Here is a 576,716-nt window from a genome sequence, read left to right on the forward strand (position 1 = left end):
TGGATTTAAAGTCAGAAAGACTGAATCCAAATGGGGCCTCAGACACGTACTAGATATGTGAGTCCGATCAAGTCATTTAACCTCAGTCTGCCTCAGTTTTTTCTTTTGTAAAATATATTTAATAACAGCATCTATGTCTCAGAATTGTTTTGAGGATCAGTTAAGATTAATATTTGTAAACCATTTTACAAAACGTAAAACACTATATAAATGTTAATTATTCAAATCCTTTCTCAGTCATTTATTAGATGTGTGGCTCTGGTCAAGTCACTTAATCTCTCTGGGTCTCTGTTTTCTCCAATATAAAGGAAGGGGATTGGATTTAAGGGCCTCCAAGATTCCTTCCATTTCTAAATGCATGATCCTTTGATTGATTTTACATAGATATATAGAAAGTTAGCTATGTATATCACTGACTCACTGAACATCAAAGCTAAAAGCTAGAAGATGCTTCAGAGGCCAATGGTTCAGCCTCTGTGTGAATATATAAAAATCTTTCAGATGTTATGTATATAGTTATTGGAGAGAGAGATGCAAATAGATAAATAGACAGAGAGACAGACATAAATAGATAGACAATAGATAAATAGAAAAACAGATAAGTAGAAAGACAGATAGACATTCAGACAGACAAATAGACAGATGGAGAGCAAGATAGATAGACAGACAGAGTGCTATATAGGATCATAGATCTAGGACTTGAAGGACCAGAGAAGATCAGAAAGATGAATATCTTATACAACATCTCATCCAGTTTCACCTTGAACACTTTGAATAATAAGGAAATTACTATGCCAGCCTCCTTGGACTTCAGTTTTTTTTCTCTGTAGAGAATATATGTTATATGGACAGAGCACTGGGCCTAGAGTCAGGAAGGCTTATCTTCTTGAGTTCAAATCCAGCCTCAGATACTTATTAGCTATATAACTCCCAGTGAGATATTTCACTGCCTCAGTTTCCTCATCTGCAAAATGAGCTGCAAAATGAAATGGCAAATCGTTCTAGTATTTTTGCCAAGAATACTCCCAAATGAGAGTTGAACATCACTGAAGAGCAACAACCACAAAATTTCAGAGGCAACCCAATTAATTTCTGGACATCTCTAACATGTTGGAAAACTTGTCATATCCTCTGGACCCAATTTGATTCAAGATGGTCAGTTGGTTTCTGCCAGGCCAGAAAGTGAAAACAATTAAAACAAAATGAGATGCTACTAGACTATGCAATATATAATAACACTGACAAAAGAATAGAAAGGAAAAGATTCTTCAAGGATACAGCATCGATTCTGTTGGGTAAAACTCTTCAGACTCTGAAACTGCCTTCTGTCCCCTTCCTGGTCAGCAGGTTTTATGCATGTGTTGAGCCTGAGATGTGTCTGACTTCTATGTTGACCTTTGTTTTGGTGACCAGGATGTTATTTTAAAAGTTTAAACCATGGTCTTTGGGACCAACTAAATTTTTAGGAGGGTCTGATTGTTTTTTAGAGAAAAATTAACTTAGCATAATAGATAATATATAAATGATAATAGATTATCATGAGCCTTAGTAAATGTTGCTTCTATAAAATCTTTATATTAACCCCTGTTGTTCAGTCATTTCTAACTCTGTGACCCTATGTGAGATTTTCTTGGCAAAGATATTGTAGTGGTTTGCCATTTCCTCTTCTAGTTCCTTTTACAAAGTGAGGCAAATAGAATTTTCCCAAGTCACACAACTTTTTTTTTCCCCCCCTGAGGCTGGGGTTAAATGACTTGTCCAGGGTCACACAGCTAGGAAGTGTTAAGTGTCTGAGACCAGATTTGAACTCTGGTCCTCCTGAATTCAAGGCTGGTGCTCTATCCACTGCACCACTTAGCTGCCCCCCCCCCACAACTTCTAAGTGTCTGAAAAGAGATTTGAACTCAGGTCTCCTGATTTTCAGTGCTCTATCCATTGTACCAATCAGCTGTCCAGAATTTACCCTATTTCAACCCAATTTCCCAGTGATCTGGGGACAAATTAATAAAGCAGAGAGAGTTCTGCTCATTAGTATAAGAAGAACTGGGTTTAAAGTCTGCTTCTTGAAAATTTATCCAATTTTGGGGAAAATCACTTAGCCTGGGCCTCAATTTTCTCCTCTGTAAAATGAGGATGATGCATACTAACTAGCCTGCATGATCTCTGCTGGCCTGCAACTCCCTTTGTCTTAAAATTGTCATTAATTTTTTTTTCCACAAACATCTACATCTGCTCAGAGGAGCAGTTATTTTAATGTGGTTGATCTGGACTCAATGCATCTACAAATTTATTCTATACAAAGACTAAGGCCATAGACAGGATCTCCTAGAGTGACCTCTCTGATGTCATGTACCTTTGTATCGAATTTATCTGCCCTTTTAGACATAAGGGGAGGGAGTGGGGTGCTGAGTGACTCCAAAGAGAATCCCTGTCTATTTCTTCTTGGCTGGAAAGATGATGGCTGTCATATGAAGCCTTAAGGAGGGATATGAGGAGATGAGGTTAATGCAGGGGAAGTCCACAGAGATCCCTAGGGCCAGGTCAAGGGTTGAAGGTGGAAGAGCATAATTGCATATGGTCCATTGGTAGGGTCACCTTGGTCATGGAGCAATCCAACATTTACAGGAAACTCCACAGATGGTGCAATTCTGTAATTCTTTCACTTTAAAGGAGGAAAAATAACAGGAGTGAGAGTCATACAAGCCAAGCACTACATGGAAGAAAGAGTGGACCAGACCCTTGGTTTCCCCATGTAATCTAGTTGGTGCTATTTAGCTAAGTTAGCTGCTAAAGAGCTTTTGAAATTTGGCCATGGGCCTCCCCACTGGCCTTCACCCCCTGTACAATGCCTAAGAATACCCTATTTAATTCCATTTCATTAGCAGGGTGCAGTTGCCCTGTTTCCTCCTTATCATCACCTGAGGCCTGAAAGGCCTGCCAGCAACCCTGTTGCCAGGGCCAATGACTGGCTGCCAAGCAGTTTCTGCAGCTGACTCCAGCAGCGCCTCCAGCTTTCACCAACAGTGCTCCCTTTGTTGGGAGCACAAGCTGCCTGCTCTTAGAGCCTGCCCACAAGCCTTTTATGCCGGCTGCGTGTTGCTGGCCCTGAGCCAACTTCAGGAAAACCCAAACCACCATGTTCTGAGGAAGGTACAAAGATTAAACGTGGGTTTCTGCGGCTTGCTGTGTTTAATACACAGGGGGAAGAATCAAGAAGCCTAAACTGGAATTAATGTAATTTTCCCAATGCTTAGACTTATTCTCTAGGTAATCACCTACTGACCTCTTCTTTTCCCTCTTCCTTTACTCCAACCACTGCTTATGCAAAATAATTCTACATGAAAATCTTCAGCTACATTGGCTACTAGCTTTCAAAGGAAATTGTAGCTTCTTGGCTTCAGCCTTGGAAGGGATGCTATCTTTGTTCTTCAATCAAACTTCTCTGGAAGATTTTAAAGTTTAAGATTATTGGGTAGAGATTTGGATTTTTGGATTTTTTTCTAAAAGTGAGACGCTTAGAAAATTTAGCTGTGTCTCCAATAAGTGTGCAAGGAATTAAGAGAGAGTGTGACAGATAGATAGACAGAGACAAAGCCACACACACACACACAGACACAGAGACGGAGACAGAGAGGTAGGGAGAAACACATACAGAAAGAGGGACACATACATACACACACACATACACACACACACAGTAACAGACACAGAGAGACAGAGACAGACAGAGAGGAAGAGAAGCAGAGAGAGAGACAGAGATTCAGAGACAAAGAGAGGGAAAGAGGGAGAGACAGAGACAGAGAGACACACAGAGAGGAAGAAACACAGAGACAGAGGGAGACATCAGTGACAGACATAGAGATAGAGAGAGACAGACACAGAGAAAGAAAGAGAGAGAAACAGAGGCAGACAGAGAGAAAGATAGAGAGACAGACAGAGAAAAGGAGAGATACACAGAGAGAGACCCACATAGAGACAGAGAGGGAGAAAAACAGAGACAGTAAGAAAGAGACAAAGAGAGGAAGAGAGAGACATCCAGAAAGAGACAGAGACAGAGAAGAGAAAAATAGAGTGAGATTGTAAGGAGAAAAAGACACAGAGACACACAGGGAGAAAGAGACAGAATCAGAGAGAGAGGGAGACACACAAAGTGACAGACACAAAGAGGAAGAGAGAGAGACAGAGACAGACGGAGAGAGGGAGACACACACAGAGACAGAGACAAAAACACAGAGACAGAAGGGAGAAAAACATTGACAGAAAGAGACGAAGAGAGGGAGAGAGAGATGAGAAAGATATCCAGAGACAGATAAAGGAGAGAAAAAGAGAGTGAGATAGTGAAGAAAAAGAGAGAAAGAGAATCAGAGACAGACAGACAGAGACAGAAAGAGAGAGAGAGACAAGGACAGAGACAAACGATAGAGATGACAATGAGAAAGAGAAGGACATGCTCTAGGCAATATAGGAGGAATGAAATTTCATTTGGCAAAAGTATTAGAAAAAGAAGGTGGAGTCCTTTCCTCTTAATTTTCTCATGAGAGATATGGGCAAACCCTCTCTACCTAAGAGAATTCAGTGGTTCCCATCATAGGATTGAGAGAGAGCATCTTGTCCAACATACTCATGGTACTAGGCAGGACAGTGAGGTCCAGAGAATGCCTAACGTCACACCAGAAATAAATTTCAGAGCCAGATTATGAAAGTAAGTCTCTGGTTTCCAAATCCAGGATTTTTCCCCTCACATTCATTTCTTCTCCTTTTTCCCAGCTATTCCCCTATGCCTGAAATGCTCCTCCCTTCCTTGGCTCCTCCCTTCTCACTTCCCCAGCCTCCTTTCAAGATTCAGCTTAAATCCCACTTTTTTGCAGGAGGCCTTTCCTGGTACTGACCAGTGTCCGATTGACACTGTATGGGTCTTGTATATACATCACTGCTTGCATGTAGTCTCCCCCGTTAGACTGTGAATTCCTTGAGAGCAGGGATTGTTTTTGCCTTTCTTTGTATCTCTGGCTAATTAAAGATGCCCCTTGCATCTTAATTACCTCATCAATCCTTGTTGACTGTTGCAGTATGTGTATTGTTTCCTAGAAGGGCCCTTTGGATTCTTTTATCTTGCTCTATTCCCTAATTTTGTGACTGGTCTCTTTCCCCTTCAGTTTCTTATCCTCTGAAAGATCTGCCACTTCTGGGAAGAAAGTCAGTCATCAGCCAAGACAAGGGTGTGCTGGAACCACCCAGAGCTGGCTTTGCTGATTGTTAAATTTTCAGTGTGAGCTTTTACAACTTAGAAATCAGTAAATGCTATAATTCAGGGCTTTATTTATTTTGTTGATTGATTTAGGCAAGAAATGAAGAAAATATTAAAAATGCAAATTAAACTTTAAACATGTCATGCATTTAGTTTTTGTTTTTTTAGTTATTTTGGAGAGCCAGTTGTTAAACATTTATCAATACATGGCTGTGTGCACAGGACATGACTGGGAAGAGGGTTCTATGTTACCGAATAGGAGACCTCTTCTTCCATGCATGTGCCCTGGGACATCCTATGCAGAGCTAAAACCAGTCTGTGATCAGATCACAGCAAATTGACCTTTTGTAAGTGGATCACAGTAGCAACAATAAGTGGAAGCTGAACTGCAGGCCAAATGGGGGAAGAAGTGGGCCTCTGGTTTCCTTTTCTCTGACATGGTTTAAAAGTAATATGGGTCAATGATCAGAAAACAAACCAAAAAAAGAGGTCTTGTTCTGCATTAAATGCACATTTGAGGCCCATCAGTCTAATCTAGTAAATTGTCTTTATCTAAGAGAATGAGAAGATAGATATGGATTATTGAGATAATTAAGTTTAGAAAATTTGTTTTGTAATATTGGAAAACCTTACCTAACTGTGCCCTTTACTCTAGAAACCACAGATCTATTGTTAATTAAGAAGGAAGTTTTAAAAATAGGTTTAAAAACAGTGATTTTCTTAGTGATAAAAATTAGAACTATTGTCCAGAAGAAAATAAATAAATAAATATAGGCCCTGCCAGTCAGTGATTGCTTAAATAATTCAGTTAAGCGATGACTGGCATACTTAAGCAACTGCCCTCCTCCCCTAGAACTCCTTTGCCTATGACTAAAGGTAGAAAGTCAGTTTTTTTTTTTTAATTTTCTGAGGTTCAATTAGGCCACTACTCAACTTCCTGTGCCATGTGGTTCCATTTCCAGATTTTTTAAGCCATCTGTAGCTTCAAGTCATATATCTAGTATGACCACCTTAATAGCCACAAGCTACAGGTCATATAGTTGAGGTTTTGGGGCCCTTAGATCATTGTTTGGGGAAAACAAGGGTGGGGAATAACCAAGATACCCAAACCAGGCACTGTTTAGTTTGAATGGGGTCAAGATACAAAAGATAGTCAAAGGGAGGTCCCAAGGAAATTGAGACAGTTGATGGATTATACCAAGAGAAAGGCTGAGGAATATAGATTATTAGATTTTTCATGATCCTCTTCTAGCACTAATGAAGAATTGTACCTGGGAAATGAGGGAATGAGGGAGAGTCCTGAAATGAAAATCACTAAGTGCATGTGTGTATATAAACACATATATACAGACATGCATACATATGTACATATATGTAAGTGTTATTGGATCAACAAAACATAGGCTCTTAATGTAACTGTATATATGATGGTCTTCACCCAATTGATTTTTCCTGTGTGGATGTTAGGCTGAATTCTTTTCAGTAACTATAGATCTCATTTTACAAGGCTTTGTAGTTTCCTCAGAGCTTGATAAAATCAACTCAGTTATTTATATATAAACAGGAGCTTTAGGAGAACCTTAACAAATAGAACAGATAAGTGTCAAAATGGAAAAAGCACATGACCTGCAGTCAGGAAGACTCGTCTTCCTGAGTTCAAATCTAACCTCAACCTCAGACACTACTTATATGATTCTAGACAAATCACTTCTCCTTATTTGCCTCAGTTTCCACATCCATATGAGTTGGATAAGGAAATGGCAAGTCACTCCAGTAGCTTTGCCAAGAAAACCCTAAATGGGGTCATAAAAGAGTCTTGCACAACTGAACAACAAAAACAAATAAAGAGAATTTACCTTTCCTTGGGGCTTTATGCTACATATCCTCTACAGAAGTGGCAAATGCCTTCTGGCAAGTCAAGTCTCCCTGGATGTTTTTCCTTTGACATAGTTAGAGAAGTGTGTGTGTGTGTGTGTGTGTGTGTGTGTGTGTGTGTGTGTGTGTGTGTGAAAGAGAGAGGCAGAGATAGAGAGACAGAGACATAGAGACAGACACAGGCACAGAGAGAAAGACACAGAGACAAGAGAGAAAAAGACAGACTGAGACACACAGAGACAAGAAACAGAGACAAAAAAAAAGATTTCAATCTTGCATGATTATAATGTATGCATATACAAATATAAATAATCTTATTAGAAGAAGCATTTAGAAAAGTTTTTTTTGCACCACTGAATCGAATTCTTTTTTATGGTAAACAGTAGACATAGGACCATCTTGCATCCTTTATACTTTTCAACCAACTGTATAACTGTTAAGATGTAGTCTGCTCTAGAATATTATTTGCAGAAATCTATCTCATTTTCAAATCTTCACTCAAGTACTTGATAAATTGTTATTGGATTGATTGCATTTGTAGTTAATTGTCATAAAGATTGAGGTGGAGGGAGGATTTAAATTAGATATATGATTTAGTAATTACTTATATTTTCTTATTAGAACTTTAATGACAATAATAACAATAACATAGTCTTTTCTCGGTTGTCTTGAAAGTCAGTCACTATGTACCTTCAAAATTTTGTGGCACCTGTAGCATAGACTTCCCTTGTGCCTAATCCAGCTACTCTTCTAGAGGTGTGCTGATATAGTCTTAACAACTAGATCTCCAGGGAAGCATAAGATACTCTTAAATTTAATTTACATTATTAACACTTTCTGAATCACTTAAATTAAGAAATCAACAAAACAATGAATCAAGCCCTGATTTGTCTCATTTACCAATATCCAAGGTGTGAATGATCATACTGAAAATTTAGCAATTGGTGTTCATGAGCCAGTTTGAGCTGGTTCCAGCACACTCCTGGCTTTTCCCATCATTACTTTTCTTAATGGTTTTTCCACTACCTCATGTAACAAATTGGGGGTCGCTCATGTTAGAACTTATATATTGTAGTACATTGTCACTTATGAAAAAAGTTTGTTGTAGAAATCTTTATGTATTATTCATATTTTTTGTCTGTTCATTGTTTTCCTTCTTGAATATTCTCAGTATGATTTGAATTAGGGCAGCTAAGCAGTGCAATTGATAGAGAGTCAGAAAGACTCAAGCTCATGAGTTCAAATCTGTCCTTAAAAACTTACTAGCTGTGCCTTTAATGGCCTTTGACTCTGTTTCCTCTTCAGTAAAATGATCTGGAAAAAGAAATGACAAATCACCTCCAATATCTTTGCCAAGAACACCCCAATTGGGATCACAAAGAGACAGACATGACTGAAAACAACTAAACAACAGCAAATGATTTGACTGGTCAATCTCAAACTTTCTATAAACTTTCCTCCTCATTTTCTGTATACATTTTCTCCTTTTCCATCTGTTATTTCTTGATGTTTTGTGAGGTGATACTGGTCTTCATTTTCTACTATGCTCTATTGTAAGACTTTATAAATCAGTTTGCCCACTAAATTGTTGTTGCTCTTCATTGGCACATCTCTCTGCTTGGGAAAGAGATCAAGTATTTGCTGACTGAGACAATTAATACAGTTTTTCTGGTGTCCTCTTGTAGCAACTGATATACATTGGTTAAGTGAGAACTGTTCTCTCACTTTCTATTTTGCATTGTCAAATGTTTGATTAAAATGGGTCCAGTTGTCATATTTTCTCACTTTTATTTGTCCTTTAACTTGATAATAGTTTTGAAGTATGCTCTAACAAGGCAGTTGTGTTATACAGATGATTCAGAAACAATTCTCCCATCAGGAAGCCATTGATCCTTATTTTCTAAGACATAGTCCATTACATTTTTTCTGATGTTATTCAGTACTCACCATGTCCAGTGCCTCTAGACTCTCTTCTTTAAGAAAGTTTTCATGAAGTGTAGCCATCAAGTTGTAATATAGCTTACATGTTTTTGCCCCATCTTATTTCTTACTCCTTAACCATGTTTTCCAACATATTTTTGTCTACTACCCTATGCATATTTTGTAGTGAAGTCACCAAATATTAAAGCATATGCTGATTTAATTTGGACTGTCTTTTTGGATTTTTCTTGAGTTTCTCTAGTTTCTTCTCTATCACATAAGCTGTAAGTGCCATCATAATGGCCATTATGCAAATTCTAAATATCAGTAAGATGTTTTTTATGGTTTCTGGACACATGATAAAATCAATATTTTGTATCTTCTAGAAGAACCTGTGAGACAGCCATTCTCTTAACTGCAAGTTCCCTTTGCTTCTGATTTAATTTAGATTGAGAAGGTAAAGATGGATGAACCTAGTTTTTTTAGTAAGATATCCATTTATTGACCACGAGACAAGGATCTCACTTTTAAAGGATCAGTAGTTACAGATGGTATAAATGCTACACGAGATGATATAAATACTACATGATTTTAGGACCTTCTGCTACTATCATTGTAGGTCCAGAAGGGAACCAGTCTGCTTGAAAGCAGAGATAGTTTCATATTTTTTCATTTGTATTTGCTTTACTAGCACCTAGCATAGTGTCTGGTACTAAATAAAAGCTTATTACTGAATTGAGAGCCATTTTGTTTCTTTCTTTGTTATACAGTTAGTAATGACCCACGAATTCATAGCCAAGTGGTCAGCTTCTTGGTGAAGATTTTCTCCGTATTTATTTAGGATGGTCCTCAGAAAGCAAATTCAATCTCTCTCCAAAACCAAACTCAAGCCTTTCCAAAAAGGCAGACTCCACCAGAGATATTTCCTTACTGGCAAAATCTTCAAGATCCTAGAGTTACATTGTTCCACAATCAGGCAACAGAGTAAAACATTGTGCACATGTAGGTCTACACACACATTTTTTCATAGACAAGATAAAACTACAGAAAAGATAATCCAATAGTGGATTACTTTTTCCATAGACAAGGAAAAAGTATAGAAAAGATAACCCAATAGTTGATTACTTAAAAATTATTAGAGGCCTTATCTAGCTCTAAGGTTTTTTGATTCAGCCATACCATTAATACAATATCAGAGTATGCATTGCATTTTTCAAGATGGTAGATTTTGAATCTCCTTGGGTACTGAAGAATTATGCAGAATGTAGTCCTCTGGTACTTGATTACCATTTATTTAAATGCCCCATCTCTCTGTTGCTTTTTTGATAAAGTCTGAAACATGATTCAAACTAGTAGGATGGAATGTATGCATTCTTGGGCCACTTGGATTCTTTCCCATCCTTTCTGCCTATCAAACACTTTTGAATGAACAATTTCTTTCCGGAAACACTAGCCCTTTCACAGAGCCAATTGTTTCCAAATCCCGGCATCTTTGTTCTCAGAAGCTGGGCTATCCAGAGAAGCCACCCCACCTCTCACGATGCAGGTGAGGCAAATTTATGAGCACATATTACACATGACTCTGAGACATGAGAAGTAGCTGTAGTACTTGGGTCTCCTAGTTGCTTGATGAGAGAGAGACAGGATCAGACTTGCAGCCCATTATATCCTCTTCCCAAACAAAGACAAAGCTTGTCCTTGAACTCCGCAAACGAAGCACATGATTCATGATCCATGTGCCTATCCCTGAATCCACCCGTGGGGAGAGGATACTATAAACCGCCTTGAATAAACTAACATTTGTTTGGGGTTTGGGACTGGCTTTGGTTGTTATTTGAATTAACCAATTAATTATCTTTCAGGAAAAGCCAACATACTATTCCTCAAGGCAGAATCTAGTGGCAAGAAGACAGGAGACCTGAATTCTAGTCCCAACTCTTTCCTAAGGAGTTGCTTTATTCTTTCCATGTGTAATATAGGGAAGGGTAAGCTTCCCTGCTTTTTCATGAAGAGAAGAAACAATTATTTTTCCAAGTATGAAATTTTCATTTTATTTTTCTTTGATTTGTGAGAAACAGAAAACAGAAAATCTTGAGAAGGAACAGAACTTGAGAAATTGTTGGACAACTTTAAAGCTTCCACTTTGGTGATTGGTTTATTCTGCTGATCTCAAAGAATGGCCAAAGACATAGCTCTAAAGGTTAATGATGAATGTAAATGCGTCTCCAGAATCAGACTGGGCCTAGCCTAAAACAGACATTTTCACATACTTAAAAATGGGTTGTACCCATAAGCAGATGCCTATAGGAAATAATGAAGCACATCTAAAGGAACTTAAGAGTTTAGCTCTCTTTTCTGTTAAATTTTCCATTGGTCTGGTGTCAATTTGTTAGACCACAGCTCTGAATGATGTGTACTAGCTTGGAACAGCAAGTTCCTATATCAGACAGTCAGCTAGTAAGACAAGAAATATTTATTAAGCCCCCACTATGTGCCAGGCATGTTGCTAAGCAGTAAGGATACAATGAAAGCCAAAGGATATCTGATCTTAAGGAGTTCATAGTCCTAATGAAAAACAACACCTAATGTGGAAAATGATATAGTAGTACTATGTAAAAAAATTAAAAAGTTACACATAGGGTAATTTGGAGGTAATTAACAGAGGAAAAGCACCAGAGCTAAAGGAAGAATCAAGAAATACTTCTTTAAAATGTCAGATTTTAGCTGGGACTTGAAGTAAGTTAAAAAAAGCTAGAGTTAGAAATATAAGGAGCTATTTGAAAAACAGCAAAGAGATCAGCTTCACTGAGAAAATGGTGGGGATAAGGAGTGAGATGAAAGTCTATCAATTTAAAAGGATGACAGAAAATCTAGTCTTCTCTCTTACCTAGGCCCTAAACTATGTCAAGGTTGCAATAGGGATTCATATAGAGCCTATTCATACATATAAAATTATGGAACTCAGAAATATAAGTAAAATGGTGGCAGTATGTTCTAAGGTCTTGAGAAATGGCCTGGCACTCCATCAATTTCCATATGAGAGTATCAATTTGCAATGATGGAAAGGGAAAAAAAATCATTTTTCTATGACTACAGCTATCTTACCAATGCTGGGACCAAGGAGGATTGGATTGTGATGTCTCTGTGTGAGACTGTCATCACTCCTAGGAAAATAACTTAATATACATGACCTCAAGTCATGGGTCAGGAACAACACTTTATAAACCATAGAAAAAGCCAGCTAGAAGAAAATTCAAAATTAGAAGAAACTATTACATGGTTTACGAGCAGCCTAAGCAAGGTATCCTCCCCCTTTCCACTAAAACCACAACCCAGGCATTTTGTGCTGAGCTCTCCTGGTGGACTGGAAACCTCTCCTTTGTTTTGGGAAAAGCCACAATACTCCACTGGGCAATATGTTGCCAGAGAGCCTCATTTGCAAGGGGCCAGCCAAGATCCGTCATTTCAAAAGACTCTGGTTATGAAGAATGAAAACAACTAACATAAACCAGGCCCTCAAGTGGTGCTTCCTTAGGAAAGCGCATCCAGGCTGGAAATCTTTAAATCCAAGGTCCATTTTCCTAGTAGTACCAGATGGGAGTACATCTGCCCACACTTTCTTGATTTCTATAATGACCACGGTACAAGTGCTGTCTGCAGTATTCATTTTGCCATTAATTTTTAGTCAGGCAGACAATGCAAACCTGCTCTTGGTTTTTTCAAATGGCATGTGTACTATTCAATCTGGAAGGCCCAGCCAAGTTCAATTAATGTCACTAGAACTCCTGGAGTTCACATATAGAAAGAAATCTGGATCCCTAAATTTGGAAGGTTTCCTATTTTTTTTAGTGAGAATGGGAATAGAGGGGGGGTAATTGTAGCAATAATCATAATGACAATAAAAATGTCAGGGATATGAAATCAGTCTATCGAGACCATTTTTTGGCAGGTTCTTCCATCTGCCCCATTCTCTTATTTCCTGAGATTTTAAAAAAGTCATCAATGGAGTTTGAGAAGACTCCACCAGCAAAATGCTAGACAATTTCCTCCCTTCAGTTAATGAGAGGAATTTGGTATGAAAAGATCAAAGGGGCATGCATGATTGTGAGGAGATCCCATTTTCTCTGTCTTCAAAAAGGGCAGTCTTACATCTTCATGAAATCACCAGTGATGAGCTGTGAAGTAACCTTCTGCATGGGGCTAAGGGAAAAACAAGACATTTCTATCTCTTGGCCCCTTTGCCTGTGACAACTCCACTGGCTTCTCCAAGTCCTGACTCCTTTCTAAGAGGTGATCACCTCTTTCTTCCCCTTTGGGAGCCAAGCATTGCTGGGAAGAGCCTAGGAGTCTGGAGGGGAACTGGCTGTGGTAACTCCCCTTTGCCTCTCAGATGGTGGTGGCACCTCTGGCACATCTGGAGACTAAATGGGTGTGTCTACTCCATTGAAGTCTCTTCCACCTGATTATAGGAGTGAAAGAAGGGAGGCCTCTTTTATAATTTTGCTAAAATATCAGTGTTTTGTAAAGGTTGCTACAGAAACATGTAGAGTTGTAGAATCCAAAATAGGATGTCTAGACAAACTCCTACTGTCTGACCTTTTATGTATTTCCTAATCCAACCAATCTTGCCAAGCAAATTGGTGACTAAGCAACAATTCACTTTACACTATGTCATAAAGGCCTGACAAGGCCCAGGTCACAGTTATAAATTTCAGTCTGGCTACTTCAGCAACTCTCAGCTTCCTTTCCCAACACAACTCCCATGTGGTTTCTGGGCTGTGATGTGTGCTCTGGATAATCATGAACTAATTTTGGGGCTGTTAAATCCAAAAGCCACAGGGCTGCTGAGAAACAGAGAGTACTTTCATCCAGTAGGACCCCAGAGTTTACATAAAACAGTGAAAGGAAGGCTGGAGAAAGTCTCTGGCGAAAACAAAATAAAAAGCAGCTTCGTTGGAGTCTTGGGGGCAGCCGTCTCTTTCTGGGGGGCAAAAATGGGCTTTGCTGTTTTCCAAACAAAAGGAATTCTAATGGCACTAGCGTTAATAATACTAAAGCACATTAATCACACTCCCAATTTAGAATATTCTTTCTATTTTTGAATTTCCTTTCCTTTAAGAAATGACTGAACCTCTCAAAATTAGCCTCTGGACAAAATTATCTGAGCTAAGTAGAAGTATCCTTTGTTCTAAGTAGACTCAATATATAGAATTTGCAATTCACCAGATGAATAAAGTTAGAGCACTCATTAATTTCCATCAACCATCCCCCCCAAATTGAAACTAAAAAAACCCCTTTTTAGTTTCACCTTAGAGAATGTCATAAAGAAAGTAACGTGTGATAGTAAAAATTCTTCAAGTCAAAGGGACTGAGTTTGAATCCAGACCTTGAGCAATCATCTAAACTCTGGGTTTCAATTTTCTCATCTGTAAAATCAGAAGATTGAACTGGGTGACCCTTAAATTTCCTTCCAACAGATAGTATGTGTTAGTTAAAAATATTGGCTGGTAGCATATGATGATAGGACCTTGTTTTTATAAAACCATATAATTTAGATCTTAAGGGGCTTTAAGGATTACTGGGGTTACATCTCCATTATTGAAGTACCACTCCAATCAGTTCATAATGATTCAGATGAAGAAGCTTAGGCCCTGAGAGAGTAATAATTCTATCCCAAGATCACACAAACAAAGTAGCAGAGCTCTACTAAACATGGCAAAATGCTGGGTCTTGTAAGCTATGAAATTAGCATGTTTTCAGGAACAAAGAAGATTGTGTTATGATCAACTGTGATGGATTTGGTTCTTTTCAGGTGATTCAGACGAAATTCAATAGATTTGGGATGGAAAAAGTCATCCACATCCAGAGAGAGAAGTATGGAGATTGAATGTGGATCACAACATAGTATTATCATGTTGTTTATTTGTTTATTTTATTTTTTCCTTGCAGCATGACAAATCTGGAAATATATTTAGAAGTGCTCATTTTAAACCTATATAAGATTACTTGCTGTCTTGAAAAGGGAGAGGAGGGAGGAGAGGGAGAAAAATTTGAAACAAAAGATTTTACAAAAGTGAATATTGAAAACTATCTTTGCATGCATTTGGAAAAATAAAATACTATTAATTTTTTTTAAAAGAAAAATAAGCATATTCTTTGCCATGAGGAATAGGATTGGTGAGGATAGATGGTTTCAAACCAAGAGGAACTTCTGCAGCTGTACAACTCATTCAAAAGAAAAGTGAGTTATGGAATGAGAAATATAATTCACAGTAGAAAAAAAAGTCTTGTTCGTATGCTTCAAGAAGAACTGTGATCCATTGTAAAATAGATTAGATGGAAGGATGCCAGTTTGAATTCTAAGTCAGTCACTATTTGATCATGGATCTGATCTTTAATGTTTCTAGTCTCATTGTCCACATCTGTACAGTGAGGGGATTAGACTAAATAACTGCTAACGTCCTTCTGGCTCAAAATATATGATTCTCTTTTATCTAATGCACTGTATGTTGACAATCATTTCCATTTTTCCCTTTAAGAAAAGTTTTCAAAGTATATTGATTTCCATTTACAATCCCAGATCAATAGGAACACAACAGTGATTTAAAAATGAAAATCAATGGAAAATAAGATTTACTTTACTGAAATTTGCTTTACAATCAATAGTGGGAAAGGATTCTGCTTTAAAGAAGCCTGCTTTCCCTAGTGCCTCAGATGAATAAACACTTTTAAATATCCATTCAAGGATGAGGAAAAGACAACTCAGCATCAGATTGCAAGGTTCTTGGACAGTAAAATGAAATAAATGTGTGTGTGTGTGTGTGTGTGTGTGTGTGTGTGTTTGTGTTTGTGTATGTATGTGTGATCTTAGGGTAGCTATATATTCTAGGTCAGCTAACCAGGCTAAGAAGTCTAAGCTCTAAACTTGATCTCAAAAGGAAGATATTATTGGAGAAATGTATTCTAAGAGTTTTGTAATGGGGTGGGGAAAAGGAAGGAATGTCTTTACAATAGAACAGATTTAAAAAAAATACATAAAGATTATAAATCTTGATTGAAGTTTGCTTTTGCCAAAAGGTGAAGTTTTAGAGTTTAATATAATATTCATTTTTAATTGTCTCTGTCTAAAATAAAGGGTTGAAATTTTTCTTTGGATAACTTGTGAATATTTTATAAAGAAGTTCTGACACTGTGGTAGAAAGCTATGTGGATCTCTTACAGAATTAAATCACTTTCATTTTATTTTTCTGGCTTTTGTCAGAAAATCCTTGTAATAAGATAAACTACAAAGCTGAATCATTGGTAAATGCAGCAAGCCATCTTTTGGGAGAGATTGGATATGAAAAGAAAGGGTTGGGTTGTTGGTGTTTTGTGTGTGTGTGTGTGTGTGTGTGTGTGTGTGTGTGTGTTTAGCAGAAGTGCTGGATTTGGGAACCAAGAGAACTAGTTTTGAATTCAAGTTCAACTTTTACAGTTTTGAAACCTAAAATTTTATCATGAAAGTCACTATATATCTGGGCCTCTATTTCAGAAGAATTTTAGTAAGATGCTCTCTATGATTCTTTTGAAAGATCTTATCCTATAGATCTACCATGCCCTTTTAAACTGAATAAATACCCAATCTCAATAAAATTTAAAATTCCAATAAAGGCAACTAAGTTGTTATTAATAGAAGGGAGTCAGGAAGACCTTACTAGTTAAGTGAACCTGGGCAAGTCACATAACTTCTGTCTACCTCAGTTTCCTTAATAGTAAAATGGGGGTAACAGTAGTATCTACCTAACAAGATTGTTGTGAGGATCAAGAGAGATAATATTTGTAAAGTGCCTGGCACATATCAAATGCTTAATTATGCTTTTCTCTCCCACATATCAAGTACTTAATAATGCTTTTCTCTCCATCCCTCCAATCCAAAGGAGATGAGTTTTAACTAAAGCACATTTTAAAAGGTGAGTATAGTAAATTTTAAAAGTGAGTATATGTTTCACTGAAACTTCTTTAATTTAAATGAAGAAGCATTGATTACTAGCATGAATTTTTATTTTTCATGGGCATTATTTACCTAATTTTATTATGTCTAAACATATTTTATATACATAGTATCCAATGGAATCATGGAATTTGAGAGATAGAAGAGACCTTAAAGGTCATTCTACTAGTCCAACTCTTCTATTTTAGAGATGAGAAAACTGAGGTTACAAGAAGTGAAATGGCATGTCAAAGGTTGCCAAGTTACTTAGCACTGACTTGGGTCTTGAGTCCCATGTCTTGATTGCTAATATGGTGCACTTTTTGCTCAACCATCCTATAACATTCATGGTTTCTGCAACATAAAGTTGGCAAAAATTTTTTTCCCATATCTGACATAAAACATTTTGAAGGTATGTCTACATCTTCAATTAAGTGGAATTTACATTATCAGACTTGAGTAGAACCTGCAGTGGGAAAAATACTCAATTTGGAGTGGCTCAAATTTCTATTTTCCTTCTAGTTGAAGTTTCATTTCCCTTTGAGCCTTGACTTCCTCATGTGTAAAATGATATATTTGCAATAATGATCTCACAGGTTTCTTCCAACTTGAAATCCTATAATTTAGAGGATTCTTCTTCTCTTCAGGCAACAGAAATTAATAATAAAGTGCTTATTTACTAAGTGACACACACTATGTAAAGCATTTTACAGTTATTATCTCATTTGATCCTTATAACAACCCCGGGGGGGTTAGGTACTATTTAATCATCTCTATTTTACAATTGTGGAAACTGAGGTAAATAGAGATTAAGAGACTTACCCAGAGACACACAGCTAGTAAATGTCTGAAACTTGTATTTAAACTCAATTCTTCATGACTCCAAGCCTACAGGGGGGAGAGAGAGAGAGAGAGAAAGAGAGAGAGAGAGAGAGAGAGAGAGAGAGAGAGAGAGAGAGAGAGAGAGAGAGAGAGAGAGAGAGAGAGAGATCCACATAAACCATCTCCCCTGGCTTTTTCAGGTCCTCAGGGATAGTAAGAGATAATCATGTTCTACTACCTCTATCTAGCCTATCCCTTCATGTACCATCCGCTAATCTCCAAGCCTGACCTGACAATCTCCCCCAAACTGGTCCCCTGGCCTGAGCTATCTAAAAGCCTGAGAAGATTCCACCTGAAGGGTTGATATCTACCTAAACTAATTTCTCATTTATTAGCAAAGTTCCTTTGAATCATCTCCTACCCTTCCAGTGCTCCTGAACCCTGTTCTCCAATATCCCTATTTTCACCCCACCTTAACCTAAACCCATCCATTTTTTGCACTGTGGTCTCTGGAAAATCTGTTCTATGGGTAACAGATTTATTTTCATCTTCAATCTTTTTCTTTTCTAGTCCTTTAATTTTCTGGCTCTCACTGAAACTTGACCTTCTGATAACATAGCCTTCTTCCTACCCTTTCCAGCACTTGTTGAACTTGTATAATTTACTGGAACTCCTTAGTCTAGATGAGGGAGGTGGAATTTTCTCAGTTCTGGAGGATCTTACTTCATCTTAGTAATATACCTACCTCTAAGATACTCCTCTTCTTGGAACTGAATGCCTGACATACCTTTCCTCCCAAACTTCTGGCCTTATGCTAGAGGTCAGAATGAGTATTTCAATATTCATATTACTACACCCTCAACTATGTTAACCTCTCACTTCCCCATCTTAATCATTTCACATGACCACTTACCCCTCCACTCCACCTCAGCTACAAAGAGAAATGATCATATTCTTGATCTTGCCAATACTGACAATTGCATCACTTTAATATTCATTAAAGCTGAAGTTCCCTGATCTGACCACATTTGTTGTCATTCCATCTCTTCTGCTTTGCAACCCTATATTCTGTTCTTCATATCATGACCTCCAAACTCTTGATCTCTCCATTTTTTCTCAAGTCATCACCCCTGCTCTGGCTATACTTGCCTGTCTTTTCCATCTTCACCCCTTGGTAAATTAATTCAGCTCTACACTGTCTTCTTCTAGAATCCCAAAACCATTTATTCTATTGCCAAATTTATCATGCCAAACTTTCTTATTATCTGTTTCATCTGCTCATGGTCATATAATCTTAATCCAAGCTCGAGAAAATCACAAAATCATGATGACTAGATCACTACAAATTTATGTTGCACAATCTCAACTGCTCATTGTGGCAAGACAATTCTTTTACACCTCCCTAAATGACTCACTTTCTCACTTGACACAGCAGCTTTTCTAAATCCTTTTGTCCTTCCTCAAACTTTCTATGGCTCCCTCCTCCCCCCTCAGGTAAAAACTTTGCCTTGTATTTCACACAAAAAAGGGCCTTTCACCAAGACCTCTTTCCCATCTTTTCATCTCATATCACCCAGACACTTTCTCCAACTATGTCCTCCTTCACCTTTGCCTAACATGAAGAGGTGATCTTTTTCCTCTCCAAGGCACATTATTTCTATATGTAAAAATGATCTCATTCCAGCCTGTCTCCTCCAGCAGATTGCTCTTCTATCATTCTTTCTATTTCACTTATCTTCAATCTCTCTTGTCTACTGGCTACTTCTCCACATGCTTGTAACAAGAATAAAGAAAGCAAAGGAAAAAGATAAAAGGAAAGGAGAGGAAAGGAAAAAAGGAAAGGACAGGAAAGGAAAAAGGAAAGGAAAGGAGAAGAGAGAGGAGAGAAGAGGAAAAGAGAGAGAAGAGGAGAGGAAAGGGGAAAGGAAAGAAGAAAGGAAAGAGGAGAGGAAAGGAAGAGAGAAACAGAAAAAAAGAGAGAAAGAAAGAAGGGAGGGAGGGAAGGAGAACTATCTAGGTTTTTATGACACTCCTGTATCCTTTCTGATATCCTTGTTTCTTTTGCTGGATCATATTCTCTAAGGATGGGTGTCCTGTAAGGCTATATCCTAGACTCTCTTCTCTTCTATGTGATCTTCTTCCGTAATCAACACATGCAGATTCAATTATCATCTCTTTGCTGATGATCCCCAAATCTACCTGTCTAGCCCTAACAGTTCTTCCAATCTCCATGGAGCCTTGCATCTTCAATTGACTTTCAAAGATCTTAACCTGAATGTTCAGTAGACAGCTTAAACTTAACATCAAATTAATTCTCTTTCTCCCCTAAAACTTATCCTATTCCAATCTTATTTATTACGGTATAGAGAGTATCACCATTCTCTATCACCTGGGTCTCTGCAACCTGTCCTCCTCAGTTTTGACTCTCTTCCCTTCTCCATTTGATTGTAAGCTCCATTAGGGAAGGGAGTATTTTTTGTCTTTTTCTTCTTTTGACTCTTTTTAAAAATTTTCCCAGTACTTGGCACATAGTAGGTATTAAATAAATGTTGTTCATTGATTAATTCTTTGGTATATCCATGAGTCTATAAGCTCATTCAAGTTAGGATCTATACCATAGTAGGTAGAACACTGGAAATGAAGTCAAGAAGATAATAGATTTCAAAGAGATCTCCCCTCCAATAAAAAAAAAGGGAAAAGACCTTCTTGTGCAAAAGAAAACTGCAAATGGAATCACAAAGAGTCAGACATGACTGAGAAACAAAATTTAAAACCCTGTAGTGATGTTGTATAGTTAATTGAATAACCAATAATCTTCACTGTTTACTTAGTCCCATTCTTCCTCTTCTTCTCAGTCTTCTTTCTCTGTTTCTTCTATTTTTCTCTGTCTCATGAGCTTATTCAGACCTTTAAAACTTCTGGCAATATATTTTTTAAATTAATAGACTTTTGCTTTTCTCAGCAAGACAATGATCTAAGACAATTCCAAAAGACTCATGCTGGAAATGCTATCCACATCCAGAAAAAGAACTGTGGAGTCTTAATGTAGATTGAAGCAGGGTATTTTCACTTTTGTTGTTGTTGTCTATTTTCTTTCTTGTGGTTTTCCCCTTTTGTTCTGATTCTTCTTTCAAGTGTGATGAATGTGGAAATATGTTTAATATGACTTTACATGAATAATCAGAGTGATCGCTGTCTTGGGGTTAGGGGAGGAGAGGAAGAGAGAGGAAAAAGATGAAAATCAAAATATTGTAAATGCTGAAGACATAAATTTTAAAATGTATATCTTATTTTTTAAAAAAGTTTTTATTTTCTTCTTTTTTATGTTACTATAATCTTCCCCAGTGTCCCTCTTTTTCCTTTCCCAAAAGAACCATCCTATATAATAGATAATATTTAGAGAAGAAAAATCAGTATAATTGATCCATTTAAAAAGTCTGAAAACATATGCATTGCATCACACTCAAACACCTCCCACATCTGCAAAGGAATGGCATGGTATTATTTTCTTATATCACTTCTTTCAAACCATGCTTATCCTTTAAAAATTTTCAATATTCACTTTTGATTTCTTTGTGACTATTTCCTTTTATACTGTTGTAGTCATTATTTACAGTGTTTTCTTGGTTGTACTTAATTCTGCATCAGTCCACATTAATCCTTCTATGATTCACTGCATTTATCATATTCATTATTTCTTCTAGCTCAGGAATATTCCATTAGATCATGTACATTACTCAACTGATCAGAATCTATTTGTTTTCAATTCTTTGTTATTACAAAAAGTGCTACTGTAAATATTTCATTGTGCTTGGGAACTTTCTTCTTAGAGTCAACATATACCGCCTTGGTATATGAGTCTAGAAACAGAATCTCTAAATCAAAGACTATAGATATTTTGGCCATTTTATTTATATAATTCCAAATTATTTTCAAAGAACTGTTATGACTTCAGAGCTCTACTATCAGTCCACTAATGTGCCCAATAGTGAGATGGTAAATGGTTAACAACTTGCTCTCTGAAATCACATGACACCTTTCAAAATGTTTAATATGGATTATTAATAGTTTTAATGTCACATTCTAAGTCTAGACAGCTAAAAAATCAAAAATCAAGCCCTGATTTATAGCACTTGCTGATTTCTAAGGTACAAATGCTCACAATGAAAAATTCACTATGAGGTAATAATGAATACCTGAGTGAATCAGTTCAACTTTTCACAATTCTTTACACTGGGATCCCTTGCTCTCCTCGTCCTCTACCCAATCATACTTTGCCAAGTCTTAGTTTTGGATAAGTCCTCCCACCCACTACAAATGTTCCTATTCACATGAAGCTAAAGAAGTCATAAAACCTTGGGGGAAAGGGATGAATAGATCTGGCTTCATCATATCCCTGATATGTCTATCTTCCTATAACCCCTCCAACATTACTATTTCCATCTTTTGTCATTGTCAATTTGCATAATGTGATATGAAACCTCAAGGCTGTTTCAATTTGGATTTCCCTTAATGGATTTAAAGCATTCTTTCATTTGAATGATAATAGTTGACAATTGTTTTCTTGGAAAACTATTCATATCTTTTGATCTCTTATCTATTGGGGAATAGTCTTTGTTCACACTTGTGTGTAGGTATTCATGTAACTGTTAATTGTTATGTTTTACATACTAAGCCATTATCAGAAAAATTTGCTACAAAATTTTTTTCTCCTCATTTTTCCTCATATAAATAAGAGAGTACTTCCCTTATCCTAGATGAATTAATTTTATTTATGCAGTTTTTCAGTTCATGAAAGCAGTTACCAATTTTATGTTATGTAATTTCCTCTAACCCTTGAGAATGTATCTAAGAATGTATCTCCTACTAGCTATAGTTATGAGAGGTATATGATCTTCTCAACTTATTTTTATAGTATGATATTTAATATTAAGATTATGTATTATATTTAGAATATTCTGGAATATGGTATAAGGTATTAGTATAAGCCTAGTTTTTGACATAGTTTTCCAGTTTTCCCAGAATTTTTAAAACTAAAAAATAGAGTCCTTTTCTAACTAACTTCTGTTTATCAAATAGTGGGTTATTGAATTCTACTGTTTCTGATTCTACTTTGTCTAATCTATTCCATTGATCCATCTCTCTTTTTAAACCAATACCAGATGGTTTTGATGACTGCTGCTTTATAATATAGTTTGAGGTCTGAAAGTGCTATCCTGGCATTATTCTTATAAGACTATGAAACACTTTTATATTCATCCTCTATTAACCTGTCCTTGTTTCCATCTTCTTTATGTATCTTTTAAAAATCTAATTTGTTAGTGACCTCTGTGTGCACTCACATTAATTTTTTCCTCTTCATGAGAAATTTTTCTTATTGATGTCTTCAGAAATTTAATTTAAGAGCTTTTTTTTTCCCTTTCCAGAATGACTTCTTTTCTGAAACTTAAATTCGTGAATCCAATTTGAACTTTACTTGGGAGACAATAGGAAGTCATTGAAAGAGATGTGACAATTGTATATCAAGATTATTATGGCAATGGGTATATGGGAATGATATAGATAAGTAGGAGGAAGAGAATGGAAGTGGAAGGATCTATTAGAAGTTGATTATAATGGTCTAGACAAGTGATAATGAGACAGATGTACCAAGATTATGGTAATGGAAATTTAAAAAAAAAAAGATATTCTAATATGGAAAATTCTATCTATTAAACCCCAAGACGTTTTCCTTCCTTCCTCAATGAGGTCAGTTTCTGATTCTCAGACTTTCTCCCCATATATGAAGACTTCAATAAACATATTGATACGAACTCAAACATCCTAACTGCCAACTTCAGTCTACTCAGTTCCCAAATCTACTTCATTCTATCTCAGCTACACAGACACACGTTCATGAATTCATAACTTTTATTTGATCTAAACTTTTATTCCATCTTCACCTGTGCCTTACCACCTTAACCCTGATCTTTATCCTCTCAGTGACCTCCAGTTCATTTTTTCCAAGTTATCACTCCTAAACTAGTTACACTATCCTCATTTTTGTATCTTAAAGCCTTGGTAAATCAGTTAAACTCTTCATAGTTCTTTACACTGGAAAACCTTGTCTCCTTATCCTATAATCAGTCATGCTTTTCTAAGACGTAGCTTTGGATTACTCCCACCACCTGGCACCTTACTTCCTTTTCTCATGGAGTTAGAGGAAGTCATAAGAAGATGGTGAAAGGGGCCGCTATGAATTGATGCTAAGTAATCTTTACTGGGTCTCTGCTGCCACAAAACAATCCTTTTATACCTAACTGATAGATCTGACTTCCTATTCATCACAAAAGCTTCTAGAAAACCTTTTCATCCCTCCCATGTACCATTTCCCCTACTCTTCCATCTATAATCTCTTTTTATACCAAAAAACTGAGGTGATCCCCACCACCACACTCATGTCTTGCCTATCTTTTAAAAGTCCTCACTTGATTTCAACAATAAGATGATTCAGGCTAATTCCAATGGTCTTGTGATGAAGAGAGTCATCTGCATTCAGAGAGAGGACTGTGGAAACTGAGTGTGGATCCCAACATAGTGTTTTCACTTTTTTGTTGTTGTTTTCTTGCATTTTGTTTTCTTTCTAATTTTTTTTTCCTTTTTGTTCTGATTTTTCTTGTGCAGCATGTTAATTGTAGAAATATATATATATATATACATATATGAATGAATTGCACATGCTTAAAATATATTGGATTACTTGCTGTGGGGAAGTGGGAAAAGGGAGGGAAAAATTTGGAACATTAGGTTTTGCAAGGGTGAATTTGAAAACTATCTGCATATGTTTTGAAAATAAAAAGTTTTAATAATTAAGAAATAAAAAAAGTCCTCACTTGATTCTATCATCCATGCTAGCTTTTGTTCTACATTTATCCTCTGTTTCTCAGTTAAACTCCTTGAAAAAGCCATTCACTATTGGTATTTAATCTTCTTTTTGTCTCACTCTCTTCTTTTATATCTGTCTTCTCACCTCATCATTTAACAGACACAACTCTTCAAAGTCACCAATGATCTCAATTGCCAAATCTCGTATCTTTTCTCAATTCTTGCCTTTTTTTTGACCTCTTTGTAGCCTTTGACATCTTGAACATTCCCTTCTTTCCCAGAATTTTTGACATTCTTCTCTTCTGATTATCCTCTTTCCTGAGTCTTTTTCTCCTTCTCAATCTCTTTTGATGGTTCTTCATCCAGGCCTTAACCTTTCACTGTGGGTGTCCTTCGAAACTCTATTCTGGGCCTTCTTCTCTTCTCCTATGTATTGTCATCTCATTAATTCCTCCGGGTTCAATTATCATCTTTATGCAGATGATTCCCACATAAATTACATCCCTAACCCCTTTCCTGATCTCCAATGTGTCATCATTAACAACCTCCTAGACATCTAGAAGTAGATGTCCTACAGGCAGGCATCTTAAACTTAACATGTTCAAAAGTAAACTCCTTAATTTTCCTCCCAAACTATCCGTTCTCAGCTTTCTTATACTATCATTCTCTCAATCTTCCTGCCTTGAAATCTTGGTGTTATCTTTTGTCTTCTTTCTCTCATTCAGTCCACATAGATAGATAGATAGATAGATATCCTCCAGTATAAGCTCTCATTAACTAATAGAGGGAAAATTTCAATAACCTTCTGATTGGTCTCCCTGCCTCAAATCTTTTTTCATCCCACTCTATCCTCTATTTAGTCCCCAAAGTGATTTTTCTAAAGCCAGGTTTCCAGCTTCCAGGTATTCTCTGTCTCTTTCTGTCTCTGTCTGTCTGTCTGTTGATCTGTCTGTCTATCTCTCTGTTTCTCTGTCTCTGTCTCTCTCTCTGTCTCTGTCTCTCTCTCTGTCTCTGTCTGTCTGTCTGTCTGTCTGTCTCTTTCTCTCTGTCTGTCTGTCTGTCTCTCTCTCTGTCTCTCTCTCTCTCTCTCTCTCTCTCACACACACACACACACACACACACACACTGTGCCAGTACTCTTCTTCCCAACACTAAATAAACTCTAGTAGATCCTCATTACCACTAGAATAAAATAAAAATCTCCTCTTTGATATGTCACAACCTGACCCTTTCCTATTTTATCTTTCTAAGCTTCATTCACTGTACTTCTTTTCATATACTCTATAATCTAATAACACTGGCCTTCTTACTGTGCCTGGCACAGTGTGCCACTCTTCTCTAAAACTATCTTCCCATCCAATGTATTTTCACTGGCTGCCTTCCTTGCCTTAAATACTTCTTCTTCTTTTTCTTTTATCCCTAGATTCCTTATCTTCTGAAAGAGGACTTAATTCTTTTCCTCTGAAATTATCTCCCATTTTCATTATATATATACATATATATATTATACATGCATAATTGTTTGCATGTTCTATCCTTCATTAGAATATGAGTTCTCTGATGCCATGTACTGTTTTTGCCTTTCTTTTTATCCCTAGCACTTAACACAGTGCCTGACACTTAGAAGAGCCTTAACAAAAATAATTAGTTGATCAATTCATTGAAAGTATATAAGAACAATTGTAGAGAGAGAATGAACAAGACTTGATATCTGATTAGATGTAATAGATGGTGAATAGAAGGAGGAATCAAAGATCACCCCAGAATTAAAAACACACATACATTTTACTATTTAATCATTTTTTCAGTCAGGTCTGACTTTTCATTACCCCATTTGATATTTTCTTGGCAAAGATACTGGAGTGGTTTGCCATTTCCTTCTCCAGTTCATTTTACAGATGAGGAAACTGAGGCAAATAGAGTTAAGTAGTTTGCCTAGAGTCTAAAAAGTGTCTCAGGTAAGAAATGAGCTCATAAAGAGCAATCTTCCTGACTCCAAGTCTGGCACTCTATTCACTGAGCCCCTTAAATGCTCTTGAATCTCTAATTCAAACCTTTCTAACAATATGCATTGCCCCTATTGGTGGCTACCCAACCACCCTTATTGAACCATAGGGGTAAAAGTCCAACTGTTAGGCTTTGCAGTGCTATTCTTACCAGGAAAAGTATTTAACCTTTGCTCCTGAAGAATGTGCTATATCCTCTTGATGTTTATCATTACCTTCTAATATATCACAATATCAATATTGTATAAATAAATTACCTGGGCCCCATATCAGCATCTTTGCTGTTCATATTGACATAGTGATAGTGTTGTTACATGAGGATTTCACTATCTATTGCAAAGACAAATGGATAACTGAATGTGTAGTTCCACATGCTTTCTCTGTTTGTATAACTTATGAATGTAATTAAACTTCTGTTGAGTTTAAAGACACTGATGCTGTTTAAAAATAGAACAATTACTTTCAAAGTTTCAAAGAATAGAATATGAAATCATAATTTGAAATGATCTAGACTTTCATGAAGCAATAAATAAAAAGATATGCTGTAGTTTTCATAGTGTAGGCCTTTAAATTCCATGATTGGATCTCTGACTCAAATACTCTGATTTTATACAAATTGTTTATCTTACATATCAGCCCTTTGGGGGACACTTTATATTCAGATTACTCATTGCTGGTACTTGAAACTAATTGGCCTTTTATGTGATACCTTAACACATATTAAGTAAATGATATTCTGTTTTATCTGGCTCTTTTTAGGATTCTGCATGTGTTCTCCCTCTTGGGTTTCCAGTTGTTAATCTGGATAGAAAGAACATTGTACTTGGAGTCAGGAAAGAAAGCCCTGGATTCAAATCTAAATAAGCAAGTTTAAGTTTTTAAGATTCTATGAGACTCAAATTTCTCATCTGAAAAATGGGGATATCAGTTGGTATTTACCTAGGAAAGAATTTTGCAAAACTTCAGTGTGCTAGAAACTTCAGCTCTTATTATCTTAAGGAGCTAGTTGGAGGAGACTATGAAGTCTGAAGGACACATGGGAATTGGTAATGGTGTATGTTTCTCTCTCTGTTAGCTCAGCAATGTTTCCTAGGTCGCATTAATAAGCCCTGAAAGGCATTCTCATCTGAGGAGCAGCTTTGGCTTCCAGTAATAATGAATGTACAGTTTCCACCCAGTTCTTAAAGAACAATGTGTCTGTATCATTAAATCAGCCCTCATGCATAGAACTAGTGTTCTGTTCTTTCCTTAAGCGTCTTCTTTTGCCCTGTGTTTTGCAAGCCACATTGTAAGCAACTTGTAAGCCCATTCAAGTTCTCTTGGTAGTAGGTGGGTATAAAGCTTTAAAAAAACAAAAAACAAAAAACCCAAGCAAATTAGTAAATAAATACCGTGGTTATTCAGGTCTCCCAAGCAGTAATTTATTCAGACTTCTGAAGAAGAGGGTGGAGGTCTGGAGTTAGAGCAGATGCTTTCCCAAACTGCCAAGATTTCAGAGCAGAGGATGAAGATGGGGAGTTTTCTCTGTGCCTAGTGGGCATTTGTGCTACTTGCTGCACCCTTTGCAGCCCACACATGACTGTGAACTGAGATGCCTTTCCAAACCTCTAATATAGGTGTGTCTCAGTCACGGAATGTGGTGAAAAATCCCTCCAGGAAGAAACTTAGTCCTTTGTATAATATATAAAATAAAGCTTTGCCCACACTTAGAACCAAAAATAGTATTGATTCTCAGGGTTTTAAGGAATCTGAGAACTCATCAAGTCCTATTGGATACCTGAATCTTCTCTACTCTAGAAAGTCACTGAACTTTTAGTTAGGAGAATTCTAGAAACAATATAATTCAACTCTCTGTGGCCAATTATTCTTTCCCACGGGTGATACCTATTTGTTAAACATGTGGCTTTGAGAAACATCATCTTACTGACTTCTGGACTTCAATATTTCTCTTCAAAAAGGAACCATGTAATCTTCAAAACCCCCTCCATTTCAAATACTCTATGATTCAGTGGTCTCTAGTCTTCAGATTTTAAATAAGATATAAACAGAGTAGACCCCTGATATTCTGAACAAGGGCACTTCCCAAGGAGCTGAACATATACTCTGGTACCTTAGATGTCCATCTTCTGACCTATATGAAAGATTATGCTGTGAAATTCACATACAACTCACAACATGAAAGTCCTTGCATAATTCCAAAATTAGAGGTTGTGTAGCAGATAATTGGAATATAAGCAAAGAAGAGCCATCTCTCAGAATGCATTCCAGGTGATAGGACACCTCTGTCCAAGAAGAATTGCCTGCTGGCTCTTAATAATTTTTTTTTCTGATATATGGGTCTCATGGGAGTGATATATGATGCCATTCTGGTCTTATGAGAATAGAATTCTAGCTATGTCAGTCAGCAAGGATTCTTCAAAAGGAACATTTTTGACAAGCATGAGGGGACTAAGGTGCAGTTCCTTGGGGAGGTATGGGAGAGAGCTGAAGGTATCACTTTTGAATTCCATTTCCACAGTTGGAAGTGGATACCATCAAGTCTAATGATTTCACTGCTAAGGGAATTTCCAAGTCCCAAAAACTAAGGCTTTAACCAAACTTCTCTGTGTTTAAGGATAAGCCACTTTCAGTGGCAGAAATCCTTTTCACAGGAACACGAACTGAGTCTGATGGTAATGTTTTCCCAGACTCTCAAAGGCCTGGTTAATTGCTTTCAGACTGGGCAACCTTGGGCTCAGTTTGCAGACTCTCACAAGTGCAAAGGAGATGATTTAACCATGCAGGATACCATTTGGATGACAAGTAAATGCATAATTAAATCAGAGTAATTTCCACTTCATTCCAGGGAAAGCTGAAAGGGAAATTTTCTATAAATTTGATTTAGGATAAAAGACCCCCATAGACCCTTTGAAATACATTAGTGAGTGAGAATTTTGGATCATTTTCTCATGAAGAAGAAAGGTTCATACAATCTTTAAAAGATTGTCTGGGTATTTCAAATATTCATTATTCTTCCTGTAGTATATGTGTATCACATGTACACACACACACACACACATATATATACAAATGTATCAAATATGTATATATAATATGTTTGTGTGTGTGTTGTCATGTTCAATCTGTAAAGGAAATTCTTTTTAAAATCTATCAAGACTATATTTAAATCATGTATTCAATTTAGTCAGATCCTTGGGAAAAGCATTATTGATTTAAAAAGAAAATAAATACATTTGTTTGGATTCAGGATGCTAAATAACTAGTTCAATAAAGATGATATCTATTTTGTTGAGGTCACCATTATCCTCCTAGTTACCCAAGTTCACAATCTTGAAGATATCTCCAATCCTTCATACTTCTTTATACCCTACATCTAATCAATTGCCAACTCAGCTGATTCAACCTTCACAAAGTCTCTCTTTCCTTCTTCTGGCTTATATAGTCACCACCTAAAATAAGGCCCTTACCTGGTTTCCTATTTTTTTTTTTTGTTTTGTTTTGTAATTCTCTCCACACTTCACATAGCTGCGAAATTGATATTCTCTCAAATCACAATTCTAGCCATATCACTCCATAGCTCAAAAGCATCTTGCCTCCCTAGAATGTCTTCAATAAGATACAAACTCTTTTGTTTGACTTTTAAAGTCCTTCATAATCTGGCTTAAACTATATTTTTTAGTTCATTTCACATTACACCCCTTCATGCTCTCTACATTCTAAGCAAACTACTTGTGGTTTCCTATATATTGCTTTCCATCTTCCACTTCCTTTAAGAAAAAAAAAAAGGAAAAAAAGAAATTTACATCTTTTACAAATTTGCACAGCCTAGTTCTATACATGGAATTTTACCTTTAATTTTACCTCCTGGAATCTCTAGTTCTCAACCAAACTCAGATGAAGTATTACTTTCTATTCAAGGTCTCTCCCCAACCCTGAATCATTAGTGGTGCCTCCAAATTACATTTTATTTATTTTGTATTTACTTATATTAGGAGGGGTTTTCCTCCAATAGAATATAAGCTTCTTAGGCCAAGAATTTTTATCTCTTTATCTCAATATCAATGGTTAAAAACCCTCTTGAATCAAAATTACAACTTATGCTTGCAATTGTGAAAACCCATTTACTCTTTCAGCCTTGTAGGTGAACATTAACTTATGTGTTTTCACATTCTTCATTCTCCTTTCTTCAATATTTACCATAAAAAGGACAGAAAAAAGGGCACAGTAACACGTAAAAAGAAAATAATTACAACTTAAGGAATAGAGTCAGTCTCCCTTCTCTGTGGGTACATGCACTACTCACAGACAAGTTGAATTTGAGATTCAAATATAACTAGTATTGAAATTTCTTCTAAACCAACATTATGCTTTAGGACTTTCTGGCACTTTAATAACTTGAAATTAATCTATCTGCTCTCAGAAAACAATCTTTATAGAATGTTTACTGTAAGATTAAAGAAAAAAAAAAAACTCTTCCTCCTCCCACCTTCCCTATCTCCAAAAGTGAAAAGAGATAGAGTTTGGGCCCTGAAAGAGGGAAGACCTGAATTTCAATTCTACTAGATGACAACAGACAAGTCATTTAAACACCTTCCTGCCTCAGTTTCCCCAATTGTGATTAATAACACCTATCTTCCAGGGTTGTTGTGAGAATCAAATGAGATAATAGTTGTGAAGCACTTAGCATAGAACTTTGGCATCCAGTAGGCACTTAAAATGCTTGTTCCCTTCCTACCATAAGACTTTTTTCCAAATTCACTCAACATGAATGCTTAACACCATCTATGAATATAGTTAGGCAAAATGTTGAATATATAAATGAAGTACTAGATAACAATTGTCCATTGTAATATTCTGCTATTGACATATAAATTGGTCCTAAAAATTATATTTTGTTCTTTGATTCAATTTAGGTCAACAAACATTTATTGAGCATATATTATAAAATAGTCACTATACAAGGATCAGGGGATAACAAAAGTAAGAATAAAATCACAGTCTGTGACTTACTGGGGAGGAGAGAAGGGGTCTAAAACATATAAATATAATTTTATATTGTTTATTATGCTTGTTAAGTAACTCTTTAAAATGTATTTACTATTTCATCCTTTTTACCATTATGAATTCTTTAAGGTCTAAATGTGATAAATTTTTATGAAGGAACTGGTATGCTGAAAAATAATATTCCCATTCACTCATCATAGACCTATTGAATCTAGTTCACAGAATCTATCTATTAAAGGAATATCGTATGGTAAACATTATTCTTAGTGCTAGAGATAGACAAAAATGAAATAGTTTCTACTTTCAAGGACTGGAAGATAGAACTTATGCACAAATAAGTAAAAACAAAGTGCATAAAATATAATGCACCAAAATTTAAAGAAAGAAAAACTACTAATAGCTGTGAGCTGAGGGTGGGGAATAAGAAAAGACCTTATGCAAGTGGTAACAACTAAGCTGTATTTTAAAGAAAGTGGAAATTCTAGGACCAGAAAGTGAGGAGGAAATATATTCTAGGAATGGGAGATTCCCAGTTCTTTGGCACAGCACTGAAAGATAAAATGCCACAAATGGGCATCAGCTAACTGATTTGGCTAGAACAGAAAATTCATAAAGGCGAGTAATATGAAATTAGTCTGAGAAAATGTATGAGTCACAAAGTACAAGATTTTAAATGTTAGACTATGCATTTTGTATTTTAGCCTACAGGCAGTAGGGAGCCACTGAAGATTTTTAGTAGAGTATTAACATGATCAGGTTTGTACAATTGTTTCTCTCTCTCTCTCTCTCTCTCTCTCTCTCTCTCTCTCTCTCTCTCTCTCTCTCTCTCTCTCTCTTTTAACTTTTTAAAAAATCAATTACACATAAGCTTTTTAAAACATTCTTTTTAAATTCTTTGAGTTTCATTGTGTGATCAACTATTATAGACTTAGTTCTTCTCAGCAATATAGTGATCCAAGACAATCCAGGGATTTTGAATGGAAAATGCCATCCACATCCAGAGAAAAAATTATGAAGACTGAATGTAAATCGAAATATACTATTTTCACTTTTGTTTTGTTTTGTTTTTTCTTTCTTGTGTTTTTTTCCTTTTGTTCTGATTTCTCCCCCATATAACTCGTATGTTAAAAATGATTATGAATGTATGTAACCTATATCAGATTGCTTGCTGTCTTGAGGAGGAAGGAGGGAAAGGAGGAAGAAAGAAAAAAAATTGGAACTCAAATGTTGAAAAATATGTAATTGAAAAATATAAAACTATTAGAATAAATACAAATAAAAATTTGAGTTCCAAATTCTTTTACTATCTCTCTCCTCTCCCCACTTCTTGAGAAGGCGAATTCTTTGTTATAGATCATACATATGAATCATGTATACATGCAACCATGTTGCAAAAGAAAACAGATGTATACATACACACAAGAAAAAAATAAAGTTTAAAAAGTATGCTGCAATCTGCATACCAGTTTCATTTTTTTCCCCCTTGAGCCTGGGGTTAAATGACTTGCCCAGGGTCACACAGCTAGGAAGTGTTAAGTGTCTGAGACCAGATTTGAACTCGGGTCCTCCTGAATTCAAGGCTGGTGCTCTATCCACTGCACCACCTAGCTGCCCCCCAGTTTCATTCTTAATAACAATGGAGTGGGATGGTGTTGGCAAAAGGTTAAGAATAATGTCATTAGAGCCATTACTGCAAATAAAATATATAGATCCTATTTTCAGAGGAAATTTATCAATAGAGTCCTGTTTAAATATGAAGTACAGTGGACATCACTGTACCATTGGTTTGAATATAGTCTACCCCTAAATTCAATATCATCCCCAAAATTTTTGAAAGAACAAAAACATGTCTTTCCATCTCTTCTATGAAGTTTTCCCTGTTCACCATAGTTATCACTCTTCTTTTCTATTTCAAATGCTCTTGTATTTATAAATCTTTGAATATTAAATGCTAATATTAGGAGAACCTAGCACAATGCCTGGAGTATAATAGTTAATAAATGCTTTTGGAATTGAATTGGGTCTAGTTATGTTACAAAAAATAAATAAATAAACCCTACAAATGCAACTAAATTGAGGTTCTTAAATCCAAGCTTGCTTGGTTAGGACAGGGGGTATGTGTAGCCTATGTTCAGTACAGTTGATAATAGGTTAATTCACAACTATTGCTCTCATCCACTTAATGTCATAAAAACAGTTTTCCAATCCAAGTAGCTCTAGTCTAGGGACTTCAGACTAGACAGAAAGCACAGTCTTCTTTCTAAAAGAGCAATAAATATCTTCATATGAAAAATATCCGGCATATTTTGGCAAATTCCAACTGAGTGAAAAACAAAACATTGAAAAAAGGAGATTGAAAAAGAAAAGGTGGGGAGGGCAATCCAGCTAAGCTCAAGATTCCTTGTAAAATACATTTTGAATTTCTTGCTGAGATTTACCACCACTCCCTGATCTGTGTAGTGGTCCTCTCAATTACAATCTCTCCCAGCCCTGACGCCCAGGGATTATTTATGAAGTGTCTTTTTGATGTTTAAGACTGAGGTGACATTGCCCCTGTGACATCGAGGGTGGGAGCTCTTTTCATTTAGATAGGGTTGATGAGTGAGAGGATCCAGCTGAGCTTGTTGTGACAGAGCAAAAAAAAAAAGTCATGGGCAATTTTCGAGTTTTTTTTTTTTCCTTAATAAATTCAATTCCCTTCTCCCCACTCCCTTCTGTTTGTTTATTTACTGAAGATGACCATATCCTTGCCCAGCCAGAAGGCAACAGACTGAGATGTGGAACTTCCTAACTTCACCAATTCCAAACTTATGAACAGTAGGTCTCCAAAATCAGGTGTTTCCCAAGGGTTTGTGGGTGGGGTGGTTTGTAGCAGAGTATAAATGACAGAAATAACCTGAGGGGTTCTTTCAGTTGTTCTGAAAAAAAACTGACACATGTCATTCAGAAAGAACATTAAGAATCTAGTTCTGCCACTAGTTTACTCCAGAACTGAGTAACCTACATCACCACTCTGTCTCAGTTTCTTCATTTGTCATGTGAAAAGGATTTACTAAATGAGCCCAAAAGTCTCTTTTTATTCTCAAATTCTGTGAAAGTTGACTTTGAGGATCTCTAGATTGACTCATTATTTCGGTTCAGTCTTTTTTTTTTTTTTTTTTTCAGTCATGTCCGACTCTTCATGATCCCATTGGGGAAGGAAATGGCAAAGTACTCCAGTATCTTGTATTGTTATTGCTATATTCTGTGATGTCCGATTCTTGGTGATTCCATTTGGGAGTTTTCTTGGCAAAAATACTACACTGGTTTGCCATCTTTTCCTCTAGCTCATTTTACAAATAAGAAAACTGAGGCAGACAGTATTAAGTGATTTGTTCAAGGTCTCACAAGTAGTAAATGTCTGAGACCAGATTTAAATTCAGGAAAAGGAGTCTTCTGGCCCCTCTATTCTGTCCATGTACCATCTAGCTGACCCTAACCTGGATTGACTCAGGTTATTATAATTAGCTAATTGAATTGTGACCAAGTATGCTAGAAATATTGAGGGACTGTAATTCCCTAGGGAGGAATACTTCAAAAGGATCTCAAGGATTGCATTAACCCCAAGTCCCCCTCATTCTATTTCCCACCCCATGGGGAGTCAGACTCTGGAGAAGAAAGTCCCAAATGTTTAACTTTGTATTCAAGTGGTGACTCTGGCTTCATGGAGTTAGAAGTAACATGAAATATAAAAGACAGGTCTCCTTATTGGGCTGCTCCTTTTTTATGTGACTAGTGGAAGCTTCAGCCTCAAAAGCAGTCACTAGCCCCCCTGAATTCTCTAAGCCTGACACATAAACATGAAACTCCTCCCCATCCTCCCCACAAGTCCAAATAAAACACTTTTTATTTCCTTTATTTCTCTAAATCAGTTTTTGTTGAAATATCCTATTTAAAAAGGATTTTTTCAACCAAATTCCCTATGTGAAATTATATTTTGTAGTATTTACAGGAGGACTTCTATAAACACTAGAATTCAATTTAGGAGTGGGAGAGGGGAGGAAAGCATAAAATCAAATTTATGAATGTAATGATTTACTTTTTTAAGGTGTAATTTTTGCTCCTTCTTTTGACCCCACAAGATAGATTTGTTTTATTTCTGTTTTTTTTTTTTCCCAGAGGTAAAACAAGGATTTTATACATATCATTCTATTAGGCATCCTTATGGAATTTTTCACCTTCCAAGTGCTTTACAAACATTAGCTAATCAATGAATCCTTTCATCACCCCCTGTGAAGGAGGTAATATCATCCCCATTTACTTGATGGGGAAGCTGAGGCAGGAGGTTAAGTGCCTTGCTCCAGGCCACAGAGCAAGTCAGTTTTAAAGTCAGGAAGTCATTATCACCATTAAACTGACAATTTATTCAGTTACTGCTTAATGCTCTCAATTAAGTTTCTTTTAATAAAGAACATTTACTGAGGAAAAGGATGGAGGCTAAAAGCAGTTAAGGCTATTCACAATTCTAGCTTTCAATTGAAACTGAAAACAGGTCAGTGCACCCAACATCTCTTTCCTCCTATTCCTCTACTGGGGGGGGGGAAAAGCAACGAAAAACTTTTAGGTTATTCCTAGACAACAAGTAGTATTGCTGCAATTACTGTGAGCTCAAAGAGTATTGTGGGTAATGACATGTAAAGAAGTATGGAAATTATTTTGTTTTTAAAATATTTTCCTTCTTTTTGGAGGCCAAGAAATCCTTCCCTTTATCTGCTGCCATAATAATTAACTTCAGAAAAAAATGTGGAGTAGCCCATTCATAGACATGGATTGGATCCTGATGTTGATCATGCTATCATGATAATACTTTTAAAGAGGGAGTTCATTTGACCTTCCCAACATTCTGATGAAGCCTAGGAACCCCTCCTCAGAAGATTGCAAAGGAAACCAATTATATTGAAATATAATGATCAAAATAAATATTAAAGTGCCAACTTCATCACCCTTCCTGAAATCTATCCATGGACTCCTGGAGGGAGACTTTGTAATTTAGGTTAAAAAGTCTTGCTTTAGGGAAACACTTATATTTCAAAAAGATATTTATAAAAATCTTCATGTAGACTCCTATTTATGAACAAGATGTGTTATGTTCCAATAGTTTGTGAGTCAGTTTGAAACTTAGAATGGATTTCCCCATAGAAACAAGGCTAAGAACTGGAGGTTAGTTTCCCATGCCAACCCATAAAATCCTGTTAAATCCTTGGTGTATTAAGTGAAATTACAGTATGGGATTATCTGAAGTATGAGAACAGAGGTCTGTGGAATACAGGAAAAGAAAGAAGGAGGAAAAGGAGGTAGAGAAGATCGAAAAATAAGAATAGTATTTCCTTTCTTTTTCCTGGGCACAGGATAGACCCAGGGAAATATTTTTAAATAGGTCAAATTTGTCTTTTGTATTCTCCTATCTCTTGGTATCCTTTTTTCCAGTCTTTCAGTTGCCCCAAATCACCCTTTTCTTTCTGTATCTATTGAGATTTTGCCCTGATTCTGAAAAATATTCTTTACCTTTCAAAATTGTTCATCTCTATTCTCTCACTTAAACTGATTATATTCTGGTTTTAGGGATAAAATATTCAAATTTAACTAATTCTTATTCAGTATGAATAATCTATAGCTCCCCACCAAACCAAAAATATTTGGATTTTTAAGACAAAATGGCAAAATTTCAAGTTGTAAAAAAATAAAATAAAAAATAAATAAATAAATAAATAAACAAAAACTGAGAAATTTAGAGAATGTGATCAAAGAAGAGCCAGTATAAAACTTCTAAATGAACCTGGGAAATCTGTCCCTCTTAGAAGCAGCTTCTATAAGTTTTTCTTCCTTTTTTATTGATTTTTTTCTTTCCCTTAGTTCTGAATCCATAGAAACTATCCATAATTATTTTTATATAAATTTTCTTCTGGAAACTAAAAAGGAGAAAATATTGTAGAGATGAATAAGGGTGGATATTTGGATATATAGATTTGGGGTAATGCAAAATGGAGATAATGTAAATTATAGAAATAGGGATGTAGAATAAACCTGTGATTTTATTGATAAAAGAAACTCTAACAATGAGGAAATTCTACCCAGCCATAGAGGTCTGCACTTTATCTGTCATTTATAATCTTAGAACTGTCCAGAGAAGCTTGATAATTTGCTCAGAGGCGATAGCCTGGGCTTAAATCCAAGTGTTTTTAGTTCCAAAATCAGCTTTCTATCTATTACACTGGAGCTGCTATACATGTAAATTATAGATTCATAAAATTATGGAAATTAAAAATTAAAAGAGGATTATAGATTATCTTCTCCAATCCCTATCTATGGCATTAATCCCTCTTTGACAAATCAGCACTTCAGCCTCTGCTTGAATGCCTCCAGTAACCAGGAAATTACTGCTTATAGAGTTCATTCCACTTAATAATTTAACAATAAATAAACATTAATTTTACTGGTTGGGATTTTTCGTCTTTATTTTGAACTGAAATATAGAAGTTCCACTAACTGATGCTGCTCCTTCCTCCTGGGACCAAGGAAAACAAGTCTGATTCCTCTTTTCACAGGGCAACCCTTTCAATTTTTGAAAACAGGAACAGTAATTTCCTTATTCTCTTGGTTCTCTTTACAAGCTAGATGGCTCCAATTTATTCAATTATGAACTCATGTGGTATAGTTACAAGATTCTTTACCATCTTTGTGGCCTTTCAGCATCTAGAATTTAACACAATAGCACAGATATGGCCTGATCTGGGCAGAATACTACAAAATTTAAACTTTCATTCTGGATACTACTCTGCCATTATACTTATCAAGATTCTATCAGCTTTGGGACAAGCATTTTACATTGCTGACTCATATTAAGTTTGTAGTCTATTTAGATCTCAGGTCTTTTCCACATGAATTTTTGTCTAGTCATAGCTCATCTATCCTGTACTTAAGTAGTTAACATCTTTTTTTTTCCTTTTTTTTTTTTTAACCCATGTTGGATTTTATCTTTATCCCTCTTAAATTTCACCTCATTAAATTTGATCCATTGTTCTGACTTGTTGAAATCATTTTATAACATCCCACTTTTTGTGGACCAGCATGGAGCTCTCCCTTTTCAATATATATGTCATCCCACAGTTTGGTAAGCATAAAAATTATTGCTAAAATTGTTGACTAGAACAGGGCCAAGAACATAGCCTTGCAACAATATGCCAGGGAATTCTATGTTAACATGTATCACGAATATCTGGACATAGTTAACTCATTCTGAATTAATGTAACAACTATCATGCAGGTGCCCTCTCTTCTACCTTTCTGTTCAAGATATTTGGAGAGACTTTCAAGTGTTTTATTGAAATCTAGGTATATCATCAACTGATGCTGAGTGAAATGAATAGAACCAGAAGATCGCTGTACACTTCAATGCTGTATGAAGATGTATTCTGATGGAAGTGGATATCTTCAACATAAAGAAGATCCAACTCACTTCCAGTTGATCAATGATGGACAGAAACAACTACACTCAGAGAAGGAACACTGGGAAGTGCATGTAAATTGTTAGCACTACTGTCTATCTACCCAGGTTACTTATACCTTCAGAATCTAATACTTAATGTGCAACAAGAAAATGGTATTTACACACATATATTGTATCTAGGTTTTATTGTAACATATGTAAAATGTATGGGATTGCCTGTCATTGGGGGAGGGAATGGAGGGAGGGGGGGATAATTTGGAAAAATGAATACAAAGGATAATATTATAAAAAAATTACTCATGCATATATACTGTGAAAAAAATTCCAAATAAAAAAAAGAAAGAAAGAAATCTAGGTATATCCTATGTATGTGCTAAAATGGTAGATCTTAGAATTTTGCTCATGTATCAGTTTAGTAATCCTGTCAGAAAGAAAGAAAGAAAGAAAGAAAGAAAGAAAGAAAGAAAGAAAGAAAGAAAGAAAGAAAGAAAAAAAGAAAGAAAAGAAAGAAAAAAAGAAAGAAAAAAAGAAAGAAAAGAAAGAAAGAAAGAAAGGCTAGTATGATATGACTTGTTCTTAGTTAACTTATACTGGCTTTTAGTGATCACCACTTTCCTTCCTAAGTTCTCTCAGACCATCTATTTAATGATATATTCTAGAATTATATAGGAATCAATACCAATTTTATTTACAATCATACTGTTATTTTCATAATTCCTTTTTTCTTTTTGAAATACCAAGAACTTTCCAATTTCCCAGTTTTCTTATTCTTTACATTGTAATATTAATATTAGCTTTGTTCTGGGACAGGGAACTACAATGGCTAGCCTCCTGGATATCATGATCTCCAAAAATTCATCATTCTGTAAGATGAAATCTACTCTGAAACACCCTTAATTACCCCTACCCCTGGGGCCTCTCCTTCCCTTTGGTTGGTGAAGGGTGAACAACATTGGGGAAACTCCTTCCAGACCCTCCACCAATTAAGGAGAACATCCAGAGCAATAATTTTCCACTCAGCTATTCTTCTGGACTACATAAACTTCAGAATTTCATCATCCTGAAATATGAAATCAACTATGTAACTCATACTCCCTCAGATCATTTCCTATTCCAGTTTGTAGGTCTTCATCATGCTCTCCCACCTCCTTTTAGTTTCTTTTTTATGTATTTTCTCTCCCTTTGTCCCCTGCAATTAGACTGTGAGGGCAGGTACTGTCATGTCTTTCTTTGTTATTCCCCCAAGGCTTAGCACACCGTATGGTGCATAATAAACACTTAATAAATGTTTATTGATTATTGGGTATTACTGGGTCTATGAAACAGAAGAATCATGAAATTTTAAGCATGCACTCAGAATTCTGTATGATTGTTCTTAAATATACCCTTCCTATAGTATCAGGATAGACTGACCTTTGATTTAGACATTTATAACAACAAACAAACATTATTAGATTCCTGAACATGGAAGAAATTAGATTTAGTATATCTTCAATCTATGACAGGAAGGAACTTCAAGATTCTGTCCCAGAAAGATCAACCAGAGATGATCTACTGTCATTTATTCTTTAAAAGATTTTGTAGGATTTATGAAAACCATTTAAGGCCTATTCTGGGCTCTGCACTATTTGGTATTTTTTATCATGCTGATGATTTGAAGAAGGCACCAAGCTGAGTAGGATAGTTATCATTTTGGATAACAGCAGCATCGTAATCCAAAGATACCTCAGTACACTAGAAAAATGATCCAAATACAATTTGGATTTAAAAGACTGATTGCACAAATATAAAATAGAGGAGACAATCTGAAAGGGAAAAAAAAAACACAGTAGTTTCAATGGGCTTTATAGGATGTGAATCAAAGGTGTGACCATGGTTAAAAAACCAGAAACTAACATTGTCTTGCGTTGCACTCAGAGAAACTTAGTGTTCAGAATAGGAACAGATGATGGTCTCCAAGACAATTATCTATGTACATATGGCATGTTATTATCAGTTTCAAATTTATCATGGACGCATGAAACTATAGTTCAAATTGGAGATTCTATCTGAAATTCATTTCTCCACTATTCTGACCTACTTCTTGGATTTTATACTTCCAGAACCACTTCAGTACAAATTTCCATTGTTCAAACTTAAGGAAATCAGAGGTACACCCATTCTTCTCCATCTTCCTTTCCATACTCCAGAGCCAGGACTATCTGCTGTTTCATTTTGCACAGCACCAACCAAAAATGACCATGGTTATCAGTTCCCTATTTATTCTTATGTTCACAGAACCAGCAAATATGTCAATGACCATTATCTTCTGTCCTGATAATACCATACCTGGACCATTGTGTTCAGTCTGGTACACCATACTTTGGGAATAATATTAACATTCTAAGAATGGTAACCAGAATAATTAGGGGATTAAGGAACTCTATACATAGAGGATTGGTTGAAAGAAGTGGGAATATTAAATCATGAGAAGATTTAGGGGAATATGAGGACATGATACCTACTTTCAAACTATCATGAAAACCAGATGTTATATGGAAGAAAGAACAGACTTGTTATACTTGATAACACAAAATAAAACTAAAAGCAAAGAGTGCAAGTTTCAAAGAGGCAAATTTCAGAGTAATGTTAGGGAAAACTTCCTAATAAAGATAATTCTTTACCAGTGCAATGGGCTAACTTGATAGCAGTTTTCAAGCAATATCTAGGTAGGGAAGGTGACAGAGTGGAGAGTGCCAGACCCGAAGTCAGAAAATTAGTTTAATCCTGTTTGCCTCAGTTTCTCCATCAACAAAAATGACAAGCCACTCTGATATCTTTCCCAAGATCCTTATGGGATCACAAAAAGTCACTTGGGACTGAAAAATGACTAAATAACAAATAATAGGCTACCACTTGTCAGGGATGCTTAAAGTGTGTGATTTGGGCTTGATGGCTTCTCTGTTAGTTTTGTTCTCTGAAGCTCTAAAGCTTTATGATTTTTTATGATTTTTAATGATTCTCATTCAGCCCTTTCATGTTATTAGATGAAGAAGTCTATATTCAGAGGAGGAAAGAACTACCTTGGTGTAAAGGTGAAGAGCAGATTCCTTCTGCCTTTGGGGTGTGGGGGTGATGAAGGCCTATTTTCTGCTTTTGGTTAATGCATATGAACCAATGCTGGTGTTAACGGCATGCCTTAGTAGCAGCCCCTAAAGAGAGAAACCCTTAAACTCTTTTTCAGAAGTGGAATTTGGGTGCTGTGAGGGTCCTATGGATACTGTCCTGATGAGCTGCTCCAAGCCTTGCAATGAAATACAGCATTCCTATTAAAACCCTCCATTTGGTACCTGAACATGTGGACTTAAAGGTCCTGTCTTAAAAGTCCTGGACAAGCCACTTATACACTCTGTCCCTCAGTTTCCTTATTTGAAAGTTGTGAAAAATCTATATAATCCACATCACAAGGTATGTGAAAGTACTCTGAAAACTAAGTACAAATTTAATGTGATGCATTATTATTTTTTTAATCTTCCATGAAGTTCTTTGAAACTTTTTCATGATTTCCTTGGGGGCAGCTGGAGGAGGGGGAGAGAAAGTACCATATCTGCCTATAGTCTGAGAGATGTTCTTTTAGCCTATGCTAAAAATTAGGAGCAAACAGCTTTTTGAATGCTCTTTTCTTTTATTCTAATGGTTTAGGGTGTTTGGGGTTTTTTTGTTGGTTTTTTGTTTTGTTTTGTTTTGTTTTTTGAATGTGTGTCTGCTGCTGCCTACTCCACTCCCCAGTGGGCTGGCTGCATCCCTGCAGATGTGGCAGCCACTCCCAGTTTTAAGTCACAGCCTCCAAATGCCCCAGATCCCCTATCCTGGTGGCCAGGATTACTGAATTAGCCAGCTTGGCCTAGACAACTTTCTCTGGATTTCTCTGTGCTGCTGAGAAATATCAAAAGGCAATTCTTCAAGCCTTCCTGGGCAGCATCTCTCACTTGGCCTTAAATGTTATCAGCATTTGTTGAAGTCTGTGCTGGTTCACATACTTCGTTTTTTTAATCATCAGTTCTTCTGAACAGAAAATAAAATGTTGCTGCTCAAGTTACCAGAGCCTTTTTGCTATGGGCAGCAGGACAGGACTGAGATCAGTCTTCCCTATCCTTGCCTTTTTAGAGATGGGACCCTTAAGGCAAGGAGAGATGCCCTTTCCTCCCCCATCAAATAGACAACTGAGCCAGGTATTAGAAATTAAGGGAAAGGATTTTCAAAGCATTCCAGGAATTTCCTGTGTTGTAGAGCTTCCCTGAGCCCCAGGAATACACAAGAAGCTAGCTCTATACTAGCCTGGGTGCCAATGAAATGGTGTGCCCTGTGGGAAGGCATATAATAAGTGTGCCTAGAATTTGGTGAGGTCAGCTAGAAGCTTTGTTAAGTGTATTAGAAATATACCAGTTCATTCTTTTTTATTCTTATTTTTTATATAGAACTGGGGAGATACGGGAGGGGAAAAGGACACATTAAGAAACTTTGGTGATGTAAAAAACAAGATATCAATGAAATTTCTTTTTAATAAGTAAAGAAAAGAGAGAAATACTCACAGTCCCCTCGATTCCAAAAAGGGCTGGCAGATGATCACAGCATTCCATGATCTGGAGGATAAGAGATTTTTTTTCCCTAATAACTTTCTGACTTTTAGAGGGAGTTCTTTGCCTTCTGTCTGCTGTGAGGCTTCCGTGTGCACTAGGGATTAAAAAAAAAAAGGCGGGGAAAAAGACTAGCATCATGAGACAGAGAAAATAAAGAAATGAAAAAATAAGGTGGTCTAGGAAAGAGAGAAAATAAGGAGAAAGAGAAATGAGACAGAGCATTATTGACACTATTTTGGCTAGAGAAGTGACTGGAAATTGTCTGATTGAACTAAATGGAAGTGGCAGTGGAGGAGCAATCCCAACCACAACGTAGCCAGTGGGGTAATCCAATAGACTAAGCAGCCAACTGGTGGATTCTGTTCTACTTGAGAGACTGTGTCTGGGTTTCTAGATCTTTTGGTTGGTTAAATCTGGAAATGCCCATGTGATTAGAAGGGCCCAGTGTTGTCTCCATGAGCAAAAACACTAGTCTGAATAACAAAAACTCAGGAGTAGGTTAGGGGGTCACAGAATGCACTGCTGGTCACTTTATGAAGATGGAGGTGGGAAGGAAAGAATGTCAAGTGGGAAAGGTGGCTAGGTTTCTGGGGTGGGATTGAAGGTGAAGGGAGGAGATGGGGAATGGAGCTATTTCTGACAAGCTTGGGCTTAGAAAGTGTGTGTGCCTAACAATTATTCATGTTGTTCTATTACTATGATTAATGTGCATTTGCATGGACGTTCAGATTGGACACAGTGCTCTTCAGGCATTTTTATTAGCTATGTGTTTAAGCTCGTTGAAAGGAGGCACAGGGGGGATGGAGCCATGCACAGGCTAGGACAGCTTCTCACCCGAGAGCCGCTCATTAAGCTACCTGTGCCTAAACAACAGGCTTCAGTGCCAGATTGTGATGCAGGCAGTGAAGCTGTTGTTGCTTAGGTCTTGGCAGTGTGCCCTGAGCGAGTCTGAGCTCATTGAAACTAGGATTGGGTTCCTGTACAGGGTGGCTGGGTCAAATTCAAGCCCACCAAAAGCTGTAAGTTAGATCATCCCTTCTCTCTTTCTAATCTTTCCTGTCTTCCCCTTTGGCCATAAGAAGCTGCTGGGATGCAGCTGGAATTATATATGAGATATGAGCATCCATATGTAGGATTTGTGGATGGTGCCATCTCTGCCTAAATCTTACAAGGCAGGGCTATAATGTATACAAAGCTGAGCTTCCAGGAAGCAGTGAAATGTTAAATCACCCTCTTCTCACCTCCCTACCCCCTACCTTTTACACCTGGCAGGTTTGCCATCATTTCTTATGGCTGATTCTGCAAGGTCAGCTCTATAGGGGCTGATTATTTTTTTTTCCTATGCAATTTGGTAGATGGTAGCACCTTTGGGCATAGTTGTATGGACCATCTGGCTAGGCTTTCTTTCCCAGGTGTGAATAACCAAGGGAGAGGGGGAATTTAGCACACAATCTAGTCCCTTATGTTTTTTTTTTTTTAAATGAAAGTAATCCCAGCTACTAAGTATAAACGAAAATATATCCAGAGTAAGAAGTAAAGAAATACAACTACTTTAGTAAAATATGGCAGCTTTCTTGAGTTAAACTCCAAATGTTATCCCTCACCAGCTCATCATCTGCTGGTCCTCTCCCAGAAAATGGCAAATATCCTTTAGTTTATCCTTTCTTATGCATCTTGAGTTTTTTAGATCACATATAACACTACTACTACTAGGGCAGCTAGGTGGCACAGTGGCTAGAATACTGCTCCTGGAGTCAGGAAGACACTTTTTAGCTGTGTGATTTTGGGCAAGGCACATAACCCTGTTTGCCTCAGTTTCCTCATCTGTAAAATAAGTTGGAGAATGACATGGCAAATCACTCCAATATCTTTGCCAAGAAAACCCTAAATAGAGGAGTCAGACACACTGAACAACAACAACATACAATTCCAAAGCTATATTTTGGTGTTTGAATGCAAGCTTACAACAAAAAATACTTGCAGAGAAGGTTCAACTCTAATTTTTTTCTGCTTTAAACTTTTCACCAAAAAGAAGTTAATGTACCACTTTTACACTCTTAATTAGTTCTGGAGAACTCTATGTTTCCATTCCTTTTCTGCCCAAGAGAGCACTGGCTTTCTGTGAATTTGAGGGGAGGCTTTAGGACTCTTCCACACATAGGTTTTTTCTTTCCCATTCCAGAGCAGAAATAGAAAAGAAGGAAAGTCCATGTTTTGTCACTTTCCCTGAACATTATTACGATAACAATTTCAGTATTACAATAATGAAAAACTATGTTCTTTTCTTGGCTTCATGTTTTTTTCTAATTCTTTTTACAATTCTATGATGTAGAGAATTTAATAGGGAGAGGACTCAATTTGTCATTTCATTTGTTACTTATAGGGTACTTCCAGAAGAGGAAATTCCCTTTATCAGTGCTGTTCTACACCTTCTTTACAATTTATAGTTTTGGAGAGTTGCTTGGGGGCATTGAGAGACTAAGTGACTTGCTTCAGGCCATTCTCAGCCCTTTCACCTATCCTCTTTCCATTCTGCCTTTTTTCCCTATTAAAATTCTACCCATTATTCTGGGTCCATTAAAAGCCACTTTCTCCATAAAACCTTTCTCTCACTTGCAAGTAGTTTATACCTCTTTTAAACTCTCTCTCCCTCTCCCTCTCTCCCCTCTTCCCTCTCTGTCTCTGTCTCTGTCTTTCTCTGTTTCTGTCTCTCTGTCTCTTTGTTTCTCCCTCTCTCTGTCTTTCTGTCTCTCTGTCTGTCTCTGTCTCTGTCTCTGTCTCTGTCTCTGTCTCTCTGTTTCTCTCTCTCTCTCTCTCTCTCTCTCTCTCTCTCTCTCTCTCTCTCTCTCTCTCTCTCTCTCTCTCTCTCTCTCTCTCTTTCTCAATGGAAGTGGAAACACTCACCAAATATTTTTTATTTAGAAAAAAATGATTTTTTTTCTTAAGGTAAGAGAATACTAAGGTAGTTCAGAATCAACTGTGAAACTGAACCTTTCTCATTTCTAAGTTTGATATAGATGGGATGCAGGCTTCTGATGATTCTGTATCTTCACTTGCATGGTTGGGGTCTTCCAAGTACAGCTCTTATTACATTTCATGCCCTTACAGGACCAGAGCCAGATTTCTGGTTATCTTGATGTGTGTTCCTGGGTTCTGCTGAATGAGGAAGATGCCCTGGGGAGCGATCTCAGCTCTGGGAGCTGGCAAACAGCAAATTTCTGGCAAATTCAGGACTTCATTGTAGGTGGAGCTGTTGCTTTGTCCTGAATCTTGTAATAGAAATGCTCTTATCCGCCCATTAGGAGATTTCCCCAAAGGGCAGCTACTCCCAGGAAGTGCTGGCTTTCTGCCAAGTGTGCTGAAGCAGCATTGCATTAGCAGCTCAAGGTGGGGGGAAAGGAACCAGGGGACCTGGGTCATTTTCCAAAGGAAACACAAATACTGCCAATCCCCGGAGAAACTGCATGTAAGGGGTGCTTGGTGTGGGATGCCTTGTTATCAACCCTGTTGAAATCCAACCACAAACTTACTGAAATAATGTCGACAAAGGCAGATTATTTGCAGAATCAGCAGAAGCTAGGATACCAGGCTAACATGATATGTTTAGTGCTCTCAGAGAGGCTACTTATGACCAACAGCAGTAATCCCTTTCTCTTGAAGTGGAACCATCTGGAGGACTAGGGATATCCCAAGGTGGCAGCATAGTAAGGAGAATGACCTTGCTGTTTTGGAAGCCTGCATAATGATATGGACCAGTCCCCAAATGCCTCTCCTGATCAGACACAGCCTCAATCATTGCATCTCTTCGGTAGCTATTGTTTCCATTGCTTCAGGTATCATAAAGATGGCGGTAGTTAACATCATTCTCCAAAGACTACACCCTAAGGATTCTCAACCATTATTCTGGGCTTTATTGATACCTCTTTCTGTACAATGTCCACTGAAGTCTGCTACAAATAGTCCATTCAAATGCATAAGTATCTCTCTGACCACGTGTAGCTTGTTTCAAATGAGTAAATTAAAAGTCCATTGGGTAAATTAATTCAGAGGACGTGGCATAGAGCAAAGCTTCTTAAATTGTAGGTCATGACCCATTAGAAATGTGGGGGGTGTCACAAAATTATGAATTATAATCAGTATTTTATACATTTATATCCCTGAGTCACCTAAAAATTTATTGAGTGAAAAAGAGTCACAAGTGGAAAAAGTTTGAGAAAGGAATCATCTTTTATTTCAGTGCCTATTATGTGCCAAATACCTCACTTGCTAAGTGCTTTGTAGCATTCTCATTTAATCCTCACAACAATCCCTTTGAGGTAGGTGCTATTATTATCCTCATTTTATGTCTGAGAAATTTAAGGCAAAGAGAGATTAGGTGAGTTGCTTAGGGTCACACAGTGTCTGAGACTGGATTTGAATTCAGCTTTTCCTTACTACAAACACAGTAAACCACGTAGCTGGTACTTCATATGGTAGAGAGTTGGCTTTGATACCAGGAAGAAGTTCATTCAAGTTCTTCACTTGACACATAACTAGCTATTCAACCCTTGGAAAGTTTTAGTGCTCTGAAACTTTAAAGAACATTTGTAGAAGGAATTTCCTCATCTGCAAATTTCGTATACTAATAAATTTACAGGAGTGAAGCATTAGTAAGGCACTCTCTCTATTTCTTGCCCTCTTTTTTTTTTTTTTTTTTTTTTTTTTTTCTCTGCTTCAGCAGATTCTTACCTCTGGCTTATCTTCTTGGGTCTCACTCCTATGGCCTCAGATTCTATTTGCTCTCCTCAGAGCTATTTGAATCACCAGCTTAACTAGAAGCCCTGAGGCTCTGCCCACAGAAATGCTCTGATCCTCCTTTCTTCCTGTGTTAGGCGCTTAGAAGCTTACAGACACCCGGAAAAAAAAAATCTTCCCAGTTCTTCTCCTTCCACTTTCCCTCTCTTTTTATGTGTCCTACTTCTTTATAATTAACTTTCCCTAGTGAGCGGTTAATTCTCTGAGCAGTTCCTTATGGACGTACTTCTCGACCCTAGATAGTAAGTGCTCTTTGAAGATTTTTGAGAGTCACTTGGACAGCAAGGAGATCAAATCAGTCAATATTGAAAGAAACCAATTCAGATTATTCACTGGAGGGCAAATACTGAAACTGAAGCTAAAATACTTTGGCCACATAATGAGAAAATTGGACTCATTGGAAAAGACTCTGATATTGGGAAAGATTGAAGGCAAAAGGAGAAGGGGGTGGCAAAGGATGAGATGGATAGATAGTATCATGGAAACAATGAATATGAATGAGCTTGCACAGGCTTTAAGAGATAGAAGAACCCAGTGTGTTGATTCATGGGGTCATAGAGAGTTGGACATGACTGAACAATGACAACAAAATATACTTTATTAAAAATGATACTCAAAGATAATTATATAACTATGTTTACATATATGGGATTTAACATTTTTATATTTTAACATGTATAACATATATTAGATTGCTTGCCATCTAGGGGAGGGGTGGGGGAGGAGGGGGAAATTTGGAACACAAGGCTATGCAAAGGTCAATGTTGAAAAATTATTTGTGCATGTTTTGAAAATAAAAAGCTTTCAAACAAAAACAAAAAAATGATGCTCAAAGTGACCTGTCAAAGCATTTATCAAATCGTGACTGACTCGGGACATTGAGGATTGAGGTTTGGGAATACAGATTTGTGGTAAAGATTACCAATGGTTTAGTTCCAGGTAAACTGGCCTACCTGCCATTCTCTAAAAATGTTTCATCATTCCTATTTTTGCCTTTTTGTAGTCTACTCCCATATCTACAACACTTCTACCTCACCTCCACTTCTTCAAATACTTAGCTTTCTTGAAAGCTCAACTAAAACACCACCTCCTAAATGAGGCCTTCCAGTTGGACTGGGTTCCTTCCCACATTACTTTGCATTTAAATTATGTGTATTTTATATTTCCTTAACTGTGTGCATGTCATCCCTCCTCCCCAACAGAATGTGAGCTCCTTGAGGGACAGGACTTTTTTTTTGTCTTTGTGTACCCCATTTAATATATATTAGATGATTTATAAATCCTGCTTGTTGGATGATTGAATGATTGACTATATGAGTTTTCTACATAGAGAAGAAAGCTATAACCTACAATCATGAGGTAGGTAGCATTATAGTTCCAAAAAGAAAAAGTCACAGAATTCAAATTGTTTTTCTTTAGTCATCTCTGCTTCTTCATTGGGGTTTTTCTAAAATGGCTTGCCATTTCTTTTTTCTTTCTTTTACATATGAGGAAAGTGAGATAAACAGGGCTAAGTGACTTGCCCAGGGTCATAAAAGTGTCTGAGGACAGATTTGGCTTTAGAAACATGTTTTCCAACTGTTCCACCCAGTTGTCCCATTGTACAAATTTATAGGATGCCTTTGCCTTTTGAAAACTTACCCTTGTGTTAGAATTCAAATGCTAGTGTTTAGAGTGAAAAAAACTGATACTTTCACTATTTACTCTGCCTCAGCCTACATCTGGAGTATTTTATTCAATTATAACTATCACAATTTAGGAACGATATTGACAAGTAGGAGTAGGTACAGAGAAAGGCAGTTAGGATACTAAGTCAGCTGGAAGATCAATTGAAGAAACTAAATTGAGGGAGTTTAACCTGGAAAAGAAAAACCTGGGGCGTGATAACTACCCTCAAATATTTGAATGTTTGCAGAGAGAAAGAGCTTTAAGTCTTGTTCTTCGAAGTTCCTGGGAAAGAATTAGAACAATAGATAGAAGGTGTTAAGGCAGATTTCAGCCCTAAGTAAGCATTTAGAGTTGTTCTGGTTCTTTGTCCCAGACCTAGGGCTATTACATTGCCCCTAGAGGTTAGGCCCCAACTCACCCCCAAGCCCTCACCTAGGTACTAGGTGTCGTTTAACTATTACAATTACTTCGAATCCTCCCCTCCTCCTCCCCCTGAAGCTATGCTTCCCTCTTTTTTATGGGGTCAGTGATTAGGGCTCCAGTTCTTTTTAATCACTTGACATCAGTTAGCTTTTATAAAGAGGAGTTAATTTTAAAGATACAGAAAGAACAAACAGTAATACTCTTCCCTCAATTCCTCCAAGGCATACTCTCTCCTATACCACCTTGATGTCTAAGAGAATAGGGTCATAATTCATTTCCAATGTAGCATTGGCCCCATCAAGTTCATGTCCAGAGGTAGCATGACTGCTGGATGAGTTCTTCTGTGGACTAGATTCCCAAAGATTATTTGAAAATATTTTTCTTCATGCTCTTTGGAGGATCAGTGTTGCACTAGTTACAAAACCCCTCCTGGATTTCAGTTCCTGGATTCTTGTGATTCACTCTCCTAACAAAGGTCTGGGAACCTAGAGCAGAAAAGAAGCAATGAAGAAGTCAAATATTGAAGTCAGTTTCTTGGGGGCCATATAGCTTTAGAGAGAATAAGATCCTAACATATTTCCTCTTAACACATGGTCTCTGAAGAGACATCATGATTCAAAAAGTCAGCAAGTATCCCTAGATTCAGATCAAACAAAGGGTGGGAGAGGGGGGAGAAAAGAAGGAAGGAAGGAAGGAAGGAAGGAAGGAAGGAAGGAAGGAAGGAAGGAAGGAAGGAAGGAAGGAAGGAAGGAAGGAAGGAAGGAAGGAAGGAAGGAAGGAAGGAAGGAAGGAAGGAAGGAAGGAAGGAAGGAAGGAAGGAAGGAAGGAAGGAAGGAAGGAAGGAAGGAAGGAAGGAAGGGAGGGAGGGAGGAGGGAGGGAGGAAGAAAGAAGGAAGAAGGAAGAAAAGAAAAGAAAAAGAAAGGAAGGAAGAAAAGAAGCAGACTGAAACTGACAAAGCCAGCTATGGAGACAATTGAAAAAGACTTCCTGTCATATTATTTGCCAGGACCAGTTACAGAAGGCCTATACATATTTCAGTCTCTCCAACATATTTCCTCTTCGGGTCATGACAGTTCTCCTGGTATCCTCCACATAAAGATGTTACATTAGTATATAAGTCGAAGGGGTCTATAGTTCTTCAGAACCTATCACATTCTCTTTCTAACAGTTTGAAAAGTTCAAAAATATAAAAATCTTTATCCCTAAACAACTCTGAGAGGAGGTGGGACAGCACTCATTTGAGATGTTATACAAAAGATTCATGTTTCAGGTATTGTTGGACTAGATGAATCTTCTGGTATCTCCCAAGATTAAGATTTCATTGCTGTAGAATTTAATCATGGCATTCCCAGCCAACATCAGCCTTTTTTTTTTTTTTTTTTTCATAGTTCTGTATCACTGGTATGTGATCTCTTTTCTTCCTTCCTGGTCACTCATGATCAAGAATCTGATGGCATTCACTTCCAGATCTGGGAGGATGAAGTGGGAGGGAGAGATGGACTTAAAGAGAGGGAAGGGAGAAGTGCAGGCAGTCAGTCCCCTAAGGACTTAGGCCCAACTCCTGGTCTGTCTGGCTCAATTTACATACCACTCCTGTAGCTCCTGATCCTGATTATTCTTACAGGTCCCTTTAGGAGCTCTCAGTTAACAGTCTAGGAGGCACAGCTCGGCTCATGCTAGAGAGTTCTGGACTCCTCGTTGCTTCTGGCTTTCTGCTTGAGTGCTGGAGTTTGCTATCAGTTTCTCTTCCTTCAAAAGAACTTATCCCTTTTTCAGTGATGTCAAACCTGCACTAACATGAGAGTTATCTCTTATATTTTGGACAGTTTTTCCCCCTCCTTTTTAAGTGAGCAACTTATTTATGCTGACCCACCACGTATGAGTAGCTCTGTCCCGCTCCTCCCCACTTCTTGCCCCCTGGCCCCATTAGGAAAGTTCCAAACGTGCCCCATTTGGCTGCCACGTGCAGCTGGCGAGGAGGCCCGACGGGATGCGCCTCACCCACCAGGGAGTACTTCAGGGTCCGTGGCTTGCCAAGTGAGTCTGCCAACTGGAGGTGTTGTTGGCGCCCGAGCCACCCCCACTAGGCTTCCAGCTAACAAAAATACCTGGGGCTTGTAGTAATCTCCTTTCTTTCCTCTTGTCACTAGGCCAAGGCTGAGGGAGGTGGCTTTGTTTGGGCGGCCTGTCTCACTGAGTCCTGTGCGAATACAGCTGTGGAATAAGGCAGAATTGCAGGTTTGGATTTTTCACCGTCTTCTCCTCCATTTCAATTTGTATGACTGAATGGATTGCAGCTGCTTCAAAGAGATACCCTAATACTTTATTCACCCTTTTTGGAGCAGGGGAGAGGGTGTTAGCCAGCACAGCTGGAGCATATTAAGTCCTCACCTTATTGAGGCTTGGCATATTTGAACAGTGCATATCCATCCATAGATGTCAATTTATGGAGCCCTGCAAAATTCAAAATCTTTGTGGGCAAGAAAAGAAAGCTGAGCCACAATTAGGACCCCTAAAATTCCCACTTTGTGGCCTGGACCATCAAGTTAAAATACAAATCAAACACATAAGAAAAATCACCTTTTGTGTGAAACTTTATGTAAAAAACATTTCAAAGCACATGCTCAGCATGTATATACGTCCAAGATGGGAATGTCGGCCAATTGTCTTTCCTTTTCCTCTGTTCAAGGATCTTTTTTGACTTTTTTTTCCTCTCAATGAATTTTACTCTAGTTTGCTTAGAGCCCATTTTTTGTACTCAGACTGCTCACATGCAAATAAAACTATCAGTATGGAGCTCCACCCAAAGAGATTCCTAATCTATCTGAATTCACTTAAGTGAAATTAATGAGTTACTTCTCTAGGATAAAAGGCCTTTTGCCCAGGTAGTATCTACTCTGTTGAAATAGCTCTCTTGTTCTATCCATACCAGGAAAAGAGACATAGATAAGAAACTAAATTGGAAAAGTTGAACCACTTAATTTTAATATGACAAAAAGCCCTCAGGTATATTGATTTTTGCCAAAATTTGCTCTTCTGGATGCAATAAAAATTGGTCCTGTTGTCTTGTAACATTTTTCATTTATCATCAACACTGGATCAGGACAACTGGGATACATGTGGAGATGTTCATTTTTCAACCTCAAAATATGAACTAAAAGTAATTCTCAAATCCTACAACAATTCTCAGATTTATGACTGTATGAACTTCTGTGTCTGACTCCCCTTTATAATTTTTCTTTGTTTAAGCTCCATGGCTGGTGAAAGAAAGAAAAAATGACTCCACAGCAATTCAGAATAAAATCCCCTGGAGAGGAGGCTCAGTCTCACCATGTATTTTTTATTGGGCTTCACCCAGGGATTCCATTCCTAACTAAATTTTTAGTAGTCAGACTCCTCTACCCTGCAGAGGTGATCAACCTTGGTTAGAGAGAAAATGGGGCCAGTTAGAATTGGGAGAACCCTCCAGGCCACTTTGACAATGGAAACGCTATACAAACCATAGTGAGAGATGTGTAAATGACTCTTTAAATGGATGTTAACAATTTTGCATGGTTTTATCTGGCAAAATAAAAGAGACAGAAGCATAGAAGTCTTCTGTAACTGTCTCCATAATTCTGCCATCACTTCTACCTATATATGTGTGTGTGTGTGTGTATTTATATAGTGTATTTATATATACATATGTGAGAGCATATAAATGTATATATAACCATATACATATGCATAATATATAAGTATAATGCATATATATACATATATATATACATATATATATATATATATATATATATATATATATATATATATATATATATATATATATATATATACACACACACATACATATGTGGGAGTCTTCTTCTGGCTTCCTAGGATCATAGATTTAGACCTAGAAAAAACATTAGAAGGCAACACATCCATTTCCTCATTTTACAGATGAGGAAACAGAGGCAAGGAGGAACATGCCCAAGTTTACCCTATAAAATTCTGAGGTGAGACTTAATTCCAAGTTTTCCTGACTCCTACTTCAGATCATTATCCCTTCTTCTGTGTCTCAAAATTCCTAGCCTCCATTGTATATTCCATTTACAAAGAACTTCATGTGATACATTACTGTCCCCTTTAATGCTGGTCAAGGTCATCACTTTTTTTTTTTCTTTTTTTTAGATATAGCACATCTCTATCTCTTGGAGATATGTTCACATAATTAGGCAACTTGATTTCTCTGGGTCTTAAGTTAGGTTCCAAAGAGTGTTGAGGTCTCTTAGTCACAATTTCCCATATTGCTTCACCAACTGATTCACAGAAGCAAACTTGGACAGTATCTGGATTGTCATGCCTTATCACCTTGGGGAAAGGGAGCTCTCTCACAGAACCCAAATTTATCTTCCAGGGCCATGAGGAAATAGACCAAGAAACTTAAGTGACTTGTCCATTGTTTCACATATAGTAAAAATTATATATATATATATGTATATATATATATATATATATATATATATATTTATATTTATTTTTTTTTTTAAACCAGTGGCTCCAAAGCCAGTGCTTTTTCTGACATATCATGCTACCTTGGTGTCAGGAAAGCCTGAATTCAAGGTCTGTCTCTGACCCACACTAGCTATATGCCATCGGGCAAATAACAATTCTTTCAGGTTGTGAGTTGACAAGCATTGTGGAGACACTAATGAAATAACAGGACACAGAGCTTTAGGATGAATGTGGTCCCCACCATGTGATTTTTTGCCATTTAAAAATAATTCTTTATAGAAATACATTTTGCAGACTGCACATGTATAACTTATGTCAAATTGCTTATTGTTCTAGTTATGAAGGAGGAAGGAAGAAAGATTTTGGAACTCAAAATTTTAAAAAACAAATATCAAGATTTGTTTTTACATGTAATTGAGGAACAACATTAAATTAATAAAAATAATTCTTCTTTCATCCAACAGACCTTAATAAACATTTCTTTTCATAAAATTACTACCTATTATACTAATAATCTCTGTAGTCCTTTGACTTACTAAAAAAGAAGACAGTAACCACAAAGTGAAAGCTACCATTTCTCCAAGTTAAATACAATATCACACTTAATATTTTTTCAGTGAAAGTAATTAGATTAATGGTTTAATCTAATCTCTTACCAGATTTTAGTTTTACAAACCTAACCTTTCATGGGTTAAATTGCTCTTAGGCTGATAAACTGATAAATATTATTTTATTTATGCTCACTGAATACCATAAGGGACTTTTCTCCTTTGCTAAATTTAGAGACTTGGGGGTAGGGGAACCAGAATTAATGACTTTTTTTACTTCCACTGTTGCCCAGTAAGATGAAATAACCCTTGCCAAAAAAATGAGTTAGAGGCTATAACACTGTACCCTTCTAAGGAAAAAAAAATTAAAAAGACTTCATAAATGAAGCCCTCAAACACACTAATGTAATCAGATTAGGCCTAAACATAAGGGACTCTTATATTCACTAAGCACAAGTTTTCCCTTTTCAGGGAGAGCCCCTGTGGAGGTATGAACAGCAATCCAGGCTCAGGAAGAGTGCAATTGATTGCTTGTCTGCATGTCCTATTTATCATTAAGACAGTATTTATACATTTGCTCTCACTGCATGATTCAAAAGGGATTTCCTGTTAAGTAAGGGGCTTCACTACTTCAAGACAAAGTTGGACTGAGTCGGAAACAGCCGTGAAAGGCTAGCACATAAGTTTACTCAGAGTTCCACAGAAGGATCTTCCCTCTATTATTTTTCTTAAAAAAAAAACAAACAAACAAAAAAACAAACAAAAAAAACCCCATAAAGTTTTATGTAAAGTCAGAAACCTACCTTAGAAAATACTTTTGCTTTAGCAAGATTTCATAGTTTGCCTTTGCCTGAAGGGTTATGGCACCCCAAACTTCCTCCCCCATTTCAGGGGCATCTCTTTCTTTGATTTCTACTCCTAAAAGTCCATTGCTGACAGATATTATTTGAAAGTGGATCTGGGTATCTACTACAAATATTCTCATCTATATTTTCTTCTTCAGGCTGCAAAGTCCTTTGCAGAGATAGTGAACTTCTTGGATGAGTTTAATCAAAGCTCAGATGCTGCTGCATTCTTTTCCCTGTCTAAATAAGCTTTTCTTACCTTTTCTCCTGAATATCATTCCTCCATATATTACTTTCCCTGCCCCTTCCATAATGCTTCATGCAAATAGAGAGACCTAGATTTATCTACTTCATTTTAAAAACATTATCCTTGCAACTCAATTTCTTTAATCTAGTAGCCCAACTAATTGAAAATTGCCCCCAATCATTTAACTCCCAACATCCCTTGGCTATGTTTTTACAGAATCTGTCCTCTTTTCCTGAAATACAAATCTTCCTCACCTCCATTTGTTAAAATTCCTAGCTGCCTTCAAGCCTCAGCTCAAGCCATCACTTCCTATAAGAAACCTTTCCCAACATTCCTCGCCATCCTTCACCTTCCCACTCACTACAGCTGTTATATTTCCCATTTTATACTATACAAGAAAGACTGTTGTCATACCCTGCCACAGCAGAGGCAGCTCAGAATATGGAATAAAGGTCTGGCTTTGGCATGAGGAAGAAGTCTGATTTTTATCATATGTAGCAAATCATATAACCTCTCAGTGACTGAGGCATCTTTCCTAAACAAAACATTGCAGAGAATTTACTAATTTTCAATTATAAAAGTTCCTTTCATGGTACTCTCTAGCATCCTACACTGATAAAACTTTATGTGTATGTATATGTATACACATACAAAGACATATATATATATATATATTTGCTTATCTGCATATGTCAGATAGAAGTAGAATGTAAACTCCTTGAAGGCAGGAATTATTTGTATTTTTATCTTTATATTTCTAGTGTTTCTGAAGCAAGATAACAACAATTCTTTTAAATTCCCTTCATCATAGTAGAGAAAGAATCTTCATAGGGACCTACATGATGAGAAGATGAGAAACAATAAAATTGGATATAAGTATTGTCCTAAAGATAGAATGGGAAATTGTTGTCTTTCAATCATTTTCAGTTGTATTCAACACTTTGTGACCCCATATGGGGTTTTATTGACAAAAACACTGAAGTGGTTTGCCATTTCCTTCTCCAGCCTATTATGTAGAGGAGGAAAAGATTAAGTGACTTGCCCAGGGTCACACAGCTAGTAAGTATCTGAATCAGATTTGAACTCAGATCTTCCTGACTCCAGAACCAATACTATCCACTGTGGCTCTTAGCTGCCCAACAAAGAAAAGATAAAGAAGATTTTAAAAAAATACTGGAGTTTTATGAGGTAAGATTGACAATGGGCACACAGTGGTCAATTCACAAAAGAAAGATTCAGCTAATGATCTAGCTGAGCACTTATTAACCAGGCCTCCTAACTGCACATTGATATTTTTCTTCCTCAAACTATTCCTAATTATAACATTTTGAAAAATCAGAACAGTCAAGAATTGGGCTGATGGCCGAAGTATTTCTGAAATAAAGATCAGATCTCTCAAGTATCAAACTACACTGCCGAATGACTAATTGTGGGATGACTAATTCCTGTCTCCCTTCCAAGGCTGGCTCTTATAGTGGCCAAGTACACATACCATCAAGATGTTGTTATCACGCTACTCCCGACTTCACTCATCTCAAGAAGATGGAAGCTTTGAAGGGCCTGGTGTGATCTCCATGTGGCATTCTTCTTCTCTGAAGAAGGAGGGGCCATTCATCTTCATACTTCTTCCTCCGCCATGATAAGAACATTTAGTTTGATGTGTGTTGATGCTTCTATAAAGTTGGCTTTCAAGAAAGGGAAAAAAAAAAGCACTCCCCTCACCTCCCCCACCCCCCCCCCCCCCCCGCCTGTGGTGGAAGGAGATGAATATTCAGGTTGACATAAAATGAAAACCTGCCTCTCTCCTGCTTTCATTAGTCTTCATTATGTGACCACGACAGGTTTAATTGCTGCCCGGCATACATAAGTAATAAAAATGTAAAATGTTTAAATGAACTGTGGCTCCCAAAAGCCATTATAAAAGATTAATGACGAGCACTCTTTGCTAACTTAACCGTCTTTGAGAAACACATCTTAACAGCCCTTGTGGTTACAATGATATTAGAACAATATTTGCTTGACCACTTTGTCGCAAATCATCATGCATCAAATTTTGATGGCTTTGATTAGTCTGTCTTCGGTGAGTCTGACTTCTTGACATATTTTAATCCAATTTTCTTGTTCCTCATGACTTAACTGTCCCTACAATCCAAAGCATTTGCAGGGATTCATAATAACATTAACATTCAGCCTTTTAAGAACTGCTGACTCTTGTGAAAAGCAAAGAACGTTAAGGCTTCTACACAAAGTCTTATCACCATTCCAAACTTTTTTCAACCAAAGAATTCTCTTTGGCTTTGGAGAAAGACATTAGGTAGTTCTTCATAACTAAATTTTGGGAGCCAGACTATATACAGATACCTTCAACAAAATAGAAATCTTGTTCAAAAGGTTAGCTTTTGGTTTCATTCATCCCTTACATCTTCATAATTTATCTTCATATAGATTCATTCTCAAAGCACTGGCCTATTAATGCCAGTATTCTATTGAGTCTATAATGAACATACCCCAAACCTTTAGATCACTAGACTCTGATAATACTGCTGCACACTCTCTAACTGGAGGTCTTTAAAGTTAAATATGGCATTACCTTAGGGGGATGGTTTAATCCCAAGGATGTGCAATCAACTAATTGAGAGTAGAAAGATGGGTCATATCCCTTACTTCCCCAAACTATGCAGTCCTGGGAATTTTTCTCCAACACAACCACACCTACCCTTCACCCATTATAGTCTAATTCTTCCCTACTCTATTTTTTTTTTTTTAACCATTTTGTTAGTTGTCAATTTTCCCCATTTTGATCTGGGCATTGGCCCTTCAATCCTCGCTTAAGGACAAATAGAAGCAACTGCATAAATGCCACTTGGAAAATCCCTGCCCTCTCCCAAATTCCTTATCTCATCCATGTGAATACATATATGTGAGGAGGGAGGAATTACTAATTAGTGTTTATGATCAAAAAAATTTGAAGACCACTGTTCTAGACTGCACAGATTGGATTAGATTGCCTGAAACTCTAAATCCTTGTCTATTGTGATAGACCCATTAAAATATGTCCAAAGATATTTCATTAGGTTGTTATTATGATAGGAATATGCTGAGAAGGAAGTCACACATGCTGTTTGTCATGACATGAACTTCTGTGAATAGCTACTTTGGACTGAGTGGAATTCATTTTATATTGTGTTTGCCTTGGTTTTATTTTGAAAAATGGGATTTTTTGAATGTGGAGCTCTTTGCTTGGTATGTACAGTTGAAGCTCTTAAATGTTTTGTTGATTATCATTGAGACTAATTTTTATCTTGGGTATACAATATTCTCCTTGATTAACAAAGGTTCAATTTGGTACAAAGGTTCAATTTGGTTATTTCAGAAACAGAAAACAGAAGACTTCAGTAATAAGCTACCAGGATTCAACTGAGTGTGCTATGGGAAACTAAGTCAAACCAAGGATCATGAGGGTGAAGTCCAAAAATCTGGATCTCTAAACTCTCAGTCCATCTTGAAATAAAAATGTCTAACACTTTGATATTTGTTATAATATTCTGTGTTAACCCATGAAATTTCCGTTGGAATCAATATCAGGCTTCTATATTTTAAACCTAAATGTTCCTACAAATGAGGACCGAGGAAAAGAATGTTAAAAGAAAATGTTATCCTAAGAAAAGGAAGGAGTTGAAGAGAAATCCTGAAAAGGAAGGTGAAGAGAAATCATGTTGCAGAAGAAATCTTTCATTTCAATTCAATCCAGCTCAGGCCTACCCCGGCTAACCCTAGAAAATGAAAAGTCAAATTATTGAAACAAAAAAGAAGAGAAACAACAAAGCAAAAGTGAAATAGGCAAGGGGAAGAAGTTTTCTCACTATGCTTTCCTTATTGTTTGGACCCTTCCTACCGCCCCACTGTCCCTACACTCAAATGAGTTAGAGCCATGAAATGAACATGTTTCTCATATATTTAAGCTTTGACTTGGCTCTCTAAATAGCAAGGTCAGAGTGGTACAAATTGGAGCCTTTCCCTTGACCACTTTTGGTTCAGGAAATACTGTTTATTTAGGTATGTAATATGGCATCATAATTATCGCCACTGAAACTCAATGTGATGCCACAGATAGACCTATGACTTCATGTGGAAAATACCCCACAAGCCCAGAGCACTTATTTGCAAATGAACACTGAGGTTCTGTTTCTGAGTTTTCTTCCTCCTAACACACACACACACACACCCCACCCTTTCAATTCATTTCTACTTGACCACAATACATTTCACATTGTGAGTAAAAATAAAATCCCAGGCAAGAGGTTGCTCTGCTTTTTAAGATGAAACATAATCTCTAGAGCCAATGTGTTTTCTGTTTGTTTTCTATGTTGGCTGGAACCTTCCTCTTCTGTATTTTTAAAGGGGCACATTAAGCCAATCTTCAGCTGGATCGAGCATATCAAAAACTCACACCGCCAAGTAGGATGCCCACAGATCCAGCAGAAAGGGAGACCACCAGGAATGTTCAGTGAACAACAATAGCCTTCATTGTCTGAAGCCACACAGTAGCCAGGAAGGGTTAACCAGGCTCTTGGAATCAGCAGTCTGGCAGGAGATGCTACTATGTAGGCAACCCTCAGCCCAGTGGTAAATGCTAGTTTTACATTTTTCAGTTTGCCAACACTGAGTGTTATACTCAGCCTTCGTCTCATTATGAAAGCAGTTTATATTTGGCAGGCTCCTCTATACCAGGCCTCTCCTCTGACCACTTTCCACCTATGTGTTCACAAAGGGGAAAGAGAATCTGGGACCCCAGTGGTGTTCCTTCAGGTACCTAACAGAAGACAGTCAGCAACCAGCCCTCTGTAGCAAATGACTTAACAGAAGGGAAGGCCTCACTGTGAACCAAACACAGCTGTTTCTGGGATAAATATTGACAGGCTGTGAAGCAAGACTGTTTTACATCTTGACACAGAGCCATATCGAAAGGCAAAGTTTCAGGGAAAATTTGAATTTTTCCCTTCACAAGATAAAAATGCAGATCCACACCACAGAAGCCAAATGTAATGAGGGAGAATAAGGGACTCAGTGGCCCTGTGAACAATGTGCACTGTGTACATTCAATATGGCAGGGAAATTGGGATGGGAGTAGGGGGAGGGGGAAGTCTGACCAATGTGCCAAGGGCCATGCAGGTGGCATCCAACAGAAGTATCCTAAGGAATAGGGCAGATTATAATCCATTTGAAAAAGACCAAAGGAGTGGCAAATGATCAGGTTGTCTGTGGGGCAGGCTGTGTAAGAATCTACTCTGAGAAGAATATTCCAGCCTGAGAAAGAAATCAGAGAGGGAAAGAACCCAGGGGACAAACATCTCATCAGTCCATGCTTGAAAATAAAAAGACTCGAGTAGCAGAAAAGAAGTAGCTGATGTTGAAAAATGTTAAACATATTTTAAAGTTTTTTTTAAAAGAAGCCATTTTGTAAATCTACAAGAAATAGAAAAGGAGAGGAGAAAAAGTAGGTGAAATATAAAGGAAGGAGGGTAATCAGACTTGACACTATCTGAGATAATGAATTATTCTTCAAAACATTCCCTAGATAAAAGGTTTTACAGAGATGCTACATGGCAAAGAAACTGATAAGACATACCCAGAAACATCTAAAGATAAAATAGCCACAATTTGTTTATTTGTGGGAGTGAGATTTAAGGTCAATAGGGATAATTAGAGTCTAGAAATAATCTTCCCAAATCCACTAGATCACGTTTTCAAATTATTTTTCCACAAAATCCTTTACATGAACAAAAGGGCTCAGCAGGGATCAAAAGGATTGGCTTTCATTTTTCCCCCTCTCTTCTCTTGACTGTCTATCAAAAGTGCTAATAAGTAAAATGATCCCACAGCAAAGCTCCAGAAAGACTGAGAGAGGAGATACAAAGCTATCATAACTACCTATAAATGGAATTGTCTTCTCTTAAATAGTCCAGAATCAAATGTATATACCAGAGAAATAGTATGCTCTTTTGGGGAAAATTCTATTTCTCCTCCTCCTCAATCATAAATGGAAGAATATACTTATCTATGAACTCAGTTGGCATATGGTAAAGAGCAAAATAGATATTTATCCTGTCTTCACAAAGCTTCAATGTAGAGGGCAGAGGAAACACTAATCTTTTCCACTGTGTTCAGCTTTGTCTGTATTGCCTTTTTTCTTTTCCACTCATCTATATGGCAGAATGGATAGCTAGAAAACTGAGGAATCTTCAACTTCAGAAAGGATAGGTAGTGAATAACCAAAAGAGACCTGTTTTCTTAAAAGAGATAGTAAAAAAAAAGATTTCTGACTTTGAACTAAAAAAGGATAACAGAACTTTTTCTGCAAATGAGAAGATAGCCAACACTGGAAGCAGAAATCACAATTAGAAGCAAAGAAGATTCATAGCCCCAAGTCCAGCGGAACTGTATTTGGCAGGGAATAGATGTCTAGCAGAGGAGAGTCTTATAGAGACTAGACATCAATCAAAGAAGCATCCTGCAGAGCCCTGTAGGGTATGGGTCTGGAGGGAGAAGTGGGAAGACATCAATAGAAGAGATAACTGTATCTGCAGTTTTGGAGGCATGCTTTGTGCATTCATGCATGTTGGCCACATGTGTTCTCCACAAGTGTATCTCTCCCCACATAATCCTTACATGTATCCACTCTTTTCATTGATGACATGTATATTTCTGGGAGAGTGCCCCAAGTTTATTGAGGAAATGTTTTATTGTAACTTTGTTTACTATATCTTCTTATTAAATGCTTTGACTTTGAACTAATTGTGTCCTAGGGCTGTGTGTTAAAGGTAAACACATTGATGTGGCTTGTGAGTGGAGGCTTTGAGTATTTGTGAATGCAGAGTATAATGAACCCTGGGTTGTTGACTGAGGGATTCATACAGAAAGTTGGGGTGGGTGCTTCCAAACACCAACATCTGTAGTACTTCCGAAAATTTTATAAAACAGCCACTTATTTCTCTTACAACTCTGTGATCATTTGCTACAAAGAATCCAGTGTTATCATATACATGTCTTAATGAAATTGAAAGTAAAAAGGAGACATTTAGTGTCTACTTCTCTTTTGCTTCCATTTGTGATAAACACTTGATCTAACTTGATTATGATAGATAGATAAAACTGAGTCTTGTATCCACTACTTAATATGGTGATACCTATAAGACTGATAAGAATAGCAGAATACACCGGAAAGACCAGAAGACCGGAAAAAGTGCATTACCTATACCATCTACCCACGTTTATTTTATAGGGGAACAAAGTTCTAAGTCCTAGGGATGCATCTACAATCTTGGAATCAGCTACTCTTGTAAAGGAGATGACCTGGATGTTCTTAGGACTCAATTATCCAATACATAATATTATCTGACATAGAACACTTTTTAGGATTGCAAAGAATTTTACATAGATTTACTCACTATATCCTTAAACAATATTGTAGCATAGGAATTTTTATGTTATCATATGCATTTACAGATGAAGAAACTGAGGCTAAGAAAGTTAAAGCAATTTGTCCATGGTTACATAGAAAGTGTCAAAAATGAAATTTGAAATCAAGCCTTTCCAAATTCATGTCTAGCATTCTTTCTACTCTATTATAATTCACATATCTCCTCTGCATTCTAGTGGAACTGTTCTACCCAGTTTCCCTGGAATATGACCTATACTTTTGTACCCTTATGTTAGAAATGTTGAATTACTACCCAGCTTTCAAAGTCCAAGTTCCATGTCACCTTTCCCACACAACTTTTTCTTAGTAATAAGAACTTAGTCACACTTAGACATCACACACAGTTGTTTTGAACTTCACTGAACTTCTTACAATGTATTATAGCTATAGGTGTGTGATTTTTCTCCCCCTACTAGACCATAGATAAGGACTACAGTTAGTTCTTGATTGGGGTAAAAAAAAAATGAATACCTTGAAGTGGTCATAGGTATTCAAATCCATATTACTTAAGGTTACAATTATATTATATTGGTCACTGGTTTCAACCCAGTGGAAATAAGTAGTGGGAACTGGATTAATATAATCAGCTCAGGAAATTCATTGTTCACATTAATTGGGATGAAGGTGTTACATAACTTTGTAGCACCCACAGCACATTTCCCCTAGCACCCAGCAAATTTCTCTGCTCTTAGTAGGCCATTAATCAATTTTTGTTCAGTCTTCTCTTTTTTCTTAGCTAGACCTTATTCACCTAGGTTCCCCCACTTCTTCCATAGGATTGCTCATTCTTGATGCCATCCTACAGGATGAAGCTAGTTCCAGTGTTCTCTCTGTAATGAAATAGACCACAGCTCCATTTGTTTATCATCTGCATTATACTGTCATCAACATTTCTGCTACTTGGCTCAAGTTCTTTAAAATCCTCCTTAGGACCTGGTATAGTTCTGTGCACATCATAGATGCCTGATAAATACTCGATGGATGATGAATGAATTCTACGCTTCCTTACTTTGATCTCATTGTCCTACTATCCAGTTGGGACATAAATTACCTTACTCTTTCATCAAGACTTTCATCTCTTTCTAATATTTTTAGGTATTTATCAGGCTTTTTCTAGCCTTTCAACCAAGTTAAACACAGTGGACTCCATCCATATTTCTTCACTTACTTGAGTCCCCCAATTTAGTTTCTTGTATCTGGATTAAGTCCAGTTTGTCTACATTTTTCTGTTTCCCAGATGTTCAGAACTGAAGCTAATGTTTTAAGGATGTTCTGAGTAAAGTCATATAGACAGTATTGTATGAATAGGGGTTAGGAGGGTAGAGAGATTAGTGAAGAGGAGAAGATGAATGAGGTCAGAAGAGGAAAGAATGGGCAGTAAGCTGGATGCATGCTTGTACTTTGGAAGTCTTTTTTTTTTTTTTTCAAGTTTAATTCAATAAATGTTTATTAAGGACTGATAATGTGCAAAGTATTGTGCTGAACACAGGGGGAGATAGAGAGGCAGGATATACATCAATAGTCATAAGGAGAAAAAATATCATACTTTTTTTTGTTGTTGTTCAGTCATTTCATTATGTCCAATTCTTCATGACCCCTATTTGGAATTTACTTGGCATATATTGGAGTGGTTGTTTCCTTTTTCAATTCATCTTATAGATGAAGAAACTGAGGTAAATAGAGCTAAGTGATTCACCCAAATTCACAAAGCTGCTAAGTGCCTGAGGCCAGATTTGAATTCAAGAAGTTTCCTGAATCCAGGTCCAATATTCTATCCACTGCATCACCTAGCTGCCTCAAGAATTATATAAAGAATAATGAGATGACTCAGGCCATTTCCAATGATATTGTGATGAAGAGAGCCATCTACACTCAGAGAGAGAACTGTAGGAACTGAGTTTAGATCACAACAAAATATTTTCATTCTTTTTGTTGTTGTTTGTTTGCATTTTATTTTCTTTCTTGGAGTCATCTTTAATTGTTTCCTCTCTTAAATCGACATCTAGTCAATTATCAAATCCTCCATGATAGATCTCTAAGATATCTCATGTGCATATTTATCTCTTCCTCTCTACTTTCCAATTCAGATCCAAATTAACTCTTTTAGATTATTACAACAACCTAATAAGTCTTCATATGTCCAATCTATAACCTAACCAATTCTTTAAAACATCACTTAGATCATCATCATCATCCAATTCAGATCCAAATTAACTCTCTTCTAGATTATTATAACAACAACCTAACTAGTCTTCATATGTCCAACCCATCCAATCCTTTAAAACATAGCTCAGATCATCATCATCATCATCATCATCAAAGTTGGTTTGCTATTTTCTTTTCCAGCTCATTTTATTGATGAGGAAACTGAAGCAAACAAAATTAAATGACTTGTCAAGTGTGACACAGCTAGTATATGGTCTTTCTAACTACAGGACTGCCACTCTTAACCAAAGCATCACCTAGCTATTCATAATAAAAATGGCGTGCATTTATATAGCACTTTAAAGTTTTCAAAGTGCTTTATTAATATTCTTTCATAACATTCTCACAGCTCTGGGAAATTGGTGCCAGTAATATAGATGAGGAAACTGAGGCAGATAGAGATTAAGTTACTTGCTTAGGGTTACATAGATCTCCATTTTAAAAAGCTTCTTATTGCCTACTGGATAAAGTATAAAGTGTACCTCATTCTGATTTTCCAAAATTTGACGCTATTTTATTTCTCCATTTAAGTTTTTCAACATTTCCTTCACATATTATTCTATTCCTATTCACTTATTACATGTTCCAATCAATCTGGACTATTTTAAACTGTGTTTTCACTAGCACTATGTGAGGTATTTTACAAATATCAACTCATGAGGTAAGTGCTATTATTATTCCTATTCTATAATTGAAGAAACTGAGGCAGCTCAAAGTCATATAGCTGTTAAATGTCTGAGGATGAATTTGAATTCACTTCCTGATTCTAGGTCCAATGCTCTGTGCATTATACCACCTAATTCTAACTCTAATTACAAAATTTATTTCACTTTTAACTTATCCTTTTCAAAATGCTTGTTTTTGTATAAGTTTGTAAAGCACATATTTTTGAATATAATATATGTGATGGAAATAAATACAAATTGAGTATGTGTACTCAAAAGATTTTTGTTATGTTTTATTTGTTTTTTAATCAATAAAGATAAAATATTTGGATAAAAATATTGTGTTAAAGATTATAACTTCACTGATTCTTATCCTATATAACTCAAGTATGGCCTTTTATCAATCATTCATAGGAGGTTTACCCAATGTGCTAAGAAGTGAAGGAAAAAGGGACTTTGATATTACAGGAATTATCACTGCTGCACAAAGGCTAACCATTTGATTTCCTTCCTTCCTATGTGACTAGCCCATCTCCTGTTCCATGCAAATATCTCTTTTGTACATTTTTTGCATATAGACCAAATTGGTTATTGGCTTGTAAGGGACTTTTCCAGAGGTCTGGTTTATTATTCTCATGATCTTTTGGTGTACTATTCTGGGTTATTGGGAGAGGGTCCTGATTGTGACTTCCTCAGAGGGTTATAAATGAGACAAACCAGAGGGATTGTATCTGCATGTGTGAGTTTTTAAAAAGGAAAATTGACCAAATGCAAGAAGGCAGAAGGAAATGAGGAGGAGTTTCCCAGGAGGGGAGAACCTGGAACAGGAGAAATGTGGCTGCTACACGACTTTCCCTCGAGTCCTTTTCTCCTACCAGGGCAGAGATAATGAGCTACATACATACAGCAACTAACCAAATCCAACTCATCATTTCTAACAGAAAGGACTTAAGAAGTAAATATTTGGTGCAGAATAGTGCAATACAGAGCCAGCAGTGAGGAGAATTTATCACTGTCTGAGGCATGCTAGGCAAGCCATGATACCCCAAGAATTGCAGTCACTTATAGGGTTACTTTTAAAACCTTGAAAATAATAGCAACTAATTCTTTGAAGACCAAATCTGTGTATGGGAAGGGAATAAATCTGAGTGCAGTACCACATTAACATATGTATGGGAGATGCCATTATGAAGAAAGGGCTTTAAGGATGCATTTTACTTCCACATTTTTTTTTTTAAAGAAATAGTCAAGAGACAATTTGGATTCAGTATCCTCTATACCTTTTTATTAATTATGTGACAGTGAAGGTATAATCAGCTATAGATTATTGCTAAAGCTGCCCTGTTCACTTCTCTTGTTTGCATTAATATATGCAATATGTGCAAAGCTAATTTTCATAAAGGTTTTGTAAAGAAAAAAATTAAATGTAGGAATAAACTGTTACCTTTGTCTCTCTTTACCATCTTTTTTTGGGTGATAAGACTATCCATAATTTTTCCTTTTGCTGTCATAGCTTCAGAGAATGTAAGAGTTTAAGGGGATATTAGAAGTAATCTAGAACAATCCTTCTACTTGAACTAGCTTTTCTGTATTGGTACCTAAGCAGTGGTCATCCAATTTATGCTTGAAAACCTCCAGTGAGGGGACCACAGTCTTCCCCAGGGTCATCCATTCTACTCTTGAGTAGCTCAGATTATTTTTCTTGTGTTCCTATATGAAGCTTTCCCTCCTTTCTAAATATCTTGAGGGTGCCTCAATGCCCCTAAACTTGCATTTTCTCCACATATACCTTCCTGGGTATAGTTGTCAAGCACAAGTATTCTTCCTACTCTATGTTTACTTTTATTGTTTCTTCTTTTTCATGCAACCTATCAAAGACTAAAATATTAGTAGGCAAATGTGGTGGCCTTATTTGTCATTGTTGAAGAAAATAGTTTTCTACAGAAATGTTGAGAAATCATTTCCATTTCTCATCTGTTTGTTGTCATCTCTTTAGTTTCATCTTTAAATTCCCTTATTAACACTTAATTGGATCTCACAGCAAGCTTTCTGCAAATTCATTTTTCCTTCCATTTTATCATTTTATGATTTTTTTGGATCATACATCACAGAATCCTAGATTTAGGATTGGAAAGAAACTTATCCAACTTTTTCGTGTTACAAAGAAGAAAACTGAGATGCAGAGAGCTTAAATGACTTGCCCAACACCAAACTATAATAAGAGGCAGAATTAGGATTTGCACTCAAGTCCTATGAATCCAATTTTAGACCACATTCTGCTATACTATATTGCCTCCATCTATTACCATCTTTAAAATATTTTGCAATTGGATTCTTTTCTAATCTGATTTTGTCACAGAGGTCCATGTCTCTCCACATGTGGGAGAAATCAAAAGATTGCTAATTGAGGTGGCCTCTATTATCTTTTTATTGCTATACTGTGATAATTCCTTTTCAGATATTCGTTAAACCCATGATAAATGTAGGCAAGTCATCTATTTTCTGGGCATAAGTTTCTCATCTGTAAAGTGAGGGGATGAGTTTAAATGTCCTTGAAGATCTCCTTTAGGTTTAAATCTAAGATCCTATAAAATGGTGATCATACATTTTAATATCTGTTCTTGTATCTGTTTTCTATGTTTGACATAAATAACTTGTTTTAATAGGTTTAGAGCTAGTTAAATCACGTACTATATTTTGTCATAGCCACTTCTTTTATTTTGTTTTTTTTTTTAAGTTTGATTTTTACTCTAACAATCAATGACATAACTTGTTTTAATAGGTTTAGAGCTAGTTAAATCACGTACTATATTTTGTCATAGCCACTTCTTTTATTTTGTTTTTTTTTTAAGTTTGATTTTTACTCTAACAATCAATGACCTGATAATATATTAAATACTAATTCAGAAATAACTCATACATTGGGAACATCATTTTTTGTCAATTAATATATAATCAATCTCATTTTTAGAATGTCATTTGGTGCCTAATATATCCTATACCTTTTTTTCTTGAAGAAAGAAGAAATGGGTATATTTGGTCATGAATTTTCTGTATAGCCTTGTCCGTCTTCTTTCATTTCTTCATAAGCAAATATATTTTTCAAAAATAAATTCTTCACACCCTTACCTACATATTATCTCAAATAAAGGAATTATATAAAGTGTCTTGAAAACCTTAAAATTTTAGAAGATGTGAATTGCTTACCTTATTAAATCTATATCCCAAAGAGATCAAAGAAAAAGTAAAAAGGACCTATATATATATATATATGCTGCATGAATCTATATACATATGCGCGCACCACACACACACACACACACACACACACACACATATATATATATATATATATATATCAACTCTTTTGTGGTGGCAAAGAAGTGGAAATTGAGGGGATGTCCATCCATCAACTGGAGAACAGTTGAACAAGTTGTGGTATATGCTTGTGATAGAATGCTACTATGCTGTAAGAAACTGCATAAGTTACTCTGATCAACACAATGAGGACAGGGAGAATTTAGAAATCAAAATTAAAAATGAATGTAAATATCAAATGAACATTTTTAAAAAGAAAAATATTAAATTGCTGCTGCTGATACTACTACTATTATAATAATATTGACAATGACAATCTTTGTATTATAGTCATTGTGTTAAATTACAGATTAATTTAATTGGGGACCATCACATATTTCTTCATAAAATAATTCCCCATTATCTATAATAGAAGTTGGCATATAAGTTGCAATTATCGTGTGATACTCTTGTTACATATAATCTTCTCATGTACTATAATATAAAATAATCAAGTGTCTATTAAATAATGTTTTTTGTTACTTTTGGACACAAAATGAAACTAACACCTTGAACACTTTTATTCACATCTCTAAAAGAACCTATAAGTCATCCTTTTGGTTAGCTATAATTTCCTTAGTTCTTCTGGTTTCATTCATTGTAAAAATCTCTATATTGCTATGATTCAGTTCTTCTAATCAAATGTCATTCTGTGGTAATTGAGCAGAAGTTTCTCAAGATACCAACAGAATGATCTCTCTAGCTTTGTCTAAAATTGATTTCTATTATCTATCTTCTTTTCTGATAGTCTACCCCTATCACTGCAAATATAGAAAGGGACTAAATTGTTCAGGGTTCAAGTTTCATGAGTTGCCATGGGCAAAGAATTCATTATTTGTTGACTGCTGATGATGAACCTTTCCATCCCTATCAAAGCTGGTCCTCAGACAGCAGAGTATACTACTATGCCCATACTTGAAACCTTTCTAGATTATTAAACTTGACAGACCTTTTGAGATTACAAGGTTCTCCGTGGCTCTCTTCAAAAATGAGATGATTCAAACCAGTTCCAATTGTTCAGCGATGAAGAGAGCCTTCTACACCCAGAGGGAAGACTGTGGGAACTAAATGTGGTTCATAATGTGGTTCGCTTGCATTTAATTTTGCTTTTTTTTTTTTTTTTAACTGGTTTGATTTGATTTTTCTTGTGCAGTGCAATAATTTTATAAATATGTATGCAGGCATTAAATTTAACATATATTTCTACCATTTAATATTTATTAGACTGCTTGTCATCTAGGGGAGGGAGTGGGGGAAGGGAGGGAAAATTATAACACAAAGTTTTGCAAGGGCTAATGTTGAAGAATTGCCCACACATATGTTTTGAAAAAGAAAAAAAAAACTTTAATTAAAAAAAAAAGAGAGTACAAGGTCCTCTCCATATTGTGAGTAGAAATCTTAGGGGAGCCTTGCTCATAAGATGCATTTAATAAAGGTTTGTTGAATTGCATTGATCTGGATTCTAGGTAGAGTAAAAAGTAAGAAAGATCAAAAGGCCTTTCCTACTTCCCTCTCAGATGTAAGAAGATATCAGATATTCATAGGATCATAGAGTTAAAAACAGAAGAACCTTATAATGAATAATTCAGTCTATTCTAATTCCTAAGGTTTTTTTTTTTTGTTGTTGTTGTTGGGGTTTTTTTCTTGCAATGGGGTGAGATGATTGCATGCATTGCATCACCTTTGATAGGATATAACTTCCACTGAGTGGCAAACCCTAGGGAGATTTGCTACAACTCAGAATTGAAATAATGCCAAGAGCACTTCTTAATTATCCAAAGAGAAGGCATGGAGCTTTATTTCAGGAAGAAGCCTTGAGATGTCTGGTTTCTCAAGAGAAAAGCTATACCTAGTTTTCACACATAGTACCTCTCTCTCCTTAGTTTTCAACTCCTTCAAACTAAATCTCCCCCAGTACTTTAATTATTAACTAAATGACTTCATTTCTAGACCCTTAACCATCCTGGTTGCAATTCTTTGGAAACTTTCTTCTTTTTTAATGCCCCTTTTGTGATCCATTTACCCAAATTAAACTTAAATCTCCTCATATGATCTAGGCAGTGGGTATGATTGTTGAGAAAATTTTCCATTCTAAACTTTGTAAGAAATTAGAAGGATAGGGGGCAGCTAGGTGGCGCAGTGGATAGAGCACCAGCCCTGAAATCAGGAGGACCTGAGTTCAAATTTGATCTCAGACACTTTAACACTTCTTAGCTGTGTGACCCTGGGCAAGTCACTTAACCCCAATTGCCTCAGAGAAAAGAAAAAGAAAAGAAAGAAAAAGAAAAAAAAAGAAAGAAATTGGGAGGATAGATGGTACATTGGATAGAACTCTGGGTCATCAGTCAAGAAGATGTGATACTAGTTGTGCTATCCTGGGCAAGTCACTTAATCTCAGTTCTTCTCAGCTTCTTTCTTCATCTATGAAATGAGCACCTCTTATCTCCCTGGATTAATAAGGGTCAAATGAAATAAAATTGTAAAGCACTTAGTTCAGTGCCTGATACATAGTAGAAATAGTAGGTACATTTACATATAGGTAAATGTTAACTTTTATTATCTATAACAAATAAACAACCAGAATTGAAGAACAATAGTAACTAACTGGTAGCTACTGACCTAAGTTTGCAATGTACTTTATTTACATAGTGTTCCAGTCATAGTGTGCTGGGAATTGTTCAATAACTAGCTCAGTGGGGGGGAAAATGTCCTAATGACACTTTTATGCTCTCATGCTTTTATTTATTTATTTTAATTTATGGAATAAAATAAACATTTTTATAATGTAATAAAAGATGATGCACATAAAATTATTATTCCTTTTAAATATAAAATAAAGTTATATGAATTTCTTTTCTTTTTCTCCATTTTTTCCTTCCTTCTTTCTGGCCCCAATGGCTACCATTATATACAAATAGGTATATGTGTGTGTGTGTATGTGTGTGTGTGTGTGTGTGTGTGTGTGTGTGTGTGTGTGTGTAAGATTATTCTAAAAATATTTTTATTTTATTTGTCATTTTTTTTCTCCGGATGCAAATAGCATCTTTCTTCATATGGGCCTTAAAGTTAATTTGGGTGTTTTTAAAAATTCAATAGACCCTTTTATGTTTAAATTGCATTATTAACATTTTCTCAGTCATTTCTTTAAATCTAGGCAGCAGCAAAACAATAAATCAAGCCCCAATTTGTAGTATTTGCAACTTCTAAGGTATAAATGCCTGAAATTGCCACATCCCTGGTTCTAATATTCTACATTTTTTCATTTGAATCTCATGACAGCCCTATAAGATAGGTACTATGAATAACATTATCCTTATCTTACAAAAGAAATGAAGATTGAACTATGCTCAATCACTTGCCTTAGGTTACACAGTTACTTAGTGGCATGTCTCTCCTTCATCCACGCCTACTGTTTCCTTCATCACACACCCCACACCTCATGTATCTGAGGGAAATCACAAAGGAGTGGAAATTACTGCCAGGTATTTGGTACCTATAATGGAATCTATATTTATAAGTCCCTCTCCTCCCCCTCCCCACTATACAATTATTTTTACTACTTTTTCTCTCCCAAGCTATTAATTGGATTCCCTCATATGCATTAAACACCAATACCAATATTCTTAATGTGACAGCTACTTTTCCTATGTCTATCAATCATTTCAATTTTTGTATTTCTTTCTGGTTTGTTCTCATGGAAAATAGATAATTATCTTACTCATGAGAGGTTGGGTTCAGACTTCTTAGAATATTTTCTATTCTTGGACTGCATGGAGGATCTTTTAAATTTCCATAAAATTTTGGTTTACTAGAACTCAAAATGTATCCTTTTTTTTTTTTTTAAAGAACTTTCACCAGGTAGATAAATAATTAGGAAAACAACATTTTGAAAATAAAATGCAACCCATAATTCATCATTTGATCAATATTTGTTGCGCTTCAGCTACTACAGGTAAAAATTTAAAAAATACTACAGTATGTATTATGCCTACTACAGTATGTATGTAGTATGTAGTATGCCTACTACAGGGCATAAAAAATAATAAGATTTGATTCCTTCTCTAAGGATTTTACAATTTGGTCAAAGTAATTATCATTTACTTTTGACTGTCATGGACAAAGAGAATTTAACTCAGGCTTTGACAGGTAGTTAACTATCAAGCAAAGGTTAAGTTGTATGCATTATAATCTATATACTAAGGCAAGAAATAGGATTTTAGAAAAAAGTAAATGAAAGGTTTGAATTTTTTTTTTTAAAAAGAATTTTCTGGTCAATCTCTAGCTCCATTTACCAAGCATTCCAGTTAATCAAGATTTTATTGTAATTCTTCTTGTACTTCTGGGCATGCTGGAAAATTCTAGCCAACTATAAAGAAGGAACAAAGTACGAAAAACAGCTGGAGGAGAGAGGCAGCTATGGTATAGCATAAAGAATGGCAGATTTAGAACCAAAAGATTTGGATTTAATTTCTGGCTCTTATTTACTAACTTGTGGTTTTAAGCAAGGGATTTGACCTCTAACTCTGAGTTTAAATTTCTCTATCATGAAAATTTACATTACTTATTTCAAAGAGTTGTTGTGGGAGAAACTGAGTGCATGTATAAAAAGCTGTGTAAACTGTTATATGAATGGGAGCCATCAGTAATGTTAGTTATAGAATCCAATCTTTTACTCTCTAGGAATAAAATCCTCTTTGGAGGACTCATTTGCTTTCCAAAAATATCCAATTCCCTTAGAATTTTAGTTCATCTAGCCAAATTCAAATCACCTTATCAAAGAACAAATTTAAGTCCCAAGTTCTTAGATGATTTACTTAAGAAGAAAATAAAGAGTTTAACAGGGCCAGGACTAGAAGTTTAGATGCTTCATCTACTATCTGGTGTTCATTTACTATACAGCAAAACTTCTAAGACAGCTTGGCCCCCTGAACTCAAGTGTCAGGCAAAGAACTATGGGCCTTAAGAATAGATTGACAAAGAAAAGTGAACAAATGTAGCTTTGAATTAGTGAATTCTGGTCCAGTCCCAGAACTAGAAATCTGGGTAGCAAAGTGACTTGATTTTCAATATGGACACATGTCTCCTAAATAAAATTCTATCTCATGGCTATTTCAAAAGAAACTGATTGAGAATTTGGATTAGAAGGTTTATATATTTTATGAACACCAAGTGCTCTTCTGTAATGTACTTTTCTTCTCCTATTTAGCATTTAAGAAGATGAACATGGTCTAGTTTATACAGCCATTTTAATGCTCCAGAGTGTCCCAAAGAATTTCTCAAAGTTTTGAGTTTGGAACCATCAGGTAGTAACTCTTTGGGCAGAGACAGCCTTGGCAAAACCGAGTCAGACACTAGGCCCCTTTTTATGGGGAGGAAAATGTTGGCCAAAGTACCAATGTTAACCCAATCCCTTTCAAAAAAGTGTCATGCAGGCTTTAACTTCCACCTGGCCAGTCACCAGAGCTCCATGCACAGCTTTTGAATTCAGGTTGGCTCAATACTTAAGCTTTTAATCCAAACAGTACAGACACATGAAACCGATTAACAACCATGCAGGAAGAAGCGGCCTCACTCTGTTTCCAATCATCTTCTGATGAAGAGGACTCTTACATTCTCCAGGACCTGAGTCTTCCTCAGTACCCCAGCAAACTATATTGCCAGGCGTCATCTTCTGAAAGGAAAGCTTCAGAAATTGTATCATTTGATCTGATGGCTATACAGTAGCAACCCCTAAACTCCAAAGATTAGAGAGTTTATTCTTACAATAACACCAGGGTCAGTCTTATGCAAAGCCTTTGTTACATAGTATATCTTTAGGATTGTAAAGAAAACTTTTCTTCACACCTGCTCCCAAACCCCATCAGTTGATTTCAGAAATTCCATTAAAAACCATCAACATTTTCCCCCATTAAAGGTTTTGATCTTTGTCCAAAATGTAAATACTTTTCAAATGCGTGACACTTTAAAAAAAAGTTCTAATAGGAAAAAAGGGAAAAGAAAATAGAAAAACACTGGGGAGACTAGAGGGTATCAAATTATCATTGGGGGGAAGCTAGATGGAACAATGGATAATATACCAGCTCTGGGATCAGAAGGACCTGAGTTCAAATCCTACCCCAGACACAACATTTCTTAGGTGTTAGGCACTAAGGAAATCACTTAACCCAAATTACCTCACAAAAGAAAAAAAAAATTAAAACCTAATTATTGGTGATAATATCCTCAAACACTCTGGTCTCCCATATAATCAACTTTCTCGATTTCCAAGATATATATTTCCATCCTTCTTCAGCAATACACACCTCTAGACTTTATCACTTACCCCAAGCTATTTTACCATAATCATCTTTAAGTTTAGCTCTCTGATCACAGTCTCCTATCCTTATATTTTCCTCTCTGTATTACTCTTTCTAAACCCATTCTTTTTTCCTGCCTATTGAATCCCAGTGCTCTACCGTGTTTCCCCGATAATAAGACCTATCCTGAAAATAAGACACCCACATACTCTTTAATATTCCGCTAAAATAAGCCCTCCCCCGAAAATAAGCCCTATCGAACTTACTATGAAAACGGTCATCATGGTGATCCCCTGCGCTATATGCTGCGTAGCGGTACCTTCAGTAAGCAGCGCCGCCCTCCCCTCCCGGGTGAAACGCACGTCGCGCTCCGAGCTGCATCCAATCAGAGCTGCAGCAGTGAGCGCGTCATCCTCTTCTTCCCTGGTGATTTGCTTGCTGGCGCTACTGAGAGCAGCGCCGCGGAGTAGAGCTGAGACAGGACCATCTAAAAACTCGGTAAGTTCAGTAAGCGATGGAGAATAAAATAAGCACTCAGGGGGCATGATGGAGGCTAAAAGGGGCATGATGGAGGCTAAAATGGGCATGATGGAGGATAAAAGGGGCATGATGGAGGCTAAAATGGGCATGATGGAGGATAAAAGGGGCATGATGGAGGATAAAATAAGCCCTCCCCTGAAAATAAGCCCTCTGGTGTTTTTTAGTCCCAAAAAAATAATAAGACAGTGTCTTATTATCGGGGAAACACGGTATCAACAATTAGTAGGATGTCTTCCCACTAAACAATACCTCAAATCCAACATGTTAAAAATAGAACTTTCTCCCTCTAAATATGAAACCTCTTCCAAACTCTCCCTGCAACATGCCTTAAATCCTGGCTCAGGTCCTTACCACCTTTTGACTGGGTTTTTGCACCAAGCTCTTAATTAGAATCCCAGCTTCTAGTCTGCCTCTTCTTCTCACTCTGTCTTTCACAGAAATGCCAAAAAAGTGATGTCTCACTACATCATTTCTCTGATCAAAAGTCTCTAATAGCTTTTGATTGCTCATCATGGTACTTGTCTGTGTCCTTTCAATATTCAAATCATCTATGTTGTTATTGTTGAGTCATTTTGCTATGTGGGATTCTTCCTGACCCCATTTGGCATTTTCTTAGCAAAGACATTAGAGTGGTTTACCATTTCCTTTTCCAGCTCATTTTACATATGAGGAAACTGAGGCAAACAGGATTAAGTGACTTGCCAAGATCATACAGCTAGTGTGTTCAACCAGATTTGAACTCAGGAAGTCTCATCTTCCTGACTCCAGGTTCAACATTTTATCCACTGGACCATCTAGCTGCCTATGTGTATATTATATTCCCCTTAGAAGAATCTAAAGTCTTTGAAGAAATGAGATTTTTGGTTTTGTCTTTGTCTTCTTCTCCACTCCCAATCTAATGTGTTAGACATAGTAGCACTTAATTCTTGTTGCATCGGCTTTGGATCACATTTGCCACTTGAATCTGAGTGCCTCTGTTTTGCTAAATTATTCTTTCATCTTTCAGATAAGCTTTCTACCTCTGGCCATTACTCAGATTGCTGACAGTAAGAAATCTGAATTTCTGGGGCCAGACTGAATAGCACAAACATGATGACTTCTCAGTTTTATATCTTCTCTTGAAGTTCTCAGCCTTGGAAGATGCAGTGGAATGAGTTCATGCAAACCAGATGTATTTGGAATTCACCACAGTGACCAAGCTGGGGCTCCCACTTCATGCCCCATAGATAAAACAGAACTCCAGAGGCCTGGAAAAGTCAAGCAGCTTCACCTTTCCAGAGCATACAAATTCCATATTCTTGTTACAAAACCAATCAGAGCAGTTGGTTCATTTACTCTGCATTAAGCCAAAGGCCCAGAGAGAATAGATTCTCTGTCCTTTCTGCTGAATTTCCCAGAGCTGAGACCTCAGCCAACCTTAAACTGACTAATATGAAATGCTGATCAATAGATATCCGCCAAGATAATTATCTCTTCCCACAGTATTGCCCAGGGATCAGAGGGCTGGGCTAACCCTTCCCCTTTATGATCAGAGAGCTCTAGCCCACAGAGGTCCCTAAGGCACACCACACCACACATCATGAGGCTTTGCAATACAGTGTCCATGACTTAATTGGGGAAGTATGTGTGCATTGGCATTGACTAAATTGGAGCTAAAGTTGGCATCAGTTGTTGGAAGCCTTAAGTCCTCTCCTTCCACATGTTCAATGTTCAATCAATGGTAGTGCCTTCACTGGTAGTATTTTGACACAAAGCAAGAGTGGGGTAGAGAGAAGAAAGATCAGAAATTGGTACATTGAATACCCAAATGAAGAGCTGAGAGACAACTGAGTCCCTATACCCTCAGGTCTTGTTTCTCACTGCTTAGTGTTGGGTGTTGTTGTTATAGACACTTCAGCAACACCCTAGAAAAGGATGGGAATAAAAGGAGACATCCACATGGAAACACATGCCAAAAGCTATTTAATTTTTCTTCTGTTAAAACCAGATAGATTAAGTGCAAAATTTAATACCTATGTTTTGTGGGACCAGGTTTCAATAACATTCCTAGGAAGGTACTTTTTAGCATTAGAGAGTAACGCCATTCTGGGTGTTGGTTCCCAAGTGACTCATATGAAGAGGTCCCACCTACTGAATCATTATCATTTCTTCCTGTGCACCTACAGAGTCCATAGAAGGCCTATCTCTCCTTAAGATCAGGGTTTATCTGTAGATTCAATAACATCATAAAAATTAATGCCATTAATTTTGATCAACCATATTCTTGATTAAGTCATCAATTCATGAACCAACAAAATTATTGAGTTTCAAATTTATGAAAGAAAAATGAATTTATATCAGGCACCAAGTCACTATGGGGAATACAATAAATCATAAGACCAGGTGTTTGCCCTCAAGAATTAATCTAGCTGGAGAGACAAGATATGTGTTTATAAAATCGGACATAAAATAGAATTAGCATGTCACATGCTAGACATAGGTCTCTGTGCTAGTTTGAGACCCTAGTTTGTTTGTGTTGTTAGATCATTTTCCAGTCATATCTGACTCTTTGTGACCTCATTTGGGGTTATGGCGTGGTTTGAACTCACAATGATAGATCTTTCTGACACCAGTCTCATCATTTTATCCATTGTTTCATTTAATTGCCCCAATTTAAAATTATATAACTTTACAATTTATTATTCCATGAGATATGAATGGCTCTATGCTCTGAGATTGGGGTGAGCATAGGTAAAAGTGGATTTTTAACACACACCCCCAGTTTCCCTTTCTTCTAACTTTCCCCTCTCCATAATTTAATGGAAGTCAATTCAATAAATATTATTAGCTGTTGAATCCTGAACAAATCATGTAACTTTGTTGAGGCCCAGTTTCTTCATCTCTAAAATGAAAAAGTTAGGCTCAATGACTTATCAGGTCCCTTCTAGTTCTTAAATCTATGATATTATAATCCCAAGTATCAACTTCATACTAGGTGCTTGGTATCTTCAAAGGCAGAGGTCAAAGTCAAAGAAAAATGTTGTCAAATCTCTCATATTTCAGTGAGTGAAGGGAAACACAACAGAAAAACAGGTAGTCATGTGAATAGAGAGAGAATATTATCAAGCAGGAGAATCAGGAGAAGCTTCATGGAGGAAATAGCCCCTGATCTGAGCCTTAAAGGAAGATAGAAAGATTCTGAGAGCTGAGCTGAGGAACAAATACCCACGAAGGGTGGGGATGGCTTCAGTGAATATAGTGAGGTGAGACATGGAATCTGAAGTCTGGGAACAGCTTGTAATACAGGTTGATTGGAGCACAGACTGTATAGAGGGAAGTAATGTGAATGAAGTAAACGGGGGAACCATATGGTAGAGGGTCTTAAATGCCAAGCTGAGGAATCTAAATTTTCCCCAAGAAAAAACAGTGAAGATTTTAGAATAGAAGAATGACAAAGCCACAAATGAAGGAAGATTAGTCATTAATCAGAAGAGAGAGACAGAGAGGCTGAGAAGAGATAAAGAGAGACAGACAGATACCAAGAAAGATAGAGACAGAGTGAGAGAGAGACAGAGAGACAGAAACACAGAGATTGAACATGAGAGAGAAAAAAGGAGATAATTTTTAGTATCTCATTGAATGGAGGTTCAGAGAATATAGGTAAAACCGAATGAGAAACAGTGGTAAGCAAAGAAAAATACCAGAAAGCAGATGAATTTTGAATATCTGATCAGACATAGATATCACACCACTTTCAAGGTCCCAGTACTCTGGTAGCTTGAGTATACAACAAAACTTTCCAGTGTATCATTTTTGTATTTCTATTCCCTTTGTTTTCCTTTTGTTCTTCAATTCTCTGAGTAGCAGGAGGGTAGTGTGATGAAATCAGAACTGATTGTGAGGGGAGATGAGCAGATCAGTGGTTGGAGGTATTTCAAAATGGTCCAGTGGGCTTGAGTACTTTGAGTACTATCTTTGGAGTCAGAGGACCTTAGTTCAAATTTTGATTTTGCTATTTCCTGCCCATGTTAATTTGGATAGGTTGCTAAACTTCTCAAAGACTCATTTTTTTTTTAATCTGTAAAACAAGGTGGGATAAACTCTAAGGTCACTTCCAGCTCTAAATCTATGATTTCTGTCTTCAATTTCTTCTTACAGTTAATATCATTCTGATCTTTTAGACAAAAATCTTCCCAGCCCTTTTGGATATGTTGTGCTCCTAGAGTGTCCATCTCGTGCTCTTAGAATGTCTACCTTGTACTCTTAGAGTGTCTACCTCTAAACCATTATAAAACCATATTTTCTTTTAGAGCCTCTTGGATATGTCTCATCCTTTCCATTTCTGCACATGTTTCATTATTTTAGACCCTCATCAACTTACACTTAGATTATTCCAACAGCTTTCCAACAAGTCCCTTTACCTCCAGATTCTCCTCTTTCCAATCCACTGACACAGCTGCTAGAATAATTTGCATCAAATACAATTTTTTATCATGTTACTACCTTTCTCAAGAACCTATAAAGATTCTCTTCAAATTTGATATGGTAAGTGAAAGCCAAAGTCTAGCAGTCAAGGTTCTCTAATAAATAAGCTTTTTATCAAACCATCTGATTTCTTATTTTCCTCCTACATCCAGCTTTCTTGCTTGTTTTACCCAGCACATTCAACAACAACAATTATTTAATGCTTCCTGTGTGCATGGCACTGTGATAAAGGATCTGGGGAACATATACAAAATATTCTCTAAGAAGGAGACTTTAAGATGGGAAGGGGAGAGGATAGGAAAGAGGCTCAAGTAGGTGATAGTCCCTAAGATATATTTTGAAGAAAGCTTGGAATTCTAAGAAGTCAAGGTGATAAGGAAGTGAATTCTAGACAAAGGGGAACACTTGTGGAAATGTATCAGTCAAGTCAAGAAACATTTATTACATACTTATCATGGACCAGATACCATACTAAATAAGCATTGAGGATATGAAGAAAGATAAAAATCAATGGAATACACGAACAAAGAACAACTAGTGTGCCAGTTTTGCTAGTATTAAAAGGAACAACATGAAATCACAAGAAAGGTAGGTAAAAGCTAGAAAGTGGTCATACCAACCAAGTAAAATGCCTTATTAACTTTAATAGCCATTTCCTGGAAAAAAATTTATGGGGGAGGGGGCAATTAAATAATGTAGTGGATACAGCATCTGTCCTGCTTCAAATCTTGCTTCAGACACTTACTAACAGTATGACAAGTCACTTACTTCCAATTGCCTTCCCTCCCCCAAAAAAATATTTCCTCCAGGAAATTTTCATAATCAATCCCCTGCCCTGACTTTTTATCTTCTATTTTAGAGGTTTCCAACCTGTGGTACCCATACTCCCAAGAAATATGAGTTAGTCAAGAAGGTACCAGTAATATTTGATAAATAATTATATTACTGAAACATTCTAGAAATTTTGAATTGATTTATAATCAATGAAATAAAAAAAATTGTCAGTTCAATTTTGAAGAAGAAAATAGTTTATTTTTATATCTTACATGTTTGTCATGGTAAACTCTAGAATTTCTTTCCTTTTATATTCAATAGAGGGTATAGGGATTTATTGAAAAACTAAAGATTATGGGCTGAAAAGGCTGAGAACCCCTGATCTACTTGTACTTCATCAGCATTATACTTATTGTGCAGTGAATAGTATTTTCACTTTATAAATACTTCCTTTGATGGTTTAAAGATAGCTGTTTAATCTCTTGGCTTCAACATAAATATCCTGAGGGCTCCTGATTCTTTAATAATCTCCATCTGGTCAGGTGAAGTGTTGAGCATATGTTAAGTACTTTCTAATCATACCTGACTTAAAAAAAAATTCATTAAGAATCTACAGTATGCCTAGTACTGTGCTAAACCCTGGGGATACAAAGGCAAAAACAGTCCCAAGCATCAAAGAGTGTACATTCAGAGAGGTGAGGGAAAACATAAAAAAAAAAAGTATGTAGGGGAAAAATAAGTAGTCTGAGAAGAAAAGGCACTAGCAATTGAGAGATCAGGGAAAGCCCTTCTGCAAAAAAAAGTGAGATTTGAACTGAATCTTGAAAGAATCTAAAGAAATTCATAGAAGGAGATGCATGGAGATAGTCATTGAAAAGATTTAGAAATGGTATATGAAGTGTCATGTTCAAAGAAAAGCAAAGAGACCACTTTAATCATATAGTACATGGAGGAAATGAAGTATAAAAAGGTAGGAGCCAGATTATCAGGACCTTTCAATACCAAATAGAGATCATTAATTTAACCTTGGAGATAATATTTGATCTTGGAGATTCAGCCACTGAAATCCATTGACCAGAAGGTGACATAGAACTAGGTTTTATAAAAATCACTTTATCAACTGGGTGGAGGATAGTTTAGAGTAGGGAGGGACTTGAGACTGGGAATACAATTAAAAGGATATTGCAATGATCCAGGAGAGAATCCATGAGTGCCTAAACTAGGTAGTTATTAATTGGGTATTAAAGGTGAATGCAAGTCAAAAGTTAACGATATTACTAGGTGTGCAAGCCTGGATACCTGGGAGGATATTGCCCTTTCAGCAATAGAAAAGTACAGAGAATGTAAGGATTTGGGGGAAAGGTAATGAATTCTATTTTGGAAATGCTGAGTTTGGAATGTCTGCAGAACATCTAGTTGGAAATATTCAAGAAATAGGTGGCAATATGGTGCTAAAAGAGAATAAAACTGAATAGATATTGTTTAGTTTATTAGTCAAGTCTGAGCAGTCATGACCCTATTAGGTATTTTCTTGGCAAAGATACTGGAGTTGTTTGCCATTTCCTTTTCAATTTCATTTTACAGATGAGGAATTGAGTCATACAGGGCCACATAGCAAGCAAGTATCCTAGGACAAATTTTAACTTACGCTCTTACTGACTCCAGGCCCAGGATTCTATCCACTGTACCACCTAGATATAAATAGACATAGACAAGTATATATCTTTAACTGAGTCTTGAAATCATCTATATAAACCCAAGAGAATTGATAAGATCACCAAGTGAGATAATATTGAGCCAAAAGGGAAGTGACAAGGACAAAGTTCTGAAGGATACCCACAGTTAGTGAGCATGACATGGATGAAGAACTGGCAAAGGAGTCTAAGAAGAAATAGTCAGGCTGATACTTCTTTTTGCAGATTACATGGTGTTTGATTTCAGCTAGGCATGGTACATTAATAGAGCCTCTTAAGTGAGATCCATAATCACATAAAAGTGTGGGTTAAAGATCTATAAAAGGATAATCAAGGGGATTAAAAATGTGTGTAATCTAGATCACTCTATGCACTTAATTAGATAAGCTATAGAGGTCTTTGATCAACACATGAATCTTAGACAGACATTGCCTTAGTAATCTGTTTATTTACTTTAAATTCCTATAACAGATCTGTTCTTTGCCAGATTTCAGCTATAAGTTTATAGGTACTACAAAATGTAGTTTAACTCAGAAATGAATAATAATACTTTTCATATATATTTATATAGCACTTTAAGGTCTGTAAAGATCTTTAAATATGTAATCTCATTTGCCTCTCACAATAATTCCAAAGTGGATGCCATAATTATTACTATTTTACATATATGTAAATGGAGCCAGAGAAAGGTTGATTGATTAGCCCAGAGTCATACAATCAGGGAGGCAAGATTTGAATTCAGGATTACCCTTCCAAATCTACCCCTCCACCACCTAGCTGACTAAAAGAAAAAGAACAGATTGGATTCCACATGGGAAATTGTACATTGCTTTGAAATAGCTCCAAGCTTCTCATTGAAACAAAGGCCCAATTTTTAACATCAATATTAATATCAATATTCAGTGATACTGCTTAGCTTAAAACCATGGAACATCCCCATATCTAAAGAGTAAAAGAGATATGCATAGTGAGGCACTAATAAGACACAGCACATTATGAAATATTGCACATAAAAGGTGGCAAGAAAGATATCATCAAGGACCTTAAAAAGGAAAAAAAGATGGACCTTCCTTGATCCCTGACCTTCAATAGGATCTGTCCTTCCTCTAAAATCCATATGCATCTTTTGAGACACTAATCATAACCCCTTTGTAGTTATCATATTTCCCCACTATTCTATAAGTTCTCTTAAGTGCCAGGACTTGTCTCTCATGTTTGAGTTCTCCATAATAACTACCACATTGCCTTGTGTGCCACAAGTAGTCAGTAAATATTTGTTTAAGTGAATAAAGAAAGGAGCTGGCTGACTGAGTTGGCAGAGATACAATTCCTCATGACTACAAAGCACCAATTTGACTTCTGAAACAAAGTAACTTAGATTTAATAAAATTACTTCTATTTTCCTTAAACTAAGCTCACTAGGCAGAATTTTATAAAAATTATTCTGAGAAAAAAATTTTAGAAAAAAGAAATTGAACAAGTTATTAATGAACTCCCTAAGAAAAAATCTCTAGGGCCAGATGAATTTACAAATGAATTCTACCAAACTTTTTTTTTTTTTTTTTTTTTTGCTGAGGCTTGGGGTTAAGTGACTTGCCCAGGGTTACACACTCTCTAAACATGTTAAATGTCTGAGATCACATTTGAACTCAGGCCCTCCTGACTTCAGGGCTGGTGCTCTACCCACTGCACAACTTAATAGCCCTCTACCAAACATTTAAAGAACAATTAATTTCAATATTATACAAACCATTTGGAAAAAAGGGGAAGAAGGAGTTCTACCAAATTCCTTTTATGACACAAATATGGGGGTGAGACCTAAACCAGGCAAGATCAAAACAGAGAAAGAAAATTATAGATCAATTTCCTTAATAAATATTGATGCAAAAATTTTAAATAAAATATTAGCAAAAATTGTTCTGAAAGGTAATAAGTTATACCAAGAAGAATTCCTGTGTCTGGAAGAACTGGGTTCAAATCTCCCCTCTGGCTTTTAATGGCTATGTGATTTCAGGCAAGTCAATTAATTTCATCTTGTTTTAGGCCACTGTTCGGATTGTTGTGTTCTTCAGTTGTATCTGAGTTTTTCTGAGCCCATTTGGGCTTTCATTGACAAAGATATTGGAATAGTTTGCCATTTCCTTTTCCAGTTCATTTTACAGATGAGAAAATTGAGGCAAATAGGGCTAAATGACTTGCCTAGGGTCACACAGCTAGTAAGTATCTGAGGCTGGATTTGAACTCATGAAGATGAGTTTTCCTTGTTCCCACCTGGCTCTCTATACACTGCACAACCTAATTGTCCTTTAACTCCTTAGATTATAAACTGCAAAACAGTTGCCTCCTAGAGCAAGTTACCTCACTAGTAATATTTTATACTAATGAAATCATAAGTCCATATCAATAAATTCTGAGACCCCTCCCTACACTCAAGGGGGTTTCAAATTTTACAAACCAGCTTCAATATACAGCTGGGGATGTTTGGTTTGCTCCAATCTATATGAACTCTGTACCAAGAAAATTTAGGATTTTGGAAAATAAGTCAGGGGATCTAAGAGACAATGATCTGCCAAATGAGAAAAGATTATAATGATGCCATTGTACCTATGGGTTTGACCAGGGGTATATTTTTGTGCCTCAGTTTCCTCCTCATGCAAAATGAGGAGGCTAGACTAAGCTAGACCAGCTTCTGAAGTCCCTTTCAACTTGAAATCTATAATCCAGTGTTTTGTCAGAGGCCCATGCAACTCAATGAGACTGTTACAAAACAGTTGCCTGTCTACATAACAGAAGTTCTTTCATAGAGAGTCCTCTAGCTTTATAAAACCACAGATATGGACCTCCAAAAAGGAATAACTAAATTTTTTAAAAAATATTTTTATTTTGTTTCTCCTCTGTAGGTTGAACCGTCTTGTGCTACCTGGCTTGCCTGTCCTTGGTTTTATATCTGCTTTGCACATAATAGGGATTTAAGAAATGTTTGTTGCAGCATACTAAATATAATTGAAACAAAAGACTAGCTGGCTTGTTCATAGGATTTTGGAAATTTTCTATGGAAGATTCGAATCCTTTTTGTCTATCATATCATTTGTCATCTAAAGTTCAGACAGTCCTCATTGCTCCAGTCTGAATGGATTTTGTTTTAAAGCATCACTGTTGCAAAGGTTATAGACAGAGGGGGAGAAAGTGAGGGGTGACTGAGAAGGGAGGAGGGAGACACCCCTAAATGTTGGAATGGCTCCATCTTCTTTTACTGAGCCCAGATTGTTTTCCTTGCTGAATAAATCCACAGCTGGTCACCTGTAAGTTGGACATGGGCCCACACACACTTTGTAAAAATACTCAAGTGAACCTTTACTATTAGGGGGAAGGGAAAAGAAAGAGGCAGCAAGTGTCATCTGGCTTCAGGGCAAAATGCCAGTGGGGGTGGTGGTGGCTGGTTGCTCCTTGATTTATACTGTGGTGCTCAAATTGCTCCCTTGTAGTGGGATGTTTCAAGTGAGTTTACTAAACTCATGTGAGCAATCATGGCAATTAATCTTGCATAAGATTGAGAAATCTAATGCAAAATTTAGCTGCAGTGGAGAGAATATTAATCCTAGCCCATTTCTGCTTCTCTAATTTCATCAGTTAATGCTCTGTCTCTAAAAGAAACAGCTCTTTCTGGAAAAGAAATTAGGAAGTTAGACAATTAGGTAGCACATTGTAGTTAAAGAGTGTTTGGGTCAAAAAGACCTGAATTCAAATAACACTTTAGATACTTCTTATGTATGTGACCCTAAGCAAGTAAATCACTTAGCTTCTATAAGTAGATGGTGCTAGACTTGAAATCAGAAAGAGGAATTCAGACACTGTCTCAGACAGTTACAAATTGTGAGGTTCTGGGCAAGTCACTTCTCTCATCTGTAAAATGGGGATAATATAATTATCTTTTCCACACAATAACTTTCCCCCTCACACATTCAATATATCATGGACCAGCAATAGAAATTAAAAGGGAATTTGGGCGGGGGGTTGCCAAAAGCATAGACAGAAAAAGTTTAGAAACTCAGAATGGCAGAATTATTATTATTTTTAAAGCATTCCAGCAGACCCTTGGCATCATCTGAGAAAAGGCTATGTCCTTATATGATTTCTTAAAGAAAAGTGAAGCTAAAGGGTTTTTACATGGGTTTTCCTCACATAATGTGTGAGGGGCAATTATAATTTCTTCTTCAAGGTTGTTGTGAGGACAAAATTAGATATCATATGTAAAGCACTTTGCAAACCTACATAAACACTAGCTAGTATTACTAGGGAAAAAAAAAAAAACTAAGGAAAATGTTGACAGTTTTGACTAGTGTCCTCATTGTTCTTATCTCAAATATATGGATGGAAAAGCCATTTTGTTGAGGGTGGTCACTTGATATGGTAGAAGAAGTGTTGAGCTCAGAATCACACCTGTGCTTTAATTCTAGCTTTTTTGTTTATAACTAGTAGAACTTTGTATAAATCATTAGCTATCTGGACCTTGGAAATGGGAAGGAAGGTTTTGAGTAGGTGAATTTGAAATTCTCTTTTGGATTTAATGCTCAAATCTTCTTTTCACTACTTTACATTTTACATAGAACATTTGCTTCTTATTTAGTCCTAGCAGAATCTTTGATAACTTATAAGAACTTTTTGTAATTTATTTGCAGATTAGACATGGTGGCTGGACTTAAAATTCAGATCATGTTTTGTTTATGGGAAAACTCTGACTTGGTGGTTAACAAACATTGTTCTCTGCTTACTTCAGTTGACTATAATGGTAGGTGAATTCAATTTAGTTTGATCCAACTAACATCTAATTAGCTCCACCAGTGGGAACACAAATGTGAAGTACTGTGGGAGACAAAAAGATGAGCAAAATGTGTATTTAATTTGATACTTTTTCTTTTCTTTTCTTTCTTTCTTTCTTTCTTTTTATTATTTTTTTTTTTGCTGAGGCAGTTGATCAAATGACTTACTCAGGGTCACATAGCCAAGAAGATTTGAACTCAGATCCTCCTGACTCCAGGACTAGGAGCTCAATCCACTACATCAACTAGCTGCCCCCCCCCCCCAATTTGATACTTATAATTTGGAAAAGTTTGCATAAAAATTCTAAAGTCCATATAGAATGGTAGAAAGTTCCTTTTGATTAGCAATCATGAAACCTGGGTTCAAATTATAATTTATATTGAAATTGCTATAATTTAAGGTTTTAAAAATACTATGTTTATAAGATTCTAGGAAGTAATATTAATATTTACCACTTCCCAAATACCCAGGAAAGGCTTAGTAAAATTAAGTGATCCTGCAACAAGAAGATTATAAGATGATCAATTCTGACAGTAGTGGTTCTTTTCAACAGTGAGGTGATTCAGGCCAGTTCCAGTGGTCTTGTGATGGAGAGAACCATCTGCCCTCAGTGAGAGGACTGTGGGAACTATGTGGATCACAACATAGTATTTTCACTTTTTTTATTGTGGTTTTCTTGCATTTTGTTTTCTTTCTCATTTTTTCCTTTTTGATCCAGTCGTTCTTATGGAACACAATAATTGTGGAAATATGCATAGAAAAACTGCACATGTTTAACATATATTGGCTTGCTATCTAGGGAAGGAGATAAGGGTAAGGGAAAGAAAAAATTGGTTAAACAAGGTTTTGGAAGGATAAGTATTGAAAATTATCTATGCATATATTTTGAAAATAAAAAGCTTTAATTAAAAAAAAAAAAGTAAAATTAAGTGATACATCCATGTTCATACAGCTGGATAATGATATCAGAGCAGAATTCAAATTCAGGTTTCCTGACTTCCAAGAAGTACTCTTTATATTCCATTTCCTTTTGCTATTCATTAGCTAGATGGCTTTGGACAATTCACTTCATATCACATTTCTTGAGTTCACAATCAATTTTTAACCTTAGAAACAATCTTGGAGGCACTGAGAATTTATGTGACTTATCCAGGGGTCCAAACAGTAGTCAGCAGCAGGACTGGAATCCAAATCTTTCTGACTCTGACATAAGCTATCTATCCTGCCCCAAAGCACAATGGATAGAGTATGGGACTCAGCCAAGAAGATCTGAGTTTACATCCAGCCCTAGGCACTTATTAGCTTTGTAATTCTGGGCAAGTCAGTCAAGTCTCTCAATTTCTTCAATCCCCAAAATGGAGATGATAATAGCATTTCCCTCCAAGGGTCGTTGAGAGGATCAAATTAGATAAGATTTGTGAAATGCTTTAGAAAACTTAAAGCACTATATAAATGCTAGTTGCTATTATGTGCTAAGATCACTAAAACTTCAGATGAACTGAAACTGGTGAGGAAAGTTTTGTTCTCTTGTAATGCCAGAGAAACTGAGGCAAGATAGAGATTAGAGAGTTTTAAATATTTTATTTGGATTTCTGAGAGGGAGAGATTATGCTAGCTCCTACAGCTGATGTCCAAAGCATCCAGCATATATTTCATTTACCATGAAATATAGACCCTTGACTCCAAACTCAGTTACACAAAGGGAGGTGAAGTCCAAATTCTGGTGAGTGGGAATCTTTAGGCAGGGACCATCAATCTGGTTCTGACAGGTTAGGAGGTAGGACCATAAATTCTTGATGACTTAGGAGGAGTTAGGAGCCAGGAAGTCTGAACTCCCCTTTATCTTGAATTTACACATTTACAATTTATAACCTTAGAGTAACTAGCCCTAAGTTATTTCAGTCCTAATGATCAGAAAGGCAGTTGTAAACCAGGGTGATTAAGGCAGAACAATTTAGGGAAACTGAGATGGGACAATTTAAGGAAACTGGGGCAGGACAATGTAGGGAAACTGAGTCAGAACACTAAAAGGAAACTGTGGCACAATAATCTAATTTCATTTAAAAAGATTCATCATTTACCTTAAACTCTTATGGCCGATCTTTTCTCTGCTTATCCTCATCCATGATTGCAGAAAGTGCCCAATTGAAAAATCTCTTCTTTCCCAGACACTGTGGGTAAGTAAGACTGTCTCTTCATAGATACATGTCCAAGGATAGTTATAGATTTATATTAGAATTTTGCCCTTTTATTCCACAAATCTCATTGTCTTGGAAGTAGAGGAAAGGGAAAAACTAACAGGAGGTTCATGGTCATTTGGCCCTGGTAGCAAATATATGTGGTTAATACTTGCTATGGGTAGGGAGTCAGCTGTATCTCAGTAAACTTAATGAGTACAAAAACTATTTTCTAATGACCTTGATCTGACTAATGATCTTGACTTTGATTTTGGAGAGAATTCTTTCACAGATCATCAAAGAAATAGGAAACATCTAAGAAGGGAAAGTGATGAATGTAAAGAGCCAGCATTGAATGGTTTCAACAAGAATAATTCTTGCACAGGCTATTAACTGTATGAAAGATTGTTCCATCCAAATCACTATTACAAAAAAGTAAAGATTTAAATAATAGTGCTTTTACGTTTACAACCAGAAAATTTACAATAATACCAAAATATGTAGTCAATACAAAAGAGATTGCAAAAAAAGATAGACACACTTTGTGTGCTGGTGTTGTTCCACCACTGGTAGAGTTTTAAATTGATCTAAGCATTCTGGAAAGCAATTTGTAACTATTCCTAAATCAAACTGTATATGCCTTTGATCCAGAAATTCCTTTGTTAGACTTAAGCTCCAAGGAGATAAAAGAAAAGAATAAAAGTATATGCCAAACTTTATAGCTTTTTTTGTGGTAGAAAAAACTGGAAACAGAATATGCTCATCAATTAGGGAATGGATCAACAAATTCTTATACAAGAATTAAAAGAGCATTGTTAATTATAATATAATAAGAAGAAATTATAATAAGAAACAGCAGAAATGAATAATTCAGAGAAATATAGGAAAATTTATCTAAACTGAGCCAGAGTAAAGTAGGTTGAACCAGAAAAACAATATTCATATAGCTAAAATAATTTGAATTAAAAATCCCCCAAAATGAAATTGAATGCTAATTATGATATTCAAGCATTGCCTTAGAAAAGAGATAAGAAAATGTCCCACCTCCTTTTTTTGTAGGAGTGGGGGATTCTGGATGTGAAACATTCCATATACTATTATTAGTCTCAATGAACAGTCTTTTTTCTTTATTTTATTCTTTGTGGCAAGAGATAATTCATTTCAGTGTGGGGATGGAGGGATATATTTAGAAACAAGGGTAAAGCAAAAAATGTCAATAAAAATAAAAATAACAACAAAGAAAAATGAAATGAATCATCTCAGGAAGTAATGGAGTCCCCTTTTTGGGAAATCTTCAAAAATATTTGCACTTAGATATTCCTTCAGGTTATGAGTTGGATTAAATGACTTCTGAGGTCCCTTCCAAACCACAAATTCCGTAATTCTGTGATGCAAAAGTTTTATGCATAGGTCTTTTTTCTTTTCTCTGGTTTGGTTGTTGATTTATCCCCAATATCACCCAGTTAGACAAAATGTGCTGCAGAGTTGTTGGAAATCTTGAATCATAGGGAAGTAAGTTTTTAGTTAGTGACTTGAGTGTGAAGAAGTGAAGGGGCTATGAATTAATGAATTAGTGTACATGGACAAGGTAGAGTAATCAAATGTAAAAAGAACATGGTTGGTAGAGAACCCCATCATTTATGAGGTGCTAGAGTAAGGAATCTGCTCCTAGACCTGCAGGTGTTTGGGAAGTAGGAGGATCATGGCAGACTGCAAAGTGAAGGCAATTTCTGCCTATCTAGAGGAAGAGACACAGTGAATAAGTCTTGGTAAATTCAAGAATTTATCAGCTGTTTTGCTTTTGGCAAATACTATGTTCTTCCATGTCAATTTATGAGTATTTCCCAAAATTCTCACATATTTCTTCCTTATGTCAAGTGGTTTGTAGCATGCTTTCATCAAAATACATCTTGTTCTCTCTCCTTTGATTGTTGTCTATATGCTATCCATTAACTTCTTAACAGTGCCATTGATTGAGTGGCATTAGGGAGAGTTGAGGGGTACCATCAGGATAGGAAGCTGATTTGGAAGCTGTTAGGAGTGAAGAAGATGAAAGTGTTGATATATTCACAAGAGTTCATTGTGAAAACAAATTATATTTTGCTTAAAATGGATTAAAAAAAGAATTGGGATGATCATAAATCATGTTTCTGATCATATTTTGATCACTCTGAGATTTATTCTTAAATATTATGTACAACATTAATATGACTTTACCATCTTATATTTCTAATCTTATCTCAAATTATTTCATTCACATATTCTATACTTAAGTCAAAATGGATTTCTTTATATCCTCAAAGTTGCCCTGAACTTTCCCCTCTCTGTGTCATTTCTTATATATCTTATATATAAGATTACAAATTATATTATGAGGTTATATATTACATTATAATTTTAGATATTATAAATTATCAAACATGTGTGTATACATACATATGCTTCTTTCTGTGTGTGCGTGTATATATATATATATATTTTTTTTTTTTTTCTTATATATCTCTATGCCTGGAATGTTTTCCCTCATCCTCTTTACCCACCAAATTTTTATTCCTACTTTACAGCAGAATGAATAAATGATGAATGGATATAAAGGCATTAATTGAAGGAGAGAACATTTATAGGAGGATTCAGTTATTGGGAAGATGAGAAGGTCAAGAAAACCTATAATTGAAGCAGTGGGGCTTATGGCAAAGCCCAGGAATCCTTAGGGTGCATTGGCAGGTCAGACTGAAGTACACAGATTGCATAGGGTATATAACACTATATGTTAAAGCTTGGTGATCATCCATTTTACTACAAGGACTATCACTGATGTCTCACAGACTATGAAAGCAATGTAATCAGCCATATCCACTCTATAGGGTGGGGAAGAAGGGCTGAATGGGGCCAATTTGTCACCACTGAGAAATAGGCAGCATACCTGATGCTCCTGGTAGAGCAGAGATTTTGGATACCACCTCTTCTGCCAAACCTTTCCTGATCTCCTGTCCAAGGGAGAAAGGATAATGCCAATTATCCCCAAACTTCATATTGCTTTTATTACATTCCTATTTAATGCACATATTTTATTATTATATGCTATATTTATCTTTATGTATGTGTTAGTTCTGTACTGAAACTATGAGTTCCCTCAAGACAAAATCCTCATAAGCACTAGGATGCAGTATTGCATACAGTTGACAGTTAATAAAAATTTGTTGAATATCTATATTGTTCAGGTTTTTATGGAATTTCTCAAATCAGCAGGTGAGATCCTTATATTTAAAAATTTTGGTTTCTTTTTCTTATACATTCCTCCTTTTATGCTCTCATCTTTCTATTCAGGGTTCAAGATGTAACTGGGGCTTGACAAATATTTTTTTTTCTCAAAATTTCTTTTTTTTTAATTTATAATTTTTTTCACAGTATATATGCATGAGTAATTTTTTTATATTATCCCTTGTATTCATTTTTCCAAATTATCCTCTCCCTCCCTCTACTCCCTCCCCTTGATGACAGGCAATCCCATACATTTTACATATGTTACAATATAACCTAGATATAATATATGTGTGTAAATACCATTTTCTTGTTGCACATGAAGTATTAGATTCCGAAGGTATAAGTAACCTGGGTAGATAGACAGTAGTGCTAACAATTTACATTCACTTCCCAGTGTTCCTTCTCTGGGTGTAGCTGTTTCTATCCATCATTGATCAACTGGAAGTGAGTTGGATCTTCTTTATGTTGAAGATATCCACTTCCATCAGAATATATCTTCATACAGTATTGTTGTTGAAGTGTATAATGATCTTCTGGTTCTGCTCATTTCACTCAGCATCAGTTGATGTAAGTCTCTCCAAGCCTCTCTGTATTCGTGCTGCTGGTCATTTCTTACAGAGCAATAATATTCCATAACATTCATATACCATGATTTACCCAACCATTCTTCAATTGATGGACATCCATTCATCTTCCAGTTTCTAGCTACTACAAAAAGAGCTGCCACAAACATTTTGGCACATACAGGTCCCTTTCCCCTTCTCAGTATTTCTTTGGGATATAGGGCTTGACAAATATTGCTGATGGTTTCCAGTATAGGATGGAAAGTAGCATAGAATAGTGGGGAGAAATGACTAGATTCAGATGTTTGCCATGTTTATTTGGTTTGTGCTACTATACTTATCTGTTACAAAGAAAGGCTTCTATTGTAAATGAGGGTAAGGTGGTGGAAAGAGAAGGAGGAAGAAAAGGAAAAGGAGGAGAAGGAGGAGGAGGAGAAGGAGAATTAAAGTATACAGAAGGCAACAAAAAGTTTGGAAAGGGGCAGAAGAACCAGGAAAATGTTACTTTCTTATTAAATTTAATATACGCTTTAAAAAAATCCAAAGTATATTGAACAGAAATTTACATTTTCTTACACAATCATTTCTTTTGTTCTTTGTGTATTAGAATGTGTTGGTTGGTAATTGTTAAGTTCATAATAAAATTTTTAAAAACCTCACAGGATTCAAAATCCTGTTCCACTTGCCATCAATGTGACATTTATCAGGTCACTTAACTACTCTCTGCCTCAGTTTCCACTTCCTCAAGATGGTTATAGTAATATATATGTCATACTCACATGGACGATTGTAAATCAATGTAATTGTGGGCTTTGTGGCTTGGATCTTTTGGCTAGGTGATAATTTACTTCTCTTCAGTAATTCCTTAACTCCAATACAGGGTACCTCCCAAGTCCTCACACCTGTGAATGCCTAAAGGCAATGACTTCCTTATTGAATGTGGTGGGGGAGGGAGGGAAGTGAAGTGCGGAATCAGAAAGAGCTGGAAACTAATGGGAGTTCTCTGCAAATTGAATAAAACTAGGTATTTTCCTCCTCAGGTTCTCAAAGATTCAAGATAAATTGATTTTCTGATTTCCCTACATAGAGCTAACATGTCTAATGAGAATGTGAAGGATAAAGGATACATAAAATTCTGTTAAACTGGATTGAATTCTTGCTACTTTCAATGGATTTTTATGCTGCAGGAGCAGGGCATCCTGTTTCGGGATCCCAAACAGCATCTCTCTGATTAGATCTTCAAAGCAAGCAGCAGCAGGATTCTGTTACAAACTTCTTCCAGCTGCCAATCAGCTTCTCCCTGAGAACACCACCAGTCAGCCCTGGGACAACGTGCCCCATCTCATCCTACACTGCAGCTTTTTGCAGCCAAAGATAGGGCATTCAATCAGTCCTAATTAATTATGGGCTGGAGAAGTTTTCTTTATCTTTTCATAGCTAATGGGGAAGCAAAGGAGGTGTGGTCCCCCCCAAACAGTGTAGTCATTTCTGTTAAGAGGTGGAAGAGAGAGATGATTTGGTATTGTTTTTGTTGGGCTCTGCTTGCTTCATAGGAGCTCTCTCTTGTCCCCTCATTAACAAGCTCTTTTCCCCCAGGGGAGAGCATTGCATGATACTTCTTTTTAATCAAATGTAGGTAATATAGTCATTTTAAATTTAAAGTGTACCCTGTAGACTAGGAGGCACCCAGCAAGAGAAGGATCTGGGCTCACATAAACCCAAATTTATTCTAGGAAGACCTCATTCTAAAAAGGGGAGTTGGGTTCTCTCTTTAGTTCTACCATCTCCACCACCATTATCATAGTAATTTCAGAGAAATTTTTTAAACCACGCTAAAGTATGATTCATGTCTAGGGTCTCCTCAAAATGCATGTAAAAGGATTCCCTCTAGCTCACTAACTAAATATATGTACATAATTAATTAGTTAGTTAGTTATATTGTTATAGTTATTAGGTAGAGGACAGCTATTTCCTCTACCACAGAAATTATTATAAAAAAATTCAAATATGAAAAACAAATGTAGCAAACATAACGTCTCAAAGAGCCAGTTATAAGTCATCAAACATTTATTAAGCATTTACTGTGTGTCATAAACTGTCCTAATCAAAGGAGATGCAAAGAAAGGCATCTTTCCTCAAACACACACACATTCACACATAAACACACACACAGAGTTCCTGCTTTCAAGTAGTCATGCATTCTGATGGGGAAGGCAGCGTGTAAATATCTAGATTGGTCCAAGAATTATTCAGTTTCTGAAGATAATTTGAAAGAGGAAGACATTTACATCTGAAGAAGGCGGCTTGCTTCACAAAGTAATGTCATTTTGGTCCTCTTCAAAAATGAATGATGACAACCAACCCACCAAACTTGCCAAACTGAATTTTGAAGGAATCCAGGAAAACTAAAAGAAAGAGATGAAGGGTCAGAGCATTTCAAGAATGGGGGACAGATTAAGTAAAGAAGTAGAGATGGGAGAAAATGTCCTATTGGAAGACTGCTCATTAGGCCAGTATAGCTGGATCATGTGTGTGTGTGCATGCATAAGGATAGGATGGCAGAGAAGGTTTAAGATATAAGAAGGTTGGAAAGTTAGAAAGAAATGTGAATGCCAGACTTTAATTTGATCCTGCAGGAATCTGAGGAGTCTTGTTAAATAGGAGGCTTGATGTGGGTAGACTTACAGATTCTGAAAAATTACCTTGCCAGCTGAGTAAAGAATGGATTAGATAGAATAAGGACAGTATTGAGGCTAGGAAATGCAACAAGTGATGAGGACCTGAACTACTTCCCTCAGAAAGCAAAGATAACTGTGGAATTGTTGAATAGAATTTTTACATTTGTAGTTACCTCAAGCCTGCACTATTTAAGAATCTCATAAGATCCAAACTTCTTGGCCAGCTGGGCATAGCTGTGACTTTTACAATCCTAGAGACAGCCTAAAACCATCCCACCCCTTTCCCCTATCCCACCCCGCTCTTTGGAGAAAATTTTAGCACTGCAGAGAGTCTTGGGGTAGAGCTGACTTGGCTGACAAATGGACGCTATCTCAAACATACCTTCTAGAATCATCCCAGTCCCAGGTCTCCCATATACCCTCGACTCCAATGCCTTTTTGCTCATAATCTGCCCTTCCTCTCTCTCCTCTAACACTGACACCAGCCTGGTACACTTTCTTATCACCTTTTTCCAGGGCTATTTCAATAGACTTCTGGTTGGTTTCCCTGTCTCAAGTCTTTCCCCATTCCATTTCATCCTCCAACCAATCATCAAATTAATCTTCCTAAAACACAAGTCTGATTACATACAAACACATAATCCTTCAATCAATTCCTATGGCTCCCTTCAAAATTAAATATAAAATTCTCTATTGGGCTTTCTCAGCCCTTTCTAATCTGACTTTATTTTATCTTTCCAGCGCCATATATTCAGTGACACTGGATACTATTCCTCAGAGAAAACTCCATCTCCCAACTCAGAGCATTTTCACAGACACTCATGCTTGCCTGGAACTCTTCCCCCTCATCTTTATACTTGCTAAATTCCCCAGCTCCCTCTAAATCACAATTAAATTCTCATCTTGTAGAGGAAGCCTTTCATAGTCCTTGTTAATCTTGGTACCTTCCCTCTGAGATTATGTCCAATTGGCCCTATATGTCTTGTTTATACATAGTTGCTTACATGTGGTCTCCCCATTAGACTGGGAGCTCCTTAAGATCAGGATCTTTCTTCCTGTTTCTTTGTACCTTAGTCTAATAGATGCCCTCCACTTCCCCACTTACTATATCTTTGTTCCACAATTGCTAATCAGACCAATATTAATACCATTTCACAACTCTTTATGACTCCATTCAAAATTCCTGTGACACTGAGTGATGCTTAGGACAAAATTTCACTTCCTAGTCCTCTTCCTACCAAATCCCTGAACCCTCACACCCACCCTAGGGTCATAACTGAAAGAGAAATCAAAAGCAAGATAATCTAATCCCTTCATTTTTATAAATAAGGAAACCTGAATCCAGGGAGGTTTGACTTTTCCAAAAATCACACAGGTAGCACATAAAAGAAAGATTAACCCATCAAGCCTCAGGACTTCCCCCCTGGAACTCCATTCTATTGTTAACAATTTGTCTTGCTCTCCCCTAAGAAATTACTTTGTATATATTCCTTATTTAAGTTTTTACATACAGTTTTCCCCCAGTAGAATGTAATCTCCTTAGAGGAGAGTTTTTGTTTTTTTTTGTCTTTTGTGCTTAGCAATGTAGCATAGTGTCTGGTGCTTTTACATGCCTAACAAATGACTGCTTGAATGAATGAATGAACACATTTGAAGTACCTACTATGGGCACACGACTATAGTGAACTTAATAAAACTTCAATGAATGGGAGAAGATGGAATGTTCTGGTGAATGACTGCTTTGTTTAATTCTGTTGTTTTCTTAAGCCCTTGTTGTTGACGATCTTTCTATGCTGTATTAAGCCCACTCACTGCTTAGTATTTGGCACCTTTTTAATTCCTTAAAAGCAGCTAGGGTCACTTTCTGAGCCCTGAGTGTAATTGACCCTCTCTTTGACAATGGAGGACTTTGTTCAGTGCTTCCAAAGGGAAGTCGGCGTCATTGTGGAGACTCTTTAGAACGACCCGACTTCTTTGTAGATTGTGCAGCTTTAGCAAAACTGTTTTCCCAGTTCCAAACTGAAGTGGAAACTGCTGGGATTTATCGGGTTAATTCGGGTCCCCTGCCACCCACTCATCTCAAATATCTGGAAGCTTTCAGAGAGCCATCAGTACATTGGGAGCAAAAGCCCTTTTGGGTTTTTATCCTTTTATTTTGACTATTAGCTCAAATCTACACTTCTTGTTACATGTATAGACACAGCTCAAGTGTTTGTTTGTATTTAGATAATCCCCTCAGGGGAAGGAGGATTGGCCTTGCTCTTTCTGTGTGTGGTTTCCAGACCCTGCCCTTGGAGGGAAAAGCTACCTAATCCCAGGGGCATTATGAACACATGGGGACCTGGCAGGATATCGCAGGCATTTGTGCTAACCCTTGGGTGACTGCAACAGCAAGGGAGGCATTGAATCCCAAACACTCCCCACACTCTTCGATTGAGTAGCAATTTCAACTGTCTCTTTTAGTACCAATGACTTTTCTATTCTCTTCATACATTCATCAACCAATATGACTTCTTACAAAAGAGTATATTGGACACATTCTGCAGCCTGAAGATTATACATGTCTGATGGAGACAGGGCATAGGCAGTGAATGCAGTCAGGACATAATTGCAAAAAAGAAGGTCTCTCAAGAAGATGAGTTGCCATTAATGGGAGCAAAAGTCAAAATTGATACATTTCTTCTCAAAGTATCTAATAACAATAAAACATAAAGAGGAAAAAAATTGAATTAAATGTTTCAAAGTCTAAAAACAATTTTAGCAATAGACAAAGACCATTCTATTGGGAAGAGACCTCAAGAAACATCTAAAACTGTTTTATCACAAAGGGAAAAAAAAAAGGGACCCAGAAAGACAAAATAAATATTTATTAAGTGCCTACTGTGTGTTAGGCATTGTACTAAGTGCTGACTTTCACAAACTTTCTTGTTAAAAGGCACAGAAGTTATTATGGAGTGACTAGAACTCAGTCTTCCTGACTCCAATCAATTCTTAGAGACTACATCAGACTCCTTTCTCCTTTCTTTTGATAATTAAGCAATATTCACAATCCTCTCCATCCCCTTCCTAGCATCTCCTTACTTTTTCCCTTCTCTTACCTTTGTCTACTTATCCCATTGTCTGTAAATTAAAAAAATATATATATTTTATTCTGAACTTGAGAAATAAAACAAGTTTTCTATAACATAGTAGAATGGGGGATGGGAAGCTATATCTGAAACAAATCTATTCCTTTTAAATATATAATAAAGTTATCATATAACTTTCTTTTTTTTTGTTTCCTCTCAGATGTCCACCATTAGATACAAATACATATACACACATGCATGTGTGTGTGCATGTGCATGAGACTTAAAACTGTTCTATACCAATTTCTATTTATCAGTTCTTCTTCTGGATGCAGATAGTATCTTCCTTCATATGTCCTCTGTAGAAAATTTAGGTATTTATAATAGTCAAAATGACTGAGTCATTCAAAGTTGTTCTTAAAATAATATTGTTGTTACTATATACAATATTCTTTTGGTTCTGCTCATTTTGATCTTCATTATTTACTGTAGATCTATCCATGTATTTCTAAGTCATTCACCTTCCTTCAGGACTATTGTTCTGGACTAGCATTCCCATTGCCTTTGAAATTCTCACCTTGGTCACTGATCACTTGGGTTGACCATAGCCAACTTTATCCTTTTCTTCTTTGTAGCTCGTAGTATTTAAGTGGATCCACAGATAGCCTAGGTGATGACTCCCTGGCCAAAGGCCCCAGGGAAAGTGAAGACAAACAGTTGAGTCATTTGGGGGAGGGAGGAGGTTAAAAGGGGAGGACCTCCTAAATTTCTTGAAGAATTGGATTCCTCTCAGAGACCTTGCTCCTATATATATATATATATGTGCTTTCCTGCTTTAAGAGCCTTAGTGCACAATATGGAAGGATTGGGCAAGTATGTGGATAGCTTCAGAATAATTCCTGCTTCCAGTACTTTTTCTGAATAACCTAGATGAAGCAGGACAGTCTTGTGGAAAGAACACCTGACTAGGAATCAGCAGGTTTGAGTTCTAATTCAGCTTCAGTCATTAATGGTCTCATTTTAGGCAATTGAGTTATCTGTGAGTTTTAGCTTTCTTGTATAGGAAATGTCAGTTTCTTAATTTGTTCAATTACTTCCTGAGTTAATATGTACTGGGGAAGGAGTGAAAGGAAAATAGAGGGGAAAAAAAGAAAAAAGTCTGACATATTCCCTGCCCTCATGAGGCTTACTTTTCTAGTAGAGAGATAAGACAATTATACAAATAAACAAAATCCAATCCAAACCAACACTCATTTATTAAGTGCCTACTCTATATCAGCCAGATATGCATTGCCCAACCATTTTCTAAGCAGTCATCATGAAGATCCAATGAGATAATGAGCTTCAGAAAATAAGTAGAATTCTAAACTAACTTGCAATTCAGGCAAAAGTGAATGTTAGTGATTTGGGGGCTTAATTTTCCAGATCTTACAGGTCTGGCATGAGAGTATATAATAGGGGCTGGCTGTCATTCATGGGAGTCTCCACGGCCAGACTGAAGCAGAGAACTGAGCCAAAAGCCCACAATCCTCCAGGCAGGTGGTAGTTTTTGATCTAGAGTATGCAGATAGTTTTCTTTCAGTCCTCTGCTTTGCTCTGGCCCCTGTGGCGAGTGAAATAAATCTACTTTTAGATCTCCAGGGGACAGAGGAGCAATCAATTACAAATAGCAATGATGGTAGGGGGTGAAACTGTGAGCTTGATGAAAGGAATGATAGTTGAAGGAAATAACGGTCATTAATTGGCATGCCCGGATGAAAAAGCACAGATGGGACCTGGCCTTCCCCACAGCCAGGATGTACAGCCATCAGGAAACTGAAATCAGATAGAAAACACTTCATCTGTCCATAGAGTATGAGGAGACAGAAGAGAACTAGAATTGTGCACCCACAGATTCCTTTTTTCAACTTGAACTTACTGTGTTAGCCACATTTCCAATTATCCCACACATAGCTAGCTTACATGTTGTCTCCATAGTAGACACTGGCTTGGTGGCACAGTAGATAGAGTGCTGAGCCTGGAGTCAGGCAGAATCATTTCCCTGAGTTCAAATCTAGACCTAGACACTAGCTGTGTGATCCTGGAAAAGTCACTTAGCCCCATTTGCCTCCATTTTCTCATCTGTAAGATGAGCTAGAGAAGGAAATGACAAACCACTCTTGTATTTTTGCCAAATAACCCCCAAATGGAATCACAGAGAACTGAAGATGATTGAAATGACCTAACAACAATCCCATTAGATTGTTCTGATTGAACAGGGATTATATTTTGCCTTTCTTTGTGCTAAGCATAGGACTTGGCATCCAGGAAAAACCTAATAAAATGTTTATTGATTGACTGACAGCCCCCAAACAGGCAGGGACAAGCAGAGGGCAAACCCCCTCCACAGGCAGCAGAGTTTAGCCAAATAGGTAAATATTCATCCAATGATATTCATTCAACAACCATTTTTACTGCAGCACCTACATACAAGGCCTGACCCTCACAACATAAAAATATTCATAAAAATACATAAAAAGATGAGAAAAGGCCTGTCCCAGCTACTTCAATCTTATAAGAGAGTGAAGACATATATTCAAATAAATGTAATACAAAAGAGAATCTGTTATGTGTATGAGAAAGGTAGTGTAAACATGGCCACCTGTGAGTTCTAAGAAGGGAGAGATCACTGCTAACTGGCAGAATCAGAAAATACTTCTCAGAGAAGGGAACAATTGAATTAGGCTTTGAAGGATGGCTTGGATTTCAGCTGGTTAAGTTGGGAAGGGATGACATTCCAGGTGTAGGGATGGGTGTGAGCAAAGTCATCTAGATAGGAAAGCACGGGATGTGTTGGAGCTAGAGTAGATGTTGCCCAGACCAATGACATTTCTCAATACCATCATTAATACACTATTGCCGGCCCCACCTAAACTGCATGAAACTGGACAGTGATGACTTTTGGGGATGGTCCAAGCTGTAGATATAGGGACTGTGTGGTGATTCTATGAGCCAGGTCTTGCTTTCCAGCTGTGATAACTCCTCTGAGCATTAGCCAGCTGAAGGTGTGTTTTTCTGTGGAGCTACCTTCCCCTGTAATGTTATTCTGTCTGATGCAGAGTTTTCATCAAGCCAATTAGTGGTATTAGGTGGGGCTTGCCTGTAGTCCAGCTTGACAGGATGGAAGAGTACAAGAATGAGAACAGTGAGAGATAAGGTCACAAAAGTAGGTTGGACCAGATTGTATAGGGCTTTGAAAGTCTGGCTGAAGAGCTGGGACTTTGAACACTAAATGGCGTGTGGAGGGAGAGTGGCCTCTGAAAACAAGTAGAAAGGGAGAAAAGAATAAATGGGGGAGAAAAAGAAAGAGGGAGGGATTAAAAAGAGAAGAAAGAGACATCTTTAAAATATTCATCCTCAATATAAGTAGCTACCACAAATCGTTAGAAAATTTCCAATTAGGAAGATCTCACTTCCATTGGACCCTTGAAGAAATTTTATTGAGTGCTGCTTTTGAGATTTCAGGACCAAAGTTTAGGATAGGCAAAACTTGTTTTAATTCTCAGCCAGTTGGGGGGTGATACAATGAATAGAGTGGATAGAGCCCCATCAGGAAATTTCATCTTCAAGAGTTCAAATCTGTCCTCAGACACTTAATTTCTGGCTTACTCTAGGCAAGTCACTTAAACTTCTTTGCCTCAGTTTCCTTGTCTGTAAAGTGAGAAAGAAATGGCAAACCACTCCAGGATCTTTGCCAAGAAAACCCCAAATGAGGTCATGAAAAATTGAACATGAATGAACAACAACAGAGCCCCAACTAGTCTCCTTTTTTTCTTCCATTTTTCTCCAGCTTCCTCTTTTTTCTTTTCCTCTTGCTTCTCTTCCTCCTCTCTCTTCTCTTCCCTTCTTTTCTCCCTCCCCTGATTTAATAGCCTAAGGCATTAGGCACAGGCAAGGGAACTCTCACCTGGTGCCTGAAAGCTGGAAAGTGTTACAAAGCAGGTGGGTTTCCCCCAGGTTGGGGGAGGGACCTCTTCAGCATCTGCTAATTGAGATTAACATGCAGTGTGATCCCCTAAAGGGGTGTAAAAGTGCCACAGCGTGCCTGTCACACTGAGCAGAACAGATCAGGACTCCGGGTCCTTGATTGATGAGTTTCCTGTCTAAGAGCCCATCCAGCTGCTGGCTCCCCTCCGCTACTGTAGGGAGCAGCTCTTTCCTCTGGGGGCCCATCAGGGTTAGCCAGGTGTGTCTAAAGGGGAACCTGGAATGCAATGGAATTAAAGCCCCAGACTTTTCCCTCATCTTAGAGACAATCCCACGATGCATCAGGACCTTGGGACTTGGTTCTACCTACGTGTTCTGTAGTCACCCAAGTTCTTACTTTTCCATTTTCTTTTTCATATTTCTTTTATTTATACAATCTCATTTCTTTTACTGGATTATAGGTAGCTCAAGTTTCCAGGGCTGATGACAGAATTGGCATTTGGAGGTATTTTGGGGATGAGGGTTGAAGTCTCCAATTATTGAAAATAATAATTAAGTGTGGTTGGTAGAATGGAATTGTTTAAAATGCAAAGAGCATGGAACATGGAAATAACATGCAACTTTGGTCAAAATCACATCACGTTTGAGCTGGTCTCATCAATTAGTGTTCACTTTTAAAACAACTCTGAGTTATCTGAATCCCAATGATGCTGTGAGCAATACCTCCCCTTCCAATTCTTTCAATCTATAAGATGTATATATGTGTGTATATATATATATATGTATATATATATGAACAAATATACATACACACAGAGACATACATATATATCCACATAGGTTGACTAAATAATGTTCAAAGGAGTAATTAATAATTATTTTTGAAACACTGACCACTCCTGTTTAAGTAAAACTATAATTCTTGCCTTGGTGGAGAGCAGAAGAAGGGATTCAAAGCTGATCATCTTTTCAGTTTTTAAGAAAGCTGCCAAATTAGAATTATAGTTACCTGTCCTCACCCCTCCTCACCCCCACCAAATATTGACAGTCTATGAGTTTCATTTTTAGATTCAGAACAAAACTGCTTGATTGCTATTAATTTTGTAAATGAGAAAATTGATACTCTAAAAGGTTAAGTGCCCAACTGATGAATGTTAGAATTCTGAGAATTCTAAAAATTGTTTTCTGCATACCTCAGACCCAACATAGTACTTTAGATCTTATTTTGTCCAAATTAGTATTTTTTGTACACACATGTCAACTAACCACATATCACATCACAAATCCTAGTGTAAAAGTTCTATAAGAGTTAGAATCATGTCTTGATAAACTTTGTATTCTTTATGTAATAAGTCTAATGATAAATATTTATAAAACTGAAGTTTATCTGTTCAATTCAAAGGACACAGAATTAAAATCTGTGTCGATAAAAGATATACTTGTTTTGTGTCTACAGAATATATTCTAAGTGTCAGGAAGACCTGAGTTTAAATATGGTCTCAGACACTTAACACTTTTCTACCTGTGTGACCCTGGGCAAGTCACTTAACCCCAATTGCTATAGATAAGATATATATAGATATAGATATAGATATAGATATAGATATAGATATAGATATAAATGCCAAGTGCCTGCTGTATGCAAGACCCTGTGCTTTGGCCTTTGAAAAGGACAGAAAGAGGAATAAACATAGTTCCTGCTCTACCGGAGTTTCTAAGCTATGAGGAGGTCTATAGAGTATGAGTGAGTAAGAAATATGGTCTTTCTAGGAGTCCAAGGGAGGGGAGAGAGAGAGAGAGAGAGAGAGAGAGAGAGAGAGAGAGAGAGAGAGAGAGAGAGAGAGAGAGAGAGAGAGAGAGAGAGAGAGAGAGAGAGAGAGAGACAGAGACAGAAAGAGAGAGACACACACACAGACAGAGACAGAGATAGAGACACATACACAGAGGAGACAGACAAAGATAGAGATAGAGACAAAGAGAGAGAGAGATAAACAGAAATAAAGACAGATGAAAAATAACAGATAAACAGCTACAAAGACAGACAGACACAGAAAAAGAGAGACAGACACACATAGACAAAGAGTGACAGGTAAAGAGAGAGACACACAGATACATAGAGACAGAAAAATCATTTTTGAATGAAGGAGCAAAAATAGCTTTACTTACAATAATTTCTACTATCAATTGTCATATCCAGAGTATGATGCTATTTTATGGGGAAGTCAGTAAGACTGCATAAAGCAATCCCTAAGTTTATAATCTATTGATCAGATGTGACACAAAGAACTACAGGACTGAGGGAAAAGTATGAAAGAGATAAAAACCAAGAAAGGGTTGTATAAATTTAGCAGGAGTAGGAAGGTGTGGGGAGGAGGTAAAGATCTTACTGAATAAGGGGATCCCTTAAGTAGAATGCTGAAGAATGCTAGCTAGGATATGAGAAAGGCATAGAAGTGGAAAGGCAGGGTCAAGTTGAGGGACTAGGGAATCACTGGACTTGGCTTGGCCCTTGACTTAGAGGTAGATGAAGCTAAGTTGGTGCTGGCATTCTGCAACAATGATACAGGTGGATTTCTATGTATAATAAAATCACTCATCAACTCACTAAGGAGAGAGAAAGTGAATCTAAGTTAGTTAAAAGCTTGGGTTAAAAATTATTTTCTTTTAAAAAACATGAAGTTACTGAAACCTAAGTATTTCTCAATACAGGTCATACTATGACTGCTTATAATGAAGAGTAGGTACGAGTCATTTTTGATTAGCAGGTTCCATTTGAATGTGAATAATGTGCTAAAAATCTTTAATAAACAATTTGTTCTTCCAAGTAGGGTAAATATGTCCCCTGCATATGAGTACAGGGACATTTGCCTTCACCCCTTCCTTTGCCTTTTGAGTCAGTGGGGAAAATTCAGTGAGTTCACCCTGAGTTATTTGCATTGAGAAGGAACAAAGAAAGCAGAGTGGGGAAGGGGCCTGTAAAGAAAAAACAAAGGTGATTATGGAAGAAGATGAATTTAACTGTATGCATGTGTGTTGAGAGATAAGGGTATAACTCTAATTTGGCAGTGAAGGAGAGGGCAAGAAAAGGAGATAATAAAGGAAAGATGGAGAAGTAATGGGAGTGGGAGAAAATCAATGTAAGATAAGACTTTCAGGGAAGAATCCTTTTTAAAAAAACCTCCTCATATCTCTATAGGATTAAAAATTGCTCATTTAAAAATGAGCAAAACCTCATTCTAGAATATTATGAACTGTATTGCTTAAATATGGGTAGTCTGTCTCATATACTGGAAGTACCGTGCACACACTATCCCAGCTTTCCCAAGTGGGACCTAGGAGTCAAGGGAGTGAAAAAATCCTCTAAGTATGGCTGGTCTGTCTTTCCAGGAAGGAGTCATATAGTATGAATTTGTTCAACAGATTCTTTTTTCATAGATGGTACAAAGGCAAACTTCAGCCCATCTGAAATAAGTCCCAGTTCCATACTTGGGACATCCAAGTTAAAAGTTCTTGTCTAGAAGAGCACAGATATTAGAAGTCTCAGTGATAAGTCCTGCCCTTTGCTAGATGGAAAGGCCAGCATATTCTTAATCACACAGGCAGCCCTGGCTCTGCATTCCAGACCAGTCTCTTGTTCCCTGTCATTTGGGATGAGATTAATATCTCAGTTTCCTCTGGCTGTTGTGTTTGAAAGGCAGCAGGCTGGAAGCTTGACTAATTGTTTGGAGATTTCTGAAGGCCTGATCCCGAAGAGGACGCCTATCTATGCAGCAGGACAAAACATCAAGGACAACACAATAAAGTAATCAGCACAGATTTCCTGTCAGAATGACGACAATGACTCTAGAGCTGAGGGGGTTGGGGGTAAGGGGAAGATTCCCATAGCACATGAAAACTGATACATTTTAGCTGTTTTTGATGCTTTTGCAAAAACTGTGAAAAATCCTGGCTCTTTACCAGAATTCCTTTGTTATTCCTCCAGGTAAAAAGGAGTCTTGGCAGCTAAAACTGTTTTTCATCCTCTGTTTGACATTTCCCTTTCCGAATAAATTGTATAAGGCCTCAAGGCTTTCCCAGGTGATCAGGGACTGCTCTGATGGCTAGACAGGTAAATTTTTATTTGATTGTTATAATCAGCCAGCTTATAGCATGTAAATATTGACAAAATATAGAATGACTGGAATTTCACAGAATCACAGTATCTCTAAGTTGGAAAGGATCCACCCGTCTAGTATAATATATACCTGAACACCTTTGCACTTGACAGGTCCTCATCCATCTGGCCTCTATCTGAAGAATTTGAAAGTGGGAAATCGTTACTTTTTTCTTGTACTTAATAGTGGTTTATTTATTAATATTTTATTTATTTTTTGCTGAGGCAATTGGGGTTAAGTGACTTGGCCAAGATCACACAGCTGGGAAGTGTTAAGTATCTGAGGTCAAATTTGAACTCAAGTCCTCCTGATTTTAGGGCTGGTGCTCTATACACTACACCACCTAGCTGCCCAGTATTTTATTTTTAATGTAAAAAAAAGTATCCACATCCAGAGGGAGAATTATGGAGATTGAATATGGATCAAAACATAGTATTTTCATCTTTTTGTGGTTTGCTTGCTTGTTTTTTCTTTCTTGTATTTTTTCCTTTTTTTATTTGATTTTATTTTTTACGCAGAATGACAAATATGGAAATATGTTTAGAAGAATTACAAATGTTTAACTTATATTGGATTTCTTGCTGTCTTGGGAAGGGGAAAAGGGAAGGGGTGGAGGGAAAATTGGAACACAAAGTTTTATAAAAGTTAAATGTTGAAAACTATCTTTGTATTTGGAAAAAGAAAATATTATTAAAATAAAAAACATTCAGACAATAATCAAAGTCATGCTCCCTGACTCATAGTTTGCAAAATCTATTCTCATTTTTCTTAAGCTCAATGACAATGGCTCAAAAATCACATTTATTCATTCTTTCAAATCCATAAAATGTAAAGTAACTAGGCCAGGTGAATTGGACTTAAAAAGGGTAGGTAGATATTTTCCTACAATTTCTCTAGTTTTCCTCAATTTTAACTCTTTATTAGTTATTTTCTCTTTCCTTTTTAATCCAAATTCCATTTTTATTTGTGGAAAAAACAACCCAACCAGGTATGAGTTGAGTAATTGCCATCTCTCATCCATTTATCCCACAATCCCCTTCCAACTAACCACATAAAAAAAACCAAGTAGATGAAGAATGTCCATTGTCCCAATTAAGTAATGTAGTTGAATAGATAGCATATAAAGTTAATCCATTAATACATACACTTGTACAGATTCTGAACATGAGTTGATCTCAGAATTAAACAGTGAAAGGAAAAGAGCTTGAATACTTTTGAAAAATTACACAGAGTTTTCAATGATTTTGAGCTTTTTCCCTAGAATAAAGAAGAACTAATCCTTCTTTGTTCCAGGAAAAAGAATTACTTTTTCTTTGTTCCAGGGAAAATTTCAGAATCATTGAAAGCTCTGTGTAATTTTTTGAAAGTATTCAATTTTTTTTCCTGCTTTTAAATAACCATATTCTTTCAGTAATACTACATGGCTACAAATCATGGAACACCAGTCTTTCAAGCATTAAAACTTATCATGTAAAAATTATCATGTAATGGATAATGGAGAGCACAGTGGTGCCAAACTCTCATAGAAATGGGGCCACTAAATTAGATGTAAGGATTCCTTCATATTAACTTTAAAATAATGTAATAATTTTTCCTACATTTCACTGCATTTTTAATTATTTTGAAAATATTCCCCAATCATATTTTAATCTGGTCTGGGCTATACTTGGGAGTGTAGCTATACTTGAGACTTGCTAGTCTCAGCTCATTCTGAATTTTAGTACTGCCAAACTCAGATGTCTACATCATACTATTGTTTTTATTTTCTATTACCTATACTTGCTGCCTTCTTTTCTATGTATCTTTTCTGAAATCCAAGTTGGCCAATAAATACTCAGACCTTTACAAAATTCTATATTTTTGTCCTTAGTAAAATATTTTTTTCTTTGTATCTTTCAGGCATGTAGCCTGTGGGTCTTGATATTGCAGCCAAGAATAGACTGCAGCACACAACCAACCAAGAATTATGGAAGTGGTGGAAGAAATATCATTAATGATTGATGACGAGGTAGGCTAGGAAGAGTGTGAAAAATAACTAATGGACAATCTTCATATACTATTGGAGTCAGTAGACTCCAATTTCAAATTCTTCCTCTGTGTGAGCTGGAGGTAAATTACTTAACCTCTCTTATCTGTAAATGAGACAGATATACTATATGGCTTTCCACTTTTAAAGCAATGATTCTATGATATTCTTCATAATATATTCAAGCCAAAAAAAAAGTTCTTTGAATGGATCTCACTGTGATAATTTAGGGCAGAAAATAAACAATAATAGCCTGTATGATTGCTTCAAACTTTAAATCTTTGATCCTATAATGCTTTTACTATACTACTATTAAATAGCTGTTTAAAGTCAAGAAGAGTTGGGTTTAAATCTTTCCTTTGTCAAATACTGGCTATGTATGCAAGCCATGTACCTGCTTAATTTTTAGGATACTCTCCAAGACTACAAATTACAAACTGGAAGTATTATCCTCATTTGAAAAGTCCTCTATATTAATGAACTCACAGAGTTTGGGTCTCTATTCCTATGATATTCTTAGTATATGATATTTTCAGTATTCTGTTTATTTGTTTCACTTGTGTCTGAGTTTATCATGACCTTACTTGGGTTTGTCTTGGCAAAAATACTGGACTAGTTTGACATTTCCTTCTCCATCCCATTTTATAGATGAGGAAACTAAGGCAAAGAGGGTGAAGTGACTTTCCCAGTATCACCCAGAATGTCTGAAAGCAAATTTGAACTCAGGAAGAAGTCTGTCTGACTTCAGGCCCAGAGCTCTATCTACTGCTCTACCTAACTTGTCTCTGGAAGAGGGGTGGGGTGGGCAAAGAAGGAATTATCTATATCAGTAGTCATTAGATTTCCTTTCGAGTCTCGGCTCCTTCTGAGTTTTAGTACTGTTGAACACTTTGATGACTGTGTCAAAATATTGTATTTATTTTCTATTACCCATACTTGCTACTTTCTTCTCTTTTTGTCTCTTCTGAAATCCAAGTTGACCAATAAATACTCAGACCTTTACACAAGTTTATATTTTTGTCCTCCCTAAAATATTTTCTCTTTGCATTTTCAGAATTTCATTTTTGAGATATACATTGCTCCTGGTCTTAGTTATTTTTAAAAATTTTACTTTAGTTAGCTTTTTATTTTTAAAATATATGCATAGATAGTTTCCAACATTCACCTTTGCAAAATCTTATCTTCCAAATTTTTCTCTCTTCCTTCCTCCCACCCCCTCCTTAGATAGCAAATTATCCAATATATGTTAAACACATGAAATTCTTCTTTTTTTTTTTTTGTTAAAACTTTTTATTTTCAAAACATATACTTGGATAATTTTTCAACTTTGACCCTTGTCTTCCAAATCCTTCCCTTCCTCCCCTCAATCCTTTCCCTAAATGTCAAGTAATGCAATATATGTTAAATCATATATATATATATATATATATATATATATATATATATATATATATATATATATATATATATATATATGTATACACACACACAATTATTGTGCTGCACAATAAAAAATCATATCAAAAAAGAAAGAAAACAAAATGCAAAAAAAAAAAAAAGAGTGAAAATGCTATGTTGTGATCTATACTCAGTTCCCACAGTCCTCTCTCTGGGTGTAGATGGCTCTATCCATCACAAGATCATTGGAACCTCCCTGAATCATCTCATTGTTAAAAAGAGCCATGTCAGGGGCAGCTAGGTGGAACAGTGGATAAAGCAACAGCCCTGAAGTCAGGAGGACCTGAGTTCAAATCTGACCTCAGATACTTCCTACCTGTGTGACCCTGGGCAAGTCACTTAACCCTAACTGCCTCAGAAAAAAAAAATAAAAATAAAAAAATAAAGTACATTAAAAAGAGCCAATGTCCATTGTGTAATCTTGTTGTAGCCATGTACAATGATCTCCCAGTTCTGTTAATTTCACTTAGTTTCATTTCATGAAAGTCTCTCAAAGCTTCTCTAAAATCATCCTGCTGATCATTTCTTATAGAACAATTATATTCCATAACATTCATATACTATAATTTATTCAGCCATTCTCCAACTGATGGGCATCTACTTAGTTACTAATTTCTTGCCACTATGAAAAGGGCTGCCACAAACATTTTATGTGCAATTCTTCTATACATATTTCCACAATTATCATGCTGCACACACACACACACACACACACACATACACACACACAAATCAGATCAAAAAGGGAAAAATGAGATAAAAAATAAAAAAAACCAGCAAACTACAACAAAAAAGTTGAAAATACTATGTTATGATCTACATTCAGTCCCCACAACCTTTTTTCTGGATGCAGATGGTTCTCTCTATCATAAGTCTTTTGGAATTGGCCTGAATCCTGGTCTTAGTTCTTTAGGAAAATTTACGGCCATGGGATTTCACCTGCAATTTCTTTGAAGGCTTTGAAATCTATTCTCCAAAAATCATATTAGACTATCCAAATGAACCTTCTCTGTTATAAATTCTAAAATAGAATATCCATTTCCTCTCATTTCTATATCAGTAACCAATTTTTCCTCATTGTTAAGCAACATATCAATGATACAATTTCTCTTCATTATCTTCTTCATCTTTTAAAAGATGAAATTACTATTTAGGCAACCCAAGCCATTTATTAATAATTCCCGTTAGCTACATTCAATCCCTAGCCAGGAATTCATTATTTCTATAATTTGTGACTAAGAAATTAAAATTGTCTTCTTAGGTACCACCTTCTTAACCAGCTTTTCACATTCTAGAAACTTTTCTGAAGCTCCTGTCTTTAATCAGTGGCAACACTATTTGTACCCCTAAGATCTTTGGTTTTTTACCCAAATCTCCTTAGTCTTAGTGGCATATTCAATATCCTTTTGGAAGCATCATTTGTATCTGCATGAACCACTCAAAATGAATTGTAGTCTTTGGGTCTAATCAAGACCCAAATCAAAATTTCTGTCATCTTCCAAGATTATTACCAGTTACCAGTTACTTCAATACTGCTTAGCAGAGAGGTGGCAGCAACCACTTCCTGTTTCTTTTTTCCTCTGATCCTTACTGGATAAGACAATGCTTGAGTATCTACATCACTATTTCTGGGAAGAAAAGTATTGGCTTTTTCATAGGAGCCAGTATTTTCCTCTCCAGGAAGAATCTGTTGTAGTGGCCTTTCCTTCCTTTCTCCTAGGACTATGGTATGTTGTTCTACGGGTTGACTTGCTAAGGAAAGTCAAGATTTCCCTTTTTTTCTGTAAGACTTTTTTCTTATGTTTTTGGTGCTTTTTTCCCCCATCACTCTCTCCATTGAATTCTTCCTTTTCTTTTTTTTTTAATATATTGAACTAAATACAAAATAAGAAAAAACAGAATAGAATAAAGAGAGAAAAGGAAATTAAAAACAAAACATAACAGAATAGAACATTGTCATGTGTCCAGCAGATCATAAGGGAAGATTCAAAATATATAACAATGAGTTTCAATTTCAAGAAAGTATATATAATAATAGAAGAAATTATATTCATGGGTGCCCCATCTTGTGTGTTTTTGTTTTGTTTTGGATTTTTTGCTTCCTCGTGGGTTATTCTTTTGTTTTTGTTTTCTGCTGTGTACTTTCTAAATTTTTTTTTCCCCCTTTCAGATCCCCCTTTTCCAAGTAGGCTACAGTTCAGAACAGATATATTTATATATACACTCACCTACACACAGAGACACACACACATATACACACACATTCACATATGCACACATGCATATATCTATATAAATACATACATAGATCTGCATGCATGCATACCTACATATACTCGCACACACATATACTTATATATACACATGCATTTACCCATATGTAAACATATAACTAAAACAATTTTAATATGGCTGACATAATGTAGATTTCTCTCTTAATTGAATCTTTTACCCTACTTTTTTATTCTAATAGATTCTACTCCTGATCCTTGTTATCGTGTTTGTGCATATCTTTTATTTCTTATTTCTGATAACTCTTCTACTTTAATTCTGTTCTTTAACTTGCCTTGCTATTATTTAACCTCCCCCTAATTATGGATCCCTCCCTTGTCTTTTCACCCATCCTTTTCTTACCTCTTTATTCCTTGCCCATTTATCCTAGTCCTTCCCATCTTGTTGCCTTATAGATGTTGGAGGGTGCTATGCCGTTCATGGTATATACATACATACATACATACATACATATACACATATTCATATTCACATTCCATATACCAAATAGGCAATACTATATATATATATATATATATATATATATATACATGTATATATACATGTATATATATATATATATATCATATTCCAAATAGGGAATACTACATATATACATATATATGTAGTATTTCCTATTTAGCCCATTTCCAATGTAAGTAAGAAAAAAAGAATTTTTTTTGTTTGTTTTAAAGAGCAGTTCATTCTTGCTTATAATCTAGAGAATATAATTGTACTCTTTGGGAACTTTTATCTTCTTTTCTAAGAAGAGGAATAGCTTGAACTTTGAACATAAACAAGTTACTTGGCTGTGGCAGAAACATAGTGTGCATTCTATGTAGGTGGCTGTAAAATTGTCTTTGCTTATACTTTCTATAAGTAAAACATTTAGTCCTGTCATTTTTTTAGTTGCTTTATGCTTTCCTAAGAACTATGAAGCATTTCCAAGGATCTGAAAGTGTATGAATCTCTATGCATATATGGGGGGTGGGAGAGAGAGAGAGAGAGAGAGAGAGAGAGAGAGAGAGAGAGAGAGAGAGAGAGAGAGAGAGAGAGAGAGAGAGAGAGAGAGAGAGAAGGGGGCAGAGACACAGAGAGAGATTCAGAGAGAGAGAAAAGGAAGGAGGGGGAAGAGGGAAACAGGGAGAGAGAGGGAGGGAGAAGGGGAAGGGAAGGAGGGGAAGGGAGGGAAAGAATTTTTCTAGTGTTTATTATGTGGCAGGCACTGTACTAAGTACTGAGGATACAAATAAAACAAAAGGAGACAGTGTTATGGGCCAGAACTTGAAACAAGGTGTTGTCAGTGGAATTGATAGAGACAATGGTTGTTTAGCACCATGCTTAACAGTTCTCTAGTTCAGTACATGTACTTAGTACTTACTATAGTTTTTCCACAAGATTCACACCTTTAAGAGAGCATGTATAAGCTAGGAATCTTCGAGGAGATTCAGAAGCCAGAGCTCAAGCTCTGGGAACTAAGACTACAGAAGGCCTCTAAGAAAGCTAACTGGGCCTCAGGAAAAGAGACAAGTCTTGGAAAGAGACAATAAAGGATTTGGTCTTTAATATCTGGCTGCATTTGGGGTGATTATTGAACTGAAAGGAAGGCTGCCTCCAGAAACCCCATGAAACCTGCTTTCAGAGAAAATTACATTTTAGAGAAGAATATTACAAGACAGTACCCTCAAGGAGCTTACATTATAATGAGGGAAGTCACATTAAAGAAGTGCAGGAAAGTAGAGAGATAGAGGGTATCTAAGCTGAATAAGGGCAATGGAAAAGTGCACAGTAGGTTTAAATAGATTTGACTACAAATTTGTTCTGTATGCAAGAAATAGCATAGAAGTGCCAGAGTCAGTCAATATGTGTCGGAAATAAGTCTTGGGCCTAAATCTCAGTGCTCTCACACCATCCTGCCTCTCATATCTATAAATAGGGAAAAGAATAGGAAATGGACATGTGATTTCTCTTAAAAGAATTCTGAATTTAATATCCTTGCCCTGAACATTTCCTTTTTTTTTTCCTTTAAATTTTATAATTATAATTTTCTTTGACAGTACATATGCATGGGTAATTTTTTACAACATTATCCCTTGCACTTAGTTCTATTCAGATTTTTTCCCTTCCTCCCCCAACCCCCTCCCCCAGATGGCAGGCAGTCTTATACATGTTAAATATATTACAGTATATTCTAGATACAATATATGTGTGTAGAACCGAATTTCTTGTTGTACAGGAAGAATTGGATTCAGAAGGTAAAAATAACAGTTTACACTCATTTCCCAGTGTTCCTTTTCTGGATGTAGCTGCTTCTGTCCATCATTAATCAATTGGAATTGGATTAGCTCTTCTCTATGTTGAAGATATCCACTTCCATCAGCATACATCCTCGTACAGTATTATTGTTGAAGTGTATAATGATCTTCTGGTTCTGCTCGTTTCACTTAGCATCAGTTGATGTAAGTCTCTCCAAGCCTCTCTGTATTTCTCCTGTTGGTCATTTCTTACAGAACAATAATATTCCATAACATTCATATACCATAATTTACCCAACCATTCTCCAATTGATGGACATCCATTCATCTTCCAGCTTCTAGCCACTATGAAAAGGGCTGCCACAAACATTTTGGCACATACAGGTCCCTTTCCCTTCTTTAGTATTTCCTTGGGATATAAGCCCAGTAGTAGTATGGCTGGGTCAAAGGGTATGCACATTTTGATAACTTTTTGGGCATAATTCCAGATTGCTCTCCAGAATGGTTGGATTCTTTCACAATCCACCAACAATGCATCAGTGTCTCAGTTTTCCCACAGCCCCTCCAACATTCATCATTATTTGTTCCTGTCATCTTAGCCAATCTGACAGGTGTGTAATGATATCTCAGAGTTGTCTTAATTTGCATTTCTCTGATCAATAGTGATTTGGAACACTCTTTCATATGAGTGGAGATAGTTTTAATTTCATCATCTGAAAATTGTCTGTTCATATCCTTTGACCATTTATCAATTGGAGAATGGCTTGATTTCTTATAAATTAAAGTCAATTCTCTGTATATTTTGGAGATGAGGCCTTTATCAGAACCTTTAACTGTAAAAATGTTTTCCCAATTTGTTACTTCCCTTCTAATCTTGTTTGCATTAGTTTTGTTTGTGCAGAAACTTTTTAATTTGGTGTAATCAAAATTTTCTATTTTGTGATCAATAATGGTCTCTAGTTCTCCCTTGGACACAAACTCCTTCCTCCTCCACAAGTCTGAGAGGTAAACCATCCCATGTTCCTCCAATTTATTTATGATCTCATTCTTTATGCCTAAATCTTGGACCCATTTTGATCTTATCTTAGTATGTGGTGTTAAATGTGGGTCCATGCCTAGTTTCTGCCATACTAATTTCCAGTTTTCCCAGCAGTTTTTGTCAAATAATGAATTCTTATCCCAAAATTTGGGATCTTTGGGTTTGTCAAACACTAGATTGCTATTTTTATTCACTATCTTGCCCTGTGAACCTAACCTATGCCACTGATCAACTAGTCTATTTCTTAGCCAATACCAAATGGTTTTGGTGACTGTTGCTTTATAATATAGTTCTAGATCAGGTACAGCTAGACCACCTTCACTTAATTTTTTTTTTCATTACTTCCCTTGAAATTCTCAACCTTTTATTGTTCCATATGAATTCTGTTGTTATTTTTTCTAGGTTATTTAAATAGTTTCTTGGAAGTCTGATTGGTATAGCACTAAATAAATAGATTAATTTAGGGAGTATTGTCATCTTAATTATATTCGCTCGGCCTATCCAAGAGCACTGAATGTCTTTCCAATTATTTAAATCTGACTTTATTTTTGTGGCAAGTGTTTTGTAATTTTGCTCATATAATTCCTGACTCTCCTTTGGTAGATATATTCCCAAATTTTTTATACTATCGACTGTTATTTTGAATGGAATTTCTCTTTGTATCTCTTGCTGTTGGATTGTGTTGTTAATGTATAAAAATGTTGAGGATTTATGTGGATTTATTTTGTATCCTGCAACTTTGCTAAAATTCTGAATTATTTCTAATAGCTTTTTAGCAGAGTCTTTGGGATTCTTTAAGTATACCATCATGTCATCTGCGAAAAGTGATAATTTGATTTCCTCATTTCCTACTCTAATTCCTTGAATCTCTTTCTCGCCTCTTATTGCTGAGGCTAGAGTTTCTAGTACTATATTGAAAAGTAATGGTGCTAGTGGGCAACCTTGTTTCACTCCTGATCTTAAAGGGAAAGGTTCTAGTTTATCGCCATTACATATGATGTTTACTGAAGGTTTTAAATATATGCTCCTTATTATTTTAAGGAATAGTCCATTTATTCCTATACTCTCAAGCGTTTTTAGTAGGAATGGATGTTGGATTTTATCAAATGCTTTTTCTGCATCTATTGAGATGATCATATGGTTTTTATTAATTTGATTATGAATATGGTCAATTATACTAATAGTTTTCCTAATATTAAACCAGCCCTGCATTCCTGGTATAAATCCCACTTGGTCATAGTGTATTATCCTGGGGATGATTTTCTGAAGTCTATTTGCTAATATCTTATTTAAGATTTTAGCATCAATGTTCATTAAGGAAATTGGTCTATAGTTTTCTTTCTCAGTTTTCGATCTACCTGGTTTAGGTATCAGTACCATGTCTATGACACATGTACCGTGTCATAGAAGGAATTTGGTAGGACTCCTTCAATCCCTATTTTTTCAAATAGTTTACATAGCATTGGAGTTAGTTGTTCTTTAAATGTTTGGTAGAATTTACCTGTAAATCCATCTGGTCCTGGGGACTTTTTCTTAGGAAGTTGGTTAATAGCTTGGTCTATTTCTTTTTTTGAGACGGGACTATTTAGACTACTTACTTCTTCCTCTGTTAATCTGGGCAAGCTATATTTTTGAAGGTATTCTTCCATTTCATTTAAGTTATCGAATTTATTGGCATAAAGTTGAGCAAAGTAGCTCCTATTGTTCTAATTTCCTCTTCATTAGTGGTGAGTTCATCCTTTTCATTTTCAAGACTAACAATTTGCTTTTTCTCTTTCCTTTTCTTAATCAGGTTTACTAAGGGTTTGTCTATTTTGTTGTTTTTTTCATAGAACCAATTCTTAGTTTTATTAATTAATTCAATAGTTTTTTTACTTTCAATTTTATTAATCTCACCTTTTATTTTTTGAATTTCAAGTTGTGTGTTTGTCTGGGGGTTTTTAATTTTGAACATTTCCTTTTACAAAGTAAAATTAAAAGACAGATTATATATGATTCAAAGTCAAAGAAAAAATATTTCCTCCTTGGCCATATCTGAAAATGTATGTGCATTCTGTATTGTGAATCTTCTCTTTTAGGAAGTAGGTAGCATGCTTCATCATTGATTTACTGGAATTGTGGTTGGTCATTGTATTGACTTGAGTTCCTAAATCTTTCAATGTCTTTTTTTTTCCTTTAAGGAGTTATTATTGTATACTATTTCTGCTCAGTTCTCTCTTCATTAATTCATATAACTGCTCTCAGGTTTCTCTGAAATCATCTTACAATATAATATCCCATTACATTTATACACCATAATTTGTCTAGCCATTCCTCAATAGAGCACCCTTTAATATCCATTTGTTGCCTTAAGAAAAAGAGCTGCTATAAATATTTTTGTACATGTAGGTGTTTTTCTTCTTTCTTTGATCCCTTTGGGCAGATACCTTTAGATCAAACAGTATTTTCTGGATTTTTATGTATAGTTATAAATTACTTTCAAGAATGGCTGAACCAAAAAAAAATTATTGAACCAATTTATAGTATAACCAAAAGTGTGATTATAACCCTGAATTTACTGAAAATATCTCTATCCTTTCTCCATTATATCCAGTGTTAGCTCTTAGTTTGGGTAGTCTACTTTTTAACAGAAATGAATGTTGAATTTTATCAAAATCCCTGGATTAATTTTATGTTTGAGTAAGCTTCTGTTTCCTTCTACCCCTTTGGATGATGCAAACAGGCCCTATTTGATCATTGATGCTTTAGCTAAGACTAGAGCTTTCCCTTCTGTGGGAGTCTCTTAATTTTTTATTCAATTTTCTGGTAGTTCAACTTAGAATTTTGTCTCTGCCCCTTTTCCTTTTCTCCTTTAAATAGGAGCCAATGCTCCATTCCTTGTGACCCATAAAGCCTAATGAGGAAGAAAAGAGAGGAAGAAAAAAGAGGACAATGACTTGTTCAGGGGAGAAGCAGAAATGGGGCAGAAAAAAGGATATTGGAGAGTCATATCAATTCTTTGCATAATAGACAAAGTCAGATATTGAATTAACCTTAAGAGAAGAAATGAGTCCCGTACTTGCCATAATCAAGAAATCCTTAGGAGAGACACTCTTGTGAGTCAGTGGAGTACACTCTGGCTTATCAGCTTTAGATGATGAAGGGTGATTTTTTTTTTTTTTTTTTTTTTTTTTTTTTGGAGGAGAAAGAATGGTGGTTAGGAATGACTGGGTAGATTTACTCTGATTAGACACATTGAACATTTTAATGTTGTAAGCTCAACAACTGCAGAATATATGGTGAGAATTTATCATATCAGAATCCCTTAATTTTGTCTATCTCATATACTTGGCTAGTTGCTGTCCTTCAGGCTCAAAGTAGACCAAAGTGATATCACTATGTTGGTATCAAGGTACAGTGGGTCTAACTGTGACTAATCGGAGTAATATGAGCTCAAAAGGCTCTATCACAGGTTGGATACAAATAGAACATATGAACACTCAGAGTGGAGAAGTCTCTAAATTTGTGCATCTCACATTTCCTGTGAATTATTTCAATCCCACTTTGTTCATAGAGCACAGTGCCTTCTTGGATGCAGGCATTCCTTACTGGGCAGTCCTGTGCTAGTGTCCCCTATGTGTCACAATCAGTTCCAAAATTCTTCAGAGAAACTTTGAGAGTATTTGTATCACTTCTTCTGCCATCCATGTGAGTGCTTGCTTTGTGTGAGCTCTCTGTAAATAGGTTTTTAGTCAAACATACTTTTGGCATTCAAACAACCTGGCCAGCTCATCAGAGTTGCACTCTTTGCAATAAAGTTTAAATGCTTGACAATTTATCTCAAGAAAGAACTTTAGTGTCTGTACCTTATCCTGCCAAATGGTCTTCAGAATCTTCCTAAGACAAATCAAATTCAGTTTCCTGACATAGTGAGGATACATTGTCCAAGTTTCACAAGCATACAACAATGAGGTCAGCACAACTGCTCTGTATACCTTTAGTTTGGTAGTTGGTCTACCAACTTCTTTCTTTCTCTTCTTCTCTCACACTTTCCTTCAGAGCTTCCCAAACATTGAGTTAGCTCTGGTAATATGAATATCAATCTCATTATCTATGTGTATATCCCTTGAAAGTATGCTACCAAGGTAAGTGAAGTTATCCAAAGCATTCAAAATATACCTAGCAGATTTGTAATAACAGTAATTCTGTAATGAAGGCAGAACCATTTGGAAAAACTAAAAAGTCAAAAATGGAGGCAAAAAAGAAAAGTATTAGAGAGTCAGACCAGTTCTTTCTATAACAGTCAAATCAGGACCAGTAATTTACCTGTGAGACAAGAAATGGCTCTGCAGATAAATGGTCAAGGGATATATATGAACAGACAATTCTCAGATGATGAAATTGAAACTATTTCCACTCATATGAAAGTGTTCCAAATCACTACTGATCAGAGAAATGCAAATTAAGACAACTCTGAGATACCACTACACACCTGTCAGATTGGGTAAAATGACAGGAACAAGTGATGATGAATGTGGGAGGGGATGTGGGAAAACTGGGACACTGATACATTGTTGGTGGAGTTGTGAAAGAATCCAGCCATTCTGGAGAGCAATTTGGAACTATGCCCAAAAAGTTGTCAAACTGTGCATACCCTTTGACCCAGCATTGCTGTTATTGGGATTATATCCCAAAGAAATACTAAAGAGTGGAAAGGGACCTGTATGTGCCAAAATGTTTGTGGCTAGAAACTGGAAGATGAATGGATGTCCATCAGTTGGAGAATGGTTGGGTAAATTATGGTATATGAAGGTTATGGAATATTATTGCTCTGTAAGAAATGACCAGCGGGAGGAGTACAGAGAGGCTTGGAGAGACTTAAATCAACTGTTGCTGAGTGAAATGAGCAGAACCAGAAGATCACTGTACACTTCAACAACAATACTGTATGAGGATGTATTCTGATGGAAGTGGAAATCTTCAACATAAAGAAGATCCAACTCACTTCCAGTTGATCAATGATGGACAGAAATAACTATACCCAGAGAAGGAACACTGGGAAGCGAATGTAAATTGTTAGCACTACTGTCTATCTACCCAGGTTACTTATACCTTCAGAATCTAATGCTTATTGTGCAACAAGAAAATGGTATTTACACACATGTATTGTATCTAGGTTATATTGTAGCACATGTAAAATGTATGGGATTACCTGCCATGGGGGGGAGGGAGTGGAGGGAGGGAGGGGGTAATTTGGAAAAATGAATAATAAAAAAAAAGAAATGGCTCTGCAATTGCCATAAGCAAGATTTAAATCTTGAATCCTCATCCAATCCATCAATCTGTAAATATTTATTATGTGTCTATTGTATGCCAAGCATAGTGCCTTGGATTCACAAAAAGAGACAAAAGCCAGTGCCCTCGAGGAACTTTCAATCTAATGGGGGAAACACCATGTAAACAACCATATACAGAGCAAGCTACATAGAGAACAAATTGGAAATAATTAATGGAAAGAAGGTACTGGAATTAAGAGTTATGGAAGTTATGGAAGTTATGGAGTTATGGAAGGATTCTTATAAAAGATGGAATTTTAGTTGGGACCTAAGGGAAGCCAGGGAGGTCAGTGGTCAGAACAGAGGAGGGAGAGTATTTCAACATGGGAGATATAGAAAATGCCAGGAGCCAAGAGATGAAGTATCTTGTTCCATTTCCAGATGTGAAATCTGCTCACTTAACTCCAAAACATGAGTTGTTTTTAGAACCTAGAGTGCCTTAATAAATAAATCTTTTAACCAGAGACTGTAGTTGATTTGGGGGTCATAGAACCCATATTCAAGTCCCTCCCTGGGTGATCTTGGGCAAAGTACCTAACTTCAATATGGGTCTGGTTCCTTTTCTGTAAAATGGTGTTGGATCAGACAGCCTCTTCAGCTCTATATTTGATTCAGTGTTGCACAAGCGAACACTTAGCTATCTACAAAAGCAAAGCCTGAGTCAGCCTTTTTCAGAAAGAACCTTGAAAAGTTCAGATCTGAAAATGGATGAGGTCACAGAAAGTGAGGAAGACAAGACAAAATTATTAATGACTTACCCAGTTCAGCCACAGTCAGATAATAGGGTGAAAAACCCCATGACCATGAGTCTGGCAACCAGTATTCTAATCTCCACTCTGCCATTAACTAGCTAACTTTATTACCTTGAACAAATAGCATAATCACATTCTAAGACTCAGTTTCCTCAAATGTACAAAGATGACCCTAAGACTCTAATGTGTGAAAAAGAATTTTAGTTTTTTGTGAGGGGCGGGGAAGAAAGGGAATGGAGGAAAGGCCAGACTGTTGATTTTTACCAGAAGTGAAGAAATTATCCTGTGTGAAAGGCCCATAATGTAATTTTACACATAGGTAAGCCTAGTGTCTCTTGTTTGAAGTCAACAAGAAATTTGATTTCTTTTTCTGCTAAAGTATTTTCCAGTAATTTAATTGTCATATGAGAAGTAACCTAACAGATTGTCATTTGGGAGTTTCATTGGCATCTTCCAAGTGACAATGAAAGACAGAGAGGAGAGAGAAGAGAGAGAGAGAAGAGAGAGGAAGAGAGGGAGGAGGAGGGACAGAGGATAAAAACCAGAGGGAGGGAGGGAGGTGCCCATAGCACATTAGGGATTTGCTTTTGATTACAATTATGAGTGACTATTGAGTCATGCTAAAATTCATTGATTTTTTTTTTGATATAAACTTTGAAGAAAAGGTATTTCTTATAGTTGGGATTCAAATAACAATCCACTTGTTTGTTCAGTTGTGTACAAGTCTTCATGACCCATTTGGGGTTTTCTTGGCAAAGATGCTGGAATGGTTTGCCATTTCCTTCTCCAGCTCATTTTAGAGATAAGGAAACTGAAGTGTGCCCAGGTTAGTGTCTTAGTTGGATTTGAACTCAAGTTCTTCTGACTCCAGGGTCAGCATTCTACTCACCATGCCACTTAGCTGCCCTAACCAGAGTTGTCTCACGGATATATCAAGGATTCTACCCAACAATTATTGTAACATACTATATCTTAACTTGCTGCTTCCTTCCTATAGGCAATAACCTCCTTCCACCTCTTCTTATTTTCACTTTATCCTGTCTCAATGTAATGTGGGACTACTTTTCCTTTTTGATCCTTTAATTAGACAAGAGGAAAAATACTCTCCTTACCGAATAGTTCTTTTTAGGATATACTATTGCAAAAGGAAGGCCAAAGTGGCTGAAATGAAAGCTACAATTTGCTTAAAGGATATACCTTGGGGAGACCAACAGTTGTGTTTGGAAAGGACAAGAAAGGGGACTTACACAGTGACAGGAAATCTTCCAGGTCTTCTTGAGATTTAAAGCCCTTTAATTTTCAGGAGATCTCAAACAGGGGACACGCCTAGATTCTCATGGTTATAGCTTCAAACTTGGGCTGCTCCTGATGACTAGACCAAGTTTGGCATTTATCAAGCCATCATTTTTCAGACTAATTTGTGTCCAACTCAGGTAGGTTTAGAATCAGAGTCTCATCTCTGATGCCAAACAGGAGCAAAAAAGAAGAAAACCAGGTTAATAACTATGGTTTTGTGGTGTGGCATGCCATTTTTCTAATTTGTCGGATTTTTTTTAAAAAAACAAATTCCAAAGATGAATGGATGCCCATCAATTGGAGAATGGTTGGGTAAATTATGGTATATGAATGTTATGGAATATTATTGCTCTGTAAGAAATGACCAGCAGGATTAATACCGAGAGGCTTGGAGAGACTTGCATGAGCTGATGCTGAGTGAAATGAGCAGAACCAGAAGATCACTATACACTTCAACAACAATACTGTATGAGGATGTATTCTGATGGAAGTGGAAATCTTCAACATAAAGAAGATCCAACTCACTTCTACCTGATCAATGATGGACAGAAACAACTACACCCAGAGAAGGAACACTGGGAAGTGAATGTAAATTGTTAGCACTACTGTCTATCTACCCAGGTTACTTATACCTTCGGAATCTAATACTTAATGTGCAACAAGAAAATGGTATTTACACACATATATTGTATCGAGGTTATATTGTAACATATGTAAAATGTATGGGATTGCCTGTCATCCAGGGGAGGGAGTAGAGGGAGGGAGGGGATAATTTGGAAAGATGAATACGGGGGATAATATTATAAAAAAAATTACGCATGCATATATACTGTGAAAAAAATTATAAACAAAAAAAATAAAAATGAAAAAAAAACAAATTCCAAGAACCTGTATCTTTGAGATTTCCCAATGGATCATTTAATGGGATGCACTATTGCAGACATAGTCGCTCATGAAATGATTCCCAAAGTTCAACCAGATTAGGTTAAACTGATACCTTCTTTTCACTGAAGGGGAAAAAACGCCAAAAGCCAAAGCAAAATCAACAAATGGATTTTAATCTCAAATTTAAATCACTCATTCCCACCCCCTATTCTCCTCCCCCCCCCCCAGTGTTGGGCAGACTTGTCTTGCTAGAAGTGATTTCCTTGGAGATCTTATATGCTACAGAGGATTACAAGGTAAATGCTTTGGAGCCAGAATATGTGTTTAACCACCACCTCCAATACTATATGGGTAAGTCAATTAACCTTCCTGGGTCTCAGTTTTTCCATATGAAAAATGGGGGGGTTAGATCAGATGTCCTCTGAGATTCCTTCTGATTTTGGATCTGTGATCCTGTGACTTATGAAAAAACTAACTCAAAAGAGCACATGAAACTAAGAAAATAGATTGATAAAACCACATGGAAATATCAAGAGTTATAATGGTATCTTGGAAAGTTGCCTGGTCTAGGAGTAATAATTAGTTTCTCATCTCTAGCTCAGCCACTGTAAATGGTTTCATAACCTTGGGCAAATCACTTATTTTTGTCTCTCTGGGTCTCAGTTTCCTCAGCTGTAAAATAAACATCTTGCACCCATGGTTTCTCAGGTTTCTTTCAGTTCTAATGATCAAAGATGGCATCAAAAGTATAGAATCTAAAATTTATTCTCTAAATTTAAAAACATATTACAGGATTGTAATAATGCTAGTATTAACCTTTCTGAAAGAAAAGATTTAAATCAAACAAGTGACACCTTCCTCCCCTCCCATTAAACCCATTTTCAAACACAGTTTCCACTCTGTTATTGATAGGGAAAGCAGCTAGAGTTCTCCCATGTGTAAAACCCACTTCAGTGCTGTTGGTCTGTTCTCAAATATGAACCAGTAAGATGAGCTTGTCTTGGAAGGAACTGAGGGAAGGAATTGAACTTGCCTACCTCAACCTTTTTCTTTGTTATGCCCCATAGAATTTTAGCCCTTTGGGCCACTTTGGCTTCTAACATACTGTTATGCTTCAGTAAGCACTGGAGTTTGGGATGATTCCCTCTGAAAGCATAGGTATAATGCCTAGCAGTACTAGATGCCCAATGAATTGGTTAATAGAGTAGAGCTCATGAAAATGCGTTATACCCTGCCTTCTTCATGGTATACTCTCCTCTGTGTTTTCTCTGTTGATAACTCCTTTCTTTAGCCATGCTGAAAACCAGACCTTCTAAAGAATTGGTGGTTTTGCTTTGCATAGCACCAAATACGGGGATGGCTCCATGAATATTTGTGATTTCATTGGATCCCCGTGACCAAAAATGATCCAAGCCATTTATTGCTATAAAATCTCTTCTCTAATAGCAATATTTTCCTAGTGCTTCCTGTGAATCTCTGAATGCCATCTACTATCTCAGAGGGATCAAAATTGGAGGTAGCCCAAAGGACAATGGAAAAATCAAATAGTAGACATAAGTAGGTCACTGTATGTGACCAAATAGCTTGGGATCAAGAAAAGGTGTCAAAGACATTATTTAAGAGTTGTATGAAGAGTATTATGCGAATGCCCTTGAAGTACTAGAAGAAACAGAAGACCTCCAGTACTTTGGGTGTATCCTCTGTGGAGAATTTATATAAAGATATAGCCAAGGATAGCCCAGGATGAGATGTGGAAGGTTTGTGATATATACTGGTGGGAAGACTTCCTACAAACTACAGTTTAGAATCCCTCAGACTGAAGTTCCCTTGTGATTGGCTATCTGAGATTCTTCTTTTTCCCTAAAAAGTGAGAGTGAAGACATGAAATATTTAGTTGGCCAATTAAAAATAATAATTACGGGTAGGGAATCCACATTTCATATTTCACTTGGGAATAGCCATATTATATCTGCCCACCCAAAGCTTAAAATTGGAGGAAACAAAGGGGATGGGGTGTGAGCCTGGCTTCAAGAAGCAGAGAAGTATCTGACAAAGATGTGATATTTTTAAGCCTTAGAGTGATGTTGTGAAAGGATTTCTGGATTGCATGTGTGCATGTGTGTGGTCAAAGCCTCACCCAGCATACTCCTGAAAGCAAAAATACTTGGCATGTGAAAGCTCTGCTATTCCTTTACCGATATTTCTGAAGCCCCAAGTGGATCACATCTGAGAACTATATCATACATGCATTTCTTTCCTTGGCAGTGATTTCTTCTCAGTATAGAAAGAAGAGAAAAACAGTGAATCTTCTGGCAAAGGCTATTCAATTCCATATTAAAATGATCATATAGCAGATTGCAGTAGGTTGCCAGAAAAACTATGGGGTTTTTGAAAGGACTTCTGAAATATGCATATGTAAACTATAGACAATATTTACTATAAAAATAGCTTTCTTCCTAGATGCTAGAAGGAAAAAAATAGGATTTTTCAAAAGAAAATGAACCACTCTCAGACAAATTTCCAGCAAAAAATAAAAATTATAATTATGTAATAGATTGCTTTATTGAATCTAATTTCTAACTACAAAGATAGCTTATACAACTATCCAAGTTTTACTTTAAGATGGCAGTCTACAAAACATATTTCATGCAACTTTTATGATGCTAAGTACTGGGTAAATAATTGGGAATAAACAGGTAGGGAATAATATAGTTTGCTAATAGGAGCAGTAACTGCCCAATATGTACACACAGCCATATTCTATTCTCAGCTCTTCACAGTTATGTGCAAATGTTACAAATATGGCTTTTGGGTTTGCTGTTTTTTTTTCAACAAAAGTAAGACATAATTATACAGAAGAATATGTGAAAAGGTGATTCTTTATGCAAGAAAAGTTCTTCCATTTCATGACACTGCATTTAAATAGTAACTTACAACCTCCACCTGAGGATGTAATACAGGCATGTTCCATAAGGGGGCATTGATTCCTAAGGCACAATATTAAGGTTAAACATTGTTAATTAAGCCATGCTTTTTTTTTTTTTTTTAATTTTTTTTAATTTTTTGGTTATATGAAATAATAGGTCACTGCTAATAATAATGTAGAATAAGCAGTTAATTGTACAAAATACAGTAATAAAGGCTAAGCTAACCTATTAGGTGCTCCATTAACATGAATTCATTTGAAAACATCCTATACAGCGCTGCATATTAAAACATTGTTTTTTGGTAATATCTTTCTTTCATGAAGCAGAGAGTTATAAGGCTTCTGTGGAATAATAATCTTATAATTGAACAAATATTTTACACTCTTTTTAATGGTATGTACAGTTATTTTTATCTTTTGCCATTTGGTAAAGAATATGTGTTCAGTATGCATCTTTCCTGGCTTTCTAAAGTGCTTGTTTAACTGCATGAGGCTAGAAAAAATGCATATCTATTGATGGGGTGATAGCCCCTAACAAACATAGTTGAAAAGTCAGATTTGGAGTCTGAAATACATTTCTTAAAATGGATACTGATTATTGCTAAACTTGATGCCCTTGCTGGGCTGAAGGCTGATAATCATCAACTCTATTATTTGTTATGCATAAATATATGTCCTTTAGATGTATGTACATGCAAATGCAAGAACTATCATGTAATAGATAGATATCAATGTTTTGTCCGTCAATCTATTTTGTGCTATTTAACTGACTTGTGCTATGTTTAAAGCTAGATAAAAATAAAAAATCTTAGCATGCTACAATTAACAATCCTATGGTTTACTAGCACAGGGAAAAAGAGGCTATGATAAAAGAGCTGAGATGACAAACTGGAAGGATTCTGAAATGCACTGAATAAGGCAAGAAATCATCAATTAAAGCAGAGGAAAAATTGAAGCACATTCAGGAAACTTTATAGGCTCCTCCCACCCCCACCCGTCATGGGCAGTATTCTTTTGATTTGGAAAGAGATTAAGCATTAAGAATGAAATCTTTGATAGTTTTTACTCCTACAATACTCATATGGTAGCAAATTCAAAGCCTACTAAGATGCTCTGATGCTATAATCTGGTAAAATAAGGCACTTCCAGTTTCAAATTTTAGCCGTGCCAAAAAGATGAAGTCTGGGTCCAATCTATCATTCTGTTCTTTCCCCATTTCCTCCAGTAAAAAGCGCCACCACATAAGGTTTTGTTTTTTTTTTTTTTTTTTGTCCACATACATCCTCCTCCTTTTTTCTTGAGATGACTTTGTTTTTCTCCAGAATATCTTCTGCTGATGAAGTCAAAGAGCCACTTTTTAAAATATATATATATATATATATTATATATATATATATACACACACATATAATACATGATAGAAATCTTCAGCTCCTAGCATTCAGTCAAGTTGGAAGATCCAAGTGGTACCAATAATGTTTTCAGTTCATTCAGGCAAAAGTCTCTTGCAGAAGCTGACCTGTCAGCTGTAGAGAAACCATGAGGCTTCTGAATTAGTTCCAATATTGCAAAGCAAGCTATGCATGGACGTTGGTGCTGGAGAGGTCGTTTCTTATTATTTCATTTACTGCAAGAGAAAAAAGAGGAGGAGAATTATTAAGATGAAATGATTAGAAGTCAATATAGATTGAAATGTCAAAGGAACACATCTCCCATAGTTTCAATATATGCTCAGTGTGTGAAATGCATATCACAGAGCTAATGAAAACGTTTCTTACTTTTTAAAAGCCCATTTACCCTATTTAGCCAGGACATGCAAAACATTCAACTTACTAGGGATTCAGCTTAGCAGATTAAAGTTAGAAATAGAAACTTATCCTAGAACCAGAGTCCTTAAGCTTATCTAGGTTTCCCAAACCCTTTCCCATCAATTCCTCTTTACTCTGTAGAATGTAAATTTTTTGATGAGGTTAAGGATGTTTTCAATTTTTGTTTTTCCATCCCCAGCACTTAGCAGAATGCCCAATCTATAGTAAGTGTGTAATGTTTATGAAATTGAATAGCCCATAACTTAATTATTAATTGACCCTTTTGACATTGTAATAGCACGTACAAAGTAGAGGTGCTGAGTGCTAAGCTTGATGCTTAGAAGATGAAATATTATTTCTCTAGGACAGGAATACACATGTTGATTTTCCACTGTGCAATATAGAGATTTCATAAAGCATGGTGGTGGCATGAGTGTGTGTGTTTCAAGTGAACAACTTCTTTGCTATGTCAGCCCATTAATTGTATTTATAAACAAGTATTTTCTCGCCGTCTTTACATGCCGTGTTACGTAAGCCAGGTGTGTTGTGTCCCTTTCCTTGTTCCTAAGTACTGAGGTTAAAAAGAGAAAATTGGCCATCTTGTCAGCATTTGAAAAGAGAGAAAATATCTCTTTCTTAGCATCAGGCAGTGTGATGGTCACACTGACACTAAGCGAATTTCTTTACTCCCGCCTCTTCTTTCATTCTCTTATTTCCCTGTAGATAGTCAAGCTGCACAGTTTCCCACACTCAAATGATGTCCGTTTATCAGCTTGTGATTTTTGGCAGATGGACAGGAAATGACTGAACCTGGCAAAGGCCAGCTCCAGTGAACTGCACAACATCCCCTCTTATTTCCACCCCACCTCCAGTTACCACCCCGGCCAGGCGATTTGCTCTAAGATAGGGAAAATGCCATCAGTACCACTGTCATTGCTTCTCATTTTCCTAACATTATTTGGAGGTGGGGAGTCCATGTGTACGTCATGGAACTGCCCAAATTTCCCTTTGCCCATGGGCTGGAGTGCACGGCCACACAGATAAATCTCATGTGTTTTCTGCAGAGGCCCTGGGCTGTCTAAAGTCAACTTCCTGGAGCAATTAGCTGCTGAATACTTCATCGCCACCACCCCTAATACTCCCTCCCCATCCCTTTTAACTCCTTGCCACTTGTAAAAGAATAACAATAATATGTGCACAGGAGAGTCAGAAATTATATCAAATGAGTCTGTGGTAATTAGCTGGCACCATTTTGTAATTCTGAATTCCTACTAGACCTAGACCTCCATTGATTCATTTACAAGGTGTGAAGAATCAAAGAAGCCAATCTTCTCAGCTACTTGCCTCCCTATGAGCTTACTCTGAGCAAACTGTTGTTTTTGAGAATGTATTTGAGTAGCAATCCACTTTAATAAGATTAGATCTCATTTTCATGGATTAGGGACCTGAAACAAATTAGTGAATAGCCCAAGAACTTGTGAGTCCTAATTTCCAGCCACCAAAGCTCCAATTTGAATTAATTCATTGATTTGTTCATTCTTTCTCACCATCAGAACTATCCTAGGGACATCTTGGAGACCTGATTGACAAAAACATGCAGATATAAATAAGTTAATGAAACCACAAATTCCCCAAGACTGACATGAGGATAACTTCTATGTATAATCCATTAGAAAGGGTTCAGTCAGTAATCTTCACAATGGGCCGCTTTCCATACTCTGATAAGAAGGTCAAAGAACTCTCATTGTTAGTGTTCAACTTTAATGCAACCATGTGAAAACAAAAACCAAAACAATCTTCTCTCTCCCCCTTTTGAGCAGCATATATGTTGAGTGTATTTAATTGAAAACTATCCCCTACATAGTCATTCTCTTGATTAACCACCTTTGATTATGTTCACTAAATTCCTCTTTTAATAGTATGCTACATAATTCAGGAATGTAGCAAACACTAAAAAGACAATTTGATATCATTTTTGAAATGATACTTCATTTTGCTTCCTCTGCCTTGCTGATACAAATGTGTCTTGTTTATATTTGATGAATAATTTGTATTGCCAAAGTGCACCATTTCTGAGGTTCAACTCCCAAATTCCTGGAGTGTTAGAGTATTTTCTCAATGAACAAAAGTTTTATCTGTTTGGGGTAGAGGTGGAGTGGAATATGATGTAAAAGGATTTTTGTGTACCAATACCAATGTATTTGCCACATTTGGCAAAGACCTCTTCTTTATCAGCAGAAAAGTTAGGTCTTTGATGATGGAGAACAAAGTTAGTGACAAAAGAAGAATCAGAACTACAGTTAGAAAGAACTATAGCCTTTATCTATGAAAATGGAAAGAATCCCTAGTAGATACCATTAATCCATAACATGACTTTCAATGAAAATTCTTTAACAACAAAATAAATTTTCACTTGTTTGGAATAACTTCAGGATCTAAATATTATCTGAAGATGCAGGAATAAACAAACAAACAAGGTTGAAAGGAAAAGAGCAGCATGATGGAGATGAATGACATGGGAGATAGAAGGAAAGCAGTTGGCAAATCAGGTACCAAAAGCTTAGTCTTGTTAAATAACTAAGCAATACTATACATACTGCAGGAGATGAGGAGAATAACACCTGCTTGAAAAGATGAAAGGGGAAGAACCGTCAGAAGTGGGCTTCCCCTTACTGCCCACTGATGCACCTGAACCTAGGAGGGAATACCCTTAGGTGGGTGTGAGCGGGGAAAAATCATTCAGCATGTCACTAGGTCCTCCCTGAATTAGAGACTGTGACATGCCACAGTGTGGGATCCTCTGTGACTAGTAACTAAACTCATTTTCTCACCTTCCATCTCTGTCCAGTAGTATTCCCACTGAGAATCTAGGGAATGCAAGGTGCTCCTAAAAAGAAGGATAGCATGTGGTTCCCAAAAGTCTTTTGATATGATAGAACAAGATCAAAAACCACTTCTTCCCAGAACTGTTTAGCTCCTCACCATAACAATCTGGATTCAAAATGTCAGCTTGGATATGACTAAACTGATTGAGCAAGACCACAGGGACCCACAAAACATGTTTGCCCTTAATTCTCTTTACTATTATTTCTAATTTACTTCATGAGAGGGGATACATCTGGAGCTGACAGAAGTCACTACAAACTGAGTTGCAAATTCATTTGATGTGCCTAGCCTCATAAAACCTCTGATCTTCTCCAGAATCATAAACCTTAATAAGTGCAAGTTGACTGATTGATTGATGATGGAATGATAAGCCTATTAACATCCTCAGAAGGAAAGTATGATCATGAACACCTTTCACAGAAGAAATAAAGACAGAAACAGATAACTGAGGGATGAGATCACTGCTAAACTAAGAGAAAAATCAATGATTCCCATAATCCTGAATTTTTGCTCTGGAAGACAGTATGGATTCCTTTTCTGTTAGTTAGAGGACCATTTGGAATCTATGCATATAATTGTCACTGGATGTTCTTATTTAATTTTATTGTATCTTTGAAGGAGGGGGGAAGGAGGGTCGTAGGTGGTGGGGGAAGAGGTGGTTTTCTCTTTTTTGATATGGTTGCTTTTGTAGTTGACACCTACAGTTTCCCACAATGCCTACTATCTACTGATACTTTCCATCTTATTATTCAGCCTTTCCACTGACACAAAATAAAAATATATAGTACTGAGAATTGCAGGTAACATGTGACCCTCTGTACCTGTCAGAAGCCTGAAAGAGGAACCTTTCCTTTGCTCAACATCAGATGCCACTGCAACAGGATGTGGTGAGCTGTTATACCACAATTTAATTTAATAAGGAGGATCTTTTTCCCTTATATTTAACTTTTCTCTAAAATGCCCTTGCAATGGAAACTAATTTTTTTCTTTCTTTTCTCTTTCTTGACTAAGGTCACTGTGTGTGGTGGTTTGAATTCCCATATTAAACTGGAATCTGACAGACACAGAAGCCATACACACATATATGATTTCTAAACCTATGAGGATATGTACTTTATGAGGCATTTTGGCCATTTCTTTTAATAGCTTGGAGAGGGGGGGAGAGAAGAAGAATCCTACCTTTTCTTAATTTACCTCTCTTTGCTACATATTTGTAGCAAACCTGACAGATTTTTTAAAATGTACTCTTTTTTCTTCACTATATATACATATCATTTAGTCATGCAAAAACAAAACAAAACAAACAAACAAAAAAACTCTGCTGTCCAAGTTTACTTACTCATTGATCATAAACTATCCTCTCTCTCCTTCCATAGAATTTCTATTTTAAGTCGATTACTTTTACTTCAAATTGATTGCTATTTCAAAAAGGTTCTATTATAACCCTGTGTTTTAATGAAATATCCATAATTCACTTTGTGGATTTTCACTCTACTGTCTATTTCTTCTAATACACAGAGAGAGTAAAAGGAATCAACATTCATTAGAAATATTTTGCTGACTAATGTGTCTCTTAGTGATTACCTTTTCCATAAAGCCTCTCCTATTTCTCTAAACCCTTGGTTATAGAAAATGATTTAATGGTTCCCATTTTATTTATATAACTAAAATATGGCTACATCATTTATTTATTAATATTTACAAAGTCCTTTATTGGAAGTAATAATAGCTGACATTTATATCATGATTTACAGTATGAAAAATAATTTATATGCATTACATCACTTGAGCTTTATAATAACCCTATGTATCTAGTGCAAGAATTATTGTCCTCTTCTTATAGATGTGGAAACTGAGGCTCAGATTAGTTAACTGCCCATAATTATATACTCATAGGCTAGGGGCTACAGGTAAGGGGCTAGGGGCAAGATTCAAACCCAGATTTTTCTGACTCCAAGGCTATTGCTCCATGATATACTTTCTTCACCTTTTTCAAAATGATTTAATTTCCCTCTCTTTACAGTAGTTCAGTGAAATTAACATTGTAAGTATTATTCTTCTCAGCATGTAGATGATGAAACTGAATTCAGGGATATTAAGTGGTTCCCTAGAATTACACAATTAGTAAATGAAATCAGGTCTAGTACCCAAGTTGCCTGCCTCCTGCTCAAATGTTCTGTCTACTACATCATACTACCCCAATCTTTAAAGCATTGGTTTTTAATCTGGGATCCATGCACCTGTTTAAAAGAAAAATTGAGAACCATATTCTGATATAATTTCTTTCCTTTGTAATATGTCTTATTTTATACATTTAAAAACCTGATTCTGAGAAGAGGTCCACCAGGCTGCCAAAGGGTCCAAGACAAAAGAAAGGTTAGGAACCTCTAGTTTAAAGGGAGTCCATTGGCAAGTACAATCATTATACTAGATTAAGGATATTAATTTTTTTCCAGGACTAATAAAAAAAAAGTTGTAATGCTTAGCCAGAACTGGTCTCTTTAACAGTTAAAAAAAATGACACATCAATAGATGGTATTATGAAGGAGATATGCGAATAATACTGATTACTCCTACATATGGCATTTAGTGCTTCCTCTTGCCCTATTTTCCTAATCATATCCATCACCTCCTCATATTTAGCCTCCAGAAGTTTCTTTTTGTCCCTGGTCTTTGCTATTTTTACCTATTGGTCATTAATGATAGCACTGAGAGTTTAGTTTCTCTGGAGTAAAAATAAAAAGGGTTGTAGAATTATTTGTTGTTACATTATTTTCCTATTGCAAAGACTACTTCTTTCTTTCACATATATATTTACACACACACACACACACACACACACACACACACACACACACACACACACATGGTATCCTTCTGCTCTAGCCAGCACATCCACATTCACATGTTTGCTGCATGTTTAGAAGATTTCTTTATAAGGTTTAAATAAGAGACAGAGAGAGAGAGAGAGAGAGAGAGAGAGAGAGAGAGAGAGAGAGAGAGAGAGAGAGAGAGAGAGAGAGAGAGAGCGCCCAGAACCAGAGATAGAAAAAGAGACAAAGAGAAAATAGTGAGAAGAAAAGAAAAAAGAAGACAAACAACCAACAACCAAAGAAACCACACAAACCCACGTACTGATCATTTATTTTCCATTTTACACACACACACACACACACACACACACACACACACAGAGGACAAGAAATGTCAGCATTTCTTTTGCTTTAAAAATAGTGAAATGAGTTGTGAGCTCGTCAAAGATATCACTACAGATAAAGATGCCAGAGAACTGCTGACAAGGTAGGTCAGCTATTCCCACACAAAGCCAGCTTCTTTTTTTTTTCAGCTAGAGAATCATAGATCAAGAGCTGGTAGGAGCCTCAGAGATTAACAAAGTCTAAAGTCCCCATCTTATACTTGAGCAAATGGAGACCCACAGAGGTTAAATAATTTGTCTGATGGTGACACAGGTAGGAAACATTAGAGACACCTGTTTCAAATCCTAATTCTCTGGCTCTATTAGAATTCAGTACTTCCCAATTTGGTCACTTCATTCATTGTAATCATTTAATAATTTATTTGTAATTATTTTGTATGAAATTTTGGGGTGGGGCAGGGAAGGGACAGTGATATTTCTAAGGAAATGCTTCTGATCCAGAGGTGGGCAGACACCACGCTACAATAGAAAGAATACTGGTTCTACAGTGTAATGACCAGGATTCAAATCCTATTTAATATGTGTGAGGCTTTGGGCAAGTCACTAAACCTCCTTCAATCTTGTTTCCTTTACTATAAAATGAGAAAGATTAGAAAGACAACACTAATTCTGTGGCGACATCTCAGCTCCAGCACAATGATTCTTGACAAGGACTTCCCATACTTTCTTCTAATGCATTCGATTTTCATTTAAAAGTGAAGTTGCAAAGCAAGCTCTTTGGTGCTATTCACACACTAAATAATACATGAAATGTCACCATAGAAGGATTTCTGGACCCCGCTTATTATTATTTTTTATTATATATAGATTATCTTTCCAGTTTCATAAAAACCTTTATCACCAATGGTTCTACTTCCTACTTTAAATTAATAGGATGATAGTGAATGCTTTTATGTTAAAGGAGAAATACTAAGAGTTATTACCTTCAATTTAAATAGGAAAAAACTACCACAGAAAAAAATGCCCGACTTAGATTAAGTTATATATCACATACAATAAGAAACAGGATGTTAATTACTATAACAAATTTTAAAGGTGTAAGAAACAGTCACTACTAAGAATGGAAGAAACCATGGCATTATATGCATGCTTTTATAAAATATGTTTTCTGAATTACAGCAGTGGCCAGACTTAATACTTATGGAAAAGACAGCAACCTCAATAGTGGTACCATGATTTTCTCTTCTACCTTCCCACTCCAAGTGCTCCCCTACCACTTCACCTTAAATCTTCCCCAAATGGAGGCTTAAAAGAAGCAAGTTCTGAGAAAAGAGAATAAAGCTAAGTGATTCTGAAGATCCTGAAATCTCACTTTGGGAAACCTACTCTGTCTAGATCCAGAGTTCCAAAGGCAAAAGGCAGGGAGTTGGCATTAATTGATAGATTCAGAGTATGCCTACCTTTTCTAAATTGCACTAAAATTTTACAAAAAAAAAAAAAAAAAAAAGGTAAACCCCGAGTGCTTTGACATGCACAATTTCCCTGCTTAATCATAGTCCAACTTAATAGTGCATGTACTCGTGCAGATCTGCAACTTTCAGTGGTGAATGTATATTAAGAAGATGCTTACAGGAATAGTTTCAGCATAAAGTGTTGACTGATGAGGGAAATGGGGTTTGAGATCTTTCCACCTTTAAATATATATATCACAGCTGTAAAGCACAGAGGAAACACTAAGGCTATCAAAAATTTGAATGTTCTGACAACTTTGCTTTAAAAAAAAAAAGGTTGAGATGTATTAGCATGACTGGTGGGGGAGAAAACACAAGTTGAAAAAAATATGTATTCAAGTAGAAGAGATGATATAGGTTTAGATATGATTGTCTATTAATTTTGGTCAAAAGACGTATCAAAAAATATAGTCTGGATTTCCTGTGGATGTTTCCTGATAGCATTAAATGTGTGGCTTTAAAATGCAAGCTCTCTCATCAGACTATTAGCTTCTTGAAGGCAGGAACTGTTCCTGCCATTCTTTGTATTCCAGGAGCTTAGCACAGAGCCTAAGCATATAGTATATGCTTAATAAATGTTTGTTGACTAATAAAGTGAAAAGTTGGTTGAGTTCATATGATCTGTGCTTACATTGTCACACATGCAGCTGTGTGTACAAGTAGTATATTCAGTCCAGGTTTAATTGGCGGCATCTTACATAAGAACAAATAATGGGAGTTGCTTTTGTGTAAGAAAGGAACATGATTCAGCTTGCTTCACACTCAGAACAAAACAACCTTTTCTACACACATACACACACACACACAATTCTCAATCCATAATCAACAAAAACCAAGACAAAGCACACAAACATCATATGAGGGTCAAAAATATAATAAAAAGCATGAAAAGGATGAGTTAGAACCTTCTCTGCCAGCTAGTCCTGGCTAGGGATGCAGATTTATGGGGAAAATGGAAACTTGGTAACTTCTAAGAAATAGAATAAGTCATTTAGTTCAGAAATATTAATCCAGTTACTCTCTAAAACTTTTCACAGTTCATCCAGAAGTTGAAGAAATCTAGAGATAATTTAGTCTAACCTCCCCAACTTCATACATATGAAAAAACTAACATTTTGTTATAAGAGAAGGTTAAGGGGGTAGTGGAGAAGCATGAGAAAGAGATAGCAAGTTAAAAAAAAGAGAGAAAGAGCATCATGCAAAAAAACAAAATTTTAAAGTATAGTAAAGTTAAAATTCTAAATTATCGTCTTCAACATGAGCATGGTCAGGAAGAATCATACAATGTGACCTATGGAAGCCATTTTATCTCTTTTTTTCCTCAGTTTGCTCTTCTGGGGCTCTCTACTGGAGCCCTTCCTACTCTAAATCCTATGCTCTATAATGTGAGAAGTGATAAATGCTTTTCCAATCTTTTGATTGAATCTTGAATCTTTTATAATCTTTTCATTTTATGTTTTCATTTAATGAGGAGTTAAAGTAGCAGGCATTCCAACATCTCCAGATTCAACACCTTCTCCTCCTCCCTCCCACCCCCAACTCTCCACTCCCACCTTTCTTGGCTTTCTAACATTTGGCTTTTTATTTTAGCATTCTGTGAGATTTTAGAAAAATAAAGCAAATCCTCTTTGCTTTTAAATAAAAGTACTAAAAATAAAACAGCACATTTTCTAATTATGCCCTCAAAGAGCTCCAAATCTGAAGGTTCTTAACTCTATTGCACTTTATTGTGGCATAGAGATTCCAAACATTGGGGAGTTTTGTATCGTATCCTATTCTGGCAGTGTCTCTGGTATATTTAAACACAGTGCAAAAAAAAACCAGGCACAAAAGAATATTCAAAAGTGTTTACTCCATTTTCTTTTCAATCAGAAAAATGCATATTGTGAACCTGTCATAGAACAAACAGAAAGTCCAACAACTTTTAAAAGAATATGTCAGAGGAGAAAAAGTCATTTTGTTAAAGTTACATTTTTACCACAAATATATTTGCTGTCATAAGATGTGATCTATATTTTGACAAATGTACCTTTTCCATTTCTTGAATATCCAGTTGCCCTTCCCCCAACTTATTAATGACTACACGGCTTTGAATTTTTCCATTTGAAGTTATATATTTAGATTACCCAGGACCTTATTTAAAATATTACTGTAAAAGTGTGGTAAATATATTAATATGTCTTTATGAAGAAATTGAAATTGTAAATGAGAAAGAATAAAATAGGAGAAAAATATTTTTTCTTTGTTTTAAGCACTCAATCAAATTTTAATATAAAGGTATCAGTTGGGGCCCCCTCTCCCTCCCTTCAAAAAAAGAGATAAACTTTTCTTACCCTGATAGGAAATGTACCTTAAACTTATCCCAACAATTTACAACTCAACTTTAAATATGCACTAGATAACATCAGTTTCTATATTATATAGCAACAACGATAGTTTCATTTTTCTCATTCATTCATTCAGCAAACATTTCCTGCATATCCTTTATACATATAAAGGCACCATTCGAGGTACTGGAGGTTTGAAGTTCTTTTGTTAAAAAGAAGGGCTATTTGGTCCTGAGAATACGAATGGTACTGGTATTCTGAAAACAGAAAGTTCAGACATGAAAAGGGAAGCTTAGTACATATTGGAAAAAAAAGTTTTATGAAGCAATGGAAAATGCACTTTCACAAGTTTCATTTAAAAATCAGATCTTGTATTACCTTGAGTGTCCTGGATCTATTGGAAACCTACTTATTTTTATCTTTTTAATCACAATAAGCCACAGCCGTCGGGCCTGCTATTTTTAGAAAGAGAGGACAGTGGAGCAACTGAGTGACAACAAGTATCGAATTTTTAATAAAACATGATCTTCCCATCTGCATTTTTGGCACTGATGAATAGTATTGTTATATGTGAATATCAGCCATTAAGACAGAATAATTTTCCTACCTTCAGTGCTCATTTCCTTATTTAACCTGACAACTCCAAATAATGCAAAAAATCACATCGTTAGAAACATTTTGGAAAGTAACTGGGAAAAGGATAAGAATGAAGGTTCTCTACCCAAATGGCATGAGACTAGCACCCTGTGAGAGGGCCTATTCCAGGATGGCCAATCTCCCTGGCAAATTGGGTCCTTGACCTCCTCAAATCACATGTGACAAGCAGGTTTATGTTTTCCATATTTAGTTTGTTTTCACATTTGTAAAAGAATAGGATTTTGCTGTCACCAATACAAATCCATTCTTCCTAATTAATGAACCAAATCAACTAATCATTAATTATATATATGTATACACACATATACCCATATGCATAGATATATATATATATTTATATACACACACATGTATACATACATACATATATATGTATATATATGGCTTTTTTTTCTTTTAAAATTTGAAGTTCCTTCTGGAATCACCCACAAAATTTTTAAAGTAAAAGGGAAAATCCCTTTTATTAAAATGATCTGGATGACAGTACACAGAATACTGATGGATATATGTGCTCTATGATATGTAAAGTGTCTTGCAAACTTTAAAATATTCTCATCAGTTATAATTGTTGTTGTTAACTTTTCTGATGATTTCTACGGCACCAAGATGCTAAACTCCTCTTAGGGCTGTTGAATCTTGCATCAAAGACATAGGGAAAAGAAAAGACTTATGAACCCTGTGTACATAAATTACCCAAGATAGACAAAGACAATTGGAACCTCCTGCCTTAAAATTTGAATCAATGACTTGAAACCTCTATCATTCTGGGTTGGGTGAGGAGTTTGTTTAGCTAATTTTAGCAGAATAGAAAAAGCCTAACACTTGTTATCAAGTGGTCTGGAAGTCAATCATTAGGTTTTAGTTAGACCATCCACTAGGTGTCCAGCACTGTACTAAATCATGCTAAATCATGTCTTACAACTGGAAATGAATTGATTCAGATCCTCTTCCTCTCACCCTCACCCCACCTATCCACACCTCATCCTATTCTGGAACTCAGATACTTCAGAGATCATCTAGTTTAAATCCTTTGTAGTACAAAAGTCTTAACCCAGCTAATTAGTGTCAAAGCTGTGACCAGAGGTTTGGCTTCCATCCCTTCCCCCAGTCCAAGACTTTTCTCACTACCTATCATTGTCCTTGACAAAAAAGAATAAAAGCATTAATTGATTTATCTACAATCTAAAGCAAGGTGACAGAGTGGTTACTCCACTCTAAGGGTTGGACTAGATATAACATGGCAAGAAAAGAAGCAAAGGATTTAGAGTCAGAAGGCCTAGCTCAAATGCCAACTCCTGATACCTGTCTGATCTTTAAGCATTCTGGGGCTCAGTTTCTCCTATTTATAAAATGAGTGGGCTTTGGACAGAATGACATCTAAGATGTTCCAATCCTCAAATCTATAAAATCACATGATATAGCTGGTCCTTATTTCTTTAAATTTCATACATCTAAGTTCCAGAAATCATCTCCCCTGATTATAGGCTTCTTTTCACGATGCTATACTATTTTTCTATGACATCAATTTTTGAAGGAAGAAAGTGATTTGTCTGTGAACCTAAGTAATAATAGTATCAAAGTTATTTGTTTTAAATGCTGACACACATGTAAGTAAGCACATGAAATGCAACCAGCTATTGTTTTTTGAGTTTTAAAATGATGGGCATCCAGGTGGCGCAGTGGATAGAGCACCAGCCTTGAATTCAGGAGGACCGGAGTTCAAATCTGGTCTCAGACACTAAACACTTCCTAGCTGTGTGACCCTGGGCAAGTTACTTAACTCCAGCCTCAGGAAAAACAAAAAAAAAAAAAAAAAGAGTTTTAAAATGATGCTCTAAAGACCCTTGAGAGAAGCAGCCTTTAGCCCAACAGAAGGAATTGCCATATATACACATACATAAATAATGTTTGTAAGTATATATGTGTGTGGGGTATGTATGTGTGTGTATGTTAGACTGTAAGCTCCTTGGGTACATAGACTTTTCATTTTGGCTTTGTGTCTCCAGCCAGTCAACAAGCATTTTTTAAGCTTTGTTACTTTGTGTTAGAAATTGTGTTAAGCATTAAGGATATAAAAATGGGGATTGGGGGAATTTATGCTCAAGGAGCTTAAAATTCCTGAAATATATATATATATACACATACACACACACACACACACACACACACACACACACACACACATATATATGTATATGCAAACACATGCATAATATATATTAATCCTAACCACAATAGAGATGATATTTATACATATATATATATATATACATAATATGCATTAATTTTATATATCTATGTATGACATAAAAGGTAAAATATGTGTTTATATATATATATATTTAGTATTTAAAGTACTTTTTTTTATTTAAGTAGCTTTTATAACAGAGATTTTTAAACTTTTTGTGACATGGATTCCTTTGACAGCCTCATGGAGCCCTATATATAGTGTTGCCTAAACTCATAATTGAAGGATATGCTGTTTCAATAAGTTAGTGAAAATAAAGGTTTAATTTTTTTCCTCGTATAAATTCATGGATCTTCTGAAACATTCTAGGACACCTTGGTGGTCCTTTCACTCCAGTTTAAGAGCCCCTGGACTAAGACTTCTTAGTATCACTAACTATAATTTCCATTTTTCTAGAGATGTATGAAGATGTGCCTTCTTATTCATCATTACAGATTTCTAATTTGCTTTTGAGCACACAAATATATCTGAAAACTACTTGTATTAGACTTGAAGTTCTAAGATAGTCAAAGGTTCTAAAGGCTTTGGGTGGAGAAGGGCTTGTACTTTGGGGAGAATCAGATCTTAAGTGGGTGTGGTGCTCCCTGGGAGAGTAGGAAAAGGAAAACAAGAGGTCCGGGGTTGGGAGGAACTTAATAAGGAAAATTCATTAGAAAGCTTTGTTATTACCTTGGCATGTGAATTCCCACAGCTCACAAACTTACTTTAATCCCTAGATAGAGGGAAGAGTAGCAATCTTTCCAATACTTTAATCCTCAGTTTTAGCTTGCAGCTTGGCTGTTTGGGGGAAGGCCCCAATTTGCAAGGGCTGTCAGTGATATTCCAGTAAGAAAACACCCGGAAGCGAACCCCAGCAGACACCTGCCTGCAGGCACAGGTTTGTCTCCTATGTTTACAGGAAGCTAGACTTTTAGGGAGTGTGTTGGCTTTACTGATTGTTTTAATACAAAATGTTGTGATGTAGAAAGGAGTAAATTAAAGTGAGAACACAGGACATTTGATTTTCATGGCTATTTAGCATTTGCAAAGTGAGATTTTTGTTGAAAGGCTTTCTGAGCATTTTCAATGAGATGAATGCTAGATCTGAAAACTACAGAATCCCATTTAGGATACTATTACTATGTGATGACTGGTGAGTTACTTAAAGTGGAATCATTATAGAATTTTTAAAAATTTACTTTATAAATAAAAAATATATATAAAATTTTAAACCCACTTCCCCAGACTTGTTTATTCTAAAGTGCATGTAAACACCAACTTTTTGTCATTATTGTTGTTTCAATCATTTATTTTAAAGTCATATCAGATCCTTCATGAACCCTTTTGGAGTTTTCTTGGCAAAGACATGAGTGATTTGCCATTTCCTTCTCTGGCTATTATTATAAAAGAATTGGTTGTGTAGATGAATTAAATCCCCCATCTTCACTCCCATTTTACAGATGGGGCACCTAAAGCATCCAGAGAATTGAAGATGGCAAATGACAGAATCTAAAAGGTAAACACATGCACACATACTTATTATATATGTATAATAGAGAACTGTTTGTTCAATTGTTCATTAATTCATTAATTTCTTTAGTTCATGCGCATCTATTAAATGTTGTTTTAACTCTAACCAAACATTACCTTTAATTTCATTAGTTTCAAGGGAATTCTCATCCCTGTAACTCTGCTTGAGTCCAAGAGAGTTACAAATGACAATTATAGTCACAGAAGTAGATACAATAATAGATTAAAGTATCTTGTAGATAGAAATAGATACAAGTAGAAACTATACTCTCATGAGCACAGGTAGTTTTTTATTTGTCTTTTCTAGGAAGTCTAAGTTCTTTTTATACTGGATATTCTACAACTATGGCTATTCCAAAAAACAAACAAACAAACAAATGAAGGAACAAACAAATGAATGTACAATTGAATCAGCAAAGAAAGCAGAAAATTTCCTCCTTTCCCCTCTTCCCCTATAAGGATCTGATCAAATGTCAATAGCTCAAAAAAAAAAAAAAAAAAAAAAAAAAAAAGAACCAAATGGGGTCAGGAAGAATTGGATAAGACTGAAAAAAATTACTGATCAACAAGAACAAACACTGTGTAGATGAAATGTCTAGAAAGGTTGAATAATATGCCAAAGACACACCTATTATTAAACTCTTTCCTGAGTTTCCAACATACTACAACTCTAATGTTATATTACAAGAAATTTTAATGCCTCTTTATATCTAATATAATTGTCATGACATCTAATATATTTTGAAATCTCTAAGTTTATACACACATACAAATGTACATATATTTTAACATATAAATATATTTATGTGTTTTTGATTGCATATAATTAGAATTTTAGTTTTAAATCAAATCAGCAGAACATGCCTATATGCATTCAAATTGCCTTTATATAATAACAGTATGCCCTCCAGTGATTACTAGGGATGCTTCAAAATGAGTAATTAGTGAGAAGCAAAACTGGGATAAGAACTCAGTCTTCCTTATTCACAGCAATGCAATTGTAGTAGAAATTGTTTATTCCATGTAGAAAAAAAAATGAGTGTCAACTAAAAGTGGAAGGATATATGTATACACATGCATATGTGTACAATATAATAAGTACAATATAATAAAAGAAGCCAAATTTAAAATGACAAGTCCTCTTTCTCTCTCTCTCTCTCTCTCTCTCTCTCTCTCTCTCTCTCTCTCTCTCTCTCTCTCTCATTCTCTAATTTAGTTTTACTCTTTGTTCACCTTCAGTGAAATCACAACTTTCTGTAGAATTAAAAGTTATTTCAAGTGAATAGGTTTTTTTCTTTCATTCTTAATGACATCTCAAGGAATACCTCAAATAGTTTCTTTTCTCCCAATCTGTCTCAATCTATTTCTTTTTTGCAGTCCAACAGATCATGTCTAGCCTATAGCTACTCTTATGACTAGCTAAAACTATCCAACAGGCAAAGTTTGGAGATAAAGCATTGAATATTCAGAAAGTAAATATTTATAAAGCAAAATATGCTTCAATATACTATATAAATTTTAATTATAGCTAAGTACTTCAAAAGGTCTGTAAATTCATCACAAGGTTTATCCTCCACTAATACAAATTGGAAGAACTACTCCTCATCTTCAAAGATAGAGTTCCTGTGTGCCCCTCCTCCTGGACCCAAATAATTAGTCATTTAGCAATCAACAGTCTGGTGAAAAACTTCTCTGAATTTAGCTAGGCTTGTCCTGAGACAACAAATACTGCATCATTTACTGAATTTATCTAAAACCTTTCCAGCTTGAGAAAATCCATCTGATGTTCTACTTTATTGTTATAGGTTTCCAGAACCCAGTAGGACCCCATGTCACCACGAACTGTCAAAGTAGGAACATGGCTACACCTAGAACATGGGTATTGTGTGCTGATAAAACTTGGAAAAAATCATACCACAGAGTCTCTCTCAACCACTCAAGGGAAAGGCCAATAATACCCAGGGTATGATCATAAACCCAGGCCTACTTTCTTATGAATAGGTTGTCAGTGAAGGTCTAAGTGGGGAAAGTTGACCTTTTATTGGAAAAATGTTGGTATTACCAAGAGATTGAAAGCATTGGCTATAATAGAAAATCTAGAGCTCAATGATACATAGGGGGAAAAATCTGAATCTGAGATCTGGAAGGACTTTGTTCCTTTCAAATCCTAACCAAAAGATAACTACATTGGTTAAACTAATATGCAGTCATGAACTCCCAATTTTCACAATGAAATAAAGCAAAAAAAAAATAACCATAGAAAACATAGAACAACTTCATTCAGAACATGAAAACACCTTGAGTCTGGAACTGTGAGAAGGCATGAACTCAAGCTGAGGGACTACCCTTAGAAAATAACATATTGAGAGGAAAAAGGGAGAGGGAGGAGAAGACTTAGAAAAATATAGACAAATAAAATCGGTTCCATAATCTTTATGACTTATTGATCTCAGAATAAAAAACCCTCAAAATTCAATTTCTATATTGATTATACAATTATTCATCTTTATAGAAGCTTTTCTAACATTATACATAATGAGCAATTCATCACAGTATATTAGGTGCCATGGACGTTATATTCGATATAAAGGGGTCATTAAGTTTCTTGTAATTGCACATTACTAGAGCTTTAGTTAGTTTTAAATCAAATCAGCAAGACGTGCACGTATGTGCTCTAATTGACTTTATGTAATAACAGTATGCCCTTGGTGATTACCAGGGATACTCCAAAATGAACAGGTTTATTGAAGCAAATTGCCAGGGATTTCAGAGACTATTTCTCAGTCTACACCGTGTAGCAGGTCATTTCAAACAATAACTAAAGGAGAAGTTAAGAAGAAATCACCTGAGTTTTCTTAATGAAATTGAAAAGGGTAAAAAAAAAAAAAATTCATGGATAAAAATATACCAAGTGAGCTCTATTCAAAATCCCAATTAAAGATTAATCCTGTCAATAAAGTGAAATGAGGAAGAAAGAAAACACAAAATTTACATATCATGCTAAAGTAAAAAAGACCTTATTTATATAATCCACATGGCTAGCTTTTAGTAAAGGCTAACGTGCTGAACTTGAAGGAAGAATTAGACTTATGGTCTGTCTTGGACACTTACTAGCAATGTGATCCTGTCCTTGTCCCTCATCTATAAAACAGAATAAAAAGGGGCATTGTGACAAACGAATTAATATATTTAAAGCTCTTTGCAAAAACTAGCTGTGTGACCCTAGTAAATAATCACTTAACCTTGTTTATCTCAGTTTTCCCATCTGCAAAATGAACTAGGAAGGAAATGGCAAACCACTCCAGTATCTTTGTGAAGAAAAAGCCAAATGAAGTCACAAAGAGTTGGGCACATCTGAAATTACTGCAGAACAGCAAAGTGAACCTTAAAGAGTCATAGAAATGTGAGAGCTATTATTATCTATTCATGAATTGTTATTAAGGGAAGTTTTTGCATTATCTACTTTTCCTGCATTCTGTTGATATGAAAACTAAATTAGGGACACTGCCATTTTCTTGGGGAATGTCAGGGAAGAAGATCAGAAATAAAGCTAATCTCCATTAAAAGGACATATTTTTTAGGATATCTCTCTCCTTTTATGGATATCTTCATCATTAATTTGATAACTAATTACTTATCTTCTAATGGAAGACAAGGTGAAACCATAGCTAAAATGTTGGGCTTAGCATCAGGAAGACCTGGATTTTCTTCTCTAACTGTTACTGTGTGATCTCTAACAAGTCATTTAACTGAATCTCTAGTTGCCTCTTGGTCCTGATTAAGTCCTAAGTAAGTTCCTATACTTGGAGTTGCCCAAACTGAATAAATAAAAGATCCTTCCTTATATTTAGATATCTTGAGATACAGGATTATATATCATAAACTTAGCTGAAAAGAACCTCAAGGACCATCTAGTCAAACCTCTTCATTGTACAGATGAGGAAAATGGAGCTGAGAAATTTGTGGTGACTTGTCCAAGATCATATAGTAAGTTGCAGAGGAGAATATGAATGTAAATCCATTGACTCCAAATCCAGTACTTTTCTACTTTCCCTTCTCTTTGAGAAAGAGAGAGAAAAAGAGAGAGAGAATGTTTATACACACACATACACCCCCCCACACACACAGATACACTTATCTCCAATCCTAACTATGCTTCAATTTTAAGCTTCCTCCATTTTCTTGATTGCTGCCTAGTTAATTAAATTAAATTAATAAGTGCTGGAAAGAGTGAATTGGTACATTTCTGTATAGCTCCACTTGTCATTTTCATGACTTTCAAACCAAAACACACCTCTCTTCTATGTGGAATTTTCCCTAAATTAGAATGGAAGCTTCTTGAGGAGAGGGGCTGTCATGCTTTTGTATGGGCATCCCAATCACTTAGCACATTAAATGTTTAATTAATGCTTTTTCATTCATTCATTTTCCTTTATAAGACTTAACTCCCTGAGGTCAGGAATCATGATTCACATTTTGTACCCCCAAGCATTTACTAAAGGAGATGTTCAAAACATGTTTCTTGATGTGAGAGCTGCATTTATTTTTTCTATGAGTTTCACTTGTGCATACTACCTGAAATCAGTCTAACCTTTTAAACTAGAGGCTTCCTAAAAGTTTTACTAGGCTTAGACTTTAGTGTATTTCCTTCTCTCAAGCTGGGATTGGGCTGTCATTTCAAAGCTTCAAGCATCTTTATCTGATAAATGAAATCCATTCTCTGTAGCAGACTTCATAGAGGAAAGATTATTTAGAGATACTGATCCACTGTAAATGCCAACCATGGTTGAAAAAAACCAACAACAATAAAGTATTGTTGTTAGTATTATGAGTGGCTAATTTTAAAAAGAGGAAATCAGCTAGATTTACATAGGGGCCACAGACTAGACCAGCACATGCTTCTGCTCAGTGAACAAAGGTTTATCTCCCAAACAGAGAGGAGCAGGGCTGTGCCTACTGCATGGGCTCTATGACTACTCAGAGGGGTTGTAAATGCTAGCATTTTAGGAGGCTCCAAATGCATTTGGTAAGCTGGAGCATTCAGATTTTTTTCCTTCATTGTTAAAACTTGTCTCCTTTATCTTTCTCATGATTCTTCCTGCTGTTATTGAAGTACCTATAAACACTCAGGATAATTAAAAGTATTAATATATGGACAATTGTAAAGTGTTTCCATGGGAAAATATTTCAATCTAACATAAAATTTAAAACTTCTTAATAATGCAACAAGTGATCCAGCCAACTAAAAGACAATGATAGTCAAACTCATCTTTGTAAAAAATTAGCAAGTAACAGCAAAATCCCCGAGTGCACTTTTACTAAACAACAATATAAATACATTAGTTTGACGTAAGAATACAAATACTTGAAAAGGGGTTTGGATCAGAAACTGAAAATTCAGCATTTCCTGAACTCATTTAGAAAACATTTAAGTACCTACTATGTACAATGTTATTGGGCATATAAAACAAAACAGAATAATAGTCCCTTTATTCAAAGAATTTATGACTGGAAAAGAGGTAGAATAAGGCAAGTACACAGATAATTATAATATAAGTGAAGTACTTTAGGGACATGAAATCAAATAGATGACAGAAACGGAGAGAGAGGTTACTTTTATCTGGGAGTTGAGGGAAGAGAGGGACAAAAAGAAGGTCAAGCAAAGTTTTATGGAATATATGACATCAGTCCTGGGGCTTTGAAAAAAAGGAGAAATTTCAATAACCCATCATGTAAAGTAAGAACATTCTAGGCTGAGGGAATAGCATGAGCAAAGAATTGCCAGGTAAGAGAGTAGGATGAGATTGGGGGATATTCTGCTTAACAGTTTGGATTGATGAAAGAATTCACAAAAAGGAGTAGAGTAATATACAATGAGATTGAAAAAAGAGGTTGAACAGCATTGGGGAGGTTCCTGAATTACAAGCAAAAGAGTTTGTCTTTTATTTGGTAAGCAATGTAGAATCGCTGAAAGTTTCTAAGCGGGAGTGACAAGATCAGACCTGTATATCACAAAGATTATTTTGGCAGAGGTTTTGGATAGTGTCAAGTAGTAGAGGAAGGGAGAGCAATTCTGGGAGTTATCAATAGTCTAAATTGGAACCAGGACAGGGTAGCAAGAGCACAGAATTTTTGTGCTTTGTGATTATGGGTGCAGGATCCTAACACCTGCCAAGTAATTGGAAAGTGATGGAAAGGGAAGTCAAAGATGACTCCAAGGCACATAGAATTACTAACTTAGAAGAAAGGAGAAGACCTTTGGGGTCTTTTAGTAAAATGTTTTATCTTAAATTAAGGCCAAGAGATGTTTTAAAAATGATTTGCCTAGAGTTAAAGAGGCAGTAAATCAGAATTTGGAGGTCATCTGACATCAAATCCAGCCCAGAACTTTTGCTTATAAGATATCTTTTCTGGAACATATGTTTGGTGATCATCATCAGGAATAGAGAAGGTGGTAGCAAGGGGCAGAATTTGTAAGGAAGAATGATGAATTCAATTTTAAAGTGACAGCAGGGCATCTGCATGGAGGTGTTGAGAAAAGACAACTCTGCTCTTTTTCTCAACTTTCCTACCATTTAATAAAAATTGCAACATAGCAGAGAAATTTAATGCTATTAATTATATGACAAGCTCAATTCTAAGTTCATATTTTGACCTCTTATTTTACATAAATAGCTTTTACCTGGGCCAAACACTAGATATGAAGTCATACCAGAAGAGTTACATTTCTTTAGACTTCAACAGAACAATTTTGATAACTCCATCAATAACTTTTGATTAAAGTAATCCATTATGGTCTGTCAAATAGCAACAGGTTGTACTTTGGGCTTTTCATGGATTGTATTGCTGGTAGGTACATTAGCCTTTGCTTATCTGTTTGGTTAAAAGTTACGTTTTAGAAGTATTTTCTAGTTGTGCCTGCAGATATGGTCCAACAGAAGCTGTTTTGGCAATTGAAATGATACCATGATGGTTTTCAGTGTGTTTATGGTGGACATCAGTATATTTATTCTCCAAAGGTCGTGAACCCAGCTGCCAACTTGGCCTTGAAAGCCAAAGCGAAGAGGAAGTAGAAGAGAACAGGAAACTGAATAGAAAAGAAAACGGAACACTTTATAGTATAATTTTAATAGCTCCTGCCAAAATGGCCATGATCAAAGCCTGTTAAATCTAAGTTCCAAACTCATCTCCCCAAAATGAGCAACCCAGCTTATTGGTAAAACCAACCCCACCTCTGATGAAATGCTTTTTAGCTTTATAAACTATTATCTAGTTTCCATCTTCACATATTTCTGAAAGGTTTTGATTCTAAATTATCATGAGAGGAAACATTAAAAAGGTTGGAAATCTGGCACTTAATACAATGGAAACTACCATTTCCATTTCAGTGAGGGAAAAGGATTTATACATATATGCATATGTACATACATACATACATATAGTAAAGTACCAAACATTGTTGTAAATATGGAGGAAAAAGAGAGGTAGAAATGAGAGATGTAGACAAAATACTGCATTCATTTCCCTGCATTTGGACAAAATTCTGAAGGACTGGTCAGACTCATACTTGAAATTTTCTTCTAATGCAATGTAAATACCTAAGTTAAGAGCCAGGTTTTGATAGATGAATATTTTTCAACTTTTTAAAAATTAAAATACATACACACCACACACACATATCCAAAACTCATACACACACATCTAAAAAAATAACTTTAATTTTACTTTTTATTTTTTATTTTTTTTGCTTTTTTTAAAATGTGGGTGACAGACTCTTGGTCAAGACAAAGTGCAAATATTTACAGGTGATGGGGAGACACCATTTCCTCCCTCCAGACTTCAACTTGGTGTCTGCCACATCATTTCATCCATTCAACAATCTCTCTCTCTCTCTCTCTCTCTCTCTCTCTCTCTCTCTCTCTCTCTCTCTCTCTCTCTCTCTCTCTCTCTCTCTTTCTTCAGCCATCTGCCAAGAGGAAATAGCTTTGCTGTATTGGGAGTCTGGGAATCCTAGAAAACAATCTTAAATCCATAAAATAATTGAAGTGCACATTTACTGAGCTGTTCAGTTCGATTCTGATTTTTATTACAATGTCAACAAGAGTTTAATTTGTTTTAAAGTTTAGGTTCTTAAATCTGAGTGATATACGGTAGTTTACGGCTTGCTGGCAACAGCTACTGTGGAAAAAAAAAATGGAAAGTGCATATAAAGGCGATTCTAAGTTTGACATTGTGAAAGCAGGGAACAGTGCCAAGAGCAGCAAACAGCATGGCTTTCCCCAGCCTGGCTGACTTTAGGGACTGCTCGCTATTGACATCAGTCACTATGGGATACATTTCCCTGCTCTAACAAATCTCATCTGGAGACTGTAATTAAAACGAAATGTCTTAAAGTGCAATTTCTCTCCCTAAAACATTTACAGATGTTAACTAGATTGTTAATGGTGTAAAATGTCCGTGGGCGGACTTCTTCCTTCTTATCTAGTGTGTCAAAAATGAAGTCTTTCTAAATGAAGACTTGGTTTTTAGAGTGGGGAAAAGGAAGAGGAGCACTTGTTTTTTCCAGTGCATCTTACTAATTTAATTTGCAAGATATTTTTCTTTTTCTTTCTTCCTTTTTTGGGGGCTTATCAATAAAATGAGAAAGTTCCAAAAGACAGTATAGTGTTATCATTTCAGACACCTTCTAGAGAGAGTTTCATTGTAATATGAATGTACTCAATGTCGCTGCAAACTTTCTATACACAAAAGAGTTTGAGTAATACATACTATTCTGAAATTTAAAAAAAATGTCACATAAAAATTTCTGCTTTGGTTACCCTGTCATATATTTTCTGACAATAGCTTTGGCTGGGCTGTACTCCTAAGCCCTGGTAAAAACATTTGTAGAGACATACTAGACAGACCTGCAAACCAATCCATTATATATATATATATATATATATATATATATATATATATATATATATATATATATATATATATATATACTGGACTGGAGAAGGGGCTATTGCAAAAAATGGGTGAGCTTTCAGGACCAGTTGTCCCTGGAGATGCAAAAGGGGTTTTCTCAACTTGGCTAAAGACTGTGCAAGAAGAAGTGTCTGCTTGAACGGACTGCACACGTGTCAGTTCCACCCCTGCAGGACAAGTGAAGTGGAACTTTTCTCAGAGCCAAGTACTTCATGATTTATACAGCCGTATCAAATAACTCCTGAGGACCCTGCATAAGGTGATGGCTAAAACCTCAGTACTGACATATGCAGCTGCCCAGACACAGTTGTCTGCCGCCTTCTGCCTTCCTCCTTGCAACTGCTTTGATTGGAGCCAGAGGCTTGGGTAAATCACAGGCATCTCTCGATTTTTCTGAGGGCTGAGTTCTCACTGTTTTCCGGTACCTACTTCCTGCCATATCTATAACAACAGCAGCTGCAACAGCCTGATAGAGGGGAGTTCCAGGGCAAAGACTTGCAAAAAATGGGCTGGGAAAAGAGGACAGTTATTAGAAGCTGATAACATATACACATATTCTGTGGCCTCAGCTACACTGTCACTGATGATAGCATGTGCTACTGTAAGCTCCACTTTCAGAACAAAGCAAAATATTGCAATATGCTTATGGGAAAGATAATTCTCAGTGCTTGTGTTGGGATAAAAGAGGATGCTTGATTGTATTTGTTCTATTGAATGAATATCAAACTTTGATTAGCTAGAGTCTCCCAGGACCTGATAAGAAGGAATGTTCTGGGTTATTATCTGGAATTAGTTTTTTTCTGTCCTTCATTGTGTGGGAGAAGTCTAACAATATGATTAGGCTGGAAGTAAGAACCCTTGTTTGGACGCTAATAAGTTAAAAGTATCACACAAAGGTGGAGGGCAAAGGGAAGGAAAGAATTCTTTTAAATCAAGGACAAAATCTAATATTGATGTAGATATAGAATATAATATCATCTAAGGCCAAGAAATTCAGTCTAACATTCACAATGAAATTGTGTTATTCTCATCATCATCAACCTTGGCTATGTTTTTAAATTAAGAATTAATATCAGCAACCCACAGAATTCAGTTGCAGATGATGACAATATGTTCGTTTTCTGGTCATGAGCAATTGTTACATGAAGTAGTTAGGTGGCACAGTGGTTAGTTAGTGGTTTCCTTGAATGAGGAAAACCTGAGTTCAAATTCGGACTCAGATTCTTGCTAGCTCTGTGAACTTTGGTAAGTGGTTTAATCATTAGATTGTAAGCTCCTTAAGGACAGGGATTATTTTACTTTTGCTTGTATCATCATTACTTTGCACAATAACTGATATATAGTATACAGTGCTTGATAAACCATATTAATAAATATAAAGCTTAAAATACGTTATACAGTGCTTAATAATTTCTTACTGAGGGGCAGCTAGGTGGTGCAGTAGATAGAGCACCAGCCTTGAAGTCAAGAGGACCTAAATTCAAATCTGATCTCAGATACTTAAACTTCCCAGCTGTGTGACCTTGGTCAAGTCACTTAAACCCAATTGCCTCAGGGGAAAAAATTCTTACTGACTGACTAATGTAATACTGAGGTATAATAATAGTACCCACCTCCCTGGGTTATTGTGAAGGTAAAATGAGACAATATTTGTAAAGCACTATACAACCCTTACAGCCTATATAAATACTAGTTGTTGATATTCATAGATAGACAGTAAGTCTTATTTGTGTATATATATATGTATATATATATATATATATATGTATATATATATATATATATATACATACTTACTATGTATATAAGGTAGCTAGAAGGTCTTTATGCCTATTTATTTAAAAAAATCTCCTTGAGGAAGTAATAGCTAATTATTTCAAGGGTTTGTGACTTCATCAGAGTAGGGACTTCCTCAACCTATATAGATTATATAAGACCTCCATACCTTAATAAATTGGATTTTTGTTTGTTTTTTTGGGGGAGGAAATTGGGGTTAAGTGACTTGCTCAGGATTACACAGCTAGTAAGTGTTAAGTATCTGAGACCACATTTAAATTCAGATTCTCCTGACTTCAGACATGGTGCTGTATCCATTGCACTATCTAGCTGCCCCCCTTCCCTTAGTAAATTTTTTTAATGAATTTCTACAAACAAACAAAAAAAAAAATCATCATTTGGAGGACATCCTCCTGGTGATGATCCTCTCTGAATTTAGACAGATTGAGTATTGGACAGCAGACTTAAGAGTCCATTATTGAGTCAATACTTGAAGTCATTCTAATGGTCTACTGGCATAACCTTTGAGAAATCAGATCACCTCCACATAATGGGGAAAAGCTAGAATATGATTTGATCTAATGACCTTGTATTTATTCTATGAAAAAACATGTGTCCATATTTATGTAAATAAGTAAAATGACACAATTATGTATGTGTTTAGGTCTCTACTGATAGAATGAAGTTCTTGGAGAGAAGGGATGGTTCCTTTTTTTTGTATTTAGGTTACAAGCACCTAGCATAGTTTCCAGCACACAATAGATGCTTAATTGTTGTTTGCTGACTGATTTGACATTGAGTAGTGAAGAAGTTAAAGAGAAAGATCTTCTACCATCCACTAATTTTTGTTTTCTTCTGTAACTCCTCCATCTTCAACTTCCACTAACCAAAATTTTTGTCTCAATAATGATCAAGACCAGCAAAGAATCTGGAATATCAAGTGTTCCTGCTTTTACTCCTAAGTGCCAGCACTATTAAAAAATATTACAATGGAACAATTACATTAATATCATTAATGGAAAAGAAGCAGACATCAGGCTCATTGCCTCTTAAGACTTATGAGTTTTTCAATGTCATGTAGGTGATTATGACTGATAAAGAAATATGAACATTATTCCTTTCTATATGCAAGAATCTAATTGACAAAGTTCTTTGTAAATTTGTTTTTGCATTAAGGGAGGACTCAAAGTTGTAGGACAAGAGAATGATTATCCAAGTACAAAATACATGGAAGTCATTTAGTTTGGAGAAGAGTTGTGGATTAAAAACATTTCAGATTGAAGCTTTTGTTTTTGATCATTTTTTCCAACTCTGAGATGTTTTCAAAAAATGCAGTCTTTATGTGCAACATAAATAAGTTGTTGAATTCAAGCTTCCCTTCTCACTCAAGAAAGCAATGTCAACTGGCTGCATATCTGCATATTTACAGCTTTTCTTCAATCTCAAAGATACACAATTAAAAATTTTTTAATAATTGCAAGTGCTCTATTATAAGGTTAAAAAAAAACTTCACTGATTATCCAAGTTTCCATAACTTGAAATGAAAAATTTGTCATTAAAATTAGACTGAGAAGCGTATATCTTTGTTCAATCACTTACTGGTAAGAAAGAATTACCTATGGGTGATGATGGCTACTGTGGGAGAAACCACAATGAACTCAGAAGTCTTGGGTTCTACTCCAAGCTCTGTCTCAGTATAATTCTCTGATAACAGGAGAAATCATTTCATCTCTCAGTTTTCTTGCCTGAAAAAATGGTAATAATAATACTTGTCCCATCAGTGGGTTGTGAGGATCAATTGATAAAAAAGGAAAGTGAAAGCACTCTTAAAAGTATAAAATGTGAGTGTCACATGACAATGATAGTGATAATATTTCTTAATTTATTGCTTGTTGGGAAGGTCTGGCTAAAAATGGGATGATGTCTTTTTCTCAACTCCAGATCAGTCCAAAGTTTATGTCATTAATGTCAAAACTAGTCCATATCTCTACTTGCCAATGTGCTGTTTAGGAACTTTAATGGATTTCCATAAGCAGACCCATTTATTGTTCCAAAGGACTACATAAGAAAAGAGATGTTTCCTTTTAAAGTGATCACTGAAGAACCTAGCTCCCTATTACCAAACTCTCCTGATGAAAGCAAGGTCAAGGCGGTAGAATGGAGACTTTGTGCTTCAGTGGCTAGCTGTGTTTTCTATTAGAGAAATGCAAAAGATGTAGACAGAACAGTCAACTGCTATGGACACCATTCTCCCCAAAGAGACTCCAATCTTTGATTGTCGATCAACAGCAGGACTTTGCTGAATGCCTCTATTATGTATTTCAATGCCTCACTTTATTGCTTTTTGCAGAAATGACACAACATAGTAGCTTGCTACTAAATAATACTGGGTGCTGAATGCATCTACAGAGAGCAATATTAGTTCAGAGAGCTTTTTTTTTTGAAAAGTATAAAGACTAAAGAAAATTAAAGCACATGGCATTTTAGGATAGTAGTGTAAAAGCTGTTCTGGAATTAAGATAATGTCCTTTTAAAACTGACTTTTAAAAAGAGACAGAAAAGGGAAAATTCAACTGTTGTAGTTACAAAGGAATTACAATCATGTGAGGTCAAGGACCTCATACACTAATGCTTGACCAATGACTATTATTACATGGTTTGCCCATGACAAATGTTGAAAATATTTCAGACAAATCTCACATTGCTTAGATGAAGAGTCATATCTGAACAATATTTCTTAGGTCTGTCTTTTCTTTTGCTGGTCACAAGTTTTCTTTGGCACAAAACCAGGATTGTGAATGGACTTACATGGTACTGAATCACCCAAACTCCATCAAAACTATCTTTCTAATTCTTTATCCCACTTGTTTCCATCCCTAACCAAAAATGAATGATTCTAAACAACTTTCAATTTGAAAAAGTAATGAGAGAAACTTAATAAAATGTGGCAGCAAGATGATTAATTTTTCCTACCATTCAACTATATCTAAGCTATAGGATTTGTGGTTGACATTTCTATTGGAAAGATGAAAGCAAGTAGTTCAAAACTTACAATATTTAAGGCAAATGGTCATATAATGCCAATTGATAAAGTTTACAGAACCTTGTTTCCTACCCCATCACCTCAATAAGATAGCAATTATATCTATCCAATTACCTTCTTTTCTCATCCTTTAACATAGAGAAAAAAGATACCCGAGGTAAAATCCTAATTAAAATGTTACAGAATTAAAATCTCTGAGCATTTTTGATTTATATCTACAGTGGCCCAAAATAGCCATCCATTTTGAATCCTGACTCAGATGACATTTTCAGTTCTTCCATAGTTTTTTGAATTTCTTTTAACTAATGGGGCAACTGCTGCCCCTATTTATTTCATGGCAAATAATTGCCTTGGCAAATTCATCTACTTTCAAAAATACTAGAGAAAAATGTTGCTATGACTACTGAGTCAATGGAGATACTGTAACTAATAGAATTTGAAACTGGTTTTCCCCTTTCTATTAACTTGGTTACAATAGAATTACACTACATCTAAGTCTCTGATAACTTATTGGTTAATATTTTAGCTCTCTCCACATGATTTTAATTTGATTCATTTCAACAATCATTTCCTAAGTGTGTCAGTACTTTATACAAAGCACTTTCACATACATGACCTTGTATGTATCTTGACTATAACTCATAAAAGTTCAGTAAGAGAACATACTCTCTGCAATTTTATTAAATAGAAATTAAGGCTCAAGAAAAAGCATCTTGCTTAAGGTCACAAGATGAATTTGAAACCTGAAGACATAGATTTAAATCTTGACTCTGTCATTTATTTTCTAGTGAACTTGATCAAACCATTAACTTTTCTTGAGTCTCAGTTTCTTTATCTGTAAAATGAGGTGATAGGACCTGCAAGGTTTTTGAGGTTCTTTCTAGTTCTAGAACTATAACATCATGATCTGTAACTAGTGAGTGATACCTGGGGCTTAAACCTACATTTCTGACCCCAAGTCCAATGTTCTTTCTACTGTGTCAAACCATCCTAAAACAGACTAGCTTCCATTTTATAAAACTTGTTTTAATGTAACATGATGATAATTATTCCAATGTAAATGAAAAATCTAAAACTTTGTCAACATGCCAATCATATATATTTGGAAAGTTCTAAATTATCATCTGCATTCTTTATTTCTAACACATCCAAGTATCCTATGGTAATATACCAGCATACATTGTGATACTAATCACAGATGAAGTTAGTAATGATAGCTTCTCCTCCATTGGGAAACTTCATGCCTTGGGCTGGATGAGTCTGGGTTTTTTCATGGGTCTCCACAGAGCCTATTTCCAAAGACTGCTGAAACAACAATGTCAGTAGCCTAGTGGTTTGTGGTTTAGTTTTTATATCCTGCCATTCAAAGATAGACCTTCAAGTCCATTAAAGGTTGACCCTAATGAATTATTTGCATTCTCAAATTCTTTTTTTCTATCCATCACTAGTAATCTACAACCTTAATGTTAAGGACTCAGCATGTTTGATCACAGTAATAAGTATTCTTTCAATCATCATTAGAGATGTGGAAGGTTCAAGACATAGGCACATGGCCAGATGAGTAAAACTTTCCATGAGGAAAGCTTTTTGTTTTTTCCCAGAGCTGCTCAATCTGAGAGAAGAGAATGAAAAGGAAAAGAAAACTCACCATCCAGACTAGGGGTAGACAGTGTTCCTGGCCTTCCCACTCTATTTGTATTTTGTTCTAGTGGCATCTGGACCCCCTGGAAATGAGGGAACTCACTTATTATTCAAAGGCTTCATTGTCAAAGTCTGGGGAAGGGGAGAGGGGACAAGAAGGGAGAAAGAGAGCAGAATAGGCTGACTGCCCTGAGAGCTAGTCACCTTAATCATAAAGCTGAGTTGTGAGAAAGGGGATCCATTTCAACAAAATAAGAATTGTCTCCCCCTTTTCCATTCAAATAAACTCTAGGGCTAAACTCTACAGAACCTCAAAGATACACCACAGTACATTATTTTTTGCCAACTGGTTTAAAAATTACTATTTTGATGAACATAGGCATATGAGTAAATTTGAATAATCTACTTCAATAAACATTTTAATAAATGCCTACTATGTACAAAACAGTCTATACACAAAAGATTAATATTGCCCTATGGTTAAAACAGTAGACTAGAACATTAATATTCAGAACATTAGTAAAAGGGCTCATGATCCATGAACTGCTGCTTTTAAGGCATAATTTTAAATATATACGTATAAAGTGAAGGCATCATTGGGGTCAATCTGTTTAATAATGTAATTCCCATGGTTTTCCCATATTTTGTTTATTGAGAAGTCAAAACCCGGAACTTGGGACTTATGAATCTCTTTGAAAAGAACAAAATATCTCAAAACTGAAATAAGTATTTTTTATGTTTATAAGTTCTATGGAAATCTATACTCATAGAAGAGATGATTAAAAAGGTTTTTTTAAACTCCAAATAAGGTGGAAATATAAAATCTACATAATAGATTCTCCTATAGCCTAGAGTTTTATCTGTGACAAACAGTGGCTTTTTGGAAAATATATTATTAATGCTTCCAAGTACCAATGCATTATGGATAGATGCCATTTTGATAGATTCTCTAAAGCTAAAATATTATAATAAACTGCTACATAATATAAATTAAGAAAGTTTAATAGATAAACAAATTTTTAAAAAAACAGTCCCTAGATATTTGAGCACTAAAAATAACAATCCATGGCCTTCCTGTTTCAAGTGAACTTTTTGGAAATAACAGCAAATGGCCAAATTAAAAATCTGGAGAAATAAAAATCATATAGAAGCTTTAGCATCAAAAGGAGGTCCACTGTGGCCTTAAAAGCTCTTCCTTCCCTAACCCATATCAATCAGAACATTTCCATTGCTATTTCCTTTCTCTCTAGTGCACAGTATTCTTCAATTATGTCCATCCTTAATATATATAATATGAGATATATTTAATATGTCATGATAGACATATTTTCTGAAATCCCTGCTCTTGGGTTACAAAACTATCCTTCATTCTTAATCTTTCCCCCCTACATTCCTTTTATCTCCTGGCAATAAAAAACTTGTTTTTCACTTGTAAAATAGTTTTCATCATTTTCTGCTGTACGAGGTACTTTGTTTCTTGTTCTAGGAAAGGATGGTATAGTATAAATTACTTGTTTCTGATTCTCACTTTTAAGCCCTTTATCTGGGGCCACCACTCAACAAACTCTCTTATGCTGAGATGATATTAACCTATCTTGATACTTGTTGGAGATATCTACTGATCTGCTGAATAATCTTCCACTTTCCCTGGCCTAAACTCTCCTTCTCAAACCTTATCATCCATTTCAGGGATTTCCATATTAACACTGATGGTTCTTTTAATAACATGGCTTCTTCAATTTTCAGTCTTAATTAGCATGAACTCTGTATTTGTCCTACCTTATCACTTATAGGAAAGGGCACTATTTAGACCCTATCATCATTTAAAAATGCACTATTTCCAATATCCTTACTTTTGAAATTCCTCTAATTATAATATACCAAACTAAAATGTCACACAGTGACTTACTCCTCCTAAATCTGTTCTTTTTCCTCATCATAATCCATTTTTTTTTACTTCCCTTTGTCTTCAGAAAATGAGATAACTCTTATTTTTGCCAAGATAGATCCCTTCATTTGTACATTTGATCCCATATCTTCTTGGCTTTTTTGTCACCTATCTCTTATCATTTCCTTGCTCACTCACCTTCAAAGTTTTCTTCTTGATCAGTTCCTTACCCTGTATTTACAAATATGTTACAAATATGTTCAGGCTACTTTAAATTTTTTAAAAATCCTTTCATATGATCCTGCCTTAATCGGTTTCTTCATTATTACCCTATTCTCCCAGCCCAATACCTATGCATTTATTTACTTCCCTCCCTTACAGTCTTCCTATATAATTTTTTTCCTTCTTTCAGTTCTCAAAGGAAAAAGTGGGCCTCTTCCTTGCCAATACCACTTCTCTTAAACCCTTAAGTCTTCTAGACTTTGCTCTATCAGTCATTCCCTATATCTCTTACTTTCAATCCCTTCCTTTCTATTGGCTGCTTTCTGTTTGTCTACAAACACTCTTGGGTCTACTTATCCTAAAAAATTTTTAAAAAATCTTCCCTTGACCTTTCCATCATCGGATATAGCCTTGTTTCCCCCCTTTTCATACTTCTTATCATATGATTCCTCAGGCTCCACCTAAAACTTTATATTTTAATCTAATTCTATATAAAAAGCTCATAAAGATAAAATGCTTAAAATAGGAAGACTCCAGTTCTAATTTTAAAATTCACTTTTTTTTTTTAAAGAATATCCTTTTTAGGTGGGGCTATAAATTTAAGTTGAACTAAAGTAGATAAAAGCACATGTAAACACATTTTTCCATGATATATGCAAGTTCACATCTTTACCCTCTACTGAAAGCTTATTTTTGGCTATCTTCTAAATATGAAATGCCCAAACCCAGTTTTAGAATATTCTAAGATGTCCCCAATTATCTCAAGGGATGAAACTTAAAATACTCAGAATAAAATTAATTATATTTCACTTTAATTAAAAATAAAACCAAAACCAAACAAAAGCCTTACAAAGTACAACCAAGTTTTCACAATTCAAACTGGAAAACAGAATCTGGCAAAGAACAATTCCTGTTAAAAGCACACATTTCTTTCTTGAAATCAGGACTGTCTTAGAAAGTTAGGGATATATAGTCACTGTACTCATAGAATTCATTTTTTATTTTGGTTGGGGAAGGAGGAGTGGCGGGGGATAAAGGTGTTGAGAAATCAAACAAATAACAATAGGATGTTGCAACTCCAAAAGTTTGGCAATCTGTTCTATCTAGAGAATGTTCTAGATGGATTTGAAGGAGTCCATGAAGAAGTTAAAACCTCCCCATGTTGGAGATTACATTCAGATAACCCTGTCACTCCCAAAGTTTAATTTGCCCAAGTAATCCTCTTTCACCAACTAAAAAGTGCTGAACATATAATGAGATCAGCTTTACCTGAGGCATTTCTGGTTGGGCCAGAGACACTACAAGCTTATTTGTCTCCAAATCTTCAGGCACTGCTTCTTCTTAAACTGACAGGAATTTATATGTTCTATAAGACTGAACTTTTGCATGCAAGCATGAACCAAGCTTTCTTGCACTTGGATGGCTGAATTTTCATATCAGTGCTACAGCAAAAAGAGGAGCAGCCCCTGTTCATATACTAGTCTGCAAGAAACTCTATTACTGAGTCACAGAACCACATAAACTTAGAGTTAGAAAAAACCTCAGTCTGGTCCAATCCATTCTCGATCAAGAATTTCCTCTAAAACATACTCATCTTGTCTTTGCTTGAAGACCTCCAGTGGTCTTCAAGGGAACATACTTCCTCCTGAGGCAGCCCATTTGACTTTTATATTTAATCATTAAGACTTTTTTTTTCTGTGATTACATTTAGCTTACATTTTGTCCCCTTTCAATTTCTCTCTCTGTTTTTCTCTCTCTGTGTGTGTGTCTCTGTCTTTGTCTATCATCTTTTCTCTTTTCTAGGGCAAATATTTCCATTTTCCTTAACTGATCTTTATATGTCAAAAACTCAAAAATTTTAACCATCCTCGTTGATAATACCTTCTCCACTTTTCTGGATACTTTCCAGGTTATTAATATTCTTTCTAAAATATAATACCCGGGATTGATAAAAAAAAAAAGTAGATATAACCTTAAACTTATAGTGTGTGTCTCTTTTCATTCAACTTTAAATAAATTGACTTTTTTTTGGCTGTTATATCCTTTTGACTCATCTTGACCATACAGTCCTACTAAAATTCTCAGATCTTTTTTCTGACAATCACCTAGGCATGTCTGTCCTAATTTTTTATTTGTGAAATTGATTTTTAGAATCCAAAAGTAAGATTTCATATTTATCCTCATTAAATTTCATATTAACAGATATGATCCAATAGTCTGAATCTCAACTTGGTCATTCAATGACTTAGCTAACAAGCTTATATTTGTATCACCTGCAAATTGGATAAGCATGCAATTGATGGCATTACCTAAACCAATGATAAAAATTAACAAGATCATTCAGAAAAAAACTGGGGTCCGCCACTGAAGACCCTTTCCAAGTTGACAATGAGCTCATTTGATTATTCTAGATCTGACCATTCAACCAGTGCTAATGTTTCTTCATCTTGTCCATAATAATAGAGTGAGAGAATTTGTAAATGCTCTAGTAAATTCTAGACTGAATCATTCTCTTGTTCTACCAGACTAGTCATCCTTTCAAAATAGTTTCCATTTTAAAAAAAGGTTTCATTGGAAGCTAATCTAGTCTGAACTGTATTTGATAGTCATACTAACTTTCTATGATCATTGCTTCCTTTTCTAAATATTCACTTATCCCTTTAATGATATTCTAGAATTTTGACAAGAATCTAAGCTAACCTATAGTTGTAAATACTATTCTTTTTTTCTTTTTATGAAAATCAGATTGTTTATCTTGTTTCCATCCTAAAGAAATTTACTTTCTCCACAATTACTTTTTCTAAATTACTTTTTGAACATTGCTGAGTTCCCCACGACTCCTCTTCCAAATAGAGGATATTCCCTCTCTTGTAAAAAAATAAGTACAACTAAATAAAATAAATCTATATATTGGCCATGTCTGAAAAATATGCCTTACAAATGTTTATTTGTCACTCAAATTCGGAAGTCTTTTAATGTTGCCTTCCTTTATATAATTGAGGTTATTTCTCCATGGTCCTTTAAAATCATTGACAATGGTCCAACAATCCCACCTTCGAATTTTATTTTCCTAGTTATCTTGGGCTTTGACTCACTATTAGTCTTTTTGTTTTGAGATTTCTACAATAAAGATCATTCTCCTTGGTTGAGCAGTAAAAATTATAGTTGATAAGTTTTGCCTTCTATCACACTAGTATTACACCACCTCTCCTTGTAGTAGTCATATCCCATCTCTGATAACGTTCTGAATTAACTACTGAAAACTACTTGTTTTCCTTAGCTTTCTTTGCAAGTCTCAATTCGTCTGAGGTTTGGCACTCCCGACAATATTTTATGGAGAGTGTCATATTATATTCATCATCATTAATGGCCTTATTTTCATCTTCTGTACATTAAAAAAAAATCTGGCTAGTTGGTGGAGTTCCCTATGTGTCCACATCAATTTCCCTTTTTCTTCTAATGAAAATTATTTATCCTTGCATTTTCAGAATTTTATTCTGAATGGCTTTCCTTCCTGGGCTGACTTCCCCTGTAGAATTGTAGCACATAGGATATACCTACCCATTCTCTGAGATTTACAGTATATATGTGTGGGAGTGGGTGGGAGAACTCTATTGATGACAATGAATTAAAAACTAGCAAGCTTATAAAACATGTAATCTTTGGCTTATAATCATAAGGGAGATAACTGTACCTCCTTTACCTGCTCTTCCATTCCTTCTTCCTCAGACTAGCGTCATCTTCATACTTCTATTTGAAGCTGCCCTGGCTTTTTGAGTCTCGATTTAATTTCCCAGAATTTGTGGGATGAGATGATGCACTGAATTCATGGAATCTCAGGGCTCTAGACTTCCATTAACTCTCTTTCACTTTATTACATTTTAAGCAAGCTTTTGGGAAATATAATTTATTCATTTTATATTATAAATTTATTCTAGGAACATATTTTAACAATCTGTTCATATGAAGAAATGGACTGAATTCTAACACAAAACATTTATAACTTGGGGGACTACCTATAAATGTGAATTCTGAATGAAGGCACATGACAATAATTTTCCCACTAGCTTGATGTCCCTCACTGCAAATATTCAGCTGATAAAGTAACAGGTTGCCTTTTTAATTCTCATTAGAAGTGGAGATGCTTTTCTAAAGTGCCTCTTAAATTTATTATATTTCAAGATGCTTTAGATGCTGTTAGACAAGTCTAATATACTAAATGTCTAAACAAATGGTGAAGCCATTAGCTATACTTGGTAATGGTTTAGAGAAATGAGTATCATAATCTGCTTTCCTGATGAGAGTCTAAAGGATATTTTTACTGGGAATGGGCAATTTAAAGTACAATCATTTAGAAGCGATGTGTGAAGTTCTTCACTTTCACCTGGATTGCCAGTTAAGGATAGTTAGGAATTCTTATTTAATTCTTAAAGAAAAGTGGTGTTTATCTTACTTCGCACTATTATGATATGAAGAATAAAGCACCAAATTTAAGTATCACAAAAGCTGGGGCTTGACTTCTGCCTCCTACTTAACTGAGTAACCTGTACAAATATCTTAATCTCTCAGGGCCTCAGTTTTCCAATCTGTAAAACAGGAATAATAACAGCACTTAATAGTGTTGTTGTGAGGATGAAGTAAGAACATATTGATAAAGGACTTTCAATAATTAAAATGTTAGATCAATCTCCCATTTATTTATGTTTCTTGGCTGGGAGCTTCTGGTGTAGTGTACAACTTAGAGCCATTATTTTGTCATCTAGAAACCTTGTGAGCCATAAAGCTTAGTGGCTGATGCATTTCAGTGTACATGTTAAGACTATTATAGAGATCTTTAACTTAAAAAAGGATTTTTTTTCAGAGTGAATACAAATACAATTCTATTTTCAAACTCTGAGTAGACTTTTTTCTCACACAGGAGGATAAGAAATATTGCTTGTTTTCCAAAAAGAATGTTTAAATTAAACATTTACTTTTCATCTTAAGATTTTGGTTTTTGAGGCTTTAATTAAATACAGCTGACACAGTGGTGAAATATCAAATATGGTGTGTATTCATATATATATAAATATGGTTTTTTGGGGGCAGCTAGTTGGTGTAGTGGATAAAGCACTAGCCCTGAAGTCAGGAGGACTGGAGTTCAAACACTTCCAGACTACTGTATGACCCTGGGCAAGCAAGTCACTTAATCCCAATTGCCTCAGCAAAAAAAGAGAAGAAAAGAATACATAAATGGTTTTTATGTACAGGATAGTCACATAACTCTGTTAGCTGCTTTTTTAGGAAAGTCTTTAGAATATTTGACTTAATCTTGGGCCTGATTTAGATAAAAAAGAGTGAATAGCGTCTTGATCTATCTTATAGGCTATTTTTTTTTAAAGGAAGGAAGGAAGAAAGAAAAGAGGGAAGGAAGGGAAAAAATCTAGTATTAATATGTAAGTTGAGAAATATTTAAAAGCAAATGGAAATAGAAGCTATAATTCAAACTTAAAAACAATTTTAAAAGGAAAAAATTATCTCTAAGACCATAAAATAAACTTCACTAGGATTATCCTTGATTTCCATCTCTTTATTTATCCTCAAAAAAAAAAAAAAAAAAAAAAAAAAACTATTCACAAAGAGAAGTTTAGGGGAGAGAGAGGATGAACAATGAATAGAATTTTAAGAAACTTTGAGATCAAATCTATCTTTCTAAACATAAAGAGGGAAGATAATTTTTAAGAGGTATGGAGTTAAATAACCTGGGTTTGAATCCATATTTTGCCATTAACTTAACTGATATAACCTTGGCAAATCATTTTAATTCAGTGGGCTTCAGTTTTCTCATCCATAAAATGAGAAGATTGGATTAGGAGACCTCAAAGGTTTCTTTCAATGATCTATGATCCTACAAATCTTTGTGCTCATGTAAATCCTCTGCTAAAGTCTATTTCAGCCCTAAAGCTATTATCCTAATCCTGTACATGAAATATATTATTCTGATTATAGCCCACACTTCCCCCCCCTTTAAAACCTTAAAAAAACCTGAATGATTCATAATTGATATCATTTTTTTCCCTTGTACCACCTAAGAGTATTTATAATCGATAACCTTTTTTTTTTTTTTTTCCTCCCATGTACTCCTTTCAAGTTCTAAGCCAGGGTTCTTCACTTAGGGACCATGAACTTGTGTTTAAAAATTTTTTTCAATATCTATTATCAAACTAAATCTTATTATTCCTTGTAATGTTAGGCATTTAATTTTATACCATAGAAAAGTAATATTCTGAAAACAGTTGCATAGGTTTCACCAGAATGCCATAAGCAACCAAGTAATAAAACAGTTAAGAACTTCCAAACAAATATCTCTACATGTTTTTCCTTTTATACAGTTCTTATTTTAGGGATATAACTTGTAGTTTGGTCAATATAATTCAAACATCAGAAAAATTGATGATGTTTTACTAGTTTTATTTTTAACTTCAATACACAAGCTGGATGCTATTTCTTGATCTTCAAGTCAGTGTTGCAAATAATGTATATAAGAATCTTTGCTGAAATCAGCACCAGAAGACATTGAGATAGAAGTGCAGAGGCCATTAAAATTCAACCTAATTGTGTTCTCACAAGTCTTACAATTCTGGGTTTACATAAAAAGAAGGTGAAGCACCTGAGGAGCTTTGAAAAGGGGCAGAAAATTAGAATCATGAAATGCTAGAGCAAGAAGGACCCCAGAAATCAGATTTAGGGAGGCCATGTAATCTACCTCTTTGATTTTACAGATGAGGAAACTGAGTTCTACAGAGGTTATGTGACTTGCCTGAGTAGTAAAATAATAGAGCGAAGATTTGGTGTGTCCTCTGATTGCAAGTCCAGTATTCTTTCCATTGTTCAACATTCTCATTTTGCACATGAAGAAAACAAGGCTGACAAGTCAAGTGGCCTGTACACAACTGCTTAATAGCAGAATGGACATTAGAATCCAGGTGTCTCAATGCTCTGGCAGTGCCACTTGGGTGGAGCTAAGCCCAGGAATGTCTAGCATAGCTCTTTCTACATAACAAACACTGTATTTTTAGGGAATTAATGTATTTGTATTTTTGGAATAAATAAATGAATGACCAAATACATGCGAATAGCTGAATGGTAGCTTTCATTATACTTCCCCAAAGGCAGTTTTCCTATGCCATTAAAAAAAAAAATGCTCCAGGAAAGTCACATGTGCTTCCAAGTAGTTACAGAAACTGATATACTTCAGAGAAGTCACCAGAAAATTCCATGGAAGAAGACAAACTATCTTTTCTGGAATTTGGACAGGAATTTTATGTTCACATGTTTAGTAGCATAGGGCAGGCTAGCATCAAATTGCAAATTTAGCATTTTATAAAAATCTAGCCCTATGGGAAAGAATAAGCAAAATAAGTTTAGGATGAAAGCCAGGGTTTCTTATCTATGACAAAGCTCAGTTTCACTGAGATATCAGGTATAGTCATATTTACCACTGATCAATTTAAGTACTAACAGAATTATATGCCACAGGGATGAGTAAATGGGTCATGACCAAGATGGCTACTTTGTGCCCCATTCACCTTTGTGGGGAATGAAAGTAGTAGTTATGTGAGATAAGTAGAATGATAAAAAATTAAAAATGGAATATTCACACATAAATCAAAACATTTTTACTATACCAACTTATAAGTAAACAAAGTACTTCCAGAAAATTGTCAAGCACGATACTGGAAATGCAGCTGATTTAAAAGAAGGATGTGGGCAAGAGTGAAGGTGTCAATCTTTCTCATGGTACTCTATTCACATCATTTGTCTTTTATATTTGTTGAAATGGAGGTGAAATATGACTGATATTATAGAAACACAAATTAGAAATTCTTTTTAAAAATATACCTAATCCATATGATAAAAGAAGCATCTGACTAGTTCTTTTTAGACAAAATTATATGATTTAGGGCAAATTTTTTTAATTTGATAACGTAACCATGAAGCTGATCTTATCAGGAGTGAGTAGGGCAAAGACTTTACAGGATTCTATTTTTCATCTGAATGCGTGAAAATTTTAAGTGCTGGCAGTTTTGTCCCTGTCTCTTTTATAAACAGCATGTTTTATCTGCTATGGCCCATTTACTCACTGGCCAAAATCAAGCACCATGAGGTATCTTATAATAGAGATAGCTAGGTGAGAAAGTGGATAGAGTACTAGATTTGGAATGCGGAAGACCAGACTTCAAATCCAGCCTTAAGACATTTAACTAGGTTAAATCTCTGCCTCAGTTTCCTCATCTCTAAAGCAAATATAATAATAGCACCTGCTTCTCAGGGTTGTCATTAGAAAAAAAAAATGAAGTAATTATAAAAGTTCTCTGCAATCTTAAAACACTGTGTGAATATTAGCTACAAATAATCATTTCTAAGACTCAGTTTAGGTATAATCTCTAATTCCAAGCCTTTCTTGATCCCCTGAATTGTTGATGGACTTTCCCATCTAAATTTATTTTATGTCTACTTATCTATGCACATGCTAGTAGAATAGAAATTTCTCAAAGATGGTGGCTATTTGTGACCTTATTGTGTTGATGTTTAATAAATGTTTGCTGAATTGAGTTAAGCTACAATCTTGGATTCAATTCCTATGAAGGATAGCTAGCTATTCTCTGTTCTAATGCAGGTTGACTGCATTCTATCCCCAGTCAAGGCCCTTCCAAAATGGATAAATGAGGATGGACAAATGAGGATGAGAAAAGAGAATGTTAATGGATCAGTGTAATTTTATCATCATCAATGAAAAAACAATTCTAAACTTTATCTCCTGATAGTGTCCTCTGTTAAAAAAAGAAAAAGGCAAGAAAGGAAGGAAGGGAGGAAAGAAGGAAGGAAAGAACAAAGGAAGGAAGGGAGGAAAGAAGGAAGGAAAGAACAAAGGAAGGAAGGAAGGAAAGAAGAAAGAAAGAAAGAAAGAAAAAAAGAAAGGAGAAAGAGAGAGAATAAGAGAGAAAGGAAGGAAGGAAGGAAGGAAAGAAGAAAGAAAGGAGACAATTTCTGAAACAGAAGAAAATTCATCATCCAGCGAATATTTTCTGGAAGGGCAGTTAAAAGGTGTTTTTACACTTCATTGAGGAAATAAATGCAAATAGTTTAATCATTTATACTATCTTTCTCCTGTGAGGATTTTCTATCTTATCCAGGTATATCAGTTTGTTGTTGTTATTGCTTTTTAGTGTGGTTGATGTAGGGAAGTAAAAGAGTAATGGAAGGGTGGAGAAAGGGGTTTACATTTTCTAGATGTGACTGGTTTTTGGTTCATGAAACAATTTGTATCTAGATAAACTGGAATTATTCCTTTATGAATAACCCCCTGACTCCCACACAACCAACTGGCAACAGAGTTGTGCAAGTCACATAAAAGCATTAATGAATTGGACTCTTAATGAGCAAAACACCTCAGGCTTTTTGGTCATGTGACTGATTAGTACCTCAATTAGAGTTTTCCCAGAACCAAAGAGGAGAATGCTATTATTGCAAGTCAATAGTGCTTCAGTGTCACATTGTTTCAAATAGAAAAAGAAGTCTTTCAAAAAAGAATAAAATAAAATAAGGCACAATGAATTAGTTGTCTGATGTAACTTTTCCCTGAAAGACAATTAAATTCAGATGTTCTTGGGCACCAATTAGTTTGTCCACAGTTAGAAAATTTCTCTTTTAAAATAACCTTTAATATGTGACATTCAATTACATTTCTATTCTGAAGAATCTTACATGTTGAGTTGAGGGGATGGTTAAGAATACTATGGGGATACTCAGTGGTGAGTACTAAATCATAGTTCAGAAAGACTGTGTAATCATATTTCTTATTATGTCTTCATTCCATTCACATAATAAATCTTTGGTAGCCAAGTCCTGACAAGTTCACCACAGCTTTTTAATGTTGTGGAATTTTTGGTTTTGTTTTGTTTTGTTTTGTTTTGGTTTTGTTTTATATAGCTGGAAGAAAGAGCCACTAAATGAAATGTAGTTTTTTAAATGCCAAGGGGCTAAAGAGCTGGGCCAAAAGCCATGCTTATGCATAGGTCTCAGTTCTAATTGGAACTTGTCTAGCTAAAGTTCAGCAGTTAATACTTTATTTCAGCCAGCAGATTTGGCCATTTTAAATTTTAATGCATTACCACTGGGATGATCGTCCAGCAGTTAGACAGGTGTGCAGGCCACTGGCAAAGGCATAAGCCAAGACTAAGTGGTTAAGCTCACTGCAATGTAATTGTTGGTCATGCAGCTAGCTCTGTGGTGATTCACAGCAAAGAATATATTTTTGTTACTGCAAACGAAACTAAAATAACTAGTTTTCATACGGAGACTATCAGAGCAACTTGGTGCATAGTTCCACAAGTCAGTTAATGGACACACTCCTCCTTCCAAAATTCTGGTATGGTTAAAAAAAAAAAAAAAACAACTCACTGATACTGCAAGATGGTGGAATGCAAGCCTCTACAGCTGTGGAGGACTTACCATCATCCAGGTACAACTGGTCCAATTCCTCAGGTTCTCGCTTGATCGTTACGGGAATAGGGGCCAAATTATGATTACTGTCCTCATGCAACTCTGGCAATGACAGTGGCTGATTGGTTGGAGATTCATTTCTTTGAACTTTCGGCAGTTGGTGCTGCTGTTGACCCATTATGGATGAGTGAGTTGGACTGCAGGACTGCAAATAGGTTGACTCTTGGGTAACAGATGGAACTGGAGAAGAGGGACTGTTGGGATAGAGTGTTTGTTGGTAACCAAGGGAACAGCTACTGCTCAGATGTTGACTCACCTGCGGCTGCAGCATGATGTGAGATGATTGATCAGGAGAGCTTGGGTGTACAACTATAGATCTTGGCACTTCCTGGATGGTGGGGACACCTCCAGCGGGCTGTTGAAGTCCTAGATGACTGTGGCCTGGATTCGTGATGCACTTGTTGTAAGCAGAAGAGGAAAGATCATGAAGCTTGGGGCTTGAGTTGGGAGAGGATGACATCACAGTGTTTCTCTGCTGACAGGAAGTGAAGCCAGCCACAAGGCAAGAACCAGGATCAGGAGGCATCATGATCTGCTGGCTGTAGTATGGCTTAGAGAGAGGGTTTAATCCTTGGTTCATTGGTCCACAGGTTTGAGCAGGCTCATAGTCATCGGTGGGTTCGGTTTTTATAATTGGAACTGTTAAAAGAGAAAAAAGTTATATAAACATGAGTTGCATATTGGTACAACCAAGTTGGCCTGTGACTAGGATACCCTTTGCAAAACAAACAACGTTTTGAATAAGTCTCTGTGTGTCTTTTGCCTCATTTTCCCACTCAATTAAAAAAAAAAGAGGGGGAGAGAGGGAGAGGGAAAGGGAAGAGGGAAAAGGGAAAAGGGGAGGGAAGAAAAGAGAGAGAGAAAGAGAGAATGAGTCATCAACTCAAGAAAGTCACAGCTGGTTCTAATATTGAAAAGGACTATTTTCTTTGGAATCTCCTCCAGCACTAATGTGCTATAAAAATCTATTTGCAAATAGCTACACTGCACTAGAAGCTCTGGACCCAAGGGCTCCATGGATTTGTAGTAATCAAAGCAAAAATTTTAACTTGGATGTACTACTGCATTTCTCCGGCTACTGATGGTCCATTTGATAAATGTCTGCACATTTGGTAAACTTGAGCATAATAAGATGACTTTTAGAGGTCAGAAAAAATACAATTACAAAGATATTTGTTATTATATCTAGCTATGTAAAAGCATTTAATCAATATAAATTTTTCAAAGAAAGAAATGAAAACTTTAGAGCATTTAAAAAAATCTCTCTCCTCTGCTCCTCTCCACCCTTTTATCTTCTAAGTAGTTTTCCAAAGGTGTATTCCATTGGAACAAACAGGATTTGTACTATCAGGTAGCTAAGTGTATTAGTGATAAGGATAGCTCACCTTGGATTTCTCCACTTGCCCATTTTCCTGCTCAAGACCACTAATTTAAAGCACTGTATTAGAAGAGACATAATTTCTAAAGCCATGTCAATGGTGTAGGGATATATTTGAGAGTCTAGTGTATAATGGTCACACTATGATTGTAAGACAATATGCAACTAATGCTCATATTATTTAACCATATAATTAATTGCTAAATTATTATCACATTGGAATTTTGTGTCAAATTTGAACTCCCAGGTAACAAGAAGTATTTATGTGTAAGATACTTATGGATAATATAACCTCTTTGACCTTAAGTATTTTGAAATAGAAATAGGGGAGAAGTGCCTAAGAGTAGGAAAATGGAATCTGGTTGTATACATCTCTGAGTATTAAAACCTTTGCCTTCTCAAGAAGCACTTATGGGACAGTTGAGTGGCACAATAGATAGAACACTGGCCCTGGGGTCAGGAGGACCTGAGTTCAGATGTAGCCTCAGACACTTGACACATACTGGCTCTGTGATCCTGGGCAAGTCAGTTAACCCTTAGAAGAACTTAAAATTTTCATGAACACCATCTCCCTTTTACAAAGTATACTTCTCAACTTTTGTTTTCCTAGCTAGAATTTAAAAACAAACAAACAAACTCATGTATACAGAAGAGAGAAGAAAGGAAAAATAATGAAGGATAAATACAAAAATGTGTAGCATTATCCTATAAGAACAGTTTCAAGTATGATAAAACCAGAATGAGTTAGGGTTGGCATGTTAAGCAAAGGGCAATAAAACGGGGATCTTAAGGCTATATGGGGGCAAGGGGATTATTAAAGAAAATGTAAGAATGGTATTCTGTGTGTATGGTCCAGTGATGATGGAGAAGACAGAGCTTTTCAACTCATATTTTGGCTTTTGTGGGTCTTCCTTTCTGCAAAGGAGATATCTTTGGATCAGAAAAAAAATGGAATAAAATTGGCAAATATAGATTTGAAAAATCAAGTAAATAGAGAAACATTAAGAAAGTAAATATTTTAAAGAGCTTAATATGGTGTCTGCCACACAGCAGACACTTAAGAAATACTTGTTTTCTTTTCCTCCTTTTTTCCTTCCTTACTTCCACCCATCCCCATCTTTCCTTCTTTCTCTTGATAAATTCAGATCATCAGTTTCATAAATGCTTGAAGAGTACTGAAGAGGCTGGTAAAAATTGATAAATGGTCAAAGGATATGAACAGATGATTCTCAGACAAAGAAATTGAAACTATTTCTACCCATATAAAAGATTCTCCAAATCATTATTAATCAGAGGAATGCAAATTAAGACAACTCTGAGATATACTACATACCTTTCAGATTGGCTAGAATGACAGGGAAAGATAATGAGGAATGTTGGAGGGGATGTGGGAAAATTGGGACACTGATACATTGTTGGTGGAATTGTGAATACATCCAGCCATTCTGGGGAGCGATTTGGAACTATGCCCAAAAAAGTTATCAAACTGTGCATACCCTTTGATCCAGGAGTGTTACTACAGGCTTATATCCCAAAGAGATTTTAAAGAAGGGAAAGGGACCTGTATGTGCAAGAATGTTTGTGGCAGCCCTCTTTGTGGTGGTCAGAAACTGGAAACAGAGTGGATGCCTATCAATTGGAGAATGGCTGAATATTATGGAATATTATTGTTCTGTAAGAAATGACCAGCAGGATGATTTCAGAAAGGCCTGGAGAGTCTTACATGAATTGATGCTGAGTGAAATGAGTAGGACCAGATCATCATTATATTCTTCAACAACAATATTATATGATGATCAGTTCTGATGGATGTGGCCCTCTTCAACCATGAGAAGAAACAAATCAGTTCCAATAGAGCAGTAGTGAACTGAACCAGCTACACCCAGTGAAAGAACTCTGGGAGATGACTATGAACCACTACATAGAATTCCCAATCCCTCTATTTTTGTCCGCCTGCATTTTGTATTTCCTTCACAGGTTAATTGTACACTATTTCAAAGTCTGATTCTTTTTGTACAGCAAAATAACTGTATGGACATGTATACATATATTGTATTTGACTTATTCTTTAACATATTTAACATGTATTGATCAACCTGCCATCTGGGGGAAGGGGTGAGGGGAGGGAGGGGAAAAATTGGAACATAAGGTTTTGCAATTGTCAATGCTGAAAAATTACCCATGCATATATCTTGTAAACAAAAAGCTATAATAAAAAAAAGAAAAGAAAAGATTGGTAAATATTTTAGTTTTGACTTTGTATTTCCAGTGCCTAGGATAAAACTTTGTGCATAATAGTGGTTACCAGATGCTTATTGAATTTAGATGAATATAATTATTGATTCACTGACAAAAAATTTCTGGAAGACTATGGAAACAAAGAGAAGATACTATAACTGAGGGAAAATGAATGCCTCATTTTTTAAAGGCAAAGAATAGAATTTACAAACTATAAAACAGTGAATTTGACTTGATTCTTGGGGAAATTATATTAAATATTAATAAAGAGATAGCATGCAAGCATCTAGAAAAGGAAGTAGTTAGTTCCTATAAAGATTTAGTGTGAGTTCATCAAGGAGAGGTAATAAAAGACTAACCTCATTTTAATTTTTGAAAGGGTTGCTGGATTTATAGATCACAATATTTCAGTCATAATTTAATTAAATTACAGCAAGGCATTTGATGAAGTCTGAAGCTAGCTGTTCTTGTGAATAAGATTTAGAGATGAAGTTTGGTTGAGAGATACATTTATGACTCAGTGTCAGCTGGTAAGGACATCTCTGGTGAAATTCCTCCTGGAATCTGAGCTTGATCTTATACTGTTTAAAATTTTTACTGGCAACTTAGTTTGTCAGTAAACAACATAAAATGAGGCAGGATAGCTAACAGTTATAGTATAATCAGAATCCAGAAAAATATCATCGGGTTAAAATATTGCATTGAATCAGAAGATGAATTCTAAAAGGGATTAATTTAAAATGTTACACTTTAGTTCAAAAAGACAACTTCAGGAACAGAATACAGGGAAGGCATAAATACAGAAGTTTATCTGAAAAAGATCAGGTAGTTTTAATATCCCAGAAGTACAATATGAGTCAACAATATGATATGGCAGCCAAAACAAAACAAAAAAACAAAGGAATCTTGGACAGAGCTAAAAGATGCATATTGTTCAAGACTAAGAAAATTAATAGTCCTAATGTATTTTGCCCTTTTCAGATCATGCCTGCAATACAGTGTTCATTTCTGAGTGTTATATTTTGGGGAAGATAATGAGAAACTATAGAATGTCTAAAAGAGGACAACCAAGACAGTAATAACACTCGATATATCCCAAATGAGCATCAGTTGAAGGAGCTGAGAATTTTCAGGTAAAAAGAAAAGACTAAGGAGGAAGAAAAATAGCTGCCTTCAAACATTTAATGAACATGTTAATCTGTGGAAAAAGGGAATAAAGCCAATTTGCTTAGTCTCAGTAGGGTTAAACCAGAAGCAATGGGTGAGAGTTGCAGGGAAACAAACATGGGTTTCATGTAACGAAAAAATTATCCAAAAGGAGAAGGTTATCTTCAAAAGATCCAACAAATCTAGAGTGACACCAATTAAGTTGTAGAAGGGACACTTACTTAGCTGCAGTTGAACTATAGGGCCTTTCCAACAAAGATTCTATAATTCTGATTCTTTTGTTTATTCCCTTGTTCATTCCACACACATCCCCACCTCTCATCTCCTGCCACCACCATCTTTTATGTAGCTTTCACTAGAACTGGGTACAGGTTTTCTCAAACTTCTAGTTCACACACACACACACACACACACACACACACACACACACACACACACACACACACTTCCTTCCATTTATACCAGATGATAAAGTGCAGTTTGGAGATGAACAGATCATGTATAATGAATTGTCATCAAATTCCTTTTGATTATATTTTCACTTGCTCACATGCTGTACTTTGGTGAAGTTTTGCAACTTCCCTCAGCTACAATAAAGGAGATTCCAGTTCAAGAATAGATTTATGAACCTATTTTTATATTCTCTTTTAATTATATACAAAGATGCCTTTGTGTGTAATCATAGGTACAGTACATAGGAACATATACACACAGAGGTAATAAAACAAAAATTACATTCCTAGATAAGAAAAAAAGGTACAAATGTATTAATAAATTGCTTTAACAGAGAACTCTTGAGAGCATAGATATTCTCATATGTTTCATATTTTAGCCCAGTACACTATCACAAAATTTCTAACCAGATGTAAACAAGCATCCTTGACCAATGACTTTTTCTGATGCATCTCAATGGCAGAAACACCTGGATTTAAACAGCACTAAGACTTTTTTTCTTTGACAGTATTATCTATCAATGGTCTTCTACTAGAGAGGATAGACTCCTTCAAAGTTAACCTTCTGGATTTTCATCCTTTGAGACTTACAACTAAAATTTCTTCCTATGTTGTTTAGCCTTAATTTTATTTTTCTGTCTGTCTCTCTAATAACCATCTTTGGTGACATATAGTTGGTCATGTATGTAGCTGCTAAAGAGAAATATAAGTGAGACAATCACCTAGCACTTATATACCTTATATATACTTATATACCTTATACTTAGCATAATACTAAGTTGTCAAAACTAAGCTGTTCAGCTAGAACCCAACCCTATCTTATTTTTGTCTCCATTTTGTCTGTTCCTGTCTAAGCCCTCTTCATCTCTGCCCCTCCCCTGTCCCATACATTAGTGTTTTATTTGCTAAGGAACACAATCCTTTAAAAAATTTTTTTTAAAGATTATTTAGGAATGTTATAAAAATTCCATGAAGGAAAACTAGAAAAAATATAAAAGAGAATATTATCCTTGTTCTGTGTATTTTTACAGAGCAGCTCTTATTCAACTGGTTTAAAAAAAAAACAGATGTGACACAGACTACTGGTTATATATCTGAACATTTTCTATTCTTTGTCTGTGACGTGCTCTCCAGACTGCCTTTCACCACGACTTTATATGAATATTGGCAGAGGTGAGATTGGGGGGAATAGAGAAGCTTGAAATATTAGACAGCTAGTAAGCTGCTTACAGATTTTGGAAAGAACTGTGATTTTTAGATTCCTTTAGTGAAAGGATTTGGATATAGAATTTATATCACTTGGATGGTTTAATATCATGACCTTGGTAACCCTGGTGACCTGGGTCAGTAATACTCTAAAAGGTGGTACTTGCTAAGGTTCTGAAGTCCATAATGGCCACAAACCTCTATGCCCTCCTCCTTTTTTCTTTTCCCTGCTACCTTTCACCTAACTATCTGATGTGTAAATGAGTCAATAGCATCTTACCATCTGGTCCAAGGATTAAGCCAGTAACTGTGTCTGAAAATACCTCAACTAGAAATAAATTGGCAGGAGGGCAGTCCTACTGGCCTCTAACACCTTTTACCTGTCAGTGATGACACACTCTCATGAAAGAGGTACTTCTAAACTTTGGAAGCCCCAAGCATTGATAAAAGTTCTTGGCTTCCAAATATACATCTCTGGCAACATAGTCTGACATGCTGCTAACATAGTCCTTCCTTCAATAGATCAATTTTCCCTGTCACTCTCTTCACAGGCCCATATGTTTCCTATATAAAGATCAGTTGGACTGTCTGCCTTATGTGCCTGACCCAGAGAACCAATGTATATATGCAGAAAGGACTGCAGGGTATGGGATGCCAAGAATGAGATTAATGTCCTCACATTTAATAGAAACCAGTATTGTAATCCAACTTATTTTATATTAGAAAGTCAAATATTTGAAGTCAGCTGTCGGCTCAAACACCTTTTTTAAGGGGCTGCCAGCTGAAAGAGACAGCTTCTAGCCATAACCTGGTCTGCTATGATTAACAACATGAAACTCTCCAGCTGCTTGGACTCCACTTGCACTTTCAGCAAGCATTGGATTATTTTTTATCCCAAGAAGAAGTGTCAAACTCAAGTAAGCAGCCTCATCTAAAATGGTTCTGCTGAGAAGATACCATTTTATGAACTGCCTCCCCTAACTAGACTCAAGTTAACCTGCTTCAAGCATATTAAATCCAAGAAATGGCAGGCCCTGGAATTAGGCCAGAAAATCAACTTCAGCCTCACACCTGAGAGGCAGAGTTTGCTCAGTGGAGCTTGTTACTGTTAACAATGGTGGAAGTCCTCATAGAGAGAGAACAGTAATGAAATAATGGCCATAGATATGTCTAGTAGTGACCTTAGTTTGTGCTGTAGACTTTCCAATTTAAGAATTAAAACACTCTAGTGTCCAATATAGCAAAGGTTAAATCGATGAGTTTGGTAACTTTCAAAGCTCACGATCTTTCATTATTTTATTTTTTTAAATATGGCTAAAAGATTAAATTAAATGTTTATAGGGTAGCTAACACACTAATACCCAGTTGGGATAAGTAGAGCTCTCAGTTGCACTAGGTTTTCAGCCAGATTCTAGAAATCTGGCCAGACATCAGGACCTACCCTTACTCTTATAGGAAATATTCCCTGGGCACCTTTTAAAAAAACAGTGCCCGTCTACTTCATATGGACATTAAAGGTACAATCCAAAATATACCCCTATACTAAGTGCCAATGTATTTAATTTATCTACCACAGAGGGATAGTGGCAGGAGCACATACTGCTTGGATTAGAAGCAGTGATTCCACCAAGTCTAGGAATCCAAAATCATAGACCTTATTGAGCAAATCTTCCAACAGAGGATGGAGATGATATCTTAGTCTGCTAAAAATAAAATGTGTGCCATTAGGATGTCTGTTGTTTATGACCTGTTTAAAACCAAGTGGTGGCAGCAGCATTAACTCCTGTGTAAATCAGGGCTACCTCAGATTCTTATTGGGAGAGACTTAGCAAAAATGATGTCATGCTACTCACTTTGCTTTTACACAATGGCCCTCTGTGTAGACCTGAATGTGGGTGAAAGATTTAGTCGAAGAAATGTCTGAGTTCAAAATGAAAGGATTTTCTTAACATGTTAAAAAGTAAACATGTCCAACTTTAGAGGACTGTCATAAATCACATGTCTTTTACTGTATATGGGGAAACCTTTAAAAAAGAAGGAAGGGGAGCATGTAAAGCTGATTCTATTCCATTCATTTTGGACAATTCTGAGAAGAGTTAACCTACTGATGTTTATCTTTTAATATTCTAGCTATTTGTTATTTCAAAATTTCAAACCTGAACTCTTAACTGAACTAAACAACAACAAGAAATAGCCATTTTCTAATGTGGAGAGCAGTTGATGTCTGAACAGGCTCAATGATTTCAGTCAATGTTTACCAAATATATATAATTGAACCTAGCCTGTAAAAATATTCTTCCTTCCTCCCCCAACCTTGAAATCACTACTATTCAACCATTTTAGTCTTCTTCTTCTTTTTTTAAAGAATTCAACTAAATACACATATTTAGAAGATGACTAGTTTGCATATTGTTCTACACTCCAACTCCAGTTGTATGAAGTCTCTTAGTACTCCCAAACTGGAAAAGTTTATGAGATAAGAAAAGTAACAAAAGCAAAAATTTTAAACAGACTTTAATAGAATTCATTTAAAAGGACTACAACTTTCTTCAGGGGGCCTCTTTAATATGACCTTATAAATAAAAACAAGATTTGACAGCTACAGAAAATTTTTAGTAGCATGTCCTTCTTCATGAATGTACATTGATAAATAGAATGAATATTTTCTTTTTGCTTTGGATTAATGATACTATAACTACAGCTCAGGACTTAACTTTTTGGACAAAGGAATAAAAGATCTTATTATCACTGTTATTCTTTAAAGCAGGGGTTTTTAACCCGTGTGTGTGTGTGCGTGTGCGCACACGCGCGCGTGCCTGTATTTGTATTTGGCAGTCCAGTGATGTCTTTGAAGCTGTTCTTAGAATAATTTCTTTTAAAAAATTCTAATTCAAGGAAATGATAAAGTTAATTTAGAGGTTAGTGAAAAGAAAGATCTAATTTTTCTCTCATCTGAGCTCATAGACCTCTTAAGGATCCAAGAAAATTAGATTAAGAAGCCCTGATTCTAGTTTCTTACACATTTTTGAGTTTCTCACTTAGCCTACAAATACATAGTTCCTCCAAATTGGGAGTAAAAAGGTACCAGATAGCTATAATGGGATGGATGGATGAATAACCTAGTGATTCAGAATCACAGAATTATAGAAATGAAAGAACTCTTAAAGATTACTTTAGTCAACCCTCCTGACTCCCCCAGTCCCTACCATAAATATGAGAAAACTGAGATCTAGAAACAAAATAATTCATTCAAGATCACACAACTAGTTGGTGGCACTTGTCCTTTATGAAAAACGATCAAGTATGAGAAGATCCTCCAGCCCCTTTCTAGCTCCTTAAGATATATAGTTTTATCAACATATACTAATAAAATGGAAAACATGAAAACTGCCATTTAAAAATTAAAGGCATATTTTTAATGACAAGATCTTCCCCTTTATTCTCGTTAGGGTCATGAAAGTTTAAATGCACTAATACTGTACTACTATGAATGTGTCCAAGTTGCCCTTTTCATGTGTATTTCAAAGTATACTAACATCCTAACTGTAAGCCAGTCACATAAGAAGATGCTTCCTATTTTACATTAGTTAAGGAAGGATGTTTCTTCATGTGGTCCTGTGGCATTTAATCCTATCACTGTCTAGCAAAATCTGGGTCCTCAGGTTGAAAGAATTTTCAATTCAATTTGGTCCTATTACCTCCTGTTATATTATATCATATTAGGCTATGCCTTGAAATAAAGTAACACAAGATGACACAGTATAACTCAGGGTGATATTAGGCAATGGCACACAGAAAAATACCACATTACCCAAGTGGCGAGTTCACAATCTACATTTATTATGGAAAGCAAAAGTGCGACAGATGAATACTAATTGTCACAGTTTCCTTTAGGTTTACAAAGCAGATTTTTCATGGACAAGACAGCACTGTTAGTTAGTGCAATACTGATATTCATCACAACTGATTTCATTTACATTAAATACATTGTTAGCAAGGACAGAACAATTTGAATAATAATGTACAGGTTTGACAACAAAAGATATCATCTATAGTAATTTTTAAAATTTTCACAAAGATCCAATCTTCTTTTTGTTAAATAAAATAAGATATAGCGCAAGTCCAAAATTATGTTTAAAATACAGCACTTCACATGCCCTTCCCACTGGGAAGAGTGATTTCAGGATTCCTGCCTCTAATGATGGAAAGATGGTCATATAGCTGAGGTGATCTCCATTCCTTGGAGAGAAGGAGTTAAGATGTTTTTCTTGTCCGGCAGTGGCAGTAACATCAACCCTAGAAAACACATGAACTCTTTTCTCCATCTGGCCTAGTACAGATAAGTGATGGGCATAGATAGATACCAATAAAAAGAGATATATCATAGAATCAAGGTGAAAGATTCAAATGAATACATGAAAACCTTTCATTTTAGGTCAGCCCTAAATTTATGAGTCCTTCTCAGTTTAATGTAAACTGCTATTAAAAATCCTGCTTCCTCTCTAAACTTGTTCCCTTCTTTGGCATCCCCATATGTGCACATCAGTTCACTTGCCTACTTCTTTCTGAGAGTTTCTTTCAGTATCACAGCAGGGGTTTCTTTCCCAGGGTCAGATGCCATAGAAGCCTCATCTAGTGTGAAATGTATCTACACAGGGAAAAAAAAGGCTAATTCTTGAGTGAGATCGAGGGAAACTGGGTTTTCAGTGACTCACAAGTTTTAGTCTCACAAAAAATGAAAGAGCTGATGAAGTGCAAACACAAATTTATTCTGTTCAAAGCAAGTGATTAGGGAACTCATTGAAAACAAGGCGCTTGGGTAAATGCCTGCCACATATTAGGTAATCAGATTAATATTGTTGACTGACAAGAAAGAAAGTGGCTACTGTAGTTACTATCCCTGAAAGCCAAAGTTATTACAATCCATATAGTTAATACAGGAAATTTGGATTGAGCAACCCTAATTATAAAACAGTGGGTTCTCCCTCTTAACTTAAACAAGGTTTTCATGTTTCCTACAATGTACTGATTGACCAATTATGTAGAGAAAAAATTTAGTCTCTTTTTTCTTCCACAATATTAAAGATAAATCTAATGATGAATAGTTGGCTTATATGTACTGCCTCCAACCTAAGATCTCAACATGTATAAACAAATAAGCATTTCTATGTTTAGATGAGGAAATCAGGGATTATTCTGAGGTGAAATGAAAAGTTGAACAGTGACTTAGTGTCAAGGCCTGTAATAGAATCTAGAAACAAAATCCAGAATGCCTAACTCATCTCCATCCTTTAAACACAAGCTTATTCTCATGACCTAGAAGATGCAATCTCCCACAAAAAAAATGGGGGCAGTTTGGCTGTCCATGAGGCACTGGAAGACAATGTCATATAACTTACTGAGACAAATTATAACTTGAAATTTAAAACTATCCTCAAGCAGATATTGGAGTTAAAATATATCCAAGGCAAATAGACTCCTAAAGGCTTCATTTCTGTGTCTTCAGTGGTCTGTGTGTTGAAGTCACATGATCTTTTCTCTGGCCAAGGAAAGAAAGCTTCTTTTTGGAATAGAGAAGCTAGTTTTTCTCCCCTACTAATCACACAAAGGAAATAGATAATTCATTGTCTTTCTCTCCTTCACATCTGAGCTCTCTATGAGCCTTGATGCATGTATATGGGTTTAGTATCTGCATATACAGAAGTATATATGAGTGTACATCTTGCCTATAATCTGAAACAATACCATTATCTGAATGAAAAGAGATTTCTAAGTAATTCAGTTACTGGATGCTTTCCTTTTAATAGTTGTAAAATTATTAGACTGTTCAATGTAGTAAAGTGAAAGCAGGACAATTCATTGTAGATCCTTTAAATTAAGTATGTGTGTGGGAAATAATACAGGGGCATCTGCTATGCAAGCATGGGCTAATAAATTCATGTTATACTTTATATTTAAATGGCCATTTTGAAGTGTTAGAGTTCATTGAGTTCCAAATTATTATTCAAGCCATCTATTGAAATTTATTTATTTATTATTCATTTTATAAATGAATATTAGAAAAATACAATAACCTTAAACATGAAAGCTAGGGGGAGGAAAGACCAAATCTCTCACTGTGTGTGCTTTTAAATCTACCTTCCCAATCTGGGACAATTGACTGTGTCATTAAGTATAATCTGTTCTGGCAACATGAATGAGTTGTAAATAGACCTCAAAGATCTGAGATCTGAGTATTGGTGTTGGTGGTTAAGAGTTATGGAGAAAAGAGGGGAAGGCAGTGTTTAGGAGCCAATTGATCATTCCTGCTAAGAGCCAGATAAGTAAATTCAAGGATTTCAAAGAGCCAAACTTCACTTTTTACCACTTCCTAGACAAGATGCCTTTCAAAGATTATCTTTTTTAAATGTTCTGAGTTTTGTTTTTATTTTTATTTTTACTTCACTTATTCCCCTCTAAAGACAGTGGCCCTTCACTTTTCAAGATGAGTCACTTTATGTGATGCATTTTACAGCACAGCAGAAAAGATTTTTGTCCTAAATACAAGACCCTAATTCAGAGAAAACATTACTTTCTATAGCACTGACTCTTGAGGCAGATATTTTAATGAAAATTAAAAATAAATTCCAGAGTTCAAACAATGTTTTATATCACATGGAGAAAAGGTATGAGTAACCAGATTACGTGGCATAGCCTCAGTGCTTAATAAATGCTTTTTGACTGATTTTCTGAACTATCTGATGAAAAAGGCAAAAAGTTTCTCATTCTAAATTTTCCACTTCTTCTTCAGTTGCATCTTTATGCAGTCTCAATGTAGCTAATCCCATTGCATTTAATAAACCAGGCATTTTTCTTGATCTTAGAGAGAGGTTAGCTTTTGAATCCTCTCCCCATGAAAGGTAGTAGTAAGGTAGTGGTAAAGAAAATTGATCTCAGTCAGGAAAATCCATGTTTAAATCCAGTCTTGATATATACTGTCTGTGTGACTCTGAACAAGTTATTTAATCTCTCAACATTCTAAGCAACTAAAACTATCAGTTGTAGGAAAGATTTGTTCTATATTACTTCCACATTCGAATTCCCTATACTGATGAAATCATTTATAGGTCTTGGCCCTCAAAAACAAAACAAAACAAAACATACATAAATATGTTTATATTTATATAGCAAATATATATAAATATAAAAACAAACAAAAATATAAGTGTATATTTCCCAATTTAATGTGCCTAATTTTCCTGATACTTCCATGGGCCATGAGTTGAAATACAAGGTCAAGTCTATTATCAGTTAAATTGCTGATTCATCTTTTAAAGGTTACAACCCACAATCTTACAGGTGTGGATGACTCAATGTTTCACTGGGGAGGTCTTCTCAGTAGAAAATTAAGTGGAGATTTGACAATTATCCAATTAGGTTGATTGCTGGAGATGGTCAAAGTACACAATGAAGGCCAAAAGATACACTGATCAGATTTCTCCAAATAATTGCCAAACCTCTAATTTGTACTAAGTATGATTCAAAGATTCTTCCCTAGAGGGTATGCTTTCTTTCCAAGCAGCTGTGAAGAGTAAGATTTAGTTAGACTCTGGTCAGAAGGCACAAAAAGCCACAATGGGTGCAGTCTCCAGTAAGTTACAGCATATGGGAAATGTGACTTGAGGAGGGGGTGAGAATGTATTTTTTCAAAGAAACATTTATACAAGAAACTTCTCAAATATGCTCCCTGGAAAGTGACTTAATAGGGTAAGAAAAAGGGCAATTTATTCTGTCTGGAAGTATATAAATCTTTGTCAATTTGTTCAACGGAGACTTGTCTTGCACTGCTTGTACACACACACACACACACACACACACACACACACACATTTATGAATAGGCATCTTGGGTGTTCAGCTACTTTTGACTCACACTTCCTTTTGTTTTTGATGGCTTTTGCCCAGCATGATTGCTTAAAATAATACCCCTGCTCCCTCAGTGGTACTGCGAGTAGGTCTGATAAAGGGGTCACTGGATACTCTGTGGTTACCCTCAGTCTCCTTGCTATTATATCCCTCTCTGCCCATTCTATTTACCACCCAGTAAACCCACATGCCACTCCGTCTGCAGGGAAACAGACTCACTGTTGCTCATCATTCCCCAAACTAGGATCTCCTCATTATATTCCTTCACAAGCTTAGAACACTCATCTTTCAGTATGTAATTTGTCTCTTCTGCTCTACATACCTTTCCCTGTAGTTTAGAATTCAGTGTTAAATGAAGCATATAGGATTTTGAAAGTATTTGAAACTTCTTTTATTGACTTTTCTTGATGTCATATAGATATCTTTAAACCCTTTTCTTAAACTGAACTCTTCTCAAAGACCCAGAAACTTTCCCATCATCCAATCAGGATTCAAGTCAAGCAAACCACTTGACAGCAAATTCAGCATATATAGACCAAACAGAAACCACAGACTTTTCAAACAAAATGAATGAAGGAAACCCTATTTAAGACTAAATAATTTGCCAAAAAATTTGAAAGATAAAATTATATGAAAAATTAAAGAATGGTGGGAGAGAATATTAGCCTCTTGTTATGAAAAAGACAGGATTTTTCCAGATTTATATTTTTCTAATTTTGACTAGTAAATATAATCATCCTATGTCTATTCTTTTCTGTACAATTATTTCAAAATTTGTGCCTCTGTCTTTATTTCTTTGTCCATCTACTAAAATTAAAAAAAAATCCATAACAATTCTTAGGAAATTTAACAATGGTTCTAATCTTTTCTAGAGCAATATTTGTACTTATTAAATAATTTGTTTCTTTTCAAATACTAAGTAATACTCCAGAGGCATGAAAGATACAACATATCTTTGATATGATATATATATATATATATATATATATATATATATATATATATATATATATATATATATATATATATATATTACTACTTATAAGTTCAAGTGTAATACTTAGAAAGTTGGAGATGGAAAGCAGAATCCAGCACTTTTTATAATGTTCAAAGGATTGTAATAAAAGGAATATAAAGAAACAAAATGATCATTTCAAAAGCATGGACAGGACAGTCCCTTGAGCCAGCCTAACAATGAGTCCATGTGGATAGGCATGATTGGATCGGTTTGTGATCTGTGTCATGAACTGGCCATAAGTATTGTCTCTGTTACTAGAGCAGCAAAATCTAAGAGTTTTATTTTTGGTAGTCCAGATGTTTAATGTAAAGCCCTATATGTTCTTTTATTTAATGTAAAGTCTATGTTCTTTTATATAAAAATTGCTCCTCCACATGCCAGTGCCCACATATTCATTAAAGGGCAGGTGCAATCATGGCCTACACATTTGTTTTGGATATTTTGCTGGAATGAAAATTCAATTCTCTCAATTCTGTCAATAGTAAGTATGCTATGCTGGACTATTTTTTCCCCATCAAATGTTTTCAGAGTTCAGGCCACAACAAGAAAAGACAAAATAAGCATCACACAAAATATAGAACTGAATTTGATTTTTTGAGATACATCTCAGGAAGTCTGTAGTTATCGGAATAAATTCATGGCTACATTCCTAACTAGTAGAACTTTGGGCAAGTCAAGTTAACTTCTTGGATCCAATATCTAGTTTACTTGGATCATGAATATAAAATAATACTCATTGATACCGTCTAAACAAATGATTATACAGTGAGTCTGTCTGTGTTTGAATTGGTTTAAATTAGAATAATCCTTTACTACATATTAGTGAGCCTAGAAAGATATTGGACTCTTCCCACAGACACAAAAAAAGCATCAAGGAAAGCATTTCAACATTAATGGTTGGCAGAATGAGAGAGTATTAAAAGGAAGCACAAGAAAGCATCTTTTCTTTATGATATTCTAAAAAATATTGTGTTCCTGTGCTATAAAAAAAGAATATGGTGTCCCAATTCAAATGAATGCTTTGATACTTATTTTTTTTTTCATTTTAATAGGAAACAGGATTCATGCACAGTCATGGCTGATCTAGTTACAGTACTAAATGTCAAAGACAAAGATGCAACCAAAGAATAGCCTAAAAACAGTTATAAAAGTACATGGCACAAAAGTGAGCTATTTCAGTTCAAGGAAAGAGGTTTTAACCTGGAAAAGAAACATTCTCCAGAGTTAGCCAGTTCTCCATGTACTGGTGCCATTGGCCTAAAAGGAAATGCTTTATTGTATTAAATTATCTAAGAACTGAACAGTAAAGAAGAAAAGGGAAGGAGAGGAAAAGAAGAAAGTTGGATTTATCAGAAAAATCTTTGTGGGCATAACCTCCAGCATCCCATGACCATGTGTCTATCTGAAAAAAGTTGGGATTGAGACCCAGAGGTGGAAGAAGCAGCATCACCAAAGGATTTCCAGTTGAATCCATTACTTTACTTCTTTGACACAAAAGTTAAGTAAATGAACATTTAGAGCCAGTGTTAAGCTTTTAGAGTGCTTGGATTATTCTATTTGGGGATTAAGATATCCAGGAAAAAGATTTTTTCGGGGGGAGATAAGCAAAATGGAAAAGATGAAACTCAAAGATGCTATAAATGACTCAGTGGGTATAAGGAGAATAATGTGTGCTAGGAGCACCATGTGCTGTACTTATTCAGTATGTGCTGACTGTTTTATAATTCAAACTACAAACTCCAATTATTTATTTTGATAGTTTCTTTTTGACAAGCCACCTCAGAACATTTACATTGATGCTATGTCACTGGTTGGTGCATTGAACAACATGACCAAAAGTGAATTTCTTGAGTTTGCAACCTGTTAGATATCTGAACTTCAAAAGGATCAGAACATAAGTTCTATGGAACTAGGTGTGAAAACTTCAGAAGACTCTTCTGTAATGCAATCTTTATATCTTAATTGTTTACAAATTCAAATATACAAATCTGTTATTTATTCATCCAATAAGCATTTATTAGACACCTATGACATACCAGATTCTAGGGAACCTAGGGAAAATGTGGAATATTTCCTGATCCTATGGAGTGGGAAAGGCAAAATTATTATCTTGGAGATACTGATTTTCTCTTCTATGTAGTTATAAGTTATGGAGTTCCAAAGGCCTTTAAAAATCTTGAGATTAAGAATCAAAGAGGTTCTTACAAACCAGGTAGTCCAATTTCTTCATTTTACAAATGAGGAAACACTCTCAAAAGATGAAGTGATTTACTCTCATACAGATTTTTAAAAATAAAATTACTCAAACCAAGTCCTCTAATATTCCAGATCTACTCTTCTTTCCTTCCTTATATCTTTCCACCTGAATAATCTGAACACAGTATGTAAGGAGAGGTTTTAGTTTCTCTCACAGTACTTCTTGAGAGAAGAAGAGAGGAAGGGCATGTAGGGCACTGAAGGGTACCACTACCATTTCTGACTGAAATGATACCGTTCTATCTTTGACTCAAAATTCACCATCAGAGAAACAAGAATTCCATCCCTTAAAATTGTCTCATTTTAGATAAATTTTGTTGCTTATTGATTTAACTATTCTGATAATTGATACTTATCTATGATAAAAGTGAAATAGCGAAATAAGCAAGTTCCTTGATTACATATATAAAAGTAAATATGTTGTATTGATCTTGTCACTGACCAAGAAGGACAGTGAAGCTTCTTTCTTTCTTTTAGGATGAGTGGTGCTTATCCTGAATGTACATCTTTTAGTTTGGGGACTTCTAAATAAAGCCTTTTAGGCTTTTGTCATACTCTATTATTACAAATTATCTTGGAGATAATTTTTGAGTGTGACCTGTCCACTCAAGGACCTACCTTTCTACTTTTAAAGGCCTGATAAAGGTAATCTGCTATGATTCTCCAAATCTTTGTTGTTGAAACTGTGGACCACGAGCCTTTGAGTTTGTTACTCGATACTCAAAAGAACAATGTAAATGTGGATAGGTCCCAAAAAATAATCTCACAAGATTTCCATCTCAAAAGCTAGATACTCCCCAAACTCAAACCTTTGACTCCTCTGAGACCTCACCACAGGTTAAAGCTCTTTTATATTTGTAATTCTAAATTTCAAGAGCATTAAAATAATTTCTCAGAACTGCTAATATTTCTGGCAGAATCTTTGTTTTATGACGTCTATGTAATTATGACTAAGTGTCAAGGAAAATTTCCTTTCAGGGGGTTGTATTTAGTATTCTTAAGGAAAACAATGACAAGTTTTTTTAAATTAATACAAATGTTCTTTGCATGCAAAAATCTGTCATGATACCCATTTTTTTCCTATCTTGTACTATGATTATTTTCCCCTGGAAGCTGAATGCAAAAAATTTTCAGTCAGAAATGCACATACCTTTTGATGTACATTCAATAGGCAACTGTGCTCAAGTTAAACATTTTATCATCTTCTAGTGGAAGAATCCATTTGGTTTTAAAAGCCAGTCTACCCAAAGATCCACCAACCACAATCAAAAGTTGTGCCATAAGTTCAATAGGATTTTGCATTTCTGGTTGTTTTCCTTCAATCTTACCAATGTAACATTTTAATGTAGAAAGTGAGCTGCCAGCACAAGACATGGGGAATGAAAATGAGGTGTGGCAGCTAAATGTCATCGTGGGCAAATTGCTGATTGTGTTTATCTGCTGCCAAGCAGTAAGAAGATAATTTTAGAGCTGAGACAGGAAGTGGAGGAGGCTGATGACAGAGATGTGAGCCCTACTCACCATTTTCATAAGCAAACAAAACACTTTCCACACTTTCATTCCACGATGTTGTGAAACTCTAAGAAGATTGCATTTAACCAAGGGCAGTGAAAGTCCCCACCTGAGTAGTATAAAGGTTTTAGCATTAAATAGCTTTCAACATATCAGTGACATAAATTGGCCAGTACATGGAGTTATCTTTAAGAAATGGTGTTCTTTGAAAGAAAGTTTCTCTTTTTAATATTAAGCAGAGAATTGGTGAGAATTGGGACATAACAAATAGTGAACACATCTGTGTTGACCAGCTTACTGTTTTGGCCTAGTTCTTGGTCTAGTGATGATATCTCAGGCTAGAAAATACTGCCAACCAAGGAAGAAAGGAACGAAGGAAGAAAAGAAGGAAATAAAGAAAAAGGGATACAAGAAGAGGGAAAAATACAATAACAGGATCCCTAGTTACACCTACTTTAGAAATCTCAGAGGATTCTGATCTATTCATATTATCTAAATTTTACATGCTTCTCTATATAAGCCTCTTAATCAATAGAGCATTAAGGGATTATACTTTATATTTTGACTCCACATTTTATGATGTTAGGATTGATTTATCAAACCCAACTCACCAAGTGCACTTAAAAAACACATTAAAAATTAGCAAGCTATGTTTCAGCTTTTGTCATTGACAAATATTTAAGTTTATGGTTAAAAAATGAAGCATATATAAATAAACTGAGGTAGGCAAACCTAGCAAAAAAAAAAATGGAAGGGAGAATGTCATTATCAACAATTTTGTTTTTTAAAAAAAGAAAACCAAGTATACCCTACAAGAAGGATGGTCATTGTTTCATAATTAACATTACTAAATTGACCCAATTTGAAAGAATCTATATTTGGAGGGCTTCTTGAGATCAAAATTCTCAGTTCAGAGTCCAGTTCCACTAAAAACAGTATGATTGTGGCTGGACCTCTGAAACCAATAGTTCCAGGGCTTTTACTTTCATTAGGTCTAACAATGTAACACTTTGGTCTCCCCATCACCACACAAAAAAGGCCAAGGAAGTCACTCTATTATTTCTATACTACATCCACTGAATGCAAGTCTAAAGTCTAAAAGCCTCATGACATCCTAGTGTAACCTAAGGCCATAGAAATGTACTCCCAAGATTAGAGTATAAAAATAAAAATGGTTTCCATTCTAATTCCATTTTCCAAATGTAATCTCTTCTTATGAGACCTCACTTTTATTTTTCAGTGTTTCATTTTGTATCTAACACACTCTCTTTGATAAGAACAAATCCTTTAAAGCAATTGAAAAGCAGATCACTTTCATTTACATAGATATGCTGTACCTTACTTCAAGAATGTCTAACTCATCTGTAAATTATGAGTGAACTCCCAGTCTATAAATCCTAAAGGGACAAGGGAACAAATTAAACCATGGAAATCTTTTAAATGTCAACATGCTGACAGTCACATGCATCCTTTCTTCTATTTTCAAAACACTATCTTGGTGATATTTCTGCAGCAAAAGCACATCAATCTAATCATAGAAGATTTCACTGATGTTTGTCTGATATAACACTTAGCCCTAACTGTTCAATCAACATAGAGATGTTAGGGTTTTCTTCTTAGCTGGAACACTTTAAGTACCATTTAACATTCAAAGCACAAAAATGCCATTGCCGTATTCTCGAGATTTCCTTAAGAGATCTGAGTGCTTTTACAATGAGTTTTAGGGTGCCTTTCTTTTTAAAATGACAACAGTTAAAATTTTCAGAACATAAAGATACACAAAATTTTTAATAATTGTGGCTATACAAGTTAAAATTGCCTATGTGAAATACAAGACTTTTAACTCAATTAAGTGAAAAGCTAGAAATTTTGGCCCTACTGGATGAATGCCAGGCTTAACACAATCAACATGATTCATTCCTGCTGACAGGAGCCTTGGTACAAGTGGTCACAAATAGGTACAGATTTGGGAATATACATTTTTTTGTGATTTCCCTTTCTTTGCCACTTCCTGGGTTATTAGGAGTCAAAGAAATTGGTATTTTCTTAAAATATATACCCTGAAAAGTCCATAAGGTTAATTGCTATTATGGGAGTTCAAAAGGGCTATCTACAATCTTTTAAAACAGGCAATCAACAATGAAAGGACATGTTTTGATTACACAAAAAGTTCTCCCATCTCAAATTCTGCCCATTACAGTGACATTAAATTCCCAATGACTGGGGTATAAGACGGAATATTAGCATGAGCATAAAATCACCATTGAAGTAAAGTGACCAAATAAGGTGTTGGCCTTAAGACATTATAACAAATGTTTATTTCTAAAGGCATCTACAAAGGAATTATAAGTATTTTCTTTTCCATCTGAAAGATCTATACAATTTTATATATACAGCAGCTTTATGACTGCTGAAGGGCACAGAGAATTCGTGCTGAGCAGGGAGTAGAGTGGAGGTGTCTGCTATATATTTGGAGGCCACCAGCAGAGAGAGAGATCAGCAATCTTCCCTCAGGTAACACCCAACAATTTTTTTTAGAAAGGAAAATACACTTTCCTCTGCATTTCAGAGGAAATTGAGGAGACAGTCTTGCTAAGCAGGCTGAAACATAGGTTTTTACTCCCCAGTGTAGCACAGGTTACATTGTATTGCACCAACTTCATGAAGTGTTCCATTTTTTTCTACATCTTTTAGAAAAAACATCCAAATCTTTCATTTCCAGTGCTTAATGTTAGAAATATATTGTTACCATTTGCAGGAAGGTAGGTGAAATGCTGGTACTGGCTTCTCTTTCTCTTTCCATTGCAGACATAGAAATTAACCTGAACAGGACTGGTAATTCTCTGATTGCGAAAAGGTGGTATCTCAACCACCAGTGAATTCTGAAATGAGAATGATACAAAAGGAAAGGCACCAATCAGTATTTTATCAATGAAGATGATAATAATAATAATTAGAATGTCTACATATGATCCTTTGAAATTTTCATGAAAATCTTTTTTAAAAGAATGAAAGCAACCTAATTAGCCATGTTAGTGAAGGGAAGTAGAGAGGAAACAAATTAGAATGATAGAATGGAGTAGAAGTCTTGGATTAAGGAAAATATGAATTCAAGTGTTGCCTTTAATTTATGGGTATGTAATTGTGGGCAAAGCCATTGGAGTCTTAGTGCTTCTAAGCAACCTTCTAAGACACATTTCAAAGGAGTTGATCTGCATGGGTCAACACCAGACAATTCTTTACATTTAAATCAAAGATCTATACCAATTTGAAGGGAAAGGGGACTTGAGGAATGAGCATTTATTAAGCACTTTCTATAAGCCAACCACTATCAAGTTTTACAAATATTTCTCTTTCTATATATCACTAACTACCACATGCTAGATAAGCTATCCCTCAATTATTATCATCTCTTTCTTCCCAATATCAGAATATTTATTCATCTGTGTTTTGTTGAGGCTAACCAAAACTTAGTTGCTGAGTAATGGGTAAGGGGTCATTTTAGAATGAATGATGAGAAGGCAAAAGATCAAGGCTATATGGGGGGAAATATAATCTGGAATTAACAATATGCCGGAAAGAAAACTCTACATGGTTTTAATTCTTTGCTTCAATTTCTGGACAAATCTGATCAAGCATTTATTATGTACCAGGAACTGTCTTAAGTACTGGAGATAAAAAAAAGACAAAATAATAAGAAAACCATAACACCACAGTCTTGGGAATATTTATGATGCCCATCAGATTTCTCTTCCTACTACCTTAGTTATATGCTTTAAGAGGATTCAGAATGAATCTTCCTTATTTTAGATCTATAGTCCCTAGACCAATGTGAAGAAAAAGAAAAAAAAAACACAACCAATATAGGTATTTACTAGTGGAAAATATTGGGCCACAGGTTCTGACAAAGGCTCTTGAATTTTTATGTGGAAGGTGGCTGATCACAAATAAGGCCATCTTTTTACACAAAATTTTAGACAAATTGATTACATCTTTCTAGAGATACCATGGCAATGTTGATATTATACAATTAAAAAAAATTATGGTCTGGGCATTAAGAGAGCAGGGATCTTTCTAGTCCAATTCTGCATTTCTTAAGTCACTTAATGCCTGTTTAAAACTCAGTGACAGAGTAACTTTATGAATCCAAGTATTTGGGATCCAAGTTCAGTGCTCTTTCCACTGAACTTTTTGATTTCTTTGAGATAAATGGTCATCTGTAATGATAACAATAGCTAATATTTATATATTGCTTTAACATTTGAAAAATGCATTACATATGATACCTTACTTGATCTTCCATACAAATCTAGAAGGTAGGTGCTATCATTAATCCCATTTTACAAATGAAGGAACTGAGACTGAGATGTTGTTAGATGATTAACCCAATGCTACAAAGGTACTAAATCTGGCAGGAGCTGAACTTATGTCTTCCTGATTTTGGATCAAGCATCTCATTGTTTCTGCCATTTGACTGTCTCTACAAAGTATCTTTGATGTAATGTCACATGACTAATTTTTAATAAAAAAGAAGAGTGAAAAGTTTAAGAAAAAGCCCTTCTATTTACTTCTTTTGTTAAATTTGTTTGGGCTTAAAGGAGTTCTTAACAGATCCATACCTTGAATATTTTGCTCCTTTTATCAAAGATGGGAAGCATTGGTCAAATGGTAGAGAGGATATATACTTTAAGAAACATATAAGCATCATAAAATTCAAAGCTGAACACATCCCTTTTCTTTACAAATGATGAACCAAAGGTCCAATGCAATTTCCCCATTTCATATAATAAATGGTGGTGTGAGGAGTTGATCCAAGTCAATGTACTTTTAATACTGTGCTCTTTCAATCAAATGTAATATATGGTAATAAGTTAAAACTCTATTTACTAGCTATACATTCTTACTATTTGCAGACTTCCTTACTGATGAGGCTCAGAGAATTTGAATAGCTTTGCCCATGGTCACTGCAAACTCTGAAGTCAGAGATGGAATTTTCACCACCTATTCTTCCTGATTCCTAACTCTAATACTCTAAGCAGACATTAGGAGGGTGCAATGGACTAAATCTGGGTCTGATTTCAAATCTTAATTCAACTTCTTACTAGCTGTGGACTCCTAAGCAAATCACCACTCTCTACTTTAATTTAATTATCTGTAAAGTGGGAATACTAATAACACCTACCTCCCAGGATTCTTGTGAGGATCAAATGACTTAATATATATAAAGCTTTTTACAAACTTTAAAAAGCTGCACAAATACTGGTTACCATATTTAATACATCACATTTATTTTAAAACATACAAAAGGAAAAATAAAAAAATAAGAAATTTTACGTTCATAGAAAAGACAGTGAAAGAATAATGAATAATGAATATATGTATTTATCTTGGCTTTAAAAAACAAGACAACTTATACGTGAAAATCAGAATGGGAAAACTATTAAAAATAGGAGAAGGAAGTTATGATTATTTGCAACAGAAAATTATTTACTTAACCTGGATATATCAAAAAGCAAACATTTAGGATGAAAGTAGAAGCAGAGATAGTAGACAATGACTTGGAAGAATAGAAAGATGGAGTGTTCTGGGGACACATACATACAGTGTTTGGTCTTTCTGCATATCAACTGAAGGAACACCATGCATGAGTTCCCATTAGTAAATGAAGTATAGTAAACAATAGCTCCCAATGGAAGAGAAGATGGTCAGCTTCCAATGTCTTCCACAGTCCAACCACATAGACATAAAGAGCTAGTGAGCTACACAAAATAGAGTCTGATTCTCTATGTTTATGGCTTCCTTTACTTACTACCAAATTCCCTTGGCACATGTGTGATCAGGACACAACCACTGGCCTGGTGGCTGGATGTCACCATTCCTTCACTGAAGTACCTACTCTTTGAGATTTCTTAACATCATCTCCAGGGCAGGTAAGTAGTATAGCTGATAAGAGTTCCAGGCCTAGAATCAGGAAGACTCATCTTCTTAAGTTCAAATCTGGCCTGAAACACTTACTAACTGTGTGACCCTTAACCCTGTTTGACTCAGTTTCCTTATCTCTAAAATGAGGTGGAGAAGAAAATGGCAAACCATTTCAGTATTTTTGCCAAGAAAACCCCATACAAATGATTCAGAACAGTGGACAAAATAAATATTAGTTCAACATTTACTCTCATGGTGGCTTGTTCATTATTATAAAGAATAAACTGACAACTGCTGTAATTATATAAGAAGGTTAACATAGAGATGAATAATATATGAAAGTAAGGAAGAAAGTAAGCTTTTGTTACTTGTATGAGTAAAATCAGGGATTGATCCCAGTATACATAAGATCACAGATTTATATATTAGACTAGGTAGCCCAGGCCATTCCCATATTTTGTACTTGAAGAAGCTAAAGCTCAGAGAACTTAAGGGGTTTGTCCAACATTAATAAAGGCAATGGATAACAAAAGTGGGATCTGAATTTACATTCTCTGTCCTGTTTTCAGTATAGTTCTGAAGGAAATTGGAGCCTAAGGAAGCATTGGAAAAGTAAAATCAGTTAAAAAAAAAAGTAAAAAAAGTAAAATTGGGAAAGTAAATCAGTATTGCTAATTAGTGAACAAAAACTTATCAACCACATAAGCTTTAAATCAACTTGATCTTTCCAATGGAGGAACAACAACAACAACAACAAAAAAAAAAACCTTACATTACTGATCACCCAAAAATCATTAATCACCAAAGGTGATCAATCAATCAACAAATATTTATTAAATACCTATTAAGTATTAACTGAGCTAGTTTCTTTGAGGGATACAAAATAAAACTGAAATACAATTTTTTAAGATAAGTGGTTATTTGTAAAACTGAAGGAAAAAATTAAAAAAATAATAGTTACAAAATATATTACAAATTTATTCCTCCCTTTTAATTAATTAAATTTAATTTGTAGGCAAATCCAATGAGTAAATTTGTCAAGTAAGGCTATGTCTGAGGTGGTGTCTATTTTACATCTAAAACAAAAGTAACTAATAAAAAAAATCATCATGTGCTCTATAGAAAAGATTAATAATAATCTATTGCTCAAGAGAGTTATTGAAATATTGGTCTAAGAACCAATTTATCTATAGGACAGGGGATACACCCCACTGAAGAGCAGGTCAATTTTGAGAGTCTCAAAGTCTTCTTTCCCAGGGGAGTTGGAGGGAAGAGTAGTACTCATTTTGGGGAATCCCCTATGCCTTAGTCTCTTTGCTGACATTGAAGAAACTGTGATAAAGAAAGCAGAAAAGTATACATGCATCCATGTGCAAAGGATGGAAAACATATTTCAAGAATTTCAGGTTTTGAGATTTTATACACACACACACACACATACACATAACACACACACATGTGTTTGTAACCCCACTTGGGCTTTTCTTGCAAACATAATGAAGTGATTTTATATTTTCTTCTCCACCTCTTTTTACAGGAAGGAAACGGAGGCAAACAGAACCCTGACTTGCCCAGGATCACACAGCTAGTACACATCTGAGCTCAACCTTGAACTCAGGAAAATAAGTCTTCATGACTTGAGGCACTCTATCCACTGTGCCACCTAGTTAGTCACTTCATATTTTTTTAGTGCTATCCATTTTGTCCCCAAATCATTTTACAAAGCATTTCCAGGAGGACCAACTCACATCTCTTGGTCCATATGGCTGCTGTTACCATGATTATTCTTCACATTATTTAGCTTCATTTTAGCACTTGTTTCACAGAGTGTTTTACAATCATTTTTATGACTTGTTCATGCCCTATCTATTATTTTTATTAGTTGTTCTATTTTACTAAAGAAACAATGTGCCAAAGTTAAGGAAACTAATTCTATTCTAGCTAGATGCTACAGAAACATGTAAGAGCATGTATTTTTTTTTTAATGGCAGTATATTTAAGGAATACTTACTGGCTTACACATTTCTTTGTCAGTTTTTGCTTCCATTTCCCACACATGGTGACCATCTAAAAGGAAAAGACAGAAATAAATCTATCCTTTTGTGCATATATTTCTATCCTCCCCCATTCTCTCCCCTTAAATCCATATAAATAACAGTAGTATTTTCATTGTGCAGCCAACATTAGAACTCAGTGATAGGAAAAACTTTTCCTGATTCTTGGATGACTTCTTTCTAGATTAAACAACAAACATTAGTAAGAATCTATTGTATAGAAAGCACTAAGTTGTTTATAGGAGAATATACAATTTAGATAAGACATGGTTCTGGCCTGCATGAAGCTTACAGTACAGTTTGACCAGATAACTATAATGCATGATGTTCCATAATCATTATCTAAGACATCAGTTTCAATGAAGTAGTTAGCTTGCAACTACCCTAACACCGAATACTAACACAGGCCTTAAAGAGAAAATATAGGTTCTTAAGAAATCATTTAAGCTAGGTATATTCATCATACTAGAGCCCATAGTCCCCAGGGACTAGATTCCCTTTTAACAATGAGCATGTTACTGGTCACAGAACTGGTGATCTTCAAATTTAGTTAATGGTTCTATCCCATTATAATCAAAACCGGCAATAACAGAATGTCTAAATCCATATCAATCTATCTGAAGAGAAATGAGAAACATGAAAATTCAGGCTGGCCCAAAAACTAATTGTGTCTCTGTCCATCAGTAGAAAGAGAACATTTGGAGAGGTATGAGCTCTTCTGTCTTATCAGAGATGCCATTATAATAAATGAGGAAATGACACTCATGATGTTTTTTTGTATATTTATTGGCATATTCAGGTGTGCAAATACAAATACAAATTCACTTGAACTTTAACCCAGAATTATTTGCATGGTGGACTTTCTTTAAGGAAAAAAATCGGTTCAAGGTACTTATAAATGAACTTTTTGTTTTTTATTTTCTACTATGCTCAACATAGAGGTGTCACTTTTAGGGGCATCTAATGAATACCTGCAAAACAATAGTCTGTGTATAGAAACATCACTCTGGAAAATAGGATGTTATGAAAATGGCATTAAGTTATTATTTTTAAACTGACAAGTAAAAATGATGGTGTTGATTACTTACAAAGAAATTTACCTCCATCTCCTACCCCTTCAATCTTTTACCTTTAGCTAAAATGAAGTGATATCCTAAAAAAAATTTAATGTAATCACAATTTATTAAACCACCTATTAATATATATATTTATATGGATTAAAATCTATACTGATGAAAGAAGTGAATATTCCCAGAGAATGAATCATGAATCTCTGCAATGCTGGAATATATTTATATGTAGCCTATATTTCTCTTTATGTTTTTTTTTTCTAAAGGAGAAAATATATACCTTTTTCAAAGTGCAAAACAAAATAAGATCAGAGAAATCCCTTCAGAAGTTATTTATTGGAGGAAATATGTCAGGTATACCAATGCCCAGAATCCTCTGATACCAAGTTTCAAACATGCCAAAATTGCACAAACTTCCCAAGGTTATCAAATCAAAGTACACAATTCATTCACCAGATGAATCCACTAAATCAATGATTAGTCTCTTGGGTAGAGGACCCAACTTTCCTACAGGAAAAAATACTGTGAAGCTAAAAATAAACTTAGTTGCTCTTGAAGACATCAGAATTTTGACAGCTCTGCAAAAGTTCCAAAGTTCAGGCCTGCTCAAGAACTTTGGCCAAAGGACTATATTTTTTACTCTAGCCATATGTCCTAGTGGTCAGGAATGCTTTCCTGGCTTTGAAAAAGGATGGCTAGAATTTTGTATTGATTTATTCTTAGTCCTAGTTTCTCTCTTATAAAGAGACTATATGATCTAGGATCCTATCTAGGATTCTGTCTTGGAGCCCTGAAAGGCTTTCCCCTTCTCTTCTACTTTTTTTTTTAATCTAAGTTATTCTTTATATGACTAATCCTCTATTAATTCTCTTTGACACTAACCTACAAGCTTTTGAAATTTTATTATGACAAAGCACAAGTTTGTTCAAAAAACCATTTTAGGTGTTATAATCTAAACTGTTAGAGAAAAATTCCGACCAGTGTTTAGTCTTTACCTATCAACTAGAAGCTAAGAATCATAGTTTGGGTTTCAGTAAGAAATTCTCTTGAGAATGTCCAGACCCTTACTGTTCAAAAAGGGGGGGCAGAAGGATTGCGGGGAGAGTAAGAATCAGAGAGAGAAAAGAGAAATAGAGGACTCATTAAAAGTTAGTGACATTTCATTTAACAAAAACATAAGGAGGAGAAGCTGTTATGAAGCAGAGACAAAAAAAAAAGTAGACAATTCCTCATGTTACGTCTGGTGAACCAAGAGGGAAATCTCAACGCCCACGAACTGGGACCTAATCCAGGAGGGAAACCTTAGACCACTACGTCAACCTCTTACAGTAAACATGTTTTGCAGGTTTATACAATTTAAAAGAAAAAAAATACATTGGGTTAGGAACAGTTTGTGAGGGTCTAACTGGTAAAGAAATTTGCCTATGGAGGAGAAAAGAATTTTCTCCCAATTCAATAAGCATGTGGGATACCTTTCTTCTTGTCAGAATGTGCCTAAGAAGTGAGGCTTGATAAACCACAAAAGTTTCCATTGTAAGCTTGCCACATCTGCATTGGCCTGGCTGGTTTAGGGCCCAAGGCAACTCCCTGCCTGGCCAGGCACCAACAAAAGTACACCAGAGCAATTTATACCTTTCCAAAATGCAAATAATTCAAATTACAGACATAACACAAAGCTGAAGCAGACACATTTCAGGCATTCCCGTTAAAAGGTTTGCTCTCTGGACCCACCAAAATATATGTGAAGCTTTGAAGGACTAGTTCTTGGGGCTTTCCCCTAGTCAATCTGATGGGGGAAATGAAAAGCCGTTTCATACACTGGCTTCAATTTTGCACAGTGGAGTGAATTCAGAAAACTAATTTGTCCATTAGTATAGTTAGGTGCATTTTGCAGTCCTATCTTTGCAGGGAAAAAAATATGGTTCTTCATACAGTTTATTCCCATCTCTTAAGGGTAAGATATATACTAGGTTGCTGGTTTCTCTGAGATTTGTAAATAGCAGAGAGAATCTAGACCAGTAAAAAAAAAAAAAAAAAAAAAAAAAAAAAAAAAAAAAAAAGGTTGTCTGCTGGAAAACATGGATTCAAGTTCTGCAGATACATATCAGCTGTTTTAGTGTTTAGTGTTTAAGTCACTAGGCAAGTCACTTAACCTCTAAGTGTACTAAAGTGTTAAGTGTTAGTGCTCTGTGTTAGTCTCTAAGACTAAATTGCTGACCTAAAGGGACTTTCTTTATCTAAAAGTTAACTATACTAATGAAATGGCAAGTCCAGTCCTTAGAAATTCTACCAATTTGTCACTTTTTCAACATCCCTTAACCATTTCACACTCAGTTCTCCCTATGAAACACCTGGAGTCACCAACAATGAAATTATGACTCTTAGAATTTATTAAATTTCTCTCAGAGCAAATGAGAGATGGCAAATCCTGCCAAGTGGATCCATCACAGCCTTAGGGCTGTTTTCTGCAAGGCACCTGAACTGGGAGGTAAGAAATGAATTCAATCCCATCCAAAACCCGCCTTCTACTGGAAAGGGAAATGGTCAGCCCTGAATGGATCTTTGTGTTTCAGCCTTATCAAATCCTCATTACATTTCTCAATGCTCCAGGAAACTGCATAGAAGTCCAGGGGTAAAAATATTCCAAATCATTAGGGAATTCCCTACAGCATGAGTCACAGTAAAGGCTTCCCCACCACACCCAGTTAGATTTCTACACAAACAGGGCACTGTGGGTCTGTTCCAACACTCCACAGGACTGAAAAAGAAGCTGTTTAAAACTCACAATGTCAATTAGTCATATATATTGTAGTGTTTTTCTAGAGCTGAGCTTTTTTTTTTCCCATACATGAAAGCAACCCAGAGTTTATTTAGGAGCTCTAAAAGCTTTTCTAAGACACACTATTATTTTCTAATCCTTCTTGGTGTGTTGGGCATTATTCTTAGATGTCTATGATTGGGTTTCTAAATACCAGAGAACGGATTCTGGATAGTTAGAGCTCTGTGAGATCACCAGGATCAACATGTATTAACCAAAATGGTTCTACAATCACATGAATTGAAGGAGAGAACAGAAACAAAATGCATGGATCAAAAAAGGTCATAAAACAGAATACTTATGGCAGGCTCTTCTGGGATCACCAATCCTATCACCCCATGGCTGTTTTTTCTGATCTGAAGACTGGGGAAAGGAGAAGAAAATGCAGAATGGCTACCTTTCTAGACAAAGACTTTTTTTTGGCTTCAATTAATTACCCCAGTACTTCAGTGGAAATACTACAATTTGTTTTATTTTTTTCTTAGGGAAATGAAAGAAAAAGAGAGAGGCAGTGACAGACAGAGAAAGATTAAGACAGAAACAGTGAGACACAAGAAACCAACAGAGACAGAGGGAGACACAGAGTTCTCACTTAGAATTGTTTCACTAATATATTTAAATCAGCAGAAAGCAATGTCTGAAAATTAAGACACTCCTCTGCTTAGCAATCCTTATGTCCTTAGCTTCTTTCCCAATTCTAAAATTTTCACCAAATGCAAGGAAATCATCTATCAATTTATTTTTAAGCAGGATATAAAACCATTTGTGGCAAATTCTTAGCAAATTACTCCCTAGAATATAAAGTGACCAAAGTTATACAAAAAAATTAACTGTAATATCAGTTGGTTTTACCTCCAAACACACACAAAAAAATGGGAATTTGGAAATAAGAAGGAAAAATAAGTCAATTTCTTAATTTGTTTAATCATTTTCACCTCAGTTTCTGTCTCAATTCAGTAACAGTTTAATGAGATAGCTGTCAGTATAGCAAGAAAACTTTAGTCTCTTTAAATGAAAGTCATACATAGCATGCTGCACATCACTGAATCACAAAACTTCAGAATTGGAGGGGCCTTCAGAAGCTAACCTGTCCAAACCCTACCTGGAAGAGAATGTCCTCATACCCATCAAAGTGGGGAACTAGAATTCATTTGAAAACCTTCAGCAAGGAGAAACCTACTACCTTTCCTGGAAGATTATTCCACTTTGGGATTGATTGCTAAATCTTAGGGAATTTTTTTTTTCCCCACAGAAAGTAAAATTTGTATTAAAAAAAACCCACTTTTATCTATTACTCCTAATTTTGTCCTTTATGGCCAAGAAGAACATGTCAATGCCCTCTTTCATTAAATACTTGATGGTTATTACATTCTTTTCTTCTCCAGGATAAACACTTACCATTCCTTTAACCAGTCTTCATATAACACAATCTTAAAGCCTTTCACCATTCTGGTGCTTTGGCGACTCTCCTGTTCATTAATTTCCTTCCTAAAATATGTTGTCTAGAATTGAGTTGAACACCCAGATATGGCTTGATTAGTGTAGAATATAGTGGGACAATATTGAATCCCTAGATATTTTGCCTTTCTTGATGTAACTTAACATTTTATAGTTTTAGAATTCTTTTTAACTACAAATCATTATGTTGAATTATATTAAACTTCAGTCTATCCAGACTCCCAGATCTTTTACAGTTGAACTATTCTCTTGGCTTTCCCAATAAAAATTTGATCTGGCTTGTTTTCTACGTTGTTGTCAAAAAATTGTGCTAGATGATCTTGCAAAACTGCTTCCATCTTGACTTTGTCCTCCTTCAGCTGAGTTATTCTCTAGCCACATACTTACTCATCTTGTACTTGCCCAATTGTTTTAGATTTTGATGTAAGACTTTGCATTTATATCTATTAAATTTAATCTTAATAGTTTTAGCCAAATGTGCAGCTGTTGAGATCTTTTTGAAGCTTAAGTTTTCCTATATGCTACCTATTTCACCCAGTTTGAAATTATCTAAAAATTTGTTAGGAATGTCATTCTTATGCTTTTATCCAACTTATTGATCAAAATGTTCAATAACGCAGGAGCCAAGGCTAGATGCCTGGGTCATGTCACTGGAGATCCCCTTCTATTTAGACCTACATGAATAACTTCTTTGGTCACCAGTCCTAGATTGCTATTTCATTGGGCTATCAACTGCATCTAGTTCATGCAAAAGCATCTGAAATAGCATCTGAACTGTCAAATACTTTTCTAGGCAGACTATATCTACAATAGCAGTCTGCTGATTTGTAGGACTGGTTACTCCATCAAAAGAGAAAATAAGGTTAGTCTATTAGGATATGCTCTTGATGAAGGTATGGTGGATCTTTGAAGTCATCCCTAAGGAACTCTTTGGTTGCATAGAACCAAACCCATAGGCTGTTTTCAATCCTACAATATACCTTCATTCTTTATAATCTTTCAGAGATGATGGAAAAGGCTCCATAATATATTTTGGTTTTTCAGTATATAGTTCATCCAGAAGAAGTGATTGAGGCAACTAGGTACTATTTCCTGATTTCTTAAGTGCCTTGGGTATCACCTCCCTTTTAGATTCTTTGGCAAAAAAAAAAAAAAAAAAAAAAAAAAAAAAAAAGAAAAGAAAGAAAGAAAAAAAAAAACCAGAAACAAAATAAGTATTAACTCTCTGTCATCTGTTGTTATCATCACAACCACCACATAGTGATTTTATTCCTTATTTGATATTAAAATTTTTCTCAATATCGCTTTTAAAAAGCCTAAATTACTTAATTTTCCTCACCAACTTTAGCGCACTTGGTGTATTTGTACTTCTATCACTGCTTTTATGTTAAACTTATTGCATGGCAGAACTTCTTTTAAGATATCACTATCTTTCAAGTTTAAAAAAAGTATAATGAAATTAAGAGCTAGCTTCATGCTCCTTGTGACCATTTCTATCACCTCCCCAAATCCCAAATAGCATGATTGTCAATATCCAGAACAGAAAATTCCAAATGGACTACTGGCAAGGAAAGAGACTCAGATGTTCTTTCATATGTGTCAAGGATTGGCAATAGACATTGATTTCTGAGTCTTGGCCCTAATCACAGAGGGGTAAGAGGGCCTTTGATCCATCTGCATGTAATGGTAGTGTTGGCTTAGAAGGAATGGAAATGGCAAATGGTTTGAAGGAAGTGGTCAGACTAGAATTAAGTAAGAGTTGGAAGAAAGAAGTTAGAGATCAAGAACCTGTAGGCCTACTAACCTAAACAAAACAAAAACAAGGATATTATCTGACAAAGTCCAGACGATTACTCCCCTTCCAATTTTGCTCCCTTACTCATAGTTGATGGTACAAACTGTATTAAAAAATAGGAGACATTTCAATACCTGTGCACACATATGTATACATATGTACATGTGTATATATTCATATATATACATCAAAATGTGCTACATTGTCCTCTCATGGAATAATCTGCTATAACTTCCTTATTCTTTCCGGTTAATTTCTTTTGACATTATTGTTTAATTCAGAATTATAGTTTTTATGCTGCACAGCAAAAGAACAAAGCAAAAGCTTCCTAACAAATAATGATAATGATAGTTCACATTGATACAATGCTTTGGATTTACAAAACACTTTACAGATAATATCACAAATGACTTGATATTTGCAATATTATCTGTCAATAAAATTGTCAATAAAATTTTTCCAGAAGGGAAATTCTTAAAACTATAAGCTCATAGATATAATGATGGTAGAGAGCTCAGATTTACATCTGGTTTGATCCCCTCAGGAAAATCTCAGGCCAGGTTTACCCAAGTCACATAAGTAGTAAATAGTGTAATTGGGCTTTGAAAGTCTTGCATGGTTACAAGGTTGATCTATTTAAAGCTTGTGAGTATATTTCTGCTACATTTACCATACAGCTAAGTAGCATTGTTCTACATTCTACAAATCTGGAGATCCCATGTCTAACTTCTTTGTGATTATACTTCTGTAGGCTTTTTCTGGACTGTATGAATATCATGGTGGAGTTGGTTATATTAAATGCAACCTAGTGAGGTCAGCTCTGTAATATTTTTATGTCTCTGATGATCACAGTCATGCATAAGCAAGGATGATGACGACAAAGTGCATGTGAATGGATACTGTCCCTCGCCATTTCCTATGTCAAATGGCCAGGAAAATCTGAAACACGAAGATATTTTCCTACATGCTTTGTCATGATTTCTGGGTATATGTGAAAGGATTCCACTATCACCTAGTGAGACTACAAGCCCAGAGGTATCAATTTTCAAAAATCCTTTAAACTACCAATCTATCTTGAAGAATTAGGCACAAATGACCTTCATGTGAACTTTAGTATTCTCAGTTACTCTCGCAACTCTCTGGTACCTGCTACAGAAACATATCTAACCTGGTTGTCTCTAGATTTGAGTCAATGCATACAATCAGTATAGTTTCATCAAGGATGGTGTGCTGACCCTTGATAAACAAGAGATGAGAGAAACAAATCACAAAGCAGTGCTTGTCTAAAGAGGAATTCTGCCACTTGCTTATTTATTGCATGAGCTACAGTTTGATTACCAATGTGAAACACGACCCCCTTTTTGGCTAGATGCCCCCAAACTGTGACTGCTACTGGCAGTGGAAAGAGCAATGGAAAGATCTCAGGGAATTTAAGATCTCTCACCAAATGGAGCTCTGCCAAGACTGCAGTCACTGGCCGCTCATCACATCTCGTCAAAACAGACTCCAGCACCGGAGCTTTCCAATGCATCAGACGAGAGCTAAAAAAAAAAAAAAATCCATGTGCTGTTCCTCAACTGACCCACCCTCTCCAAATGCTATTAAAAGTGCTTTCTTTTTGACAGGAGAGGTTTACAGATCATCTTTCATAAACTGTGTGACCTAATGTAATAATATTGCATTTTAATACCTGCTGTGTGAATAGTTAACTACTAAAGGGGCGAAAAGAAACCCATTCCCCAAGCCCCTAAGCTTTGTTCAGGGCAACATTCAGCCGGTGAAACTGAGATTTCCCAATTGTATCATATGCTTCTAGGCAAAAATTTCACCATGCACACTAATTACAGCAGGCGGTGTTCATCACCTCATTCTTTGGCAAACTTAAAACTTCATAGTCACTGAGCATAATGCCTAGGGAAAATTTACTTTGTAGCTTGGTCTCAGGATTCTGAGCATGGTGGAATGAAGGCTAATTTGAAGTGTCTGGGTAATTAACAGCATATTTGGGGCCACTGGGATCCATAAACATGAAGTCATACAAGTAGACAGTATTATAGGACTATGTGATTTATTAAACTTGGTGGTAGGACCATGTGCTGAACACTCGGAAAGGTATATTTGCAATGGGGAACTCCATGAACACAGTCCTGCAAACACAAGAAATAGAAAAAGTCTTCACCTGGGTTTTTCATGGATTCTTAGTAAGTTACCACAATGACACTGATGCTACTTAATTCCCAAATAACCTTATCTCTTGATCTCTTTACCTCCCTATTCATAGGGATAGAGATGCAGAATGGACCAGTGGTTTCATGGGTATAAAGAATTCCCATATGAGGAAACCTTTCTCTACCAATGCAGGTCACCATTTTCTTTACAATTTATAGTCTTAGAGAGTTCTGGAGTTCTAAGAGGTTAAGTGATTTATCCAAGATCACACAGACAATATAAATCCAAAATGGGACTTAAATCCAAGTTTCCTGACCAGGTTACCTCTAGTTTGCTGGTAAAAACAAAACAAAACAAAACAAAACAAAACAAAAAAAAAAAAAAAAAAAAAAAAAAACCTCAAAACATATGGATTAGGCTAAATTTAAAAGTATAAGGCATCCACTCCAAAAGAATATCAAAAGTTTATAGAACTGGAAAAAGCACATCAAAAAGTCAATACTTCTCATTTGAAAAACCTTAATTACTTTTTCTGTCACTAAAAAGATTCATTCTTAAATAAACATTACACATTTGTAATACCATGAAATTTAAAAAATTTTGTATGAAGATTTTTAAAATGAAAAGTCAGTATCTTTCCATCTATATTAACTTTGAACAATTATTGAGAACATCAATTATCTTCAATTTATCTGGTGTACATTTTGTTTGTATATTGTTATTTACATGTTGTCTTTCTATTAGGGTTTATCTCCTTGTTTTTACCTTTCGTGGTAGCCTAAGAACCTAGCACAATGTCTAACACATAATAAACACTTAATAAATGCTTGCTGACGATATATGTGTACATATCTTTTTTTTTAAATAATGACTTTCCACTTTGTATAAAAATAGATCTCAATCCCAGTTTCTTTTTCATTATTTCCACCTCTCAGAATCCCTGGGCTTCCTTTCTTCTTTGTACCTTGTAAAAACTGAATTGTTTACGTGTTGTTCTCCACATAAAGCCATAAACTTCTAGAAGGCTGATGTTGTTTTTAACCAGGACTTAGCTTACTGCCTGGTAGACAGAAAGTGTTTAAGAAATACTGGTTGACTAATTTTATTCTCCTATTATTGGTATTGGTATTAAATTGGTATTAAATTCTGGGGAGGGGTCTATGGCTTACTTTCTGTTTTCTAACATTTATTATTATACATCTTGAAGCCAGATTAAGAATTAGGAGATTTTCTACATTCCATAGTCTATTATTTGGAGATATATTTTCAGAGAGTATTATGAAGCCATATTTCTATATATGAAGAAATTCAGATTAAGCTTCTTCCCTTAAAACTGAAATTCCAACTTTCTACCACCTTTATATCACCTTAAGCTGCTTGCCCAAGGAGCAGTGGAGATGTACAATGGCCATCATTTCTACAGGAAATAGTAGCACTGAGAAGTTGTTCCCATCAATATGTGCTCCCTGTATAGAAAGCAGAAGCCTATCACCATAGCCTCAAAGTGACTGACCTCATGAACTACTTCTTGAACAGTTAGCTTCCTGCCTTAATCTTGGATTAAAATGATTCCAGCCTTTTGCTCTGTTTTAAGGTATATATATAGACTACCCCTTAAACTTCACTCCAAGCTTAAACCTTTTGCACTCTTTAAGAGCCAATGAATAAAGAAATGGATTAGAAGTGAAGCAAGAGGCTAATAGATCATCTATGCAGCATAGGCCTAAATATAGAGTATAGGTGAGCTAAGATATAATGCATTTCTGATAGATTTATCCAGTGTCATTTAGCAAGAGACTTGACTAGTAGTTTAACCCTTCCAATGGTTTTAAGAAATAGATACTTAAAAGAGAAATAGATGAGGAAATAAGAAAGAAGGGTTGATACAAGAGAAAAGGAAGAGGTGGAAAAAATTAGGAAAAAAATGACTTTTTACTTTTAAAACATTTTTTAAACCCATACCTCTGAATTGGTACATTGGTATATGGAGTTTATAGTGATAGTAGTTGTAGTATTCTTAAGTATTCTTACCCTCGCTCTAGTGAATTAACAGAAGTTAGAGATATTTAGCTAAATAGAATTTCAAATGGCATTTTCTAATATTAAAAGAGAGGCAAACAAAGGAATTAGAGAATAACAGGTCAGATGAAACATGAAAAGAGGCAATACTAATAAAATAGAAACTTAGAAAACATTTACAAAGCTTCTCTGCCCCCTACCCTAACACTAAGCTGTATTTCTGCTTCATTGGAGCAAGAGCAAAAATGTTTCATCTCTGCTTTTTGAAGAAAGATCATCAGTAATCAACCAAGAACACCCATTTGGGTATTTTGGATATTTGGGGTATTCAGGATAGAGTATTTATAGTTGCCCTCTGACTTCTCCAACAGCCAATCCTTTATTACTATCTGTGATCCCAAAAGGTTCCCTATTGGAAAAGTGGCAGGAATTTTGGTCATCTACATGATACTCCCATAATTTGCACATAAAGGTTATATAACACTTCTCCCTTTCATATGCAATCTATTGACTCCCTGTTTATTTGCCACTCAACAAATATTCTCAACTGTCTACCTGCATGTAATTTAAATATTTGCTTTGAGCATGTGTTAAATGTCTGCTTACTTTCATGTCTTTAAATTTTCTGTTTGTGTCTTAGCTGCCTGTCTTAGAAGATAGGTCACTAAAAGCCAAGAACTCTGAATAGTTATTTGACTTTTATACAGTCTTTTCAAAGCATTAAATCTGCATTGAGAATGAATTTCTGGTAATGAACAAAAACCCCCACATACAATCACACTATAGGAATGTCCAATTAAATACATAATACTATAGTGATAATGACTGTGTCCAATTGGTTGTGAAACAAATTCATTACAAATAGTTTATAATTTAGGATGTCTTGATTCCCATTGACTGATAAAGGAAAGATGCTTTTCTTGCATAGACATGTTTCTGAAGTAAACTAACCCCCTAGCTATAGAAGATTAGTGAAGGGCAATGTTTGTTTAAGCTGGCAATGCAGTGGATAGAGCATTAGGCCTGAAGTCAGGAAGGCTTGAGTTCAAATATGACCTCACACACTTATGAGCTGTATGATCCTGGGCAAGTCCCTTAACAAAAAAAGAAAAATCACAATTGGCCTCAGTTTTCCCATCTATAAAATGGAATAGTAGTAGTACTTACCTCAAATAATTATGAGGATCAAATGAGATAATAGGTTTTTTTTTAATTACTTAGCACAGTCCTTGGCACATAGTAGACATAATATAAATGCTTATTAGCTTTCTTTCCTCTTTTCTTTAAACAATTTAAAAATAAAAATCATTATACTTGGTATGCACATCTACATAATACACAACTAAAATTTTCTTATATATTTTCCCACTATATCTATTCATGTATTTTATTCCTTGATGTGATTCTCTAGGGACTCAGAATCAGGAAAACATCAGTCCAGTTCCCTCTCTAACACATTCTAGTCATGTAGGCCTGGACAAGTTACCTAAGCTCTCTGAGCGTCAAGCAATTCTCTAAAACTATAAATTGCAAAGCAGGAGATAATATGTATTGATAAAGGAAACTTTCCTCACAAGTAGTCTTTTACAAAATCTAGACTAGAACTAGATTAAAATAAAACAATATTCTACCAGTTCATGTGATGTAGGTAGCTATTATTTATGAATGGATTAGCCATTTTGTGGATTATCAGGTAACTCAATTAATCAACTAGCATTAAGTGCCTACTACATGCCAGGCACTGTGCTTATTCCTGGGGATACAAAGATCCCTGAACTTAAGGAGATATCATTCCATGAAACCCTGAGCTGCTTAACAAAAGCTGTGCTTGCGAAAGATCACTAATACAGAGAGGCTCAGTGGCTGTTTATAGATGCATTCCAAATGTAAAGAAATACTGTTGTTGAGAACCCATGCCCATTGTCAATCGTGTTACCTATCTCAGATCCCTCTGCACAAATCACAATAATACTGCAAACACTTAAACAGCTAATTCATACAACTTTCCTGGGAAGAGCTAGCTAGAGATCAGTTTAAACAAAAAGAAACTCCCAGATCTACCTTCTCTGCTTTGGGGCAATCACAAAAATATAGTTACCAAAGGAAGAAAAGTAAGTTCATACTTCATGTGGGCATTCTACTATTTTTCCTTTACATAAGACATTAGGTAGCTTCTTTATTAGCTAGCTATCTCTGTGGGTCTCTCTCTGTCTCTCTCGGTCTGCCTTTGTGTATGAATGTGTGTCTCTCTGTCACTCTCTCTGTCTATCACTGAATATCTCCGAGTCTCTGCCTCTCTTTTACTCTCTGTCTTTCACGTATACATGCACACAGAAACACATACACATACACATACACACCACAGTGTCTGTAAATAGTAGATGCATAGTAAATGTTCAGTGCCTTACTAACATTCATGCTTTATATTTAGATGCCTCCAACTACAGTGAGAAAAGAAGTCAAATGTTCTAATGATAATGTAATTTAAGATCTTGAATGAATGGTAAAAGAAGGAATAAGACCCACTGATGTTTAATTTCTCACAAATGAAAGCCTGTAATAGGCAAAACAGAGTGGATGCCAATGATGTAAGAGCAATCTGAATTTGATAGGCCAAACCTCTTGGAGTATAGCTGCCATGCATGTCCCTTCTGATGTGGCTCCAGTTTTTGGATGACCGTTCTACACTGTCTTTCATCACTAGAAAATGGGGCCTCATGTACATGCCATAAAGCACTGACCTAAATCCACTGAAATAATGACTTATTTCAACACTTGAATTTTTTTATAACACTGTAAAAGATCTTTTAAAAAAAATTATACTGCTCTTCTGAAAAGCACCATTATTTATCTACCCCAGAGACTGAAGAATACATTATGAACAAATACCAATTTAAACAAGTGTTTTGTGACACTTTTCTCACAATACTACTTAACCCAACTACTCTCCCTCAGCTAACAACTTCTTTTCTCAGAGTCTATTCAACAACCCTACAAGGATGTTTAATATTTAATAGTCTATCAAAGTTTGACTTTTTTTTCCCCTATAGTTTAATGGAGTAATGAAGGAGTTAAATGAAAACTACTGCTCTGCTGTATCTCTGCACCAGCATGATTGCTCTTCAGGGATTCCCTTTTGTATGAGTCAGTGACAGAACAGACAGACTGTATGCAAGGAGGCCAAGTGAATATCATTTCTCAAGAGATTATGACTACTAAGGACTCATCAGTCCTTTAAGATGAGAGAGAAAGAATGAGAGAGAAATTTAAAAAGACAGAGAGAGGAGAGAGAGAGAGAGAGAGAGAGAGAGAGAGAGAGAGAGAGAGAGAGAGAGAGAGAGAGAGAGAGAGAGAGAGAGAGAGACCAAGATAGATAGAAAAGGCAGGGAGGGAAACAGGGATAGAGAGACAAAGAGAGAGAAGAGATTGGGGGAGGTGAAGGATAGTGAGGTCAGAGGAAGCACAAGTCTTTCATTAGGAAAAAACCTTAGGATCACACATCACATATAACCAAGGCAGAGAAAAAAGCCAGATGATCTCACAGAAAGTACAAAGGGTAACTAGTTCACACACACACACACACACACACACACACACACACACACACACGTCACACATCACATATAACCAAGGCAGAGAAAAAAGCCAGATGATCTCACAGAAAGTACAAAGGGTAACTAGTTCTGTAATATTTTGAATTTAAATCAAGTTCAGTGTTTTTTTTTCTGAAAAAGAATAAGAAAGAAAAACTTTTCATAAGCTAATGATATAGAGTTTTGGTTACAATAACATTTTAAGTTGTATTAGGAAATGTAGTAAATGAGAAACTAAATAAATGTAAGAAAGCAAACCTAGAGGAACAATATTATATAGATATTTTATTAAGTCAAATGCCTCTTTGTGAACATATGATTTATATTTGATTTATATTTGTATGTGTATGAATGTATAAATCAATTAACCTAAATATTAATGTGAACTTATATGAAATCACAATACCTGCTTTGAATATATATTTACTTTTTGAGCATATTTTATATATTTCTTATATTTGCTACCTTTGTAATTCTGCATTAAGTGAAAAATATTGCTGGAAGGGTAGCTAGATACATATTATTGGAAGAGCAGTTAGATACATTTACAGTCATATGGGGAGGCAGTGTGATATAGTAAAAAGAATATAAGAGTGTCTAAAAAACTGAATTTGAGTGACAATAACAATACCACCTATATCACAATGAGCAAATCACTTAAGCATTTGTCTCAGATGATGAAGAAAGTTCTTTGCAAATTGTAAAACAATGTCTAAGTATGAACCACATTTATTTAAGTCAAAATATTTGCAGGTGACTGACTAACTTCATATTCCCAGAACCACTGAATCTTATAGACAAGATACCTCTCTGTAACATCTCCACCTTAGTTTGAACATGTGCTGGGAGCTCACTCAGAAGCCAATTCTATTTCTTCACAGTATCAATTGTTCAATTTTTTTCTATATATTAAATTAAAACCTGCCTCTCAGTGAGCACCCCACCCCTGCTTTTCTCCATTGGTCTTAATTCTGTCTCTTGGAGCAGCACAGAATAAGTTTAATCCCTCTTCCATTCAATATCCTTTAGAATATTTGAAGACAAATATCATACTCTTTGGCCTAAGAATCATAAATAGCAGAGAGCCATAAAAAGAGCATTAATTTTCTTTCTGAAACAGAGCCCAACCAAAAATGTCACTCCTGAAGGGTAATTGTAGCTAATTTGTAACAAGAGATATCTAAACACTGTCTTTAAATTCCTTTCTGGTGATACATCTTCTTGCCTGCACAAATACATATACTTTAAATTGTAATTTAAATTTAAGCAATTTCAAAATTAATCATTTTAGAATGTTTTCCAATAGTATAAATTCTTTTTAAAAAATCATTGTTGAATTTTCTTTATAATTTAGACTTTTCCCCACTCCCATATTATGTTCCTGATTACAGAGGCTTGCCAAGTTAAATACTAGAGACTTTCAAATACATTTTGATTGAAGCACTTAAGTTTCCCACAAACTGTACAAAATCAAGGATCCCATTATAAAGGTTGAATGCCTCAGTGGTTTTCACTTGATTAGAATAAGTGTTGGATTGGCTATGCTTTCAAGAACATTTCAATTCATAAATGAAAATAAATAAAAGGCAGTACAATAACCCTTCACCCCTAAACTTCATACATCCTACCCTAACTGCAGTAGAAATAACTTTAAGTCTTCTAAAATTAACTGAACCTCCTAGAAGGAAATGACACTGGAAAATACTCTCTTGAATGACAGGGAGATGATAAGACAATTGAGAAGTTCAAAACACTCAATTTCAGGAATATATTTGTAGGCAGGTCAGAAATTTTGTCAGTAGAGAAACTCTTGACATACTTTAAATCTCAAAGAAAATGAAAATGAATTAATGTTCTATATGCCTCATTCTTTTAGGAGACATTGTTTTATTTCTTATTAAAAAACAAATCAATTATTGTAAATGTATAATGATGGTTTAGCCAGAAAACGCAAATTGATTTAATATACATTGCCTGACTTATCACAATGCTTCTATGCATAGTATTCCTATCCACAATATTTGTATCCAATTTTATTTGAAAGAAATGAAAATTAGATTCTAGCATCAGTCTATGAGCAACAATTATCTAGAACCTTCTGGCATGCAAAGTGCTGTAGTAGGCCCAATATGAAAGTTATTAAATTCAGGATTGTATGCAATAGAACCATATTTGTAAGGCTAACTGATAGTAAATATCTCTAAGGGATTTAAGACAACAGCCAAGACCAGAAGTGAAGTGTGGTTCTGGCCACTGAAACCACAGAAAACAGTTAGCTAATGATGATGGTGTAAGAGTGACTCTACACAGGCTACTTCAGGCATTAACTGAGGAGCCCTGAAGGTGCAGCACAAAAGATTTTCTTCTCTAAAATTCTGACACCTGAGGTTAACAAAGACCATAAATGTGAAAAGGCTTTGTGTTCTGGAAGGTTTTACTAAAAAGAAAACACCCATCAAAGGAGTGATGCAGATCACTGAATTTATATAGTGAACCTTGAAGAAGATGGAAAAAGGAATTGAACTCCATACAAATATGATTCAGCATGGTATACTAGATGGGGGGAAGAAGAAAAAAGAAATTTACATGATAGTTTTGTTGTACTTGAAAAGAATAGAAAGTTATGCATGGTAGATTTGACATTTCATACACAATCATTTTTTTTACTGTATTATGCTATGAAAATGCTTGTTTTATTCCATAAATTAAAAATCAAATTCTAAACAATAATTTTTAGAAAGCAGGAAAACTGCTTGAACTGAGAAACTCAGGAAATCTAGATGCTAGTCTCAGCTTTGCCTCAATTTTCTTCTCTATAAAAAGGAGAGTTGGGAAAGTTGAATGCTAGATTTTTTTCTATTATTAAAATTTGATAATTCTATGACCTAGGGTTATATCTCTATATATGTACATACACAATGCCCCAAAATTTTGATTCTATTTTATGCTGTTAATGCTCAAAACTACATTTATTATATGTATATGTGTCCATACATGTAAATATATAAATATATAGACATATATACATATGTGTATGTATGTGTGTGTATATACACACACATGTAGATACTTACAGGATGTCACATAAGTCTTAGTGCATACACAAATAGTGCTTTCCAAAATATAATGCATTGGAAAAAATATCCAGGAAAGAGAATGTGTTAATACATCTCAGAAAGACTAGCCGGGCAGCCTGGCTGTTGTTATATGTAGCCACAGAGACATATATGAGGAAACTAAAAGTTGCATCTATTACTAAAAAATATATCTCAAAAGACAAGAAAACAAACTTTCAATTATTTCCTCCTAAAACATCACATAGTCCTTGGGAGTTCCTGTGATATTGATGATAAAAACTGTCAGGAGAAAATCATAGCTGGCTACAAAAATAAGCTCTTAGCTCTTACTTGAAATGCCATAATTGTCAGTTCATGCAAAAATTCTTAACTGCCTGTATAAACATATTATGCAAAATGGTATTGTTATATAGGTCAACTGCACAGCTCCACCCCATTACTTGAAAAATATATGCAGAAGGACAACATATAATTAGAAGGTCTACACTCTTTCCAACCAGGAATCAAATTTCCATAAGCATCCAAAACAGAAAAGTTAATGCAAAGCTATTTTTAAAGAAAATACCTGGTGCTTTTTCCACGAAAATTACTTTTGAGTCTTGCAAAAAGTTGTGACCAGACAATATCATTTTTTTCCCACCGATCACTGGATAGCTGTCTGTGCTTTGTTTCTCCACTAAAGGCAATTCTTGGGCAGATCTCTGGGCTAGAGGAGAAAATAACCACATATGGAACATAATTTGTTTTTAAATAATACAAAAGGCTTAGTACATCTTGCAACACTTTTTTGCATTACAGAACAAAATATTTGACACAATATTCCTGACAATGCTAAGGTTCAATAATGAAAGAGAAATCTGAGATCAGCATGATTTTTTAGTAAGTTGTTTCTATATAGGATGGCATAATCACCCTCAGTTTTCAGATGGGGAATAGAAGACAAAGATACATCAGTGATGGAACCAGACTTGGAGAAGAAGTCTCAGACTAGTATTCAAATTTCTGATAGATTTTCTGGACTTTTATCATCCAACCATTCAAATGAGTTCTTTGGGTGAACCTAAAATATGATCCCCATGTATTTTGAAGAAGCACCATAAAAATTTTATAGAACAAAATTTAAAACTCTATATAATGCCTCAAATGACCCTTCATATTATAATTGCATAATTAATCTATATACATAGCTATACTGAGAGACAGCATTATATACTGAATAACCAGCCTCAGAATCTGCAAGACCTGAGTTCAAAATGTACCTCTGCAATATAACGTCTATATGAATCTAACCAAGTGACCCAGATGACTCCCTAAGATTAAATTGAACAGGAGTTGCTGATCTACAATGGTAGAGATTTTTTTTAGGAGCTCATCAATCATACCAGTGAAATCACTAGTCAGGAAGAAATGTTTTAATTATCCAATTTTGAAAATAAGGTCTTTTTATGGCATCTCTTTCATTCTCCAACTAAAAATTCATAATCTGTTATGCTTTAGCTTATTTGTGAGGATCTAATTGATCCTATAGAATCTCAAAATAGCAGAAGATAGAGGCTGATTCTTTTTGTTGTATCTCTAGTATCTAGCTCAGATTAGGCACTTAGTAAATTTTTGTTGATTGATTGATTTGTATCCCCTGTTTAAGAGTAAATTGACTGAATCACCCTTGCTGTGGTATAAAGAGCTTCCCCCAAACTGTTTCCTATTTCTAGAATTCAAAGAGAATTTATCAACTCTTTGAGAATTCTGATGAGATTTTTGTAACTGCCACCTTGCCCCTCAGTTGTGATGATGGAGATATTCTATCAACCAGATGCTGTACAACATTAGAAGCATGCTTAAAGCTTAGAATGATGAAGGGCTCAGCAATCTAGGGCTCTGGGTAGTTTGACCTTGTCCCTAAGATAATATCATTAGATGAGTCAGCTATGTGCTCACAATGAAGAGAATGCTGGGCCTGGAATAAGAAAACCTGAATTTAAATCCAGCCTTAAACTGTGTGAGTCTGGGCAAGTCACCTCTTATTAGTCAACTCAGTTTCCTTAGCTGTAAAATAGGAATAAAAACAGCATCTACCATACAGGATTGTTTTGAGGCTCAGATGAGATTTTATTAGAAAGTACTTATCACAGTTTCTGATACATATTAGGTGCTTCATAAACATTTATTTCTTTTTCTGTCCCATCACTGCTCTCCCACCCACTTCCTACCCCCCCCCTCCTTCACACTCCCAGCAATAACCACCAGTAAACCTATCCTTAAGCTTCCAAGAGTTCTGCTAATAATCAATCAATGACTTTCCTAAGTACTTATTATATGCTCAGTTTTGTACTTGATGCTGGGGCTGGGATGGGGTTTACATTTCAGTTTGGGAGACTAGGCCAACAAACAGGAAAATGATCCAGCAATTCAAGGTAGGATGCAATTAAATCCTAAATTATGTAGGTTTAGATATCTGGTAAAGATGAGACTTTAGGACTTCTTTCAAGGCCTAAAGATTTCAATTAAGGCTTTTGAGTCATCTAGTGCATGAAAAAGGAAGCATTTGGGGATGATCCATCTAGGAGTATTATTAAGGGTGGATTAGAGAAGGGAGACTAAAATCTGAGAGGTATGAGGTAATGAGCACTTGGATCTAGGAGGTGTCAATCGGAATGGAATGGAATAAATGAAGAATGAATGGAAAAGCATTTGCTAAGCTCTTACCATGTGCAAAGCCCTGTGTTAAGTACTGAGGTTACAAATAGAAAACCCAGAAAGCCCTATCTCTCAAGGAGTTCACATTCTAATGGAAGAAAGAACACATACAGTAGATTTCAGCTGAAGGAGAAGGGATGGATATGCATTGAAAGACAGGGCATGAAGACAGAAATGAAGACAGAAGAAAAATTCAACAGGATTTGGTGAGTGATTTGATATGAGAGGTGAAAGGAAGGAGTAAGTCAAAGATAATTCTAAAGTTTTGGGCCTATTTTCTGAGGAAATGATGATATCATCAGTAGAGAAACTCAGGAAGGGAAGAAGAAAGTATATGATGAGTTCAGCTTTGGACATGGAACACACCATTAGAGAACCAAACTGGAGCCTGGAAAAGAAGCTAGCTTTGGAGATGAGTAAGAGTCATAAGCGCAGAAGTAGCAGCTGAAAACATGAGACTAGCTGAGCTCTAAGGGAGATAACATAAATAAGAAAGAGCAGAAAATTAAGTCTGAACCTTGGCACTTGGCCATAATTAGGAAGCAAGAGGTACAAAAACCAAAGGGAATAAAGGAACGGTTGTTTTTTGCTCTCTGTTTCTTTTAGAAGCATGGTGCTCTTATGAGCAGCAGAGAGAGATCTCTTAAAGAATCAATCAATTTGGCCAAACTACATTTTAGCTTTTCATACTCAATTTCCTTATTCTCTCCTCCTCAATCACCACAAAGAGGAAGTAAAGAAGTAAAGAAGAGTAAAAAATATATAGGGCAACATGGAAAAGAGCTTTCAGTTCAGAGCCTCTAATAATTTGCTGAAGGTCACTTATGAAATGAGTGAAGCTATAATAAACAAAAGCCAGATCTTGGTCTCTAATAGAAAACTTGTTTACAAATGAGATAGGAGCAGGGGGTAAAGGAAGGCAATTTGACAGGAATTATAAAACTAAATGAAGTTGCATGTTCAAACTCTTTAATAATTCAAGCAAACTGAGGGTGAGAGGTGATGTAAGTTGCCTCAAGTCACACAATAAAGTGGCAGAGGTAGGGATGTGTGACCAAGTTATGTCAACTTTCTTGATTTAATTTTTCTCCTCCACAAAATGAAGGACTTAGACAAGAGGATTCAATCCCAAAATTCTTTGGTTTAAAAAAAAAAAAAAAAAAAAAAAAAGGAATCATCAAGGACCTAATACAATGAATAGAACTATAAATTATATTTATTCCACACAAAAAATTTCAGAGCTCCTAAACCCATTTTTTACAAACTCTTTGAAATTACAAGGAATTCTTTGATGATAGATTTAAAATAGTTCAAAGATCAACATCAGTTCATTTTTTTTTTCCTTCAGTTCCTCATGTAAATTGTAAGTAGCAATTAGTTAAATCATGATGGGTGTTGAATATTCTGATACATTATCAAGATTACTCTAACAAAGGATCTCTAGATGATAGTGATGGTGACAATGATGATGATGATGATAGCCAGTTTTCAAACAAATATTATTTCATTTGATCCTCACAATTCCATGAAGGAAGTGCTATATTTACTCCAATTTTCACATGAGGAAAGTAACTCAAAATTTAAGCGATCTGCCTAGCGTCAACATTGCTAGTAAGTATTTGAGGCTAGATTTAAAGTTAGGTCTTCCTGACTCTGGTTCAACACTCTATCTACTATACTACCTTTGTAAAATATATAACTTAAGTCTACATTTAAAGTAAGCATCAATTTTTTTTTATGCCATGACTAAATGTTTCTTTATAACAATCAAACCTCAGGTGATTAAGTATTATTTTAAACAGAGAAATAGGTAATACTTTTCAATGACTCTGAATCATCAAATATATATTTTGAAGAAACAAGCTAATAATGAAAATAAGAACTAAAATTTATATAATATTCTGTGCTAGACATTCCGCTAGTTGATTTACAATTTTGTCATTTGATATACACAACAATGGCAGGAATGAAGTGTTATTATTATGCTCAATTTACAGATAAGGAAAATGAAACAAATGAAAGTTTAAGTGACTTGTCCAAGATCACACAGCTATTAACAAAGCATATGAGTCCACATTTTGCACTCTGGTCTTCCTGACTCCAAGATTGGTGCTTTATCCACTTGACCACATAACTACTGTACAAATGTAAAGAAAAAAGTTATATTAAACAAATAAAGCAAAATTGGTATAATGAACTGTTCAAGTGATTCCATCTCTGTTCTTCTGTTTCCCCATCTAGTCAGTGTTGAAAAAAAATTATCTCTAAAGTCTCTTCCTTTTAAATTCTATATAGTCCCTGGAAAAAAGGGAAAAAAAATAAATAATTACTTACAACATTCAATAGGATTTGATGCCACTTGTAGAGATAGAGTCCTGCCATTAGATTGTGGAATATGAACCCGGAAAACCAGTCTCACTCGTGTATTCTTTCTTCCAATGTCAGTTTCACCTTTCCGTAGTTCAATGTCTGAGTTTCTGAGTTTTAGGATGCCAGCACAATCAATACTGCTCAAAACAAAACAAACAGCCATTTAATATTTGTACTAGTTCCTGACATAATAGAGTTGAAAACTTCTAATCTCTCATCCTTCAAGGATGCCCTCTGAATCTCCTTACTATGTTACCAAAATATCTATGGCACTATTTGTGATATGAGTATGCACAAGTCCTAATGCCATGAAGAATTATCTATTTTTGTACCTATTTTGTGGCAAAAGAAAATGGTTTATTTGAAAGTAAAGACATTTCAAAACAGTCACTGAATGCATCACTGAGGTTGTAACTACACATGACAAGTAAGTAATTGAGCAGTTTTATAGATAATTCAATCCTCAAAATAACCATGGCTCAATTATCTAAATCTCACAGCCAAAATAATTTTAGATACACAGTGAGTAAATAAATATTTATTAAATACCTACTACATGCCAGGAACTGCACTAAGTACTGGAATCATAAAGATAATCATAAAACTCTCTTGATTCTTTTTATCACTTTTTTTTAACATGATTGTTAAACTATGTAACTAGGGTATGGGGGAAAAAACAGTGGAAAGTATAGCTAGCAATGTCATGTAGAAAAAAAAAAGATATTACAATCTTCTTCACTCTCATAATACATATGTACCACTGATTCTAGAAGAAACTAATACAGCACTATTAAATCTCTCATTTCTCTGCTTTACAACTTATTGTTACAATTCAAATAAGCTTCAGTGCAAAGTCCAGAGTACTTATCCATAATAGTATACAATATTTTTGCCTTTCCCATAGTATTTATCATCAAAATATCAAATATTTCCATCAAATAATCAAATGATTTCATCAAATGATCAAATAATGATCAAATATCAACAAATATAAAAAATAGTAAAAAATCTGAGTTTTGTTACTGTAATATCTAATGCTTAGCTAAGACTCTAGAAAATGAAAATTTTCCAACATAAGTGGAAAGTACCATTCATCTGGGCTTGAGTTGAATGGATAGCACTGTATGTTTCTAATCCAGCAAGTCCTCATCTGAAAAATCTTGGTGCTTTTAGGCAATGTAGTAAATGAATTGGTTTTTATAAATACCACAACTATATTCATTTACAGCATATGGAAATCTTCATTTAATTTCATCTCAGATCTTGGGATCCTGATTGGAATCCAAGTCAAAAATGTATGTGTGTTCGTGTGTTTCCCACATATTTTGTAGTTATAAGTTCCCTGCAAAGATAATAGATAAAATTTCACTGTAATTCTGATAAATAAAGGTCCTAATTAATGCTCTAAATATGATTAGGCAACATTTGGACAATGCACAGACTGTTCTTTTATTGCCAAATAAAGTATGGTTAAGAATGACTAGCAATAGAACATTTTTTTACAACTTGATGGAATTTGAAAAAAACTTTCTTGATAGTGTTTTTAAATTTTTATACTAATTACAGATTGAGGCATACTATTTTCCCCACTTTATTTTTTTCATGGTTTTTGTTTTGTTGTCTTACTTCACAACATGGCTAATATAGAAATATGTTTTGCGTAGCTGCACATGTATAACCTACATCAAATTGCTTACTGTCTCAGGAAGAAAGGATAAGGGAAAAGGATTAAGAAAATTTAGAACTCAAAAAAAATTTTAGTGAATATGAAAAATTATGTTTACGCTTACTGTGGAAAAAATAAAATATTATTAAAGTAAAAACATTATATTCGGGTGACCCCTCTAATTTAACTGCTTCACAGTCAAGAGCAAAAATGTGTCATGTTTAGTAATTGAAAGGACTGGGTGGGAGATATTTACAGTTATATCTGAGATATATATTTTAAGTGGCAATAAGCACAGTGGCTAAAATTCTAGAAAAAAAGTAAATCAGTTGTTACCAATATCTGTGAGGTTCATTTAGGTGTTAAGCTGAGAACAATCTGGGCCACTAGAATTTGATAAATTTTGTTAAAGGCCTAAATAATTTGGAGGATTGAGTAAGAAAGTCAGAGGAAAAGGAAGCACACAACTCTGTTGAAATCACCAAGTGGTCCAGTTCCACAAGGCTTACATTGCTCGCATGTTATTTTCTGGCAGAAGTGGAATTTCCAGGACTTTGGTATTGGAGAGGATTGCTTCGTGGCTGGTGGTGGAGACGGTTTTCCCTGTTATCCGGTGGACCTGGTAGAAAGCATGGGGTCTCAGCAGGCGGTCGTCTGCCGTCCCGATGAACAGCTGTAGCGTGAGCGGCTCACTTTCTAAGTACCCATGTAGCTGGCAAAAGAACAGAAAACTCCCACTAAGCACCAGGCACATAAACTGCTAGGAATCAATTAAAGTTTTATAAGCAAGAGACTCTAATTCTAGGAGAAAACTAGTGACAGGTGCTAAGTGTTAAGTCCCCTCCCACCTCCCACCCCTTTTTTCTCTGTAATATAAAAGTGGTACAATAAAAAAAGTGTATTTAGAAAATGTCTCATTATTATAAAAGACCTGGGGCATTTAGTTAAATTTAGGCTTTAAAAAGTCCTACTGTCTGCTTAAATACACATACACACACATGTATATACATGTACAATCACATATCTACCACTGCCACCAAAAAAAAATTCCAAACCCTACCATTTCAAAATGATATATTCTAGCTATATGAAGCAAAAATTAAGTGGATTTTACACAGTTCTAATTTAAGCCATCCTATCTCTTGATGTGGAGCTGACTTCATCTTCTCAGATGCCTACTTGTTTCCCAAGGTTATCCGATTCATCATGAGCATCATCAGTAGGCTCCTTGAGAAACTAGACTCCTAAATTTGAGGCAAGTATATGCTAGTAAGTATGATGCAGGATTAAGCTGCATACATTAGTTGATTTTAACCTGTGGAAAATAGAGTATTATGCCAGAGCTCTATTATTTCTACCAATTTATTTCCTCTAAATCAATATCAGTAGTATTCATGCTATTGAGAAATGTGTTTTCTTGTTTAATGAACATGAAACTAAGCAATGTACAAAATCTCTCATGAAGTTAGTTTGATAAAGTACAAATAAGTAAAATAATCCAGATCAGTTCAAAAATGGCATTTCTTTTGCCTAACCTGATGGATCTTTCCTCTTTCACACTAAGCACTTAAGAAATGCAGTCCTGGCCACAGCGATATTCTCAACATACAAGAACAATCAATTCAGCCTTCAGATTGGGCGGGGGAACATTTCACTAATTGGTTAAGTCTGCTTAAGCGTCTGGCCACCAGTTGGTAGACACAACACATGGAAAACTATATACTGACATTCCTCAAAAAAATACCAGTTCAAACTAAGCCTATTCCTCCCACCCCCCAGAAAGGAATAAGGTAAATTAGGCACAAGTTTCATATCTCTCTAATGAGACTTCATTAAAAGATACTGAAAATTTGTGTTATTTTGACAAGGCTATTTGTTTCAGAATCCATTCTTTTTTCTGTGAAGATACACCTCCTAAGGCTTTGGGATAGCACATCCATGATGTTCTGTTCTCCCCAAGGAGCCATTTTTGAGCTATCACTGGAGCTCACATATATAAAACCATTTTAATATTTCATCCATAAACTCTGATTACTTTGTCTTAACTTGTTCCACACCATAAATTTGACTTTCCCTTAAAGACCAATTAAGATCATTTTAAGCTATAATTTTATAAGTATTTTCACCACTAACAATAGCATTTTTAGTTGATAATACAATTACCAGGGGCAGCTAGGTGGCGCAGTGGATAGAGCACCAGCCCTGAATTCAGGAGGACCAGAGTTTAAATCTGGTCTCAGATACTTAATACTTCCTAGCTGTGTGACTCTGGGCAAGTCACTTAACCCCAGCCTCCAAAAAAAAAAAAAAAAAAAAAAAAAAAAAAAAAAAAGATAATACAATTACCATTTTCAGACACCCTAGAAGTAGAAATAATTTTAGAGCTCAGTGCCGTACAGTAAGTACTTAATAAATGCTTGTTGATTGACTAATAATAGTGTTTTCTTTTTTTCATAAGACATTTCATAATCAATCAGATATATTACTGGCTTATTCATTTTTAAAAATCACCTTTTCTCAAGAGCATTTGACATAGATTGTTGAGCACACTGTGACTGTAACTATTCTGCCCTCATTCACTTTAATGAAAAGCATAGGCAAGGGCTATAATATGGCCTTAGCAAAAACAACAACAGCAAAACTGAACTTCCTTTTTTTAAAGGAACTATTCTTTAGAAACCCAGATTGTAAAGAGTCTTAAAGATGAAGTGAAGCATAAGAAAAAAGATTGAAAGAAGTGACCAAAAATGGGAGTGGGTGGGTAGGAGGTTATATGCATCAAAGAGTAAAGGTGTATTTCATACTTACAACACCAATATTTTGACTGTGTGAATATGAATAAAGGTAGCTAATCATAATATATAAAAACAAATTACAAAAATGCAGACATTTAGAAAATTTAGACAGGATTAGGAAGTACACTCTGATGTTTTGACCAGCCAACAAAAAGATGTATGGGATTGACAATTGTTTGGCCTTCTGGGAAGTTCTGAAGTTGACCTAAACAGTCTACTATGTCAGAGATAGAGAAAATTGGGGCTAATATCATTAAGTGAATCACATTCTAAGCCCCAGTGAATACAAAGAAATGGAAAAGACTAAGCTAGGGGAAGGAACTGAGGTACCACAGAAATTAAGAGTAAGCATTTCTAAGGTCACTTGAAGATGGATTATTTAATGGATGAACAGGAAGTATTTCTTTCAAAGTCCCCCTGAAAACTTGGAACATCCAACACAGAGAAGCCCAAGTAACTTGAAAATCCTACTTGTTCAGCTGGACCCTTCCATTTCTCAGTCCAGCCCCCCCCCCCAAATTTGGCATTCTCCTAGAAGGAAAGCAACCTGAATAATCAATATCTCAGAATTCTCCTGGGGTAGCTGTATCTTAAAAGAGGGCCTTGTCAGCCACCATGAATTTCAAATTGTAAGAATTTCAGGTAGTTGGGTATGATATTTGGTAGAGAGCAAGAGAGGGTATATGTGAACTGACTTGAGGAAGCAAGGAACTGAGAACTTTAGTTTGAAACATATTGAGGGAAGGAGAAATGTCAACTTCCAACTGGACATATCAGACTGGAGTTCAGATAAGGGGACATAACATAAGATGTAAAATTGAAATAATCCTAAAATCTAAGAGAGAGAGAATGAGTTTTATAAGATCAAGAGAGAAAGCAAGAGGAAATAAATGTAAAAGTCAGACAAGATTTCAACACTGGTAAATAGGATCTTCTACACACATTTAGGATAATATAAGTGGTTTCAAACCTATTTTGATTTTTTTTGTATTTGTATTTTTGTTTTTAATATGTCAATATATTTGAATATATTGAATACAACTTGGAAGTCTGTATGATGAACTAAAGAGTATGATTTTGCAATTACCTGCTTCTGGATTTTGATGAGAAGAGGATATTGATTTTTTTTTTAATTACTAGGCTGGCCCCTCACATGTTCTTACATGAAGAAATTTGTGGCCTATAAGCCATTTGGTTTGATGCAAGCAGAGTAGCTCATTATGAGAGCAGTTGAAAGCATCATGATTTTCATTAACTCTTCTGAACCCCCAGTACATGGCACCTAGCCAACATTAATACTGTTATAAGATAAAAGGAACCCTAAGTCTGAGAGCTCACTTCAAACAGGTACCATAGTCTGTATCCTTTAGTTCAATTATCAACTCCAAAGGCCACAAGCAGCAGGGGAAAAATTGTGTTCTATATTGAATCAGAGACCAATATTAGTTTAGACACTCTAATTTGCTGCCTCAACAAACATAAAGAGACTATGTTTCCAAGACTTTGGGTGGGATATTTAAACAAAGATTATATTTTATGACAGGCCTTCTATGCTAACACTGAGAGCATGTTGCTTTTCATTTATGGTAACTAATCCCTGCTTCTTACTTGGGTAATATTTTAAAGAAGGAAGAAATAGTTTGATGAAGGCAGTTTCTACATTGGGCTGTAAAACTGTGAAATTATCAGTGTTCCATGGAATCTAGAATGTGTAATTAAGAAAATTTGAAAAAATAATCAATCTCTACTTTATATACTTGACTAGTATAAATTTGGGTCAAAGATTCCAGAGAGTTTCTCTTTCTGTCTCTGTTTGTGTATGTATGTCTCTGATGCTGTCTTTCTATCTCATATACATACATGTATATTATATATATATATGTGCATATATATTATACATATGTACATTTATATATAATTGCATATATATTATATACATACACATACACAAATACAAATACACAAAGCCTATAAAAATGTTCCAATCTTCTCATACCTTATTCCTTGACACGTACTCTTCAACCCAAAGACACTGGCCTCTTTTCTGGGGATTTTCTCTAATTGTCTCCCTAGCATGAAGTGCTCTTTCTCAATTCTGCCTTCTAGCTTCCCTGTCTTCCTTTAAGCCCCAACTAAAAATTCATCTTTGACAGAAAGCTTTTCCCAACTCCTCTTAATTCTAATGACTTCCTTTGGGAAATAAATTTCTATTTATTCTGTTTAGAGCTTACTTTTTATATTTATTTGCATGCTGCCTCTCCCATTATACTGTGAGATTCTTGAGGGCAGGTGCTATATTTTTTGCCTCTTTTTATATCCCCAAAACAGAGCTCAATGTTGTAGATGCTCAATGTTTATTGATTACATAATATTGTTTTTATATACAATAATAATGATTTATGTAGTTAATTCTTTACAAAGCTAAAAAAACACCACTCTCAGTGATACTTTTCAATATTGCATGTGAATATTTGACTGTAAGTCAAAGGTAAGAAGAGAAGCATATAGTAAACACATATAGTGAGTTACCTTCACTAACCCAAGATTGTAAATGTCTATTATTTAGAATGTGGGCCAAGCTATCTCAGCAATAAACTAAGACATGATCAATCAACAATAATTTGAAAGATTGTATTTTCTCTCTCATCAAATTAAGATGCATCTTAATTTCTTTAGAACTAAGAGGGAATCACATAAAAGTCAAAGATAGCTGCTTAAACTTCTTGAGAGTGAATTGCACACAATGTCATCTGAGTGCCAGAGCCCCTTCCCTGTCATCCTTTGAGTTCTGAATCTGAAAGCAGATACAGTAATTACTATAGGTGGTCAGTAAGTGCTGGTATCTGACAGATGACAAATGTATTCCATGCTTAACTGCTTGCTTAAATAAGGTCCAGCACAAAATAAATAATTCAGATCAGCTCCTCATTAAGGTTGGTAACTGCTCTAAATATCAATTGCTCTTTCAACTTTACCTGCTGTTTGCTTGGCTCATTTCCTTCTGCAATGATGTCATAATTTTACGTGCCAAAGAAGCATGAAGTGAAGAGGGTCACATTCTAGTTCATCTTTGTTCATGAGTCCTCAACAAGTAGTTGTAATACAGAAATTCATTTTAATTGGATTCACATATGAATTTCTAGCAGTTGTCGGAAATCCAGAGAATTAGGTATCAGGTATCTATGGACTTTCAAGGATGAACATTCTGTAGCCAGGTCTGATGAATATTTAAGGCTTGTATTTGTCAAGGACTGCAGTGTGATGGAGAAAGGAGAAGAGGTGATGAAAAGAACTCTGAAACACCACCTATGGGAATGTACACAGGTGGCAGTTGGTCGGGAAATAGCATACAAGCTGACTTTGGAATAGGTGAAAGGAGATGTATAGGGAACATTCTAACTGGTAAGGAGAAATTTATAAGCAAACTGACAAAAAAATTGCCAGGCATGTTCTGTTATTTATATTTTATATTATATTATATTATATTTGGTTAAGAAGATTTTATTTTTATCTTGTACTATGAAATACATGTACCAGAGAGACAAACTGCTTTAAATGGCATAGGGAGCTGCCATGTGAAGGAACTTGTTCTACCAATGACTTACAATCTGAGAATTTCCTGGAGTACAAAAGGATTAAGTGACTTAAGTAGTTCTACAGCTAGTATGTCACTAGAATTAAGAGAAGTTGGGAAAGGCTTGTGGCAAGTGATGAGATTTTAGTTGAGAATTAAAAGGAAGCCATAGGTAGAATTCCAGATCAGAGGGATAGTCAAAATGTCCAACAAAGAGACTGGTATTATTGGATTGTAGAGAGGGAGTGGTAGGAAGTAAAATATTAAGCCTGAACCCAGGTCTTCCTGGCATTGAAATCAGTTCTTTATTATATCAAACTCCTTCTCATGTAGGCATCTAGGTGGCAAAGTGGGTGAAGCCTGAAACATGGAGTCAGGAAGCCTCATCTTCCCAAATTCAAATCTGACCTAGCTGTATGACCTTGGGCAAGTCACTTAACCCTGTTTCCTTAGTTCCTCATCTGTAAAAAATAAAAAGAAATGACAAGCCATCCTCTTTTCTTTGCCAAGAAAACCTCAAATGGGGTCATAAAGAATTGAACACAACTGAAAAATAACTGTATTGAACTGTTTTTCACATAGACTGGAAATTTTATTTTTAACTTTTCCATCTCTAACAACATCTCAAAACTGAAACTCATTTCAATACCCAATCATTAAATATTTAAGTGCCTACTAAATAATAATACAGGGGTCCCAAAGTCTTAGTACAGCTTTAAGGTTTAACTACTATAATAATTTTAAAATTGGGATACCCTTTGTAATTTTACTCAGAGCACATCTGCCTTCATTAAGGTTTTCATGGTACAAGTTTTACTTTCACATTGCTAATAGGCTTAGTCAAAGGTATGATTAAAATCGTTTGGAAAATATACATATATCTGCAGTGTGTTTGTGTGTCTCTCTGTAAATAATACAACATATCAAGGTAATCATCTTCATATGACTTATACTTAGATTCCTAGTTCCCTCCAGTTGATTTCAGAGTGACCAAGCACAAGTACACCTTCATAGATCTTGTGGTCAGTATTTGCTTCATGAGTGAAAATAAGTCATTTTTCTGGTATCAGTGTGAAGACCATAATCATCTACTCTATCCATTCATTGTTGTCTTGCTTGGTTTTGTATGTAGCCACAAACACTCTCAAAATATTTAAGGCTACTCATATAGATAAACTTCTTCTAAACCTGATAGACATTTCAATATGATTAACTATTATAAGTGCTACTTTGATTAAGCAAAATTTTATTTTACTTTATTTTATTTTTTCTATTTTGGTAAGCCAGACTTGCTTAGGATCACATAGCTAGAAAGTCTTAAGTGTCTGATGTAAGAATTGAACTCAGGTCCTCCTGATTTCAGAGTCAGTGACTAAGCAAAAATTGAAGAAATATTTTAAAACAAAACAGTCTAATTTGAATCCTTAGCTTTGGCTAACAAAATGGTATCCTGTTAGGATCCGTAATCTAATCCCAAGAGAATATATATATATATATATATATATATATAAATTCTCTTGGGATATATATATATAAAGAGAATTTTCCCGGAGAATCCCAATTCTTAGTGTGCCAGCTACAGGACATGGTACCCACATAATGATTTATCTACCTTCTTTTAGGAAGGTTTGATCTATACTCAAATCAATGTTTTCCCATAGAAGCTGATTAAGAAAGAAAAGTAGAAGCTTAGCAATAAAGAAGCATTTTACAAAATGTTATATTTTATGATATCAAATGAAAAAACATAAACAACATACAATTTTAAGTTCTTTAGCCAAACTCAGCTCTCTGACTAGACTCCAGCACAATCAAAATTTGGCCTAACACTACACTAGACTGCTTTTTAAAAACTATAAGGTTATGAAAATGGATACATTGTTTTAATATGACAATTTTAAAATTCCCTCAGGATTTATACACTAGCAATTCTCTGATATTATATAGAATTCAACGGATTCTCAGTATAATTTTACACTCTAAAACATGCATTTCAGTATAAATGGAATTATTAACCTGGGAGATAAAGCATCAATTATTTAAAATATGAAGTTCATTTTAAGAAAAATAATTTAAATATTTGCATGTTTTATTCCATGGGCTTTATGCCTCTGGCATGTTATTATCTGTCAAAATAACATTTATAAAATTACCTGTCATAAAAATTACTTTTTTTTTTACTTCAACAGCCAGCTTATACTAAATAAAATTCTATTTTTCAAGGCACAAGTGCTGAAGAGTTTTCTACACATATAGATGTTTTTAGCTTTTGTGCTTGTCTCAGCATTTGAATATAAACATGACCAAAAGAAATGAAGACCAAGATTAGCTATATAGCAGTGAAAACAGTGGTCAAATAAGTTCATTTTAAAAAGTCAAAATGACTACAGCATTTTTTTGTCCAAACAATTACTTGATATTTTTTTCCATTTTTCTACCTGAAATACTGAGAATCTATATCTACAACATAAGTACCTGCCAATATTTGTTATATCTACTTTTTTAGAAATATACCTTGGCATCTTAGAAATCTGTTTTAATATAAAATATAAATTGAAGACCCCAAAGTTTCTTTTTTTTTTATTTTGTTTTCCTCTCTGGCATTGTTTTTTACACAACACCAAAATAACTATCTCTTGATACCGCTAACCTGAACAATTTATTGCAATGTGTTGATTCACCTTCACTATAATAAAATGAAAATATTAAAAATAAAGTCCTGACAATAAAATCTTCATGAAGAGCAAAGAAGGAATAAAAAACATACTCTGTGAAAGCAACTGTTCCATGCTCACTTCCACCAACATATATGTACCTTTTTAGTACCACTTTTTCCAAGGGATACATTTGGACTATTGATTATATTCACAGAATGTTGAGCTGGAAGAGATCTATAAAATAAAGAGGCTGGATTAAACTATAACATCTACTATATATTTTATTCAATTCTTTCCCTTAAAGATAAAGAAATTGAAGTTTAGAAATGATCATGTCCAAAGTAACCTAGCTAGCTAGTGACAGAGGTGGGACATAAATCAAGGTTTCCTGATTCCAGTCCTCTTTCTACTGCCTATGTGACAGATAAATTTTTTCAAGTTTTGCATTTCTAATCATGATAGTATTTGCACCTGAAAATATTATATTCATATTTTCTTTTTTCCACATTAATGTGACCCTTTCTGTAGAAAGCATCAAAAGAAAAGAAATCATGTGATAGCAAAGAAAGCAGGGAAAGGAGAAAGGAGCTCCATTAAAAACTAAGTCTAATACTTCACTCATCTGTAAGCTTTTCCTGAAGCACTGGAGGACTTGCCTTCCACTCCTGAGATTGTTATGTTGTTGTATTTCCACTGAAAGCATCAGAACACCATTATGACAATTGTGATCAAGATATTCAGCCTTTGAAGTTATGTCTATATATCATTTATCCAGTTAATTTGATCAGTAGGGATAGACAAACCAAATAATTTAAGACTAAAAAGCTTCATGTGATACATCTAGAGAATGAGAATTTCAAATTAAGTAATATTTTTCTTTTTTACTTCTATACTCATATGTTTTTTCTTGCTCAAATGGATATTACAAAAACATCTTATTTAATAGAAGATCTAATGTCACTTCATAAACTGGACCAAAAAAACAAAAAAATCTACTTATAGCAGGAGCACTATCTCATTGGGAAGGTACTTTTAAATGTCCACTTAAGAAATGCCTATTTTAGCAAACATATGCATGTTTCTATATTGTGCTATACCTGTAGGATAAGCTTTCCTTTTCTTTTTGCTCCTTTGAGAACAGAGTATGAAACAGGAAACCTTTTTGCCTTTAGGGAGGTTTAATGGTACAAGATGTCTTATGATCATGTGTACTGTATTGTTAAACCCAGCTGTGCATTAGATTACCCAAGATTCATTCTCTGTAGTATTATCCAAGAGATAAATATAGGAGAGCAAAATAAACTCAGGGGATCTCATGTAATGGTGGCCTCCTGTGCAATTTTCTCCACAACTCCAGACATAGTTTTTTTATCATCTTCACTTAAGGAAAATACAAGTAAATTCTCATGAGGCAATCTAAATTTCTTTTGGGTATAAATTAAGTCTTCTCAACTATATGTGACTGTCTAATAGCTTTGAATCTACATGCAGGTCAGAAAGGAGTTCTTGATTACAAGCAAAGCCTAGGTCTGGATTAAAAGCAGAACATCTGGATGGAAGACAATGAGATTTTTATTTTTCAGATTAGAGTTACACACAAATATAACATTCCTCTTTTTAAAATGACAAGAAAAAGGTGGTTTCATGTGTAAAATGAAAGTGAGTCATAATTGCAAGTGAAATAAAATATTGATATCTACAACAAAATTAAACTCTCCTTCCAAAAGCAGACAGAAGGTTCCTGACCAACTAACTCTATTTCCACCATCACACATTTACTTGCTTATTTCATTGAACCAATACTTCCATGATACAATGCCACTGCAACTTTGGTAACTACAGATAAGATATAATAATGTACTCTGAATCCTAATATGAAAGCATTTTCTTAATTATGAGTTTTACAAGTTTTTAAGCATAACATTCTACCACCCCAGTGATTCCTGATTGTAAAAGAAAACACTGAAAATACTAATGAGAAAAATGGGGGACAAATGATAAAGAGAAAGCAGCCCAAACATTGCTTGTAGCATGGTTTTTCTCTTAGGATCTTGCTTTTGATGATGAACACTAAAAACAGATGCTTCACAGGTTTTGTGAAGGCTACAATAGTAAAGCATAAAGACAAGCTGATCATTTAGAGCTCTTGGGATCTTTCTATCAATGTATTCTAATTAACCAAAAAGATTCTGCTACTGAAAAACTATATATTTGTCCCCTTGATTGAGAGTCAACATATAGTTCAAGGAAGTCTTTTTCTTTGAGAAACAACAGGGAACAAAACTAGCATTTCCAGCTGACAAAATTTACCCCATTCTCAAGAGCAGCCAAGCCTATGGCAGTGATAGAGATATATGGAAATATATGCTAACTGTAGAAACTAATAGCCAAGAAAATAAAGCATAAACAAGTTCCTGAAGATCATTATTTCTTCATTTCCCATATACACTGTGTTTTGAGTGGGAGACAATTTTGTAAGCCCTGAAGAAAAAGGGAAAAAAAATCCCCTTGAAGCTGGACAGAGATTTTTTTTTTTAGCAGAAAACAAAGGATTTCTTTCCCAATAGGGCAGGAGAAGGAGCATTTGCACACCAGTGTAGGATGGTGATTGATCTACTCCTCCACACTGGAACCATTCCTAGAGATTCTCTAACTCCTATATCAGGTGGGAAAGGAGAAAAAAAATCCAGTCCTGGTTACATGAAACACAGCTGCCCCACAGGCACAGGTTTTGTCTCTGGTATTTAGCTAGATCATCATTCCTGAGGGAGTCTGAAAATCTTTTATCATACATAGTATTTGAATTAATGTACTTTAATATACCACAATGGTTGCTTTTTTTCTACAGGTTACACAAAAGAACAATTGTAGGAACCAAAGAGTCTATCATCATTACCATAAGCAACAAGGAAAAAGTGGATACTAGATCCTCTTCTTAAAGGCATTATGGTAATACAAAAACATGTTGATATTTAAGAGATCTGAGTTTTAGTGCCAGCTCTCTAAGTAGCTGTGTAACTTTGGGCTACCTCATTAATTTCTCTAGGTCTCAGTTTTCTTATTTGTAGGAAATTTAGGAGCTGGAATAAGGACTCTCTAGGTTTGCTTACATCTCTAACCATTCATTCCATTACTCTATTAAATCTCTTAGGAATAAGATTCTATAGTATCTCAATGTAGCATGTTTGAGGATGTAACAATTCTCAAGAGAAAAAATTGTGGACAGGGTTCTATCGTTATTTTCTGATTTACCATCATTCACTGAACAGGAAAAGTCTTTCTCTGAAAATCTAATAGACAAAGTGTGGTAATGAACAAGGTAAAATTCTCAAGTACTAGGATTTGGAATAGTGGGAGAAATAGAGGTGGTAGGTTAGATTTTTAAAGCCATTAAAAAATAATATCTTTAAATTTGCAAACTGCTTATAAGATCTTTTGAGTCTGAATCTTGTCACCTAGATTTTAAAAACAATTTATTCAACAGTACATAAATAATTAGTAGCATCTTAACTGTAGAGATCCAATTAGCACTACAATAATTGAATTATAAATTTCATTTATAATGAAAAGAATAATTTTGATGCTTATTTTTCACATTGCATATTCTGCAATATTTAATATTTCAGGTCAACATTCATTGCATTAAATATGACTGAAATGGAAATATCTGCCAATCAAAAGGATTTCCAAGCCCCAGGTGATGACCCATTCATTTCAAGGAATATTGCAGACAATCAAGGAATTCATATCATGCTTTTTAGAGCTCTATGCAATGAGATTTTATATACAAAAGGATTTAATTGTCTGCCACCACACTACAAAGTAAATCCTTCATACATTTCATTTCATCTTATACACTGAATAGAGTATAACAATATCACATTCATGAAACATTCTCATGTTCCTGAGATTTCTTCCTCTAAAAAATTAGTTCAGTACTGATTTGAATAAATTTCTACTCAGGTAAAGTTGCAAAAATATTTTGGTGGTTTTATCTTCCATATACACAAGGCATTCTCATAATGCTAGAAACAGTATTATTGAGTCATGTCTATAAGGTTTAACACATAAAGATATTATAAATCATACATGTTAACATCATTAGGTTTACAAATCACTTTTCTCAAGGCAATGTTATTATCATCCCCATTTTATAGAGGAAGAAATTTAGAGTTAGAAAAGGGTAGAGACCTGTCCATATCATAGAGCTAATAAATGCCTGAGGTGGAATTTGAACCCAAATGTCTCAACTCTAGATTCAGTGGAATCTGTTATCTCACATGGCCTATTACAAAGAATTAGAAACCATATATTTATATATCCCTTTTTAAAGAAATAGCTATGACTTTTAGTATTTTCTTCAAATTTATGAATGAATGAAAGAAAAAACTTTTAAGGGCTTACTATGTGCTGAGCATTATGCTTCTATTTCTTTGATTACTTAAAATGAAAAATGTACATTACATTTAGAGCTAATCTAGATAAATATTTTGAAAGCAATAAACCCCAAGACATAGTTTTTCATCAACTCAACTGTAACCAAACATATTAATCTTTTTAAAGTATCTTTCTGACTACAAATTGATTGGTTAGAATTATTTACAATAATACCTTAGTTAATTTGAAAATATGTTGAATTTGTATAAATTTTAAAAGTTACTAAAATTCAACATTTAATTTACCCCTACAACAACCAAATTATAATTTAAAATTATATTTACTACCTACCTCATTGATAAAGTTTGTACTAAAGTTGAAAGTAAGGAAATGTCTATACATTTTAAAAAGTGAGATATGACATGTATTTCATCAGCTTTTGTTCATGATACAAACTAATTCCCCATAGTGATAATAATAACAGGAGTAGAAGCTAGTAGTTACATAGTGCTTAAAGATTTATAAAACCTTAATATATGTTCACTCATGTGACATTCATAATACTCCCTATAAAGTAGGTGTCATTATTATTTTCCATTTTACAGATAAGGAAACTGAAGCATAGAAAGTAATTAATTGATTTAGCTAGTAAATTCTGAGGCAGAATTTAAACAAGATCTTCCAAGTCCCAACCTCCATCCACATCTTTAAATAAATGCTTCTATTCTCTTTCTCTCCTCTCTTTCTCTCTCTCTCTCTCTCTCTCTCTCTCTCTCTCTCTCTCTCTCTCTCTCTCTAGTTGGCTTAGACTACACTATTATGAAGAAGAAATTTGAAGTGATCTGTCACTTTACATGGCAACAATTTTTATCCACAACTGCACATATCAACCAATCTAAATCATAATAGAGGGATATTTCTTTTTTCTAAAATATCTGAACTGCAAGTTTTGCAGCTAACAAATTGATAGCACATCAAACTTATCAATATCACATAACACATTCCCTTTTCAGAACTCTAAAACCCTTTCACTGAGTCCACCATTCTACAAAACATTTAATTTTTTTAAGTATATGTCAAAATATTTATCATATTTTTAGATTGACTCTTGAGCATGTTCACTGAAAGGTAAAACCAAACATATCAGTTTTGTCATTTCCTCAGAGAGCTCTTAGCCTACATGAAGATAAAACAAGTCTAAATGGAAAAAAAGTTTGTTTAAATTGAGGGGATTTAGTCTCAGGTAGCTTCTTATTTGTGTATTTTCTATAATCCTTTTCTTTTCTTCTTAAATTTTCCTTCATTTCCTTTTTTTTTTTTTTAAGCAAAATAACCCAATTCCCAAACACTCAAGGGAGACAGAACCTTAAACAATGTAGTTTCACTGCTGAGTAATTACAGTAGGCATGTGAAAAAAACAAAATACCTATCTTTGTCATGCATTGTCACATTTCAGGAAACTGATTTAGAAGAGAAGCATTCAACTCCATAGTTATGGAAGGTAAATATATACATACATACATATATATATATATATATATTCAAAAATGTATGTATGTGTTTTTATATATACTTTTATGATTCTATATTATAACATTGTTAATTTATTATGACATAATACATGTCAATATTTCATATATATACCAATATACATATATCCATAAAATGTATACATACACACATGTATGTATATATACATATATATATTCATATATAGACCATTTTCCCAGAAAAGTAAACTATATATGATAAATAAGCGATAACAAAGATATGTCTAAATGCACAGAGGAAAATGAGATAATTTTTATCAGTTAATCCAGATATGATGGCTCAGTTATTTGAGTGATTTGAATTACTTGATGATAATGACTTTTTAAAATTTTCCATTTCATTCTGTGTGTGCTTTGAGTGGGATAAACAAATATATTAGAAGTGGAATTTAACCTGTAGAAAAAGATACTGTCTCAATGTAAAAAGTTACAAAGTGCCAAACTTATTCTCCCTAAGGATGAAATCTTTACATTTATTCTCAAAAAAATCATCTGTCTTTTTACAGGAAATAATATAGCTGAGTAAGCCAGTAGGGTAAAGACTATAATTTATGTTTTCTCAGTACTTCTCAACATGCTGTCCAGGGACTCTTGGGAGTCCCTAAGACACTTTCAAAAGAATCTGTGAGGTCAAAACTATTTTCAAAATGATACTAGGACATTTTAATTTTGAATAATGGTAAATATCTGTAGATATATGGGAGTGAATCATTTTTAAAAGCATTAAGGATATTCTGAGACCCAAAAGTTTGAGAATTCCTACCTTAAAATATACCAAATATAGTTTTAATCAAGCAATAACCATGTATATTAAGGGATTCTTATGTGGAAGGCACTGTGCTAAATGCCAGAAATAAAGAGCAAAAAAAATTTCCTGTCCTCAAGAAGATTACATTCTAATGTTTAATAAATAATCTGGTGCTTCATAACTATTTGGTGAATGAATAAAATTAGCCCAGGGCATAAGTCCATAATTTAAAAACAAAATTAAGAGTACTATTCTAAAATGTTTTTGGCATAATGATAATAATAGATATGCTAAGGCAGTAATACTAAACAATTTTAAGAGCATTAGAAATAATTTTTTAAGTTGGTGACAATTTCTGTTGGGTCAACTGACTTATAATCTTTTCACATAACTCTTGTACTATCTTGTTTTAATTATTATGTTACACATTTTGGGGTACTAAAATAGTGGGTCACAAATGGGCTCCAGAGTCTCTTAAACTTATGTATTAACAAAATGCACTTTCCATCAGAGATTCACTCAGATATATTAGAATAAATTACACAATCCCCTTAATTCTGGTAGTTTCATCTGTGAAACATAAAAGAAATTGATTGTCTATAATGTGACAATAAAAACATAGCTGATATGTGCTACAGATGGGATTTCAAAATGTCTCTATTGTCCTCAAGAGTAACACCAAGCTAGGATAAGAAACATTCAAATACTCAGAAATTTGATTCTTTATTCCTTTTTAAATATACATTGTTCAGGACACAGACACTCTCTCTACATATATATCTACACATACATACATACATACATACATACATATATATATATAATACATATAAATGAAGACCATATTCACCTCTTTATACATCTTCAAAGATGAAAACGTTTCTTCAAATACTAGCAAAATATCCTGGGGATCCAATATGGTCTACCTGATCTGAAGGTGAAAGGTAGGGTTGGGAATGACCCCATTCAAAGATTTTTAGAAAAATGGTTTTGCCTAATTAGCCTATTTACCTAGCCATTGATAATCTGCAGCTTTTTGTGACATAGATATCTAAAATAAGATCAATGAAATGGAATCTGAGAAACTGGGTTCAAATACTACTTTTATCACTTATTACACATGATTTTAGCCAATCACTTCAGATCTCTTACATCTCTGGGCTTCAAGTTTCTCAAAAGAGAAAAGTGGACTAGATGATCTCAGTATAAAGCACAGGATCTTGAATCAGAAAGAGTTAAAATGCTGCCTCAGAATCTTGCTGGCTATATGACCCTGAGAAAATCCCTTCACCTGTCTGCCTCAGTTTCCTCATCTGTAAAATGGGAATAGTAATAGCACCTACATCAAGGATTGCTGGGAGGATACAATAAAATAATATTTATAAAGCATTTTGAAAGTCTTAAAGCATCACTATATAAATACAGACTATAATTATTACCTATGATTTTATAATTGGTAGTCTAAATACCCAAACACCTGCCCATTACTAGCTTTGTTTAATTTAGTATCACAATATGACATGTTACATACTTGGATCATTTAATAAAACTTCAAAAAAAAAGAATCCTAAACACATGTGAGTTTTTAAACTATGAAACATTTGCACATTTTAAGAGCTATTTAATCTAAATATTTGGAAACATTAACCTAGATCTTTAAAGCTGGAATGGAGCCTTAAAGAGTATGTGATACAATTGCCTTATTTTGCTATTGAGGAAACTGAATCCCAGAAAACTTCAATGACTTGCCTAAATCAAGAACAGAGTTGGTGGCAAGTTAGGGAAAAGGCAAGTGTTTGGAACCAGCAGGCAGTAAGTAAATATTTGTTGAATGAATATTAACAAATGCTTTCAAGTTTTTTTTTTCCTTCAGTTTTGCACTTAAAAACAAGGCTTTCTTGAGTCAAATATTACATTTAAAAGTACTTTGTTCATGTAGCTTTACAGAATCCAGCTTTAATTTCCACTAGAACCAAGAGCAAAATGTATTATTTTCTCACCTTCTTTCAACAGTTTTGCATCAAAGAAATCTGTCTGTATTTTAAAGACATTAAATCTCTGACCACTTTCTCTTTCACACTCCACACATACAGACACATAGAATCATCCAGAAAAACCAGGTATATTCCTAGATCTTAATTGTCCTTTCAAGATCTTTCTTCTACCATCACACAAGAAATCTTTTTTAGGGGTTCACTTTACATCTTTAAATTATTTCATCTGGATCATTGTTGCAATCATCTGTGCCTCTTCAGATCACTCAAGAAATTTTCCTCCCTTCACATTTAATTTATAGATTTTTGTTTTCTAGCTGATTTATACCTTGCCAAAACCACAACCTTAATGTATCCCCATTTACCTGCCTTCTCTGCTTCAACTCCCATATTGTTGGAAGAAATCAAACAACCATGCTAATTAAGTTGACTGCAAATTTATGCTATCAAGCTCAACCAGACACTTATTGCTGAACAATATTCTGCTTATCTTTTCCTGGTAGACTCTATTGCATTCCTCAGAACAAATTTTCCAAATATTCTATTATTCCTCAAACTCTCTATTCTATTCCTTCAAAAGAAAAATTGCTTCTCAATTTATTGAAAAAATGTAGACCATAAGCTCTCTTTTCTCCTATAGCTTGGTTCCTCTTCCCCATATCATGCATGTATTGCATTCTTTCTTCTTTTGTTCTATTCTCTGAGGAAGGGGTGAACCTTCTTCTTTTCGTGAATGTCCCTCTACTTTTGCCCATGATACTACCTCCTCTTCCTATCTTCCCTAGGAGTTTTCCTCACTGATCATCACCCCCCCTCAACTTTAATCTGTAAATTCCTTCCCCACTACCTATGCACATTTTCAGGCCTCTCCAAATCTCAAACAAAACAAAGCAGAAAAACAATACTCTTAATATGACCCTGTCATGTTATCTTCCCTCGTGTTCACAATCAAAATCCTAAAAAGAGCAAGCTACACTCATTGTCTTCACTCCCTAGGCTTAACTACTCCCTCATTTCTCAGCTCCTTAAAATCTGACTACCAACCCTATTACTAATTAAAATTGTTTTATAAAATATAACAAAAATGTAAAGTGCAAAATCAGCTTTTTTCCAGTATCCATCCTACTTGAGGTCTCAGCAAGTTTTGAATCTACTAACCATCTCTTTCTCCTGGTTAACTTGGGATTCCATAATACTCTTCTGCATTCCTCCCACCTATCAAGCTCTACTGCTTAGCTTCCTTGAAGTATCTTTATACTTTAACCCTGTCTTACCCACTAAGTATAGATATTTCCCAAGGCTCTATCCTATGCCTGTAGCTTTTTGTAACATAGATATCATCAGTTAGAGAATGGCTAAATAAGTTATAAGTTATGGTATATGAGTGGAAGGGAATATTATTATTCTATAAGAAATGAGAAGGAGGCTAATTTCAAAAAAAAAAACCTGGAAAGACCTAAAAGAACTGATGTTGAGAGGAAGGAACAGAACCAAGAAAACATTGTACACAGTAACAACAAAATTATGTGATGTGATCAACTGTGATGGATTGGCTCTTTTCAACAATGCAATGATTCAAGACAATCTCAATAGAATTGGGATGGAAAATGGCATCAGCATCCCAAGAGAGAACTATGGAGACAACATGAATCAAGACAAAATATTTTCATTTTTTGTTGTTTTTTTCTTTCTTATGGTTTTTTTGCCCTTTTGGTCTGATTTTTCTTGCATAACATGACAAATATGGAAATATGTTTAAAAGAATTGCACACATTTAATTTTTGTAAGATAACTTGCAATTTAGGAAGAGGGAGGAAAGGAGATAGAAAAATCTGGAACACAGTTTTACAAAAGCAAATGTTGAAAATTATCTTCATATGTATTTGGAAAAATAAAATACTATTGAAAATTTAAGAAAAAACAAAGTGTAATTCAGATACTTCCTCCTTTCTTGATTTTTTATAATTGGCATTCTTTCCCTATTGAAATCATTTTATTTTTGTATTCATTATTTTGCATATGTTTGTGTACTTTATATATACATTTTGTATGTATATGTATACATTTTGTATTATATACTTGTGTAGTTGTTATATTCCAGTCCTTAAAGGAAGATGCTGTTTAATTTTTGGCTATTTTGTCTTTGTATCTCCAGTGCCTCACTCAAGCCCTTGTGTGTAGTAGGCATTTGATGTTTCTTGAATTGAATGAAACAGAATTGCCATCTCTATAGAGAGAACTTCTAAATGTATGTATCCCTCTTTAATGTCCCTCATGGACTGCTGTTGGAAACATTGTTTAATAAGTGTATCCAACTGAATGACTTAGCTACATTTAAAACTCAAAATATGCAAACTAAATTAATTTTCTTTGTCCCAAAACATGCTCCACTCCTGAATTGTGTTATTCTTATTGAGGGTATAACCATCCTTCTAGCCACCCAGGTATGTAAACTCAAGAATTATCATTGACTTTTCCTTCCCCATATTCCTTCAGATGATCACATCTACATCCACAGCACTTATCACATCTGTCTCCTCTCTTTTTTGAACAATAAAAAACTGAAGACAGTGTAATTATAATGGATGCAATTATAAGGATGACCTTAGAGAAAAGATGAGAAAATGTGTCTCCCTCTTCTCACTGGGGATAAGAGACTACAAGAGTATAATATTGCATGTGCTGTGATAATCAACATGCTAGTTTCTTTTATTCAACTTTTTTTTGTTAATCTTTGTTATAAAAGAAGATTCACTGCATAGGAAAAAGGTATAAATGTATATTCATAAGTATCATGTGAAAATGAAAGACATAAATAAAACTTAAAATAATGAAAAAGTAATTTTGACATTATGCTTATAAAAATAAAAGGAATTAAATTAAAATCTTACAATAACCATGGAAGGTAGCTAGGACAGATATTATTCTTACCTACTTCCTCTTGAAACTATCCTCTTGATAGTTAAGGAACTTGCCAAAGATCCTACAGCTAGATGTGTATCAAATATAGGAATAAAAGAACCCAGCTCAGAGCAGCTAGTTGGTATAGTAGATACAGCACCAGCCCTAAAATCAGGAGGACCTGAGTTCAAATCTGACCTCAGATACTTAACATTTCCTACCTGTGTGACCCTGGGCAAGTCACTTAATCCCAATTGCCTCAAAAAAAAAAAAAAAAAAAAAAAAAAAAAGAACCCAATTCTTCAGACTCACAGTCCCATCCTCATTTGCTTTTCTCAGGACCTCACAGTTTCAAACAAATGTTGGTTAGAGAACACATGCTATTGCAAGCAAAGGCAAGAATCGTATAAATAAAAATGCAGAATAAAATTATCAGATAATAGGATAAATGAGTTAGAACAAGATCAGAATTTGCTTTCTATCTGCCATCTAATGAAATACTCCTAATGAACTAGAGAGAGAAGAAGAGGCTTTGAATCTTTCCATTTTGTTAATAGAAGTATGTGCCATTACATGTCCATGAAATAAGAAATAAGGTGTTCCAAGTATTCATGTTTCTGAATTCATCAGTGGTGATTATAAACCACTTTGAGATGGTGTCAAGTCTTGGCTATTCCAGGTACTGGGCTGCACAGCGCTATCATCTTTGCTGAAATGACAGCTCTAGTAGAATATACTAAAATGAAAGCACATAAATCCAATATCATTTAAATATCTGAATACTTTTTAAAAGTTACTTTGAGGAATTAAAATTGCAAAACACTAGTTAATATGACTCTTGGAAATCAGGGAAATGAGTGCAATATCCCTTTTCTTAAAAAGGCTATTTCTTTAAAAAGAAAAAGTTTAGAGATTTCAATTTCAAAATTTGGCTGCCAAGATCCATAATCTAGCAGATTTATGATCTTTAAATCTCCCATTGCAAGAAATATACCTTAGAATGAAGAGCTACTCTGAAGACAATTCTCTGGTAATACATTTCATTTTTTAAAAAATACATTTTACAGACTCAAGTTAAAGCAGAATTATTCACTTAATTGCCTCATTTTTCTGTTTTACTAATTGTAAAAAGACCTATGGATGGTTCGGTGTTTTAAAAAATTCTTAGGGTAGCATTCATCCAATTTTTCCCCTATGATTCAGTAAGTGATACCCTATGTGCAAAAATGATCTACAAATATGAATGTATCTTTCCACAGTGACTGGTTCACACTCAAGGCAGTAACTGCCTCACTTGTAAGATATGGCCCAAGTACTACTTAACTTTATTTTGTAGGGTGTAGACACATTACTTTCCCAAGGATGTATAGGAGTTACTGTTAAGGGAGGGTGAACCAGGTGAGCTAGGTAAATCAACAGAGAGAGGACTGACCATGTCCCATCTTTTAAGTACGCAGTGTCTCAATGAGGAGAAAGCATCTAATACTGTATAAATTTGCCAGAATCTTCAGGGAAGGAAGGTATATCTATATCTATCTATCTATCTATCTATCTATCTATCTATCTATACATATATACATACATATATATATATACATATAGCTTTAAAGAAAGCTAAAATGATGATGTTTTACAGCTAGTGTTTGTAGAGCGAAAGTGTAAGAGCAACACAGACACAGACTTTAACTTTAACCCAGACTACTTAAGTCTAAATCAATTATTTTCAGAGTCAATGCCTGCTTTCCTATCAATTCTTTGGCAAGAAAGAAGGATTTTTTTTTTTAGGTGAGCTGACCCCTGAAAAATAGCTTTTAAAATCCCTCATAAGAATTTGATCATTCATATAACAATCATCAATGAAGCTCATGAAGTGTTATTCAGTCAACATGGTATCCAGCATATAATGCTGCATTTTGGCAGGACTGAATTTGTCCAAAGATGATTCTATGAATTTGTATTAAAATTAATTTCTAAAATAAACATATAAATGGACAGACTGATTTTTACTCTTCTAGTCAGCATTAGATGGAGGACAAAATCAGACTTGCCAAATGAAGAATTTTCATAGAAACAAAAATGAAGAGATTCCAAAGAAGAGAAAATTAAATTATCTTTTGATTGAAGAATGTTCTGCACTAAATGAGCGTTTCTAATTAAAAACATGCTGAGAAACCCCTACTTTCTGCTGAGAAAAAAATTCACATCTGTAATGGAGCATAGGGTCTCAAAGCTCTTATAAGCCAGTTGAACAACATTAAACAAGACTTCAGCAGAAATAGTACCTCAGATAGCTCCAAACCTGGAAGAAATAGTGAAATCACTATCCTGATCATTCAAAGAACAATGCAAATTGCTGCTACTGAAAAATTATTTTCTCATCCAACATCAGGATCTGGTTTGATGATATTCTTTTAGAATAGCTGTAGGGGGGGGCAACTAGGTGGCACAGTGGATAGAGCACCAGCCCTAAAATCAGGAGGACCCGAATTCAAATCTGGCCTCAGACATTTAACACTTCCTAGCCGTGTGACCCTGAGCAAGTCACTTAACCCCAATTGCCTCAGAGGGAAAAAAGAATAGCTGTAGGTGAGCTTGGTTTATAAAAGCAAGGTATGTACACTTGGATCATTTCATTGGCATCTTTTAGCTTCCTTTACTGGCCTGCCCCTTTGATACACTGACATTGTGTAGACTATGTTACAAAGCCTAAATGAAAGGCTATTTAGCTTGCTGAATACCCAGGGCTGACTGGCTAAGCTGACTTTTTTGGGATCCTGGACAGCACCAGAACGGGAAAGAATATATATCAACTTCAGACTATTCCTGGTTCTGTAGGTCATTTCTGGCTTCTTTCTCTCTAAGATCAAACTAGCCTTGTCTGGCAGGCCCCTTTGGGGCTCAAAAGCTCATAGACTGAAGAACACTCACTGTCCACCAAAACAGTATGTCAAATACCAAGGGACCAGAATGTGATCTGAGAATGGCCTGGATTTTTCTGGGTTTATGATGCTATCTTTCATCTACTCAGTATGTATGTGTGTATGTATATGTATTATGTATATGCATATATACATAATACATATATAATATATGCACATATAATTATGGATATATGGCTATATTCAGGTATATATATATATATATATACAATTTGATAATTATATATATTACATAATTATTAGATGCATCATAAATTTATGTTTAATGTATACTATATCTTGCTATGAGTATATAATATAAATATGCATTTACATTATATATATAATGTATCTAATTATTTATATATATATCTAATGTATAATATAATATATAATATATATAATGTATCTAATTATTTATATTTTACCACCTTCACTAGATTATTAGATTGTGAGCTCCCTGATGGCAGGGAATATATTTGTCTCATTTTGGATTCCCAGCATTTAGCAGAGTGTCTGGCACATAATAAGTAACCTAATAAATATTTGCCGACTAATTTTTAATAATGGACTCCTTTGGGGATTCTGGACAGATTCATCCTGATCGAAACCCAATGGATTGTGACTGAGCCAGAGCAGCCGGTGAAATGCAGCAAACTAATTAGCAGGCTCATTTGGTTCTCCATTGGGTTGCCCAATTGTGTCCCATGCCAACTGCTCTGCAAGATTTTTGTGCAGTAGTTATATATATATATATATATATATATATATATATATATATATATATATATATATATATATATATATATATATATATATATATATATATACATACATATATTTCCAGGTCTGGCTAGAAACTTCCCTAGGTAAAACTCTATTCTGTATGTTCAGTGACCTGTTACCTACTTGTTAGAGGTAGTCCAGACAAAAAGGTTTTTTTTGGTCCAAATTTTTTTCCTCCTTTGTCTTCACACATAAGGCTTGTTAATGTCAATGGGTCTCTACTTTCACTGCTACCACCCCTCCAGAAAAATTTTCAATCATCTTTTGTTTCTTCTGCTCAGGGGCTCAATCTTTGTGTTTTTCAAGGTGACAGCTACCTAACCTTAGGAATTAAACTGAGTAAATATGCTTCTGAGAGAGACATAATAGACTACTTCTTCAAGGTAACTAAACTTTATAGATTTTAACAATGGCCTTGTAGAAATATTCCCTCCCCTCCTTCCCCTTTGTTGTCTAACTCATTACTGGCTCATGTGTTAGTCATTTCAGGCCAGGCAGGATGGGAAGAGGGGTTTGCCATCCCAAACTAATCAGGTGGATAATCTGAGGTCAGTAGGCTTTTCAGTGTCCTTGAAACCACAGAATGGTAGCCACCTACTTAGCTTATGAGTAGGGATTCATTATACAATGCCAAGCCAGATTCTACTTAAGTAAATTCCATGGGGTGAACAGCTGTCCTGCTATTCTGGATCAGATGGACAGTCTATAACTGGACACTGTTAATGGTGCTGAAGTGATGCCCACCCCTTACTCGCCATCAAAAGGATAACTGTGTATATCGCTCTCTGGAATACTGAAGCCCACGGCTCTGGAGCAGAGTCAGGCATCTGTGCTAGAACAGACCAAAAGGGCCCTATATGTTGCAAACAAGAGCCCAGTGTTCTCTCTGCAAAGGGAAGAGGTACAGCTGTTGTGACAAGCCCAGATCTGCTGGTTTAATAGTCTAGTTGCCTGACGATCTCAGTACTTCTCTCTTAACACTGTGACAACTGAATACACAAGCAAGAGTTCTTACCCTGAAGTCTGTAGACACTTACACACCAGAGTTCTCTGAATAGATTTCAGGAGATTTTTGAATTTTATTTTTAAAAAATATTATTACATTTGAATATAACTACTTTATAATTTTATATATTTTAAAACATTATGCAAAGGAGTTCTTCAGTTTCATTGGATTGTCAAAGTAATTCATGACACAAACTGAAACTTAAGAAACCCTGTTATAGAGTCTAATCTAATTAGTAGCTAAGTGACATAGGGGATAGAGCCCCAGGCTTGGAGTTGTTTAGAACTGAGTGCAAATTTGATTTCAGACACTTGCTAGCTAAGCAAGTCACTTAACCTCTGTCTGCCTAAATTTCTTCATCTATAAAATGAAGATTAATAACTCTTATCTCCCAAGATTGTTGTGAGGATCAAATAAAATAATATCTTTAAAGTGATTATCATTGGACCTGACACAAAGTAAGTAACATTTATACAAGAATAAATGTTTACTATTATTAATCAGATGAAGCAGCTAAGTAGCACAGTAGATAAAAACACTGGGCCCGAAATCAAAAAAATCTTCCTGAGTTTAAATTTGACTTCAGACACTTATCTACTAGCTGTGTGACTCTGGGCAAGTCATGCTACCCTGTTTGCCTCAGATTGAGAAGAAAATGGGAAACCACTCCAGCATCTTTGCCAAGAAAACTCCAAATGAGGTCGCTAAAAGTTAGACACAACTGAAATGAGTCAACAACACAATTATTAATCAGTGACCATTAAAGGCAGCTCTTCTCTCATATGTTGTAAGGCCCCAAAATACATTCAGAGCACTCAGAGTTTAGCCTTGCCCATTAATCCCTCCACAAAACTGCATGAGTACGATGCAGAAGGAAACATGACTTTCAGGCTATTTCACAGATCTAAGGTAAGGAAGGGGCATTATTTGGTTTTGGTCAATTGTCATTCCATATGACACAGAGACAATTGCCTTTGGTGCACTGGGTAAAAATTTTTGCTCATGCCCTGATTTTTGGACAGAATATGGGGTATTTAAATAAATTATAAACTAACAATAAAGGTCAAGGACATTTGAAATAAGCAAAATGATATTATTCAATGAGTGTGTTGTAAAATAATCCCATAAGCATCTGTATGTTCAGAGCATTATGCTTACACCTAATTATTATTTATGATTGCCATCATAAGACAACCACCCATTAATTTTTGTAAATTGATTTTACAGAAGGTAAAATGCTTACAATGAGCAAACTCAGATTTTCAGGCAAAATGAGAGGCATTTCATTATGATTTTCTTCTCGTCTTTTCCTGTTTGAGTACAACAGAGAAATGCTTTTCTCAATCCTGAAAAGTAGTAGTAATTGTCTTTCCCCTACCTGAGCTTTGCTATACTGAGATACCTCCTTCAAGTCTTTTCTGCAACTAGACATTTTCTTTAGTTATACTCTTTGACTTTGTCCAGCAACACAGAGAGAAAGATCCAGAGAGACAGAGACAGAGAGACAGAGAGAGAGAGAGACAGAGAGAGAGAGAGACAGAGAGACAGAGAGAGAGAAAGAGAGACAGAGAGAGAGAGACAGAGAGAGAGAGAGAGAGAGAGAGAGAGAGAGAGAGAGAGAGAGAGAGAGAGAGAGAGAGAGAGAGAGAGAGAGAGAGATGGGTTTAAATTTCCCAAAAGTTTCTTTTTTGCTTCTTCTTCCATAAGAGAATTGCTTTATAGACTAAAAACTCAGATGGAAGAGACCTTAGAAATATCCTTTGCTGTTGTTCACTTGTCTCAGTCATGTCTAACTCTTTGTGACCCCATTTAGAGTTTTCTTACAGAAGTCATTTGCCATTTTCTTCTCTGGTTCATTTCACAGATGAGGAAACTGAGGCAAACAAGATTAAGTGACTTGCCCAGGATGGCACAAGTAATAAGTGTCTGAGGCCAGATTTCAACTCAGATTGTCCTGACTCCAGAGCCTGAACTCTATTCACTGTGCATCTAGCTACCACAGAAATACTCTAATCTAGAAGTTCTTAATTTTTTTTTGTATTATGGACCCACCACCCTGGTGATCTGATTAAGCTTATGAACCCTTTTTCAGAATCATATTATTAAATTCATAGAATAAAATATATAGGATTATAAAGAAAACCAAATATATTGAAATATAGTTATCAAAATGTTTTTTAAAATCCAGTTCACAGACACTCCTGCTCTAGTCCAACCCTCTCATTTAATAAGTTGAAACTCTGAGTATCTATCATTTCTTCACTCTAAGTAATCCCTTCAACAACACAGATAACCTCACTATAATAACTCCTCAGAGAGACTTCAAGGGTTCCTAGGGCCAAACAAAAATTCTCTATTCTGTGGCCTGCCTGGTGATGAGCCTCCCTCAACCTAGCCAGGCTGGTCCTCACACAACAGACATACTGTAATAGTAGCTCTTCTAGTTCAGCAAGATCTGCTAGAGACTGGGCTCTATTGTCATAGCCTTTAAGAATCTATAGACACCTGTGTTCATATCCTGCCAGTTATTTCCTATGAGTGTGACCATGGCCAAGTCACTTCATCTATAAAATAAAGGGTTGGACAAGATGATCTTTAAGTCTCTAAATCTATGGCCCCATGACCTCCATGTTATGATGAGTAATGAAGTCTCTCGTTATAAAGACAGAGAAACCTGAAGCCCAGACTGATGATGTAACTGTCCTAAAGCCATATGTGATCAGTGGCAGTCATGACTCAAAGTATAATCTCTTTACTTCAATCCCAATATTCTCTTTACTATACTATCCATGCCTATATATAGCAATAAAATGGCCATTACTTTCGATATTAATTAGTAGGCTCTCTGTATAAGTAAACCCAGGATCTCAAAATTCTTTAGCCTTGGACTCAGAAACTGGAGCAGTTTAAACTCTTAAGATTTTTGCAGACTGATCATATTGTCCCTTTAAGAGCTGTTTATTGCCTTGAGTTGGTTTCTACTTGTAACCTATATCTTAGACTATTATCCCCAATGTATATACTGTCTGTATGGAAACTCAACACTGCATTTCCTAAGTTTTACTTAAAACTTAAACATTCTAACAGGTGTTTAAAATCCTTTTTACATACCTATTTGAAACCAATACTCCTTTACCATGAGTAAGTGGAGCACCATACAATTGTAACTGCCTCCCTCCTCCTCTACCCCAATTCCCACCAATTATATAATTCTTTCTGGATTATTATTTTAAACACTCATGATGGGGATACTTTCTTTCACTTTGCAATACTGACAAAAAAGAGAGCTGGCCAATTACATTCCTTTCTAGCACAATGGACCTTCTCTCTTTGCCATTCAAAAGAGGCCTATCAGGGTTCTCTTTAGAGAGAAAGATAAATGATAAATCCACACTAGACACAAAACCAAACAACATATTTAGAGGGAGCAATTGAGTAATCTGATACTAGATTTTCTATTTGGTGTTAGAAAGAAAAGACCAAAGTTAAATTCAGTACAGACAGGAACAATATATATTCTATCCAGTTCCATGTGCTGAAGTGGAGATAGAGCATGTATAAAATTATGAAAATTCTTTAGGTTTTATGTAATTGGAAGTGCAGGGGAGGAAACAATCATTTGCCTTGAAATGTTGCTTTAAGAATAGAGGACAGATGTCTAGTTACCAAGGCAGACTTATAAAAAATTAATTACTTGCCTCATGCAGGTTACCCAGTATTTGGCAGGTAAGCAAGCAAGGGCCTATAATGGAGCATCTGGCTTTTGGTTAGGCCTGCATTTTAATTTTAACCGTGTTTCATTTCAACTCTTGGGTATATGTCAATATGCAGTAATCTGACAGGTCTGGAACAGAGTTTCTGCTCTTTTGTGACTCTCAAATGGATGGCTTCTAATTGTAACTAAGTAGTTTTGCCATCAAATAATAATTTATTTCAGTAATAACTATTTAACTGGCTTTCATTCCAGTTTAATAATCCTTTCTAAGGAAGCATTCCAAAATAGAAAGAGATACAATATTCATTTATAACAAATCACATAAGAAAAATGGGAATAACTCAGTGGGTAAAATAAGCCACCTCATTTGATGTTAAATAAATATATAGAATCCTGTGATTTGTCTACAGTATCAAAATACTGCTGACAAAATTATTTCTTACATTATTTAAAATTACATTTGGTTCCTTGGAAAAAAGGCACTACATATAATGAAAAGGAACTGTAATGACAGCACTACTTAAAATGCCAAGTTTAAGAGTCTGGGGGGAAAAAAAGTTATTTCCCAATATGTACAATGCCTTGTTCTAAGGCTACCTAATTTTTCATAGGCCAGTAAAAATATTCATTATAGAGCCATGAAAGGAAGATGCAGGTTCTGGGATCATACTGCATACAGAAATCTGATGAGGCACTGTCAGATTTGGCACATGCTGCCAATGTGAACAATGGCTACCATAAAAATTATTCTAGTACTACATACACATGATACACAAAATAGCAATCTAGGCTTTCTAACCTACCTTTGGTCCTTACACCAAAGGCAGGATAATTGGTTTACCTATATTAAAACTTTATCAGAATCTGAATTTTCTGTTCTAATGCCATCTCTATTGCCAATCTCATTGCAAACTAATCAATTTCCCCACACAGATTAAAATCCTTACTTTCAAGGCATGATCACCTTTTACAATGCAACTATGCAAGAAAGATAAGAAAATATTTAAATGTTATTTTTGAGAGCTTATTATTATTATTATTATTAAATGTTGATGGAACTCACTTCACTTTAATGTTGTGTTTAAATGTGAGACCAGGGTCTTGACCACTATATTCTCTAGATGCTGACTTGCATGTGATATTGGTGCTTGGTAAATATTAAGCTCAATCTTACTTCTGGTCAAGACTCGGTTAAAATTCTGCTCTTTTGCAATGCTGTAAAGGAGCCATTCAACAGCAGAACCCAGGAGAAAAAGCCTCCAAATGAAGTCACTTCAAGGGATAGGAAAAGAAACAGGATGGAGCAGGAATAAATAGTCCATAATATTTTTTCAGGGTATCTGATTGATGCCATTTTGACTATTTCATTAGCACAGCTGCTTAGCAAGCTGCATTAGCCAGCAGCTTTTGTAGGCCCAGACTGAAGATAAATTAGGGGATGAGTATAGAATACTTTTCTTTCCTTCACAGGCACTGCTGTGCTCTACAGAGACAGAAAGTCAGAATTAAATAGAGTCCTCTCTATTATTAAAAATGATACCAACTGTTGTGTTTATTCAGGTACCCAATAGAAGAGGTTTGCTTCAGAGTTAATTTGGTTGGGGAGAGGGGGGAAGCTTTGATGTTTTACAGATATAACTTAAAGCCATAGAATGTAGTCTCCTCAGAGTTTTTCTTTTTCTTTTTCTTTCTTTTTTTGGAGTTGCCCATAAAAGGAGATTTTATTTTGTTTGCCTTTGGATCTGAAAACCATCTTATTCCAATCAAATTATAAAGGGTATTTTTTGGAAGTATAGAGACAATTTGTTAGAAACAATATTTAAAAATTCATATAGAAAGTAGCTAATCCTGCTATTTCCTTTTCATTTGAAGAATTGTCATCAGATCATCCTCGGTAAAACAGGAAGAGTATTAAACCAGCAAGCAGGAAAGCTAAAGTCTCTTCTACATCACAATTTTCCCCATCATGGGAGAAATATATATCCATCATATATAGTGGATCTGCATAAGAAATTAAATGGGAATTTTAGGGGAGTTTTGTGGAATCTACAGGTGATATGTGAAAGAAGCAGATGATATAGAAAAAGTTTAGAAACTCAGAAATATATGTACAGTGTTGTAAAAATATACCTTATGACCAAATACTTAAACCAAATTTTACAATAAAGTACTGTAAATACCCCATAAAAGAAAAAGAAAAAAATCAGACTTCTTCTCTGGTATGAAGTAAAAATCAAAAAAATTTTACAAGAATTTTCTAGTTCTTTGGGATGTTGTATTGCAGGACACCTTTTGTGGATGGGATAGCTGTAGTCTCAATTCTGCCTCTAACTAGCCGTGTCAGTCCACCTCTCTAAGATTGTTTCCCAGTCTTAAAAACTGTAAGTCTAGACTAGGTTAATTTCAAGACTCCTTACTAATTCTAATGATCTATGATTGTATATTGTGTACAAAAAAAGTAGCCAAAACATAGAATATGAGAGTTGAAAGGCACCTCAACAGACTATCTCAAGCAACTCACAAATAAAAGACATCTCCATTAGGTACCAGAGCAAGCATCTATCTGACCTCTTGAAAATCTTACAGGCTGGGGATCCTGCCACCTCTTGAGGCAGTCCACTCCATTTCTAACAATTAGCCTTAGTTGTTAGAAAATTTTTGCTCACATAAAGTCTAAATAAATACCTTCTTTGCATCTCCTGGTTCTGCTCTCCTCTAGGATCAAACTTACAAATCCATTTCCATGTTCATGTAATATCCCTTCATGTATAGGAAGTTTACTAGCCTATTCCTCCAGAGTCTTTCCTTTTCCAGGATACATATCCATAGAGTCTTCATATTATGGATGAATACATTTTTAAACAGCCAGAGGTCATCTCTCTTCTATATTCCCTCACATTTGCATAGTTCAAAACCAGATAAGAAATGAGATTTTTAAAAGAAAAATAAATATTGGTGGGATATATATATATATATATATATATATATATATATATATATATATACACTTTTAAACTCACTGAAAATTAGCTCCTTCTAAACCAGAGTGTTATATTGGAATCCTTCATTTAACTTCAACATTATTTCTGTGTCTCCCTTCACCCCAAATGATTGTTTTGTTTCTCATCTGTCTTTTATTTTTACATATTTCCTGATTCTTCATGCAACAGGCTTTTATATTTGTGTTTTCTAATAGTCACTAATAAAAGTCTTATATAAAAGTGGTTAAAGCAACATGGCAATGAAATGTAAGGTGGAGAAAAGTAACATAAGTATAAAAAAATCAGTCCAGAGTGTAAGGAAGGAAAATGATCTTACATGATCTTAGTCAAAAGGTAAAGACTGGAAGGAAAGATTAAATGGAAAATAATTAGTTTTTGGTCCTTCTTTGTATATTGAAATGCTCACACTCACTGAAGCTTATCAAATTCATGAAGAAAAAAAATTTAATTTGTTATAACCTTATTGTTTCTTATGTTGTTTCTTCAAGCTCTGGGCCTTGAAGTAAATGGGCTTTAAGGTCCATTTGAGGGTAGGAACTTGTTTTTCCCCTTGACCTTTCTTTGTATATTCAGTAACTGATAGATATCGAGTTCACAGTAAATATTTGTTGCCAAATTTACTAACTTTAAAATCTCAGCATTAGAATGGAATCAGTGAAGTAAGCTAAAACTATCCTAACACTCAAAAAGATATTTTAAGAATATCCTCTACAAGAGTAACTTGATGCAATGTTCTCTTTTCCTTTCCTTCACCTACAGGAATGGTAAAGGAGACTTGCCACAAAAATCTTTGATCATTATTGAGGAAAAAAAAGGGAGGTGGGAATTAAAACAGCAAACCCACAGTGCTTTTACTCTAAGTAGACAAGAAGACAAATCAAAAGATGTCCTGCAATGATGAGCATTCAGCTGAATGGGAAAATAAGGATAACTGTTCTAAAATGGTCCCTTATGACCATCAGTTTCCACTCAGCGCAAAGATGTTGCATTCTCTGTGCATAGTTATCATAAATCAGAGTATGCTATGCTGCCCAGAAAGCACGTCAGGAATAGAAAACTTTCATCAGAGATCAGAGACAATGATAATATTAAGAATATACAAATCAAAAGGAACAGATTGTTATTTTTTAAAGTGTGTCAAAATGAAATCACATAATAAAGGTGATAATAGGACTAAAACAAAATTTTAAAATAGGTACAGACAGAAAAAAGAGATGACAAAGCTTAAAAAGATAAGTCCAATTCTTTCTTCAAAATTTTCTTTTGTATCCAATTAGGATCATGAAAAATGCTAACCAAACTGTACAACAGCAGTTCAAAGTGTGGTCCAAAGACACCTTGTGATTCCTAAAATCTTTCACGGGTTTTGCTAGTAGATATGGTGTTCTGTGGATTATTTTGTGGCCATTTGTAAAATCCCTTTAATAACAGATGCAAATCAAGAAGATGTCAGAATAGATAACATGAATGAAAACCTGACATCTTCTTGATTTGCATCTGTCATTAAACCACAGAACACCATATCTACTAGCAACCAAATAAGATATGTAATTGGGGATTGGAGAGAGATAGAAAATAAGACACAGAAATAGCTATCCATTCATCTAACCATCCATCCAGGGAAATAGGCAGATGCACAGAAAGCCAGATAGCTGGAAAATGATTTAGACAAAAGGACAGACAGCCAAGAAAGTGGCATACTGATTAACATTGTAGGAGAATCAAAATTTGGGGCATGATGACGTAAGAGAGGATTTCTAGAAACCATTGTTTAAATTATAAGACAGGTAAACCACAGCAAAGATCTATTTAGAATGATTGCCTCATTAAAAAAAAAAAAACTCCAATTACTCATTTGACTGATGTTCTACAAATAATAGTGTAAATTGTGTATTTTTAAGATAAATTAAATTTACCTTCTTGATACTGAATTTCATTATGCAATATAAAATTGCCTTTAAAACACTGGAGGAAAAATGGGAATAACTAGTTAGATCATATGATTGTTTGAGAGGATAAATGCCTCCAAACTGATTTTTATATCTGGTTAACCATTATCTCTAGGAAAATTGTCACAGACAATTTTTATGCTATTCTCCTTTCTAAAGTGAAGCTGGAGAGAAGATGTCTTCAAAAGCCCAAAAATTGCCATCAGCAACCTGAACTCCAAAAGATACTTTTAGGGGAAAGAATTTACTGAGGCAGGAATTCTTAATCCAAGGTTGATGAGTTTGCTATCTATTAATCTATCTATAAACATCTATAGATAATATCAAGATATAAATATTACCTAGATATGCCAATATGTGTAGATAGAGAGAGATAAACAGATATAATTAGTTTCCTTTTAAATCTATGTATTTTATTTTATCGATTTAAAAACATTATTCTGGAAAGGGGTCAATAGGTTTCACCAGACTACCAAAGGGGTCAATGACTCAAAAGAAGATTAAGAACTATTGGACTAATACAGCAACATTTAATCTCAAGGTAACTTATCTTTTTATCTTTGTATCCTTATCTTTGCAAAGTAGGTACTTAATAAATATTTGATAATTAATGGATTGATTGAGAATTATGACACAATAATTTAAGCAATGACAGAAAAAGGCCCAATGAACTTTAAAAATTAAAGTCCAACCCCATCCCAAGTAACTTTTACAATAAACTTTCTATAGTCTCCTCGTATTTTATTTTGATAGCTGCCAACAAACAGCTGCCAAATCATTTTACTTTTCTGTTTTATCATCCTTTTTATCCTTTCAAACAACCTTTAATTTTGGAAATAAGAAGTGTGAAAAACATCTATTTTTTAAAGTATAGCCATCTTAAAATGAGGCTATAAAATTGGGCTCACAGTCTGGGCTGTTGAGTGGTTGTGTGGACTGTAATGATGAACTGCAACTCCACTAGCAGATGTTTGCCAATTCTTTATATTCTCCAACCTGAGGAGGATGGTATTTCCATCTGTATGAAAGGGTGGTTTGACTATTAATACTTCAAGCAAGGGGATGGTGATGAAAAGAGGTTGCAAAGAAAGATAATAATTTCATCAAGAATAGAACTACTGGCACAGAACGAGAAACAAAATTGGTATCCATTAATTGGGGAATAACTGAAAAAATTGTGGTACAAAAATAGCACAAAACATTATTATTTAGTATGAATTTATGAATATAAGGAATGCTGAGAAATGGAAAGATTTATATGAATGACACTAGAGCAAAGCAAATACAACAATTTAAACAGTGACTGCCAAAAAAAATTAAAGATCCTTAAAAGAAAAAATCAATAAGCATTTTTTCAACATTTGTTATGTTCCAGGTATTGTGTTAAGCACTAGAAAGTCAAAAATAAATAAATAAATAACAGCCAAACTCTTGAGTAACTGAAAAAACTAATGAAAATCCCCAAGAACACTCAATGAAACACACTTCCCTCTATCTCCCTATTCTGCATTCCCCCTCCAAACATACACACACACACACATATACACACACACACCCCAGAGAACACTGAGACTGAGGAGATCTGAGTTCTGTTCTTATATTTTTAACTAATTGACATTCTTAACCAAGTTGTATTACTTCTCTGGTCCTTGATGGCAAAACAAAGATTTTGGGTTCAAGAATGTTTTAAGATACCTTCCAGGTCTATTATTCACTACTTTGTCAATCATAAGCAAAAAGAAAATCAGATGTTGGGTTTACATCTGTTTGCTGGAGTGACATTTGAAAAGTGATTAATAATAAAATAAATATACTAGCTAACATTTATATAGCATTCAGCATGTTCCAGGCATAGCACTAAGAGCCTTACATTTAATTACCTCATTTGTTCCTCATAACAACCCTGTGAGGCCGGAATATATAATTATCTTGCACATGAGGAAACTGAGGCAGACAGAGATTAAGCCCAGGGTCATACAGCTAGTAAGAATCTGAGACTGGATTTGAATTTAAGTCTTCTTGACTCTAGGTCTGGAGCTCTATATACTATACCACTATATTTATATGGCATCACTATATTTCATCTTAAATTAGTTTATCATTAATTCATTTCTCTCTCTGAGTATGTACTTAGGGTTTTCATGCTGAAGGACTGAATAGTCTTGAGGTTTTTTTGTTTGTTTCTTTTTCTAGAAAAATTATCAAGATGAATGGCAAGTATGATTGAATGAATATAGGAATTTACATATGAAAGCTCTGGGTATATACCACATATGAGTATGAATGAGTTCATTCATTAGTCTTATACAAAATTGTCATTCCAGTGGTCAAAGACTCACCATTTAAAAAAACAGGCAATACAATTCTCATCTTGTTATTCAGTCATATCCAACTCTTCTTAGCAAAGATACTGGAGTGGTTTGTCATTTCCTTCTCCAGCTTATTTTATAGATGAGGAAACTGAAGCAAGCAGAGTGAAGTGACTTGCCCAGTGTCACACAGCTAGTAAGTATTTGAGGCCACATTTGAACTCAGGAAGATGGATCTTCTTGCTTCCATTGTATGAGTTAACTGCCTACAATTCTCATCTCCTAATTGTAATATTGATGGCTAAAGGGAGTTCGTCATGCCCTTATCAAATTAATCTGTGGTCTCTTCTTTTTGCAGTCTAATGTTACAGTAATGCTTTTGAGAAGTAAGGATAAGGTTAGGGTATCAGAATCTACTGGTGTTAAAGGATATGCTAAAATAACTCAACACAGGATAAAACTTTGTGGTTATTGAGTTACGCCAAAGACAGGGACTTTTCTATTTTTGTGTGTTTTATAATTACATGCAAGGTCTATTTTTAGACAACTCTCTAGTCCACTATCTTGAAAATAAAACTTTTAAAACCTCTATTCTTTCTTACTTACTTCAAATGCATATTTCTTTTATATTATGAAATTTTTTATATTACTCATAAATAATTTTGATTACAAGGAAACCTGAATTTTGCTTCATCTTCAAGAATATTAGTCAATAGATGATGTTACTGCTTTAACATATTTCTTTCTCATGTCTTAATCTTTCATTTCAAAAATTTTAAGGAAAAATTATTTATATTTCTGAAAAATTCATAATTTTTGACAAATACTTCATTTTTAAAACCATACCAAGAAGCATACTATGGTTTGCTGAGTGATAGAAGAGTTATATCTGATTAGGAGAATGAAGGGAAAAACGTTTGAGAATTACTACTTCAGATAAATATACAGACTCAGAGTGTTGGAAAAGGGAGCAGAGGAGAACATGTGCAGGTTAGGACTAAATAACTGGAGCTTAAATTTATCTGCGATCCTCAGGAACTAAGAGACAAGTTCCACATTTTAATAAATAACTTTTAATAAAGTTCTCATTTTTTTCACTCATACAAAAAGAATGACTAGTGACATTTCATTAGTGCATTTTATTTAGAAAACATTTTGAATACATTATCTTCTATGAGTCTCACAACAGCCTGATAAGGCAGTTAATAACACCATTAACTGATATTTATATAGCAATTTTAAGATGATAAAATGTATACAGACATTATTTCCCTTGGTTGTTTCAACAACCCAGTGTTGAGGACACAGTAGATAACATTCTCCCAATTTAAAAACAAAAACAAAAACAAAAACAAAAAACCAACAACAACTGAGCTTTGGGAAGAGTTAAGTGAGTTTTCAAGTTCAGACAATTAGTGATAATAGCAGAGTTTGAAACCAGTCTTCAGATTCCTCATCCAATATTCCAATTCAAAAATCCCCTCATCCAATTCCCACTCCCACAAAAATAAGCTAGTTCTAAACATTTCAACATAAGAACATTCAGTCTATATAGCTATCTCACCCTTGCCCTAAATCAGAGAAGAAAAAAAAGGATCAGAAATTTAGAACTGGTAGATAGCTTAGAGGCTATCTAGTACAATTCTCTCATCTTACAAATAAAAAATTTGAGGGCTAGAGAGGATGAGAAATTTACCTTTAGTCATACTTATAAACAATAAAGACAAAACATACATAAAGAACTATTTTTTGAACTCCGGTCCTCTGACCTGAATCAGAATTTTCTTTCCATTGTAACTACAATGTCTCCCAAATCATCTCACCAAAAAAAGGTTAAAAGGTTTTTTTAATCAGTTTTTTTTTTTTTTTGGGGGGGGCAGGCATCACCACTAATTGGTTGTTCTGAATTCTGTGGCTCCAGTCATTCCCTTGATAAGAGCCTTGATCTGTATAGTTATAACCTCATGCACATCATCTAGGATCCATTCAAACCTCACTCACACACCAGGGAGGTCCTGAGAGTGAATTTTGTGTATAGACTAGACACATGTTGAGCATGAAAGGAGAATGCCAAGTTGACTTTACTGAGTAAAAATTGTAAATTGATAGCTAGTACTTGTGTTGTGCTTTAATGTTTTCAAAACAATTTATAAATATTACTTCAGTTTATCTTCACAACAGCCCTAGGAGATAGATGCTTTTATTTTCTTCATTTTACATATGAAGAAACTAAGACTGAAAGAGACTGGTTTGTGCAGCTAGTCTGAGATCAGATTTGAATTCTTGATTCCAAGTCTGGCATTCATAAAATGGCTCATTGACATAGAACCTTCACAGATCTTCAAAAGAAGAAAATTAGGGACAGGAGAGAGAGGAAGGAAGAGTAAGGCAGGACCAGGAAACTAAGGAAGCTTGTCCATTACTATTCACAGCTCACCTCCACCATTATTAAACAGATGTGTGTGTGTGTGTGTGTGTGTGTGTGTGTGTGTGTGTGTGTGTGTAAGGGAAGTCAGGTGATATAGTAGACAAAACACCAAGTCTGGAGTCAGAAAGATTGAATTTAAATCTGTCCTCAGACATTCATAAGCCATGTGACTCTGCATAAATCACTCAACCTCTATTTGCCTCAGTTTCTCATCTATAAAATGGAGACACACTGGAGAATAGTAATTACTGTAGTATCTTTGCCAAGAAAACCCCAAGGATGTTGTCCATGAGATCATGCTAGTTAGACACAAGTAGGCACAGCTGAACAATTCCGAAATGTGTATTCATATATATGTATAGACATATATGAAAAGAGAGACACAGAGACCAAGACAGAAAGACAAAGAGATTAAAATACAAAAACTATTCTAAGACTTTTGGGACACTCTGGGTATAGATGAAGCTCTTCAGCTCTAGTCTCCTTCATTCTTCTCTAATTATCCTGCACAACACCAGGAGTCATAGTCTAACTTCCTCCTATTCAACCTTTCTCCCTCACTCTACTTATTCCAATCCACGAGGCTAATCCACAAAGCATACATCTAACATCTAGATGGAATTCTATATGAAACTATGCTTACTAACCAGAAACTAGTAAAACACAAAGGTAGATTTGATTGAGTATTTGTCATACCACTGATCTTCACTGGGCATTATCCTTTAAGGAGATAACCATATTAAAGGAAGAACAGGAAAATCTATTCAAGTTTTAAGTTACTCCTGAAAAAATAAAGTATTGTTTCCTGTAGTTTTTTGTTAAGGACTATGCCTAAGTGCACTGTAAGGGGCAAGTCAATTCTCCAAGAGCCTCCACAGCTGTAAACATCTGAAGGCGTTGCAAAGCAGCCTTTACTGACACAGGTGTTGCTTGTGGACTAGGAAAATAAATTGGAGGCATGGGGAAGAGGAGAGAGGTCAGACAATGCTATGGCCTCTTAGTGGAGAGGTCAGAGAACAGCAACTCAGTCTCCTTGAATCACCATTATCCTCTCAGAAGAAGAGAAGAAAAGGTCTACCAGAGGTAAAGCAAAGTTACATATTGTGTTCCCAACAGATTTTATTTCTATTAACTCATAAAGGTTTTAAACAAGTTACTCACCCTCTATTAATCAAGAAAGACCAAAAGAGCTGGAACCATGTAATACAACTGAAGTCTAAGGAAGCAAAGTGAATTAAGGTCACACAGTAAATGATAGAACTGGGAGGTGAAGTTAAGATCTGTGACTCTGAAGCCTATGCTTTATTCCACTACTACATGGAACTATATGCTGAAATTGGAATCTGGAAAACCCATCTTCCCAAAATTCAAGTCTGGGCTCAGAAAATAGCTGTGTGATCTTAAAAAAATCACTTTATTCTGCCTTAGTTTCCTCATCTGTAAAATAAGCTAGAGAAAGAAATGGCAAACCACTTTAGTATCTCTACCAAGAAGCACTCAAATGGGGTTAAAAAGGGTTGGATGTGACTGAAAAACAACTGAATAATAACACTGAGCTGTCTCAATGTAGTAATGATAACCACTACATTCTTAGTGAAATATTGTGACAAGACTAATGATACCTAAAAGTTTTGAATTTCTAGAAAGAAAGGTGCTAAATATATGCAACCTATTTCCATGATCTGCATGGCTTTTATACCTTCCTAAGAAAAACTACAATAAATCTATGTCCTCAACTTTTACTGAAAACAGTTTTTCTGTAGTAACATAACTTCACTTTCATTTCTCTTCTTTCTGAGTCTTCTTTCCTTTCTCAGTGTACTTTCTTTTCCACTCAGCAATAGCATTCTTTCATTCACTAAAAACTGAAGCAGGATAGAGGAGGGAAATATCTGTAGTTATTTAGGCTAACTAAAATGCTGGCATTTTTACCACTTTTTCCACCTACCAAGATGGAAACTTGAAATGTCAGACTGGCCATGATGCACTAATGTCCCTCCATCGACATCTCCTCACATCATACAGAGACCTGAGGAGGTATTAATTGGCATCAAATGTGTGGCTACAAGTATCACTTTAATATCATTCACATATGTTCAACTAAAGTGCTTAGCTTTTCAGCATACTTCCTTCTGACTCCATTTCACTGATTTTTGGCATTTAAAACCAACTATTTTTTTCTTGTGGCCTTCCTTCCCTCTTCATTTATTTCAATGGAACAATACACAAATACTGTAAGCCCTGCTGAGGGCCCTTTCCAACTTGTATGATTTTCCAAATAACAGGGTTGGGAAGACTAGTTTCATGATTGGGGGCAAAGAAAAGAAACACTGTATGTATTCTGCACAACCTGAAGCTATAGGCCAGATGAAAAGATTCTGTCCTCTAATGTAGTCTTTGAAAGTTAGTGACTTACCATTTAAAAAAAAAAATACCTTTCAAAGTTTTAGGTAAAACCTGTGGCAAAAAGGAAAAGCTAATTCCTCAAGAACTTATCTGGTTTTTTTTTTTTTTTAATTTAACTTTCTCAAGGTAAAAAGTAGTAACAGAAGGTAAATGTTTTGTCTGTTTCCTTGCTACCAATGAAGCTTACTGGTTAAAGACCTCATCCTCAATGTCCTAATCCTGAAGCAAAGTAAACCTTTTTTTTTTTTTTTTTTTTTTTTTTTTTTTTTTTTTTTTTTTTTCAAAATGTTTATGAGGTGGGGAAATGCCACACTGAGTCACCATTAAAAGAGCCAAATTCTACCCTCAGATGTATGCAGGAAAAGTACTAAAGTCAACATGAGCTGCAGACATTCATCTGAGGGTAGAATTTGGCTCAGGAACCTTGGGCTCCTTTTACATAGACCTCTGCTTTCTGACTGTTCCCTCTGTGCTCCTCTCTTCACTTAGAATTTACTCACCAACTTGACCATGTTTATTATTCTGAATGATAACAAGACCATGTGGCATTTGTCATACACAAAGCAGTGAGGAAAATAAACTGCCTACTCCTTCCAGCCTCTTCATAAAAGAGAAAGCAACACAGACTCACACACTCATAGAATTACCAAATTGGAGGACCTTCAGAGCTCAGGTTTGTAGCTGAGCGGGAATCCTTTTTACATTATTCTAAACAAATGGTTATCTAGCCTGTAGTCAAAGAGATTCTTCTATTTCTTTTTGCTGGAACTCTTGTCTTCCCAGAAATCAGCTGGAGTCAGGATCACCAAACGACTTTATTCTTGATCTTTTATGGTCAAGGTCAGGGGGTTAGGTCTAGCAATCTCACACACACCTTCCTCCCTCAAATGCCATGAGTGACTGATTCAGCTTCAGCATCTCAATTTCCTCTCCCTCCTCCTACTCCTCCCACACACGTCACTTCCCCCTCTTTGTTCCACCAATCAAGTCAGCACAGAACAGCTGGGGAGGGTCAACCTTCAAACAAGTTAATAGGGAACCATCCAATTGGCAATTAGTCTCACGTGCTCCATTATCCAAGTGCATTTGCCCAGTTCTAGCCCTTTACATCTTTTATTTAAGAGAAATTGGAGGGAGAAATGGGAAACTTTAAAAAAAAAAAAAAAATGAACATAACTGATTTACAAAAAAAATTTAATAACATTGAAAAAACCATATTTTACATTATTATGAGATGTACGTGTATATACATATATATGCATATTTATAAAGGTAGCTTGATAGTTCAATGGGCAGTGCTGAACCCAAAGTCAGTCAGTAAATATTTATTAAGTACTTATTATATGCCAGGTACTGGGCTAAATATGGAGTTCAGATGTGGCCTCCAATATTTACTAACTGTGGGATCTTTATTTGACCTATATCTGCTTTAGTTTCCTCATCTATAAGATGTAGATATTAAGAGTACCTACCTCCTAGGGTTGTTTTGAAGATAAAATGAAATCATATTTTTGAAGTGCTTTGCAAATATTAAAATAATGCTAGATATTATTATTTTTATGTGGCATATAGAATCAATAGTTTCCTTTTTATATGTGGTCCTTAATTGGATCAAATAAACAAAAGTTTCTCTAATCCCTAATTGAATGGAGGATTATTTAAATCACTGGGCAAATACAGATGAAGCCTGAATAATGTTTAACCTCAAGTGAAGATTCATAGGTTTGCCATTGTCCACTAAATAGTGTACTGTCATCCTCAGTTCTTTTCTATACTAATTCTGTGTTATCAGCTACAAGGTAGGACACAGGAAAGTTTCATATTTAAGACTGATATAGGACTGAAAGGATAACTATGGTTTGTTTTTTGAAACTTGCCTGACCATGGTTTATAGACTGGGCTGTGATCATAGAATCATAGAATTAAAAATTAGCTTAGCTATTATTTAGAGATGAGAAAACTGAATTCCAATAAGCTTTAAGTGACTGCTCCAAAGTTTGCTAAGATAGGCTGGCTCCAACTTTGACTTTCACTACTTTAAACTTTGGCTTTTATTCAGTCATTTCAATCATGTCCAACTTTCCTGATCCTGTTTGGGGTTTTCTTGGCACAGATATTGAGGTGGTTTGCCATTTCCTTTGCCAGCTTATTTTATAGATGAGGAAAATGAGGCAAACAGCGTAAAGTGACTTACCCTGTGCTACATTGCTTGTGTTTGGGACAAGATTTGAACTTGGGAAGATGAGTCTTCCTGATTCCAGACCAATCACTGCACCACCTAACTGCCCCCAAAAAACAAAACCAGAAAACTTTGGCTTAGATTGTAGCCAAAATGTAAATGAGATATAGCCAAAGTACTCAACATAATCCTGACAAATATTAAAATTTAGTCACTGAAGATGTCACTTGAAAATTAAAAAAAAATCATCATATTATCAGGCTAACTTTGCTTTCTTTTCATTCTTTTTTTCTCTATCCTAAAGCACAGTAACAATGTAAACAGCACCATGGGAACCCCTCAAATCCGTTGAAAGCAGCTCAGAAGATAAAAGAAAAAGACCACTTTCTCCACTCTCCCTCAGTGATACATACTGCCACCGTCTGGAAAGTTAGAAAAATTCCCAGGTTGATATAAAGCATCTTCTGCCTTTTTTGTACTGTTCATCTTCTAAACTCAATGGTTTGACTTTTTAAAAAAAGTTTTTGATATCATTTGTTTATAATTTATAAGGGAGCCATGAGTAATAGAAAATGTATAGGGATGGACAAACTAAGAAAGGTTGTCAGTGCCCTGAATTTCTCATAAGGATGATATTATCTTAGACAGCAATCTATCTTCCCAACATTGCCTACTTCTCAGAAGCAGAAACCTGGCTCCAAATTTAGCATGTTTGGTTTTTTTAGGCATTAACTTTGGTTCAACAGCTATAGGGACCCCATAAAGATCCTGGAAAGAAATATTACAAACTCTTTGCTAAATATATTAAAGAGAAAGCCAGCATTTAGAATACTTAAAAAAAAAAAAAAGACAACCCAAACCACCTATCTTCTTATGAGTGGATCAGTGTGGAAGGAAGGAAATATGGAAGGAGGAAAAGGGGAGAAAAGGGAAAAGAGAGCAAGAGGAGGCAAAGGAAGCAGGGAGGAAAGGAGCTGAGGAAAAAAATATAAAGAAGGAAGAGCTGCACTTCTTTTCTTTCCAAAGATAGGATATGGACTACCAAAAAGTATAAATTTCAGGTGGTATGTCAGAACAAACAAACCTTTCTGTCTTGAAAAATACTTATACCTGCACAATAGGGTGTCCTCCTGCAGATGCCTTCACAGCCCCTCGACTTCCTTCAGTTTCATAATGAGCTCTGTGGTGGGATTTGGGCTGTACTTCAATCCTAAGTTCATAAGGTCCTGAGTGAGATGGCAGCTGCCAATCAAGGGCAGGCAGAGACGGGCTGAAATGGAAGACAAAAAAGCATTAAATATTAACAACTAGTGTATTAACACAAACCACAAGTATCTAAATCTATTACTTTAGGGGCCAGGATTAGCAGTCCATCCTTCACCATCTTACATTAAAAATTTCCATCAATAAGGATAATGCCCTGACATAAGTAATTTAAAAGTCTTTGTAAAAAGCCAATGGCTACTTTAGGATGATGTATGGGGAAAGCCTTGTCAATGTCTCAATCTCTGTAAGGTTTTTTAAATAAAATGGAAACATTTTCTAAACCCAACCTTAAAGTGTTTCCCTCTCTGGTACTAGATTTACATCAATTATTTAACCTTAAAATAAAAATCAATCCTAGAATGATATGTAGACAACTTTAAAACCAAAGAAGTTCAACCTTTGGTCTGAGAGTCAGGACATCTGTGTTCTAGTCTTGGTTCTATCAATAATTAACTGAAAATCCTAGAGGAGTCATTTAATCTCTATGGCCTCAGTCTCCACATCTATAAAATTAGGGTATTGAACTATATTAAACATTTTTTAACCTGGAGTCCAAGAACTTATTTTTAAAAGTTTTTGATAACTATAGCTCAACATAATTGGTTTCCTTTGTAATACCACACATTTTTGGTACTTTAAAATATTATTCTGAAAAGAAATCTAGTTTCTCCACACTCTCAAAGAGGGCTATGATGCCAAAAAAAAAAAAATTAAGAATCCCTGGACTAAATAGAACAAAATTTCTGATTCCATAAAAGAATGATTAAGAATCTAAAAGAACAATTTAAAGAAATTTTTAAATTGTAGTTCACAAATCAGTATTAGTAAGATGCACATTTAGCTGTACACATATTTAATAAGCAAATTCCTAATTCTTATACTACAGTGTGCTCTTATCTTATTAAAAAAAGAAAAAATACATAAAATTACATGACTTTGAAAACAACAACAACAAATCTTCTGAATATCATGTTAGGATTTTTCTGATAGACACTCTGAATGGAAGGATTAGCTATTTTATTGGTAACAAACAAAAAAAGTAAAGAAGAAAATGCAATCTCAACTGAATTCTCAAGTCCCTTGCTCAATCCAATATAGACGATTTTTATTACCACATCCTGCTCTCCTGAAATCTAGATGTGTAGAAGAACCAAAAATTGAATATTAGATCAATTCTTGCTCTCTCCCAAATTTAGGAAAGTGGTACCTATGAAAATTGTTGCCATTGATATATACACTTTGAGGTTAGGGTATGGCAGGTATGGTTAGCTTTTGGTCTGTCCCTGTCAATATTGTAGGGATGGCAACCTTAGTATGGAGCTGTCTTTTGCACTAAGTTTCTATTAGTTTCATTTCCTTTTTTCTTCAAATCTCATTCTGTCCTCGTCTTATAAAGGAAGTTTTTTTTTTTTTTTTTTGAGAGTTTCAACCTTTAAGCCCTATGTAAAAATTAGCTATTATAATAATAGGTTCTCTTGGGCCATCACAGTCATCACCTTACTCTGCCTCCTAGGAGTTGGATGCTGAATAAAACTGAAAATAAGTCTACACAACTGCAGTGGAAATATAATTGGCTAAGAGAGCTGGTCAATCCAATTCATGCCATTCCATTAAAGGCATGAACTGATATTTCTTCACCTTCACCAAACCATGAGAATTGGCCACAGGTAATCGGAACAACAAAATTTTTCATTCCTTTCCAGTTCTGCCGAACTTTCATAAGCTTGTCTCAGATATATTACTTATCTATACTTAGATACACTTGAATATAATGCTACTTGGATATACTTATAATATCCCTTAGTTACTTAGAATCCACTGATGTGACTATAGATCAAAAAGATGAATTTGACTCCCCAAGTAGCAACAATGAAGGAATAACCACTTGGAAAAAATTAATTCCTCCAAACAGAAATCAGTCAATCAAGAAGTATTTATTAAGCACTTACTTATGGTGTGAGGCACTATGCTAAGCATAAGGCATACAAAAAAAGGCAAAAATAATTTCCGTCCTTGACAAATATTCTAATGAGACAAATAACTAGATACAGAGCAGACACATATGCAAATAGAGTCTAATTTCAGAGGGAAGGACATTATGAACTAGAAAATTAGGAAAGGCTTTTTGGAAAAAAAAGGTTGTATTTGAGCTATCTTGAAGGAAGGCAGGAAAATCAAGAGATGGATGGAGGTGAGGAAGGAGAACAGTCCAGACTTGGGGAACAGCTTGTGAGTGCATAAGAACTGGAAGATGTAGTATCATGAGAAGAATAGCAAGTAGGCCAGTGTAGGTGGATAGTAGATTACATAGGGGAAAATAGAATATAAGAAACCTTGAAAGAAAGAGCAGAATTATATTGTGAAGGGCTTCAAATACCAAATACAACATTTTATATTTGACTCAGACTGTAATAAGGAGCCAACTAAAGTTTATTGAGTGTGGTTTTAGGGATGACTGTTGAATAGAAGGGGTTAAGGACAAGGAAGTGACATGGTCAGACCTGTGCTTCAGAAAGATCAAGTTTGGCTGTTAAGTGAAGAATGGATCAGTTTACAGAGAGATTTAAAGCCAGGAAACTATTTGGAATACAGTATATATTATATCAGACAAGTAGCTCACTCCACATGATGGTCTACAATGCCTTCTCCATGCTCAATTCAAACCAGATTTTTTTATTGCGCTGATCACTACCACACTGTTTATATTATCACTCCCCTCCTCACAAACTTCCATGGTGTCTCTATAAGAATTTTCTAATTCCCTTCCAATATGGCCCCAATATATTTTCCCTCGTTTTCTTCTCACTATATGCTGTCTAACCTATAGTTATATTAGATCATTTACTATTACCTCAATATACCAAGTATTTTGATGCCTCTAAATTTTGCTTAACTATTCCCTCTGCTATAAATGTCCTCCTTTCCTCTTTCCCTAAGTTTGTAAGTCAAAATTCTGCCTTACCCAACCTTTAAGGTTCAGTTCAAATGCCATGTCCTTCATGGTCTTCCCTAAGCCCCGTTTTCTATAGAATAATTTTCATGCCTATGACACAGCATGTTTTGCCTTGTACTGGAATTACTCCCTCCACCATTTGAATTTTCTCTTTTAGGACAGAAATTGGGACTTATCTTCATATTTCTCTAGCACCTAGAAGAATTACTATCATGTAGCTGATACTTTACAATTTATCTATTTGAATGAATTCAATTGAATTGTTTTCTAATTATTTCACTCTGGTTTTGTTACACCAAATACATTGTAAACTCTTTGAAATTGAATTCTATGTCTTATGCTTTATATTTATTCCTACAATATTTAAGATCTAATACCATTCTGGGGATATAGTAAGCATTCAAGAAGCTACAGAGTCACTGACTAATATCTATATTTTGGAGAAGGAAATGGCAAACCACTCCAGGATCCTTGCCAACAAAAACCCAAATGGCTCATGAAAAATCTGACACAATTGAAAAATGACAACATCAAAATCTGTATGCCTGAAAAGTTGTGCTTAAAACAAGGATTTGGATTCAAACAAACTGTAAGCAAAATATTAAAATAAAGAATATCAACTTATTTAACTCTGAATCAAACATAAATAATATTTTTTTCAAGAAAGAGTAAATAACACCAAAGGCTATTTGTTATTGTTTAAAGGGAAGAAATAGTTCCAAATAAAATCAAATTCTAACTATTTTCTAAAACAACCAAACATCCAACTATTCTTTAACCTATCTGACATCATTCACTTCTCATTTCTGGTGTATTTGAATTTATGTAAATTGAATCCTAATTTAAATTCACTGAGTAAAGTTAACCTAAAAGTTAACATTTTTACAAATCTGGATTTATGTTTACAGAAGATTGCTTTTAGCATAGCATACTTGTCTTGTCATGAAAGTTGTTTTTTTTTTGTTGTTGGGTTTTTTTTTTAAAGAATGGATATTATTTCTCCAATAAGCTATTTCCATAGCACTCTTGCACTGCATCCTGAAAAAGGCCACAGAAAGAGTGAGTTTCATAGCCTGCATTCATTCAGAATTTTTTTAAGTGAATTGAGCTTGAAGGTAATTCCTAAATTTGTGACATCCATTTGACATACTTGTTAACACAATTACAATACAAAGATTCTTTTAGGAAAATTAGTACTGTGCCTAGGAGCTAAGGTGTTGTCTCTACTATGCACTTACAAAATATATATAAAAACAAAACAAAATATCAACCGCACATTTGTTTGCTATTATATTGCCCAAAGAACTGCTTGGTTAATTGGATTTTTCCACTTTTGAGCTGGCCATTTTGGGCTTGTAGAAACACAATCAGAGCATCCTTTGCTATAGTTATTGAGGTATAAAAATTTGTTCTTCTCAACCTCAGAATTAAAAAAAGAAGTCATTTATTAAGAATATATAAATATATGTGTATAGCCAGGATTATGAAATCCTAATGTGAGTCCTCTGCCAAATCTGACTGGTCAGCTCTGGGAAATCAAGAGTTAGTTTCATCTTATAAAAGAAAAGAACTTATATTTTTTCTGGGGTTTTAATGTTTTTTTACAGATGTTTTCCTTTTATTCTTGGATCTAGTCTTCTGTACTTTAAGTAAAATAGTATCCGATTAAAATATTTTCATACCATTAGTCCAGCTGTACACTTTTTTCCTTTTAACTGTGTCTTACAGATTTCTAAGGGAATATCCTCATGCTGAACCACTAAAGGATCAAGCTTATTAGCAAAATAGAATGTTTTCATTTAAACATGGTCTTTAGAAACTGTTTTTTTTTTCATTGAAAACAAAGAATAAAAGTGGATAGACCTAACAGATTATCTGGTCTAATTTTTAAATTTTCAGGCAATGGCCACTATCCAGATAAATGAGGCAATTGCCTAGTGAATTTTTTTTTAAGCTGTGTAAACACAACCTAAGTAAACAATTTAAAAGTATGTTGTAATCACATGAACAATGAAGGTGTGATAAATGTATACATAGTCCACATCATAGGCTGCTTAGGTGTGGCACGGAGATGCCCATGATGAATAACAGTGACCATCATATCTGGTCTTACAATCCATCATCAGGTGCCATAGTAAGTTCTGGCCAGTATTAAATAACAATTAAATGACAGTTTTCCTGATGAAGGAAGTGCTGTGATGTATTTAACAGTTTCTGGGCTGTGGCTGTCAAAGGTATTTCCTATTTGAGGTTATCTTCATCATACAATTAATTTCCTGTAGCAATGCCTGGCTAAAGGAAAGGCAAATGAGAAAAAGCCTTAGTTAGGGAGAGTGGGGAGAGAAAATAATCTATTATGATGGTAGAGTCTACCCTTCTGAGGAGAAGTGGAAATGAATTTGTCTTAAAAGAATCAAGAGCTATAGAATTATTACAACTTTTCAACATACGCAGGTACTTCCTATAACAGGGAGTTTTTCTTTAAATTATTTCAAGACAGGATAGAAGCATCATAATAAGTTATTATTATATAATTATAAATACTTATAAACATCCCTTTTCATAAGGTTTTAGAATATCTATTTGGAATGTCTGCACTCATTTTTCTTATTTGAGGGGGGTGATCTATTAGATGCTGTCAGTACCAAAGAAGAAAACTCTCTTCTGCTACCCCCATAACTATCAAACAGCTAATAAGTAATGGAGTAATGGGATTCATCTAATAAATGTGACAAATAAAAGATACACAATTAAGTCATCTCCCATTCATCCCCTGTCAGCATTATGCAGTGAGAGGAACTTGGCTCAGTTGGTTCCAAGGAGAAAAAATTGTTTAGTTCTTCAGAGCATAAGGTCATATTAATTTTCCTAACTATAAAGAACTATAAAATATTTTCACTTGCAATCATAGACTCATAGATGGGATTTAGAACTGGAAAGGACCTTAGAAATCAGCTAATCTAACCTAATCATCTTATAGCTGAGGCAAATGACTCCCAAGGAAGCAAAATGATTTAGCCAAGTTCACAAATATATTAAGTGATTCCTCTGTGCTCAAACTCCAAATTCAGGATGCAATTCCATATTGCCTCTACGAAAGGGATATTTTTATACTGTGTACACTCTTGTAAAACTCTGAGCTTTCCAAAAACATGATAATTTGAGTATTTGTGAATCTAGATCTGTTTATATATCTTATGAATTAAGAAATATGTCAAAAGTCAAAGGTAAGTGCTTAGTTTGACAATTTGGATTTTGTATTTCCAGTAGACAAAATACAATTTAAAATTTTTACTCTCTTTACTGTTCAGATTAAAGAATTGTAATCTCTTAATATTTTTATTATCCCTACCATGACCAATTAAGCAAACAACCCAATTCCTTCTTTACAACTAATTAATCTCAAGTCTATAATGATCATACCTATATATAGGAAAAGATTAATCACATTTTTCTATTATCAATGGACTTTCCTGGGATAGATCTGGCTACCCTAGTCAGTGTTAGATTTGAAGGAAGCCATAAAATTGAGTTCAGGTATAACAGTAATTTAGTCACATAAAAAACATCTTCAAGTTTATTAAATCAAAAAGTCAAGAATGGTTAGTTGGAACATGCACAACAAACAAATACAAATCACTTCAAACAATAAAGAAATATTTCTAAGTTACAGATAGAAATATCATTGCAAATGTCCAGTCTCTTTAATTTGCTCATATCTATCTTATTCAATAAGACAGAATTCCCCCTCTTTCAGAAAATAGTGTTAGTAAGAATTAAATATCCAAAAAACTACATAGATGAAGAAAAATTTTATTAAGACCCTCAAGATTCTAGACTATTGGCCAACAACAATAAAAAAAAAACAATATTTTAGCCATCCTCTGTAGCACATTGGCAAACCCACACAGTATCTATCTATATTTATATATTGAGAGTGGGGACAGGGAGAGAGATTACCTTTAATTTATCCTGTAGGTATCTTATTGTTTACATGTTGTCTCCCATTAGACTCTAAGTTTCTTGAGAACAGGAATAATCTTTTGCATTTGTTTGTATCCTTAGTGTACCATGCTACAAACATAATAGGTGCTTAACAAATTCTGATTGACTAACCAAAAATGGTTATATAAACACAATTTTCTCTAGGACATAGAAAATAACATCAACACTAGCAGAAGGAATCAAAATCATATGAGAATAAGATAAAGTACCTATCATTCTCACATCCTGATATGCTACTATGCTGCATTTGTCCCAAAGATATTTTAAAAAGTTGTACTTAATTCTGATGGAAGTGGATATCTTCAATAAAGAGAAGATCTAACTCAGTTCCAATTGATCAATGATGGACAGAATCAGCCACACCCAGAGAAGGAACCCTGGGAAATGAGTATAAACTGTTTGCATTTTTGTTTTTCTTCCCAGGTTATTTTTACCTTCTGAATCCAATTCTCCCTGTACAATAAGAGAACTGTTGGGTTCTACACACATATATTGTATCTAGGATATACAATAACATATTTAACATATATAAGACTGCTTGCCATTTGGGGGGGTGGAGGGAGGGAAGGGAAAAGTCAGAACAGAAATGAGTGAAAGGGTCAATGTTGTAAAAAAATTACCCAGGCATATGTTCTGTCAATAAAAAGTTATAATAAAAAAAGATGAACTTATATTTGAAATTGTTATATCATTTTTCATTTGTGTCTTATTCTTTGGTGACCCCAGTTTGGGTTTTCTCTGCCAAAAACAAAACAAAACACAAAAAAAACAAAAACACTGAAATGGTTTGCCATTTCCTTCTCATTTTACAGATGAGGAAACTGAGCTTTGCCCAGGGTCACACAGCTAGTAAATGTCTAAAGCCAAATTTGAACTCATAAATATGGAGTTTCCTTGATTCTCAGGCTCAGAGCTCTATTTCCTACTGCACCTAGCTGGAACTTGAGTGAATAAAATTTGGACAGTGGCTTATGCTACTTGGATTTCAAAGAAATAAAGACTGATTAGTTAGTCAAGAGAGGTAACTCAGTTCTCTGTTTATCACTTGAGTTTTCCTTTCTTTCATGGGAAGTTCTCCTAGTGGGAAAATTACAAGTATATTTATTTTTGCAGGTATTTGTTTTCTCTTGCCACTGATGAGATGAGCTTCAAAAAAAAGTTGGAATTTAGTATTAGAGAAGAATTGTGACATTAGCCAATATCCAAAAGGCCAATATAAATGTAAAAGTCAAATGGAATTTCTATTCTCAGCTTCTTTTTAAAGCTCTTTGTAAAGATTTGAACAGAGGTTGGAAGTACCAAAAGTAGATAGATCAATTGTCATGAAAAAGATACACACACACATTATCTAAGACTCAACAAAAGGGCCCCAATTTTTCTTACATAGTAAAAAATGATATTAATTTGATCTTCCTTCTCTCAACAGAGACAGTAGAGGGGCAACATAGACAAATTCATCCCCATTTTCACTTCCCTTGCTAAGAATGGGAGAGGGGACCTCTGTGGTACAGCAGCGGTTTCTTTGAGCATCAGGAGCAACGGCAATGAAGGCATGGGGGGATAACTCATTAGTTACTGCTTAAAACAACTGGGAACTAAGATAGTTGAGGGTATAGATGTGGAAATGGCTTCTCTTTTTATAATATTTTATAATTCAACTACCATTTTCCCCAATAACTATAGGGTATATCCAGGATGTGGGTCAATAACAATTCTGACCCAGGTTTGTTTTTTTGTTTGTTTGTTTGTTTGTTTTTTATCAGAACTTTAAAAGGTTAGCCTACATGATGTAATAGATTATGTTTTAAAAACAAACAACAAAGGAAAAACAATTAGCAGACAGAAAAGATCCCAGTTTAGTTCTAGTATTTATCGATACTTTAAGTAATATATTAGACTATGGTATTTTCATGGCAGACCAGCCTGCCATGATGTAATATAAATGAAAAAGGGGGGGGGGGGAAATTGGTCACATTTCACTAACTAAGATGCTAAAATTTAGAGTTTCAATTGTTCGAGGTCTCCAATGTATGGAGGGAAAATAAGATTTGCTATCCCTCTTTCAATCATGCTGTTTTTCAGTATTTATTTGACTGTCCAAGTTCTCATGAGAAAACTTTCAAATTTTGACTTGATCTTTTTGTTGCTTCTACATAGGAAAAATCTGTGGTTTGGGCTTTTTTTTTTCTTTAAGTGAATCTTAGTTAGCATAAAAGACACCTACACACTGTGATCCAAATTAGATAATTAAAAAGTCTTTCTGGTTTTACCTGTTTCCCTTTTTACTGATTATTGGCATTCTTCGGTTAAGCTATCTTCTAAATGAATGAAACTTGGGGATGCATGAATCCCTAGGATAAGAAATTTTACTCTGAGTATTAAAAAAAAAACAAAACAAAAAAAAAAAAAACAGTTATACAGGATGTGACCACAAGGAAGCCTGCTTTTCCTCTACATCTGGCCAGAGGTGACATCATATTCATATTTTACATAGAGTCTTTTTATAAAATGAAAGAATTTCATGAACAGCACCATTCATTTCAGCATGAATTACACACATGCACTGAAAATGTAGGTATTTGTTAAATTATAGGCCTTAACCTCTGGTTTTAATATCTGCACCCTTCATAATTATGACTCAAAGATTGATCACCTAATATATCTTCAGGAAACCTTGGGTTTTGTCATATCTACAAAGAAAGTCATTTTTTGTTTTTTGGGTTTTAAGTTTTTAATTAATGTTTCTCCAGGATTGTCCCTCCCCTCCCACAGAGCCATCTCATATAACAAATAGTACTTTTTAGAGACAAAAAAGGGAAATAAAAATAAGAGGGGAGAAAATCAGCACAACTGATGAATACATAGAAAAAATCTGATGTGCAGTGTGGAATACTCTATCTCCACACACAAAAATGGCTTGGTGATATCTTCTCATTTCTTCTCCTTTGAATTATGCCTCATCATTATAATTTTGTTACATTAACTTTTAAATTTTTTGTCATTTTTCTATCCATTCATATTGTTGTAGTTCTTGTACATACTGTTTTCTTGGTTCTGCTTACTTCTTCAAAGTAACTTCTACTTCAAATATATATTTTTCCATACTTCTCTGCATTCATCACATACATCATTTTTTACCTAACACTTGTATTTCTTTATATTCATATGCCACAATTTGTTTATCAATTTCCCAATTCATGAACATCAATTTTGTTTCCAATATTTTGCTATCACAAAAAAAATTCTGCTCTAAATATTTTGAGGTAAAGGAAGATTTTTTATTAATGATTTTCTTGGGATATAAGGAGTCTCAGAGTCAGAGTTTGTGAATATTTTAGGTGTTTTATTAGCATAATTCTCAATTATTTTCCAAAGTGGCTATACCATTTCACAGCTCTATCAACAATGTATTAGTGTGCTTATCATTCTACAATCCCTTCAACATTGATTTTTGCAGATTTTTAAAAATCTTTTTCAAATTTGCAGAGTATGAAGTGAAATCTCAAGGTTATTTTGATTTATATTTCTTTTACTGCTAGTGATTTAGAATATTCTTTCATGTGCTTATGAATATTTTGCTATTCTTCCTTTGAAAACTCTTTATTCATATCCTTTGACCACTTACCTATTGAAGAATAACTATTAGTTACATATATAGTGTATTGTATATATAAAATATGCATATGTATCATATACACATATATTAAAAGTATTTATATGTATTGGATACCAAACCTGTATCAGAAAAAAATTGATGCAAAGTTTTTTCCCCCAGTGAATCTCTTCCCCTCTTATCCTAGGTGAATTAATTTTGTTTGTGCAGAAGCTTTCCAGCTTCAAAGAATCAAAGTCACCTTTTTTATCTTTTGTAATTATCCCTATCTTTTATATCCTACCCATAACTATGAGAGATGTGATGTTTCTTTTCTAATTTTTTATTGTTGTGATTTTTAACATTATCGTCATATATTCATTAAAAATCTATTGTGAATATGGTAGGAGATAATTGATCTAAACCTAATTTTGACAGACTGCTTTCTATTTTTCCAGCAGTTTTTATCAAATAAGTTGGTTTTTTCCAGTATAATTTGTTTTCCACTTCATCCAACATTAGTTTATTGAGTAATATTGTTTCTGATTCTTCCTTAATTGGCTTATTTCATTGATCTATTTTCCTATTCTTTAACCAATAACAGATAGTTTTGATAATTGCTTCTTTAGAAAATAGTTTGATGTCTGGAAGCCCTATTCCTTCTTCATCTCTGTTTCTTTTCATTATTTTCCTTCATATTATAGATCTTTTGTTTTGTTTTTATTTTATCATGTTTTATAAAGTAAAAACCTTGTTAATTTAATTGATATAGTACTAAAAATGTGAATTAATTTTATGGTATTATTGTTTTTATTATTTTGGCAGTCTACCCATAAACATTAAATGGTCATCTAAACTACTTAACTTTATATAGATTTATAATCTTCATAGATTACTTTACAATTAAATCAATACAAATATTTTGTGTGCTTTGATAGGTTGATCCCCAGATAGTTTATACATTTTATAGTTATTTGGAATGATCTTTCATTTTTTTCTATTATTGTTTCTTGGGGTTTCTTAGCATTATATAGAAATGTTGTTGATTAGTGGGGGGAGAGAGAAATAGGAAGATCTTTGCAACTTTACTAAAGTTATTAATTCTATCAATTAGTATCTTTACTAATTTCCTGAGATTTTCCAAGACTACCATGTTATCAGCAAATAAAAATAATTTCCTCTATACCTATATCTATGCCTTTAATGTTTCTCTCGTGTTTTATTGCTGTTGCATTTCCAAAGCTATATCAAATAACAGTGTGGTAAGTAGATGTTCACTCCCATATTTACTGGCAAAGATTGTGTTCCTATTGTAGATAAGACTTGCTATTGAGGTTTCTGGGTTGTTGTTGTTGTTATTTTGTCTTTATGTTTTGTTTTTCTTTTTGGTGAGGCATTTGGAATTAAATGACTTGCCCAAGCAAGTTAATAAGTTTTAAGTGTCCAAGGGCATATTTGAATTCAGGTCTTCTTGACTCCAGGGCCAGAGCTCTATCCACTGAACTGCCTAGTTCCCCCTTACTATTGATTTTAGATAGATGAGAGTTTACACTTTCATACATCTCCATTCATATATAATATCCATAAACTTGAGAGCGCTCACACAGATGAAAAGAGATAATAAATTCATGAAATAGCCACTTAAAACCATTTAAGTGAATTTATAACCATGTTGATTTATTTAAATTATCTAAAACTTATTTCCAACATTAATCTTCTGGTTTCAGTTCTGCTGTTAACTAGTTGAATGATTTTGTATGTGTCACTTTCTCTCAAATTCTTCTGCTTTCTCATAGTAGAATGCTGGAGTTGGACTATATCAGGGAGTCTTAATTTAAGTCCATGAACTTTTTCTTCAAATTAACTGTATTTCAATAGACTTGGTTTCCTTGTAATATTATTTAATGATGATAATGATAATTTTGGCATTTAAAGAGCATTTTAAGGTTTTCAAAGTACTTCATAAATATTGTTAAAGACAGACTAAAATTTGCCCAGGGTCATACATCTAGTTAGTGCTCATCTGAGGGAGGATTTGAATTTAGGTCTTCTAGACTGCAGGTCTAAACATTTTGCCTACTGTATCACCTCCATACCTTTTATATTATGTTTACAAAGGGATTCTAGAGGCTTTAATAGCTCTGGAAAAAAGTCTAAGGCAAAATGTTAACAATTCAAGTTGATCTGTAAGGTTTCTTCCTACTCAAAGTTATGAATCAAATCTTTATCATAGGATATTAAAGCATTCACCAAACATTCAAAAATTAGGCCTTATTATGAGCTTTTATTTAATTATTTGATTGATTGATCAGTCAATTATCAGAGTACCAAAGTAACTACTGAGGGGCTGAAATATTGGTTGAGAACCAAAGGTGAGGTAATTCTTTTGTCGAAATTGGGCAAAATCTTTTCAATTTCATTTCATATTTTCCAAGAGTTAAAACCCATATGTATTCATCATCTAAAAGAAAAATGTAAAGATTTTTTATAGTTCCTGTAATCCCATAATGGATGAAGCTACAAACTTCAAACTTGGCAGAATTATAACCTGCCTGGAGGAAAGACAATTAAGTCAAACTTGAAGAAAAACAGTATTTTCAAAGTTACAAAAGCTTAAAAGTAACATGTTTTTAACACACAAACCAAAAGCATTGGTAGTGAAGGGAAAAAAAAAAAAAAGTTGTCCAATTAAGATCATCAGATATAACTGACCCTGGAGGACTTCCTGTTTAAAACATCCAAAGCCAAGAGCTCCAATTAGATAATAGATTGACCCAAGGAAGTTTAAAATTACATTTATTCTAGATCTTTATGTCAATAGCTTCTAAAATTCATTCTGAAACACTATGATAAAAATCCCCTTCCCTTTTACCAGTGCCTTAGGAGCCAAGAGGACCACACAAAGATAATGCCTTTAAAAATTCACTTCATCTCTAGTCTTTCTCTGCATATGTCAAGAGGCCTTAGGATCATCCAAAAAATAGTTTCCACCCAAAAGAGGTCAACTTTGGTTAGGACTCTAGCCCAGAATTCTGCTAGTAAAGGTCAGGTCGACTAGGTTCAACTCTATGCTAATCTTCAAATATTTCTAATGACTTATCAACAAACAAATGATGTAAGTTATGCACTTTACATATTTCTACACACATTTCCAATATTTTAAAAATTGCATTTGTCTTTGAAAAATAGTATTATATTTAACATATACTTTTCAAAATTATATGTAACAAAGGCTTTCATTCTCTTACAATCCTTTTGCTAATCTTTGACTATTAAAATGCTTATGTGTATTGACTTTTTTAGTTTATAATAAAATGTCTTTTTTAAAAATAGGGTTGTGTATAGATAACTTGAGATAAAAATACTTGGGTTCAGGTCCTAGTTCATACCCTAATTAATTGTGTGCTCTTGAGAAAATCATTTCACTTTTCTCTCTTCGTCTCTTTCTTCATGCCTCAGCTAAAGCAACACCTTCTTTAAGAAGTCTTTCTCAGTCCTCCTTAATTTTAGTGCCTTCCCTCTAAGACTATCCCCATTTTGTCTTGTATAACTTTGTACCATTGCTGTGAACATGTTGTCTTTCCTATCAGATTGTGAACTCTTTGAGAACAGTTTGTTCATTTTTTTCTTTCTTTGCATCCCAGAGTTTAGTACATTACCTCAGACTTGGTAGATTTTTTTAAAAGAGTGGTTGACTCTCTAGTTGACTAATTGATTCTGAGATTCAGGTTGTTTTTAAGGAAAAGGCTTTAAAAATCCAAACTTCTCTAAAGATTTAAGAAATTATTGTAGTATTTGTAAGTTCAAGGTATGTTTTTAGTCACTGAGAACTAAAGCATGGAAGGTAACTACCATTTTTCCCAATAAAATTTTCTTTGGCGCCATTTCAGAGACTGAATATTTGGCTGGATGAACCTTTGTCTTGCCCCAGTGGAGTCATTCTACTGTTCTTACATTGATTCTTTGGCTCCTCTATGGAGTAAGAAAACAGTGATAAATAATTTCTAAAAGCCCAATGAACCAATTGAATTCAACTTTTCTTTTGGTAAGTTCCTATTAAGTATAGTTCTTTGTAACAGGTGATGGAGATAGAAAGAAGAAAATGAATTGTTTCAGTGATAAAGGTGCTTAGGTTGAAAGTGTTATGAAATGATACACACACAGATCAGCAGAGACTATACCATGATGCCTTATTTTAAAGATGGGAAAATTAAGGCCCTGAGTGGGAAAGTTACTTGCCTATATACATGATATATACATAATATGTATGAGTGTGTCTATGCATATACATATCATAACAGAGCCATGATAACAGCTTTCTTCTAGTATCTGAAGGACCGTCACATTACATAGAGATTGGAATTTTGGCAAAATTAGGAACAATGGCTACAAGTGGAAGATGCAATTTTACATTTGAGGTAAATATTTTCTTAACTTCTAGAGTTATCTCAAAGTAAAACAGGCTCATCATGGAGGTATGGTAGTAATTCTTTGCCACTGGAGATTCTAAAGCAAAGAATCAATGATAACTTGTCACATAAGCTGAGAGGAAATCTGTGGCCTATGAGGTAACTTCCAACTTTGAGATTCTATGGAAATCTTAACACCAAAATTAATTAATCAATAAGCATTTATCAAGAATGTTGGAGGGGATGTGGAAAAACTGGAACTCTGATGCATTGTTAGTGGAGTTGTGAACTCCAACTATTTTCGTTTTCTTTCTCATTTTTTCTTTTTGATCTGATTTTTCTTGTGCAGCATGATAATTGTGGAAATATGTGCAGAAGAATTGCACATGTTTAATATATATTGGATTACTTGCCTCTAAGGGAGGGGATAGGGTGAAGGGAGGTAGAAAAAAATTTGGAACACAAGGTTTTGTAAGGATGTCTCAGTTTCTTCTTCTGAAGAATAAGGGATTTGGATTCAATGGCTTCTAAGGTCCCTTTCAGCTCTAAGTCCTATGGACAAAGCTATGTATTGGTATAAAAAGACAGAAAAAAAAGGAAAAGAAAAAGCCTTTCAAGAGCTTATATCCTATTAGTTATGGTAAGAATCGAATGATTGAATGAAGGAAAAAAATGAGAGTTTTGAAAAGGGCATCAGAGAAATGATCTGGCAAAAAGAAGCTCAAACTCTGAGGCAGAGGTTCGGAAAAGGAAAGGCAGCAGTGGCAGGCAGACCAGAGGTACAGTTACCCTAAGAAGTAAATAAGTCCAATGAGGGTTAAATGAGAGGACAATCCTTCAGGAGGAATGCTGCATGAAATCTGGTTGGGAAGAGAATAACGGATGACCCAGCAGGATATCACCATAAGGAAAGGCACGTGAATGGTATTCACTGTTGGCTGCTTTGGCGATGGTTCCTTCCAATAGAAAAGAAATATTTCCTCCATTATTGAGTGCCCTCATCTCACCCAACATTTTCTATTATGGGGATTGTAAATTTTTAAAAATACTTTTTAATAATTATATTTCAATATAAGTTGTTTTCTTTGTAATACCATGAATTTTATTTTAATCTTTTAAAAAACTATTCTGAGAAGGGATTTATAGACTTTATTAAACTACCACAACACAACACAAAAAGATTAGGTATCCCAGATGTAGATAAAGTACTGTAGGAAAATTTGAAGATGAAGAGGTATTTTTTAGATGGGGAGATCAGGGAAGACAAATGAAGGAGACAAAGATGTGGACAATATTCTAGGCATGGAACATTCTATGTAGAGACAGAAAACAGCAGGAAGACTTCAGGAATCATAGATCTAGAAATAAAAAGGAAACTTAGAATTCTCATTTAATCAAATCCTCACATTTTATAAATAAGAAAACTGATCCAAAGTGAGATGGAATGAGTTGACATAGGGTGTAAATGGCAGAGTTAGAATTTAAACCTCCATCTTTTGATTCCAAATTCTAACAAAGGCCTTTTCATTACACTAATAGTACAGTCTGGCTAGAATAAGTAAGTAAAGGGAACTAAATAAGGCTGGAGAATAAATTTTGAGTTAAATTGTGAAGAAAGAATTCTATTTTATCCTAAAAGCAAAACTATGATGTCTACATCTACTACTACTGTAGGTTTTTTGAGCAAATGAGAAAGAGAGATGGTAAGACCTGTTTTTAGAAAATTCTTTTTTGGCATTCTGTGAAGAATGGAACAGGGACAGGAAGCTATTTTGATAGTTCAGGTCAAGAGGTAATGAGGGACTGAAGAAGAGTGACAATCATTGATGTGAGTAGAGAGGAGGGAATGGATGGGATAGATATTGTGGAGAGTAGAATAAACAGGTCTTGGCAACTGATTAGACACGGGGAATCAGAGAGGTCAAACAGTCCAACTTCCCTCTCAATGCAGGAGGATTTCCCTCAACATCCCCAAAAGGTCATACAACCTCTGCTCAAACAATTCTAGTGACAGGAAACTCATTACCTCAAGAGGAGGAGGAATGGGTCCCCTCAACAGGAAACTCTGAATCCAAGTAGCCAGAATCACAAAGATAAACATTGAGAATCCCTTCCCTGGAGACCTAAACCAGAGAGACAGGAAAAAGAAAAGAAAGGAGCAGAAAGCAGGGGGGTTGGACTATTAGCTCCCATAGGAGTATCTTATAGAAGCTAGATGATACAGTAGATAGAGCTTCAATTCTGGAGTTAGAAAGACTTGAATTAAAATTTAATTTCAGATACTTACTAGCTGGATGAATAAGTCTTTATGCCTCAGTTTCCTCATCTGTAGAATGAATTGGAGAGGGAAATAACACTCCAGTGTCTTTGCTAAGAAAATCCCAAATGGGACCACAAAGAGTAAGATACTACTGAACAACAACAAAGACGGCTCAAATACAATCAACTGAGCTAGGGTTGAACCCGATTAAAATGTAATTGGGATATTTTTTAAGTATATAAAAATGCAATAGAACATAAATAATGTCTACATGTTGTTTTCTAAGTCAACACACATGGATCTTTATTATGGTTTAGTGACTCCCTGTTTCAATTTGATTTTGACACCACTGATTCCTCTAGACACAAGCAGCTAGAGGACACAGTGGGCTTGGAGTCAGGAAAACAGAACAGAATCCTGACCTGGATCAGAGAAACAGTTTCCTATAAATAACCGAAGCCTCTTGTCAAACACTGAACAATTTTGGTTCAATTTGTCCCTGAGAAATCAGTAGTGGAGGAAGGCCAATGTCAAGTTTTTTTGTTTTTGTTTTTTTGTTTTTTAATCTAAGGTTCAAATTTATATCATCAGTCTATGATGGCCCTTTTTCTTCTTCATCCTAGTGACAGCATAAAGTGTTTAGGACACCCCTCCTCTCTTCCAAAAGATTATGAGCTCCAGACAACTAAATGGTGCAGTAGTGCAAGAGTGATGGAGTCAAGAATAACAATAATAATAGCAGCTAAATATGTACAAAGAGTTCGCTCTAAGCCAGGCACTGTACTAAGCACTCATTATTTCATTTGATCCTCACAATCACCCTGGTGCTATTATTAAGCTCATTTTATAGATCAGGAAACTGAGGCAAATCAATGTTAAGTGACTCAGCCGAAGTCACACAGCTAGGATATCCTGCCTCAGATATTTCCTAGATGTGTGACCCTCAGCAAGTCACTTAAACAATCTCAGCCTCAGGCTATTTATCTACAAAGTGGGGGCAGTAATAGCCTCTACCTCCCAAATTTATTGTGAGGAAAAATGAGATAACATACATAATATATAAAGAACTTTGCAAACTTTAAAAGGGATGTAAATCCTAGCTATTATTATTATATTTTATTATTACTATTATATAGGCATACATATATGTATATTATTATTATATAGGCAGAAACCTGTTTTATCTAAACTTTGGATCTGCCTTCACATCTAGCTCAGTACCATGCACACAGGAAGTGCTAATAAACATTTGTTAAATTTGGTTCACACTCCACAGGAGACATGTTGCCCTTTGGTGATCTCTTTTCCACCTTTCTATAATCCTTTGATGTTCATTGTAGTCTATGACTTCCTGCTGATTGTACTCAATCCTGCACCAGGCTAAAGATGCTCCTATCTAGGAGAATCTCAATCACAACCTTCCTCTACAGTCAGTTTGCCAGTTCAAGTGAAGTGATTCCCAAAACTATAGCTGATTGATACAGTATCCTTATTCTTCTTCTTTCCTGCTATGTCCCATTCTCCTCCAATATAGTTCTACACAATACAGATCCTCCTCTCTCTACTCAAAATGATCTGTTCTCTGCTCCTGGAATAAACTCTAGTCTGCTTGGTTCACAGTGGTCCTTAAGGCAAGAATTCATTCTGAAAGGGAGAGAAGTTAAGAGTCCTGTTCAAGGTTAGAAAGGCCATTATTGTGTTTTTAAGTCAATATCATCAAGAGATGATTTCCCCCCCCCAAAAAAAAGGTTGCCTAGGGTGGGGGAAGATATATTTATATTAATTTAGGGGAAAAGAAATTCCACTCATTAAATTTGATTCATCTTCACAATTATATACAAAATATAAATCAGTATATTGCTCATAACTAATTCTTAATATTCTTCTCTCTGTTTATTTTTTCCTTCATCCCTCCATCCCTCCTTCCTTCTCTCTCCTCTCTCTCTCTCTCTCTCTCTCTCTCTCTCTCTCTCTCTCTCTTTTTCTGAAAGTTAGAACAATTTGGGTGAGGAGAAAGCTTTCCAGAATTTCCTTCTTGTGGGAGATAGAAAGGACAAGGAGACAAGACTTCAAATAATAAACAAATCAATTGTAGTCCTATCAATCCCATGCCCTTAAGTGACAGACTCAGATGATATAATAATCATTATTCCTTTGCTTTAGTGACACATTTGTATGATCCTCTTTGTATACTACTTGGAAACCATTGTCAATCACTCATTATTTAAATGAATTTTAACAATTAAAAAAATCAAATCTACTTTTATCACACATGATTTTTAAAAATTCCACATAGTCTAATTATGAAGAGGCATGAATACATCAAATAAAATTGTATTTTCTTTTGAGAAAGGTTTTCTGTTGGCTCATTTTGTACTAATAGTGTGTAAATAAAGTTTTAATGAAGTTTAAGAGTTGACAAGTAAAAATTTCACAATAGATAGCTATCAGATGTTTTATTTGTTGTTCAAGTCATTTCAGTCACATCCAGCTCTTTACTAACCAGTTAGGGTTTTTGTTTTGTTTTTGTTATTTGTTGTTGTTGTTGTTTGGCAAAGATACTGGAATAGTTTGCCATTTCTTTATCCAGCTCATTTATTGATGAGAAAACTAAAGGAAACCTGCTTAAGTGACTTGCCCAGAGTCATACAACTAGTAAGAATCTAAGACTGAATCTGAACTCATGGAGATGAGTCTTTCTGATGCTACCCATTACACCGTCTAGCTGCCCCTGAATTTTCAATAGAAACTTGCTAAAATGGTTACATATTTCACAAATGATAAAACGACAGTTAAATGGCTCAGTGGACAGAGTGCTGGGCCTGGAGTCAGGAAGATCTGAACTCAAATCCAGCCCAAACTCTCACTAGCTATGTGGACATTTAACCTGTTTGCCTTAATCCACTGGTGAAGGAAATGACAAAACATTATAGCATTAGGAAAACCCCACATGGAGTCACTCAGTATTAGATATAATTCAATCACAATGACAAAACCATAGATGTATGAAATATTTGAACCATAAGGAAACTTTATGATCATCAACAGCTCTTCTAGAATACCTCATGACTGTTTATATCTATCTATCTATCTATCTATCTATCTATCTATCTATCTATATATATATATATATATATATGTATATAAATAGAGAGAGAGATATATAAAAATATATATAGAGAGAGATATAAAAAGCATATTTATACTGTAAAAGCATAAGCCTAAGGATTGAGTGATAGGTCTGCTACTTAGTACTCCTATGATTTGAGATAAACCACTGTTCCTCTTTAAGATTGATGAAAATACGTTGAAAATCTTAAATCATAATTTTTTATTCTGAAGGGACTTAGAAATTATCTAATGGAGGTCTTTGAGGCCTAGAAAGAACAAGATCAAAATAGTACTTAATGGCTCAGCCAGAATTTGAACTGAGTTTCTCTTTAACTTCAAATCTCATGCTTTTCCTCCACTATATTATTCTCCTCCACAAATGTAAGCTATTTTAAACTTGCTATCCAGCAATACAGAAAATATATTTTGGGCTATACTAATCCCTTTTTCTCTTAAGCAAAACTTAAACTTCTCTTAAAACAAACAAAAATCATCCTGCTGCTTTCTATGCTTTCATTTTTATTTCAAAAGATGTAAAGAACTGAAACAAAAGTACACATAAACCAAGTTACATTAGACTATGAATGGAGAGCTTGGTATTTTTCTAGTGCTTATTCTTAAGCTCCTTTTGCCTCTCTCTGCCTCAGTTTCCTCGTTTGTAAAAATGAAGATAAAATACACCAACTAACTCGAGGTAATGAATGCATTATCCCCAGTGTTTAAGTTATACTTCCATTGGGCACTCAGGGAAGCACATTAAATTGTTTAGGCCACTAGGGTACCACTTATTTGCTGACAGGTCCCTTCCTTCTCTACAAAAGCTCTTTCCAAAAGCTAGAGCTATTTTGTAAGTGCAAGGCAATATTATAATGTATTTTTTTATTCAGATGGCATCTTTCTCTGATACATAATTCAACTATGCTCACCATGTAAAAATTACTCTCTAGGAGTGAGTTAGGCACTTTGACATTTCTGGGACCTCCACTGACTAAATTACTCCTCTGCTGGGCTAAGTAGGAACTTATTGACCTGAAATGGTTCCTCCACTTCCCAACAAATGGGCAATTTACAGCAATGAATCACCTATGCAACATCTGAACTGACCAGTCCAAAAGATTTTCAAAAAAACCTAATCAGGAGTGATAAATATCTAAATAGTATTGTTCCAAAAGGATACAGAAGCATTATAGAGTTGCCATGGCTGCTTTATAAAGTAGTTTAAGGGGTAAGTAAACCTCAAATGGGAAAAATTATTTTTTGATACTTAAGTAAATCCTGTTGAGTTAGGAACAAAGGTGGCCTCCTCTCTGGGTTCTTACATGATGAGGTAGATTAAGATTTGTTAATTGAGGCATGTTATATTAGGCTTTCTTTGTGGGTACATTTTATTGTCCCAAAATTGGCTCTTAATGTAAATGGAATCTGCCTTGGAAGTGGAGAGAGAATCAAAAAGATTTGTATTCTAATTCTGCCTGAGATACATGCTGGGTTGAGTAACTCAGGACAAGTCACTTAATATCTCAGCATTCTAGGTCTTTCTGTAAAACTCTCTTGCAGAAAAGGTGCCAGTTTATATCAGTAGAGAACATCTCCTCATGTGGGATTTCACTTTACCAAGGAAATAACAGGTACCTATTTTATATAATTGAAACCAAGTTAACAATAAATCATTTATAATAGAATTTAACCGAATTCATCCTAGAAATCTAACAATAAAAGCCAAATCAGTATGATTTGATAAACTCCTTTCCCATCCCCAACTTTCCAAAATTTAGCTGTATTTAAGCATATTGTCTAAGGGATGGAAAATCATAAATTTAGAGGAATTTAAGACTTAGTAGGATTTGGCACATAGACATGACTATAATGCAAAATAACTTCAAGTGTAGGAGGTTGATCAGGGGTAATTCTGATTAACTCAGATAAATCTTGGTAGGGAAGGTAAGCTTTTGCTGATGTTGTTATTGTTTATTGTCAGTTATGTCCAATTCTTCATGACCCCCATTTTTAGTTTTCTTGGAAAAGATGTGAAGGTCGTTTGCCATTTCCTTCTCCAGCTCATTTTACAGATGAGGAAACTAAGGCAAACAGGGAAACAAGTGACCTACCCAGGGTCATCTAGCTAGTATCTGAAGCCGAATTTGAACTCATGAAGATGAGACTTCCTGATTCCTAGTTCAGTGTTCTATCTACCATGTTATCTAATTGCCCCAGAAGAAACTTAACAGGGAATTTTATTTCATACCCACATTTTAGAGCCATGATAGAATTGGTGAAAGGCAAAAGCCACATCTTACTAGAAGGTAATGATTAAATATGCTTATTAATAGTGTTTTTGTATCATATTACTACAATTATTTTAATGATATTTATATGGATCTAATATATATACATACATATGTATGTATATATACATATATATATAAGATGCCAATTTTTTTTATAGAAATGCCTTTCAGCAAAAATTCTAATGCATAAAGCAACAAACACTGACCCTGAATTATTTTACTTTCCCCAGGAAAACAGAAGTACTTGTTCTCCCATTTCTCCTTTTCACAACCAAGAATAGAGCTTCACACAAAACAAGACTTTTAAGAGAGAGAAGTATAAACTTCCTGCCACATGTGTGGCACATTTTTAGTGGCCACATTTTTAAGGTATAACAGACAAGTCTTCATTATTATAATCTTTTTGTACCCTTAAAATGCTGAAATCTCATTTTAAGTGGCCAGGTTTTCTGAAGTCAAGTATCTTTATTTACAAAACATTTCCCACCAAATATCTACTGAGAATTATAAGATTAAGAGATTTCTGGAAAGTTAATTGAAGCTACACATACCTAGACAGTCTACCACCTCACATACCAACTAGAAGTCTAAGAATGTGAATTGTCACGATCTTATATAAGGATCTTTGTACTTTCTGCTCAACAGATTGACTTTAAAGATCCACTGTCTTCAGTGGATAGAGCACTGAACCTGGAGTTAGAGAAATGTATGTTCAAATCTGGCCTCTGACACTTACTAGCTGTGTGATCCTGGGCAAGTCACTTAACCCTGTTTGCCTCCATTTCCTCATCTGTAAAATGAGCTAGAGAAGGAAATGGCAAACCACTCCAGTATCTTTGCCAAGAAAACCCTAAATAGGATAGTGAGGATTCAGACATGACTGAACAACAATTTATATATATATATATATATATTTCAGCTAAGCATCTAATTTACTTCACCTCTAAATGAAGAATTTTTGCTAAAGCACAAACTATAGGGAGGAATTCAGATATCTTGAAGAAAGACAGAAAATATTCAATACTGTCATGTCAAGTCCTCATACTTCTCCCCCACATCATCCCCTTCTTTCACAAAGTACCAACAGAATTGTCAATACTCTCAAAGGGAGTCGATTACTTGACAGGAACTCCATAAGCAGTACTGATATCCATAGGTATCTACTACAAATTTACATTTTCTATATTTCCCCCCATTGTCTCCCTATAACTCAATCTGATGTCAGTAGGGCTTCATGGATAGAGCACAGAGGAAAAAAAGGAGCCTCTAAGGTACAGACAAATACACCCTGTTGAATTCCAATATGTGAATATGCACATAGCCAAGGTATCCTGTCTATTATTTCTATTTTTTTGTCACAGAAGGAGTAATAAATCACTTGAAAATCATAATCATAAAAGGAAAATCACTGATGGTACTTTAAACACACACACACACACACACACACACACACATACACCACATATACTATAAGGTAATGAAATATTGCAATTCATGCTTTGAGTCAAGCTTCCTATGGTTATTGATTTCAATGGGGTATATTTATACCATTAAAAAATGCAACTTTGAATGTGAAGACAGTTTTGTTATTCAATATAATCACAAAACTATAGTTTTATATTTATGATTGCAGGGAATTTCACACATTTTCATGGTATATGGTCTTGCACATAATAAAAGTTTATTGAAATATATTGAATGAATGAATAGCAACATCTAACAACAGAAAAACCTGTCCCTAACTCTTGTCCTCTCCTAGAATAACCAAACAGCAAAAGAAAAAGTAGGCAGGGTGATGAAAGATAGGTAATATAGTATTTAAAATGTGCCTGGGGCAGGGGCAACTAGGTGGCATAGTGGATAGAACACCAATCTTGATATAAGGAGAATCTGAATTAAAATTTCACCTCAAACACTTGACACTTACTAGCTATGTGACCTTGGGATAATCATTTAACTCTGATTGGCTCACTACAAAACCATTCTTTTTTTAAAAAAACGTGCCAAGGATAGTATACATACAATTAAAAATTAATTCTAACTTTCTTACATAATAATTATCATCCAAGAGAAAGGAACAAACATATATTCACAGGTAAAGCTAAAACAGAGATCCCTACAAAAAGAATACAATTACAAAAAAAAAAAAAAAAGATCTATTTTATACTTATCTTGCAATTATTCGAAGAAGTGTTCTAACCTAATGTTATTTGAAGTTGCTTGATTCTGAAGCCACATTTGTATCACCATTAACCAAAAGAGCCACAAGTAAAAATATAGCATGCAAATATAAAATTAGAAGTCTTGAAACATTGTGAATCAGACATACTCTATTCAAAGGTAAAATAAATAAATAAATTTTAAAAGAGAGAAAAATAGCATATTAGTTTCCTACCTTATTTTAATATAAGAATCATTTTTAAAATTACATTTAAAGTTATCACTTACAAAAAAACATAAATTAGAATTTGCCAAGTACAGAGTATGTGTTCAATACTAGTAAGATGTTGCCTAAACACTAAACACAGAGATCTGACAACTAGTTTCAATTCTACTATTAAATGATTTTGGGTAAGTGACAAAATTCCTCTACACCTGTTTCCTCAGTCATATAATAAAGATCTAGAAAATCTCTAGAACAGGTATTCTTAATATTTTCAGAAAAAAAAATTTAAAGCACAAAATTATATATACATATATATATATATATACACACACACACAATTATCAATTAAAAAAAAAAAAAAACCTCAGAGATCCTGAGTTAAGAACTCCTGCCTAAAATTATTTACATTTCTAGGAGATCAGAATGTTATAGCTAAAAAACAGCTGGACCAAAATAAAAAGAACTGGATTTGAATCCAGTCCCTGATATCTATTAGGTGTGTGAACTGAGCAAATCATGTCAAATGGTTTCTCTCAACCTCAATTTCATCTTCTATAAACTGAGCATATAATTCCCATATACTATATAGTAATATATAAAATGACATCTATAACATATAATTATATATGTGTGAAATGATATATTATATATAATTTAATAATAATATAACTATACAATAATTCCTATACTACCTACCTCTCTATATTAGAGGAAAGAGCTTGGCAAATTTTAAAGCACTGGAGAAATGTAAGCTGGTATCATTGTGCAAAGATGAATTTCACTATTTCTAGAATTTTAGTTATTACAATTTTGCTTTTCCTTCTGTGATTTTAAATATATGATAACACTACTATATAAATATAATCTATACCTGAATCGCTACACATATGCTAAAAGAATTATATGCCAAATATGCATGCAATTATAGATACATGGAGCCCTCTAAGCAGAGGAGCATATGGAGACAAAATTGGTTTGTTTCCTTTTCAAAATGAATGTTCTGCATGATGTTTCTGAGTCATATGTCTCTGGGGTGCTTCCAAAGTTCATTCATGTACAAAACATCTGCAATTAAGCAGCAAGCACTTATTGGAAGCTTGGGTTTTGTTGATTATATCTCAATAATATACATTAATTTCTTTTTTTAAAAAAATAAATAAAAATACATCTCTTCCAACACCTGAACACCAAGGGCATTTAATAATTGTTTATTGTATTGAATACATAATAAATGTTAAATTATGAAACTTTTTAAAAAATCATAATTTTTGTACTTTATATTTTTTAAAAGATGAATGATCTGGGCAGAATAGGAAGTTAGAAATCCTTGTATGTAGCTAGAACTCTGCTGAGTTATGGGAGGATTAGATAAGTAGGTATTTCATGGAGATATCTACTCTTTCTATATCAATTTCTTAATTCATAAAAATTTTTAAAAATAAAAATGATTAAAACCTACTTCTAAAAATGAAACAGAATCAAATGGTAAGTAGACTCAAGAAACATCAAGGTATCCTTATTACCTTTAAGATGAACTACAAAGTCCTCTTTGGGAGTATTTAAAGTCCTTCATGATATGACTCTAGTTTAACTTACAAACTGATTTCAAATGATAGTCCCTAACAAACTCTATGATAAAGTCAAATCGACCAACTGACTAAATAATAGATACCATATCCTAGCATGGAAGACTGGAAAGTGTCTTGGTTCTGGGATGAATAGAGTTGGACCCAAAACTTGCATGTGATGCATCTTTACTATCTATGTTAAATTAGCTGAGTCACCTAACCTCCTTATACCTCAGTTTCCACATCTGTAAAATCAGACACAATGAACTAGTTCATTTCTGAGATATTTGATCTCATACTTGTGTGCCTCTCTTTCAACTGACTATTTGCATAGTCATTCTCCATAGCTGGATTGTTCTTTCTTCTCATTCTTTCTTGTTGGTAAATTCAGCTAAGTGGCATATTAGATAGACTGCTGAGCTAGGAGTCAGGAAGACTTAATTTCAATTCACCCTTGGACATTTTATTAATTAGGTAAGTCACTTAATTTCTGGCTGCCTCAGTTTCTTTATCTTTAAACTGGTAATAATAGCACCTACCTCCCAATATTGTTCTGATCCTATTATCATTCAACCCTAGATGCCATCCAAATTACTTTGAATTACTTTGTATTTGTGTATGTTTTTATATATTTAACTGTGTATGTGGGTCGTTAGTCACAGAATACAAGTCTTAAAGCAGGGATTGTTTTGGTTTTGTCTTTCAGTTCTAAGAATAGTGTCTGACACATAGGAGGTATTTAATCGATATTTATTGGATTAAGTTGAATTGTTTAAATTAATATGGTTTATTTTTCACTAAGAAAAAAAAGTTACACAAAGTCCATTTAATTTTATGGAAGCATTATTTCAAAGAGGAGAGAGGGACTAAATAGCAGGAAAGAACAAAATCCAAATACATTAGGGCATATTTCTCATCAAAAATCTCATGTTGGGATGAATAAAAATACAACAGTTTCTGTTGCGTAGTTAATGATCCTATTGACGTGCATCAGCAGTTACCCTGTAGTTTTTCATGTATGTTAATAGAAAGGTATTCTTTGTGGAAGGAAGTTTGGTCAGTATCTCTGACTGGTAAAATAACTTAGCATCTCCTTTCTACAGTAGCTTCCAGCTGCCCTAGAGCACCAATTAATGAGATCACATGGAAACATATTGCAAAGAACCAGGAAACATATTTTGATGTGGGACCAAAACAATGGAAAAATGTTAACTTTGTAATCCTCTGAGGATGGTTTTGTACATTTATATGTTTTTATATGTTTATATTGGGGAATTGGAATGCTGTGTGCATAATATCTACCAAGAGGCTTTCTGTAACCAAAAGATAAAGGTAACATAAATAATCTGACTGACATGAATACTGATTGAAATGTTTATAGGCAAAAAAAAAAAACCCACTCCCATGCCTTTTCAATAATTAATGTCATTAGTGCCATAGATTAAAACTATAAAATATACTGAAGATAGATGACAAATTGACAGAAATTCCCAAAGAATGTATAGGTTGTTCAACAAATCTAGAAAGAAATTCAATGAAGAAATTCAGCATTGTGAGCATGTGTGCATATGTATTCATACATCTGTATAAACTCAAGAGAATCTCTATTTTATACTACTACTAATACTACCATTATAAAACTGTATTCATTCCTACTGAATAGATCATTAATTTCTACTGAATTAATATCTGCTGAAATTTCTTTTTAAAAATACCTTTCTGATGTGAATGTCTTCATTCATGATTTTAATCTTGTGTGTATTTCTATAGGCTTGTTTTTAGTAGTTTAATGAGGTATAGAAAGAAACATGGAATATTTCTGTGAACTGCAATGCCTGTAAAAATGCTTATTATACCTATAATTAAGTCAATTTAAAACATTTGTCATTTTAATTCATTGTTCTTTAAGTGGATTCATTTAAAAATACTATTATTTATCATTTAATTTTAAATATTGATAGTTTACTAGTCATTGAATTTAATTTAAAAGTTGCCAAATAAAGGAACAAAATAATTCTATGCTTACAGAATAAATCAGTCTCTGAATCATAATATTAGTTCAGGTGATAATTTTAAAGATCCAATTCAGTTCCAATTGATCAATGATGGACAGAATCAGCTACACCCAGAGAAGGAATACTGGGAAATAAATGTGGAATACTTGCATTTTTGTTTTTCTTCCCAGGTTATTTTTACCTTCTAAATCTAATTTTTCTTGTGCAACAATAGAACTGTACAGATCTGCACACATACACATATATTGTATCTAAGATATACTTTAACATGTTTAACATGTATGAGACCGCCTATCATGTAGGGGAGGTGATGGAGGGAAGGAAGGGAAAAGTTGGAACAGAAGTGAGTGCAAGAGACAATGTTATAAAAATTACCCATGCATATGTCCTGTCAATAAAAAGCTATTAAAAAAAAAAGATTAGGTAGTTGTCAAAGTTGAAGTTTTCACAGAACTTTAGAAGTTGTCTCATAAGACTCAAGAAAACAATCGATTGTATTTCTTGTTTTTTTTCTCTAAACTTCATTAACTAATAGTATCTTCCACGTATTCTTTTGGGAAATAGATTAAAACAACAAACAAAGGAAAAATCACTCTGCCTCTTGCTATTGTTTCTTTAAAACAAATATAGATTCTTATAATGGGTTCACAGGTAAGATGACACTGAACTCTCTACTTACAGTCTTAATCCTAGAAAACCATATAGGCCTTTAATTATATAAAAGTCAGGAATAGAGAGTATAGTGTTTTTAAATAAAGAGTAAAAAATATAAAAGCTATTTTAAGACTGACAAACTATTCTATTGCAATGAAAACTAGTATTTCCCCAAATTCAAAGATTCTTATGCTGCTATTAGTTTTTATTTTCTTATTCTTCTACCCTATCTCTCTTCTCTCTCACTCTTCCCTTATACTTTCCACTTCTCCCTCTCTGAATGTTGGGGAAAGAGGTAAGATTGAGATAGAGAATGCCACAAAGACAAAAAGAAAAAAAAAAAAGAAAGAAAGTTAAATGACTAATGATGCTACAATAGGTACTATACAGTTGTTTATGTATACAAAATAAAAAGACATCAATTGGAAGCACTTTATAGGAGGTCATTAGTGGGTCACCTGTTAAGGAAGCATTTGTTTAGTTAAAAATGAAAAGATTGGACTACTTATGCAAACTGATGTGGCAATAGTAGACTGCACTGTTAAAAACACCAAGTTCAGAATATATTTGTGTTTCCTGTCACCAGACTTCCAGAGACCAAGAGCTCAGTCTCAAGGGAAGAGAACGCTGTGTTGTTCTTGAAACACCAATATGGCTGGTTGTTAAGAGCCACCCTTTTTTCTGCTCCATGGGAAATTTCTCAACGTGGGTCACATCTGCACCCAGATGCAATGACAGTAGTAAGATACTGAAATTAGGAAAGGAAGAAGTGGAATAAATAGGCAAAACAGAAATTCTAAGAGCTTAAGCCTTTTTTTTTCACTTTGTCTTTTTAAATGTAAATACATTTACACAAAACCATTACACAAAATCATCATAAATCTTACCTCATATATGAAGTGGGAGACAGAGGCTTTGGTTTGGCCCATGGGTATGGATGTTGTGGCACAGAGAGGTACTGATCACAAAAATTTCCTTTCCTGATATGCTGGAAGCTGGAAAATTCTTCAGGTGATAAATCAGAAGTGGGTGATATGGTCCCATGATCTTCCCCAGCTGGCTCTATCTTGAGTGTCATGGAAGGAGTGTGCTCTAAGGCAGTTTTCCTGGACTTTATAGGAATTCCATCATTCATGTCTATTGTGCTGTCTGTGGTAAGGGCATTAATAGCAGCCACAATGGCGGAACTGGTGTATTGGTTGGTGTTTCCTAGCCATGTCTCATCTGTCACACTAACTCGAGGGGAATTCTGGGGAGATGGTGTTGGTGAATGATGTGGTGAGTAAGATGTCTGCCTCCCATTTAGATTATATTTTCTCTTGTTGCAAGGAGAAGATGGCCTGGAGTTACGGGTGCTGAGCCAGTTTTCTTCTGTAATACTTGTTCTTGGGGATGTAGATGGAGAATGCCTTGGAGAATTCAGCAAGTTGCAGGCTACCATACCCCGTGGAAATCCTTCCTCTGGGTCAGTGGTTTTGGGAGAGACACAAGGAGACTGCCATGGTGATGTCTGAGGAGATGTATATGGGTAAGAATAATTGGATTCGTATGATGATGCTTCAGAATTACAGCTTCGGGAAGATAAGCTACTAGCTGGACTCAGACAAGATGGATCTCTATAAGCTTCAATGTTTGGTAGATTCAAGGTGGCAGTAGAAGGAGATCGCTTAGAATTTGGTATTGTTTCTTCAACATCAGCATCATGAAAAAATTGGTTGTTGTTATGATGAAGTCCCAAATAAGAAGTTATCTCAATCCGAGGACTTTCTAGTGCTGGGGCTCCATTAGGTCTGACATTAGAAGAAAGATAATATCCTGAGGTCCCACTGTCAATACTGCCTCCATATCCAGAAGGATGATTTGTTGATGGTACAACTGAAATGACTGGATTAGATGTCTGAAGATCATGGCATGGGGTTGACAATGAGGGATGGGGCACATTGAGAGGCAAACCAGCATTGATATTTGAAGATGTGTAATTATAGTGTTCTGGAAGAAAAAAAAATTAAAAGAATGGCATGAGTTGTTCATTTGGTAAATGTGAAGCCACTGGTTTAATGAATTCTATGAAACTGTGAAGCTATTATCACCCAAAAACATTACAGAAAGGGCAAATGTAGACCAGAATTCACAACAAGGAGTTTAGTCATTAAGACATCCTATATTTTGAAAAGTATCATAGTGTATGATCATAGCTGGGTCTTCTTGATTTGTAACTCAGCACTATATTCACTATGCCACACACAATCTCTTTGGCTGTGGCCCAGGTACAGAATTTGTAATTCCACCTTGCATCACTAAAAGAGAACAATGAGCTCTCCCCAGATTTCCAGTGTAATAATTAACTGATAGATATTCAAAATTGGTGTCAAATTATTTTATTTCAAAACATTCTTCTAGGGGCAGCTAAAGTGGCACAGTGGATAGAGCACCAGCCCTGAAGTCAGGAGGACCTGAGTTCAAATTTGGTCTCAGACACTTAACACTTCCTAGGTGTGTGACCCTGGGCAAGTCACTCAACCCCAATTGCCTCAGCAAAAAATGAATAAATAAATAAATAATAAAGTTATTCAATGTAAATAAATGTATAAATAAATAAATGAGCCAATCAATAGACAGAAAAAGGGAGAAAGAGAGAGAGACAAAAAGAAAGAAAGAAAAAAGAAAGAAAAGATGAAAACATTCTTCTAAGAAGTGATCTACAGCTTTCACTAGAAGTGCTGGTAGAATATTGATGCAATTCCATTCATTTTAGCTTTGAAGTAATTGAAACCCAAAGGGGCAGCAAAGTAAGATGGAAAGCTTGTTAGATTTTAAATCAGAAAATCTGGATGTAAATATCTTACTATTTACTATCTGGGGAAGCTTAGACAAGTGACATTTGTCACTTGTAGATAATCTACAAGGTTTCCTTGAACTCTAGATCTTATGATGAAATTAACTAACTTTCCTAAGATCACAATCAGTGAGACTCAACTCCTCCTCTCCTGTACAAATTTCCTTCTTACCATACCATACTAAAAGAGATTCAAAATACATCAATTGAAGGATCTAAAAAAAGTATATAAAATAAAGCATATAGGGCTCCCAAATTGTGTATGCATTTATGTTGAATTGCAAAAATTAAAAAAATAAACACGAAATCTCTTTTAAAAAATAAGGGGAAACAATATTCCTTACTTGTAATGAAAAAAGTTAGAATTTAAAAGTTACAGTATCCCAAATGTCAATGAATTAATGTACGGAAATCTACCATGACATGTTATATGTTACTTCTACATGAATTCTAGGTTAATCCAAAAACAATAAGAATTCTACAAGCTCCTAATAATATTTTAGGGTCTATAGTTCAAAGCAATTCTACCACAGCCCAATTAATTGGGTCACATAGCAAGTATCTAAGGCAAAATTTGAAATCTAGTCTTTCTCAACTGGAAGGAAGATGAGAAGGCTGGTTATAAACAAAGCAGTGAGTACATAAAAATGTTTTAATTGATAATATAATTCTATTTAATTAATAGGCACTACAGCATAATAGTGTATTTAATCTAAAGTTGGAAAAACCTAGTATAAAATCCTGTCTCAGAAACTTGCTGTGACTCTAGGCAAATCATTTAATTTCTCCAAGAATCTATAAAATGAGAATACCATCATTATCATCACTATCTAGCTATCTCACAGGATTGTTCTGAGTTTTTAATGAAATAATATGTATGAGAATGTATCTAGAATATGTATGTATCTAGAAACACTACATAAATATGAATTATTATTATCAATTTAGTAGTGATAACTTAACTTCAAACTACAGATCTCTATCATTACTAAAAATTTATAGAACTCTCCAATTACATTTTTTGCTAATTCTTACTCTATTCTGCCTTGCCAGGGTTCCTCCTTCCCCACTGCTTGACTCTGCTCACCATCAAACTCCCAAAACCTGTCATAGAGATTCTTCTGATAAAAAGTCAACTTCACCCCCACAGTGCTAATCCCTGTAGGGAATCTACATAAACCTAAGTAAAGTACTGCAACAATCAAGGAGCTTCTAATACGATCAAATTATATGAGACATTAGATTGTAACTCCTTGAAGGCAGAGACCGTCTTTCATCTGTCTTTCTGTCCTCAACACTTAGCATAGTGCCTGGCACATAGGAAACACTTAATAAATCTTTATTGACAGACTGACAAAATTAATAAAAATCCAAGTAACATAACAGTTTTTAAACTTTTTAAAGTCATAGAGATATTTTTATATTTTAATAGTGGAATCTTTATAAAATGAATATACTTCAGTTATATGGCAATGGAAAGGGAATGGAGTATTAAGTATCTACCATATATGTCAAATATTGTGCTAAGCACTTTATAAAATATTATCTTATTTGAGTCTTATAACAACTTTTTGAGATAGATACTGTTCTCAGTAAGACAAAAAGGTCAATGACTTGTTCAGGATCACACAACCTTATGTCTAAGGTCTTCCTGATTCTAACCCTCTACCAATGTGCCATCTAGATGCCTCAAATACTTGTGTAAGAAAAAAAAAAATAATAAGCAAGATCTACAGGTCTAAGTTTTCAGGGAGGTCTAAAATAGTAATAATAGAAAAAACAAGCTGGACCTGATAGTTCACGCCTATAATTTTAGTTACTGGGAAGCTTGAAGTTGAGGGATCCCTTAAGCTTGGTAGTGCCAAGCTTCGGTGTTGTGCTATTTGACCTCAATCAATCAATATTTATTAAGCACAGGAACACAGAGAAAAAAAAAGCAAATCACAGTTCTGCTCTCAAGGAGCTTACAATCTAATGGTAGAGACAATATGTAAACAAATAAAGGCAAAGCAAGCTACATACAGGAAAAATAGGGAGAAAATTAATAGAGGAAAGACACTGGAATTAAGAGGAGTTGAAGAAGGCTTCCTGAAGAAGGTAGGATTTTAGTTGGGACTTATAAGAAGCAAACATCAATAAGGTAAGGGGAAGGAAACCAAGATATCAACCAATAGGTTGATGATGAAAATGGTGCAAGTCAAAGCTCACATGCCAATTAGAGTGGGATCAGCTTCTGAATAACTTCTGCATTTCCAATCTAAGTGAGCTTAGGAGACACAACCATATATATTTTGAACTTGGGTCCTATCCATTGTGCTACCTAGTTCCATATATATATATATGTTCAAAACTAGCCTCAGATACTGACTAGCTATGTGATCCCAGGGCATTTAACCCCAGAACATCTAAAAATAAAATAAATAAATAGGCAAGAATAGGAACCAGGCACATGCTTTAATTAATATTAGAATAATAAGTTAGAAATAAAGTATATAGATTTTTAATAAAGTTTCTCTTTTTTCCTTTGATCAGCTAAATAATAAAATAATTTTCCACCTGTAAATGAAAGAAATAAAACTTTAGTGGGTGAACACAGAGGAGTGAGACATGACCTAATAAATAACAATCCGGCTTTGGTGTTGTTGAGGGAAGATTCCACATTCAAGTCTTTCTTCTGACACCCTCGGAACACCTGGTTTAAGTCTTGCCTCTAATACATACTGGACCTGAGAAAAACATTAACCTTTCAGGGCCCTCAGGCAACTTCTAAGATTGTAAAGTGAGGGAAAGGTGCTGACCCAAGTCAGTATGGGAAGTTTCTTCACTCAGGAGTTCCATATACCAATAAACATAAATGAAGGGAAAAAGAGACCAGAGAGAGACAGAGACAGATACACACACACACACACAGTGACAGAAAGATAGAGACACAAATAAAAAGAAACAGACAGAGAGATAATGGAGATAGAAGAGAGGAAAATAGGTAAGTAGGTAGATGTAGATAGAAAGTAGAGAAAGAAAAATAGGTAAATGATAAAGAAGGAAAATGTGTGTGGGGGGGGGAATAGAGATCAGAAGATGAAGATAATAGAAAGAGAGATAAGTAGATAGATAGCCATATATATAGAGATAATAGAAATGTAGATAAGTTAAAAAGAATAAAAGGGAGGGGTAGAAATAAGAGAAAGAGGTAAGTGGATCAGTAAAAAGGGTGATAGAAACAGAGCGAGAGAGCGAGAGAGAGAGAGAGAGAGAGAGAGAGAGAGAGAGAGAGAGAGAGAGAGAGAGAGAGAGAGAGAGAGAGAGAGTATAAACACATTGATACATAAATAATGACCAGTGATTTCAGTGGGTTAGGGAACTTGGGTGAGGGGACTCCAATCAAAGCCCAGGTTCAGCCCATGCTCCATAATTTATAATCTTAACTGCCTAAGGCATTGAGAGGTTAGATGACTGACCCAAGGCCATGATAGAGGAGAGATTGGAGCCCTGGTAGTCTAACTCTGAATCATTCTTTTATTGCCAAGCTGACTTTAGGAAAAACAGCCCAAAACAGATAGTAAACTTTTCTAAGGCTAAATGCCATGGGATCATGAAGTCACAGGATCTTAGAGTGAGTACTGGAAGGGATATCAGAGGCATCTAGTTCAATCCTCTCATTTTACAGATAAAGAAATTGTATCCTTAAGGAGGCTAAGGGACTTGCCTAAGATCACATATACTTTCAAGAAATTGATAGTCAACAAATTCTTAAAGGAAAGTTGAAAAGAACTTTGAAAATCACATTAATAATTACAAAATTCTCTATATGCATCCTAGTGCCTTGTATCCAGAGGCAATTAATAAACATTTTTTATTTGTTTGTTGAACACTTCATTTGATCTTGAACACATATTTTAAGAAGAGGAAATTGAGTTGCAGAAAACTTAATTGATTTCCTGAGATCAATCAGGACTCTAACCTGAATCTTCTGACTCCCAAATCTGATGCCTTTTCCACTCTTGCCAATCAGAGAGTAATATGAAGATAAAAGAAAAACAAGGAACTGGATTTGGGAATATTTTCATATAAATTTAAAAATAGGAATTTTAGAAAATATCCAAAATCTGAATCCTTTGTATAAAAGTCCATCCAATCCTAGGTTTCCACAAAATAGTTTAGAGGCAAATAGAAACATTCCATGTTTTAAAAAAGAAGAAAAAGAAGGAAGAAGTCTTTTTGCATGCTGAAGTAGGTAAGATTGAAAATAAGTCAAAGTTAAAAATTATTGAAGTGGAATTTGAATTTGAATAGTTTGATCCTTCTATTGCTCAAATCAGCTGTAAGAGGAATTAACTTTTCCCTACCTAGTTTATAATTTCTAAGAAAACTAGTTAGTGATAATTATTTGGAGATGTTTGAATTTATTTAGGTGATAGAAACAATCAGCAGGATGATTTCAGAGAGACTTGGAGAGACTTGCATAAACTGATGCTGAGTGAAGTGAGTAGAACCAGTAAAAAACATTGTACATAGCAACAAGAAGATTGAGCAGTGATTAATTCTGATGTACATGGCTCTTTTCATAAATAAGGTGATTCAGGACAGTTCCAATAGACTTGTGATAGAGAGAGCTATCTGCATCAAGAAAGAGGGCTGTTGGGACTGAGTGTGGATCACAACATAATATTTTCACCTTTTTTGTTGTTGTTTGCTTGCTTTTTGTTTTCTTTCTCATTTTTTTCCTTTTTGATCTGATTTTTCTTGTTCAGCATGATAATTGTGGAAATAAAACATAAAAGAAATGTACATGTTTAACATATATTGGATTATTTGCTGTCTAAGGAAAGGTTGGGGGAAGGAAGGGAGAAAAAAATTTGGAACACAACATTTTGCAAGGGTGAATGTTAAAATCTATGCATATTTTTTGAAAATAAAAAGCTGAAAAGATTTGCAACAACAACAACAAAATTCGGTTCTGCACATATATATTGTACCAAGCATATACTATAAGATATTTAATATGTATGGGAATGCTTGCCATCTAGGGGAGGGGGTGGAAGGAAGGAGGGGGAAAAATTCAGAACAGAAAGGAGTACAAGGGATAATGTTGTAAAAAAAAATTACCTATGCATATGAACTGTCAAAAAAAGTTATAATTATAAAATTAATTTTAAAAAAGCTAAAAAGAAAATTTCCCAATTACATTTTAAACTAATTTAGATCATATCTAGAAGCATCTAGGATGTGAAACAACCTCCCTTTCTTTACTTTCCAAGCTAAGCTGCGCATTTACTATCTTTGACTTAAGAAAACAGAAAGCTAGCTCTAGAGTTAAGAAAACCTGAATTCAAATATTTCTTTGACACTTAAAAACTGCATAGTCTTGAACAAGTCATAGTTTCTTCCTCTATAAAGTGGGATTCATAAAAGCACCTAATTAACAAGGCTGCTGTCAAAGCAAATCAAAGATACTGATATATGTAAAGCAAATATTAATGCACTATACAAACACTAAACAAACTACATCTACTCATCATCATTATTATTCATTCTACTTCTACAACTACTACTCAGAATCTATATCCACAGCAATGACAGAAAAATTTTCAAGTCATTCCAATCATAATGCTGGGCTTTAAAAAATAAAAAATAAAAATCTTAATAAATCAAGCATTTACTATTAAGTTTCCCTGATCTCCCAGACCTAGGAAATTTTTCATTTTCCTCCCTCAGAATCCCGACAGAATTTTCTTTATGTTTCTTTTATACACCAATCAAGCTTATTTTGAATTATTTATTTAGTTATTTTATTTTTCCTACTAAACAGTAAATTCCCTGAGGACAGAGACCATATTTTTCCTATCTTTCCCTCAGTTCCTGGTACAAAATTTGCATATTATAATGACATAATATGGGGGGAAATGAAATTAATTTAAGTATCAGTTGCTCTCAATATACTACAGGTAGGGATAAATATATTAAGTGCATATATGCACACATATTTCTAAATATTCCTCTATATATTGGTTGAGTCTCATTGTCTGCAAGAGAACAAGGATTTCTCATTTATTTTTAAATAAGCAAGTTGTTAAGCAACAAATGAAATAAAATAATTATATAGTTATGTTATATGACTACACAGCACACTTTTTACACAGTTTAACATTCTAAAATTAAGCATGTTCTAAAAATGCTTCCTCCATCTTTTCCACCCCTTCCAGTATTTTTTTTTTCATTCATGAACATATAATCATTGCTGCAGGTGTCTCCCACATGTGCTAAATCTATCTATGGTTTTCTTTAGGAGGTTTCTGTAATAATTATTAACACTGTCACCACAGCCTGAGATCATATATTTTCTCTCCATCCTCTGAGGGGTTTTCAGACTCTCCATATTAGATCCTTGGTCATAAATGAAGATTAAATGAAGGCTTCCCACATCTGGTTTATCTGCAGGCTCCATGCAACCAAACCACACTATTCTGTCTGCACAGTTTCTACTACCAACTTCAAATGTTTTTGATTTCATTATTGTGGGTATTCAAAACCCCTTCACAGCTTAGTAGATGGGCCTTCTTAACTTACTTCAGCTGAAATAATTCACCACCTAATGGCCGAATTTCTGGTGATAAGCCCCTCCTATATCTCAGTCCAAGAGGTCTATTTGCTTTTCCCAAACTCCTGCCTCCACACATTTGTACAGGCTATTCCTCATTCCTGAAGTGCACTTCCTCTTCTTAATATCCTTTACCACAAGAAAGCTTCCCTGATCCTTCTGGTTATCAGTGTTCTCTCCTTCCTCACATTTTCTATTTAGTCCTTAATGTATATGTTACCTCCAGTAGAACTGTTTTTCTTGTCTTTATCTCACCAGCATCTAGCTCAGGGCCATAGTCATACATAACAAGTGTTTATTAAATGTTCACTGAATTCAATTCAATTCAATTATTAATGCACTAGTACTCAAAGCCTTTTCAGTTTTGTAGTATCTTTGAGGCTTGCACTCTTATCAAATCCTTTGACACCCATGGTGAATCTTTGTTGTTGTTGTTCATTTAGGGTTTTCTTAGCAAAGATGCTGGAGTAGTCCACCATTCTTTCTCCATTCCATTATACAGATAAGGAAACTGAAGCAAATAGAGTTAAGTTACTTATCCAGGATACATGGCTAGAAAGTGTCAGATCTGAACTCATGAAAAAGGAGTCTTCTGGACTTTAGGCCATGTCCTCTATACCACCTAACTACCCTCTAGAGGAGGTCGAGCCTGAACCTTAATGAGACTTCAAAATAGGACTTAGTTAAAGATGGAAGCTGAAATAAAAGATAAATTATCTGTATTTTCCTTTTTTCTACTTTGTAAGTACCTATATTTTTAGGCCTCAGAAGAAAGAATCAAGTTAGGAATGTTTGTCTCTTGAATGCCAATGACCACTGAATCCCAGGTTTTCCCTACAGCTTCCTGGATACCTTTAAACATTCTCCTATTAGACAGCCAAGACTTGCAATAGGGGGGAAGTTTTGCCTTCTCTGGTGTTTATTTCCAAAGGAAAGCTGGCTGATCCTGGTCTGGGACTAACTGCTTTCACTTTGTCCTGTGTAGAAATGTTTCCACCTCAAAGTACCACATGCTTCCCTTTCATATTTTGGTATTACAGCTGGTCACTGACATCTCCCATAAAGACCTGAGAACAGCACAAATAGCTGCAGCCCTTCAAACAAGGGTGATCTCCTAGCAACGTACTAGATTAAAAGGCCCCCAATTCCCACTCCACCTCTTTCTCTTTATTATATTGCACTGGAGTGCCCAGACTCCACTTAAGCCTCCCACTGAAATCTAGTGGGGCTTAAGGGCAGGCCTGCTGTGGTTACTCATTCTTCTCTGTAACCCTTCTATTTGTAGCATCCCAAGAATCCAACATAAAACAAAGGATGAATTTTCTTTTTACACAAAAGCAACAACTTCAAAAGAACAAAAAACAACAGGCATGAGATGCTCAGGAAACATTAGATATTGTGTTAAATATTAAATACTGCTTATTTCCTCCTAAATTCCTCCTTGGGAAGCTAAATGTATCCCATTGTTTCTGTGCTTAGCTTGAAATGACTATCTTGAGTTGTTTAACCTAAGAAATTACCAGATGATATTTCCTTAAAGTTTTCTGTGACATAAAGCTGGCTTCACTGTGAATGATACAATGACAGGTTGCTAGGTTTTGCTTCATAACAGTTAAAGGCTTAGCCACTATATTGGGAACAGCTGTTAGACACTGATTAGAATGTTACTCCACTGAGTATTATTTATTTATTCATCCAGCAAGCATTTACTGAGCACTGGTTAAGTAACAGGTACTTTGGATGCAATGGATAGAGTGCTGGCTCTGAATTCAGGAAAACTCATCTTCCTGAGTTCAAATCTGGTCTCAGACAAGTGAGCTGTATCACCCCGGGCAAATCATTTAACCCTTTTAACCTCAATTCCTCGTGTGTAAAATGAACTGGAGAAGGAAATGGCAAACCACACCAGTATCTTTGTCAATAAAAATTCAAAATGGAATCACAGACTTAAATACTACTAAAATAATTCACCAAAACAACTTTCTAAGCACTGGGGATATGAAGACAAAAATGAAACAGAGAAGCTTATATTCTACTAGGAGGAAAATAGTATACACAGAGAAAACTAAAAGTGGAAAATGAACTTTTGAATCAGAGGAGTTAGAATCAAATCCAGTGTCTGCCACTTTCTGTGTGAACTGGTCCCAGTTGCTTTATCTGTTTATTAAGTAGAAAGCACTGGAAATTGGTTGATTATAGCTTGGAATCTATGATTTCAAATGTAAAGTAATTTTGATGTTGGTGGAAGGCACTAGGAGCTAGAAGGAGATTAAGATAAACTTTTTAGAAGATGGCACTTGAGTCCTTGAGGAAGCTAGGACTTCTAGGAAGTAGTTTGTTGCAGGTATGGGGGCAAAATAATGGAGACTGGGAAGTGGAATGGAATTTAAGGGAAATAGAAAATAGGTTAGTTTGGCTGGAAGAGTGCATAAGGGGAAATAATATGCAATAAATCCAGAAAGACAGGTCAATCAATCAATAAACATACCAGAGAATTGTGCTAAGTGACAGAGATACAAAAAGAAGTAAAAAAATTAGCTCCTGAGACAAAATGCAAACAAATATATGCAAAGCAAACTACATATATAAATATATGTATATGTATACATATGTATGATAAGTAGAAAGTAAATAACAGATAGAAGACACTGGAATTAGGAGGGGCTGAGAAAGGTTTCTTGTTGAATGTAGGCTTTTAGTTGGAACTTAAAGGAAACTAGCCAGGGAGGTCAGTAGTCCAGTAAAAGGAAGGAAAAGTTGGTGCCAACTTGTAAAGGACTTTAAATTCTGAACAGAGGGACTTTGAATTTTATCCAGAAGCAAAATATAGACTACCCTATTGAGTGAGGATATCAGTTCTTAGCAATATACTTTAATCTGTCTGGCTTAAGTAAAACGTGGAGTGTTGGTAGTAAACCATTAGTGTGTTTAGTAGCTGGAGGGGTAAAAGTGATTTGTTGTGTCATATGGGGCAGGAAATAAAGTAAAGAATCTAGAATTGAAAGAGACATTTTCCATCAACAAGCAAAGAACTTGGCTGCTTTGCTGGGCTACTGAGCCTGGACCATTCAAAGTTTCAGGATTTTAGGGAGGGGAATTAGTATGACAGACCACAAAAGAATGATACAGTGCTCCTGCTTTGAAGTACACTTAAGTTGTCATCTGAACACAGGGACATGTGGTTAAATAAAGGGAAAAGAAGAATGAAAGAAGCAAAGACTCCTTCCACCACATAGAGTGTAGCCCAATCTACTCACCACCCTTCCTTCCCCATCCAAGCCACTCCAGCTTCCATCTTCACCCAACTACAGACTAATGATCTGTGTACCCATCCATTATCAGGCTAGCAGGTGATTAGATTAATAATAAGAAAGTTAAGAGTAGGCATGCCAGGGGAATGCAGAAGGCAGTTTTAGTAGACTTTGAGAGCTGAAAAAAATTCTAGTACTAAAAGCACCTTAGCAAAATTCTAAATCACTAAGAAAACGAAGAGAATGCCTTTGTGAAAAATGCACACAGCCTTAGGTTTTTCCAAGTTAAACAAATTACAAAATAAAAGGCTTTAATGCCTCAACTTAATTATAAACACTCTACCAAATTGCCCTTTGTGGGCTATGTGATGATAAAGTCATTACTCTCTTTCCCAGAACAATAACAATAAACAAGTTAGAGTTCCCCAACTTCCCCACTGAGTCTGAGCCTTTCCAGTGTAGAATGTTTGTTTGCTTCCCTCCCAAGGGATAAACACCCAAGGCAATGACCTTCCCTAGTCTAGCCTGCTGAGATCCAGAAGAGCTTTGTTAATTATGATGTCTGTTGTTCCCAACTAACTCAATCCTCCATGGTACTGATTGTCTAGGCAGTGACCCCTTTGCACTTCCTCAAGTTACCATATCTGTTTCCTTTTACTCTGCCTTATAGCTTCTACCCAATTTTGTTTTGTTAGCCACCCAAATTCAAATTTTAACTATTTAGCTATGATATTTACACAGAATGAAAACATTTTCAGAAACATTTTTAGCAACTCTGGGATGTTCAAGCTGATTTATATCATGTCAGGCACAAATGTTCTCAACACCTATTAAAGTCACTTTCTACTAGATGCCTTAGGAAACTGGCTATTTGCCAAGAAGAGTTCATTAAATTACATTGTAGATTGCTACAAAAGAAATGGAACTATTTTAAACAAACACCAAGTAGACAGGAAAAAAAGTTACTTCACTATAACTGACTAAAATAATTTTTAATTAATATGGCTCAAATACCAAATAATATAAAGATATAATGTGTATCTCCTTTTTCTAATAGTACACTAATTTTCAAAACATTACCCCTACATGACACAGTTCCTGAATATATCCAGTTACTTGAAATATTTTTTGTTTCATCCTTTGTAACATTTTTTCCAAAAAATCAAAAGTTAAATTCTAAGCAACTGTAAAAAGTATATAGATTAATTCCTTTCCTTTGAGGAAAAAAATCTAAACAAATATTATTTCAGTAACCCAATCTACACTGCCAGACACCTAATTAGAACATATGCATAACAAACAGAACCTAAGAAAATGGAATGTAAAATGTAGTAAAATGGAATGTGCATAGAGTTTTGTAATGTCTATTTGTTCTCAAATCATCACAGCATGACTAATGTGCAACATTAATTTCATATTCTTTTGATACTATACAAAGTCCAGTATTAAAAGTCATATTCACTATCTCCTAACACTATATAACAAATACAAAATGCACTCTACCAATGATCTTCCCTTAACTCTCCTACAGAGCACCATTGAGTGTTTTTATTATTTTGAGGAACTTACCCATTAGGATTTGCACTCTGCTAAACAGCAGCGTGCATGCTAGAAATAGACTTGGGAAAAGTCTGATGGCCAAATTCTACCCTCAGAATTACATGTACATGCCTCTCTCCCTGACAGAGCAATGAAGGTAGGAGACACAGCCAAAAGAAGCAATGTGGCCTTTGACAAACTGAAAATAAAACTGAAGAACTATATTAGATAGGCCAAAAATGGTGCCATTGAAAAACTGGCTGGTGAATATGTGCATGGAAATTTATAAGATGCATTGCATAGGGGACTTTTCCATGTCAACCAAATTGGTATGATAGACAGCAACAGCCCTAGAGGTGGTTTTGAAGAGATAGCACAATAATCTGCCAACAAAGAAGGATTTGCAGAGACAGATCTAATAAATAAATAATGTTTGATAGGTTCTAAATATCTTTGACAAATAATTACTTAAAGGGATAAATTAGATTAAATAAAGTAAGGGAAAAGAAGAATGAAAGAAGCAAAGACTCCTTCCACCACATAGAGTGTAACCCAATCTACACACCACCCTTCCTTCCCCATCCAAGCCACTCCAGCTTCCATCTTCACCCAACTACAGACTAATGATCTGTGTACCCATCCATTATCAGGCTAGCAGGTGATTAGATTAATAATAAGAAAGTAAAGACTTTTAGAAGTTCATAATGTGTCTTGGTAGCTCGCACTAAGTACAAGCAATGCTTACCAGGGTCTCTCAAACAATACATTTTCCTTTCATTGTCTTTTTAGTATTTTGTTTTCATGGAAATTTTAAAATATGTTTATTATTTATAGCATCTGAAAATTAAAAATAAATTCAAAAGAATAAAATAATTATTATAATTAATGAAGGATAATTAGAGGGTTTTTTTTAACTCTCTCACCCCCAAAAAAGGTATTTTGATTTTGATTTAAAGATATCCTTTGAAAAGTACTTATTTTTCATTTAATGTTCTTCTTTTCTTAATAAACAGTGAGGACTAGAACTCTATGGGCAAGAATGTCACCCACAAAATTAAATTCCTTATTGAGAATTTGCCACTTATTCTTTCATTTATCCAATCACCCAGTATGATTCTTCCACTTGTTGAGGAGGGGGAGCATCATTAATGTATGATCTCAGAAATCAACAATTATCTTTTGGCACAAGATATTTTCTTTCCACACATAAAATATCAAGAAGCCACAAGCAATGATTTTTTTTTTCAAATTTTAGAAAATGTCATTGCTTTAGGTAGAGAGATTCCATACCACTACCCAGAACTCCTGAGAGTTCCCTATCAAGTTGCCACGGTGACAATACTGTGGCAACATTCAGCAAGGCTGAAATAACTTGGAGAACAAGGGCATGCAGCCATGATGCTACTGCCACACCCCTTAAACAGCTGATGGGAAAATCAGCTATTGAATTACAGTTGAAGGGGAGCAGGATTTCCCTGCTCTTAAGTGGAAAGGGAAGCCCATTCCCTCCCCTTCTTCAGAAGAGAGGATCTGAAAACCAGCATCAGCTGCACATCAGCTGTTTAATGAGTATAAAGGAGATGATGTGTGGATAGAACCGACGCACCAATCCTGGCTGACACCAATATTGGTGGTGGAATTCATTCATTCAGTTATTCACTCTAACAGTCAACAAATAGCATTTGAGTTCCTTTTTGATAGTCCTGGGCTAGTCATTACATGGGATACAAAACATATGATACACTGAATTTGGGAGTCACAAGTACTGAGTTCAACTTCTCTGCCACTTATATGTGACCTTTTTAGCTTCTATTTCCCAACCATAAAATGAAAAGTTTAGACTAATTGCCAAAGTCCTTTTGAGCTCTATGAGTCTATGATTTGCCTTTAAGGGGCTTATAAACTAGAAAGGACCCATTATATCTCATAGAAGTAACAATGAGAGGCAATTAGGTCATACAGTAGATATAGTGAGAGGCCTGAAGTCAAAAAGACTCATCTTCCTGAATCTGGCCTCAGACACTTACTAGCTGTGTTACCCAGGGCAAGTCACTAAACCCTGATTGCCTCAGTTTCCTCATCTGTAAAACGGTCTGGAGAAGGAAATAGCAAACCACTCCAGTATCTCTGTCAATAAAACACCAAATGATTTAAGGAAGAGTCAGACACAACTGAAAAACAATAGTAAAAGGCAATATGTAATTAAATTCAGAATGAGGAGTACAGAAAAATAATAACAACAATTCAGTGATTCTGGGAAGCAAGCAAAGATTATACTGTTTTGCAGTATATTGAGTATATATATATATATATATATATATATATATATATATATATGTATATATATATATATATATATATATATATATATATATCCTTACTCTCTAGTTTTTTTTTTTAATGAAAGTATCATTTTGTGCTTCATTATAGTGACTATTAATGGTCTATCATTGATTCATTTGTCTCTAATTTGGAAGAATTGGGCTAATAGGAAGAAAGCAACAGCTGTACTTTTCAGTCCATACTAGCCAGTTAAGCTATTCTTTTCTAGGTCCAATTCTTGGTAGTTGATTTAACTTACTAAGTTCAGCACTGTCTTGGCCTCTTTAACTCAGCCTAGGACACTATGAGCTTCAGAATTTAATAATCAGGAAGGAACAGAGAATCTGTCATATTCCCTAGCAACTTCACTAACCTACCAAAATAAGGAAACAACAGATAGTTCAATCTTCTGTGAAAAATGTGAAATATAGTTCCCTATTCTGAGATAACTTACATGCTATCTTCTTTACATATGTAAGGCCTACACAGGTTACAAGGCTTAGCTCAAATTATATATATATATATATATATATATGGTTCCTAGGAAGCTGAGATGATCTTCTACAATCTTAATTAGACCATCAATGGTTATTCAAACTGTTTCTCATTCATTGGATATAATATTCCTTTTTTTTTTTTTTTTTTTTTCATTTCAGCAGATAGCATGCTTTAATGGAAGTCAGTTAAATCAGCAAGTGTTTATTATTCATTGGATATAATATTCCTTTTTTTTTTTTTCATTTCAGCAGATAGCATGCTTTAATGGAAGTCAGTCAAATCAGCAAGTGTTTATTAAACACATATACTGTGTGCCAGGCACTGTGCTAAGTGCTGGAAAGCCCCCTCATCCTGGCATCAGGATGTATCTCAGTTTGGATCCAAATGACATACACTAGCAAGAGCTTAAACAAGCCACTTAATGAGACTTCATTTCTTCACCATGAAGTTGGAACAGTGACCCTTACAACATCAGCACAAAAGTATGTTATGAATAAAGTATTTTGTTAACCTCAGAGTGCTATATAAAAGTGAATTATTACTAAAACAAAGGACCTGGGAAATCATCTAAGTCTCACTGTACCCCAACTTTATAAGTGAGAAAGCAAAGGAATTTTTCACTTATTTGTCAATTGTCCTTTTTCACGAATGTGTCCTTTCTCCCCAAAGAGGCAATAAATCTCTTGAAGACAGGAGTTGTATTTGTAGGGCCTCCCATAGTACCCTTTCAAAATAAGTGTTCAAGCACTTAAGATGGAGCAACTTCTAAGATAATAATAGTATTATTAATATTAATTAATATGTTAATAATAGTAGCTAGAATTTATATAGTTCTAAAAAGCACTTTACAAATATTATTTTATTTGAACCTCACAACTCTTTGAGGTACGTGCTATTAATCTCCCCACTTTTACAAATGATAAAATGGAGTCTGAGATAGTTTAAATGACTGGCCCAGAGTTACAAAGTTCACTAGTATCTGAGAACAGGTTTCAATTTAAATCTTCCTGACTGCAGGTTCAATGCTTTATTCACTGTACCACCTACCTGCTATTGATATATATACTCAGCATAATAACCGTATTATAAACATTATTTAATATTTAATTATTTAATAAGGTTAAGTTATTTAATATTTAAATAAACATTATATTATTATACAAAATAGCCCTTTTCTATTGCCTCAGCACAATCTAAAGAGTTAGATTTCTTAATGTTCACTACTATAAGGCTGCTTTTTCAACTCAATTGTCTAAAAGTCTGGTGATTTTGCATAGAAACTTTATTAAATGACCCATCTGGAATTTTTCCCATTCTCTCCATTCACAGGAATACCAGTCTAATTCCAAGCCCTTAACACCCCTCTCAAGAACCAATCTGATAACCTAATAGGCTTATCCCCTGCTCATCTTGCCCCTCTAGTCCATCCTCCACATAGCAGTCAAATGATTTTCTTAAGGAAAAAGCCTAATCATGTCACTTCCCTGCCAAATGGTTCCTCAATTCCTCTAGGATCAAATGTAAACTCCTTTGTTTGGCATTTAAAGCCCTTTTGCTGAAATTTTATCTATCTTTCTAGATGCATTTCACATTACTCAAGCTCATGCAATCCGTGTTCCCACCAATCTCACCTCTATATCTTTGTATGGAATTCTATTCATTTCTACTTCTTATAAACCCATCTTTCCCTTCATGCCTCAGCACAGTCACTACCTCTTAAATCAAGCCTTTTCTGATAATTTCACCACAAAAATTATTTTGCTTTTCCTACATACATACATACATACATATATATATATATATATATATATATATATATATATAATTAGCTGTTCACATGTTTTATTTCAATTGTCAAACATTCGGCCTGCAGCATGCATTGGGCTTACAATACCACCAAGTGCTGCTCAAACTAGATTAAAATGTAATTGAGAAATATTAAACAAAAAAAAATACAATAGAACATATAAAATGTTAATATGTGGTTTTCTAAGCCAATATGAGACCTGGAAAACTTCTTATGTAAGGTTTAATGGCCCCTATTTCTATTTGAATTTTTTGTCACTTTTCTATACCACTTGGGGGTGAGGGTGGGGGTGAAAAATGACATCTCTTGGATATCTTGTTAGTAATTAGGCTATAACATACCCATGAGTTACATTTTATTCCTAGAAGGGATAAGGTTAAAAATATTCATAGTCTAAGGAAATGGAGAGAGGAATATTGGGGAATAAGGGTAGTTGTGATTGTATTGGAGACAAGCTCAATGGTTGACTATTAGTGTCTAACATTAAAAGTAATAGTCATCACTTCCTAGTACTATAGTACTTGATGCTAAATCTAAAAAAAAAAAAATGGTGGCATGAAATACAAAATGCACAAGACCACTGACCTTTCTTCAACTCTTAGACAGATAATCATTGAGTGCCTTGTCTTATCTTGAAGAAATTATTCATTAGGATATCCATTGTGTTAAACTTTTACAATACACTGCTAGAAATAAACCTGGGGAAAGTCTAATGGCCAAATTCTGCTTTCAAAATTGCAGGGACATTTTGCTCCCTAACTAGCTTCCCACAGGATTATGAAAGTAATGGATACTGCTGCAGGAATAATGTAGTCTTTGACAAAGTGAAAAATAAAATTGAAACTGAGGAACTCTATAAGTTAGGTCAAAAATTTGTCATTAAATACAATCTATTGACTGGCTTCTCAAGGAGGTCAGGATAAGATTTATTTTCCCATCCTCCTATTAGTTAATCACACTCTGCCAACATCAGGCAATAGTTGTTTAGGATCAGGCTTATACCCCTAGGAACACTGAGCCCCACCATGGAGACCACCATTCTACAGCTGTTATCTAGTCATCTTGTCATTCTTTACCACACACTATAGCTTATCTATATCTTTCCTAACATGTGGTGCCCAGAACTGAATATAATAATATGTCATAAAACATTTGATCAAGACAGCATATAGTAGAACATTTGGCACTTTTGTTTAGATCTCTATTAAAGAAGCTTAGGATATAAATATAATGCAATAGAAAAAATGCTGGATTTCAAGTAATAGTAATAATAGTATTACAATAATAATCCTTCCAGATTTGTAAATCATTTACATCTCCTTTAGTCCTCAGAACAACCCAGCAAGATAGGTACTATTTTCTCCATTTTACAAATGACAAAATTAAGGACAAAAAAGTTAAATGACTTGCTCAGCATCACACAAGTAAATTTTCAAGGAATGATTTGAAATCAGAGCTTCTTAATTCTTAAGCCCAGTGTTTTATCCACAGAATCACCTAGTATAAGTTAAAAGCCTACCTCATCTGTTTATTATCAAGTAGCCTCAGTCAATGAATTGATTCTCTCTGGGCCACTGTCCCCTCCACTACAAAATGAAGGGTCTAGAATAAATGAATTGCAAGATCCTTTTCATCCATAATTCTGTTATCTTAATGGTTGTATTAAGCTTACAATCTGTAAAACTTCCTAACCATTTTTCACTTCTGGCAACTCAATACTTGTGAATCTGATTTTTTTTAAACTCAAGAATCACAATTTACATTTGTACCTATGAAATTTCATCCCATTTGGCATATGTTTCTTTCCTTTGAGATCTTTTTTTTTTTTTTGATGTGACTCTTGTCATACTTATTCTTGTGACATCAAATCCTACCTTATACATTCACATGCATTATACTAAGCAAGTCATATAATAGCTGTCTCCCTCAGTTTCCTCATCTGTAAAACAAATTCCTCTAAAATTCCTTCCAACTCTTAATTTATAATCCTATGATGTCTCCAAGCCTAAAGTCATTTGCAGATTTGAAAAGCATATTACTATACTTTTGCCCAAAGTAATAATAAAAATGTTGATCATCATAGATACAAGAATAGTTTCCAGAATATAAATCTCATTAAAAACCAAATCTACACGGACATGGAATCCAAGTACAAAGATTCTAATCTTGGTTCTACCTATAATTTAAACTTTGTGTTAATTGACTCCCTATGTGTAATATATGGGAGACTAAATGATTTCTAATTCTTTCCAAGAAAAGTACCTTATTTTTCTAGGTTAACTAGGCTAATGGAAAGGATTGAGTAGAAAAAAAGGATATCCAAATTAAACCATTTTTTCTTATTACGTCATCTTGATAGAAAGAACTATTTAATTTATAGGTTAAAAAAGATGTCCAACCAAATGAATATATATATATATATATATATATATATATATATATATATATATATAATAAAATATATAATAAAAACATATTTCTATTATAAGTATATTTATAAAACACTTTAAGCACAGTATCTGATTTTATTGATTTGACCAACTAATAAACAAGCATTTATTAATCTCTTTCTAAATATTAGGCACCAACTTTAGTACAAGAAATATAAAGACTGAAGACAAAGAGTCCCTGACCTCATGGAGCTTCTTCTCTAAAAGGGAGGGAGACATATACATATATAATTTGAGAAGTGAGGTGGATAGCTGGGGGATATTAGAAAAAGCTTCAGGTGAAAAGTTTGACCTGAGTCTATAAAGAACCAAAGGATCCCAAGAAAGAGAGGTGAGGAAGGGCAGTATTCCAAGCATGTGAAACAGCATGTACCATAGTAGAAAAATGCACAAAAATGGACAATGTATGCACAGAATGACAATATCAGTATGACTGAACCATAAAGTTCATGGGATGGAATAATGCCTAAGAAAACTAGAAAATGAATAATACATAAGAAAGACTAGGCCAAGTTCTGAAAAGCTTAAATTACCAAATGGAGGATATGATAAAAAAAAAAAAATGGGGAGGAGGGGTACTAGAATTTATTAGGGAAGAAGGAGACAAGGGGAAGAGTAGTTAAAGAGGGTAAAGGGAACAGGGTCAGATCTTAGCTTTAGAAAAATTGCTTTGGTGTCTATGCAGAGGAATAGATTGGAATAAAGAAAAGATTGAGGTAAAAAAGAAAGAAATAGCACACTATTGCAAAATAGTACAAATAATAATGGATAGGTGTGCAAGAAATGTTGTAAAAATAGAAAACTACAAGATTTGGCGATCAATTATGCAAAACTGAGGGAGAGTAAAGATGACATGAAGTTTTTAAACCTAGGTGATCAGAAGAATCATAATTCCCTCAAATAAGGAAGTTTGGGGAAAGCGTGAGTTTAAGAGGGAAGATAATGAATTTTATACTGGAAAGATAAGATATGGACAGGACATTAAACTTAGAATGTCTAGTAGAGCAATTCATGATAGAACCCTGAGAGTTAGCTGCTATTATTAGCCCATTTTACAGATGAACAGGAAGGGTCACTGGATTAGGAGTCTGAGGGCCTACACCCCAATTTCATTCTCAGCTATTTACAGCCTGTCTGATGTTGAAAGAGTTACATCAACTTTCTGGAGGCCAAATGAAAGGGATAAATTAGGATGGTCTTTGAGATTACCTCAAATGCTAAATCTTATGATCTAATGAACTTAGTGGTGGTGGCTGAAGTCTTTGGCTATGAGAGGTGATAAGGGCTAACTTTAGAAATCGAAAGGTATTAGTAATTGAGAAGAAACTATAACAGCATCAAAATCTGTATAACTTAGACAGTTCTGATCCCTGTTAAGTTATGGAACCTTGGAAACACACATATGTAATTACCCAACAGAGGTGATCACTCTTATTTAATATTAGTAAAGTTTTAAGGAAAATCGTAGCAGAAAAAAATATGTATGTATATGTATATGTTCATATGTACATCATCTACATGCAGCATCAGGCTACATTTATGTATATTTTTAAACAATTAATGAAAAAACTACATGTTTACGGATAAATACATTCTTCAGGTTTATCCACAGGACCAAGAAATCAGCAAATCAATTTAATTCAAACTATTAGTCAATTGTAAAAGCAACATAAATGATTTTTTGCTTAATTGACTGAGTAAATTATAGACAAATAAATTAGTTGTCTTAAGAGAGTAAAAAAAAAAACTGCAGGAAAAATGAGATTGATTAATCATAATATGGTTAGGAAAACAGTGTATGTGAAAAAAGACTGTCACTTATTAAAAAATGATTCTGTTTTCAAGTGTAGACAATAAAAAGTACGAATGCACAGACATTTTTCACCAAATGAAAAAAGTTAAAGATGTAACCAAAGTTGGGATATTTGAATGGCTTTCAAAGATATTTGTTAATGAACTGAAAAATGGATTTTATGGTGAAGTGGAAAAAATTACTAATGCAACACATTTATTCAAAGATTAAGAGGATTAAAAGGAACCCTGAAGGAATTTACAAAATCAGGCAAAAAGAGGGAGGTTAGGGGAAGCCTAAATTCAAACCAAATAAATAAAAACTACTTCCCAACAGTAATTCATTGGATTCTTAAGAATGGTCTAAGGAGCCTCCAAATATCCCTTCTACAAAGGGATATCCTTTCTATCTCCTCCAACACCATTCTCCCTCCTACTGATCTAATGGGTCTGAAGATCTGGGAGCAGGAAGGAAGATGAAAAGCAAACTAATCAGTGTGGGAGTCCAGTGATGGAGTTGATAATGAGGATCAAAAAATGTCTCACTAGATGGAATAGTTAACAACAACAACAACAACAAAAGAACAAGATTTTTAGACTTAAGAAAGGGGTAGAAGATGACATGGAAAATATTATACATCCTTTATATTAAATTGAAGGTCTCTGCTTGCCAAGAATACGGCATTTAGTTTTCGTCACCTCATTTCAAAAACTACAAGAGGAGAGAATCTCTTTAAAAAGCCAACAGAGGGGAGCAGATGAAGGAAAAAAGTTTAGGGGTACTGCTTGTAGTTTGGAAAGAAAGCTAAAAAGAAGCTTAGGTAGAAAAAGAGAAAACTGAATTACACTCTAATAAGATTCTACTTTTTAAATTTAGAATAACATGGGAATACTTAAGAGACTATGGATTTCAAAGTCAAGTATTGATCTACCTTATTAATTGGCCTATCTCACAAAATCTCTGCTCTGGAAAATTATATTTTGGGTGTTATTCTTCATTTTGTTTGATCTAAAGAGGTGGGGCAACAAAACGTATCCTCAATTAATAGAATCAATAGGAAAGTAGAAATTCTGTAACTTAATTTACAACATTAAATCTAGTTGGCACACTTTGGAAGTGATTAAAGATGAGTGACAAGAAGGCAATGATGGCTTCTATAATTATTATTTAGTTTAGATATAACTATGGAAGTTTATTATTATTCTTCTGTTCACTGTCAGCTCAAGAGCTAAGGAGAAATGTGTGGAAAAGCCTTCTCCAATGTAAAGTGCTGTCCAAGTGACCCAGTGCATTCTGGGTCTTTTATGCCTTCCTCAGTTCCCTCTCTCCGAGGCCATTGACCATCTGTTTCAGTGTGGCAATCTTCTTGTCTCTGCGGATAATCTGTATATGTCTTTTTGAGTAAATAAAATAAAAACCAGTCTAACTTTTTTTGGGGAAATTATTTTTAAAACATCATATACTGATTCTCTTGACATAATACAGAGGTAATTGTTTTAAGACAAATCCTTAGCGAGGGCATAAATGCCAACTGCTTTGTTTATTTGTCGAAGGCTCACATTTTATATGGCCAACAAGATTTTAAAAACACCGTAAGTGTTCAAAGACAACAGAGAGCAAAGCAAAAAATTCCCATCCCAAACACTAATTGGTCATTAAACTGAATTTATTGTCCATCATTCTGGTAGGCAGTCTCCTTGGTTCAAGAATCTGGGACGTCCACTTTTTCCCAGGCCTTCATGCCCCAAGAGACTGGGATTTTGTTGAGACTGTTTCCTCACATCAACAGTGACCCAGAGGGGGGTAGAGGGGGAAATTGGCAAAAGGCAAGGCCAGAAAGAAAACTGAGCCCTTTGATGAAGGAGATAAGAATTGAGACAGGCTCCCCTGTAGCCAGGAATGGCAGGGGCGGATCCTGAAGGAGCCCCATCCGCAAGCGTAAGCTTTCCCCCTCCCCCATTAAGTACCAGGAACTTCTCTTTTCTATGCCATCCCACTTCCAAAGCCCAGAGAAGTACAGACCCTAGGAATAGGTTTCCATGCCTAGACAAGTGGGAAAAAAAAGATAGAGAAGGTTTCCAGTAAAAAGAAAACCACTGGTCCCATCACTTGGCACGCGACGTCTCCAACAGAAGTAGCCGCAGCCAGCTGAGCCGCACGCACGAGTCTCAGCTCCTCAAAAGTCAGAGCTTTAAAGAGCTCTTGCTTCTATCCTGGGGCGCTTTGCTAGCCAACTCGTTCCCACTTGCTGCACGCCAGACCCTCCCTCTCCCCCTGCAGCTCCTGTCGCCCGACGGCGATTTAATTTGAGAGAGGGGAGAAGGAGGAGGTACACTCAAAAAGGGACTGCTTTGCGCCTGGTGCCTTAAACCAGGAAATGCAAACTGTCTCACACAGCCCCCCTCCCCGCCCCCCCCACCTATCTGTAGTGACCCGCCAGAGTCTCTCCTGAGTCTGAGTGGAACACCTCCCCCCAAACATACACACACACACACACACACACCACACACACACACACACACACACACACACGTCTCTGCTTCAGCCTAGAAGCTGGGCCATGGCTGAGTCTAAAGCCAGGCCAGGCCAGGCCAGACCTGGAAAGACCCAATAGCCGCCTCACACTCCCCCCTCCCATCCCTTCACCTCCCCAGGCAGCCCCTGCCAGCTAGCGTGTCCTGCTCTCCAGAAACACCAGTCCCCTAAACCCTCAAAAGGAGTGCACCAAAATGCAAGGGAAATGGGACGGGGCATCAAGAGATTGGGGCGGGGGGAAAGGAGTCGGGGAAGGGGGTGAGAGATGACAGATGAGAGCCGCGCTTCACCCACCTTTGCCTGCCTCGGAGGTGCCCTCGTCGGCCTGGTTGAACTCGAAAAGGAAATCAAAGTCAAACTCCTGGTCTTCTTCCAGACCGGTCATGTCTGAATCTCTGGGGGAGAGAGACACCGCCTCCCTTTCTCTCTCCCTCCTTCCCCCCTACTCTCTTTTTCTAAAGTTTGTGGTGCTGTTGGAGGTTGTTTAAGGCAGGAGGAAAAAAGGAGGTCTTGATATCCTCCTGTCCTCCTCTCGGGTGGAATCACCCGAGGACCCCGACTAGCCAAGTGCAAACGCCTCCTGGACGACCACGAGAGCAAAGGGGAAGAAGGTGGAGTTGGAGCAGAGGAAGAGGAATAGGAGCAACTTTCTTCTGGCCCCCGATTAGGAGCCTGTCTGCCTCTCCCTTTCTAAACCTCCGGCTGCTTCTCAGTGCCTGGGACACCTGTTGATCCACTTCTGGGAGACAGGGAGAGGAAGAGGAAGCCTTCGACTACGCTCCGCCGTCCCCAGCAAGAAGGGTCGCTGGCCCAGGCAGGGTCAGGCTGGAGCAGTGAAGTTCCCCTCCCGGCCAGTCTCACCCTCTCTGCTCCCTGCTCAGTCCTCTCTCAGGCTTTCCCACCCCCGCCTGTTCTTAGCAAAGTGGGTGTAATTCAATAGCTCGGGGCTGAAGGACCAGGTAGAGAGCTAGCTGAGCTCCGCTCCGCGGCTGCTACTGCCTCTGCTGCAGGCGTCCTCTTGGGCTGTAATGTGACTCTCACCCTGTACCGCTGTATCTCCCTCCCTTCTCTTCCCTCCCTCTCTCTCCCTCTGTTGATGTTTCCGGGTTTATATAAACAAGCTGCTCTGCCGTCCACCCGGCTTCCTTGTTTTAAAATAAACTCTCTACGTAAGTTAAAGCAAAAGCCTTTTTATTTCTTTTCCTTTGCTATCTTTTAACACGGCAGGCCGCCCCCTTCCCCACAGTGAACAGTAAATAGGGTGGTGAGGAGAGAAGGGTGTGAGTGAGTGAGAGTGTGTGTGTGTGTGTGTGTGTGTGTGTGTGTGTGTGTGTGTGTGTGTGTGTTGGGGGGAACTCGAATAGAAGTCATGTAGTAGTTTTTGAAATTCAGAAGTTTAGAAAGATCATAAGGGACAAGAGGAGATGAACACACACACTTAAGCAAAACTGAAAAGGAATTGTGGGACCATATGGATACACACACACACACACACACACACACACACACACACACACACACACAAGCTTCACTCCCCAAAAGATAAACACATTCCCTGAAACTTTAAGCTTCCTTTAGACCTGTTGAGACTCAAACTTCACAGTGGAATATACCTTTCATCATGCTCCCTTCATTCCCTTTTTACTCTGTCCCACTTTTCTGACTCTTTTTGTCTAAAATCACAACTGATAAAACAGGAAATCTCTGGACTAATACCAGCATATAAATTATTTTAGTTAACTATAAATTGTGAAGCTTGAAGGATACAGAAGAGAATCCTAGAGGAACATGAGATACATGCGTATCATCAGTCATCATGACAAATAAAACAGATTACCTCAGTTTCAAGTTGCAAAACCAAAGGCTACCTTGACTAAATTATTCTAATGCAGTCCAATGCCTTCTCCAGTAGTCCAAGAGTCATAATTTACCAGTGTGTGTAGACAATTATATGGAAGCAAAAAAAAGTGAAAGGATGGAATCTTGATTGAAAGAGCTTCTGGAAGCCAATATATGTTTAGTTGCAATCTACTTTTGATAACATTTAGTTTTACTTTTGAAACAAATCTATGACAAAGTGAACTTCAGAATACTGAATTAGGCTGAGATAATACTGATGAGAATGATGATGAAGATAATAACTTAAACTAACTCATCAAAGCCAGAGAGATGTAAAAATGGATTAGTCTGTGCCTGTGGGAAAGTTGGTGTTCTGATTATTGAAGAATTCTGTATTGTTTCTATAAAATAAAAGATGCAAAAATAACATATTCCTTCTCTCTAACCTAAGATTAATCAAAAATCATTCTTTAAATCCAGGATTTTGAAAAGTCACTAATAAGGACTTTAATTCTCCTTGGAATAAGTTTACTTACATTTCCAGCTAGCTCTGGAATCTACTACTTGCAAATATTTTCAATGGTCCAGAAGCCAGGTCTAAGCTGAACTTGTAGATCTCACAGAGTTTAATGCTAGGTTTCAAAGGAATGCTTTTTCCAAGTAGTTATGGAAGATCCTTGCAACTCAGAATCATAAACTTAGGGAATACCATTTTCCAGGCCCCATGGCTAAAAGAATTATCAGAAAGTGCCAGGAAAATCTAGCTTTTTCCATGAGGATGGATTATGTATTTTCTCTTTTTTCTTTTCATAATTAAGTACTGTATTGCTTACAAATTGTTTATTAAGCTTTACACAAGGCTGGCACACATCTGCCCTTGGTTTTGCTTCTGGCATTTTACTTACAGGCTGATGTTTAACTTGTGGTAACCATTGACTTGTTTTAGCATTGTTCAGATCATTCCCCTTCTTTAAAAAAAAAAAAAAAAAAAAGCAAGTGACCCATTCTTTCTTTTCAGTGATAACTACAAAGTTTGGAAAGATTTTTCCTATGTATATATGGGCCTTTGTGGGGTCTACACTAGCAAACAATTCTATGAATTCTTTGCAGAAATCTTTGTAGTTTTTTTTTTCTTTTTTAATGTTTTGTTTTGTTTTGTTTGCTACCAGCTATTGTTCTAACTTTTAGGATAAAATCAGCTAGTCTATGTAAAGGCCTTGGCACCCAATTAAAACCACCATCTGGAATAACAGGAGTATGAAAGATCATGGAGGTAAATTGATGATAAGGAGGGTCTGAAAGACACAAAAGAAAGATCAGGGACAGTGTCAATGGTATCATGTGCCATTCTAAAGGCTAATAAAAATGAATCTTACTTTTAACACTGGGGGCTTATTGACCCTGCCATTTGGTGAGAGACAACAGCAACAACAACAACAAAAAAAAAAAAAAAAAAAAAAAAAAAAAAAAAAAAAAAAAACAGGATACTTCCCAGATGTTTTCCTTCAGTGATTCTCAACTGCTGATTTTCTCCAGTGATAAACTCCATTCTAGTCTGGCCTGATTTATTTTCGAATAACAATTCCCAGTTAAAGAGGTATGGTGGTGAGTTTGGTGAGTTTTTATTGTTGTTTGGGATTCTTTTTTTTTTTTTTAATTTTAATAGAGGGTTTAATTTCTTTTGAAAAATTTATTTTCATTTCTCTCTCTCTCTCTCTCTCTCTCTCTCACACACACACACACACACACACACACACACACACACACACACACACACACACACACACACACCCCAGTTTCAAAGTACCTATCATCTACCATGTCCTAGGCTGTTCCAAAGGTGATAAATTTACCTACCTCCTTCCACACCCATAGGTTACCACCTGATTTCATCACTCCCTAACTTACAAGAAAACAAGAATGCTTATTTACCCAGTGGCCAGATACACTAACTTCCAATCTAATTTCATCTTCCTATACAATGGAAAAACAGAAAAATATGGGGCAAGCCTGGAAAAATACCCTTTCTCTATTCATTACCAGTACCATATTCTAGTCTGGCTACCACACGTGCCTCAAATCTTCCAAATGGTTCAGAAAGATTTGGCTGGGGTTTGATTTGCCCATTCAGCAAATATTAGTGTCTCCAATGAAATGTTTAGTTTGGCCCACATCCTCACTAAAGCTATGTGATGTTAATAGGATATAAAACTCAAGTGTTGGGATGTGATAAGGCTAGGTGCAAGCCTATGCCATTTACTAATCTGGGTTAGAAAACAACTCTATTAAATTAAGTGGTGGGAGAACACAGAAAGCTTTGTTCAGGTTAGTTCTTTAGAACCCGTGGGGTGTTCTGCAGGATGGAGAAACTTCTTGAATGGGTAAGTACCTGCAGGGCCTAAAAAGACTTGTTCTCCTTATTCCCCACTTTGAAAATCAGCCGAAATACTTTCAGGAACAACAATTTTTAATGAGCTTCAGCCTAGAAGCTTCTAGACTTTTGGGAAATGCCAAAGAATCATTGAGATGCTCTGTGACCATCTGATATTTTAATCAAACTTTCCATCAGAAATGTGTAATGGAATAGTCTCTGCATTTTATATTAGTGCATAATATAGTATATTTTCTTCACCCAGAATCATCAGGGTGCTAAACCTTAATTTACAAGGAACAATTTACTCCTTGAAGAGTTTGCCTATGTATTTACAAGATTAGATCATACTTTCTGGTTAGCCTAATTTTTTAGTCCCTCTAAAACATATCAACACTCATTTATTCAAGCTAATTACTGAAGATAGTATGTGGTGTTTTAGTAGAAGTATTTTTAAAATTGTTTTCTTAACAAAAAAACAGTAAAAACCTCTCCTTTTAAAAGATGACTTTTTTCCTCATGAAAGATTATTTCCTTATTAGAAGATGGAATACATAAAGTTTGTTTTGAATAAAGTGAAACCTAGACTGTATTATGACTGTATAATGTCCAACACCCTTAAGAACTAAGTAGGAGACACTTTCAAACAAATGTGTCCTAAGCTTCTCAAAATTTTCTTATTGACAACAACTCCTTTTTGAACATTTTTAGACTTTTGTAAAAAAGCAAGAAATGTGAGCAAACCTTTGATTATACAATTCTACAAACACTGAAAAATATTGATCAATGATACTTATATGAAGTAAGATATGTTTATACTTATAAGGAGTCCTTTGTTTAAAATTAGGAAGTAATTGAATAATTCCAAGGGCAAAAGGCCTTTAAACTTGACAATACTTGCAAACTGATGGACTACACATCATGGTAATCATATTTGAAAATAATTTTTAAAATCAAAGCATTTCATTTATACTCGTAGTCACTAGAATTTAGCCCTCAAAATAAAAAGAGGCAATCACTCATTTGACAGGAAAGACTTGCTTTTTAAAAACAATTTAGTCAAAGAATGACAGTTGCGTTTAAGTTGCTTAGAAATCGATAAGTAATCACAAGTCTACACTATCTAATTAACATATCATAAGTATAATATACAACATTCTTTATGAGATTGTTTTCAAATAACTTATTCTGAGGACGACTCTGAGTAGGATTTTTTTTTTTTTTTTTTTTTTTTTTTTTTTTAGGGGAGAGGAAGCGGATTTGGAGTGGAACAAGTAAACTGCAGCCAAAATCTTGAGCACTAAAGTTATGAATTACAATTCAAAAATGCAAATTCAGAAGAATTCCATAATTAATTTAATCTAATTAGTGATTTTCTGATAGGAATGAAAAGTTACTTTCTAAGTGTCAAAGCCTACTCTCCGTTTCAAAATCTGGTAGGTAATTTTCCCACAATAATAAATAGCATAAATGAACTTGGCTGACACCTTTCACACTGTTTTGCAACATTTTCTGAAATTATTTTCTAATTTGTGTAAGAATAAAGTGATTTTAACTAGAGGGTAATAGGTTTTATTACTATATTTCATCATGTCACTTGAACCAGATGGGTCATTGTCCGTCATATTCAGTGACTTAACTGGACAAGCTACATTCAATTTGCAAAGTGCAATTTGTCAACATTCTTATGGAACACTTAGAGACAGAAAAAGGTAACAGCGTCCGTAATCTTAGAGGATTCTGTTTGCTCTAAACCAAACATTCCAAGGATGGTCTTTCCTTTCCCAAAGAAGCGACATTGCATCCTAAAGTGAAATGCATTGTTTTGTTTTGATGGCTCTAATCTCACCAAAAAGAAAGAAAAAAAAAAAAAAAGGCAAGCACTACTATTGCATTTTTCCCCCTGAATTTTTTACCGTCTTAGTCCAATTTAAGCATCCAGAAGTAAAGGCCAAGTTCGTGCAGTCAGCGCAAGAGGAAGAGGAGACACCTATTGGCAAGAAGTCGCATTCAAAATCAAGGCTTCTTTGGGGAAACACCAGGGGGACACCGCTTCCCAATCACTGCAGCCAGCCAGCGCCAGCAGCTCCGTCAAAGTCCGTGCGCCTCCTTCTCCAGCCTCTGTGCGCCCCGGGTGCCCTTAGCCTTCTCCGCACAATTACCTCTGTCTTCCTGCCCATCACTTATCCATCCACCCTCAGCGTTCTTCCAGCCCTCAGTCTAGACCCTTGAACGCTTCTATATTCCTCCACCCCGCCCTCCAGAAGCTCCAGAATTCTGCCCGGAGCAGGAGAGAATCAGCAAAGTTATGTAAATCAAATAAAGAAGGGAAGAAAGGAGGGGAGGGGAAGAGACAGAAACCGTTCAGTTTACCTTCTTCAGCTGATTTCATAGTGGTGGCAACCGTAGTGAAAGGGCTAGAGCGGGACTGCAAATCCACCAAAGTTTCTCTCCCGCAAGCTGGAGCCGGAGGTCCAAATGGAAACTTGGAAGACACTGGAAAACTGGTGCTTGGCATCCACTCGGCAGCGGTGTGAGGAGGTGGTGGATCTCCAATCTCTCGTTCGCTCGCTCTTTTTCGCTCGCTCTCTCTCGCGCGCGCTCGCTCTCTCTCTTTCCTCTCTCGCTCTCTCTCTGCGTTCCCTTCCCGCCCGCCCGTTCTCCCTCCCGCCGGCTCTTTCTCCCTCCTGCCGGTCGGTCCCCTTTTCCCCAATGCTTTTCTCACTCACTTTTCCTCTTTTGCCTTTACCCCGCGCCCTCCTAAGCTGTCTGCGTTTTTCCCTACTCTTTTCCCTCTTGTAATGTAAGGAACAACTGGAATTTGTGTCTTCCAAGTGGAAACTCAAACGCTTTCCACCTACGGAAAGAAGGAAAAACCCTTAAGCTAATAGCAGCCTTCCCCAGTGAAATGTCATTGAGGTGCGTGTATGTGCGCGCCTGAGTTGTTAAGAGCACGAGCTAGCGCTGTAGCTGCTGCTGCTGTTGCTGCTGCTGCGGCAGTCCAGATTAAGAGAGGGAGGGGGGGAGAGAGCACTTGGGAAGTTTATTCTTCTCTCTCTCTCTTTCTATCTTTCTTTCTCTCTCTCTCTCTCTCTCCTCTCTTTCTTGCTCTCTCTCTGTCTTTCTCTCCCTGTCTTATTCAATAGTGTTTATTTTGCTCAGTGAGTTTGAAGAGTCTCTAAGTCTCTCTCTGACGCAGGGCAGCTCTCTCTGACTGCAGCCTTTTTAAAGCTGGAAAACACCCTCCCCGCCTCTTCTCCTCACACCCCCCTCCCCTCCCCGTGACATCACAATCCTGCCAGCTCCCCTCTTCGGCAGCAGTCTGTGAGGAGCCAGCAGGAGGCAAGAAAAGTCTTCTATACAGAAGAAAAGTACTAGAGTCGTCGTCCTCCTCTTCCTCCTTATCCACCTCTCCCTCTCCCCATACACCCCCTCACTCTGCCTGCTCTGCTACCCTCGCCTGCCTCTTCTTGAAGCTGCTTCTTGTGTCTTGCGGTTGCTTCACAAAGTCACATTTCTAATAAGCGCATAAATTAGCAAACTAATTAAAATCTTGAAAGTCTCTCTGTGTATATATGAGTTTATATAAGCAGCGCACTTATTTAATGAAAGAAGGAGGGAGGAGTGGAAGGGGAGGAGGATAGTTTTGCAAAGAGAGCCTTGCATGCTGAAGTCATTATGTAAAATAGCAGGCTTCCCCCACTGGAAATTTGGAAAAGAGCTTCAACTGGCAGGCAATAGAAAGGAAAATCCCATTCCGTTAAATTACTAACAGACTTGATGGATTTGATTTCAATCGCTGAGATTTATTGTTATTATTATTATTATTATTTATGATGATGTAAATATCTCAGCAACAGTTTGCCCAATTGGTTGCATTGCCCACTAGTAGAGAATGTAGGAGTAATCTTCCCAAGTTTTCAAACTATCTTTTCTTTCCACCCACCCCCATCACTATGTTGTGACCTAACCCTAGCTCATATAGGGCAGAGTGGTATTTTACAGGAGAAACTATGGAGATTTAAAATAAGTGTGTATAGCTTGGGGGGGGGGGAGAAAGAGGGAGGGAGGAAGACTAGACGGAGGGAGACCAGACAGAGAGCGAGAAAAAGAGAGGGGGAAGGGAAGGGAAGGGAAGGGAAGGGAAGAGAGAGAGAGAGAGAGAGAGAGAGAGAGAGAGAGAGAGAGAGAGAGAGAGAGAGAGAGAGAGAGAGAGAGAGAGAGAGAGATTCCATTTCCTCAAAACTTCTGCTAATTCAATTCCTTCTCACTTCTGTGCTTCTCTTACTCCAATCCTTCTCCATCTCCCCAGGCTCAGTTCAGCTGGCAAAAACGGGACCATATTTTCTTGTTGGAGTTGGATAGAAGGAATTGGAGTGTTAGGGCGGTTAAAATGTCTGGTGTATAAAAAAATCATAAATCTATTGCACGACACCCTTATGTGGTTTAAAATAAACCCAACACAAGCAAAAGTCTGTCTGCTGCTGCTGGGGAATTGGAGGCCAGTACTGATTCCTGGGGGCAGTTATTGTACTCCATAATTACTGAAAATATTCCACATCCAACCAACACTGACTAGGAAAGATGAAAAAGCGTTTTCTCCAGAGCTTTTGATATAACAAAACAAGCAATAAGTTGTACATTAAAATACAGGTACAAATGTACCTTTGACACCTTGTTTTTCAGCTTTTCAAACATAAATGCAACATTCATTAGATTAGATTCCAACAGCCAATAATTGATATTGGCTAATTGATAGGTACAGTGTCAAAACTAGAGAAATCTGAAAATTCTTTATTTTAATAACATGCACTATATTTTATTGAAGGAGACTGCTAATAGTTGTTGAAAATCACATCTTGAATAACAAGTCTTTTCTGTCCTTTGTTTATGGTATGCATCCTACAATTTAAAACTGAATAAATATAATCATTTCATATCAAATGTAAATATTATCCTCCTCTCTAATGAAGAGCAGTTTGCACACTTCATCTTTGGCACAATAGCCAATGGAAAGATTTAATGCTACCAGGAGGCAGGCAAATCCGTAAGGTGGCCAAATGGAATCCGCCGCTAGGGGGCAGCAGGACAGCAAAACCTTAACCACCCTCCCCTAAACATTAAATCCAGAGGGATTTTCTGCTGTTTGTCAGTAAGTCATAGTGACAGCAAAGAGTGGTTTGAATGACATTGCATGGAGAGTTTCCATCTTCCTTCCCGTTCTCTTTCCTCTCTGTTCAACTCCCACAGTTAGCCCACCTGCGGGAAGGAAGAGAAAAAGGCTGGAAGAAGGAAAGGTAAACATCATAACTTACATTTATAAATCACTTTACATTTTACAAAGCAGTTTCCTTGTTACAATAATATGAGGTAGACGATGAAAGAATTATATATATATTTTTCGCTTCATAGATGAGGAAACTAAGAAGCCCACTGACATAATAACATGGCGGTTACTCAGAGAGTCAATTGTACTGAAACCCATGCCATCTGACCAAGCCTATGTCCTTTCCAGTAAATAGCAATAGCAATGATCATTCTTTAGCTTTCCATACTGTGCTAATAAACATTCTATACTCTTTCTGGAGAGCAATTTTAATCTCCCTGAGTAGGTCAGAAATAGTAAGGTGTTGTGTGTATAGTCTGTGTTTGCATTTTAGAGAAGGGAGAGGTGCTGGATCTGAGACTGGGAAATGAGGTTTGGCAAATCCTTTTAAAAATATTTTTTGACACTGTTTCTCCGCCCTTTCCCACCCCATCAACACCACTTCCTAACCCCTCCAACAACACACTTTGTTGAGCGGTTCCTATTTTATTGGGTTTCAGAAGAGTTCCTTGATGCAAGATTTGTCACCTCTTAATCACAGTGAAATCAAGTTCCAACTTTGCAGGGTTAACTATAGAAATACACACACACACACACACACACACACACACACACACACACTCAGTCATAGAGTCACATGAAAAAAAGCAGCACCAGACAAGGTTCCCCATTTCCTCCTAACAAGGTGTCAGCATGGTCTCAGATTTAGGGAGATCAGCCTTACCCTTCTGTTGTTAGAAGAGGCTAGAGAGTAAGCAGATATTGGAAGGGTGAGAGCTGCTTTGTTGAGGTTTTTATTGTTTTTGGTTTAAAAAAAAAAATTAATAAATAATAGTTAAAAAAAAAAAAAAAACCAAAAAAAAAAACTTTCTTTTCCTGTCTGCTCTCAATGCTTTCCTTTCTCCCTCTCTCTCCTCCTCCTCTTGAAATGACGGAATCCCCAGTCTGTTTCCTTCTGTTTAATGCCGTTGCCGGGACCACGGTGGCATAGGTCCAAGTCAGAGGGAGTTTTCGAAGTCGGCGGCAGCGGCCGCAGCAGCAGCAGCGGCGGCGGCGGCAGCAGCGGCGGCGGCGCTTCAAGCTCCACGGCCAGCTAACCTTGACCGCCTGGTTTCCAGTCCACAGCACGGTGTACGGGCCTCACTTACAGGCGATCCTGCCTTTGCACCAAGTCTGGGCCTCCGCCTGGCCTTTCACTGCCATTCCGAGAAGAGGATTCTTCCTCCTCTTCCCAGGACCACTGCTCCCTCCTCTTCCCTTTTTCCTCTCCTCCTCCTCCTTCTCCCTGCTTCTTGAAGTTTGTTTATAGCTGCTACTAGGAGAGACTGTTACACGGATTTTATTTTAAGAATTGGTGATGACTAACGAAGTTAAAAGGAGCTTAGGACAGAAAACAAAGCTATTTTTAGATTACTGTTGTTTCAATGGATTATTGTAGCAAATACACCCATAGAAGCTTAACCATTTTTAAAGTCATTTCGGATGCCAAGGCCTTTTCCCTGAAGCACCACTTAAATATCCACCCTATCCAACTTTCTTCTATGGATTTCTGTAGTCATTGTTTCATTATTTTCCTAAATCAAATGTTTAAGCCCTTGTGCATAATTGCTATGGCTACAATCATTTTTAATGAATTGGGTGTTTCCAATACACAAAGCTAGTCATTTCCCCTCAACAGAGATCAAGAAAACCTGAGGATTTTCTAAAGCACTCCTTATGACCTTTAGCCTTGGCTTGCTCCAGGAAAATGTGCCTGGCACTCTTGCTCTCATATCGGAAGCCCCTCCCTATATTCATTTTGAGTTCTCACCATACATATATACCAGAAGTCATCCATCTCAAGATGTTTCTCCTAATTTTTTTTTTATTTTAAAAGTTTAACTTAAAGATAAATGATGGAAAAAAGCTGCCAACTTATGAATGCACATTAAGGTGGTGTTGGGTTTTGGTTTGTATTATTATTATTATTATTATTGCATTGTGTTTGGTCAGGTTTCCCCATACACTTCATTCTGCAAGTGAACCATGCAAGGCATTTACCCTACTCAGGTGAACTTCGAACTCATTCTGCTTGTTGTACATCTTCATTTTAAGAATCATCTAATTTCCTCATTACACAATTTTTTTTTTTGTCCAATATGCTATATATATATTTTTTCCTAACTAGGTCGAAATTCAGAGCCAGAGCAACAGACAATGAGTGTCTTCCAAACTTTTTCCACCAAGGAATTCTCAGGTTTTCTTCTTTGGATTTTGGTGATTAATTTTTTCCTTCCTTGTTTATCCTTATAGCCAGTGTGTGTGTGTGTGTGTGTGTGTGTGTGTGTGTGTGTGTGTGTGTGTGTGTGTGTGTGTGAAAGAGAGAGAGATTAAGCTTCTTAAGACAATTCCAAGCATTCCTTTCCTTTTAAAATTTTCTCTTTATTCTACAAATATGTACACAACTCTATACCTTTACCTTCAAAATGCCATGCAGTGTTTCCTACTCATCCATCTGTTCTCAATTCAACTATAACAGCTACAGGCTTTTATAGCATCACACACACACACACACACACACACACACACACACACAATGCCTAGGGAATGCCTGGAAAATACATTTGGGAAAAAGTTATAATAACTGGGCTCCTAAGTCTCTATGAACTCTGTTTCATAACTGGGCTCCTAAGTCTCTATGAACTCTGTTTCAAGAACCTCTATGCTATCTTTTCCAGGTTCAATGTTGCTCTGAGTAGTCATTTAGGCAAATCATGATCTATTTCTCCAGATAGTAACATTTTCCCCTACTAGCAGATATTTCAAAAATCATTAGCCCAATAGCAAAACCATTTAATTAAGACAGAGAAAAGTAATACAAGAGAATCAAGTAAAAGGGTCATTCTTTGTCTCTTGTACATAAAAGGATGAAGCCCCTTATTCCTTCTAAAAAGACAGAATTCTCTGAAAGTGGGAGAGAATTAAAAGAGTGGGGAATCGGAAAGCAGCTATCTGGCACGGTGGATAAAGTGCCAGATCTATCAGAAAGACTCATCTTTCTGATTTCAATTCCAGTCTCAGATACTAGCTGTGTGACCTTGGGAAAGTCACTAAACCCCATTTGCTTCAGTGTCCTCATCTCTGAGGAAATGAGCCAGAAAAGGAAATGGCAAATCATTCCAGTATCTTTTCCAAGAAAACCCCAAATGAGGTCACAAAAAGTTGGACATGACCAAAAAGCAACTAAACAACAATAGGAAACCTCATCTTCAGTGCTCAGGAAATGGGAGAATGGGATAAGGGGAAATTTCAATTGTATCCCTCTCCTAACTGTCTTTTCTCAGACTTTTTTCAATAACTTTATAGGAATTATCTGTGAACTTTTTCAGAGCAGTCTGGAATTTGTTGAAACCACTCAGTTCTTTAGAGACATCAGAATTTTATATGGTTCAGGGATCTCATTGCAGTAGCACAAATTTCCCTGTCTTTCTCTGCTTTCTGAATGACATGTCATGGCAGTCAATAATACTCCAGGACACCAAGGATGCTGAATTCATTTACCTCTCTGTGTCATTTCCTATTTCTTATTGGGGCCTAGGTGATGGTATGTTGGACTTAGAGTCAGAAAGACTTGAGTTAAAATTCTGCTTTAAACAGTAGCTATGTGTTTTTGGACTCATTTAACTTCTCAGTATTTTTCCCTCATCTATAAAATGAGAATAATGATAACAACGGCATTAAAGGACCATTATGAAGATTAAATGGAGTTGTGTCTATAAAGGCTTTGCAAACCTTAATAAACTAAAAGTACTAATTCTAGCTATTAGGTGTTGTTATACCCTCTGCTTTTCCCTTTGGCTTTCTCCCTTTCCTGCCCTGCTCCCAAATTCATGGTTCCTGATTTAATTCCCATGTCTACATATCAGCTTCCATAGAAGTATAATTTCCTAGAACTTTCTACAACGAATGGCACCTCTTTAGTACCATTTGGCTAAGTGGCACGAATATGTGTAAATGTATGTATGTGTGTATGTGTATACACAGAGACATACAGATACACATCCATATGTATGTATGCATACCCCCCCCCCATTCACAAATTGTTCAAAGTAAAGTCAGAAAGACCTGAATTCAAATACTTCCTTAGGTCTAGCTACCTGGTAGGCAAATCCCTTAGTTTCTTCCCTCCCATCCTTAGTTTCTTCATCTGGTAAATGGGAATAATAATAACAGCACTTATCTTACAGTGCAATTGTAAAGCTCAAATGAGATAAATTGTGCTATTTTTCCCTAAGGTTTCCTGAAGCTATTCAGCAGAATTCCTTTAAGGACAGAGAAATATCTTGCCATGGTTTTTATTGTTGTTTTGTTGTTTTTAAATTTTTTGATAGTATTTTATTTTTTCAAATACATGTTAAGATAGTTTTCAACATTCATTTTTTTTTAAATTTTTTTTATTCATTTTTCCAAATTATCCCCTCCCTCCCTCCACTCCCCCCCCCCGATGACAGGCAATCCCATACATTTTACATGTGTTACAATAAAACCTAGATACAATATATGTGTATAAATACCATTTTCTTGTTGCACATTAATTATTAGCTTCCAAAGGTATAAGTAACCTGGGTACATAGACAGTAGTGCTAACAATTTACATTCGCTTCCCAGTGTTCCTTCTCTGGGTGTAGTTATTTCTGTCCATCATTGATCAACTGGAAGTGAGTTGGATCTTCTTTATGTTGAAGATTTCCACTTCCTGAATCAGAATACACCCTCATTCAACATTCATTTTTGCAATACTGTTTTCCAAATTTTTGTCTCTCTCTCTCCCTTATTTTTCCCTTCCCCAAGACGACAAGCATCTGATATAGATTAAATATATGCATTTTTAAAAATATATTTCAATATTTGTCATGTATAAGAAATATCAGAATCTCTGATCATGTTTCATAGTAATAAATAATTTGTAAAGGATAAAATTAAATTGAACAACCAGAAATATAGCATTGGGGAGTTGGATGAGCAAGGAAATTACTGTGGTCTTCAGTATCTGATGCACCATTCTAGGGATGAGAGATTGTATTTATTTCTTCATACATTTACAAAAAAAGATTGGCCAAATCATGTAAGGAGCTATATAAAAGAAATCTCAATCCTACTTTCTAGATCCTGATTATGTTTCAGCTATATCTGAATATATATCTGAATATATATCACAGATAATTCCTATAATCTGCAAAATAAAGTAGATGAAAGATTCAATAAGGGATAATTGTTAAATTAAATGAATATGTTCAACTTTTTAATGATGAATATTTCAAATTATTGTGGGGATGCTCTCTGCTAATATGTCAAAATCTCTCTGAGCCTTCACAGACTATCTTCTGAGATTTGGTGGACCTTTTGGCCAACCTTTCTGGTAAAGTTCTCTTCGTGACATGCTTCTCTGCACACCTGCCCCAGTGGCAGAGTTCATTACCTGATTTACATTCCAAACCTTTCCAGTTCCACACTATATTAAAGGGATAAGACTTTACTAAACATTTTAATATTCAGTGGGGAATATTAATTCAGGTCAATTTACAGAATAAACTGACAGAAGAATAGGGAGGGAAGCAGTAACATATTAACAAATAACAAAAGGAATGGTTGGATGGATGGATAAGAGTCCAATAAGTGCTTGCCACAAATCAACAACGATGCAAAGTGCAAATAGAAAGGAGGCAATATCTGTCCTCTAAAAACATATTCTAATAGGGGAAGACAACACATTAGGGAAATGGTGGCCAAGAAACAGAGTTTTGATGTAGTCAGAGAGAGAACTAGCAAGTGAAGTTATGGGGCAGAGAGTGGCATAATCTTTCCTAGAGCAGTACTTTACTACAATTTTAAAACAAGAGATGGAAGCAGTGTGGGGAAAAGTATGCAGCTGTGGGTGCAAAGAGTGTGACTCTTTTGTCTCATCACCTCCTCATCCTTCTCATGGTACCCACAGGAAAGTCACTTAAATCTGAAGTTTTAGTTTATGTCTTTCATCTTTCTAAAGGGAGATGTGTAAAGGTACTAACAGTACAGTGTAAATCAAACATGTGGTAGCTCCACTCAAAAGAAATGCTTAATATGAAGACTGCCAAGTATGCCTTGAAAAGACTTAAAACAAGTTTCAGCAATTTGTTACTATTGCTATACTCTCCTAGGAGGTTGATACCTAAAGCACTAAGACATAATACAAGTTTACAGGCTAGGTGTGAGTGCCCTGAGAGAAAATACTTAATATAAATAACATACTTTTAAATTTAATCTGTATTAATTTTTCTCCATCACTTTATCAATCTAGACAATCAACAAAACAACAAAAGTCCTGATTTGTACTTTGCTGCTTTTGGAAGCATAAATGTTCACACTGAAAATTTAGTAATTGGCTCCTGCACAACTCTGTTCCAGGTCCATACCTTCTGGCAGACTAGGCCAGAGATTGGGTTCAAACTTTGGCCTATGGCTGTCTTCTCCTAGAAGAACTATGGTGGATGTAAAGAAGGAACCTGTCTCATTGACTAAGGACCTAGCCTCTTCAGAGCTCTGCACTCATATCTCCCAAGATGGAAATGTACATCTCAAGGTCACTATTCAGTGACATACAATAAAGCAAGGCAACATAAAACAAAAAAGGTAGCAAAAGACCCAAGACTCATGGCCAGGTTCATTTAGGCAACCCATTTGTAAACATGTCACCTTTTCTGCTTGACTCAGGAAGAAGGGCCACTCACAGGAAGCCCACAGGATAGCTACTTGCCATGATAGAGGAATAGAGACAGGATAAAATCTCTTCCCTTTTAAAGTGTACTTAATGTGTTACTATTGGGTCTGTATCCCAAAGAAATCAAAGAAGAAAAAAGAATTTGCATATGCAAAAATGTTTGGAGTTGCTCCTTAAAAAAAGAAAGAATTGGAAAATAAGTGGATGCCTATCATTTGGGGAATGACTGAATAAGTTAGGGTATATGGTTATATATAATAGTGGAATATTATTGTTCTAGAAAAAATAATGAACAAGCTGAGATTTGAAAGGCTTGGAACAATTTACACGAACTGATACCGAGCAAAACAAGTAGAATCAGTAATAAAGTGTACACTGTAACAGCAAGATAGTGCGATGATTAACTATGAAAGATTTGGTTCTTCTCAGTGGTTCAGTGATTCAAAGTAATCCCAACAAACTTTGGATAGAAAATGCTATCTGTACAAAGTTGCAGGACATAAACACACACACACACACACACACACACACACACACACACACACACACATACAAATCATCAGCATTTCAATGTATTATTGACAAAGCCCATCAGCAAGAGTTAGAAAGAGAAATTCAATTTAAAATTACTGTAGAAAATAAAATACTTGGGGGTCTACCTGATAAAACAAACCCAAGAACTATATGAACATAATTACAAAACACTTCTCACACAAAGTCAGATCTAAACAACTGAAAAAATATCAATTGCTCATAGGTAAGCTGAGCTAATATAATAAAAATGGCAATACTACCTAAATTAATCTACTTATTCAATGCCATGCCATTCAAATTTCTAAGAAATTACATCATAGAGGTAGAAAAAAATAACAAAATTCATCTAGAAGAATAAAAGGTCAAAAATTTTGAGGGTATTAATGAAAAAAAATGCAAATGAAGGTGGCCTAGCTATACCACTCCTAAAACTATAGTATAATGCAGTGGTGATCAGAACTATTTGGTACTGGCAAAGAAATAAAGTAGTCGATCAGTGGAATATCTTAGGTTCACAAGGCACAATAGTCAATGACTAAAGTATCTAGGATTTGACAAACCCAAAGACCCCAACTTTGAAATAAGAACTCACTAGCTGACTAAAAACTGCTAGGAAAATTAGAAATTAGTATGGCAGAAACTAACATTGACCCACACCTAACATCCTATACTAAGATAAGGTCAAAATGGGTTCATGATTTAGACATAAAGATTATGGCTGGAGTACATCATTGACTGCAAAATAAATAATTTTGATTATATCAAACTAAAAAGTTTTTGTGCAAGCAAAACCAATGTAGACAAGATTAGAAGGGAAACAATAAACTGGGGGAAAATTTTACATTTAGGGGTTCTGATAAAGACCTCATTTCTAAAATATATAGAGTATTGACTCAAGTTTATAAGAACTCAATCTATTCTCCAATTGATAAATGATCAAAGGATATGAACAGACATAAAAAGGCTGGATTCTACTGATTTGGGGTACCTACCCCATATAGTGGATTATTCCATCATAAATAATACACAAAAGAAAATTTTCTTTGTAAAAACACTCCAGATTTTGCACTGCCCCTTACCCTTTTAAATAGAGCACTTGAGCTCACAAATCCTTACATAATACATCAAAATACAGGTAAAAAAAATTACAGAAGTAGCCCAAACTCACCAAAAAGCCATTGGGAGATACAAAAGAAGTAAAATGGAAATCAAAGGCAAAGGAGCTCTAAACTGAAGTTAAAAAAATAAACTATAGCTAAAAGAACATGTCTGGCAAGACAACAGAGATTGGGAAGTATTATAAGAGAATATAGAATATATTTTTAGAATATATATATACCAACTTGACTGAAAAAGGACTAGACAGCAATAAAAAAATAACTTAAAAGTTATGTTGAACAGAGAATGCAAGACTTGGAAAAAAGAAAAAGAGTAGTAGAGAGGGTTAGGTTTTTAGTTTTTGGTGTGTGTGTGTGTGTGTGTGTGTGTGTGTGTGTGTGTACGAGTGGTTATGTATCTACATAAATGTGGGGGATTACTTAAAGATGATCAGAAAAGAGAAATCAAGATTCACTCCTAGTGGTGTTGATGGGATTGGCAGCAGAGAGAATTGTGTGAATAGGGGTAGAAATATTGATTACATCATGAAGTTGGCTGAATATTGAAAAATGTCTGTTCACAGCACTCTGAAATGAACTATTGCTTTTGAAAGTATTCAATATCTTTATCTGAGCCTAAATCCTGTTAAAGTCTTGGAACTAGAAGATTTGGCCACAATACAGTTCACCCCTCAGCATGTTCAGTTTCTTCCTCATCTTCTGCCATCTCATATTTTCCTGAACCATGACCTGCCTCTTTCAGGACTTTCAGCTAGCTAATAGGGATGGCGGCAATGACCACCATCAATGACCCAGACGAGTTTCCCCAATACCAAAAAACAGGCACCAGATCCACTGTTTGATATTCAAAGGTGCCCAACCGGAGGGTTTCCTGCTAAGTTGTATAATCACAATTTGAATGCCAGATGTGTCAGGACAATGAAACAAAAGATGGGATCAATACAGTCATTTTCAAAAGCAATTTGAATTATGCAAATAAAGTGATGACAATGCCCATATCCCTTGACTTAGAATTTAATTACCCTGCATATATCCCATCCATAGGTCTTGGATAAAAATGAGACCCCACTACCAAAATATTTATAATAGACTTTTTGTAGTGGTTGTTGTTTGTCCTTTATTTTTGAAGATAACCAATGCCATCATGTGGTGATGTCTTGATTTGTGCATGAATTGGATTTAAGGGAAGCAGAATTTGTACATTTTTCAGCTTCATTCTCTCTTCCAAAGTCACTAAAGTCCACTGGCAAGAAAGAAGTCAGGATGACTGGTGATGGAAATGAACTAGATGACTCTGGCACCTTCCATGTCTGGCAAAACTCTAAATACTTCATAGCACCTGCTTCTGGTCATTTTCATGATAGTTGGAACAAATTGTTCTTATTGGTCCATTCTGGTTGAGGGCTCCTTCACATGTTTGGGGTAGACATCTCCCCAATTCACTGATGGGTTGTTGCCCGGTGGTTACCTTTGATGAGGAGCCTGTCTCCTGAGATGGTTTACTAGAATGTGGTCACTGTGCATGCTACAGATTTTTGGAGCCATAGGTAAAAGTTTAATTCTAAGTAGACATAAAAAAGTGGCTCTGAAAAGGTCTTAATAGAGATGCTAGTACCTCATTGAACATCTTATACATCTCACTTTTTGTGATAGCAAAAACTGAAAACAAAGTGGATAGCCACTGATTGGGGAATGGCTGAAGAAATTGTGGAGTGCAAATGGAACGGAATATGACTATGCTATTAGAAATAACAAATGTGATATATACAAAGAAGTATGGGAAGATTTATATGATCTGATGCAGAACAAAGTAAGTTGAGCCAAAAAAAACCCCAATATACACAATGACTTTATGTGAAGAACAATAACAAAATACTGAAAATTAAATATTGTGATGGGGACCATCAAGATAAAAGACTAGATATTTTCTCCTATCATTACAATTTCTCAAACTCTCCAAAAGACGAAATGTGCACAAAAGATAAAACAATTTCAACTGTTTCCATAATCTAAAAACCAAGAGCCTAAACAAGAAAAAACAAGTTGATAAATGAATAACAGAGAAAGCCAATAATTCCTTAATTTTATTTTCATCATCCAGCACATTCTCCTCCACTGCCCATATTCTCTGCAGCACAACTTGCATGAGCAAATACATATACTTGCAACAAAACTCATCTATAACCTAACCTTGTCCTTTGCCTCCCTGCTTTTAGTGTCATGGGGATCCAAGTAGCAGAAATTTGTTTAGGTTATATATAGTAGTTGAAGACCTGAGGAACAGAGGAATTTGAGGCAGGACACAAATGTGGCTTTGTGGAATTCTAGTAAATTGAGGAAAAGTGCCCATTATCCAAATGGAACGGATTGTATCCCTCCAGAAGTTACTTGCAGCAGAGAATAATAGTGAACCATTAATTTCCCAACAGAAGAAGAGACTGAAATCTTTTTAGAGCAAATCCTTAGGAAAACAACATTAAAGGAGAGAGAGGCAGAAAATGAGTAACAGGAGAAGATAAAGGAAAATGACTGAAATTGCCACAGATTCAGTTTAGAAGGAAGAAATTCAAAGACCTAAAATATAAGCAGGTAAACCAAAAAGTTAGTAGGAAGAGGAAACATGGCCTCCAGATCAAGTAAAAGAATTCAGATATCCATGAATAAGTGTTACTAGACAAAGGAAAATGAATCAACACCCAATGAGGCAGAGGATTTTTTGGATTCCCTGGAGAGCATGGAGCTATAGTGGTATGGTCAATACTCAATAAACATCTGCAAGGGACACCAATAAAAGAAAATAATAGTACTCCTTATGCTATATCTTTCCATTCTGGAGGGAAAGATTCTGCCCTCTGAGTTTACTTCCCTAAGGCCTCTGATTTTTCTCTTTTCTCTATAAATTCATTTCGAGGGGAGGGGAGAGAAGGAGAAAGAGAGGAAAGGAGGAAGGGAGAGAAGGGGGAGGGGAGGAGGGAGGAACGGAGAGAAAGAGGGAAGGAGAGAGAAGGAGGGAGGGAGGGAGAGAAGGAGGGAGGTAGAAAAATGACTGTGCCAATTCACAATTCCATTAAAAATGTGCAAGTATGCCTATTTTCCTACAACCTTTCCAACATTATGTCTTCTCCTTTTTTTAAATCATCTTTGCCAATTTGCAGGTGTGAATTAAAACCTCAAAACTTTATTTTTATTTTATTTATTTATTTTTGCTGAGGCAATTGGAGTTACACAGCTAGTAACTACTAAGTGTCTGAGGCTGAATTTGAACTCAGGTCCTCCTGACTTCAGGGCTAGTTCTCTATCCACTGAACTATCTAGGCTCAGTGCTCTTGCTGCCCCAAGACTTATTTTTAAATTGCATTTCTCTTATTTTTAGTGATTCAGAGTATTCTCTCATATAATTTTAATAGTTTTTAGCTCTTTTGAAAACTATTCATATCCTTTAGCCAAATAGTATTTGAATTAATGGAATTTGAACTGTAGAGTAAACCATAAAGTTATAGAATTTTGAAGTTGGAAGAGTCTTTAAAGATCATCTAGTTTTCATTTCACAAATAGAAAAAGTGAGGCACAGAGGTCATATGACTTGCTAAAATCACTCAATTGTGCTGTAGCTAGTTTGCCATTCACCCTATTGCCATCTGAGAAGCATACCATATTAGCATATTATTTTAGCAGTTTCTGCTAAATGCATTTTGAGTAACCTCATTCATTTTTATAAAATTAAAGAAAACATCTTAAATCAACAGGTTTAGAAATGCCATATTGAATTTCCCTTCAGACATAGCCTCATTCAGGTATTGTCAAAAGTAATTTTGTTACTTCTTAGCTCTATTGCAATCACAAGGCTAACCTGAAACAATTTGGGGTAGTAAAAAGAGGCGCAGAGAGAGAAGGCTGAATACTCAATGAATGCTATAATTCTTCCCTAAAATCAGTCTTATTCCAACTCACAAACTCACTCATGATGATTTCTAGTTCTGGGTCTCCATGCCCTGCTCCTAACCAAGTCCCTGTTTTCCAGTGTAGAGATTACTTGGGGTTCACAACCATATCATAACCCACTGTCGTGTCAGAATTGGAATTACTCCAAGGGGTGAAACAGTAGGAAATATGCACTCAATCTAGCCCTCTGGACATGCAGTTCACAAGAATTACCTCTGCATGCCACCTTAACACTCCACCTTAATAAAGGTTTTGTTTTAAAATACTATCCAGGAATATGCACTCAAAAAACTTCCAAGGATCCATACCTAATCAACCATAATACACTACGTCCTCTCATGCCATCTGAATCATACAAACTATTCTCAAAATGAATTCAACCTTCAAGCCACAACATTATGTCTGATCTCTTGAACCCACTTGAATCTTGTTTATCACATACTCTATCCGAAAAGTTAGGAATTAACTTTTTAAAGAAACTAGTGTCCTGCCATCTCACACCCATCAGATTGACTAAGATGACAGGAAAAGACGATGATAAATGTTAAAGGGCATGTGAGAAAAATGGGACACTAATGGATTGTTGGTGGAGTTGTGAAATGATCCAACCATTCTGAGAGCAATTTGGAACTATACCCAAAGGTCTATAAAACTGTGCATTCCCTTTGATCCAGCAGTGCCACTACTGGACTGTATCCCAAAGAAATTGAAAAAGAGGAAAAAGGACCACATGTGCAAAAATATTTGTAGCAGCTCTTTTTGTGGTGGCAAAGAATTGGAAAATGAATAGATAACCATCAATTGGGGAATGACTGAATAAGTTATGATATATGAAAGTAATGGAATATTATTGTTCTATAAAAAATAATGAACAGGCCTGGAAAGATTTATGTGAATTAATGCTGAGTGAAACAAACAGAACTAGAAAAACATTGTACACAACAACAGCAAGATTGTATGATGATCAGCTATGATGGACTTGCTTCTTCTTAACAGTTCAGTGATCCAAGCCAATTCCAAAAAACTTTCGTTGGAAAATGCCATCCAAATATATAGAGAGAGAACAATGTAATTGTTGGAGTGAATCAACACATGCTATGTTCACTTTTTTCCTTTTTTTCTTTTGTTTTTTTCCTCTCATGATTTTTCCCTTTTGTTCTAATTTTTCTCTTCCAAAATTATTCATAATGAAATGTGTATTTTTAAAATGAATATAAATATATAACCCCCCCCAAATGTTGTTTCTATATGTAACTGGGGGAAATAAATTTTTTTTAAAAAGAAAGAAAGAAACTAGTGTGCTAGGAAACCTATTCCACTTATAACCAGTATTAGGAGAATGTTATAAACAATTTATGTCTGGTGGTAATCAATGACTGCAAACAGCTGTTATTTCTTCATAATATGTCAAAAATGGCAGTATCCTCCCACAATAATAATCTTTCCCAGAGAGATACTACCTTTGATTTTTTTTTATTGATAGCTTTGCTTTTGCTGTTGTTTTTCAGGTGTTTTTAAGTTATATCTGAGTTTTTTTTAACTTGGCAGAGATACTGGAATAGACTGTCATTTCCTTCTCCAGCTCATTTTATAGATGAGTAAACTGAGGCAAACAGGAAAAGGGAGAATCACACAACCAGGAAGTATTTGAGGCCACATTTGAATTAGCCCTGACTGGTAGGCCCAGCATCCTACATATTGTGATACTTAGCTGCCCTTAGCTTTATTTTTACCTCACTTATTTTCCCCAGTGTATCTCTCACCATTATCTTCTCAGGGAGCCATTCTTCATAACAAAGAATAAAAAAGTGGATTTCAAGAAAATTATATATATATGTAAATATATATATATGTGTGTGTGTGTATGTGTGTGTGATTTATAATTAAGATTAATAATTTTGGATATTATCAGAAACTTGATATGGTATGATGGAAAGAACATTGAACAGGTTACCAAGAATCAAGTCTTGGCTTTTCCCTTAGCTTTGCAATTCTCCATTTGGTCTGTTGGGTCTCAGTTTCATCCTTGTTAAATGGAAAAGATGAACTAGATGAGGTTTCCTTGAGCACTAACATTCTATGCTTCTAATCTTCTATAGGAGTTAAAAAAAAGACTCTCACTGTTTCTCAGAAGTAATTTCATGATGATATATTGTCATCATATTTTAACTAATTCCTGGCATACTGGTATATAGCATACATATGTTTGACTCAGATGGGAATTCATATTTATGCCTGTGAATGGCCAATTCTTTTCTTCTTTCCAAAAAAATACTAAATTATATTCTTATGGCAATATGTTTCTTTAAATTGGCTCAATTATTCAGCAATCAAAATCTATGCCCCATCATTTTTCCTGCCATAAGTAACATATAGATCTTTATTTGTGGACTATAATTCCTTAATTTTTTAATATGCTTGCAGAAATCTCCTACCTAAAAAAAGGACATGGTAGCTTGACCTTTGAGCATGGCCAAATAGTATATTTCACTCTCAGGCTTTATTACATATTTCTGATTTTCTGGTTAAAAGGAATAGGATTCACCAGAGACAGCATAAGCTAGCCATGGCTGAGCTTTGTTGAAGATCTCAAACTATTTTTAAAGTGTTTTGGGTTCAATAAAGCTCCAAACAAGTTTAGCCAGGCACTTTTTTCCATTAATTTTTAAGCCCAAGTGGATTTTAAGGGAAATTTAATCCATATGTTTCTGATTCATTTACACTTAACTCATCAACATGTTGTTGTGTTCGAACTGTTTGATGTCCAAGAAGACTTTGGAGCCTTTTTATAAGTCTGTTTAAACCCTTTTTTCCTTAGGAACAGGAAGTGGCATTTTGCCAAACTCAAAATGAATATGGACCCCATCCATCTCCTGGCTCCTCAGATTTGACTTTGGTTAAAAATCAAAAACCTGTGAGACAAAGACGGGCTTTAAATTTGGCCCAGCCCTTCTTATGCATGATCACCATTTTACATTTTTGTTTTTATTTTATTAAAGATTTCAGAAACTTACTCAGGTCTCAGGTCCTACAGCATCAGAATCTGTATATCACTCTTTCTACCTTTCCTGATAGAGACTATATTCATGAATCTCTTTTTTAAATCTAGATGAATGATACCTTATTTTAACTTTGTCAAAAACATTATCCCCAGAACACAATGACTCAGTTCTGAGTACCCAGAGTAGCACTAATCCTTTCCTCTGACACATGAAGGGGAAAAGGAAGATGTAAATAGATATTGGTGGATACCTCAGTGCTCCAATAAACTCCCAACCTGGTGAATTATCATTTAGCCCTCAGGGTTGGCATTTAACATGCCAAATAGAGAAATAGGTCATAGAAGGAAAAAAAAATAGTTATTGTAACAGGCACTTTGAGCAATCTCTGTGACTTTCACTTACAGGAACCTAGGTACAGGCAATGCTGAATGGGGTCAGCAAGGGTCAGCAGGCTTCAGGGGGTTCTAAAGTTTTGTGTTACTGCTTTTTAAATCCCAAACCACTATATAAATGTCAGTTGTCATTATCATTATTGCTGTTCTGATGACAGAAAAGCCAGAGAATTTGGGGACTAACTGTACTCATGTTCAGAGATGAATGAATTGGAGAAAGGATTTTCTGGTGTTTGACTTACTTTTGTAAGTTTGTGGAAACAGTTACATTTTCATAAAATCACACCATGTAACTACGTGAGATAGTAACTTTAATAAGTTAAAATAAGAAGGAAAAATCATAGTCCATAGACTTCTTCTTTGCATTTGATGCAGGCACCTGGATCTTTTGTCAAACACATGCTTTATTAAGGTTAAAAAATAAGGTACATTCATTTCCTTGTCTTCAAGTCAATCCTGAGGTTTTCCATATCAATGTCTTTGTCTAGTTTGTTAATTTTATCTACTATTTTAAAATCTTACAAAGTCCAATAGACGGGATGGGAAATTCCATCTTCTTTCAAAAAGAGAACTATGGGGACTGAATGTATATCAAAGCATAGTATTTTCATCTTTTGTTGTCGTTGTTGCTGTTGTTTACTTGTTGTTTTTTTCTTTCTCATGGTTTTCTCCTTTTGATCTGATATTTCTTGCACAAGATGACAAATATAGAAATAGGTTTAAAAGAATTGCACATATCAGATTGTTTGCTATCTGCTATATCCTTGGGAGGAAAGGAATGAAGGGAGAAAAATTTGAAACACAAAATTTACAAAAATGAATGTTGAAAACTATCTTTACATGTATTTAGAAAAATAAAATACTATTGAAAAAATCATTTGAAAGATTTAACAACTATAATAATTGACTTGAATCACCTCATTGAAAAGAGTCAAGTCTATCACAGTTGATCATCACATAATCTTGTTATTGCTGTGTACAATGTTCTCTTAGTTTTACTCATTTAATTTAGCATCAGTTCATGTAAGTCTTTCTCCTTTCTGAAATCACCCGGCTCATCATTTCTTACAGAACAATAATATATGATTATATTTATATACTACAACTTTTTCAGCCATTTCTCTAACTGATGGGCATCCATTCAGTTTCCAGTTCCTTGCCACTACAAAAAGTACTGCTACAAACATTTTTGAACATGTGGGAAAGATCTAACTTTTTTTTTTTTAATTTTTTTTATTATATATATATATATATTTTATAATATTATCCCTTGTATTCATTTTTCCAAATTACCCCCCCTCCCTTATTCCCTCCCCCCGACGACAGGCAATACCATACATTTTACATGTGTTACAATATAGTCTAAGTACAATACATGTGTGTGAATATCATTTTCTTGTTGCAAGATCTAACTTTTTAACATCAGTATTTTTGCTGTGACTAGAGAGTCAGACTTAACATTAGAAAGACCTTAAGTTTTGCTTCTGATACATTATAGCTGTGTTCCTTGGGCAAAACTGAGTCTCATTTTTCTTCCTTATAAAATAAGAAGGTTGAATTAGATAGCTACTGAGATCCCTTCCACTTCTAAGTTTATCATCCCAAATTCCCATGAAATTGCCCCTTGTTAGCTTCCCTGTGTCACTGATGAGAGTTTCCCACACTGAGGATTTATCACTCTGAAGAAGAAAGGAAAGAAGGAAGGAAGGAAGGAAGGAAGGAAGGAAGGAAGGAAGGAAGGAAGGAAGGAAGGAAGGAAGGAAGGAAGGAAGGAAGGAAGGAAGGAAGGAAGGAAGGAAGGAAGGAAGGAAGGAAGGAAGGAAGGAAGGAAGGAAGGAAGGAAGGAAGGAAGGAAAGAAGAGAGAGAGAGGGGGAGGAAGGGAGGGAGGAAAGAAGAGAGGAAAGAAGGGGGAAAGGGAGGAAAGAATATATTCTTCTGTGATGCTTATGGCTGTGATCCATGGAATTCTTACATCCCTGAAGAATGAAGCCTTAGTGGGTCACCCTAAGGGCATTGAAAAAGTCTATGATGGGTGTGAATACTGCTAATGAAAAATTATTTAGGAAAAGCAGCATAAATTCTATGAGAAAGATGTACAACCAGAAAAGAAAGAAATCAGTAAATCAGTAAGCATTTATTAAGCACCTACTGTATGTCAACCATTGTGCTAAGCAATGATTATGAAGAATATGAAGAAAGGCAAAAGAGAGTACCCTAGCTCAAGTTCACAGTCTAATGGAGGAAACAATAAGCAAATATGTACAAGCAAGCTATCACCAGGATAAATAGGAAATAATTAACAAAGGGAAAGCATTGGAATTAAAAAGGATTAGGAAAGACTTCCCTTAGAAAGTGAAATTTTAATTAGAACTTAAAATTGGAGAAGTCGGGAGGCAGAGATGAGAAGAGAGATCATTTCAGGCTTAGAGAACAACCATAGAAAATGCCCAAAGCTGAGAGATAGAGTGTATTGCTCGAGGATTAAGGAGACCAGTGTTAGTGGACTGAAGAATATATAATGGGGGAGGAAGGGTCTGGAAAGGTGAGGAAGAGCTAAATTATGAGGGATTTAAATGCCAAACAGAGAATTTTTTACTTGATTCTGGAGATGGTGATAAGGAGCCCTTGGAGTTTATTGAATTTGAGGATAGCGTGGTCTGACTTATGGAATAGGAGGGAAAAGAAGTGAAAGAAGAAATAAGTGGTGAACAATTCATATACTTCCTTGATATCTATAGACTCTCAAGAGATTTGCAGGACAACTCAAAGCACAATGAGAGAAGGACATGGACAAAAATACATAAACCAGGATTGGCTGTGACCTGCACCATGTGAGGGTGTATCTATATTGTTCATATTACATATATCCTATATATGTATTATTGTATATTATATATTATTGTTCATATTACATGTATCCATATATTACATATATCCTAAGTTTCAAAGTTTTATTTGTTCAATTAGATTGTATTATCTTCATAATATCAAGGATTGTATCATTTATTCATTCTATATTCACCTTGGTGGCCAAACTGCTAATGTTTGATTCTCAATAAATGCTTCTCGAATTGAAACAGATGGAGTAAGGCCTTACAAAGGGGTTTATAGACTCTTCTTAAGTACTTATTAAGTATATCAGGTATGTGATGTACATATGCCACAATTTGTTCAACTATTCCACACTTGATGGGTGCAAATTTATGCTGGCAGAGAATAATTTGCTTTTAAAAAGATTAAGAGAAGAGGAAAAGAGAAGAGAAAATAATGCTGCTATGAATATTTTGGAATTATGGGACCTTTCTTTCATTGATGTATTTGCGGATTTGTATCCAATAATGAGATTATTGGTCCAAAAGAAAAAAAATTAGTGACTTTTCCCATCTAAATCCAAATAGTTTTCAAAAATTATTAGAGAAAATCACTGTTCTTTGAATAAGGCATAAATATTCTTACTTTTCCTCTGACATCTATCATTTTTGGCAATTTGCTGAGTTGCCTTGATTTCCATTCCTCTTATTGTTATGATTTGGAACATTTGTTTTATTTTGTATTGTTGATAATTTGCATTTCTTCTTTTGAAAACTGTTCACATCCAGAAGAAATGTTCCAAAATTGTTATCCTCTAGCCTGCCACATGCAAAAATACCCTTCCCATGCACCCTGGGGCTGACTTCCTTAAATCCAGCAGGGACTGGTTGGGAAAGAATTACGTTCTTTCTTGAAAGTTTCATTTTTTAAACTGCACTTGTGTTTCCCAAACACAGCATGTCACCATGCCCAAAGCAGACTGATCATGCTATGAATTAATCTCTTGTAGTTGGTAGTGGGTGAACCTCAAGTGGTTTGGAGGTTTGGGTCAGCCTCAGTTTTGAAAGAGATTGAACTTGCCTCAAGATTTGGCAGCGTGGAAGCAGCACTCAAATGGGAAATGTTAGAAAATGAGAGGGGTTGTCAAACAGCATCAGTAGCAATTATCTATCATTCCTGATTATTGAACATGACCATTTTCCCTGACTCTTCAGATACTGCTACATCCTTATTGTTTACATATAGCTTGTCTGTAGATAGTTGTTTGCATGTTGTCTCCCCCATTATACTGAATTCCTTCAGAGCAAGACTGTCTTTTGCCTATCTTTGTATCCCTACCACTTAGCACAATGCCTGGCACATAGATGTTCAATTAAGGTTTCCTGACTGTCTGACTGATTGACCCCAGATTCCCCTTTAGTGATATATGAACGTTCTTGTCTGATACTATTGGGAAAGCTCAGTAGCAAGTGTAAATTTTAAAATGATTTTACACTGAATGGATAGAATTGAAGTGGCTCTTAAGAACACATAAATTTTTGAAAATTCAGGGTTTGTTTTGTTTTGTTTTGTTTTTAACAACAGAAAGCTTCACATGGGGCACAACCATAACTAGGGCAGGACAGTAAGAACTTTGCCCAAGGCTAATGAAATTTAGAGGAAACAAATATTTCCTGTATACTTTTTCAGAAGTGTAGAAACAATGGAGTTTAGCACCTAGTTAATAAGAGTAATGAATTAAAATAGGAAGCTACCAGATGGTACAGTTTCCCCACCCAGCTGCCATGTCCCCAAGGCAAGCCCCCTTCTTCCCAAACTTCAATAGAGAGGTGTTACTATGTGTTAGGATCTTTGTTTCACACACACACACACACACACACACACACACACACACACACACACACACACACACCCTTATATCAACTGAATTTGTCTTTGTAAACTGATATGAGAGAGCTTTTCTTATTACTCTGGACATATTTTTTCAGATTCAGGGATTTCCCGAGAAGTTGCTGACCTGATTATACCTGTGCCATCAAGTTTGCCCCGAATATAAAAAATGCTGGTTATGGCTCTATACTAGATCATGAGTGACAATGGAAAGAGAGAATCAGGACTTGGAGGTTAACTGAGCACCCATATAAATAGATATAAAATAAATACCAGGTAATTGGTTGGTGGAAGGGGCAGGTCTGAATTGGCAAGAGAGGGATAAGGAAAAGCTTCATGTAGAACAGTGATTCTCTGGTCCAGAAAGTCCTGGAGGTCTTAAAACCTCCTTTAGAAGGCCTACCAATTCAAAATCAGTTTTTATTTTTAATGTAAATATAACCCACATAAACAAAAACCCTTTGGATAGATCTTTAATCATTTTTATTAGCATAAAGGAATACTGAGAACAAAAGTTTGAGAACCACTGAAGTAGAACACGGTGCTGGTGCTGAGTTTTGAAAGAAATACAGGATTTAAAGAGGAAAAAGTGAGGAGGGAGTACATTCTAGGCATAAGACCATTAGTGCAAAAAAGCAAAGTAAGGGGAAAAAATGTCATGTGAAAAATGAATGACATTTAAAAATGTATGAATGAAAAAGCATTTATTAATTACTATGTGCCAAACACTATACTGACCACTAAGAATATAATTATCAAACAAAGACAGTTCTTTGTCCTCCTGGAAGGAGCTTACATTCTAATAGAGTAAAGTACACACATAAAGAATAGTAGCTAAGGAGAAGACTTAGAGTGAGGTCATAGAGGAATATACTGATACACTCCATCCAAGTATAATGATAGAGTTGATCATGGTTCATGGTTCCAAAAGTGGAGGCAGGTTCGAAAGGATACATTTTTAATAGTGTGGTAGTGTAAAAGACTGTAGAAGAAGTGATGGAAAAGGTAAGGAGGAAATAAAGCAAGGCTGAGACTTTCCAGGTATAGTTTTGGGAGAGGTAGTCACCATTCAGCAAAAGCAGACCCTAGCATGGACATTCTTTCAGGGCATGATCTCTGGAGTGAGTGGTAAGCTGACTGGTGAGAAGACCATGAAGGAGGGAATCAGAGAGGACCAAATTGATAGCCAAGAATAACAATTAGACTAGATCATAGAATTCTTGAAAGGGAGAAAGTTTTAAAAAAAAAAAAAAAAGTTGGAAAGCTTAGTTGGAGCCAGGTGGTAAAGGGCTTTAAAAGCCAAACAGAAAGTTTATGTTTGATCACAGAATTAATTAGGAGTCAATGAAGTTTATTGAGCAGGATTGTGATTGGGTCAAATCTGTGCTCAGCAGTAGTATTCTGGCAAGATTATCTACATCAAAGGTATATTGGAGAAAACAAAAAACTTGGAGTGAGATCAATTAAGAGAGTATTGCAATAGTCCAGGGGAGAGATGATAAAGGCCTAGGGACATTGCTGACATTTAAACAGGGTTTTAAAGTCTGTAAAGCATTTTATATATGTGATATATAGCCTACGCATTCTCCTTCTGAAAAGGGCTCAGGTATGGACTCTCACAGGCCCAGATTCATCATGGGTAGACCTGACCCCAAAGAGCAAGAGGGCCATGCTTTTCTCTTTCTGATTTATTGCCCTGACCCCAGAAAAGTATGTGTAAATCCCTAAAATAAAACTTAGGTATGTGATTAGGTCTATCCAAAAAATAAATAACAGCTCTACAAAAGATACGTAATGTTCAATATCCATATCATGATAAGGGTGGTGATTTTTGACCAACTCTCCCACCTCAACATAGAATAGAATCAAAAGTTTGTAATGTTATTAAATTAACTATAAATGCTCAGATTCCTTTATAAGGAGAGAATACTTTTCTTTAAGTGAATAAAAAGGAGTAATCTCATTGCCTGACTGAAACAGGAATACCTTAGGTGACCTTTAAAAGAATTTAAGGGAGTAAAAGCACTTGTGGAGGAAAATCCTACAAAAGATAGACAAGGATAGAAGAATGAAATCTGTCTTTCCCCCAACCATGATACCTAGCAGTGACTTGCCCATGTAGCAGTTTTAAAGGTCATTGTTTTAAGAAAGTTTAAGGCCTAAATTTCAGACAGACATAGGAAAAAAAAACATTCACTTGAAAAAAAGAAAATATTTCAAGGAATGGGACCTCTGGCAGCAGAGAAGGGAGCTGTTTATGGATTTAAAAGATCCAGGTCTAGCAATGTAGAGAGCTGTAGAAAGGAACAAAGCTGGGAACTCAATTGAACAACTTACTCAGCAGAGAACAATGCGTTCAAGGACTGTGTAAGGACTCTAGAAAAGAGAGAACTTTTAGGTCTTATTATAAGTAGGACTCAGTTATGCCTTTGCCACTTACATATTCTGCATGTGTAGCTAACATTTAATTCTAAATATGAACCCATTGAAACATATGGATTTTTAAGAAAATATGTATCAGATTTATGGAGGAAACATTTTATAGTTTTATAGCTACTGTTTTTATGATGCCATTTTAGTAAATGTCCTTGCTAATTGTATCTGTTGGCTAATTGTTAAAGAGAAGTACACTTTGGGGGATCCTAAAGTATAATTTTAAGAGCAGTTATCCATGGGGCAGCAAGGTGGCTCAGTGGATAGAGCACAAACCCTGAAGTCAGGAGGACCTGAGTTCAAAACTGATCTCAGACACTTAACTAGCTGAATGACACTGGATAAGTCCCTTAACCCCAATTGCCTCAGGGAAAAAAATTGTAATTAACCACAGAACATCTCTTTGGGGAACCAACCTGCAAATTGAAAGAGTAATCCAGAAGGGATACATGATTGAGTATAAAACAACTATTTATTTCCTTTTCCACAGAAAATAAGTAGAAAAACAGAAAACATTCCAAATAGCCTATTATATTCCCAAAGAAGTTAACGATAATCTCATGGGATGGATAAGCAGATATTTTGTCATTCAAGTTCACTCAGACTTGCACTGTACAAGCAACTCACAGGATGTATATCTTCTGACCAGCAGGTGTATGTTTCTCATTAGTCCTTCAACTGCAAAATCCTCCTGACAGCAGGTGTCTTCTCTGAGAAGCTCTAGTCAGCTCACGCTTGAATATCCAGGAATATCAAGAACTCAGCATCCATGAGATTACCTACAAGCCTGGAAATATCTATTTCCTATCATCCCTGGCCATTGACATGTACTGGAAGAAAAGGGAAAAGAGAAGGCAGACAACATCTTGAAGTCCAGATCCATACCTGACAAGGCAAGTACATATTTAGAGAATAACATGAAAATCATGGTGGGGTAGAAAGAACACTGATTTTGGAGTAATCAGATCCAGATTTGAATCCCAGCTCTTCTATAAACCTTGGCAAATGATTTCTCCTATCTGGGCCTTGGCTTCTTCTAGATGATATCTAGGGTTCCTTTCAGCTCTAATATGGGGCTATTATGGGTGCTAGGAAAGCTTATACCCACAATTCCTATTCTTGTTTTGCTTGAATTATAAAATTAATTCTGCTCAGATCTCAGCTCCAAATTGTTTCTCCTGCCACTTAAATTCCTCATGACATTTATTATACTTCTATGAACTTTTCTCTAAATCTAACTACTTTTCTGGGTGTGTTTGTTTTGGTACCCAAGGCCTTCACACTTCTGTGCTCTCACTTCAATTTGTCAACTTGAAGGCATTATCTTTTTCTCTATAACTAATTTCCCATTCGGGCACCTGAGCCTTTCATTGGCTGCCACAAAACACTACCCCTGCTTCATATTATTATTACTCAGCAGTACCCCTAGGTCTCTTTCTTCATTAGTTTCCTACAGCTCCATTTCATTAAGTCTGAATTTAAATGTTTTATTGGTTTTCCCTAAATGCATAATCTGACATTTCATACTATTGAATTCCATTATTAGCCACTTTTCTGCCCATTTCCCTTGTGTGTCTTAATCCTCCTCCAGTGTAGCACATCCCTGAAACACATTATCTGTCTCTCTGACTTTGCAGACTTCTCCTTCACCAACTAGCCTCTCCATCAATTCTCCTTGATCCTCGTTTGTGTTGACCACAAGTCTTGGCTCCAGAAATCACTCTATACAAAAAGCTGAAAGAAGAGATTGGTGGGCATGGGAGGAAAGAAAAAAACTTGAAGATAGGAGACAGTAGGAAAAACATTTCTACAAAAGCCTTTTCTTTTTTTCCTTTATCATTTTTCCCCTCTATCTTTTTTCCTTCTCAACCACAAAGTTGGGAGCAAGGGTAGAACTGAGAGGAAAAAACAGAAAGTTAAGAAACAAGAATCCAAACGATATGAGGAAGTTTGATGTTTGGAATCCATCTATACCTGGCCATGAATAGGTTGGAGAGATGTCAGAAATAACCAAGTAAAAGATCAAGGATCTGGCTACAAATGATAAAGAAAAACTTTATCTTAGTAGACTTAATAAAAATGATGCTTCACAGAATTTTTACAGCAAGGTGTCTCTTATCAATATGTCATATATTCAGATGGTTCAGAATTCTTTGGAAGATATGACAATAGAGATAATCATTTTAGTGATCATCTGATAATAAATATCAGGCAAGGAATAAAACAGGGAAATATATGTTTACCACAAGTATTCATCACTGTAATATAGGAAATCCAGCATAGAGACCCGATTAAGAAAGAACTCATTTGGGATGGTGAGGTCTTCTTCCCATTTACAAATAACATTATGTTGATTGCATCAAGCCCTATGACATTTCTGTAACCACTCAAAGGAGTTGTTTGACCATTTAAGCAGGAAAGATCAAATACATGGGAGAAAGGAGGGATATCTACTGCACTGATTTCAATATGCATCTAAATTAACATTCAATAGAATTTACCCAACAAAGGAGGGAGATATTAAGCTGGATTACTTAAGGAACATTGCAAACCATTTTTACTGATTTTATTTCTCATCAAAGCAAATAGTCTTCTTTTCAATATAAATATTTTGCCAGTATTGCTGGATAACTATCAAGACCTGGGATGCCAATTATGAAGAACTAAAGATGACAATGGAAAAGCTCATGGAGACATGAGTATACTGCAATATATATCCACTGAAGAACTCCAAAGAAAAACCAGAGTAAAGGATGTCACCCAAGAATTATATGGCAGAAATAGATTTGCTGTTCATATGGCAAGAGCAAAGAATGACAGATAGATGGCTGGAGGGCTCCAACAACATTGTCATGAGATCAAGAGAGAGTAGGAGGATCTCCAACACATTAGTGAATTTTGGTTTGGTGAATTTTCAGAGCAGAGATGAGAGTTACACAGGATAGACAGGCATGGATGCATTGTGATCTGCAACTAGGTGGCACAACATATGAGAACACTGGATCTTAATTCAGAAAGACCTGTTCAAATCCAACTTCCTATATTTAATAGCTGTGTGACCCTGAATAAGTCACTTGCATTTTATTTGCCTCAATTTTTTTCTTCTATGAAGTGGGAATAAAAACAGCACCTACCTCACAGAGTTATTATGAAGATCAAATGAGCTAATATTTGTAAAACCTTCCCAAACTTTTAAAATATTATAGAAATGCTAGTTATTTTATTAGTAGTACTGTGTATTCGTCAAAGAGTGCATCCTGAACTGAGAAGATCCCAAATCCATGTATTTCAGAGATAACAATTGATAAATACTCACACATATATACATACATACAAATACACACACACAAACACATACCCTTCAATGCTGTTGGCAAAACTTGATCAGATAAAAACAAAAGTAGAGAGTTCTATTTCCCCACAGAGACAATTCCTTTGTGGGATGACTCCTTGAGAATGCTGCAGAGAGGACTGAAATTTCAATTCAATTTTTTTTCAATTCAGTAAACATGCATTAAGCCCCTACTATGTGCCAGTCACTATACTAAGCTCTGAAGATACAAACAAGAAAAAGGACAAGTCTCTGTCCTCAAGGAGCTTACAATCTAATAAGAGGAAGACAATACCAAAAGGAAGCTGAAAAGCCAGGAAGGACTGGGGGAAAGGGAAGTGTCCAGCAAGGTACCAAGGTGTGCCTTGTGTGGAGTATCATGTTCTAGGGATTCAAAGCCAAGATGACATATTAATGGAAAATGGAGAATTACATGGAAAGTTCAGAGTTTGGGAAGAATGTCCTGTTCTATGCACTGGACCTCTAATCAAAAGGAAGAGGCAAAAAGCAAAGTCAAGAACTATACGAACACAATTACAAAACACTTTCCACACAAATAAAGTCAGATCTAATCTCTTGGAAAAACATCAAGTGCTCATAGGCAAGCCAAGCTAATATAATAAAAATTACAATACTACTTAAATTAATTTACTTATTCAGTGTCATACCAAACTCCCAAGAAATTTCTTTTCAGAACTAGAAAAAAATAATAACAAAATTAATCTGGAAGAACAAAAGATCAAGAATTTCAAGGGAATTAATGAAACAAAATGCAAATGAAGGTGGCCTAGCTGTGCCAGATCTAAAACTTTATTATAAAGCATCAGTCACCAAAACCTTTCGGTACTGGCTAAGAAATAGAGTAGTCGGATCAATGGAATAGGTTAGGATCACAGGACAAAATAATAAATGAATATAGTAATCTAGTGTTTGACAAACCCAAAGATTCTATCATTTGGGATAAGAACTCAATCATTGACAAAAACTGCTAGGAAAATTGGAAATTAGTATGGCAGAAACTAAATATTGATCCACACCTAACACCATATATCAAAATAAGGTCAAAATAGGTTCATGACTTAGACATAAAGAGTGATAAGAAAATTAGAAGAATGAAGATCTCAGATCTGTGGAGAAGGAAGGAATTTGTGGCCAAAAAAGAAGTGGAGTCCATTATTGAATACAAAAATAATTAATTTTGATTATATTAAGTTAAAAAGGTTTTGTACAAACAAAACGAATGTAGAAAAGATTAGAAGGGAAGCAATAAACTGGAAAAACACTTTTACAGTTAAAGGTTTGGATAAAGGTCTCATTTCTAAAATAAGTAGAGAATTGACTCAAATTTATAAGAATTCAAGCCATTCTCCAATTGATAGATGGTCAAATGATATGAACAGGCAATTTTCAGATGAAGAAATTAAAATCATTTCTGAATGTGGATCACAACATAACATTCTCACTCTTTAGGTTTGCTTGCATTTTGTTTTCTTACTCATTTTCTTTCCTTTTTGATCTGATTTTTCTTGTGCAGCAAGAGAATTGTATAAATATATTTATACATATTGGATTTAACATTTTTAAAAACATGTATAACATATACTGAGTTGCTTGCTGTTTAGGGAGAGAGTGGGGGACAAGGAGGGGAAAATCTGAAACACAAAGCTATGCAAGGGTCAATTTTGAAAAATTATCTATGTATCAATTCTGATGGACATGGCTCTCCACAACAATAAGAAGATCCAAATCAATTCCAATAAATCAGTAATGAACAGAACCAGCTACACCCAATGAAAGAACACTAGAAAATGAGTGTGGACCACAGCATAGCATTTCTACTCTTTCTGTTACTGTTTGCATGCATTTTTGTTTTTCTTCTCAGGTTATTTTTACCTTCTTTCTAAATCTGATTTTTCTTGTGCAGTAAAATAACTGTATAAATATGTATACATATATTGTATTTAACCTATACTTTAACATATTTAACATGTATGGGACTACTTGCCATCTAGGGGAGGAAGTGGAGGGAAGGAGGGGAAAAGTTGGAACAGAAGTTTTTGCAAGGGTCCATGTTGAAAAATTACCCATGCATATGTTTTGTCAATAAAAAGCTATAATAATAAAGAAAAAGTATCCATGTATATGTTTTGAAAATAAAAGCTTTAAAAAGAGAAAAAAGAAATTAAAAACATATCTAGTCATATGAAAAGGTGCTTAAAATCATTATTGATGAGAGAAATGCAAATTAAGACAACTCTGAGATACCACTACAAACCTGTCAGATTGGCTAAGATAACAGGAAAAGATAGTGATGAATGTTGGATGGGAATGCAGGAAAACTGAACTGATCCATTTTTGGTGGAGTTGTGAATGAATCCAACCATTCTGGAGAGCAATTTGTAACTATACCCAAAGAATTATCAAACTGTGCATACTCTTTGATCCAGCAGTGTCTCTATAATCCAAAGAGATCTTAAAGAAGGGAAAGAGATCTCTATGTGCAAAAATGTTTGTGGCAGCCCTCTTTGTAGTGGCCAGAAACTGGAAACTGAGTGGATGCCCATCAGTTGAAGAATGGCCAAACAAGTTATGGCACATGAATGTTATGGAATATTATTTTCTATAAGAAATGATCAGAAGGATGGTTTTAGAAAGGCCTGGAGAGACTTACATGATACTAAGTGAAATGAGCAGAACCAGGAGATCATTATTCATGGCAACATCAAGATTATATGATGATCAATTCTGATGGACATGGCTCTCATCAACAATGAGGTGATTCAGACCAATTCTAATGGTCTTGTGATGAAGAAAGTCATCTGCACTCAGACAGAGGACATTGGAAACTGAATGTGGACACAACATAGTATTTTCACTGTTTTTGCTATTGTTTGCTTGCATTTTGTTTTCTTTCTCATTTTTTCCCTTTTTGATCTGATTTTTCTTGTATAGCATGCTATTTATGGAAATATGTATAGAGAAATTGTACATGTTTAACATATATTGGAGGGGAGAAAAGAGGGAGAAGGGAGGGAAAAATTAGAACACAGGGTTTTGTAGGGATGAATATTGAAAATTATCCATGTATATATTTTGAAAATAAAACACTCTGATTAAAAAAAAAGAGGCAAGTGGCAATTAGGGTAGGGAGGGTGAGAAGATAGCATCAAAAACTGATACAATTTATTATCATTATCGTTGTTGTAAGATGATGATGAAGAAGAAGAAGAAGAAGAAGAAGAAGAAGAAGAAGAAGAAGAAGAAGAAGAAGAAGAAGAAGAAGAAAAGAAAGAAAAAAAGAAAGAAAGAAAGAAAGAAAGAAGAAATTTCTCAGAGAGGTTAGACTAAGGGACCTCTTGAATCTATTCTATTATTGAAATTTCTTTGAACAGATGAGCTACAAACAGAAGTGAGAGGTTACACAGGTGTAAGGGTGAACAACTATCCTCCTCCAGTCTGTTCCTGACTCAGCTACAAATTGACTATGTGACTGTCAAATTGCTTCCCTCTTTGACTTTTATTTTCCTCAATTATAAAAGGAAGTTTCTCTCTCTCTCTAAATATATATATGTATGTATGTATGTATATGTATGTATATATGTATAAGGTCCCTTCCAGATCTAAGACTTAATAAGTCTAAAATAAATTAAATGAGGACTTCTCTTCCCTGATGAAAACAGAGGTGGAACCTCTCCAAGTAATTGCTCTCTGCAATAGCTTTTTTTCTTCTTGATTCAGCAAAGGATAAACCTGCTTTCCTCTCAACTTTGATGCAATGCCCTTCAGGATTTCCTCTGGACATTCTGGGGTAATAGAAAATCATCTTAGTTTAGTCTGTGCTCATACTATGTTTACTGTTGTGCACTTGCCCTTGGGCAATAGGCACATTTTTGGTCTGGTTTCCTATGGAAAGAAAATTTTTGAAAAGCCCTCTCTCTGCCTATGCCTGTTTCTACAAGTCTGTGCCTCCTGATTTTCATTCTTACCACCCATCCCAATGCAGCTTCTCCTGATGCCTTAAGATCTGGCTTTGTCTTGATAGCTTTGCAGAACAAACTTTTGGGGTATTCAAAGCCAGAATAGGCTGCAGCTTTAGTTATTCCCCTTCTTTTGCAATGCCTAGGAAAAGGAAACAGGTTTCATTCAGATGCTTCCCTCCTCTCAGAAGAAATGTGAACTATAAAGGAGGCATAGAAAACTAGCATCTATGTGGTACTTAAAAGTTTGCAAGACACTTTACAAATATTATCTCACTGAATTCTCACAATAACCTCAGATAAAGAAATTGAGGCAGACATAGATTACATGATTTGCTTAAGGGTCCCACAGCTAGGAAGTGTCTTAAGACAGACATAGGTCTTCCTATGTAGGTAGGTCATATATTTCTTGCTTCGTGTGCAATTAGACATGGTTAACTTGTTAATATGTCTTACTTAACTTTATTTATTATCTGGAAGGTTTCTTAGAGGGTTAAGTGTGACAGGGGAATAGCCATTGGAAAGTGACAAGACTTTTTTTTTTTTTAAAGGATCAATTAAACATTGTTTAAAAAAAATTTTTTTAAAAGACTTCAATAGTTTAATGGTTCATTTTCTAGCATAACAACGAAGCATGAAATCAAAGAACTCCACTTAGAGACTCCTCCTTCCAGACCTTTTATTATTATTTTACTCTTTCCTTGTCCTCTAAGCCAAGTTTCCATCCTTTTTCTTTCACATTAAAGAACCTTTTTTTTTGTTTGTTTTTGGTTACCTGGATCATTATACTCAAACAATAATAATGATAATAACTCACATTTACATAGAATTTTAAGAGAGCAGAGCTATTTACATGACAACCCTGCCCATAACAATATTGCTTGGTAGGTGTAGTTATTATTAGTCCTGTTTTACAGATGAAGAAATTGGTCTCAAGCAAAGTGACCTTTCCAGTGTTAGTAAATGCCTGAAGTGATATTTGAACCCCAGGTATTCCTGGTTGTAGGTCTTGTTAGATGGTACAGTGAATAGAGTGCCAGGTTTGTAGTCAGAAAGACCTGAATTCAAATCCAACCTTAGACATTTTCTAAGTGGGTAACCTGGACAAGTCATTTAATCCTGTCTACCTTAATCTTCTTGTCTATAAAATGAGCTGGAGAAGGAAATGGCTAATCTAGTATTTTTGCCAAGAAAACCCCAAAAAGGGTCACAAAGAGTTGAGCATGACTGAAATGACTGAATAAAAACAAAAATTCTATCAGCTATGGCATGATAACTGCCTTTTTTCTAGTACCAAATATGGTACTATTATTCTAAGAGGGCCAGGTGTGTCAAGACTTTTGTATATAAAGACCATTGCTCAGTGAGTTACTTTATGAGGGAAGATGAGGGATCTAATGGAACATAGGATAATAAAAAGGACTTCAAAGATTGTGTGGGACAATGACCCTAACCCAAATAAAAAATCAGAGACTCTCAAAGTAAAAAGCAAAAAAAAAAAAAAAAAAAAAAAAAAAGGATTAATTACAATCTCTGAAAAAGGGCAACTCCCAACAGACAAGGTGTCAGTAGAGGAGTGCAAAGTACAAAATACCAGAAACAAGATTTATAGACCCTAAATGCAGAAGGCCCCTCTCCCCTGACCTTTTCCCCCATTGTCTAGGGGAGTCTGAACTTATCCTATAAACTCAGAAATCTATCTCAGAAACAAAAGGATACTAGTAAATAACAAACGCTTTATCCATCAAGTATTTGTGCTAATTAAGAGATGGGGGGAACAGGAAGGAAATGCTCATCCAAGACAATAAAATACCTGCAGTTTTTTTAGCTATAGCTCAACTTGTTATGCAATTTCAAGTCACAAATAGGGCCTAGTTCAAGGCCACATTCCCATGAGAGGTCTTCACTCGATTTCTCCTATTCAGAGATCATTTATTTAAATACCCCATCTAAACCCAGAGATGTTATTACTTACCCAATGTCACAGAAGTATTAAGTGGAGTCCAGGTTTTTAGATTCCAAATCAAGAGTTATTTCTACCACATTGCCCTACTTTCCCTAAGCATTATCCAATGAAAAGAATAAGTTGTAGCTGTAATTGTTTCATCATATGACATACACCACCTAATCTGTAAGGAATATTGTCCCTGCTAATGAAGAAAACAATCATTTCTAACCAGGATTCACTGGATTGATAGAAGACTAAATAAAGGTATATATCTGAAATTGGAACAATAGTAACAACCATTTCATTCTTATGTGCTTTAAAAAAAAAAATCTATTAATGTCTTTTGTTTTCAAATTATAGTTATTTCCAGATATGCCTGTCTCTTCCCTCCCCACCTAAAAGGTTACCCTTCTTTTATAGGGAAGGAAGAAAAATATAAGCTAAACCAACTTGCCCATCAATTGGGTCTGAAAATGTATGAACATATATACCTGTAGTTTTCATCTCTTCAAAAAAGGGGTGGGGGAGGGAGAAAGCACATTTCCTCATTTCTTCTCTAGGGCCAAGATTAGTCATTATGATTCCACTCCATTCTTCAACTTCATTGTTCTTTGCCTTTTATATTTTAGCCATTGTATATATAATTCTTATGGTTTTGTTTTCTTTGATCAGTATCAGTGCATACTGTGTTCTCAGGTTTCTCTGAATTCCTCCCTTTTGTTCTTTCTTATTCCCATTATGTTTATATACCACAAGTTATTTTAGCCATTCTGCACTCAAAGGGTATCCATTTTGTTTCTAGTTTTTTGATTCTATGACTATTTGGGTGCATATGGTACCTTTCTTTCTGTCTTTGACTTCCTTGTGGCATATGCCTGGCGGTGGTATCCCTGAGCAAAAATGTATAAACAGTTAAGTCATTTATTTTGGTTTGTTTTCCAGAATGGTTGTACCAATTCATAGCTCCATAAATAGGTGAGTAATGTGCTTTCTTCCCGCAGCTGGTCCCATTTTGTTTTTTCGAAAACTATTTATTCATATATTTTGGTCAGTTATCTAATGTGGAGTGGTTTTTAAAAAAACATTTTGAAGACTGCTTTCAATCATTACCTTAGTCCACAAGCCTATTATGTGTCAGAAATCGTGCTAGTAACTGGGGAGACAAAGACAAAAAACGAAAGGGCTCTGCTCTCTAGGAGCTTACATTCTATCCTAAAAAACATGTATTTTAAGTTTGTTCATGAACACTCACCTGGTAATTTCTGGGGGTAGACCCTGGCATTGGGGGAATCAGGAAATGCCTCATGAAGGTATTGTCTAGGGATTTTAAGAAGTGGAGAAGATGAAGGAGCTGATTCTACAAAGATAGAGATGAAAGATGTTAGAGAAGGACTTTGAAGCTACTTGGCCACTGAGTTACATGGTATTTCTATCTCCTTTCCCCAAAATTTCCACTTAAAACAAGGTAGTTAGATTAATTAGGCTAGCATTTGAGTCCTAAGGCACTAATACTCTCAGAAGTTTTCCTTCTCATCTAAGAGCTTATGGCCATTTTTAGAGAGCAGAGATTTTTGTCCCCAGGTTGCATAGCAATCAGTGATAAATCTAATTGGAAACAAGATGGGTTAATCCTTTCTTTTTTGATCCTAGGTTGCCCCTGAAAAGGGCTTCCCAGAGCAAGCAACTGGGTGAAAAAGTTTCATGAATAAATAAAGGACTTTCCTTTTTGTGTGTGGGTGTTTCTGGGTGCTCGGAAGGCAGCCAGGTCTTTAGGAGAGCCCCAGGCAGAGCTTCAGGCATCCTGATGGCTATCGTGTTGGAGATTCATACTTTAAGAGGTTGAACTAAGAGGCAAAGGAAATATTTTGGGAGAAAAAGGAACCCTGAGAAGTGAGGAGTGTGGCTGTTGAAAGCGCTCCTTGTCCTAGGCGAGGGTGACTCACCTACCATGCTCTGAGGCAGTATGGTCTCAGCCCAGCCTTGGGGCTATGGCTGTGAGTCATCTCCTCATCTTCAGTCAAGTAGGAAATCTCGGGGTCAGTCTTTAGCTAGGCACTGTGGGGGTTGGAGGAGTGTTGGAGTTAGGATCCCTATCCTCTAAGGGATAAAAATCTGTCTAGGAAGAGAAATTTAAATCAGTTTAACTAATGCAGAACTGTATAATTCATTACAGAATTTCACTTCAGACTCAAAGGGTTCTAAGGAAAGAGAAATCACTGAGGCCAAAAGGAGTCCGGGAATAAAAGGGAATGTAGTGTAATATTGGATAAGGCACTGAATTTGATATCAGGAAGATATGGCTTCAACTCTCATCTTAGATACCTAATTAGAGCGGTAATTTCACCCAATGGCAGGTATTTGAGTCCTTTTTGGACTAGGGCTTTCTCATTTGAGGTAACATAAGATTATAGACAGAGCTCTGGCCTTCAAAGTAAAAAAGACTTTAGTTCAGGTCTAGCCTCTGATACATTCCAGGTGTGTGACCTTGTATAAGTCACAATCTCTGAATAGCCCCAGAAACGTTTCTAAGACTATAAGAGAAAATGTTATCTGCTTTGGTCAAGGGAGTTTTCTTGTCTGGGAACTTCTTGTATTAATGAAATCATAGGAATCATCCCTATCCCTAATTTCTCAAAATCTACCCTGAGTATAATGAAACATACATTTAAGATTCATGAAACCAAGTGCAATAGTGGAATTGTGTGGAATAATTATTCTCTCCCTTATTCCTTCTGGCTACCCAATCCTATACACAAAACTATTGCCGGAGCATTCTTACCAATGGTATAAATATCCTAGAGCCAATAGTGGCCTTACCCGTTCTAAGGCTATAGCCCTGCAGCCAGGAAAATAAGCTTCAAATTCTCTAGATATGAGTTTTAGGGCATTTGGGGAGTCAAACCCATAGCTGGCTAATATAGCCTACCCATAATACTCCTCCTGTACTAGGACCAAATTAAAATGTAATAGGGAAGTATTTAACAAAATAAATCATAAATACAATAGAATATAGATAATGTTACTATGTGGTTTTCTAAGTCAGCATATGCAGGCAGAAATGTTTATATATGGCTTAGTGACTCCCTTTACTTTCTATTTGAGTTTGATACCACTAATCTAAGAGAAGATATTTTCTACTGCCCTACTGTAGCACAAGCTAATTGTGTTTCAGGTTCTCCTTGTGTGTTAAGCTCAAATTGTAAACCTATAATAACAAATAAAATATCCCCTTTATTAACTGCATCTTTTGATAGAGGTCTGTATGAGACACAAGGGAGACTCAAAGTTTGGGTAGGATGGTGAGATCTATCTTCAAGACATTTACAATCTAGTGATTTGGGGGAAGAGGGAATAGGACTAAAACATCGACAGCCTGACTACAAAATATTGCATAAAACATTAAGGAATTTTAAAACAGAGCGTTTGGGGAGGCCTGAGAGGGGGCAGGGTTGGCGAGGTGGGATTATAGATCAAGAAACTTTTGAGGTAGTATTTGACTTGACTTTTAATGGGTATATAGGGATTAAAAAGGGAAGAGAGGAAGATCATTAAAATAACAGTGTGAATAAAGGTGCAGAGGTAGGAAAAAATAGGGAATATTGTGGAACCAGTGATAAGTCTAAAATGGTGTCACAAGATGGCAGATGGCCGTGAATGCTATGGAGAAGAGTTGGAGACCTCACAACACACTCCTTCCTGGTATCATTCATTTAGTTAGACTGTTGTCCCGTTGTAAGCAAAGTAGTACTTTCTGATTTGAGGACATACAGATAAAGGTAATGACTATTGTGCTAAGCATATGCTAAGAATCAATAGCAATCACAGACAAGCTTACCTAGGACAACAGCCCTAAAGGGCTTACAGCAGTATACTTCTAATTTTCCAGTTTGGAGGAGACTACAAATCACCTCTTAAGATGCTGAGGGGAAAACAAATCAAACACGACAGACAATTAAAAATGCATCCAATTGATCTCAGATTTAGAATGTATAATGGAAATGTAATGGTCCATATCTTTGGTGTGAGGTGCTGATATATGAAAGAACAGAAGTTAATCTTCTATATAGAATCTTGACTTACTTCCAAGATTTTCTTTTAAACTGAGTTCCTAAGGAATGATATAGTTAACACTTGTTAAACTAATATGGTTGATTCCAAATGGGTATGCTACCTAAGTATAAAAGTTTACATTATTAAAAAAAATAAATAAATAAAGAGGCACCATTTTACAACTACGGCTTGGGAAAGAATTCTTAACGAAACAAGGAATAAAAATGATCATGAAAAAGAAAACAAACATTAAATTGCATATAATTTTTTTTTAAAAAACCTCCATATCAGCAGAATCAGTGTAGCATAGATAAGAAGACAAACTGTCAGTAGAGAGGAGTTTTTTTCATTAAGTATCTTTAATAAAAATCTAATATCTCAGATATGTAGGGAATTAACTGAAACATATCAGAGTATTTTTAATATATGTGTTCAAAAATATAAGCAAACATTTATGAAAAGAATAATTTCAAAATATTAACAGTCATGTAAAAGACTCCTTCAATCACTATGGTAGTAGTATGCTCTCATTTATTCTCCCAAGGCCAAGCAGGTTGTTCCCCCCCTTTTTAGGGTTCTGGGGTATCCTGTAGAGCTGAGGTATCTTTTCTTACCACCATCAGCTTTATCCCCCCATCTGTTATACTATTAGATGCCAGTAATTAGTACCCCAGTTTGGTTTAGCCAACTGATACAAATGAACTTTTACCAAAAAAAAAAATTTACTTTGAAGACATGCAATAATAAAAGTATAGATATTTCTTCCAAGTACCTCAGGACATCCTCTGGTCCATCCCAACTTAGTTTTGGGTGAAATGTACCTCATTAGTCTCACCAAGTTAATGTCCAAATACAGCATGAGTGCCAAGATATGTCTTCATTTTAGCTTCCAAAGGGCTGGGTCCTGAAGGTCACTTCTTGTTCCTTGGGATTTTGGGGCAAGCTAAATGCAAAACATGGACACAGTACTGAATGTAAGAGGTTTACCCCTTCTGACATATTAAAAATTTATAAGATTGGAGTCTCCAATTCCTTTGCCTAGAATGGAAGAGACAAAAACAAGGACTGAGAATGGTTTCACAAGGCTAAATTTTGATGTCAATAGAGAGGATCCAAGATTTTTTTTTTCCCTTTATAGCATAGTCTGTCACTAGATAGCACAAGAAAAGGATTTAGGGAGATCCGCTAAAACTGAGCAGCCAAATCGACTGACTCAAGGCCCTTAGGAAAAAAACAAAAAACAAAAACAAAACATTTCTTCTAACCATGTGGCTAGCAGACAAGAACCAGTTATAAAATGTCTATAAATATTCAAGTCCCTCTAAGAAACTTACATTACAAAATATCATGATTCTCAACCTCTCCACACGGGGGATACTGTCAGAAGCATTTTGTAAATGTGCCAGTCCCTGTTTAATGATAAGAGAAATGTAAATTGAAGCAATTCTGAGGTACCTCTTTCAGAGTTGGAAAATTAGCAAAGATGGCAAAAAACAAGGTTAACACAAGAGGAATTCAGGAAGATAGGCACAATAAGAAACCCATTGGTGGAGCCATTATTTGATGCATTTATTCTGAAAAACTTAGAATTATTCAAGAAAAGTCATTTGTCAGGGAGGAAGAGAGAAAAGGAAGGAGGGAGGCAGGGAGGAGTGGAGAAAGAGAGATAGAGAGACAGAGAGAGAAACAGAGACACAGAGACACAAAGAGACACAGAGAAAGACACACACACACACACACACACACACACACACACACACACACACACACACACATAGAGGTAAGAGACAGAGACAGTGAGGAGGCTCGTGCATACCACTGATGTTATCACTATCAGAAGAAAGGGCAGCTGATCTCTGGGAGCAGGAAACTAGTAGTTGCTGCCAATAGCCCTAACAAGGACATGAGGCTGTTGGTAGGCAGCATATAAAGTAAAAGAAACTCAGGCTTCAGAACTACTGATCTAAATTAGTCCACATGCTATGGTTATAGAACTGGTTGTATTGGAAGGAGGGGAGCAAAAGGAGCCAGGTGAGCCCTTTTATTGGGAAAACAGTGCAGTCCTGGGGAATCTGGTGACCTGGGAAGATTTCCCTAATCTTACTAGCATTGTGTGTGTATCAGTGTGAAGAGTTTGCCATATTTGGCTGTACTTAAAGTTGCTTAAGCCATGTGCTAAACTGTCAGCTTTACTATAAACCTCCTAGTATGTACAGTGAAGAACAAAGCAAAGATAATGCCTTACAGTGCCAGCTAGCAGCTGTGCCTTTCTGTTTTCCAGGTGTGTTTGTATCAGAGGTTAGTTATCCTTTCAGGTAACTGGCTTTCCAGGTCACTGGATCCTGACACTATCTTCAAGAATACTTGTTTTATCCACAATGAAAATAGTAAGTCAAGAACAGCACTCATATTACAACCCACTTCACTTCCTTCCTCAATCATAGTGGGAAGTAATAACTAAGATTACTCTTTAGCTTATTATGTCCAATATTTCCTCCAAGTCCATGGGCCTTGTGGTAGCCTGACAAGTATCTTGGCCAGCTAGGTAGCACAGTGGACAGAGTGCTGAGCATGGAGTCTAGGAGACTCACCTTTCTGAGTTCAAATCTGGCTTCAGATATTTATTAGTTGTGTGATCCTAAAAAAAGTCACATCACCCTGTTTGCCTCAATTCCCACATTGTAAAATGGTAAATCACTCCAGTACTTTGCCAAGCAAACCCGGAATACAGCCACAAAGAGTTGGATGCAACTGAAAAAACGACTGGACAACTACAATTGGCAAGTATCTTGAGAAGGCAAGTCAGTCCTCTCTATATATGAGAGAATCTCAGAATTATATGGCTGTAGAGTTCCTGCTGATTAATCCACCTTATAACCTTTAGGCTGGGCCATATTAAACACTCTTGGGCTGATGTTAATTGATTTTATATTTCAAGACCTTCCCAGTCACTTTCTTAACTACCACTGCTAGGAAATTCTAACCTAAATCCCTCGCTGCAGCTTAAGTCTGTTTACAAGTAGATTAAATGAATATGGAGAACATCTGGTCAACATTATCTCTATGATAACCTTTTCCATGTTATAAAACCTCATTAATTTGAACCCCACTAATTCAGATAATTCTGTCTGAGACAGGGCTGAAGTTTTTCCTTTGTACTATCTGTGGAAAAAGATGGGTTTCCTAAGGGCAAATTAATGCTATAAAGGAGATTTGGAGAGGTGGCAGTAGAGGAGGGAGGGATGATGTTTATCCTACTTTAGAGAACTTTTAAACAGTTTAGTAGCTTCTATTTGCATGCAAACAATAAATAAAATCACATCAAAGGATCTTTGTCCACTCTTTAAAACCAAGGACTCTTGCCCTACAATACCCTTAACTATTATTTAGTGAAACTATTACATTTAGAAGTATTTTACATATTCCATAAGTGAGAGGGTTTAAAAAAATTTTATACCAGGCTGACTTTTTCTTTAATTATTCTGAGAAATGATGATTACATTTAACAGAAAAAGGCTAATGAATTACATTCAGTTGAATATCCCAGTAGTAATTATAGTCCAATCCTGGTCAACTCATGTTTGTTTAGTCTCAGTTTCCCCATGTATAAAATGGGTAATTTGAGATTAGATTATATTTAATCATATTTATGAACTACCCAAATTATCTAGTTCTAATTTTATTATTCTATGTTTCTTACATCTTCTTAGTATCTGTGTCCTTTCTAAATTGTCAACTTTTCCACACACAATCTGTAGGAAACCCTGAGTTCAACATCTTACTCAGTGACAGTCAGCATGATATAGGAGAAAGTAGGCTGGACTTTTTGAATCCTGGCTTCAAAATTTACTCCCCAGACTTTTAGTCTCCTAATCTCTAAAATGAAAATAATGTTACTTGTACTATATAACTCATAGGCTTATTGTAAAGAAAGTGTTTAATCAACCTTAAAATGCTAAAGAAGGTGAACTGTTATTGTTACTCTATTCAAAAAACCAAATTCTTACTACATACAATGAAAGACTTTATTGGCTTTTGAGCATGGGCATGTCAGGATTGCTTTTAGATGATTGTCCTCTTCTCTGCCAAAGCCTCAGAAAAATGGCTCACACACCATCAGTCCTTAGAGTCCATGGGAGCACGAGAGAGTGACCTGCCTGTAATTAGAAGGTTAGAGCCCAATCAGGATCACAGATTGAGAGATGGAATGGACCTCCAAGATCACCTAGTCTACCTTCCTTATCTTTCAGATGAGGTAACAAAGCCCAGAGATGTTCTTTTTTTTTTTTCCAGGTTTACACAGGTGGTAAGTGCAGAGCTAAAATTTGAATTTACATCTGATTCCAATTTCAGCACTCTTTGCCCCAAGCCAAAGGGATTGAAAACAAGATCAGGCATCTCTGTTTCATGCAAGTGCATAACAGAAAAATCTGAGGAAGATGGGAATTTTTTTTAAAAAATGAGTTAAGGGTGAAAAATTACAAATAATATATGCAGAGTGCATACTGCACAGGTCCTGAAGTCATGGATCCGAGTTCAAATTCAGACACTTAGGCTGTGTGATTCTGGGCAACTCACTTAACAATAACTGCCTCAAAAATAGCAAACAGAAAAGAAGTCATCTCTTTTTACCTTGGGCTTCATTACTTAGAAAGTAGGAGATTCAAGGCTACATTATTATCCTGACCCTCAAAAAGCTTAATGTGAAAGCATTATATAAACATTTGGAAAAGCTTTCCATTTTTAATTCTAGGCAACTTAAAGGCTTAAAATTTACTTGGCAAGATTCTGAAAGATGAAAAGAAAATGAGCGTTGAGCACAAGATTAGCCCTGTGAAAAATTGTGACTAGGTGCAGTTTATCAAATAAGTTCTTGCTCTCCTTTCCCTTTTCTCTTTTTTTTCTCTCACATTTTTAGTCAGCATCTGAGGCCAGATGTGAATTCAGGAAGATAAGTTTTCCTGACTCCAGGCTTGACACTCTATCCACTACAACTCCAAATTTGTGCTATCAATGGATAGGGATGCCCTCCATTGGGTAAGCTCAATCCTGTTTAACAAATTTCAAGTGTGGCCACTTCTCATGATATTTGTATATCCACAGATGTCCTAGGTTAGACCTGACTTGGGCCAAAACTGGTCTCTCAGGTTCAGTATTGGAACAAGATATCTGACAGTTAGCAAAAGGGTTTTTTTTTTTTAGCCATAGCAGAAGAAGGATATTCAGAAGAAGGGAAAGATATTCAATGTTGATTCAACAGAGTGCATCTTCCCTGTGCCAGCTACAAGTCTGTTGGTCTGAAACCTGGAGGAAGAGCTAGGTGATGCTTCTTGCTCTGGTTTTGTACTAAAGGCAGCAGGAATCTACATCAAGGGCCAGAACTTTTACTTCCTTGAACCAATTAAGATTCCAAAATGATTTCAGTAGCTTTTATGGAAAAAAATTAGCAGAGCCAGGTGGAGCAGGTCTTAAGATATTGCTTCCATGACAATAAGTGACAAAATGTAAGCCAAAGAAACAAATATCTAATGGCAAAATTTCAGGTTATCCTGGAACTGAGGAAGTGTTTGGAATGGGAGAGAAGGGCTTTCTCAACTCACCCCAAACCTGTGTGTGTCTTTCAAACAGAGTTTTTCAAAGATCATTTATATAAATCTAAATGGGAATAATGTTACTTTTACTATGTTATAAATGTTGCATTTATATGTATACATGAATATATATGTGTGTATATATTTCCACAATTATCATGCTGCAAAAGAAAAATCAGATCAAAAAGGGAAAAAAATTGAGAAAGAAAAACAAACACACCTCTCTCTCTCTCTCTCTCTCTCTCTCTCTCTATATATATATATATATATATATATATATATATATATATATATATATATATATATATATATATATATATATATATACACACACACATATAATGGGTGACAGTCAAAAGATTGTTTCTATCAAACTTTTTCAACATTTTTGTTAGTTTCATTGAACTTTCTCCAATTATCCAATCTTAATTTTTGTTTAAAAGATGGCTGTCTAGAATTGTGAAGGAGGAGGGAATACTAAGATATATTTTGTTATTGTTGTTCAGTTGTTTCAATTATGTCCAACTTTTTGTGACCTTATTAGGGTTTTGTTTTGTTTTGTTTTGTTTTGTTTTTGGTAAAGATATTGGAGAAGTTTGGCAATTCCTTCTCCAGATAATTTTACAAATGAGGAAACTGAGGCAAACAGAATGAAGTATTTGCCCAGGGTGATACAGCTAGTATCTGAGACAGGATTTGAATTCAGTTCTTCCTAACTCCAGGCCTGGCACTCTATCCACTAAACCACTCAGTATATGTGACATAAAAACAAAATCTATTGACAAAAATTTATTTAAAAAAAAAAAGAAAGAAAGAAAGAAATACTGGGGCAGCTAGATGGTGCAGTGGATAGAGCACCAGCCCTGAAATCAGGAGCACCTGAGTTCAAATTTGATCTCAGACACCTAACACTTCCTACCTGTGTGACCCTGGGCAAGTCACTTAACCTCAATGGCCTCAGCAAAACAACTTCTTCTTTGCAATAAAAAAAAAAAAAAAAAAAAAAAAAAAATTCTATCCACTCTATTGTTTATGTTGAAAGTGCTCCTCCTGCTCCTGTAGCATGCACTATTTTGAAATTTCACATGCTTTTTCTAGTAGCAGGGTTTGTGCTGAGCTATCCACACTCTTACCTGGTCCCTCTTGTGAACAATACATTTAAAAGATGGCAAACTCATGAGAACAAAAGTACCATTTGTATCCATGGGATATTTGATTTGTTGTTGTTCATTGTTTTATTTTGGTTGGGGGGAGAGTTATTTAGTGGAAACCCAAAACACAATTGTCACCTATTCAGCACCACCAAAAGAGCCATTTTCCTAGAGTTGAGATGGAAAGAAGGAAACTCTGGGAGCCACAACATCAAAGATTTATAACTAAAAGAGAAAATCATTTAAGCCAAATATCATTACACCTCATTTTATAGACAAGGAAACTGGCTTAAAAAGTTAAATGGTTTGCAAGAGAACAACAACAAACAAAAGTATATGATGATCAATTCTGACTCAAATGGCCAGTTCCAATGGACTTGTGATGGGGAGAGCCATCTGCACCTAGAGAGGGTATTGAGGGGACTAAGTGTAGACTATAACATAGTATTTTCACTTTTTTTGTTGTTGATTTTTTACATTTTGTTTTTCTTTCTCAATTTTTTTCCCTTTTTGATCTGATTTTTCTTTTGCAGCATGATAATTGTGGAAATATATATAGATCTGCACATGTTTAACATATATTGGATTAATAGCCATCTAGGGGAGAAGGTGGAGGGAAAGAGAGGGAAAACATTTTTGGAACACAGGTTTGCAAGGATGAATGTTAAAAATATTTATGCATATGTTTTGAAAATAAAAAGCTTTTTAAAAAAGTTAAGTGGTTTGCCCCAGGCCTCACAGGTTGTGAATGGAGGAACTACTTTTTGAGCTTAGGCCCTCTGGCTCAAAATAAATTACTTTGTTCATTTTACAATGAAAACAGCTCTCTAATTTTGAATTGCTTATAAGGAACTTAACTTCTTCACATAGCCATGCTAAAAAAGTAATAAAAACACGGAGTTTGTGGCTCTATTGTCAGCTTGCTATATGAACTGCAGCAAAATATTTCATTTCCCTCATCCTCAGTTTCCTCATTTGTAAAATGGAAGGATCTAAGGTCCCTCCCTGCTCTGATGTCCTATAATTCCAAAAAATTATTTACAATTCTGTGCTTCTGAGATGTAAGACCTCAATTCTCAGTGTTGTGAGGGATTATTAGTCAATAAGCATTTATTAATCATCTACTATGTGTAAAGTACTGGGAATACAAAGAAGGCCCACAAGGAACTTGCAGTGTAATGGAAGTATACACATCAAGAAAACAGTCCAAGTGATTAATCTTAACTTATCAATATACATAAAAATGATACATGTCACACATATGAGAAGCTTGGTGGAAAATCAGTTTGGGAGTCAGAAAGACCTAGTCCTAAGTCCATCTCTGAGATAAACTGGTTATGCTACCCTGGACAAGATACTAAATTCTCAAGATCTCTTGCAAACTCTAAGGAGATAAATTACAGGACAATTGTCAGTCTGTATTGATAGGAAAATGCCCTTAGAGAGTTCCCAAAGAAATCACATGTCTGGACTCTATATACCCATGTATTAATATGTGCACACATATAATGCATATTCCCATGCACTAATTAACCAAAGTAATTTTAGGAAAATCATGTGATATTGTGGAAAAAACACTGCACTAAAAATCAGGAGACTGAAGTTCTGACACCAATCTAGCAGATGACACTAGTTGTTGGGGCAGTAAGTTAACTTCCCTTCCCTGAGCCTCACTTCCTCAAAGGAGAGAAGTGGTTAAGGTCCCTTCCCACTCTGCCACCCTATAATTCTATGACTTTCTAAACAATCCACCACTAATAATTTATTTGTAAATGTCCAAAAATACTTCAGAGCTCTTGAGTCTTTCTGACCTACTATCTCAACCAGTTTTAAAAGCTTAAGGAAATCATGAGTTAGTTCTAAAATTAGTGTGATATGGTGGAAAGAATGTAAGATTTTGAGTTTAAGGATCTGAGTTCAAATCCTTGCTTTATTACATAAACCTCTGTGATCTTGGGCAAATTTCTCCTTGGTTCACTCCTTTGTAAAGTGAGCAGGTGACATTAGTTGGCCTCTAAGGCATGTCTTCACTTCAGATCTCACACATCAGTTAACATTTGTCTGGGAGACAAAAACCAGCAAGCTTCTTTTAAGTAGGATTTGCTTAGAAGGGTGAGGAGAAAACCCAGTGCTATCACAGTGGGGAATGATGAGATGAAATAAGTAAGAGAAATCTACCAAGAAAGCACACTTTGCACAAAATAGAACAACAAACACAAATAATATTTGTTGATATTGTAATGCTGGAGAAACTGAGGCATGATAGAGATTTGAGAGTATTTAATAATTTATTTGAAAGGAAGAGATTTACTGGGACCAAATGGATCCATGGCTGAATGAGACTATCATCTCCAAGGATCCAGCAAATAATGAGAGTTCTCAATGACCTATATACATATGGCTCAGACTCAGGGGGTAGACTGAGGCAGAGGTGGAATCAGGATGCTGAGAGGGTGGGGTGAGCCTCCAGACAGGGATGGCACTCTGGAGATGAGGAGAGGCATCTTGATAAGTCGGAATCTGATATTCTGACAGCTTGGGATTGGAAGAGGCATTCTGATATTCTAAAATATAAGATATGTTATCTTTATCAAATATTCTGATTAAAAGAGAGGGGTGGTTTTGCAGGACTGAGCAGAACAATTATAAACTGAGGCAGAATAATTAGGGAAACTGAGGCAGAACAATTTAGGGAAACTGAGTCAGGATAATTAGGGGAACTGAGTCAGGACAATAAAAGAGAACTGTGGTATAACAATATATCTAGGATGTTGTTAATAAGTATTTATTTAGCACTTACTATGTGCTATGCACTGTGCTAAGCATTGCAATGTAATCTTGAATTTTACTTTTACTCTTCATGGTGGAGCTGCCTTTACTTACTACCTATCAGTATTTCAATAAAACAACTAATTATAAAAATGAACCATTATTTTAGCACTCTGAAGTTTATACAAAACTTTCCTCAAACAATCCAGCGAATATATGTTTTTACTTCCATATGTAGCTACAAAAAATGATGCTCAGAAACTATGTATCAAAGTGTCTGAACCAGGATAAAACTCATGTAATATTACACATAATGTAATATAACTCATATTACAGCTTTATCCACCTATTAAATTATCAGGGTTATGAGTATACCGTACTTATTATTAAGTGGGGTTAAGTGACTTGCCCAGGATGACGCAGCTAAAAATTATTAAGTGTCTGAAGTCACATTTGAACTCAAGGTCTCCTGACTCCAGGGCTAGTGCTCTATGTACCGAACCATCTAGCTGCTCCAATGAGGATACTTTATAACTCCTTCAGCACTTATACAGTGGTCTGTAAAGAGGAGGCATTTAATAGACATTTATTGACTGAATGAATGAACAGTAAATACACCTATTATTTCTTTTCTTACAGATGAGGAAATTGGAATTTAAGAGTTTTCCCCTATGATAATAAAGTTAACTGGTGTAGAAATGTGGACTGGGTCTTCTGATTAGAGGCAGTTTGGCACGGTGGACAGCTTGCTGAGTATAGAGTTGGAGGCTGACAGGTCGAATCTCCTGCTGCTCATCACTCCTGTGATTCCAGGTAAGTCATCCATCTATTCCCAGCAACATTTTCTTTTTATGCAAGTAAGATGAAGGGTTGGAATAAATAAATAGATACATAGATAGATAAATGAATAAATAAACAACATAAATAGACTGATGGATAGGTCGATCAATCAATCAATCTAGGTCCCTTCCGGTTCTAAAGCTAGGAACTTATGACTGGGTGGAACATTTTTATCTATCACTGATAAATTTATGTTTTCCAAATTTTCACTACTGATTGAATTCCAAAGTAATTCTCAATTCAATAGACATTTTGCTGATTTAGCTGCAGCTTTACAATTCTTTTTACTAAATCTCCTCACTTTGTTCATACTACTAAGAAAAGTGAACCTGGGCTCTTCTTTTTATTTTATTTTGCTTTTTGTGGAAATAAAAGGAAGAGATATTCGAAGAGCTGCATTTCATTGAGGAGGGAAGGAAAGCAAAGAAGTATTAGGGAAAGTGGAGATATTTGTGCTACAGGGATTGAGATATTTGAATCAGACTTCAGTGATTGGGGAAAAGCATCAAAAGAGCTGGGTTACTGAACTTTCAGAAAGAAAAAAAACAAATCTAAGAGTGAGCCGCCGAAAGTTTAAACCATTTCTTAGTTTCTAGCACCGCCTCCTGGAATTGGCTGTCATTGCAGCTGAACGGAGGAAAAGGTGCTCGCATTGGGAGGTCATCTCAGAACCCAGACCAGTGTAAATAATGATGCAGTGGTTACTATGGCAACACAGGCATTTATTGTGACTCAAGTGGGACCATGTGGAGCAAAGCTTCTCCGACCCTGGTTAGACCAAAAGGCAGGTGCTTGTCCTGAATCTGACCCTTGGCCCTAGAAAAGCGTTCTTTTTTTTTCCTTCTTTAAGGAGTGAAAGCCCCGAAGTTACTACTCCCAGTTCAGACCACACATTTATTCCCCCAGAGGCACTGATCAAACAGTTGAATCTAATCATTGACCTTTAGGGTGGATTAAAGTGTTGGTGAGGCTGCTGAGGGTCAGGGACCCACAGTGCAGTTCTTCTGGGTGAGGTTAGAGGCCACTATAACATCAAATGTGGAGGCTTGCTGGAGGGGGCTCAGCTCTTCTCCTCCCACTGCGAGTCTCTGCCCTGGCAGGGAGAAGCTTCTCTGTTTGCTATTGTTCTCAAATAGTGCTGTGTTCTTGGGGAATTAGGCAGTGGCAAGGAAAGCAAAGCCCTCTCCTGCCTGACTTTCTCAGTTACTGTGACAACGTTGCTAGTCCTTGCTCATCTTATCATGCCCTTTCAACTACATCAATAGGAAACTCCTTAAGGGGAAATTCATGGCCTACTAATGGTCAAGACTATCTGCTCTCTGGGAGGGTAGAAAGAGTCATTCAATCACTAATTTATGAAATGCCTACTGTATGCCAGGCTATGTTAGATGGGAGAGTGATTTGGGGAAGAGAAGATAAAAAGGCAAAAGTGACATCACTCCTGCCCTCGAGGAATCTAGACTCAATCTGGAGAAACTATATATACACAACCCTGAGACTGTCCCACTCCCAGACCCAAGACCCTCCAACGCTCTGGGTTCACATGATCTATTTTTGATCCTAGGGGATAATTCCAGGGGCATCACTTTTTCTCATTGGCTCAGTCCCACCCTGGGAACTTCATGGATCACCAACATGAAAGCCAGATAAATTAGATTTCACACTACTTCAGGGGTCTCCAGTACCTTTAAGGGTATGCAAATGGCTCCAGCCCTCACCAATGGTGTTCCCTTAATCGTAGGGGTGATCTGGACCCTAGTTCCATTTATGTGCTAAAAGTCAAGTTAGTTTTCATACAGAAATATTTTCTTCCAAAGATATAATCACCAATATACAAACTTACTCCCTCTAACACACCGGAGGCTAATCCTTCTCCCCTGACCACCTGGGTCTCTGGCACAGGCATAGGATTAAATTCATAGTTTAGCTCCATTCTTAGAGTCCTAGTTCTAAATCCAAACCCTCTCCTTGGATCCAAATCGCAGGCCCACTGGCTTCTTAGGAATTGGGGCCATGCTGTGGATAAACTGGGATCTTTACCCTCTGGACAAAATGGATAGGACGGGCCAAAAAAGGAAAAATCAAGAGGCTCGGTCTCATCAGATTTAAAGATTCAAGGCATCCAATCAAAGGAGACTACTACCCCTAACCATGTGGTAGGGGATGCCAATCTCCATGCTCTGGGCAGTCTGGACATGCACCAGACTCCTCAAGGACTTGTCCATCTTGGGCTGACTGGGCGTGCTCAAACATGCCCAGGTTACAGAGCTATAATGAGACAGCTTTAAATTCACTTGTTACAGAAAATTCGGGCTACAAAGGACTGGGAAACAATTTGTCTTCAGCCTCAGTGTGTTCCTCTGTAGAGGATTTTCACCTCCTTGATACAGATAGTTAAGGAAATCTCTTTTCTCGATAGTCCCGTACCCAACTCTCCAACTTGGGAATTCTTCCTATGTTTTGGAATTCTTAAATTCAGTATTACATAAAAAGTAACTCCCAGGGCTGCAAAAAGTCCATTCTTAAGATTGCTATTCTCTGACTCAAAAGGAAACAGAGAAAGAAAGGAGCCAGAGATCCATGACCTCTATTTGGAGGATCACCCAATAACAATAGCTAATATTTATACATAAATTACTATGTGCCACACACTGTACTAAGTGCTTTACAATCACCTCATTTGATTCTCATTACAATCCTGAAAGGCAAGTATAGGGTACTTACTATATGCTTCTCTTCCAAGCCACCAGGTTCTTATACTCCTGTTGAAAGTTATGTTGAGTAAACTGTTTGCATTTTTGTTTTTTTTTTCCCAGGTTATTTTTACCTTCTGAATCCAATTCTTCCTGTGCAACAAGAAATTTATTTCTGCACACACATATATTGTATCTAAGATATACTGTAACATATTTAACATATATGGGACTGCCTACCATCTAGGGGAAGGGGGTGGAAGGAAGGAGGGGAAAATTCGGAACAGAAGTGAGTACAAGGGATAAAAAAATATTATCTATGAATATGTATTGTCAAAAAAAGTTATAATTATAAAATTAATAAAAAAATTTGTTAAAAAAAGAAAGTTATCTTGACTCAATTGCCTATTTTTCCCAGCCCTGCTTATCAGTCAGTATTGGGGGAGGCTCTGGTGGAGTTTCTTTTGAAGACATTCTTCAGTTTCCTCTTCTGTGTCTTCTTCTCCAATTAAAATGCAAGCTCTTTCTTTGTGCTTATGTGTGTGTTTCTAGCTCTTAAGTACAGTGCCTGGCACATAACACACACATAAATATAGGTTGATTGTTGAATTCTACCCATTTGAATGCTTATCCAACAAAGACAGTGCTTCCACATAAGTTAAGTGTTGTATATTTCTGGAGATTTTGTTCTCTGAAAATTAAGTTTCAGAAGGACTGACTTTCTCTCCTTGGACCTTGGTTTCCTCATTTGTAAAAAGAGATTGGACTAACCTCTAAGGTTTCCTCTAGGTATTTAAAAAACAAACAAAACCTTTGTGATGCTGTCACACCTGCAGCACACAGTTCTCACATGTGGAGCCCCAGAAAATCTACTCCAAGTTTAAGGCATTCCATGGGTCTTTATCAATTTAAAATTAACTACTGAAGAGCTACCATTGATGCAGCAACTTTTATATGAGCTCCATAAAATTGGGCTATAAGCTTCCATAAGTATCTATCTATCTATCTATCTATCTATCTATCTATCTATCTATCTATATATCATCAAGGTGAAAAGTGGACACCAGTGGGGAGTCTCAAAGGAAGGTACCTGCATAGAGAACACATGTATGGGATGTACTTGTGAGCAACCACACCTCTGATTTTATAAGGTTGTTGATCTCTGGTGATACTACCACACTGTTCTGTCAGATATTATGTCTCTGCCAAATGTATCACACCACTGATCTCATGATCTCTGGTGGGCATTATCGCCTAGGCCCATAGTAGTTGATCTTTCTCTGCTAAAAGCTTCTGGACTTCATCTTTTCAGGGACCATCTTTATTCCCCTTAACTAGGATATAGCACCTATAGAAAGCCTTCCTGAATGAGGGTAGGTAATGGTTATTTCAGGAATAGCTAAAGTCTTCACTCCTCTCTTCACAAAAGCCAGTAAACTGCTCCTAGGCTAAGATGAATTTGATTCTCTTAAATCCAGATTGCACATCTTTGTTCCTAACAAATATCTGATATAGGATTATAAACTCCCCAAATCCCTCTCAATTTAGAATATAAATGAACTTGAGCCAGAACAAAAACTGATTATGGGAGACAAGATCTTGGTACTCTACTCCCAAGTCCTCCTTTCTGTTTCATTATCTATGTATAATGACTGGTAAGAAGCCTTCCAGGCTTTGACCTACCCCAAATTCTAAAAAGTAGATTGTAATCACAGAACTGGGCATCAGAAGATGTTGGTTTCACCTCCAGTCTTGGCCAAATCTCTGTTCCTTAGCTTATTCCTCTATGTAAGGTTAATAATATTTCTATATTGAATCACTCATTGAACAAATAGGAGTTGAATATTGAGTGCTTATAAAAATAAGTAAGTCACAGTGTTTGCCATCAATGAACATACAAGCTAGTAGAAGAGATGAGACAATAGAGAAGGGAGGAAAGGAAATAAGCTCAAAGGATCAAATGAGATATTTGTAAAGTGCTTAGCATAATGCCTGGCACATAGTAAGCACTTCAAAGGATACTTTTTAAAATGCTTGTTTCTCTGGCCTAGCTAGGTGGTCCAGTGGTTAGAGCACCAGCCCTGAAGTTAGGATGACTTGAGTTCAAATCTGGCCTCAGACACTTAACACTGCCTAGCTGTGTGACTCTGGGCAAGTCACTTAACCCTAATAAGTTACTTAACCCACAAAATTTGTTTCCTTCCTTCTCAGCACAGCCCCCCCCACTCACTTGTCCAGATAGTTATAGGAGTTGGAGTACCACTCAATCTTCATTGCTACTTCCAATTCTTCTTTTTTGCCATTACTCAGCAGCTTCTTTTTCTTTGAGATTCACTATCCAAATTTATCACCCAATCCATATCTTGGTGGCTTTTGTCTTGTGACCTCTGAGAATTCTCTCTTCTTTTTCAATGAGTTCAGTGCCTGTCTCAGTCATCCTATTCATCCCAACACCTGCCCTCTTACCTGAATATTGATAAATTGTAGATTTATTGTAAATATTGATGCTCCTTTAAATATTGTAAATTCTCATTCCCATCAATCCATCTCTTCTTATGCCTTTGTGACCATTAAAAAGTTCAAGATACGTAGTTCTGGGTAATTAGTAATTTTGTTAATTAAGCCTAGTGAATAATTAATAAAAGGATGATTATTTGGTTTTTTTCCTCTTAAACAAAAGATGAATCTTAGGGGCTTTTGAATGCTTAAAAAGCCTTTGAGTAACTGGGGGTGGAAATTAGCTCTGATTGGTTAACAGTTAATAAGGGAGTAGACATATTAATGAGGATGTGGGCAAAAAGTCTTTAGCTCCTCCTACAGAGAGCTGATCTAATTATGAGACTCAGCCATCTCCAGCAATCTGGGCAAAAGAATTCATCTTTATCCAAGCTCGCTGGTTGGTTTTTCTCATCATAAGCTAGGTCACTTTAAAGTCTATGGTTTCAAAGTCAAACAGAAGCTTATTTCCTAAGGGCAAGATGTCCCTTAGAATTGTTTGTAAGGAAAAGAACATACCCTGGAGATTGGAGCAATCTCAATTATTAGCAAATGTCCTTCATATGCTAGTTGAATAACTTATGAGGGTCTGATTTTTCATTGAGGAAATAGACAAGGGAAAATCTTAATCTCAATTATTAATTAGTTATTAATAATAAGAGAAGAGTCGATTCTTCTGCCTAATTATTTCTAAATCTAATCTTTGTCCTCACTATGATAACTAATCCTTCCAGTGCTTTTTGGTGCCAAATCTTCTGCTATGGCCACAATATCCTCCCTTACCTATTTCAACCCAACAGTGAACCAGCTCAGCTTTCTACCCTCCTCTCCTCTTGAATCCCTTACTGAATATGTCTCCAAACCCCAGAATTGGATCCTTCCCACTAGTGTCTCCTTCATTTTAATTCACATGTCACTTAATGAAGTTGGAGGGAGTTATGGAACTGGGTTCACTATAGATATATGTTGTCTAACCTCAGCTGAGCCCTCATGGCAGCAAGACCATCCTTATATTCTTTCCTAATTGATTTTATAAATCCATGCTCACCCAAAGAGGCTATTCCAAACCTCATCTCATCAAGCCTCCCCCAGAACCCTCTTCTTTAACTTTGTTAGCTGGCAATCTAGTTAAATCTTATTTTACCATATTCTCTAAACTTCCTCTTCCCCTCCCCTCATTGTGTATCTTCTCCCATCTCTTTCTTTTGCTCTAGTTTCTAATGAAGAGGGAATTCTTCTCAACTAGGTCAACCCATCTGAGTGCATCCTGGATCCCATCCCTTTCCATCTTCTCCAAAAGATTGTTCCCACTATCATTTTCTCATTTTTAAAATATTTAATCATTCTTAATCCACTGATTCTTTTACAATCATTCCCAAACCTCACTCTTGAAAATATTAGTAGAAACTAAGGAACAGTTAAATAGCAGAATGAATAGAGAGAGTTGGGACAGGAGTTAAGAAAGGCTCATCTTCATGAGTTGAAATCTGACTTCAGTCACTGTGTGACTGTCACAACTGTGTCAGCTGTGTGATCCTGGACAAGTCACCTTGCCATGTTTAGCTCAATTTTCTTATCTGTAAAATGATCTAGAGAAGGAGAGGCAAATCACAGTATCTCTGCCAAGAAAACCCCAAATAGGGTCGTGAAGAGCCAGACTGAAAAATGACTAAACAACAAAACATATTACTGCTCTACTATCTCCCTGACTCTTTTAGCTATTGTCTTAAATATTAGCTCACATTCAAATGAGACAGTATTTGTAAAACTCTTAGAATAGTGCCTGGCACATAGTAGGCAAAGGTCCAATAAATACTTGTTCACTTCTCTTATCCATTTTCAGCTAAACTCCTTGAAAGACTATTTGTACTCAGTGCTTCCATTTCTTTTCTTCTAAACCCTTTGTAGTCTGGCTTCCAACTTCATCACTCAACAGAAACTTCTCTCTCCAAAGTTACTGGTAATCAGTTGCCAAATGTAGTGTTGTGTTGTTGTTCAGTCATTTTTAACTCTTCATGACCCCATTTGGGGTTTTCTTGGCAAAGATCCTGGAGTGGTTTACCATTTCCTTCTCTAGATAAGGAAACTGAAGCAAACAGGAATAAATAATTTGATTGAGGTCACATAGCTGCTAGTAATCTGAAGCCAGATTTGAGCTCAGGAAGAGGAGTCTTTCTGATTCCAGACCCTGCACTCTATCTATCTAGACTATCTAGCAGTCTATTCAAATGTAGTGACCCTTTCTCAATCCTCATCCTTCTTTACTTTCCTAAAACTTGTGACATTATTGAGCATCCTCTCATCCTAAGTACTCTAATCCACAGGTTTTCATGACAGTGTTCTTTCTTGCTTCTCCTCTTACTTATCTGATCATTCTTTCTCTGGCTATATTGATGGATTTTTATTTAAGCCATACCTACTATCTTTGGATATAGTCCAAGGTTCTGTTATCTTTTATCACTATACTCTCTTTCTTAGAGATTTCATCAGCTCCCATGAATTCTATTATCGCTGTGTATCATCTCAGTTATCATCTTATGACTTCCAGTTCTACGTCCCATTCTATTCTTTTCAATTCTTGATTTCCAGTCCCACATCATCAACTGCCCTTTGGTTCAAGCTGGATGTCTATTGATATTTCAAACTTAAAATGTCCAAAACAGAACTTAAATTTCCTCACACACTTCCAAAATTTCTTCCAAACTTCCTACTAACTACCCAAGACACCATCATCCTTCTAAACACCTAAGCTTGTAACCTTGGTATCATCTTTGACCTTTATTCCACATATCCAATGAATTGACAGATCTTGTCTTATTTCTATAACATTTCTCACTTGTCTTCACCCACACAGACACCACCTGGATCAAACCCTCATCATCTCTCCTATGGACTATTAAAATAGACTTTTAATTGGTCACTTTGCCTCAATCTCTACCCTCTCTAATCTGTCTTCCATAACGCTAACAAGATGCTTTTCCTAAGTTCCAGATATGTCCATGTCAATCCCCTACTTTACAAACTTCCATTTTAAAGAGAATTTATATTTTGTTGTTGTTGTTTGCTTGCTTGCTTTTTTTCTTTCTCATTTTTTTCTTTTTGGTCTGCCTTTCTTTGTGCAGTATGATAAATGTGGAAATATGTATAGAATAATTGCCTACTTAACCTATATTGGATTGCTTTTTGGCTAAGGGCAGGGGTGGAGGAAAGGAAGGGAGAAAGGTTTGGAACACGAGGTTCTATGCAGGGATGAATGTTGAAGACTATTGCTGCATGTCTTTTGAAAATAAAAAAGCTATTATTAACATTTTTTTTCAATAAAGAGAGTGTTTAGGAATCCAAATAACTTAAGGGCAAAATACCAAGATGACAATTTGGGTGGAAGTCAAAAATTGGAATTGGAATAAGTCTGACATTAATCACAACAAAGAGGTTTCCCCCCACTAATTTTTCCCAATTTCCAGTATTGTAGTTACTCTTTTTATCAGTATGCAAAATCATAATAAACTGTAATAATTTTTAACTAATTCACTCCAATATCTAATCTATCATCATACTCTTTCTTTTCTTCATTTGAAATGTCTCTAATCATTTCAATTTTTAGTTTAATTATTTGTTTACATGCTAAATTACCTCATAGAAAATATTTTCCTTCAGAATAGGGGTTACTTTTATTTTTGTCTTTGTATCCCCAATATTTAGAATAGTACTTTATACATAGCCTACTATGTTAAACACTTAATGCTTGTTGAATTGAATTGAATCAAGAGGCAGAGTATTTTAGGGGCTAGAATTTTTCATCTTGAATTGGAAAACCTGGTTCAAATCCTGCCTCTAGACAATGATGTGCATTTGCAATTTGTAGGATACTCTAGTATCTAAGGAATGCAAAGTGAAGCTCCAGGGAGCAATGGAAAGAGCATGGTGGATATGAACAGGCTTCAACACCTAATAAATGAGGAACTATAAAAAAGAAATTGGCACATGTAGGGGTGACTGCAAGGATGGAGGGAAGGATGGATAGATGATGGATGTATGAGAAAAAGAGGGAATAGAAAGACCTTGAGGATTCTAATGTCTGAGAATCATTTGGGGAGAACAAGTTTTCATAGAGGAGCCCTAGTAAGGAACCATGGGCAACCATTTGATGTCTGGTGTTGGTGAGGCAGAAACTTGCTCAAAGAGAAGGGAGAGGCTTTAAAATGGACCATGAAGGTGCTGGTTAGATTTCACAATTTTGCTCAAAGCAAGTCTCCTTATCATATCTCATATATGATTTCCCATTTAGTCTGTGGGGTGTGTTTTCAATTGATGCCCTGTTGAAAGAGTGAGAGGAGTGAATTTTGATTAAAGCCCTTGGGTTCTCTGTGCAATGTGCCATCAGTCAAGCTTATAGAAATCTTCCCCAACCTTACTTTCATCTTCCAAAGAATTCTTCCAGCAGAGATTTTCTTCATGGTGTAGTAGGGGGAAAAAACCTGGGGTTAATAGTTAGAACATCTAGGTTCAAACCCTAGCTTCACGATTTATAAGCTGTCTGATCTTGGGCATACCACCCCATATCATCTGGTTCATTTATAAAATGAGTTGTTAGGCTAGAGCAGGGATTCTTAAATTTATTTATTTATTTATTTATTTTTGTCATGGATTCTGGCAGTCTGATGAAGTCTATGAACTCCTTTTCAGAGTAATATTTTAAATGCATAAAAGTTAAATACAAGGAGTTGCAAAGGAAACAAATCATATTCAAATTAACACATGGAATTTTTCTCATGCCAGTTCATAGTTACCCTGAAATCTATTCATGAACCCAAATTGAGAACCTCTGGGCTAAAAGAACTCTAAGGTCCCACATTGCTCGAGATTCTGTTATCTATTCAAGAGAGCCCTAGTCTCCTGAGAAAATAATTTAAGAACAAGTCCAAGGTTAGCTAAGGAGCTAGATAGCTTTTTTGCCCTGAAAGCAATTCTTATCTCCTATAGCATCAAGTTTCTGGATAAGAGATCTAAATGCATCTAGATCATAGGAGCACACAATACCTCTGAAGACAGAATGGACTTTTTCATTTTATAGATGCAGAAACTGAGGCTCATAGAGACAGAATGCCTACCTAGTTAGAGGTAGTTAGTGATACAGGGCTTGAAGAACTGAGTCAAATATTTGCCTCAAATACTTAGCTTTGTGACTGTGGGAAAATCACTTACCACTGTCTGCCTCTGTTTCCTCCATTGCAAAATGAGGATAATAATATCAACTCCTTGCCAGAGCTACTATAAAGATCAAATGGGATAATATTTGTAAGAAGCATTTTACAAAGTGCCTGACACATAGTTATCACTGTATAAATGCTTATTCTTTTTCCTAGTTCAAGGTCACACAGCTAGTAATTAGCAGAACCCATAAGAGACAGTCTAAAGTATCCTGACAGGTTGGTTATGCTCTAGTTCATGAGTTATCACATACCCTATTTATTTATATTTCCATAATTTCTCTATAGGCTCATCCTTCAGTAAAAATAAAAAAAAAAAACGACAGGAGGAGGGGCAGAGATGAAGAGGGTCCCAGAGGACACGGGGGTCCTGTGAAGGAGAGAGCCTTTCATAAATTGGTTAGAGACTCTCATTAATCTGTGTCCCATTGATGTTCCTATTTACTCGGGTTGGAATAACCTTCAGCTGCCTGTGATCTTTAATTAGCTCGGCCAGTGGGCTGACAGCCTCATTCTCTTCTTCAAGGAACCCCTGTTTAGGAAAACACACCACCAAATTAGCCCACTCAATCAGGTGTCTGCTTCAAGAACGTTTGGCACTTCAATTTGAAATGGCCTGGGACCTCTCCTGGAAACTCATTCTCATCAGGGGAGCAAGATTGGGATTCCTTAGTCCAGACCAGGACTATCAGACCTGATTTCCTCTGAAAGAGGTTTAGACAAAGGCAGCTGTGAATAGTGGCAACAGGTAGTTTCTAAAATAGTTTTCTAAAAATCAGAAGTGCTTATAAGGGACATAAGGTTGTTAGGAGCCATAGTAGCTTCTAGCAAGTTGAAAAAATAATATTGCCAACTGATCATCTAAACAAAGGGGAAATGGGGACTCATGGACATGAGTCATTAATGGCTGAAGGAGCAGCCATTAATTCATGTATTTTCCAGAAGAGCTGTATCATAGTGTCATGGAAAGGGTTTTAGATTAAGAGCCAGAGGAACTGGATTTGAAGCCTAGTTCACTTTTAAAAAGTCATTTCACATTTCTTAGCCTCCTGTTTCCTCCTGTGTAAAATTAAATGATTGAATTTTGACTTTAGGGCACTCATCAGTGAAACATAGCTCCACAGATATCTTGTTGCACATGGCCATTGTGTAGGCTTGTTTCTCTTAATCATAGTTCTTTGATATAAGGAAAGGATGAAGGGTAGGAGTACATAAAAATCCCGTCCGGGCACATCCACATACTATAGCTCCCATGGGCAGGCAGCATCATTTTCCTTACAAGTTAAGCATAAGGGAAACTGTTTAGGTAATGATAGGAAGCTGTTGTGTATGTGAGTTACTAAAATGTCCAAAATGTTTCATCAGGTTGCACTTAGACATTCTTGGAAGGGATCCAAAGGCACAAAGAATTCACACTTTCTGCAGAATTTCCAAACTAGGTGGGACACCAGAATACTGTGGATAGCTCACTGCCTATCTCTGCACCCTCTGAGAGGAAGAATTGGAACCTCAGAGGATGTTAGAGCAGGGAGGGACTTTAGGGAAGATCTAAGTCTGATCCTTCCATTTTCTAGATGAGAAACCTGATTTGTTTGATATCTAATTTTAATTAGATTATTACATCATAAATTAATAATGGTAGAGAAAAGGCATGAACTTGATTCTGATGATATTCTGTACCACCCTTCATCAGTAGTATGGGAGTGCCTCTCCCCACCCATATTTCTCTTCAGACTGTTCAATTGTTTTTAGTCATGTCTGACCCATTTGGGGTTTTCTTGATAAAGATACTGTATGGTTTGCCATTTCCTTCTGCAGCTCACTTTACAGATGAGAAAACTGAGGCAAGAGGGGTTAAGTGACTTTCCCAGAGTCAGTCACCCAGCTAATAAGAGTCTGAGGACAAATCTGAACTAGATCTTCCTGACTCCAGAGATGGTACTCAATATACTGAGTAACCAGTATAGCAGAAAATCAGGCTGAATTTGGAACTTAGTAGTTCCGAGGCTTTTAGCTAGTCTCTTAGACACTCTGGGTCTTAATTTCCTTATCGGTATAATGACTGACTTTTAAGATTTCTTTCCTTCTCAAAGTCTAATGATCCTATGAACTTTGACTTAACATATACTGTAATCTAGTTTAAGTAACTTTATTTCTCCAGAAGATTTCCAATTCACTTGTGAATATTGCTCCAATGATTTCTCCAATCCAAATACCAGAATTATTACTATGGAAAGAGAATTTTGCCAATTCTCCTACCATCTGACATTCCATCTCTCCACCTCACCATCCCTCTTCCCTTTCCTATTTTTTTCTTTGCAAAACACTAATGTATTGCTGATTAAAGTCCTTCCCTAAAACCTCGTGGTATGGAGGTGAGCTTGCCTTTTCGAAGGTTCTGGAAGTTAAGTGCAAGCTCTAACAGGTCTTTCCAAACTGGAAAAGCTTTGCACAAAGGCCAAGAATAGACTCCACCTTTGTTGTCCTAGAAACTGCTTCACTGAGTTTGGAGAAAGGCTCATCACCTGAGAGAGTTGGCCAGCAGGTAAAGAAACTTAAATGTTGCTCCTCATTCAAAAGCTGTCCGTTTAGATGGATTGCGATCTTCAGGGGGAAAGGGTCCTTGAAGCACAAAAGGAAATATTGGAAATATAAGAGAGAAGAGCAGCACTATTCTAGGTAGAGTGGATGAAAGAAACTCTGTCCCATAGAAGGGAGGAAGGGGTGAAATCAGAGAGGAGAGAAGTAAAAGAGAAGATTAAATGTCTTTGTGGGTATATTTACATACACACAAATATATTTTCACATATATGTCAATGTCTATATGTGGACAGTTAAGCGAAACAGTAAATAGAGTGGTGAGCCTGGGGTTAGGAAGATTCATCTTCCTAAGTTAAAATCTGGCCTCAGACATATTAACTACACAACCCTGGGCAAATCACTTAACCCTATTTGCCTCAGTTTCCTTATTTGTCAAACGAGTTGGAGAAGGAAATGGCAAACCACTTCAGTATCTTTATCACAAAAACCCCAAAAGGAGTCACAAAGAATCAGACGTGACTGAAAAATGACTAAACAACGATAATATATATATATATATATATATATATATATATATATATATATACATATATATATATGTATATATATATATATACATATATATATATATATATATATATATATATATATATATATATATATATATATATATATATATATATATATATATATATATATATATATATATATAGTACCTGTTAGGTGCCAAGGACTGAGCTAAGCACTGAATAAAATACATGTCTATATATGTAGGTATTGAGCGTGTTTAAGTAGAAATTGCTGAAAAGATGAAAACCTTAGTTGAACCTCCTCTAGAAAAAAGAAATTAAAATATACAGATATTTTATATAGACATTTTATACATGTTTATATATGTTTTATCTATCCATATAAGTATATATTACATACATTTTATGCATCTGTATTTATAATCTACATTTTTATATATGGATATGAGAAAGAGAGAAGAGAAAAGAAGAGCGAGAGAAGAGAAAAGAAGAGCGAGTAAGAGAGATGTGTGTGTGTGTGTGTGTGTGTGTGTGTATTTTCACTTCTCTCTCCTGGAGGTGCAATGAGATTTTTATTTTCTCCATCTCTGCTGAAGCCAGCAAGCCTGAGCCTAGGGGGACCTTGGGGCTAGACAGAGGAAGCAAATCAACCCACTAGCAGCTGCTCAGTCACCCCTATCACAGGATAGTGCAGATGACTGGAGCTCATGGAATTATTCTCTCTTCTTGTTGGGTTACACATCTGTCTGCTCCCCGTTATAATAGTGTCCCTGACGCTCATTCGCCTGCAGCTGTGACTGGGCTTGAGTCAATACCATTGAGAGCAGCTTTGCCCTCTCTCCTTTTCTCTTTCATTTTCAGCAACAACTATTATAGTAGCATTTTTTTTTTAGCACTATAAGGTTTGCAAAATACTTCACAAAGATTATCTCATTTCAACCTCACAACAACTGTAGGAGGTAAGTGCTATGGTTATCCTGAAATTACAGATGAGAAAACTGAGGCATATAGATATTGAGATTAGAAGTTGAGAAGCTGAGGCAGATAGAAGCCTAGATTTAGTCATTTCCCTTTAAAACGGGAACAAGATACAACTTCTTGCACTCTAATTGAGAAAATAGGATATTTTCAATATATATGCAAAATATAACAAAATGTATATGCAAAATGCAACAAAAACCCAACAATTATTGGTACCCAATAACTAGGGCAGCAAGTTGGCACAGTGGATAGAATTCCAGGCCTAGAGTCAGGAAGACTCATCTTCCTGAGTTCAAATCTGACCTCAGATACTTACTAGTTGTATGACCCTGAGCAAATCACTTAACCCTGTTTGCCTCAGTTTCTTCAACTGTGAAAATGAGCTGGAGAAGACACTTTAGTATCTTTGCCAAGAAAACCCCAAATTGGGTTATAAAAAGTTGGACGTGACTGGGAAAAAACCTCAAAAACAACAACAATGAGACAAATGCCTGATGAGAGATACTTTTATGGTTCAGGGGAAGAGCTGATTGTTATGGATTAGGGCTCATAAAGAAGGCTTGTGTGAAAGTGGGACACCAGTTGAGTCCTGAAGGATGCAAAGATTTAGATAAGTGATTAAAATGGCTGGTGACACATAATGAGACATATACAGAGGGTCAGAAATGGAAACCATTACCACAATCTAAAAGTGAGGTAGAGGAAGCATTAGTGGGAATCATTCAGAGGAAGATTTGCTATAACTTCGCAATGAAAAGAAAGATTAGGAGGAACCTTCACATGACTAGGAAAATCATATTATCTTTGACAGAAATAAACAAATCTAGAAAGATTGGTTTTGGAGGTTAGGGTTTTGATATAGTGAAGGAGAGGTTTCAGCGGGACATCTCGGTAAAGGCAAAATGTTCTGCAGGCAGTGGTGAGACTGAAGCTCAGGCAAGTACCAGTAGCTGGAATTCTTGATTTGGAGTCATTTCAATAGAGGTGAAAGCTAAAGTTATTTCCTTTGTTTCTTCATTTGTAAGATGTCAACATAATGCTTATTCTATCTATTGGGTTATTGGGAGGTTCAACAAATGGGAAAATGCTTTGAAAACTGCTGTTAAAACATAATATCTATTAATGCAAAAATGGTTTCACTTTTCCTGTGATTTTTTTTAATTTGTTCATCTATCCATCTATTTAATGACTGTCCCATTAAAAAAAATTGATGAGTGAGATATATGTAAACAGAAACTTGAAAACTAGAGTTCTCTTGATCATTTCTGCTTAGAAGATTTGAATTTGAGGAGAAAGGGCAATGTTCTGGCCTCAGATATTGAAGAAAAATGAGGGGAAATCAACTGGTTGAAACATCTCAATAAGTGTCTTTGACCTAGATCTCACAACATTCTCTCAAGGCAGAGGTAGGAAAGGAATGTTCTATCTTAAACCTGGCTTTGGTCCTCCTCGTGGCTTCTTGTCAAGACCAGAATTCCATTTAGATATTCCAGGATAACAACTACACTGATTCTTTGTCTTATGTTCTCCCTGGAAAGCTGACTCTCAGCTGGCTGCTGATGTTTCAAATTGCCTCCTGCTCTTGGAGAATCTGGCATTCAGTTAACAAACAATTATTAAATACCTACTATGTGCCAGGCACGTACTAAGCAATAGAGATATAAAGAAAGGCAAAAATACAATCCCTGTTCTCAAGAAGCTCACTGTGTAAGGAGGGAGACAGCAAGCAGACATACACAAACACACAGAATGGGGAAGGGGCACATACCAGGAATGGGAGACAATCAAAGAAAATGCCCCACACCAAGAAAGGGAGTATCATAGTATCATTGGTTTCAAGAGTACTTAGGGGAGGTATAAGAAGACTAGAATGGCATAAGAAGGCTAGTGAGGGGAGGGAACAATAATAGTCAATAAACATTTATTAAGCACCTACTAAGTGCCAGGAATTATTGAGTATCAAAGGTGAGTCAATCATCATGGTGACGAGATTTCAGGTAATGAACTTATCTTGGGGGAAGACATGATGTACGTGGAGTAAGCAGAGTAATTGAAAGAAAATGAAATAGGACAAGTTTATAAAGTGCTTTGAATGCTCAAACAGAGGATTTGATCCTCAGAGTGAGAGGAAGACACTGGGGGTGGGGCAGAAAGGGTGATGTAATCAGATCTGTACTTTAGGAAGATAATTTTGGCAGCTTATTGGAGAATAGACTGGAGTGGCTAGGGACTTGTATCAGGGACCCAGCTGCAGGCTAATAGTCTAGTCATGAGGTGATGGTAGCAGTATCAGAGGAGAAAGAGATTATAGACAAGAGACTGCACAAAGATATTACTGACAGATCTTGGCAACAGATTGGATATGGGGAGGAGGGTAAGAGAATGAAAAATTCAAGGGAGTCATCTGGGTTTCAAGCCTGGGTGACTGGGAGGATGGTGATACCCTTGACAGTAATGGAGACATTTGGAAGGAAAGTTTTGTTTTGTTTTGTTTTGTTTTTGGGGAAAATAATGATTTCAATTTTTAACATATTGAGTTTACTGAGTCTACAAAATATCCAATTTGAGATATATAATAGGCATGCAAGACTGGAAGCTAGGCAAGAGGTGTGAATATGTTTGAGAATCATCAGCATAGAGATAATAACTGCATCCATGAGAGCTGATGAGATCATCAAATATAATAGTTTAGAGGGAGAAGAGAGGAGTCAGGATAGAACTTTGTGAATATTCAGGGTTAGCAGACGTGATCTGGAAAAAGATACAGAAAAGGTACACTCTAATGTCCTCTGTGACTTTGGGAAGCAACTTAACTGAAAACCTTGTCTATCGGGTTGTTTGATGTTGTTTCTTAGTGGGCTGTCAGACAAAATTATTCCTGTAATTATACCTGCTACATAATAGTATAGGGAATACATTTTCTTTAAAGAAAAGCTTTTAAAGTTCATTTTGTTCTATTGGGTCAAATGATTTATTGTTGCTTAAACCACACACAAAAAGTTAGAGAAATAGCTTATGTTACCTATGATTCTTAGCCAATTGCATGACTATCAAATAGTAGTTTGCCATAGAACATCTTCAAAAGCTCAACTACCTCATTCTCATAAGTTTGTCAAGAATGCACTCAATGTATTCATAGAACATTCTCATAAAGATATTTATAACTGATCAACACAATGACTAACCATAATTCTAAAGAACTCCTGTTGGAACATGTTAACCAACTTAAGGAGATGTTATGAATTCAGGATACAGCATAAAGTATATTTTCTTCAATTTCTTTTTTTCTCTTACCTTTTTTCTCTTGGAATATGACTAATGAGGAAATCTGTTCTGCATGTATATACATATTGGCAATGGGTTTTATTTTTCTTACTTCCTCAAAAAGTAGGGGTGAAGAGAAAGAACTTATATTAAAAATAACATTGAATTTTAAAAGTTTTTATGGAAAAGACAAGTTATCATATGAGCCAGTCAATTCTTCACATGCATAATGGATATCACATGATTTGCTTTCTCAATGGGGGGGGGGAGGGACTGGAGGAAAGGAGAGAATCTAGAACTTGAAATTACAAAAATGAATGTTAAAAATAATTAATTTGAGGGGTGGAACCAAGATGGTGGAGAGTCAACAGGTCTTAAAAATAATTAATTTTTAAAAAAAGAATAAAAAAGAGAATTAGTTAACTTCATTTTGTTTGATATTGTTCAGTGCTCACAACTGAGTCTTCCAGCCCCTCTTTTTCAAGAAGATTTAATCATCTCAAGTGTTACTGAATTTGAACTCAGGTTTCCCTGATCTCAAGGTCAACCCTTTCTTCCTTATGTTACATGTCCTTGTTTTTCCCTTCACTTTTATTGTGACTTTTCTTGGAAGTGAGAGTGGTTTGCTTTTGGTTCAGCAGGGTATGACATTAAGATGCAATAGAGAAGTGTGGTTACTGCCCCATGCTAATATGAGCCTAGCAATCCTATCCTCATTGTCTTTTCAGTCAAGTAGTTGCTGGTGATTAGCAGGCAAGAGAATGATGCAGGCCTAGAGGGCAATTTCATGGGCCCTATTTCCTCCCAGGGCAGCCACCCTTTTGCTGCAGTTTGACTCACTATTTAAAGTAAATACCAGAATGACTGATACCTATCTTTAGAAACAGTGTTGGAGTGTGTTGGAGCATGGATAATCACTGGAAGACTTACAAGATTTGTGAATCCCCCTATAAAAGATACTATTTTACCCAAACTTCTCTAGTCTGTTGCATTAATCAAGATCATGGCTCTGATGGAAGACTGCTGTGGGAAGCACACCATCTCAATGACCTACAAGATAAAAAGGACTCCTTTCTGAAGTTTCTTAACTTAGAGAAGGAAGGACTTAGAGATTCTTTCTTTTCTTTTTTTTTTTTTTTCAATTGCTTTTTATTTTTAAACTATATCTAATATCTAATCTAAACTCCTTATTTTACACCTGATGCTGAGGGCCAGAAAGACTTGCTCAAAATCACTCAGGTAGTGGGGCCAGGATTCACATGTAGGTCTCTGCTCTAGGCCCACGGCCCATCAGCAGTTCTAAGAGGGAGAAGAACCTCTCCTTTTTGCAAGTTGTCCAGAAAAGTCCATAACCTTCCTTATCAACTTATTCTTCTTGCTATATGTTACTCTGGAGCCACAAAATTCTTTGTATACAATCTAAATGCATTTTAAATTCATTTTTTTTCTTGCTCTGGCTGGTATATAGAAGTCATTGCCCTTTAATAATGTATACTTGCATAAAACTTAATTACCACATACTTATTATAGTGTTAAAGATACAGAACCAGAAGGGACCAATATATCTCTTCTCTGATAGATGAGACTTCAGAGTCAGCAGCTCAAGTCACTCATCTTGAGGAACCACGGGCTGACTATTTTCCTGTATGATAAATAGTTTCCCCAGACTATTATCCTAAAGTCTAGAGTGATGTTGGCCTGACTCAACCTTCTGTTAACATTGTACTGGGATCAGGGATAAGCTTCTATTAGAGAAGGGGGAGCACCAGCTTCATATAATTTGCCTCTCACTTTTAGTATCCAGGCCCCATTCCTTTATGATCTAACACCTGGTCTCTCCCCTCCAGGAGGAGAGCTTCCAACACTTGCTGCCTTCTCCTCTCTAGACTCAGAATCTCCAACTCCTGGCTCCTTCCCCTCCAGAACTTTTAACACCTATTGCCTTCTCTCTGGACTCCAGTTCTAAATCTTTCCCCCATCCCTCCAGGATAAGAGCCTACATCACCTGGCCCCCTCCCCTCCAGCACCCAGCCCAGGTACAGGGAACAGTTATATCTCTTATATTCAGGACTTTACAAAAAATGCTCTTCCAGCTCTAAATTAATAATGCTATGACACCAGATTCAGTTTCTTTGATCTAGAACTTGAAAGAGAATTAATTCTCCACCTGCAGCTACTCTTAGAACTCTTGATGAGGAGAACCTTACTTTGCAGTTACTGCACTCCTACCCCATGCCTACCAACCCCTTAACTTTCCCTTCCCTGGTTCCAATGTTGTACCTCCTTCCCATCTCACTATCTCCAAGGGATGCTGCTACCATTTTCAGTTCTCTCATCCTCATACACTTGATTCTTTCTTTTTTTAACAATAGATTTTTATTTTTAAACTATATGCAAAAGTAGTTTCAAACATTCACCCTTGCAAAAACCTTGTGTTTTAAAATTTTCTTCCTCACTCTCCCTCCCCCAAACAGCAATTAATCCAATATATGTTAAACATGTGGAATTTTTCTATACATATTACCACAATTATCATGCTGCACAAGAAAAATCAGATCAAAAAGGAAAAAAAAAAAGAGAGAGAAAGAAAACAAAAAAAGCAAGCAACAACAAAAAAGGTGGAAAACTCTATGTTGCAATTCACAATCAGTCCCTGAAGTCCTCTCTCAGGCTGCAGATGGCTCTCTCCATCACAAGTCTATTAGAATTTGCCTAAATCATCTCATTGTTGAAAAGAGACACATCTATCAGAATTTATCATTGCACAGTCTTGTTGTTGTAGTGTACAATGTTCTCCTGGTTCTGCTTACTTCACTTAGCAGCAGTTCATGCAAGTCTCTTCAGGCCTTTTTGAAATCATCCTGAATCCCAGCTCTTTCTCTCTCCTCAATCCAGCCCTGTCCCTTTCATTGCCCCTTCTACAACTTCCATTCTACTGCCCCTACATCTTTGACTTTTGCTTTTTCTTCTTCATGATGGCAGTAGAGCCCTGGCCAATCTCCTAGTGCTAAATGCACTTTCCTTAATGAACCCCAACACACTGCACCAAAAGAAGCTCCCCACCACCACTCCCAGACCCTCTCTCTGTTGCCATTACTCAACTATCTCTCCTCTATTGAAGTTTACCACATTTTGATTTATTATTCTATCTAGATCCTGATGGAAGTTGTCTAACCTGATTCTCTCTCTCTCTCTCTCTCTCTCTCTCTCTCTCTCTCTCTCTCTCTCTCTCTCTCTCTCTCTCTCTCTCTCTCTCTTTTCAATTTTGGTTTCATTTTTCCAATTATATATTAAAACAATTTTAATATATCATTATTTTTACAATTTTGAGTTCCAAATTCTCTCCCTTCTCTCCTCATTCATCAAGGAACTTCTTACTTTCTTGAGAAACTTAATATCTAGCTCAGCTTCCCTCTCTACTCAGTCCTTATCCTCATACTAGGGGGCTTCAATATTCATGTAGATGGTCCTTAAAGTATCCTAAATTTCCATTTCTTCATTCTTTTCAAATACTTTTTTTACTCCACTTTAGTCATACACAGGGAAACTCATGTTCTGTAATCTCTCCATCACCCACAGGAGTTGTTTGTCTACAGTCAAGAAGTCTGAAATTCCTCCATCAAGCTATAATCTCCTAGTCATCTATCTCATTCCTCCTAAATCCTCCTCTCCTTTTTCTTCATTTTCACAGGAATCTCTAGACCCTACTCCTTAATTATTTCTTGGTCTCATCACCTTTGCTCTGGCTTTGTCTTCTTCACCTACCTCTCTAATCTCCACCCTGGACTTAAATAGTTCAACTTTCTGCTGTTCTTTATTTTTGAGTCTCTTTTTGTTGAGTGACCCTTGGGTCTGATTGCTACTTGGGTCAGGCAAACCTAATTTCACTGGCTCCTCTACCACTGTGCTATAAGAAATGATGAGTTCAAATATGTTCACATATATTGAATTTAACATATATTTTAATATTTATAACATATATTGGATTGCTTGGCATCTAGGGGAGGAGGTGAGGGGAAGGAGGGGAAAATTTGGAACACAAGGCTATGCAAGGATCAATGTTGAAAAATTATCTGTGCATGTGTTTTGAAAATGAAAAGTTTTAATAAATAAATGAAATTTTAAAAAATTGAGTTTGATGATTTTAGAAAGGCTTGCACAACATAATGAAGAGCAAAATGAGCAGAACCATTGTATAAGGTTATAGGAATATTGTTTTAACAACAACTCTGAGTGAATAAGTCATTTTGACTATTATAAATAGCCAAATTAACCACAAAAGACATATGAAGAGAGACATTGTCTGCATCCAGAGAAAGAAGTGATAGAGTGTATATACATGATTCTACATACATACATATATATGTATATGTACAGACACATATTTGTGTCTAATGGTAGCTATCTCTAAGATGGAGGGAGGGAAGAAAAAATTTTACATGATAACTTTTTTACATACTTAAAAGAAACAGTAAGTTTTATATAATAGATTTGCAGTTTCATGAGTAGTCTTTTTTATACTATGTTATGGAAATGTTTGTTTTATTCCATGAATTAAAATAAATACACTTTAAAAAAAAAAGCCTTTTCTGTCTTTTTCAGTGATAATTACCCTCTCCACCTCTATTCTTTGGGCTTTTGTGACAATGTTCTCTCTTGCTTCTTCTCCTCCTTGACCTCAGCCTCCTTAGCTGGATCATTATCTATGGCCCTCCATTGTCTCTAGGATAAAATGCTAACTTCTGTTTGCCATTTTAAACCCTTCACAATCTGACTCCTGCCTTCCTTTCAAGGTTTCTCATTTTTTATTCTTCACATATTCTAAGTTCAACTGGCTCATTGGCTGTTTCCCAAATATAATGTATGTCTCACCTCCGTGCCTTTAGGACAGTCTGTATCCTATGATGAGAACAAACTCCTTTCTAGACTCCTTAACACCTACCAGTAATGAACTCAATGCCATTTATTACAAGAAGACTTTCCCCAACTGATAGGATCACTTGAAGTAACCTCATATTTGTTTTGTATAAGTGGCCCAGTAGATAAAGTGCCAGGCACTTGGTGAATTCTAACCTGGTCTCAGCTACTTACTAGCTACTTACTACCAGGTGTCCCTATGTGTATGTCTAGCTGTAGGTCACTTTGCCCTATTTGCCTCAGTTTCCTAATTTATAAAATGAGCTGGAAAAGATAATTATTCCAAGATCTTTGCCAAGAAAAGCCCAAGCCCCAACTCTCAGAGTTGGACATGACAGAAACAACTGAATGACATTTTTTAAAGGCCAAGGGTTCCCACTGCATCCAGGGCCATCTCGAGTCCTCCTGATCTATATCTTACCACTTGACTCAGATGGCTCCAGAGGAGAAAGTAAGACTGGTGACTTTGCACAGCACTCCTTCACTTCAATCTAATTTATTTGCAAATCATGGGATCATCTCCCCATGTCATGCTTTGAACTAAGGACAGACAAAATCAAGAGCAAGGCCTATTATAGTGTTGTCTGTAATACTTAGCATACCACCTGGCACATAGAAGGTACTTAATATATTCTTGTTGATGGATTGGCCTTTAATTTTAATTATTTTTTCTTCATCATTAAAAGCTCATTAATTGTTCATAGCTGATAACCTATTTGGAGGAAAAAACTTTTCCTTTATTTTTTTTTTTTTACTGAGGCACTTGGGGTTAAGTGACTTACCCAGGGTCACACATCTAGGAAGTGTTAAATGTCTGAAGCCAGATTTGAAACTTTGTATTTTTCAAAAAATATTTTTCTTTGGATTTCCAGGATTTAGATGTCTCTTTCACTTAGTACAGTGATGGGAGTGAGTTGAAGTCTCTTAAAGGCTGATCGTGATTAAATTGTTGATGGCAAAGCCTGGCCTGCCTGAGCATGGGCTGGCTCTTACTGACAAGGCTCACCTCCCTTCAGCTAGCTGGTGTTTCAAACTTCTGACCAGAGTACTGCCTCACAAGTTGCTAGAGTAATTCCAGAGAACTGGGCTGGTCCCTGCCTTAACTATCTTTAATAGTCTGTCCTTTTTCTATTTCTGTTTTCTGGCTCTATACCAGGGAGATGGGCAGGAGGAGGAGGAGGGGGACAGAGCTTCTTTCCTTTCCATGTGGGTCATGCCTCCAGCTTCCTTCTATAGCCAGAGAAGGAAGAAACCTTGTGTTCCTTTCCTTCTGGGATCACCACTGACTGAGTAATCTGTCCAGACAACAACAAAAAGTTCTTGTCCAGACAAGAAACCTTTCAACCAACAAAGGACCACATGAGAGGATGAGAGACACTTTACTTTTTGGACATATGACTGCAGCTGGGATCATGGAAGAGAAATGTATATTAAAATGGGAACTCTGGAAATTAGAGGTATTTCCTGGTAACTACCTCCACTGAAGGAGGTCCACTCGACATTTGTGCCTCAGACTAAGGTAGCAGTCCTGGCATTAAATCTCTCAATTTTGTCCAATGCATCTTTGATTCAACTGCCAAAATGATCTCCCTAAAGTGCAAGTCTGACTATATCATCCCACCTCAATAAACTTCAGTTGCTTCCTAGTACCTCCAGCATCAAATATAAAATCCGGTTAGCTGTTAAATCCCTTAACAACTTGTTACTGTTCAGTCATTTTTTTCAGTTATGTCTACCTCTTTGTGATCCTATTTGAGTTTACTTGGCAAAGATACTGGAATGGTTTGCCATTTCCTTCTCCAGATCATTTTACAGATGAGGAAACTGAGGCAAACATAGTGAGGTGACTTCTCCAGGGTTCATACAACTAGTATGTGTCTAAAGACCGATTTGAACTCAGAAAGATTAGTATTCCTGCTTTTAGGCTTTAAACTCTAGCCACTGGGTCACCTAACTGCCCCTTAACAATTTGACCCCTTCCAATATTTTGATTCTTCTTATACTTTACATAATTATTTATATCTTGTCTTTCCCACTAAAATGTGAGCTCCTTGAGGTCAGAGACTGTGTTTTTGCCTTTTCTTTTTTATCTCCAGCATTTAGCACAGTACTTAGTATATAATAAATGTTGAATCTATGATTATTGCCTGACTGACCAACATGGTCTCTTGACTTTTATCTTTTTGGGGACTTGGGGATTCCATCAACACCAGATACCCTTAAGCTCTGATTGTCACCATCTACCCAACCCTCTACCTTCAAAATACTCCTCTGTCCCCAGTTCTCCTCCCTCTTGTTCCCCAAAGGCTTCGGGGGAGTAGCTCATTACCACAAGTGGCTGGATAACACTTGTCAGGGGCAGACTTGGGAGGGAGAGTAACTGCTTCTTTATCCTGATTGAAGGGCAATGTCTCCCCTCCTAAGTCTATTGATGTCCCCTAGTCCCTGTTCATAGACAAATGAAGCATGGCTGCTACAATGATAGGACTAGGTGTTTGGCCCTCCTCCTACTGCCTGACTAAGAGAAAGCTGCCTCGGGACAAATAGAGATGGCTTACTCTTCCCCACCCTGTTTCCATTTCAACACCTCAGTCAGTTTACACAGAACTTACACTAAGCTGATGGGTTCTTCCACCCATCTCCCCCACCCTCCTCTGGCTTAGAGCTAAAGGCATTTGCTTATATTGTTCTGCTGGCTGGGGTAGACGACATTTTTAAGGGAGGGGATCCCCTTCATCCTGGAGAAGTCTCCAGAGACAGGCTCAAGTGACCAGGGCTGGGCTGCCTGGCAGCCCACAAAGGAGCATTGTCTTCCACTGCAGGGACAAGTGTGCGCAGGGCTTCCATGAATGCGGACATGTCACATTCAGAACTCTGGCCTATGCTTGCCCACCTTTGTTATGTAACATCTGAAAAAACAAAAGAATGATAAAGCTCTGGGAGGGCTTGGAAAAATGATTCCCTCTGACTCTAAGCTTGCCTGACTCCAGGCCCACCAAGGCTCTCCCCCAGAGAGTACTCTAAGCACCTGGAGGGCACAGGAGAGGGGAGGAAGCCAGGCTTCTCCCTCCCTGCTGGCTCAGGCCTTCTAGGAAGTTTTACATTATTGCTCCTTATAATTTACACAGCTTCTATACATTTATATCATTTGAACAATATCATAAACAAACAAGAACTGTGTACAGAAGTGACACAGTGGGTAAAGCGCCAGGCCTGGAATCAGAAAGTCCTGAATTCAAATCTGGCCTCAGATACTTACTACTTGAGTGATCCTGGACAAAGCACTTTAATCTGTTTGCCTCAGTTTTCTCATTTGTAAAATGGAGATAATAATATACCAGCATCCATACTTTGCAGAATTGTTATGAGGATCAAAAGACAATAATCATAAAGTACTGAGCACATTGCTTGGCACATAATATACTATATACATATTAACTATTATTACCTCCATTTTATGGATGGAGAAATGGAGTTGAGGGTCACATAGTTAGTAAATGGCAGAGCTGAGACTCTCATCTGGGACTTCTGGTTTCAAGGTGCTTTCATTTATGACATGAAATAAAGGGTAGCTTTAAATTTCAAGCACTAGGGAACTATTTATAATATAACCAAGCTAGCTATCAGTTCTCTGTCTCGTCACAGTCTTTCTCACCCTCTGCCCCTCTCTCCTCTCTCCCTTCTTCTCCATCTGTTTGTCTCTCTTACTCTCTCCCCTTCTCTTCTGCCCCAGGATATTGGTAGAGAGAGGGAAGAGAATAGAAAGGGAAGGGACATAGATATTGAAAGAGAAGGGGAGGGGATTAGACAGGAGAAATGCAAAGAGAAGCATTAGAGAAGATTAAAGGGAGTTACTCAGATCCTTGCAGAAAATAGGTGGAATCTGGTAATATTTTAGGGCCCAAAGAAATAAAACAAGTTCCTCCTTGCTTTACTGTGGCCTGTTTCTTTAGGAAGGATTTCTGTTTTCTGCAAAGCCTGCTCACACCAGCATTTCCCTAATTACTGACAAGGCATCTTGAGAGATGGCAAAAGAAAAGGCAGCACCCGCCTGTGACTAATAAGAAACACCCTTTCATAGATTTAATGTGTTTCCTCTCATGATGCATTTTCTCTCCATTTCCAACTTCTTCTCCGACTTCTTCCCTTTTCCCCATTTCCTTCTTTTCATTTTGTCTGTCAGGATCTGAGGGAGCTCATTCAGGGAGTTCATTTAGCAGCAACTCACAACTCAGAGATGGAAAAGTCCATCGGTCTTTTTCTCTGGGATCCACCCAACTGTCCCTACCAGAATGCCTGTTGTGTAATAGGAGAATTGGAAAGTGGTTTCAGCTTTGAGGATTGGATCTGGGGAAAAAACAACACAGACTGATCTCAGATTCATGGAGATGTAAATTCAGTTGCATTAAATTAATTAAATTAAGAAAGAGTGTGGGGAAAAAAAAAAAAAAAAACTGAGAGAATAACAATAATAATAGCATTTATCCAGCACTTTAAAGTTTGCAAAACACTACATATGCTCATTTGATTTTTACAACAACCTTATGAAATAGATGTTATTATCTCCATTGTACAGATGGGAAAACTGAGGCTAAAGTGACTTGCCAAGGGTTACACAACTTGTTAAGTGTCTGAGGCAGAATTTGAACTCAGGTTTTCCTGGCTTCAAGTTTGTCCCCTACATATAGTCTAGTAGATAACTAGAAGTCAGGAAAAGTCTGGGTTTGACTAAGTTCACTTCCAGGTGTCATAGTCACAGGTCAAACAGTTTGATACTTAGGGGTAGATCTGTTTTTAGGGTTGTCCACTGGACTTCGGATGTCTGATTTGACCTTTTATGTATTACCATAAATGCCAAATATCTAGATGCAGCTTTTGGGAAAATTTGATGAGTCTAGACAGAGATAAAGGAAAAAAAAATGCAAAGAAAAAACATATTTGTATTGGGTTTCATTACCAGGCTAAGGGTATTCTAGGGTAAAAAAAATTCTTAGAACACATTCCTAAGAGAAATTATGCTTCTAGGTAGCCTACAAAATAAACTCTGGCTTACATCTATAATCTAAGATAGAAATTAAAATGCTGTTTTGCTATTTTTAAAGAAATACTACTTTTGGGAGGAGTTCTGTTTATTCTGCATCAATTTTTTTAATCAGTTGATTTTGTCCTGCAACTGCTTAAATCATGAACCTAGTTCAGAATTCAGCTAGTCATAATAGGTTAAGTTCAAGACAGAAACCGAGAAGAAGAGAATGGTTCCAAAATATCTATAAGCAAAGCCTCAAACAAAAACACACATTCAGTTAGAATTTCTGGAAGAGAAAGTTTTTTAGAGAGTTAATTTTTTTTTTTAAATGAAATGAAATGAGTAGTAGAGGAAAAAATTCAAAGAAAAATGAGAGCTGTGGAAACTAAAAAGGGGAATTAACAGAGGTGCAAAAGTATATCCAAGAAAGATTTTGATTTCATTAGACAGGAAATTCAAAGTTTAAAAAAAAATGGAAAAAAAAATATAACATATATCTAGTGAAAACAACTGACTTTGAAAACAGACTGAATAAGAATAAATTTAAGCAACTTTGGGATTACCTGAAAGTCATAAGTAAAAAAGAAAAAAAAAGAGCCTAAATATAGTATTTCAAGAAATTTTAAAGAAAAACTATCCATATGCCAAGAAAGAGAGTGAATTTTGGTCTGTTTGTATCTTTTTTTACATCCAGTTGTAGTGTAGTAGCCAAATACATTTACCAAATTGCAAAAACATATCTGTATACCTGCATGTGCCTTGAATCAGTGTGTCTCTTTTTTCATATATCATTGAGAACTCCCAGAAACAAAGCCACTAAGTAGACACTCCTACATATGTAAATGTTAAGTCTTATCACATATAAAATGAAGGATTTAGACTAGATTTCTAGTCCCAATTCTAAATCTCATGCACCCCTATCATGTTTCATAGTTTAAAAACAGATTTACATCTGTTATCTCATTTGATCCTCTCAACAACCTTTTGGAAGTAGGTAGGAAAAAAAGAAAAGGCATTCATTAAACACTTGGAATGTGCAGGAACTGTGCTAAGAACTGAAGATATAAATATAAGCAAAGAAGATTGTCCCCATCCTTAAGAAGCTTACATTACCTGTGTAATAAAGGGAAAAAGGAAAACAGAAGAAAAGGGAGGGTGAAGTGGAAATAAAGGATATCCTGAGGAAGGAGGTGGAGTTAGTGGACCAACTAACTTTTGAGAAGATGAAGAAATATAAGGATGATAGTTGAGCTCTAGGTAAGAATGAGATAACAACACTTTCTTTGGACAGATGAGAAGATGAATTAAAGTGGACTTTTGACACATAGATCAGCCTCATTGAAAAAAGATCATGAGAGGGGTAATGGGACCCTTCCATGATGTGTCAATTGAGATTCTATCATTGCCACTTCTGCATGAACTGAATGCTGACTGTTGCTTTTAAATGAAGCGCAAATGTTTCTCCATGCAGTTTCAGACTTTGAAAGCATATGTATGTGTACATATACATATATATATGCATGTATTCACATACTTATCAGATACATAATATATGTGTTATATGCATTCAAATAATATATCTTTTATATCCTGGGATAATTATACCTTGTCTTTGTTAAAATGTGAATTCCTTGAGGACCGTTTTCTTTTATATTCTCTTATATCCTGGCACTCAGAACCATGCTTGACAAATATAAAGTTTTTAATAAATGCTTGGTGACTGATTGATCAACTGGTTTCTTGCTGAAAAGGAAAAGGCTTACCGAGAAAGAGATAGTTCAGTTAAAAGGCACTCAATTACAGAATTCTTAAAGTTGGAAAGTACCTACTTTTGAGGCCATTGAGTCCAACAGTATACCTGCACATTATGGCATACTGATTCAGCACAGTATTCCTTACAAGATTAGGTTCTTGATCATACAAAGGCAAAAGACCAGAAATATCAAGGGAGATGTATTGCCTTTAACTGGAGAGGGAAATGGTGACTCTGGCAAAGTGATGCCATGTGAAAACAGTCTTGGGGATGAATGCCAGATTCTCCAAGGGCAGGTGGCAATTTGGAAGAACAGCATTCAGCTGAGAATTAGCTTTCCAGGGAGAGCACAGGAAGACAAAGAATCAGTGTTGTCATTATCCTGGCATACCTAGGTGGAATTCTGTTCTTGGCAGGAGACTATGAGAAGGGCCAATTTCAGAGTTGGGAGACAACATTTCCCTCCCACTTCTGCATTGAGGCAGTGTAATGGCATTTTGGACAGAGGGAACTTTGAGATATTTGGACCTGTTGACATGGCCACTTATAAGCTACAAGTGATACCAGGACGACTGCCCTTTCTTCCTAAATTCAAACTTTCTAAACTAGAGGTTATTAACTTTGTATCATTGAGTTTTTTTTTTAAATTCATAACTGTATTTCAATATAATTGTCTTTCTTTGTAATCCTATGTATTTTATTTCATACATTTAAAAACATTATCCTGAGAAGAGCTCATCAGATTTTGCTACACTCCCATGGGGTAGAGATATGAAAAGGGTTAAGAATCTCAGAGGTACAGATGTCCTCAGAGAAGGGCAACATATTGATTTGTTTTATTTCATTAAACATATTTTATACATATTTGCTTTGATTATATATATTATATATATATTTGTTACAAGCAGGACTTCTACTTGGGATGGGCCTGGGAAGGCAGATTGGTGAGACAGACATGAAAAAGAGAGCATCCCTAAGATATTTTAAAAATTTTTAAATTCATAGACAGATAAAAATGAAGGGCAGAAGTGACATAAACTGATCTTATTTTCCTTAAAAAAAATCTGAACTATAACAGAAGCACAGGTTTTCATATAGTCCCCTCCCCTGTTCTTGTCTCTTGGAATATTTGTATTTGTTAATGATTAAGTTCATGATTTCAGAATTTTTTTTTTTTTTTTTAAAGAGAGAGAGAAAGAAATAATGGAAGGACCCTTTCTCTCAATTGGATGATCAAGGGAAGATTGGTGTTGAAGCTTCTCTTTGCACACATGCACCTCTCTAATTAAGATTTTTTTAGTCATTGAGATAAGTATTTGAAAAAAGAATTCTGTAATTATGACTATATTTGATGGTTCCTTATTCAGAATGACCATTTTATAGTTGTCCTAGTGGAAAGTTAAAAAAAAAATTAAGTAGATATTTCTAGTAAGTGAGCAAGATTGTTCAAATCTAAAGGAAATGTACTAAAGAAACCAATTGTTACACATTATTTTCTACCACTGATTACCCAAGTCATTAGTCAAGTCACATTTTCTTTGCCCCCATTTTTTTATTTGTAAAATGATGAGAGAAAAAAAGAATAATGAGGTATCTGGCTCTAAAATTATGTGATTTTTTTTTTTTAGTGTATCTAGGAAAGAACCTTGACCATGGTAAATCACCATCAGAATAAAGGATTTTGGAATAAAATGGTCAAATCCCAAAAATAAAAGTAAGAAAATATCTGACGTATCTGGCTTCTTACTCTTAGGTTTTGTTTTGTCTGTTTGTATTTTATGTTCCCTAGCTAAAACTCAAGACAGAGGTATGATAATCCTCAGTGCCTATAAAAAGTCCTAAATTTTGTAACATAAAGCATTGTGCTAGGATACTGGGTAGAGAGGAGTGGATATTCAGGCAGTCAACTAGCATTTATTAAGTGCCTTCTATGTGTTAATTTGGGTGGATGCATGGATAAGAACACTGGTCTTGGAATCAAGAAAAGTTACTTTCCAAATTCAGATCTCACATCGACACTTCCTAATCTGGGCAAGTCACTTCACCCTATTTGCCTCAGTTTCCCATTTGTGAAATGAGCTGAAGATGGAAATGGCAAACTACTCCAGTATCTTTGCCAAGAAAATTGCACAAAAAATTATACATAACTGAACAAAGTGTATTGGGTATTGTGCTAAATATAGGGATAAAAAGAAAAAATTTTAAAAAGTCTTCATGGAGCTTATAATTTAATGGAGGAAACAACACTTCTACAACTCTGTACAAACAGGATATTTTGCTGCTGTTGTTTTTCAGTCTTGGACAACTCTTTGTGACTCTATGTCACACTGTCACCTTGGCTTCTCTGATGCTTCTAGGATCACATCATAAATTTTGAGTCAAAAGGAACTTTAGAGACCATCTGATCCAACCCTCTCAATTTGCAGATGAAGAAACTTCAGCCCTGAGTGATGTGCCCAACATCTACCGAAAATGAAATGGCTGAGATTTGAACCCAGGTCCTCTGACTTCAAATCCTCCATGACCCTGGGCAAATTGTCTCTGAGTCTCTGTTTCCTTATCGATCAAATGGGAATAATAATATTATTAAACTTCACAGGATTGTGGCAAAATTCAAATGAGATTTAATGTTTAATACTTGAGTGTTTTGTAAACCTAAAGTGTAGTATAATGGCAGGTATTATCATCATCATCACTATTCAACACAGATCATTCTATTTTTCAAGAATTAAAACCATTGTCATATTCTCTATCAGTCAAGTCAAAGAAAATCTATCTTTAAGCTGACAAAGTTCACCAGCAACACAATTCATGGAGTAACCTTCATCATGGGGAATATTGATGAAAATGGGTGTTCTCCTCCCCCAGGTCTCTTTAGATCTTCCTGGACCTTCATATGTATAATTGACATCATATTGCCATAGATCTTAGGTGCTCAGGGTCAGTTAGGAGCCACTTACTCATTTGTTTCACAGCTGCAGGGAAGTCGTGGGGCTTACTGGGAAGTGATTTATTTGCCTGATCATTTATTAGTTCTCATTTTTATGTTTGTGCTAAGAATAGTAAATTATTGCCTTCAAGAATGTTGGTTCCTTTAGCATCCCTTTCACATTAAATGAGGTTGTTCTTGACTCCTGGGGTTTTGTTGTTCATGATCTTGTTTTGGGGGAGCCAGGCATCCATTTGACAACTTTGTAATTATCTCACCTTTCATTCACAAACTGGCATGAAAACAGCTAGCTTGGTCCTTTTTTTTTTTTTTTTTTAATTCTATTCAAGGCACAAATAATTGATATTATCCAATCTTTCTCATAACTAGAGGCAGTGATTAGAATCTTTGTATTGTAATGGAATTTTTGCTTAATTGAAAATAGTTTCATAGACAAGATTTTCACTGTTTTCTTGATGAGCACAAATTTTCACATCATTCTTTCATTTGGAAGAAGGAACCTGCTGAAAACTGCTGCCATGGCTCTGGGGAAACAGCAGCACACATTTCTCACCCTTAAGTGCTGGTTTTTCATTTCTCTTTGGTGTGATCAAGATCATAGGTCTCACACTTATTGTCTCTTAAGAGCTAAGAGGGTCCCCTGAGAGATCATACAGTTTGTCATCTTGTCCAACCCCATCTCCTTAAGATCATAGAGCAATAATAGGACCTACAATTGAGTTGTCCAAGCCCCTGTGTAGCTTTAGGAAAGCCAATTCTCCTCTCTGGGGATCAGTTTCCTCAGCTATAAAATGGAGTTCCTTCAGCTCTGAATTTATTATTGTTCTTTGGAATTGAGGGGTCAAACAGAAGTTGACTTTCATAATGTTTATCTAGTACCATCAGAAAAAAAGTTTAAATTATAATCAATCTAGAGCTGGAAAGGGCATCTGAGACCATCTATTCTAATCCCTTTCCCCATTTTAGATATGAAGAAACTGAGATCAAAAAAGGTTGAGAGATTTGTCCAAATTTGTATGAGTAGAAAACATCACAAGAAGTATTTGAACTTAGGGTCTTCTGACTGGGGAGCCAGTGTTAATTCCATTCTCTCCCACTGCCTCCTTTATGTTCATTTACAGAAAATGGTAACTATTAATTTTTATAAATTATACATATAAAGTAATATAAAATACCATATTAGATATGTTGCAAAACCATAGCAAACAGTTTTTTAAAGTGAAAAAAAGTATGCTCTTTTAAATATTTTAATTGATTTCTCCACCTTTTTTTTTTTTTTTTTTTTTTTTTTACATCAGTAAAATTTGCTAGGAGGCTTATTCTCTTACCCTGGAAACCCTTTTTCAAACAAAGAAAAAAGTTAAGCAAACAACAACAGTCTGACAGAAGAGACAACATTCCATACCTGTACTCTATTGTAGATTACACTCTCCTGAGAGGAGATCAGAGTCATTAATTTTCTTTTTAACATGGGGCACGAGTTGTAATCCCAGCTAGCTAAGATGCCTTTTAGTGGAGTTTTGTTATTAAGGTCCCTGGTCTAATTTTGCCTTGTTTGCTTTTTTCTCATTACATTCAAATCTTCTCATATGCTTCTGAATTTTTCATATTCATGATTTCTTATTGTACGATATTTATTATAATCACATTCGACGGCTTCTTCACCCATTACGCACATTGTCTGCTACTACTCTGTTCTTATATTTTGATATAGATATGACCTTTCTATCACTGGTCTCTCTGAGGTAAATGCCTGATTTTAGAGTCACTAAAGGGCATGAACAATTTAGTGACTTTTCCCTCCCACAACTCTAAATTGCTCTTCTTAATATTTGGTCTAATTCATAGTGTACTAATATTCTCATTTTGACACTATCAACCATTTTTTGTCTTAATATCTTTGCCAACTTAGTGTGTGTGAAGAAACCTCAGATTAGTTTTAATTTGCATTTCTATTACTAATAATTTGAATCATTTGTATGGATGTTGATCTTTTATTTCTTATGTATTTTATTAACATCTTTTGACCATATATTCAGGAATGATTTCTATATCTTAAAGGGACAATCTTCAGTTTTCTGGAAAACTAACATGTGAATCAGCTTCATTCCTATGTGAATGAAGAAATACCATATACATGAGTGAGAATCCTAGGTAGCCCACATTTCTTTTATGAAGACAAGGAATTATAACAACTCTATTTCTTATTAAAAGTGTTCCTGTGCTGGTGCAAATCCTGACAATTTTTGCTTCCTGCAGCAATATTCAAACATATTCTGTCAACTGAGAATATAAATGAGACATTAAAAAGGCCATCACCATCTTTCCTCCTAAGTTCTTCCCAGCTCTAAAGCTCTTATTATATGACTCTGACTCTCTTCTATGAATTAATGCAGATTTCAAGTAAGACACTCTGGGCATTTTTTTTAATAAATTTAATAAAATCTATCTAAACTGTTTCAGATCACAAAATGCTCACTTACTGAGTGTTTAGGAAACTCTTAATCTGATTCAGTTGAAGTGTGGTTGGGGCCAAGACATAGAACTACCAACTCATACTTTTGTCATATTGTTAAAAATTTACCTTGCTCCCCACAACCCTGTGTAGGGTCAATGTCGTCACCTTCATTTTAAGAGATGAATCTCAAGTTTAGAGAGTCGACGACATGTCCAGGATCACGATTATGAAGTGTCAGAGTCGGTTCAGTTGTTTATCAGTCATGTCCCAGTGGGAAGTTCCTTCTGCAGCTGTTATCAGTCCTGTCCCTGACCCGATTTGGGGTTTTGTTGGCAAAGATATTGTCATGGTTTACTCATCTTCTTCCCCAACAGATGAAGAAACTAAGGCAAACAGGGTAAAGTGACTTGCTCAGGATCACACAACTAGTGTCTGAGGCCAGATTTGAACTCACTCAGAAAGATGCATCTTCCTGATTCAAAGGCCACCTTTCTAGCCACCTAGCAGCCTCAAGGGCAAGGCCAGGATTCAAACTTAGGTCTCTTAATCTCATGTCTGGCATTCTTTCCTACCATCTGCCTGTTTCAGAAGAGCCAGCACTGCAATGAGTCTCACATTCAAGTTTCTTTGGTCACTGTGACCCTTCTGAGTAAGTCATGGATTGATTGTTTTTAGCCCTGTCTATATTTTGATGGAGGTTATGGGACATGGGACTTAGATGAGAATTCTCCATTTGAGGAGGATTTCACTGAGCCCTGTTTGAGCATGTTCAATGGTAGTGGTGGTCTCTGCTGGGGGGACATCTGCCTGACTGCTTCCAGGGCTGGGGATGGGTTGTATTCAGAAAGCACTTTGTTTATGCAGAAATCTCCTACACTTTTTTGACATTGAGCTACAGATATTGCATCCCCAATTGTTTACAAACAATTGTGTTGTCTGGATTCACCTACTAAATCTTCCTCCCCACAACAGGTTAAAGTGTTGAAGATATTTTGGTTAGATGTATTTAGTTCCCACTAAATTCTATAAAATAACAATGATGATAAAGTAATAACAATAATAATAATACCTTCTCTCCACAAGGGATGGTGGAGAGCTCCATTACCTTCAGCCCCATCTGGGGTGCCAGTTCTGTGAAGCAAATCCCAGGGCAGCAGCTCCCTCAGACAGAGACTTTCCTACATGTGGTGCTGAAGGGGAGCGGGCAGAGTTGGCAGATAAAAAGCAGAAGAAAGGGGGTTGGTTTGTTTATCTTGTTTTACAACAGCCTTCTTGAAACAACTGGGGGCCCTTCATGAGATGGAATGTAGCTGAAGATGGCAAGTAGCCAGGAGCGTGGGGGTGGGGTTAACATACCTACACAGACAAGAAACCCAAACAAACAAATAAAATGACTCCTCTCCCCCTCCCCAGCCCCAGCCCCAAATATAACTCCCTGATAAGACTGGTGAAGAATTAAAACAACAACAACTACAACAACAACAACAAAACCAACAACTAATTAGGAAAGGGAATGGTACTGATTGTGTATTATATTCTATCCTCCAGCTTATTCATTCTTAGGTCAGAAGGGAGAACACCTAGGAATCTGAATCACTCCTTACCGCCCCACCTGGGCTCTTTGTGTGAGGTTCTCCTCCTCCCAACACCTACTGATTTCCCTCTTACTCACCTCTTTATCTGACTATGCCCCAGGACAAGAGATACATATTTTTAAAAAGTACATAGTAACTACAGAATTTTGGAACTTATGTGCTGAATGGGATTTTAGGGACCACCTAGACTCATTTTATGAGATGTTAACTGACTTGTCCCCCATCGAGGACCAGGCAGGGTTGGGATCCAGGTCTTCCACCAAGTCCGGTGTTCTTTTCATTATTCATAAGAATATAGGTCTAGAATGAGAAGGACTCTTAGAAGCAATTTAGTCCTATCCCCTCCTTTTACAGATGAGGAAATTGAGGTTAAAGGAGGCTAAATGATGTGTCGTCCATGGTCATACAGATAGTAAGCAGGGACAAGTCCTTTGACTCCCAAGTAAGTGTATTTTCCATTATCCCAACACTCTCATTATATTCAAGACAAGTGTTAGACAATTTAGATTAGGTCTGTTTTAAAAAGTACTCCAAAGTATATGTTTTTAAGCTATAGAAGAGCAGTTTTTATGTGGGTTTGGCTGTATAAAAGCTGCAGTGCTTACAACATTCAGGGCAGACTCCAAAATACTCCAGAAAAAGAAAGGGAATGCTCTAGCAAGTTTCTTGATATATTTCCAAGGCATTTATTTACTTAGCTATTTTTTGAAGAAGAAAAGATGAGCATCATATGTGCTTAATCTCTGTTGAATTGAATGGTAGCTAAGATGCTAAGAATTCCCTTTTAGATACATATAATCCTATGAAAACTAAAGCAGAAGAGGATATTGGATTATTCATTCATAACTAGGAAATATTTCATAACAGAATGACTACTAGGTTTATGAAAACCAAAACAAAAAATATACCCATAGAAAACCTTTGGGAGTTTTTATGTTAAGTTCACACACTTACAACACACAAGCTAGGGCTGATAAAATAATTCAGGGACTAGGGCAGTAAAGGTATGCCAGGAACTCTGACTAGTTTGATGACCCTGTTGATAAACTATTTTGCTCTTTCTGGACTTTAGAAGGTGGCACAGGAATAAATTATTTTGCCTCCTCCATTCTGTTTGCTTGAGGATTATATGTATTGGAATGAGGATTAGATAGCAAGCATAAAAGGGAGGGGGCATGACTGTTGTGCCTCTGGTCTCACATTTAGCTGGTTAACTGCTTAGAGTGTTAGGTAAGAAGTAATTAGAATTTAGTCACCCTAAATTAGCTAAGAGTAAGGGGATTTGGATCTTTTATGGAGAAAGGTAAATGTGATGCCTTCACAGCTATGTACAAAAAGGTTATTTTTGTACGCCGTCCAGATGGTGGGATTGGCCTATGGGCTAGGACCAACATTTGAGTTGCAATTACTTATAAAATATGTTGGCATAATTGGAGTCTTAGAAAAAAAACCTGACATTTTCCCCCTACCCTATATCACCAGGTTGTGAGAAGAAGGCAGTAATAGAGACTAGTTTGGTAACAAGACTGGCAGTTGATTGGGTTGACCATGACAAAGGGCCCTAGGAGATAGAGTTGAAAGAGCAGTATGGCAGAGAGTTCTTTTAAAAGAACAAGCCTATAAGTCATGGGGAATATGGAGCATGAAGGAAGATTGGAACTACTAGAGGGGAGGAAAGCTGAATTCCCTACAACCCTGGATACTTGGGGGGGGGGGGTCAAGATCAGAATGGCATCTTTCCTTCTATCTATTGCAAACGAGGAGGCTGACACAGATGACCTTTGAGATCCCTTCTATATCTAAACCTATGATTCTATAGACAGCAACTTTTTTTTTTTTTTTTTTTTTTTTTCAGCTGCTTTGGGATGGAGAGCTTAAACTTGTAGTGATCATGAAGTATCCCTGAGGAAAGTGAGGGCTTCTCAGAAGGAAAATGTTTCTGAACTACTTGTGGGCTTGGAATAAATCCACTTTGTATTCTTTGCTATGTGATAAACTTGTTCTATATGTGACATTTTATTAGCTTGGGTACTGGGAACTGAAGACATCTAGATGAGACCTACATACGAGCCAAAGTCAGATGTTCTCAGGCAATCTTGGGTTAAGGTTGTGAGTCATAGAGAGTCCGATGTTATTATTGTCTCCCAGATTAAACCTGGTCTGTCTTCAATCAACACATGAGTTACACATAAAATAGCAGACATTCCTTATCTCTAGTTTGTTTTTAGGATTATTGAAAGTACACATAAAGTGCTATTGGGCATAAAAAGGTAAAGAAAAAGCAAGGGTGGTTACAATAAATCGTAGATCATTCAGACCGAAGAGAAAGGCTTGGGGAGAAGTGGGATGGAAATTATAGGTGTTGTTGAAATGACCACAGTCAAGTTCTCTCTCTCCCCTTGACTCAGGCTCACTTTCAAAGGAGCACTCTGTAAACCATAAAATCTCATTTTGGTAAGGTAGACGGAGAAAATAATCTCTAATATTGGACAGGGAAGGACTTGGAGTGTTTATTTAAACCATTTTGCTGCCCACGGTGGTGTAGTGGAAAATGAACTGGATCTACTCCCAGTTTCTGCTGCTGGATAGTTTGGGCAAACTACTCAACCTTTCTGAGACAGTCTCCTCATCAGTAAAATGAATTACGAAGTACTACAAAAAATAACAATACTATTCAAGTGTTGGGCATTCTGATTATTATTTACCACATTGCCTTCTCTCCAATCCTATATATTTAACCAGAATTGAGAGTTCATTGTGGCTCCCAGATCTTTGCTTTCAAGTGACAAATCTGAAGACTAAGACAGTGAATCCTCTTCCTGGAATTGCATATGCCACTTACATATAAAGGAGACTGGATTGTGAACTGGCTGTCCAGAGAACAGGGGGTGTAAAGTCAACAGATTCTCAATCAAAGATTTCCTGGAGAAAATATTTTCTGTCATTCTTAGAAATAAAGTAGTAGCTGATATATGTACAATTGAGGATGGAATGCTTTGCCTTTGAGCAGGTAGACCTGCCTGTAGTCTCTGTCTCCTTTAACAGCTGCCACCAAACTTAATACATTTCAGGTACTAATTTCAGGATTAAACTTTCTTAATTTTTGCTTCCCTGCTTGCCTGTAGCTTCTGGTGTCCTTGGGTGCCACAAATCCAGGATTGTAAAGATCTGAGTAGATAATTTTCTCACTTTTTTTTTTTTTTTTTTTTTTTTTAAATAATAGGGGAAATGGGATTAAGGAGAGAATTTGTTGCCTCTGGAAACAGCCTTGATCTCTTGGAAATTTTCTCTATTTGTTTTTATGCAGATGCAGTCCAGTCCTGACTAAGTCTGATATTCATATTCTGATATTTAAATATCACATGTTTTCCTAGAGAGATGATGAAATTCAACTTGGTAGCAATTTTTCACTGGATAATGTCAAAAAAGTGGAAGAACTCTTCCTTCTGGAGAAAAAGAAAATTCACTTCTGGAAATGTTTCTACCAGAGTTAGACAATTTTCACAAAACAGTTTGGTCAACGTCCTACAGTGATAACTTTCAAAGCTGTTTCTGGAGATGACATAATACTGCTGTTCTATGTACCCTGAAAAAGTGTAAAAAGTTTAGGTTATCCCATAACTCACCAGGCAAACAGCTAGTTGCACTCTGTACATTAGTAGTTGTATGCAAACCTCTTGGCATGTTTCTCTAGCTAGCCTGCTGAGTCTGTGCCTTGTACAGGAGAAATGTAAAATGCAATGAGATACCTTCAGTAGAAACATTCTTGCCAACAAGAAAGAAATAAACCCTAGGAATTTTAGTTTGTTACAATGTCTGATTTGGATCAAGTATAGTTTGATTTCCTCTAGCCCATTCCATTATTAATAATAAATAATAACAAAAACATCAATGATAATAGTATATGCATAGTGCTTTCTTTCTTTCTTTGCTGAAGCAACTGGGGTTAAGTGACTTGCCCAGGAAGCTTGCCCAACTTCCACACAGCTAGAAAGTGTTAAGTGTCTGATGTCAAATTTGAACTCAAATTCTCCTGCCTTCAGGGCCCTGCACTCAATTATATACACTGCACTACCTAGTTGCCTTTACATAGTACTTTACAACTCACAACAACTATGGGAAGTGTTATCTTACAGATGAAGAAACTGAACAAACAGAAGTAAACTGGCCCAGGTCACACAAACTAAGAAACAGGAATTGAACTGAGATCTTCCTGACTTCAAGTCAATACTCCATTCACTGCAATACCTATAAGCCTTTTCTCCTTAGATTTCTTATGGAGTGAAGGGAATGTGGAGTCCCTGAATATTATGTCAGCAAAATGTAAAGTCTGTGAAGTCCTATTAATCTAGAAAGGCTTTGAGTGCAAGCAAAGGAAATAAGCATTTGTACTGCACTATGATGGTTCTGGGTCCTGTGCTTAGTGTCTTTTATAAACATGATCCCATTTGATTCTCACAAAAACTTTGAAGAAAGTGCCATCTTTGTCCTCATTTTACATTTCAGGAAACTGAGTGAAATGAGGTTAGGAAGTATCTGAGACTGGATCTGGGCCCAGGTTTTCCTGATTCCAGGCTCTGTACCAGGTGACCTGCAGCACCAACCCCCTGTAACTGAACAGAAGATAGATCTGCCAAAGGAGGGTCCACTAAGCAGGAAGTTCAGAAAGGCTCATGATCAGCGAGATCACTAGGCAGTGAAAATTTTGGCCACAACAAGACATGATAATTAAGGTGTCCTCTACATTGGTGGAGAGAATAAACTAATGAAATCATAGGCCTTTATAAGTATTGAAGAATTTTTATTTTATTAAGACCTCCATTTCCTCTATCTTTCTTATATCTTGGAATTAAAAAAAAAACCCCAATTTCCACATCTTAAAATCAATGAAGTCACTTATTTCCATTTGTTTCATGCTGCTTAGCTTTTGGGGAATGACCAGGGATCTACTTCAGCAGTTTTCAACCTCTTCATTGGAGAACCATCCATCCTGACTGAGCTTTATGTTGGAAGCAAGCATGGCTACTCCCAAGAGGCCAATTTTCATTTTCCAGGTTGACTGTTGAGGGTATCTTATGACTTCTAATTGAAAAGTCTGCTAATTCAAACTGTATCTTAATCTTGCCTATTACCACTATTTCACTTTAAAAGTCAAAAGACAAAAGTGTGAAATAAAAATCAACCCAAACTATTAAGTGGCAGACTTCAGGAATAATACATTTCAATTACAAAATAAAAAATGAGTTTGGGAAACTTCAAAAATGTGCAGATGTTTTTAAGAAACTAATACATAGCTAAATGAACACTATAAAACACACAACAGTGACATCTTGTGGGGATATTCAAGAATTAACTTTACAAAAGGTCAAATTTTTCTAGCAATTTGGCTTAAAAGAAAATCTACTACTGGAGCTCAATATATAACCCATTTATAACATTACTTAATAGAAATTAAACTTTATTGTTTTTGTTATGGTGAATGATATTCTCTGAAGAAAAGAGGAACATACAAAAGTATATGTGTGGGGAAAAAAACCCTCTCAATAAGAATGCAATTAATTCAGGTAGGTCCAAGGCAGATTGATGGAAACGGTTGTGTGAATAACCAATTTTGGAATTTCACTAACACAGCAATCTGTAACATTTCAGGGCAACATACGTCAAGACATTAGATGAGAAATTAAATTGGAGAACATTAAAAAAAAAAAAAAAAACAAAAAACCAAAAGACATCACCAACAACCCCAAACCATCTATTGTAAAAAACAAACTTACCCCAACATAATGCAATATAATGGTATTAGAAAGGTAAAACAACTATTTTTAAAAAGAGAAGCTTGGCCTTTACTTTTTTCTTTTATCTAACCAATGACCTGGATGAATAGTAAATACACTGCAGTAAAGGCAGGGCAAATATTATACAGTACAATGATTTGGAATAATATCCTTCTGATTTGCTCATTACAAACATCTTATCAAACAGAGATTGATCTGGCTCATAGAAAACATAAATTACAGTTTGGAAGATGTAGGATAATTCTACCATAACATTATTAGAATGTGGCTGGTTTTCAACCTGAGTAATCTAAGTAAACAGATTACAAGGTAAGAAACATACTGGCTAATACAATATCTACAAGTTGTAGAAATGTTTTTGAAGCTACATTTGAGTGCAGTTTTCCAAGTACAAAATGGATAGAAATGTTTAAAACATTTGCTAAATAACAAGACCTTTTACTAGTTAGTTGCACAAGTAGTGATAGAACTACACACAGAACTATTATAGTGTGAACTATTTGACTTTAATGTGCACTTAGAGAATTGGCTGTTGGTGTCAAAAGCTTCAGACTTCTAAGTATCTGCAGGATAGGAATGGTGAGTACAGAAAGGAGAGGAACAATTCCTGAAGTAATACTATACGGCAGCCATCCATATGTAAGTTAACTAGCTCATATGTATCAACAATTGATGAAGACTAGTATATTGTAGCAAATACAGACCATGGCATTTGTGGCTTCTAGATTTTATTAACTTTAATTAAGTAGGAATTGATGTTTTTACACAATAGCATCAAGGAAAGCTTGAATGTAGGGGAATTATTACAAAATGTCAAATAAACTTTCATTTTGTATTATAGAACAGTGCAATAGCAAAAAACCTTTGCAGTAGCAGTAAAATAATTAAGCAGCATTTTAAACAGAAAGTAAATTAGAATCAATAAAGAAGTTGGAATGATTGGAAAAAAAAAAGACAAAAAAATAGCCCCTTTTGGAGCTATTAGTTAAAGCCTATCTTCTTTTCAGTACTTACACAGCAGATGTGGTCTTTCCTATTTATGTTCTGCATTCTCCCCCCCGCCCCCCATTTTTCTCTCAGTAGCACATTACAAACCCTGAAGTCACTTAACTGCCCTGGGAGGTACCAAAGCAAATCCCAGTTGAAGTAGCAATGGTGGGGTAAGGGGTAGAGAGAGGAGACTGTAGCTGGAGAGTTCCTTCTATGAGGTAAGCTTGGAGTAACTCGGTGGGGAAAGTTTACGCTTCAAGTACTTGAGAATGTACAGTGGAAGACAGCTTACAACAGTGATTGCTGACACTTTCCACAGGAAGGTCACAGTTGTGATAAAGGCAACATCTATATGAGAAAGAAAAAGAAAAAGGTCTAAGTGAAAGAATAAAGATTTCAACTTCCTTGGCACAACACCAAAGAACATTTTCAGAAATTGTTTGAATGTTTCCCTCAAGTCCTTTACAAAATCATAGGTAAATAAATGAAGAAGTATAACGCTAAATTTCATGCTTTTCCTTTGTTTTCTTTGAGATGCTATTTCTATTAAATGTTTTTAGAATTAATTCAATTAAACATCTGACAAAAAGAAATACTGACTATAATTATTGTCACTAAAACTTATCAAACAAACATTCAATAATGCATTAAACTAGGCAGAATTGTAATGTTTCTCTGAATGCCTGTGAGACAGTGTTAACGTACTATTTGTTTGTTTTTTTTTGGGGGGGGAAGGGGGAGGAGGGAGAGAAAAGGAGAGGTTGCCCCATTACTTGTGTAACAATACAAGAAAATGGCATTAGTTATGGCCAGGTCAATCTAATTTTACATGAAGGAAACATGGAAAATGTGACAATATATACAATTTAAAATTCAGGAAATAGGACAAAGCTCACTATGTGGGAATTTTGTCAGTCTTTTATCTGCAAAAATGTTGAGGGCATAATTTGACCTGTGGTACATGAGAATACATGCAACAAGTATCAAGGTATAAGAGTTCTCCTGCACTTAAAAATGAACAAACCAGAGGCAAAGGAGATTAAGTGACTTTTTACACAGTGAATTAGTGAAAGAACTGAAAAGTTAAACAAATATCTGGATTTTTCTTAGCAGTTATCTCTCAAAAGTATTTGTCTTTATTAGTATTATTTTTTTTTTAATATAAGGAAATTTTAACTTCACCTACCTAAGAAAGCTCCAAAAGACACTCTGCCTATACCTGTTCCAAAACAAGATAGAAAATAAGGAAAGTAAAGGATAGAATCACAGAGAAACAATTAGAAAATTAAACAAAAGAAGTTATTAGTTTGTGAATAAAGGGAAATATTTTAAAAAGCTATAATATTCACTGTACACAATACACTAGCAGAGTAGTATTAAGCAGGCAGACTTTTATCTCCATTTCTTTACTTCATTACCTGTAGTGCTGCACTAATTTCTAATACACAAATGAAATGCAACAAGTAATTTACTATTCCTTATAAGTCCTGATACACAACTAAATACATGTAAAATACAACAGTCTCTAAGAAATTATGTTAAAAGGACGGGTTCATCTTTTTAGAAATCCTACAGTTTTTAGATACCTAGTCATGATAGATATGGGATAGGCTCAATATTTATATTTGTCTTTTCTGTTATACTATTTCTCTTTTTGAGTGTCCTATGGATAGATACTATCATGTTAAGAAAATGGGTACATTTAAAATGCAATGCTATAAAAATAACCTAACACTTCTCTCAACCCTGGTTGAATTAATTCATATTCATAAGATCATATATAAAAGCATTTATTTTAAAAATTCAAATGACCAAGATATTAAAATAGTAAAATAAGTACTATTCATGTGCCACAATATGTTTTTAGCAATGTTTTTGTATATATAACATCAAAGTCTTATTAAAACTATTCCTGCTATTTGAGTACTTGTTGTCTATGATTCCCAGTTTCCAATCATTGTTACTTTAAATAAGGATTTTTGTTTATCTTGTTATTACTTAAGACATTAGAACATATCAAAATTGGGACAAAGCTAACAAAATTTTCCCTCTCGATTTGGGATTAGAGAGAAGCTCATTTTACAATCTGCAATTAGAGTATAAAAATAGAAACATTAAAAACATACTGAAAATTATTTTATTCTGTATTTATTCTGGATTAATTGAACTTTATCATTATACAAATATCATTAAAATAACATTTTATGATTAACTCAGCAAGAAGGATAATAAAGTCAGCCTGCAGCTTCTCTTCTCTCTTCCTTTTCCCTCATTAAAAGCTGTGTTGAGGGGAAGAGAATTGAGAAACTTATGGGGGTAGATAGGATGATGGTGATGAATAATGGAGAAAAGGTAGAAATACTCACATCCTATTTATTTCTCTACCAAGAATGATGCTCTTTAGAATGGAAAAGATGGAAATAAAATGGCTAAGAGAATACTGAAATAAAGATAATGAGGTAATGATATGAAAGCAACTAGTCACTAGAAGTAAGTTCATATTATGAGGTGTGGATAATACTGTATCCACGGTACTGAAAGAACTTATTATCACTGATAAAACACTGTAGCTAATTTTTAAAAAAACTGAGGTGAATAGGAGAAGTGCCAGAGGAATAAATCATTGATCTATGAGGACATATACTTTATTCAGGATAGATATCAGGATAAAGGATAGGTAGGGAGAGATATCATTGAATATTAGGAAGATTCACTATGTAAGGAAATTCAGGGACCAGAGACAAATTCAGGCTTGAAGTAAAAGAAAGGCTTTCTAACATTTAGGGCTATTCAACAGCAAGATATATTTTTCTCTCATTGAAGGTCTTTAAGAAAAGGTAACATGCTCACTTTCAGCATTTACTAAGGTGGGAATTCTTGTTTAGGTATGGATTGGACCAATTAGAGTTTGAGGTTTCTTTGAATTCTGAAGTCCTGAAATTCTGTGATTCTGCAATTGGAAATGGATAGATGCTTCATTTTTCAAAAAAGGGAAGAAGGGGCCCTAGTCACTAAGCTGCTGCCAAGGACTCAGCAGCTGGTACTTCCCTTGCTTTGTGATGTTCTATCCTCCCTGCCCATCTTCTGCCACTGCTGTCCACAGACTGTTTCCCTCAAGAAAAAAGAAATGTATAGTATGTCTGTCATCCAGAACTCCAATCTTAGGAGCGCTTTGCTGATACAAGTAAGGGTGAAGATCTGCTTCCTGCTGGGACTGAGGATTACATTATCCATACAAAAATTCAACAGAGAAATGGTAGGAAGATTTTCACTACTGTTCAGGGGATAGCTGAGAATTATGATAAAAAGAAATTCATGAAAGTATTCAAGAAGAAATTTGCCTGCAAAGGTATTATAATTGAATATCCAGAATATGGAGAAGTAATCCAGCTACAGGATGACCAACACAAGAGCATATGCTAGTTCTGCATTGAAATTGGATTGGCTTAGGATGACCAGCTAAAAGGTCCATGGGTTTTACATGCTTGATAGCTTACTGAAGTTTAAGTGAGGATTTCCTTGCAATGAGTAGAAAAATTCCCTTCTATCCTTATCCAAGTTTAAAACCTTATAGTTTGTATAATGTAACCATTTGGGGGTCCACCATTTAACTTGGACTAGTATAACTCATTCATGTAAAAAAACTGAAGAGTCATGGTCTGGTCCGGTAGGGTCCAGACTGAAATGCAAATAATCCAATGTTCCAGTCAAGTTCAAAGCCTTAGTAGCATCTGAGACCACACCTGTCCAAAGGTACTTCCTCTGCAGAGCTCCCTTGTCCATTTAAGAGAACATTACCATCCTCTGAGCTGCCCTTGGTGACACTTAGGAGAGTAATTTAAGGACACCAACAGTCAGCCCAGTTATATCACCAAGATAAAGAGTTAGCCTTTGGTGGCAGCACAGAGATTCTGATGACTTGCACCACCTGACCAGGTAGGAGTTTCATTTTGGGGCAATGAAACTATTTTCTTTCTTACATCAATCACATCAAGGTCTAGTGTTTGACCAGACTTTTTCAATAGCAGTAGTGTGACAACCTCTGGGAAATGCACAAATGGAAAGAACATCATACTGTAAGGCCAACTTTACCTGAATTAAACTTTTGACAAAAGAATAAATTTTGAACTAATATATCAAAACAGTCAATTTAATAATCATGGAGCTTGTAATTTACTAGCAACAGCTGCCCAAAGCCACGTGAAATAGCAGACAAGTTTTTTTTTTTCCTTTCTTTTTAAAAATTTAAATGTTATGTAATGTATTCAAACTTATTTAAATAAAACTAATTTTCAGAAAAAAAGGAAATAAGGATTTTAAAATCTATAAATCAAAGCGTTTGACTGGAATTGCTGGCACACTTCTTGAATGCATTAATGAAATGCTCTGTGAACATATCATGGACAAGTTTTAATAGGTTAGTTAAGGTTAAGTCTTATGTGACTAAAGGGACTTGAAGCATGCAAGTCTATAGAGGAGTCCTGAACAACTGGTGGGGGATGAGACAACATGAACACTATGTGTTCATCTACTTGGCTTAGCTGTTCATCTTTGCTTTGATGGAGGGTTCTCCTGGGACAGGATAGGAAGTCTTTTGGAAAAGATGATTATGTAGAAAAAAAAGGAGCATCAATAAAACATTTAATTAAAAATCTTGCCAGATTAAATTAATTTCATTTTTAGAGAGCTTGATTAGACTGATATATCAGGAGACTATAACAGTTATACTAAATCTGTATTTTAGCAATGAAGTTGACCCTCTGTTATGTTTTCTTTGATATCTTGATGGATTTGTTTTCTCACAGATAGAGAGTTTTCTCCTGGTGTTACCTGTTGTCCTATGCAACATTATATCCTATACAACTGTTGTCCATGCTCAATCTTCTTTGCAGGGAAGGTGTGGGAGGGAAATGGTCCCTTCTCGTTCTAGGGAGTCAAGATACCTTGACACTGTATGGTGATAGAAAAGCATATGGCCTTACTCTTTTTCTCATTATGATAAACTCATCCTTTTCTAAACCTAACACACTGAAAATATCCTTAAGATCACATCCATATTCATACTCACTATGAGCTTTATTGGTGCCCTTGGAAGATCTAAAACTTTTGCTCCTTAGCAAGTGACCTTCTATGACTCTCAGCCATAGCATCACTGAAGAATAGTTATGTTAAAAATATGGGTGGGCCTTTTTTTTTCGGGGAGAAACTTCATTAAAAGTACTGAATAATTTCCTAAATGCAAACCAGATGGTCTGCCTTCTCCTATTTAACTCTGGGTCCACTTTCATACTCAATTAGGAATGTTTGTCTAAAATGTGTACTATTGGACCAGCATTATAGCATGTGTCAGCTGTCTATCATAGTATGGGCAATAGATAGTCTTCATTCCCATATGTGTATGTTTTTTCCGTGTGGATATTTAGGTGAGTTATAACTACAATAGGGATCCAAAGTGAGCAAAATCATGAAACCATAAAAACATTAGGTCAAGATGTAGCATATGGAGGAGGAAGTTAATGGGCTACATTTTCTGTCCTAGAATATAACGAACCATCTATTAAAACAAAGATGTGAAGGAGGATTTAATAGTAAATTAAGAATATAGAGCTTAATTGAAATAGGCGACAGGGCGCGCACACACTATCCGTCACCCTCCTCAACAAAGTAACAGCAATACTTAATAACACTACATCACAAAGAGAAGAAAAGTCGTAACATGACAAGTGTACTAGAAGGTGCACTTGGGTTACCAAAATGTAGCTTAAATAAAGCATTTAGATTACACCTAAAAGATTTCAGCTAACCCTGACCATTTTGAGCAAACCCTAGTCCTATCTCTAGACAATTTAATTATTTACCATACGCTTCAAAACATTTATTCATCCCAGTATAGGTAATAGAACAGATTAATCATAGGCATGATAACGATAGTACCACAAGGGAAATTTGAAAGACTTACTCTTAAGCGACAAAAAGCAAAGATTTAAACCTTATACCTTTTGCATAATGATCTAGCAAGTCAAACTGGACAAAAGAATTTAAGCCCGTCTTCCCAAAATTAAGTGAGCTATTGTAGAAAAGTTGTCAGAATGAACTCGTCTTTGTGGCAAACTTCTTTTGAGTGATTGGGCATCTCATTTTGGAAATTCTGCAATGTATAGGTACTTAACATCATTGGCACAATGTCATCCACAAACAAGAATATTTAGAGAACTTCATCACTTATAAGAATCCCTCTTCCTTTTGGACTGAAAGGCCTGTACAGAATCTTGGAGCTGAAATTGAGCCCGAGGCCATCTCATCCAACCTGTACGAGAAGAAGAATCCTTTCAACACATCTGACTTGTGGTTATTTATAGCTTTTTTGCTTGATGACTTCTAAGGAAGGAAAACCTGCTCTTCATTCTTCTTCTGAATAACTCTAATTGTTAGAAATCTTTTCCTTATTTCAAATTTAAATTTGCTCACCTGTAACTTCTACACAATGTTTCTAGTTCTGTCCTTTCCAGTTAAGCTGAACAAATCTATTTTTTTTTTCTGTTGCATGATAATCCTTTAAATACTTGAAAGAAGGTAAACCTCTAAGTTCTGGGCTAATAATCCTTAATTCCTTCAACTAATGCTGGTATGCCATAAATTTGAGACTCAACAATTTTTTAAAATTTGGTATCTAGAATTAAACACAACCTGGTATATATGGCATCACTGAGGCACAGTATTTGCTGAGTACAGAGGTATTTTCACAAAACTCATCCTATATACTATACTTCCCTTATTACAACCTAGTATTTTATAGGCTTCTTTGCTGTCTCATCACACTGCCAATCCATAATGAGCTTGAAGTCTTTGAAAATCTCTAGATAATTTTTTGGACAAACTGCTGCCTGATTCTGCTGCTTTAACTTTCTTTTTGTGAAGGCTTTTTTGAATCCAAGGGTAAGACATTTATCAGAAAGAGGGTCACTGAACAAAGTTATCTCCATTTTTATGACTCTTAAAAGAATCTTGCATAATTTTAATATATTCACAGGAAGCACTTTTTGGAGAAGAGTCTTAAGGTGTCATTTTGCTGTCTTCAACCAATTTGATTTCTTATCAAATCAACAAATAGTTGTTGCAAAGAAACAGCTACAAAAGATTGCCTATTTTCTCATTCTTTATTCAAGGATATTCCTGACACAGCTGTAGAATATTTCTTAGCCACTATTTTTTTTTTCTTTTGTTAATAAGACTTGTGATCTTCCTCTTTGCCCCTAGCTTTTGGTATACTCCCTGAAATTTAATGAGATAAATGTTAAACTTTAATCTAAAAATCATCTTCAGAAATATCCAGTGGAGGAAACATGCATTTAGAGTAGCTCATATGAAAATGATATGGGCATTTTAGAGAACTGTAGCTCTATATAATCTTCAGTGTTAAGTGCCCTCTAAAAAAGCTAGTGCAAATTTATAGAAGAGACTTCAGAATAAGAGACAAGATAATTTTATAGTATCCTGCTTTGGTCAGATCACATCTGGAATGTTTGGAATCACATTTTTGGAAGAATAATGACAAGAGCATGTCCATAGGAAGGAGACTGAGAATAATCAAGAAACCTGAAATCATTTCACATTAGGACTGGCTGAAGGAAACATGCATGAATAATATGGAGAAGACTTAGGGTAACAAAACAGTTGACTCGAAATAGTGAAAAAGCAGTTATATGGATGAGAGATTAAACTTTTTTGCTTGGCTCCATTGGGCAGAACTAAGACTAATGACTAAGAAATTTCTGGGATGTATACATATAAGTGGATAGATCCAGAATAAGAAGGGCTGGGTAATATTGGAATATGTGAAGTGAAAGTAGAGAATAGACCTATATCTCAGAAGTGGATGGATTTGGAAGTATTCATCTAACAATTTTGAGGGTCAATAAGATCCTCAGAGCAAGTTAGGATATTACATTATTTAAGTATTAATGGGATCTGATACTCTATAGTTTTCTGTCCTGTAAGTCATATTTTGAAAACAAAAATAAAATCTCTTCCAAAACTGAAGAAGAAACAAGCAAGAGAACAATATGGCTTTTTATACATCTGGGCTACAGATTTGGTTAGCATTCTTCCTTCAGAGTTGCTACTCTGTTTTCAAAGTGAACATAACAAATTAATTGTGGGGAGTTGGAGACATTCTTGGAAAACAATATAATTTTTAAACATTCTATTTGCAGACAACTTACAAAAATTTTCTTAATTTCCTAAATATACTATGGCAGAATTATATGTCTCAAAAAATAAGTCATATGATATATGTCCAAGTTCTGAAATATTTTGATTTTTAAAAAATATGCTGACAAATAATTCAAAACTTCATATTAAAAAGAAAGATAAATAAAACTTAATCATTCCATCTCCTCCAATCCAAAGAAAAGGAATACTAATTTTATAGGTAACTCACCAAAATATTCATTTAGAAAAGCAAGAGAGGCCACATAGCAGCCAAGGCTGAGGAATTCAGCCACCACCATTAACCAATGCCATGTTCTTATGGTGAGGGCAACCATCAACAACTCAGTCAGGATTAGGGCAGTGAAGGAAATGGCAACAACATGGACAAATTCAGATTCAAAAAGCACCAGGGCTCCATACATTAGAATACCACCTAAAAACAAGTTAAAAATGGTTAGCAATTACTATTTTGTCAATTGGACTTAGAAAGCTATCTTAATTATAATGAAAATAACTATAGTGATCACAAAACAACAGTGGAAACTTTTGATCAGAGAACTTTCTTGCTGATTTGTTTTTAATAGAATTTGAAAAATACAAGAAATAAGTGCAAAAATTTAAAAAAAACAAAGATAAATATGACAGTTATGTGTTCTATTCTGGAATTCAAATCAATAAGTATGGAAAATGAAAAATTTTAAGAATGAAAATGAAACAAAAGCTTTTAATATTTAGGGACAATACCCCTTTCTTCCCCAAAACCTGTTGCCACTCAGCAATTAGTGTAAACAATTAAACATTTCAATTTAATATATCTGATTTGTCTGTTAATTACATTTTCAACAATATCTCATTAATTTCTAGCACAAAGGCAGTTAATGACTTCCAAATGATTATATACTTTAGATTTCTTAACTAATTCAATAATCACTCCATGAAAGAAACCTACTGTGCAGTGGGCAATGTGATAAGCACTTGTAAAAATTTTCCTGGATTAGTATTTAATTAAGAACAGGTTGGTTTTTAGACTACATGCATCAATAAATATACCAATCCACACTGCATTAGGAAGAAGCTTGGCATACCTCTAGAATATCGATTTATGAGATAAGCAGAAAGCAATATATAACACTTGATGACATTTTAAGCTTTGGGAATTTAACCTGGAGCTGAAAACAATGTTATTAATATAAGACAAAAAAATCTTTAATCTAGTAAAATCAGGGTCCTTACCTACCTTGATAAATACTGATTAAAACCCAGATGAGGAAAGTCTTAAATGATAGTGATCGTCCCTGGAAAAAAATTTGTAATATAGGCTATGTTAGTTAAGTATAAGAGAAAAATCTGGTTGATTCATGGATAGACACAAAGGGCACATTCATCTCAAATATGTAAGTTCAGAAGCAAAAAAAAAAAAAAATCAACATACATAAACTTTATAACTGGTTATTTAGTCAAAAAGTAAGAAATAAAGCCTTCCTCAGGGACCAAACAACTTAACATATTGGTATTCTCCTATTATAATTTCAAAGATGCTTGATGATCTCTAGATGAATCAGCAGTGGCTCTCAATGCTCTAATTTTTAAGATTCTTTGTTCCCAATATGATTAAAAAGCAAGTGATATATAAATCTTTAGATGCACTAGGGGAGCATTCTATAATGAATCTTTCCCTCGGGTGATTAATTCTTTTATAATGTGAATCTTCTTTTATAAAAACAGATTTTATATACTAGACTTTTAAAAAGTGGGACACAATTATACTACTACTTCATAATAAAGTCTAGATAGGCTTTTATTTTTTTCCAAGAAGCTAGTTACACAGACAGATACACAGATATTCCCTATACATTTTCTCTATGTACATACTGGTATATAATATATTGCATATCTATAATATGCTAACAACATACTATAGATAACATTCATATCATGTTCTCAAACTATAGGTACTGATTCTTAGAGGACCCTTACTTTCCCTCTCTATACTCTTACTTGGTGACTCTATCAGTTTTTTATGGTTTTAATTGTCATCTCTATACTGATGACTTACAATTTTAGTCTACATATCCAGCCTTAGGCTCTCTCCTGCCATCACTCAAGTATCATTAATTGACTGTCATTTCAAACTGAATATCCAGGACTCAAACTCAATTTGTATAAAATTAAACTCATTGTCTTCTTCCTCAACCCTATTCTTCTTCTAATCTTCACCATTTCTGTTGAATATACCATCATTTTTTCCTCTCCCAATCTCCTAGGTTTCTAACTTTGCTATTACTCTTGACTTCTTACTCTCTTTCACCTCACATATCCAATCGTAACAATCTTATTTTTACCTGTGATATCTCTTATCTGTTTTCTCTCTATTCATAAAGCTATCATCTTAGTTTAGGCCCTCATCATTTCTTTGTTAAGATTTCTACAGTGAGGGGTAGATAGTTGGTGTAGTGGAGAGAGTAACAGCCCTGAAGTCAGGAGGACTAGAGTTCAAATCTGGCCTTAGACACTTAACATTTCCTGACTGTGTGACTCTGGGCAAGTCACTTAACTCCAAATACCTCAGGGGGAAAAACATTTCTTTAGTGACTTCCTAAGTCTCCCACTCAAACCTTTTCCCACTGAAGTCCATCCTAAATGTTGCTGCAGAAGTGATTTTACTTAAACGCAGATTGACCAAATCACTTCCTATTCCAGTAAACACTCTGATGATTCTAGGATAAAGAATAAAATTCTTTAGGTTTCAGAAACTTTTATAACCTTGCTCTACCCTCTCTCTGGTCTCAGTGATCATTACTCCATCTTCACATTGTTGTCCAATCAAATTGTCCTTTTTGTTCATCGCATATAACACTCCTTTCTTCTATCTCCAAGTCTTCATATTAGCCATCCCTCCTGCCTGCAATTCACTCCCTTTTCACCTCTGCCTTTTTTTCTTAAAGACAAAGTTCAAAAGAAAATAATAAAAAAAGGGAAAAAAAGAAGGAATAGAAAGAAAGTTGAAATAACTGCAGAAAATATAAGATAAAAAAATAAAAATACTAATTAAAAAACCCAGGAATTATATGAATACAAAGGAGGGAGGTTCAAAATTATTTTTAAAAAATGAATGTTAAAAAGTTTTTCTGTATTATTGAGAAAAATAAAATGAAATATTCTAAGGATAAAACAGAAAAATTTCAAAAAAAAAAACCCAGAAAAATTTCTAGTTCCTTTTTTCAAAGTACCTTGTACTTAAATTTATATATATATATATATATATGTATGTATTTAGTATTTTTATATTTACCTTATATAAACCTAGAGATGTACTTGTTTCTTTAGAATGTACTGCAAATAGAGACGACTACCACCCTGGGAAATAAGTGCTATTATTCCTATAATATTTGAGGAAACTGAAGCAAACAGAGGTTAAGTAACTTGTGAGATATCATATAGCTGAAGCCATACTTTAACTCAGGTTTTCCTGACTCCAGGCCCAATGTTCTATTACTGTACCTTTGCAGAGGGGTAGCTATTATATTAATCCTCTCCTTCAGTTAAAAGTTTCAACTCCTTTTGGAGGTAAAGAAATGCACAATAGCATTTTACATACATACTTATAACAAAGGCTAAATATCACCTTTTTCCCTAATAAAGAAAACAATTAACAAGTTGATGAATTGCAATTCTGTTTATAATTTGATTTTGAGATAACCACATGAATTTACTTAAGACCTCATACTCTGATTATAAGTGTCAATATGTGAAAATACTGACAACCTGAGTCTGTTGTGAAAATACCAAATTCAAATATACTTTTGAAACTCAAGCACACTGTTACTTATTGGCAGGTATTAATGATTTTAATAAAAAGACAATTAAAAATTTACCCTATAATTGACATGTTAACAGGCTCTTAATTAACAAATTTTCTAATTGATCTCTGTTGTGGACACTAATGAGTTCAGTCTTTGGTTATGCTAGATTTCTAGTCATGTATAATACTATTGAAGGGTATTTTCTTAAAGGAATGTACTTTCTGTTTTATGATCCAAGTTAAAAACATTATAGTGAACTTTGCTACATTCATTATAGGAAATATTTCTATCTACACAGAGCTACACACACATACACACATATTCATATATATGTGCTATTATTTCCACCAGTAACTTTAATGTTAATTTATCAGATATTTATTGAGTTTGGGAGATCAAAACTCTGAGGCATATCATCATATTCTTAAAGCATTGTATTTCATTCAAACCAACCTTTTGAATGGCTAAGAACTTCAATGAGGAGAGCAGAAATCAGGTAAACAAATGATTAACTTGAAAATATAAATTTTATTGTACCTCAAAGTTACCATATTAGCTAGTTACTTATGGCTTTAACAGTAAAATGCTGTGAGACAGCAACACTTAGTGGATACAGTTTTACATTTCAAAGTAGGAGATTCTTCAGCAGCAGCCTATTTTTGACCTGCTGCCATCTCTGATGACCCGCCTTTTTAATGTGACCTCTGTTTATCAATTGACAGGAGCAGAATAAGAAACACCCCAGAAGATTGGTTTTCTATCTGAGGAACAATGTAGATATCTAAGTGACAAGCCATCCAGACTCATTTGCTTACAAAACTTTTCTTTTTAAGATGTCTGAAGGGAACAAATAAAAATTATCTAGTCCAACTCATATTTGAATAAGAAAATTTTCTATATTTCTGATCTGTGATCATCCAACCTAGGCCTGAAGACCTCCAATGTGAAGAATCAAATACTTCCAGAGATAAACCATTACTCTTTTAGATAGCTCTAATTGATAGGAAGTATTCCCTTACAACAAGACTTATTGGAGTTCATTGAGAAGAAGCTTAGAGGAAGCATGATTTAAAGGAGGTAGAACTGGGGTATGAGAGATGCATTGGGACCCATAACTGGAAAGGCATCCTTTCTTCAAAAGAAAAATATCTGGTATGAATGGTACAGTAGTTTAGTGATCTTTGACTACCTTGGATGGATGGTTAAATATGAGTACTACCCTTATGGGAGTGTGAGATTCCTATAATTGAAAGTTATTAAGCATAGGCAACATCAGTTTTTCGAAGAAATATGTATTTTGAACTAAATGATATCTAAAATCCCTTCCCATTTAAGTTCATATAATTCTATGATAAGAAGGATTAATAAGAGAAACATATTAAAAATTATACAGAGTAAGGCATCAAAGCAGCAAATTCATCTTAAATGAATCAACCAGGTATCTCAACAAAAAATGTTAAAATGTTTAGTAACTGAGTGGAAGATAGAATGATTGGAGAGCTAGTTGGAGCAGGAAAATCAACCTGCAGATGATTCTAATAGTCCAGAGGTGAGGTGATGAGGCTTCATAGCTGGGTGGTAGTAGTGTTAATAGAGAGAAAGGAGCCTGTCTGAGAGATGCTATGGTACTTGGCAACAGATTGTATGTGAAGGATGAATAAGAGTTAGGTTGCAAGTCTGAGTGACTGGGCAGATGGTACTTTTGATAGTAATAGGCAAGAGAGGAAGAAGGTCAAGTTTGATGGAGAAAGATAATGGATTTGGCTTTGGAAATGCTGGAACATGCAAGCTGTCCAACAAGACAACTAGAGATATGGAACTTGAGGCTCGAAGGGAAATCAGGCCTCAGTGAACTAATCTTTATCATATCAATAATTTGTTGAGCCATCTTGCATCTATTACTTGGTTTCCTTGATATAATTTTTAAAAGAACAAGATACACAATATGAAATGCTTCAAATACATTATTTTCATAGTTTTAGTGTCCCTTAAATAATTCTTAATATTGAAATGGGCGCTAAAAACTGAAGAATTAGACAAGTACTGAAGACTACAATTGAAACAGATCTCTATAGAACTCATGACATATACTGTCTGTGCCACTCAGTTGGTCCTTATATATTTGCTACTCTGTGAATTCTTCTGTATTGTTATACTGTATTATCATTGATTTTTTTCATGTATTTAATTCACTCAATTCCCTAACTAAATTGTAAGCAAAATCAGGACTGGGACTATGTGGATATATTTCAAAGTATTCTGTACATCATAGACAGCCCAAATATTTACTGAATTATTGACTAAGACTGTGTGACCCATAGCTATTCAATGGCAGCAGAAAAGATGAAAAGGAATTTAAATTGCTCTTTTAAAAAAGTGCTCAGAAAAATCAAACAATGTACATTCAAAATATTTCAAGCAGTTTGAATAAGATTTTACCCAACTAAAAAAGCTCAGTAATTCTGATATTACTTTGAGTACTAAGAATCAGAATTCTGAGATGCAAAAAAAGAAATGTTACACTATAGAAGTAATATCAGCTTAGGCAGATAAAAGATGGTGGATTTAAATAAAAAAGAGTTTAGGGAAACTGAATGGCTGGATTGGCCATGCAGTATGAAAAATTCAAGGCTAGATTTGAAGATACTGAACAATGATTCTCAGCAGTTAGTCATATTAAATAAAAATGGAAGCCTTATGTCCTAAAACAGATGCAACCCAATGAAAAGAGAATATGGTTTAGTGATATTCCAACATACTTAACTGACATTAAGTGATAGCATGACACTAATTAACTCAGTGACTCCAGCTGGAGATGAATCAGCTACTTCATCAGAAACTTGTGACCAACTCTCCAAATATATGCTAGTTGCTGGGGTAATTTAGTACTTAACCTGCTAGCATAATTACACAGTGTCCATTAAAAAAAAGAGCAGGCTGATATGTAAAATCCAAATCCTTGGTATAAGCAGAAACAAGAGTGGTTTTTATTTTACTATCGCCTCTTTTTCAATACCTGAGTAGTTAACAAATGCTCCTGAAGTTACATGCTAACAATATAGCAATGAGATGCAGTTAGGAGCTGTTGTGTTTCTAACTCAGTTTAGGTAAGACTTCCCATGTTGGGTAAATCTCCAAAAATTTACATCTTAGTGAATGAAAGGTTATTCTTACTTAACAATTTTGAGACAGATTCTAACTAACATTTTAAAAGTCCTTTATAGAAAAATAAGCTTTAAATGACAAAACATTTGTCTTTTTACTTCACGACTACTAGGGCCTTTTCATTTTGATTTAATTTGCTCGTATGATGTTTCCTGATGGGAATAAAAGATGTTTGGGACAGCCTTTATCACTATGGTAACAACAGTATTGTTGAGAAACAAATAAAACAAGCCCTATTTGAGAGCTGAGTTGTTTTTGTTTTATCATTTTATCTTCAGTGCCTAGTGTAAGGCTCTACATGTAGTAGGCACTTGATAATTTGTTTTAGTGGAAAGAAGGAATTCATCTATAGTGTAGGACAGGAGAAAAGAAAGCTGGATGTAGAATCAGAGGAACTGGCTTTAATCTTGGGTTCTCCTCCTTCTTATGTGAGTAACCCTGTGCAAGTCATCTGTACCCTCTCCAGGCTTGGGTTTTGTCCCCTGTTAAATGATTAAGAATTAGATTATCCGACTAGAAGTCTGACCTGACATCACATTGGCTCCTTGTCAAAACTGTGTGAGGACGGATGGACAGGTTATCATCATCTACTCAGAGAGATATATCTAGTTACAGTCTGATGTGAACTAGAGGCCAGCTTTAACTCCTGATCTGCTTTTCTCCTCATTACATTCTTGCCCCAATATTATAAAGAAAATAAATGAAAACTTGATTGTTCTTGGTAATCAGTCCTTATCATAAATGTAAAGAGATCTGGTGAAGCTTTTTGCTCCAAGCCTGAGGCAACCTGTATTTAGCACTTCCAACTTTTCTTTTATCCTTTTCTATAGTATTCACTCTCTCCCTTTCCATATCTCCAAGGTACCCAATACATTAACAGTCTTCTCCACACTCCCTGCTCTCCAATGACTAAAGTAAAAATTAAAATGTTCCTTCATTTCTGTCTTAAATCTTGAATCTGTAGTTGTGAAAAAAATTCAGGTTATCAATCACTGGCTGGACGTTTCTGTTTTTAGTATTTGGGGCCTGAGTGAACTCTTGAAATCAAATCACAAAAGCAACCACCTATTTACACAATTTCCTATCTAGTATATCAACAATTTGGGTCCCTTCAATAGGAACTGGCAAATCAGTATGTGCTGATTAATTTCTCTAGCTAATCAGTTCTTTTCTTTACACACATCTATAAAAATTTTGCAGCATACCTCAGCATTGTGATTATCACAAAGGACAGGTTTGGAATATTTTATTGCATGAGAGAAAGAGCAAAAGAATTCAAGTTTGGCAATCTGTGCCTAAGTTCCAACACTGATACTTGCCACCTGTGTGACCACAAGATAAGTCATTTAACTTTGCTGAGTTTATTTCTTCATTTGTAAAACTGGTGTGGTGATGTTTTCCCCTGGCCGTAGCTCTAGGCCCTACTGAGTCACCATAAGGGAATGACTAGAGCTGGATAGCTAGGGGCTTTGCCTGGCAATAACACCCCTTCAAGATTGAAAGCATTATTTATCTGCCATCTATCCACTAATGCTCTTATGGCTAAGAATCCCTACACTTGTCTTATTCCAACACAGCACTCATTTTCTTCTCCCTGTCTAACTCTCTTCTGACCCTACCCCACCCATGCCCAACTTTAAACGTGCCCTCCCTTTTAAAGCATTGGGCCCTCAGGAATTTCTGTTTCACAGTGAACACATTTCCTGCACCACTTTTTCTCACATTTCTTCCATCTATTAATCCTGAGACCTGGCTTCCCCTAGAAGACAATACCTCTTTAGTCATGCCCTCTAGCATGACATCCCTTGATCCTAGAAAAAAAAGTCAGAATACTCCATGTTTTTCTGCTTATTGCTACCACTCATAATCCCTCACTTCATTATAGTTTTAAACCCAATTTAGATAATAGTTGTTGCTGGGTACTGGTTCCAAGGTTCTTCTAGCTTTTCCAAGAAGTTAATTATTTGGCTCAATACCTGCCACAGTTCTAGGGAACTTCAGCATTCACAATGATGCTCTCTCAAATTCCATATCTTCCCAATTACTAAATATCTTTAAATCCCAAGATCTACTCCTTTACTTTACCTCAATCATACACAGGGATGGTCACATCTTAAATTGTGCTGTCATTTACAAGTGTTCCACTTTCATGATGAAAAATGCTGACTTTCCTGTATCTAATCATGACTTTCTATATATTCTGTGTTTCACCTCTATTAAACCTATTCTTCATTTACAACACACTTTTAGTCCCTCCAACCCTAAGTATTATTTCAGGCCATTTATCCTGCTCTGAATTTACTTTCCTTCTTTTCTAATCTCTAATATTTAGCCAATTCAATTCTTATCTTTAATTCTCAAATCCTTTACCTCCTTGTCCTATAGTTCATCCCTCACCAAATTTCAGTCCAGGATTAATCCTACCAGTTGCCTTCTATACATCCATGTTATTCAACTTCAATTAGACCCTCAGTGCAGCAAGGCAAAATTTTTAATCTCTTTCCTAACTGATTTCTTCCTTCCCCAAAAAGCTATCCTAACCTTGTCCTTCCTTTTATCTCCGTATCTCTGCCTCTCCTTTTTCTTACCTAAAGACTTTATCTTTTACTCTACTGAAAAAAATTGAGGCCATTTGATGTGATCAAAATCCTTTGATATTATTTCCCACTACTTTTTTTTTTTTTTTCATTTGATGAAGAAGTGACTTCTTATGCCAAGGTCAATATTTATCTTTGTTTCCATCTCCTCATGTTCTCCTGCAGGTTGTATCCCTAATGTCTTTTCTCTCCTTTTCTTTCTCTTTTCCTCTATCTTAAGCTTTATCTCTGGTCTTTTCTCAGTCCCCATTCTTCTCAATTCATCTACTACATTGACACCCCTGAAATTCTTTTCTTCCTGAATATTCCTTTTGGCGTGTGTATGTGTTTAGACATAAATTTCTCCTGGTTCTTTTCCTGCATCTCTAACTTCTCAGTCTCTTTTGCTTGCTAAATCATCTGCACCACATTCCCTAACTGTGGGTATTCCTCAAGGCTCTATACTGGGCCCTCTTTTCTAATTTCTCCATACTATGACTTAAAGATCTCATTATCTTACATGTGTTTATACCCATAATTCACAAATTTACCTATATGTGAATATTATGTACACCTATGTAAATCCACATTTTATATACACATTTATGCACATGTATGTGGACATCTCTGTTTATTTTCATCTCCACCCCGAAATCTCTCCTAAATTTCTTCCCCCCCCCCCCCCAGGCTGGGGTTAAGTGACTTGCCCAGGGTCACACAGCTAGGCAGTGTTAAGTGTCTGAGACCACATTTGAACTCGGGTCCTCCTGAATTCAGGGCTGGTGCTCTATCCACTGCGCCACCTAGCTGCCCCCTTTCCTAAGTTTCAATACAACACTAACCGCTTATTAAACATTTTCAAAGTTCATGTTCTAGAAACATCTTTAACTCAATATACACAAATTGAACTCATTTATCTTTCTTCTCAAATTTCACTCTTTTTTGGTGAAGGCCATTTTTTTAGTTCCCATGTTTATAATCTTGGAATTTTTTTTGACTCTTCACTTGTTCACATTTTATATATCCAATCAGTTGTCAGATCTTGCTATTTTTATCTATCTATCTATCTATCTATCTATCTATCTATCTATCTATCTATCTATCTATCTATCTAAACTGCTACATACAAACCCTTCTCTTTACTCACACAGCCATTACTTTAGTTCAAGCCCTTACCACTTTTCTCCTAATTACTGCAACCTTCCTAATTTGTCTCCCTATCTTAAATTTTTCCTTAATCTCTTCTGTTCTATATATTGCTGCCAAAGTGATTTTCTTTAAATTGAGATCTGACTATACTAATACCCTAGTAAATAAATTCCAGGACTCCCTAAAAGTAACTATTTTTTTTTGTTTGTTTCTAGGAAAAAATAGAAACTTTGTTTAGCTTTTAAGATCATCACAACCTGATCCCAGATTACTTTTCAGCTTCACTATATATTACTCCACCTCTTAAATCTATAATCCAGCCAATCTGGGTTTTTCTTTGTGCCTCTCACAAAATATTATGTTCATCTTCAGTCTCCATATATCTACACTGTTCACCTCCCATATGAAATGCATATGCTCTTACCCCCACCCTGATATCATTATCTTCATCTCTCAGAATAATTTTCTTTTCTCAAGATGAAGCTTCTACATAAAAACTTTCCTGATATTCACCTCTACCTGCTAGTGCTCTCCCTTCCAAATTGCCTTCTAGTAAACTTGGTAGAATGCCACATAATGTGAAGTTAAAAATAATTTTGAGAAAAAACTGAGCCCTTGAAAATTTTAATTATTTATTTTTAAAAATTCCACTTGGAATGAATTTTTAAAAATAATTAAGAACAATCACAATTGAGTAATGCCACAGAGAAAAAGAATTACTATTCTTAAATTTCATGTAAATTAATTTTCAGCTAATAATTTTGCATATTTATCTTCAAAAAAATTTTAAAAGCCTTTATCTATGGCCTTCAGAATTACCAAAAAAATTTACCTTCCCTTGATCCTTTATGAATAATTTTACCTTTGTTAGGTCCTTATAAAGCTCTGGATACAGCAATGCCATTTCTGGTTTCACATCCTGATCCAATACTAAAGAGAATACTGGAAACATTGTATAGATTGTTGCATACCTTAAAAAGCAAAGATATAAGACATCATATCAAATTTCTGTTACATGGTTACTGAAATAAGTTTAGGGCCATAGCACAAGGCATAAGAAGTTAAGCTATAATTGAGAATATTAACAAATATTGAAAAATGTGTCCCATAGCCCACAAAGTGACTCAGGTTGACAATAATTCACTTTTTTTAAATGTAGGAAATCTTGTAAACTAGCAAACATTCTGGTAGATCACTGACCTGATATAAATTATAATGATAATGATAATAATAATAATAGCATTTATACAGATCTATATGTTATAGGTATTATAATAAATACTTTTACAAATATTATTTCATTTGATACTCAAAACCACTCTGAGAGGCAGGTGCTATTATTACCTCCATTTAATCATCCGCAACTGAGGAAATTGAGATAAACAGAGGAAAAGTGATTTGCCTAGGCTCACACAGCTGGGGATAGGTGAGGCTGAATTTGAACCAAGGCCTTTCTGACTCTAGGACCAGTGCTCTTTCCACTGTTCAGTCAAGCTGACCCATATCTAATCATGTCATCTGATTCTGCTCCCAAATTTATCAGAGATGAATGCCTTCTGGGGTATATTAATATTTCCTACATGGACATTATGGTATTAAGAATTGCTTATAGACTGCCACCTATCTTCTAGCTTGGGAAAAGGAACACTAATTTCCCAAGTAAGTGGGGAGGGATGTCACAGTTTTTTATCTTGGATATCAATGGCTTGACTATGGCTAAGCTACTTTTACTCAGAGTGTTGCACAGAGTGGTCTCTTTGTTTCTGGTGATTATCTTTGTTTCTGGTGATTATCTTTTATTTATTCCTGTCTCTCCTCTGGAGACAAGAGGTTCAATCAATGATAGCTCTTGATGATAATCCAGCAATTTGTAAGCAACATTTTCCTACTAACTTCCCTGCAACTAACAAAAGAACAACAGTATTAAAAGCAACAAAGCTGGATAACTTTTTCAAAACAGTTATCTAGGTCCCAATTACAAAATGGCCACATATATCTGAATTTACACTATTCAAAGTAATAATTATATAAATTAAAACTGGCTCCAGTGCAATGGAAATATGCAGTAAGAATTTGAACATATGCTACCACCTCATAGGACTAATTATCTACACTAATCTTTACCTAAATAGTATCACCTTCTTTTTGTTTTGATAATTATGCTATGGAAGGTTATTAAAATGGTATGGCATAATCAAGTTTTACCAAATCTCTTGGTTGCTTTCTATTTTTCTCTCCAGATGACTATAAAATGCTCAATGATTTCTTCTACTATCTTCCCATACACTGAAAATAAATTTGCTGGTTTATAGTTAATTTTTTCTTCATTATGCTATCTTTCTCCAACGTTTAAAGACTTCTGTCCTCCTTAATTTTCCCAATCTTATCCTCACACATTACTGTTATTTCTTTGTATTCATGGGCGGATGTTTTAAAAAACCACTGGCAAAGTTGATATACTTTTAAAAAGACAGTTGATTTATCTTGTAATACCTATCCCCAAATTGGGGCAATATTGTCTTAAAGAATTTTGAAGAATTAAGGAATGGTAAATTTACTCAAATATTAACATTTCTGAGGTCACAAGCTATAAAGAATTATTATATAGAAGATTATTCTAATAGAAATACTTGAAAAACCTGTATAAATGTGTTTTTAAGTGTTCAGAGAGGGTAGGCTCCCAAATTCAATCATAATTTTACTAATTTAAATAACCATGATTACTAAATTAAAAAGCAATCACTTATATCTATAATTTTCCTTTTTTTTTTTTTTTTTTTGGTAAATTTATCATCTCAAAGATGCAAAAGGAGGCTGGGAATGATTATATTGTATATTGAGGTCCTTGGAAGAAAGGTATAACTCAAGGTATAATTAGTACTATTATGTAAAATCAGTGCTGTTTTAAAAAAAAGCTGCAATGTAATAACTGATAGTTTAAAAAAAATGGCAAATCACAAAAAAGATTTAAAATAGCAAAAAACCTGTTCCTTCTTAAAAAATTTTCCCCCTAATAACTGTATAGATACATATACATATATTGTATTTAACATATACTTTAACTTATATAACATGTATTGGTCAACCTGCTATCTGGGGGAAGGGGTGGGAGGAAGGAGGGGAAAAATTGGAACAAAGGTTTTGCAATTGTCAATGCTGAAAAATTACCCATGTAAATATCTGGTAAATAAAAAGCTATAATAAAAAAAATTTTCCCCCCCTTCATTTTGAAATATTATTTGAAGTATTCTTGGAGGCAGGAGGGTACTACTAAGAGAACTACAGAAGTAACTTGTAAATATTCTAATGAAATATTTAACCAATATGTACTACCATCCATATATTATTTGTCTCTATTTTTTCATCACATTCAAGGTGTGAGATGGAGCTTGAGTAAAATTTTAAAGCAAAATTTATGAAAACAAAAGTTGAAATGAATAAGCCTGATGCTCCCAGAGCAGCTTGCTGAAATTTAGAGTGATAAGAGTGCTATAAATTTACAAGGGTCACAGAATATATGAGCTTGTGATACACACACACACACACACACACACACACACACACACACACACACACACACACACACACACACACAGAGTTACATAGGTCTCCCAAGAGTAAAGGAGGTTGGTAATATAAGAAAAAAAAAAAGCAGGAATCTAATACAGATATATAACAAGACTTTTAAGTATTTCTCTATGAAGGTCATACATTAAGAGAATGAAATATGCAATATTCGCCTAATTTGGAGTGGTTTTTTTTAATAAGCAACTTAAAACTTACAGTGAGGATGTAAGTTGCTTCCTTCTTACATGTAGACATTCGAGGCATATGCAAAAGAGATGTGTTTCTAGACATACAAGGAAATGTGAGAAACACAAAGAGGCAGGAACAGAATGCCAAACTATATAGAAGATCTAAACAAAGACTTCTTCATTCATATGCCTGTTACAAGGAAATTATGTCCTAAGGAACTAGGACAGATTAACTGAAATGGTCATAGACTTGTGAATCTGTGCATTCTTCTCTTGTCAGAAAGATAGAGATCAACAGAGCAGAGAAGTAGTCCACACTTATTGGTATTGTAAGTTAAGTGATCAATATAGGTCTCAAAGAAGATGGAATTCACCAGAGGGTTTCTTGATGAAAAGGGAGGATTTTTTTACCTCTTTTGAGGAGTGGTCAATGTATTGTTAGCTAGAGTATTTGCAGGGTAGCTCAGGGCCCCTTTTGGGTAAATAAAATTACATTTTCTTTCTTTTTTTTTTCTTTCTCTCTCTCTCTTTCTTTCCTTTCTTCCTCCCTTTCTTTGATTAAGGCCAAGGTTTACATTTAAGCAAGACTATACAGTAAACTTCTCTCAGTGGCCCTGACTGTTCCATAGGACTTCCAAATGAAATTAAGCTAAACATAAGAAAAGATATCAAATAAGAGCAACTGTCAGCCTAACACATGACAATCATGTGTTATGGCAGCTGTCAAAGCTAATAAGATCTTGGGCTACATGAAAAGAGGAAGAGCCCAGGTCTTAAGTTCTTTGACAAAAAAAAAAAAAAAAATTCTATTTTTTCCCCTTCTTTTTGATCTTTTTATCCCTGATGCCTAGAATAAAGCCTGAACTTAATTCATACATAGTGAATGACTCACTGACTGAAGGAAGGTCTAATCCCATCATATTCTGTCTGGGTCACATCACATATGAAAGATAGTGTTCTATTCTGAAGAAAGTTCCCATGTCCTCTTTCCCCAACTTTTATACCAGAGGACCTTGCCTTTTACTAATTCTAAGAAAAAATTCAATGTGAGCTTCCTTTTTGTCTTCTTCCTTTGTCTCTTAATATTAAAATCCCTTTATATCATATTTTGCTCTCTGCTCCATTGCTCTAGTATTAAAAAGAGGTTTGCTATTCTAATACCATAAATATGTACCTTGGATCGAATCTCCTTCCATTTCTCTAACAGATTACAACTTCAATCATTCACCTTTTCTCTAATCTTCAACTTCTACCTATTAACTGAATCCTCTCCTTTTGTCACCACTAATAATAATAATAACAGCTAATATGTACACAGTGCCTATTGGGTGCCAAATATTGTGCTAAGTGCTTTGTTATAATCAGGTCATTTAGTTCTCACAACAACTCTAGGAGGTAAGTAGTATTATTATTATTCCCATTTTACAGATGAGGAAACCAAAGCAGACAGAAGCGCAGGATCAAACAATCTGTTAAGTGTCTGGGATTGAATTCAGGTCTCTTTCTACTCCAGATTAAATGCTCTATCCCAGTTTCCTCTCTCCTTAAAACAACTATCCTGTTTTAAGTTTTCTATTCTCTCAAGAGAGAACTCCATATTTCTTTTACTTCTTAATTTAGCTCCTTGAAACAAACAAAAACCTATTTACAAGGCTGCCCTCTCCACTTGGCTCCATTTTTTCTCTTCTCACTCACTCAGCCCTTTGTAATCTTGCATCTGACCTTAACACTCAATAGAAATTGCTCCCTCCAAAAGAACTAATGATCTCTTTTTAAAAAAACTTTCTTTATTGATATTTATTTTTTATGATTTCTCTTAATATCACCTCCTCCTCCTTCACTTCTTTCTTCCAGAGTCATAAAACAAAACATAATTTTAAAGACAAAAAAAGTAATTGAACATCACTGGTTAATACATTAAAAAAAATCTGAAAATATGCAACGTCCAACACTTACGGATAACCTACTTCAATAAAGGGGTAATGTAAGAGAAGTTTCTCATAGCTCTTCTTCCATGTCTATTCTACTTAATATATTCATCATTTCTTGCATCATAGTAACATTTCATTATATTCATGTATCATGATTTGTTCAACTAACTAACTGATGGGTATCTATTTTGTTTTCCATTCTTTGCTATCACAAAAAGTGATGCTAAAACTATTTTGATGTATATGGGGACTTTATTATCAATGACCTTTTTGGAGGTCAAAGTTCAGTAATGAAATTGAATCAAAGGGTATGGATGTTTTAGTGCTTTATCTGAATAATTTTAAACTGCTTTGCAAATTGTACTAATTCATAACTCCACTAGCAATCTACTAGTGTGTGCCTATCTTTCCACAACCCTTCCAACATTAAACATTCCTAGTTTCTCTCCCATTTCTACCATTTAACAGGGCATGAGATAAAACCCCTGGGTTGTTTTGATTTACATTTCTTTTATTATTAGTGATATGGAGCATTCCTTCATATGGTTGGGTAATAATTTGTAATTCTTATTTTGAGACCTTCATATTCTGACCATTTATCTGTCTGCGAATGGCTTCATATCCATATGGAATGGGATTTCTTGGATATATGTAAAATTATGTACGAAATGCAATTGATTTTTGAAGGTTTATTTTAAAGACTAAAGTTATATTGCCTCATTTACACAGGATGATTCTCTGGGATTTTCTAAGTAAACCATCATATCATCAGCAAGTTTTAGCTCTTCTTTACATATCATTTTGTGTTTGACATTTAAGTCTTTCTATCCTTTGCACCCTGGTATACATCTAACTTGTGATGATGATTGATTTCTTGAATGAATTGTTGTATTGTTTCACAGGATTTTATTAAAAATTTTTGAATGAATTTTCATTAATGATATTGTCCTGCTGTTTTCTTTCTGTGTCTTAATTTTTTTCTTATTTAGGTAATTCAAGTATATTGTCTCATAAAATAAATTGATAGGGTGGTGTTTTCTATTTCAATTTTTTATTATAATTTGTGTAATATTAGTACTAATTGTTCTTTAAAACTTCGATGGAATTCTGTTAACTCACCAGTATCAGTAATTTTCTACCTGTTTATAATTCAATTTCCATTTCTGGAGATTGTTAGTTTGGACTCCTGTTAGTTTGTATTTTTGAAGATATCCCTCAATTTCTTTCCTATTTTCAGGTTTAGTATCACATAACTGTACATAATCTATTTCTTTTGGTCTTATTGTGATTTCACCTTGTGTTTTTTTTTTTTATGATGTTCTGTCCATTTCTTTTTAATCATATTGGCTAAAAATCAATCAAGTTCATTAGTCTTTTTAAAGAGCCAGTTTTTAGTTTTATAATTTAGACTTTTTTTTTTTCTTTTTTGGGTTCTAATTTTTTTTTTTTTTTTTTTTTTTTTTTTTTGCTTATTGTGGATCCCTTTATTCTTTTGCTCTCTAATTTTTACATACATATTTAACTTCTCAATATTTTTCTATTTTGCTAATGTAGAGAGATTATTTCCCCCAGGACTGCTTTCGCTACATCACATAAAGGTTAGTATGTTCATTCTTCATTATCATTTTCTTTTATTGCAATTATTACGTTTATTATTTAGTTCTCTTATCATTTAGGATTTTATTTTCAAGTCTCCACTTGGTTTTTTTTTTGTGTGTAGATGCTCCCTGGATTATATTTTTTGTAATATATTATGTATTGTAAAGGATGTCTTACTTGACTTATATAGCACTTATTTTACTATTTGTCTTTTTTACATTTCTTAGCACTATCTACTTACTACATAGTCTATTTTTATAAAAGTTCCATGTAGTGCTGACACATTTACACACGTTCGTAATTCTATTTGGAAGACAGCATAAATCTAGTTTTCTCAGTAATTTGATGTTATTTAATTTTCCTTTTGTTTTAATTTGTTAGACTTATCCAAAAACGAGAGAAGACTGATCTTTCACAATTCGCTATGTTTTATGGTTCAGTTAATGTTTCCTTTATGAATTAGATGCTAAGATATTTGGAATATATAAGTTATAATGCAGTTTTCTTAAATTTTCTTTTGCTTTGTGTAATAGCAAGATTCTAATGCCTGTTTTTAAAATTCATCTGTCTCAGAGTAAATATTTTTCCAGCATTTCATTTTTATTCTGTGTATGCCTTGATTTTTTTGGGAGGAGCAGGGGTAAATTTTTTGTAAACAACAGATTATAGAAATGTGTCAAGTGTATGTTGGAATCTACTCATACTAATTCATAAGAGCCTCTTGTTAGATTTCCAATATGAGCATTTACACATCAAAAATTGGCAAATGCTACAAACCAGAGCTTAATTTATTGTTTTGCTAGCTGACTAGATTTAAAGTAATAGGAAAAATGTTAATAATACAGATTAAATTTAAATTTGTGGTCCATTAACATTTCACACACCCGGATTTTCCTTTCCAATTTGTCACTCCTTTATGTTTTATTAAATTGTTTAACACATCCCATATTCTTGTTTTTTCATTCTTCTTCCATAGTAAACACAATATTATGTCTATATTTATTTTACCATGTTTTACTATAAAGCAACTCTATACACCAACTCTCTTTTTTTCACAGTTAAATTCTCTGGCCCCCTCTACTTGTTGCTCCTTCCTTAGTTCTGATTAACTTATTACTTCATTTTTCTTGTTTATTTTTATCTAGTTATTTCATTCTTTGTCTCTCAGTTAAATAGTCAAGTAAACTCTCCTTTTTTCTTCTCCTCTTCAATGTATTTGTATTTCAAATTTAATTTTCTGTGCCATAAAAAAAGGATTTTGTTGGCTCATCCTCTTTATTATTCATCTTCTCTTAACTGTTCTAGATTTTTTTCCCCTTGATTCATGGCCCTTATATTTACTTAGTCCATTATTCTTTATGTTGCTTATAGAATTAAAACTTTTGAGGTACCTATTTTGGGTTCTTATTCTAAATATGTTCTGTCATTACCTTATAAATCATTTCCCTTGGCTCCCACTTTCCCCATTTCCCCTCTACATGGACAACTCACATATACAAGCACAGAGTCTGTATGTATACATACATGAAAACATATCGATATACATATATACACATATCCAGCACTACTCTCTAGAAATTATTTTATTTTTTGAATTCATTTTCCAATTGCCTAGAACTTTGCTTGGAACAAGGAGGTAACCTATATAACATTCTTTTAATAATACCATTTCCTGTGGATGATAGAGAGAATATTGCCCCATGGTAGGAATCTTCCTATGCCCCTGCACGTACAGTTCCTCACTGACTTTTGCTTTCCCTAAACCTTCCCATTCTTTTGAATTTCATTTGTCCAATGTAATTCTGATTGCCCTTTTCCTAAAGTAGATGGTCTCTAAGCATCAGATCTTTATAGATTAATTTTTCTGTAGAATCTCCATCTCTATTTATAGAATTATCTTTTTTTTTCTCATGGTAATATTCATCACTAGTATCCATCTTCCACCTTTATTTTCTTCTCCTGGAATCCTTTGAAAGCTTTGCCCCTTTTAATTGAATGCCCATCTTTTTTTCACTAGTAGTTAGGCTCAGGATTGTAGATTATGTTCTCTTTTATACCATTCGAGATATTTGGTTCCATGTTCTCATTGAAATCCAAAGGGCCTATATCTTGCAATATTTATTCCTATTTTGCCCAGACCTAATCTGGAGACCATATTCTTTTCTGTTTTGAATCTTTCCTCTTGATTTATCTACTTATGCTCAAGTTTTTAATTGAGTTGTCTTCCTTTTGAAAGCTTTAGTAATTTCAGTCTTTTTTTCCCCTTAATTCTTTTATCACTCACTTTCTGACTCGCTCTCATGATGGGCAATTCACATTTCAGTCTTTCCTCAATTCTTTCTGTTCCTCAGTGTTAATGTCCAAAATTATGGAGAGCAGAAATTTCTTTGTCTCTTATGCATAATTCCTACTTTGGCAAGATTTGAAGAAATTGTGATGATCAATGAAATGTTTAATCTCCATCTTGTTGATCAAGAGACCAAGACACCAATAATGACTTAATTACTGAATCTAAATATCTTATTTCATGTCTTATCCATCTCAAGTTATTTGCTGTAGCTGATGCTCATGACAACTCTTCCCATGTCCTGGATACTCTGCCCTTACTGGGGTGTGTGTGAATGTTTGTGGGACTTCTTTTTTTTTTTTTTTGATACTCTTTGGGTTCTCTTCTGGCCTTTCTGACTACTTCTTTAACTTCCACTGCTGACTCATCATCTATATCAATATACTTAATTGTGCTTGGTTCTCAAAGTTCTCCTCTAAGCCCTCCCCCCATCTCTTATCAGCTACTACTATGACCTCTACATGGACAACTCACATATACAAGCACAGAGTCTGTATGTATACATACATGAAAACATATCGATATACATATATACACATATCCAGCACTACTCTCTAGAAATTATTTTATTTTTTGAATTCATTTTCCAATTGCCTAGAACTTTGCTTGGAACAAGGAGGTAACCTATATTGATTGCTTATATTAAATGACTGCTGATTGACTGATTTATGAAGGACATTGATAAGTAGGAGAATTTCTACTGAAGGTCATCTAGGAAGGGGCCTTGAGGTCATTTATATAAGATTAAAACAATTGAGAATGTTTAATCTGGAGAAAAGAAGGCACAGAAGAAGACATGCCAGTAATCTTTAACTATCTGTAAGCTTGCCAAAGGGAAGAGGGATGAGCCTAGTTCTCTTTGGCTCCCACAGTCAGTAGGTCAGCCAACAAGCATGTATTAAGTACTTACTATGTGCCATGCAGAGTGGAAAAAAGAACCAGGTACAATTGGAAAATGTGAACCAGAAGAAGATAAACTTCTTTTCAATTAGAGCTATCCAATAGTGCAATGCACTGCCTCAGAAATCAGTGTTCTCCTCTCTAGGAGAGGGCTTTAAGCAAAAGTTGGATGACTAAGGATATGGGATACCAAAGAGGCAATTTCTGTGCAGGTACTTGGCCTCTGACTTTCTTTCCAACTTTGAGAGCCTATAATTTTGATATAAAAGAAGAGATGATATATAAAAAGAGATAAAATTGCTGCAGTAAAAAGAAAAAGGTAAGGATTTCTATTAACAGCTAGCACGGACTCTTGTTCATGCTAACTAGTGGTATGGGGAGTAATTAATGAGCCTCCCTCCCGCAAATAATAGCATAATGTGATTAGAGTTGCTTGTCAGCTATAAAACAACACAGTAAAAGTCATTTAAAATGCCTAGTTAGAGGCATCATTTTTATAGTAGAAAAACAACTGAATTTAAAGTTAGAGCTGCTGGGTTTAAATTCTGTCTTTGCCAACTAATGTGTTTCTGATCATGGGCAAAGTCAATCTCTCTAGACCTCAATTTTCTCATCTGCAAAATGAGAGAGTTGGACTACATAACTTTTAAGGTTCTTCACAACTCTCAATCTATATTCTCAAGAAATAACAATTAGTATAAAATATTAACATTTTTCTTTTTAATACTAATGACTACTGAAATTATAGCCACATCTTTTGATTTATTCAAATTACATTGCCCAAATTATGCATTATTTCTTATCTCCTGAGTCTCGATTTTAGCATTCTTATAGATTCTTTCTTAAATTGGAAGTGGAAAAAAAGAAAGAGGAAATGAAACTCAGACTTGTTTTTAGAGAATAGTATTATTAATTTTAAAAAATGTTCATGTCTTCATATCTTGTTGGGAATGTAGCTTTAAGTATATGTTTCCCATGATGAATCATTAGCCCTTTATTTTACTTCTTATACTTTGGAGAAAGAATTCACTTAATGAATAGAGTAATTTGAAAGATTACAGATACAAGCTATATAATTTTCAGTGTTGCAGCCCTAAGTCTTTAAAGTTAGCCTGTGCAATAATATCAGATTTCAAATGCCAATTTTAACCTTTTAACCCTTTACATCTAATCTTTTGACCTCTAAAAGATAACAGTGAACTAGTATCTGCTGAGCTTTTTGCTAGCATTTTGGGATCTGTGTAGGTCTATAATCCTGTTTTGCACCCAACAACTGGTACAGAGGTTAACAGTAAGAGCTCAAAAAGAGAAAACTGTGTTTATCCAAGGCTTAATCCAAGAGTAATGTTGGATTAATTCTCTGAGATAACAGCACAGGATGAGAAAAACAGAATCAGCCCCATCTAAAATATTAAATTTCTGCTCTGTAAAGTTGGACAAAACAAGATGAGTTTGTTCTTATAATTTATTCTTACGTATGTCATATTTTGTAATGCAAGATTTCTAAAGTTCTCAGAAAAGATATCTAAAGAACTATGATATAAACTCAGCAAAATACAAAAGCAATACATATGTGATTATTGCTGTATATTTTGTCATTTGTTGTCTTAATCCAATTTTAAAGAAATATAAGTATTTAATTTCTTTGTTTCTTTGTTGATATCTTATCACCTCAACCCAATCATGAGTAAACAATATTCCAACTACAGAGTAGCATGCTTTGCTAAGGGTCATGCAGCTGTAAGACCTGTCTTTCTTTAACTTACTATTGATGACAATGTCTTCATTGGCCCCACCCCTTTGGCTCTTCCCCTTTTCATTATGCCACAGGACCCTTTTTAAAAATCTCAGCTCCGTCAGGGTTCCTGACACAAATTATGGCTTCCTCATGAAAACAGAAAATCTAATGAGAAAATTTAACAGTGCACTGGCAAGGAGAACAAATGTACAGGTGTCATCTTGAAGTTCACTCAAGCAAAATATTAGTTTTTCACATTGGTATTATTCATTCGGAACATTAACCATTCTGAAAACGTATGAGGAATTAATCAGAAACAACACTATATTTTCTCCCCAAAAAACAAAGTTCTTCCATAAAAGATATTACTAAATACTGTAAATACTGGATTTAACTTACCCTACCATTAGGAATCCCTGGTACAAAGGAACAGATGCAAAATAGAAGACTGAAGAAAACACAGCCTTAAAGAGAGAACACAATAAATAATAAAAAGAAAACAACAACTGAGTTTTCAGTAAGTCACATTTACATTATTCTTCATTCAGGCTTCTTAGAGTGCCTTATTATTAAAATCTAATTAAAATCCAATAAAATAAAATAAAATGGAACAATCAAGTACTCTGTAGTAACACTTATAATCCTTTTTAAATGCCATACCCCCCTCTGTGGGTATACCAAAAACAAAAAAAAGGTTTAAATACCTGCATAGTGGAAATAATAAGGCCCCTGTGCATGACAAATTGACCAAGTGCTGCTGATCTTTTGTAGCTGTTTCGGCCATGTACCATTAGCAATCTGCCAATGTGTTTAAACTGTGTGATGGAAAAATCTGCTGCCAGAGAAGCTTGTTTTCCCTCCTTAAATGAAAACAAAAGAAAGTCCTTTAAAAAATATCATATAACTTAGAAGTATCATATTAAAAAAACCAAAACATTTTTTAACTCTTAGATAAAAATTTTGAAATATATTTTCAATATATACATATCTGTATATTTCATATACATGTGTGTGTGTATATATGCATATATATACATATGAATGATTAGAGCTAAAGAATAGCTTATAAATCATATAATTAAATTCTCTCAATAATATATTTTTTGAATATGTGTGTGTGGGGTAGATACTACATAGTTTGAATATATATACACAGCCAATAAATTTGGAGAGTCCAAGAATAGTTAATATTTTTACAAGGTAAAAATATATGTTAAATCCAATATATTCATGAATACTTATACAATTATTTTGCTGCACAAGAAAAATCAGATCAAAAAGGGAAAAAAATGAAAAAGAAAATAAAACGAAAGCAAACAACAAAAAAAAGAGTGAAAATGATATGTTGTGGTCTATACTCAGTTCCCACAGTCCTCTCTCTAAGTGCAGATGGCTCTCTTCATCACAAGAGCACTGGAACTGCCCTGAATCATCTTATTGTTGAAAAGAGCCATGTACATCAGAATTGATCATTGTATAATCTTTTTGTTGCCATGTACAATGATCTCCTGCTTCTGCTCACTTCACTTAGCATCAGTTCATATAACTCTCTCCAGGCCTCTCTGAAACCATCCTGCTGATTGTTTGTTATAGGGCAATATATTATATTCCATAACAAGAAATACTTAATATTCATATTAAAAACCTCTTTTATATATATTTTAAAGGGTTTAGTTAAAGCAATCTCCAAATATTAAAGATTTTCATTAATCTAAGGAAACATATAAGCTTATATATTCCAAAGTTCTCAACTGGTACTTTTTGTATGAGATGTAGGAAAAAGAAATCAAGAATAAAACCTATGCTAGCACAGGGAAAGATAAAACACCAGTAAACAAAATAAAACAAAACAAAACAACTACTAAAATATTAAGCATTTTTCAAAAGAAAGAACACTACTGAATTTGAGTTATTAAATAAAATTTATAAAAGAAATCTAAATCAAGATGTGAACATAAGAAAATACCTTTCCTTCAATTCCAATTCCACAGTCAGCTGCTTGGATCATACTTACATCATTTCCTCCATCACCTAAGAAGAAATAAAAACTATAATTTTAAGTTACTCATTGCCATTCTCCCCTCTTTTCCTATTCAGTACTGCAAATACTTAATTTCTAGAAGCAGATAAACTAATCTAAATTTGGAAACTAAATTCAATTTTGCTTATAGCTTTTAAGATACCTCTTTATCTAAAAACATTATGCTTCTAAAAGCACAAAGATTTTTAGATGGGACTTTCTGCATTTCATTTATGAATGATACTCACTATTGCCACCTATTGACCTATTGGTTTTGTTCTTGTTCAAAAAAGGTTAGTGGCATAGTGAATGTGGAAGTTACTTACCTACTGCACACGTACGTTTGCCTGTATGCTGCTGTAATAATTTAACAATATGTGCTTTCTGTGTTGGAGAGCAGCGACAGCAGACTACTGCAGGGCATTGACATGCTAGTTCTACAAGTTCATGCTCATAGTATTTTAAGCAAACCTAGAAAAGAAAAATTTTTTTTCATTATATTTTGTTTTTTACTAGAATAACTTTAATATGGAGATCTATTTAATTTGATATAACAAAACAACAGAAAGATATCATTATTCTTTTTTGGGTGTGGTTTATCTGCATTCTTTAGGTAACTATTTTATAAAAATGACTGGATGAAACATAGATATTTTAATTAAGATGAAACAAAGAGTATAGAAGATATAGGGGGCAGCAAGGTGGCACAGTGGATAGAGGACCAGCCCGGAGTCAGAAAGACCTGACTGAAATCTTTTCTCAGACACTTAACACTTCCTAGCTGTGTGACCCTGGGCAAGTCACTTAACCCCAATTGCCTCAGCCAAAAAAAAAAAGACAAAAAACAATAAGAAAAACATATAGCCAGGCCCTTATTAATCCTCCAAAAATATTTATACCATAGCCTATGATCTATAAACTCACTGAGCCCAAATGTAATTTAAAAAAAAATCCATGTATAAAAAGGTTATATTGTCCAAAAGTTAGAAATGGATAGTGTAAGATCTAGTAAGAGACATAAAATATTTAGAACCAGAAACAACTGGAAAGCAAACAAACAACAACAAAATACCAGAACCAAAATTCCACAATAAATACTAAATGCATGTGATACCAGCATTATGCAATAATAGCTACCAATGTGAACAAATATAAATTTTACAGGTGAGGGGCATTCAGTCTCTTACTCCTCCTCCTCCTCCTCCTCCTCCTCACCTCAGCTGATGTAATCACAGGATATAATCACAAATGATATTACCTTATGTGTTAACAAAATATTAGCATCCTGCTACTTCCTTATGAAGTATGGACCATTTTCTTTGCTTGAATTGGAAAGGGCAAAGCAATTGTTTGGGTTGAAAATTGGCCATCACCTAGAAGCATTAAAGAGGTCAGCCTGATAATAGTAAAGGTGATTGGAGAGCACAAGGCAGTCTACTACTTTCTCTTTCCTAGCCCACCACATACTATAAGATTTAATAGGAAAAACACTCATTTAGCTGGAGACTCCTAAGCAAACAATTGGAGAGTAAATTGGAAAAACTCCAAGCCAAAAATTACCAGAGCACAGGCACATATGCTTTCCAAACAGACAAGGAAACAGAGGTAATCACTCCTGACTCCTGACTCCAAGAAGAAGTTTCAAAACAATGTGAGATCTCTCTCTCTCTCTCTCTCTCTCTCTCTCTCTCTCTCTCTCTCTCTCTCTCTCTCTCTCTCTCTCTTGTCTCTCTCTGTCTCTCTCTCCTCTCTCTCTCTCTCTCTCTCTCTCTCTCTCTCTCTCTCTCTCTCTCTCTCTCTCTCTCTCTCTCTCTCTCTCTCCTCTCTCTCTCTCTCCTCTCTCTCTGTCTCTCTGTCTCTGTCTCTGTCTCTCTCTCTCTGCTCTGTCTCTCTCTCTCTCTCCTCTCTCTCTGTGTCTCTCTCTCCTCTCTCTCTCTCTCTCTCTCTCTCTCTCTCTCTCTCTCTCTCTCTCTCTCTCTCTCCTCTCTCTCTCTCTCTCTCTCTCTCTCTCTCTCTCTCCTTCTGTAAAAGGCTGGATGTAGACTCATGAAAAGTACTAGTAAATTGAACTACAAATAGAAGCATACCCTGGGACTCAGTTCTGCAGCTTACCCAACAGAGATTGCACCAAAAGAGGGAACTTTATAATAACTCCACAAAGGGAAAAAACACTAAGATCTCCAGTTCTAGAGTTGAATGGCCTTTGTCACAATATCTGCTACATAAATCTGACTCTTTTTTTTTGTTCATTTGAATATTTGTTGGATAGCATAATGTAGGTTTATGGGAGGAAACATTTTGTAATTATTCATTTTACTATGCCATATTAGTACATACGCCATTACCAAGAGCTAGTTGTATCTACTGGCTAAATACTCATTAAAAATACACTGGTTGGGGCATATAAGCCCTAGTTTTATGAGTGGATAGTGTTAGAATAGGATACCATTATTGTCCTCAAGGAAATCATCATCTCATCTCAAATTTGGGATGTAGATGAAATTTTGGGCTATTAATGAAACATGTAGTTATTATCAATTTGAAATATATATGTATACATACACACATATTGTATTAGTGAGTAATTAAAGGCATATATTTAGCCTTTTAAGTTAGTAAGCAGTCTACTGGATGTAAGTGGATATTAAGGATGTCCTTATATGAGTAATAAGGAGTGAAAGGTGGATTACCCTCCCTCACACAAAGATTATACATTCATTAAAGCCTTGGGTAATATGATCAGGAGTGAAAATAAAGAGTGGTTTAAGATATACTGGAGAGGTAGGAAGTGGGTTGGGTAGGATAAGGTAGTGGTAAAGCTGTGGAAATTTTCCTATTCAGTAGATATGTTGCTGAGCAGGTTCCAAGACACATGTGTGTGAATTCACTTACAAGAAAAATTTATCTTTTATTTTAACATCTGAACCATATAGGTATATTAAAGTCCTCCTCTGATTTCTTATGGAATGGAGATGATTCTGGGCTACTGAAGGCCATAGTCAGAACAATGTGAATTTTGGCAATCTCTTAACAAAAAAAACCTTAAGTACCAGAAGTTGGAAAAGCTTTTAATTATTCTATCTTTTTTAAAACTCAAAACTACTGAGTAATAATACAGATTTGTTTACTTCGACTGAAGAAAACAGTGGAGGAGTAAGCTGGATAGCTAAAGCTCCATTAAGGAAAACAATTGTGTCCAAAGATAAGGATAGTCAAGTGTGAGAACATTTATTACTTTTCAGGTTAACAGGTTACAATCTCTGTCATGGTATGATATAGATCATGAATCCATGAGATATTGCTTGATTGTAGGTTGTTATATTTTGCTATCTGTTCCCTATTCCTCACTCTCCAAAAGTGAGAATATTTAAATGTATTCTCCTTTGAATGGTGGAGAAAATTATTATTCCAAGGATTGTGGGTAGTAGAGAGGAAAATTCAGGACATTTTGTTATCCTTATACACTGTGAAAGACCTCTGGGAAATATGACAGCTGATATATGTTCACAAAATGAGCTTAAAATAAATTAGGTCAGATTTTTAAAAAAGGCTTAAGGTAACAAAGTAAAATTGAAAATGATCCTCAATACTGCATTATGGAATTCTTTAGGCTACTAGATACTGTAATCAAATACATTCTATTATTAAGAATAAGAACTGTAATTTCAGGGGTATAAGGAACTCCTCCTACTAGTTCAGATCAGTACTTTTGTAAAGATAGGGGCTGTTGGAGTCAATCAAGCCTATCAAATTCTTGCACTTAAAATAATTGACCAGTTACTAACCTCTAGTACTTTCTCACCTGTAAACGAGTCAATCAGAGGTGTGAACATGGGGCCTGAATATTTTCACTCAATCAAGGCATCTCAATCAATTAGGTGTTACAGGAAGTCTTTAGACTTTGAAAAACAACCAGATCAGGGCTTGTGTAAAACCAAAAACCAATTTAAGTATCTATTACCTCGGAGATACTGTGGCAATCGCCTTCCCCACCCATCTGGGAAGGGAGAAGAAAAGGGAGCACTTCCACCTCAGTCCTGGTCTCCTTCTCTCTCCCCTATACCCCCTTTCCCCACTCTAAGGAGTCCTCAAGGAATTTTAGGTCTGAGGTTTTGGTTATGCCCTCATCTCTGTAGTTTCAGGAGTGAAGGTTGGAGGGGACAAGTCAGACATAAAGTGGAAAGCCAAACACAGAAGTGACACCATACCTAGGGGGAACTTGGTATTGTAACTTATGAAAAGGAAAAAGGTATGTCTAGCAGGCATCTGAGAGTTGCCTACTTGCTCTGTGTGCTCTCATCTTGAGTCCAATTTTCTCTGCAGAGTCCTGGGAGAATCTTTTGGAAGTTGTTTCATCCAGACTCTACTATCAAAGAGCATAATGATTTCTATAAGCTAATTCAGGTTAACCAAATGATATCAACCTCAAATCTATTTTTTTAAAAATTAATTTTATAATTATAACATTTTTTTGAAAGGTAATTTTTTTTACAACATTATCCCTTGTACTTCTTTCTGTTCCCAATTTTTCCCCTCCTTCCTTCCACTTCCAAAATATTGGGCCACTGAACTTATATGAATCCAAAATATCATCAACTAAGAAAGAAGGGGGTTCCCAGATTAATTTATCTCTGACTTACCTCTAAAGAGTCTCCAGCTATGACTAGGGCACAGTCATGCTTTCTTCTAAAGGCATTCAGCTCCAAGTGAGCCTCTCCCCGATTAGTTACCTTAATTTGAGAGAGAGTAATTTATTTGTGTAAAATAAAATTCAACCTAAATTAATTAATTTGTAAAATTGTAAGATCTAAAAATAAATTGTATAGTCTACTCATTTGAGTATAATTATAACTAAGTACTAAATTATTCAAAAGGCCAATGGACTATATAAATATTACAGTTATTATAATATTTATATATTATACAGAACACTATAGTGTTGCTACAGAATAGCTATTTTAGAAACCAAAATGATGAATTTAATCATATTAATTTGTTTAGCATTTTCTTATACTTTTTTCTGCTGGGAATAAATATTGACTTATTTAATACTGACCATTTTCTGTGCAGTGAGCCCACACTGCACAAAAAAGATCAGAGATTAAACGCAGAGATTAAAGAAAATTAAAAATCTGCATATTAGAAATTTCAAAGGTCCATTGAGAGGAAAAGATTCAGAACTGTATTAGACAATCTTCATGTACTATTATCTGGTGTTTTGCCATGATACCTCCTTAAGATAAGATAGGGAAGGGAAAGAGAAGGGAATACATTTATTTATTTATTTATTCATTCAGTCATTCATTTATTTATTTTTTTTCATTAATTTTTATAATTATAACATTTTTTTGACAGTACATAAGCATAGGTAATTTTTTTTTTTTTTTTACAACATTATCCCTTGTACTCCCTTCTGTTCCAGATTTTCCCCCTCCTTCCCTCCACCCCCTCCCCTAGATAGCAGGCATTCCTATACATATTAAATATCTTATAGTATACCCTAGGTACAATATATATGTGTGGAACTGAATTTTGTTGTTGTTGTATGTTGCAAAGGAAGGATTGTATTCGGAAGGTAAAAATAATCTGGGAAGAAAAATAAAAACACAAACAACTAAAAAAAAATGTTCACAGTTTACACTCATTTCCCAGTGTTCCTTTTCTGGATGTATCTGATTCTGTCCATCATTGATCAATTGGAATTGGATTAGCTCTTCTCTGTGTTGAAGAAATCCACTTCCATCAGAATACATCCTCATACAGTATCATTATTGAAGTGTATAATGATCTTCTGGTTCTGCTGGTTTCACTCAATATCAGTTGATGTAAATCTCTCCAAGCCTCTCTGTATTCCTCCTCTTGGTCATTTCTTATAGAACAATAATATTCCATAACATTCATATACCATAATTTACCCAACCATTCTCCAATTGATGGACATCCATTCATTTTCCAGTTTCTAGCCACTATGAAAAGGGCTGCCACAAACATTTTGGCACATACAGGTCCCTTTCCCTTCTTTAGTATTTCCTTGGGATATAAGCCCAATAGTAGCACTGCTGGGTCAAAGGGTATGCACAGTTTGATAACTTTTTGGGCATAATTCCAGATTGCTCTCCAGAATGGTTGGATTCTTTCACAACTCCACCAACAATGCATCAGTGTCCCACTTTTCTCACAGCCCCTCCAACATTCATCATTATTTTTTCCTGTCATCTTAGCCAATCTGACAGGTGTGTAATGATATCTCAGAGATGTCTTAATTTGCATTTCTCTGATCAATAGTGATTTGGAACACTCTTTCATATGAGTGGAAATAGTTTCAATTTCATCATCTGAGAATTGTCTGTTCATATCCTTTGACCATTTATCAATTGGAGAATGGCTTGATTTCTTATAAATTAAAGTCAATTCTCTGTATATTTTGGAGATGAGGCCTTTATCAGAACCTTTAACTGTAAAAATGTTTTCCCAATTTGTTACTTCCCTTCTAATCTTGTTTGCATTAGTTTTGTTTGTGCAGAAACTTTTTAATTTGATGTAATCAAAATTTTCTATTTTGTGATCAATAATGGTCTCTAGTTCTCCCTTGGACACAAACTCCTTCCTCCTCCACACGTCTGAGAGGTAAACCATCCCATGTTCCTCTAATTTATTAATGATTTCATTCTTTATGCCTAAATCTTGGACCTATTTTGATCTTATCTTACTATGTGGTGTTAAATGTGGGTCCATGACTAGTTTCTGCCATCCTAATTTCCAGTTTTCCCAGCAGTTTTTGTCAAATAATGAATTCTCATCCCAAAAGTTGGGATCTTTGGATTTGTCAAAGATTAGATTGCTATTTTGATTCACTATCTTACCCTGTGAACCTAACCTATGCCACTGATCAACTAGTCTATTTCTTAACCAATATCAAATGGTTTTGGTGACTGCTGCTTTATAATATAGTTCTAGATCAGGTACAGCTAGACCACCTTCATTTAATTTTTTTTTTCATTACTTCCCTTGAAATTCTCGACCTTTTGTTGTTCCATATGAATTCTGTTTGTTATTTTTTTCTAGGTCACTAAAATAGTTTCTTGGGAGTCTGATTGGTATAGCACTAAATAAATAGATTAGTTTGGGGAGTATTGTCGTCTTAATTATATTTGCTGGGCCTATCCAAGAGCACTTAATGTCTTTCCAATTATTTAAATCTGACTTTATTTTTGTGGGGAATACATTTATAAAGTCACAAACTGTGCTAAACACTTTACAATTATTACTTCATTTGATCCTCACAATTTAAGGAGGAAGGTGCTGTCATTATATTCCTTTTGCAAGTGAGGAAACTGAGGCACACAAAGGTCAAGTGATTTCCCTAGAGTCACAAGGCTAGTAAGTTTTGAGGCCAGATTTGAACTTAAGTCTTCCTGACTCCAAGCACTGTCCTCTACTGTGCTTCCTAATTGCTTCTAAGAGGGACCAGACTATGGTTATGCAAATTCTATACTTCTGAAATAGGACTTGAATTCAAGATCTCTGAAGCTAACACTCTCTACAACATGCTGCTTTCAAGATATGACAACAATAATGATTATTTAACCCTTCTATGATTTTTCAAAGGACAAACCTACAGAACAGTAATTGCTGACAAGCCTACCAAGCTGGAAGCTACAATTCTGAGTCCAATGAAGGCCTGCAAATTTCTGATCTCTAAGACTGTGAAGCGTGATTAAATGCTACAAAGTCATACACTGGCACTGGAAGTACCCATTCTAATGAAAGCACAGATCTTTTTACACATTAAATTACAAAGATACAGCACTTTGCATGAACAAATATTGCCTGGGAAGACATAGGTTCATGTCTTAGCTGTTTCACTTGATATCTGGGTCACTCTGGGCCAAAAAAAATTAATATATTTGAAATCTTAGTTTCTTTACCTTTAAAATGTTAATAATAATAATAATGCTAACATTTTTATTAGCACTACAGAACCTAATAGGGCAATTGTGAAAAAAAGTTTTTTAAAGCATTATGGAAATAGAACTTATTATTATAAGAATATTGTCAATATCAGTCAAAATAACTGTGTGAATAAGACTGGTATAGATTTTATAAATTAGGAAGAATTAGTCACAAGGGTATTGACATAAAGCCACACAGCCAGTAATCAAAAGAACTTGAATTAAAACTCAGATATTTTCATTCTAAAATTTGTGTGCCCAGAATTTGTGAGACTTCTCTTTATCCACTCCATATAAAATATAAGACATTTCTATTAAACTATTTCTTTCTTTCAACCCTGGTAACCCCAGGGTTATTTAAAAAAAAAGGATACAGTGTTGTCAGTATTTGATTTAGTAGTTCAAAACAGACAAATATGTAGGTTCTAATTTTGAATTCTATCAGTCTTTTGTATATAATAGCAACACAGAATATTTCAATTAACCCTGCTAATTAGGTTCCCCCATATATGTCAGAATAAACACTGAGTGATACAAGAATAACAGTTATGAAATGCTAGAAAATTTTAACCTTCATATGCTCCAAAGTAAGAATTCTTGCTCATACATCCCCAAATTTCTGAAAATATCAATTAAAAAAAGACAAATTCAAAACAGATAGATCTGGAAAACAATTTGTGGTGCTATAACACTGAAAAGTCAACAAAAATTGATCTCAAGTTTTATCAGAAGCATTAATAATTTAATTGCAAATAGTAGTCTGCAGGGCCTAATTTGCTATTCGGATGCTTCACAACAAACTACATTTACATGTAAATTATATTCAAATAATTATTTCTGTAGGTGCAAGTGGTTCATTTAGAACAGACACAGACATATAATGTCTGTTCTTCCACCATCAATCAAGACCCAAGAAATCTTTATTTTTTGTTTGAATTAAATTTAGTCATAACTAATAATACAGTATACACATAAATTCAGTTTGCCTCTACTAATTTTGTTTAAGAGATAATTAAGAAAAAAACATTTGATCTGAAAATGGTAGATTAAAAGCATTCCTATTTTGTGTTTGGGGCAATGTTTTGAAAAAGCAGTTATTGTAGGATCACTGAACACACTCAGCAGAAAATCTACCTTGAATTAGTATAGAAAGTTCTAAAGATTTTTATAAATTAAGTAGTGACAAAAAAAGATTGTAATTATTGGATATTCTTCTCTAATTAGAAATATAATGTTTAGTAAATTACTACTTATGTATTCTTAAAGAATAATATGACAATTTTAACTGAGATACAAAATCCAATTCAAATTATTTTGAAATATACTTACTGGTCTGAAAATATGAATATCTTGGGTTCTAGATACCAAATGAGAGCTTTTGGCAATGCAGGTGGCTGTTTCCAATTTGTCTCCTGTTAGCATCCATATCTAGGAAACAATTTAAAAGCAGATGAATTTAAAGAACTTTATACCAGTTTCCTTTTTTGCTAGCCTAGCTTAAGAGGGGCAGTGGAGTTGAAAGGAAATGTTTCTGCCATACTAATTAATATATAAAAGTAGGTATATGACTAATTTTAGCTTGTAAGTAAATACAAATAATAGTTTAAAGTGCACCTAAATGCTTTATTTTTGGTTTGATTTGATTTATTTATTTGATTCTTTACAGTGGATTCTAATATGAGAAGAAACTTTTTTTTAGGGATTTAAAAAAGAATTTATCTATAAAGTCATGTAAGTAAAACATAGTAATCATAGACCCAAAGAATTTTAAAAGAGAAATTTTTACAAAGGGGGAAAACTGAGGCCCATGATGATTAAGCAACCTGAGCAAAAATCAATAACAGAGAGACTGTTTCTGAGGTCAAAGATAGTCTTCACCAGGTAAGCTTATCAGGTGTGATAAATTTTTTCACATGAATTTTTAACATGCTATGTGTAAAACTAATACATATCTAGAGAGTTTATATGAGATACTAAAGGATTTTGGAAATATGCTGACAACTGAATGAATTTTTCCTTGTCCAGTCAAAGTGATAGTCAGCAATATTGTACTAATAAACAGCCTTACTTAGTATGTTTCAGAAATGTCTATTACTAATATCTGAAATCCTGAATCCTTTCATTCTTTCAGCTATTTTGCACACACCCATATACACTAAAAACCAGAAAAGTTGAATATATAACTTGGATTTCAACACGCTCACTTCTATACTTCAAGGATCTATAATTTCACAAGTGCCAATAATCACTCTGCTCAAAGTTTTAAGAGTGGTTGTAGCTAAAAAATTCATCACTCTGCAGCATACCTAGTGAAGACTATCTCTGACTTCAGAAATGAGACATATATTACCATAGCTATAAGATAAGTTCTTATGAAAAAAGTTATTCTTCAATCATTTCTTTTTTTTTTTTCCTGAGGCTGGGGTTAAGTAACTTGCCCAGGGTCACACAGCTAGGAAGTATTAAGTGTCTGAGACCACATTTGAACTCGGGTCCTCCTGAATTCAGGGCTGGTGCTCTGTCCACTGTGCCACCTAGCTGCCCTTTCTTTAATCATTTCTACTATATTTCCTTAACTTATAATCTCTTTTTATGTGAAGAGAGATACAAATGGGCAGTGATTGTCCTTTCTTTGTATCCTCAGCATCTAGAACAGTTCCTGACATACAATAAACACTTAATGTTTGCTTGTTTGATTGATTCTAATAATATACTCTGACTTCATTCCTTTTCTCAAAGTATTTCTAGCTAATAAGCTTTCATAATAATCACAACTTGTATAATTCATCTGGTAATTAATACTAGATGCAATTTCTAGAACTGTTTTTTAAAGCATTTATTGCTCCTTGGCTTTCAGTATGTTGTTCTGTTTTCTTCTTCCGGGCAGCAGTTCCTTGAGGACAAATATCACATAAATAAACATCACATGAAGTACCTTCTAGAGTGCTATGTCCGGATAAGCACTCAATTAATAAATGTTGATTTGACCAACTCAACTCGGCTCCTTTATTTGAGGAGGAGGGAGTTCCAGGATAAGTTTTCCATTTGTACCTATTTCACCTATATTCCTATGTTTCCTGGGAGCTTGTGTATATGACTTTTATCCCTCTCATTTTCAGTCTTTTTGTTAGCTCCTTTCCATGATACTGGAAAAGAAGCTAGTTGTGCCCCATACTAAAAAAAAATCTTTGAACAAATTAACCAACCAATCACTTATTAAGCACCTACATATTTCAGGAACTATACTTGGGATACAAAAACACAAGTAAAACACTTCCTGCCAGAAACTTAAGAGTTAATGGGGGAAGACACGTAGAATAAATTAATTTCACTACAATAAAATAGTCTTGGGAAAGGAGAAAGCACCACTAACAGGAAGGTCCAATAAAGGTTTTCTATAAAAGATGGCTCTTAAGCCAAGTCCTGAAAAAAGCAAAAGAATCTAAGAGGCGGAAGTGAGGAGGAAGTGAATTCTAGGCAGGGGACTAGAGAAGGATTGGAGGGAGCCAGTGCAAAGTATAGGAAATTGAGTGCTGTAAAGAAAAGAATGAAAAAGGCAAGTTTGCCTGAACTGTAAAGTACAGGCAAGGGAGTAATTTATAATGAGTCTAAAAAAATTGGGGTCAGGCTGTAAAGGGCTGTAAATGTCAAACAGAAATTTCTATTTTATCCTGAGCAACTGGCAGTGACTGGAATAAAGTGAGTTGGATAGTAAAATGGTTAGATTTGTACTTAAGACACTGTGTACTTATGTCACTGGTAGCATATGAAGGATGACTGAGGGCTGGGTTAAGTTGGTAGTTATGTGAATGGTGAAAAGGGTTGAAGGGATGGGAGAAGTCATACAGGAAGAAATAGCAAAATTTGATGCATTCAGGGAGAATGAACAGTAAAAAATGACAAATATGAGAACCAGGGAGCCTAGAAGCATAGTGGTGTGCTCAGTAGAGATAGGGACATTTGGTAAACCAGTGAGTTTTGGGAAAAGGGTAATGAATTCTGTTTTGAACTTGCTGATTTTTGAGATGCTGAGATGGAATAAAATGTCCAACAGTTGCAGATGTGGCAATGAAATTTACAAGAGATTGGGGGAATAGAGATATACACTATGAGTCATAGACATATAGGTGGTTAACTCAAAAGAACTGATGAGATTACTAAGAGATAAAGGACATATGTATTTTAAAGTGTTTAATACAGTGCCTGGCACGTAGTAGGCACCTAATAAATTCTTCTCCCTTCTCTTCCCTCCCTACAAGGAGATGAGAGCAATAAAGCCTAAGGTAGAACTTCAATTAGGAGACTTAGAAGGAATAGTCTTGCCATCCATTCAGGATAGTGAGACCTTGATCTCTCCTAGAAATAGTTCTTTCCTCTAACTCTATCTAATTTGTCATTACCCACCTACTTTGAAATAACTTGTAATCTAGATTCCAATTGTCTTTATTTCTTCAAAGTTAACAAAAATCTCCTGATTGCTATGTTCATCAACCTTCTCTCAGTTGCTTCTATGTGTGACCTGGATAAAGGTCCCGGGCTTCTTGGGATCTAGGATTTCCTCATCTGTAAAGTAAGGGACTGGAATGTTTGGATTCTAGCACTAGTCTATGATCTTGAGATCTCTAAGATTTGTTTCAGCTCTAACTCTTATGATCCTGGGAGCTTTGCTTCTCAGCATCTATATCCACTTTCAAGACTCAAGCTCTTTCACTATATTCATGTGTTCTTCAATAAATTTAAAAACTCTACACAGGCTCACAAGAGCAGAGAAACCTTCAGCACCTTGATCCCTGCATTTCTCAGCATCTCCAGTGCTGGTCGAACATCAGCTTGGAGCTGGTCTTCCACTCCAGTGAGGCATAGTAATTCCATCTCTCTCTCCACACTCTCTATAACTGCGGCCACCTTGAGTGTCCTATCATGGATACTTAACTTGGCTTGGCTATATCGATTCTGGAGACAAGAACAGAGACTGTTATTCATCATAATTCATAGACTGAATCTATCATAGTTTACTGACTTTGTGAAGATTATGATCTTTATCAAAAACTGAAAATGACTGTGTACCAGTTGCTCATCATTAGCACAAAATATTTGGTATAGTTATAGGTATGAGTAATATGACAATCAAAAGTAAGTTATAACCTCCATTCCCTCTAAGAAGATTATACTCTTCAAGGTAAAAATGTTATCTGGTCCTTTCACAAGCACTGACTCCTGCTAACCTGGCAATGGAAGTTGTAGAGGTGAGGGATAAATGAACTGGACCATTCCAACAACAATGAAAATGGTTCATGTTCCTAAGAATAAATATGATTTGGGCTTGATTGTATATAGGGAAGAGTTCAAAGGGCTTTTAGCCTATGTATCTCAAACTAGGAAAAAAGAAATCCCAAGTTGTGGAAACACATCATTTTATCATCAAATCAGATGCCTGAGCTTTTAGGATAGAATCTCCAATTAATCTTGCATGAACACTCTATAATGGGACAAATCATCTATGTTTCTTATATTTTGAGTTATAGGATTAGATGCTAACAATAGCTTATGAGTGAAGATACTACACTGGCTCAAGTCTTTAACTGCAGTTTTAAAGGAAAATAATAAGCTCTTTGCCTTATCTAGCTTTTTGATTTTAATAAAGTATATAAATAATACAGTGAAATTAGGACGAATTAATTATTAAAAGTCACACACCTCAAAATCTTGATACTGTTCTTCTGTTAATGATTTTTTGGCAACAACAAGAGTACGCAATCCTTCTCGTGCCATATTACCACACTGGAAAAAAAAAAGGAAAAAAGGAGTTTTGTAACCCCACTGCTTTGTGACCCAGAAAAAAAATCTTATTTGCCCTAAAATCTGCCTTCTTAAATTAATATATGTGGCACCTATGCACATGCACACACACACATAGATAAATATAGGCTCTTAATTACTGCTATTCCCTTCTCATTCATTTATTCACTCAACAAAATAATAGCATAATGCATTGTATTAAGAATTAAGGGGCTCCCCAATTGATAAATGGTCAAAGGATATGAACAGACAATTTTTAGATGATGAAATTAAAAGCCATTTATAGTTATGTGAAAAATGCTCTAAATCACTATTAAAGAAATGCAAATTAAAACAACTCACATCTAATATTGGCTAACATGACAGGCAAAAATGATAAATTTTTGAGGGGATATGGGAAAAGTGGAATACTAATGCAGTATTGGTGCAGTTGTGAAATGATCCCACCATTCTGTAGAGAAATCTGGAACTATGCCCAAAGGGCTATCAAACTATGCATACCCTTTGATTTAGCAGTGCCATTACTGCGTCTGTATCCTAAGGAAATCAAAAAGGAGAGAAAAGGACCCACATGTGCAAAAATGTTTGTAGCAGCTCTTTTTTCAAAGAACTGGAAAAGTAGTGGATGCCCATAATTTGGGAATGGATAAACAAGTTGTAGTACATAAAGATAATGGAATATTATTATAAAAAATGATGAACAAGCTGATTATAGAGAGGCTTGTACAGATTTACTTGGACTGATACTAAGTGAAACAAGCAAAACCAGGAATACATACAATAACAGCAAGAATGTGCTTTGATCAACTGTGAGACTTGGGTCTTCTCAGTAGTTCAGTGATTCAAAGCAATCCCAAAAGATTTTGAACAGAAAATTCCATCCACATCCAGAAGAAGAACTAATCTACACAGACTATGTTTACTTCTTCTTCTTCTTTTTTTTAATTTCTCCCATGGTTTTTCCCTTTTGCTCTGATTTTTCTCTCCCAATATGATTCATAAAGCAATGTGTATTAAAAATAGACTATACATACACCCACACCCACACCCACACACAAGGAATGATGTATCATAGCTTATGTTTTCACTGGCACATCCTTCAGGAGTTCAGAGTCACTTCCATACCATAGTGCTAATTTTGTTAATTTTTATTTTGGAATAAATGTCCGCAAACGTCATTAAAAAAAGAATTAGAGGGTAAAGAGTTCACAATCTAGTGGGGAAGCATACAAACATATACAGAGCAAGCTAAGCATATAATAAATAGGAAATAATTAACAGAGGGAAGTTACTGGAATTAAGAGGTGTTATAGAAGACTTCTGGTAAAATATAGAATTTTAGTTGGGATTTAAAGAAAACAAGAGAGGTCAGTAGTAAGGGAGAAGAAGAACATTCTAGGCATGGAGGACAGGAAGAGAAAACGCCTAAAGCAAGAGATGGAGTGTTTTGTTCATGGTTGATTTGGCTGATTGGTTGGTTGTTGTCTTTTGTTCTTTACTATGTCAAGAGTCCAGTTACAGTAAACACAGTCAGAAGGCTAATGCCACTGGATTGGACTGAGGACTATGTGACTAGAAGGTAAGGTGTAAAACCATTGGACAGTATGAGAGTGTTAGGATTATGAAGGGCTTTGGTTTTTTTTTTTTTTAATTAAAACTTTTTATTTTCAAAACATATGAGTGGATAATTTTTCAACATTAACCTTAACAAAACCTGTATTTCAATTTTTCCTACTCTTCCCCTAGATGGCAAGTTATTCAATATATATTAAACATTGTAAAAATATACATTAAATCCAATATATGCAAATATTTATACAATTATCTTGCTGCACAAGAAAAATCAAATTAAAAAAGAAAAAAATGAGAAAGAAAAAATGCAAACAAACAACAAAAGGGGTGAGAATGCTATGTTGTGATTCATACTCAATTCCCATAGTTCTATCTCTGAGTGCAGATGGCTCTCTTTACCATAAGATCATTGGAACTGGCCTGAATCATCTGTTGAAAAGAGCCATGTCTATCAGAATTGATCATTACAAAGGGCTATTGATACCAAACAGAAAACTATATTTGCTCCAGGAGGCAAAAAACCACTGGAGTTTGAGCACATGGATGACATGATCAGACCTGGCTTTAAGAAAATAACTTTATAGCACATATTTAAGATTCACATCAACAACAGGGACAATAATAACAAAATAAAGACTGAGGCAGAGTTAAGGTAAAAACAGTAATTATGTCATACAAATGAGGTACAGAGAAAGAATAGACATAGAGGCATTAAAGGGAGAGGAGGGCTCGCAGTTCTTCCTAAAATGGTAGACAATTTGACATAGATGGTATGTGTATGTGTGTGTGTGTGTGTTATCATGTAAAACTTATTTCTATAAAAGTCACAGTTGTGAAAGCAGAATCAGATCAAAAGACAAAAATAAAACAAGAAAAAATAAATTGTGCATGTGTGTGTGTGTACACACACACACACACACACACACACACACACACACACACACACACACACCTTGATCTGCCAAAAAAAAAAAAGAATAACTTTAATATCTGAATGAAAGATGGATTGTAGTGAAGAGAGACTTGAGGCAAATAGACCCACCACAAGACTACTATAATAGTCCAGGCTTGAGGCAATGAACTTCTATCTCTTTGAGTTATGCTGATTTATTGATAATTCACTCTAAATACTTTTGCAAATGTTATGATTCAAGATTATTTTGACATATACTTTATTTTCCCACTTAATATTAAAAGATAAGAATAAAAATAGAGATAAAAAATAGTCTTCAACATTCATTTTTGTAAGATTTTGAGTTTCAAATTTTTCTTTCTCTATGCCCTTAAACTCTCCTTCAAGACAGCAAACAATCTGATATAGGTTATACATGTACAATCATGTTAAACATATTTCCATATTAGTCATGTTGTGAAAGAAGAATCAGAAAAAAAGGGGAAAACCACAGGAAAGAAAAAACAAATTAAAAAAAAAAGTGAAAATAGTATACTTCAATTTGTACTCAGTCTCCATATTTCTTTCTCTGGATGTGGATAGCATTTTTCATCAGAAATCTTTTATAATTGTTTTGGATCACTGTATTACTGAGAAAAATTAATAAATATCACACAATACTGCAATTACTGTGTACAATGTTCTCCTGGTTCTGTTCACTTTACCCAGCATCAATTCACGTAAGTCTTTCCACATTTTTCTGAAATATGTCTGCTCATCATTTCTTATGGAACAATAGTACCCTATTACATTTATATACCACAAATTGTTTAGCTATCCTCCAATTTAAGGGCAATTTTCAATTTCCAAAACTTTGCTATCACAAAAAAAGCTGCTATAAATATTTTTGCACATATGGATCTTTTCCCCTACTTAATGAACTCTATGGGTTATAGTCCTAAAAAATGGCATCACTAGACCAAAGGGTATGCATAGGTTTTTGTTGTTTAGTATACACAACTAACAGAGTTTGTTTTACTGGAATATGCCCTCAAAAGCTAGCAATGACTAGTTAAATTTTCATCTTTAATGAGAATCATTAAAGAATCACTTTCTCTCTCTCTCTCTCTCTCTCTCTCTCTCTCTCTCTCTCGTTAATTTGTTTCTTTTCTTTTCTTTGTTATGCATGTACAATTAATTTTTAAAATACACATCTTTATGAATCATGGAAAAGAAAAATCAGAACAAAAGAAAAAAAAAGAGAAAAAAACACAAAGAAAAAAGAAAAAAAAGTTAACATAGCATGTGTTGATTTACATTCAATCTCCATAGTTCTCTTTTTGGATGCAAATGGCATTTTCCAAAGTTTACTGGGATTGTCTTGGATCACTGAGCTGCTGAAAAGAATCAAATCTTTCACAGTTGAATATTACACAATCTTCCTGTTATCGTGCACAATGTATTCCTGGTTCTGCTTGTTTTGCTCAACATCAGTCCATGTAAATCTTTCCAGGTCTTTCAAAAATCAGCTTTTTCATCATTATCATTAACAATAATATCCATATACTATAATGTATTTAGTCATTCTCCAATTGTTAGGCATCTACTAATTTTCCAATTCTCTGCCACCACAAAGAGAGCTGCTACAAACATTTTTGTTATGTGGGTTTTTTCCTCTCCTTTATGATTTCCTTGGGATATAGACCCACTAGTGGCCTTGCTTGATCAAAGGATCTGCACAATTTTATAGTCTTTTGGGTCTGTATAGTTTTATAGCCCTTTGGCCATAGTTCCAAATTGTTCTCCAGATTCCTTGGATCAGTTCACAACTCCACAAAAGTTCATTAGTGCCCTCATTTTCTCACATATTCCCCAACACTTATTTATTTCCTATTTCTGTAATCTTAGCCAATCTGAGAGGTTTATTTCTCTAATCAATAACTGATTTAAAGTATTTTTTCCATGTGATTATAAATTTAATATCTTTACCTAAAAACTGACTGTTCATATCCTCTAATAATTTATCAACTGGGAAATTGGTTATAGTCTTATAAATTTGACTCAGTTCTCTATATATATTTTAGAAATGAGGGCTTTGCCAGAAATATTGGCTATAAAATTATTTCCCAGATTTCTGCTTCCCTTCTCATCTTGGTTGCACAGGTTTTGTTTGTGCAATTTTTAAAAAAAATTTAACGTAATAAAAATTATCCATTTTGTACTTCATAATATTCTGTATTTCTTGCTTGGTCATAAATTCCTCTTTCCCAAAGATTTGACAGATAAGCTGTCCTCCTAATTTGCTTATAGTATTACATTTCATGTCTAAATCACAAATCTATTTCAATCTTATCCTGGTATAAAGTATGACTTATTGGTCTATGCCTAATTTCTGCCATATTGTTTTCTAGTTTTCCCAGCAGGTTTTTGTCAAATACTAAGTTCTTATCTAAGAAGCTGGAGTCTTTGGGTTTATCAAACAGTAAATTACTAGAGTCATTGCCTATTGTGTCTTCTTTACCTAACTTATTCCAATGATCCACCATTCTGTTTCTTAGTACCAAATGGTTTTGATGACTATCACTTTATAATATTGTTTTAGGTTTGGTAGGGCTAGACCATCTGCGTTTGCATTTTTTCCCCCATTAACTCCCTTGATATTCTTAACCTTTTGTTCTACCAGATGGATTTTGTTATTTATTTTTATCCCTATAAAATACTTTTATGGCAGTTTGATAAATATACCACTGAATAAGTAGATTAATTTAAGAAGTTAATAAGTACTTTTAAGAAGTGATACCCTGACATTACATTATATTCCTGATGTATTAAAACAACAACAGAAGGAAAATCTGTTTGGAAGGATCATAACTAGACAAGAATCACACTAAAGTGAACTAAATGAGAATTATAGTGTATTTCTAATCTGAACTGGTGGAGGAAATAGCCATATTTGTGAAATAATAGATCTTTTAAAATGCCAAAGAAAGTAAAAAAAAAATTCTCAATTTTATTATTAAAGGGTAATTGGTGAACATCTAGAAAAAGTGGTGAGCACAAAGAACTAACTTGGCAGAGTTTTGTTAAGAACAGGTCATGAAGACCAATTTTATTTCCATCTACCTCCACCTTTCAGTATAATTATTAGACTGGGATCTGAGAAGAATGATGAAAACATGTTTTAGTAAAGAATTTGACAAAAATTTTCAAACTATTCTTATGAAAAAGATGGTGAGAATAAGGCTACTAGAGTGCAATTAGGTAGATTAGGAACTGAATAATACTCTGATGTTAAGGAAATTTCTAGTGGAATGCCTCAGGAATCTATTTGGTCCTGTGCTATTTCACATTTTCACTAATGATTTGCAAGGCAAAGATGGCATACCCATTTAATTTGCAGATGACAACACTGAGGGGGATGATTGACATAACAGATGTCTAAATTGGACTGAAAAAAATCTTGATACTGAGTCAGGTCTAATATGATGAAATTCAAGAGCCAGAAAGTTAGTCTTACATCTGTGTTTAAAAAATAACCAGCTATGTCCCAAGTACAACATGGGACATAGATGAGTAAATAGGTCATCTGAAAAGGACAGAAGGGGGTTTACTGGACATCATATTCGGAATGAGTCAATAGTGTTAAAAAGTGGTTAAAGATAATCACAGACTACTAGATCTAGTTTTGGAAGAGAACTGAGGTCCAATTTTCTTATTTTAAATATTAGACCTAATGTGAAATTAAGTTATATTAAGAGAGGTATCTAGAAGTATCTTTTGACAAATGTGGTCTGCCCTGGTCAAAACAACTGTGTGCAATTCTGGACAGGACATTTTAAAAAGGACATTGATGAAATGGAATGTTCAGAGAAGAGTGATCAAAATGGTGAAGTCCCTTGAGACCTTATCTTAAAAGGATTGATTTAAGGAAATGAGAATGTATAAATAGGAAAAGAGAAGACTTGATAGTGAAATTGGAGAGGACTGTCTTCTAGTAGTTTAAGAATCTGCCATATGAAAAAGGGAATAGGCTTGCTCCCAAAGAGCATCATTAATGACAATGGGTGGAATAACTGAAATGAATGAATGATTTATGAATGAAAAAAATTATTATGTGCTAAATGCCATGCTAAATTTTAAGGCTACAGAAACAAAAGCGAGGTAATCCGTATCCTCAGGGAGCTTACATTCTTATAGGGGAAGATAGAAAATAAAGGTAGCTATTGGTTTGGGATGTCAGTAATGATGAATTGATACACCAGGGATTTGCCCTTTCTTAATGGCAGAATGGATCTGATTAAGGATTCCAGAGAAAGAGGTGGAAAATCTATGAGAACATGCTATGTATGACAGTAGGGCAAATGGCAAAAACATGACTTAAATGGAATGTAAATCATGGCTTAAGAAGGTTAAAAACAGAAGGCCATGTAAATTTGGACTCACACACTTACCAGGGTGAGAATTCCAAAGAAGAATAGGCTAAATCCTTCATGGCACAGTCTCTGGAAGTCTGGTGGTGAAAATAATATGGCTAAAGTGAAATGTGAAATTTTGGGCCAATTAGATATTGTTGTGAATTTGTATTGATGCAATCACTAAATAGGACAGCATAGATACTTGGGATTGAGTTCCAAAGTTGAATGGATTACTTTCTCTAGGGCATAATCCATGGAAGTCCACTAGTTCAAATGGCATAGCAAATGGCAAGAACATGAGCTGTATGGAACTTATAGACACACAAGCCATGCAAAGAAAATTTGTCATTAGCGCTATTCCAAAGTGAAATGGACAATCTTCAGAAGTAATGTGTTTCTCATTATTAGGGGTCTTATACAAAATCTGTATGATCTGTTGTTGGGATCACTTTTGTTTATATCTCAATTGAACAAAATGACCTCTAAGGCCCCTTTCCTTTTGAAAAATCTATGAATTAGAAAAAGCTTACCATTTTTTTTCATCTTTTTGTTTTTTGTTTTGTTGTACAATGTTTGGTGCCCATGGCACAAAGCTGATTTGGGTTCTCCTAAGACTATATCAAGAGAATATAAACTCCAGTAGATATTTTTCAATGTAGAAAGTTTTATAAGTATAGACATGGTGACAGATGGTATGTAGTCTGGGGATCAGATTTGGTAAATTTAGAGACACACATGAAGAGAAGTCTGGGTAATGAATTTTTTTGGGTGGTCACAATAGCTCTTTTTGATGACTTTCTAGTATGGTTCCATCTGTTTTTATCAAGATTGCATTATAATTTATATATGTACTTATAAAATGTTTTATCATAATTTTTTATTATACCTTTTTATATACAAAACATATGCAGGGGTAATTTTTCAACATTGTCCCTTGCAAAAATTTCTGTTTCAACTTTTCTCCTCCTTCCCTACATGGTGGGTACTCCCATACATGTTAAATATGTTATAAAATATATTCATATATATTTTAAAATGAAATTGCATTATGATTTTAATTTGTTGGGCATTTTTATATGTATGTAACTTTCTATTACATACAGTAGAGATCTATAGGGTCAATGATTATGTGTTTATTATCCTTTTATCATGACACACAACAAATATTTGAAAAGTGATTTTTACATAAAGACATAAAGAGTAATAATCACAATGAACCTAAGTTCCATGAGAGAGATAGCAACAAAATAATCTAAAGTTTGATTATACAAAGTTAAGATTTTGCACAAACAAGACCAATGTAATTAAAATTAGAAGAGAAGCAGCAGTAAGTTTATAAGTTTCTCTGATGAAAAACTTATTTCTAAGATAACTAAGGAATAAATTCAAATTTAAGAATAAGAACCAGTCCCCAAGTGAAGAATGGTCAATGCTCAAAGGGATTTTTTCAAAGGAAGAAATCAAAACTACCAAAAGTCATATGAAAAATATTCCAACTTACTGGTAATTATTAATGCTAATTAAAGAATCTGAAATTCTACTTCACATTCAGAAAACTGGCAAAGGTGACAGAAAAGAAAAATGACAAATGTTGGAAGGACTGCAGGTAAGCAGGCACATTAATATGGTACTGGTAGAACTGTGAATTGGTTTAGCTATTCTGGAAAGTAATCTGGTACTATGTTCCCAAAGTAACTAAACTGCGCATTTTCTTTGACCTAGCAATAATATAACTAAAAAGATATCCAAAGAGATTTTAAAAAGAGGAAAAGCATTCCTATATAAACAAACATTTCTATCAACTTTTCTTGAATTGACAAAAACTTGGAAACTAAGGAGGTGCCCATTAACTGAGACAATAGTTGAACAAATGCTGAAAATATGAATGCAATGGAATATTATTGTTATAAGAAATGATAAAGGGGAGGGAATAGAGGGAGGGAGGGGACAATCTGAAAAAATGAATACAAGGGATAATGTTATTAAAAATTACTCATGCATATATACTGTCAAAAATTATAAATAAAATTAAAAAAAAAAGAAATGATAAAAAGGATATACATTCAGAGAAACCTGGGAAGACTATTATGAAGTGATGCACAGTGAAGTGAGTGAGTAGAACCAGGAGAATAATTTATGCAATAACACTAAAAAGACAAACAAATGACTTTAAAAGAATTTAGATAGAAGTCTTAAGTCATCAATGCAATGAACAACTAAAACTCCATTAGATGATGAAATATGTTTACCCACTTACTGAAAAGCAGAGGTGATGGACTCAGTACTAAATCTGTGTGTGTGTGTGTGTGTGTGTGTGTCTCTCACTTTTTTCCAACATAGTCATTGTGTGAATTTGTTCTGCTTGAATATGCATATTTTTTACAAAAATAAATTTATCTTCTTCTTTTCCAATGGATAGGAAGGAAATGAGATGTAGGTAGAAAAAATATTTTTTTATTAAAATTTTTTTAAAAATGCTATGGGGATGGAGTTCATTGGAGTAAGATGTGTTTAGCCTGGGAGATCAGAGGAAGTGTCACAGAGACAACTGTATGAATTAGTAGGTTGAGTAGCATTTTGAAAAACATAAAAGGTGGCTTGGAATGCCAAGATGTTGGAACATGAAAAAAGCTGTAGAAAGTATAAACATGTGTTAAAGGTAAACAGATGTAGAAAGCTGCAAGGATTATTTCAGAAATAATAATAGAATTTGGCATATAAGAAAGTAATAGAGCCTTAGGCCGGAGCCAGAACCTGGAGTTCTGAATTCCAGAACAAAAAGCAGGTGTATGAAATGATCAGAGATATGAATCTGGAAGATTAATCTGGTAAGTGTGTAGGATGGAGTGGAAGGGTCAGACAAAGGAAGTGTGAATGATGAAGGAGGAGGAGATAAAAAGTTGAGGATTGAACTTTAGGGAATAATAAGAATTAGAGAATAGAGAAGGAAGAAAAGGAATCCATTAAATAGTGAGAGGTAAGCAGAAGAATAATGATAATGATTTGAGCCTTGAAAGTTTCAAGAGGAAAAATGTGATAAGCAGTATTACATTTTTTTCTTAGTTTTAAAATTTATTTTAAACTTAAGTACAAAATAAGAAAAGAAAAAATTCCTATGTACACAGCAGAACATGATTCATTATAAAGCAATAAATTTCCATTTTAAGAAAACATATATAATATTACACATTGTTTTCAAAGCTGTCCAGCTATTCTTTGCTTCCTCATGTTTTCTTTTGTTCTCTCATGTACATTTTATTTTATTCCTCCCATCCCCCTAAAGAAGAATATATAGTTAGATATGAATTATCTATACATTTACATCTATACATCTACATACAATTACATATACATTGACATCTATAAATATACACACATATACACTTATACACATTAAGTGGTTGTTGTCTTTTCTCAAAGAGGACCAAAATGACATCACTATAATAATTCAAATTACAGTGTGTTTGATTGTGGCTGATCAGACCAATACAAGTAGCAAGACACAAATAGTTCCTTTGAACATTTGGGATGGCTTCTTTAAATTGTGTATCTTATGTTTCTTCTGAGCTAATTCAATTTTCCTTCGATCATAAAGCTGAGGTTACATCATGCTGGGCAGTCCTGTGCCAGTGTGATACACATTTTTGTAAAACCGCACTATGCTTATTTTTATTTGTCCTGTTTCTCTGAAGGTGGATAGCATTTTTTCTTTCATCTGTCCAAGACTTTCCATGTTTTTCTACATCAACCAGCTCATTATTCCCAAAGAAAAGAGTACTATTCCAATCCAATTACATTCTGACAAACTGTCTATAAAAGTTTTTCCCCCCTATTTTTGCATTCCTTCTATTCTTGCCTGTATAGGTTCATTTATACAAGAAAATTTTAATTTAAAATAATCAAAATCACCCATTTTACATTTCAACAATGATTATCACCTTATAATATGGTTTAAAGCCTGATATTACTGAATCTGCTTTCTTTACGTATTTTCCCCCTCTGATTTCAGTGAAGTTACTGAATAAAGTTTTTTTTAAATGAACTTTGTTATTTTTTCTAGTTCAATAATTTTTTAAAAAATTCAATTGTGATGGCATTACGGAGTTAAGTAAAATTGTCATTTAAAATTTTTTACTAGTTTTATCTACCCAGAAACAATAAATATTATTTCAAGTATTAGCTCTAACTTTATTTGTATAAAAATGGATTTTTTTTGGTTTATGTTCATATCCTGATATCTGTCTTGATATATATATACTCTAAGGTATTTTATACTGTCTTTTTATTTTAGATGCTCTGAAACAATACTGAATAATATGTAGTGTTTTTCTCTAAAATATAATTTTCTCTGTGAGCAGGTTTGTTGGGGAACTTCTGGAGGCAGCATTCCTTTCAGTTCAGTGTAACCTCAAATGCAGCCAGGAGTTAAAGTCCAAATCCTTTATTTTCTCTTTCCTTTAGGCTAGCTTTTCTGGAGGCCTTCCAGATCTTGGTTTCAGTGTTCTCCACAGGACAGCCTGCCACCACTTCTCTGTCTTCCTCAGTTTTGCCCAACTGAATCCTGGCTTCTCAATCTCCCAGAGTGCCCTTTGGCCCTGAGAGTTTCTTGCTTATATGCTGCACTTTGAGTATACTCCAATCATTACATCACTAGGAAACCATTATTTGTTGTAGGATTAAATCAATGCTAAATTAGATTTAACCATTGTCTCCTCAATTCCACTTAGTACCTTGTTTCAAGTTCTGGCCCATAACATCTCCTTGTAGCATCAAATCAATCATACAGAACCATGCTAAATTAGATAATAATTGTCTCTATCAATTGACTGTCTTAATATCTTGTTTTTTTTATTATTTTTTTATTTTATAATTATAACTCTTTTTTTTTGAGAGTACATATGCATGGGTAATTTTTTTTAAAAAATGATTTTCATTTATCAGATATATGCGTGGGTAATTTTACAACATTGACAATTGTCAACCCTTTTGTTCTAATTTTTCCCCTCCTTCCCCTCGGCCCCAGATGGCTGGTTGCCAATACATGTTAAATATGTTAAATAATAAATTAAATATAATATATGTATACATGTCCAAACAGTTGTTTTGCTGTACAAAAAGAATCAGACTTTGAAATAGTGTACAATTAGCCTGTGGAGGAAATCCAAAATGCAGGTGGACAAAAATAGAGGGTTCATAGTCATCTCCCAGAGTTCTTTCGCTGGGTGTAACTGGTCCAGTTCATTACTGTTCTATTGGAACTGATTTGGTTCATCTCATTGTTGAAAATGGCCATGTCCATCAGAACTGATCATCATATAGTATTGTTGTTGAAGTATACCATGATCTCCTGGTCCTGCTCATTTCACTCAGCATCATCTCATGTAAGTCTCTTCAGACCTTTCTCAAATCATCCTCTTGGTCATTTCTTACAGAATAATATTCCATAATACTCATATACCACAATTTATTCAGCCATTCTCCAATTGACGGACATCCACCCAGTTTCCAGTTTCTGGCCACTACAAAGAGGGCTGCCACAAACATTTTGGCACATACAGGTCCCTTTCCGCTCTTTAGTATTTCTTTGGGATATAATCCTAATAACAGCAATGCTGGGTCAAAAAGTATGCACAGTTGGATAACTTTTTGAGCATAGTTCCAAATTGCTCTCCAGAATGGCTGGATGTGTTCACAATTCCACCAACAATGTATCAGTGTATGGGTAATTTTTTATAACATTATCCGTTGCACTCACTTCTGTTCTGATTTTTCCTTTCTTTCCTCCACCCCACCCTTCCCTTAGATGGCAGGCAGTCTTATACATGTTAGATATGTTATAGTATATCCTAGATACAATATATGTGTGCCGAACCAAATTTCTTGTTGCACAGGAAGAATTGGATTCAGAAGGTAAAAATAACCTGGGAAGAAAAACAAAAATGCAAATAGTTTACACTTATTTCCCAGTGTTCCTTCTCTGGGTGTAGCTGATTCTGTCCATCATTGATCAATTGGAACTGAATTATATCTTCTCTTTGTCGAAGATATCCACTTCCATCAGAATACATCCTCATATAGTATTGTTTTTGAAGTGTATAATGATCTCCTGGTTCTGCTCATTTCACTCAGCATCAGTTTGTGTAAGCTTCTCCAAGCCTCTCTGTATTCATCCTGCTGGTCATTTCTTACAGAACAAAAATATTCTATAATATTCATATACCACAATTTACTCAACCATTCTCCAATTGATTGACATCCATTCATTTTCCAGTTTCTAGCCACTACAAAAAGGGCTGCCACAAACATTTTGGCACATACAGGTCCCTTTCCCTTCTTTAGTATTTCCTTGGGATATAAGCCCAGTAGTAACACTGCTAGATCAAAGGATATGCACAGTTTGAAAACTTTTTGGGCATAATTCCAGATTGCTCTCCAGAATGGTTGGATTCTTTCACAACTCCACTAACAATGCATCAGTGTCCCAGTTTTCCCACAGCCCCTCCAACATTCATCATTATTTTTTCCTGTCATCTTAGTCAATCTGACAGGTGTGTAGTGGTATCTCAGAGTTGCCTCAATTTGCATTTGATAGTGATTTGGAACACTCTTTCATAGGAGTAGAAATAGTTTCAATTTCATCATCTGAAAATTGTCTGTTCATATTCTTTGACCATTTATCAATTGGAGAATGGCTTGATTCCTTATAAATTAGAGTCAGTTGGACGTGGCCATCTTCAACAATGAAATGAACCAAATCAGTTCCAATAGAACAGTAATGAACTGAACCAGTTATGCCCAGCGAAAGAACTTTGGGAGATGACTATGAACCACTACATAGAACACCCTATTTTTGATTCCCTTCACACACTATTTCAAAGTCCAATTCCTTTTGTACAGCAAAGTAACTGTTTGGATATGTATACATATATTGTATTTAATTTATACTTTAACATATGTAACATGTATCAACCTGCCATCTGGGAGGGTGGGGGGAAGGAGGGGAAAAATTAGAACAAAAGGCTTGGCAATTGTCAGTGTTGTAAAATTACCCATGCATATATCTTGTAAATAAAAAGCTGTAATAATAAAAAAATAAATAAATAGAGTCAGTTCTCTATATATTTTGGAAATGAGGTTTTTACCAGAACCTTTAACTGTAAAAATGTTTTCCCAGTTTACTTCCCTTCTATTCTTGTTTGCATGAGTTTTGTTTGTAAAAAAAAAGCTTTTTAATTTGATGTAATCAAAATTTTCTATTTTGTGACCAATCTCTAGTTCTCCTTTGGTCACAAATTCCTTCCTTCTCCACAAGTCTGAGAGGTAAACTATGGGAAATAAGTAAATCTGGTAATTATTATGGTTCAATGAGGTCAATGAGGGAAGAACAAAGAGAGACTAGGCTTTGTTTTTTTGTTGTTGAGAAAAAAGGAACAATTTTTTGAAGGCTTTTCAATCTTCCTATGTTCCTCTAATTTATTTATAATCTCTTTTTTATGCCTAAATTATGGACCCATTTTGATCTTATCTTGGTATGTGGTATTATGTGTGGCATTAGTATTTCTGCCATACTAATTTCCAGTTTTCCCAGTTTTTGTCAAATAATGCTTATCCCAAAAATTGGAATCTTTGGGTTTGTCAAACACTAGATTACTACAGTTATTGACTATTTTGTCTTGTGAACCTAACCTATTCCACTGATCAACTAATCTATTTCTTAGCCAATACCAAATGGTTTTGGTGACTGCTGCTTTATAATATAGTTTTAGATCAGGTACAGCTAGGCCACCTTCATTTAATTTTTTTTTTTCATTAATTCCCTTGAAATTCTTGACCTTTTGTTCTTCCATATGAACTTTGTTATTTTTTCTAGATTGTTAAAATAGTTTCTTGGGAGTCTGATTGGTATAGCACTAAATAAATAGATTAGTGTAGTAGGGAGTATTGTCATCGTTATTATACTTGCTTGGCCTATCCAAGAGCATTTAATATTTTTCCAATTATTTAAATCTGACTATTTTTGTGGCAAGTGTTTTGTAATTTTGCTCATATAATTCCTGACTTTCCTTTGGTAGATAGATTCCCAAATGTTTTATACTATCAACAGTTATTTTGAATGGAATGTCTCTTTGTATTGCCTTAGTACACCTTGTAAGAATCATAACAATATGTCTAACACATAATGTAGTTTCCTTATTTTGTGTTTTGATTAAATCTATTTCAATGTTAATTTATGATTACCATCACTGCTTTTTAAAAAATATATATATAAATATATATATATATATATAAAAATATATATATATATATAAATATATATATATATATATAAAATATATATATATATATATATATATATATAAGTTCTTCTCCTGATTTAATGTTTGTATGTCTCTCTCATTTTACAGCATTTCCTGAAAGCAATATATTGTTAAATTCACGTTTTTAATCTGCTATTTCCATTCCATTGACATTCTAAGCTATAATTACCTGTATATTTTCCACCTTTCTATTTTTCCCATTTTTCTTATCTTGTTCCTCTTTCTTCTCACTTTGCTTCCTCTTATTCTTTAACTCACTCTCACCAAGAATCCAAAACTCTTCCTTATCTTCTCCCTCACATTATTCACTTTTTTATTTCTGAATTTAAAAAGGCTTTTCCACACACACACACACACACACACACACACACACACACACACACGTAAACACACATGTTGTTCCCTCTTTCCCAATGAGAGTAAAGCTTCAGAGCTACTCTCCCTCCCCCACTAGTTTCTTTTGTATCTATTTTTCTTTTTTTCCTCATTTGTAAGAGATAATTTTACCTTGAGTTCTGTTGTTTTTATCACTAAGATCTGAAGGTATTTCAGTCTGTTAAATGTCCATTCTCTCCCTTCCCCCCCAATTCAGATTATACTTAACTTTGCTGGGTAAGATACGCTTGGTCATAATCTTAGCTCTTTTGTTCTACATAGTATTCCAAGACTTATATTCCTTCAACATAGTAGCTGCTAGTCTTGTGTAATCCTTATTTTAATTCCATGATAATTAATTTTTTTCTTTTGTTGCTTCCATGATTTTTCCTTAACCTAGGAGCTTTGAAATTTGGCTATGGTATTCCTGTAAATTCCTCTCAGATTCTTTTACAGATGATGATCAGTAGATTTTTTTCCCCCTATTTCTGCTTTGCCTTCTTTTTCTAGAACTTCAGGGAATTTTTCTTTGATAATTTCTTATAATAATATATTAAGGTTTTTTTAAATCATAATTTCAGGCAGTACAACTATTCTTATATTATTTCTCCTTGATCTGTTCTCCAGATCACTTGTTTTTCTGATAAGATGTTTCACATTCTTTTTTTTTTTGAATTTTATTATTTGTCTTAGAATATCATAAGCTACCCTTTGGTCAGTTCTAGTTTTCAAGGAATTATTTTCTTCCATAAGTTTTTGGTTCTATATTTCAACCTGGTTGACTTTTTATAATTTTCTTTCTTTGTGAGGCAATTGGGGTTAAGTCACTTGCCCAGGGTCATAGAAATTTTCTTGAATTGTATTATTCTCCCCAATTGCTGCCATTTTTCCTTGATCTCTCTTACCTGATTTTTAGTCTTTTTAAAAGTTCTTGTAGGAAATCTCTTTGTGCTTGGGACAATTTGATATTTCTCACTGAAAAAAGGAATGGCTTTTTTAGTTCCATTATTTTCCTCTGAATATGAAATCTATCTTTTCTATCCCACTACTAGTTACCAATGGCTGGGTTCTTTTTCCTTTGACCCCTCATTTTCATAATCCTGAGGTATGATGACTATATGAAGCCTCAGGTCCTTCCTACTGTTATTTTCCGAAGTCTGTCCTGGGCTCAACCTTAGCTCTTCTTTACTCCTACAGCCTGGCTACAGCTCCTGATCACATTGTCCAACAAATAATTTTACTCCCTGTGGTTCTGCTGGGGGCTGCAAACTACAGTTGTTTTCTCTTCCCTGGAACTGATACTAGAGACTCTGTTTACCTGCAAGTGCTCATAACCAGCAGGGTCCCTGCTCTTCCAGGCGTGTGCTAGCTCTTTCTCTTCCACAACAGCTGCCCATCCTGGGAAACGTATGGTCCGCACAACTGTGCTTGGCATCCCTGGACAGGGGCAGGTCCTTCAATCCTCTCTTATCAATTCTCTCTTATTCAATCATAAAACCCCTGCTCTCCCATCCTACCACAGGCCAGGAGATGAAAATTTCCAAGGCTGAGGCTGTTTCCCAACCAAACTGATTCCACAGAGTTGGCCTGGAGGGTGTTTGCCCTTCACTCAGGCTGAACCTCTGCCCCAAGAGGTCAGATCTTTCATGGAGTCTTTTTTAGGTTGTCTTAGGAGAACTGCTTTGCCCCAACTTTTTAAATGTCCATTGCTCTATATTTCTTCTGCCACAATGTTATTTTTTTATGGAGAAAATCTGGAAAGCCCCAAATTTTCTGACCCTATTCTGACATCTTCCTAGAATCCTCTCTACAGCAGTGTTACTATCTATCAAGGAAGCTAAGAACTGGGGAAAGACCATGGAACTTGGACTTTAGGTCATCTTTCTAAGTGATCTCCAACAAATTGTTTTAGTAGGAAGATAGGTAAAAAGGGTTATAGAACTGATGAGTAGTAACGAATCGAAAGCAATGCATAAAATACTAATAATAACAGCATTTATATAAAAGTTTAAGGTTTGCAAAGAGATTTATTTCTGTTACCTCATAGAGTAGAAAACAAACTTTAATAGCAAAAGAAAGGAAAGAAACATTATTATTTTTGTGTAATAGAGTTGTTGGATTTTTTTTTTTTAAGTATTAGGAAGACCTGGACATATTTGTAAGCAAAAATGAAGAAACAAATGAAAGGAAATTTAAGAACTGAAAGAGGAAGGTCTTGAATAAAGTAGAAGGGGAAAAGCTTAAAAACATAGTTCATTGGTTAGCTATGGCAAGAAAGAGGGGTATTCCTCTGAGACAGATGGAAAGATGAGATAATGAATGAGTATCGATATAGAAAAAATATGAAGTAGAAGAAGAGCTTCAGCAAAATAGTTTTAACTCTTTCACTCCTCATAAAGACAGATAATTTTCTGAAGGTTAAGGAGGCAAGGAGAAAGAACAGCTGTTGTAAGGAAATTTCTAGAATCAATAAGAGAGGAATAAAAGGTTTACCAAGTGTTAGGATTACTAAGTGAGAACTCAGGTTGTCTGGACAGTGACAAGGTGAGAATTCAGGTTTTCTGGATTCTTACAAGGTGAGAACTCAGGTTGACTTGATAGAGGGGGCAAGCTCATTGGCTGGGGTGGTTCTTCCCAGAAGCCCTTGCATTATCCCACGCCCATTCTCTGGGAGGATAAAAGAGATAGCACTGGGCCCAGAGAGCAGATCGGCCTGGAGAAGGATAAGAGCTGGAGGAGATTCAGAGCCAGGATTCAAGAAGAAAGACTCTGAATTGCATCAGGCTTGAATTTTACATAATTCATGAAATTCCGCAAGCCATAGCAAATTTTCTCCAGGTTCCAGGCATATCCTTGCTATGGATTTCCAATCATTTGGGGTTAGGACTTCATAAGACAAACCATCTAGTAACATTTTGACATAAGCTGATGTAGCCCCATAAAGGGTACAACCTTTTTTCAAATCCTTAATTTTATTCAAATCTAAAGGTGCATATCTTCTCCTTTTTTTACCTACAGAGTCAGTATTTTCAATCACAGGATATGCATGTATAAAATCACTTATATCCTGTCCTTCTCTCTTAGCTTTAACCAATGCTTTTTCTAATCTTGTCATAGGCTTAGGCTGCTTCACAGGCAATTCTGTTTGTGTTTCTGCCTCTTCCCCTCTTTCTTCCTCCATCTCTGAAGGTGGGGTTGATGTGGGCCTGTCAATAATCTGTTCTCTAGGCAGGGTTGAAGCTTCTTCAAGAGAATCATACCATAATTCCTCATTTAAATCCTCTTGCTCTAGGGAAAGATCTTGATCTTTCCTTTTTTCCTCACACTTCCTCCTCTGTTCATTTTTAGAACTTTTCCTTCTCCTACAACTTTGCTTGATAGTTTAAGGCTAATTGAACTATGTTGTATATATAAAATACTTCTGCAGAAATTGAACGAGGCCCATTTTTTGCTTGAAATTCTTTCATTTCATATCCCACTAGCTTCCATTTATCTACATCTATCTTTTCTTCCTCTAAGAACCAAGGGGATGTGCGTCTTAATGCAGCCAAGAGTTTAGCAATCTGTACCCAGGTTACAAGTAAACTCTGCTCCTCAATTATCTTGATTATACTCTCTATAGTACCACTCCTGAATGGGGGTGGAGCTGAGGTTGCTTCTGGGGCTGGGGTTGAGTCGGCTGAGGTCCAGGGATTGAATATAGCTAACATCTGCCCCATTTCAGCTATAAGAGATTCCTGGTTTAGCCCTTAACAAGTTAAGTTCCTTATTTATCTATTAGCACGCTCACTTAATCTTTAACAAAGTTTCCTCGTTACTCACGGTTCTGGGTCAGAGAGACTGAGATCTAGATCGGAAGCTTTTCCACTGGAATCAGGACCGTGTCTGTCCCTGTTCGGGCGCCAAATTGCGAAGGTCTGGTCTAGCTCCTCTTGTCAAGATAAGCAAAAGTCCTGGCCCCACGTTGGGCGCCAATTGTAGCGAGCTGTCGTCTCCAGAAGCTGCCGGATCGCTCTCTGGGAAGAGATCTGCTGTGTCTACTCAAATCTCTCCGATTCTTCTTCCGTAGTGAACCATTGTCTCCAGGCAGTTGCTGTTAACTCTTGTCCTTAGAAGTGACTTCCCTTCCTGCAGAGAGCCCCGTCAAGCCTGATGCAATGCAGAGTCTTTCTTCTTGAATCCTGGCTCTGAATCTCCTCCAGCTCTTATCCTTCTCCAGGCCGATCTGCTCTCTGGGCCCAGTGCTATCTCTTTTATCCTCCCAGAGAATGGGCGTGGGATAATGCAAGGGCTTCTGGGAAGAACCACCCCAGCCAATGAGCTTGCCCCCTCTATCAAGTCAACCTGAGTTCTCACCTTGTAATTGTCCAGAAAACCTGAATTCTCACCTTGTCACTGTCCAGACAACCTGAGTTCTCACTTAGTAATCCTAACATCTCCCCCTTTCTTTTGATTTAGAACATAGGACAGTCATGACCTTGAAACATAAATCCATCAATATGGGAAGTATTACAGATAATTACATAAATGACCTTGAAACATAAATCCATCAATATGGGAAGTATTACAGATAATTACATAAATTACATAAGCACATAGTAACATAGTAACATAACACATGCTAGAAGTATATAACATAATCATAAATTGAAAATTTATGAAAATTTGCTTTTTCAGTGCCTAGTGTTAATTTGGCCGAGCCTTATAAAAGATATGAATGGACAGTTTTGCCACAGGGAATGAAAAACAGCCCTACTATGTGCCAAATGTATGTTGCAGCTGCTCTTGCTCCAGTAAGAAAAGCCTTTCCAAAAGTAATATTGTTACATTATATGGATGATATTTTGGGATGTGCACCTGAGGAACAAATGTTAGAAGCATGTCTACAAAGGACCATGGAAACATTAAAGTACTACAAACTGCATATAGCTACAGAAAAAATTCAAAGACATGCTCCTTTTCAATATTTAGGATATGAAGTATATCCTAAGACACTCACAGTACAAAAGCTTTCTTTAAGAACAGAGAAGTTGAACACCTTAAATGACTTTCAAAAATTAATAGGAGATATCCAATGGATGCGTCCAGTGTTAGGCTTAACTACCAATCAACTACAACCTCTATATGACATTTTAAGGGGAGACAGTGCTTTAAATTCACCACGCCAGCTTACAAAAGAAGCACAAAAGGCTTTGAGAGAAGTTGAACTGGCTTTATCCAATGTGGTTGAAAGAGTCACTCAAAAACCCTTGGAAATATCAGTTTTTGCTACAAAAGAGGCACCCACAGCAGTCCTTCATCAAGGAGACAGAGTGATTGAGTGGGTGAACCTCCCAGCACAACCAGAACAAAGCCTTACACCTTACCCAGTGCTTGTGGCTAGGATTTTATTAAAGGCTATTAAGAGAGTAACACAATTATCTGGAATAAGTCCTGAAAAAATATACACATTCTATACTAACGCACAAATTAATGTATGCTGTGAGACCATCCCAGAATGGCAAATTTTATTGGCCACCGCTCCAAATTTTGCACATGGATCTCCATTAAAGATTACCCGGCTACTACATAATTGGCGATGGATTTTTGAAGAAAAGGTTTCTAAGGTTCCTCTTAAAGGACCAACAATCTTTACAGATGCCTCCAAAGAAAATATTTGTGCCATATACTCTCATGATTTAACCATAAAGAGAGTAATCAGGACTCCTTTTCAATCCACTCAACAGAATGAATTATTTGCTATCATGCTAGCTCTCACTTATTACCCAGGAGACGTAAATATAATTACTGATTCAGCCTATTCAGTAGGTGTAGTACAAAGAATTGCCACAGCCCAAATAAAATTTGCAGCCTCCAATATTTATCAGCTCTTTAAGGAACTTCAAGAGCAAGTGAGAAAACATCCAGGCAAGATTTATATCTTGCATGTCCACTCACATAGTGGACTTCCAGGTCCCATTTTTGATGGAAATTCAAAGGCAGATAGCCTTCTAACCATGTTAGCCAGTAGTCCTTTATTTCAGGAAGCACAAGAATCTCATTCTAAATATCATCAGGCTGCTCGAGCTTTACGTTTACAATTTGGAATCACAAGAGAGGAAGCTAGGAGCATAGTAAAAAGCTGTACAGCTTGTCTTCCTTTCCATGCTCCTACACTCCCTCCAGGGAAGAATCCTCGTGGTTTGAGATCCAATGAAATCTGGCAAATGGATGTGACCCATTATAAATCTTTTGGTCGTCTATCTTTTATTCATGTCGTGGTAGACACCTTTTCAGGATACACATTTGCAATGCCAGCAGCAAAAGAGACAGCCCGAGTGGTCACTGAATTCCTTATACAAGCTTTTGCAATTATGGGTGTGCCACAAGCAATAAAAACAGACAATGGACCTGCATATACGTCCAAACATTTTACACACTTTTGTGCACAGTATAAGATTTTACATACCATGGGCATATCCTTTAATCCTCAAGAACAGGAAATAGTAGAGAGAAGAAACAGAGATATTAAGACACTCCTCCAAAAACAAAAGAAAGGCGGAGCCACAGGTAGCCCTAGGGAACTTCTAAATTTAGTTCTCTATACCATTAATTTTCTAATTTTTGACAAAGATGCACTGGCTCCGGCAGACAGGTTTTATAACCCACCAGAAGGGCAGTGTCCAGTGAGAGCATCTCCACTGTCCTTAGATAATCGCCAGGTGATGTGGAGAGATCCAGAAAGTGGTGAATGGAAGGGACCAGATAGGTTAACTGCCTGGGGGAGAGGGTTTGCTTGTATTTCTTCAGCAGGAGAAGGAATCAGATGGGTGCCAACGAGTCATATTCGCCTTGTCCATCAGAGAGAGACAGAAAAAGAGAAAGATCTCAAAATAAAGGAGAAGATCTAAGAAACATCTGACACTGAAAGAGCATGGATAATAAGAAGACTGTTAAAGAACTTTAAAAACCAGCAGGAATCATTGGACTTCCTCACACAAGATGAGACTAATGGACAATGGACTTATGGACATTTATAAATTTTCAATTTATGATTATGTTATATACTTCTAGCATGTGTTATGTTACTATGTTACTATGTGCTTATGTAATTTATGTAATTATCTGTAATACTTCCCATATTGATGGATTTATGTTTCAAGGTCATTTATGTAATTATCTGTAATACTTCCCATATTGATGGATTTATGTTTCAAGGTCATGACTGTCCTATGTTCTAAATCAAAAGAAAGGGGGAGATGTTAGGATTACTAAGTGAGAACTCAGGTTGTCTGGACAGTGACAAGGTGAGAATTCAGGTTTTCTGGACAATTACAAGGTGAGAACTCAGGTTGACTTGATAGAGGGGGCAAGCTCATTGGCTGGGGTGGTTCTTCCCAGAAGCCCTTGCATTATCCCACGCCCATTCTCTGGGAGGATAAAAGAGATAGCACTGGGCCCAGAGAGCAGATCGGCCTGGAGAAGGATAAGAGCTGGAGGAGATTCAGAGCCAGGATTCAAGAAGAAAGACTCTGCATTGCATCAGGCTTGACGGGGCTCTCTGCAGGAAGGGAAGTCACTTCTAAGGACAAGAGTTAACAGCAACTGCCTGGAGACAACGGTTCACTACAGGAAGAAGAATCGGAGAGATTTGAGTAGACACAGCAGATCTCTTCCCAGAGAGCGATCCGGCAGCTTCTGGAGACGACAGCTCGCTACAACCAAGGGAAGGAGTATCTCTAATTTGCAAATCAAAATAATAAGAGAATATAAACTTATGCTAGTAGGCAGTATCAGACAAAACTCCCTTTGCAAATTCAGATTCCCATTAAAGCCAAACAAAGGGAGAACTGAAAAAGACAAAGAATTTATTAAATTTATTTTTAGGCGTGATGCCTGATTCTCATGGAACCTGTTTTAATTTCTTAGTCCTTGGACAAGAGCAGGGACTTATTTTAACGGACAGATTGCTTATTTATGTTAACAATGCCAGTGTTTCAGATTGTGCTTTAATCCTAAACTTTAAATTTTTGTGGTTTAAATTTCTCTTTGTGTGTGAGCATATTGCTGAAACATCTCATGTTTACCTTATCCTAAAATTAAAACCATTTAAGATGATTGAAAGGGACAAAGAACAAATTAATTGTTTTTATTCATTAAATAAATGTGTAATTCAGAAATTCTCTTTGGCAATGATATTGGCTTTAAAACTTCAAAGGTAACATTTCTTTTCTTTACATAGTTTTCCATAAGTAACATATGCTTTAAAAAGTTTGAAAACTGAGAAAAGCAAGGTTAAGGTATCAAACTAAACCTCAACAAAATTTTTTTTAATAATAACATTTTCTAAAAGAATTTGTAATAAACATCACTGCTGCATGGATAAGGGGACATATTGTAGAACAGTAGAAAGAGTGATAGATTTGGAGGCAGAGGACTACAGTTCAAAACTGGGTTCTACTCTTTAGCTCTGAAATTGGGCATGTTAACCTCTCTGGGCCTGATTAAAGATGGGGTTGATCTATTAGAAGATCCCTTCCATTTGTAAATCTATGATTCTATTTTGCATTTAAGTATACCATTATAAAAATCTTGAAAGGCTTGGTACTATTTGTATCATCCGTTTTTTTCCCAAGAATTTTTATATCCTAAAGCTATATGTTCCAAATTTGACTATATTATTCTTCATGGGTCTTATAAAATGAAGAAATTTATGACAACATATCCCAGCAGAAAAGCCGCTAGAACAAAAAATAGTCTTTTGAAGAACTTTGATGCATACTATATGTACTTCCTTAGTAGATTGTGGCTTTAGAATAGCAAATTTAGAATACACATATTCCAAAAAAAGCAATTTAAATGTGCAGATTATAGATTGAAGATATATTTCAGAAAATCACTAAACAAATAAATGAGTTAATGTATTACTCATTTCAAAAATGCAAAATATAAATAATAATAAATCAGGTTAATATACTGCTAGGATTGAGTTGGAAATGAAAGCTATAACCCCTAGAGCAATCATCACAGATGTTACCCTATATAGCACAGCAAAATAAATAAATAAATTCTATTAAATGAGAGATGAATCTTAAGGCAGAGTTATAGTAACTGGGAAAGACTTACTCCTGAATCTTGACCTTCTGAGAGTTTACAATTGATATCATCACTATCAAATTCCCAATATTAAAATGGGGAAAGATAAACTTAAATTTTAACTGATAGAAAATAAAGAAATAGTTTTAATATCAAGATTTTATCTGACTCAGACGTTCAGATCAAGAATCTCTGTATGCTTCTTTGGTGGACAGAAGGGAGAATGCTCTCATGATTTTCCCTTATGGAATATGAGCATGACCACTATGCCACACAAATTTACTATATACATATATACACATTTGTGTCACTTAATTATGTTTTTTCATAAAAGTTAATGCAAATCTTCAGCCAACAACTGTACCTTTGGAGAAAAGAAAAGGCTTTCTTGAAATCTGAAAACATTTAATATAGGGGAAAGAACAAACTATGAGAATAATGTTAGAGAATCATTATAAGATGGAAAGAGTTCTGGACTGAACCCCTGGATTATAGATTCTATGTTGAGAAAGGATGCAATCAAAGACAAAACCCTTAAATCCTAAGTTTTAGTTTCCTCATCTATATTGTAGTGGTCATAATATTTTTACTATTACCTTTAAAGGATTGATGGGATGAAAGAACTATATACAAATGTAAGTTATTATTAATTGTGAAAGTTGATAAAGAATGATAACTATTCATGATTATTTTCTAGTTATTAACCTAGGAATAATTTATAATGCAATCTTTATAGAGAGAAGTAATTTTACATAAGATCAAATCTTAAAATAATTAGATTAGTAAAACAGAGAACTTTTTTGAGAGATACAATAATTTATCAGAATAATTAAAATGAGTGCTGTATTTTGCTCAGAAAGACATTGAGTGGGGCTCCTCAATTAATATGAAAAAGGAAATTATAAAGTATTGGTCTTTCAACTAATATGTCTTGGAATTCTGAATCTAGGAATAACAATAACAGTATGAGATATCTGAATAGGAAGGAAATAAATCAAGCAAAAAGTCAAGCAAATTGTAAACTAAGCAGAGTTTGTCTCTAGTCACTAACAGCTCAGTAGTGATATTTTTTCATTTTCTCACAATGAACATTCCAAAATTCCAGGGTCAAATTTATAAAAAAATTCACTTTCTCCAGGTGAAGAGTCTACTATTTCCTGATTTTGAGAGCAAAGGTTTATTTATATAAGCCCATCATTATAATTTTAGGGTTTTTTTCTTAAGAACAGATAATTGTATATTCATGAACTTGTTTAGTATTATTCTTCCATCCCCCACACCCCTTCCCCTCCCCTCCCCTCCCTGTGAGGCAATAGGGGTTAAGTGACTTGTCTAATAAGTGTTAAGCATCTGAGGCTGGATTTGACTTCAGATTTTCCTGACTTCAGAATTGGTGCTCTATCCATTGTACTATTTAGCTGCTTCTACTGTTATTTTTGAGAAAGCAAGATTCTTTCAAAATAAAATATATACAGATAAGGATTTTGCTTTTTTGAGCTTAGCTTTTAATGGAGGCAGTTACATGGGTAGATTGGATATACTATTAGCCTTGGATTCAAAAACCTTCTGTTCAAATTCTTATTCAAACACTTGGAAACCATGCCACCTTGGGCAAATCACTCAACCTTTCTCAGCCTCAGGAATAATACTGGGCCCTACCTTAGAAAGCTACTGTAAGAATGGAAAAAGATACCATCAGTTGGAGAATGGTTGGGTAAATTGTGGTATATGAAGGTTAAGGAATATTATTGCTCGGTAAGAAATGACCAGCAGGAGGAATATAGAGAGGCCTGGAGAGACTTAAATCAACTGATGCTGAGTGAAATGAGCAGAACCAGAAGATCACTGTACACTTCAACAACAATACTGTATGAGGATGTATTCTGATGGAAGTGGAAATCTTCAACATAAAGAAGATCCAACTCACTTCCAGTTGATCAATGATGGACAGAGGTAGCTGCACCCAGAGAAGAAACACTGGGAGGGGAATGAAAATTGTTAGCACTAATATCTGTCTGCCCAGGTTGCATGTACCTTCGGATTCTAATGTTTATTGTGCAACAAGAAAATGATATTCGCACACATGTATTGTACCTAGACTATATTGTAACACATGTAAAATGTATGGTATTGCCTGTCGTCGGGGGGAGGGAATAGAGGGAGGGGGGGTAAATTGGAAAAATGAATACAAGGGATAATATTATAAAATATATATATATATATATATATATATATATATATATATATATAAAAAAAAAAAAAAAAGAATGGAAAAAGATAACTATGTAAATTAGGCTTTTACAAATCTTATAGCACTATATAATAATTATTATTTTTTATTGCTATTATTGTATATAGAGATATATATAGCAAACCTTTGACATTCTCTTAAAAAATTAATATTACTGGAAAAAATACATTATGGTCTTAATAAAGTTGTCATTGTGGGAAAGAATTTAATGTTGTCTGTTTGATGCAAGACATTTATTGATTTGACCCCAAAATGCTAAATAAATTAAACAAATACTTTACAATTAATTGTGCATCATTATCGCCAAAAGTAATTTTTATGACATTCTAGTAGGTCTTGAGGGAATTTAATTTATTCATGTCCCTGATTAAATCAAAATGCCCTGAAGGAGGTATTGATTCATATTGCCAGCACCATTATGAACATAATGTGGTGTGATCTTTATATTCACATATTGTCTTTATGTAGGGCAGATCACCACTGATGCCAAAATATACAATGGGTTATATGTAAATATATAGATATGGTAATGTATGATTTGTATATATGAAACAGGCACAAAATTGGCCAACAGTTAAAAGCTTTTACTTAAGCTTCTAAACGCCCCCAGAAATCTGACCATCTGAAGAAAGAATCCTAACTAAATAAAATATGAGACAGAAATATGATTATTTTATGTGTAATTTGGTGGAGTCTAGGTTTTAGAGTCTAGGATGCATAAATTCTTGTAAATTGCATAAACTGTAAATTAAATAAATTTTTAAAAGTCTAATTAGGTTAATGATAGTTTCTAAAATGATTTATATCATCATACTGGTTGCATTCATAAAACTATTTTGAAATTTGAGTGTATAATTTTTAGTATTCTCAATTTTTTTCTAGCAGAATGCAAAATATTCTTCAAAATGGCTGATTATTATTTGCCATCCACTTCATGATTTATATTAAAGAAGGAAGTGGCTGCAAACACCAATTTAAAAAATACTCACTTCTGTGCTTTATTTTATTGCTTTCTTTTTTGCTTCATGAAGAAATGAAAGCTTCCTTCTTCTAAGTAATTCTGTTGGATACCAATTGCTTGGCTTAGAATTCTCTTTTGTAGAGATCTTAAAGAAGGGAATGGGACTTATATATGCAAGAATGTTTGTGGCAGCCCTCTTTGTGGTAGCCAGAAACTGGAAACTATGTGGATGCCCATCAATTGGAGAATGGCTGAATAAATTGTGGTATATGAATATTATGGAATATTATTGTTCTGTAAGAAATGACCAACAGGATGATTTCAGAAAGGCCTAGAGAGACTTACATTAACTGATGCTGAGTGAAATGAGCAGGACCAGGAGATCATTGTACACTTCAACAACAATGCTGTATGATGATTAATTCTGATAGATGTGGCCCTCTCCAACAATGAGATGAACCAAGTCAGTCCCAATAGAGCAGTAATGAACTGAATCAGCTACACCCAGTGAAAGAACTCTGGGAGATGACTATGAACCACTTCATGGAATCCCCAATCCCTCTAATTTTGTCCACCTGCTTTTTGGATTTCCTCCACAGGCTAATTGTACACTATTTCAAAGTCTGATTCTTTTTGTACAGCAAAACAACTGTTTGGACATGTATACATATATTGTATTTAATTTATTCTTTAACATATTTAACATATATTGGTCAACTTGCCATCTGGGGGGGGAAAGGAGGAGAAAAATTAGAACAAAAGGTTTAGCAATTGTCAATGTTGTAAAATTACCCTTGCATATATCTGGTAAATAAAAGCTATATATATAATTCCCTTTTGTAAACTTGTTCTAGTAGTATTGGTAGTAAAATAAAATCAAGAATAGAAAATATCTAGTCAGTCCTGGATAGTTTAATTCTGGAAGAAGAGGAATTGACTAGATGTGTGCCTCACGTTCTTTTTGAGTCTATGAAATCTAATAAATATTGTAAACAAATGATTTTTTCATGCTGATCAGAGGTCAAAATTATTTGCAAAATAATACCTGTACTGGCTCTATATAACAAAGATAATATTCTCTCTCTGCTATTTGTAAAACTCAGTCATTTAAATATGTTGTAGAATTCAATTTATGGAAAAAGTTAGAAGGTCTTACCTCTTCTTCTAACCAATCATTGTACTGTACGATGCTAGACATAGCAACATCAGCACCTTTCATATAAAATGTAATTTCTGCAGTAGATTCATCCTGTAAATGCAATGAAAATAAATATGTCCATTTACCTCTAACAACTAACTTTTAGGTGAATGCAAAATACATTTATTTCTTTGTGACAAATCTTTTGCTATGTGGGCTGAATTTGCCCATCAGATACATAAATCAAGAGTTAAAAACATATGTTTTATTTGATCTTTGAGATGCTAATAAATTTTGTCAAAAGATTTATGAATATAATAGCAATATAGACATTACTTTTCTCAAATTCTTATAGAATAATTTAGTACTTGGTTGTTTTGCAAGCTTCCAAGTTATATCAATGAACTGTGTTTTTCAAAAAGTGGTCAAAAGTATATTTGGTAAACTTATGGTCATAAAGAACAAATAAACCAAACACATTTATGTTTAATTTCAAACAGCCCAGATTAACATCTAAGGTTAACAAACAAGCATTCCTATATATTCAGCTTTTTACCTTATTAGGTAGTTATTTTATATCTTTAGATGGCTCACTAATTCCTTTGTCAACAGTTGATTAGTTGATTTTTATTCATTGTTGGCTGGTCTTGAGTTTGCCTTGTTGAATAAGGTAAGTGTAGAAAGAGCAAATTGTATGCTTAACCTCTCTTTCCTATATCTTACCATAAACCTAAGGTTTTTGACTAAGGATGAAACTTTGTTTATTCAGCTCTTTATCGATTTCACAAAATATTAGATGCCAAGAATAAAACCTTTTAAATAATTAATTGAAACTACCATTTCAGAGTAGTCTATTTATAGTGTATATTTTGAAGCTGAGTACTTTTAAAGTATTTTTCTAAAATAAATCTAAAGAACTTACCCTTACTATGATTCCCATGCGTTTGCTCTCAGAAGTAAAGGGAAAAATCTGTAGAATAGAGTATGTCAGAATCTGTCCACCAGGGGTCTTCAGCTGCATTGAGGTCAGGTCCCTGTTAACAAGGGTAAGACCAACACTCTCTGTCCACTGCACCAGAGCTACCTAAAGAAAATCATGTGAAATGTTAAAGGTCAATTATTCCTTCATGTAAATAGCATCAAAGACAAATAGTAGGCTTTAGAGTTAGAGGTCAGGAAGTTTGTGATTGTAACACACTTAGGAAAGTTAATAGTTCCTACCTCCTCATCTCAAGATTAGAGGTATGAGAGGGTGGGAGTGGAGAAGTAGTTTATCATTCTAAGTACCACACTGAATAGTATTTTTCTAGGTATGCAATATGAACGAAAAAGTTTACTTGACTTTTTTTTTTTAAAGAGCACATCATTCACTATGAAGACTTTTTAATATAATTAGTATCTAATAAATTGAAGTGAATTTCCATTAGTAGCTCCCCAGAAGTCTTTGAAAACTAATAGGAAACAAATATCAGTCAGTCCTGGATAGTTTGATTCTGGAAGAACTGACCAGATGTTGTCTCATATTCTTTCTATTTTTGAGTCTACTGATCTGATAATATTGTAAACAGATGACTTTTTCATGTTGATCAGAGGCCAAAGAACGTTGCAAAAGAACGTTGTACTGGCCCTATAATAATACAGATGAGACAATATATTTAAACTAAAATATTTTGACATTTAAAATAAACTAATTATGAAATAAGAAAATATTAAAATAGAAAGTCAGCCATTTATGAATATTAAATGAAAATATTTTAATATTAAAAACATTTTCAGTTATTTTTGAAAATAGCTTTACTTTTTAAGTGCTACATATTTAAGTTTCTATAAATAATATAACTCAGAACTGTTCTCCAAAGTAATTTTGATCTTCAATTAACAATGCCTTTTCAATATTTTTTAAAAAAAAGGTTTTATCTGACTTCATCATGATTTTCAAAAATAATCAGGAATAGATCAAATGGCATTCCATAAGGCTTCCATAGACATATTTATAGCCACTAATGATAAGGATGCATTCCATTTATATAATTTAGATATAAAGAGGATTTAAAAAAAAATTCTAGAGATCTCTATATCTTCCTACATAAAATTATCACCTGGTTTGATTTGTAGAAGACTCTGACATGCTAACTTACACCTACTTTTTACTTGAATTCCATTTTGCATCTTCTAATTTGTTTGTCAGTTAGTCAATAAGCATTTATTAAGTGCTTACGATGTGCTGGGCACTGTGCTAAGAACTGGAGATACAAAAAAGGAGCACAGATCAGTTTTTGCTCTTAAAGAGTTCATAATTTAATGAGGAAAAACAACAAGGAAAGAAGATATATACAGATAAATTTAGGCTAATCTCAGAAGACATTAAGAACTAAGGAAGATTGGGAAAAAATTCATGCACAAAGAATTTAGCTGAGACCTGAAGGAAGCCAAGGAAATCGAGAAAAGAATATGATAAGGGAAAAAGTTTCAAGCGTGAAACAGTCAGTGCTCAGAGTCTATCTAATTTAGAGTGTGGATATCTTTCACAAAGAATTAAGAGGCCAGTGGCTACTGCATGGAAGAGTAAATACAGGAGTATATAGTATAAGAAGACTGGAAAAGTTAGAAGGGACCAGGTTCACTATGTGTTTTAAATGTTAAATAGTATTTTATATTTGATCCTGGAGATAACAGGGAACCACTAGAGATTGCTGAATAGAGGGATGTATTTTGTCTCAATTTTACCATATAATTTACCTTAATCCTAATTCCTCCACTAAAATTTTGCTATATCTTATCTTGGAGCAAAGTGGCCCTGCTAGTTTCAAGGGATTTTTATGAAAAGCATTTGCTTTAATTCTACCAAGCTGGAAATAGTTTGAATATGGGCCTGGTGATAAGACTATATATAGCTAGAGACATTGCTAAATGAAAAGGTATGAACACTTGAAATGATTTTTACCATCTTTCTGCAGGTGACTCAATAGGTACAAGCAAAGGAATAAGGTTTTATATAATACCTATGATGTGCTAAAATTAGTAACAGAAAATGGAGGCCAAGAAAGCTAACAAAACCTAAATTTCATTAAGAAAGGTTCTGTCCACAGACTAATTGTACACAATTTCAGAGTCCGATTTTTTTTTTTTTTTTGTACAGCAAAACAACTGTTTGGACATGTATACATGTATTGTAGTTAATTTATACTTTAACATATTTAACATGTATTGGTCAACCTGCTATCTGGGGGGAGGGGAAGGAGGGGAAAATTGGAACAAAAGGTTTGGCAATTGTCAATGCTGTAAAATTACCCATGCATATATCTGGTAAATAAAAACTATAATTAATAAAAAGAGAGAGAAAGATTCTGTCAAAAACTGTTATGGCTGTATTCTGCCATGGTTATAACATTGCTGGAGACAGTGTTCAATTCTGGGCAAAACATTTCAGCAGTGACAGTGATAAGCTGGAAGTTATCCATGAGGGTAGGCAGGATGCTAAGAATTGCAGTTATCATCCAGGGATATGATGACAAAAACTGGGGCTATTTATCCTGGAAAGGGAAGATTTGGGGGTACAGGGGGAAGAATAGCTATATTCAAGTAAAATAAAAGAGGAGCCATCATATTCTCTTTGGGCATAGAGGGGCATAGAGGGCAGAACTAGGAGTAACGGATCAAAATTGCTCCTAACAATCTTGCCATCTTTTGTATCTCCACATCTTTTGTATCCGTCTGCTTAGCACCATTCACAAAGGTACCACTTTAATTCAAGGTCTCATCTCTTGCTTATACTTTTACAATGTCCTTCTTAGTCTTCCTACCTTAAGCTTCTCCTTGCTTCAGTCCACCTTCCACACAGCTAATAGTGATTTTCCTTTAGCACAGGTCTGATCATATTACTTTCCTACTCAAACTCTAGTGGTTCCCTTTGGTCTCTATGATAAAAATGTAAACTCCTCACTGTAGCTTTTAAAGCCTTTTACAACCTGAACCCAACATTCCTTTACAATTTCATGATATATTACTTTCCCTCCTGAACTCTATGGTCCAGCCAAGTTAGCCTTCTCTGTGTTCCTTTCAGAGTAATCTCCATGTCTCTCCAGGCATTTGGTCTGCTTGGTTCTGGACTGCTCCCAGGCTAGGAATGTTCTCATCTTTTACCTGCCTTAAAGAATCCCTCATTTCTTTCAAAACATTGCTGAGGCACCTCTTTTTTATATTATGTCTTTCCTCATTCTTCCCTAATTACCTTGTATTTATTTTGTGTTGATTTTGTATGTACACATGTACATGCTGTCTTTCCCAATAGAATTTAAACTCTTTGAGAGGAGGGACTATTTTGTTTTTTGTCTTTTTATTCCTAGTGAGTAGAACAATGCCTGCAATACAAGTAAATGCTTACTACATTCTGGTAAATGACTAAAGTTGCAAATAGGAAACTTCAGGTTTGATATAAGAAAAATATTCCTAAGAACCATAACTATTCAAAGCTAAAATGAGTTACTGTAAGAAACGTGATCCCCTTTATTAGAAGTTACAAGATTATTAGGACTGTAAATTTAAAGTTGTAAATCTAGATCTTAGAGTTGGGAATATAGTCTAATACCTTCCTTTTTCAATTGAAGAAATTGAAGTTTGAAAGTCAGAAAGGCAGAATCTATCAGGCACAAGATTTGAATCAAAGTCCTCTGGTTTTAGTCAACAGATTCTTTTCATTACACTCCGGTGTCTTTAACCAAAAGCTGAATGAGAATGTTAGATTTATTGTAGAAGGGTTCTAACTGAGGTATAAGATGAACAAAATAGCCTAAGTTGTTTCCTTCAAGTGTAGAATTCATTGATCTTCTGATGCAAATAATTTCCCAGTAATGGTATAAATCTCAAAACACCAAATTCTCCTAAAAACTAAAAGTTTACAGGTGGTCCAAAGGGCAATGGAAAAATGGATGGCTGATGTAAATAAGCTGGAGGGCATTACTGATGATATCTCATGCATAAGTGATGGCATGGAAATACATATTAAGAAATCAGAAAAGGATATGAATTAGTCAAGGTGTAAAAACAGGGACAACTATGTGAAGCAACAGATATAGAATGCAAGGCCTGAAGTCAGGGAGACTAATTTTCCTGAATTCAAATCTGACCTCAGACACTTGTGACCCAGATGATTTTCTCATTTAATCATGTTTATCTTAGTTCCTCATCTGTAAAAGTGGAGAAGAAAGTAGCAAACCATTCCATTATCTTTTTTTTTTTAAAGAAACCCTTTTATTTTATTTTATTTTTTATTCATTTTTCCAAATTATCCCCTCCCTCCCTCCACTCCCTCCCCCCCATGACAAGTAATCCCATACATTTTACATGTGTTACAATATAACCTAGATACAATATATGTGTGTAAATACCATTTTCTTGTTGCACATTAATTATTAGATTCCGAAGGTATAAGTAACCTGGGTAGATAGACAGTAGTGCTAACAATTTACATTCACTTCCCAGTGTTCCTTCTCTGGGGGTAGTTATTTCTGTCCATCATTGATCAACTGGAAGTGAGTTGGATCTTCTTTATGTTGAAGATTTCCACTTCCATCAGAATACATCCTCATACAGTATTGTTGTTGAAGTGTATAGTGATCTTTTGGTTCTGCTCATCTCACTCAGCATCAGTTGATGTAAATCTCTCCAAGCCTCTCTGTATTCCTCCTGTTGGTCATTTCTTACAGAGCAATAATATTCCATAACCTTCATATACCACAATTTACCCAACCATTCTCCAATTGATGGACATCCATTCAACTTCCAGTTTCTAGCTACAACAAAAAGAGCTGCCACAAACATTTTGGCACATACAGGTCCCTTTCCCTTCTTTAGTATTTCCTTGGGATATAAGCCCAGTAGTAGCACTGCTGGGTCAAAGGGGATTCACAGTTTGATAACTTTTTGGGCATAGTTCCAAATTGCTCTCCAGAATGGCTGGATTCTTTCACAACTCCACCAACAATGTATCAGTGTCCCAGTTTTCCCACATCCCCTCCAACATTCATCATTATTTGTTCCTGTCATCTTAGCCAATCTGACAGGTGTGTAGTGGTATCTCAGAGTTGTCTTAATTTGCATTTCTCTGATCAGTAGTGATTTCCATTCCATTATCTTTGCTAAGAAACCTCCAAATGGGATCAAGAAGAGTTGGACATGATTACAACAACAAAAAATACAAGTGTGAAAGCTAGAGAATGCTCAAGTGCTATACTGGTATCCTTATGATAGTAAAAGAGCCATGAAAAGAATCCAACATACTGGAGAGCTCGCCTATAGAACATACTGAAGATATGGAATTATATGGAATCCAGGACATAGATGATAACTACATAATGAGAAAGTAATAGCAAAGTTGAAGGAAGTTATCTATACCAATGAAATCATATATCTATCTAGGTATTTGTATATAAGCAAACATTAACAGATACATACTGAATTTAAATTAAGTATTTATATTATGGGTCATTATATAAAAAACTAAATCAATGCAGCATAGTTTGTCCTATAATAAATCTGTAAAAATTGCAGTACATGAATGTATTGGAACAATACTGTGTACTGAGAAATGATGAACATGGAAATACATAAACAAATTTCTTCCCACCCTCTATTGAAACAACATGAAGCAGAGCCAGAATAACAACACACATGCTAACTTCAATAACATAAATGAATTCAAAATGATTAAAATTGAATGTTGTGAAATTATTAAAAATAAAGTGCTACCTCTCCACCCAAATGATCTGAGAAGAAAACTACCCCTATGTCCTTTTGCCAAAGAACTATTTATGTGGAACATTACATCTAACAACATGTTTTTCTTATGTATTGATCATTTCTGCTGGAGTTTTTCTTCTCTTTAATTTTTGTTTTAAAGAGAGGAAGATTAAAAAACAAAAACACACACCAAGCCTATGTTATTTACTAACCAAGTGCTCCTGTTCTAAACAACTAATAAAAAATTAGATATGTAACAGAATGCTAAAAGTTGCAAGAGTTCTTAGTAGTCACCTAATTTGATAAGGCAACTAAAGTCAAGAGAGGTTAAATGACTTTTCTATAGTTGCAAAGGAAATGGTAGCTGCCACTCTTTCTAGTATACCAGGAAACTGAGTTCTTTCATGATTTTAATTAGTACACTTGATTTTTCTTTTTTTAATTTCAACATTTCATTTCTTTCTGAAGGATTTCTACAATGGATGGAAAATGGGTAGAAATGTTTCTGAATATGTTCATCACCCAGTGACTCACTAAGTACAATTGGAATTAGAACTCAGCCTCTGAGTTTCCTAGTTTTTATAAAGTTATATATACTTTGCTAAAATCACAGTTCAGGGCAAAACTGTAATTTACAGGATATTACTAATGTCAGTGAGTGGGACTGTCAGCACTAATAAAAGATGATATATAAGTAGAAAAATAAATACACCAAAGTATAAGAAATGGACACTAAAAAAAAAGCATTTTCAAATGTTCAAAATCACAGGAAAGCAATTTAAAAGATTTTTTTTTTCAATAACACTTCTATAGAAGCTGAAAATGATCCAATACTCCCAAGGTTGATTTCCAATTTACACAGTGAAAAGTTACTATTACATTTTGACCTGTAAATTGTATCTTTCTTCTAATACCCTATCATCTCATTTGTGTCCTATTGCAGCTAGGACTTAACCGTTCTATATTTGGTGACTCACATCTGTTTATTATTTAGTTTGTGCATGGTTTCACAACCCATTTGAGTTAGTAACTTGTAGCAAAGTCATTTTAGCTCAATATACCTGGCCTAAAATGCCATATATTTTAAAATACTGATCATTTCACAGATTTAAGATTAATCCTTCTCTATAGGAATTAATCACATGAGAGAACATAAAAGAATTTATATTCAAAATAATTTTAAATTTCAAAAAAAAACTATATCGATCTTAAACTTGAAACCAAAAGTTTTTAAGCTTTTTTTTATTTTAAATCATTAAAATGGAAAAATATTGTAAGTCCATAATATTCAGGATTCAGTAAACTTACTTTGGATATTTAAAGTGTTTTCAAATATATATAAACTGAAAGTCACTGTGGAATAAAAATAGCTAGTAGACCGATATATGACACTTTAAAAATATTAGCTGCTGAAATCATGTTCATTTATTTTTTGTATAAGACTATGGTTTAATTCAACAGTGCCAAACTCAAAATAGAAACGAATTCCTTTAGAACTTTGCTTATTGACTTAGAAAACCACAAACATTATCTAGGTTGCATCGTATTTTTATTTTGTTACACATTTCCTAATTAAATTATATTCTAGTCAGGGGCAGCTAGGTGGCACCTTGAATTCAGGAGGACCCGAGTTCAAATCTGATCTCAGACACTTAACACTTCCTAGCTGTGTGACCCTGGGCAAGTCACTTAACCCCAGCCTCAGGGGAAAAAAAATTATATTCTAGTCAGGCTTGGTTTGACACCATTACTTTAACTCAACCAGGCTGATTTACTCACAATGACAATTCACAACTCTGATTGTACATATGTATTTTTCTGCATTTTAATATTAAAATGAAACAAAAGAAAATAGCAATTCTCTGCTTTATTTATAAATATTTTTCATAGAATCAGAAGGTATTTTACAATTAATTTAGACAGATATATCCAAATAATATTTCTCCCTTCAACATATCAAGCAAGTAATTAGTTATACAGCCTGCATTTTCAGCTCTGTATTTTCAGACATTAGGACCTATAGTGAGGGAGAGCCCATTCCAATTTTGTAAAGCTCTAATTATCAAATTAATTTTTGGGAAATTTTTCTTTATGTAATCAAAAGCCTTTCTGTGATTTCTACCCATTACTCTTAGTTCTGTCACCTCTGGAGAGCAATAAACAATAAGTTTAAGCCCTTATATACATGGTAGCTTTTCAAATAAATGAAGACCTTTATCATGTTTTGGTTAAATCTTCTCTCCTCCAGATTAACTGGAGAGAAACTCCTTCAGAGTTTAACACACAGTCAAGAGAGAAATTAACTGGGATATATAAACTCTCTTCTCCTTTGGGATTCTGTCACACTGATTCTGTTTCCTCTATCAGCCTTCCTCATTTGCTTTCTTTTCCTGTCCCCTAGATGTGAATGTCTAACAAGGTTTTATCTTTGGTTATCTTATCTTCCCTCTCTTAATTTTCTTCCTTGGAAATTTATTCACTTGTATTCTTTTACATATCATTTTTAATGTAGACAACAAGGCTGTAAGCCAGTCTTCTTTTTGATTATAAAACTGCTTTATCAGCTCTTTATTTTCAGACAACTTCTTTTGAATGTCCCACTGTTACTTCAAATTCAGAATGTCCAAAACTTCACTCCTAACCACACCTATAAAACTGACCTCACTTCTAACTTTCCTTTTTCTATTGATGAAAAGTCTTAAGTTACTCAGATTTAATATTTCATTCATCCTTGACTATGTTATCTCTCACAATCTTCCTATGTTATCTCTTTCATTTGTCCCTTCCCATATAATTTCAATGTCTCCTTGTTTCAGGTGCTGATCATCTCTCATCTATTCTACCATAATAATCTCCTACTTGGTATCCTGAGTCCAGTCTCTATCTCTAAGAATAAATTCTTTGCACTACTGCCTAGGCAGCTTTCATAATGCATTCAGTCAATTTCCTGGAAGGAGTACTTGGTATAATTATCTCTTTCCCATCAGGGTTTCAATGTTGTGGGTTGGCATAAGAATTTAAATGGGAATTTGGTTGGAATTTTGAGGAAACCAAAGATGACATGTAAAGATTAGCAGATGACAGAAAACATTCAGAAACTCAGAAATGCATAAACATATTTATAATATTATATAGTATCAGACCAAATTTTGCAATAAGGTATCCCATAAAAAATTTTGGATTTCTTCTCTGGTACAAAAAAATTTATGCAGGTTTTCCAGATTGTGCAGGTGCTATATTCCAAACCCCCATGGTGTGGAAGGAATAATGGCATTTATATGGCTTTTGTGGTAATTTAATATTCCTTAATTACTGTGAATGAAATTTGTCTTTTTCTGCTGAGTTTTGTTGGTAACATAGAAATGTCATATTCTAAACTTATTGTTTCACTTCACTCTCTAGTGTTCTCTGTAGGGTTCAAATAAACTATTATAATGGGAAAAAATCCTCAATTTCCCTTTTCCCCCCCTTATTACTCTAAGTAACATTATTCTAATATCATATCAAATATTCTAATATTCTGCAGAATATTCTATCTAATATTATATTATTCTAATTCTAATATTCTATCATTATGTTATTATAATTTTATATCACATAACTGTGATAAAGTGGTACTTTTATTTTACCATAATCTTATAGAAAGACCTCTAGTTTATTCCTACTATACATAATCTTGGCTCTTGATTTTGGATAAATATTACTTACTACATGGAGGTCTATTTATTCCTATACTTTCTGATGTTTTTGCCAAACATAACTGTTGAATTTTATTGAAAGTTGTTTACTGTATTGATTGATACAGTCTTATGATTTCTATTGTTCTTATAATAAATATGGTCTATTATGTTTGACCCTGCATTCCTGTTATAAATCCAATTTGGTCATAAGAGTATAATCTTTTTTGATAAATTGCTCTAAACTTTTTGCTAATTTAAAATTCATTATTATTCATTATTATTATAATAAAATTCATTATTATTATTATATTATATTATTATATGTATTATATTATATTATAAAATTCATTATTATTATTATTCATTAGCTATATTTGTAGTTTAGCTTCTGTGTTTCATTTATTTTTATTTTTATGTATCAATAGTATTCTTTATCAAAGAAGGAATTTAATAGGACTCTTACTATTCTCATTTTTTAAAAGATAGTATGTAATATTCATGTATTTCTTGTTCATTTTTTGTTAGCTCATCTTCATTTTTTCCATAATGATAATTTAATTTTTCTTTAAAAAATAAAATAAAAGAAGTTAAGGGCTTAATGGTTTTGTTTTAGGAAAACAAAACAAAACAGAACAAAAAATAAACCAATATCTTAGCTTCTAGTTTTGTCAATTTTATTATTTATTTTTGTTTTTGATTTTGTTACTCTTCTTTGTTTTTCCAAATTTCTATGGTTTGTATAGGGTTTTAAAAGATGAGTTAATTTTTCCAGGGTTTTTTTTGGTTGCATACCAAATTTATTGAACTGTTCTTTAAATATATGTATTTTTTTCCTTTAAGGACTGCCTTGATTGTCTCCATCTCTCTGTGACTGATTTAACTTTTCTTTTAGGTATTTGATGATACACTACTTGGTGCATATATGAAATAATGGTATTCATTCTCTATTTATGATAACCAAGCATAATGTAGATTTCTTGTTTATCTCTTTTAATAGTCTATTTGCTTTTGCCTAGCATGAAATCATGACTGCAATCCCCAATTTTTTTTTTTTCCTTTTAGTTTAGCTGTAGCGGAATAAATGATGTTCCAGTTTTCTCTCATTTCCATTCAGTTATGTTTATTAATAGTATAGTTCCCTAAACCTTATTCTCTATCTTCCCTTTGCTCCTTGCCCTCTTCTTTAAAAAGGGTGAAAAATGGTTTAAAAAAAAAGTACAAAAGGAAGGAGTAAAAGATTAAGGGGATCAAAAATAGTTTTCTAGAGGATATAGCCTTTGAGCTAAGTTCAAGTGTAGATGAGGATGCAGGAAGATGCAGTACATAGAAAGCATGTGGAAAGAAAAAGATTGTGTAAGATGTATCGAATTTAATGCAGGGTTATTGAAACATAAAGGACACTAAAGGGAGCGGTGTGAAATTAGGCTTGAAAAGTAGGTTATGTTCAAATTTTGGAAGACTTAGATTTTATTATAGAAGAAACAAAGAGCCACTGAAGGTTTCTGATTAGGGGAGTAGGGAGTGTGTGATATGGTTAGATTTGTGCTGAAAGATACTTTGGCAGCTGTACACAAGATGGGTTTAAGAGAGGAAAGCCTTGAAATTGGGAGGCCCATTGGGAAGCTATTACAACAGGCCAGCTGAGAGGACATTGGGGCCTAAACTAGAATGGTGGTCATGCAAATGGAGAGATAAGAAATAGTGCAAGAGATGTAGAACAGAAACAATAAAATCTATTGAATGAATGGATATAGATCACTAGGAACTAAAGAGCCTAGGATAAGAATTCCTAACCTGATGCTCATTAATTTGATTTTAAAAATCATTCTGATAATTTTATTTCATTATACTTAAGTTTCCTTTGTAATCCTAATGAATTTTATTTTATGCAGTTAAAAACATTATTCTGAGAAGGCATTAATAGACTTCCCCAGATTGCCAAAGAGGTCCATTACATACAAAATGTATAGGATATTTTACCCATGGTGTTAAATAACTCTAAGGTTAGGAACTGGGTATGTGGGGGAATAATGGTCACAGAACACTAAGGAAGAAAGCATCTAGCAGTAAGGGTATAAAAAGTATCAAAAGTAGCAAAGGAAAGAAAGGTAGAAGACTGAGAAAAGTGCTATTGGATTTAGTAGTTAAGACATCACTGTTGGCTTTGAAAGAGCAACTGAAATAAATGGTGGCTGGAATCCAGAAGTTCTAGAGTTAAAAGTGGACAAGTAGTGACAAGTAGGTAAGTGTAGTTGATTCTTTAAAAGTTTTTGGCATTACCCTAAATACTGGCTTTTGTTACTTTTCATCAGGATTGCTACAGAAATTTCTGTTTTCTTGCCTCCCCAAACTCTACATTCTCCAATCCATCCTGTTGTCAAAATGATGTTATTAAAACACAAGTCTGGCCATTACTTTTCTACTCAAATATCATTGGTGACAACCCAAGATAAAATAAAAACATGCCTTATACAGTGGCTGTTTTGAAAAACAGAATGGAACAAAAAGAACTTGGCGTTGGGACAATAAAATATTAGCAAAAAGTCAAAAGATTATAAATTTAGCACATATGAGATACCTACTATAAAAAAATAATCTGGTGAAACAAGATGGGAATTTTAAGTTTCTTTTAAAATAAAGTTGTTTTGACATGCTGAATTCCATTTATAAAGCAGAATAAAAAAAAAGAATTATATGTGAAACTATTAATCTCTAATACATGCACAAACATATATATATATAAACATGCTTTCTTTTAAAATTATATAACTAAGTCAAAATATTGCTGTCAAAATTGTCTACTTGTCTTATCTTTCACTTAGAACTTTATTCTGTGATGAAGAAATTATTTAGGAAGCATTACTTGAAAACTATGAAAAAAAAAACTAAGAGAGAGAGAAACACACGAGTACTGATAACAGCGTGGAGAGAAATTCTAATTGGCTTTCAAGGTATTCAAAAGCCTATTAATCTCCAACTACTCTTTTTATTTCATCTCACTGTCTTTAACTGTGCTGCTTTAGAATTGTGACAACACCTAATGAAGGAAGCATTCAGTCAAAGTATATACTAAGCACCTACTGTGTGCTAGGCTCTGGGAACAAAAGAATGGGAAGATAGTCTTAGTCCCCAACGACCTTACAGTCAAATAGAAAGGCCTTCTTTCTTCACTGAGTCCATATGAAAGGGTATTCAGCCCTTTCATTTGTTCAATTCGAAATGAAGGGAATGGAGTCACTGAACTTGATTTAGAGAGAAGTGGTTGGGATCTGGGAGTCAGAATCCAGGCCAGTTGTTGCAGCGTCCAGAATCAATACATTGAGATACATAATACATAAATATCTCTGAGAATGAATTTGGGGACCTAAACTTAGTGGGAGGTTCATTTAGCATAAACACTGCCTTTGTAAGTGAACTTGGTGAGTTGTGAGTCTAATTTCCTCTAGAGACACCTGGGTAGGGTACGGGAGATTATGCACCTTGAAGGATTGGGGGTATCTTTGATGTAAATATTCTCTTTGGAGTGCCACCTGTTGTTAAGTAGTTAAACTGAACTAGAGCTATTTGTCACTAACAAATTGGGTGATGTAATCTTCAACATTTTGCAAAATGAGCAAATAAATACAAAAAAAAAAAAAAAAAAAAAAAGAAAAAGAAAAAAGAAAAAAAAGAAAAAGAAAGAAAGAAAGAAAAAGAAAAGAAGACAGAAACAGGATGTGTGATTTCATTGGTATAGGGAACTCCCTGGTAAAGTATTCCTCTACTAATGCAAGCTGGAATCTCATGTACTTCTTATAATTATACAGTTATAATTATAGCACTGCCTAAAGAACTATTGACTTGCCCAAGTTCACACAATCAGCATATATTAAAGGAGAAAATAAAACTCAGTCTCCTTGGTTCCAAGATCAATACTTTATTATGTGCACCAAATAACTTCTCACAGAAATGAAGTGATAGATGGAGCTATGGACAGAGCACCAGTCCTAAAGTCAGGAGAACCTGAGTTCAAATCCGGCCTCAGAAATAGCTTACTAGTTGTGTGACCCTAGGAAAGTCACTTAATCCCAATTGTCTAACAAAAACAAACAAACAAACAAAAAAAGTTGTTTCTTACCTGGTATCTTATCAGAGATTTCAAGAGAATGTGAATATTGACCTATTTCAGATATAATATTTTTTGTTCTCCCCCTTAAAATTTAAACACAAAATAGAATAAGGAAAAAAAAAAACCTTACCATGTGCACAGCAGAACTTGGGAGAGAAACGAAACAAATATATGTATTATATTATAATATTTATTGATAATTATTATGATATATATTATGTTCAGAGATATAGTATTTTCAATGTAAATGTACTCTTTTCTATAAAGAATTTGTTATGGATCTAGCCTATACAGGGAATATGAGTTAGTATTTTACTTTTAAATTGCATCTGGCCCAGTTTCCTATTTTCAAGATGATTGGCTAAGGTTCAAGGTCACCTACTAAATGATTTTTCTATATATCTACTCTTTTCTTGGCAACATTGAAAACATTGTTACCAAATTATTAACAGGTAGAAGTTTCCCTAATTAGATTTTGAGAATACAAACATTATCTATAAAATTCAATGTAGGATTCTGGAAAACATTTTAGATCTTATAGTAAAAAGGATGAATCACATACTAAATTAATGAAGGTCTCTTAAAAATATTTAAAATTCCATTAACAGAGACATTAGCCAATCATGTTAAACAATTACAAAATGGAGAGCATATTTTAAAAAACCTGTTTAATTTATGCCCTTTGGTGACCTTTGCCTTGCAGTTTGCATCTGAATCACAGATAATGCTTTTAACTACCTTTTTAAAGTAAACCATTGTTGCCAATATCAATATATAATAATTAAATTACCAAGTTCTTAATTAACCAAACACAAAAATAATTAGAAGGATAAATGGAATATATTTTGCTTTCTTTTCTCGTTAGTAAAATGTGGCTACATATTACTTGTAATTACAAACATATATATATATATATATATATATATATATATATATATATATATATATATATATATATATATATATACACACACACACACATGTATCCAAACATATCTGCATATGTTTGCAATTAAGATGTCATTCTATTTTAATTATATTTGTTCCAGGAAATTTATAAATGTCATATATTTTCTGTTTATTGTTTTTAATAGAATTTCACATTCATATGGTATCTTGAATGGTGGATGTGGTGGACAGAGAGAAACTGAAGAATTGATAAAATTGATCCCTGGGGAAGGCAGGGAGAAGGCTCTGAAAGAGATTAGTTAAGCTCCATAGTCCCATTCTTTGTGGAGGTCCTCCAGTCAGAAATATGTTATATCAAACTCCTGAAGCCCATCTTCTGTAGGGTGGTGGCCTCCTCACCTTGCCACGTCCTGTCAGAAATCCCAATCATGTCCCTAAGGTTAAATTTTCCCTCTAGCACCCCATGTGCAAAAAAGTTGCTGCAGTCCTTTTCATAATGGCAAAAAAGTGGAAACTGAGTGGATGTCCATCAGTTGGGAAATGGCTGAATAAATTATGGTATATGAATGTAATGGAATATTATTATTCTATAAGAAACAAACAGCAGGTTGATTTTAGAGAGGCCTGGAGAGACTTACATGAACTTGTGCAAGTGAAGTGAGCAGAAGCAGATCATTGTACACGGCAACATCAATATTATATGATGATCAATTCTGATGAATGTGACTCTTCCCAACAATGAGATGATTCAGACTAGTTCCAATGATCTTGTGATGAAGAGAGCCTTCTACACCAGAGAGAGGACTGTAGGAACTGAGTGTGGATCACAACAGAGCATTTTCACTCTTTTTGTTGTTGTTTGTTTGCATTTTGTTTTCTTATTCATTTTCTTTCCTTTTTGATCTGATCTGTCTTATGCAGCAAGATAATTGTACAAATATGTTTATATAAATTGGATTTAACATATATTTTAATGTGTATAACATATATTGGATTACTTGCCATCTGGAGTGGGGAGGAGGAAGGAGGGAAAAATTGGAACCCAAGGCTATGCAAGGATCAATATTGAAAATTTATCAATGCATATGTTTTGAAAGTAAAAAGCTTTAATAAAATTTTTTTTTAAAAATAAATTTTCCTTATAAATCTATTTAGGCCCATGCCATACTTAGTGTCCTCCTTTGAGTTAGTTTGCCATAGTATTTTGCCTTATGGTGTCTTTCTCTTTACTCCTCCCTCATAAAAGGTGGTACCTCCTAACCCTACCATGCCTTATGGTAGCTTTCCTCTTCTGGCCCCATTTCTCCTCCTTATATTTATTTATTTATATACGTATTATGTGTTTATATCTTTTTGCGGGAGTGGGGAAAGAAGTGTATGAGAGAAAATAAATTACTTGCTACCCATAAAGAAAAGAATAAAAGGACAAGGGATATATTAAAACTCAAGTAAAATAATTCTTTCCCTCCCCCTAAAATTTGGAGTAATTTCCTTTTTTGTTTATTTCAGTCATCAACAAGCACTAATATTAGAGTGTACAAAAAAAGAGGATAAGAAATGATGAAATTATATTACAAGAATTCTTTTAAATAAGAAATATTCATCTGAGCATATGAAATTTAATAAGGCATTAACAAAATTGCTTTGTGTCTCTGGGATTCTTTTATTGTGATTCTGACTTTTTCTGAAACATATACATATATATATATATATATACATACATATATACACACAAAAAATATATACATATGTGCATAAGATTTTTTTCACTTCTGTCACTGCCCACTTACTCATGCCTCTCTCCCCACATAAGTAATTAATTCAGGAAAACTTCAATGCCATTATCTACATAATAATTCATAACCACTCCAGACACTTTTACTTTCTGAAGACTTAAGAGATTGAAGACTGAAGAATCATGGGTAATTCCCAATTTACTTTGAAGACTTAATAACTGGAGGTATACTTTTATTCCTTTTGTTGTTTTAACTAGAGCTATTATGAAAGTTTAAATATAATTTCTGGCTTTTGAAATTAATCTTCTAAAACCTGTGATTACTTTCTCGTTAGCCATTAGTTTCTGTTTTCCTTTAATCCTTTTGTCATCTCTGAATTTCTCCCTTCCACCATCAATTAAAGTGATAATAACTTGATGTATATGATAGGTCTAGGTCAACAGAATAAAAAATACTTCATTTTTCCATTCTAACTGATGGTGGAAGACATTGCAGAAAATTGGCTTCATAGGATGTTGTAGGAATTAGGGAGCTAGCAAATCTAGTGCTCTTTACAAGGCATTATGATGCTTCTTATCTATATTTTATTGATGAATAGAATTCTAATACCATAACCTACACCAGAATATAAGAACTATGTAGAAATTTATGTTTTGGGCAACACAATAGTCCATATCACAATGGATATAACAATCAGTCATGATAATAATCACTACAGAATTCTAAGATATCACCATCTATACCAATGACAATTAGAATCTAATATATTCATATCTATTTTTAGAAACTTGAACAATTGCTATATCAATGACTGAGGCACAAGCAGAAAGCAGAGGGTACAGGCTCACTCTTTTACCTGCTGAGTGACCCTGAAAATAATGACTTTTGGTATCATTTTATTATTTCTGAAATTTGTAAGCCTCACATCTCACTATTTCTCCAATAAACATCTTTTATTTCAATAGGTCACCCAATATATTTCATGGAATTTATGTGTTACATGATCCCTAGGCACATAATGGGTACCAACGAGGAGATACTTTTGTACTTTGACAAAGAACAGGATGAGTTATATTTTATGTTTTTAAAATTACTGAATCAAAATTATATCTGTAAGTTATAAACAATGTAAAAAAAACTTAAAGCATTAATTTTGCCTATGTTAAGAAAAAAGATTTAAAGAAAAAGAATTCATATGCTTTTGCTTTTAAAAAGGAAACAATGGCTGCTTGAAAAATTTTATCCATATCCATATATCATGTCATCATCAATATCAGTATCAACATACCATACCTCCTTTAAAATACCTAAGTAGTCCACAGATTTTTTGAATTTGGTTAAATTTCAAATAATTTTCTGAATAAGCTACTAAAATTTTGAAGTTTTCATTAAAAATGAAAATTTTTAGCAGAAAGGGAATAAAAGAATAATTAAATCTAATCTAAGTGGGGAAATGGAACTAAGTCTCACCCACAAGCCAGTGAGCAACATATTTAAATGTCATAATCAATTTATTCAACAAGAATGTGCCCATTTTCACAATGGAAATCCATGCTGAGAAAGTATATTCAAATATCCTTGTACAAAGGGAAACATATATAAGAAAATATACTACTTCCTTTGCAATCTGTATACCAATTTGTTTTCAATTTTCTTTTAATGCTAAAAGGCAAATGTCTCTCAACTGAGCTACCATTTCCACAGAAATATCTAAATAGAATCAACTCACAAAATATTCTTTTTAACTATACTTAATTATGCCACTAGAATATCATCCTTTTTGATTATATCTATAAGAATCAGTGTATATAATAGAATTATTAGTTGAAAATGCAGTTTGATCATCTGGAAAAAACTGACAGTCAATATTCAAGACAAGCCATGAAGTAGTTATTCTTTATTGGTCTTGAAGGTCATGGTAGTGATGCTTTTATGTCATTGGTAATTATTTGCTTCTCACAAATACATTGACAAAACACCACAATTAGTCTTGCTTCAATAAGCACACACAATGAAATGAATTAAACAATATAGGATGCCACACACAGTACAGCTTACTTGTATAAAAACAAAAGCTGTGCTTTTATCATTTTTGTCTATTTTTAAAAGATATTATTATCTTTATTATAGCTTATATCTTGTCACTAATTTTTTAGCAAAATGGCATTTGCACATAAAAGCTAGAATATGTAAATAATGATCACAGTTTGAACCAATATTTAAAAATTAGGCCAACCTAAATTTAAGATATTTAGGAATCTGACCACAGAGGAGAAAAAAAAAGTGTACCCAATAAAATAGTCAGTTTATGAGAGTAAGCAGTCATTACAAGTATGGCTAATCAATCCTTTCTGCCCAAAAGAAGCCAAAGGTCTTCAAAGGTCCTGTTCATAGGACTTGAAATGGCTTGGGACTGTGACCTTTGCACTTCATTGCTTTTCCTACTTTAGTTTATATCCTTTTATGATTGTTCATTACTTTAGCTCTGCATTAGCTTTCCATAACTGAACTGGAACACACACTTCAGCAATTAACCAAGAATGGGTTTTTATTTTGTCAATGAGACTCTCATGGTATATGCATTGTTTGCCATGCTGTACCTGTAGTGACAGTCCAGTGAAACTTTCTCTTCTTGGAGAAAATGAAATATTGATCATTTATCATAAGAACCCGTGAATGGGATATAAGTAGGCTTCCCATTATGAATACAAAATCAGTTATTTATGCATTGCTCCTTCAATAATCCCACTACCTTCTATGCTTTAACCCACTTAGCACTAAGGATGCCACATCACTGTGATTAGTGATTTTAAAGACATGTATGTGTATGCTTGTGTTTACATGTGCATGTGATCTCTAAGGATTAATATTACTTTGCATAACAATTCATTATATATATATACGTATATATATATATATATATTTTTTTTTTTTACTTGAATACTCAATTAGGTAACTTTAAAAGGTCCTTTTATATCTTCAGGGAAAAGAAAATGCAGTCCTCTTATATTTTGAGACATAATTTCTGTGAGACTGCATAAAAAACATACAAAATTGGATAGTACCCAGAGACTTAGAAAATAAAGCGCTCTGTTTAATAAATTACCCTCTTACCAAAGACCAAGATGACAACAAAGCTATAAACAAAGTAGGGACTGTAATGATGTACGATGAAGTACGATGTATAAAACTGGTTAAGTCTATTAAATGATAATGCTGCTTATTAACCAAATATGTTGTGATAGGTCAATGCTGAGGTTAAAAAGAAAACATCAATTGAACCATTTCTCTAAATAAAGCTCCAGGGTGCAATATTCTAAGCACTTTATTCAATAAAAAATGCTTTTAAAATGGTACTCTGGTGATTGGGAAACATTGGCATCATTCGTCAACCTAACTGCAGGAAAGTTCAATAAGCTAAATAATGAACCATTTACATTATTTTCCTTAGGCTTCAGTGATTTGCAAACATTGCATCAATAGAGCTCTTTAAAAAATTATGATAAAGACCTTCTAGTCTTTTCACTTTCAGTTAAAAAAAATCAGAGATTTCTTTTCAAATATCATTTAATGTTCTGTTTCTGAAAACCTATCAAAATTGTCTAATTTCTATCAGAGCAGAAATAAAATTTAAATAACCAGAAACATTTTAAAATTTCAGAGAATTTTTTCTTTAAAAGAGGAGAAACATGACAGGATAGGTTATCAAAAATGAAATTACTAAGGATATACAAGCAAGCAAGTGTACCAATAATTACTGTTTAAATACGTAATAGATCAAATTTTAGTAAATGTGAAAATACGAAATGGATGTTGAAAAATAAATCCTCTTGATATATAAACTTGGGTAATAACCACAAATTAGTTGCAAAGCTCTCTAGAGGGCCTGCTTTAGGATCATTCTCTTAGCTCTTTATTATCTGTGAATCAAAAAAAAAAAATCTCAAATGTACTATATAAAACACATCTTATTTTCAATCTAGGATTTCAAATTTCCTGATGTGAAGATCAGAAAAGCAATGAAGTTAAAATTATATCCATATATGACAATTCTGAAAATATAAAAGGATTATAACATCACAGATTTAGATCTAGAAGGGATCTTGAAAACCAAGCAATTACCCCATTCCTCTCTTCCTCATTTATAGTTAAAGAAATTGGAATTCACAGAATTTAAGTGATTTTTCCAATTTAATAAAGTATCGAAAGTTGGAATTTGAATCCAAGTCTTCGGATTCCAAATTCAAAAATCTTTTTTTCTGTCTTAAACTGAACAAAGGAAATCAAGACTATAATATGCAATTTTCTGTAATCTCACTAGGTAAAACAATTCTAGTTTATCTACCATACTAGTAGATACAAAATGAAGTTTTTTCAATGTACTATTCCATGGTAATATATGAAATACTAAATAGCAAACCTCATTTAGGACTTACTTTTAAGACATGTTATTGTGAGGGCACATATGGTGATTCATTTCCCTCTTAAAAGTATTTGCTCATAGTCTATATTTGTTCTTGAAGCTAAGGAATGAGTAATTTATAAGATTGCAAATAATTATCTTCTCTATTTCGGATCTTCACAATCTTCCTTAAAAGGAAGGAAAACAGTACAAGATGATATACTTTTTTTCTCTCATTTGTTTCTTAAAGTAAAAGGAATGAATTAAGTGCACAGCTTCCTGCTATATACTGAGAAATTACTTTAAAATCCTGATGTATTAGCTAATTTTTTTATTTAACAGCCAATACAATTTAAAAAAATTTAAATTAATAAGATTCCATCCTGCTACCTTAGTCATCCTGCCTCACTGAAATAAAGAGAAGAAAAACAAAACTTATAACAAATATGCACAGTCCAGAAAAACAAATTCCTACATGGTCTATGTCCAAAAGTTTATATCATTTTTTATCTTAATCTTATCACTTCCCTTTCAGTAATTATGGCTGGTTACTCCAATAACCAGAGTCTTTAGATTTTTTCAAAGTTGTTCATTTTTATATTGTTGTTGCTATTGTATATTCTCCTGGCTGTCGCTTCATTCTTCATCAGATCATATGAGTCTTCCCAATTTTCTCTGAAATCACCCCTCTCATAATTTCTTACAGCACAAGTATTATTCATATACCCTAATTTGCTCAGTCATTCCACAATTGACAGGAATACCCTTAATTTCCAGTTCTTTGCTACTATAGAAAGAGCTACCTCCTCTAAGAGATTTCCCTTTGTATCCCTTTCAATCTCTGCCTCCCTCCAAGACACTTCTTTACTGCCTACAAACATGCCCCTATCTCCTCTGTCCTCAAAAAACCATCACTCACTGTGACTGTTGTACAGGACTTTCTCTTGCTCTTTCTCCTCCCTCTTAACTGTTTCATCAGATCCCAATGATCATCTGAAGAATCTCAAGTGCACTAATCCAGTCCGAACAGTTCTTCTGATCTCCAATCTTTTATCTCCAACTGACTATTAGACATCTTGAATTGATATTCTGAGACCTTAAACTCAACATGTCTAAAACTGAATTAATTATCTTTCCTCCCATAACGCCTACCCTTTCCAAATTTCTCTATTACTGCTATGGATAGCACCATACTCCCAGTTTCCCAAGTTTGAAACCTACATGTAACTCTCAACTCCTCACTTTTTCTTACCTTCCATTTTTAGTCTGCTGATAAGGACAATCAATTTCATCTTTGCAAGAGCTCTTAAATAATGTTTCCTTCTCTCCTCTGACCTACCACTACTCTAATACAGGTCCCTACCTATCACCTCTTACTTAGATGATGTGACAGTCTACTGATTGCAGCCAAGTTTCTCCCTATTTTAGTCCATTCTTTACTCAGAGGAAAATGTTTTTGGTGTTAAGTCCATTTCCCCTACTTAATCAATTTTAATAAGTCTCTATCACTTCAGGATCAAGAACAAAATCCTGTTTTGAATTCAAAGTCTTTGAGAACCTATCCTACCCCATCTTTCCAGTCTTTTTAAAACTTACTCTCTGATGTGAACTCTTTGAGGCAGTGGTACTGCCTTGCAGCTATTCCACAAATAAAACATCCCATTTCCCAACTCTAGGTATTTTCACTGGCTGCCATCCATGTGTGGAATGCTTTTCCTCTTCATCTCTTTCTCCTGGTGTCCTTCAAGTCCAACTTAAATATCACCTTTTACAGGAAGCCTTTAATGGTTTCTCTTCACTCTAATGCCCTTCTCTCTATTGATTATTTCTTATTTATCTTGGATATTTTGTTTTTTATATAGTCTGCATGTTGATTATACCATTAGATTTTGAGCTCTTCAATGGCAAGAGACTGTATTTTGCTTTCTTTGTATTCCCAGTGATAGACACAGGACTTGTAACACAGCAGGTGCTTAATAAGTATTTACTGACTGTTCAGACAGATAAGTAGAAGATCATGAGAAAGAAGTGTCATGAAAATCCAGAGAGGTTAGAGTATTCAAGAGGAGATTTTAATTTTTAAATATCTTTTATTTTCAAAACATGCATGGATAATTCTTCTACATTAACCCTTGTAAAACCTTGTGTTCCAATCCAGCCCCCTGCCCATGGCAAATAATCCAATATATGTTAAACATGATAGAAATGTGTTTCTACATACTCATTTATACAATTATCTTGCTGCACAAGAAAAATCAAATCAAACCGAAAAAAAAGAAAGAAAAGAAAATGCAAGCAAACAATAACAAAAAGAGTAAAAATGCTATGTTGTGAACCCCACTCAGTTCCCACAATCCTTTCTCTGGCTTTAGATGGCTCTTTTTATCACAAGACCATTGGAACTGGTCTGAATCATATCACTGTTGAAGAGAGCCCCATCCATCAGAATTGTTCATTGGATAATCTTGATGTTGTCGTGTATAATGATCGCCTTAACATTTCACTTAACATCAATTCATGTAAGTCTCTCCAGGCCTCTCTGAAATTATCCTGCTGATTGTTTCTTATAGAACAATAATACTCCATAACATGCATACATCATAACTTATTCAGCCATTCTCCAACTGATGGGTATCCACTCAGTTTCCAGTTTCTTGCTACTCCAAAAACATTTTTGTATATGTGGGGGTCCCTTTTCTTCCTTTAAGATCCAAGAAGAGATTTTTAATAATGTAAAAGGAGAGTCAAACAGAGACCACTGAACTTGGCAATTAATAGATTTAGCTTAGTGACAAAGTCAAATATTACAATTCATAGTTTAGAAGACAAAAAAAGTGGCAGCTGTCACTTGAAGCTCTCTTTTTCTTCTCACCTAGTCCTGGAATTTAGATGAATACTAGAGGAGAGATATAGGTTTATAGTTGATAGACAGTAAAATTTGCTGTTTGTTTTTTTTAACAATGAAATAGACTTGACTAAATTTGTAGATTTGTAAATTTGTATTAGTCAGTGTATAAAGAGAGGCTGAAGACTCATAGGAAAGAAGTACTGATTGGATGGGCAACTAATGGAGGAGATGGAGATTTTTTCTTTTTAATGATAAGTTTTGTGTAAGCTTCATTTTATTTGAAAATCCACTCATTTTTGCTAACATACATTTTTCATGTTTTAGGTAAAAATATACTCTGCAGAGACTATGCAACATGTATACTTGAGTACAGAATTGCTTTCCTAATACTGATTGTCCTTTTTAAGGCTCCTCTCAACTCAAAGTTAAGATATATTTATAAAAATCACTGATTGATAGTGTAGCTTAATTCTACATTAACTAAACTCTTGCTAGACATCTACAACAATACTCTTTTTCCTTATTTAAAAAGTTGAGGAGATAGCCTTTGTAAGATGAAGGAAAAATTCATCATCACAGACTGCAGTAAATGAAGAGGTAAAGTAATATGATATCAGAAGGACAGGAGAAGAAGAAGAAAGAAGCTCTCTACAAACATATGTAGTTTTTTCGGTAATGCATGCAGTAATTCCTTAGCATAGAGGGGAGGGAAGGAGTGATATAGAAGACTTTGGAAGAAATTTGGAAAAACTTATAAAGTGACAGAGAATTATTTAGGAAGGAATACTAGGGCAGTCTTGATGTAGTGAGGGTTCAGTTGAGATTAGCATAAATATGTAAGAATTTAAAAAAAATTTTTTTTAATTTATAGGACAAAGGGATTTGTTCCTTTGAGTTACCAAATTTCTTTGAGGAGGGAAATAACATGGTTATAATCGTGCTTTAGGTATATTCATTTAGTAGCTGATTGAAGGCTGGTTTGGAGAGTGAAAGACTTTTTTCAATTTAACAAACACTTATCAAGGGCTAACTAAACGCTAGGCACTCTGCTTAGCAATGAAAATAAAAAAGACAAAAAAGAAAACATTACCAACTCTCTCAAATAGATTATATTTTACAGGAGGTACAATACATATCCAAATAAGTAAATACAGGCATATCTGAACTCAGATACTTAACAATTCCTATCTGTGTGACTCTTGGCAGGTCACTTAACTCCAATTGCCTCAGCCAAAAAAAAAAAAAAAAAAAGAAAAAGAATAGAAGAATTGTTTGAAGGAGGGACACAAGGTAAGAGAAGGAAGATGTATAGTTGTCTTCAAACATCTGAAGGCCACAATTTGTAAATGGGATCAGATTTGTTCATCCTAGGTTATAAGAAAACTGGGCATAGGGAATAAATTGTGACTTAATAAAAAGTCAAGGTTTTTTTTTTTTTTTTTTTTAATTGATTAAAGCTGCCCCCAAATAAAATGAGTTATTTTGTGAGGTAATAGCTTTTTATTACTCTAAGTATTCAGCCTAAGATTGAATAACCATTTGTAAGAAGTATTGTAAGTCTGATACAAAGATGACTTTATGTTCCTAAAAATTCTTATCCCTTAAGATCATTGTGCCATCAAAAGATTTTTCTTTGGCTATCAAACGATTTTTCTTTGACCATCAAACACAAAATTTAAACAACCTTCACTTGGCCTAGAATATTTTCGCTTTGTTTTGCCAAATTTTTCTCCATGAATTTAATATTTATTTCCAAATTTGACCTTTTCTTTTCAGAGTAGTTACAAATTTGGAGAGATTCTATATTGTATTCCAAATTGTCTATTCTCTTATTTGATTTTTTAAAAATTGATTTCCTCTCTAGAACTCCAAATTCTGTCAACATTTTAATTTTTTTTTAAATTCTCATTTGAACCATTCATTTATCCCATGATTTTTAAAGACCCCACAGAATTTATTCTCTTGCATCATTTGGACTGTTTTCCATCACAATATAATTTTTTTTTTCAATCATATCGTCTAACAATGAGATTGTCCTTCTCACCAAGGCCAATCCTTTGGTGTGTATCAAGGAATATCTTCCAATGTTCTTCAGAAGACCATCATCACTCTAAAATTCATTGCTCTTTTCCTACTGTTTTCAAGTATGTACAAATTTGCCTTATCCTTTTCTTTAAAACATCTCCTGCTCTAGGAGCCAAACTCCTAAAAGATATTTACATTTACTGCTTCCACTTTGTTTATCTCACTCATTTCTCAACCCTCTATAGTCTGACTTTTAATCTCATCATTTTAAGTGAAAATTATTTCTTCCAAGGTAGCAACTGTCTCTTAATGGCCAAATATGATGATTTGTATTTGATGCCCATTGTTCTTGAACTATTTGTTACAACTGACATATGACTACCCTCTATTCTTGGATAACTTTCTCCACTTTAGTGGAGATGCTGCATTGCTTCCTGCTGCATTGCCCTAATTGCTACTTCTCAGTTTCCTCTGCTGCTTCATCATCCATATGATGCCCTAAACCTTAGTGATCCTTTAGCTTTGTCCTGAGTCTTTTTGTCTTTTCATTCTATACTCCACTTCTGAGAGTATAGAATAACCTTGCATGAATTTAACTACCATTTATCTGCAGATAACACACAACTGATGTATCTAGTGTCTTCCTGAACCTTTAGTCCAATATCACCAGGCAACTGCCAATTGCATATTTCAAATTGTAGGTCCAGGAGACAATATATCCATAACTGTACTGATTTTTTCTTTTCCTTTAAATCTTTCGCTCTTCCAAACTTGCTTATTTCTTTTGATGACATCACCATCCTCTCTCAGTCTCCTAGGTGTATAACTTTAGCATTATCCTTGACTTCTATTCTCCTTCATTCAATGTAATCCAATCAGCCACCAAATTCCATATTGCCTCAGTTCTGGACTTCATTACCTCTTTATTCTAACAATCTCCTAACTAGTTTCCTTGCCTCAAATATTTCCTTATTTCAATCCACTCTAAAGACTGCTACCAGATAGATTTTCCTTAAATTCAAATCTCTTAATGTGACTCCCCTATACAATCAATTCCAAAATCTTTTTATTGCTTCCAGGATAAAAAGTGAACTCCTTTGCTTAGCTTTTAAAATGCTTTACTAGCTGGTTCCAACCTTTCTTCCTGTTGTTACTGGCCAAACCATCTCTGTTTCTCACATCTACCATTGTGGTGTCCTTATACTAGTCATCCCCAGTGTCTGAAATATATTTTTTCATCTTTGCCTAACAGAATCTGTCTTCCTTCAAGACTCAAGTAGGACCTTATTCATTAAGCCTCTCATGATCCCTCTATGTAATAATCTCCAAGTAGCTCCTAATTGCCAATGTGACAAAATATAGGCTTCTCTGTCTGGCTTTTAAATATCCTTTTCCTCCTGGATGTAACCCATCTTTCAAGTCAAGCCAATAAACATTTATTAAGCAACTGTCATGTATACGGGACGAAATGGAGATAATAGCTTGTTGCACAGAAACTATGGGAGAATTGTAACTGAAAATTGAAGGAAGATAAGATTGCAAAGAGGTAGAGTTAAGGAGGGAATGTATTCCAGGCATGAAGGACGATCTATGAAAAGGCAAGGAATCCAGAGATGAAGTATCTTGTGCAAGGAACAGGCAGTTATTAGTCCCTATGTTGCTAGAATGTAATCCTCATTCATTTTGACCTCTCTGCAGTCTTTGACACTGGTAATCACATTTTACTCTTTGACATTCTCTTCTCTCTAGGTTTTCAGGACTCTATTCTCTCCTGGTTTCCTATTTATCTGACCATTCTTCTTCTTTTCTCCTTTGCTGGATTGTCTTCTACATCATGTCCTCTAATCAGATATTTCAAAGGATTCTGTCTTGGGCCTTCTTCTCTTCTCCCTTTATACTACTTCATTTGGTGAGCTCATTGGCTCCCATGGATTTAATAGCCATTTAATAGCAGTATCTTGGCAAGATAATGCAAAACCTTAGCAATCAAGAGTGCAAGGCTTTGGAATTCGAACTGCAATGGAAGGAAAATATAAAGGATAGCCAGAATTCAAGCAGCATGGTTGGGAATAGGCTGAAAAAGTGGCATGGTAACTTGCTTCTAGGCAAATTTAATAACAGTGCTTATATATTTACTGTTTGACTTACAGTCAGACAATTGAGTGAAAGGGAATGGAGAATAGAACATCCCATTATATTCACTGTTTCCTATTTTTAAAAATGCAGTTAATAAGTTCAGCCTTTGAGAAGATTTGAAAAAATAGCTTTTTTTTTTCAAAGTGAAAGTATGATTAATTAATAGGAATACTCTGTACACTGTCAGCTATGAATGACTGAGTTATTGTTTATTTCGCTGAATGGCTAATTTCCTTTTAAATTTTTTTTTTCAAATCACAAAAGGATGGCTTACTGAGTAGAAGAAGGATATATTCAGAAATACAGGTGATGTAAAAACAAATGAGAGCAATACAAATAAGGAAGCTCTGATATTATGAAGAAAGAACAATCTCAATTGAACACTTTCCCCCATAAGTGTCTTTCTCATCTATGCAAGTCAAATAAGATTCTCTGAAACATATAATAATCAAGATCATAGAGACTCTCCCCCCCCCTTTTTTTTATTACGTTATGATCATGCAATAATAAAAAACAGAAAGAAATTTTCTACCATCACTGAACATGTCTAGAGTGGAGTTTAAATGAAAGATATTCACCAGATATTATTTATGAATGATACTGAACTAATTATATAAAATCCTTCATATTTTTCATAAAATTTCATAAAATACTTCATATTTTTAAAAATGATATCTACCATAATTCAAGTAAATCCAAGATAACTATCCACACAGGAAAAATCAAATGGATAAAAATATATGAGCTTGAATAGAATTGACCACCAGAATAAAAATCTTCAGGAAACACTGAAAATTCCCCTTAGGGAATCATGCCAGGTTTTTAATGACACTATGCTTCTTCCTATAACAAGATCGACTTCTGAATATGAATATTTGTTCAATCAGTAAACATTTACTACATGCCTGTGATAGGAACTGAGTATATAAATATAAAAACATGACAATCTCTGCCTTCAAGGAACTTATATTCTACAGGATTTATGTTCAATGTTATGTAAATACAGACTTATTGATTTTTTTTTCCTCCAGAAGGGAAAGGAATAACATCTGAAAAAATAATGAAATTTGCAAGGCTGCATGGCTATTAGCTATGGAATAACACAACTAATAAAGCTATTTATAGTAACTCTGAGACAAAAACACAAAATAGCTCAATAATTTACTTTAGATAAAATCAAATTATTTAATCATGGATTTTAGCTAAAACTCATTTAAAAGTAACTAGGAAATTAGGTACCATTATTAGATACCAAATGTAGAATCTTAACTCTTTTAATAATATGCAAATTTCTGTGAAATGACACATACTATCTAGTATTTATTTACCTTTGCAGTTACTATTTAGTGTATAAATCTTGTTAAGAAATGGAATGTTAATATTCATGTTTTATTACCTATAATTAATGTGCTAAACTTTCAAGTTTTAACTAGCTTATTAAGATTAAGCTATAAGATTATAAAATCAACATGATTTTCCATTTTCTTTCCTGTTACTTCCTAGAAATAAGGTTATGCACTTTTCAAAATGTTATACTTTCAGGCCAAATTTGTCAGTCTGAAAGAAAGCAATCCATTTTCCATTTGTCTAATTTATGGTTAGCAAGTTAGCAAGTAAGAGAATCTGAAAGAATAACAATTCTCCAGGAAATTGCATATGCTTCTTTTTTACTTACTATGGTCATTATTGATTTTGAGAAAAGAACAAAAAAGACCTGAAATCACTTTGTACCATATGGCTTTAAACAAACAAGTGATGTTAGGACAATATTATTTAAGAAAGACACTTTTAAAAAATATTGCACTAACCTCATCAGGACTGGATGCCTGGTAAGTTCGATTTTCATCACTGAAGTCTTGATCCACTTCTGCATATTCCGTTTCACCAGTCACGCCAGCCCGTGACTCGTACACAGGCGTGACATTGTGACAAAGAGCAATAGCTTTCACTGCCTCATATATTCGACTGCTAACACTTTTTCGAACTTTAGGAGCTGAAGACTGAGATTTTCTGGATGGTGTCGAACCAGTACTATTACCACTACCTTGAGAAAACATCTTTAAAATAAGAAACAGAGACAAAAAGTAAAACAAACAGTGAAAGATAAATACGGTACACTGAACACACAAACTATGCAATTAGAGATTATTCATATACTGTTTTTCTAAAATTAATAATGTTTAAGGGGAGATTTTATTTTATTATCTATTTTCAAGTGTGTGTTTACAGAATAAAATTACTTTTGGCTAGAACTAAAGAACATCATTTTCATTTACTCTTAACTACTTGAACATATCTACTATTACTGTCAAATGTTTCCATGTGGTAAAATCTATAAAACCATACATTAATATAATATTTAAAAAATAATAAATAAATAATAAAAAAAATCCATTCCGGTAATTCCATTCTAATTGTATACTTCATTTTTTTAAAGTTCTTGTAAATTTGTTTGTCTACTACCAAAAAAAAAATATTCTAGTACAGCATTGAAGTTTTCATTTCTGACAGTTTCCATTTGAATTAACTGCAATATGCGTAAAATAATATTGAAGTAATTTAAAGAAAAGAAATGTTATTTCTGCTGGTTTGGGTTAGCTGAAGGATTTTCTTTTACACAATAAAAAAAAAAGGGTTATCATAGTTTTTAACTTCATAATTTGGATTTTGACTTTATAATTTGGTTTGACCACAGTTAATTAAAAGAAACACAACCCAACAACCTATCTTATATATTGATTAAAATGACTTCTGCGGGCATAGTTTTAAATAATGTTGCCCTAAATGTAACTACCAATTCATCACCATGGTACATGTTGATCTCTACTCAGATTCAGCTGTATGATTTAACAAGAATTGATTTCCTCCAGAGATGATGATTATTTTTGATTGTTAACCTATTGGGGGAAAGACCTTTTAAGGGTAGGGTGTGAAATAGCAACTTTACTTGATTCCACCACTTTCTGTCAACTTTAGGGTAACTTCACAACAAGCTTCCTTAGAAATCAAGCCTTCTGTTTTTTGACTGAGTGTACTGATCCACTGAACCGTGAACATTATGCCCATCAAATTACAGTGTTGTCTAATAAAGGGTTTAACTTTTCTGCTCATCTGGCACTGCTTTTCAGTGAAAGCTTTAAACCTCTGCATTTGCATTCTGCTAACACTGATGCCATTACAGTCGCAAATAAATTAAGCCGATTTACTCCTTCTGAATTATGTTATGTTTATTGATGCTTGTATAATTTAATTTCACACAAATTCCATTAAAGATTATGCCCTCTATCACAAAATGCTTCCAGTGGGGAAATATAATCAGGTTATAATAGATTTGTGTGTTGCATTACAGTGGACCTAGTAAACTCTTGTCATCTTAATAATAAAATACAACACAAACAAGGGATAAAATCAATGTCACATAAGAACTACTGTCTAGCTAACCAACTGACAGCTTCTATTAAAAAAGTATTAAATAAAAATCTCAGATGGAAACAACTATTGAATATTTGTTTTTCAAAAATATAAAGTAAACCTTCATTTTGCTGTCTTAAATTCCTCATTAATGAGAAACTTCCTTGAAATCCTGTTTAACATTATTCAGGAATCATAGAAAAAAATCTGAAAAAGATAAAGAACTTTAAGAAAATCAAGTAGTACTTTACAAATGAATGCAAAAAGAGAGACATTTGACTGAGTTAGGGAAAGTCATCCCCCAACTCCTTTCTATAGGAAATAAAAAGGTCAATTACACATATTATTTTATCCTTCCTAAATGTCTCAGAATATCAGATAATCCTACATGTTATTTAATTAAATCTAAATGATGCATATATCCAAATTAATAATATATGTAGGTAGTATCTCTCTTTAATCCCTCCCCCCCCCAAAAAAAAAACCCCAAACCCCAAATTCAAAGGAAAAAAGCTGATTAGGTTTAGACTGTTCCTAAAAGTTCTTTTAATCCAAGAAGTAGCCATAAAATTATTTTGGCTCCAATTTTTAACTATATGCTTCCAAATCTGTTACAATGGAATATGTTAATTTATAAAAGGAATTAAATGTCCAATTCTGTTTTAACTCAAAATATTATACAATCGATAGTCAACACTGATACCAAAGCTATATATCCAAAACTAAAAAAATAGTTAATTTTATCAATCTAACATATTAGGTAATAACTATAAAATAATAATAATGTCACCATTACTAGAAATTTATCTAACATGATTATACATGCTATGAGTAAAGATAAACTTCATATAGAAAAAACCCAGTGATAAAGAAAGTCTGGCTAAGTTCTGTCTTCCACAGTCAGCATTACAGAGATAGTCATTTACATGGCTGATTTTGGTTACAAATTAATAAATGCAAAAACTGCCACAAAAAGCAGATTTCACATGTTGATTTAGGCTTAATGCAGGAGTACAGAGTGAGAATCTAAAGGGAATAATCCTTAAAGTAGCAAATGTTGGAATTGGTAAGCCTTAAAAACCTACCTTGAAATATACACAAACACAATATGACTTATTTATATGTAAATTTCCAAATATTTCATCATAAGAAAGAAACTTGATATTTAATACATTTTTTGGAGAGGATTTTATCAGGAGTAAAAAAAAAAAAAAAAGAGAGAGAGAGAATTCTCTTGCCCTTTTAATAGAAATTGGGTATTAGAAGAAAAATTACCTGTGAGTAAGAATTTATGATATGATTTTGAATTTCATCCATTGTGTCAGTTCCATAAGATACAGTGCCTAGATGGAGACGCTTAAATATCATCTCATTTTGAGTAAGTGTTCCTAGGAAAAAATAATGAAAACAAGAAATATTAATTCATTTAAATATGTTCCAAAGAGAATAAAACATTTACATTCTTTTTGTCACCTTCCTGCAATATGCACTGTGTCATCTATATACCTATGGACAAAGGATCTTTCATCATTCTTATTGATGATCCTTAATTAACATCAGTTATATTTTTTTCTCTTTGTTAACTAGGTCAAGAACAGGATTCCAAGGGTGTCAAAGCTTAATTAGTCATTTAAGTAAATTAAAAGTATGCATAGTTTTATATTTTTACATATACTAAATTGTATGCATTCAAAAATTTTATATATTCTGGGAAAGACATGAAATGTGATTAATCAACTCCTATGCTTCTAAAACTTTTAGCAGCTTTCTATTACTAAATCTATACTGTGGTATGTGGTATCCCAAGTCCTTCAATAATATAGTGATGATTTTTATTTTTAGCTTTATCTCATCCTTCTGCTGTCACATACTCTGATTTATGCAATTGAGGCTATTCTTCATTACTGAATGAGCTCTTTATATTAGGATGTCCTTTGACTTCTACCATCTATTTTTAAAAAACATTTTAAACATTTAAATTTTTAAAAAAAATTTAAATTTTGAAATTGTGAATTTTAAATTCTTTCCCCCTCTCTAATACCTCTCCAATCACTGAGAAGGTGAGCATTATTCATAATGTATTCATATTACACATATTATACATATGAAGTTGGGCAAAATACATTTTCGTATGAATTATGTTACCAAAAAAGGAAGAAAGACAAATAAGTTTAAAAATTTTTTTTAATCTTTTCTTACTCTCTTTAGAGATAGATAGCATTTTTCAAGATGAGTCTTTTGGAATTGTTATGGATCATTTTTTGACCAGAGTGGCTAAGTCTTTCACAGTTTATCATTCTTATAACATTGTTATTAATGTGTATAGTCTTCTCCTGGTTTTGCTCACTTTACTTTGCATCAGTTCATAGAGGTCTTTCCAAGTTTTTCTGAAGCCATTCCCCGTCAATTCTGATGGGACAATAGCAATCCATCACAATTATATAACACAATCTTTTCATTTTTCAGTCATTCTCTAACTGATGGGTCTATTATCTGTTCTTAAAGTTCAATTCATACCTCCATGAAGCCAACCTTGCTTCTTCAGAGAATAATAATCTTTCCTCTTAGAATTCAGCTAAAACTTTATATTTCACTTTCCTCTAATAAATCTGTGACATGTTATTTTATATTAGAGAGAGGTGTGTGCCATGTCTCTACCAATTTCTATGTTATCAGGAAAAGAATGCCTTAATTCACATCCCCCTATCCATCTAATACATAACACAATGTTTTGTAGAAGTAGTAGACATGGCCTAATCATTCAAAGTATCTTTAAAAGTGGTCTTAGCTGTTTCATTATAAAGCCATTTGAGAATAAGTATCAATAAAACATTTCTCAAAAACCATATAAGAGGGCAAAACCATAATAAATCTAATAATTTTTAACTGCTGCAAAATGAAGTTTCTTTAATATGGGGGTAGGTGATAATAATCAAACAGAATTTTTAAATTCACATTTAAATCTATGTGTATAATTTGAAATAGCAGCAAGATTTTATTTATATCTAAATAGGAAAGAAACAAGGAAGAGAACAAACATTTGGAACTGCACCAAGTGCTTTACAAATATCACATTTGAATCCTAGCAAATAGGTACTATAATAATTCTCATGTTATTAAGAAATGGGCAGATGATTTTGAAACCAGACTTTTCAAATTCTAGGTCCAGTGCTTTATCCACTGCTCTACCTAGTTGCCTCCATTAGCAAATCTTAATGAATGAATTAAATGTTAGATCCTTTCAATCAATCAACAAATACAAATTCAAACTCAATTCCATAAATATTTACCAAGCACCCACCATGTGTTAGGCACTGTACTAAGTATGCAAATTAAGGGAAAAAAAAAAAAAAAAAAGGAGAAAGCCCCTGTCCTCAAGAAAGTTACAATCTAATGCCAGAAAACCACAAAGAAAGCTGAAAAGCTGGGGAAGGGAAGAGGAAGAGAGTGTAAGCAGTAAGGGAGAAAACTAGAGCATACCCAGTGCATGGGGAGAGGTTAAGCATACACTATGTACCAGTCAAAAATACAAAGGAAACAATGTCCACTCACCAGAAATTTGAGTTCTAATGAGGAAGAAAAGTACATATAAGACATATATTGCACAATTATCAAATGAATTATCAAACACACACAGAAGAGTTAAATACAAAATCATTTGGGAGGGAGTTAAGAGAATTGGGAATGTGTTCAAGTAGAAGGCAGTACTTGAGCTACTTCTCAAAGGAAGAATGAAGTTCCATGACAAATAGGGGAGGGTGCATTCGATGGAAGAAGGCTAGTATAAAATGTCATGAGTGAAAAAGAGAGACAATTTGGCTAGACTGAAATACTGAAGAGGGAGTGATGTTTACTGAGGCTAGAAAGAGAATTTGCAGTTAAACTATGAAACTACGGAGGGTTCAAACACTAAATGGAGTTCACAGGAATACAATGGAATTGATTGGATAAGGAATTCACATGCTCAAATTTATATTGAAGGAAAACTGCTTTGGCAGCAGTGGAACTGAGGAAAGACTTCAAGATAGGACACCAATTAGGAGGTTGTTGTAGGGACTGAATATGGTAGCTCTCAGTAGACAGAAGGGTTCTTATGTGCAAGATATTGTGAAGGCAGAAATGTCAAGACTTGGCAACTGACTGGATTTGTTAGGTAAGGGAACATTAGGAATATAGGATGTTGCTGAGGTTACAACCTGAAAGACTGAAAAAATTGTGGTGTTGTCAACAGAAATATGGAAACTCAAATGCAGGATGGAAGAACATAAGGAAAGATAATGAGGTCAATTTTGGACATGATAAGTTTAAGATGTCTCAGGGACACACAGTTTGAGATATCTAATAGGCAATCTTATGTGGAGAAAGGAAGAGCTCTCCCATCAATTTACTTTTCCAAAAAGAACTTTTTTTTGCTACTTCATGAATTTTTAAAATAAAAGAAAATTACTTCAACAGGTACTGTTTGAATGTTGAAATAAAATATTATGATAGAAAAAATGAGAACACTTTCATTTGGCTCACATTTCCATAATTGTTCTAAAAACATTTATAAAACTTTAAATAAAACTAAAATTTAAATAGGATCACCATGTGGCAGTGGGTTTTGGGAGGAAGAATGAAATTTTTTTTTACCTAAATAGTATATAATTTTCAATAAAATGCTTTTTAAAATGATAATCTAACCTTCCTTAAATTCTGCAATGTGCTCCTATTTCTAACTCTGTTCATTTTAAAATTCTATTTCCAAAGACTAGTCAAATTCTCAATTAAAAATAATAAATGCAAACGATCAAATGAATTTCTAAAATTGACCGTGAAGAATATTAAGACTGTCAACGTCTCTGCAATCTCCATCTGAAGCTCTTTCTTGTTCGCTGGCCCCCAGCAGTCAATTACTAAAGATCAGGAAAAAAAAAGTTTTCATCAAGGTCATTGGCTCAGTGTCAGAAACAGGTATGTTTTTAACACTGGAAATGACATTAAAGAAGATGCGCCAGATTATCAACATGGGACCTTTCCATTTGACTTGCAGTTAACTTGAATTCCATTTGATTTGACAGTTGCAGCTATCACAGTATCCTCTGTGATAGCTTTTCCAAAAGAATGTGAAGTTTATGAAGGCAATGCTTCTGTATTTGTATTCCCATTGCTTAACATAATGCTTTTTCCTTTATTCATTTTTAAAATCACAAGAAATATGAAAAGTTAGGTCTATGATTCAAAATGCCCAATTCTATTCTCAATTCTCCTATTGATGTGCTGTGCCCAATGATTAGTCATTTAACTTTTACAACATAGTTGTTTTTTAATTTATAAATTTATATATTATAAACCACATTAGATCTTAACACATTGGTATCTAACCTAAAAGATTTTTAATATTTGTCAAGTCTTGATTTAAAAATCCTCAGAGTTACATAACTCATTTTCTTCTTCTATTTATATTATTTATATTAAAATACTTTAAAAGCAATGAATTGAAAGAATAATGACAGGAGTGCTAAAGGTCAGAATGAGTAAAGCAGGACAAAAAAGTCAAGAAAGGGGGAGTGGGGAGAAATTTGTTACTATTTTCAGGTCTGTTGTGGAAAAAAAATGGCGATCTAACAAGCAGCTAGGGTTATGACAAGCCATGACAGGCCTATATAGAGGAGGTCATGAAAACTAGAAGACAGGGAAAAAGCAGAGCTTATCAAGTTTTACTTTGCTTCTGTTTTGTCTACAAATGAGGAAGATTTCTTGACTGGCCCCAATCTACCTTTCTAACTTTCTAACACATTGTTTCTTTTCATGCTCCTAGTGATCTCCAAAAGAATATGCAGAATTAAATGCTTCAGGAGTCCAAAAGGATAAAATTGGTGCAAATTTCAAAAACTGGAAGAGAATATTCAAACTATAGACAGTTTGACTTTGATTTCTAGCAAAATTCTATAAATTTTTATTAAAGACATATTTATTAAACTAGAAAAGTTGTTCATATTCTGTGACAGTCATGTTCTAAAAATTTTAAGATGGACTTTAATATGGATCAATGTTAAGTCAGACTTTTGGTTTCAAAAACTCCACAACTTTACAGAAGCTGTGGCTATAGAAGAGTGTGGTTTAAAAAGATCTGATCTTAAAGAAGGGAAAGTGACCGATATGTGCAAGAATGTTTATGGCAGCTCTCTTTGTGGTGGCCAGAAACTGGAAACTACGTGAATGCCCATCAATTCGAGATTGGCTGAATAAATTGTGGTATATGAATATTATGGAATATTATGGTTCTGTAAGAAATGACCAACAGGATGATTTCAGAAAGGTCTGGAGAGACTTGCATGAACTGATGCTGAGAGAAATGAGGAGGACCAGGAGATCGTTGTATACTTCAACAACAATACTATATGATAATCAATTCCGATGGACATGGCCCTCTTCAACAATGAGATGAACCAAATCAGTTCCAATAGAGCAGTAATGAACTGAACCAGCTACACCCAGCAAAAGAGCTCTAGTAGATGAATATGAACCATGACATAGAATTCCCAATCCCTCTAATTTTGTCCGCCTGCATTTTGGATTTCCTTCACAGGCTAATTGTACATTATTTCAAAATCCGATTCCTTTTGTACAGCAAAACAACTGTTTGGACATGTATACATATACTGTATTTAATTTATACTCTAACATAATTAATATGTATTGGTCAATCTGCCATGGGGGGGGGGAAAGGAGGGGAAAAATTAGAACAAAAGGCTTGGCAATTGTCAATGTTGTAAAATTACCCCTGCATATATCTGGTAAATAAAAACTATTAAAAAAAAAAAGATCTGGAAGATAAATAGGGCTTAAAAATACTAGAACCCAGAACTATTAAAGTGATAATCCTGAGTCATCTAAAGGAAGGAGAGCTTATTTTAAAATTTTTTATAGTGCCTAAACAGATAATTATTAAAATTTGTCATTTGTCATGACTGCTACATGAATTTTTTTTTCCTTTGGTCTAAAAAACATTCCTTTTGACAAAGATGTAAAAAATATAAATTTAAAAAAATCCATTAATCCCCTAGCTTTCTTGTTATTACCTTTATTTTCCATTACTAACTTTATTTTCAATATCATATCTAGTAGTTAGGGGAATTACTCAATTTTGGAAATCTGAAAACCAATGGAAGAGAGTAAGTAAAAAAAACTATCTCATAATATAGTAAGTAGTGTTCAAAGACTAGAAATTGTTTAGATAGCTAAAATTCATTCAGCCTATACAACTGGTTTATTATTGTTCTTTAGAGATATAGTAATTCTGTCAGTTATGGGCTCTTTGAGGACATAGACTGTTTTTTGCTTCTTTTTGTATTCCTCAGTGCTTTGCATAGTGCTTGGCACATAGTAGACACTTTATGGATGTTTATTAACATTCCAAGCACGGGAGATAGTAAAGTGAAAGTGCCTGAAGCTGAGAGAGGAGTAAGGTATAAAAATATAATCAAGGTAAAAAGGTGCCAGATTATAAAGATCTCTGAATGTCAAATAGAGAATTTTATAGTTGATCCTGGAGATGAGAAAGAGCCAATGGAGTTCAAAGAGTAAGTGAATTCTTATACATCAGGAAAAATCTCTTTATTGGCTAAATGGAAGATGAATTGGATTGGGGAGAAAACTGAGGCAGGCAAAAAACACCATCAGGTAATAGTACAAGCCTAAATCTGCACCAGCCAAGACAGTGTCAGAAGAAAGGGAATATATTTGAGACATGTTGCAAAGGTAAAATGTGTGGGCCTGAGCTAAAGATTAGAGAAGGAAATGGATGGGGAGAGGGAAAGAGAACCTTCTTTTTGTTGCGATTTGGAAAGTAAAATTAAACCTCTGACAGATTGATGTTAGATATGTTTATATACTTAAGCTTTTTATTCTGTAGTATAATAATCTGGGGAACACGAAATAAATAATCACAGAGTTGGCTGAAAATGATTCTGACACAATAAATCCATTTTAAAATTTGGCATATTGCAGACAACTCTGTTCCTTTTAGTAGCCGTGATTAAGGGGGGAAAAAAACCTTCATTTCGGAACACTGATTTATACAAGCAAACTGAAATTATAATATGCCATAATTCATGACATAATTTCTTTATAACCTCAATTTTTGTTTCAAAATAAATGTAAATTAACAAAAAATCCTACAGTTCTAATATCATTAAATTCTTAAGTTACTTATAAATTATGTAAAAAAGGCTTCTTTTCCAAAAAATGATTACATCTTTTGTCAAAGCAGCAATGGAATGAATCTATGACTATGATTCTTCTATTTAGATGAATACAACTGTAGTGATTTCTTTAAAAAGAATGGGTAGTAACTGCAAATAGATATTTATATGTTTTATTCTTCAAAATCATTTTTTCATACTAAGTTTAATACTGGAACTTTTATTATAAACACTACATATGACTCAAATTTCATCAGATGCAATCTACAAATACTGATAATCAAACTTTTTAGAATTCAATTGGTGGTTGAACAACATTGAAATCTGACAAATTTATATGAGTTATATAAGATTCTTTTTTTATAACTCAATTTTTGGTGATTTTTAGAATTTTCTGTGGTGTATTACATTTCTCTTGCTCTCTTAATAAGTAAAAGTGTCCAATAAATTCCCAATTTTGAAAACTTGCAAAGAAATGGGATGAACTAATCTGCAAATAAATGGAATGAGCTAAACTTTAAGATACCCAGGCAGCCACCTGATGACAGATTATCAAAGAAGATTTTCAACTTTATTTTGGCATATACTTACTACAGAAGGGAAAAACCATTTGTCAAAAAGTTTGGGTAGGATTTCTGAAGAAAAATTTAGTAGTCTCTTTAATGAAGGAAAGAGTTTTCTGACTACAATTGTATCATTAAACACAGAGCAAAGCAGGCAAAGAGGAAATTAATTTCTCAGGAAAAAGTCCTGCAGGCATCATTCCCTGGGTAGCAACAGATGTGATTCACAACAGAGCACTGGATAATTTTTTTGAGAAGCAGATGCAGAGCTTTCTGATCAAATATTACTAAATTGTAATTTGGCCTAATACCAAAACTCTTAACAGGCCACAATAAAACAGCAAGCAAGTACTTGCAATATATAAGCATTAATAACTCTGCCAGTACATTATAAGGATGTGCAGATATCTTTTCTACAATGTCTCCACTTTATTGGAAAAAGAATTTTTCTTAAGAAAATATTAAGATATTGATTTAAATAATACAGTTTGACAAATGATGCCTTAAATAACAAATTTGGAAATGAAAAAATTAACATTTCATTTCCCAGACTAATTTATGATTTCACAATACAATAACATTATACATTAATATTTTCAAAACATTTCATAATTATAGGAAGAGAAATGAATTTAAAGAATATCTATCTTAGTGTATTAGGCTTCCTCAAAGATTATGAAACCCAGTACTGTATCCATCTGTTCAACCATTATATGTGTTAAGTATTCAATTGGTCCAAACACCCCTAAAATGTTAATTACAGCACTCAAATGCAAGTATACGCATTAGTAAATAATTGTGCTAGGGAAGACTGTTCATGTTATAATTGAATACCCTAGTTATTGTCATGAACAGGCAGAAAGCTTGCAGAGTCACAGCCTGAATTCAAGAACACTGAATACAAATTTCCCAATCTTATTTTCTGTTATTATAAGCTCTGCATACACTAAAGAATATAAAACATATACACTACTACTCAGAAAAGCTTTAGAAACAGCATATTCCCCTATAACAGATGATGCTTTTCTGTCAAACTTATATGTGATTCAAGTCCAAACAACATGGCATTTTGGGTAATGGATGCTATAATTAAAATGTGAGTCCTAAAAAACCTGTTGTTTTAGTGGGTGTTTTTAGTAATGGCTTTGTTCTACACGAAGATAAAAACTCCCTAACAAAGGAATTAATGTATTGCTTTAATAGGCTGCGCCCTGAGTTAAGTTTTAAAATTTATGAGTTCTCTGCAGCATTGTTCTTTAAACAATGGCATTGTCAAATGCAACCAGTGAGAAGATTAAAGTTCTCCCAGCAGATTAAGTACAAATTATCTGTCCTCCTGTTTCAGCATCATTTGTTCATTTATCACATAACGTCTAGTATTTCTGGTCAGTGTCAATATGCTCTGCATCCTTGCAGTTAACAGATGTCTTCTCTTGTCGAATGAATTACTTTATGTTTCACGCACTGGTGGCCGCAGATGTGTCACTATAGCAACATCATTAATTTCAGATCTTACCGGAAACATGCACTCCAATCAAACCTAATTATACCACATTGCTTTCTTGTCCCACAATAAGGAAACTATAATGCAATTATTGGGATACTTCATTTTCTATTCTGCTGTGGCAAATGAGAGAGCCACTGTGATGGACGCTTCTTGTCAAAAAGCTTATTGATGAAGCACAAACCCAATTTACAATCATATAAAGGACTACCTTGCAATTATGTTAGTAATGTAATGCTCCTTAGACTCAACAACTAATTCTTAATCATTTCAGCTGAAAGCTTGGGTCACAGCAAAAGATTTTTTCAGACTGTTTTCAAGATTTTTCTCTCTGCTTCCAACAGAGAAATGTGGAATGTCATATTTATGCTGAAACACAATCACCTACTGATAACTGCACTTCCTCCCCATGTCCTCTAAGAAAAAAAAAAAAATTAGGTCACTTCAGTGATCTTTAAAATCTAACACACTTCTTACTTAACAACAGCTCCGCAAGGGGGCAGGAGAGAAATTATTTATGCAACTAGGTTAAAGAAAAAAAAATGTTATTTTTCTCCCACATAATTTTTTTCCAGGGGAATAAAATCTACAAGCATTCCTGAAAATTTAAAATACTCTCATTTTCATTAGCAAGTCTAGTAAATACTACATTAGAGGAAATAGGAAAAGTAAAGCATAGGGAGGGAAAAACCTGATGATATTATTATTTTTTAATTCCTGTGCCAATTCAAAGTTAGGAATAACTGGTAACCATATATTTTCCCTATCTGTTTTACTCTTTCTCAATTCAGAAATAATGAAGAGGATTCACTTGATCAATTTTTGCATTTCTAAAATATCAATATAAATTATTGAGGAGAAGTAGCAAAAAGGCTTAATCTGTGAGTGACAGGATTTCCTTCAGCTACATTCAAAAATGATTATTGTTTTCTGATACATGTATTAAGAAATTTTGTGATAAAACATAATTATTTTTCAACCACAGAATATAACTTTGCTAGTATGAAAATCAAAACATTTTGTATAGGTAATTTTAAATAGAATTTTCAGCTATTCATACAGAAATCAGCAAGTTAATAAGCATTTGTTAAAAGCTTATAATGTACAAAATTCTATGCTAGGGGCTGGCTTGGCTGACACAACAAAAAGCAAAAACTTGTTTTCTGCCTTCAAGGAATAGACAACTATGTACACAGAATGTATACAGAGTAGACAGACAGTGGGAAAGGTTGCTGAAGATAGGATTTCCAGAAAAACCAGTAAGTAGTGAGGAGGGAAAGTAAAGCAGTGACTCCAGAGATGAAAGGTCCTAAGTGAGGAATGAATGAATGGAATTGCATGTATAAAATACTTAGTATAGGTAAACCACGATGCTCATCGCTGGGGAAACCAACAGGAAGGAATTAAGTATTAAGCAGCTAAGGGCTTGACAAATATCATCTTATTTGATCCTCATCACAATCCTGTGAGGTAAGGGCTACTCTTACTCCCATTTTACAGCTGAAGATTCTGAGGTATATAGGGGTGGTTGACTTGCCCCAGCTAGCCCATAAGTAAGTCTGAGGCTGAATTTGAACTCAGGTCTTTCTGATGTTAGGTCCAGCACACTCTTTACAAAGATATTCTATTCCATCAGATAATACCTATAAGAAATTTTAGCTGTTAAATGCGATAGAAAGTTCCCAAGATCTTTAGCATACAGTGGCAAAATATAAGGTAATGTGTTCTTTTCAATGCTGTTTCTACTAACAAAATCATCAGTTTCTGATGTTGAAAGGCCCAAACTCTTTGTTGGCAAGAACTTTCTATTTGGGCCTCAGTAGAGAAGGCAATAATTTTCCGAGAAGTAGTTGCCATTACACATCTCCCCAAGGAGACTTTGCAGGGTTCTTCAGTTCAGAATTCTGGACTATCTCCAATCTGAGAGTAACAAAGGCAGTCACTGAGGTGAGTAGCAGGCTGACGGTATTTTCCCCCTTATATTTGCTGTTTCACTTATACTGCGCCTTACTGTAGAAGTTGGTCCACAGTTGCCTGGTCTTTTTTTCTACATGAGTGGCTTCCCTGCCTAACGGCTCTGAGGGCAGGAGTAAAAGCAGAACTGGTGGGCTGACATCACCATTCCCAAGGCTCTTGGCTTCTGGGTCCTATGCTTTTTGTTCATCGAAGGCTCAGCAGAATAATGGCTGAGGCAGTGCTGATAATTTGACTCACCTGATAGAAGCTGCCTTCTGTCTCTCTTGGGGGAGCAAAAAAACTAATGCAAATAGATCACAAAGTATAGAGAAGGGAACAAAGTCTAAGACAGGAAGGGCCAGATTAGGAAGGGCTTTAAATACCACACAGAGGATTTGAAGTTTGCTTCTAGAGGTTAGAAGGAGCTCCTGAAGTTTTCTGAGTAACAGAAGGACAAATTTAGATCTGTTCATTAGGAAAAAAGAACGAACAAACAAACAAAAAATCCAAAACTTTGGTAGATAAATGGAGGATGAATTAGAATGGGGAAATAGGGAGACCAATTCGAAGGCTATTGCACTAGTTTTAGAATGAGGAAATGCCATCCTATATCTGAATGGCAGATGATATGATATGAGAAGAGAGAATGGGATATAGATGAGGGATCTTGTGAGGATAGAAATTTTAAAAAAAATTCATTTGTTTTAAACTAAATTCAAAATAAGAAAACAAAATTGAAAAAGGCAAAAAAGGAAAAAAAATCCTAAAACACAACACTGACATGAGTCTGGCCGATCAAGATTAAAAATATGTAACAGTAAATTTTCCTTTCAAGAAAGCATAAATAATAATGGAAGATACTATATTCATAACTGTTCATCTTTTCTTTGTTTCCTTGTAGGGTATTCTTTTGTTTTCTACTGTGTACTTTTTATTTTATTTATTTTTTTTGTTCTCTTTCATTCCATCCCCCCCCCCCCATATCCTCCAAACAGGCTACATTAAGCGTATATATATATATATATATATATATATATATATATATATATATATATATATATATATATATATATATATATATATATATATATATATATATATATATATATATATATATATATATATAATATATATATATATATATATATATATGCACATACATGTAAACATGTATCTAAAACAATATTAATGTCTGATACATAATGTAAATTTTTCTCTTGATTGGATCTTTGATTTGAAGTCTGACTTTGTCTGAGGTCAATGATGATTAGATTTTACTTCTAGGGGCAGCTAGGTGGCGCAGTGGATACAGCACCAGCCTTGAATTCAGGAGGACCTAAGTTCAAATCTGGTCGCAGACACTTAACACTTCCTAGCTGTGTGACCCTGGGCAAGTCACTTAACCCCAGACTCAAAAAAAAAAAATTTTACTTCTAAATTCTACTCCTGATCCTTGTTTTAGAATTTGTTTATATCTCCTATTTCCTATCCTTGATAACTCTTGTACTTATATTCATCTTCTTAACTTGCCTTGCTCTTATTTCCCAAGCCTATTAACCCTTCTATTTTAACTCTATTCCTTAATTTATTTGCCTTTCTATTACTTAGCCTCCTCCAGTCCATGTATCCCTGTATCCCTACTTTATTTTCTGCCATACTTTCCTTCCCTATTTATCCCTTTTTGTACACTTTGTCCCACTGCCATGAATCTATATATTTTTCCATGCCCCATATTATTCTATTCCCTCCCATCTTATTATTTTTTTTTTTATAGATTTTGGAGGGTGGTACACCTTTCATGGTATATATGGTAGTGTTCCCTATTTAACCCATTTTCTCTCCTTCTCCCCTTCTAATGCCTCGGTTTACTATAACTATTTTTACCTTTTTTAGATTTTTATCCTTTTTTTTTTAAGAGTTAAATCATATTAAATTCTGCCCCAATCTTTGTAAAAACATAAATTTTCTATTAAGTTCAGGCTTGGTTGGAAGTCCCAAAAATCTGCAAATTTATTGAATGTCCACTTATTCTCATTCAATATTTATGGATAATTTTGCTGAATATCATATTTTTGGCCACAGGCCTAGTTTTTTTGATTATCAGTATATATGATTCCAGTACCTGTGGTCATTTATTGTGGTTGCTGATAAGTCCTGTACAATTCTACTTGTAGATGCAGTATATTTGAATTTTTTTGTTTCTTGCAAATCTGGAATTTTTGAAATTTGGTGATATTTCTGTTTTCCACAAATGATCTCTTTGAGATGGTGATAAGCAAAATTTTCCCCCTGAGGCAATTAGGGTTAAGTGACTTGCCCCGGGTCACACAGCTAGGAAGTATTAAGTGTCTGAGGTCAGATTTGAACTCAGATCCTCCTGACTTCAAGGCTGGTGCTCTGTCCACTGTGTCACTTAAGATATCCCAGCAGTTTTTTTTCCCCCTATTTCTACTTTCCTCTTCTGTTCTATCACTTCAGGACAATTTTCTTGGATTATTTCTTGCATTACTGTGTAAAGGTTCTTTTATTAGCCACAGGATTCAGGTAGTACAATTATTCTTAAATTTTCTTTTCTTGATCCAATCTCCAGATCTGTTGTTTTTCTGATAAGATATTTCACATTCTGTTCCATTTTTTCATTCTTTATATTTTGTTGTTTTTAGTCTCTTGTAGCTTCATTGGCTTCTTGCCCATCCTAATTTTCAAAGTTATTTTATTCTTGAAGACTCTGGTTCTCCCTTTTTAGTTGTTGCTTAGCTCTTCACCTCATCCTTACTCCCAATAATCTTGTTTTTGTTTTTTTAAGTTTTCCCTCAATCTCTCTCATTTGGATTTTGAAATATTTTTTGAGTTCTTCTATAAATTCCTTTTTAGGCAGGAACCCATTTATTGTTACTCTTGGAGTAGAAGAGGCACTATTAATGTAAGAACTAATCTCAGACGGAAGGCAGGATGGTACCTCTATTTTCACTTCAGCTCTCCCCTATAACTTGGAACCCCAAACTAAAAATTCTTCTCTTCTACAAGTGCCCACAGCTAGGAAGGTCCCTGCCCCACTGCCTTTGTACTTAGCAGGTTTCCTCTCTACTAGAGCAGCATATCTGCAGCACTGGCATTCCGAATCAACTGAGGTTCCCTCAGTCTTCCCAGACTCCAACCCCCCAACTCCCCAAGCTATCTTGGAGGTGAAAGGTCCTGTGGATAGGGCTGAGGCTCTGATCAAGCCCAGCTAGTCCCAGGATTCTCCACTTGCTGTTTCTGAGGGGCCTGAAAGTATTTACATTTCACAGTTAAATTGCCTCCTAGGGTATTCTTCAGTCCTCTCAGGTGGTCCCTGGAGGACCCTGTTCTGCCCCAAGTCTTCTTTGTTGTTCACCAGTCAATGTTTGCCCTGAGGTACATATCTGTTCTATTTGTAGGGGAAATCTGGAAAGCGTGACATTTTCTGACCTACCCTATCCCAGAATCCTCAAAGTTGGAAATTTTAAGATTTGGCAACAGTGGATATTAGGATAAGAGTAAGGAGTTGAATTAAAATTGTAAACCTGGGTAAAGGAGAAGATGATGTTGTGCTAATAATTGGAAAGTTTGGAAGAAGTGCCATTTGAAGGAAAATGTTATTTTTTGGACATGTTGAGTATGAAGTGCTTATAAAGTATCCAATTTGAGATTCCCCAAAGGCAGCTATTAATGAGAGACTGAAGATTAGGACTAGATACAAACATCTGGGAATCACCTATAAAGATAAGATAATTAATCCAGGGAAGCTGGTAAGATCACTAAGTGAGATAGTACAGTGGGAGAAGAAAAGGAACACACAACAGAATCTTCATGGTTAGTGAGAGTGATTAATGGATGAGTCGAGATGAGAAACCAGCAAAGGTGGTATTTAGGAGTAGATAAACAAATTAAGGGGAAAACAAGGAGAGACCACTATCACAAAAAAAGAACTAGTGAGAGAACACCTAGGGAAGAGATTGAAGAATAGTATCAAAGAGTACAGAGAGAAATCAAGAAGGATGAGGACTGAAAAAAAGTCTTGAAATGTGTTAATTAAAGGGTCACTGGTGATTTTGGAGAGAGCAGTTTTAGTTGGATGATGAGGTAAGAAGACAGATTGTAAAAGGTTTAGAGGAGTTTAAATAGCAACAATGAGTACAGATAGTTTTCTCAAAGAAAATAATATAATAAAAGTATGGTCTCACAAACTAAGTGATAAAATATAAAAAACAGAATTGGCTAAAATCTCCAAAGATGGCCAAATACTCTGTGTTCTTCTACTTGTTTTTGCGTACAACTCACATAGCAACTTTAACGGCAAATGCCATGGGAGTAATAAAATGAGTATGAAATTAAGAATGAATGCCACTAGCTACAATTTTTTAACTTAGCCATTTTTACTAAAAGAAAAGGTAAGATGGCATAGTACATAAAGAGTTAAAGCCATAACCAGCTACACCCAGCGAAAGAACTTGGAGATGACTATGAACCACTACATAGCATTTCCAATGCCTCTGTTTTTGTCCACCTGCATTTTTGAATTCCCTCATAGGCTAATTGTACAATATTTCAAAGTCCGATTCTTTTTGTACAGCAAAATAACTGTTTGGACATGTATACATATATTGTGTTTAATTTATACTTTAACTATTTAACATGTATTGGTCAAATCTGCCATGGGGGAGGGAGGGAGGAGGGGAAAAATTAGAACAAAAGGTTTGGCAATTGTCAATGTTGTAAAATTACCCATGCATACATCTGGTAATTAAAAACTATTAAAATAAAATAAAATAAAATAATAATAAAGAGTTAAAGCCATAGGTTATGCCTTTGACAAATACTATCCTTGTTACTGGGAGTAAACCACTTGACCCCTCAATGTCCCTCTATCGAAAATTAATAAAGTTGTTGATTATAGAGGAGTTACTGATCTGCATTAAGGTAGGAGTTCCTACACAAGTTCCCTACACAAATCAAATATAGATCTAGAAAAAAGAATTCCTATTAAAATATGTAAGATTTTTTAAGATGTAAGAAAAATATCTAGTTTTGTAAAGAAAGACATTCACTATTTTCCTTATCTTAAAACAAAAACACTTTTCCTTGATCCTTTATCACCTAAAGCTATAATCTTTTCCCGCCCTTTTTTTCAAAGTTCAATTTCTAGCAAGAGTACATGTACAACCTTTACTTTCTAATCACCCACACAAAAATAGACTGGTGTAAAATCAAGAGATTTGGGGCAGAACAGTGGTCCTCCAACCACAACCCAAGAAAACCTGAAGAAAGACTCCAGACTAGAGATTAACCCATATGAAGCACAAATATCTCTGGCTAGGTCCCCAGAAACCAAGTGAGGACTCCTGGTGCTAGCTAGAATTGACTGGAACCTCAGCAGTAACCACAGGATCTTTCACCTCCTAGACTGCGGGTAGAGTCGGGAGTCTGAGTCTGGAAGACTGCGGGGAACCTGTGCTGCAGAGACTCTACGCTGGGAGGGAAGGAACCATGCTGAGTATAGCAGGGAATAATAAAATGAGTATGAAATTAAGAATGAATGCCATTAGCTACAATTTTTTGACTTAGCCATTTTTACTAAAAGAAAAGGTAACATGGCATAGTACATAAAGAGTTAATGGATACTGGTACTTGTAGCCTCCTACAAGTAGCTTTTGATTTGGGGTTCCAAGTTAGAAGGGAGAACTAAAGTGAAGACAGAAGCATCATCTTCCCTGGCCCTAGGAATAGAGGAGCTCACAGTAAAAAGTGTACCAAAAAAAAGTGAACAGGCAAAGAAAGAACCCAACCACAGAAACACTGTGGGAATAGGAAGACCAAAATTCATCTTCAGAGGGGGATGCTGTGGTTAAAAAAAAAAGCCCCTTCTACCACAAGGAGTAACATCAAATGAGTATCTGCCCAGAAGAAATTTATAGAACTCAAAAAATATTTCAAAATTCAAATGAGAGAGATTGAGGGAAAACTTGGAATGAAAAAATTGAATAGAATGTGAAACATCTTATCAGAAAAACAACATATCTGGAGAACAGATCATGAAGAGAAAATTTAAGAATAATTGTACTATCAGAAAGCTGTGACTATCAAAAGAACCTTGACACAGTAATAATGCAAGAAATAATCTAAGAAAATTGTCCTGGAGTAATACAACAGTAGGGAAAAGTAGAAATAGAAAAAACAAATCCACTGGTCATCACCTCAAAGAGATCCGTTGTAGAAATAACATAGAAATATTACCACTAAATTTCAAAAACCCTAGATCAAAAGGAAAATTTGCAAGAAATAACCAAAAAAATTGAAAAATACCGGAGCTACAAATCAGCAGTCCCAAGAAAAGACCACAGGTTCTGGAATATGTACCAGTAATCAAAAGAACTAGGCCTGCAGCCAAAAATATGATATCCAGCAAAATAATCCATAATATTGAATGAGAAAAAAATGGACATTCAACAAACCTGCAGATTTTTAGGACTTTCAACTAAACCTGAACTCAATATATAATTTAACATATAAAAGTCAATATCATAGATCAATTTTAAGGAACTTAACATGCATAAAATTGTTTATGTTTTTTTTACATGGAAATGTACACCATATGTTTAAAATTGATTTCAACAATAGGGTAGTTCAAAAGAAAGACTGGGGCAGAGTTAAGGTTAAAAATAGTTATGTTATACAAAAGAGTGGGCAGAACAGATACAGAGCCATAGAGGGGGATGAGGACTCATAGTCCTGAAAACCTACTCACATCAAGAATGGGTTAAATAAGGAACACTACATATATACCATGAAGGGTATAGCATCTTCCAAAATCTAAAAGAAATAAAGAGAGAGGGATGGGAGGAGGGAGAAACAAAGGGTAGGGGAAGATGTCAGAGGAACAATCCATGGTTGGGGTGTGTGTTAAATATTTGCAAGGTAAGTAAGGAGCAGAATGAAAGCAAAAAGTTAGCAGGGACAGGAAAAATGTGTGTGTATGTATCTATATACGTATACATAAATATATCCTTGCTTAACTATATCCTGCTTGTAAGAAGTGGAGGGATGAAAGGGGAAAAAAAAGGAATAAAGAAAAAAAGTGCACAGCAGAGAACAAAAGAACAACCTACACAGAAGTAATGAAAAGACAGATACTCATGAATATAATTTCTTCTATTATATATCCTTTCTTGATCTATCCTCCCTGATGATCTGCTGGGCATATGATAATATTCTGTTTTCCCTTTCTGTTTTTTTTTATTATTCTGTTTTTTAAATTAAAAAAAAAACCTTAAAAATATATTCTGGCCTTAATCATAATAATTTGTGTCCTTAGGCTTATCAAACATAGACTATGACAATTGCTTCTGAATCTTATTTCCAATGAATAAATTAAAAAACACACCAAAGCTTTTATAATATTTTTTTTACATTTGGCAATGCTATAAGTCTCTGATTTATATTTTGACTAATTGTTTCTCTTGAAATTTTATCTCATTTTTCCCCCTCCAAAAGAATTTTGTTACTGCTTTCTTTAGTTTCAGAAAATGCTTATGATTTGACTGGCATAGCATTAAATGTGCAAAGTATTTAATGTAATTTTTTATTCTGACAAGAATTAAACATAAGTAATGACTATCTCCATGTACCTGCATTATTTATAGAAAATTTCTATAAGTTTAACTTTGCTTTATTCCATGTATTTTAAGTATTTTAGGGTTGTTTTTTTTAATAAAGGAAATTTCACATTCATGGCTTTTCTAAGTACTTTACAGAAATGCTGATTTGTTGTGGATTTATTTTGTATCCAGTTACTTTATTAAAAACAATCAAATCAAAGTGTTTTCATTCATTCTAGGATGATTTCTAAATATACTATCAAATCATCTGAAAATATACATTTTTATCTCATTTTTGACAATATTTACAAATGATAGCTTGAATTTTTAGAGTAATGTCAAATAGTAGTAAGAGAGAAATTATCTTTGCTTCATAGTAATCTGTGATGTGAGATATTGTAATGTTCCCACATTACAAACTAGCTCTGGATTTTTAATATATACTGTGTATCATACCAAATGATTTTTTAATGCTTATACATTTTAGTGTTATTTTAAAAAAAACAAATGACAGATACTATATTTTATAAAAGGTTTTTTCCATATAAAAATAATCATACAGTTTTTACTTTAGTGATTGATATAATTAATTCATTTCTGTTGAATTTTCAATAGAGTTTTGCTATTTGGTCACATGTCAAGGTGGTCAGTCAAAAATGCTCCACTGGATTGGGGACCTTGGGATGACAGGAGGAAATCGAGGGAGATCTACAGAATGTTGGGAGGACCTCCTATAGCAAACTTTTGAGTTGTGATTAAAATTCATACCATAGGGTCAGACATGGAAGAGCTGATGTATAATTAAAGGGAAAACTTAAATTGATGAGGTCATAGAGCCATTTGACTGCTGTGTTAACTCATCACCTTCCTTTAAATTTTCGATTTTTCTGGAAGACACTTAAATGCAATAGTTTTTGATAATTCTCTTATAAAGAGTAGTCCAAAAGTCTTAGTGCAGTTACATCCCTTCATTGCACTAATATTTTTTGGTTACCCTGTATACATTATAAATTTTATTTTAAATGTTTAAAATCTTAGCCATTTGATTTTTTTTTTTTCTCAATCAAGTTGACTATTAGGTGATCCATTTTCCTCTCCCAAATCTAACTCTTCTGTCAGTTCTAAAACTTTTAATTTTCAAAATTTTCTATTTCTTATTTAATTTTCAAGAGTTTGTTAATATATTTATAATTTGTTTCCTCTGACTTTATGAATAAAAGTTTTCTAACATACAGATTTTCCTCTGAGGCTTGCTTTAGTGGCATTCTGTAAGTTTTGGTTTGTCATTTCATTACTCACATTGTCTTTTACATAATTATTTTTGTTTATATGACAGATTAGCTAAAAGTTTAATTGACAATATTATTTTTTTCAAAGAACAAGTTCTTAGTTTTGTTGATTCCATAGTGTGTTTTCCATTTTATCAATTTCCCCTCTCAATAGTCAATATTTTCTCTTTTGTGCTGATTTTGTTTTTAGATTTAATTCTGCTTTTTAAAACTGCAGGTGCAATATATTATCATTTCTATTTTTCTAATGTATATTTTCAGAGATGCAATTTTCCTTCCTAATAGTAATAATGAGTAGAATTCATATAACACTTTAAGGTTTTCAGTATGCTTTACAAATATATCATTTTATTTTCATGGGTTCAGAATTCTATACATTGCTGCATTAGAGTGGTGAAAAGGGCTTTAGCAGTATCTCTGAAATTCTGTCATGCTGTCTCACAGTTGTTCATTATATCCAACTGATTCTCAAAGGATAGAGAAGGTTGTAAAAGACAAAACATATATTAACAACATACATTAAAAAAATTGGATAAACAAAATCAGCAAAGACAAGCAGAAGAGTAACTGTAGAGCAGAAGAAAAAAACATTTCCATTAAATAACATTAAAAAAAAATCCAAGATATATAGAAAATTAGCAAATATTCAACATCCAGAACCAAAACCCCCAAAAGGATCAAAGAACATGAATTATTTTTAAAATAACTGCCAACTGTAAATAACAATATGAAAATGATCTAAAACATGTGTGACAAAAGAAATGCAAAGTAAAAAACTTTTAAATTTCTTTCATATCATTCATATGGGCAAAATATGGGAATAAACATTGGAGGGATTATGGAACATTATTGCACAAGGAAGAAAAATTACTCTTATTGCTCTGGTTAATCACATCTAATTCTGTAAGAAATGCAATTAAGCTGTCTACAGCTTTTGCCTATCATCCTGCTTCTGGTCTCATACATTAAAGAATGAAAAAAAGAAAACAAAGGTTGTATATTTCAAAAAAATTTTGGTAGCAAATATATTAAGAAACATATTATATTCTCATAAATTGGGGAAAGCAAACCACAATTACATAAACATAATTCAGTACTGTGTAAAAAGAAATGATAAATAACAATTCAGAGAAACTTGGGAAGATTTGTTTGGGTGATGCCGAATGATACAAGCAGAATCAAAAAATAAATATATATATATTTATGTATATGCATATATATTCATATAAATATAATGATGTAAATCAAAAGATTATTAAAAGGAAGTTGAACTAAAATAATTGAAGAAAAACAAGGCCCTAGAGCATAGATAATGAAACATACATTTCCATTATACAAGAGAAAGAAGTGGGATTAATAGGATGAAATATTGTATACAAAGTCAGTTCTAGTCATTATCTACAAGCTTGCTTACCTACTTTGCTTTCTAGCTACAGAAGTTTCAATAGGGGTAAGATAGAGTATGTGTTAGGGGAAGGAAAATTACTATGATATAATAAAAACTTTACCTACCATATAGCAATATCTTTCAGGATTGTTTTCTTTCTGTCATTGCTGATTCTGTTTTATTTTGGGGATACTTGCTTTGTGAAGCCAGGTGGGGCAGCCTTATCATATAAGATATCTTTCATACTAACATCTTTGAAGAATTCCTATCCCATCTCTTATTCTTGCATTTTTACATCTACTATTATCACCTACTTCAGATTTCCATAACTCTTCAAGTTTACTATTAAACATTCTAGCTAGCCATTTCAATTAAAACAATTCAGTGAATCCTCACTACTCAAAGAAAAAAACAAACAAAAAACAAAAACTGACAGTTTGGTTTTCAAGGCCTTCCACAATCTAGTTTAAACAAATAATTCCATTTCATTTCCCTTTATGCATTTGAAAAGAAAGTAGAAAGCAGTGGATAATGTATTAGGTTTGGAATCAGGTCCACTAAGTCCCACAAGTACCTTAAATTCTCTTGTAAAAAGAGGATACCTTTGATAACTTCTTCAGTATTTTTGTGAAATTAGGTAAATACAACATATAGAAAACTTAAAGACATGATATAAACGTTCTTTACTATTATTAACATTCCATGGAAACTAGACTACTTACTCCCTATTTTCATTTCAAAATCCTACTGTCATATATTTGCACATATTGTATCAGCTGCATTGAATGGACTGATCTCCTACCCTTACATCCAGAACTTTATGAATTTCTCCCTTTTTGTTCAACAGCTCAGATAGTACTCCTATTCTTCCTTGATTTATGAACTGTCCCCTAAAATAATTTTGTACATGTTAAATTAAGTGTTTTTGATGGAATTATTTCTCAAGGGCATCATTGTGATCTCAATCCTTGTGTGTTTATGGTTTTTTTTTTAAATAATAGTTTTTTTAATTTTTCAGAATACATGCAAAGACAGTTTTCAACATTCACTTTTGCAAAACCTTGTGTTCTATATTTTTCTCCTTCCCCTTCTATCTCTTCCCTCCCCTAGACATCAAGTAATCCAATACAGATTAAATGTGCAATTCTTCTAAACATATTTCTACATTTATCATTCTACAAAAGAAAAATCAGATCAAAAAAAAAAAAAAAAAAACCAGTGCTTGTCACTATTCATTGAATTTTTTAAGCACTAGAAAAAGGAATGGAACATGATATGGGAAAAGTAAGGACACAATAGCAGTTTAAGATTAACGAAAATATTGGACAATTTGCTTAATGCAATCCAGACAATTTAGTTCCTTTTATTAAACGTAGAGCCCAATCCTTTGTTCATTAACTTCATTTTCTCTAGATGCATATTAGCAGCAAGGTGGCACAGTAGATACAATGTTAGAACTGGAATCAGGAAGTTATATCTGAATACCTACCATCGATAGAAAATCTCACTTTCTATTTAGACTTTTCAAAAGACATCCTTCCATGACCAAAGCAGAATGTTGTGACAAACACACCTCCTTTGACATTAATAAACAATAGATTGTTGGAATGAAGTTTTTTAATTTGGTGGCATTAAAAAAAAATTCATATGATTTTAACATATGCCTGAAAAAGTCCTTTTGGGAAAATAAATGGTATTTTGTTTTACCAAATTTTATTTTACCAAATTTTATTTTAAAATTCACAAAAAAACCACAGCAGAATTCTGGATTTTTTATTTTGAACCGTTAAGCCATTTGTACAACTATAATGATTTGTTAGGTTGTAGAAAACTGTTTAATGAAGCCCTGCATGTTATTACTTAATTTTCTTGATAATAGACATTCTGTATATGTGTAAAAAAGATGAGAAAATGAGAATTTGGTCTATTATTGATTTTTCTTTGACATATATTTTGGGGATAAGGTATTTTCTGGGATTTTTTTATCTTCTTTGTTAAGATGACTGCTTTATAGTGGTTGAGCTTCTGTAGATTTTGATAATAAAATCGTTAACTTTAACATTTTCAATTTCTCATTTTTTGTTATTGATTGCTCTTTTGAACAGGTCACATAGAAATTTGTCACTGTGTTTCTTTTTCTTTTTTTCTAATATGATATATTCTAAATAGTTGATAGCCTAACTATACTGTCAGGAGGAAGACAGGGAAGTGCTAGTTAAGTGACTAGCCCAGGATCACACATTTGATAACACATAAATGTTAAGTGTCTATCTGAAGCTAGATATAAACTCAGGTCCTCCTGACTCACAGTGCTCTATCCACTGAGTCATCTAGCTGTCTTCCAATATATCTTTTGCTATTCTCCCTTGTATATACTTTTGTATTAAGAACCAAATAATGCTGACTTGATTTGAAAAAATTTGTGAAGTTCTTTGTAAAAGTGAATTGTAGAGAGTTACCCAAATGAAGTGGACATAAAATGCTAAAACAAAACAAAAATAAAAATCAAATGATACTTAAATAAAGTTGGAACATGATAAATGTAATATCACATTATTAATTACAAATAATTACAATATGATCATGGCTGAATGTTTCTTCAAATCACTATGAGATAATTAAACATAGTACCTGTTTTGTCTGTTAGCAAATAAACTAAACGCCCAAGTTCTTCTGGTATTGTACTGGTTCGGACAACTGTTCCAGGAATATGTTCATCCCTCATAATCATCCATCCATAGGCTGCTTTGCCCATATCCAAGTTCACGCGCAAACTGTGAAATAAACCCATAATACAACTTATCATTGAACATATACAGATAGGATTCTTTTCATTCTAAATTTTAATGTAGAAATTTGTTTAAATAACACTTGTCTTCGGCTTTATATTGAAAAGGATATATAATGCCATTTTGGGACACTAAAATAAGTTGAATTATATGAAGAATGATAAGAGCAGCAAAGAATTTCTTCAGAGTTTATTCACTTCAAGTCCTTTAATACACCAGTGAGAAAGAAAGACAGTCTTTAAGTTTCTCTCAAATGGATCAACTAGAACTAAAACACTTAAGAGGATTTAAAGGAAATTTTTTTTTTTTATTCTAAATGATGAAAGTTTGGGGACAGAAAGAATTTTGAGTACTATCTACTCAAATTGCTTAGTTTATGGAGTCAGAGGGAAAATGATTTATTCTGAATTCTGAAGTTCTGATCCCCAATCTTTTTTCTTCCCACAGTACACTGTTTATTTATTCTCTTTTCCAACCAAGGTTAATGCTAATGTTCCAGATTCAATCTGATGATTTTGTACAGTCACTCTATTTATAATCCAAAATCACAACTGTAACTGTGGATTATTATAAAAACAGTTAAGAAAAACTTTTATGAAATGTAATAGGAACTCCTATTAAAATAGGTGTTACTAAATGAGGCAGAACATCAGAATGCAAGGTCTAACAAGGTTAAAATATATTCCAATTGTTAAAAAACATGTGGTAAAAAAAAATTCCTATTAGCTGTACTAATAAAATAATCAACAGTTACCTCTTAGAAACACTGCCCAAACTAGAATCTTTTATTCAGAAATCACAAAGAAAAAAATATCTACATAGCTATCTATTTTGCAACTAGCAGACACTGAAGTTACATGAAAGGATTCACAGTTCCGCAATCATTCTTGGGAAATTAAAAACACTTCTGGTTGCTTTGAAAGAAAATTTAAGAAAATAAAAGTAAACTTTTAATATTTTTTATGTTATTTGTGATGGCAATTCACTTTAAAGTAGTCCTAATTTTATGACTAAATCTTGAGTAACAATATTTTTAAAAAGCAATAACAAAAAACAACAAAGATGCCTACTCTCAAACCATGCTATTCTTGTAGGAAACATAAAAGCATCATATAGTATCTGATTTTATTTCACTTACTTTGAGATTGGTAAAGATATCTTGTAGCTCATTAAGGAAATTATGTTAAATCCAATGGACTCTAAACAATCACATTTTCAACTTTATGGAGAGTACGGGAGGGTTAAGTACTCCCTCAAAGTTGGAATTTCCAGATGTTAAGCTTTAATGGCTACTAATAAATGGCACGAAAAACTCAGGCTGTATTCAAAAAGAGTTAAGATAAAATAGGCAGAAATAAAAGGATTAAGGGTAAGAAAGGAGATACCAAAGTTCATCTTTTTAACTTCATTAGAATGTCTTTATAACTCAATTAATACACTTTTCACTACCTTTAGCTCAAAAATCTAGTCAATGACAGCACAGAAATCCCTGCTTTGGGAAAGAGAGCTTGGGTTCTAATTACAGGCTCTAGCTGTCTATTCTACTTTGGGTAAGTACTTAATCTCAACTTATAATCTTGGTTTTTTCATTCACAAATGTGAAGATTTTAACAGTTATCCAAGATTCCTTCAGTTCTTAAATTGAACAATTCCTTGGGAGCTTGTATATTATTAAAAATATTTCCTTTTCTGTCCATCAACTAAATTGAAGTAGTTTTACAATTAGAACAATAAATTTCTAATTAATCATTTTATTCATTTAGTAAATATTTTAAGTGCCTACTACATGCCAAGCATTTGTTTGCATTAGGGATAAGAGATACAAGAACAAAACAATTCTTCTTCTCAAGAGGCTCATATTCCACTATATGATTATATTTTATTGATTATATCTTAGTGATTACATATTTTTCATCAATATTATTTTACAATAATAGAACAGTATAATAAATAATAGGCAGAGAAGATTATAGCTAAACTAAATGACAATAAATCACTTTTAGTTCCTTTTCACCTTATCATAATTAAACATTAAGAAAGTCTAGTGGCTAAAAACTGATTACAAAGTTTAAGTATAAACTAAAATCCATACTTGTTTTAAGTTTACTATTCATACTGATGGCACAGAAAAATTAAAGATGCCACAAATTCTACTTTAAATATTCACTGGGACAACAAATAAAAATCAGTCTTATGAAATCTAAATTGAAAGTATTGGGTAGCATGAGCATAGATATTAGAATTTGTGTACCTTACCAAATAGAAGTTTTTTAAAAAGTGGTGATTATTTGTGGTAGAGGTATGAAAATGTGACTGCTGTGGCTTTATATTCTAACATTATGATATCAACTGGGAATAACTACTTGTGCTAGGTGGTACATTGAATAGGCTGGGGAGAACTCTGGGATCAGAGAAGCCACTGAGATAGAGAAATCTGGCAAAGGCTGTTAGCTCTTCTCTGCTTATAAAGAAGCAGTTCAGAAGAGAAATCAAGCCACTTTAAAATATAAAGCCAGATCCTAAATCCACCCCAATCCAGAAGTGACCTAATAGATCTAGGCAAGGCTGTGCAGACACCTTCTGCTGCCCGGGCTTTGCCTTGGGGTAGTTGAGAACATGAACAGCAGGGACACAACTTGAGGCAGCCTCTAATCCTCATAGTGTGGGGCTCAGCCTGAGGCAGTGTAATTCTAGAAGCAGCAGAATTCCCAGAGAAGCAGAACCTTTGAAGTAGGGACCTAGACACTTCCAGTTTGAGCGCAGGAGCTTTTCAATGTCAGCTGCTGATATCCAAAGCCCCAAGGGAGGCTTTGGCTGGGGTTTGTGACTCTTTCACTGTCGGGGTCTTTCACTGGGCACTCCTCACAGTGCAACCCAGTTAACCACCTCTGAGGCATTTCTGGGGAGAGGGGAGGGGAACTCTCTCCCAGAGCGCTCTTTTAGCTCAGGCACAGGACTCTGCATCCATCTGGTCTGGGAGGAAGCTGGTAAATAAATAAACTTCTTACCCCAAGGGCAAACCCCAACAGATTTTTAACAATGAGTAAGAAGCTGAAAAGAACCAATTGACACCTTCTACACAGAGAAAGAGCAGGTATCCAACCCTGAGGAACCTAACACCAGACAGTCTGCAGATAACACACTAAAGGGGAATGATATTTACCCCCATCACATAACTCTCTCCTAGAAGAGTTAAGAGAGTTTGAAGAAAAATGGGGAAAGGAAAGAGAAACTATGATAGAGAATAACAACGTCCTGAAATTTGAGTTGGAAAAAATACAGAATTCACAGGAGGTGAAGGGAAACAAAATTTGTGAATTAGAAAAGGTTAAAAAAATCACAGGAAAGTAGGATTTCTGAATTGGAAAAAGAAAATAGCTCACTAAAAAAAAAAAAAAATTAGTGAAATGGAAAAAATTCAACAGAGCAAAATAATTAATTTAAAAACACAATTGGGCATATACAAAAAGAACTAAAAAATGTGAATGAAGAAAATAACTCATTAAAAATCAGGATGGAACAAATAGAAATGAATGATTCATTGAGAAACCAAGAATCAGTCAAACAAAACAAAACAAACAAAAAAAAAAAAAAAGAAAAGCTGGAGAATAACGTCAAATACTTACTGGGAAAATCTATAGACCTGGAAAATAGATCTAGGAGAGATAATCTGAGGATCATTGGGCTTCCTGAAAACTATGATCAAAAAAAAGAGCCTAGATTCTATTTTACAGGAAATCATCAAAGAGAACTGTCCAGAGATAATAGAAATAGAAAGGAAAATAGGCGTTGAAAGAATTCATCGAAAACCTTCTGAAAAAGACCCTAAAAAAAGAACTCCACAGAACATTGTGGCTAAGCTGCAGAACTACCAAACTAAGGAAAAAATATTGCAAACAGCTAGGAAAAAAAAATTCAAATATCAAGGTGCCACAATAAGGGTCACACAAGATCTGGCTACCTCCACATTAAAGGGCCTGGAACCTGATATTCCAAAAAGCAAAAGAACAAGGATTGCAACCAAGAATAAACTACCCAGCTAAGTTTAGCATTTTCTTCCATGGAAGAAGATGGTCATTTAATGAAACAGAGAAATTCCATTTGTTTCTAAGAAAAAAACCAGACAAACAAAAAATTTGATTTATATCCACAAGACTGAAGAGAAGCAGAAAAAAGGTAAAAAGAACTCTTGAGAACTGTATCTCTGTTGTGGATATACAGAAAGTCCGCATGGATAATTTGATTTTACTGATATAATATAAAAAAAAAGGGAAGTAGTAAAGGGAAGGGGATAGTATCAGAAAAAGGGGAAGGAGAGATAAAAAGAGGGAAACTACATTCCAGGAAGAGGCATAGAAAATCTACCACATCTGAGGGAATTTAGAGAGGGGGAGAAACATCTCATCAGAGCAGGCTCAAAGAGTAAATAATTGACATATTTGTTTTTCAGAGAATTCTCTCTCACCTCATTAAAAGGGGGGAGAGGAAAAGGGAAAGGGAAAAGGGGAATAAAGGTACAAGAACAGGGAAGGGACTTAAAAGGAGGGGGGAGGGATACTAAAAAGAGAGGGCTGTGCATCACAAATGGGGTCTATAAATTAAATATTGGGGAAGGAGTTCAGGGGGGTCAAGGGATTAAAAAAAAGCATAATCAGGGGATAATATGATGGCAGGAAATACTGTAAATGTGAATGGGATGAACTCTCCCATTAAACGGAGGCAGATAGCAGACTGGATCAAAAGTCAGAACCCTACAATAAGTTGTTTACAGAAACACACTTAAATCAGGGAGATACATACAGAGTAAAGGTAAAAGGTTGTTGCTTGCATTTTATTTTCTTTCACGTTTTTTTCCCTTTTTTTTTTTTTTTAATTCATTTTCCCAAATTATCCCTCCCTCCACTCCCTCCCCCCATGGCAGGTAATCCCATACATTTTACATGTGTTACAATATAACCTAGATACAATATATGTGTGTAAATACCATTTTCTTGTTGCACATTAATTATTAGCTTAAAGGTAAAAGGTTGGAGCAGAATCTATTATGCTTCAGGTAAAGCCAAAAAAGCAGAGGTAGCCATCCTTATCTCAGATCAAGAAAAAATAGAAATTGATCTAATTAAAAGAGATAAGGAAGGAAACTATACCCTGGTAAAAGGTAGCATAGACAATGAAGCCATATCAATACTAAACACATATGCACCAAGGGGCATAGCATCTAACTTCCTAAAGGAAAAATTAAGAGAGTTGCAAGAAGAAATAGACAGCAAAACTATAATAGTGGGAGATCTCAACCTTGCACTCTCAGAATTAGATAAATCAAACCACAAAACAAGTAAGACAGAAATTAAAAAGGTAAATAGAACATTAGAAAAACTCAGTATGATAGACCTTTGGAGAAAACTGAATGGTGATATAGAAAGGAGTATACTGTCTTTTCAGCAGTTCATGGAACCTATACAAAAACTGACCATATATTAGGACATAAAGATCTCAAAATTAAATGCAGGAAGGCAGAAATGGTAAATGCCTTCTTCTCAGATCACAATGCAATAAAAACTACATTCAATAAGAAGTTAGGGGTAAAGAGACCAAAAAGTAATTGAAAACTGAATAATCTCATCTTAAAGAATGACTGGGTGAAACAGCAAATTATAGAAACAATTAATAATTTCACCCAAGATAATGACAACAATGAGACATCATACCAAAATTTATGGGATGCAGCAAAAGCGGTAATAAGGGGAAATTTTATATCTTTAGAGGCTTATTTGAACAAAATAGAAAAAGAGAAGATTAATGAATTGGGCCTGCAACTTAAAAAGCTAGAAAAAGACCAAATTAAAAGCCTCCAACCAAAACCTAAACTTGAAATACTAAAATTAAAAGGAAAAATCAATAATATTGAAAGTAAAATAAACTATTGAATTAATAAATAAAACCAAGAGTTGGTTTTATGAAAAAGCCGATAAAATAGATAAACCTTGGTAAATCTGATCAGAAAAAGGAAAGAGGAAAATCAAATTGTTAGTCTTACAAATGAAAAGGGGAATCTTTCTACCAATGAAGAGGAAATTAGAGAAATAATAAGGAGTTACTTTGCCCAACTTTATGCCAATAAATTTGATAACTTAAGTGAAATGGATGACTACCTCCAAAAATATAGGCTTTGTAGATCAACAGAGGAGGAGATAAATTGCTTAAATAGTCCCATTTCAGAAAAAGAAATAGAACAAGCTATTAATCAACTCCCCAGGAAAAAACCCCCAGGACCAGATGGATTTACATGTGAATTCTACCAAACATTTAAAGAACAATTAGCCCCAATGTTATACAAACTATTTGAAAAAATAGGGGATGAAGGAGTCCTACCAAACTCCTTTTATGACATAGACATGGTACTGATACCTAAACCAGGTAGATTGAAAACTGAGAAAGAAAACTATAGATGAATTTCCTTAATGACTATTGATGCTAAAATCTTAAAATTAGCAAAAATTAGTAAAATCAATTTCACTTGATTTTTTGCTAATTTTGCTAATTTCACTTCAGAAAATCATCTCCAGGATAATACACTATGACCAAGTGGGATTCATACCAGGAATGCAGGGCAGGTTCAATATTAGGAAAAATATTAGTATAATTGACCATATTAATAATCAAATTAATAAAAACCATATGATCATCTCAATAGATGCAGAAATCAATAGATGCAGAAAAAGCAAATTACTCATGCATATGTACTGTCAAAAAAATTATAATTATAAAATTAAAAAAAAGAAAGAAAGAAGAGAGCAGACAGTCTTCAAACCAACTGATCTAAGAGTGAACCTCTAACTAGGGAAGAAGTAGAGCTCTTGGTAACTTACTGACAGTTTAGAAATACAGGCAACATTATGACCATCTATTTTCTTTCTTATAAGGAAAAAGTAGTATTATGGTCAGGTTTTAGTGGGTTGGATTTGCATTTTTTAAAAAAGAATAGTGGCAATAAAGGTTTAAAATGAGAAATTATTATTAAAGGTTGCAGAATCTTCATTTGGAAAATTCAAAAAAAGATTATATACATAATTCTTTTTAAAGAGAGGCAAAGACAGAGACAGACATCATCTTGAAATGATTAAACATAATATTGTCTTCATTTAGAGAAATTAGTTAGGTGATTTGTGTGTAAACTTTCAGCTCTACAATTTTCTGATAAGTATAATAAATGCACAGTATGTATTACAGCTATTGGTATTAATATTAACTGTGTGTCCTTGTACTTACTAAAAGCTAAAAAGATTGGATCTGAGCATTAGAGATGCAACCAAAATCATGGTTCTTGCCCAGAAGAAGCCCACATTCTATAAACATACAAACAGCTGTGTAAATACAAGCTATATGCAGAGTCAATAGTAGCAATCTCTAAGGAATGAAACTAGCAGTAGCAGTTAAGGCAGCACAGAGGCAGAGAAAACCTAATCATAGAAGATAGGATTTGAGCTGAAGATGGAAGGAAGCCTGTTAAGTTTAAAAATGTAGGTAGGGAGAAGAACATCTCAGGCATGGAGGAGTGGTGGTGGTGGTGGTGGTGGGAGTGTGTGGAGATGAGGAACTGTCAGTGAAAAGGCACATATTTGGCAGATAGACGTGTTAGGCACACAATTCAAATATGTTTAAATTGAATGCAATCTTATTTATTCTATCAATAAAAGAAAAGATAATAATATGGAAAATGCACTTTTCAACATGATATTAAATTGGGAAAGTGTCTGGGTCAGTAAAGGAACCACAGAAAAGTTAGGACAATTTAGTACAAAAGAAAAGGTAAAATAATGAGAATTGGATTTATTTGTCTCAGGAGATTGTACTTTAATTGATCACACAATAACTGCAACTAGTTGGGAAGATCACAGAGTGTCAGTTAAGCAGAAATTTGAAAGCATTACTTCAATATATCTTAGCTATTTAGAACTCAAACATAATGGTGAAACAAATGAATAGTACAACCAAAGTACATACCGAAGGAAGATAATTAAAGCTATATTTAAAGAATAAACATCACAGTAGGTATACAAAGAAAGACTATTTAGTGGCAGTGGCATGAGAAGCCACAAGATTTTCTTATTTCACAATATATTAAAAACAAATAATGTCTTTCATTATACAGAAGATTGCTGAGGCATACCTGGTACACTGTTTAAAGCATTAGACCCTATTATAAAAGATACTGCAACTGGGACCAAATGTCTTTGCTGACGAAAATTAGTCTAATCATTTAGCATTTAATTTTAGTGAAGATACAGCTTTTAAATTTACTTGATGACATATTGAAAAGACAAATATATGAAAAATATCATTTTTCTTCAATTCAGAATATCAGTTTTTGTCTTTGATCCTTGGGATCTAAGCATATTACCTAATATATAGTAGATTCTTTAATAATGATTATTAATTAATAGGAAAGAGGATAAGTGATATCTTCTTTGATTCATAGTGGACAATTTTGTATCATAAATTTTAAAAAAAAAATAATACCCTTTTCCTGCTGAACTCAAACTTTCAGTTTTACTTTTAAGGATTCAAAGAACAATTCAAAAAGCTAGGCTTTTATTTGTAAATCTTATAGTCAAATTGGTTGGTGAATGATAGTTAAGTCAAGGTTAGTCAAACTAACTGTATTGGGAAAAAACCTCATAGGCAGGCACATTGAATTAAGATACCAGATACATTTAAAGTGTTATATTGATTAATAAGAACCCCTAATATAGATAACAGATTTAGACTTGGCAGAAAAGTTATTTAGAACCAGTTGACCACTGTCTTTTTTTCCTTATACTATACAACAGTTTTATAAAATTCATGAAGATCAGAATTTGAAAATTTACCCTGAAATATTCTATGCTTGAATTCTGTTTTATGCCTAGAAGGAAAATATTTTGAAACTTGAAGAAAAAAAATCTTCAGAGTAAAAATTCTGTTTAAAGGATAAGTGAATAAGACTGAAGAGATTAACCTGTCCATATCTGTATCTCACTGATGAGACAATAGATGACTCCTAGTGCTACAAAGCTGTTCAAAGACACTACACTGAAGGACAAATAAATCTAAATATGTTCTCTTAAAATATACAGCACACATCACATTTAAGCCCCATGGTACCTGCTACATTTAAACGCTAATTTTATTACAATTAAAACTACTGCCTTTAACCCTACCAGGTGAAAAACGTCCCTGAATGCTTTTCTAGAAAATGCCTATGAATCTCCTCAGGAAATGAATCTGCTTGAAATAATACATATGCACACCTCCATAAATAAGATTTATTTTTAGAGTAGCCTCAAGTAAGCAAAGGAAAATAGAAACCATTATAAAAAGTTTCAACTAATGAAATAAAAAGCTTTTTATGATAAAGAGTAGAACCATAAGGCTAAAGAGACTATTGAGAGGCAACTGGGCTCAAGGGAAGGCAACAGAACAAAAACTGGCTCAGTTTGGGATCTGTATTACAGAATTGAAAACACCTTTGATAGATGTAGAACAACAGAAAGAACCTGGATTTGCAGTTAAAAGAAAGAGATACCAATATTGAGTCTGCCACTTTCTACCTGTGACTTTGGGTAATTTCCCTTAACAAGGAACTCAAACTTATCTCATTTGCAAAAGAAAAGGGTCGGATTACTGTTGTTGTTGTTGTTGTTTTAACACACTCCAGTGCCACTCTAGTGAAGACTATAGACCCTTTTCAGAATAACATTTTAAAGGCATAAAAAGAAAATCTGTAGGAATTATAAAGGAAATCAATTATATTGAAATACAAATGTTCATTCTGACCTTAAGAATTTGTGGATTAGATAATCCCTCAAGTCCTTTTAAAACTCTAATCTTTTGACTATGGGTTATTAGGAAGATAACAAAGACAAGGTAAAAGGTAGGGCTGGAGGAGAAAGATGAAGAGAGCTAAGAAAAAAAGGAGAAAGAGATGAAAAGAAATGGGAAAACTGCTTTACTTTCATTTGTGTTTGCCTTAATTTCATAAATTCAAAGGGGGAATTAAAAAGAGGTATGGTTCACTAAGGTTTGATATTTTTGCACAGCTGCTTCTTCAGTGTCATTCTTATGGATATCTTAAGACTGATCTATCTTGACGTCAAAATAGTCCAGTTGCCTGGGCACTGGGAGCTTGGCAAAATAAACTTCACACATAAGCCCATGTTATATAATATGATTAAAGGGATGCTTCACGTCTTCTATTCACTCCCCATTCTTCTCCCAAATCTTCATTTACTTATCTTCCTGGTACCTAAACCTCAGGTCTTTTTTTTTTTTTTTTTTTAAAGTATTTCTGAAGTGAAGTGACCTTGGATTGGTAATTCAGATTGGCAGAAACAAGTGGAAAAAAAAGACCTGATATAGGGCAGAAGCTAGCCTACAAAAGAGCAGGCTAGGTGTTTAACTGCATTATAATTGGAATGATTCAATAAAACCATAAAAAAGGCCACTGTATGGCCCTGGGATTGAGAGTTCCATTCAAATTGTAGAAGAAAATACATAAAAGGGAGCCTTCATCTTATCTTGCCCAGAACCAGGACCTGGCATTTCTAAACTTTGCCACATACCACTCTACACTCCTTCTTGCTCCCTTTTATGTATTTTCTTCTGCAATTTGAATGTAACCTCTTTGAGAGTAGGGGCTGCCTTGCTTATTTCATTTATATCTTATAAAACACTTAGCATACCATCCAGCACACTCTAGACACTTGATAAATGCTTCATTCTTTATTCATTCAATGTAGGGAAGATTAACAAGGTAGGGGAAATACAAAATTCCTCTACAACAAAATTTTGCCAGAGGCAAGGGCTAACCTAGAAAAGAAACCTAACCTGTCTTTTTAAAAGTTATTTTAGAAGAAAATGAGATACAATGTTACTGTTGTATATACATCCAAGGTTGCTTCAGTGCAAAAATAAATAAATAAATAAATGAAAAAATCATAGATTAATGATGAAAAATGCTATCCAATACCTAATGGAAAATAATAATGTACAGAATAAGACAAATTTTTGGACATAGATGGGGGAATATATTTTGTTTGACTATATTTATTTGATATGTGTTTTCCTAAGTAAGGATGTGGGGGAGAGGAGGCAGGAGAAATAAATGTAGGTGCTTGATAACTGGAAAGAATGATTTTAAAATGAAAAATGGTAGACTGAATCCTAACAGATTGCTTGCACATAATAGTCCAACTCCGATTCCATCTGTTTTCACTGGCTTTCTCCCATGCCTGTAATGCCCTTGCTCTTCATCACCACCTCTTGGATGCTCCCACTTTAGCAAACCTCAGTTAGTCTTAGCTTCTTGCTGGGAGATTTTCCTAGTCTTCTTTAATCTTGGTTCCTTCCTTCTGAGACTTTTACATTTTTTGAGTACATCATGGTTGTAAGTTGACTCTCCAATTAGGCTGTAAGTGGTAACTCTGTCTTGCCTATCCTTATATATAATTGTGTCTCTATCACTTAGCACAACAAAGGCACTTAAATGCTAGCTGACTTACTTCTAAATATTAAGTGCTTGAATATGTGTGAATTACTTCTCTATTCAGTTTTATTTCATTTGTAAACCTGAAGTAATTCAAAGGATCTTTGATGTCAATAAATATATATTCTCTTATTCTCAGAAATATTTTGTCCCAAATTTCCTATAAATCTTCCACAGAAAATCTATCAAACATATTGGAGGCCTTCTTTTTAAACTTAGTTATCATGCAGCTCTCCTGTTGTCTATATGTTAACATTTGCTTCTCCCATAGGACTAGACCATCTTCTTTTATGATTTTACAAATAAGCTGTATGCCAGTTCTTTATTACAGATGATCTTTAGTAGTTTGTTGCATATTTGTAGCATCACACATCACCTCCAGTTTTCTTTGGTTCACCAGAAATTTAATTACATATACATGAGTACTATTATGCCTTTCTTGGTATTATACGGTATTAATAGTAAAAAGAAAACTGAAGTTCCTTGTTATTTCATTTATAAAGCAATATAAAGCAAGTATATATGATTAATCTCATTACAAAGCAATTTTGACAAATACATGGTTGGTTGAGGTGAACTTTTAATGTTGTATTCTGATCTACCAAGTCAGATATTTTAGTGCATCATTAATGTGTGCTCTACATTCTCTATGTTTCAGAAACTGCATAATTGAGGACATTATATGGCATGAAAAATGATATGAATCAATCCACCTATTTATTTCTCATTTTTATCAAGAACACCATTCATAATTATATGGACCATTCTAATTAATAGGAGGAGAGGAACAAGAAGGAATAAGCAATTATATAAATACCCCTTGACAGGTACTATGCTAAGTGATTATTATTATTATTATTATTTTTAACAAATATCTCATTTGATTTTCACAACTCTTATGAGATAGATACTGTTATTATCCTCCTTTTACAGTCAATGAAATTGAAGAAGAGATTAAGTAACTTATCTGGGATCATCCAACAAGTAAGTATTTGAGGCTATATTTCCACTCAGGTCTCCCTAACTAAAGAATCTTTCTTCATTCACTGTGCTACTCATTCAGGTGCTTGGTATGTGAGGAGGTAAATAAATCATCAATTACTTATGTCCTCTTGGTCAGTTTTTGGAATATTAACATGTGATATTTTCTAGTCATTTATCTTTCCAATTCTGATATAGTTTAAAAACAAAATACTCAAAGCTTTCAAAGTACGCTATTTCAGACATGGATTTCTTTGGTGTATACTTCATATGGGCTAGTTGTTTTTCCTAATCTCATTTTCTTAAGTGTAACTGATAGTTTATCACATAGTTCATTGGTATGTTAGATATTAAGAGTCCAAATGGGGTTGTTTGTTCTACAGTCATTAATAACAGATCTTTATAGAAATACTGACATATCTTTTCAATTTAACACATTTATTGTCCTGATTTAACTTTAAAGTGATTTTAGGATTATCTTATTTAGTTGATTTTCATATAGTTTCATTTTCCCCTTTACTACTTTTTAACCATTTTATAAAGCTCCAAATCTTTTGCTATTTTCTGTAACATTAACTTAACAATTGATATTCTAATGTAGAAGCCTTGCCCAGGCACTAAGTAATAAACATACTACTGAAAGACTTTAAGGCACTAAGTAATAAAAATACTATTGGAGAGCTTAATAATACAAAATTTTGATATTCTCATTATAAATGAAATCAGGAAATAAAATGTGAATAGAAAAATGGCTCAGAGATAAGTAAATTAAAGAATGGGAAGAGTTGGTTTTATTATACCTCTGAAAACAACAAGAAATATAATGGTCATAAAACACTTGCTTATCTCTTACTGTAGTACTCATGATAATCAGATAAAAAAAAACCTTTCTAAAAAAAAAAATCAAATAATACTCTCCCTTCCCCCCCTTCAAGTAGCTCTTCTCAATAATGAGATGATTCAGGCCTGTTTCAATGATCTTGTGATGATGAAAGCCATCTACAATCAGAGAGGACTGTGGGAAGTGAGGATGGATTGCAACATAACATTTTCACTCTTTTTGTTGTGGTTTGCTTGAATTTTATTTTCTTTCTCTCTCTTTTTTTTTAACTTTCTGATCTGATTTTTCTTGTGCAGCAAGATACCTATATAAATACGCATGCCTATATTGGATTTAACATATATTTTTACTTCTTTAATATATACTGGATTACATGCCATCTAGGGGAGAAAATGCAGAGAAGGGGGGGAAATTGGAACACAAGGATTTTTCAAGGGTCATTGCTGAAACACTTATCCTTGCATATGCTTTGAAAATAAAAAAAAAAAAAAACTTCAATAAAAAATACCCCCTCAAAAAAAAACCCCAAAACCAAGAAGATAACTATAGCATATATGCAAATATATTTTAGACAACTAGAAAGTAATGAAATGCTATGAAAGTATCAATAAGCTTCTCAAATTAAGCTAGTCCATACTTTAATATATGGCAAAAATATGTTTCAGAAATAAGGCCAATGGCTTGTAAATCACATACAAACCAAATACTCATCATGTTATGAAACTTTCAAGAAAATAATTGGAAGGTCCAGAAAGTGGCAAAAGACAGATAATATTCTGAAAAATGAAACATACTTTCTCATACACAGGTAATGGATGATTTATTGATTTGATAGGTCATCTTAGAGACTATCCTGGGGTTTTGTATTCAGCTTTGGCTTATTTAATATTTTTATCACAACTTGGGAAAAGGCATACCTTATATTCTTTTCAAATTTTGAGGATAACACAAAGCTTGGAGAGAAATAACAAATTCATGAAGAGGATATCTAGAGATCTTGGCAGGAAAAAATCGACCAAATAAAATATGATGAAATTTAACAAAGATTCTTGTAAATTCTTATACTTAAGATTTAAAATTTAATTTCATGAGTAGAACCAAGAAAAAATTGTTCACAGCACCAAGAAGATTATGTGATGATCAACTAGGATGGACATGGCTTTTCAGCAATGAGGAGATTCAGGGCAATTCCAATAGTCTTGTGATGGAGAGAACCATATGCACCCAGAGAGAGGACTGAATGTGGATCAAAACATAGTACTTCCACCTTTTGTTGTTGTTTCCTTGTTTTTTTTTTTTTCCTCTCTCAATTTTTCCCCCTTTTGATCTGATTTTTCTTATACAGCATGATAAATGTGGAAATGTTTGAAAGAAAAAAAAATAACTTCACAAGAGTAAGATGAGAGAAACCTGACTACACAGTGGTTTATCTAAAAGATTTGATTTTAAATGGACTAAAAGCTTGATCTCTGTCAACAAGAAATATGTGCTAAAAGCTAATATGTTGAGAGGCATAGTATAAGGAAGGAAGAGTTAATGCTGTAACCTGTTCTGGTCACATACCATGTGGTGTGTAGTGGTTTAGGCTTTGTTTTAGGAAGGACCCAAATAAATTAGAAAAGTATAGAAGAAGGAAACCAGGATTGTTGTGGCCTATTTTCTAGAGCTCCCAACTTGGTGGGGAAAACAAACAAACAAAAAAAACAAACAAAAAACATAGGGTGCTTGCTAGAGCCCCCAAAGCAGGGTGATTAAAATATTGTGTCCTGCTTTCTACAGTCCCCAAGATAGGGTGACAAAATGTACCATGCAGAGGTGATTAAAATATACTGTATTAATGGAGAAGTGATGAGGCAGGACTCCGGAGGATAGTGGAAAAATGGAGTCCATTAATTCCAAGGACTTTCCCCTTTTTATACCCTCAAACCCTTATGTAACCAAAACAACACTATGCATGCACCAAGGATATGTTATGCATGTGGACCATATAAACAAGTTGTTATTGTACGTAGTTTGCCACTTGGTCTCATTCTTCCACCTGGTATCACTCTGCTTCAATCACAACACAGGTTGTCACCACCCTCTGACTTCTCAAGGGGACTGAGAGCCCTTAGAGGGAGATGGGGAGGCAAACCAGATATTGTTACCAGGTCCCCTCTGGGCTGAAGAGTCATATAATTGACCCAGAGTTTCTCCACTGTCTTTGACCCTCTACAATGCAAGATTTGTCAAGATTTCTATAATGCACTTTTTTCCCATTGGTTTTCCATCTCCCATATGAAAGCTCTTTCATGCTTAGAATACATTTCAACATTCTCTCTACCACTTCTCATCCTTGGCTTCTTTCAAGGGTCATCGCAGGATGCATCTACTACAACAGACATTTCTTGATCATTCTAGTAATTTGTGTAGTCTTCTTCCTCATATTAATCTTCACAGTACACTAAAAATGGAGCAGTAGTGCTGAACTCACTCCTCTTTCACACTATCCTCTTCTGTATAAAGAGAGGTAAAAGTATAAGGGAATAGGATGAAGACAAACAGATAATTTAACAATAACTGTGAATGTGAATGGGATAAATTCACCAATAAAATGGAAGAATCAAACAATATTTTGGTTTAAAGGAAAAAGATTGCATAATGTTACAATAAGGGAATGGAGAATAATCTATTATGCTTCAGCTAAAATAAAAAAAGTCAGGGATGACAGTCATGATTATAGACAAAATAAAGACAAAAGCATTAAAAGATGTAAGCAGAAAACCCACAATTTTCTGCAAGTTACTGTAGACAAAGAATTTAATTGACCTAAATAGCATAGCATCTTAATTCTTAAAGGAAGTGAAATTTTAATTCTTTGGATATTATATTAGTATATGCCATGTAATAAAAATGCTGATGCTAAAAAGCTGTTTTTATGAGAAGCTTAGTTCATCAAAAGCACTGTACACAGTTTTGTTCTTCTATTTAATCCCAGTTCATTATCCAACCACAGTCTCTATCTATAGCACATGTATGTATAATGCATAAATACCAATGTAACAGATGTATTTTCCATCCAATTGTATACCATAATCTCTTTTCTATTCCTACTCAGTATTTTTTACAAATCAATTACTCTTATTTTTTTGATTGGGCGATAAATGTAGATAAATGTGTGATCCTAAGAGGAGAGGTTGCTAGCTGAAGGTTATTTAACAGGTGAAAGAAGAGCAAATAGTGTAGGATAGAACATATGAAAGGAATTCACATTTAAAAATGCAAAGGGAGAATGGAGTTAAATTGGAGGAGGCTTTAAATAATAAGTTCAGTGTTTAAATTTTATTTAATACAAAATGGAGAGGCACTTAAGTTTTTTGAGTGGAGAAATTCAATTCAATAAACATTTATTAAGTACCTAATATGAGCCAAACACTGTGGTAAGTGCTAGGGACACAAACAAAAAAAAGAAAAACACTCTCTCAAGAGGGCTTACAATCTATGTGGGGAAGACAACACACAAAAGAGGAGGAACTATGTAGAGTCAAGGCATCTTGTTTCATGGAGTTGAAACCAAGCAGAGATGCAGATAGAAAGTGGAATGATATTATAAGCATGCTATGAGAAGGATGAAATGGATAGGGGAGAGAGTGGATGAGGCAGAACTATTTTAATTAGAATAATAAAGAGATAGTGGCCATGAGAGTGGAAAAGAGCAGTCAGATGCCAGAAAAGTTAAGACAAAATCACAAAGACTTGACAACTGATTAAATATGATCTTCTTGTTTTCAATGGTTCTTTCTAGTCCTGCCTATATAATGTTAAGTGTAATCTTTCTAAATTAAAGGATTAAAGAAAGATTCCAGAGAAGATAAGACAGAGGTAAAGAGATAGCTTTGTCAAGAAAAATGGAAAAAAAAAAAAAAGATAGAGGAACACAGAAGGGGAATGAAGGAAATTCAAAATACTTGGGCTTTAAAAAAATTTTTTTTAAAGTAGGGTGTCAGGCAATTTGGTAGTAGGTGATTTGAGGAGAGTAAAAGATTGCAGCATAAAGACAATTAAAAAGCAGCAAGGGTCCAGTTGAGGTTAGAACGTTAAAAATGTATTGTGCTCAGTCAGTATTAATTTGTAGCTTCCTTTAGCAGTGCTCAGGGGCTTTAGAATAGGAAGAGGAAAGGCAGATGGTGGGAATTAATCAGAGCTTGCTAATAATTAGAGAAGGAACACTGAAAGGACAAGAGCAAAAGGGTCAAGCAGAGAAAAATATTAATATGTGTTTAGAGTCCACTGAATCTTGTGTAACTACTCCATCCTTTGCTGGAGGCAATAGGTCCTTGGATTTGACAAATGTAAGGTAAGACTTCCATAAGTGAAGATACCTAAGAGAACACAGAGCATGAAGGAATAACAAGGGAAGCTTGAAGAATATTCCCTCCCCCAGAGTAGACAGCAGCAGGCTTCTTTTAAACTGTAAGCTTTTCATTTGATAAAGTACAACATCCATTCCAACTAAAAACGCTTGAGAGTATAGGAATAAATGGACTATTCCTTAGTATAATCAGGAGCATATATTTACGACCGTCAGTAAGCATAATATGTATTGGAGATAAACTGGAACCTTTCCCAGTAAGATCAGGAGTGAAACAAGGTTGCCCACTATCACCATTACTATTCAATATTGTATTAGACATGTTAGCCTCAGCAATAAGAGTCGAGAAAGAGATTAAAGGAATAAGAGTAGGTAATGAGGAAATCAAACTGTCACTCTTTGCAGATGATATGATGGTATACTTAGAAAACCCCAGAGATTCTAATAAAAAGTTATTAGAAATAATTCACAACTTTAGCAAAGTTGCTGGATACAAAATAAATCCAAATAAATCCTCAGCATTTTTATACATCACCAACAAAAGGCAACAGCAAGAGATACAAAGAGAAATTCCATTCCAAACAAATGTTGAGAGTATAAAATATTTAGGAATCCATCTACCAAAGAAAAGTCAGGAATTATATGAGCAAAATTACAAAACACTTGCCACAAAAATAAAGTCAGATTTAAATAATTGGAAAGACATTGAGTGCTCCTGGATAGGCTGAGCAAATATAATAAACATGACAATACTCCCCAAACTAATCATTTATTTAGCACTATACCAGTCAGACTCCCAAGAAACTATTTTAATAACCTAGAAAAAATAACAACAAAATTCATATGGAAGAATAAAAGGTCGAGAATTTCAAGGGAACTAATGAAAAAAAAAAGTCAGATGAAGATGGTCTAGGTGTACCTGATCTAAAGCTATATTATATAGCAGCAGTCACCAAAACCATTTGGTATTGGCTAAGAAATAGACCAGTCGATCAGTGGAACAGATTAGGTACAAAGGACAAAAAAGGATACAACTATAGTAATCTAGTGTTTGACAAACCCAAAGATACCAACATTTGGGATAAAAATTCATTATTTGAAAAAAAAACTGTTGGAAAAACTGGAAATTAGTATGGCAGAAATTAGATATGGATCCACACTTAACACCATATACCAACATAAGATCAAAATGGGTTCATGACTTAGGCATAAAGAATGAGACCATAAACAGATTAGAGGAACAAAGAATAGTCTACCTCTCAGACCTGTGGAGGAAGAAGGAATTTATGACCAGAGGAGAACTAGAGATCATTATTGGTCACAAAATAGAAGATTTTGATTACATCAAACTAAAAAGTTTCTGTACAAACAAAACTAATGCGAACAAGATTAGAAGGGAAGTAAATTGGGAAAATATTTTTACAGGTAAAGGTTCTGACAAAGGTCTCATTTCCAAAATATATAGAGAATTGACCCTAATTTATAAGAAATCAAAACATTCTCCAATTGATAAATGGTCAAAGGATATGAACAGACAATTCTCAGGTGATGAAATTGAAATTATATCCACTCATGTGAAAGAGTGTTCCAAATCACTACTGATCAGAGAAATGCAAATTAAGACAACTCTGAGATACCACTACACACCTGTCAGATTGGCTAAGATGATAGGAACAAATAATGATGAATGTTGGAGGGGATGTGGGAAAACTGGGACACACTAATGCATTGTTGGTGGAGTTGTGAAAGAATCCAGCCATTCTGGAGAGCAGTTTGGAACTATGCCCAAAAAGTTATCAAACTGTGCATACCCTTTGACCCAACATTGCTGCTATTGGGCTTATATCCCAAAGAAATACTAA

At 35.0% G+C, this 576,716-nt stretch overlaps 2 protein-coding genes and 2 long non-coding RNA genes across 12 annotated transcripts in view; 1 reads left to right on the plus strand and 3 right to left on the minus strand.

Moving 5' to 3' along the window:
* Positions 1-44,765: 44,765 nt before the first annotated feature.
* LOC141546022 (uncharacterized) lies at positions 44,766-190,304 on the plus strand. The gene is made up of 6 exons (XR_012483212.1): positions 44,766-44,832; positions 52,850-52,937; positions 88,988-89,097; positions 110,899-111,007; positions 178,011-178,162; positions 189,829-190,304. It is a non-coding gene; the product is annotated as an uncharacterized LOC141546022 (long non-coding RNA).
* Positions 128,834-331,535, minus strand: NFATC1 (nuclear factor of activated T cells 1). Of its 5 annotated transcripts, none has more exons than XM_074273459.1 (10): positions 331,265-331,535; positions 299,941-301,042; positions 269,657-269,816; positions 225,762-225,964; positions 223,551-223,723; positions 219,085-219,225; positions 200,478-200,533; positions 195,294-195,426; positions 173,363-174,052; positions 128,834-130,849 (listed from the first exon to the last, which is right to left on the minus strand). In XM_074273459.1, exons 1-10 carry the CDS (start codon positions 331,407-331,409, stop codon positions 130,800-130,802), a joined length of 2,853 nt encoding a protein of 950 aa, XP_074129560.1. In that variant the 5' UTR covers positions 331,410-331,535; the 3' UTR covers positions 128,834-130,799. The 5 variants fall into 5 exon arrangements, with proteins under 5 accessions (XP_074129560.1, XP_074129583.1, XP_074129568.1 ...); XM_074273482.1 differs by having other exon boundaries at positions 173,670-174,052; positions 331,265-331,533; XM_074273467.1 differs by lacking the exon at positions 331,265-331,535 and adding an exon at positions 324,976-325,729.
* Positions 331,536-357,788: 26,253 nt separating this feature from the next.
* Positions 357,789-372,322, minus strand: LOC141553530 (uncharacterized). 2 transcript variants are annotated; one of them, XR_012485502.1, is made up of 6 exons: positions 372,199-372,322; positions 371,717-371,791; positions 371,204-371,325; positions 370,168-370,251; positions 367,585-367,689; positions 357,789-357,906 (listed from the first exon to the last, which is right to left on the minus strand). It is a non-coding gene; the product is annotated as an uncharacterized LOC141553530 (long non-coding RNA). The 2 variants fall into 2 exon arrangements; XR_012485508.1 differs by having other exon boundaries at positions 371,155-371,325.
* A 51,331-nt stretch (positions 372,323-423,653) lies between these two features.
* The window catches only part of ATP9B (ATPase phospholipid transporting 9B (putative)), a 448,624-nt gene continuing 295,561 nt past the window's right edge, over positions 423,654-576,716 (minus strand). Inside the window, exons 13-30 of one of the 4 annotated variants that reach the window (XM_074273509.1) lie at positions 557,000-557,142; positions 533,143-533,255; positions 530,265-530,513; positions 500,797-500,958; positions 499,893-499,985; positions 470,776-470,859; positions 469,861-470,031; positions 466,408-466,506; positions 461,767-461,856; positions 457,453-457,597; positions 457,073-457,137; positions 455,811-455,966; positions 455,506-455,570; positions 443,699-443,807; positions 433,381-433,438; positions 432,373-432,576; positions 425,119-425,151; positions 423,654-424,280 (exon numbers count right to left, since the gene is read on the minus strand). In XM_074273509.1, the coding sequence (XP_074129610.1) occupies positions 424,144-424,280; positions 425,119-425,151; positions 432,373-432,576; positions 433,381-433,438; positions 443,699-443,807; positions 455,506-455,570; positions 455,811-455,966; positions 457,073-457,137; positions 457,453-457,597; positions 461,767-461,856; positions 466,408-466,506; positions 469,861-470,031; positions 470,776-470,859; positions 499,893-499,985; positions 500,797-500,958; positions 530,265-530,513; positions 533,143-533,255; positions 557,000-557,142 (2,176 nt within the window). In that variant the 3' untranslated portion in view covers positions 423,654-424,143. Of the gene's footprint in view, positions 424,308-425,118; positions 425,152-432,368; positions 432,577-433,380; positions 433,439-443,698; positions 443,808-455,505; positions 455,571-455,810; positions 455,967-457,072; positions 457,138-457,452; positions 457,598-461,766; positions 461,857-466,407; positions 466,507-469,860; positions 470,032-470,775; positions 470,860-499,892; positions 499,986-500,796; positions 500,959-530,264; positions 530,514-533,142; positions 533,256-556,999; positions 557,143-576,716 lie in introns of all 4 variants that reach the window. The other 3 variants (XM_074273522.1, XM_074273514.1, XM_074273531.1) reach the window with 3 other exon arrangements.

The sequence above is a fragment of the Sminthopsis crassicaudata genome, chromosome 1 (assembly GCF_048593235.1).
Source record: "Sminthopsis crassicaudata isolate SCR6 chromosome 1, ASM4859323v1, whole genome shotgun sequence".
NCBI lineage: Eukaryota > Metazoa > Chordata > Mammalia > Dasyuromorphia > Dasyuridae > Sminthopsis > Sminthopsis crassicaudata.

Coding starts and splice junctions, on each gene's coding strand:
- NFATC1 (XM_074273459.1), bottom strand. CDS start 331,409: ATGCCAAGCACCAGTTTTCCAGTGTCTTCCAAGTTTCCATTTGGACCT. Junction 301,043..331,264: donor TATGAAATCAGCTGAAGAAG/GTAAACTGAACG, acceptor TTTTTCTTCCAG/AACACTATAATTACACATCT. Junction 269,817..299,940: donor TCTCCCACTTCATATATGAG/GTAAGATTTATG, acceptor CTTCCATTTCAG/CCCGTCTCTGCCTGCCCTTG.